At 31.9% G+C, this 576716-nt stretch overlaps 9 protein-coding genes and 1 non-coding gene across 14 annotated transcripts; 5 read left to right on the top strand and 5 right to left on the bottom strand.

Annotated features, from left to right (window-relative positions):
* Positions 1-67187: 67187 nt before the first annotated feature.
* Positions 67188-95148, bottom strand: LOC136971556 (homeobox protein SIX6-like). The gene is made up of 2 exons (XM_067266017.1): positions 94087-95148; positions 67188-68664 (listed from the first exon to the last, which is right to left on the bottom strand). The coding sequence occupies exons 1-2, from the start codon at positions 94707-94709 to the stop codon at positions 68361-68363; spliced, it is 927 nt and encodes a 308-aa protein (XP_067122118.1). The 5' UTR covers positions 94710-95148; the 3' UTR covers positions 67188-68360.
* A 34445-nt stretch (positions 95149-129593) lies between these two features.
* On the top strand, positions 129594-129666 carry TRNAT-UGU (transfer RNA threonine (anticodon UGU)). Its single transcript has one exon. It is a non-coding gene; the product is annotated as a tRNA-Thr (tRNA).
* A 14031-nt stretch (positions 129667-143697) lies between these two features.
* Positions 143698-161987, bottom strand: LOC136971542 (homeobox protein six1-like). Its single transcript, XM_067266010.1, has 2 exons — positions 161213-161987; positions 143698-144266 (listed from the first exon to the last, which is right to left on the bottom strand). Exon 1 carries the CDS (start codon positions 161876-161878, stop codon positions 161219-161221), a length of 660 nt encoding a protein of 219 aa, XP_067122111.1. The 5' UTR covers positions 161879-161987; the 3' UTR covers positions 143698-144266; positions 161213-161218.
* Positions 161988-193731: 31744 nt separating this feature from the next.
* On the top strand, positions 193732-330095 carry LOC136971653 (papilin-like). Its single transcript, XM_067266122.1, has 15 exons — positions 193732-193851; positions 193926-194093; positions 194167-194361; positions 194431-194613; positions 194686-194859; positions 194923-195108; positions 195180-195360; positions 197402-197531; positions 199516-199588; positions 199663-199830; positions 199904-200098; positions 200168-200350; positions 200436-200621; positions 200694-200886; positions 330089-330095. Exons 1-15 carry the CDS (start codon positions 193806-193808, stop codon positions 330093-330095), a joined length of 2268 nt encoding a protein of 755 aa, XP_067122223.1. The 5' UTR covers positions 193732-193805.
* On the top strand, positions 202739-205670 carry LOC136971536 (homeobox protein SIX6-like). Its single transcript, XM_067266001.1, has 2 exons — positions 202739-203390; positions 205340-205670. Exons 1-2 carry the CDS (start codon positions 202765-202767, stop codon positions 205515-205517), a joined length of 804 nt encoding a protein of 267 aa, XP_067122102.1. The 5' UTR covers positions 202739-202764; the 3' UTR covers positions 205518-205670.
* On the bottom strand, positions 207366-226348 carry LOC136971528 (ubiquitin-like protein 7). Its single transcript, XM_067265989.1, has 8 exons — positions 226138-226348; positions 225937-226059; positions 223328-223404; positions 218436-218517; positions 211443-211500; positions 208981-209146; positions 207973-208245; positions 207366-207905 (listed from the first exon to the last, which is right to left on the bottom strand). Exons 1-8 carry the CDS (start codon positions 226283-226285, stop codon positions 207759-207761), a joined length of 1074 nt encoding a protein of 357 aa, XP_067122090.1. The 5' UTR covers positions 226286-226348; the 3' UTR covers positions 207366-207758.
* Positions 280604-299598, top strand: LOC136971478 (adipocyte plasma membrane-associated protein-like). Of its 3 annotated transcripts, XM_067265953.1 has the most exons (10): positions 280604-280665; positions 280991-281108; positions 281376-281537; positions 281633-281745; positions 281820-281912; positions 282938-283054; positions 283127-283298; positions 283506-283640; positions 283700-283973; positions 286883-287171. In XM_067265953.1, exons 3-10 carry the CDS (start codon positions 281434-281436, stop codon positions 287081-287083), a joined length of 1209 nt encoding a protein of 402 aa, XP_067122054.1. In that variant the 5' UTR covers positions 280604-280665; positions 280991-281108; positions 281376-281433; the 3' UTR covers positions 287084-287171. The 3 variants fall into 3 exon arrangements, with proteins under 3 accessions (XP_067122054.1, XP_067122048.1, XP_067122041.1); XM_067265947.1 differs by lacking the exon at positions 280604-280665 and having other exon boundaries at positions 280951-281108; XM_067265940.1 differs by lacking the exons at positions 280604-280665; positions 280991-281108 and adding an exon at positions 299486-299598 and having other exon boundaries at positions 281326-281537; positions 286883-287121.
* PIG-H (Phosphatidylinositol glycan anchor biosynthesis class H) lies at positions 288740-307842 on the bottom strand. Its single transcript, XM_067265960.1, has 5 exons — positions 307481-307842; positions 299965-300043; positions 297657-297784; positions 297463-297546; positions 288740-289034 (listed from the first exon to the last, which is right to left on the bottom strand). Exons 1-5 carry the CDS (start codon positions 307757-307759, stop codon positions 288951-288953), a joined length of 654 nt encoding a protein of 217 aa, XP_067122061.1. The 5' UTR covers positions 307760-307842; the 3' UTR covers positions 288740-288950.
* A 7526-nt stretch (positions 330096-337621) lies between the features above and the next one.
* flfl (serine/threonine-protein phosphatase 4 regulatory subunit 3 flfl) lies at positions 337622-474081 on the bottom strand. 3 transcript variants are annotated; one of them, XM_067265975.1, is made up of 21 exons: positions 473990-474081; positions 473742-473881; positions 442047-442197; positions 441850-441957; positions 432298-432531; positions 413069-413124; positions 401143-401241; positions 397057-397680; positions 392838-392987; positions 388227-388271; positions 387343-387459; positions 384057-384111; positions 383436-383512; positions 380767-380866; positions 375610-375681; positions 352299-352457; positions 350468-350637; positions 346903-347048; positions 344665-344847; positions 342365-342509; positions 337622-339064 (listed from the first exon to the last, which is right to left on the bottom strand). In XM_067265975.1, exons 5-21 carry the CDS (start codon positions 432437-432439, stop codon positions 338966-338968), a joined length of 2439 nt encoding a protein of 812 aa, XP_067122076.1. In that variant the 5' UTR covers positions 432440-432531; positions 441850-441957; positions 442047-442197; positions 473742-473881; positions 473990-474081; the 3' UTR covers positions 337622-338965. The 3 variants fall into 3 exon arrangements, with proteins under 3 accessions (XP_067122076.1, XP_067122070.1, XP_067122081.1); XM_067265969.1 differs by having other exon boundaries at positions 473742-474047; XM_067265980.1 differs by lacking the exons at positions 441850-441957; positions 442047-442197 and having other exon boundaries at positions 473742-474047.
* A 16452-nt stretch (positions 474082-490533) lies between these two features.
* LOC136971522 (BRO1 domain-containing protein BROX-like) lies at positions 490534-576090 on the top strand. Its single transcript, XM_067265984.1, has 11 exons — positions 490534-490716; positions 506772-506975; positions 518505-518600; positions 535342-535414; positions 543205-543310; positions 544731-544820; positions 555153-555238; positions 557786-557867; positions 558958-559108; positions 564534-564702; positions 574292-576090. Exons 1-11 carry the CDS (start codon positions 490616-490618, stop codon positions 574394-574396), a joined length of 1263 nt encoding a protein of 420 aa, XP_067122085.1. The 5' UTR covers positions 490534-490615; the 3' UTR covers positions 574397-576090.
* Positions 576091-576716: the final 626 nt, after the last annotated feature.

Genomic DNA, 576716 nt, shown 5'->3' with positions numbered 1-576716 from the left:
TTAAACAATTCAAATTAACTGCGGAAATTAATACTTTTTATTGTGTTTTAACCATTGTTAATATTGAATTTGGCACTAAAATCTACACTTTTTTAAAGATAAAAATTATTATTAATTTGCTACAAATCTTTAAATTCGCAGAGAATTTTCGTAATTTTCTGCACAGAACTATGCAGAAAATTCGTTATTATTCTGCAGTAACATAACAGAATCTGAGTTTCTGGACTGTTGGAATAACGCAATTTCTAAACCTTGGTCCAAGGACCAAATTAAATCAAATTTACCTTCAAAGGACCCACTTCAATACCGGTTCCTATTAGAAGGCTTAATGGGGCGGGGGAAATGAAAGGTTTGCACAAATTTATTCACATTTCTGTCGCTCAGAATCATAGGTCTGCATTAATGATGATTTATTCATCTGCAAGTGGAAGCATATCGAAGACGGTTATTTTCTAGTGGCAAAGGAGGTTATTTTTAACGTTCGAGTACTGTATAACTAGATAAATTACGCATCTCCAGCTCGTTATGCGTAAAAAAATCTTAATTCTGTTTAAATTTAGAGGATTTATTTATGTATTCTACTAACTTGTAGGCTAATTTGCTGTGGATTTAGTCGATTTTATAAACCAGTTTATCCGGAATATTGCCATCATTTAAAGCGTATTCTACTCAAATTTCGCGAAAAACACCTGCTTCTAAACGTTACTAAAGTTAAAGCATTGTAAATATCCCTAATAACAACATTGAATCACCTCTCCCCGGTTACGAGAGCTTAAAATAAAGAAATTAAGTTAAACTCATAGATCGATTGTAATCATAAACGATCAGGATTTTCTAAAGAAACGAGAGCAATCTCTTTCATACAACTCCTCTATTATCTGTCTGTATTTATTATAGGTAAGCTGACAAATTACTGGTACCGAAACAGTAGACCTAAATGTCGATAACATATAAGGCTACTGTTTCTTTCTCTCCCCGTCCTCTGTATGATTAGAGGTCTCCAGGCTATGCAGCAGCTACTACACCTTATAAGTCTCTATTATGGTTCCTTTAAGTCACGAAAATGAGTAATAAAGGAAGAAAATGTGATATGAGCACTAATTTTATTCGACCAGCATTTGAAGTCCTTTTCGTAATTAGTGCGTATCGATGTTTATAATTCTTATATTACTAGGATATTGTTGAGGTTTGATAGTTATTCTGATTTATTTATATAAGTTCTACTCTGATTTAATAGCTTAATTTGTCTACAGATCCATAAAAATTGAGAATTTTTATGTAAATGATGCGATATGATGACTGTAATCACAACAATAAAAGGAAATGTGGTAAGTTTCTGTATTTATTTTTCTACATTACACCTTCTTTCCCTTTATTTATTAAATGTATCTAATGTTTTTCAGTCTTAACGTTATTTTCAATGTTATAACCAAATTGGTAGAGTCTCGCATTCTTAACTCTTCCTCTAAACAGTTAAAAATAACAAAGAAAAGAAGAAAATATTTAAAAATTTAATAATAATTGTATTTATTCATTACATTTTATTAATTTTTAAATAATATTTTAACTCTTTTCAACTATTATAGTCATAATTCTAATGTTTAACAATAGATTTTTACTAACTTAAATTTCGATTTTTATGATTATAAACTCGTAATTTGATAAAATATTTATTAATTTAACAAATAAATCGAAATTTTACATCTATAAATTGACTTTATACACACTTATATACTTATTAAAGTTATAGATATAGGTGTATACAATTGGAACAGCACCATCCTCTCCACATCTCGTAGTATTAATTCTGCTACACACCTTTGTTTAGCAGGCTGTAGAAAACCGTTCAAATATCACAACACTAGAATTTAAGCATAAAAACAGGTCGAAAAAACCAGGAAAACTTGTTACAAACTGCACTTTATCAAACAATAAATTACTGATCGGTTCTTTCCTTTCTTCAATAGGAAAAGGCGTTACTTGTTCTGTCAATTGGTACGAGCCACCCGACGAGATACAAACTCGATTAGAATTTTGACATAAACACATTACCAAATATCGCAAGTGAGTAAAAAGATAAGAAAAAAAACAACAATATTCCAATCTATTCCTATAATTGTCCAACATATTATATAGAGGAAATTGTCTAGAGTAATGACTTACATCGAAAACTAACGCAATTAAGTCACAATCCTCCTTTCCTATCCCCATAAAAATCAATCAATACATTTTTTTCCCTCCCCCCGTCTACTATGGAAATTATTTTCCCTATTTTTCCCCAACTTGTCAAACTGCCGGAAATTATTTGATTTTACTATTTGTTATTGTTCAATTTTCGACTTTCTTCTTTCCTTTTTTTCCCTCCTACCTCTTAACAAGCTAATTTATGTTACGTAGAATTTTTCTAGCTAATGTTTTGTAAGTTTACTTTACAATTTTATAGTTAATTTAATTTAAAATATTAAAATATTAAAACCTAGTCCACGCTTAGGTTCTTTAACAAGTGTGTTATATACAAACTTAGGCCCGTTCGGTGTCTTTAACATAATATATACATGGGCCTAGCATTTAGGCAGAATTTTATGCCTTTAAAATTAATTATTTTGTAATATTTAAGGCCTATGAAAGGCCTTTTAAATTAAATCAATGCTTCTAAGGCCTCTAAACTTTATTAAATCGTATTTCGAATTAATTTTAACGCTCGCATCTTAAAATTAATTAGTTACTTTATAACATTAATTCATAAATATTTAATAATTCACACAAAACATTTATTAGTTAATTTTAAGGCTTCATCACGAGTTAAATAATGAATTATTTTTTTAGAAATTAAGTTAAATGTTTCCAAATTTACTGAATTAATATTATTTTTCATTATCACCATCATCTTTTCTCATTTATTTTTAATTGGATACTTTTCTTGATTTAATATTTTTCATATATAAATTGGCTCGTTAGACTTTATATAATTATATATATATATATATATATATATATATATATATTTAGTTTTATAATCAGAAATTATATGCTTTAATTCTGTAATTAAATAATTTTAATTTTATTTGTTAAAATTGAGCAATTTTTCTTATTATTATGTTAATTATGTTTATATTCTTAAATTAATCAATTTATTTCATTGTTGAAATTGTGTATCGGTTTCAACAATAATGTTTATTGTTGAAACCGATTAATATATTTTTATTATTGAAATTGAGAAATTCATTTCATTGTTGAAACCGAACAGTTTAAATTTGAAACTGAACAATACATTTTGTCGTTGAAATTGGGCATTTTTATTGTTGAAAACTGAACAATACACTTTGTTAAAAATAAACAATTTGTAACTGAAATTGAACAGTATAAATAAATATAAAATTAAAATAAGATATTATTTTATTTTATTTTTAATAATATAAACTAAAAAATACTTACAACAATTAAGCATAGCTATAGGTTATTGTGTAATTGTTTAATTATTATATTTTGTATGTAGAAAAACTCTATTATAATAATTTAAATTTGAATAAATTCAGGAAATGGATACAGTAGCTGTTTCGTCAAAAAATGCACAGCTTTTGTTATACATTTTATCTGTTATGATTTTCGAACTGGCTAAAATCTTCTCAAACTTCACTTTAAAGCAAAGTAATCCCTCTGACGTCATCAATATCGATTATCATAATAACATTTCAAAGATAATCTCGGTTTGTGTCAAGATTTTGTCGCAACTGTCATTGAGATGCCAAATCTTTGACGTTGGAATTTTAAGACTCGTTGCGAAAAGAAGCCAAACAAAACTACTTCTTGACACCCTAATCTCGTTCTTTCGAGTGCTATTTACTATTTATCTTGGCTTCTGTCTATTTACTATAATGAAGATAAGATTAAAATTCTTTCTCTATTTTTTCTACAATTATTTTTACAGCTTCTAATGGAGTTTTAATTAATCTTAACATGATACAGTGCTTAATATACTGGAAAGTATGATAAATATTTCGGGTTTTTATAGTTTAAATAATTCTAAAACAGTTATTTATGGTTCTGAATTAGATCGAAGATGGTCTTGAGAGAGATTTTTTTGAGAATTCTACTCAAAAACAATTTATTTTTAGTGTTGAAACTAAGCAATTTCTTTCATTGTTGAAACTGAACAATTTCTTTTATGTTTTGAACCGAACAATACATTTTTGTTATTGTTGTTGTTGTTGAAATTGAAGAATATGATATTGTTTAGAGAAGCTGAATTTCTTTATTGACTTTTATATAATTTAATCATCTATAAATTAAAAAATTTCGATTGTTAAATATATATATAAACAATAAACCAAACGATTTCTAATTTTTCGATTATTCTATATTTATTTTTTATTGTTAAGAATAATTTGTAATGATAAACATGTCAATATATATCTGTTTTTAAAGTAACAGCTGTAAAATTTTAACACAGTTTAAATGCAAATATATTGTTTTAATAGTCAAATTTATAACTGAAACATAAAATGAATTCGAAACCGTTAAAAATTTAGGTTCTACGCTTTAATTACCAATTTTTTTATGTTTAGAAATTAATTTAAGACGTTTCAAATGATAATTTACCCTGTTCGAGGCTAAATAGTAAGGCTGGACAGTCTATAAAGATATCGTATAGAGAAAAATGCCAGATTACCATTAATTAAGCACAGGTTTCTAACGTCCTGGACGTGACGATAAGCTATTTTTACGCAATTTTAGAAGCCTGTAGAGATACGGAGGAGAGGAAAATCCACCAGGGCTACCGATTAAGATTAGAATAAAACGACTAGAATTCTTTTTTTTATAGGTTAAATCAGTTAAAGTCAAATATGATATCCTAGGAAAGTAGATAAAAATAAAATTAGGGAAACTGTCATTGCTGGGATAAAATCAAACGGTTTAAATTCTGACAGAGTATATAAAGTATTAGCGAGATCGATCGGGATGAAGAGAAAGAGGATTAGTTGACTTAATTGAGTCTTGCGAATCACGTTTTGATTAAACGTGACGCGTCACGATGTGATTTACTAACGTCATGATTCATGGTTTGTATCAACTCGTCCAAGACGATGTAATTTAATGAAATTACCTAATTAATTCTTCGCGTTTGATGTCGTTAATGGTTTCTATCTCGTTTCCAAACTGTTAAATAAAGTTTTGCAGGAAAATTCCGAGTTGGAAAATTTGTCAACATCAATTTTCTTGATGGACATATAACGTATGGCAATTTAATTAAAGTTATTATGCTTAATTTTAACGAGAGAGGGAGGGAGAATTTCACTTGATAAATCTTTCATTTTAATAAATTTCTCTTTGACTTTTCCTTTGTTTTGGCATTTTAATTTTTTTATAATCACATTTAGCTTCGAATCTAAACGATTTTTTGATCGTTATGCTTAAAATTCCATGTCCTTTTTACGTTTAAATGGATCCCGTTATATATTTTACCTTCTACGGATGGTTTAAAGATGATTCTCTCGATTTATTAATAAATTTTGTGGTATTTTTACGTAAAAATTATCTAAATCTTCGAAAATATGCTGATTTAATCCGTATTTTTAACTATTAGTTGATGTTTAGCTTCGAATAAAGCTAAATGTGGCCGTTTATGATTACATTTTTAAGTATTTTTTAGCATTTAGAGTGTTCCTAACACAAATTTCAGCTGTTAAAATTTTAGATGAAATATTTTTATGTATTTCGGTACACCACACTTAAGAATACAAAGTTCGAATCTACAAACCAGAAAATCACTTAAATTTGATGAACTCTTCATACAAACAAAGCATCACTTTGTCACATTGTCGAGAGCACCCCAATGCGTACAGAGGCCTTAAAATGCAGTTTCTGTAACTGAAGTATGCACAGACCAAGGCCTTAAACCCCTCAGCTTAGGCCTCTCCAAACAGAAAAATGCCAACCAGTCCTGTCAAGCGGGCAAACCTACCAAATTATGTTGTCAGGCGAGTGTGCCTTTAAGCCGCTTTTTTTTATCACATCCATCATCTGAAGTGGGAGAAGTTGGGTAGAAAGTAGAAAGATAAAAATTCTTACACCTCAAAAAAATCTATAAATATATATATATATATTTATTTATTTATTATAAAATACATGCAAAAATCTGATTGTGTTCCTAAATAATAAAAAATATTATCTTGTTAATAAGACGTGCAGTGACACGTGTGACACTTGTCATACAAAACGAAAGTTGTCACATTGTGTGTTACAACACATGCGAATAAGATTGACGTTTACAGGAAATATGTTATTACTTCTATAAGATCCTTTATTTTCTATTTGTTTTAATGACACGCAGCGGGGATGCTGCAAATGATGTGTAATGACGATAATAAAAAAAAGGATGAAGTGGAGAAAAATGTGCCAATTTGCATTTCAATAGCTTCTGTTTGTAAAATTGAATATATATTATATTATATTATATGAGGCCTCTTCCTAGGAGTTTTTCATTCGTGTCCATATTTACTGTAGTACAAAGGCCCTTTAATTATACTAAATTACTTCATTGGTATGTTAAATCTCTCTGTTTTTGATTGAATTATAATGGGTGTCGAAGTTCAGGAGTGTTACATATGTGAATTTGGTGCACTTTTAGAAGCCTTCTGTTGAATAAATCTGCAATTTGGCGATGAAAATCGTGTTAGAATGTGTTACAATTTAAATTTAAATATATATTTATGACATCTTTTCCTAGTATAGTTCCATTTATGCCATATTTTCCATAGTGAGAAGGCCCTTTAATTATATCGAATTAATCTATTCTGATGCCGGATTTCTTTAATTTAATCCTATATTTTAGTTCTTAACCGAATTACATTTGAATAATAAACTCTAAAATGTATGTATTTATGAATTTAGTATAATTTTAGACGGCTTTTATCGATTAATTCTACAATTTTAGCGATGGAAGTTAAATGAAAACGGCTATAAACTTCATAAAGACGATTTATTTTAATACACAAATTAAGTAGAATAAATTAATGAATTCTATATAAAAACAACTATAATAAGTTTCTGTACATATAAATAAAATCTCAATTAAACTATTTTAATGATAATTTAAAGAATTTCATTGATAATCTACGTACAAAATCACTGCCTTCATGAGCAATTTGAAGAAAGAAATTGCAGCTTACATAATAAAAAATGACATTTATGATAAAAATACATGCTTAAATATTCAAAACTAGTGTTAAAATGTAAATATTTTTTGATAAAATAATGATATTCAAGCGTAAAAAAAGCAAAATTCCGAAGCCAGTCAGCAAGATTCTATAAAGAAAAATGGCTTAAAGAAAGGTAAATTTCCTACTTTCTAACTCGAGAAAAGTATATAAAGGGTCTAAAATTTTGAAAAAAAAAAAAAAAAATGTTTAGTTGCACGTTTCGAATAACTTAACCCCTACAAAATCCAGTCACGAATTTCTGTAAAGGAAATTTAATGACCACGCAAACGGCGATTTTCTATATATATATATAAGTTGTGGCGCACATACTACAGACACGTGTATGCTCACCCCCTATATGGAAGACAAGACTTTACTTTTTTCCCTCCCTTTTTTGTGAAAATGTTCGTACGTGCTTCGAAAAAAGCATGTTTAACGAGGTCTAAGGGGGGTAGAGACGGGGGTATGCTTGTTTCAAAAACACGTTTTCTTCACAGACTAACGATTTCTGATCACGGCAGTGTTTACTTCTTCCATATATAAGTTATATATATATATATATATATATATATTTGGCAACTGAATGTCCTAGAAAAGAAATAAATAAAAAGAAAAGGATGATTTTGTTACTATGGTAGCACAATCGAATCTCTTTGGTATATAGAAATGGCAAAAGAGCAGCTGGTCTCCTTTGTATATACATGACTGGAGGGGAAATAAGTCAAAGATACACTAGTTTAGTCTTGTATAAATTTGATTTGCACTTTGCTACCGTAATAGCAGGTCTTCCAGAATGATTTCATATTAATAATATAGTAGAATCGATAAAAAAAATCGTTGGAGAAGTTGGGTAACATGGGTACAATTCGTGTAGTTTTATAATTTTACAAATAATTGAACTTTGTCGCTGTAGTAATACCCATATTTATTAATTCTGTAATGATTTATGCTTAATTTTAATTTTTTTAATCATGGTAGCGTATCTCAAAGGATTGTAAAAGCTGTGCAATGCTTATAACACGAATGCAAGTTATGATTAATGTTGTGTTGGATTAGTATCCAAATATTTGGTAGCAAAGTATCCGGATATCAAATTTTTAAATGGATAAATTACTGTTTTGTTACTATAATAACATTTCAAAGTTTGCTGTTTAGTAATCTTTCTGTTGTATTAGTTTGTCAATTATATTATTTTTTTAAGGATGTAATTATAATACAGTATAAATGAAGCGAATTGCAAAAGACGAGGAATGTAGTGGTCCTAATTTGAGACTTGTGGGCTTTGCTAGATGTTAAAGGTGTCTATAAATTGGCTTTCCTGCATGGATTTTATGTAGAAAAATTAGTAAGAGAAGTGGAGGAAGTTGGAATGGTTCCTATTAAAATTTTTGGTTACGTACAGTTATACTAGGAATAGTAATGAGAAATCACCCATAAATAGTGAATCATGTTCGAAATAACAATGAGAAATTATTGATGATGAATTTTGTGAAACGATAGAGATAATTCATTCTAAAACTTAAATTTCCATAAAGAAAATAGTGAAGGATCATCCTGAAATAATGAGTTATGTTGAGTTATAATAAGGATTAAAGATAAATGACCTCTAAATAACGAATATCCCTAATGAAAACGTGGAAAAATCATCCAATACAGTGAGTTGTACTGCAAAGAATGGCTTCTAGATACGAATATATGTAATAAAAATAGCAGCTAGTCCCCCGATATAGTAAATTTTATTTAAAAGAATGGAAATAAATATTTCTTTTATGAGTAATGAAAAAACCGTGAATTTTGTTATAAAGAGAAATGAAAAATTTGTTTAAATAACGACTATTCCTGATAAAAATAATGAAGAATCGCCATTACGTGACGGATATTTCTAATAAAAAATAGCAGGGAATCGCCCGATATAGTGAATTTTATTTAGAAGAGTAAAGAATCACCTCTAAATAACCAATATACAAAATAAAAGTATCAAGAATCATTCGATGTAACGAATTTTACTTTATAAAGAAAGAAAAAAAAATAGTAAAGAATTGCCTCAAAATAACGAATGTTTTTAAGTGGAATAAGTAAAAAAAATTACATCTAAATGATAGGTTATATTATAAAGAATAGCGAAAAAAATCACTTCTAAATAAGGAATACATCTATTAAAAAAAGCCGACAATCACCCGATATAACGAATTTTACAGAAAAGAATCACGGTAAGAATCCACGAGGAAGAAGAATATGAGAAATTAATTAAACTAATACGGAGCGTTGTTCAATTTATGAAAAGAAACAATGAAGAGAAGAGAAAGAAGGGGGTGTCAAAGAGAAGAAGAAGAAGAAGGAAGAAAGAAAGAAGAAAGAAAAAAATGTCTTCTAATGGATTTGTCGTTGCACTTTAGTCAAAGAGATGGGGTATCGATCGGAGGAAGAACCACACGAAAAAAAGAAGTGACAAAAAGATACCCGATAGTTATTTCGTCCTAGCATTCCGGATAGATGCCCTGAAATATCTGACACCATGGCAAGAGAAACAAATCCAAAGGGGTGTGCGCAGTGGGCTTGCATTCGAATATTGCGCAGAGTGAAGAGGATAAGCAATCGATGCAATTCCCAGCCCACTCCAATTGTGTCAGCTCGTGTAGGTGCATTAACACTCCCTCCTTCTACACTAATACCAACATAATTGAAATCACCATAACCTTACGCACGGGCTACAAATCTGTCCCCTTCTTGTGTAGAGGGGTGGGCTACTTAAATCGACTGATGATGGCCAATAGGAAGTTTGCATTCGTTCTGTAGTTATATGGATACAAAATATAGGGGGTCCTCCTCTTTCCTACGGGATTAATCATTACCTTCTAGTAATGAAATATTGTATAGAAGAAGTATATATATATAGAAACGTGACTCACAAGGGTTTTTTTTATATTTTCACAGCTAAAAATAAATCTAAAAACTTGATTTTTTTAGAATAAATGTAGATTTCTTTGCTTTAAAGTTAAAAAAAAAAATTAATAATTTTCGTTGGAGTTCGCGTACAGACACACAGACGTGTAGCCAGGTTTTACATGTTTTTAAATGTAAATTGAATGTAAAATCTTTGTATTTTTATAAATAAATGTAATTAATATTATTTTTTATAACTTTTATAGATATTTTTAATAATTAAATAAATATTTTTTGATGCGTGAAAGTGAAAACCTCAATTAGATACGCTTAATTTAATAACTAGTAATTTAAAAATTTTTAACAAATTATTAATTCCTTTAATTATAATAATTACAATATAAATACTGTTTTAATTGAAGTCAAATATTCATATTTATACGCTGCATTTTTTGTTTCAGATATGAAAAATTACGGTTGAGTTATGCAAATTAACGTCACGTTTCGGTGTTTTAAACTGTTTTAATACATTTAATTAAGGTTTCGAGAATATTAAATTGGTTTATAATTAAGAAAATATAAAATTTAATTTAAATAAGTGTTCAATAGGTGAAAAAATTTAGTTTAGATTTTACTAATGTACATTTTTCACATGTATTTTATCTTTATCCATAATCTTTTCTAAGCATCTTTGATCCGCATCTTCGTGCATAATTATGTTATGAAGACCTTTTAATTTACCTATTAATCTGCATTTATAAGCTAATTATGCATTATATGGTTTAATTTGTATCTTTATTAATATTCTTTAGGCTATTTGGATCCTTGGCTCGCTTAACCTATAAACGAGCTAAGGATCCAAGAATACAAAAAATAGAAAGGAAATTGTACCATAATTTTAGTATAAAAATAATTCTTTTTTAATTTGAAGCAGATAAGGAAGAGATTTGTGATTTTGTACCTTCTTTACGAATTTTAGTGCTGATTTATATTATTGGGCATCTTATCCATGCGAGCATCTCACCCTATATACAATAGATGTGTTTGACTTAGTAAGAGCTTAAATAACCGTTAATAAGCTGAAATAATAGCAAATAATTAAAACTATAGGCATAAATTAGACTTAATCGTGTATAATGCGCGCATTCCTATCTCGATTTTCTTCACGCTAGACTGAAAAATCTACCGTTCTAAGCGTTGATTATTGTAAATAACCTATGATAGGAGCCACTTAATTGCCTAAATCGCAACTTACTGAATTAAAAGTTGGCCCACCGAACTTGTTTCTACAGAATTTCTTTTATTTTATAACAAACGAAAGTGTTTATTCGTTGAAAAAACGGAAAATTTGACTCGAACGTTAACTCGTCCTTCTCACCGTTCCCCAATCTGAGGTCCTTTTTTGGTATATGCGCAGACTGTTCCCAAACGTAACATCGACAGGCAAGTCTCCGCCTAAGGGGTGTAACCTAAAGGAATGGGCGGCACAGTTACGTCAAAAGGAAAGGGCAGACAAAAATGGAAGTGCTTCAGGAGCTGTCAAGTTATTGTACGTGATAGAGACTTCGGAGTAATAATATGTCAAATACATCTGTCGTGTACTGTGGCTTTACTTCTCCCCAGGGTTCTTTCAGATTGCCATGCTGTGTTTGTTCATGCTTTCATTGTTACCTTCTATAGGCACTAGCAAAAGCGGCTCTGTAGCATCATAATCGTTAATTAACACCTACGTGTTGGCCTCCTTGTCATATTGAGTTAGCTAGGGTCTAAATCACGTTCAGAATGTCAGCACTTTTACGGTGATTCATCAAATACTTTGCTTTATATTAATAACCATGCGAGGGGTAGCTCGAAACTTTATAAAACTACTCGCTTTTCTACAGTACAGAGGCCACTAAAGCTGGTGTTTGACGCTTAAGAACACTCCCCTGTATAGAAAAATATATAATTTAAAATCCCCGAAATTATATTTTTCAAAAAAATGTGCAAAAATCAAATCTATTCTCAGGCGTGAAAACCGCGCCACACTGGAGATTTTTATTTATTTACTTTTTTGAACCCTCTCCCGTTAAACTAAATCTAATAAAGTGACCTCATAACTCATAAAGGTGTATATAACCGTGTACAGGGCTCATTTGTAACATCATTCATCTCTGACAAATTTGCGTGGAGCAGCGAATTGCAGAAAGAGCCTGAGTCATTTTCCGACCTCAAAATGCTCTATACCTAATACGGTAGAAGACAATTGGTTTCTAGGAGCACAATTTATCGCTTGTCAGCATACGTCACGTGTCACACATCACGCAACGCAATCAAAGAAGTAGATACAATCAAAGAAGTTGGCAATTGCGCCAAATGGATGTTTATTGAATGTTCTTCGTAGGTAATGCACATTTCCGTTCTGTTTAAGTACAGAATAGGCCTTGGCAACTTTCTAAAAATACATTTATCTTTGTCAATCGCTTAGGTTCTATTGTTGTACCACCCGCGCCGAAAACAATTTCTATTCTAGAGCGAAACACGTTAAAGGCAAGTTTCAAACTCTAAAAAATAACTATAAATCGTTTTAAAAAACTGTAATTTTAATATTTTACCACAGTTTAACACACTATAATTATCTTAATACACAATTAACACTTATAAATTTATAAATATGAACACAATTCTGAACTTAAAAATATGTAGGCCTATACTTAAGCGACTATCTTTAAAAGTATGTTTAAAAGAATCGATTTTTTGTGAAAAATTATAAAAATTTTTCAGGGAGCAAAGCGAGAATTTCAGAAATTATCCCCTATTTAATTCAATAAATCAATAATATTAAATATAACTTTATATATAATGCGAAAAAGTAGCTTGCAATACGCTTACATAAAATAATTAAAATTCGCACGAGTTAAATTAAAGAAGTGACATGTGAATGACAGTAAAGAATCGAGATTTTCTGTTACTACAGTAACAATATGGAGAGAAAAAAAGCGGTTGAATCCCGGATATTCTACGTCTGGAATCGTTAGGAAAAGAAAAGAAACGAAGACAAGGGTTGCACATTGAAAGCGGATCAAGGGTAACAATCGTTCTCCACACAACGATAGCAGTGTAAGCTCTGTAAACTATGTACAGGAGGAGAAGCCTGGAAATCCAATGCCTCGCCAACCAATGAACACACACCGAAGATGCACAAGAAGCTTTAGCACTATCGGATGAGACACGCAGCTAATCTTTTCCGTTGGGCCTGGGGCTTCAAACAGCAGATTGATTGCTGTAACAGGACACATCTGTAGCAGCAACACACGTCTCTTCCTTCTAAACACTGTAGCCTACCATTTTCATCTCTTCTTTTATTATTATACCAAGTTTTCGCTTATAAATTCGAATTTTTAAAATTAAATTATGTATAATAAATTGCTTTATTTTAATTGTAAAAATATAAAATTTCATTTATGCTATAATTAGGGGATAAATTACGAAGGTTTGGTCCTTTCTTAGATTTTTTTTTTTTTTTTTTAGTCACAGTTTGCTGAAATCATGATTTTGAAACTGCAAAACTTCGTGATAAACCCTCGTATACTTGACTTTTTATAATATTTCGAGTCTTATTATCCTTAGGGTCACGCTTATATTTTTAAATCACATTTACCTTATGCCTCCATAATAAATTAGGCTTATACTTCTGGAAAATCCAGAGGATCGCTTACCAAACCTTCATACATCTTGAAAGTAGACCCTATAAATCTTAACTTTTTTTTAAATATTGAGCTTAAGTATATATTAAAAATAGAATAAAGTCTAATTTATGAGGACCAACACCAAATAACTGTACAAAAATCTAGAATTAGCCCCTACTATAAATCTTTTTGCGATGACTTAAACCATTGTAAGAAGCACAAAGTATTATTTTTGGATCTATATTTTAATTTATAATTATTTAATTTAATAAAAATAATTATTAATTTATGATAAAGTTTTCTATTTAATTTTTTTAACATCCAAAAAATACACCAGAGAAAGATTATAAAAAGTCTTCTATGTACAGTACAGCAGAACTTTGAAGTTGTGGTGCTTATGGAAGAGTTTCATAGAAGCTCACAAAAAATTATAGGAGGGAAAAAAATCTAATAAAATTTTCACATCTTAAGAGAAAAATCTCATTAATCTATAAAAATCGAAAAAGTTTTTAAGAGCTTTTAAACATCAAAAATATTTGCTAAAGTGGCAAAACCTAGAAGCAATAGGCCATATAAAGAAATGGAAGTTGAGCTAATATCAAAGAATTTTTTGATGATTTTTTTGATATTTTTTCTTCTATTTTTCAAATCACATCTTAACATAAAAGGAGAAGGAAAAAAATTCCACTTAAGTCTTTTCTAACCACTCGAAAACATTCGACATTTTCGCTTTGAAATTTCTTTTTTTCTAATATTAGGGTGTCAACAAAAACGATGAATTTTAATTTTTTCTCTTCTTCCTCCCCTACTTTACCCCTTCTTATAACTTTTGAAAGGAGTTTATATAGTAGGAGAACGCATGCAAATATGTTAGAGTGTCTTTACTAAACAGGTAAAGCTATCAAACTGGCGCGTTGGGGGAGGTCGAGGGGGCGGGGGCTGGAAGCTTTCTACACGCCTGCTACAGATATCGAGCGCTTCTGAAACGGTAATGAAGCGACACTACGCTTTTCCAACTGCTACTAGTCATTACTGGAGCACCCCTCTATCTGTGGAACCTTATCGAGGTGGGGGAGGATCTCTTAAAAGCCGTCAGGCCACTGTGCTAATGACTGTGCACGCTCTTTACCTGGATAAACCTCGCAACTCGACAAGGCCAAGTTTGTAGTAATTGTCGCAGTTTGCTGATAAACACGTCATCGCCCATAAATCATTCTCTAAGCTGTGAAGGGCGTACAACCTGTACGTGTATGCAGCAGCATGAGCTTTTATCAACAGAGAAAGGTATTGTCTGTACACCAGTCGATTTTGCCTCTTAGGATTGTTTTCTTAATTTAATAAATCTACACGTTTGTAGGACGTTAGAGAAAGGTTCTTATACGAGTCACGTGATCTGTTTTTATTATTTCCTTACAATTTTTAACCCCTTCTACGCCCCCCAATGACGCAACAAACGTCGGAAAGATTCACTTATTCTACACTTTATAAATCAATTTAAAGTTATAGAAATTAGCTAAAATAAAGTAAAATAAAAAAGGAATTTCTTTCTAAAAATTTATTTAATTTTTGGAAATTTTACTTTTGAATTTTTTACGGGAAAAAAAATAATAATGCATACGCAACCTTTTCAGTGCCTCAATCCGGTTTACCAAATCGTATTAGTAGCCGAATGCTCATATTTAAATTTATGTTTTTAAATGGGGAAAAATTGCATTTTTAGATATAAAAAATATATATAAATTTTTCTAAAAATAAAAAATAAATGTCGCGAGGGAAATCGGTCCTTCGACTCGTTAACTTCTTCAAATCGTTAAAGAATGAAGTAAAACAAATCGATCAATGGAGGGATTCTCTACTCACTCGCCATCTTGACTGCTTTCTGGTGATCCTCCTGCACAAAATTCTAAAAAAACTACGAGTTTTTCGTATCTAGATACTCCCTAAATCATTTTTAATACAATTTACCAATTGGGTAAGCGCTAAGAATTTAAATTTCGGACTTTCTTCCCAGATGTACAGTTCAAAATTTTGTAATTTTAAAGCGCGGGGAGAGAGAGCCAAAAAGAAAAAAGGGAACCAGACAGAGGCGTTAAGCAATTTCTTGGTGGCTTAACACGAAAAGAACGAATAGAGGTAGGTAGTACGTTTATTAATTCGTCATGGAAAAAAAGTACCAGATGTTACAAGAGGATGGGGAGAGAGAGGAACCGAATTTCGGCTAGGGAACGCCCGCTAATAAAATCTCCCGGTCAAGTAGAAGTGCGGTCTGATGGAGAACGAGGGAGGAGAGGCGTCAAGTAGCGTTTCGCCAACGAGGAGGACGGGGACAGACGTCCCGCGGGTCCCCTACAATGGACACATTACCCCGCCTGTCAAAACTGGCTTGCCCACATCATTAGCGGAAACGTCAACCACTGGTGACAGGGTCCTGTCAATAGAACTGTCCCCAATCTGTCCTAGAAGGATGACAGACAGGTGATCGTTGCAGGGGATGAGAAGGCAGAGGGGTGAGAACGTAACCCTCCCCCTTCATACAACTGGGTGAATCAGTAGATTTGTCCAACGATAGAATCTCGAAGCTTACCTTTGTCCAGTTTGTCATCCGTCTCTTCTTTCAACCCTGAGAAAATTGTAGATCCTTTTTTTTCTAACCGCATAAAAGTATGACTAACAGATGGTGTGTTTGTAACTATCTACCTTTACTTACACCTGGGATGAAAATATAACCCAAACCAACTTACGGGGTTGATAGGCTTGAAAAGTCTAGCTCCTCCTCTTCTTTCATATGATAACGTCCCTTCATCTAAAAATATTTTAAATATGACAAATGAGATGTGAAATTCATTATTCTTCTAGCACATTTTGTACTGTAACAGCACTTGTAATACACGAAAACTTAACAACCAGCATGATGTTGACGATAAAAATCTTTAAAAAAAACTCAAATAACTCCAACAAATTACAGTCAAAACTTGATAAATATCAATTTATAACACGTTAAATAATGATGATTATAACTTGAAAAAAACTTCTTTTTTCTTCGTAAAAAATCGATTTTTAAAATTAAATTTAAGCTCTAACTTAACTTAAAACGTGAAAAATGATTGATAAAGTAGCACACACACACACACACACGCTCAATTTAATCACCTGACAGGATTTCTATTGAATAATTTGACTTAAGGCGATTTAATAATCATTTTTTTGTCATAAGATATATTCTTTTCATCCCTTAAATGATTAATATACTTTTTTTAATCTGAAAGGAAATTAAGTGTTAATAAATAAACAATTTTGAAGGGGAGTAACGTGTAGAACGTGTTTAAAAAAAAAACAGCAATTTTGATTGTTTATCGTGCTACTATAGTAACATTTTACTGCTAAACAGGCAATATGCTATTATAGGATTATAAATGACACAACAATCTACCAATTTAACTGTATAATAAACGTCACTTTATCATTTATTGTTACTATAGCAGCATCGTTGTATGCCTTGTTAAATAGGTTGAAGTGTGTCGTATTTTTATGAGGTTTAAATTTGAGAAAATAGAAGGCCTAAGCCTTATATTTAACGCTTAACTTGCTACAAGTCTGCCATATTACTAGCCCCATTGTAGTAGACACAGAACTTGAATATAAAATATGAGGCCTAAGCCCATTAATATGCTCTTACGATTATATTAGTGGGCCTAATACATTACTTTAGTAAGTTTTTAGACTTATAAACATAGTTTATTGGGTTGTTTAGTGTGTACCGATTCATTTACTAGCATAGAAATACTATCCCAAATAGTGGGCCTAATAGTTTGTCTAGTAGTTTCGTACTAAAGTAACTGCTAGGCCTAGTAGTAAGGTAATTTAATTTATGATGTAGAAGACTTTAAGTAAGTTAAGTGTCTACGAGCCTGGTAATTGTTTATACATCAGGTTAGTAATTGGAATAGGCCTACTCAGATTCTAATGTGGATAGGATGAGGCCCGTACAGAGGAGGACTCAGTAAAATCATTTGGAATAGATCCACACTGATTAGGCCTCATTTCATCTCACTCAGGCCCTAAATAGGATCTTAAGATCAAGTCTAAGTGGGAATTATTTAGATAATTATTCATTTAAATCTGCAAAATCACTATGAATCTAAAAATACACCAAAAAAGTGAGAATAACTTACAGAAATAATCTTGTAAGATTCATCCTTCTTTAGAGGGAAAAAACCCTTTAATAGAAGATTTACTGTATTGTTAGAAGCTTAAATCACTTAAAACAATATTTTTAGGCAGAAATTATCTAAATTTTATGTCTTTGAAACGCATTTCTAAACTTTTTTAATATAAAAAAATACAACTTTTATTTCTATTTTTCACTTATTTTTTCTAAATTACAAATTATAAATGTAGAATTTCTATAAAATTCAAGTCGTTAGATTTCTAAAAGAATTATTTTTATTTAATTTATTTTTCTAACAAATTTCACAGTAAATTGAAGTTACATTGCACTTCATTATAGGACTTCATATGAGTAATTCTTGAGCTTAAAATGTGCTTTTGTACATGTTTTTAATCATCTAAAGACTTTATTTTTTTAAATTTAAGGTTTAAATAAATTAATTAGTTAAAAAATATTTAGAAATATTGTAATTTTTGAGGTTTCTATTTAAAAACTCAAGATAAATTTATGTAATTTATACATAAAAGTCTCAAACGGAAATTTTTTACATTAAAGAAATTTATTTCTAATTTAATAAAATGGTAACCTTTCACAATATTTTACAGAAGAAATTAATTAGAGGAAGATGCTCTTACAGAATTCTTGTGAAAATCCTCAAAAATTCCCTTAAATTTTCTTTTTTGGTGAATTTTATAATAATATAATTATAAAGTATTATAGCTATAGAAGATAACTATGTCAGTAATGTTAAAGCTATGAAGTAATATAGCTATAATGCGTTCAGGTAAGGAATGTTAAGGGGTGATAATTATGAGGTGCTGTACATAATTAATGCTACAACTGTGGTGTAATATAGGTATAAAGCATTACAGGTAAGGGGTGTTATAACTATCTATAGTCAAAGCCTAACACTAATACCTAAGTGTTAGGTTATAACTATAGATTGCGATTAAAGTGTTATAAAAAACAGATTTTTTTATAATACTTTACTAAAAGTTATGACAGAAGTGTATCTGTCATACACTGTACTGTATAAAGCGTAAAAGTCTTTACAGAGTATAGCATAGTTCTTACAACTAAGGATATATTTATGGAATTATACAGTTGTATAGTGTTATAACTCTATATTTATGAAACCTTAACACATGTAAAGAGCTTTAAAATTAAATTTTTATATAAAGGGAAGATTAAAAAACTTTCAGTGAGGTTAAAGCCATAATTAATCATCGTAATTGACATTAATATAGGATTATTTTCGATGTTTTTACAGAGAAAAATTCGATTGTGAAATGAATTTTTGACTAATTTAAAATTCTCAAAAGTTAGAAAATTATAAAATTAATTGGAAGAAAATCTCAACTTAAGCTTGTAAAATTGCGTTTGGTTTGATAGAATGATCTCAAAGGTATCGCTCTTTTGGGTATCTTTATCACAGTTTCTAGAATAAACAGTATTTGTTAGTAAATTAGAGGCTTACTAATTCTAAAGATATCTAAAGAAAAATTAGCAATAAGATAAGAAGAAGTTTAGTAACCAGGTATTATGGTTTAGTAAGGGAAAGAATTGTTGGATGCTGCACATCACAGCCAAGTTAATCTGTTGACGCCATTAGTAGACGGTAATGGGAAGTAATTGGTGGATAAATTAAGTCAGGTGTGAAGGAAGAGCGAATTGTTTCCTGCCACTTAGCCGTGGAAATAACGTTGCGACAAGAGAAAAGTTTTAATTCCTTACGTGTCACTTAATGAATTATTTCCGCCCTGATGCTTCTCTCTCTCTCCCCCCTCGAGCTTTGCCTTTCTTCCACTTCTTCCTTACAATAATTCTTTCTAAACCCTATAAATTTTCAATTATTAATCTACTTAATAAAAATCTACAGCTATTAAAACACTCGTTACTCTGTTATAAATATCTTAAAACTTGTTTTACCTACCGTTACTTCCATCGCAGCATCCTCATCTTCGTTATCCTTGATTAATGTATAAATTTATTAACTATTTTTTGGTTTTTTAAAATAATTTTTAGAAATTTTGCCTCTCTCCACTCTTCCACGTCTATATTCTTTGTGTTTTATTTGAATAATAGCATCATCCATGCGCGAAACGTGCATAACACCCCTCTTTGTGGCATCTTTTCTTAACAATTTTACGTCTATTTAGAGCGAAAAAAGTGTTTTCGGATAGGAACCACCATCTGCAGAACTTTTACTGGAAACCGTTTCGTTTTTTATATAATAATAAGGTTAAATGCGATTTTTTTACTTAGTCCACATTTTGAAGCTTGGATGGATAAATATGGCACATACTGGCACAGGAGCGGGTCTAAAAATAGTCGAAGGCGTGACAATGTATGGGAAAGAGCAGCACGACACATCTTCATTCAGTTAGGAGTCGGTTAAAAAAAATGGGGGAAGAACTCCATTAGCAACAAGCACGCGTGTTTGAATGCCGTTCGAAAGTAACAGGTTCTACTAAAACGGTGTGGTGATGACTGTGTTAAGGCCGTTTGCACTCAATTTGTATCGTGAGATTTCCAGGTTGTGCACCCCCGTAAAACGCGAAATTTCACTCTAAATGTGGCCATGATATATAAGACTGTTGCATGCAGCACACGGCAAGGTATTTCTATACGCCTCTGTATAATCCCCAAGTAAAATCTACTTAATTTTTTAAGGTTTATTATCGAAGGGAATACCAAATTTTTAAATTATCTAAGATTTAAGCCTCCTTCTAATTCTTAAACACGCAATGCCTTAATTAAGTTTAGATTCGTGAGTTGACTTAGTGTAATTTAGTTTAAATACATGAGAATTGAACTTAAACATCAATTTCTAACAAGCTTGCATCCTATCAACAGTTATTGTAAGAATTTACAGGTAAAAATCTTCTGTTTTGTCTAATATTGGCTAATTATTGAGTTAAAATGGTTTATGTTTTAGTTGTGTTTTTCTTTGGACTCAAATATTAAACTAAAATGCCTTATATTTTAGTTTTAAAGCTAGTACTTTACTTGTGTTGTATTCTAGTTTTAGGCTCGAATATAGTAATTATTGGCCTAAATGCTCTAATGTTAGAACAATATAACTCTTAGGCCAAGACCATGCACAATCCTGTTCCACGCGTTGTTGTTAGTCTAAGAGCTGTGATTCTGTGTTGTTGGCCTAAAAGTCCTCATCTTAAATCTTGTAGGCCACGAAATATAGGCCCAAAATTTCTGGCTAAAAGATTTTAGTAAAACATTTCGTACTACTAGATAGGAATTTAAATGTTTGTAGATGTAAATTCCTGTTACTTGGGTTTTAAAAATGTAGATCTAAAACCTAAGGATTCTTAATTGAATTTCTGTTCATTTGTATTTTTCTGAGCTTGAATTTGTAGCTTAAAGCGGCTTATGATCTGTGTTAAAGTCCCTTAATCGTGTAACTATTCCTTAAAACTAAGGCCTATAGGCTAAACACCAGTTTACTACTAAAATTTGCATATTTTATTGCATTTTAAGGACGTTCCAGAAACGTTTATCTTTAAAGTTATGTTTTAAGAGCTAAATTTATTGAATTAGATACTAATTGTCTATTTAAATCTCTAATTTAGCGCCCTACTATAAAAAATAGTCAATTTTCGATTATTTAGAGCTTGTAGAGGTGTTTACAAGCCTTCATATTTGGACAAACATTTTAAGGCCGCATGAATCAGAGAATTCTTAAGGCCTTTTAGGCCTTAAAGCTTTCAGTTTTATATATTCTTTATGCAGATATTTAGCATAAATTAATTGATATATATAATTTTATACATGTGTTAAGGTCAACTGAGTTATTCCGAATGAATGTGTGCCGAATTTTCCGTCATTATTTCCTAAATTTCCCTAATTTAGAGGAATTTTTTATCTCTGAGCCTTGATGTATCCTTACTTATTGCAAGCTTCTACGCCGCTATACTGAAAATAGGTTAAAAACATAGAATTATATCAATAATAAATAAATTTACAGACAATTACAGCAATTAATTTTCTAAAAATAAATAGAAATTTTCATTAATTTTCATTAAAAGGTATTTATAGCCAATTTTTAACTTTATCAATAGAAAGATAACTTCACCTTCCATCCATTGTTTAGTTTTATTAATAAGGATCATCAGGCTAAAATAATAGCATTTTGTGGCCTTAATTTTAACAATATTTTAACTTTATTTTAATTATTTATAAAAATTAAATATAATACTTTCAAATTAAATAAATAAACCTTAATTTTGATATAAGAGGAAGGATGCTTCTTGTTTCAGACATAAGCTAGTTTCTATAATATAAATAACATGAATCATCTAAAAAATGATAACAATATAATCTTTAAAATGTTTACTCTGTAATAAAATTAATTATTTAGTTTAAAATTAAATAGAAATTTTACAATTTCTCAATTTCTACAGTTACCCTCTGAGCATTTTGCATAATCTTAGAGTTAACCTATATACAACCTTTATTGTTTAAAGCAAGGTATACTTACAACATTGATTAGTGGCTGATCTGTTTATAAAAACCCCAAAATAACGCCCTAATTAGCGCATAAAACACTCGTTTATCCACAAAAAACAGGAAGTAGAGATTTAAAAAAAGTCTTTAGACTCGTGTAAGAACCGAACACGTCTTTCATTTGCTTAAATGGTTAAAGCATTCAACCCTGTTATAGAAAGATTTGGGTTCGGTTCTTATGTTAGTAATTTCAGCTTTTTAGAACTAACCATCGTGTCCGCAAGTAACTTATTCCATCCTAAATATAGAAGTATTGCAGGCAAGCATCCTACCCCTTCACTTATGTAATTCGCTTGGGAGAGTGCCCAAAAACACACGATTTACAAGAAGAAGAATGGAAGAAAAAGGTGACAATTGTATAGAATAAGCCGTGCACCACCTTTATGATTAACCCATCTTGTCTTAAAACAATTTTCGTATCTTAAAAGCCGACTTTTCAATAACATATTGTATTTCCGCCATCTTGATGCGAGAGGAGGAAGAAGACGACGTTAGGAAGGTAACCAATCACAGCAGAGCAACTCGATAGACGTTCTCCTCTCAAATTAAATTAGGTGGAGAGAATAGCAAGGACAGCTTTCCAGGAATGCAGTAATGCGTCCCTGGATGGTTCAGAGTGCTGCGAGGCGGTTAATGTAGTTTTAGTACACGACAAAATGGGTAGACGATTAAATGGCGTTGATTTGCATACGGGAAATGACGTAATTGGTAACGACGTACGTACTTCCAACGCTTTTAATTATTTTAAGTAGTCCCTGATGTGGACGGAAATCTTTTACTTTCCCTAATATTACCGAAAATGCAACAGTTATTAAATAGGATGTTAGGCAATGATGAGCTGTTGATTTTCGAGGGCGGGTATTATCGCGTTCTACAACCATTTTACTTATTCGTATCTTGTTATAAAATTGTTTATAAAATTATAATTCGTGTTACGTAATAATTTATGAGATGAATGAGGATGCGAATTGAATATGACGCATTGAAGTTGTGAAGTACCCCGCTTTGCAACTTAGAAATTACTTCATAGGAATGGACATTTAAACAAATTCCAGTTATAGAAAATGTATTATAAATCAAAAAATAGTCAAATTATTCATAAATTTAGATTGCAAGACATAAAATGAGTGTATTTTACCTGATACGACGCATTGTACTGTATATAGAAAGAGATGCTAAACACCATTGAACGTTGTGGTTGTCTAGAGTTATACACTAAATTTATATGGTTATCAGATGCTGGAAGGGGCAAAATTTATAAAAATATTGTTGTAAACATCTGGCCTAAGATAGACAATGTTTTTGCTTCTAGTTCTTGAATAAAAGCTTCCATTCAGTAACAGAAGCGGAGTAGATAATGCGTGTGTCGTCTTTATATAGAGGTGTAAAGTGCTGTCAACGGTAATGTACCAAGAATTGTATTATATAGGTTACTTCTACTAGTTGTATATACTTTAACCTCCCCACTGTTGACGTACAATGATTTGTGTAGGAAAGAAAAGCTGGTTTTGCACTTTGCAAAACTGAAGAAGAATTGAAATTCAAACGAGTAGAAATATCACAATTTTGCAACTTTAGCACTTGACAGCTTTGTTTGGTCTGCTGCTAGACCCCATGCCGAGAATTTAAATCTATTATAATGCATTGTTACATTCGTTACAGCCAGAGATTTGGCAAATTACTCTTAAATTGAGGTAAATAATATTTACCTCGATTCAAGGAGAAAAATAGCATTTATACATTTACAATTAGGTCTTTAAGCTTACAGTTTAACTTCTATTAGTTATCGACAATAGATTTAAGAAGCTAGACTTGCATTAAAATATATAAAACGGGCCCTAGGCCCGATTTATATATTTTAATGCAAGTTTAGCTTCTTAATTCTTATAATTTTAATGCAAGTCTAACGTAGGGCCTAGCTTTGTAGTCTGAAAATGCAGATAAAGGCTCCTTCATCCGGTTATCTTCATATAAATTTTAATTTATTTATAGGCTTAATTTGAATAATTTTGAATGCCTAAAAGACACCCTTAATCACCCTCTTTTGGTTCATGTTTCTGGTTACTAATATCAAGAAAAAAATTATTATACCGTAGGCATTCTTTTTATGTGGCAACGTACTTAAAACCACAAATTTAGAGAACAAAAAGGCATTAAATATCATTTTGGCTTGTTACAGGCGAAGGCATCCATGTAGCGAAAGAGGCGCATGCTCTTTATGGACATATTAAGGCGGGGTGAGAGAGGCGGAGTCGCGACTACAATAAGGTGGGTCAGTGGATAAGAGACAGACAGATACGGTACTGCACCTACCTACCTCACCTCTCCACTAGACACTTTTCCGTCACCTGGTCTCGACACACGAGGTACCAGTGAACACAGATGAGAGACATCTTTCCGTCCATTCTCGGTAATTAAGTAAGAGGATGTGCACGCCTCCAAAAATCCCCATTGTCGCGTCACTTTAGGTTTATTTGCTCCCAACGCCTGTATACAAGGACAGATACCTAAGGGAGTCAACCCGCAGTTTCGGGAATTGCAGGGGGGTGGGCTCTCGCTCTCATAGACGCCCCCCTTATTGTCTGCTGGCTGAAATCCCATTGCACCCCTGTCAAAACTCGTTTTCGACTGACGAGCTTTGTCGATGGCACAAAAGTAACTGTGTGAGCACGCAGACAGTTTGGCAATGCTGTAAGACCGCCTAGTGCTTTTACGGGGCTGAAACTCAATCGAACTTCTTCTTATCCCCAGAATTGCTTGGCTGTGTCTGTTGTTGACACTGTAATGTTGCAAAAGTTTGGCTTTCTGAGTAATAGAAGTAGCTTATTTTTGTCTCCTGCTGGATTGCGTTTTGTAATTCCTCCCCCTTTTTACCTTCTGTCGCATCCCACATCTTCTATATAAAGTATTTGTTGAATATTAAAAGATGGCTCTTTCTTCTTCTCCTTCTCCTCCTTTTCTCCCATTGAAGAAGCATTCGGCTCTACAAATCCAAACAATTTACGGAAATTATTAAAATTTCACATTTTTTAAAAGGATTTTAACTTGTATCGCACTTACCTTTATCCTCCTAGCTTTATGAATTACCAAAAATACCGATTAAAATTGTTCGATTTTCTCACTTTTTTATCAAGTATAATTAATTAGTGTACATTAAATATATTTAAAAAAAATTAAATTTATAATACAATTTAATTATAAATATTCTAAAAAACCCTTATAAGATTTTTTACAATTACTCTCGAATTTTATTTATTTTATTCTAAATAATTTTTAAATATTCCTTAAAAAATAATAAAGAAATGATTATTATTTTTATTTATTTACTTATTTATTAATTTTGTCCTTCGTACACAAAAGTAAATAATTTTTTTTTTTAAATCTGATTAAATTCATAATTAGTCAATTATTAAGATAATAACCATTTAATTTTTTTACATTTTTATCTTAAACCTAATTATCAGATAATGATAATAAAAAAAATTGGAAAATTATTAAATATCAATAATTTTATTTATATAAAAAGTCAATTATAAAATAGTAGATAATTAGCATCAGTTAATTGGATTTAATTGTCTCCCATTATAAATATAATTAAGGCATTTATGAGGTTATAAAATAAGGAAAAATAAAAATAATAATATATAAATTTTTAAATAATTACAAAGTATTTTATGTGAGTAGATAATTAACAAAATATTCAGATGATAATGATAATGATGATGATAATTGCTGATTTTTCCGTTAAAAAAGAGGGAATTAGAGTATAAAAATCTTCAAATTATAATTATGAAGTAATAAAATTGTATTTTTTTTAACGATTTAAGTCGTTATGTGAGGATATTTTCTTGATTTTAATGCATTAAACGTATGTAAAAGTGGTAGATAAATTGCAAAATTCTTGCTAATTATTTAGGAAAATTATATATTTTGTTGTGTTGAAATCTGTAAAGGAAAGTAAGCAATTTAATAAATTTAAAATTAATACAATAATAAAGTCTTAATGTAAAAAAAAGGGTGTGAGAAATCTTCGAAAAATAAGTAATTGTTAAGAACGAGTTGAGTTAATCATCTTTTCATCTCCATTATTAATCAAGAATAAATTTATAAATTTCTTTCTTAATTGTAAAATATTGTATATGTTAAAATATTAATATTATAAAAAATAAACAGTATAATATAATAAATGTAAAATTAATATTATAATTTATTTATAAGATTTTTAAAAAGTGTTCGAAAAAATAAGTAATTTTTAGACCGAATTGCTTTAATCGTCATTTCATCTCCATTATAAATTGTTAATTAACCTTATATAAAGGAATTTTTTTTAATTCATGTTTCTTTCACTAGATGGTGCTGACATCCTAGTCGGTGAAGTAGTGATGCCAAATAGACTGAGGCTGCCATTTTCCAGCAGGAAATTGGAATTTAAGGTATTTTCAGACAAATTCAGTTGAAAAGAAATAAAATTGGAGACGTATGCGAACCAAATGACGTTTGGTAAAGGTTTGCACGATCTTACTTCTTGTTTAAATCTTGTCAAAACAAATCGGAAATGCATTCTTCTCTATTCAGAAACCTTAAACACTCATCATTTTTGATCGCATTTTATGCATTTTTATACACAAATATACTTAAAAATTATATAAAAACACTTCTAAACACTTTCCCAAATGATTTTAAACAGAAATTTTTAATTTTTAATAGATTTTAATCACTAAACAACGTTAAAAAGTGGCCCAAAAGCGGTAAGTGTATACTGAGACAGCGTAAAATTTTTATAAATTTATTAAAATAAATGCTTCCACAGTTATAAAAATAATTAATTTTACCGTTTAGAGTTATATTTTATTCATATTTCGTTCGAAAAATCTGCTTATTTACGCATAATTTTGATTTTATTTTAAAATTGCTACTACAGCAACAAACATCCCTCCTACTTCTTTCCATGTTTGTGGGTCTGTAAATGTGTTTTCGAAGCTAATTTCTTGATTAATTTATTAAACACGCGATAAATATTTTAATTTTTAATGGATAAATACTGATGCTACTGCAGGAACATAGCGCTGATCAATAACTAATCAGCGTATCTGTTAACAGCTACGTACAAATCGCTTTAGAAGTGAAGTAGTGTGATGATTTAAAGTTAAATTTCTACTTTTTGGTACTACTTTAGTAACAAAACTAATTAATTAGTATTTAAATTAACAATTTCCCTTCTCTTTCTTCTATAAAAATTCGTAAGTATATCGAATTAACACTATTTTTATTGATGCATATTTACAACTATTGTACTACTGTTGTAATAATTTACAGTTCATTAGCTTATATACTGGTATGTGATATAAAATAATGGAATAAATATATTATTAATATGCTTTTGAAATTATTTGAGAAGAGATAAAGTAAGATAACAGCTTTTAAACTTGAGTTTAATCCCAGAAAGATGCTACTATAATAATAATAAATCCTCCAGTACACTTCTAGACGATTGCTGTCCTTAAGATGCTTATAATAAGCTTAATTTCTTATTATTATAGTAGTTTAGGGGAGTATATCATTTGTAGTGGTGCTAGAATAGTAACAAAGCAAGGAAATTTGTCACTGTAATAACACTTTATCTGTGTTGAGACAAATGGGAAGTTTTGCTACTGTAGTAGCCCCGATAAAGATAATGCAATTAAAAGAAGATGATGCCGAGTTTGTGTTAATAGGAGGGGGTAGAAAGCTCGAAACACGTGACAACGACGTGTCAGTGTGCTCCAGGCACAAGGGCCAATGTACAGTTTAATGAGGCGTAAGTACTTCTTAAAAACGTTGGATATTCTTTATTAAACGTTACATTAACGCGGTAGATAAACGTTACATTTCCTGGTGATGGCGTGTGTCACGGGATTGAATTCCTTGCCTGGAAGAACGTGACACCATTGAGCCTTGTAACCCTTTACTTAACTGTACCTAATCCGTTTTTAGTATATTGACAGACCCGGAAACGTTCTCAACGTGTATAAGATCGTACAACAGATAACTGAAGAATTACCTCTCGAATGGGGGATGCAAGAGCAGGGGGTGATCCAACCTATCAAAATTACATCTAATTATATAATGGTTAAAATTACGTCCACACCTCCCTCTTCCTGTTTAGAAAGTTCGTTTTAAAGGCTACGATTATGGAACCACCGATGCAAAGTTGCGAAAATGTCGACGTTACGACGCTTCGGGAAGGCGTTACAAGTCGTAACAAAGCGAGAAAATTCGCTTTTTAAGAAAGATTTTTAATGAAATTTTTCACTAGGATACGAGTGAACTTTGTTTTATTATTGTAGAGTCTCCCTTCTGCATACACCTAAGTATAATGGTGCTACAATAGTAAAGAAGCTCGTGTATGAGACAGAAGAGTACGACTTATTAATGTATCAGCACGTCTACGTATTAGAAGGGATGAAACTTTGTTACTGTAGTAGCCTGTGACTTAAACTAATGCAATTTAGTGGAATGCAGTGTTGAAATATTGCATGTGTAGCATCGTGTAAGTGTGTTGAGTGAATATTGGTAAGATAACACTGCTTCTCGTGCTGAATAATCGGGCCAAATGAGTCATTGACATGAGAGAATCGCTCTAGATATCTCCTTCAGTAATTATAGAGCATGATAACATTACTGTCAGTTTATGATATCATCTGTTAGGAATATTTCCTATTAAAATTAACAAACACAATTTAATTTGAATATTCTAAATTTTGATATTAATCTCTAAATGTATCTACACGCATCCACGTCGGATTTTATGCGCAAGAAAAGAGGCAAAAAACGCAAAAATGATTGTGTTTTGTCTGTAAAGAACAGAAGAAAAAGCCTGTAAATTAGAGGAATTTAAAAAAATTAAATTATTAAAATTCTTCCCAAAAAAGAGTCAAAATTTGCGTAAAAATTCAGTTAAATTTTACTAAATTGCGCGTCAAACACACCACAGATCCTCCAAAAATGAATTAATTCGTACTAAAAAATACTAAACGTTACGTTAAACACAGGCGTAAAAATCGAAAAATTTACAAAAAAATCTTCCAAAAATCAAGCTCAAAAAATCGAGACATTAAAAAGCAAAATTGATTTCTAAGTGTGGAAGTTCAAGAGGAGTGTAGATTAATCTAAGAAAATACAAGGATTATGGTTGGATAATTTTATAAATTCGAGCCCGCAGAACACTAGAATTAAAATGGAGGAGGATGTGCAAAACACAATTCTTTATTTTATTTTATTTTACTTTTTTTATCAGTTGTCTGCAATCATGCAATTATCGTGCCATGATAATTGAGGTTATACACGATAGATTTAATATTTACAGCGAGGAAAAGAAGATACATAAGAGAGGTTAAGTGATTTGGACCAGATCTAAACGGATATTAAAACCACATAAACGCTTCTACAGGCTAAACAGAGCATAAGGGGGGTTTGTTTATGCGACTATTTGGGACAACGTCTCCTACCAGGGAATAAGGTACAAGAGGAAATGCTTAGATATCTTTTATATTTTTCTCCCTTTTTTTATAGATGAGTGATTCGAGATACAAATTATTAACGTCGCGCCATTTCTTGCTTGATTATTTACTTGATTTTTACGTTTACCAGTTAGATCGGAGGGTGGAGATTTTTTTATGTAGATTTTTTTTGTGTAGATTTTCATCCCGTATCGCGCTTGAGGGTGGAAGTAATGAGCTGTGCACACTTTAAACCTTACAAATATTACGTCGGTGGATCTGTAAAGGTGTCTTTTTGAGGGTGGAATTTAAAGGCCCTCTAGTTAAGGATTGAAACAATGACATTTGCCACGTTTTCTAGCTTAGAAAACGTCATCTGCGTGCTTCTAAAGGACTCCTTTCGGGTGGCAAAAGACGTAGTTTGAAAGTGAAAGTAATTTTTTCGGTCTCTAGGCATTAAGACAGCCTTTTATCTAGGCGCATCATACTTTCGGCCAAGCCCACAAGAGGGCCTAGCCGAAAATCAGTGAGAAGCATATCCGTCCGGGATCTCCTCGGAATTGATCCTGGATCTCCCAAAACAGTAGGCTGGAGTCTTAATTACCAGAAGTAGTTAAGAGGGTACACTTGAAAAATTCTTATTGGATAGTTTTACTTAAATTTCGACGGCAGGAAGAGTTTAAAGTGGACAGAATGGGGTTGAGCACGTGCTAAAGAATTCGAGTTAGGGATCGAAGTAATGGAGCACGTGCCAGAATTCAAAAATTAGTAAACTAAAAGGATGCAAAATTACCCCATTTCGATAGAGGAAAATGTAGATCATCCCCTTATTGTAGAAAAGTTTAAAAGTATCTCAACTAATAAAAAATAAAAGAGAACAAAATCAACGCGCGAATCTACATCATCACCAGTGACAACACATTTGCTGTCATTAACTTAATGACTGCTAGTAAATGACTTGTCATACTGTCCATACCATTCACTGCACTTCCCACATTAATTATATCTCCTGCAGTGCTCTGCGATTGGCAGTAGGAAGAAGCCAGGTGTTGCCATCGTGCACCAGCTGACCAAACAACTGTGCTTACATCTTGCACAAGACGTCAGCTACCGGACGTTTAATTAAACCATCAAATGAGGAACCTTCTACCTTTTGAAGCGCAACGTCATCGATTTTATGGTTGAATTTCTCAGAATAATTACGTAGCTGCGATGGAAAGCAAATCGTTGCAATAAGTAATTGGACCATTGGCCCACCTGTTGTAATCAAATATATGAATAATTCCATTAAGGAAGATTCTTAACGTCAAAATTCTTAATTTAATAACTAAATTTTTATTATTAAATTGCATTTTTTTAAATATTATTGATGATACAATTGATCTGAGCTTAATAGCCGAGAGCGTGTAAGACGTATGCTGCCACGTGGAAAGCATTCGAATTATATTGTTTATTTTGTTGTAAAAATTTAATTTTTTTTAATTAGAAATGTTGCTAAATTTATCCCTTTCTTTGTAGGAAATTAAATTAACAATTGAATTTTCTGTCTTTGCAGATGGAAGATTCAAACTGTGCCAACGTGTGATGCTTTTAGTAAGACATAGAACTCGAGTTTTTGACCTTCAGGTGAAAATTTTCTAGGTGAAATTCCTAGGAAGAGATTACCAGTATTTTTTCATAACTACTTTGTAAATTATCCTCTAAAAATACCTTTAAAACTGGGAAAAAATCAAGTGGTGGAAGAGATACACGGCTCTAAACACTTGATCGTTAACTTAAAAAATCTTGGCCATCTCTCCTTAGTTTAATTAGACTTTAAGTAAAAAAATTATTGATTTTAGCTTTAAAATTACGATAAAAACTTAATTAATTGATACGTTAACTAGTTAAAACTGATACTTACGCTCAAATAATACGTCATAGCTCAATTAACCATTTTAATAAAAATTCTAGCATTTAAGAAAATTTGTCTTAATTCGTTAAAATAAAATTTGGAACAAACGTCAATATAAACAATTTGTTCGTAACTAGTCTATATATAAACCAAATTATATTAAGCGTTTAATAGATAGATCCTTAAAACTCCACTCCTGTTGAAGGCCTTCAAAGCGAAATCCTTCATTGAAGGCCTTCAGGAGAAATTCTCATAATTTTATTAAATTATAATTTTATAAATTGTTTTATAGAGAATTCTTTATTGTAAAAGAGATTCTTAACAAAGATTTCACTTTTCTTCATAGGAAATCTTTGGAAAGGAAAAGCAAGTGTTGCCAAATACCTAAGGCTAGAGGGAATAGTCGTGATCGACATGACCTGGTAACAGGCAGTGATTCCCACCCCAGGGAATTCCTTATCCAGCTCCAATTGAAAGAGGAACGTCGCTAAACTCTAAAACGGATGAGTGTCAGATGCAGTCATCATTCAGCATTGTTATCACACAGTGTTAACTTAATCCGACAACTTTCATATCATCGAACGCATTGTAGAATCGATCATTCTTACTCTTCATCGAATTTATTCACTTTATCTTTTAAAAAAATTAAATATTTTATTTTTTAAAATACTCTTCAGGATTTCAATTTTATTATTTATTTAAAAAATTTATTCTTTTTACGTTTAAAATATTTTAAAAGAATTTTTAAAAAATGATCAAAAACGGGATTGCGCTACACGCCTTGTTACAACGCTCGTAAATTTGAAAAATTATCCACTTAAGCTGAATTTTTAAGAGATATTTCTTACATGAAACTATTTACGAGTGTTTAAAATATGAATCTGAGCTTATTTTTCGTGATTTTCTACTTCTTCACGCGCACACGAACCTTGTCCAACTCGCGATCCTGTTGAGGATTCACTCTTCAATAACTAAAAAATCACTATACTTACCTTACTATAAACTATAATTTAGAAAATTTATATATCAAATTCATAAAAATTCCTAATATAATTATTAATTTCGTTAAAGAAAATATAGATTTACCACTAAACTCTCGCTATAAAGAACCTTCAACTTGGCGCATAATTAAATGTTATCGAACGAAATACTCTTTATATACTTACATATATATTTAATTGTACATATATTTAATTATATTTTTTAAAGCTTTAACTCACGAAACGAGGGGACATACACTCGTACTCATAAGCCAGACAACACTAGTTTTTATTGTTTTTTTTTAATTTTGTTCTACGGAGCTTATGTTTATGTTTTTACTAAAATGTTGCGTGAGTTGCTGCACGAATCCTTATGCAAATTGAAATAAAAATTGAATAATGAGACCTTCTCTCCGCTTAATTTTAATAAAATATTAATCATAGCATCCTTTAATATACGCCTGGAATGGTGTTAGATTCATCAAGTCCGTCTAGATCTCTGAAGAAACACGTGTTTTCTTATTAATACAACATTAATTATGGAGTTTAGAGGGTAAGATGACACTTTTAGTACATTTAAATTTATAAAAATTAACTTTTAAAAGATTTTAGAGCCGTTGAAGAGCTGCAAAAAAGGGATGGATATCCACTCTGCAGTTTATCTTTGTAGCTTTATACTAGGTTATAGTTTAAGTTAGAGACGTAAACAAAGGATAAAAATTGTTTATTTTTTTTTTCTCTGGAACAGCGAGGCATTTAACCCTTCTAAAAAGAACTCACGGTATATTAAACCACAAATCGCAGGAAAGAAGCGATTAAGGAAGAAGCGATTTGTTTCATCATGCTATCTGATTCCTATTACACGGATGAGTGGCCACCCAACCCAAACTACTAACGAAAAATCCAACGACAAACGACACCAAAACGGGATAAAAGGGGGGCATTTAATAAACTTCATTAATGGTTATTGTCTAACGACCTCTAAAGAGGGTTCAAAGGTGGAATCTCTTCTTCCTTTCGGCTTTTTCCGGAGTATAATGCACGGGGAATTTATCTCTAGTTATCATCTATTTTTTTATCATCTGCGCCCTTTTTTTGTAACCATTTCAATAGGAAACAAAAAAAACCTCGGTATAGACCTAACAGCAGTAGGAGAAGTTGTCTAAATTCATTTTTGTCTTTTTTTCCAGATTCACGACCCTGTAAAAAGTGCAGCTTCTAGTCTCCTCTTCATATGCACGCTTCACTGGATGTTCCACACAAATCCAGTTATAATAGCCGTTCATTGATAGGTTTAGCTGCAGGCGAAGTAACGTATCAAGTTACAGGAGCCTTTTGTAAAGCAGTACAGGACCTTATGTTACTCCTGTACTATTGCGGGCCACCATATTGTTCAGCTCATCGACCTTTCAACCGTCTGTTCTACTCGACGATCACGTGGTCTTTTCAGCATAAACAGCTTGCTTCGATTTAAAAATGTGTCCAAATGGTCAAAAACAACCCCTCTCCCCCTTGTATTACTAAAAACACCCATTTACAAACGTCACAATATTGTCCTGTTGTAATTTAATTTAAAGATGCTCATAAAACATCTTTTAACTTCTAAAAAACCTGTTAAAAGCCTTTTTATAAGCAAGATTTCATTATTATTATTGTTATTTATCATCTAAAAACATCTCACGAAAAAGGTTTAAACTTTTATAATTTAAAAGAAAATATATATATTTATTATTTTATTTAATATTTAAAATAAATAAATAAAATTTTGATTTTTTAATTTCAAAATTTCTTATAAATCTTGCAGAAAATAGATTAAAAATGTTTTCTAATAAAACATTTTTCTTAAAAAATTTATTTACTTTAATATTAAAAAATGTTTAAAATTGTCATAAATGTAAATAATTTATTTTATATAATTTTTTTTTATTTTAAAAAAATGTTAAAAAAATAAACTTTTCTTTTAATAATTTTTAAAAAATTATTTAAGTCTATATATTTAAAAAATTCAAAAAATTACATTGTTTAAAATTTAAAAAATTAAATTAAAATTTAAATATTTAGGGGTTTTTGTAGAGTTTTTTCCCTAAAGATTTCCTTAATTCTCCTTTATTACAGGTTTAAATCTAGAGAATTTTCATAATTTTTAAAGATTTTTAGGGAAATTTTCGTAATTTTTAGGGAAAATTATTGATTGTTAAAATTAATTAAGAAAATTTAAGAAGTTAACAGAAAATTAAATGATTTCTTGTAGAAAGTATGCGAGTCGAGTTTAAAAAATTTTAGAGAATTTCCTCTAAAATCAGGAAATTTTTTAATTTGAGGGGCTTTTCCCGCATTTCAGGTTTAAATCTAGAGAATTTCCCTACATTCACGAGAATTTTTATAAAATAATTTTTAAGTGAAATTTTTTAAATTCAAAAACATCGAATATTTATTTTAAACCTAAGAAATTACACGTTTTATATGCAAAACTATGAGGTATATTCGCAAATTATAAAAGATTTTTATGGTGATATTCAGCCTTTAAAAACTTGTTAAGGAAAATATTTATAAACTTAACGCATCGTAGACTAAATTTAAACCCATAAAAACTATAATTTATACTTTAAAAGTTAAAATTATGAGCTATAATAGTATATATTTTCATTTAAAATCATTTAAAATTAAGCTTAGAAGACGTTATATCCATTTACCACCTTTAAAATTCACAATTTAAACCCATTAAAACTTCTCCCTTCTTCCTAATAATCCATTAAGAACTTACTTTAGCATTTTAACTCATTAAATGTTTCCACCTTTAATTCAGAGTTTTTTTCTTTAAATTCTCTTAAATTTTCTGTGAATCAGAAAGAATATTATTAAATGAAAGATGTTAAAAACTTAAAAAAACGAAGAAATTTAAAATCCAAAAACTAATAAGAAGTAATTTTTGGGGAATTTTTAGAAACTGTTTTAAATTTAGTTAGGGAAATTTTATATATTTATAGGGAAATTTTTTATATTTGTAGGGAAATTTTCTATATTTAAGAAAATTTTAAAACCTAACTGAAAAATGTAATTGTTAAGTTAGGGAAACTATAAAATAAAAGAAATTTTTTCAATTAAAGGAATTTTTTGAAATCTTACAGAAATTTCAGAGTTCAAAATTTCGTAATTTATTATTATTTTTTAATTTAAACTAAAAGAAATTTAAACAAAAGAAATTTCTGTAATAGAAAGGGGAAAAAATTAGAAAGGAGAAAAAATTATAATTTTTCATAAATCTAACGATATTTGTTAAAAAAATAAAAATCAACAAAATCCCTCGCTTCAGGGATTTTTCCAAAATGTCCCCAAATATAAGAATTTTTAGGGAAATTTTTTAAACAAGAAAAAGTGATAAAATTACTTACAATTTTTATTTCTTTAACAATAAACCTGTAAATGATGATAATTTAAACACAGGAAAAAACCCATTAATTTAAAAAATTCAAACAGAAACAAATAAAAGTAAAATTGATAAAGAGAGAAAAGCAAGAAAAATTAAAATAATAATTTAAATATTAGAAAAATGTTATTTAAAAGAAAAAAGTTAATAAAATAATAATTATTTATTTATTTATTTAAAAAAAAAGAAGAAAGAAGAAGAAAAGAGAAGAAATTTATTTTTAAAACAATCAACTCATTACCTCAATAAAGTCAAGTAAAGAAGCTTCTCCATATTTTTAATGAGATGTGATTAATGTTGCTGAGTTGATTTGTTATCAAGTAAGAAAATTAAACCCCTCTACACCTCTTTTTTTATTATTTTTATTAATTTTTTTCTCCTCCTTTCTTCTTCCTTAAAGCTTTAGCTTTTCTCACCCAAATTACAGTATCTGACAAGAAGGGTAATGACCAACAAAATATGAAAATTTCTTTATTCTATTAAATTACATGGCATTTAATAGTGTAATAAGAATGTTGAAGATGTTTCATGACTTCTGATAACAACTTTAGATAATAAAGTCATTACAACAGTTAAGAAAAGGGGGAAGAGACAAAAGACAAAAATAAAAAAAAATATTCAAAGAAAAAAATTTAAAAAAAAGAGAAGAAGAGGAGGAGGAGAAGAAGACGAAGAAGAGAAGTAGAGAAGTAAATATAATAATACAGAAAAGAAAATGTCCTGAATTTTTCTATTAAGATACAGATGTTAAGAAATTATATTTATGTACTTTACTTACTACTTTATTTAAGATTTGCTATTTTTCAATTTTATAATTAGCCTAAATTTATTTTTGAAAGTAAATTAAATACTAAAGAATGAGGTAAAATAAAAAAATAAATATATAAAAAATCATTCAGAAAAAATATATAAAAATAAAGTAAGAGAGAGAAAAGTTTTGATTTTTTTTCTTTCCTTTTAATAAATGTTTTCTTACGATTTTTATATTTATAAACTTTTTAAAGTGTGAACTTAATTAATTAATCTGGTTTATTTTAATTATTTTATTTCACTTTTGGGGAGATTTGAAATTATGCTCTATGCTTGTTATGTTATAATGAAGTGGAGCATAGTCATAAATTTATAATGGATTCGTTCGGATTATAATCATTACACTCCCCAATTCCATGAACAGGCATTGTTAATGTAATGAACTTTGCTGTCACTCAGGGTCAAGTAGGGTGCCATGTGGGCAGTTTGCTTCCGAAAGTTAACCTCAAAAGGGATCGTTCATGCTCGAAATCCTTTCTAAACTCTTCAAATTAATGCTGAAAGTGGTCCAGACTATGGCCTAGAAATGACCCACTTATACTTTTGCAGGACCAGATGTAATGTTGTAAGTAATCCTGGTGACATATTGGTGTATTTATAACACTGGTTATGATCCGTTTTAGTAAACTAAGGCCAAAAATAGACTAGATAAACAGTTAGAGTCTACGTATAGAAAGTTAACAATATATGAAAGACCATACAGAAAAGATTTGGCCCACTGTACAGGCAAGAAGAATACGTTACAAATAGTATAGGGGTGATCAATGTGTTAAAAATTAAGGAAGTGATATAATTCAAAAAGTGAAAAAAAAATGTGCGTTTAAAGATGACAGGCTACCAGTTTGGCACGTGAAGGAAGCAGAGAAAGAGAGAGAAGAGGAGGAGGAGGAAGAGGATGCAACTGACTTCTAACACAAAACGATCGAAGGCGAAGCAAAGAGAGGAATCGATGCACAATCCAGACGGAATTACACACAATGAGATTAGATAACTGCTACGGTAGTGGCGCCCTCGGAAGGTGAATTTAGAACTAATGACGACCAGGTTGCCAATTACAGAGAATTTAGTTGATACTGAGTCGGAAAAGGGCAGAGAAACGTCATTTAATTGGGAAACCTAATGATGGAAAGCTAAGGGATTCAAATGCCCGACTGCTGAAGGATCACGTGACACATCCTAACGACTTTGTCCCAAGATATAATTTACGAGATGGGCTCCATCTCCGCTGATGAGTGGGATGCTGAAATTAGTAGCTTTCTGCTCCTTATTACAATTTTATTTTATCTTTTGTATCTTCGTTAGCATCCTCTTTTCTTTCTTCCGATACTTGCTTTTATAGAGAAGAATTATGATTGGAAATATGCATTTTAATAATAACTTGGCTCAGGATTGATTTAACAAGAAGTTAACGGATAATTTTGCCAGTCCGAAATGAAACTTTGCAAAGCTTCAACGTTTATAGTATAGGTAAAACGCCTCTATAATTATAATATAATTTTTCAACCGGTGGGTTACGAGCCCCAAAGAGGATATTGGATAATTTCTTAATTTCCGGCGCGTTAAATAGAGGGAATTCAATTAAAAATGGTTGATATATGTTGCCTTATCAAATTTGGACCTTCTAAAATTATATTTTTGGCAATTAAACTTTGTCCTTACAGGCAATAAGTTCATTAACAGGCAAGAAAAGCACGTATCAAAACTCTAAAGATAACAAAAGAATCACAAAGGCCTTTAACTTTAAGAAGGCTTCTGCTATATATGAGTCTTTTAATTATAAATTATTTTAAAAATAAGGCTCTGTAATCACATTTAGAGCCTTACTTCATCTCATCTACATAGTTTCCTATTATATATACCACGATCCTTACAAATTAACTGAACATTTTGGATGAGATCATGACAACCTGGTGACGCAATCCGTTAATAATGTGTTACACTCTAATAATTATTACCTTAGTAGCATTGAGGATAACGTTACATAAGTTAGTCACCATACGATAATTATTATTACTTTAGATATATGGTGATTAATCCAATATTTAATCATATGATTCGAACATCGACTTTAATACTTCAAGTAATTGTTACCTTAATAGCATTAAAAAAACACTTATAATTAAACACGAATATATTAAAATTATCCACATTCTAGCTGCAGTGTTTAATATACAGGCCATATGCTACTATGCTAGTACTATGCTGCTAAAGTAGCCTCATACAGCTACTGACATGGTTTTAAAAAAGTGATACTGCTGTGGTTCTAATGTTACTGCAGTAGCATAAATTATGTAAATGAATTCATGCTACTAAAGTGGTATAAAAGTGATGAAAAATAGGTTATTTGAGGGGCATAAATGATGCTGCTTACGATTATAAATGCTTAATATTAATTTCGTGCAGGTTGGTGTACGAAATGTCGGTTTATTGATATGTTTACTGCTTAAAATCACGTGAAACTGTAGCATTGCTACTGTAGAAGCATAAACAGTTATTCTATTACAAGATCACGTGATAATCCAATAAAAGTTGTTACCTTATTAGCAAGTTTAATATCATACAATCACGTGAAATGCCGACAAGTATATTATTATAGAAACATTATAACGTCACGTAAGGTACCGACAAACGATTGTTATTCTAGAAGCATTACAATCTGTTAGAGTAATCTGACAAATTTTCTTTAAAGCGTTGATGATGGATCCACGCTCAAGTGTGACGTAGAGAAAAAAAGGGGACAGAAAAATTATTAACGTGAAATACCACGATTAATTTATTACATAATCGCGTGACAATTCCTCCCCCCAGAAAAACTTTTTGTTACCTTAGTAACACACGATACATCAAAAGTAACTCAGTAAAAACGACAATTGATGCAATGCTTCTAGGATAATAAATGTTACTTAGGGAGCATGGTCAATCCGTGACAATTATTACCACGAAAGCATCACTCAATCGATAACAATTTGACAATAATGCGCTAATGCACAAGTCCGGAACGTTTGCCTGTCTGTACTGAGAGTGAAACTATACACATAAACTACTGTAGTAACAATATAGGAATATATTTTGGAAGCGAAACACAGTAGCAGTGCTCCAACAAGTATTCTTAGACCAGGACTTTATTGTAAGGTCCTCCCCTCTAGTGACAAAGATAGATAGGTAGCGTGCAAAGGTAGCAGACCGCTATCACCCATTTCCAGGACCCAACTTACAAATTACACCCTTAACTACTTCTGCTACCGATAATTCATTGTATTCGACATATCACTAACAACTCTTTACTGTTAAACAATAGAACTACACCCCGAGGTGGTAAGTGAACCTCCCTCTCCTCCAACTACACCTCTCTAAAATAAAAATAAAAAATCAGTAGTTTTTTTTAGGGTCGACTGAACCCACTCCCTACAAAGTGAAGGACCAAAACATGTTTCTATATCGAAAACGTAATTCTTGACGTCGTTTTAAAGCCACCCATCTTGCTCTGTAAGGGAGGGTTATTGTTAGTTATCTTCTTTCATAACACTTTTGTGTACAGAATATTGTTCTGGCTTGAAGAAACGTTTTCAGTTCGGTTCATAACACTGTATTCTTTTTTTTTCACACTACATTACCGTTCAATGAAGGTCTTCTTTACTTTGTTCACCACAGAATCCCATAGCTTCAGGCACGTTGTACAGCAATTACATTGTAGTAAACAGATGACCCTCCCCTTCTCTTCCTTTACTGGCACAAGACATCTCCCTCCCTCTTTGTTCATCTTCCCATTTTTCTGACCTCTTACCATCATTAAATGCCCATACATAAATCTAATTGAAGAATTGGAGATTTTTGATATTCTACCCCCGTCTTATAACTCAAAAAACACTCCCTAAATAAAAATTTTAAGCCAATTTTATAAAAATTATTCGCTCTATTTAGATTTTTGTCGTGCATTTATGGGCACAACACTTGAAATTGTCTCATTAATTACGATTAATTGAATTAAATTATGTACTAACATACTTATCAGGTAATAAAGGCTATCCCACTTACCATAGTTACTTATTTATAACTGTAGCTGTAGCAAAAACATAATGGTAGTAGTGTACCTAATGCTACTGCAACTGTTACACTACTATTATTAGTTAGAGAAAGCACATTAATTCCATAACAGTGGCATAATGATGTTACCATAGTTACGAAACGTCAGCATTTAATTAGAAATTAGTAGCATTAATTGCATTTAGTAGTAAGGATACAATGCTAAGTTACTACCACATTAAATAGAGACAATGGTACTACCATAGTAACAAGGGTATAAAACGAAGGTAGAAACGATTAATAATCTTTCATTTAGATTCGTTCGTAGGATAAAGAAGAGTCCCCACTTCGGGGGGCACCGCTCAGGAGACACAAGAAAAAAAAAAGAGAAGGAAATAAAAAAAAAAGACAATGGGTTCTAACTAAAAGACACTCGTCTACATTTAATTGCAGGTTCCTTACGGGCAGCAGAACTAAATCTCATTCGGCAAACACCTGTACTTAGTGAAGTTGGAGGCCTAGGGGCTGAAAAGGCGCTGTTCTATGCCAAAGCGGTGAATGGAAAGTATAGGATACGAAACGCATAGGTTGGCAAGGAGACAGAGATGTCAAAAGCAAATGATTAACGATTGTGTATGTGTCCGTGCATCGCCGTAATTGATAATAAATTCCATGCTGACTCGGGTGTAATTACCACGCTTCCGTATCTTTCCACCTCATTATAATATTCTCAAACTGCCCGTTTACCTGTTTTCCTATGCACTACTACAGCACTAAAGTCACACTACTATACTAACAATGTCATACACCTTGCAACCCTACCGTATTATTAACGATAAACTAGTGCCGCTATTGTATGCTGTTTGCCTTTAATATACCGAGTGGTCGTTAATGCACGAGCATCCGAATCCCCTTAATGCTACTATAGGAACAATGTTCCTTCATATAAAACAAGTTTAGAGTAGTATAATTGTTATAATAAGGTCAGTTTTTACGTGTGATGCTACTATAGTATTAAATTCCTCATTATAGATAACACTGTAGTAAAAGTTAGACACTTAGATATGTATTTTTTGTAAATTTCACACAAGAATGAATTGTTTTATGCTACTATAGTGATAAAACTAGCCTTACTTGCATTGCAAGGATGCGTTGCAGGCAAAATGTAACCAGTTTTTACATTGGTTGGTAGCTTAAGTGTATGAAAAAAGTAACAGCAAATCACTGCAGACAAATCTTGTTACTACTGTAGTTACTATAGAAGGAGCATTTGTTACTATAAACCCAAGCGCTCACGCTACTAACAGCGTAACAAGGTGGGGGGCATCTTTACAATATCGATCAAGCTTCGAGCCTGTAAAGATGTCGGAGATAGCACAAGGAATTTTAAGCGCATCTTCTCGTTTGGCATCGATCAGAGGATGAAGATGAAGATGATAAGGAGGACGATCACGTGATTCGGAACTCGTTACATCTCGTAGATAACAATAGTTTCCTCTTTTTTTTTGTAGTTAGTTATCGAGTCGGACGGACAATATGAAGATTCAAAGGTGCCAAATGGGGTCATTAATCAATGACATATAGGCGAACGGACTGACGGACCGTGCCGAATGCCAAAGAAGCTACATTTTGGCAAGACAAGCAAAGAGGAGAGATTAATCACGATGCGAGGACAAGGTGCGACCAAGATTGGCGCCGATTGTCGCGTTCTTGGTCTGACCTTGCGGACAGACAGCCCTTGTGACTGATGACGTCCGACGTTTTGTTATAGTCGCAGCTGAAAAACATGCCCCGCGGATCGTTCTAATGACATTTAATCAATCTGGATTGGCCTACATACGGACGGCTCCTCCATTAAGCTACTACGTCTGTTATTACGCGCTGATTGATACGTAAAACACTCTCTTCTATGAATTGTTAATTCCCCCTTCTTACGTCGACTTAAATGCTACTATAGTAATATTCGGGTTACTTAAATTGCATTCTTGCTATAGAACTACTTCCATTTTGCTCTCTTAGGGGCACAGGGACTATTTTAATACACAGAAAACAACAGCTTAGCACCTTTGTTCGTGTAGAAGCACACTAGTATGCTTCTGCATGAACAAAGGTGTAATACAGAAGTGTTTTTCCTTAAAGAAGTATTGTTATATATCAATGTAGAAGCATACTTTCAACATATCGAAGTACAATTTACAGATATTCACCCAGCAGCGTGATGTGATCTGTGTTTATAAAGAAGTAATTCATAAAATTGTACATATAGAATAATCTAACTTGAATTTTGGTCACACAGAAGTAAATTTTAGCGTGTCTTGATGTGCTTTAGGGATAATTTTCCATTAGATTATTGTTATAAATGGGAAACAAAGCATATTTGTTCGTACAGCAACACAATAAAATCACTAGTTTAATGGATATTTGCATTCAACAGCACAGCAAATAGGGTATCTCTGTACTAATACATGAAGAATAAGGGACTATAAACATATAAAACTATGCTGTTACAACAACAAGTACTCTATTATTGAATTTGAAAGCTTGATAATTAAAACAATTGTTGCTACAACAGCCGTTTTATAGTATGAATTCACCTAGTATTGTATCTATAAGACTTTTATCACGTGTTAATCTCAAGTTTGTTGGTGTAGTAGTACACTTATAATTGTAGAAAATTCCTCGTAACGAAAACAATTTATAAGTAATTCTTTATTACTTTAATAGTACTTGTAGTAACGTCAAATAAGTTAAATATTTTCCTTCTGTCATGATATTGAATAGCACAGACGTATTTTAATAGCATAATAATGGTACGTTAGCGTGAGAGTGGGATTAATATAACTAATAGTGTATTGTTTATATAATAGCACTGCTTAATTTTATATTAATACACTAAGAATCGATAGGGTAACATGCAAAGAATCGATTTTAAAGACGGCAATTAAGTTATTACATAACAATAAAAGGATATTTCATCAGTAAGTTTCGTTCCCCCCTTTCTTCTTTGGCATTTGTTACTAAAGTAGTAGTTTGTCAGATAGTGTGAAGTGTTGCTATTTTATGATTGGTTAGCTCCATGTAATCAAGGTAGAGTAGAGGTGGAGTAGTTCCATTCCTTTATCACGTCTTGTTGACTCTGTTAGTCCTGTAGATGCACTAATCTATCACAGGGGTTTCTACTCTATGCTGCTACAGTAGTACACTTGTGTGATGTCTGTATTAATCCAGCGAGAATGAAAGGATAGAAGAGCACCTGCCCAATCTCCCAAACCATTGCTGCCAATATTATTGATGAGGTTTGATGCGCTTTCACTCCCATCCCCCCTTTGCACGGGTCACATTTTGGTCAATGTTACTGACCTACAAACTGGTTCACTTTTGATGGAGAACCTGAAACTAAATTCAAATCGAAATCTTTTCGATTTCGATCGATCGATTTACTTGCAGCGCGTGCACAATTTACACCCCCGAATCCCTTTCTCCCCCTTTATACTAGCTAGCATCAATTCGTGGTGAGGATTTTTATAGAATATTAAATAAGTTTTTCGAGATTTAATTCTGAATTTTCTTAAAATATCCTCTTCTAAAATTCGCTTTATAAACAATTTTAATGCTTATACCGTGATTATATAATATATAAGAATTCTCTGCTAAAAACTCGCAGTTCATCCGCTTGTCTGTTCGTATAATTTTAAAATTTAAATTGCCATAAATCGAGAAATTTTTTATTTATAAACCTGCTTACATGCATTTTTTGCAGCATTATTTAACATTTTTTACTTAAAAATAATTAAAAATTTATTATTTTAGATATTTTTAAATTTTAAATTCACTTCTTTTTGAATTGAATAGGTAAAATTGCCTAACAAATGACACTTTATTAAGGTTATAATAATAATAATAATAAACTAACTGCTATGTTCACTTTTATCGCACGTCAGTCGGTCTGTACGACTCAAAGCAGAAGAAACCTGACAAAAATTCGCAAATTTAACAGGCGAATTTCTCCAAAAACACAGGAAAACTTGTGAAAAATCAAGGAAATTTCCAATCAAAGATGATTACTTTTAGTGTCTATTGCTTTAGAATAATTTAAAGTAGAGACGTGTAGAAGAGTCAATCGATTAAAGTAGTAGCAGGTTGTCAATCTCCATTTAGTTTCAGAGGGCTCCGTCCCAAAATTAATCTATAATCTAGTGTAAAAAGTATTGCGAATAAAATGGATAGGTGCATAAGAACCTTCATTTTGTAAGACTCCTAATCATTATAGATTCCTGCACTTAAGGGTAGTCCTTATGGAGGACAACTTCAAAGAACGTTCCGCTCTGTAGGATCGGATGTATTAAAATGCCATTCATCATCCCAATGACACAGGATGCTACAGAAACTGGACAATTTCCCAAACTTCACACTCCTCATTATAAAGCAATCCTCTAAAAAAACGTGTAAGTGTCATGACAAACGTGATGCTCCCTCTCACTCTACAAAACGTTACTAAATTGTTACCATCTGTTAAACTGCGCTACGACAGCTGTAACTGCAACAATTACGCTGCTCTAGTGTGCTTGTTTTTTGGATTTTTTTAAATAGTTTATTACTTAAATTATCTTAAAAATTCAAACTCGAAGTAACTGCATCACCTTCACTCGCTGCTCCTGGTCATTCTAGTTTAGCTACTTACATTTTTTCACTGGCTCTGTGCCTTTTTTTAGATACACAAATTACAAAAAATTATTGTTTTAAACGTTTTTTACATTCTAAATTTTGTTTTAATTGCATTTTTAAAGATGTTTATGCTTAAATTTGCTAAAATTTTCTGTTTTTTTCTTCGAATTTCTTCTTTCCTCTCCGTCTTAATTGCTTGAAATTGTATTGGTTTTTTGGAATTTAAAAAAATCTTTAATGTTTTTAGGTTATAATCCTTAAAAATAATCCTATTCAGGCATAGGATAACCTCAAGAGCGTAGGATTATCATATGTATGGTTTTACAATTCTAATTAAGGACGTCTGCTGCAATCCTGTACGAGCTTTGCTAGAATTTTCAGTAATAAAAATCTATAAAATGAAGATATCGCTCCTGTACAGACTTATCTGAACTATAAAAATCCTATTATATTCCTTCATTAAATAGAATTAAGAAGCATATAACTTCATTGATTATAAAGCTAGTGTAGGATTACATATAAAAAATCTTACAAGCACAAGTTAAATGAATTTATAACTAAAAATGCTGCTATAGTATTAATGCTTCTGTAAGAAGAAAGTACTAAAAATATAACTGGAGTAGTTTTAAATTGAAGATGATTTATGATGCTGTTAATAAGTGTTAAGATTGATCCATCTGCCAACAATAATTAAGTTTGTACCTACAGAAGTAAATTACGTCTGCAATATCATCATTAAAAAATAAATAAATAAATCTTAATTAAGAAGATACGTCTACAGATGTAAATTTAACTGGAAATTCGAAAAAAATCTCACACTTTTTAAGGAAAATACAGGCAATTATCAATGATCTTATAGTAGGAAATTAACTTATAAATATATCTAACTTAATAATAATAGTGTAGAAGTATCACTTGGATTCAAGTGGGCATTAACTTAATTATGCTACTATAATAGTTTCAGCAATTAGGTTACAGTTTTAACCTTATTTTAACGTGTGATAAGGATAGATATTATTAAGCAGGTAGTATTCACTCGTTAACAATCATATGGATAGCAATATAGCGTGATAAGTTTAGTTATAAGCATCCTTATCACTCTATAATGCTATCCATCATTACAGCCTTAAAGATAGGCAATGCTACCTTATACAAAGCATCTACAGTAGCACAATAGTGTAATTATTATTACTAAGGGTGTATTAATCAGGTGTAGCAGTTATTAATAACAAAAAGAATTATATTAGTTAAAGCTTGTTTGTGTTAGAAATTAGGAGAAGAGAGGAGTGGATGAGGCCCAATTTACTCCATGCTACTACAGCAATAAAATAGAATAATTGCTAATTTAATTTTTAAGACCGTATTCAACGTCATGATAGATCACGAATGGTGTCCTAATGACCTTTGACCCGATAAGGAGACAAACGTGATGTGAGGAAGAAGAATAAGAAGAACAAACGAGTATGGAGAGGCGTGAATGCATTGATGCTGCCTCTATAATATCAAACGTCACGGACTACAACATTACAATTACGTCAAGCAGAACAATGAATGGTTGAATTTCAATGAGAAAAAGGTAGCAACAAGTAAAAGAGTTGATAAAAAAATGATGGAGACGGCATACTAACCTCTAATTTTCTAAAGCTACTGTTCATTATCGCTTTCCACTTTTAAAAGGTGGCAAATGTCTTCAGGCAAATTCAACTTTTCTTCTTCTTTTATTCCTTTGTCTTGTTGATTTTAATCCCCTACTTAACAATAAAACACACAAAAAAACAATAATATTATCAAAATATCTACAGAAAATTAATCGTTTAAGTTAATATTTGGTATGTTTTTTGATCTACTGCTATGAGGAGAAAACTCTTTTACAGGGATTTTTTAATTTGTTTTTATGTATAAATTATTAAAAATTTAATTATTTTACTAGTTCTAACCAGTAATTTTGTGGATAATTATGTTAAAAATTTTGTTTTTTTATTATTTGTATTAATAAATAATTAAAAATTTAATTTATAATCTTTTTATTAATGAATTTTTGTTCTTAAGTACGTGTTTGAAGTAGTTCGCTTCTACTAATTTAACGGTTATTTTTAATTAATAAAGGTGTAAAATTATTAATAAATGGTTTCATATCAACTAGAAAATGCGTTCAATTTAATTATTAAAGAAAATATATTTATTTTAATCATTTTTTGCTAATTTAATTTAATTTAGTAAGCGTGTTAATAAAGGAGACAACTTAAGTTAATATGGAAAAATGATATATAAGGCGATGCTAATTAAAAAATATTTGGTAAATAATTTGGCTGTAATTCTAAATAAATAATTAAAATTAGTCAATAAAAGGAATAATGTAAGCTAATAGGCTCTTGAAGCAATTTAAACTGGTCCTTTCTTAATATTTCTGCTTAATAAGTTATAGAAATGAACGAAAAATTGTAGAGAGGGCCAATTTAATTTGTAGGACGGAGTTTAATAAGGGACCAAACTAAATTAGTAAAGTGCTAAAATAATTTTAAGTAGAGTTATTTTATAATTATACTAAGTACGAAGCTTTAAAAGTTGAAGTCTGAATTTTCTAAGTTATTTTAAACAAACTAGAATCAGATTTTAAATAAATTATGCAAATTAAAGTGTCGTTAAAAGAGGCTTTTGCATAAAAAAATAGGTGGAAGAATAATGACTTTAGAAAATTAGTCAAGTTTTTAAGTCGAAAAAGTAGTTGGAGAAGTGAGTGGCCTCTACAGAAAAGAGTTGCATGCGATTCTGATTAATACAGAGAAATAATTGATGATAAGGCAGAGACCCTTTAGTCGTCTGTCTCATGCTTTTCAAATGGGCAAGCGGGCCGCCCGGGTCTACGCGTGGACAGGTAAGAAAATGAACGAGCAGCTCACATTCTTGAACATGGCAGACATGATGATAGCCGGGGGTGGAGTCTGCTTCTGATAAGTGAAAAGAAAATGTCTCCCAACAGTTAGGAATTCTAATGGCTTTCCCTGTCTAACGTCTCTATTTGCAACACATGGGTGTGGTCCCCTTGTTTGTCCTATTAACAACAAAATTATACTACAATTTTCTTTTCCACTTGTACTGTACATATATATCTGTGCTGCTATAGTAACAATCAATTTTACGTGTTTGTCCAATGGTTACGTTTCTAGAAAACAGTGTTGAAAGGGTGCTTCATTCGCGCTTCAACTTAATTAAAACAGTAAAGAGGAGAGGCGTGTAAAATTTTTCAAGGTATTTGAGTGTTTAGAACGAAAATTTGGCAATTTTTTAAACTAATTTTGCATCGGGTAAGTTTAGAAACCTATACATAATTCAGTAGTTTCGATAATTACTTGAAGTTACTCGTGTAATAAGATAAAAAAAAAAGGAACCTCTATCTTACCTAACTCAGAGGCCCCATCTTAGGTTTGATGCAGAAATCCGACCTTTGACCCGGGAATCAGCGAAACTCCTTCAGATCAGTATAATTTCAGAGATTGACGGGTGAAGAAAAAACATTCTTGGCAATCCTACTAAGTAAGGATTAAAGGGCATTCCACCCTTAGTTTAGAAAAGGTTCTTGAGGTTTTCGGTCAATGGGTGGAGATATGCAAGGACACGAAACTCAGTTTGAAAAAAAAGAACAAGTGGCCAATCATACTTCGTCAGTTTAATTACAAATGGAGTATGTATTCCTGGTGTGAGACATTAGACGTTCGGCCGTCTCTGGGATGAAGAATGCAGGTGTCAAGACAATCCCATCTATCATGCGGGGTGGACGAGGGAGGTACACACATCCCCCTGTCATTCACTGCGGGGGGTCACGTGTATAGCTTCATCAGAATCTCCCGCTGTCCGGCTAGAACCTGTCCTATGGCACCCCCACCTAGCCGCAGCGGTAATTGGTATCGAAACCGCATTTATAGGATGTTATACGTCGACAACTGCAGCGTGAAATATTGTACAGCTTGAGGTACTTCTAGTGTAAGGCAATGCAGGAATAAGCGAGCCTTTTAATTTGAGACTACTTCCGATCGATTGTGTTTGCTTATAGATCACCACCAACTCGAAACATTGGAGGGAATATCGGAGAATTTTCCCTATTCAACAATGCTAAACGATACTTCCTCGATTGTTTAGGGGTTCGTCTAACTCTAAACAGGCTGCAGAAGGCTCGAGTTATATCAGATTCTTGCTGATCTTGCATAAATGATGCACTTATATCGATCATATGCCAACATGAAAAACGAAACTATAAAAGTCTATCGTATGAAGAATTTATCTGATAAGCGCCTAACATCCCTGTGCTGTGTTTAAGATAGGTTTTTAAGGTGTTTCGTGTACCTTCATCCGATGTTTCTGGCTCAATTAAGAGCTGAAGAATGGTCGAATAAATTTAATTAACTGTAAAATTGAAAGAGGGAAAAAAGCGGATTTATCGATAATTTTTTCGGTAGAAAAAGAATTGTAGATAAAATAATTCAAAAAAGGAGATCGAATAAATGCCCAATCACGCAATTATTCATGATTTAATCACGCGAAAGTTCAAGCTAGATTGTTATTCTCATGTTTAACTTTATGTACAACATACAAATGATCGAATATTAATTTGTCAAACAATTTATGAAAAATGTTGATGCGTAAGACAAACAGGGAGAAATTAATTTTGACCAACCAACAATTAGAGAAAGGCTAGTACACTATAATTTACCAATACAAAAGGCTAAGTCAATAATGCTTTGCTTGTCCCCAGTAAATTCAACCTTCTGTCAACATTGGGAACGTAATGAACAGGAACCAAGCGTGCGTCACGGATATGCAAAGTTCACTTTATAAAATCACTCCTTCCCCCTTTAAGAAGAGAAAAAGGGGAAAGGGAAAAAGAAAAAGACTAAATAAGTTAATTAAAATTCATTTGTCGTATTTGTTAAGAGGGTCATTCGATATACTTCTAGGCCTATCTCGACGGTTATCTTTTAAGTTTTGCGTGGATGAAGCTTGAAGAAATTCTTCTTTTATCTTAAAATTTAAACACTAAACTTTGACCTATTGATCTGAAAGTAAAGAAAAGATATATTAGAAATGTCCTTAATTGTTTTAAAATACAATACTTTAAATATTCTTAAGGATTGTAGGGCTAAAACACGAGTCTTCGATCGAGAAGGTCGTTCCAACTTGTGCTAACTTAGTGCTAATTAAATATTAATTAATACTATAATAGAATGGAGAAACAGTTTTAAAAAATTACAAAATTTACCGGTAAAAACGAGAGCAAAATAGAGGTACCTCAACTGTATAAGTAAGTGGCAGAGAACAGCGGGAGTGTAGCGCAGACACCTGCTGGTCCTGCACTTATCGCGTGGATCACCAAAATCGCGCTTTGCCCCACGCACGTGTCAGAGTTCACACGACCCCCGCCCCCATAAACCTTCAGGGGAACATCTCTGTCTAGAATAGCGACTGTCGGCAGCTAAACATCACGAAATTCGGCACTTTACTCTTTTGGACATCACGCTATACCATTAGGACACTCGACCAAGAAATTGTCCACAGAAAACAACAGGTTTACGTGCTTCTATCTTCAACACCCCTAAGATGAGAAGCTGATGTAGTAAATATGAGGGGTGGAATTGAAACGATGGGGGTGGTGAAATTGGAATTGTACTTCATTAAAGTTTAACGTTACGTTTGCATCGTAGCGTAACGCTATGCAAGAATAAGGTGTAGAGTAGAATCGGTGTCGTCTCAGGTCGGAAATTACTAAGTGAGAACGACTTTGCTTTTACTTATTGTAGCAGTGTCGTGACAGTAAAGGTTTAGAAACAGTCGGTTTACAGTTGCAAAAGCTTCCACTACACGCGAATCATAAAGCATTCTGACTTAATGAATATATACGTAATCGTGTGTGGAAGTATTGTGCTTCACGCAAACATTATCACGAATTGTGCCATTTTCCACATTTGCTTTTCTACCATTTTATCATCATTTTCTCTACGAAATTTTAATGTTTCAAACGAGTTACGCCTATAAATTATCCTATTCGGATCCTGTAATTTAAAATTCGAATTTATGTCTTACTACAAAAAAGTTTCTTATATTTTTAACTCATATATGTAATTACCTTGAATAGTTCTATATAACTCTACTTACCTCTTCAATCTACTTACGAAACTTAACTTTCGATAAGTGCATTGCATAGCCAATAAGTATAATACTACGTATCTTCACTCTACTTCTCATAATAGTCTATTTTAGCCTTATCTTATATACAACTCATGCTCTACCTTTGCTTCTATCCTTCATTTAGATCAGATTTTACTTCATAATATCTATATTTTACACACTTTATCTCATCAACTTTAACTGTTTATTCCTTTTCCCATCCTATAATTAGCAAGTAGAACTTGTACCTTAAAATTTTTCATCATCCAGGCATTATTCTAGATTATTCTTTAAATATGCATTACAGAATACAGATAAATTGTCTATTATCTAGAGAACACTGTTTTAAATGTATAATTAAATGCACCCTATTTACAAAACACCCCTCTAAAGGACTCTCGGCATAAGCTTACAGATTATCTGATAATTTAACTCTATAATCTAATTGACCAATCACCGAGTCGGAAACTACCGTTTTTTTAAAATTCAAATTTTCATACTTGCGTCGTTTTCATTGGTCAACTGTCACTTTCATTTTTACCAAATACGGACGTCAAACGTTATTTTTAAAAAAGAAATCGAGACTTGATCTTTACTTCCTTCCTGTTAGAAGTTGCAAGATGTCGAGTGGATTGACACACATTTGATTAAGTTTAATATCGATGGGAGCCGTTATGTCTCTAAAGTTGATTAACTCCATTATCTGAAGAGATCATTTATAAAGATATCATTCCAAACGTAATAGATTCAGAAATCCATCAAAAGTACCTCTTCTATCTCTAGAAATCATATACAGTAGCAATTGTCAAGCTTACATCTACTGAATAATCCATTTTTCTATCTTAAATTTCTTGTAGAATTCAGTTGCAACCCATTTAAAGTCGTGATTTTTATCTAAATTTTTAATAAAAGTAAGCTTAAAAATTATAAATTACTTTTAAATTAGACTTAAATGATAATAATAATAATAATAATAATAATAATAAAGGGTTTAGTTAGATAAAATAATGAGCATATCCCTTATTTTAATAATTACAAGACTGAAGGGAATCATAAGTGAAAAATCGCCATCTTTTTTTTGTTAGATTTAACTTGCACCATTGAACAAATTATTCTTTTAGCAAAGAGTAGAAAGGCCGATCAATTTACCCTTCGATCAGCAAGCAGCAAAACAAAATTGGATTCTTGTAACTCCCTCAATTTATATTAAGCAGCACTTACCTCGGGGTAAGCACCCCAGTTGTCCTCAGACGGTGCCATTGTCGACACCTTATTGTTAGAAACGGGTAGTACACGCTACTCTAATGTACCGACAGTCAAATATCCGGCCTGGACACCGAGGTCGAGGGGAAGATATTGAATGGAACGTCTGATGCTGACGGCTATGTGTCCACGAATCAATGTATTCGACATACCCTCTGCCTGTCCAACAGAAACAGCGATCGGACAATACGGGGCCTACTCCGTAGATGTCAAATATCTTGAGGCATCTTTGCCGAAACGATGCGGAAATTAAAAGTGGAGGTGCTCAACTGGAAGGCATCTCATCCAATTCTATGAGAGGTGTTACGTTCCTATCCAGTAATCGATACTGTCTAGGTTTAGTTAGGTCTTTTAATTCGTTTATTGGGCCTCTTCCTTTTGGCTAAATTATTGTGGTTACATATATGAGATAGGGGGCCTTCGGATATCGAGAGAGACACTAGTTTTTCTTCTTCTGTACAGAAACTTGCTGATATATAATGTAAAGAATTTATGGCTTTATTAAACTTCTGTTTTATTTATTTACTATTTTGTTAAAGAAAATATTCCTGTAATCACTTCTAAAATCGTAGAATATCGTCACGTTTAATTTACTTCATAAACTTCAAAAATCGCGTAACGTATCACCATTTCCAATTTCTACACAATCATTTCAAGAAATAGCCAATCACGTTTAATTACATCAATCACGAGACCCGATTTAAATTTGAAAATATTTTAAAATTTCAGTCACGTGTCGAATTTTTTTTTGTGTGTGTATCAATAAGGTTATATTAAAGTGTTTCAGGGTTGAAAAAAATGTAGATTTTTATTTTGGAATTTTGCTGATAGTGTTTAAAATCTATTGTAGCTTAAATTTAAACACAATTAAATGCAGATATTGTTTTAATTGCAATTTGTAGTTGTATTTTTAGTCTATTATTGTGTCTTAAAATTCTTTTTGTTAATTGATGGTACCTGTTACCATATACAAACAACCTTAATTGCGTGTTTATGATTTTTATGCGCTCAATTTGGTACGTCTAATGCTAAATTTAGAACAATTAGTCTCTAATTAGTAAACATTTAACAATAAAAAAGGCTTTCTTATAGAATTTGTCCTGAAATTAAGCAAGTTAGGTGCAACTTTAGTCACGTGAATACACTAAAGAGTAAAGATCAAGCAAAAAATCCATTTTCACGTAGAGTTTATGCGAATTTACTTGACTTTTACTTAATTCATATTCAATTTTACTAGGTAAAGTCACGTTCCCATCAGTGGACACATATCCCATCCTAAGACGTTTAGATTTAGGGTGAAATGATAGATCCGTTCTATGATGCAGCATATGATGCACTTTCTGTGTTATAGATAGCGTGTTGTAACATATCTGAATAGTATGGGAGAAGCGCAGCGGGCACAAAATAACGGGGGATACCCAGGTAGGGCAACACCTGTTCATCCCCAACGTTACTGATAGCAACGTTTAAGCTATACTGTACCCAAAGATCGTTTTCCGTTAGCCACACCCTGGATATCGGGAATACCCGATTAGTTTTTGGATATTTTTGGGAAAAGGAACAGTTGTTTGAAAAAAGGGTCCATTTTACTTTATATCTGTAGAAATACAGATAGAAGGCTTCGATACGTAGTGCGAAAATCAAAGTAGATATCACGTTTAAGCTTAAAAGTGATTATAAATTTTGTAATTTTACACTTTAATCTCGAATCATTCTATGAAAATACTTTAATATGATTTAAAGTATAAATTTTTAAAGTTATTTTTAATATATTTTTTCAATAATACGAAATATTTAAATTCCGTATCGCCATTTCGTATTTCTACGCAACGTTCTCACGCAACAACCAATCATATATTTTATTATGTTATCATGTGACCAAATTCTGACGTAGAAATAAATTCAAAATTCTGTACTGTTACATTTTTTTAATTTTAAATTAAAAATTAATATTTTTATGTAATAAAAATTAAATTCTTCTTCTTTAAAAGTAAGTTAAGATGGCCTAGAAGGGGTCGAGTGTCATTTTAAAGTGGGGGTGATTGATGACATTAGAATGGTGTCGACAAAAATAAAAAACAAATGTGGATCAACGTTACAAAATGAAGAAAACATTCTTGAATAATACTTTTCAGGTAAAATTGCTACAAATTTATCTTGATCATCATTAAGTGGCCTATACTCTATAACATTCACAGACACTGTAGCACTGCAAAAAACATGATTAGAAGGCCCATTTACACATTTTGACAATGATTTGTTGTTTAAATTCACAGCAACTCACTCACTAAGCATGTTGCATAATAGTTAAATACAACTCTTAGCACTCTTATAGAAACTTTTTGATCATATCAATAGAATTAGCACAGAATTGGATTACAAAATCTTTATTTTATGCCCTTTTTTTTATTAAAAGACAAAATTTACAGTAATTAACTTCAAGGCCTGTATCATTTAACGTGGAGTACAATTTCTAAACTATTAAGCCAATATTTTATAACAAAAGTGGTAAAAGTATCTCATCATTACAGATTTATATACAAGACTTTAAGCCTAAAATGCGCTTAAATAGCATAGAAAACTGTTCTGTTTGTACGGTAAACGTCTTAAAATTATTCTAATTAATCCTAATTAAGTGGTTATTGGTTCTGATTTCACATTAAGATTAATTTATTTAAAAAAAATCTATATTAAGTATATTCCATTTAAACCAATTATGCAAATACTGAATGCCATCAAGGCATAATTTCTATTTATAAATATCTAAAGATGTTGCCTGTTATGAGGGCAAATGGCATACGAATCCTTAAAATAACTTATAAAGGAACTTATTCAATCAACATGTTTTCATAGATGAGTGATTATAGTTTAAGGATAGGTTTTATCCTTATTTATAGGGCATATCTTATCTTTAGATTTCTTGTTTATTAAATAACAAAATATTAAATACTTAAAAATTATAAAAACATATTTTTTTTTATATTTCTATATTTATTTATTATAAGGCCATAAAAACTTTATGCTATTTTAAACATAGCAGGGATGTGTTATCCTTGGATGTGACTAAGGAGTTAAGCATGGTTAATCAAGTAATAATTGGGCATATAAATTATTGACAAGGAAAATAAAAATAGCTAAGGTTAAATAAGAGAATTGACTTTTTAAACATATTTTTTTATTTATTTTATTATATTAATTCATTTGTGAAAGTTTAAATAATGTATATATATATATAAGAGGAAATGTGTATGCTGTACGTATGTTAAGTAGCAGTTTAATTAACCGTGTTAACTGCATTATCAGAGCTAATTTAATGTGTAACAATTTGATAGACTATATATTTGAATAGCATAATTTAATAAATGAGATTTTATATATTTAAAAATATAAAAATAGAAGAAATATTTCTCCACAAATAGAACAATTTATATGCTTTTAAAAATAGCAGGTTGTTTAAAAGTTTAAGTTTGATTAAATAATTAAAATATATAAGAAAGAGTAAGAGAATTCAATAAAAGGAAGGGTGATTATATTGAAAATCAGCACTTCATCAACAACTAGAAAGTGTTTCATTACCCCTTTTAACCAACAGATCTATAGGACATTAAGAGAAAGAGGAGATGAAGGAGGAGGAGGCGGAAGAAGAGGAAGGAGTAAATAAAAAAAATAAAAAAAAAATAATGTGGATAAAGTAAAGGTGTGGTCTTGCCTCAGAAAATTATAACCTAGAGAAAAGGATGGCCACAGAGATGTTTCAATCTCAGTGCTTTGCACGCAAAGCTTCTCGTCATTCAGAGTGTTGTGTTTAGATAGAAGCAACACTAGCTCAGTAATGGATTCTAGATAGTGCAGTAATGGACATGTCTAGATCACACTAGCTCTGTCACGTGTTGAATTCTCATACTAAGCACTTCTAAACTACTCATCACTTATTGGTAATGTATTTGCAGAAATCAAAAACTATTATATTGCTTATGTGATGCAAGGTTTCTTTACTTTCCTTACCTTGCTAGCAAGATTACGAGTCATTAGTCGGATATGAATGGGTTCTATCTGTGATATAACGGGCAGAAAATGTTCATCTCTATATATAATATACAGAATTTATGTCTGTAAAGTTTCTAATATAAAAACAAATAAAATTGGAAATAATTATTTGCACAGGTCTGTAATATAATTAAGCAAGTTTAAGTTGGAAGAAGGGTGTTGAATATTAATTTAATATTAAAAATCATTTTATTATTATTATTATTACTTATAAATTTTAAATAAATTTAAAAAATAATTAATTTTTAATGCTAAAAATTCAATTTTATAATTAAAATTTAGCATAGTTTAACGTTGAAAGACGAGTATTGACTTTTAAATTTTACATTAAAAAGTGTTAATTTAATATTAAAACTGTTTTATTATTGTTTAGAATTTAATTAATAATAAAATAATAATTTCTACCGTTAATAATTAAATTTTATAATTAAAATTTAAGCAGTTATTTAGACTTAATTGGTTAAATTTTAAGTTTGAACGACGATAAAATTTTAATTTTTACGCTTTCTTCCTTCAAAAATACATTAATTTACTATAAAAAATTATAATATTTTAAGTTATAAGTAATTAATATTATTTATTAATTAAGAAATTTAATTTTGTAATTAAAATTTTACCAATTTCTTAGAATTAACAAGGCAAGTTTGAGGTATAAAAAGGTTGTGAAATTCATTTTGTGGCTTATAAAATATTAAATTTAATATAAAAATATCTATTTTATTATTTAAAGTTAATAAATAAGTAATTTTTTACCTTAAAAATTAATTTAATTACATTCATACAAATTAATTTAATAATAAAATTTAATTTAATAAAAAAAATCAAACTTTAATTAACAATTTACAGCATTTAATTAAAATTATATAAATTTAATAATAATTATAAAATTTAAGGAAATGATTAAAAAATTTTCAAATAATAATAAATTAATATTATTAAGTAAATAACTTCGTAAATGATATACTTAAATTAATAACTAAGCTGTATTTAACTCAATAATAATTATATTTTCTTAATTATAAATTTAATAATAATAATAATAATATACAAATATGTACAAATAAAAAAAAATGGTAGATAATCAATTTATTAAAATGAGATTTAATGTAATTACACATAAAGGGGGGTTTTAGAATATCAAATTAGACAAATTCCTAACATAATTATGCAATCTAAACTTAAGTCTAATATAACGTTTTAATCAATTTTACTGACGAAATTTCAATATTTGGAGTAGTCGATAGAATTTTCTATTTATTTAGACTGTAACTAAATATTTATATATTGTCTAGTTTGTCTGGTTTAATAATTTATATTATTCTTTTCAATTTTTTCTGCTTCGTTCATCCCTTCATCATTGCTTCATCTCTCTCTTCATCATCTTACACAATCTCTACGTGAAAAGTGTACAATTTAAGTCTAAATACGGATTTTATATCGAAATTTTACTTCATTTTGTATCTAGAAAGGTTTATAATTCTAAATTTATCCAAATTTTTATACAATTTAAATTACTCCACATCTTAATTAGAACATTAAGAGAAAGAAGCTTAAGAGGAGGATGCTCGCATCTTCCTCTTCCGCATCTCCTCCATTTTCTTATCTAAAATTTATTTAAATATATTTACTTAAAAGGAAAATTTTTAAATTAGTTCAATACAAATTTGCTGAAAAAAATATTAAGTTTTATACCGAAACGGAAGCTGAACCTCTTAAGAGCCGCTACGTCATACGTCTAACGTCGTTTCGTAGCATAAGGGGAAGGGATGCTGGTATAAAGTTTTATACAAGTTTACCAGGGGAGATGCATATAGACGTTGAGAAGGAAGGTGTAGGGGGGACGAAAGAGGAGTGTAAACGACATTAAGCTGGTCGCGCGGCCGGTTTGACTAGGGAGCTTCTTCCAAGCTGACAGGACAATTCAAAACTCAGTCACCACCCTTAAATAAATGCAGGATATATTGAAAACAATTTGTCCTAACATCCGTGACGCCTCTGCAGAGGAGATGTGCGTGCGGCAGAAGGTCCGTTCCCATCCAACGACGCATAGATCACGCGGTCTGAGAGGGAAGCCACTTACAGCTCCCGTGACCACCGGGTGCACAGGGCTCGGCTAAGTAATTAAATCACGGTACAAGCGACCGTCCGGTATACGATTGCAGGTTCCGTTATGCGAGAGCACCAGTCAAGTTGATGGATCCTCGTCTAGGGCGAAACAATATCTAGGTAGACACGCAACCAGTAATTTGGGGTTCCGCTTACCATCGTGGGGGGAGAAAAGGCGGGGGCCCACTTAGTTTAAAGCAACGGACTGGCTGTTCCCACATTTATGGGTTTTCATGAATTCTGATGTACCATCTTCAGTACTCGGGTGATCTATAACTGGCTCGTGAGGTTTGCGTGATTCCAGTCGCTCTTCCTTCCCCCTTCTCTTCGACCTTCCTGTCTGGTTTCGGGGAGTTTTAAAGGAGAAAAGGTTCGATTCCCCGGCTATACTCCTCCCGAGTTTCCGAATTAGCTAGAGAAATGATGAATAATGAAGGGTAGTCGGAAACGGGAGCGAGTTCATGATGCTTTCGGACGTTCTACCGATAGCAGATGTTCCCTCCCCCTCTCTCGCCACCCCCATCCCCTGTATCTGTGCGTAGTGTTTATGTATAAGTCCAGAACACCGATAGGCTTCCAATGGAAGTCGATACTTCTCTATTTTCTACATAAGCATCTCCAACTTTCCCCGTTTTTGCTCTCTCTAAAAAAACAACCAAGTCACATTCGCGTGTTACACCCCTTTAATTAAAACTCCCTGGATAAAAAATAATAATAAATAAATAAAAAACTTTTTAAAAACTACGAGAAGAAGGGGAGGGTGAAATTAAGTTAGACGTAAATAAATTTTTAAAGGAAAATTATTAAAAATTTAAATATTAAAAGAATCTTTCTCCCCACCCCGTTTCTTCCTTAAAGGACAGTGTTAAAAGAAAAGCTCAGAAGCCGATTTGTAAAGTAGAAAAAAAGAAAAAAGTCGAAATTAATGTCACAAATGATGACTGTAGCGTAGATAGTCGAAAAGAATAAAATGAATTTTAACCAATGAATCGGCTTCTTTCGAATTCAATTTAGTCTCTACTCAATTCTGTATAGCTTATACAGGGGATAGGAAGTGCAGCTGACGTTTGGTAAAGCTTTCACAAGCGTTTCTTCTTCGAGCCACAGCGGAGACTGTATAAGGAAGAATGATGGTGATTGGTTAGGATAAGCGATGTAGTTTCTCCTTAATCTAACAAAATTACAGAAATTTCATTTAAATTTGTATACGAAGACAGAGAATGCTATTCCTGCTCCACGCTCGTCTCCTTCAACCACTTTCACTTTCCCTCACTCTTTCTCTCTCTGGCTTCAAACCCCCCCTCTTTTAAAAATGTAAATTTTTCTCTACAACTTTAGCATTTTAACTTATTCGAAAATTGTCATTACTTTGCTCTCTCTCTCTTTCTCTCCACACTCCTAGAAGCCAAGTAAAGTTTTGTTTTAATTTACTGTCCTCTTGATTAACCTCTAGGATTACATAAGAAGACCATTACATTACTTACTTTAATTGAATATAATCAGTTGTAATACTGTTAATAGCCTTGATGATTTGTTCTTTACAGATGTTTTCACTAAATCAAACATTTAAAAAATCCCACTGAAAGATTTTTTCTTTAATTGCCTTGAAAATTTAATCTTTTTTTTTTTTATTTTTGGTTATTTCGTAGCCTTTAAATAAAGACCTCAATTTTATATTGCTTGTAATTTTTAGAAATGTCATTAAGCTTTAAAGTTTTTATGAAAGTCAAAGTTATTGAAGTAAATTAGATTTTTTTCTTTTGTTCTTTGCGCTTTTTTGATTCTGCCATAGCTTCAAATTAAGTTACAAATGTTTTGTAAAAAATAAATAAATTTTTAAATGGCTATAAATTACTAAGACAGTTTAAAAGTCTCCAAAAATTGCCCACTTTTTTTTATTTGTTGCTTCTAATTTTTAATTTTTCCGGTTTTGTTTTAAACGCTCCTGATCTTCTTCTTTAAGAGGTCTTTTGTGTTTGTTAAAAGGTTCCTGCTCCTTTTTCTTTTTTCGCTTTTTCTTAAGAGGCTCTGTTTTCACTTTTGTTGATGCTCCTTCTGTTTCTGCTAAGATTCTTCTGTTCTAAGACTCCTGATCCTTTTGCTTTCTTTCCGGAGGATCCTGATCCTTATTTTTGTTAAGAGGTTTCCGATCCTTTTCTTGAGAGGTTCCAGATCTTTATTTTCTTGTTGAGAGGCTTCTTATCTTATGTTTTTGTTAAGAAGCTAGAGAGCTTCTTTTTTAGTTTTTTCGAAGATTTACCGAACTTTATTTTTCTTTTTACTAAAAGAGATCCTGATTCTTTTCCTTCGGCTTTATTTAAAGGTTCCTTATTTGTCTATTTTCACGAAGGAGCTTTCAGAAACTAAGGAATTCCGGAATTGGAATCCAAGTTATATTCCGAAATTTTAATGAAATTTATGAAAATTTGTCCAGAAGTCCAACAAAATATTCTATTTTATATATTTATATAGTGTAATCATTAATGCATATTTTACATTTTTGTATGTCATGTAATTATCGCACATTTCTTTACTTCATACACTTCTACATCTAGACCCCTATTCAAACCTCGTAAATATCCTAACTTTTTTTGTATATTTAATTTAACATTTTGGAATTTAGACCTGGAAACATTTCCATTTTCTCCTATTTTTAACATTAAAAATATTAATAAAAAATTAAAATGGCGAGTCAAAATACTCAATTTTCTCCGACTTCGAAGCAGTTGAAACACAAGCGGAAACACTCAAGACAATAATACCTTTTTATTAAGCAAATTTTCCCAAATTTTTCCAAATTATTTATTTTAATACATTAAAAATATTTATGTCATGCCTCTAAATACATCAAGCCATTCTTACCTCTACACATAACTTCTCTACACCTAAATAGTGATATTTCTACATTATATTTACACACATCATACCGATATTTACACCTATAATTCATTGTATTCATTAATATTCAATTCATATTTTTACTCGTATCTTAAGAATTGCATGTATAATACATCATAACCTTCTAGTATAGAGGCTACATATACACAATTCTTCTAATGTACTGTATATAGAATATACACAAGTGTATATGCTGTATCTTCCATTATATACGTACGTTTAGCTGTATGAGGCTTATTTGCTGACGTTTCTACGCTTAAAATGAATTTAATTTGATTTAATAAATAACCGAATATTGTTTAAAGTTTTTCTGTGTATTTTTTGGACAGAAATTAAGTAGAAAAAGAAAGAAAATGCATCTCATGCTTGATATATAAAATCGACGGGGTTATATCCTTTTTCACTTCTCTTTTGTTCATGTACACGTCAACGATTTTATGTATCGTGCTTAGTTCCTCCAAAATCTGACTGATGAAGGTAGCTGGTGACGTAGCATTAATCATTTAAGACGTGGAAGAAGAAAGAACGAATATAAAAAACGTAAAAAAAATGAGTAAAACAACCATAAATGCCGTGCGAAGCGGAAAAGATGAGAGAATAAGTTGCGTATAAGCAAAACACTACCTAAGTCGTCTATCATACTAACACCAAAGAAAACTAGCGGAAATAAGGAAAACCATGTGATCAATGGCGTCAATTCCGTACACACGTACTCGGTAGGTGTCAAGTAATTCACCAAAAAAGAATAAAAAAAGTGGGGGTGAGAATCTATTTGCCTTTCTATATCTCTTCAAGATGTAAGTTTAGATGCAAAGCAAAATCAATCATTCGCATCTCACTAACCCCTAGGGCGATTTCGAATCTGTTCTGCATCTATAAAGTTTTGTACTAGTAGATAGATCGTGTTGTGTCGACATGACAGGGGGTTATTGTGTACGATTCGAGTTACATAAATAAATTGTGTTTCGCTCCTTTGCTTCTATAACACGTTCGTCTACCCCCTCTCTTCAAGTATTGATTAAGTTTCATCTTTTGTGTGAGGAATTAGGATCGGTTTTCGTTTAAAATATGATACGTTGGTATTTTTTTAAAGGGGGGTTCACTTCTACCTTGTTTTTCTTTAATTATTTCTATGTTTAAATTGATTAAAATCTGTTTAATTATAGCTGAGATTGGGTCTTCTACCCTAACGATTCTTCGGAAAGTCGGGCTTTACGAAGCGATTATCGTGAAAAATTCCTCTTTATCTTGTTAAATTTTAGTTATCCCAGTACTATATAATGTTATATAAATGAATTAATTGTCTAGATTAATGTATTTATCATAGAAATTCAATTATCTTCGCTCCTATTCCTCACGTCTGTTAAATTCATTTGCTCGTATCTTCATAGAGGGGGTATGATTTAATTAATTTTTAAATAAAAAAATGAGATAAATATAATAAATCATATAAAATTTTCTACTTGGCTGATTGTTAAAATATTTATTTAAGAAGAAATAAAATAAAATTAAATAAAACTTGTTTTTAACTAACACAAAATTAGCTCATCATCAATTTGTTTCAGGATCATCCCTCGTAACACTACATGAAAATGGTTATTCTTAGATCTTCTGTGATTAAATTTCTTTACTTCATGGCTTATGATTTATATTTTTCACGCTCTCTGCTTTAATTTTCAGTTTTTAAGATTGATTTTGATGTATCGTTAAATTATATTCACGTTGTATGCCTTGTTTTATGTCAAGTGTAACACTAGCCAACTAATTATTCACTCTGGTATGTAACTTTTTTAAAAAATATGAACCTTTATACATAGAAATTAATTCCCCCTCCCGCAGATATAGGCTTGTGTCTACATACAGAAGCTTAAACTTTACGGTTTTATAGACGTATGTAGAAAAAATTTTCGGTGTAAACTCGTAAAAATACAAAAATATTAAATATTTATCCTGTTTATTATAATATAAAAACATTTGGAGAGTGTTAAATATTCTAAAAATGCATTAAAAAAGTAGATTTTTCAGGAAGTGGGACGTTAATGTTTTCACATTTGTAATAATAAAATTAGAAAATTTTTGCTTTTTAATTGAATATAATAAAATCCAGACGTTATTCCTATGTTAATTAGGTTATTAATCAGTTATTTAGTCAATAAAATGGTTAATTTGCATGGAAGAGAACGTGTAATTCGCACTTGAACTCTTGATCTTTTGGGGTGACGGATTGAATCGAAGTTTAGAAAGTGCGAAGGATTTCCGTAATAATCGAATTAGAAACGAGTTTATAAGACTTTTTAAGTTTAAAGTAATTTGGAACAAAGGTCAGAGTTCATTCTAAGTATAGGCCTTGTTTAGGTGATGAGTTACAAAACTTTACGTGTGTAATCGTAATTGTTTAACTATAAATTCTACATTTATTTGGCTTTAAAATTATATACATATAATTAATTTGGCTAATTATACGAATAAGTAATTAAATTTAAAACAAAAATATGCTTCAATTTCTCCCCTAGACACCAAAATTAAATTGAAAACGGGCGTAAGAACACGTAATTTCCACGTTGCGAATTGTTAAAATTTCACGAAAAACATACAGTAAATTATTCAAGAAAAACTTATAATTATACACCCCTTCCCCGTTATAACACCCTCCGGCGTTATAACGGGGATGGCGGTTAGAAGGGTTGTTGTAATTATTGTCTTTTAAAAGTCCCATTGTGCAGACATAACTTCATAAGCTCTGTAACTTTAAGGAAACGTATTATATCCCCCCTTGTTTAACACAACACACACACAAAAAAAAGGTTTCCCCCCTCGAATTTTACGAGTTCCGTATTGTTGTTAGTATTGAAAGAGGGTCAAGAAAATGGATTTGTTCTTTACAAAATTAAGTTATACATTCTTTTTTTATAATATATTATTTTAATTTATATATATTATTATGATTCATTTTAATGACTGAGCGCTTCTTTCTTAACAATATTTATAAGACAAGGATAAAGGAATAAAAGTGGTACACGGTTTTGTACTGTCAGTCATTCTCTTACTTACAGATTTAATTGCGTTTCGTGTATTATCAAACTGTCACAGACGTGCTGAAATGTGTGCCATGAAAGAACACCTTTGTATAATTACTATTCTACCAACCGGTTTCTGGTTTTGCTTCTTTTTTTTGCACCGTTGTGCTCTCTCCCCCTTCCCTATGTGTGTGTATCGAGCACGATATGCATTGATTTGTAACGGATACTGTTCATTTTTCTGTATAAACAAAGGGTGCAGAAGTCATTTTGGTAGCCATCAATGGTGTAAACGACATACGTGACTTGGATTTGTAGATTGGGAGCGCTGGCACCACTCGTTTCTTCACTCCCCAATTATCAATACTTATTGCTGAATAGTTTTAAGTGTGAAATCGCCCCTTTGTAAGGAAGAAACGTTTCTTCACCCCTTCTTAATTATTAATTGTTAAAAGTCGTGATCTGTATGGTCTTAAACGTGTGAAAATCTCCTTGTAAGTGGAATTTGTAAGTAAGGAAGCTCCTTGCTTCACCCCTCCTTACTTTTTTTTCATAACTTTACATGTTATAAAACACGTAAAACATACAAGGATATTTGAAGAATTTATTCAGTTTATTTTTACGAAATTATATTTAAATTTAAGAAAAATTAATTCGAAAATCCCTTCCTTTGGTGAGAAACATGTTTAAAAATTAATTTTTACCAACACTTTTAATGAATTTTTCGACTAATTTAATTAATTAATTTTAAATTTTAATGCAGAGAACCAAAAATAGAAGGTTTTTTTAATTGTGTAAAGCGTGTTTCCTGTGATAAACTTTGAATAATTTAAGTGATAAAGCGATGCATTGTTGAGCTGTAACAGCTTTCGGTGTATAGATAATTGCTGTATACAGGTGTTAATACGGTTATAACATGTGTATACTGTATATTACATAACTAGGGCAGCTTAAATCTCATCTTCACACTTAAATAATAAAACTTTAAAGTCTTTGCGTATGAGTTTGAAGACTTCGTTTGTCTATTTTGCTAGTGTGACCATGCGAATGACGTTATTTTTCGATGTATCTATATATAAATACTAATCTGTGCATCATTGATCGCCATGGGAGATCATGTATATCATTCTTTGGATATATTGCATGAGTTTGTACGCGAATGTCAATGTCCTTGGTTTCCTGTCACTTTATCATCCAGTTTAACCTTAAGATTTCCAAGAAGTTCAACCCCTCTTCGACTAATTTAATGATTCGGAAAAGGTATCCTTGCCAGCGACAACAGGAGCCATACACCTTTTAACTGGAATGAACGGAGCCTGAAGCAATTGTTTGCCATATTTGGCCTTTCCAGCCTTCTAAATTAAGGCCCCCTTTCCATTAAATCGTAATTTAGTATGGCTATCTTGAAGATAAAACGGGGATGGGGTTAGGTTTATTGTTAATCAGGGGACTAATTTTATGTAAATATATGTAGACCTAAAAAACTAGATACAAGGCCTTATATACAGTACATACAAATCATTAAAAGCGAGGTATTATTTTAGTAACATCGGCACGGATGGGATTCGAGTTTAGTGAATACACATAGAAGACCTTATCAGGAAGGCTTCTCACACACGCGATAAATCATACTAGCCTTATAAATTAAGGCAACACTTCGTTAAAATTATCAAGTGTAGGATCTCCTAGTATGAGTGACGAGTTGAGTACACACGCAGAATGCCTTTTATACATGTAAACAGAAGGCACCTGTAGGAATGTAGTATTAAAACCGTCTAAATTGAGGGGTTTCCTTGTTTATTCAGAAATATAATCGAGTGCCTTAAAAGTGATAGAAGGCCCTGTAAGGAAGCCCTCTTAACAAGTATACGAAGGCATCTTAATCCAAAGACAAAGCGGTGTTGTATTATAAGTGAGGATCCCAGGTAGTGTACACAAACAGAAGTCCTTGTATAAGAAAGAAACATAAAGAAAAGGAAACATATTTATTTTCTGTACATGGATTTTATTCATAGAAGCATTTTGAACAAGAAAGTAAATAGTCTGGTGCTAATGACATACAGACCTCTTGAAAAAAGTTTTGTTGAGTGCACAGAAGTCTCGGCACGATTTTATTTTCTTTATGAGGCTTACAAATAAATGTATAATTGACTATTTATAATATTTATAAACCAGAATTTACGGTACGCTGCAACGTGCTTTGGGTTTTGAAACTATATACAAAGAAATTAACCATGGTTATAGTGATTTGTTTCCTTTCACTAAGTAGGGAATTTGCATGATTTTTTTTCTTTTTTTTAATAATATATGAGGCCTAATATAATTTAAATAAAAATTCGATAAATTAAAAGGCTCCAGGCTTATCAGTTCCCGCTGTACAAGCCTTAATATGCACGTTGTAGATGATTAGAAGGCTGTTAATTATAGTTTTATAATGTAAAAACTAAAAAAAATGTTAAATATAGTAGAATCTAAATAAATTCTTAAATGACTCCCCCTCTCGAGAGTTTTTGACTAGTTATAACTGATGAGAAAACAAATTTAGGATCGTGCCACAGCCTTACAAACCGGGCCTTATACATTATATGTGCTGTTACGAGGGCGTAAAGTGATTAAGAAATGGTGCACGAAGTGGGGGCCCTTTTAATTTTAGCAGCCGTCACGTCCAATTCGGCCGGGCACGATCGCTTAAAAGTGATTCGCAGACACCTCGTGAGGCCTTCAAAACACAGAATGACAGTCCTTAAAGTGGAGACACACAAAAAAAATAAACAATACAAAAAACTGATATACCCTGTTCTACTTTTAAAGGTTGCAGCGTTGTTTAAAGGCCTACTTGGAATGAGCTTAGCCCATTGATTCTATTGAAGAGGCGAGCTAACTCCTGCTAAAAAGGTAGAGGGGGGTTATCTACCTCGGTACAGGTGGAAAATTTTGGTGAGTAGGCGTACAAAATGGCTCCGAAACCCTCTGTGCAACGTACGTTACATGAGACGAACGAACAAACAAACTTAACAGTCCCTTGAGGAAGTGTTTTATATATAGTGTATATATATATAACTATATATATAGTACACACAGATGCACGTGCCGCTGTTGCAACGGCCGATCTGTGTTGCAGGCTATTTATAAATAAGGGTCCACTGTTCTATCACTGTTGTTGTTGACTGTGGTGTGGTCGAGGCGAGGGGCTGCGACTGGACTCGGATGTCGTCGATACTGCTGCAGGACTACTGGGTGCAGCACTGCTGTCTCCGTAACTACCGAAACTTCCGTTGGTGTTGTCGTTCTCCTCCACTGGTACCCTCCGTCCTACTAATTGGTGGTGGTCCGAAGTCACGTTGCCACTTCCACCGCTGCTGCTCGTGCTACTGGCTCTGGTACTGTGACTTCCGCTTCCTCCGCTTGTCGACTGCTGTTTTAGGTGCTGCTGTTGCATCTGTTGTTGTAGAATTCTGAAATTTAAATAGATTTCATTTAATTTGAATCCTTTATAAAGTGATTAAGTTCGGCGGGATGAAGTTAATGCGCTGTTCTATGAGGTGTTCTTCGAAAATATGGACTGTTAAGTGTACTTTTTATGAAAATTTCAACAGATTTATGCTTAATTATAATTAATAGTGTTATTTGGGATATAATTGATGTTAAATCATGTTCAAAGTTTTAATTAAGCTTATGTTAGAATGCTAAATTATAACTCGAGCTTAATTTAGAAAGTTCAAAGTTTAGATTAGCTAGAGTTTGGATAAAATCGAGTTAAAATTAGCCAAAATTTTGAAAAATTCACTCAATATTTCGTTTACAGCCAATAAAATTTGGGAAAAATTCAATTGGAATCAACAAAATTTAAGCAAGATCAAGTTAGGATCAGCCAGAATGTAAGCAAAATTCGGTTAGACCCATCTAAATTCGAACATAAATAAAAAAAAAGATAAATAAATAAAGAAGGGGGAAGGAAAAATTCAAAAATTTCATTAAAACACAATCAAAGTAAAAATTAGAAAAATCAAAATTAACTTCAATTAAAGAGTATTATCTGATAAAATAATAATTATCTCTCGAAGAAATTAAATTATCTTACATTAAACAAATTCAATTTTCAAAATAAGAAGAAGAAAAAAATGAAGAAGAGAGGAAGAAGAAGAAGAAGGAATCCATTTTGAAAATAATTTAACTTAATTGAAATAAGTAAAAAGCTCAGAAAAATAATTTAAAAGTAAAAATAATGAAAATGATTTCTGAGTGATGCCATAAAGAAGAATAAAAGTTAAATATATATATATATATATATATATAGAAGGGGTGAAATTAGCTAGAGGCTATCTGGATAATAAAATGGAAGAGGTGAACAGAAAGATAATTAAATCGTTAAGATGCATTCTTACAATTTAATTATTTCAGTAACTCATTTCTGATCTCTCTTCCTCCTCCTCTTCCATTTTTTTTCTCCCCTCTTACAATAATTTGGCTCGATAAGTCTCATCATTTGATACTGTAACATTTACAAGGGTATAAACATAAAATAAACTTAATACACTCGGTGTTTTAACTATTTAAAACACGTTTTCTAACTCACCCCACTCTTATGTAATTGCTAGAAGTTTAAGAGAATGAAGATAATTTAAACGTTTTCCTCCCTTATCTAATCTTTGATAATGTAATAAACTGCGTGTTTAACATTGTTTCCCTAATGTGGAACAATGTGCAACTATTGTTATTAATTAATTAATTTTTCGAAGGGTGTGTGTGTGTGTGTTTAGTAGGAAACTTCTCTATTGGTTGACATGTGTGGGTTTATTACGCTATATCGAGGTAAATATGGGAGTTATGTCGACCAATTTATATTGGGAAATATGCTGATTTTCTGTAGTTTGTTCACGCAAATTTTCGTGAAAATCGGATGGTTGTAATTTAGGTTACATCTAAATTTATTGAGGAACCTTTATTTGTAACTTTCTTATCGGTGCCAATTTGTTACGTTATATAGAAGTAAATATGGGAGTTATGTTAATAAAAATGGGTTCAAAAATACGCTGATTGTCTATAGTTTGTGTGTGTAAATTTTCATGAAAGTTAACTGAACGTAATTTAGTTTAAATTAATTGTAATTAGGAACCATTACTATATTTTCCTATCAATCTGAGCTATTTGTTAATGATTTGAGCTATCTAAGATAGGAATTAAATCATGAAAATGCTCCAAAAACACGAAAACTCTGTATAGTTAGGAATTTTTTCTACAAATTTTCATGAAAATTACTTAATTACAATTAAACTTTTGATTAAATTTAAACCAATTATCAATGCAAATAAGTTTTATTCTAAATTTACAAATGTGTCGTGTATCCTCATATCAAATTAACTTATCTGTTAATGTAAATTTGAAGCTCCCAGTTCAAACGTGGGAGATAAATTGATGAAAATGTATTAAAACACTCTAATTATCTTTAAATTATTCAAATTATGTGAATATACATTCAAATAAATAAAAGAAATTGAACAATATTTATCCCATTTTCTTCCTTCTCTATTAATTTATTGAAGGGCAGTACAAGTTGTTGCTTTACAGATGCCAAAATATAGGAGATATATTCATGAAAATTACACAGAAATTCTCCTATTATCCACAGAATATTTCAATAAATTTTCATGAAACTTGAAACGTATACCTCTCAACCTATCTGTCGCCTAAATTTCAAGCTGTATCAGCTCAATGTGGATGTTAAACTGTTTGAAAATGTATTAAAGATACTCTATTTTAATTTAAATTCTATATAAATGTTCACACAAGATGAAAAATTGAGAATTCTCACCCCCTTTCATAAATTTACTATAGAGGTCAGCATAATTTGATGCGTTACAGAGCCAAAAATATTGGAGGTATATTCATGAAAATAAAGTAAAAACTACCTTATTATCTAAAGAATCGATGTATAAGTTTTCAAGAAAATTGAATAAATATAATTAAGTTTTTAATTTATATTCAGTAACAACGTTTCATGTGTCTCTACGTAATATAACCTCTGTTAGAAACTGTATAAACCAAGTATAAGTGTTACATTAATGAAAATGTATCAAAAACAGTGTAATTACCCTTAAAATTCTCAAATTATTAAATAAAGTAAGAATTTTAAACCCCTTTCTCACCATTCCCATTAATTTGTTAAGGAAGTTAATACAGGTTTTCGCGTTACAGGAGCCGAAACAATGGAGCTACACTAATGAAAATTACAGAGAAAATTCCTTATAATCTATAGAATTTATGTATAAATTTTCACGAAAATAGGATGAGGAATTTTATATTTATTACACGAAACGTATGGACATATATAGCCTTGGATAAGTGAATAACTTGATATATGAAATTGGTTAATCAACTATAAACAATTTAAATATAATAGATATATATCTAGCAAGTATTTTTAGTATTGACCTTATAACTGATTGTAGTCTCGTTTGTTCCGCCATATTTGATAGCAATGACAACATGATTGACGAAATTTACTATAATAAAATACCTGTAGATACAATATTCCTTCCATGTTGAATAATTTAAAAACAATGATTTTCAAGATAGGAATCTTTAAATCTTTTAAACTATGATTTTAAATGGTGATAAAAGCTTGAAATTTAGTGTTTTTCTAGTGAGGAATTCAAGTGCTGTTGGCCTAAGAGGTGTAGAAGTCCAAGTTCACATCCAAATTGGAAAATTTAGATCGCTATCTAAAGGAAACAAACCTTATAATTAAGCATAGAACATTCGGATGATCAAGCTTAAATTGAGTGTAGTAAAGGTAATATATAAAAAAGGGGGGCTCTATCCGGTCGGTGCTACGAAAATGTCGACTTGTCTGCGGATGTACAGTGTTTTTTTTAATGCCTCTTGACCTAAATTTAGCATAGTAGAAGGATGTAAAATCGAAAATTTCATTCCTGATACAGTTATTATTGTGCTGTGACAAGTTTTGAACCACTCTCCCCACTCCATATATACCAGAAAGTCTGTAGAAAGTTACAGAAAATAACGTGAAGATACAGAGTTTGTGAAGAGCAAACACTGAAAGCAAGGTTTAGTGATGAAATAAACTGCAGAAAATCGAAAGATTTTGAGTTTATTTAAGGGGTAAATTATTTTTTTCGTCGAGTGAAGAGCGAGCTTTCGTGTCGTCGTACGTAATTATCATAAAATAATTGATACTAGATCAATAATTTCTTAACTCGTCACTGGTTAAATCTAGTTTATTCGCATTAGTATGCTTATAGAAGTGTTAGGGTGATGTCCTCTTTAAACCAGTTAGCTGGCACTTACAGTATGAATCTCAGGTTACTGTCAAGGTGATATATTCAAAGATACCCTTATATATCTTAGCATAGTGGTTGTATATCTTAACATTTAAAGAATTATCCGGGGTAGGACTGTTAAAATTTTCATTTGCGACGTTAATTTAACGGGAGACGATAATTGTGGTGACGTATAGGGCGTGAAATATTTTAAAAAGTAATTAAATTTAAGCAGAAAGAAGTGCAGTTTTAATAAGTTTAAAGGCAAAAGAAAAAAAAAATGGCAGCTGGAGAGGAAGAAAGATGAAGAGAATCTCTTGTGTTACAAATCAGAAAAACACACCTACACGTATACGTGACAAAAGTATTCATTAAGTTCTAACCAACGCTTCTGTGCAGTTTCAAAAATTAAGACAAGTCTATATTAAGTGGCCTCATTTGGAAATCAGGCTGAGAGGGTCGACACCACATGGGATAGGTCAATTCATCAACAGGCCATCTCTCCACACGTCTGTCAGAGTGGTCCTTAACCTGACACAAACAATTCCCTTATAGAAAATTGTTAAAGGAGACGAAAAAAAGACGACGACGATGATGATGATGATGATCAACGCTTCCTTCTTTAAGTAAAGTAAAAAAAAAGAAAAAAATTAACTTATTTTATAGCCTTATTAAGTTGTGTAGTAGAAAATGGATGCTGCGATTTTTTAAAATAGCATTCATTAAACGATCGTTACTTCAGCCTCATTATTTCTAGGATAAAGGAGAAATGTGATCTCTATAGGCTAGTTGGGGTTTAAAGAAAGGTAAGAATGTCGATCTTTTAGAAGAATCGAGTTACTGGATGGTCAAATTACCTTTTTTCAACCCCCCTTCTTCTTCTTTTAAATTTGCATCTTGTATATGGACAGTGAGATCACGCCCGTTTTAACAATCGGAGTAAGTTAATTTATCATCATACTTATCTGTCAACAAGTGGATGGAGGTTTTTTCTATCTCACCTTACTCCTTTTTTTAATATTCTAGTACATTTTAGGTAGGATTTCGTTGAGGAAATTGGGGAAACGGCGATCAGAAATCGCATCTTAATCGGGGTTTTAGTCATTTTGGCGTATAAAAAAAAACAAAATTACACTTTTGAGCGATTTTTGGATGGAAAATTGTGTTTTATAATTAGAATAATGGATTTTATAATATATTTAAATTCGAATTAAAAGTTCCCGAATGTCTAAAATAAGGAAACGTTCTTCCATCTTGTCACTTTTACATGCCTAAATTAAATCTAAGCACTTATTTTGGTGAATCCATCAAAGAATTAGGCGATAAACTCGTTTTAAATAAGAATATGAAGTTTATACGACGATTATATAACGCAAGAACGAAGAATAAACCGTCTTTTATCGAGAAATTCCTTAGTTACTGCCGTTTACATCATTAACAGGAATCTATTTTACAATGTTTAAGCTTTCAACCATACAGAGAAGGGCTATCAGATAGGTAAATTAAGATTTTAATTGCTTAAATCTTACTATAAGTAATATATTTCCGTGCCTATTACCCGTCGGTTATCTGTGTGAAAAAGACAAAGAAGTGCGGGTTATACACCGATTTTAGCTGCGAGTTACCTAAAAGAAAGACCGCTAAATACGGTAAATTACAAAAGGATATTCTACACTAAATCCTTCAGAATAGACGGCTTACCCTAATATAGAATATTATAGAAAAATCTACATATATTTGATTCCCAATTAATAAAATTCGTGTAATTCTACGAGTAGGTCTTTAATAGAGAAAGAACAGGGAGGGGGAGATTCGCTTCTTGTGTATAGAAAATTAAACTGAAGATGGGAGGATAGAAAAAACAGTTTCGATTTAATTTTCAAAAATAATTTTGATCTAGAATAAAAAAAAATGGCTTCTGCTACCCTTTAAATCTCTTGAGAAATTTTAGGAAAAGGGAGACATTTTCTCTCTTCTCTCTCTTCTCTGTTTACTTACCTTTTCCACTTAATTTTATATAAAACTAAAACCTTCCAAACTTAATTTATATATAAAGGAATTCTACTAAAGTTAGATTATTTAAATAAAGTTTCTATTTAAAAAAAGGACTTTAATTTTTATATATTCGAAATTTTTCTGCCAGAGTTTTAATTAATTGAGGTTAATTAAGGGTGTGATTTCTCTTAAACGAAAGCTATTGTGGTTGGATAATGTTAATTAATTCTGCAAATTTTTGTAAATTTAATAACTAAATTTGATCTTTTGAGTGTTTAATTTGAAAAAAGTCAAGTGTGTATGATCAGTTTTAAGATGAAATTTGCGCTTGAGTAGATTAGAATTGCTTGGGGGTTGAACCAGGAATGTTAATGTAAAGATTAGGCAAATTTTCTTTAGAATTAAATTAGCATTATTTCTTAATGGTGATCAGCGAATTGGCTACGTATTCGGAATGAAATCAGCAAATTGGCCTTATATTTCAAGTCTCAATTGTGAGTCTGAAGCTCAGAAAATTGATCTAACGTTTCAGGATCAATCTGATATCACTGGTTTTATTCGTATATACGTCAAACTCTTCTCGGTTCTGGAACACCAAACTTAAGCTGGATTTAACCTTGAAACCATGTACAAAAAACACCCACCTGAAGCCGGATACGAGAGAAACCAGGTAAGAAGAGTTACCATAGAGTTCAGATTAAAGATAGAGACGAGCCTGGAGGCGCATTTTGAATCACTTAAAGCATTGTCTCGAGTTGAGGGGTTACGTTTCAATTTAGTTAGAAGACGGAGTGAAGTCTTTAAAGTGTTATTTTTATCCAGATGTTGAGCCTTTCAAGTATGAAGAAGTCAGAACTTAAATTAATTTTTAATTAAGAGTGGTTGAAGGGGGTGTTTTCTATTGTTAAACAGTAAGGTTTTAAACAATGGAAAGAAGGTGTCCGCGGACTATTTGTAAGTGACAAAACAAAGCAATTAGCAGAGTTGCCTTTCATATCAATCACTTAACCGCATCTAGATATTAAAAAAAGTCATTTTGTAGATGGAAAAAGAGTGTAATTATGCCACAGAAGGAAAGTCCTTTCGGTCAAACACGAGATGTCACACTTCATTAGTCTAACTGGATTCTTTTCCTCTCTACCTCTTGAAAAATCGATGGGATGTTTACACAAATTTTTATCTGATTAATGAGTTTTTCAACCCTCTTGGTTCTTTTTTGAGACTATTTTTTTGTTAAAGAAAAACAGCAAAAAAAAGAGGTACAGAATCATAATATCGATTTGGATCACTCTCCATTTTTCTATAGATTTATATATTTTTTTCTATTAAAAATTGTTATAGGAATCTCTAAAAATGTCGAGAGTATTGTTTACAAGTCTGTAAATACGAGGAAAATTGGGAAATGTGCAAAAATTCCTGATCACTAAGTCGAAAAATATGCGAAAGTCTGCTTACGTAAATGGCAAAACGTGCGAAATTCGTCACTAAAAATTTAAATTTCAGCCATAAATTTAAATATAGAAAATGTGTAAGATGAGGAAAACTCGGTTGAGATGCGAAAAATCTCAAAAATAATCAAAATTCCGTTATAATTCGCGTTAATATCGGTTAAGTACTGCATCTAAATCAGCAATCTCCTCCAGAAGCACTCAAGATGAAAAAAAAATCCTATGCAAAAATTTAAAAATATGAATATTTTTTTGATAAATTCAAGCCAAAGTTCCTCATAAGAATGAGGAATTAGAGGGGAGATTATAAAATGAAATCAAGTTTACGTAGCAAGAATAATAATAAGTTATCGGAGAACTGGAAGCTGCAAAAATTGCAACAAACAAATGTAATGGATGCAGAAAAGGTAAAATTTGAGGAAAATAAGAAGAAGAAGAAGATTTGCTATGACAATGAGAGCGAATACGGTTACGCTGTGTTAAACTAGTTAAGGTATAGAGGAAAAAAGGAGAGTTCAACCATTGGATCTACCTATCTCGTACCGCAGGGTAACACGATACGAGAGAAATAGGGTGAGCGATTTGCAGCAGAATATCTGCTAAGGGCCGGATGTCTGGACAACCCGCTGTTGGTAAATAGAAGACAAGGCTTGTTATGCGAAGCGCAGTCAACTGGAGCACACTTCTTCAGGTTCCCACAAGCTTGCAGATGGTGAAGTTTGCCTCACTGTATAGATATCGACATGGAGCCATGGAATTGTATACGTCCTTCCTTCGACCTCCCGCAGTTTTCGACTTCTGATGTGTGCAATGATCGATTCTTACCATCGTTTTCTCTTCCACCAAACGTAGTTAAACATAAACAAAAAAAAAGGGACTTGTTTGTCTTTTGGTAATGCTTAAAATTTCCATCTCTTCTTGTGCAATAGTGTTGTGTTCCTCTTCCCTAAGGTCATTTTAAGTGTTCTAGGCTTTTCCGTATTGCTCTACCTTAGGGGATTCCAGTTTGTATGGTACGGAATCGAATTTTAACACAGGAAAATGGGGTAGGAAATGCTTGGATTCTGTTAGATACGCGTTGAAAACGTCATAAATCGATAGGAATTAGGCAACAAACGGTCAATTGTAGTAAAAATTCTATAAATTTCTTATGTTTTCTCACTTACGTTCACCATCCCTCCCGTCTTTCCGCGCACACATCTTTAATTTATCGTGTGTATCCACGAGACGAAGAGGTAAAATCCCGAAGAAATTCACCTTTAAAACTATATAAATCATGTAAAAAAACACTAGAAATTGACGTCTTTCCTACCTTAACACGTCGATAGAAAGCGAGTTTAAGCTGGTGTATGAGGTTAAAAATTGAACGATGTCTAAAGTGATAAACTACATTTAAGAATGGGGATGTTGTGACGTGTTTATGAGGCTCAGTTTTCCACCCTATTTTAAAGCTTTCGACTCATTTGCGGTCTTGCTACTCTACATAAATCTTTCTTTACTCGAACTGTCGACTGTTACCTTGCACATGTGGAGCCAACATCCCATGCTATATGAGACTAGGTCACGCACGTCCCAACAGTAATCCGGACATCAAGAAAGCAATAACTTATATATCCCTCCCCCTCTTACGAGTTTTATATATATTGATAAAAGGGGAAACGTCGAAAAACTTTACCTTTTTTCTCTACAATTTCCTAACTTTGATATCAATATAATAAAATTTTTCAAACGGTTAACTGCATTTGTCTTCCATGTAATTTTTATTTTTCCTACTCCACTCCTTCTTTCCCTTTTTTAATATTATTTTTCTATAGAAAAAATAAACATTTATTATCAAAAGTAATCAAATTTTAGATCCTGTTCGGTTGTAGATAATAAAGAAAATATATTTTTCTATCTACAAATCCTTTAAAAACATGAAAATCGTGCATCGCTTGCATCCAGCATCCTTGATTTGGATCCAGAGATGCGGAGATCAAACCGTATTTTCTGAGAAGTGTGTAGAAATTATCTTAAAATTAATTCGATTTTCTTTAATTTCATTTAATTTTTTGCCTTTTTTTTACAATATTTGATTAGTGTTTAAACTCTTTAAAACTACGAACTTCACTTTAGGTGATGCGCTAAAGATGCAATTTCTCTCAAAATAGGGATAAAATTATAAATCGTTTGCATTAAATTTCATAAAAATTACCTTATTTATACTTAAATGTCATGGGTTTATCTATTTATATTAAAGAATGGGTTTAGGCCGGTGTTTAACTAACAGATAAATAGGTTTTTAGAGGCCCTTATACAGTAGGCTGTATAACACTTATTAAGTAAGGTATTTTTCGTGTTCATACAAATAGGCCTACGTAAATCTTAATATCATGTTATTGTATAGCCAGTAGACAACACATTAATCATTTTATTATGTTAAAATTAACGTATCTTCGTTAGTTATTAAGTACTTAAAGGTGAAAGTCTACACCCCAAAAAATGTTTTCAGCACCTCTCAGTAAGATAACAGATACAAATGGAGTTAGGAAAGTTTATAAAGTTTAAAATTTAAGCCAATTTACACGCTGTTTTGGCCCCGCAACGCTTAAAAATAACTACAATTCTCATACTTCACCCCTTTGGTAAGGTGAGTGAGAACTTAAAATCCTAAGCAACTACGGATTTCGGGTGGTTTTAAATCGGGTTGTAAGCGAAGAAACGGCGGTTTTGATTCGTTTTACCCCATAGAAACACGTAAAATCGATAAAAAATTGGAGTTATAAGCGGTTCATTCATGTCACCACCCCAACGATCCACTCTAGAAAGTCAAAATTTGACTCGACTTTATAGAGAATTCGCCGCTCTTAAAGTATCGAAGAATTCCGTTTAGTGTAGAGTAATTAAATACCAGAAGATCGCCTTACATTTTTACTATTTAAAATGGTATTTCATCCCCTTATGGTAAAATTTACGTGGGAGGGTCATTCAGTTAAGAAAAGGGTCCTTATATGTCTACGATTCTGTACAGCCGGAAGGTACCACTTGAAGTCGCGTGAATGGAGTCAGACGGATGAATGGAAGTCTGAATTTGTGTTGGATACGTCTATATCAAAACAAACAACCCACTAATGTTACTTTGTACAAGATTCAAAAAAATTCGAGGAGCGGCCCTCTTTGATATCCTTTCTGTTTTGTGTATGCGACACGCTATGACCTCCACTTTGACTCTCGTTTTTCTCGCTTTTTTAACTCGAAAACTTAATTTAAAAGTGGAAATTTTGTTGGAAAATCTAAGAAATTTATCTTTTTAATGTTTTTAGAAGTCGAGGGTTTGGGTTTTTTTGAATTAAGAGCATTGAAATTGCTACTCTACAATGGGATTTCTTCTTCGGTTTTGCTCTCGCTTCGCCTAGAAATTCGCTTTTTTTGGTGGAATTTTTATGTTTTTCGGAGCCAAAAAACGGTGGAACCAATTCCTTATCGTTGCTTTTTCTATAAAAATGAGTAATTAATTAGTTAAAATGAATTTTTTAAAAGTTAACCCCGTGCAGGATTTAGTAGACTCTGACATATAAGAGTGTTTTTTAAAGGTTATTAAGCTTAAAATAGTATTAAAAACTATCAAAAATCGATTGATAAAAACGTTAAAAATAAACAAAATTTCATTTTTACAACAGATAAATTACTAAAAAATAAAATAGCAACATTAAAAAGCTATAAAAGTCATTTCAAAACAGTACTTTTTTTTTATAATGTTGATGCGATAAAGATCAGAAAAATAATCTTAATAAGATTCTCTCGAAGGTCATTCAGGTCACAGACGACAAATTTCACAATTGTTAAAGGAGATTACGCAATCACGACATCATTAAAAGGCCCTACAGCTGCCTAACACTGGCTATTCAAGAGCATTAAAAAAAGAAAAGGCCCGACGGTGCGGATAGTCTACAGAGAAATTTACTTAAAAAAAGAAGGAGAAAATTCCAACGTCGAAACATCGAAGAATTTCATTAAATGACACTTTAAAAAACGTAGAAGATGGTTTTAAAATATTATTTTAGGCCTTAGAGGAACATAATAAAGTCTTTAATCTTACTCAGATGTAATCTTTAACAAACTGGTTACGCCACTTCAACTTTTTCTAACAATAGCATGATGTAAAAGTTGTGCACTCGATCGAGTCTACATAATCCTTTGACGGTACTTTTATAGAGATTTTTTAAAATTTATAACCAATTAATAAGTCAATATTCTCTTATTTTAGCCAAATTTATTAGGCTGTAATGACTTAAAATCACTCTCTTGTATGCAGAAGCGTGCTACAAGTTGTAGTCTCCTACACCCTTGTACGGGGCGTAAATCACGTTTATGTGTGTAAGAACGTGTAAAAATGAAATTTTCCAGTGTTCTTTGCATAAAAAAAATACGTGTAGGGCGTCAGAGACGGATTTATTAAACTGATAATTTCCATTAAAGGGGGTGTTCTGTAATGAGTTATCAAAGTAAAGCACGTGTAAACGAAGCATTCAAGGTCCCATTCTATAAACAATAGGTATAAAAGGCGATAGAGAGACCTCATAGTGCGTGACACGCCACGAATAAGGGGTAGACGAAAGCAGAACAAAACAGAAAGAGGAAGCTGAACGAACAATTCCCTATCACGTTACAGGAAATGACGATATCGCCATCTCTAGCCACTTGTTGACTGTTATTTGTCAGCAAGCCAACTTAAGCTGTCCCTAAGGTTGCTATTTATAAACTGCTTACACCTACACATTTGCCTCTTCATTAACGTAGTGGGGAATACGATTTTCTAAAACACTTTCAACACTGGTTAATGGCTAAATTGGAACGATGGTGAGCCCCACATGACGTAAAATAACTCTAAATTGTTAGGCTCCTGAAGGGTTCTTCAAGAGATAAATAATACAAACGTCAACACCGTATACTCTAGCAGTATAATATATAGCCTAGACAATACTGTAGTGACACAGCGGAGATTTACACGTAGCAACACAACAATATTTATCACTCTTAACAGCATATACTGGTTTAGAATAATAATACAGTGCACATTGCACAGATTTATACGAATCGAGTCGTTTGCTCTAGAAGTGTAGGGATTTTTCCCTACTAATAAAAGGAGTAATTGTCTAATTTCTCTCCTCCCCTCTTTAAACAGAAAGAATTTTAATAATCTGTTTATATTCCTACAAATTAACCCCCCACACACTTATGTATTTAGTGGAGGATGTCGTTTACTAGCTTAAAAAATTATCATCTTCAAGATTTTGATGATAATTATCGAAGTCACGTGCATCATTAGGGAAAATTTCATGGGGAAAAATCAATTATAGATCTTTAAAAATATTGTTTTCCATTAATCACTATTTGAAAATCTCCCATTTAGAAATCATAAAACAAAATAGGCTTTACGCTTCATTACCTTAAACGATAAGAATCCTAATCGTGCAATAAACAAATGCTACTATAGTATTAACTATAGGCTATATATATAATGCTACTAGAGTTATACAAATTGTTAAATATTCCTGTAATTCTACGCAAGTATATGCTTTTATAGTAACAATTATTGTTCTGTTAGCATCTATGCTATGCTGTTATAGTATTAAGTGCTTGTTATAACACTACTACAGTATTTAGTGTTGAATATTTGTATTATTATCCCACACAAGTGCATATTGTTGCCGTAATAACTATTGTTCTATTGCTGTATGTAAATTTATGCGATGCTACTACAGTATTAAGTACAGGTTAAACATAATACTCTTATTATACTACACAAGAGTATGCTGTTGTAGTAATGGCTCTAAATAAATCAAAATGCTTCTATAGTTTTAAATACAAGATATTTATATTGTTCTGTTGCTATAAATTTAGTTACTACACAGGTATGCTGCTATATTATTATATGTAGGCCATTGTTAGAGTATTAAAGACTTCTATGCTCCTACAGCATTATCTACGGGTGCTACTACAGTATTAAGGTATATTTTTAAAGTTAATATACGGAAAAAGTGAAATTGTTTTAGGGGGGACGAGAAGAAGAAACACGGAGCTTGTAAAGGTGGGAAGACGTAACAAAATAGTGTGTAAACGAGGTAAACAACATGGAAAACGTTAAGCGCTTCAACAGCATTTAGCAACAGCAGTAAGTGTGACAAATTAACAGGGACATCCCATAGAGAGTGCACAGTCACGCATATCCGACCTAATATATTAAGTAGGCAGGCGAACACATTCGTGAATTAATTATAAACGACGTAATTAAAAACGAAGAGCAGCCATTTCGGAAACATGTTCGCTTCTTCTCTCTCTCTCTCTGTTCTCTCCCCCTTTCACTCTACAAATTACAGGTTCTGACGACACCGTGCACATCGTAAATTAAACACACCGGGGTTGAAGTGTTTACAGTTTTATGTCCTGTTACAACGCCTATAAAATTGGCACCGTGACTTATTTAAACACACACACACACACACACACATACAATGCAGAACACTGTATACACTTTGTTTTGCCACCCACATTATTTACTACATTTTTTTTTATTACTATTATTGATTTGTACCCCCTTTCAGGAGTGGAAATTTAATTAATACCATTCTCTCGAGATTTAATGGCGTGTATTCTATTGTTAACTAACTTATATTTTTATTTATTGTTATTTTTATATTTTCATCGATTTATTTTCGTGAATTTAGGTTATAGAAGGCAACACTGATTTGCTCGTTAGTTGCCTTTATTGAGTAGTTACTGCTTGGCTACTTGTGTCTTTTTTTTAACTTTTTAAAAAAGAAACTCTTGTTCTCTCCCTTGTTTTCCTTACCAATCTTCTGAGAAAAAGCGCTTATGCTATCTTACCGTTTGTCGTACGTTATAACACTTGCTAAAAGTGTACTTGCAACACCAAATTCTTGTTAGGAGAGGTTGAAATATGCCCTCTTCTTTTTTGTAAGATCATTTCTGATAGGGTAATTTAGTGTAGTTGTATATTATTTCGTCATCAATCAACTGTTTATACGTTTTTTTTTAAAAAAAGAAGTCATTTTTCTGACTTCACGCTCTCCAGCACTCGTACAAATTAAACAAATATAGATAACTCGTTTCGTCCCCCTCCGTTCCTTCCTCCACACCTCACAGGATAATAACTAACGAACGCTTATCTACGACTAATTATTATAATTATCATTAATAGCCTGAGGTGCATGGTTGAGCCTTACCACTAAAAATGACTTTAAAAAGTCCGCAGTAGCCATTTTTTCTTAAAGGAGGGCCTTCACTTTCTCGCATCGTCACCCTTACCTGGAGGTCATATCGGGGTGCCGCGCGCTGTTAACAGTTTCAAAATATTCCTTTCGAGCCTTTTGTGTAGTTAGATTCGTGCTGCTAGCCTTAAAAAAATTTGCAAATTATAGCCTTTCTCTACATTGTATAGGCATTTTTCGGGTCTGCTGAGAAGAGCGTAACCTTCATAAATCTTGATCATGTGACGAGGTTGGAATGGTTCCTTTCAGACAGACAGTTCAATTTATAGATGGTTAAGAATGCATGAATAACCATCGTCTTTCAGTGTAGACTATAATGAATGGTCTAAATAAGACGTTAACTTCCTGATTTATGCTTAAAAAACACCCCCTTGTTAAAATTTCGCGCTGATTTGAGGGAATATGATGATGATGATCGGTTTAAGAATCATTCCAATTTTTATTTCAGTTTAAAATTCTAGAATTTGCACTTTTTAGAACACTTTTATCACCCATCATCCCAACTAACGATCACGTTAGGCATCGTAAAAATGCGGTGCAGATAAGCAAAACGTATTATTGCAGTGTAGTCACGGATTTACATGCATTTTCTACCTTTAACAGCAGAGAAAATGCGTGAAAATTCAATTGTTAAGGGACAAACGTCTCTATCACGCACCCAATTCTACCAGAATCTGAATAAAAGGTCCAACTCCCAGCTTTATCTTCGTCTATTCTTCAATTACAATCGTCTCCCCGTGATTACAAACGAAGAATACTTAATGGATATAGAATTAGTCCTTCAATTTGGGTCTTCCTTATCTAAAACTTTAACCTTTATTTATTTATTATTGTTTACTTCTTAAATAAGAATACGTTTGATGAGTCATCACCAATATATTTGTCAGTACAGAGACGTTTCTTTCCTTGGAAAATCGAGTGGAACGAGTTCAAAAACATGATTAATACATAAATCACACTAGAACACTTTTACATTCTTGTTGATAAAACCAACTTGTCTGATCGAACCCTGTACCTTTATTATAACAAATCCTCTTTCAAGGTCCCACCAGATTTAGTAGATGGTTACCATTAAGCTGTTGTGATAAGGGTGTGAATGCATTGCTAGGAGGATTAAAGTCACTTATACTTTGCCATTCCTAGCTTTTATACGAGGGGTATTGTTAGAAAGTAAGGAATAATCGAGACAATTTAGTAACTGATAGGTATAGAAAGCGATATCTTAAGTATTTATCAAAATTACGAGCCTAGTTTCTCGCGTGTTTAAAATAGTTTCAGCCTAGTCACATATGTGTGAAGGAAAAACTGCAATTAATTACCGTGTTCTCGTTTGCTGCACTGAGTCACACTTGATCTTAAATGTTTGATTAACGGATTGATAGAGGGGCTCATACGTTGCAGAAAGGCTACATTTTGCTTCCATCGATCGAATTTGCAACAAGAAAGAGGGGTTAACGAAGAGAATATTCAAGCAATTAGCAGCTTCTATTATCTTACAAAAACGCGTAATAAATGTGGAATCGAATTACCTCATCCGGAACACCACGGCGGATATGACGTTAATCTTACACGAGGATTAGGGTGTAGAGTATCCGATATAAATAGCTATTCACATGGCAGACATTGCCACCCTCCGGCCTTCGATACTTTACCCCCAGCATGTTTATTCATGTCAACGTATGGAGCGGGAGCATCTAGCTGATTTGACAGATGTGTGACCGCAAGACAGCAGAGGTGGAGTGCTCTAGACACCACAACCAAATGGAGATAAGCTGCAAGCTCCCGTCGAGCCATTGTTTGTGCTTCTCTGTTCAACCACACAACAATAGTCTCTGCTCACTTCTAAGAGCTCACAGATTGGTTTGAAGTTAAGTAGGGTCTCTAATCAACCTTCCGTGTTGATGAAGTTGACCCTAATTGGAAATGTACCGAGTATAACCTTAAGGTTATTCGAAGATTATGTCTAACACTCGGCATGGGGTTGATAAATATCGAAAATAGCCCGCTAAGTTAGGCATTATCCTCGTTTCCTGCTTACAAGGAGCGGTTCTCCTCCCCGTTTCCAGACATTAATATGTAAATGATAAAGGTGCGGCATTCTTGTGGGCAACTCGACTTCGGCCTACTCGAATGTTGGAAAATTCTTTTAAAAAAATACCTAATTGAACTATCCCACTCGCCTTCACCTGTCTGAATTCCTGCAACTTGCTCCTGTTCTGTCAACAGAAGCGATTCTCTAAAGTACACCTCCGGTACTTGACTGTCATTCTACTAGAAAGTTGTCAGGAGGAAGCTTCAAAAAAGATGGGTCTTACCCCCGAAAACGTTAGGGAAGGACAGCTATTGACATTTCACAAGTCATTCCCTATCCCCTCTCCTTTCACCCTCCTGCATGTATCAGTCTTCTTTCACTCCTACCCATTGTTTGTCCTACTTGACAGACATCTGCTGGGTCGCTACCATGATTACAAGTCCTCCAACCCATGTTGGCATTATCCAGAACACATTAGCTCTCGACTTCAATAGGTCGAGTCACATGTGCCCTCGCCAAAAATCGCAAAATTAATAATGGACAATTTATTCGTTCCAACCTCCAACCATTTTTTCCAGTTAACAAACAATATACGCTTTCTGGATGGGGGTGGTTGGAGCATAATCTAGGTATTTGCGGTGTCGAATTCTTCATAGATTCGCCCTACTTCTATACATCTAATCACTATACATAACTATAATTGGGCTCTGCTGGAAGTAACCAATTACTTTGCACAATGTCTAATTATCTGTTACAAAAATCTCCCCTTTTTCGTCCAAAATTCTGATAATTATGCGTGTAAAAATTTGCTATTTTATTTAATTATTCGCCTGTTTAATTAGCCAATTATGATAATTCAAATAAGGAAAAATATCGTTTAAATTATCAAAATTGAGTAATTATTATAGAATCTGGTACGCGTATTTTTTTCTAAATTGCTTGATGTAATTCTATCTTCCGGTGTAGATATAAGTTATTGTAAGCCAGATTCCCTATTTTCTATTCCTATAAGTCTTATGATATCCCAATTAAGGATATCAATACTTTTTGTTAGCATAAGATACTCCTATCTTCTATAATAATGCGTATAAATAAGAAGGCTACAACATCTTCTAAAACACGAATTCTGCAAAATGAGGTAACCTAATACGGATATACCACACATCCTGTCAGAGAATAAAATACTAAGATATTTTTAAACGAAAAAACTAACTGAAAATCTATGAATTTGGCCTCTTATCTGAAGGCTGCAAAGGGGGGTACTTCACGCAATACGCTAAGTTTTAGCGCAATAAATGTGGATTTTTACAGCTAAATCGTGTAAAATTGTAAATTAAACTCTATTTTCTTCTTATTTACGTATTAATTAAGCCTCTTATTTTAAATTTTAAATAAATTATGAGGCCTTAAACTCGTTAAATTAGTCCTGTCGAAAGATGCTACCAGTCTGAAGTTCGTCTCAAAGTTCTGAAGCTGTAAATTTTCAAATAAATTTAGGCCTTAGTATATATTAAAAGGGACAAGAATCGAAGAAAAATAACGATTTATCCCCTGATCAATGCAATTTATAAAAGTTCAAAATCGAATTTTATTCACTCCAAGGTCGGAACAAACAATCAAACGTTATAAACAATTTAATTATTAAATCAAAATTGGCTTTGTTATTTAGCATAAAATATTTACAGTATTCATAATTACAACAATAGGAGGGATGTAAAAAAGTAAATAAATAAAAAAGAATTTTAATTTAAAGTGGAGTGAAGAAGCCAACGTCAGAGATGAGCGAATATCGCGTGCAAACTGCAAAATGTTGCGTGATACTAGAATCTCCTTATTCTATGCACCAAATAATTTGTCAACTGCACACGAAACAAATGGAAAATCCATTCAATCTATACAAATAAAATAAATAAATTCGTCGTTAATTCCTAATCTTGCGTTTCTATCGCCTCATCTACGCTTCTAACTCCCTTTGTGAAACCATCTTTTAAAACGGTTATTTGGATCACTTCATTTCTTTCTATAGAGTTTATTTCTTTTTTACACTAATCGTTGCACAGATAGGACTTATTCCCTTTTGAAATTCTTCCTGGAAGCACCCCTTATACCATACGAGACCCGATTTTGTATCTTCTCACGAAGTCCCCGTATGAATACATAAGTTTAATTAAGGATCTGTGTCTTTCACACAAAGTACACAATTCCTTTTTTGTAATGAACAAATAGCACTCAAACTCCTTTAAAAAATCCTTTCTATAAGCAGCTTTCTCCTTAACAAAGTTCCATTTTTTTTAATCTCGCGAAAGGCCCTCGTAGCAGGACTCAACGCTCTTAAATCCTTTAAAAATCTTCCTGGAAGCACGAGGCCCTCTATTCTATATCATCTGACAAAGAGGCCCTTCTGTATAATAGTCTTAATAATAGTTTTGATTTCTCACCACCCTACAACCGGGTTTAGCTCTATAATTAACGCATTGTTCTAACTACAGATGTCCACGTGTTTAGTAGGTGCAACGTGATTTTTGTGGTCCACACGCACGTGAACCTACCGAAAATAAACTGACGAAGCTGTTAGTGTCACGGTGATTGTCACGATGCGCACATCCGGCCATGAACTCACTTTAAATAGCAACGGTACGACGGCCTAACCTGCTGGACCGGAATGGCTGTCACCCCATCTGTTATAATGGCTTCAATTGATGCGATCGATGGACACTACATCTTCCAGATTTATTTTATTTGAACCATTTAAGTTAATGGATACCAAATATAGGCACGTGGATCCTCTTCACGTTTCCTACCCCCTTTGCCTACATTCCTTTAATTATTAATGCGTTAGCTTATTAAGGTCAACGAGAATTTTAACTAAACACTAATTGCCATTGTTTCGAATGCGGGTAGATGATAGATGAACATCTAAAAAAAATGATATATTAAGTAACGGAACAGCAGATTTTAGTACACATTCTAGCTTTTGTGGTGGTAAATTCGTTATTTTTCGTGGCCAGACACTTTAAACTATTGTATTGTTTAGTTATAAAGGTCTATTGTTAAACTAGAGTCGTAATTGTTGTGTGATTTACTAATCTAGTGTTCGATTTGAATTCACACACGTTGAAGTTAAGTGTTAAACTATACTCATCTGGTTTAACATACAGATTTGTCGGTGTTTTCCAGCTTAGATGAGGTTGTAGAGTATATAAACTACATATTTATGTGTTCTAAACTTAAATCCTCGTACTGTTAAGCCATAAATGTTAATATTTTTACTTCTAGAACTAGTATACAATCTAAACTTATATCCAGAGTGTTAAATTTAGATTAATTTTCGGTATATTAATCGTAAAATGACCCACACTTTCCATAGAAGTTACGTAGAATGTCTTCTAACTCGGCAACTTGAATCCGCTGACAGAACACAAATTTGAAGTGTTGTTTTTCTAGTTTGGAAGCGGGAAGTGTCCTTTTTTTGACGATTTAATAACATTATACGACTATTTTTAAACTTTTACGCTACTAAGTTTCCGTTTATTGAGAGCAGAAAATCACAAACTCCTTCCCTCTCACTCACTCTTCCTCCCTCCCTCCGGCAACACTAAATATAAAAAAAAATACTACGCATTTTACAGTGGAAAGGGGTTGATTAAAACTACAAAATCTATAAATTTTGAAGTATTTTTTTGAGTGAAATAAATTCTAGAAGAAATTATTGTAATCAGATTAGTTACAGAAAGATCGTATAGAAAGTAGAAGAAAAATAGAGGGAGGGGGGAAAAAATCATATTTATGGTCATCCTTATACTTTTTTCTGTTTCTTAACTTTCAATATCTTCTCCCTACTTAAAGAGGAAGAGAACAATTTTTTATATTTTCATCATATACAAGGGAGAAGTTTGATTTATCACTTTTGTATTCATAGAACAGTAATGGTAAGATTCAGATTGTTTTCTTTGGACACAGATCTAGTCTGTCCAAAAAGTCGTTTATTTACCTCAGAATGACAGCCAAATCAAGAAAAAAGAAAAAACTACAATCCAACATCAATCACAAAACTGATCGAAGTTTCATTCTTGCCAAAAGTTAATCGTTTTCTCTCTCTGCTCCTTCTCCTTTTTGCTCTCTCTGCTCTTTGCTCTTTGCTCTTCCTACTCAAATGCTTAAAGTTTTTAGTCTTTTTAGATCGTTTCTAAAAATCCAAAATTAATTTCTTCCCTTTATTTTGGCTTAAATTTGTGTTTTTAATTCCAATTTGATTAAATATTCTATTATTTTTCCTCCGTTCCGATCGGTAAAAATCATCCCTCTTAAGCTTAAAAATTCAATTTAGATTTCTTTATATCGTTTATAACAGGATAAATACTCCTATACGGGTGTTAAATTTATTATTTGGTTAAAATTTTAACGTTTAAACGGTAGCAAATTTAAGATTTCGCCGTTAAAAGTGTTATAAATGACACTCCAATCGATTAAACAGCTTCCAATTTCGATACAGTTCGAACCCATTTTACATCATTTAAATATATAAAAATGATTAAAGGATAATTTAAATTTCGAGTAAAAACTCTACATTTTTTTTTTCTAAAATAAGAAAGAAGAAAAAATAATAATAAAAATAAATTTTAAGTAAAATTCTTTAACTTTGAATTAAGTATGAGTGATGAGTTGGATCTTTAGAGAAATGGCATTTTTTTTTTAACTTTTAAAAAAAGCAAATAAGCTAAATTTAAGATCAAATCTAAACAGAGATGAAAAGCATCATGAGATGTATTATTTTATTTTATTTTTTACTTTTTCAACAGTAAAAATTCGAAGAGATTTCAAAAGATAAATTTAGCTAATTTAAGTAAAATTCATCCCCCAGTTGAATAACAAAACAGCATAAAAATAAATCACGGTCGAGCATTATATTATGTAAGAGAACACATCTAAAAATACGAAAAAAATGTAAAAAATGAAGCTTTTTTCTTATTTAGAAAAACAGTTATAAATATATAGGCGAGGCTTCCTCTGTAGCTGCCTGCATTGATAGACCTTTGTTAAAACTGTTTAAGAATCGCTCTAAAAATCATATTTATTCCAATAAAACTGTAGTAAAATACACTAAAATCCCTTTTATTGTCCCTCTAAATAATTATATTTATTTATTTTTTTAATACAAAAGTGTAAATCTAGAGTTTTTTAAAGTGTAAATGATAAGCTTCCGATAAACCATCCAAGATTCTCTCTAACAATTATGTTTTGGGGGGTTTATTCTAAAAAAAAAGTGTGTGGAAAGCTATTTCTAAGAAATTATATAATTTTTCCTTTCAAAATTGATGTAAATTCTTAGAAATTTTTTCGATAATTGCTTAAGGATCGCTCTAAAAGCCTTTACAAATGGTTTTATTTGGTAGGCCTTTAAAGTAGCCTAAAGTCTAAAAATCTCAAAAAAATAATAATAAATTATTTGTCATTTATCCTAAGAGTCTTATAGAAAATTATTAAAGAATTGTTTTTTTTTTTAAATTATACAATTTTCCAATAAATTAGGTGAGATTTTTGAGTTCGTATCCATAGGCCTTCGAAGAATCTCACTATAAACACACGCCTTATTAATCGTTTATTCTAAAAAAGTCATTAAAATGTCTTTAAATTAATTTTAAAATAGTTTTTTTGTGATATTTTTCCTTTAAAAAAAGGCTCTAAATGTATATAGTTCTTCTTTGCTAGTATATTGATAGGCTTTCGATAAACTATCCAAATTACAGTGTATAAATAAGTCTTTTTTGTCCTTTTATTCTAAAAAATTAATAGAAAAATTCTCTTATAATTCTTTTAAACTATTTTTCTAAAAAATTTTCTATAAATTGTATACTTCGACTCCTTTTATTAGTCGAATACTTTGATTCTGAATGCCATTTTCAGTAAGTTGTATACAATTTTAATTCGAATATATTTCTAAAAATATCTTATATATTAATAAGATAATTATTATATATTTTTTATACATAAGTGAGGAGTTTTATGACGAAAATTCAGGAAATTTTGTGGTTTTTTAAAGACTTAAATTACTTTTTAACAATTGAAGAACGTTTCAGAACTTCAAAAAGTATTAATCCCTTTAAAAAAAAAACACAATTTCTAATTATATATTGGTAAATTATAGGTTATTTGAGCTTTTAATTTGACTTTTTTTATATGTATAAACAGTAAAACAATTAGACTTATAGAAAATTTAGTAAATTTCTTATTCTCTAAACCTTCTAAAATGGCACTAAATCTATGGATAGAACTCGTGTAAACTTTTCAAATTTGATATTATTCCAGCCCTTAAGTGAGTTTCTTTCACGTGTTTAGATGATAAAACACGCCTTCTTAATGTCATAATTGAATTAGATTTTTAGAAAATTGAGTAAATTTTGGAAGTGTAAGGGCGAAATGTTGTTGTAAAACTCGAAAGTTTCAGCAAAGAGGGGTGATGATCAGTGGACTGTGCCGAGTATGGTCCTGTGCACGCAACGTTATCACCGAAAGAATAAAAGGACATTACATGGGAAAGTTAGCCACTTTCATAACCCCCTGAACACGAGTGACTTCTGACCTCAGGTGAGAGAGGGTAAAGTACAGCGTGATGCTTGCGTGACGCGTGCGTGCGGAACGACGATAGCGATCGTTTTTCGATCCTTGGATGTAGACAAAAGCTAGATATAAACCCCATATATATGTAACCTACACTAATGGGCAGCGGAAATAATTATGTAAATCCCATACATATTGGCTGATATTAACGTTGTCGTAAATAAATTCGATTATGGATGTTAAATAGTGACGTAATTTTTCAAATATTCAAATTATTTATTTATTTTTTCTTTAGTAAAAAGGATAAAATGTACTCGAACTGTCCGCACCGTCTTTCCGTTGGACAATTTCGAGCCATGACCAATCGCATTTCGAACTTCCGTAATACGTCAGCGCTTGTGTGGAATTTGATTGGTGATCGCGCGCGATGGTTGCTTCAAAAGATGGCCGATTTTTTAAAGGCATTTTAATGCTTAATTTGGCGTTAATTTTTTTTATTAATTTATAATGGTTTAAAGGTTGATAAATTTGCTAGTTTGTCAGCTTGTAGATTAAAAAAAAATATATTGAAGATAACTCTAAGGTCTTGTGTAGGGAACCATAACAGATTGCCTTCTTTATTAAATTTATGCCTGCAGTATCTTCCGTGCTCTGTTAGAAGGGAAAAATCGAAACGATTCCACATCACCCAGGCCTATTGTTGCAATAAAATCTTATACAATCAATGGCTTCTAAAGTACCAAAAAAGAGATTTTTTCCCTATTCCAAGTAGGGAAAATGAATGTAGAAAGGTTTTATTTCTTAAAAAGGTTCGTTTTTATAAGAGTTTGACAGGTTATACGACTTATATTCTACAATTTACAAGGCCTACTCATAGCGCTACTGATAATAATGGCGTCTAACCCCCGAAATTGCGTGACAAATAAGGTTTTATGGCGTTATATTAAGTCTATATTCTATTCTTAAACGATGCAAATACAGAGAAACAAGTTTTTGAGTTATTTCAGGCCACGTTTTGTGCCTATTTTAGGCCATTTAGATGCTCAGAAAGGTCAGTCGTAAGTAGAAATCGAGTTAAAGGGAATTTATTTATTAATTTCTCCTTCTTAGATTTATACAGAATTTAACTATTTGACTAGCAAAACTAGAATTGAAATCGAATATATTAATTTAAATGGGATTTTCAGAATAAATTAATGGTGAAAGCTCTCTTCTTAATTTAATTATCAATCAAGAAAATTCGAAATAATTAGTTTGATTTACAACGTTTAATAAAAGCTACTTTAATGAATTTATTGTGTACCTTTAGGAAATGTTTACAATGTTTCAACGACGAAAATACTCAAAGAAAAATGGGAAAGGTCAACAAATATGCCAAAGTTATATTAACTTTTGCGCTACATAACGTTAAAAATTCGATCGTTTTCGGGCCTTTTTAAGGCCTATAAACAAGGCCTAAAGGTCGCTTCTACGTATATAAATTTAGGCCTTCGAAATTATGTATTTGTCCTAAAAATTCTCATTAAAAAACTGGTGTTTTGTCGTTAAGAATGGGCCAAAACTTCGATTTTTTCCCCCTGAGGAATTTTAAACGTTTCAACTGATTTTAGATAACTACTTTGTTCCATAATCTGTTTCCACTTTAAAGGGTTTGAATTAGTTTAACACATTATCTTTAATTAGTTTAGAAGGTTCTAATCAATTAGTATTGTGTAGAAACTGCAGGATACCTTTAAGCATATAATAGAAACAGGAGTATTCTAGGAAGTTTTGTCTACTCTTGGGTATTTTGCGGCTGTAAACTTACACGGTTCATTTGTATCATCTGCGATAGTTTAATACGTGCTTTATTATCTCTTAAATAGGTATAGATGATAAATAACCACAGATGATGTTAAACTTTCGAACGTTATGGCTTTATTCTGAAGCTAAAAACCATGAATCATCCAACTGCATGAGGTTAGAATGAGGGAGAAAGAAGCAAAATCGATTGTCTGACTTTAAATGAAACACGTTTCATGTCTCTACTCAACAAGTGATTTCCCAGTTGTGTTTTAATCGTTTCTCATGTAGAAACAAAGCTTTAAATTCTAAAAAACTGTGCCTTTAAAGTTTAAAATAAAAAAAGAATGGGTATGACGTGTTTCAGAAGTTAAACTGACCTTTGTACAGTTTGGCCCATTCGATGGCGTATACAAAAATGGAGAAGGAAGTTAAGATAATCCTCGTTAAGTATTGCTAATGTTGAGGTGTAGAAGTGTTAAAAAATCGATAAAGATTTCTATTTCCTTACCTATTTTTAGCAGCAGCCGCTCTGTCCCGTTGCCTTCTATTCTTAAACCAGTTACCGACTTGAGTTGGTGTAAGTCCAGTGGCCTGAGCTAGTTCTCTTTTTTTAGTCGGGTTTGGATAAGGGTCCTGAAGATACCATTCGCGTAGCAAACTCCTCGTTCTCTCCTTAAAACAATGAGTCTTCTGTTCTCCGTCCCAAATGGTTCTGGGTAGTGGATATTTCTTCCGTACCCTATACTTGTCCACCGGTCCCAGGGGCCTCCCTCTAAGTTTTTCGGCCTCTTGATAGTGGGCCTCTAACCACATGGCCTGTAGCTTGGCATGCGAGGCCTTGGTGAATCGGTGGTTTTCCAAAATGTGATAAAGTTCTCGAAAATTTCCGGTGTGGAATGCCACCAACGCTCTGGCACGCAGTACGCTTTCGTTCTTGTTAAGTTCTGCACAGTTCGGATGTGCCACCGGTAGAGACCATAGGAATCTACCCAACCTCTCGATGTCACCACTTTCTTCTAAAGTCTCACAAACGGCGGCCACTTGGTTAACGGTAAAATTCAGGGTGGGCAAGACGAACATGGGATTGTAAGTGGGAATGCTTACGGTAGCGGGACCGAGTCCCAATGCCATGGTCCCCACACACAATGGGTATCTTTGGTCACAGACAATCAGGCGAAGACGTGTAGGTAGCCAGCTCTGCTTCTGATACTGCACTAGCTAGTCCAGATCTCTCATGCTCTGTGGTAAGTGAGGCGATTCCTGATCTGCTTTTACGAGCGCGCCATAAACTCTACAACACCATTAGCGCTTAAACACTTTGGGCGGAGCACAGTCAGTCACCAGTGTATACGGATAGGGTGTCACTGTGTATCATCAGTCCCACACGTCACACCCGCCACTCCTTGTAACCCGAGCTGATTTGCTGCGGTGTACGTCTCCTTCGATTGGACGGGATGACTGTATGTTGCCATGGAGACCACGCCAATCAACGTCACGTGTACCGGAGATGCATAATGGAGAAGTGCAGTGTACACGAACCATTGGCGTATAGATGGCGAGCTCGCTACACTCACCGCTTTCTACACTAGCGGCACAGAATGACGAGAAGGTTAGTTAGATAATAGTGGAGCGCGTCACGTGTACTCTGACGTCACCGCCTTCACCTGTACGGGCTGCGACGTCGGGCCAGCTGCGTCCCTTTGGGAAGTACTGTGCTGGCTTTCTCTAGAGGCCTAAGTGATACATACGAAGCGTAACTCCGGCCTCTTATTTACATTTGTGTCCCGGATATGTTTAACTAGGCTCGTTTCTAGTTAGCATTCGACTCCCAACACGTCACAGCTTATTTTAATACGAGTTTCGACCATCGCTTTTCTTAAATACATTCGGCAGAACGGCAGAGATCAATTAGTTAACACTTATAAATATAGGCTATTGTACACGTTAAAAACTATTCTGACCCACTCCTATACGTAACCTAATTTTTTAAGGGGTTGACCAACATTACATCTAAAAACTGTGTTATATCCATAAATACGTTCTCTACTAAGCATATAACATTCATTTATATACGGTTTAAATTATAAAGTAATATAATTTCTACGTAGAAAATCTTCCTCGTAAATACAATAAAGTGAAAACGTGTCGCCATCTATCTGCGGTTATATCAGGAACATTTATTATTTATCCATCAATTCTCATCACCTCTATACAGAAATCTCTAAGGAATCGCAGCTGATTTTAATAAAATTATTAAGAATTTATTTAATTTTTTTACGATGTAAAATTAATCAAAAATTCCACCCTCGACTGCCATATTTAACCCATTCAATAGATTAATAAACCAGTTTAATATTCAATTTAGCAATACTTAAATTAAACGGTATCTAAAAAAGATTCGTAGTTATTATAAAAATAAAGATTTTTTGATTAAAAGAAAAATTACTCCTAACCAATAATGGAAACCTCTTAAATTTGCAGAGAAAATAGTAATTTTTTTTTTGTTAAAAAAATAGAGAGAGAGAAAATTTAAATAAATTCCCTTCGAATGTCGCCATTTTAAATATATATCAGCATCCAAATAATACATAAAATTGATAATATTTTTAATAAAAAAGTTATTTAAATGCGAAATTATTTACTTTCGTTAATGAAGTAGTAAAATTTTAACGTAACGTAAAAATCTTCATTGATAAAGAACGTGAAATAGAAATAAAAAAAGTATACACATGTCGCGTATTGTTACACGTGATAAGTGAAATGGATTAATTTCACGCGTTCTTTAATGAAAACTCACTTGGAGGCGCTCGCGCGCGCGTTTAAATCACGTGGAATTTTGATTGTTGAAATTGAAAACGAGCACGTGTTATTATAAACTACATTTTTACGTAATAATGCCAAAAATAGTTTTGGTATTATTACGTAATAATACCAAAAAATGGTTGATAATTAACTTTTTATTGTTTTAAATAATAAAAAATGTTATTTTTTAATTATTTTGTTGAATTAACATTTTTAGTAAGCTGTAAACAAATATTACACGTTTTGTGATTGGTCAACAGAAATTTTTCGGTGATTTTTATCGACTCTTCTGGAATTTTTTTTTTTTTTCGTTCAATTGAAATAACAAAATGATTTTTCAGTTTTGTAAATGATTAGGTGAATTTAAAAAGAAAAAAATGAAGTTTTTATGATACAAAATTAGTTTAAATAGTTTAAATAATTAAGTTTTAAACAATAATAGGCCTATACGATTTCTTCTACACATGTAAATTAATATTTCCATAGTAAAATGAAAAACTTATTAACTATACCAAAATTTAATACAAAGTACCATATGATTTTATAGATAATTTGTTAGTATTTATTAAATGCGGATTATTATCTTTATTAACATGAAGTGCATTTATAATCTGCTTCATATTTAAATAATAAGTTATAAAATTATTTTAAATGGTTATAATAAGTCTGTAATTATGAAAATATTGATAATTACAGAAACCTGATTGTTAAAGAGAAAAACTGAGATGTCATTTTTCCAGATCTTTTCAATCAATAAATGAATTCGCTAGAGGTTTGTTAAGGATGAATTCGAAGAGTATCTAAGAATGAAAGGAAGTATATTATAGAAGAGATCAATTGGTTGGTTACCTGTTTCTCATTTTAGAATATTACATCCTGGAAGCTTTTTGTAAACTTTCGAAAGATACTTTAAGTCTACTTCTAAGGTTGATGATAGTTCCTTTTCACATTCCTCTTCTATAACTGCGCAAAAAATATGGCGTATTTTAGTAAAAATGCTTATATTCCTGTTTTTTTAATTAATTAAAAATGATAATTTTTGTATTATATCACGATATATTGCATAGTTGTTTTTTATTATCTTATTTTAACTTAACACGTACAGTACAGTACTTCTGTAACATATCATATCGTCTTATATAAAGAAACCTGACAATCTTACAGTAGATTTACGAATTATCATGTATTAAAGTAAAGCTAATCTTACGTTTATATGCTAATTTTCTCATATTCTCACAAATAGAGGGAAGGAGAATGATTTAGCTTGTTGATTTTTCTTATCAGTCTACTATATGAATTATACAGTATTATCATATGAATATATAGGGAAATGTAAATAGATATGTTTCATACAGACCTAATTTAATAGCGTACAAGCCTCAATGCAATTCTATAAATATAATTTATATTCAGGATTTCGTATAAACTATATATTGGATAACCTATACATTTTTGAATATGGAAATTAATTAGACGAGTAGAAGTGATATCTTAATGACCGATTCTTCCAAAAAATATATAAAAATCGTTGATTTAATGTTTTATTTTTTATGAATATCAACAATAATATTAAAAATTTATTAAAATTTGGTCTCTATTATGATTTAACATAAAGAAATTTGGCCCAAAGAATTCGATAATTTAAGAATATTTTAAATGATTTCGCACATATTAATTGGTACTGTATATTCCCACGAATTCAAAAGTAGTAAGTCATCGTTTCCTTAAAAGGTTTGCACCCGTACCCATTTTTGAAAAAACAATTTTTCATCTGAACATGTTTGTATGTTATTTCCTATTAAATGATATTCACATCTTGAGATAAACACTATCAATCACTGTGTACGAAGAGAATTAAGTGGAAAAATTCGTGTCATCTCCAATAAACTAATTATTAAATAAAAATATAACTTATTTAAAAAATTTAAGCTTTAAATTGACTTACAATACGTTAACTTCTCGAAGGAAGTAGTTAGATTATTCATTATTCTGAATAAAATTACTCATTATTTTCATCAATGTTAATATATCAAACGATGTAAAATAAAATTCTAAAAATAAAATTATTATTATATATTTTTTTCTTCTATAAAATTAGTCTAACTTAATCTTAATGTACGGTTATTAGAACAATAGCGCACACAAAAAATATATTATGTGCAATATTTAACATATGCTAAGTTTCTCATCAAATAAAAAATTTTCTAAGATTCTTAGACATAATTAGACCTAAAATTTAGAAGAAAATGACAATAAAGATTTAATATTAACAATTTATTTAACAATATTTCATGTAGGAAAGACATAGTTTAGTCTCCTTTCTCACTCCTCTATGACTTTATTTTATTGATTCCTTTTGAAATCTTAGCATCTCTAAATCAATATCCCTTATTCTTTTGAAAAATAAACGTTTCTGATCTAAACCTTATCAGATATTTGAAGCTATACCTTCAATTTGTCATTTCGGAACGTAAATTGAATGAAGGGTACATATAAAATAAAGGAGAAAATAATAAAAAAAATTCCCTCTATTTTTTCCCCTTTAAGTCTATTTAGTCGGGTTTAACGAGTTTAAAATTTAAAAATCTTTTTTAAAATAAATAAATAAGCAAGCTGATAAAATAATTAGGATTTATATCAGTAACTTTTTAATTAGCGACGCGACGCGACGCGTCATGCTTAACTTTAATAAATTCTTGCTTCAATTAATTTCTAATTTAATTTTCGTTTATTATCTAGCATTAAAATTGTATAATTAAGGAATTTTAAAAATAACAATTAAAACTTATGCTAATTTCTATTTAATTTCGGGTTTTACAGTAGCGCTATGTCGCGTCGCTAGTCTTGACGTCGGGCGACACGTCGCCTGGCGTCAAAACTAGCGACGCGACATACGAATTATCCAGAATTAAATAAAGTGGCATTTTATATAAAAATCATTAAAATTAGTTTAATGTTTAATCTAAATTTCCATACATTTAAAAAAACTCATTTTTTTAAAAATTTATCTCTTACGACGCGATGCGACGCGACGCGATTGTAAGCGCGTGATATAAGAATTTTCGTTGATATTTTAAACGTTAATATATTAAATTTAATAAAAAGCAAAATGAATTTTTACGACGAATGAAGATTTAATTTTCTCGTCGTAACGTTTTTATTTCTTAAAAGCCTTTGAATCGTGCCTTAAATTAGCCTTTTGTAAGGCAGTCACGCGAGCTGTGATAAATGACGTCTCGCTTTAATAATGAAGAAGACTCGACCCTTCAACTTCGTGAAAATACATGAAAAATTTATTAATTAGTTTAATAAATAAATAAACGTTTCAATTTTCTCTTTATTTTTAATCAGGTTCTTCTATATTTAATTTAATTTAACTTCATTTAATTCCGTGTTATTGATGATAAAGTGTTTTAGGCAAATATAGGCATAATTAATTGATAAAACATTCGCATCAATCCTATAATATCACTCTGTTAGATACAACGATCGATAATTTTACTCTGACTTCTATATTTGTTACTGCTGTAGCATCTTTCAACCACTCGATTAAGTAAAATATTCCTGTTTTCACCTCTAATTTCCCCCAAAACTGTTTATTGAGCCTTCCTAGAAAGGCTAATTTGTAAAATTAAGGCGTGGAATACATTTTTAAATGGTTTCCTGTCCAAGATTTCAGTATTTGCGTAAATTAAGTTAAGCAGGCTGAAGGGTGAAGGATGGATTTGACAAAATATTGACGAGGATAGTTGATAAATCTTCGTGTTTAACTTGATACAGGATGTTAAACATGAACCTTCCCGGCTTTAGATAAGTGTTTTAAATTCTGAGGTAAATTTATTAACGAATCGGGCCTTTAAATATTACTTTATATAGGGGGAAACCCCCTATATAAAGTAGACTTCAAATGTATTTAATTTAGAAAAAAAGCACTCATGAACACAGTTAAGTGGAGGAGTGAAGATGAGATAACTGGCTAATTGCATATAGATTAATCCATATAATTCCGGGATGCTTAAGATGATGGATTGAAGAATTCAATTAGTAGTTTCAATGGATCCATTCTAAAAAACGCTATCTAAAAAAAGTTTAGTTAATTTAAAACATCATCAAGGAACGTTATCTTGTTTCAGTTACTTATCTGGCAGTTGAGAGAAATTCGTCAATGCATCTTTTAAGCAAGAAAGAAACCGTTAGTCATCCCTTCTCCAAGCTCCAGACGTCAAGCAGTGTAAAGTAAAGGCGCCAACCCCTAGCAGAAAGACTTATACATTGTTCTCTAAATGCTAAAAGTGTTCGTAATGACAGCTGCACAATAACATACAAATAACCAAGAGTGATTAATGTCTTTTCTTAGATGCTTTCTGCCATATTGGAAAGATCTTATCCACCGAGTTTCCTCTTTTACAGGAAATTCAATTGTAAGATAAATTTTAGAAGTACTAATTATCGTTTTCTTAGAAAATCGTTGGAAATTATATGATTGAAAGTCGGATAGATTCGGCTCCTAGTGGAAATCTGCCACGTTGTTTACATCATCTCCTAGTGTAGATTAGTATATACAGTATATATACAGTATTTTTTATTGTTACGGTAGCAAACAATAACGAGTCCATCAGAGATACAATGCGAGGAAGTAACAAAAAGTGGGGCCATTACGAGCAGGTATTAAACACTAGCCAGGGATTAGTAAACCGGGGAAGGTGTTAGTTCCATCCAGATCCGCTATACATGCGTTACATTGGGGAGGTCAATAGGCATTGTGACCCCAGAACCAATGTTTGTTTCTTTTCACACTGGTGGGTGCCAGAGCGTGAAATACGTACAAGTTTAGACGCTAATGGAGTGGTCCTGTACTACTCGGGTATTGTTCGTGTAGGGGACATAAGCGGAGGAACGATTGAATAGAAGGCTAGGGCTAACAAAGGCACTCCATTGTAGATCTTCAAATGTGAGATGTGGGTTCCGATTTCAGCAGTGACTGTCAATAGAAGTGCCCACTAGATACGGCATCTTCGAATAGAAGGTATCATGTAATTACTGCGGAGTGTGAGACATATCGCCTTGTATCTGCTGTAATTGTTAGGGACATTGAGCCCTACGCTGCTTTTCATGTTTTTTCGACGTTTAGGAAAGATTTTGTGAAGTTTGTGATGTGATCTCTTCCTTTATTCCTTTACTTTTTACTGTGTCGTGCCTGCAGCCATGAATTTTAAATCACTTCTCTCTATTCTCGTATTTTCTTGCTCGATATTTTTTTAATCGCGACAATCTCTTCACTGTAAAAATAGATTTTCCTTTGTCAAATTTACTCATTCAAATATTTCAAGTCTTCCAATACGTGAAAACTGTTAAAGCTGTACGGAAGTGTATACAACAGTCGACATTCAACTGCGTACACTCGCGACTAAATTATTTTCATAAAGAGCCCTATTATTTGTGAAAATATTAACACAAATACTAAAATTGATTCGTATAATCCACCATATAACACATAAAAACACGAAGACTGAGAGGCGTACAGTACAAATATCACAACTAGTATACTCGTAAGGTACGTACTGTACTTCACGTGTTTACTATTGTATGGGGTGGTATTAACATACACATTAATTTGAGTAGGTTTTAGAGCAGCGTGGTATTGTCTATATCATAAGAACTGAAGTATTTAACACACAGCCACGAATAAATTTAAACAATCGGCATAATGAAGGAGTAAGCGACTTATAATTAATTTGAAACCATTTCGAGTAGCATAAGGATGGACGGAGGGAAAGCCGAACGTATAGTTTGTTTAAAGTCGAGCGATAGAAGGGCTTGGACTGGAGAATCGAGCGACCTTCCGGGGTGGAAGAGGAGGCATTTTTACTCGAGATAAGTCTACTTAATCTAAAAATCGATGCGGCATATAGCCATAGCCTGCAGTGTAAAACGCTTTATAGCCGAACACATCACATTTAAGCCAAGTTGAACGGGACGTTGTATTCAGCGTCAAGGGTGAAAGTCTGTTATTGGTTAAGATAATGACAGGGGACAAGAGACGAGGGCTGTCATCTAATTAAACGAACCTGAGGGAAATTAACACAGAGCTAAGTAATTCTTTTCCTCTTTCTGTTTACTCGATGGAGCATCCAATTTGACTCTCAGTTGTTCCGAAGACATGTAATCACATTTGTCCCGTGCCGTAATTTGGTTACGTCGGCGATGTTGCAGATTGACTTTTAAGTCGCAAGGTTTCCGTCTTTCTACTCCTGTTTGCAGTTGTATAGAAGAGAGGGAGAAGGGGCCTCCTGATGACTTCTCTGTTTGCAGCCGTGATGACATCCCTCATTCCCTCGGGGGGAGAACCAAAGGGGAAAGACAGGAATAGAAACGTAAGAGCTGGATATTCATCGACTTAAATTTGTAATCCGGCAAGAAACAAAGAGGATGCTATTATTATTATTATTATTATCATCATTTTACTTACTTTTTCCCTTCTACTTTAAAATTTCGATTGAATTTTCGTAAGTATAGTAGAAAAATATCTATTTTTTGGTGCAAGATGGTGAAGAAAATAACCTTAATTTCGATGAAGGGGAGCTAAAAATACTGTGATTTTTCTAAGTATGTAAACCTTATATACTTAATTTATAACCTAAGCAATAATTCTAAATATAGAACGTACAAACTTCATTAAATTTCCCATAAAATAAAGAGACGATAGGAAAATCTATGAAAACTCTAGAGTTTATTAATTGTAAACAAGAAAAATTTGCATAATTTATGTGTTGAAAGTTTAATTTCTGATGAATTTTAATGTATTATTTTTAAAAAATTCAAAATACAAGCTTTAGAAGTACCGAGATATAATTGCGGAGACGTATTTCAGCAAAAAGAGAAAGGAGGATACAGATGAAAATGGTAGCCTATTGTTTGATTTTTAACGAAATAAAAACAGTTCATCTAACCTATAATAGATTTAATATTTAAAACAAAGAGCCCTCTACTGCTGCAAAGAAGAGGGAATGATTATAGGGCGAAGTTATTTGTCGAAGAACCCTTTGTTATGAGCCTACATCAATTTTTACTTTTATTTAGAAAACCTTTCTACTGATTACACACTGCGTGTAGAAAAACCCAAACTCGGGCCTTCTATCTCAATCTAACGTGTAGCCTTTGGGAATGAAAGGACTTAATAGTGGGTTTTAACTACCATATCGTTTTGTAAGGAAAGAAAGAAGTTCCTGTAATTGTCCCTTCTATTGTTTCGTTGTAACTAATTGTCTGAACTCTAGACAGACATTATGTGGCCCTCACACGATGAACAGGACGAAAAAAAGGCGTTTCAATTACAGTTCACGTGATTCGAACACACGCAAACTCTTTTTTCCCGGATAAACTTAGATAAAATTGTAGAATACAATGCGATCGTGCATGAAATTACGCCTGAGATATGCGAATGTAACTAAACTATACTGAACGCACCCCCTTTGCAATTTTATTATCTTAATCCCTTACTGTTTCCCATAACTGTTCTCCACTTTCGGCTTCTTCAATCTTAAATTTTTACTCATTTTACCCGAAAAATACCCTAAATTCTTCCACCTAACCGAAATAAAATGCTTAACAATTAAATCCATAGCCCAGCCGGCACCATTAACGATATCATTTGCTTTTTTATTATTTTTTGATAATTTTTCTTAGAAATTAATTATTAAACAATGAATTTTAAAACAGTTGAAAAGTAAGAAACGTGTATTATATGTAAAAATGAAGAAACAAAGCAAATGATAAGAATAAAGGTTGGAATTCGATGCCGACTTTCGTGAGATTCGAGACGAGTAATTGGTAGGGGACGTCGATCTGGCAACCTTTAATCTGTCCTAAAGTCCGACAGATATCTGTGACATTAGCTGCCATGTTCTGACAGCCGAAACTCGCGCACTTCACTAAATATACCGAAAAATAGGTGAACTACAACCATACACAAAAGTATATCGCGAGGGGTTTGGGTATTATTTATCTATTTTTAATTGTTTTTATATTAAAAATAGATAAATAAATATTTAAAGAACACACACACACACAGACACACTACAATCTTTAAAATTTTTAAATTTATTATTTCCAGATAGAAAAAGTTTTTAAAATATTATTCTTGCCATCTCTTCGCAATTTGTGCCATCTCTTCCGCACTGAAGTGGTGTAAGCAAAATTGTAAACACGGCAACTAATAGAGCGACTTGTTGTCCATATAATACGTCACACTCGCATCTATTTTTCACAACTGTCGCCTTTTTCTGAAATTGCTCAACACGCAAACTCGTACGTGAAATATTTTAAATTTCCCAAAAATCAAGGAACCAAGACTCCGAATGGCGCCAAATTTTTCTCGAACGTCAACAGACGGAAAAGCAACGAGTATGCAAATTTTCAGCCAATTATCTACATTTTTCGCTTAACTTTTCACGCTACAATATAAATTACCCATTGCGTGATACCCAAATTGCATCATTCAATAACTCGAAATCCAAATGTTCGATCTGTATGAAAATTGACACGCGGGTTAAAGACAGGTTGAATAATTTAGTCTTCATTGAAGAATACGTTTTACATTATTTATTTATTATTTTTTTGGTGTGTGTTTGATTTTTTTTTTTCTATTCTTAGTTGGGTCGAGGGCAAAATTTACAATTCAATGTTAGGTTTGTGAAAGCGCTCGGGGCACCACGACGCGATTATGGAGACAAAAGAAACATTCCTTTTATTATTATTATTATTATTTTGTTGTTCGTTCGAAGAACCACCCCGAGCCAAATGCGAAAGTAATAGATCCCTTTGTTTTAATCATTGGAGTAATAGAGCAATTAGAAACTCTACCTTTTTTCTTTATATTTTTTATATCTTTACGTTTTTCGATCGTAATTTTGATCACGTACCCACTCATTCTTTAGTTTCGGGGCATATGTCAACTGGCGCCATCTCTCGTTTAAAAAAAACATCGCATTTAAAAAAAGGTACCAAACCTGTATTTAACGTGTGTAATTTTTTAAGTAAAATTAATTATCGTATTGTAACTAAAAAAAATTTTTAAAAATTATCAAATAAATGCCATACAAATTTAAGATGATTTTTAACATAGCAATTGTTTAATTAAAGAAAAATTATTTTTAAAAAAATTATAAAAATAAAATTTGTTGATTTATTTTAGTTTTATTGTCTATTAATTATAATTATATATTGTATAATGTTTGTGTTTAAACATACAAAAAAAGTTGTTTTGATATGCAAGAGATCACGTGATTCTTTTTCCTCAAGCGATAGTGTTGCCATCTGTTAGTAATTATTTTAATTTCTTAATATATATATATATATATATATATTCTTTAAATTGTTTTATTGTGAATATTTAACTGTTTTTTTTAAATAATTAATTTTACTACTATTTTTTTTCGTTTTTTAATTTATTAAAAAACGTGTATAGTGTTATAAAAATATTAAAATTTTAAAATTTTTTTCGTATTTTACTTTAATATTTTTACATAAAATTAACAAATTGTATATATTAATATTTAGGAATAAAATTAATATATATTAAAATTTTAAAATAAAAATTTACCTATAATTCCGAAAATTTGTAACAGATGGCGCCACTAAATTTTTACGAAAATTTTATTAAATTTTTCTTTCATTTGAAAAATTTTCACACAGCTGGAATTTATTTTAAATTTATTTAAAATTATTCATAAAATTTATTATTATTATAGATTTTCTTTTAAATTTCTTGCTATTAGATTTCAATTTTTTCGGTTTTTTTTAAATAAGATGGATGACGTTAAGATTCTCAGAATTAAATAAAATAATTCGACCTCACCCCGAAGGGAATAAAACGAAACACGTGTGTGAGAACTTCTTTTTTCCGCCACCAGAGGTCGGGCCGATGACAGGAGGTCGTTATTGACCCTTTTCTCAACCAGGGGTTAAGTCAACATTTTCCAGCAGCAGACAGAAGGTTGCTGTTATCTGTCTATATATTTTTCGTTAACTAATTCTTGGTAGAAGGTCACTGTGCTACGACAGTTCCCGGAAAATGCAGAAGTTTTGTGTCATATAGGAGCTAATTCTGTTCTGTTTCGTCTCCTCACACATATAAAAGAAAAGAAAAAAAATCATACTTTGCAGAAGTTTTATATCTTCTTCTTCCTGTTTTGTTTGTTCCTTAACTTCATTGTAATTCAGATTTTGATTGGACAGAAATTTGAATTTTTCAACTGTTGTATTACGACTTTTAGTTTTATGGTGTCGCTGCCGTAGCTCCCAGTTGAACGTGAAACATGAGCGCCATCTACGTCTGAGCCCAAACTTTGATGTATTGTTTTTAATTCTGTTTTATTTGTATACAACGAGAGGACTTTCTAGGGAATATGGCCCCTATTCGAGTGTTACATACGTGAAGAAACCCGAAAAACTCACTTGGTCATCCTGATCCTGTTTGCCAGTTATATTTAGTAGGCCCCAATTTTTGATACTCCTCACCTAATCATACCTTCCAATTTTATGTTAGATCCGATAACGCCATTAAGTAATTATAATTTCCAGTATTGTTGTCCTTCTGAGTGAGGTACTTTGAATAATCATTTATAATAAAAAGAAAACAAATGCTGTAACATATAAGATGCTTGTAAACATTTGTTTAAACACGTCATTCGTAATAAAAAGTATGTTATCTAAGTGTTTTTTTAAATGTAACTCGATTATTTGATACGAAAAAACAAATATAGGACACGAAAACCTCGTAAGAAAACATTAATTTTAATCAATCATTCTGAAGGCACTCGTGAGAATTTACAAGTTTGTAATTGCGTCATAAAAGCCCTTAAAATTTTTCTAAAACTTGATTTTTATTAAGAAAAATCTTGAAAATCCCTCCAAATACGGTGGTCTCTCGAAGAAGAAGGGTCATTAATTCAGTTAACTTGCAATACCAATTGTACGGGCAAGTGACCAAGAGGTGTGATATTCTCTATAGGAATGTCGTGTGTGGAAATGTAAAGCCGGAGACATCTTAAACAAAAGGCCCACGCCCCGATACAATAGTTCATAATTCAAGAGAACGAATGATTGTAGATAAAGGAGATAGTTCTATAGTTGCGCCATTAAGGGGGAACGTTCAGGAAGCAATTGAAACATCGAAGCCGGTCGAAGGCGTCACCCCCTTTCAAGATGTACGAAAGTTCAACCATATACTGCCTTAATCATGGATGAGCTTTATCAGCGCCATGTCAGGGCGGGGACCCTCCTAAGTGTGAATAATTCATCTCTCATGGGAGACATGCGGCGGCTGTAGGAATTAGGGTTATCGCAATCCTCGTTAGCCTTCGTAATTTGTTGCCTTCTCTCCTCCTTCTTCGTTATTCTCCCTGCTCCACCCTGCTAATTATCACCTTTTTTCCCGTATCGGGATTTCTCGCCGGTTTTTAAGCTGGCCTCCATTTTCTACTCTTTCGCCTGGCGCCATCTGTTGTCGCAAAATGACTCTATTTGTTTCAAATTCGTGTAATTCGAAATTTAATTCCCGTTTTTAATTACAATTTTTATTTATAATCGTATATTAACTTTAATTTTTATATCTTTCAGAAATAATTTTATTAGATATAGTTTATTAACTATATCTAATAAAATTATTGTTTATTATAAAATTATATAGTATAAAGTAGCTGGAGCGTGCGCCATTTTGGAGTTTTATAAACCAATTATTAAACTCATTGCTTAATAATAGGAGTTTTTAAACATATTTATGTAAATTTAGATTAAAAATAAGCCTTTTAAGCCTTCCAATAATTTATTTCTTCATCATAAGTCTTGGATAGACTACTCTCGAGGGGTACAAGTCTATCTGCATAAGCAGAACCATTACTTAAACATGCATTGTGTGGGCATTAATTCGTACATAGGCATTAATCGATTTTAAAAAGGCCTTAGAAAGCTTAATTCGATTTTTTGAAGGCCTGTTGCAGTAGTTTTTGTCCATAGAAAGTTTACGCTCATAGAACCTAGTGGATTTCTAACGGTCCTTCATAATTAAAATGAATTTTAATGCATGCATTTATTAGATGATTTGAAGGCCTCCGAAGGTTTTGAATCTAATTCTAGGCCTTCTTTACTAATGTCTTCCTCGAAAGGCATTAGCAAAGAACCTTAAACATTTCTCACTTTCTAAGGAGTAAAGTTCGTGACAGGAATTTAGCGCTCATTAACGCATCAACCAATGAATTCATTTAAAAAAAGGACAAGGTTCTTTATGAGCTTAATCACGCTTATTAAAAGGCCTTTGATTCGCTATCTTCATTAAAAGGCAGAAGCTCTCCTTTAACTCAAAACCGTCCCCTCGCACATGTTTTATACAATGTTTTGCCAATGCGCCCTCCTAACAATCCAGCGATTTTTTTATATTTTATTTATTTTTTCTTTACTTAAACAGGCTTACCTTCTATGCAATTAAAGATGGGCCGTCCTTCTCCGATTACACTGACCTGCAAAGTTAATGAGACGAACTTTCGAAACTCCTGCTTTGGATCATTAAACGTTGCAAGAAGTACAAATCTGTATAGATGGCTCGAGTTACGAATCCTTCCTTCCATTGAAAAATGATAGAACTTACAAAATATATATTTACCAATTACGATGTTAATAATATTTAAATTTTTCTCTAGAAAAATCTCCATTTTCTGTTTTAATCCTCTTTGGGTAAGTGGATCTTATCCCTTTATTTGGCAAAATGCCACGATCCTTTATCACAACATTTTCTCTTTCTTTATTATTTTTATGGAAAATTTTCACGGAAATTGCAAAAATTATCTACAAAATCATCTGTATTTTATATACTAAGAAGACTTTAATTAATTCTCAATTTTCTAGCATCTTAAGTAACGTAGAATTGGACTCTCGTAGGAATCAAGTAAAGGCTCTATAGTGTACTAAATATTACACGTTCTATAGCCTTTTAATATAGAATTTAAGTCGATCGTAGTCTTTCTACTGCTTTATTAAGTAGCAGGCTCTAAAGGCTGTTTTGCTGCTCCGTGAAGCAGCCTCTTAGAGCCTGCTTCGTGTAAATTTTTCGATTGGGTGTCCACGAATCGGTTCTGTGCCTTTGTAGGAGTGATTTTAAAAAGTAAGACAAGCGTTCGTTTCCCTTAAAGACCCGACTCGATCGATGGCACATAAAGGCGCCATTTGCTGTCAGATTTAGGACATACAAAGTTATAACAAAAGTGGCGCAGCGGTTATTTATAGCGAGAGTAGACTCTATAGAATCGGGTCCTTATTTACTGGACTATTGTCAACAGGATAATGGCAGATGATAGAACACGTCCGCTTGAGCCACAAGTGCAGTGTTTACAAGCCTGACAGATTGTACCATATGACACCCCGCTGCACCATCAATCAGGCGGACAGACAACGCAGGACGGGTGACCGTATTATACAAGTTTACCTGTCTTGACCCCCGACACATTCGGTTATTTTCTTCTTGACCTTCCTAAAGGGAGCAGCACCTCGATCTCTACGTGGCTTGGTGGGTGGTGATTTATACCCGAAATTCTCCCTTCCCCAAAAAATAATCCCTCATACATATATATACATTTTTTAATTTAGAAATTTTTAGGAAAATGTTAGGTCCTTTGGAAGTGTTTGTTTATATTAATTTATCTTACTTATAGGTCGTTGTTAAGGGTGCAATTTATCTTGCTTAACGGCACCCAAAGGCTGTTTTTGCTACAGCCTTGGGCCTTTAAGAGGATTCGATTTTAATTCTGAATAATGAAGTAAGTTAAATCTGTTTTACTTTGCATTAATGTGAAGTTCTCCATCTTTTCTTTGCGATTAATTACTTTCGCTCTTCGCAGGATCTCCGGATCAACTCTTCATTTTTCTCGCAATTTTCAGATCCGTGAGTAATATCAGAATCGCAAACACATCTTGAACATTACTTAATAATTCAAAGTTTAGGATTTTTTCCTAATTTGCTAAGATTAGCTCACGAAATGGCCCATAAATTTGGCTCGGGTTACAAGACATTCAAAGAATCCTGCAACTTAAGACAGCAGCAAAGTCCAAATGTTTGGGTGCAATTTCTGTCCATATTAGAGAAAGTTTGCGAAAAAAAAGTCCCTTCAATTCGTAAAGATTACAGGAATTTAGGGGAATTTCTCTAAATACGCTCTTTATCTAAAAGTAATACGAGAAAACTGCAAGAAAAATTCTTCAAGTGGTATTTTAGCTGGGCATTTTGCAAAGAGCTCACGGGTTCAAGTCTCTAAATAATTCTGCATCTATGTATGCTTCGCAGATTCACACGAAATAGGCTCATATCCGTGATAAAAAAGGCTACGAGGAGAATTCGACCCCCATTTTGAGTAAGTAATTTTACATTTGCACCAACTTTCCTCCTTTACAAAGCTTAGAGTCCTGTAAATTGATTCGGTGTTATTAACCACGAATAAAAGGGAGTGGTTCTTTTAATCAGGCTCACTCCTGTAAGGAATCGTGACTTCTTCTTCTTCTTTTTTTATGCCCAATAACTCGAATACCACTTTGCCTTTCTCAACCAATCGTGTTTAGAATTAATCATATTTGACTTTCGTCTTCATTTACATCTCTCCAGCAGATTGATTGTAGTTCAAGTCGTGTGGTGGACCTCCCTCCCTACAAAAGGTCGTCCCTTGTTATAAATTGGATTCTCCAGACGATAGGACTAATTAGGGTTAAAGTAATGGTCGTCACGAACCCACTTTAAGCTTCATAACTCCGGAAAAAGATTACAAATAGAGACCTCTTATCTTAACCCCCCCTTTATTCCGTCATCTTCTGTATAAATTCTTGAAGGGTTCAGCGTTAAGAATGATGGCGGACGAGCTGTTAAGAGGACCTCCTTTTCATGCATCATTCTCATTCTTTTTTCTAGTAGCGGGGGCCTCCGAGATCGGATCTCGCTACTTTGTATCACGATCATCGAGAATCAGATTGATTTTAATATAGGAGAATTTATTTTACTCCCGGCCAGCTTTTAAATGGTCGGAGGAGCCGCAAAAACCGGGGGTTTTGGAGGTTGAAGAGCGCCGAAAGTCGGATCAGTGTGTGCGTCTTCCAACTCGGCGATCGCGATCGCTCTTGATGCTCATTTATATGCTGCTTCTTAAAGTCACTTAAAATGTTATAGCGCGTTATAATGGGGCCATCTATTAAAAAGAGGTTAAAAAATATTTTTCTACTTAAATATCTTCTTAAAATTTTAATAATTTAAGAAGCAAATTGCCTGATGTCTCGTAGGAAGTGTATCCATACGTCTGTATGTATGTATGTTCTGTACAGTACGTATCTTTAAAATCTATAAGCAAAACTTCTTGAAAATGTTTTAAAAAGTTAAATTATACGTCAAAATAAATGAATCATTAGTGAAAATTTCTGAACGAAAATTTTAAACATATATAAACGAGGGTAGAACAAGAAAATTTCCAAATATGTTGAGGTCAGTTGGAAGAATGTCATCAATAATACTAGAGGGGTGGATACTTTCTAGCGATATTATTGATGACATATGGTTTCTCTGACATCCAACAGGCCTACTTTTAACTCCTTTAAAGGGCTTAACCTAGAAAATCACCTCAAAAAACAGTAAAAATTCCATTTAAAGCAAAAAGAAGCTAAAAATCGATCTTAAACTCCTCTCAATTATTGTTTAACGAAGCTTAGAGTAGTAAAATTTATAACCACAAAAGGTCGAAAGGTCAACGTTCTCGAAGGAACTAATTTGGTTAGATGCTGGCCACAGAAGAGAGGGAGGGTGGAAAGCAAATATAAAATTTCTCCTCCTCCTCCGCCTCGAGAGGCGCAACCGTGCAAGGAATTGTCCCTATACATGAAGGTGAAGGTCAGGGTCATCTAACCGACAGCTGACCCTGACTAATGATATTAATACGACGACCTAACACCTAGTTAACGTCAATCTATCCGTCTTTTGGTAGGTTTGCATTTAATGCTAACTTCACACACATGATGGATGGACTCGGTGCAGTCGGATGGGTCATCTCGACCCTCTCAACGTTGTTATGACAGTCGTGGCAAAACACTACAATTAATAATCTTAACAAAATATAAATCCAACCCCTAAAATTTTTCTCCTTTTTTATTTTCTTGATTTAGTTTCAGTTTACTTAATTAATAGAGACTATACGTGTTCCAGGGGAATTTCTGAGGTGAGATTACGCTTTCTATTGTCTTTTCGGATTAATATTGATCTCTCTACTCGATTTATTTCATTTATAAAGTGCATTTGGGCTGTTTTAATGCCCATTTTCGGGCTTCTCTCTTCATTTATATCCATTTTAAATAGATTTAATTACGAATATATGCGCTTAACTACCCTACTTCCCTACTATACCTCCTATACTAGTCAAATCTAACATATTTTCCCTATTTTTTTCGAATTATTCCCTATTTTAATACTTTTCCCTTATATTTTTATGTAGCCTTTCTCTTCATGTTTTATCCGGTTTTTCCCTATTCTTAGCTAACCTTAATGAAGGCTCACCCCTAAATTTTTAAGGATAAATGCGGTTTTTAACTAAAAAAGTTAAATTTCTGGACTTTAAGGTAAAGAAGTAAAGCATTTAATAAGGGAGGAAGGATCGGATGAACAAAGGTTATCCTCGTAATTTAGAGAATGGAAAGAGGGAGAGGAGGGATGGAATTACTCGGGATTATGCACTAATATGCAATAAATGTAAAGGGTAACTGTAATTACACGATCGCGTGTCGCAATTAAACACGTAATGCAACGTAAGTCAATCAACACGCGATTGATTTAGGGCCTAATTAGAGAGGGAGAGAATTTATGGATGCGAATCAAGCGGTAATTATTGTCGTTCTTTGTCGTTAAAACGGGTGTCCACTTACAACAGTTCGGTTCCTTTTACATCCTCTCTTCATTCTCTCGCCATCAGATTCGGTTATGGGATGTTAGAGGCAGGCAATCTCTAGCCAGACAGCCGTTTTATAAGGAAGTTAATTTACACGTTTCCTCTAAAAATCGACATTTTTGACCCCTCTAAAGGGTCTAACAACAACAGTTAGTCCCTCGGCATCCCTCCTGGATATAAATAAGAGAGTTTATGGATGCGGATCGCGCGAAGAAATGCAAATATTAAAATTGATGAGCAAACTCCAGCAGACATTCCCATCCTTTCTTGAAGAGGTTAGAATGATTTTTACCTCGTGAGAAGATGTGCCTCTTTTCTTTAAAAGTATTCTTATGTGAATTAATGAAAGGGAGTTCATTTGTAGGGGTTATAATTCCAATCGCTATAAACACTATCAGCCTCAAGCGTATAAATGCAGAATAAGGTGGAAAGATTTATGCCTCCCCTATTGAGTAAGACGAACATTTCCCACAGACGTAAAAAAGAGTAGAACAAAGGGAAGCTTCTCATTGTTCCTCTGTCGTCGCCATGTTTGTTAACGTCTATTATTGTACATTACCGGAGCCTCTAACAAACAAGAGAAAGCGAAAAAGTGTAATTACCGGAGCCAAGGCATGATTTTAAAAAGAATGAATGTAAAAAAAAGAAATTTAATTACCTTGGCTGACAACAGGTGGTGACTGGAGTCACGTCAATTCATCCAGATCCATTAGTCTTGATATCAAAAGAAGTTCAGCACAAGAATGGACATAAATAATCTACTGACAACCGCTTCTTAACGCAACCATGGCGGTCTCCGTGTGGGATCCCCCTACTGAATTTCTTAAAAATTCTTTGATTTTACCCCTAAAATATTTAAAATACACTCTAAATCACTTAAAAAGTAATATTCTAATGAGTTTTTAAGGATTATTCGCATCGAAAATTCGCATTTTCTCAGCTGGATTGATGCTGGATGAGGAGGAGGAGCAGCAGCAGCAGCAGGATTGATCGCTTCAAGTCTTACGTATTTAGCTCCGTAACGCAATTAAGAAGCATTCTACTTAATTAACTTTATTTAAAAAACGATAATTACGGTTAATTAAGGCCACAAAACGTGGCAGTGGGGAGAGGAAAAAAAAGGAAAAAAGGATCGAACTTTTCATCTTCACAATCAAATTCTGCCAATAGAAAATGTCTTTATCTGCAGAAGAAAGGCGACGACATGCACTTCCACCGTCGACCTGTATTACTTCCTATAATTGCTTTACATGGCTACAGGCCTTATCAGAAGAAGGAGGAAAAAAACCATTCCTAGTAACTCATAAATCTGTTTAGCGAAGTGGCAGACACAGGGCGTGACTGCAGCTGACGTCATGCATGCACGCACGCAAAAATACCCCCCCTCCTCGCAGGCCCTAGGCTGTGTGGAAGTTCCGTCCGTGACTGACATTGTTAACCTGCTGGTTAATGCTCACATTGTCAGCCGGGTTATTCGTCAACGTCAGAGTTTGTAGCTGTCAGAAGCAATCGAATGAGAGGGGAAGTCAAAGAAAAGTAATTTATCTCTAAAGCAAAGCTACAGAACGTTGCAACTGATAATGCTGATTGCGTTACTGGGATAAGCGACTATCGCCTCCATTTTTGCTTGTGTGTAGCGGCTCTAATTATCTGAGTATTGGTTTACGTCATATCAATAAAGATGTGTATCATTTTTCTTTATTCCTCATCCAGGATAATAACCTTGCGAGATTGCTCCAATTGGAAGCGATCTTTTTCGCATTTATTCCCTATTTTTAACGGAATTACTTAATTATATTCTTAATTAATTAAATATATATGTATTTTACATCTTTCTCTAAAATTTAGATTGACGTTTGCTTGATTAGAACGTTGTTATTTTTAAACTTGGAGCTTTCTAAGCTCATATTTATGCGAAGATTTATATTTAAATATAAATCCTGATGATTAGAGCCTGTTAAGTTCTAAATGGAGCAGATAATAAGTTATTCTTTCTTATCTTTTGAGTAGACAAGAGGTATTTCTTTATACAGTTTACAGGATAAAAACTTCTACTCCTTCGAATCAATAGCCTTTTTAGTCTTTAAATTAGAGGCTATCAGGGTCTAGTTTAAAGACTAAAAGGCTCTCACATAAGGAATTGTGAAGAAGAGTCGACTACTTTTCGACTTGTTTGTAGAAGACAGAAGGCTTTAAGAACCCTCCCCTCTTCAAAAAAAATTAATTTAGGGCACTTTAATTTAATTCTTTTGAAGATTGTGGGATTTATTCACTCAAAAATTCTAAAAGAAAGTAACAATTTTACGTGTTGATTTCTACACACGGATCATGAAAAGTGTCAAGCCGTGTATAAATTTATCATAGAAAAAATACAAGTGAATTGTGCATAAACTTATTATGGAAAATTTATGTTGGGTTGGGCTCTATCTACCTTATCTTCTGAAGAAACAAAGACAGAAAGAATTAGATTTGGCAGGACAATTTAGCCTTTTTTTACACAGATTCGTCGGTAGTACAGTTAGTACAGTCATAAATAAAGATGGGATAGTGTGACGCGCGTATGGCGACAATTCTTGTCCGAAATTAAAACATAGTCGATGAATTATCTTCCCTGTTAAGTAATAAAAAAAGGCCTCACTCTAATAGAGTTGTCTAAAAAGGAGGAGGAAGGGCACGGCGAAAGATTTATGCCTTCAGCCACTGAATCAGACTGGAGACATAAATCAGCCCTGTACTGTAACTCAACAGTCACATATTTATGTTTGTCTAGCGTCACGTGATATGGAAACCATAAATTAGAAAGATGCAACGAGTAGGCCTGTTTGTGTAGGACACTGCAATTATGCCTTTCTCTTAGAAGAAGGCTACTTTTCATCTTAAACTTGGCGAGACAAGTGTGTAGGTCACTCGGATCTCTACCTTAGAGTATGCCTAATTAAAAGATTTTCGAGTGTTTTTGGAATAGAATTTCAATTTTTGGAACCCCCCCAAGTAGGGCCTGAGAGTATTTATAATCATCTTTTGATCGAGTTTGTCCGTTAAGTGCATAGGTCACTCGATCTATTCTTTAGAACGTGCATAATTTAAGAACATTTGAAAGATTTATGCGAGATTTTAATAAATGATTAAAATTTTGTGGGTTTTGTGAAACAGGAGAATGTTTGTAGACAGTTTTTGATTTGAAACTTCGTCAAACACTGCGAAATTATACTTACTACTGGTATACAGAGGCAATTTTGTAGGGCCTTTACTCTTCTTAACAATAAACTTAAATTTACACAAGCTATATCCTCTTCTATTCTTCTATAGTTCTACATTGAAACGAAAGGTTCTAGACGTATAAAAATCAAAGAAGAGGGCCCTACACCCTTGTAAACTCCCGCTGAACTAGAATTAGTATACGTGAAGGTATCGATCGAATGGGAAGAAGAAAAGGAAAGGAGAGTAACATAAAACGTCACGTTCTCATAAAATCTTATTGTCTCGAAATGTTTTCGTGACTTCTCTTCTTCACAAATTTTTTTTACCTTTCACCCCTGGTTCAAAAGGCCACTTTGAGGACCACACGATGCTGAAGTATGCCATTAACTCATTTATCTGATATCTGATAGCGTTATCGTGTTCATCTTATCTTCTATTTTGCCCTTTATTTTGTTTTTCTATTTACTAAACTCCCCCTTATTTAATAATATAAAAAAAACACTTGGTTTTTTAAATGTTTTTTAAACATATTTAATGATTTCAGAGATCGATTTACGTCTATAAAACTAGAGAAATCGAAGAGAATTCTGTAACGCGGTAGGGCCTTGTACGTCATCGTTTATCACCCCTGTAAGGCCCCTCGTTTGAAAGTAAAGGTCTTGAATATATTTATGACGTTATAATTACTTTCAAATAACGAGTTTAAAGCCTTCTAAATTTACTTTTCTCAATTAACTTTCTACAAATCAAGTGTTAGAACCCCGCGGCTGTGGGGAAAAAATGAGAATAGAAAGGGGAAAAAAACTAGGAGAAGAATCGATCAAGTATTAATAGACTGACCATCAGGAGGGGCAAAGTTTCATGGACGAAAGATCATTCCACGATCGATCATGTAAAATGTGTGGGAACGTCACTACAAGTATCTTGTTAACTTACCTTTTCTTGCTTTGATCAAACGGAAATGCATTGTGTGCTGCCTAGGGCCTATTCATGCCTAGATAATGCATTTTCCGTTTATTTCCCCTATTTCTAATGGCTGCAATTCGTTTCGCTTTCTCATTTTTCATTAATTTTCGAGTATAGGGCCTGTAATTTCTGTACAGAAAAGTGTGAAACTAATTAAACTTCAAACACACCAACACAGGAATTTGTTGGTGGGACGGGTGTAGAAGGCCTCAGAATTTGATCTCCTTGGCTAATTTTTGAAGACTTTTTTTAGTTTTCTTTTGATTTAGATATAGTAACTTTTCTCTAATTTCTTTAAGAGGTCAAATTTTAGAGGTTAAAACACTGTTTAAATCGAATTTTGTATTCATAAAATAAATTTCGGTCCTTTCCAGTTTAAATTTGTAAGCAAATAAATGGATTTATATGCAAAATTTGATGATTTTAAGATGATTCATGTGCCACATGCAAGAGGCATACAGGCTTTAATCTTTTGTTTCTCCTATTGAAACGGGAATATCGATAGAAATCCCCCTGTCTACAACTGTCTAGGGCCTTCTATTGCATAAAAAAGTGCATGATTTATTAATATTTTACTATTGAATTTGTGAAGAAACACAGATTTAGTATAAAATTTAGTTTCGTGGCAGTTTATATGAAAAAAAAAAATTAGAAAAATGATTATAATTTCATCATAAACACTATTTTTCTAAAGAAGTGTACGTTTGAACAACACTTAAGTAGGTTAGTAGGTCGTTAGGGGGTGTATTGATTGAATAAAATTGTCATAAAGGGGACATGTTGACAGTATAAAAGAAGGAGAATGAGACATCACGAAAAATTCAACTATCTAAGAAGGCGAGGGGTAGGAAAGGGGGTGACACACGCTTCTCCTTCACTAACGAATTAATTGAGCGTTTCTAATAAATGTTACGCTTCTTCGAGAGATGGAATATAATAAAAATTAGCTGACGTCTTCTTTCTTTAATATAGTTGTAGAGAAGGGGATGATTTACTTCTTCTATTGTGACAATATTACTTATGACCCTGTCATAAAAGATGACAAGACTTATGAGAGATAATGAAGATGATCTCTAAATCATCTTTAGCATTTTAATCACGAGCACTACTAGTTCTATTGTGGTTACCAATCTTATTATTATTATTTTTTGGTTTAATGCCCATGGGCTAAATTTGTAATTTTTTTATATTTTGGGTGTTTTTTAGATGAAAAATTTGACAATTACTCGTTTAAATCAAGCGATAAAAGCTAAATCATGCATAGGTTGCAGAAAAGTAAAACAATGATGGGTGTATGAATGGTCTTCTCTACTTACTCCACTTCGTACTGTCCTCTGCACAGTTGCTTTTCTTTGTATAAATTTGCTTCCTCATTCATTTATACTGTAGAAATTTTCAAAATATCTTAACCCCTCTCTCGTTTCTTGCCTATAAAATTTTCCCAAATTAAATAAATTGGGATTTAGTAGCATAATTTCTTCCTACGTCTCTCGTTTTTCCTATGTCACATAGCCTTATTTTGTGATGATTTATGACAAATATGCAAATACAATTTTGCAAAACTGCATTTTGTACATTTTCTGTATTCTAAAAGCATAAATAACAAGTTTTTTGTCATATCAACACATTCTTTCACCTCTTGAATAGCTCGCAGAGTATCTCATCTAACCATAATTTAATTCTAGAATAAGTCATTCTAGAAAGATTTATAGGCCCATGGGTCTTAGATTTTCCTTATTTCTCTTGAGTGTATTTAAATTTTCTCTTATTAAACACAATTCTTTAGTATATTTTTGCCCTAATTTCTACCCTAGAAGTGTTAAGTAAACAGAAATTTATGGGTTATATAGACTTAATTATCAATTTTCCGCACGTAAAATAGAATATTCTAAAAGACAAAACTTAATTTTTTCCGTTTATACACACAGAAGACATAAAATAAATGATAAATTATCACGCTACATCAATACTATTTTGATAGCAACACCGGTTAATGAGTGTAATCTCGAATGGCTCACCCCTCTCTTCAGCATACCAAGAGGCATGTTAACATTGGAAAATACCAATATTTAATTAATCATAGTAAAAATTTCAATACGTATCGAACCTCTTCTCTGTCACCAAGTACAGATAAGTAATCCAAGACACGACGTTGACATATAACCCCAACCCATAGCATGGAAAATACAAGTTGTTACACCAGCAGGAGGTATAAGTGCAGTGGAAGAAAGAAGAGAGTGTAATTATTAGAAACGGCCCTAACAAATGGCGCGGATGACATAGAGGTTGGCAACACGCTATCAAGCACAAACCCAACACCTCCCGTACGTGAAATGAAAATCGCTGTTGGAACAAAAATCTTTAATTAATCATCTCTTTTTCTCGCTAGTTTCTTTAAGAGTGACAAAACTTGCGCCATTGCAACTACCCGAGGGGGGATCCATGATGAAGGGATGTCGCCTCGCACGCGAGAACCCATTGTCATTTGATTCATGCTTCCACTATATAGGTGGAGGTTAGAAAAATGATTCCGGGTGAGGAATGCCTGCCAGGAAGGTTCAGCAGGTCGCATTTACAAAAGGAATAAGAGAAGAAACTAGAAATACTGCATGCATAGACAGAGACGAATATTTGTGTCGTGAGCCTTTCATTTGCCTGTTTCCCCCCTTTTTTTCTCTTACTTAGCTTGTTATCTTCTGGTGATTAATGTAAATAAATCCCTCCGTGCTATTTTTTAAATTGGATTAAATTATTTTCTATCTAAACTTTGTTACGAGACAATAAATTCTATTTTTGAACGTTTTTTTTAAATAAAATAGTTCGATTTCGAGCGTTTTTATACGATAATTTCTATTTCTTTTATTACGTAACAATGCTTTATCGATTTTTATGTGTATTTCGTAACAATGCGTGTGAAATTCGCATGCTTTTTCTTGTTACGCAACACGCGAAATTGATTAGTTTGCATAGAACCACGTGTGAGAACACAAAACACATAAATTTGTATCAATTTCACGTCGGCAAATCTAATCAATTTCATGTGTTCTGTAACGTAAAACATTCATGTATTGTTACGGAACACATGAAATTGATTATTTGCGTATTGTTAAAGCCGTATTAAATTGATAGGTCACGAGTTTTTTCGACAATGCATACCGATTTCACGTGTTTTATAAAAGCAATGTTTTAAATTTCACGCTTTTCCAACAATAAATAAGACAGATCTTTGTAATAATGCGTTCTATAACAATACTTATCAATGTCATCTATCTTTTATTACAATATACATGTATTTCTTCAGAGATATGAGAGAAGTTTGAGGATTTAAACAACTTCGAATGGTTGAGTAATGGTGGAGATTTAAGTCTTACAAAATGTATGTTATTTTGTTATAAACAGTGAATGAAAAAATATACACGCCACAATTATGAAATCCGTAAATTTATAAAATGAAATACACATAAATTTCTCATTTTTCTTTGCAGCTACGCGAAATTTCTCTTAACAAAAGTTAAAATTCTTTAATTAACTTACCAACGAGTAGTTCGCGATCCCAATACGATACAAAGCATTTCTAACAAATGTTACGGTCTCACATGCACGTATAATGTTAAAAGACATTCTACAACTGTAAAATATCACGTTAGTATAAACTACAGTATACATCCGTTTGTCTGTCCTTAGGTTGTTAACGTTATTCATACACATAAATGGAGTTCTACAACCGAAGATGCTTAAAAAATGGTAGCCTTTGTTAGTTTAAAATTAAGCGTACGTTCGTCTGTCTGTACTTAACTGATTACTTATAGATTAATTTAGCAAATATTTAAAAAAACTTGGCATCTTTCACATTCTTTCCAATATTTTATCAGCGTGGACACAAGGCGCAACTTTCTTTTCAGTTTTTTTTTTTCCTTTCCGTCCTTTAAAATGCGCACATTAAATAAAAGGAATAGAATTAATTATCTTTAATGTTCCTTCTGTTGAATAATTAAGTAATTAAGGCGAGCAAATGATTGATGGCCACACTATTGTCAGACACCATCCAATTAATAACACCTTTATCTATTAATTCTCAGCCAAAAACTTTTACTTAAAACTGATACAGGAATAATTATGACAAGCTTAATTATTTACATTATTTATACGCCTCTTTATTAATTAAAGTAGCGGCTTAGTAAAGAATTACTTCGCTCCCAAAAGAGTGTTACTTTGGACCTGGTGTGAGCTTATATAAATTTTATAGATTCACGCAAGATTTTATCATGTTTTCTGCCCTTTTTTGTGTGTGTCTGTCTCAAAATTGTGTCTTTCCGGTTAGGAAATGAATATAAAAAAAACCTCTTCCCCCTTATACTATGGTTTGAAAAGGACTTCTTTTTTATGGAATGCTCCAAACTCGCCCCCTTTCACACTGGGATTCGTCAAAACGTGGGGTGATGCTCATAAAGTAGTTTTTTCCCTATGGGATGCTTCAAAATTTTCAACTTTTATTGTTAATTCTTCCGAGACGTGGCTTTTTTTTATACGAGAAGATCCTAATTTTTCCATTCTAGGATGCTTCAGAGTGTACTTTTTTCTGTGGGTGATTTAGAACTTTGTTTTTTCTAAAATAACAATAAGTTTCTTTAAAGTATTCTGAAACTTTGTACTGTACTTTTTCATTAAGGTTCTTCAGCATTTTTTATGGATGCTCTAAAAATACTTTTTTCAATGAGTTGTCCAAAAATCGTTTTTTTCCTATTGGAAATATTCCAAAAATACCGTTTTACATTGTAGTGTTCCAAATTTTTTCTTGGGAGCCCCAAAAATTGTTTATTGTTTCAAATCCATACAGATCAGTATGGATTTGAAAGAATAAATAGGATCTGTTCGAAGGAAGATGCATAAGACATTAAATTTTAATTAAGGAACTTCTAAAAATGATCCTTCTCCACCCTTTAGGAATATGCCAAAAATTCCTTCTTCAAAGAGAATTTGTGTTTATTATTGGAATAAACCTAATTTACAATAAAACACGGGAGTTATTTTGAAGAATTTTATAACAATTGATGCATTCTTCCCTGTGTTTTATAACTATAAATTTTACATTTGGTAAGCACAATTTTGTGTAATATTCTAAGCGGAGGATCAATAGGTGCCATTAATAAGGGAGATCGAAGGGAGTAACGCGAATCGCCAACAGAGGGCAGCATCGTCGAAACGCGGAAGACTCCTTCCTCAAACACTCCCTCCTGGTGTATCCAGAGGATGTATTAAAGACCAACCAAACTAGCAATTAGGAGTAATTCGGTAAACAAAACCTCTCATCCTGTTTGAAGGAGGGTCTTTGTTTGGGTGTGGGGTTGATTTTCCCCTTCTTAACGATTCTAGGGATGATCCAAATACACTATTAAGTTGTTTGCTCCGTCCTTAAAACAAAATAATAATAATAATAATAAATAAATAAATAAAATAAGGCTACAGCATCGCAGTTATGAAGAAAGCTGGGTGTCGCGTAAGAAAAATGCCAAATATGCTAAACTGTCTGGTGTTACAGAACACAAAGCTTACTGTTTGACCTCGATGATGTATTGGATACGTAAGTTGTACTTCGCTCGTTAAGACGGGCATAATTTTGTGAAGGTGGCTGAGAAATGAGGATGTAATAGAGGGAGAGACTGGAGACATGTTTACACAAAGCTAAGGTTACTTCCTGGAGGGAGGGAGGGAGCCAGTGGAGTATGGGTGTTTCCTCTATCCCCGAATGTCCCTTCTTTTGGAGAAGCCATCCAGATCACAACTATCGAAGGACGCGTTGACAGATGTAGCTGGATATGACCCACACTTCTCTCTTTCTACACCATCCAGTTAACGTGGGAGTGCAGCAAATATATATATATATACACACACACGCTAGGGTAATTCAAAAATCTTTGTCGTCGTAGTAATAAATAAACCAATATAGTAGTGTGTGCTTTAATTATTACATTACTTGGTGTGTGATTATGACCTCATAGGTGAGTTTGTAAGAAGGAAATAACGTCACGAATAGTTAAATTTTCTGTTATTTTAACGTAACTAATTGGAATTTTAAAAAAGATTGATCTCGTGTTTCAGAATTACGATTCGGTTCAAAAGTTCGAGTCAAATTTCCAAGTTTAGAATGAAAATTTATCCAAAAAATGATCCAGCTGTCACGTGTTCATCGATGGTTTCTTTAATTCACGAATTTTTTTTAAAATGGGGAGTTAAATTTAGGACAATATTCGACTACTCTACTATATATATTTGTAAAAATATGAGTTATTTATATTTAAGCTTAAATTTAGAAAAATTGGGTGAATGTTTATAAATAACGCGCGAGTATTGGAATCTAGCATTACCAAGAGTGTTTAGAATGTTAAAGTTTATTATTCTGAATATGCTGGAGGAACCGTTTCCATCTCCAGCTTTGATTCCAATAGCATCAGATGATTTTCTCCCCCAGCATCTTCATTCTCTGACACCATTAGGAATAGTCACTACACCCAAACACCAAGACTATTCACCACCAAACTCCAGATAACAGCGGGACACTTCGAGGATATTGCCACCTTTAACATCTTCATCTCTGATGATGCCGCAGAGGAAGTGGAGGGATGGAGAAGTAATGGTCTCTAACCATTAAGGCCTTCTTTGGCTTCTATCTTCAATATTCGTGGTGGAAGTTAGAGGTGGAGGATCATTTAAGAGGCGTTAAAATTAACCTACACCGGTTCAAATCTCGTTGTTAAAATTGTTTATATGGAGAGAGGAGGGGGAAGAAGGAAGAGGGAAACTGAAAAATCTTTGGAAGTTGCCATCAAAAAATACCATTCATCAAAGCAAAGAACGATTGCCGGCTGCTATGCTCTATTCAACAAGCCTCGATTGTTGTTAGCTGTAGTTAATGAGGCAGACAGACTGCCCCTAACGTTCTGCGGTTACTCTACCAAACACAATGGGATGTAGCATGGATGGGAGTAAAGACGATCGGAGGGCGACAAACCGTGAAGTTTAACAGCGGAGGGTTATTGTCGTTCGATATAGATGGAATATCTGGCGTCACTTGACCAAAGTCTGTGCCTCTTTTCTTCTATCTGTCAACGAGATGCGACGTATAAGTATCGTGCTGCGAGATGAATATCCTCATGAGTATTATGATGGTAGAAAGGGAGGTTTTTTCATTCTTTTTTACACGGCAACGATAGCCTATATCTGTCTCCATACAAAACACTCCATCACCGAGTCTTTCTTCATTCGGTAAACTATGGATACTGCCCTTTAACAGTCGTATCTACACACCGGATGATCGGGTCATTCATTGTTTAAGTCGCGTTTTAACGGATTCGAACCCACGAATAATCGAAATTCCCTTTGTTTTTTGGGAGTGAATATGATATTTAACAAAAGATGACAAATTAGAAGCTGCATTGATATATAGACGTAACATATTTTGGCAAGGACCCAGATAAGTCGAAAAAATATGTTGCAAAGAAAGAAGTTAAAGTTCGGTGTTACTTTGCGGATCGACTTCACTTCCGGCACAGAAAGTCTCTTTTTTCCCCCCTTATATTTTAGTTTTTTTCTGCAGGGAGACAATCCAGAAATAGGTCCTGTCAGCGAATTTGTAAACAAAGTTACGAAGTAGATGGATTGTTTAAATTGTTTCGCATCATATCATAATATTAGCCTTTCTGGAGACATTCTAGAATGAAAGGAGGCTCGAAATAGCCTTTCTGGAGAAATTTTACAGTTAAAAAGATTCGAAATAGTCTTTATAGAGTTAAAAAAAAGGCACGAAAATAGCCTTTTTTTTATTAAAAAAATTATACCCTCTTAAGAAGGTCGAGAAGGATGAAGAGAAGGTGATAAATCAGGTACAAAATAAACTTTTAAATTAAAAAAAAGGAGACATTTTACAAAAAACACTCGAAATAAATTAAAGGTGACGAAGAAGTGGCATTCTGTGCCCATTTCGGTTTAAAAATGGCCGAACACACACTTAAGTAATTCAAACACGGCACAGAAATAACCTCTTCTAAATATATAAATTGTTTATTGTGTCGTTAAACTCTATAACAATATTGGCGGATGACAATTAGGTGAGTATAGAGATCTACCCCTATGTAAAGGTGGAGTTAATACCTACTCGTTCTCCTATTGGACCGTTTCGTCTATTGATCCACCTGTTGTCGATCACGGGATGTACGCCATTGGGTCAATGGACTTTGGTTGAGTCTCGGGTGGTTATCGCCCGCTACAAATTCAAATTATATATATATTTCTATGGGCAGACACGAATCGTCTACAAACTCATACTTATCTTTATATAGAATGATCCATAGATCCATCAATATTAATACTCCCTCTCTATAAAGATTCGTGAATGCTTTTATAGCCTACAGAGACTATGGATTCTATGGATTTAGAGTGTTTATACAGGAGGAATATGAAATTTAGATGATTCGTGCATTTTTATACATATTTTTAGAGAATGTAAGAATGTTTATAGAAATAAAATGTGAATTTGTAGATAATTCATTTATATTTATAGTTATTTATTATTTTTAATAGGCTTTGTGTCAAAAAATAATAAGTTAATAATAATTAACTAATCAATTTTATACTCATGAATCAATTATCCCCAAATAAATATCCTAGAAATTCGTATTTCTCCTCTATAAATACCTGGATCAAATAAAATTGTTATTACTTGCCTACAGACACTCATGAACCACCTAAAAATTCATATTATTCAACTATAAAATGCCACGAATCACTTAAAAACCCTTATTTTTCTTCTATAAACACCCATGAATCCCATGAGGCGTCATGAGCGTTTTCTGTAAGCACCGAAAGATCTGCTCTAAAACTTCTTATTTTTTTCATGATCATTTATTATCTAGCATCCATTATAATGAATTTTACATAAAGTTTGATTCAACTAAAATAATACACTAGATACAACCCCAAACAAGAATCATCCCATCTGGTGAGGTATAAAAAATGATTTAAAAGATCGATCTTCTGATCACACTTTGATCAGAAGATCGAAAAGAAAAAAAAGCCTTCGACGTCAAAACCACTTAGAGGTACCACCCACGAAACTTTGGTGAATCGATATCGACAGTAGAAACAGGCTTCACCCCTACTAAAAATTCGAAAATTGATTTACGATTATTAAGACCTTATACCTCGACAGAATATCGAAGAGTTTATAAGTGGACCTCTAAAAAAACCCTATAGGGGATTTTTAGTGCAGTATATAAAATTCAGATAACGTTGTCTAAAATAAGTTTTCATCGAGGGTCAAGACACGAACGATCAGTTTTCATCAGTTGTACGACTGCAATGGCAAGCCAGGGGCAAACAGGAAGCTGCAGGTGGGGACTACATCTCGAACAGGAGTAATCCGATCAGTGGCCAAGTTGTCCAAGCTTTGACAAGGTAGTCTTACGGTTTCTAGCGACTTGCCGAGCGTAAAGTGGCGTCATCAAGGTCAAGTATCTCATAGATGTGATCAAAAAATACACAAGCCACTCAGCGAATAATGCCGAGCTGAATAAGAAGCAGTTTAATAGGTTCTTCGCGCCATTTTTAAGAATTTTCCATAGATTACCCCCCTTTTTAGGGCCATGGCTTATGGGGGGTCGAAACGTATTCTGGACGGTTACGGTTTCTAATGGTATGTCTCGTCTGAATATATACAATGCTGTTGTCTTTACGAGAGGGGGGAACGTCGATATCAATCGAGCCACGTGACATGCACAATTGAATATAGCAGATTGCGAGTTTCCATCTCTGTGCTTTCTAATCAGCACATCATTGGTTCATTGTGTGCAGTTATTGAGGCGTGAAGTCTCGCCTCCCTGTTAGAAGAAGCGGCACAGTAGCCGTGGTGTCTGGCACAATGCCTAATCCTTTTCTACTTACGACTAATCCGCTACGGGGGCAGAAATAGGTGAAAAATGAAGATAAGATCCTTATCGTCGTCCCTTCCTCCCTGTGTATTGCTCTATGCACTTTTCGAATCTAACCGCTTGTTTAATCACGGGTTACTCTGTTTTATCCCTCCGAATGTATATACAATGTGTATATGTATATATATATATATATATATATAGAAAATTTACAACAAATCACCCTTGACTTTGATTAATTTGCCTTATGGCCCCCTTATCATCAACGGTGGTGTCTCGAAGCGATTTAGATACAGAAACGTACGTATTTAAATATGATAATTTATTGCCGGCTTCAGTTGGATTTTCAATACTCAAAAACACAAAAGAATCCCCTCGTAAGTGTTATAAAGAAAGCAAAAATCAATCAAAACTTATTGTTTCTCGTACAGATCCGACTGGTAACAAACAATAATGGATATTGGCTCTTTTCTAAAGGGGGAGGGAGAAATAAAATTGCAACAACATCGACCTTCAGCACAGTCGATGAAATAAGAAAAAAAAAGTGTATAAAAACACAACAAAGGACCCTTTTATAGAGTAACAATGAGCAAAACCAGATTGGAAATCTTCTAACGATCTTTCGACCTTCAAAATGAGGTAGAAGGTAAGAGGGTGCGAGAAGTTAGACACAAGAAAAAATAGATTTTTGGGTTGCCAACTTGATGAATGTCGCTTCCGAAACGAATGTCCATTTGTCCTTGAAAGCCATTCATTTGTCCACTTGACTGCAATAATTCGCTATGGCTGTAAATTATTGTATCCTCGCAACTTTTCTCACACTTTTTTAAAGTCGTTTGTTACGCTTCTGATAAACGAAAGTAGGAAAAAAACCACCTTCCCCCTCTTTCCTTTAGATGATGATAAAATACCATATAAAGGTGTAATATAAATTTATGATATTTGTTGTAACTACTTTCTATAGGAGGATAGGGCGTATCGAATGAGGCTATCATTTTATGTCAAGGAGGTGGAACGTGTTGCGCCTCTAAAGATTTGTAAGTGCCTTTCTTCTGTTTATTAAATTCTATTACACTTAACAAATATTAATTCAGTTTCGTAGCCTTCCAGGCGAGACTATGTCCACGAAATTTTGTATGTAACCCGTTTGATAATTAAATTTCTATAAAATTACCAAAATTTTGCGTGTTTTTAATTGTTAGAAGGGCTCTATTCAATTGTCTTTAATATTGTGAAGGGGTACTTTTCTGTGCCTTTATCACTTTCGAGCTTTAAGGTTATGTATTTATCAAGGTAAACCCGTGTTATTCGTGTGTCAAAGGTCGGGAAAATAGAGGTAAGCTCTGTCAAACAACTATTTAAATTAGCTAACAAGATAAGCTCTAAGAAACGAGTGTTTAACAGAGATTAAAGGTTAAAAAATTGTTAGGCTCTGTCAAATAACCACTTAACAAGACTTTAAAGTTAGCAAATTATCGAGGTAGGCTCACGGCGAGTGTATAAGGGGTTTTAAAGGTCAGGTAGTTGTCAAAAGTGGCGTTGTCAAACAAGTACTTAATATAGGATAAGGGATGAGCCATTATCGATTTCTATCGAACGAAGTAAAGGTTAAAAAGTTAAACAATTGTCTGGTTAAACAGAAGCGAGTATTCTAATTAATTAAAGCGTACGAATTTACTAAAATGATCGAAATTTACTTAATCAAACAGGCTTTATATACAGCCTAAGCAGATATAAACAAAGTGTGACAGAATGTGAAACGTCAACAGGTTGATCCTGTTTAGATGGAGAGAAGCTTCCCTCTCCTTTCCATTCCCGTCTGTCAAATCTAATATCAGATGAAACTGTAATATTCTTTTTTTTAACAAAAGGGGAAAAAAATATAGTTAATCTGTGAAAAGTGAGGTTCCTATCTCTCGTGCGATCTGTAGAGAGCCTTAAGGACTAATCTGATTGACACAACTACCTCTTCTCTATAATTTAAAGACATATAAGTAAGCCCTTAGATCAAAACCTAGCCTTGAGCTCTTTGTAAAGATCTTTGATAATTAAGACGTACTGTTCCCCAAAATAATGGAGAAAAATAATAAAATAAATTGTATTGTTATAAATATATAAAAATTCATATTTTTGTAGTGTTTAGTACAGGGGTGGAAGTAACAGCCACCATAGCTCAGCGGTTAGAGCACTGGTCTTGTAAACCAGGGGTCGTGAGTTCGATTCTCACTGGTGGCTAATTACATTTTTTTTTTTTTTTAAACTTAAAAGGGGTGATCAGAAGTAAACTTTGCCAAATAAATAGACCTTTACAGTTACTTACTGTTCAGTAAGGTCTATCAAATAAGTGTTCAACACAGGTTAAAGGTCGGGAAGTTGGTTGGCTTTATAAACCGTTTCTTATACTTTAGCCTTTACTAGTGCGAAAACTATAGATTTAAAGCCTTAAAGTACTTTAAAATATGACGTGCAAACTACATGCAATTAAGCCTGTGGTTTCCTATAGGCTCTAAACTATAACTAAGACTAAAAACTATAGATTTTAAAGCTTTAATAAGCTACAAATAGTTAACTGAGACTAGTTTCTATATATATTGTAGCCTTACAAATTTGATTTGTCTAATTTATAGTATAATAAATTTTTTAAAAGGTAAAGGGCCAACTGTTGTATGACAATTTTTACAGATGGCGAAATTAAAACATCGCAGAAATCTTTAGAAAAAATTCCCCTAAAGATGTAGTTAAAATGGCGGATAGAAAGATCGTTTCTATGGTTTTGTTAGAAAAACCACAATCAATTTGGCAGGATAGAGAAGCACATTACCGAAACGAGTGGTGAGTGTAATCGCATTTCACACGTTTGGTCCTGGTTATATTATGGTCATGTCCCGAAGAGATTGATGATGCAACTGCTTGGGGGGACGAAGGGAGCTGCAAATGAATCGAACTCCTCTCTTCTAAACATCCATTCAGCTGTCTCCCTCTCCTCCCTTTTTCCTTTTTTTTTTTATATTTTACTTCGCTTTGGAGGAATTCCTCCGAATTGAAATCCAACTAATCAATTGTCGGTGGCTTAAAAGTGATGAAGATCTGCGATTCTATACGAAAAACATAGAACGAAATACTTAAAGCATCCATCATCCCCTCGTTTTAGTTACAATTATAAACTTGTCAAGTGTATCTGCTCCTTTTTACTTATCTCTCTTGATTAGTTTAAACTAAAAATCCAATTTTTTAAAGACATATAAACTCTATTTTTTTTTAATCTTATTTAATCTAAAAATGACTTCATAACTCCATTTATCAATTAGAATTTACTGCTCTAATTATCCTAATTTCAGCGCGAAATTACCGTTTCTACAAGGTTCATCTCTAAAATTTTATAGAAAAAATATGTTTAAGGTCCACATTAATCTTATAGTAATTTAAGGCTATTATAAGAGGCTTAATAAAACTGTTCTTTAGGCTTTTATAAGTGATTTTAAAGCTCATTTGTCAAGCATTGAGGTTCTGCTTAATATTATTATAAGCCTGCAAAAGTCCAATTATTATAGAAGAGTCTATATTCACGACTTTTATAAAAAATTACTCTTTATAAGCCTTTAAAAAGGCTCTATGTATTTTATACGAAGCTTTAAAGCCTTTTAAACACGGGACTTCAGCGATTCCTGTGTATTTTTACAATCTTCTGAGACTTAATAGTATGATAAACCTTCAGGCTTACAAGAGTACTGAGCCTTTATAAGGTTAATATTCGTAAACCTTAAACTTATGCTTGTAATTTTTTTAGGAACAGGGTGTGAGCCATAGTGGTGCCAGTTCGAATTTTATAAAGGTAAAATAATAATTTAACTTTCAACTACACCAGGAATGTTACCTGAGGGTGAAATTTCGACAAAACCGGGCATAAATCAATATTTAAGCACAGTAATCACGTGCAAAGCAGAGCATTTCAAATTCTCATTAGTCATAGGAATTAGTTGCGCTTTGCCCACTCTTGCCTAAGGTGTGGGCCTTTACAAAATATTTAAAAATTATTTAAGAAGTGTCCTCCTCGCCTCATAAATTTCAAAAAATTAATTTACAATCGAAAGAAACTATCAGCAGAGGAACTTTAGCTTCACTGGTATCACTGAAGGACGAGGATTAAGCAGTTTAAAAATAAAATTTTTATGTAAATCTCGTTATAAATTACTTAAATTTTAAGCGTTAATACTAAAATTGTGAAGTACAGGCTACAAATGAAGCCTCTGAGCCTTAGGTTATATAGGTTATATATATTGTAAACTAAAACTGAACCTTAAGAATCTGGAATATTAGCCACAGACAATAGACTAGCAAGCCTGTGATTTCTATTGTTTGTAGGCTAAAAACTGTAGCTGTAAAGCCTTAAGAGCCTTAAAAATGTGAAGTACAAGCAACCAGACAATTGCTTCTTGCAAGCCTGTGGTTTCTACAGATAGCAGCCTTACAAATTTGAATTGTCTAGTCTTCTATAGATCTCAGCGGGTGATTATAGTATAATAAATTTCTTAAAACCCCATTCGGAAAAATTAATGGGCCAACTGTTGGGGCCATCTTTATAGAAAACTTTTCGAACACACACAACGGCTGTTTACCGTGCTTTGCTGCAAGTTTGTGAAACATCTGTTCCACTTCCATTCAGCAGTTGGTGGCAGATCTTCAGAATGGAACGGGAGATAACGTCAGAGAAGAAATTAAATATTCACAAAGGTTTTTCAAGTACGAACAGACCACATCTGGTTTGATAGCGGAATGATTAAAGATCCGACACAAATCACAAAATGAGGCTTTGCAAAGCGGTGGGTCTTCTATGCCAACGGATGTAACATTAGAAAAAAAGAGGAACTTGGCACTTTTTGCCCTCTCCTAATGGCTCTAATTCTTTAATTTTCCTCTTTGTAATACATTCTTCTACATTTTATAACTAAGTTTATGTTTCTTCTTCGTTTCTATGGTTTACAAATTGAGTAACTCTTAACTCGATTCCGTTTGGTTCTTGAAAATGATCGTGGGTAGGAGGAGAAACCTAATTAAATACGTAATTTAGAGCTATAAAATGTCACAGAAATTTGCATAATTATACAGTCATACACAATTTTACCTATTATGCCCAATATATATATTGTGGGCCCTCATACTGTACGCTTCATCTAAGGTCCTCACGCTTTGATGAGGGGGAGAGGCCCCTAAAGCATGGAAACAGTATTCTATTACATTAATAAAGTTTTGTGACTATAACATTAAAACTTCTCATCTATTTTGCGCAACAAACTTGATTTTCTGCTAAGAAAACGTCATACAATTACACCAGAAAGCTTACAAGAGGTAGTCTTACGTTTAAATTAGCCTATAGACCAGTAAGAGTGATAGATAATTTATAGGTATAGCCCATAAGTAGGTCCATTACGATGTCGAGATCCATTCTGAGAATATTTGTCAAAGGTTTATACGTAGGATAGATGAAGTAAGATAAAGTTTTTAAACTTGAAAAGTATCGCAGACCGTCTAGACTCAGGTTGACAATCGAATTGACCAAAATAGCCCTATGCAGACATACGATAGTCCCCTAAGAAAAGATAGACTTTAAGGGGAGCGAGAGAGAAAAAGATTGATCCTTATCTATCCTCTCGTCGTCTACAACGGGTAGAAGCTTGCTTTTTTTCTCTTTCGTCTCCTCCTCGACTATAATTTTGTTATTTTTTAGTCATAAAATTGCAATCCATGTCTTATTATTTACCATTCTTTGACCTCCTGCTGTAGACATAAACCATGTCCCGGTTTAATGACGAAAACGTAACTTGAGATCCCACTCTTCTCTGTAACTAGCTCTGAAAGACGAAGTAGGAAAAAGAAGTGTAAAAATCTTCCTCCTCCTTTTTCTCAATCTTTTTGGGGGGATAATTTCGTCTACAAGATATCTAAGTCTCATTTTTAGTTAGTTTTTAAGATCGTTCACCCCTATAGAAGCTTCCACGTAGCCCCTTACTGCTCTAGTTTTGTGGGGGATTTTGGAGGATTTCTTTTCCAAAAAATCATTTTATGTCTTTCTAAAAGTTTTTATAACATTCTCAAAAATCTGTTTAATATTTTTATGACCTATTTATATAATTATAAGATTAATTTTAATTTTAAACTCGATAAGAACTAACCGTATTGAACTACACGCTTACATTTAATTAAAAAATGAAAAAATCTAAACAAAATCTAATAAAAAGTCGTAAATTTGGAGGATTTTTAGAGTTTATTTTATGAATTTTTTAAATTTTACTGCATTATTTTCCATAGAATAACATAACGTCTTAAGCTTATCGGCATCATCAATGCCAGTTTACTTATGATTTTTAGAGATTTTCCATAAAAAAATTGATTTGATTTAAATAAATACCAGTTAAATATATATAAAAATAACCAATTTTTAATTTAATTAAATATAATTTATAGTTTATAATGATTTAAATGGTGTAAATGTCCAACGTTGTAAACCCTGTTATAATGAAAGAAAACTCAAGAAGATCACTTAAATTTCAAGAATATCGTTGGAGAAGACTGCAAAAATTAAAAATAAATCAATTTTTAATGAATAAAATTGGTAATAAACGTTATATAGGGGTACTTTATAAGCCTATAGTCATTTAGAAAGGAGTAGAGGATAAAGAAAACAATAGAAAATACGCTTAAAATTAAAGAAACTAATGAAAAAAACCGTTAAAATTTTAAAAAACCAATAGAAGACACCCTTAAAATTAAGGAGAGACCCCCAAAATCAAGAAGAAACCTCGATTTAAAGCACAAACCCGTAATCGAAGTGCTATAAGGGGGTGCGTTATATAGGGTAATTTAGAATAGTAAAGGGTTTAGGCGTGTGTGTGGGGGATGGAGGAAGGAGCAGAAAAGAAGGAGTAATGAAATTTCTAAATGCCCTTTCCATTGTCAGATGTAATGTTTTGATGACGGATGATAGTAACGTCTACCTATCAGATTCGCTTAGGTTGAAAGGATCACGCAGCTGTTTGATTCCGATACAGCTGGAGGGTGGTTATATACCCCTGGTTCTGCGTGTCAGTTCTAGATACACGCAGCACTTGTTTTTATTACCCTCCATAATGCTTTCGGATATATCAGCGATACTCGATTTTTTCCCCTATAATTTCCCTATCGTATCCTCTAACTCTGTAGTGTAATTCTGTACGTGCCAGTTGTGTAATAGCTTCTTTTCGAATTTTTAATCGTTTTTCGGGGGTGCCGCTTACTTTCTTACACCGAATTTTTTTTATAAAACTGTTCGCAGATTTCAAATCGAATCAAATTTTGTTGATCGTTTTGTAGTTTTTGGAAGAAAAGAGGAGGCTTTCTTCTACAGTAATTGAACAGTAGATTTTTATTATTATAACACTATAGGACAAGTGTCATCACAAAGCTATGTAATTATTTTGATCATCATCCACCGGAATTTGGCAATGTTTTAAGAAGGAACCGCGTAGTAAAATTGCTATTTTCCACCCCCTCTTGCAGGGCCCATTTAGAAACACCGAAGAGTGTGGGGGGTAATTGTTACTTCTCACTAGTACACAAGCCATCTACAGGTGTGCTGTCACTTTGTTATTTATCTGAAACGGACGCTTAGACAATCGAGAATCAGCCAAAGGCCATCTGCACCCATTTGTCTTTCAACACCTATCAATAATTAGTCGGAAATGTCCCCTTGTTGCACGTGCTGTAAGGTCTATACATCATCGAACGCTTTTCCAATATCATTTATTATCAATTTTGTACATCCCCCTATTCTTTGTAATTAACTGAATGATCTGCCTTCCCTCCCTCTAACAGATTTGCAATCAGAATTCACACTTAAATAGGAATATAATTATCAATCGGGGGATAGAAACCGCAAATTTCTGTTCGCACAAATCAAACTTCATCCCTCAAAAAAGAAACTTGTCTGTGTACCTCCGTATAATTTCCACACCATTCTCCACGTCACTGTATAATAGAACTTAATATAAAAATTAGATCGTGTTGCAAACTTTATGCTTTTGCTACTGCTTTAGTAATAAATTTTGCTACTGTAATAGTAGACGTTTTAAGTGTTAAAGCTGGTGTTTAATTTATTCTGATAAACACTGCAGGGTATTTTTTCTTATTACACATTTCAAGTTCAAATTTAAACCATTATACTAAGATTTAACGCTGTACGACACAACAAGACTCCTTAAAAGGCCTACAGTAACCTTTTACAGTAAGAATACTGTAAAAGTAGCAAAGAAAACTACATAAGTAACAATTATTTTATCGAGAAATGAGCTTTATTACGTAATAAATTTATTAAAAATAGTAAATAAATAATTTATATTAAATTTTAATAATAAACTTGTATTGTTACTAGCAAGCGCCTACTTTCATAACAGTTAATTGTTCCTATACTGCAATAATTTACACGTAATTTCGTATATTTAGGGTCCTGTTACCCTAATAAAATGGCACATCAATTTAATATTCCAACTTAAAAAGGTCTACTTTCGTAACGTTAATACAATAGAATTAAATTTAACAGTTGTTCCTGTAGTAGTAAATATTGTTACTGTAGTAACAAAACTATTTTTAGTATTACCAAAGCCCCGTCTTTCGTATATTTAAGGTCCTATTTCTGTAACGTAACAAACGACAGAGGTATAGTTTTAGTGCTACAACACTAAATTTTCTTTCTGTAACAATAGGTATTGTTGCAGGTCAGTAGTTAAAGCCCTATAACAGTAAAATTTGCTACTGTAGCTGCAAAATTATTATAAATATTCCAACTAGAAAGGGCCTACTTTAACAATGTAAGTGTGCTTTAATTTTAGTATTATAGTAGTAGAAGCTACAAAGGTGTTGAACTGAGTAGCATCAACGACTAAACAATACTACTACAATAACAAATCTGAAAAAAAAATTACAAATTTAATTATAATTTTAATTGAAATTTATCTAAATTTAAAATTTTGTAGAACGAGGAAGAAGGAAAAGAATAGTAAAAATAAAATAAAAAAGCAACACACAAAACAAACCTTTGCCCTTTTGATAGTATCGAAGTCCGATGGGCAAAAAATCAAAATAAAAATAACTAGAGGGTGTCTGCATTCGTGACGTCACAGCAAACAGTGAAGCTCATTCTTCTTAGCTTGGGGCTGTGGGCGTAAGCTCGGGGGATGCAGACAAAGAGAGTCATTTGGCACGCCTCTACTTCTCACGACTCGAGGCCCTTCGGCTTCATTTACAAAACGGGGCATTAATACACTTTCGGTTTACTTTTACAACATTAATTCGTATAGGATATGAAAGTGAGAACACATTACAAACGGTTTTCTTAGAAACGACTCGCTATCTCTTTTCAGTTTGTAATATTTCAAGTTTATGTAAATGTTTCGAAATTACTATAATAGTCAAATCTTTTGTCATTTTTTTCTTTGCCAATCTTTAAGAGGCTTATTATAGTATAATAAAATACAAAAATATTGTTTTTATTTGTGATTTTTAAAAAGTTACGACGTTTTTTTTAGTTGGAAATTTGTAACTCTTCGTTGCGCCTTTGTAAACAATAGTGTTAAACTATAGACAATTACTTCAGCTAATATACGAGGACCTCTTCAAGAATTCGGTTTTCCATCCCTCAAACTTAAATACACTTAACTAAATACACCAAATTATCCTTTTTTAAGCAAGTTTCTACGCGGATCTTTCAACAGAACAAGATTATCAACACATGAAAAACATCATTACAGGATCAATGTCCTAAATAAATTACCGTTTCTAACCTCATTTCTAATTGGTTAAATTGCTGTGACGTAATTAGGGCCTGGTCCACCTGAGTGTACGGTGTAAGGCCTCCATTCAGGCCTATTAACGCGTAGATAGAGAGAGGAGAGGGGAGCGAAAAGAGCACGTGACTGGGAAAAAATTCGTTTATCTGCAAGTTTAAAGTTGACGAAAGCAGACGTTTTAAACTCTGTTATCGTCTGACCTTTCTCTTAATGGTTCCTAAATAGAAGATAGGTTTCGTTTATTATTCTAAGTTTCGCAATCAAGATTACTTCTAATGATTCAGTATGAAGTATCATGTGAAGAAGTCGATAACATTCGAGGTCCTGATGTAAATCGATACCAAGAAAAATAATTAAAATTTACATCTTTCCATGTGACTTTTACGATCTACAAAGTCACTAATTATCTAATTTTAAGGTTTTATACAAGAATTTTCTTTTTAATTTTCTAATTTTCAAGCTTTGAAGCACTCTCTAACCCACCTTAATATATGCAAAACCCTATATATAAATAGCTTGTTTATCTTTAAGATAGCATGTTAAACAGCCAGTTGTAGGGCCTTTTAGGCCCTACCATTGACTCTTAGTAGGCCTTTTAAAGCTACTCTATAAATTTATACATAATTTCAATAGAATTATTTAAGTTCTAAATCTGAATTTATACTTCTAGATACGTTTTTTGCTCTGTAATTCATTGATAAATAGATTTATACAGTTGTGATTTATATACAAGCAGGTGAGCTTCAAATAAATCACGAGCTTAACTAGACACGTTGTAGATGAAATATAACATATAAAATTAATTATTTTACATAAATTTGAGGTGTTATTTTATAAAAATCTAAAAAAAAATTCTATATTAGGAAATTCCTGTTAGAATATGTCTTAAAAATGTAAAGATTTTTAATTAATTTTTCAAGAAAAATATAGAAAAATGTATCTAAAATGATTAATTTATGACATATCTTTTAATAAAATAGCTAAATTTACATAAAAAATGAATTAAAAATAGCATTTTTAGATATATTTCTAGAAGATCCATGTCAATTTTTGTATTGATCTTTATCAAATTGGGCAATTCTAGAATTTTAAATAGGATAATCCTTAATTTAACTTTCATAAATTCTTCAAGCATTTTAGAATTTGATAAATGTATTTTTTTTGGAAGCAAATTTTTGGAAATTAGCTTCTAAAATTAAAACATGTGTGGGGTGATTGGGATCATTCTTCTAAAAAAATCAGGATATAGAATATATTTTTGTATAAATATTAGCATAAATCTTCTACTCCTATTGATATTCTTAACGTAAATTCTCTACCCATATTGATTTTTTTTGAATATAAATCAAAGAAAACGTCAAATATTCAAAGACAACATTAAAATTCAACGTTAGAAAATGTCAACATACTTCGTCTTTTCTGTTAAATAATTCATTAAAATTTTCTAAAGTGTGTCAACGTGGAAAAATGACCCTTACACGTTTGTCAATTATGTGTTTTTATCCAAAAAACGTTTCGAAATTTCCAAAAATATTGAAGTTTTAATGTTTAAAATGGTAGAAAATTACTAAATTTATCGAGAATTCAATACAAATTTGAAGCTTGGGATAAATTTTAAGTTATTTTTAGTTATTTAAGTTTATTTATCCGTAATTGAGGGGGCTAAACATAAAAACTTAGATTTTATGCACTGTTTTACAACAATGTAAACATATAACAGTGTGCCCTCACTTACCTTAAAATAATAATTTTTATTAATTTAAATTATTTATAACCATTAAAAGCATAAAAGAAAACGTTTTTAGAAGATCAAAATTAATGTAAAACACAGAATTTTAACTTATATTTTAAAGAGAAGAGCTAGAAAACAGGGAGGAAGAGGGAGAGAGAGAGAGAGAGAGAGAGATGCAATATTGAAGAGAAAGAAAGGGAAGGAAAAACGTCATTCTCTAAGGAATAATCCCTATTTTACAATTTTAAAATGTGTTTTCTTTGAGGGTAAACCCAGTTTGGAAATGTTATTCTACAAATTTCCGCCATATTCCTTTGGGTTTTTACAAATTCCACACTTCTACCGAATTTATTGCCTACCTACAAAGACCTGATTCGAACGAAGGATTTTTTCTAATTTATCTTTCTAAGAATAAATAACTTAAAATTAATTTTCTCGTCCTAAATTATTTATTTATTTTTCAAAAAAATAATATATTTATTTATTAATAAACTACCCCATTTCTTCGGGATATAAGTTATAATTTAAAATTTTTAAATATATTTTTCTATAAAGGTGATATAGGTGTAACTCGGTAGACTTGGTGACATTTGGCCCACTTTTCAGGCTAATTATTTAAGTTTTAGCCTATATATCGGGCTAATTTTTAGTTCAGGCTTTTGTCAGATTGTTTTCTTGATAAAATAGTAAGAAAAAAATACAGAAAGTGCTCTTCTATCGACTTCTTTTTAAGTATAACTCTGATGCGTTAATGGCCTGTCAGACCTCATAACAAGGCAGATGTGTGTGTGTAGTTGCAAACGATTCTCGATGCCAATCTGTTTGCCTCGCAGCCACGACTTTATTCAATCATCTAAGCAGAAATTTATGATATTTTCTTGCTAAACTCATGCAAAAAGTAACCTTTTTATGATTGATATATACTTATATACAGAAAGTAGCTCTTAAAGTTTTTGCTTTTTCTATTGTAAACTGACTATTTGATGCATATATCTGCAGAAATTTAGCATCTAGAAGAGCATATAACTGTATAAAATTAGCTGTATGAGCAAAATACTACCTGTAATGCATACCTGTTCATGTTTGCAGGAACTTTATGCATCTGGTGTGGTATAAAGTCTCAATTATATACACATATTTGAAGAAATTTAGCATTTGGAAGAGCATTTAACTGTATAAATCAACTCAATAAGCAAAAAAGTTAAAAATTTTCACTAATTTCTGCAAAAAATCGTCATTTCTATGACTGATACATGCAGTTTATCAAGCGATACGGCTGATAAACATCTAAACTGTAGGAAATCTATGCATCTGGTTGCCAATTTTACGCATTCATCTTAAGAAATTTAGCATTTAGAATTGTATAAATTTAACTCTGCAAGCCAAAAAGTCAAAAAATCCCCGCAAAAACTCATTATAGTTTCTGTCTACCCAGAAAAGTCGTCGATCAGTTAAGCTACCGAACTCCCTATCTAATGCCTATCTATCACGCACTTTTATTTAATTTACACACAACTTTACACACTTGAACGTAAGCAAAATAACTTGTTTAACATCAAAACAATAGCGCAATTTATCAACAAGTTGCTCAGGTGATTAAGCATAGATAGACCTTGGCATCTTAACTACTCGTGTATCGACAGAAATCTTATTTACACTCGACCGCATAAGTTATATGACTTTTTGAACGGTTCCTATGTGTTATGAGTTGATTAGAATCGGTTTTAGAACCTACATACAGACGTCTGAACTCTTATAAAATGCAGAAACGATGGTACAAAGTACAAATTTCCTTGCTTTAAATTGCTTTAGCTAAATTCTAGTTAAATATTAATTAAACAGAGGTAGAAGGCGGTTAAAATTCGACAATAACCTGGTTAAAATGATTGATGTAAACACGATAATTTCGACGAAACGTCGGAGGTGTGTCTGGTTATTTATTTTTTTTAATGATGGAATCTCATTATTGAGGTTGTAGGGTAGAACTAGATTCTTTTTTGAACTGTATGCTCGATAAATGGCTCTAGTTCTGTTTAAATGCAGCTTATTTTTTTTATCTGTTTAAGTGTGTAATTTGAGAGATAACATCTAGAAGCGAGTTTCGACTTCATCCCTGCTACTACAGCTTTCGTGTCGGAATGGCAAATTAAATATAATGATATAATGCTCACTTTATGTAGACTTATAAGACAAATTACGAGCCTGAAAGTAGGGAGGAATATATACTTAACATAAAAGTGTGTTGAGTATCTCTGATGAACCTAATTACTATACTATATGAGTTCTTTATAGTGTCTTATGGCACCAGAAACTAGTGGATGACCTCCTAGTGTGACGTGGTGTCTGTACTTTTTAGATCGATACATCAAAATCACGTTTAATTCTTTAAAATAAATTACTTTACACACATTTATTTACTTCTACACATACTGTAGACGCCTCAGAGAACACTGCAACGTATCCATAGAGGCCTATACTTGGATATAGTGTTAGCCCTTACTTTTTATGATTATTGCATATTTAAGTGGGTTAACAAGTTATAAAAGTTGTAAACAGAAGCTATTAAACATAGTAAACAAGTCAGCATACAGATAAATTTTTATAAGGAATAAAAATGTAAAAAGAAGCAACAGAAAGAGAAGAGATATTCCGATTTCGGTGTAGCTATTGACTAGAACACTCATAAATCTGTCGTATATTAAGCAATTAAGCTGGAGGGTGCGTGTTATAGTCCGAATTAAGAAGTTAAATCCTCTTTTATGCTATCAACTGTGAGCGGTTTGTTGTACGAGACGTGTTATCGTAGTGAGAGAGGATCGATCGATTTGTATTCACCACCGTGTCACGTTTGAACTTACGTGTCAACAACCATCTGGCAAACTATTTTCGAGATAATTTTACTAGAAATTTAGAAAATTTGGGTCATTTACTCTGGAGAAATCCGACTTTGAGACGTCGTCATTTTTGGCAGACGTCTTGATCGAGCGAAGGTTCTCTCACCCCCAGCTGCTTGGATACGTCTTTCTTCTCTCTAGTTAAAACAAATCGATCAGCTTATGCAGTAGTTTGTTAATGAGTGACTCCTCACGCCAGTGTATATTGTAGGCTGTTTTCTTCAGCTGTCTCCTCTCAGGATCGCTTTGTTAAGGTTTTGTAACGTGTTAGGCCATAGTCGATCGCGTTAGGCTCGTAATTTGTGAAATTTTTCACTTTCCGAGACAAAATATTCATCTGCTTAACATGAAACACGTCCTCTTATATAATATTTCGACCTACCATCTCTAAAACTATGCCGTTTAATTTCTAACGAGATAATTCACGATAGGCCAAAATTTCTTTTACAAATTCTGAGTATTTTTCTGTAATAATGTTAATAATGCGAAGCTTGGTAAATTTTCCATACTAGTTTGAAAGCCCTTCACGAGCTTGAAAACTCTCACATACCTCACACTAGCTTGGAAACCTATCATATCTCTCCATACTGAAACACCCTCCATATACCTCCACAGTAACTTGAAAACTCTCCACACCCTTCCACACTAACTTAGAAACCCTTCATATCCCTTCATACGTCAAAAATTCCCTTAACCTATGACACAAAAAGCACGAAAACACGGCACATCGCTCCGTACTACAAACTCGAACACCCTAGGCAGACTAGGAAACTCGATAAGATTGGTACAAAAAAAAAAAAAATAATAATAACGATAGGTGTAAGAGGTCTCTTACACTAATTAAACAGGTTCAATCAGTTAGAAGACGGACAGAAATTACGAAGGGATCTATATTTACAAAGTAATAATATACGCAGAGGGGGTGAGAGTAGTTGTTTACCGAAGCAGTAAATCAGTTTATAAGTTTTCGTCGAGCCACCCACACCACAGCGACTGCAAATTGCTCAACTAGAGACGAGCGAAGAGGGGAAGGAAGTGTTTCTAAATCCTTCAGTTCCTGTTACGAAATCCAAATCGCCTACACATGGCGGCCGACGTGTACACAAACAAAAACTTCTTCACAAACAGTTAAATGTATCGCCTTGAAGTCTTCCGTCTCAAGTTTATGTCAACAGAATGCGAGACCTTTACGAAATTACAGGAAAATTTTCTTAATTTTGATTAATGAACCGCCCAACTACGTTCTTAATTTTTCTTAAAGGAATTAAAATGACAGTTGAATGCGTTAACCTGTAGGCCCCGTGCTCTTTTTTCCTTTTATAAAACATAAATCTTCTTTAGAATATAAAGTCGGAAGTTATATTTGGATATTTTATTGTACGCCGATTGTGTTTTTTCCTTCCCCCCACTCAGATGTAACCTAATTAAATTATTTAGCTAAACGTAAGTTAACGGGTTTAAATTATTTTTTAAAAATCTCTTAATTAATTAATGTTTAAAATTCTAAGTAATATTATGTTTTGTGTAGTTTTAATTCTATTTAAGTTATTATTTTAGTCGTATCTTCAGCGTGACGTTTGCTAAAGTGCCACGTAACATCGCATCGCGCGCGATTTCCAACGAAATGAGGGTTTTAACACGCGATTTTTGGGTTTATGTAAGAGAAAATTTTACACAAAACAGATTTTTATAAATTAATTATATATATTTTTCCTTTTTTTTCTATTAACTTTAATATGTATTATTAGATCAGCATCATATATATCACAAAAAAAGAAACGTTATGAATTCGAACCGCAGCATAAAAATCGAAAACACCACATTTGCAATAGGACAAATACACTATATTTTACTTGTCAGCATCACAACGAAAGTATATACAACAGTCTTTTTTTTAATTTTAATTTTTTTATAGGATGCTGGCTCCCACTTTCTGCAGCACCGCACCCTTCCACAACATAATTAGTTTATTATTAGTTTTAATATTAATTTACACCCGAACTTAGTAGCTCCTTCATAAATAAGAGTCCTTCTTTCATTGGTCGGCATCATAATGTCTGATAGTCGCTAGTTAGACCGAGGGTGATGTCTGTCAGAGGAGGCGTCACCAATGGAACAGTTGCTGTACTGGGTAGTTCTAGTAGACGAAAATTCTGAGCAGAGACGTTTGGTGGTGTTCCTCCACTTAGAACACCTTCGAGTCCATTAACTGAGGGTTTAATCCCGTCTGAATACAACCCATTGGAGCGATCTGTCGAAGAGGGGTGCTGATGGTGCTTCTGCCCTATTGGACCATCGTTAGATTTTCTATCGGTGCTCTCGGAGCCCATTAAATCCCCTTTGCTGGACGTTGAACTATCGGAAATCTTCCCCTTATCCGTTCCTGTCTCCCTAAACAAATAAAAGAAACAGAAAATCGTTAGTGGTTTCGTTCGGTACGTCAGAAACAAAGCGTATTCGCTACGAAACTATAAGTTAATTTTTCTCTGTTACATATAAAAATATTTACTCTACTTTCTGGCAACTTTGAACTTTATACTAATATTTCGCGAGATTCATTATCCAAATAGGAAATTGCATAAATTTCGCTCAAACATAATATAACCTTTCTAAATTAATTTTAAAAGCCGAAAACACACAAACGATTTAAAAATCTAAGTAATTTTACGATTTATTGGTTCTATTATCGATTTAAATTACAAACTTAGCAATAACAGTAAAATCGTCTTCGCTAAATTGCCAAGTCCAATAATGTAGCGCTTACAGACCAGCTTAATCATCATAAATGGCAAAAATTACCTCCTTAAAACATAGAATTATAGACAATGACGATGGAAAATTTCAACATCTAAGTCTATATTATAATTTTTCATAAAATTTTTATTACAGAATTGTCATTCGATAGCCATTAATTCCGTGTTTTTTGACAATCGATAACATTGTTAGCAGTTTAGATAATTGTACATGATATCATTGCCTAATTATCAAAAAAACTACAATGATAAAGCGCAATACCACTCTAGATTTTGACCTTGGATGCCGGCCATATTTTTTACAATTCGAAGCATTCTTTCGTACAGGGGCCTATACACTTCAACAGCACAACTACAGTAATCCTCTTCAAGAATTCCTTATCTTAGACACTTTCTAGTTCATTTTTATTATTATTACATCACACGAGATGTATTATATCAGCCACTAGTAACATAAACCTTAAGGGGTGATGGTAGGATCTAGATGTCAACTGGAATCTGTAAAATTTATTTTTGCTTAGGAAACTACCTCCGAGTGGGTCTGTAATATCTTTTTTAGGGGGTTAGATACATCTGTTGCAGTATCGTATACGCTCTTCTTCTTATTATTACTATAAAGCTTTCGGGATTAAAGAAGGGGATGGAGTAAGACAAAAAAAAAAAAAAAATCCATCTCGACTCTCTGGATTCCCTCCGTTTGCGGCCAGTCTGGAGCGATTACATTTGGCAATGGAGAAGAAAAACAAAACGGAACAGATGGTGTAGCGTTACAATGTCAATCAGCAAAGTGCAGGAACTCGACTGGGATTGTATATCGGAGGAACCAAAAAAGTATTCGGAACGGGTCTCCATACTAAAAATATCATTGGGGGCATAAAAGCCATATCGACAGAGATATCAGTAGATTACAAGTATTGCAATGCGTTTAGCATCATCTGGTTATAATACGGCAAGGGGGGATGTCACAAATTACAGAATTAGAAGTATTGTGGATCTGTGTTAGAGCGCATTGCAAGTCGAAAATTATAATTCAAGAGCTCGTAATGCATCAAAAACACTGAAGTATCGGTAGATTAGAAACATTGTAATGTGTTAGCATCATTCCGATTAGAATACTACAAGGGGAAAACGTCATAAATCTACGGAATTGCAAGTGTTGTAAATCTAAGTTAGCGCATTGCACTATTCGTAATTTACAATTCTAGAGCTTGCAAACAATCGCTATAAAATTACGATGTTAAAATATCACAGATTATGATGTTACAAGGCTAGATGGGGGTAGAAAGTATCATTTTGTAGCATATATAGGCTCATATTGTACGGACTACGATTTCTTTGCTGCTAAACATAGAACTTTCGTCTCCATTTTCCAAGTAGGAAATATCATCTTTAAAGAAAGAAAAAAAAAAAAGAAAGAAAGAAAAACTAATCATAATAAACAAACTGTTCGAGTTATTCAATTGAAAAATATCGGTATTTTAAATATAGCAGACACGTCCCATTGATAGAGGGATGGAAGAGTTGTCAGCTGTGCTAGAGAAGGTTGCAAAGTAAACAGTCTTAGTTGTATTAACTGCAGACTGTGCGCTTGTTTTAAACTGGAAGAGCTGACGTTGCCAGACTGACACAGATCCCGAAAAGATGTCCTTGGATCTCGAAAAAGAATCTGACTTAAAAATTTGAGCAAAGGAGGAAAAAAAACCCCTAAGTTGCACTTTTACCAAATTACCCAAATTTCTACGTTACGCCTAAACTAAAGCGTAATTTGGCCATATTTTATAAAGATTTTCTGGATAGAAGCGCCTAATGAGGCATTAATGCAACTCTATCCTTTCTCTAGGCCCACTGCTCTAACCTAAAAATGTGTAACTGCCGCATAAAAAATGAGAATTTTTTTTCTGAAAACTAAAACTGCATCCCTTATCTAAAATCCTCGATTATCTTCGATCTCAGGCTATGTTTTTTATATTTTTTTTATTTTACAATCATTTTTAAGAGATTAAATAATGTATATTGTCCTATTTACCCTTTACTTGATTGAAAATTTGATCAATAAACAAGACGTCAATGCGTATCATCCAGGAAGAAGTTTACCTTCTCTCCTTTTTTTTTCCTAAAATAAATAGCAAGAAGCAAAATCCTATCTTTTCTGTAAACATAGAAGTGCAGGAGAGATCTTTCCGATAGTTTATTTTCTAAGAAGCGTTAATCCATCGGAGAATAAACTAGGAATAAATCTACAAAAAAATAAACATATTTTAAAAGATTGGTGACATTTAATGGCAGCCGCATCCTCAATCCTTCATTGAAAAATCGGGACTTGTTAGCGATGATGAGCCTTGTTTTATTAAAGTGTAAGGATGTAAAAGTCTATATTTTTAATTAAAAAAATTGTATAAAATATATAAAAAGTACAAAGTTATAATTTTGTTCTCATACGAAGGACTATTTGGCGTAATTCGCTTAAAAAAACTATAAAAGTGCGACATTTTCCCTTGTAATTCTTAGATTTTTTGATGATTTTATGTATAAATATTACATTAAAATTCTCTAAAAATTGATTTACGAGTTCTAAATTGCTTCGTAACCGTAGAGACAAGGTAGAGACCCACTAAAATTGATGCGTAGAGCTAAATTTAAATGGAACTTTTCATTTTATTTATAAGTATATCCTGTCTAAATGTGGGGAAGATTGTTTCTAATTTTCTTATTTATTCTAAATTCAGTTTGCACTTCAACTTTTCTGATAAATCTGGAGTGAAACAGCGCTTAATTTAGGCCTACATAGTGTATAACTTTGAATTCATTACGCAACGAATCAGTAGACAAGATCTTTTCTAATATTAGAATTCTCTTTAACCAATATTAAAGATATATTTTTTTTAATGCTAAGAGGGAGAAAAAGTATCTAAATTTATTTTATTCAATCTGCTTATTCAGCTTAACACGTTTCGAATGTAAAAAGTAAACACGACTTTTCAATTCTTGTAATATAAGCTGACATTCTTCACGCAACGATAAAAACAAACTGACTGGAAATATTCCAAAATTTTTTGGAAACGAGTTACTTCGTCATTTATCCAAAATTTCGACCCAAAATAATTATCTGTGGAAAGGGCGGAAGAGAGAAAGAAAGAAAGAAAGCCGTCCCCCCCTTCAGGGATGGAGACCACACCTCCCATGTGCCCCATTGGTGTGACGATAATTCCTAAACGGCCCTTCTCACGCAGTTAATTAAAGAGCAGCTGCCGTCCGCCAATGAATTATTCACCCCTCCATTAATATATATGTATATATATATATATATATATTTAGGTTTAGATCTGCTCAATTGGGCAAGATAGCCGCAGTATTATCACGGCTTGTCATTAATTCGCGACTCCGCGTATGATGTATTATCATTTTTTGATCATATATGACTTTTACGCCCAATGCACCACCTCTAATAATAATCTAAAGGTTGGACACTTATCCAAGATCCACTCCTTTGCCAAATACTAATGGGTAAATTGACAGTAGTGATTTTTGAACACGGTTCAAACGTTCGAGTCACGTTTACACTCATTAAACACGAACTGTATGGATCTCGATACACCTAATAAGTAAAGATCTAAGTATTACACGCATGTTGTGTTACTATAATCTCAATTCGTCTTAACCCCTCGACTGATGAATCTTAATAATGGAACCCTTCTTGAAAGATGATTTATGCATCTAGGAGAAAGATATATATTAACTTTCTAACCCGACTCCTGCCGTACATTCGTAGATCAATATATAATTCTCTGTTTTAAGAATCATGAATCATAAATCCATGTGATCTCAATATTAAAAAAATCCCTACTTGCTTCCTTATCAGAAGGGCATCAAAGTATACAAATAAACAAAAATAGGATCCATCTTGATTCGCTTAATCTTGAAAACAGAATTAAATCATTGATCTTTCGCATTACGAGGCTCTCTTACTTTCTACGCACGTAGGATAACATTTAAAATCAAACGAATCACCTACACACGTGGCAAAAACAGTGCTTTAAATGTAGGAGTATGCACAGGAAAGCAATTACACAGCGCGTAACACCCCCTTCGACTTAAATCGGTATCATTTAAATAAGAGAAGAGAACCGCCCTTCTTATCGAAATCGATCAGGCAAACAAGATAATCCGTAATAAAAACCCATCACGAACAGGTGCGTCAGTCTCGTCTGTCCGCAGATATTTACAACTATGAATTAGGAGCCTATCAGCAATGTGTTTACAACGTGTAGTGTGTCATTGCGTGAGACTAGGACCCTTATAGATTATTGATTGCGACAGTCCGAAAGGGTGAAGAAAAAAGAAACAGAAAAAAAAAATCTGTGCGCACTCGTGCCTTAGCAGCACTAATAGCTTTAGCAGAGTGTTAGGTTGGTTGTGTAATAGTGTCACGCAGATTCGTCAAAGACATTTTTGCGTGCAGATGTGGATGGGTGATTTCCAAATCTCATTACCGACTCGATATCTATCCCGTCTCCATTCTAAATTTTCTCTTATACACTATTCCATTTTCTAATTGCTATTAATAATTTAATTGCACCGATTCTGAAGGCGTAAGAGGTGTCGTGATTAACAAAACGATCTCGTTTTTATCTGTTTCTAGTCTTTAAACTTGTGTAACGTTGAAGTGTTTCGTCACACCATCTGTTGTATTAATTTTCTATTCTTTCTTTTCACTAATTACAATAATTGTAAGGAAGATGAGGTTGTACAAGTTATAAAATGGCAAAATTATCTTATGCATTTAAATATGAGCCTTCTTAAAAGGCCTCAACTTTAAATTCATAAGCAGTGTTTTATACGTCAAAGAATTAAAACGTTACTCCCTTCTATACTGTACATAATTAAAAATTACTTTGTTTTAAAGGCCTTCTAACTCTTCAAACTGAATTAATTCGTTCCTTTTTAATTTAAGGCCTTAGTTTTTGTTAGTGTATAAAATTTATTTGTTCTTAAATAATAAAACTCTCTGAATATTTAATAATATCAATTTATTCATTTTATTTTAAGATTATTTGCTAAATATAGATGCAGGTCGGTAACCCATTAAATAATATATAAGGCCCCAAAATACGTTATTACATTGCTCAATTGTAAACGCACTCGCTCCAAATCAAATACATAATTCATATCTCACACGTGTTATAATTTAAAAAAGTAAAAATAAACGGCTTTAATATTTTTAAATAGGGCCCCGGAACCGAGTTATATACTTTAGTTAGGCCCACTCACCAGATGTCGCCACGGTCTACCTACTGGAAACGACGCATTATTCCTAAACGGGGGTAACCTTAACAAGGAGAACACTTATTTTAGTAATAAATTCGTGGAATAATTCTCCAAAATGCCTCCTACAATTTATATATTTTTAATTAACTTTATTCTGTTTCATTAACGGAATGGAAAAGTAGGAAGTCAATAAGTAGCGGGGGGCCACTTCTATTATTCAGTTTTTTACGCTTTGATAACCAAAAAAGCAACTTGAAAAATGATTGAAACTGCTTTTTACTTGATTAATATAAACACTAGCAAAGAGGAAATAAGACGTAGAATAATAATCTTCCGGCTGTAGAAGGATACAAGGCCCCATATTTATGTCTAAACTGGTTATCCAGCTGTCTTAATACTCTCTCTGTCGAAACGAATTGATCTCATTAAAATTCAAATCATTCAAGAGACCTTGGCTTAATTCTCTGTCGAGCTCGAAAACAATTATATTTATGATACCTTATATACATAAAAGGGCCTATTTTACATAGAAAATTAGATCGTTAGAATATTAAAAAGTGGAGCGGTATACAAACCAGCTTTTAACTACAATTTTAACAAACATTAGTTTAAAAAAATCAATTTAAAAGAATTAATTTTAATTACTTAACGCCGTGATTCCGGTACCTTTCATAAGTAAACCTTCAATATCACACCCGGCCACATGGTAAAAAAAATAATTAAAAATGCATATTTTAACATAAATTTTTTGATATTTTTTTATAAAAATATTTTTTGAAGTGGCATTTTAATATCTGTAAAAACTAGGACCCATTGTCTAGTGAAGAATTGCCAAAAAAAAAAAAAAAAAAAAGATTTAAACGTTAATACTGAATCGCAGGAATGAATGAAGTTCATCTATTTCTCTCAGCCAGTTAGGTAGCCGTAGGAAAAGCAAGAATTTTGGCAATGATCCCGCGTTGTATGGTTTTTTAAAAAGAGAAAAATTGAAACCTCGTCGAGTGACGTCACCGCGAGAGCCGGACTAGAAACAATCCCCCCTTTGTTCCACAGTCTCGAAGGTTATTGTAAACAGCCAGTCTCTCTATTGACCTAACCTAACTAAGCCAGCTGTCAGACATCATCCAAGCAAAACAGACCTTTCGGCTTTGAGACCCTCGTTACGTAACTCCTTTTTTGATTTTTTTAATATACAACCTTAATTGTATTTTTTTGAATGGATTTTTAGGGAATTTCTAGTTGAGGTGGACACATTTCTTCTTTCAATTCCACGAGTTATTTTTGAATAAAAAAAGAAACGATTGATGTCAAGAGGTTCTTTGTTTTCCTAAGCTGTAAAAAGCCTTCTATAAACATTGTTTAAATTATATATTTTTTAAAAATCTATACGACTAAGGCAATTTTGAGCCTTTCCCAAAAACTCGGCCTATAGGAGATGTTATCTCTTCCCTAAACTATTGTTTAAAATACATAAAAATCTCTTTGATAAAGGTAATTTCGAATTTTTTTTTTTTCTAGCTAGAAAAAGGCTGCTACACTTACGCTCCTTCATTAGTAATAAGTGCCAAAATAATAAATTCGTGAAGCTAAATTCTTATTTATACGAAAGCCTTTAAGGCTACCAACCTTAGACTATCTACAAAAGAATCTTGTGTAGTTTTTTTCTTTATAGTCGGGTGGTGTTTTTTGACAAAAAACACAAGAATTTCACTCGAACTAAAACAGATGCTTTAACAATAGAGACATCCAATAATAGGTCCAGAAAATCGTAAATGTTTCAAGTAAAATTGTCCGCTGTAAATCTATTTATAGGTGTGTGAACGTGCGGTGTGGCAAGTTGCCACAAGGGTCATTTGAAATTTGAGATACTCATTCTGTGTTTTGGCTCCACTTCCTACGTTTGTTTTATCTTTTCATTTCTTATACGAAAAACCCCTCGACGCTTATAACAAAGTCGAAAAACGATACATATACCTAAATACAACATGGTGTTCCCCCCTTCTTTTTTCCTTGCTTCTCGGAGATGAAAATGTTTACTTAGAGGGGCCTACAACTGTCTTTTTATTTAAAGCGACAGGCCTTTACTTTTTTTAAACTTCGACACTATTCTAAGAAGAGCTCTATTTATCTAAACCTTTTTTTTATTTTCTTCTTCCTCCTCTTTTTCGATTTATACACGTTTTGTTATGCAGTAATTTTTAAGTTTAGAAACGTAGAAAGTGGCCCTATAAAATTTGGCACTCTTCTTTAGTGTCGTAACTTACGACAAGAAGTAATTGTGTCTCGTATTCTGGGGTCATTTATAAATTTATCACTCAATTTTAATATATCTCCCCCTCTTCTACTTTGATTTGTATGTTTTTTTAGGAGTTATTTTAAGTTTAGTAAGTGGCCTTATAAAATTAGGTAGTATATAACATGCTAATTTACAAGTCATATTCTAGGGCCTCTTTTAAATTTAGAGGTAAGTTTAATGTATTTTCTACTAATAAACATATAGAAGGACGTGAACAAATCAAAACTCTCGATTAAGAATCTCAATAAATTCTAAAATCTTTAAAGAAAAGTACTGCACTTCTCGTTAACTGCACTCTTCAACAAAAGTGCCGTGTTATTTAAGTTCTTTCGTAATTTTTTTTCTCCTCCTATTAAAATTGAAGAATTTCCAATTTTATTAAAGACTTTTGTGGTTTGTTTATAAGTTATCCGGATGCAGCTGCATCCAGCTGTCTGCAGCTACCATAATGCGCCATAATTAAGCCCTTATAACCATTACTCCCTCTTATGTAAACACTGATCTTAACTCTTGATTTTCGTAATTCGTTCTGATCTTTACAAGAAATAAAGTGGAAAAACTTAAATTTTGTAATCTCGATTCTCTCTCTCCCTTATATATAAACAGAGCATCACAGTAGTGGTATAAGTAAAGTGATGTATTAGTAACCTATTAATGTAAAGGTATTGGTCTGGTATGATTAGAGACGAATTAGCACAAGGGTGAGCCTAGTGTATTATACATTAGTACACAGGGCTCAATCTACTGATAGCAGATGCTAGTAACTAGTACTAAGCTATAAGATTAGTATTAGTCTCATTGAATTTTAGTACACAGGCTAATCAGTGCTGCTAGTTAGTGAGACACTTCTAATTATGTTACTGATTACAGTCTAGTAGCGACTATACATCACTACTCCCTGTAATCATAAGTACTAAGATTAATTTAACAAATCAGTACTATCAATGGCTGGCATCAGTATTCTATCAGCAGGGGTTTGATCCAGCAAAGGGTGCTGATAGTAACGAAAGATCCTAGTACTGATAGATAAAAGGAAAGTACTGGTGTAGAAGTATTAATGTACTAATGTAGAAGTAGTGTATATAATAAAGTCACTGGTATCTTGTAGTTAGAAACTCAATTAAGTGAAGGGTATGACGATCTTTCCATCTCTGATTTCGAAACTAAACTTGAGCCTGTAGCTTATAAAATAATATGAAAGGGCCACGTTCTAGAAAAAATAAATATTTATGAATTTCGACTGTCGACTAAGCTATATTTCCGTATCGGATATTATTATTAAACAAGAATGATTTAGTGAGAAATAACGCAACACGCTTATTGACCAAGTAACTCAGCACTTCAAGAAATTCTTTTTTCTGTTTTTAAATCAAGATATAACCGTTTAAGCGGTGTCGATAATAATTGAATGACTAGAAAACCTCGCCACATGGCCGAGACTTGATTATTTATCTTAGAATTTTGCTTTACAAGCTCCTCTCTCGCTCTCTCTCTTGTAAATGTAACCTCAACTTCCTTTACTCCTGTACTATTTCATAATTATTGAATAATTATTAAATAATTTTTGCATTTTTTTCTCAAAAAACTCTACCTTTTTAAGAAGAATTTTTATTCATTCTTGTTCTTTAAATATCTTTTTATTGTATTCTATATTTAGTTTTTACAGTTAAAAGTTGTGTGTGGTGTAAGTCGCCCTCTTTAAAGATATCTGGAGAGGAATTTTAATCTTTAATTTCGGGGATTATTGATGAAATAATGTCGTTCTATTGTTAAAATATGGCTCATACTACTCTTGTATACTTATTTTAGTATAATTTTATACTCTTTATTTATGAGGAGGCCCTACAACTTTATAAGAGGCCTTCGTAGAGGTTTTGCTACACACCAATTTCTCTAGTGAAAAAGTCAGTTCGTATGTAAGTAGTGGGTAATTTGCTCTTCTTTTTCTAAAAAATCGAGTTATTTTTAGAAGAATATTTTGTGTTTTTGTTCTTAAAACATTATTTTATTTTAATATAAATTTAGTTTTTTCTAGTGTAAGAAAATAGACATCACTCTTTAAGGAGCAGAAGTTTCGACCCTTTATTTTGGGCTTTATTAGTTAAAAAATGTAGTCCTATTGCCAAAAATAATGCTAATACATCGCTTAAATATTTACTTTAGTAGAATTATATGCCTATTTATTTATGAGGAAGATGTATAACCTTGTAAGACAGGACTTCGTACAGGATCCTATACCAAACTTTGTAGTAAATGTATGAAAAAAATTAATTCTTCTATACAATGAAGTGGACAAAAAGGCTTCATATAATCATCCATCTCATATTTAATCATTATTTTAGAATTTAACCCAAAATAATTATAAATTTCGATACAAAAACACCCCGACAGTTATAAAACATAATTTGAGGCCATCCACACAAATAAGCGGCTCAAAAACCTTATAAATTTCAACCTTAAATTTAATAATTACAACTTAATATTAACAGAAAAAGAGGGTGTATCAATAGATGTATATCAATAGATTTATAACTAATGTGCTTAAGTAAAGTGACACAAGTTAGATTCCTACTTACGTAATTAAAGATATTATATAAAAAGTTGAGCACTCATTATCCTTTTTTTTGAAAGAGTATAGGATCTAAAAGAAATGACCCCTATTAACAGTCTGATTGTTAACCTTCGAAAGAATATGTGCAGCCGGTTTTGGCACACAATGGGATGCTGCAATTCTTTAATAGACTGCTATGAATTGTTGATGTGATGCCATGAAAATGGATTAAAGTCGTTAACTCTTTTATTTTTTATTTACATTTTATTCTCACGAAGGTAATAATTTGCTTTATTTAACAAATTAAATCCTCTTAGCACGTGTTTTACTTACACAAATTCCGTGGAGGAAGGTCGATTTCTGCTACCTTTTTCTTTTAAAAAAATCTACTTTTGAAGTTACTTATACACAAATTTAAAAGCTTAAATCATATTATACAATTATCTATGTCCTGATTTTTTGATTAATTAGTTTCCTGTGGGGGGTTACTCACACGAGAGTCCTAGCGAAATATGACATTTTCGAAAGTTTAACTGGCACCCTTCTTACTAATTTATATAAACACGAGTCGAGTTCAGCTGTAGAAGAGGGGTAGAGAGAGAGAGAGGTAGAAAGTTGTCAACGATAGAACACAGTGAGAATGTCCAGCCCTCATACACACTCAGAAGAAGAGAAGGCCAACGTCTACTTCCTATCTCTTTTCCTATACATCAATGTTATCGTTGGCTACCGTGTCTGTAGTACAGACTTATCTAATTGAAAAACAGTTTAGAAAAATACAAAATAAACGTTTTTAATTGGTAAAAAATCAAAATTATTATTCATTTTTTAAGCTCAATCAGTCCCGAAGAGCATGAAAATATTGTAATGACTCAATCGACTGATATGACTCATGAAACAAACGTGTAAGTGCCTACGTACCTATTTATTTAACACGTTTTCCGGTTTAAAAATCGATTTAATTTATTAAATTTAAATTCGTATTTATATAATAAAACACACTTCACCCACTAAATTAATATTATAACTCTTGTAAATTTATAAACGTCAAATTAACTAGAAAATGGCTTTTTGGCGATTTGCGTACGTCAGGTGTGTCTGAACTTTATATTTTTCAGTAAATCAAAAGTAATAACTGTCACTAAACTTTATTCATTTTTATATTGCGTAAGGTATCGACAGTATTTTGTTAAAGCATCCACTAAAATAATACTCTGTATTAAAATAACCAAAGGAGTATGCTATAGAGGAAAGTGTTTGTATTATTTTAAAAATGATAAACTACCTCGAAGGATTAACAAAAATAAAAATAATATTTAAGGAATTTTAAGTATTTTATTTTTATTAACCGAAAATATTGTTTTGAGAAAATAAATCATCCTTGTGTAAGAGTGCGGCTTGGACTAGAGAACGAGTCTGTGTTAACAACTCTGACCCCACCCTTTTGAAGTTACATTCAATTCTAAACATGTTCGGGGAGTGTCTTCACGTCCTAAAGTTTGTTTATGAATATTTTTCATAATTCATGATACATCTAATTCTGTTTCTCATAACTGTGACGTCTTCATAACCACCCTCTTGTACGTATGATTACTTTTAATTAAGATAATACGCATTTAAACGTGATTTTACAAGGTATTTCAAGCGATAAACACTTCCTAATCCCTTAAATTAATGAATTGAATGGTACGTCCGTCTGTAGCTCCGTCACGATAATGGTAAATCTATGGGGAGTTTTCGTTTTGTATTCCCATTACCGATAATTTAACGTTTTAAATTGTTAAAAATGTTTGTTAATCTCAGTTTATACTTAAAAATTGAAAGTAAAATTAGTGTATTTTTGTAACGTTTCCACTAAATGGCATCCTGTGGGGATGATAGAGAAGAGACAAGCTCTAAAAATATATTTAATTATTCTAATTTTGTCTAATTTTTAGAGCTTGTCATTTGTGTATTATCTAGTGCCATTTTCCCGCACATTTGAGTCTATTTTAAAGATATTTTCCTTACTGAAAATCCTCATTTTCTTTATATTAAAGGCAGAAAATGAAGTTTTCCAGTAGTATAACTAAGTAGAAACCTTATTAAAGGGAGAAAATCAGTGTATGTAGAAATGGTAGTAAAGGGAGGGTTTCTAGTAGCATAAATACTCTGTCTTTAGTGGTATAAGTAAATAGAAACCCCCATTTTCTCCGCCAGTAGGGGGAAAGATATGAGGGTATACTACGTACCAATACTAAAAAACAGAAATTATATAAAATTTGTAGTCTTTAACAACATTTAAGACCCTTTAAGACCTTCAAAATAATAGGAAAAAAAGAGCAACAACAAAAGACGCCTACGTGAAACAAAATTGCATAATAAAAATATATAAAAATTCGTGACGGTCAGAGTAATAAAAATTTTAAAACTATAAGCCATAAAGAATTCACGAAACAAACGAGAAAGCGTATAAAAAATGTAATAGAAGAAGAAGATGATGATGAAGAAGAAGAAGAGGGAGAAGCAATTAATCTTCACCACTTTTAATTAGGGAAAAACGTAACACGAAAGGGAATTTTAATAATTACGTCACGGAACGTGCAATTATATACACGTAGAGAGAGCGAGAGATTGGAGAAGGAGCAATTATGTATATACAGTATATATATATAGAGGAGAGAGAGAGAGAGTAGAGAAGAGGATATTTCCTAGAAAGATCTTTAAACTGGTAAAAAACATGATTCATAAACATGTTTCGCGCTGTTTGTATTTACATGGCGATAACTAGAACTTGACGAGAAAGCCAAGCGATTTATGTAACCTTGTGGGTTAGAGACCGACCCTTTGAATCTCCTCGAGTCATTAGTGAACTCTGCACAGCCAAATGGGTGAGGTTTTGGACCGTGAAAACTTCTACTCTTTGTAAGTGGGGTGTGAATATAGTCACGCACTTGTATAAATCTCTATACTAGAAATTTGATTAGATACAGGATCAATTGGGAATTTTTTATGTTTGTTGTTCTTTCTGCAAGCTCTAAATCCTCCCCCCTCCCATAACTATTCCAGGAACGTGTGAGTTATTCGGTTTTTCATTTCTTAGAAGTATCAGACTTTGTGGTTTTCTAGAAAAATGAAGATCGTCATCCTTCTGTTTAAAATATTAAGAAGATTTTGAGTGTCGGAGATGTAAAAAAATACAATGGAAATATCAAGCTACAATAACAGTATTTAAATTATATAAAGTTTTGTACTGTATTTACATGAGACATTCGCTATACGTAACACTAACGCTACACACACAAGAGACCCTTGTTATAGAGTATACAGGATCTATGTTACAACTACACTACAGACTTTTGAAATAAGTATGATCTATAATACAATAATACAGAGGATTATACCCCTGATAATCCAGGATCTATCTGATAACTACACTAGAGATACTTATTACATTCAGGATCTGTCCCAGAGACTCTTGATATAAGTGTGATTTAGGCTACAAGCATACAAAGCCTCTTGATATATCAGGAACTATCCTTTATCTGCGCTACAGATCCTTGTTTTATTAGGGATCTATTCTACAACTATACAGGCTAAGTTGCAGCACATATCTATCCTGACAGCAATAAGAATTTCACAGACACCCTTCAGGATCTATCTTACAACTACTGAGAAATCCTTACTACTCATAATACACTGCAGTTGGCCATTCATAGGACCAGTTCGCTGCTAGGGTCAATAATACACGAAAGACCTCTCAATATGTAGAATTTGTTACAGAAAGAATATTTTCTGTCTGAAAAATTTTGCATATAAGGAAATTATAGCACGTAAGTAAACTGCACAGAAGTACGTGAGTAATTTGCGTAAATTTAGCCCAAATATATGAAATTTCCCTAAATTTGAACGAATTTATTTATAGTTTGTATATCTAAAATGCATCTTCTTAAGAATATGGTTCAGCAGGGTCGAGGTGTCGAAAGCTAAAAGTAGGCTACAACAAATAAGATGCGTAATAACATTGATAATGGCCGATTTTGTAATACATAAACGCCAAGAACTTCAAATAAAACAGGTCTAAACAGTAAATTATTTGTAAACAGAGCTATAAAAATCCGTTTTATCAATCTAAAACGGATCTTTTTATGGATCTCGAATGGTATTCTCGCTTTAAAGCTTCCATACAATTGATCAATTTTTGTAGAGAACATGTGAAAAAAGACGAATTTCTCCGTTCACCTTAACTCCCCCTTCTAAAATAAGGCCATTTTCAAAAAATTCTTGTCCGAAAGCATAAAAAAATGAAGTGCCACGTGACAAAAAAGAGATGTTAGACAATAAGGAAGCAAAACACACGACTCATCATCATCATCAGCAAAATCTGATACGGTCGGCGAGTGTTCTTTTATTAAAGACCTCTTATCTAACGCGTGTGTAATTTCCGTATGTGCATTATTTGTCCGCTGCACCTACTGCAAAGAATGAAGCCGCCAATAAATCCTACACACGACCTATCGAATCTGTTGCAGACACTCCAGATGGGCGATCCTAAGCTAAACATTTGTAGAGTTCAACGTGTGGAACTTGACCATTCCCCTACTTTTCTATAACCCGTCCCTCTCAGGGTCTTTGAACCAAAATTATAAGCTTGTTTTTACACCTGTAATTGTAAACTTTTAAGCTAATTCGATCTGTTTTAATTCCGATCACTTTAGGGCCCGTGATCGCGTATAATGCGCGGCCTTACGCGTGTAAAAATAAAGCTTCTAGGAGAGCGTTAAGGCCTCCAAAGTTAAGTAGGTTCGATTTAAGTGTGTTAAAGGCACTCGTAATGAGTTAAGCCTCTCTTAATGCCTTTTTTCAAGCCTTCTAATAATGTTAACTTTCGGTAGAGAAGGGGTAGTAACGTGAACGTTGACTTTATGTTTGTTTATGGGATCTAATTCCGAAGTGTGACATATGTGTTGTGTTTAGACGATAAATTTCGTATCAATAATTAAACTTTAGAAGGTTATAATATAGAAAATCTAGAACGTTTGTATTGTAAATTAAATATAACCCGCACTCATGAGTCCAGGTTCTGGAAGAACAAGAGAATTTACCATTCTTCATTACATAAAAGTGACTTCGTGACTATGAGAAAGTTTCTCTGGACTATGAAAAATCAATTATAATATACTGTGACAATTATCTAGGCTGTCATAAATACATGAGGTCTTATATAAGCATCCAAATTAAGAGAATATGGTGGTTAAAATAGGACTCTCCGAGACTATAGAAAACTATCCTAGTATAGGACTATACTAAACTATGTGCAGAACTCTAATGTAGGACTACACTAGACTGAGTAGAACGTTCATGTAGGACTATAAAAGAATACTCCTGCAGTAGGATTCTAACAGATACACAATTAAATTACATTAAATACCTCCTACACAAACAGTTTAATGGCCTCAATTTACACGTAGAGTATCTAGAAACTACTATATCATAACATAAATAAGCTGTAACCGGGTATTATACAATACATAGAAGGCCTATAAACCGAATAATTTTGAATGGAGAAAACCCGTCACTGTAGGAATTCAGTAGCAGATTCTTAAACGGGTATTTATCTTATTATACAAGACACCTGAAAGTTAGTGTATCATACCTTTAACTTAATATAGGGCCTATAAATATGTAAATAAAACCAAGCAATTCTGTTAAAAATGTAAGGATTTTTGTAGTATCTAGCCACGTTTGTGGTTAGAAAAGCCTTGAAAATTTCGTCATCACTCTAACACACACGATGTATCCTGCGCTTCCTGCAAATTATTCCAACATCCGCCAAGAGTTTAACTTATCTTTTGAGGCTTTGCTGACTATCCTGTGACTAATAATTCCTCGAAAATAGTCCCGAGCCAAGAATAGGTTTAGCCATTGAATAAAAGTCCTTTTGACTGATCTCATCTATTTATAACCTCTGGAAAAACTTAGTCAACGTCCTCCCTCCCTCTTCTCTCGCTCTCTTCTTCTACTTAAAAACTGTAATAAGTTACATTTTAAAATAAAATTACGTCTTTAGAGGGTCTAAATCATCTCTTCTATTTTCAAGTCGTAGTTACGTTGAAGAGTCGCTGGAATAAAAAGAGTTATGCGTGGGTCTAAACTATTTGTAGACTGCCAACTCAGTCTGTTCTGGAATTCTCACTCGTACAATGTCCCTCTTAAATCAATTCTCGACTTCTAAACACCCCCGTTTTGTTTCAATTTAGAAGTAAACTACCTCGACTGTTACGAAACTCCATACCTCAATGCCGATTTATTAACATAATAAATGCATAATGGTCTGTGTCCGTGCCTTAATTTATTCCGTGACCTATCGAAGAGTGGTGTGTGTGTGTAGGCTTCTCGTGTTAATTTAGCGGAAATTAGGCTTAAAGGAGAGTGGTGGTGTGAAGTTATCTGTTGGCCTACACGCGGATTTAGGTGTTTGTAGTGTTCTTACCTTTCTTTAGCTTCTGCCGCTCGATCTCTCTGCCTTCGATTCTTGAACCAGTTTGCTGACTTGTGTGGTGGTGAGCCCAGTGGCCTCCGCCAATTCCCTCTTCTCTCGAGGAGAAGGGTACGGATTGTGAGCGTACCACTCCCTCAACACATTACGTGATTTCTCTTTGAAGCAGTAACTAGTTTCTTCTCCATCCCAGATAGTCCTAGGTAGCGGGAATTTCCTTCTGATCCTATACTTGCCCACGGCTCCCAAGGGCCTACCTCTCAACCTCTCCGCCTCTATGTAGTGAGCTTTCAACCATAGAGCCTGAAGTTTAGGATGGGAGGCGGGCGAAAAGTTGTGACTCTCTAAAATGCGATAGAGTTCTTTGAAATTACCTCGATGAAAGGCTACGAGAGCCTTGGCCTTGAGGACGCTCTCGTTCTTTTGTAAATGCTCGCAGGCAGGCAGGGACCAGAGAAATCGTCCGAGTCTCTCGATGTTGCCCGATTGTTGTAAGACTTCACAGACGCAGGCCACCTGCTCTTGGGTGAAACCGAAAGACGGTAACATGGGCGTAGGCGACGAGGGTCCAACATTGGGACAAGTGGTAGGTGGCACGACACAATTGACAGCTTGCAGTTGCGACAATGCTGTAGTATCTGACATAGAGCCTACAATCATTGGGGTAACTGCACGCGACTGTTTATGTGCAGTTTAGTATGTGCATCACACGGAGACGTCTCTCGTCCCTCTACACACACCTTTCCCGTCCGATACTCTGGGTACAACATTATAAATTTCGCCGAGATCGTTTGCGCCACTCTACCATTGGTCGAAACGGGGAGCCGTCGCCATGGCGACGCTGCCACTCACACCCCGCTAGTCACGCCTTCGCCATTCTTCTACCTCGTGTCTAGTGGGGTGTTGATGTAGCTTAAGTTGTTTCGCCGTACCCAAGGAGAGAAACGGTGAGTGCTTTGCTTACCCGTTTCTTACTAGTAATTGTATCCTTGTACTCTCAATGGACACCCATTTGGCCATCCTGTATCACTTCTGTCATTAAAAACACCCTCTCCGGATCGATCTCTACGCGCAATTTTCGTCACACCAACACAACACTAGTGTAGGAGTAGGGTCCACGCGCACTTAGCACACAACAGGGATGCAGTCCACATGTATCAATGCATCCGAGCTGTTACAGGGGGGTGAAAACCAGTGACGTATACGTACAGTTTACGTATTTACTATATAAACTGTAAACAGGGCCACACAGAAAAGTAGTTATACAGGTTTTTATTGTTCGAAGCAATTTACAGGATGTTAAATTATTGAATAAATTATAAATTAATTTAATAAACTTATTTTAGATTCTAAAAAAAAAACACTAAAGTAGAATGTAAAAATTGAATTATTTAAGTGTGGAGTTACGTTACTCGTTTTCTTTGAGGAAAAAACTTCTTTGATTACACCATGACACGTAGGTGAAGTAGTAAAGGATTAAAAACGAATTTTGATAGACAGCTGCTTTTGACAGTGGACAGGTGAAGAAAGAAGTAGAGAAGTTGTGCCCTATGCTGTCACTACACAATAGGGTACTTAAACACCATATTAAGGAACGTGTTTTGCATTTTTTATATGGTCATAAACCTGAATGACGCTTTACCTTTCCATAAAAAAAACAATGCACCCTTCTTTAATTTGTGCGCTGACCCCACGTCTAGTTTAAACGATTGCCTTTTCTTACGTCTACGAGTGAAACCTTAAATGTTTCCTTATTCAAAAATTTTAGGGTTTAGGAGTGTGTGCAACCTTACTTATTGTTTAAGTGTTTAGATATGACCCGAGGTTAAATGCATTATAATTCATTTGATTACGGAGAAATCGGTTTGTTTTTGAGGCTGTAAACTTGTTTTAATTTATTATTATTTTGGTTTAGATTAAGGACACCTTTTTAAATTTTTTTAATTCTAAAATCTTAATTATTTAATTTATTACATTCGTGAGTTTTATGCGTGTTTTCTATAGGTTTAATGTTTAGAATGTGTTAAGTAGTAGGCCTGCGAGTTGACTTTTTGAATACATTTTGTAGAAGAATTCTAGCATTTAATACTCTTCCTTACGCTACATTTCGTAATTTTTGGGCATTCGGTTTATATTTTTCTTCTAAAAATCTAATTTTTTGGATTCGAACGGTGGATTGGAATCCGAATTTAGACTCAACGACTCGATTAGTGAGTGTACTTTGTACATAAATCGCTCACAAACAGGCAATAAAGCCTCTAAAAAGACACGCATACGCGGAATATGAAGAAAATAAATCTTAATTTGCATACGAGAGACCAGAAGAACCTGTAATCTAGTGTTTATCATCGAAACCCCGAAGAAAAATTCCATACGTTTTATTGACAGATTATTAAATATTTTACTGTTAAAGACATTTTAATGATCGTGCCTTAAATAAATCGCTGGAGAGGATTTCTAGAGAAGTTTTTGAAGCTGAAATTTTAATAAATGCATAAAGCTAGGCCGACACTTTTTTGATTTATAACGCGAACATTGTTTGCCTACACATTCTCGTGTTACAGGTAGAGAATTAAAGGGGGTGTAGAGTTGTTTTCTTCCTCGTGAACGTCTGAGAAAAACGGAAATCCTTCATTCGCTCGCACTTTGCACCGTCCAGTCACTGGCTGAGAATGCAAAGGCTGCAACACACGTCCTTCTTCATCCCCTGTTCCGATTCTTTACATACTTGTCCATTGAATGTCAGGAACCGCCTAATGAGCTGTCACTCACAACCAAGGTTCGCACTTTTCACCTCACCTATCTCATTTTTTGATCCCTATACACGATTGTCTTAACTTATAAGACTGTTCTGTATGTCTGTACGCTATCTCGACCTTTGATAGAAACCAGAATTGATAAAGTTGTAGTTAAATTATGGCAAAAAAATGGGTTAAACCTCAGACTCGGAAGTCGAATCGAAAAGTGGACTTTGTTCTCCACAAAATGAAATTTTTTGGATGTTTTTCGAGCTAAAATGATTCAAAATTTATGTATTAAAGTAGTCAATACTCTAGGAATAAAGGTTGAAGTATTATTTTCAACAGCATTGAACAAAATTCAAGGCTCTGATTTAGCCTTCGAAAGGACAGGTGAGAGCCTTGAATTCTCCTTTGTTTAGCTTCTAGAATTCGAAAAATCTTTATGATTTCTTGAATTTATAATTTTTGCTGCTTCGTTCTTTAAAATTCGCCGAGATAAATCGGAAAAAAATGAAGTTTTACGCCTGTAAATGATAAAATGTTAGACTTTCTTAAACAAATTTTGTAAAAAATGAAATTTTTAGAGCGTAAATTGCTAAAATATATAAATTCGGGTCGATTTATATACATAACCTTTTAAGCCATACACATGCAACATTCGAAGATCCTATTTGAGCCTTGAAAAGGAGAGACGAAGTGAGATTTTTCAATAAGTTTTTCGGAAATTAGAAAAATGTATAGTTTCTTGTAAAATTTATATACTTTTGACTTGATTTTATACTTTAAAATCCTTAAAAATTTTCCAAAAATATCAAATTTACCCGTTCTTTTTAGTCAAAAGGATTTTTAAAGGTTTTAGGAGATGCTCCAGAGGTTTACGAGAATAGGAAATATTTTCAACTGTCTCACACAATTGCATATTAAAAGTTTTCCTTTAAAAAATGGCATAAAATTAATCCAAAATCCTGCAAAAACATTATGAAAGAGCGTGAGACTACTTTTTTTGATTGATTTGTAACTTTATGGACCTTCTTTAGACTTATTTATTTATTATTTCGGAAGATTTTACGGGGTTTTTTTCATTATTTTACCTTTCTTCTATTCAATTGCATATTTAAAAGGTATAAAAAGTAATCCCAGAAACCTCCAAAATTATGAAAATTCCTGCTTATTTTGAATGTTTTCAGCGATTTTACAGCCTTTCTAAATGCAGTTTTTGGAGATTTACTCAATTAGTTGTTAAAAAGGCATAAATCATTCAAAAAAAGGCCTAAATTTCCATCTTTGGCATTTTTCCACCTTCTACTGGTGGAAAAATGCCAAAGATTTCGAACCCACCCACGCAATTGGTATCAAAAAACATCGATTTTAATGAAAATTTGAGCTCGAAATACTGTTTTTTAGATGAAAAAAACATTTAGACGAATAGAAGGCAATAAAAAACCACGTTGTCTTATCTAGTTATTAGATAATTTATAATTATAATAATCGAGAAACGATTAGTTAACACGACAACCTCCCATCATATCAACAGGTGTTGCTCGTCTGCGGTCGTAAACAGCACCTTTAAAGCGAGTGCACATGTCAAGAATGAGCCAAAACCAGTTTGACAATCAGAAACACAACAAGAAAAATGAATTAAATAATAAAAAAAAGAAAGAACACACACTACTACACACAAACGTACCTGATGACCTCCGGGGAAGGCTGCGCCTGTGTCGATACTTTTAGGTACCATTCCATCATGCTTAGCGGCAATTTTACATCATCGAACTTCCCCCCTATCTCTCTCCGCTCGCGCCGACCCCCCTCAGTACAATTTATAAGATTAAAATAAAAAAAAGGGGGGTGAATTCGTGATTGATTTTTGCAACTGTACTGATTTTTGTAAGGCGTTGGTTCCATTTACGAATCGAATAGGAAATCCATTTTTGGGTGGGTCTCGATGCTCGGAGACAACGCCCTAGCTTTAAGGGGGGACGAAAGACGAAAGGGAAAAGGCTTTCGACTTCGTAGCAAGTGCTAGGAGGTGACGTCTCATGCCAATATCTCTCTTCCATTGTTAGGATTTATTGTCATCTTTTCTTTATGGGGTCCGATATACGTGACGTACATAAAGGCGACTCTAATCCTGTGCCTTTTTTTTAACACTGCTATGTACTCAATACTCTTTTTTTTTTCTTACAAGTTGTGGGGTTGTTAGCTTTATTGTACACGCATTTTCTTGTCCTAAACTTTTTGTTTTTAGTGTAACTACCTTCGAAGTTACCCCCTCAAACTTTTGTATTTTTTGTAAATATTAAATTGACGTGTGCAACTCTCACCCTTTCTTAACCGTTCGTCTGTAAGTCGAAGGGGTAATTTAAGTACTCCTCAAACTTTTGTATACACACTGAAGTGTTTGCCCTGTCTAAATCCTTCAACTATAAATTAACTCACGTTTGATCCCGCTTTAAACTGAAAATTTTAAAAAACCACCCCCTTAATCGCGAGTTTTTATATAAAATTCCCCAACTCTAAACCCCTTTCTTAATTTATGCGCAAAATAAACCCACATCAACTCTTCTACACCAAGAAACACAGCAGGGTTGGAAGCACAGAAGGTCCTGTCCACCCCCGTTCGGCTGGAAGGTGGATAGGATGGAAAAACCCCCTATTTAGGGGGGTAGAGTATGTAAGAATTTCTTTTACGACAGTCGGGTCTCGTCGATATCAGCCTCGGAGCACACGAAATAACATTAAACACGAGTGTGTAATAGCCGCAACAACATTTCTAACAACCATTTCGTGATATCTGGCAGTTTATCTAAAGTGATGTGAACTTACCCGACCTGTTTAGTTGAATCGGCCAGACGAACAAGGTTGACATGACGTGTCAATCAATGAACAATGCTTGATGGGTCAATTCGTTATCATTTGTTATCGGTTTGATCAATCTCTAGACGTACAATGCACCTAATCAATTTTGATAGGAATTTCTCCTACAGAAGGTCCTTTCAATTATTTCCGTATGTCGGTTATTATCCTTAATTACTGCACGAATTTTTTTACTTTCTTCTCCACAAAAGCCCTTTATTTTTAAGGTTTAGAAGGACCTTTTATACGGTTAAGTTTAATAATAAAAAGGAGTCTATAAAGCCTTCGAGAACAAGGCCTTCTGATCTAGCAGTGTAGGTTATCTGGAAGCTCTACAATTGACCAATCTTGTACCAATCTAAGCCCTTTTTATTGTAAATTAATATACAAATATATAATAAAAAAGTGTCTAGATTTATTCTAACTCCGTATTTAGTGAAGGTTTACGAGTGTTTCGCTCGTTATAACCGTTACATAGGGCCTTCTATATTATTAAATTCTCGTAGAAGGGTCTAAAATAAACTTTTTTTTTTTTACTATAATCTTTGTGAGAACTAGCATCTAGATGGAAGGAACAGAGGGAAACCTATATTCCTTCCACTGTTCTCTTACAATTCAACGTTTTAAAAGGGCCTAGATGAGTTTTAATTATACTATTATAGAGCTTCGCCTTGTACTGGAAGAGTTTATGCGTGGTCCCACTAACAATGAAGAAAAATCCGACGTAGGCCCTTTTATACCATTAAATTGTAATAAAAAAAGGGAGCTTAGGACGACTAACTAAAGAATAAAGTCCTCATTTTATTGCTGTAAACCCTTCTAACAAGAATAAACAATATATGAAAGCCAGAGGAACCTAGGTGGAACGAACGGAGGGAAAACCTCCAACTCGATTTGATTTGCAATCTCGTTCGATTTAGAGGAGCCAGAATTGGTTTTTAAACAGGCAAACACAGCAATCACTCATATTAATGCGGAATTTCTTTCTAGAGATAACATCGATACCCTTCAGGCACACGCTACAGAAAAGAATATCGTCGTAAAAGTTTACTAACAATTTACCTTTTCTATGCCGTATAAATTTGCATTAATTTTATTATACGACAGAATATTCTACAATACAATTATATACTTATATATTAAATTATCATACAAAATGATTAAAACAGGTTGAGAACGGGTTAAAGCCCTTATATTCTCTTCTAGACTCGACCCATTTTTCTACGATTCTTTTCAGTTTCTGAGAAGAAGAGGACCACGTTAGGCATTCTTCCACACGTCCAGACAACCGAGACGTACAGTACCAATATTTTTAAAAGATGGAATATGTTAGAACGTAGCTGCATTTATATTTTAAGTCTCTCTCTCAGAAAATGCAATTCTTCTCCTCATCTTTTATTGATACTGTCTAAAAATGTTCCTTATATATTCTTTCAGAATTGGATTTCTAGCTTTTAGAATGATTAAAAATATTTTAAAAAAGGAAAAAAAATGAATTTCTCTCAACTGAATTTATTACTTTTTGCTATAGAAACTCGAGAGATTAATTGGTTTCATTTATGACTTAGCAGCATCAGAGGACCTTCAGAGCATTTTTGACCTTGAATTCACTGCTCATAATTTTAAATTAAGTTTCAAATATCTAAAAATAGTTTATTTTTTCATAAATTTAATTAAATTTTTAGCACAATTTAAATTGTTTCGACAATTAAAGTGTCTTAATTGGTGGCTCAACCGAGAATCCCTTGGTGTTTGCAAAAAATGGAGCACCGCTAAAGGAGTGTTTAGAAGTGTTTCCTTCTGTTAACAACCTAAAAATTGGTTATTAATGAAGGAAAGCATAAAATTTTTTAGAATTTTGACAGTTTTTTCTGTCGAATTTAACATCTTTCAAGATCAAGATGATCCCAATATTTGAAAAGAAAAATTGAAGAAAGTGGGAGAAGACATTTAACAAGATTTACGACAACCTGTTGGAGACGGAATTCGCACGTGTTCATTTAGTTTACGTGATTTGGATAAGGGTCGAATTTCCTTGATTTATTCTCACCCCGGTCAAGAATTGACATCGTCTCGATCCTCTTCACAGTTGGAAGACGATCGTTCCTCGACAGCTAGACATGTTTGCTCTTTTTTTCTTTCTCTTTCTCTTTATAAATGGTTGTATAATTTCTAAAGAAAAGATAATATTCTTTATATTTTCATGGGCGTAGAAGTCGAATTATGATTTACATCAACGTATGCAAAGTGGTTTTCGGATAGTAAGCGGTGTTGAGGAGGGTTGAAAATGCTCATTGCTCTCCTTTTCTATCAAAATTATTAACATAACAAAGTCAAAAGGGGGAAAAATAATTTACTAGGAAATTAATCAGGAGAGCTTTTGACAAAATTTTCATATTTTCCTTATTTACACGTTCCCAAATGCAATCCACTCATCAATAATCCAACTCGCTGTTAAGTGATTCCTTTTTTTTAAATAAAATTCTCTGTAATCAGTATTAATTAAAGTTTAAAAAATACGATTAAAACTTTATAAATTTATTATTTTTTTCAAAGATTTATCGTAAGTTTTAATCGTCACGATAGAACGGCACAAACCTGTTCGTGACGATTAAAAAAGTAGAATAAAGCAATTTAAAATAATTGGAACATCAATTTTCTTCATCATTCCACATTTTAAGATCCACAATTTCGCTTTTACTTATCAAGAATTATCAAAATAAAGCGATGTTTTTAATGGGGTGAAATAATATTGAAGCCTTAGTAACGAGATAATAAAATTGGTCATCGCGAATGACCAGAAAATTATCCATTCTAAATTGTTTCGCTTCCACCCCCACTTTTTATGGATGGAAATGCAGACAAATTTAGTGACGGAACCATCCATTTATGTACACGTTAAAGGACCCAATGACTCCGAAGAGATTTGGCAATTCGACTCACGAACGATGCACTTAAGAAGAATTTTTATATCGTAATTCTATCTGACAAGAAGATGGTCAGTTGGAGTCATTAGCATGGCTTCACTCCCCTCATCAAAAGACAAGTGGATTTCTTTATGCGCGCGCTTAATAATGGTCCCAGACTGGTGTGGAACCTTCCCTGTTTAATGGAACTGATAAGGCTCTTCCAATGACTCTTATCCGGTTGTTGTTTCCGGTGTTTCGAGCTACTTAATCATGCACCTTTTTTTTGTATGTAGACGTGGTGATGAGTAACAAAAGGTTTGAGGCAGACGGAAGTGGACAAATTAATCAAAATTTATTAATGATGCGTTTTTTAAGAGGAGGGTGACCATTTTTTAAGCTTTAAACTGTTTTTCTTCAATTATTTTTAGGGTGAGGTACTCTAAAAACACCCCCTTTAGTATCTTTTGTGAAATTTTAGTATGGAAATGAAAATTTTGAATATAGATGAAGGCGAAAATTCTCAAGGAGGGGTGCTCTATAAAACTTCTAATTTTCACGCTGTTTATTTTCTTAGTGTGGGAAAGTTGGGGGTGACAAAGCAAGGTTGATAGAAATTACATCGCAGGTACAGGTCCTGTTCTGAGAGGGAGGGAGCGAGATGACCATGTCCCGACGGTGTGTGTGGTTATTGTTAGTGAGTTAGGAGTAATCCGACACCGTGTACCCTCCCTCCACTTCCTGGCTTCCCTCCTACCCGCGGGGGTGAAGGAAAGACAAACGACATCTGGGATCTCTTGGCGGGAAGAAGTTTCGATTCGCTTTTTACACTTTATTTGTGCTTCGAATCGTGTCTCGTGTACCACAATACTACACTGATTACTAACCTCAACTATTATTTTCTGAGTATTGTTAAGGGTCAAAATGGAATGTGGCATTCGACCCCTCGTCAAGTAAGTGTTTGACATTACTAAAGGATAGGTAGATCCTCAAGAATTTCGCTACTTTCTCACCCTCCATCTTCATAACACACTGCTATATCAGCTAAAGATTCATAACGTGGAGGATGTGAAGTGTTCCTTATTGCAAAAACACCACATTTAAACACTTGTAAAGGTTCAATTTTACGTAGAAAAATAGGTAGAGCGACACAGATATTCAAGAATCCTGTTACTTTGCCATTATACACCTTCATAATACAAAGTTGTAGTGCTCGTTTATCAGCTAGTTTCGTAATTTGGGGGATATGAAGTGTTTTATGTTGTAAAAATTCACATCCAAAACACAATTATAAGTAGAAGGATGGATAGAAAGACTCGAATATTCAAGATTTTTTCTATTTTCTCGCCCTACACAGAGTTATGCCACTTCTTCATCAACTAAATATTCATAGTTTAGGGGATGAGAAGTGTTTTATCATATAAAACACTTCATATTTTAACAAACGGGAAGCTTCAATTTTATGTTTTTATATCAGAATCATCAACTAGACTACGAAAGGCTGTTAAATCCCCCACTTAGACAAAGAGCTCTTCTTTGCTTTCCCATGGAACAACGGTTTCTTCAGCTGCTTTTCCTAACGAAAAGCAAATGAAGTAGGCATTAACACCTGTAAAAACAACCCCCAAAAGAGGATATTCGTTGTTGTTACCACTTCTATAATCAAAGATTTATTCAACGAAGGAGCAAATTAACTCATTCTTTGAATGGAAGTAAATTAATTTGTCAGCGATATTTATTTATTTAAAGTTCGAGAAGAGGCGAAGAAATTATATTTAATTTAAATAAATATAAATTCGTGTTATCGGTTTTAATTCTTTAATTAAAATTCTTCATCTTAGAAATTAAAAATTTAAATATAAGATATCGAATTTTAAATATTTTTATTTTTAAACCATTCTTGGAAGATTATATTCGTGAGTTTTATTAGGGGTTTTTTCCCGTATTTAATTCGCTTCTAAATATAAATAAAAGGTAGAAGGGGGTAAAAGTTTACTTGACAAATGCGAAGGAGGGTCACAAAAATTGATAAGTTAAATAAGTGTAACCTAACTTCTAACGAAGATAAGAGGAAATTTGAGCTTATAAATGTAGAAAAATCTTATTGTAGAGGAAAAAAAATGACAAATTGAGATATTTGAGACTATTTTTCTACTTTTTTATGAATTTTATTCCATCTTTCGGCTATAAAATAGTACAAGTTGAGCCTCGAAAATTGCCTTCTATAATTCTTCTCGGCGTTAATTGCAATCAAAAATAATTTTAATATTTTAAAGTAAATATATCTTCCAGATGAATTAATAAATATTTTAATTTATTAACTTGGCCTGTGAGTCATAGAAAGACTCTTGATCTTACAATATCTGAAGCACTTCTATGGCTCATAATTCTATAAGAATCTTTATAACTTTATATGATAAAGCAGGCCTTTTATGAGCTAAGTTTAATTTAAATAATAGAGAAAAATGCAGAAAATCTCATTTGAAGACAGCATTTTAGTGTAGACAGGAGTTTTCTATATTTATAAGCTTTTTTTTTCCTATTATTTTTATTAAGTTTGACTCATTTATAATGCATATAAACTTATAAAGCAAAAATCTGCAGAACTATGAGCCATAGAAAGACTCCTGAATTCAACATCCAGAACTCTTCTGTTGGGTCACGATGCTGTAAATTCTTGGTTTGTAACTTTATAAACGTTGTAAATGAGCCAAATTTAATTTTAAAAAATAATATAAAACGAGTTTATAAATGCAGTAAACTCCAAACTTCAGGTAGAGCTGCAGCAAAGGGTAAAAGTAAGATATATGTCGGAGAGATTCGACACGAATTCTCTATACTTTTTCAGTGTTTTAGTCTTAATTTAAGTACAGAATCTAATAAACACAGCATTTATTTTCTCATAATCGTCCAGAAATGATTATTTAAAGAAATCCATCAAGTAAAAAACACACCTTTAGAAGCGAAACTAACATTAAACTTCGCTTAAACCCAACTGTACGTTTCCCAATGGTTTAGGAGGCCCCGCCTTTGTATCCCCGACCAATGAATTATTAAATAGACTTATATGTACAAGTTTCTAGTTACTGACGAACACGCAACTCACGCACGAGGCATAAGTGGGCCCTTCTAACATCGAACGATTACGTTACCCACGGTCGAGAATCGATAGGAGGACACGTGATCGCATTCGTGACAAGCGCAGCGTATCCTACTCACGCCCCTTTACTTGCGATAGGTGCTGGTGATCCATTCATCACCGACGAGATTTAATATCTACTTAAACTAGCGGCTCTTCTGCAGATGCAGATAGAACAGGGGGAGTGAGTTATCTGTTGAGGTGATGGAAGCGATTTTTTTCAACTCGTGTCATTTGGAATGCGTTATCGACGACGTTACTTAAATAATTTCCTTACTTTCCCTTTCACACTAGCTTCTACGGTGTGGTAGATAAGCCACACTCGCACCGAAATCAGATAAATTAACACCTTTCCACCCCTATAAACATCTGTAAATTATCGTAATTGTGGTTAAAATAACGCTTAGAAAATATTCTAGATGATATTTTTTCCAGCCAACAACCATCCAGACAAGCTAAACTTTCTATTTTTATTTGTTTTTGGCACCGCTATTGAGATATTTTGTCACATCACATCAGCGATGTGAATGAAGCGAGGCCAATGCAACCAAGCCAAAACATTCAACAGAAACGATCATTTAAATTAAAATTAAGACAAAAACAACCCGCAAAAAATAAAAAAGGGTTTACTTTTGGCTTCTAAACACTCGAAAGAATCATTTTAGTAAAGCGTTTAGGTTATAACTCCGTCCGTCCGTCTGTCAGGTCACCAAGAGTCTCATCGATTTGGAGATCTCCTTTATACGGTTCCATAATAAAAATCCAATTTTAAAATAAATAGGATCATAAAAAATTGATATCTTTTATATTTTCTCACGGGAAAACTTTTTAAAATTATAAAAATTTAAGCATTTTATCTTTAAACTTTTTATAAGACTTTTTCGTTTAAACTTTTCCAGAATAATGGATGAATTTCTGTTTTTTTCGAGCGTGTATCTGTGAAATTTTATGACCTATTTTGAAACTTATATATATATATATATGATGGAGGGTGATAAAAAGGAATTTTTTAGAATTGAAATAATATTTAACTTAATATATTTGAGAGTGAAGCAGAAGTTCAGAAGCGGAGGAGTAAGAGGGGAGGGTGAAAAAAAAGGTTAGAGACAACGATAAGCCAGCAGTCTAGTATAAATAAAACAGGGAAGAAGAATGTCAGAAACATCTGTCCATTCACACCTCATTTTCTTTTCCCACCGTTTCTTCCAGCTAAGAAAGATTTTGCTGCATCTCTCTCCTACTGTTTGTACTATTGTTAAATATGGTAAGGAGCCTAAGTGGTTTATAGAGCCTTAATTGCCTTATTTCAGGCTCTGTATATGTAAAATTATTTAAATACCTGTCTTTTCTCGTATACGGCCTATCGGGTTGATTTTTCCTCTTTCCGTTTGTTCTATAGAGTTAAAATAAGTTTTCCAAGGCTTCGTTTCTCAACTGGTAGCTCGCGATCATTAATTATTTTAACACTGTTTTAAGGGTTTCTACTAAGCTAAAGCGAGTTTTTTCTAATGAAAATGTTTGAGAAATTAAGTTAAAAAGTGAGTTTAAATATTATTTTTGATAGGAAATTTAGATTTTTATTCTCCTAGCCACCTCTTCTGCCATTCTGTAAATATTGCAACGAGTCTAAATGGTTTATAGAGCCTTAATTTTCTTATTTACCGGCTCTACACGTCATACAGGTTCTATACAAGAAGAGAAAAGTATTAAGTTGCTTTTTAGACCATCCGTCTGTGCTAGAGATTTAAAATAAGTTTGCTTAGTCTTTAGTTTTCAACCGGTAGGCCGCGATCGTTACGGGGTTTAACACTATTCTGGTGTGTTTCAGATTGGAAATGTTTGAGAAAATGTTCAAAAATAGCCGAATGTGTACCTTAGGGAAGTAATGCTCGTATACATTGAACTAAAAGGAGGGGGAATTTGTTAGATTACTTTCATTCACCCCCGCTAATTTTCCCTCATTGATAGAAGCACGTGCAGCAAAAGCGAGGTTAATGCACACGACAGCGTATCCCCATCGATCGATGGGTCCTAGAATGGCATTAGCGCTCGATGAGGAGGGAACTAATGGTCCAAATGGTCGCTCTCGCTCTAAGGCCATACTCCAAAACCGGTGACTTTACGATACTTTGACCCGAACGGCGGAGGCCCTTTTGCCTTTTCGGTACTTGGCACCGGCTACGTAACACCGTTCGCACTTTGCACGCCGAAGGTGAAGAATGCTGTCTGTCTTTGTGTTGTTCCCAGAAAGGAACAAAACACCGAAACAACACCAAAGGTGTTCGTTTCGCGGAAGCCGTTTTTCCAGCCTTCCTCCCGTTCTACCCTCATCCAAAACTCTTCCTGGTTTTATGACGTATTATTAAATATAAACCAGTACGCCGTATTATCGACTAGCGGCGAGTTATTCGATTAATTTCCCAACTTTATCTGCTTTTAAAATACACGGCCGTAACACGCAAAAATAAATGCATCTTTTGGAAAAAATACTACGCAAAATATCTCATAAATTTGCGATTTTATTAATTTTAAGGATGCCGAAGATCAAACCCCCTCCAAACTCACAGGATTTCGTCTGTAGGAATGACGCACGACAGGAATGTCTCAGTCGTAGTTTGATTAGTAGACCCCGTTGCTGATATCGATATTATTAAATGTCTCAAGGGGACTAATTTATGAGGGTCAAAGGTCGCTTTCTTCTAGTAACATTTTTATTATTAAAAAAAAGGGTCGCATGTAGAGGAAGATCCTTGAATGAATTGATAAACAGAGATGTAATTAATAGGTTATTATCGAGTTCATATATCATGATCATCACATGTTTAAGTGCCAATGCATCGATCATTCTGGACGTAAGAAGATTGTTTAATCTTGTAATATTATCTATTTAACAATTTAACACTTCTTTAATTAAAATTTTCATGTATTAGAGTTAGAAACGATTAACTAAGAAGCGAACTTGTCAACCTCACCCTTCGTGATAACGCTGTAAAATTTGAAATAATTACAAAATTAACGTCAAGAATTCTTAAAATATTGTAATTAGTCGAGTGTTTTTTGTTTATATTTTGAAAATAAACTGGTTTTAACCTTCAAATAACCTCTAAAAACACCCCCCAAATGTTAAAAAAATCACCAGATCGACTTTAAAAATCAGATTCGTTAAGGAGTGATTAACAGATGCTGTTGAATTTTTAAATAGTTATATCATAGTAACAATCGTAAAAAAGAAATCTTCAACCTCCACCTAGGAGCACTTGGCAGAGGAAATCTGTGAAAAACCTCAACCAAGGTCATGTTGCCAGAAAGAGAAGCTATGACAAACCGACGCCTCGTGTTTCAACTAATGACAACGACAGGGAGTTGAGCCAAGACCGCGAAAATTCGAGAAGGAAGGGGGGATAAAGAGCGACACTTGTCACCAATAAATAACACAATCTCTACCCCCTTTATGGTGCACACACACTCGCAAAACCTCCGTTTGTGTGACTGGCATAACTAACCGATAGAGATAGTCGGGATATGTGTGTGTGTGTGTCATTTTTTGATGTTTGTGTAACAAGAAAAAAAAAACACTCATTTTCAATCTCTTCCCCCTTTTGAGGTCTGTCGTAGTTACGTCAGCCGATTTTAAATTAAAAATTGGATAGTATATGCCCAAAATCTAATTTAGAAAATTAATTTTAAGCAGTTATTAAGCACGTTTAGAAGTGATCCGGATGAATTAGTTTACGGGATTTCTTGAACCCTGAATGAGTAAATGAGACTTGGAAGGTGGCTCGTTTCATAATGTCTACCTTTACGGCTCGGGTCTCTTATTAATTTAGCTAATTGTTTATGGGGATATAAGATTTCCAACTGGCAATCGACCAGACGAGGAGCGAGACCTGCATCCAAAAATTCCGACCGAGTGGGCACACACACACATACGCACGCACGCACACACACACACACACACACACACACAAACACACCCCCAGGAGCGTCCGCCCACGAGTTTCGACCCCGGTCACGTGACTGTGTATTTTTTCCTAGTGTTTCCTCCCGTTCCCTCCTTCGACGAAGCGATAGAGTTACAGTTAGCCAGGGTATGGAGGAGCTGTTGGTAACCCGACACCCAACGAACCCGGAGCAGCTGGTCCACCTCCATCTCAACGACTTGTTTGTCTACGGAGTCCTCGGGTAGTGGTCCGTACCAAACTAGGGGCACAAAACATTCCTTGTCCTCGATTTTTTCACCCCGAGCTACCGAATTATAGTGAATCGCACAAAAAGTGTACTCTTCGCTTCTTACCCCCTTTCGAAACTCGTCTTCTCCTCAAAAAAAAAAAAAAAAAAAAAAAGAGAGAAAGAGAGAGACAGCAACCTCGATATAACGAGGGCCATTGTACTGGCTTTATCGAGACGTTCGAAAATCGAACCGGCGTAAAGTTCGGATATAACGACACATATCACTCTAGCTAATCCGTCTTCATTATAAAAGACCCCCTAATTGTCAAAAGGAGAAGTGGAGCCGATAATTAATGTGGTGTTTTGACATACTGCCTTTTGCTGTCGTTTTCTAGGGCACCCGACCAAAGTGGTCCTCTTACACAGAGTACATTTGTCAAAGAACCAGACTAAACTCGAATTAGTTATAAGTTTCTCCCCTCGTTTTTTTTTCTTGATTCCCCCGCGTGACATCTAAAAAATCTGGTAAAAAAAATAGGCGCATTTAATTATCACGTTTCCACAAATTGCAACGATGCTAAACCATGTTCTAAATTGGAAAAAATAACATTTAACACGGTTATGTCAATAGAGATCGGTAGAAAGTGGTGTTAAATATCGAATTTGACATCAACAAACTGAAAGGAAACGAAAAGTCGTGACAAACCGAGACGTGATGGCTTGTTTGTGTTTTACTTCGACGTGAGCTACAAGGAAATTCAAGTTACAACGGTCGCTTTTACTTTCATCCAACTCGGAAAGCACGTCTGTATGTCAGAGAAGAAGGCCTTTTTAGATACAAGAACCTCTTTTCGAGGAACGACTTAAACTTTTAAATTTATCTCGATTAAAAAATAAAAAAATATAAATATAAAATAAAATAAACAACATAAAAAAATACAAAAATTTAAATCATTAGCTCGACTATTGTTCTAAGAAAACACACACACAATTAACAGGGAAAGTTTAAACGTGTAAAAAGTCTCGAGAAATAAATCTTAACCAATTATAGAATCGTCTAGACATCGTTATAAACGGGTGATTTTTTAGCACGTTTTATAAAAATTAACATTCTCCCACGTGGGGATGTTTATACAAAAACATCCCCCTCATAAAATACAAAAATTACATTTAAATTTTTAAATAAAATCTATAGGAAAATCGGCTAAGATATATGCGAAATAACAGCTTGCACGTTGCAAAATAATCAAAACAAAAATTTAATTTTTATTCTAAAACAAAATCAGAGAGGAAATGTTTTATACACTTCAACTTTATTGATTTTTCATATATTTTATAAGTAGCAGCAACAGTTTCTGTTTTATTATAGCCATTTATATCAACATCATTAACCTAAAAATGAATTTTTTTTGAAGGAGAACGAGAGAAAAGAGAAAATAAAGCGAACGAGAGTGGCATTTTCCCGTTAAGTCGAACATAAAAAAAACAAAGAAATAAAATAACCAACAACTCGAAAATGATTCGAAAAATACATTTTTCACTAAAATAAATGGAATAAAAAAAATTTTTTTCAAGAAAAAGGGAAAAAATTAATGTTTTCGTCACTGTTTCTTCGTAGAAAATAAATAATACATTCAGCATCAAAATATTGTTTTCTTCTGTTTTTTTCAAAGAAAAAAATTATATAATAAAGATAAAGTAATATTTTTTCTCATCCATCACTTTTATTTCTTTGTTTTCTTTCTTCCATTTTCAGTCCGGTCACGATTTTTTTGATACATTTTTTTTTCTCTAAAAAATACACAAGAACACGTGTCAAGTTTAAACCTTTCAATATAAGGTTTTAAACTGTCACGTATGTGATTTAATTTATTTATTTCTTTTAAAAAATTCAAGCAAAAAATTATAATTTAATTTATTTTTTTTAAATTCGATTTTAATTGCTTTTATTCATATTTAAACACGCTAATCGAATTTAGCTACTCGATTAATCGATTTCAATTTTTGAAATAGAAATTAATCGATTTCACTTAAACAGCTGATGAAAAATAATCGATTTCAACTTTTTTTTTTAAAATAAAAATTGATCCGTTTCGCGTTAATTGTAATTAACATTAAATAAAATAAATCCATTTCGCGTTAATCTTAATTAAACATGAAATAGATTTGTTTTTTTAAATTACGATTAAAACGAAATAGATTTAATAATAATTTTAATATAAATTAAATCTATTTTAAAGTGAAAAATATCCATTTCGCTTTTTGAAAATTATTTTTCCACGAAATTAATGTAAAGAGGTATATTTTAATTATTTAATTAAAAAAATATGCCTCAGGCAAAATATATAACGTTTCTAAAGGCATACATTTTACTATATATTATAGATTTTTTTACGTTTTTAGACAGAAATTGCTATAAATAATGTTTTTAAATGTTAGAAATGTAGTAATTTATCACTATATTAAAATTATAAAATAAGAAAAATCTATTTTCAGGCCTCTTAAGCCTATAGGCCTTATATAGTTTATAAATTTAACAGTTTTATGCAAACAGGGCCAAACTTATGCGTAAATTAAACAGCTTACATCATAGTAGGGCCCTTACGCTTTCAAATTTATTACGATTTGATGGAAAGGAAATGGCTTCTTCTTTGTTATAGAACTAGGGCCACAATAGGTTTAAATCAGGTGTTTTAGATATACAGAGTTTGTGAAGTAAGGCCTACCATAAAGGCCCGATAAACTTAAAAATGTAAGTTTTATGCAAATAATTACTTGAGATCAGAATAATATTTTTACAACAAAGAGATTCACGCTACGAGCCTACAGTTTAGGGCCTTACAAATTTATCATCAGTTAGTAGAGAGGAAAGGGCCTCTTAAATCCCATATCTTAGGCTTATAATCAGTCTTAATCTGGTCCTGTAGACACAGTTGTTAAGCAAGGCCTATTACAATGCGTGTTACATCTACGTATAATGCCTTAGATGTAGTTTATTAAATAAGGCCTACTTTGAGGGTCTGCCTATAGGCTAATATCATTTAAATCAACTTAAATTTAAGAAATTTCGGTCGAGAGGAGAAGGAAAAAACAGGGAAAAAAATCCTTACTCCTCTTTCTGTCGTATTCAATTCTGACCCCAATTTTCGATGTTTGTTTCCGGAACTCCGTGCTTAAACTAAGGAACCACTCAAAATAAACATAACACAAGTATATATAAACGGGTGCAGGAGGGATTCAGCTACATCCCTTTTAGAAGTTCATGTTTTTGTGGCATATGTCTACCATCATAAAATGTAACTCTACCTCTCTTACTCGGGACGAATAACATTAGCAGAGGGGATAAACGGTCCGGAAAGATGTAGAAGATACAGCATTATCTACCATAGTTTAGCATAATTATCTTCAAAAATATAAACATAATTACGTTCCTGTAAACACTATCTCATCGACAGTAGCAATAGACTTAACAGGAGCTTCATCAACGAGCCAGTTTATTAAAGAAATATGCCAAAAATCTTACCTGAAAGTAATATTTTAGGGTTCTTACATGCTTTAGGGCCTTCTATAATTAATAAAGTAATAATTTTAAAGTCATTTTATAAGGTTTTATCCTTTGTGATATTAACTAAACTATGGTAGGTTCTTCTGTCTGCTTCTCGCTTTGCTAATATATAAATGAATTTGAGAAGGCAAAGACTGGGCCTATAATATGTCCGCATTATCTGGATAGGGTTATATTTCTTAATTTAAATATAATAAAATAATATTAATTTCATAATTGTCTTTAAATTAGAATTTCTTTCTCTTCAGTTACTTTAAATTGATAGTACAGCTCTTGCACTGCATATAAATAAGCAGAAGGCTATTTAGGGCCTCGTATAAGCCTATATATAAATAAAAGGCTCTAAATAGCTTTATATATAGGACTTTAACAGGCTCAAATATAGGAATAAATCCGAATAAACTCTGTATACACATGAAAATGGCTGAGGATTCTTAATTAGGCCGGCACTATGTACTGTACGATCGATACTAATTTCAGCGTTATATCGAAGAATTTTGTATAGAATCTCCCTATATAACGTTACGAAGAATTGAAGTAAATTAATACACTTACATAATATTAAATTACATTTTAAATAATTATCGACAGTAAATGAAACAGTTGGACACATTACACCGGAGATAATTATAACTATTTACCGTTTTCAGATTGTAAATTTAATGAAATATGGCAAAATATTGATTTAATTTCAAAACAGTAATTCGATCCAACTCGGGTCTTAGAATAAGGCAAGTTTCGCATTTCTAATTAGAGTTTCTTCTTATTAAATTTGCTCTACAGTTGATAAATATGAGATTTGATATAGCACAGAAGTTGCTTGAGAATTTTTCTTCTACTTAACACAGTTTCACACACAGCAATTACTACTTTAATGATGCTTACTGCCGTGGTATCCAGGTAGAGAGGAAGAGGATGAAGTGGAGAAAATATCTTAAAAACTCCATTCAAGAAGGCATAAAGCCTTTAATTTGTAGTTAAAAGGCGTTAAAGGGTATACAGAATCAATTTTCTACGTAGGCCTTAATGGGCAAGGCCTAAATGGGCTTCTCTATACGCGAGGATTCACATATGAAAAGACGAAATGGAGAAAATACCTTAAGAATACAATCTGAGAAAGGCACTTACGTGTCTTTGAATTAAAATTATAACGCCTCAAAAGGAAATTTTAAGGCAAATTTTCTATGTAGGCCATAATGAACAAAACCTAAATGTAGGCTTTTTCTAATATTAAGGCCTATGTATGAGAGAAAAGATTTTAAAAATTCTGCCTGAAAAAGGTAGAATTTTTAACTTTAGTTTAAAGGTATGAATACCCATAAACTAAAGTTAAAGCATACAAAGAGCAGTCTATTAAGGCCTTATAGAGCATACAAAATCAGCTTTCTATGTAGGTCTTAATGAACATGGTTTAAATATAGGCTTCTTTCACTTATATGAGAAGATGTAGTAAATAAAATACCTTAAAAATACCACCTCAGAGAGCCCTTAAATTATGGTTTAAAGGCTTTAAGTGTATACAGAATCAGAACTCAGTGGAAAAATCCTTTTCTATTATGATATACATTATATGGGGGACGATTAATACAATAGGTGTTAAATATATGCAAATTTTTGACTCTACTAACAACAACAAACAAAACTTTCGTGTCATTGTGCAGATTCTAAACTTTTTAACGTAACACAAAAGTAATTCAAGGATTTAAAGCGATTTATGTGACGAAAGTGTTGGCCTTTAGAATGTGTAACTTATTCTAGAAGAGAGGACGATCCAAACAAGAGTTTGGTCATTGTGTAGAGTTATAGAACTGTTCTAGAAACAGATACAGATGTACAGACTGAGTCAAAGTTTCTCACAAAGTATACGCCGGGTGCCTCGTTGAAGTCCTAACCAAACAGTAGCCTACAGAACTTATCTACAGATCAAAATACCCGCTGAATTAATGAAAGAATCATCCTATAAATCCATAGAAGTCCATTAAGGAATGGAGGAATATGTTTTAGAATTATTTGCTTTTAATAGCTTATCATTATAGGGGGGTAGCAACTACCGCAAAACACGAAAATGAACCGAGGGGCACGACAAAATCAGATCCTGTTACTGAAAGACCAACAGCTAGAAAACTTCAAGAGCGGGTCAGTAAATCAATGCCACACAAAACGACCATGAACCTGACCTCAAACGGTCTTCAACTACATCGGGCGTGATTCTGTGTAATTGAAAGCGAAATTACTTGGCTTTTCCCAGGTGTTGCTCCCTAGATCTCAAGATAAAAGTGTTCGATGTTCCCCGACTCAACTATCTTTCTTTCTTTTGCACTTGTGAAAATTACTTCGACTGATAAAAAAGAAGTTTTTTCAACTTCGTCCCCCCTCACACACACAAGAAGAAGAAGAAAAAATTCCAAGTAGGTATTTCTCCTTTTGTTCCTTGAAGGTTAATGATTGTTATATTAATCTTCTACTTGCCAAATGGTAACGAGCTCAACTTCTTCACCAGTTTGGCTCTTCGTTTAAGTTGCGAGACAATGAGTAATGGTTTTCTATGGCGGGATACTATCGTTCTATAATATTCTTCCATCTTTGCTACCTCCCTACACTTGTAAATATAGAGTAATTCGATCTTTAGACTAATTTTTCTACTGCTAAAATTCTCATTTTTGATGAAGATATCTAGAAAACTATGATGTTCATCAAGGAATGCCTGGAATTATCGAGAGATCAAGAATCTTTGACTAGATCCCTGCATCTTGCAATGAATATTGATTAAAACTGCCAAAGATTTAGATAATTAGAGACGATCTCGAAACTATTCATGACTTATTATCTTGAAATGTGTTGATAAATTGCATCAATCTTGGATAACTTTGTTGAGTGCGGATCAATGTTGGATTTCTATGCGAAATTTGATTCGAAATTATCAAAATTTCGTCAATTTGATTACAATTTAACATAGACTTCATTCATTTATCTGTAAGAATCCCGATCAGATCCAGTTTGCAGCATCTTTTCAGAGGAAAATCCACTGTAAGTCTAGTTAATAATCTCCGATATTGAATTCACTATTTATATAATTATCGAGAAATGTCTAAAGATAGTAACACGATCTAATTAACTAAATAAATTTAATTAAATTCCATTCAATGGCTGTTTAAAACGAAACAAATTCCATAAATTTATAAAACGTAGAGAATTATATGCAACTTATAGAACGGAATTTAATTATATTCAATCTAAAGGGAGTTAGTGATTCTACATCAATTAAATTCAATGCCTATTAACATAAATACAAATATCTATCTTTAGAAAATACATGAATATGTGATAAAATGACATTTTTACTACTAGGAGTTCTAGTTTATGTAAATTATCTGTGATTATTCTTGAATTTCTCGACCTACAAGCTTCAAAAAATATACTTTTTCGAAGGTTTAAACATTAGATTTTAGGTTCGTATTCGTTCTCAACACCTCTACAAACTTACGAATTCATTATATAGAGGCTAAGAGCAAAATTTTCTCTATATTGAAGTACAAAAATAACTCGAAGAGCAAAAAATTCGAGCACCTGATTGCTTCTGAACATTACCAGTCTGTCTTTAGCTTTCTAGAAGCTTAGAAATTCATTATTTAGAGGTTAAGAATAGAAATATGTATGAATTTTGAGGCTCAAACACAGCAAAAGTAAGTTGGCACCCCGTTTAAGAACTTACAACACTTGAAATATTTAGTAAAAGATGGAAATTTTATAAAGGTCTACGATGCCGAAACGTTGTAAAGAGGTGGTTTTCGTCCCACCTCCCGCGATATACCACCAATCAAACGTGGAAGAGTCGGACATCAACCGCCCTCCGACTAATTAACTATGGGGAAAAAGAAAAAAAAATGGCAATTTGGGCGAATAAATAGCAAAGTAGCATCGTGTTGCACGGACACTGGGAATAGTGTTACCCACTTCAATCTGCTGAAATCATCCCCAACAACCGGAGACGTGTTCGTGAACGAAGGGAGGGTCGATTTGACAAGGACAAATAGAGAAAAGTAGGTACGAAATCTAAGCGAACACACAAAACATAATAGAGCTGTATATATCCGCAGTCACCCGACCACAACGATATAGTTAAGAAGAGGAGGGGTGATACGCTACATCACGAATGACAATGGGCGAATCGACTCGGTTTCTGTCGACCAACAAGCACGTGAACACGACAGGGGTTTCTAACAAACGCCTTTCCATTGTCCGGCCACTGGGAGTGAGCATTACTCAAGCGTTTTCGCTCAATACCCTCCACTGGGGGAAAGCCACTCTTCATTGTTGTGCCACCGCAGTCCGTGCTGCTTCCTGCCTGTCTGTTAACTGTATTGTGTGTCCATGTTAGGCTTATTTTATGCCCTTGTTAACCTTAGTTCCACTTCTTCTTTCACTGTGATGGACTTTTGCCTTCCTCTTTCCTCTCCCCTGCCTTACAATACGTCAGTGTTGTTGCTTTTGTATTGACTTCTACCCTTGTTTGTTATGTGTCGGTAGCGACGTTTCGTTGCCACTTCTAACACATTATATGTTATTATCGGGTTAAATTTTTTAAATATATATACGTATAGAAATTAACCGTCCTGTTTGTCTATTCGCAAAAATTTTATATCAATATCGTTCTACTTTCGTATATAATTTTGATCTGTTGTGCTACTATAATCTTTCGCTTAATACACTCTCAAATAGGGTTTTTGTAAAAATTTAAACTCCCACTTTGCAAACTCAATGTTATGCTGCAGGCTTAATGGTCGCTAATACAAAGAGGCCTAAGCGTTGAAACACAAATGTAACTCAAATAAATCCTAATTAATTATTAAAAAATATCTTAAATATTTAAAATTTTGGGGTTTTTTTTGTAAACATCGCTTCATTCTTCCATATGAAAAAATTAAAAATTATTTTTTGAGAAAATCAACGTGTTCTTGTTTAATTCACTCCACTGTATTAAATAATTAAAATCTTAAATTTTAAAGCTACTTATACACACTAAAGGCCTTCATCTTCAGCCTTTAATTAGACAAAATTTTAAAATATTTAAATGAAAATTTCTCAAAAAATGAACCGTTATTTTCGTAGCAAAATTATACAAAACTCATTAAAAAACATGGCGAATTAAATTGAGCTCATTTTTGGGCCACGAGGCCTCAAAAAGTGATAATTATACATTCAAATTCCGTTAAAAAAAAATTAAATAGAGCATTAGAGAGGGTCGTATTCATTCGGCAAGTCCTTCATAATGTATTAATTGACCACCGAGACCAATAAAGGGCCTCCAAATATGTTAATTCTCCACAAGTCACAAACAATACAGAAATTCATTTCCTACATAACGTATATAAGAAAAAGGAAACAAACCATTACTGCTTCAGTTACGTTACTACAGTAACGAATATGATATAAGTAACATTCTTTACAAGACTTGAAACGATCGAGCGTAACGTTATTCTGGAAATTTCTCGTAACTATTTTGCATTATATTACCATTTAAGCAATCGATATCTCTATAAATAACCTTAAAGTTGCATATTTTTATGCATAGTTACCAAAGAAATCAATCATTTGTATACCAATTTATCCCCTCTTGGAACACTTAATACGTGTGACATCATACAGAAACAATTCCTATGACAATTTGTTTTACAAACGTAAAAGAATACGCATTACAGAAGCATAATTAAAAATGGCTTCCCGAGAATAACAAAATGGCGTAACTGAGGAAAAAATGACGTAATAGAGGTATTAAAAAAACACCTTAAATATTCAAATAAAATAATTAAAATTTGGGCGCCATCTGATGTTAAAATAGGTTAACGAATATATTTTTAAATGTTTAATTAAATTAATTGAAGTAATTCCACTCAGCACATTAATTACTTTAAAAATATACACAATAAATAAATAAATAAATAAATATATATATACGTAAGTTAAAAAATTAATTACGTAAATATTTTAAATATATTTATTTATTTTATTAATTGAGAGTTATTTAAAACTGAAAAATGAGTTTAATTAAAGAGAATACGTTATTCAAATGAGCATGTTAAGTGGCAAGTTGCAATCTTTAAAAGTTAGATAAGTTGCAGTTATATTTTGTACGTGAAGTACGTGAGTTTAGAAGAATGATTCGTCTGGTTAAAGGTTAAAATGTGGGGGGATTGGAGTCCACACAAGAGACTCTAACACTCATTACCTACACCTAAGTTTTACTCGTTCGACTTTAAAGTTCTCCAGCAATTTAACTCTGATTTTTTCGTAAAAAATAACCATTTTTTACATTAATTCCGTGTGTAAAACATATTAAACAGTGTACTTTTCTTTAGTTCTGAATTGTTTAAAAATGAAAAGTTTGGGGGTGATATGCAATAGGAGTTCAAAAGCCACCCTTAAAAATTCTGGCGTGTTTGATGCGAAAGTTTACTAAATATTAAATTCTGAGAGATTTTTAGATTTTATACATTTTAAATATATTTTTTTAAATGACGATTTCGCTAATTTTTAACGAAAATATAACGTAAAATAGAGAAACCATTCATTTTTCGCCACTAGATGGCGGCACGTGTAAATGATGGGACGTGGGTGGCAAAATTAGGTGTCGATTCCTTCGACCCCCGATATAGAGCCAGAAGGTCTTTTTTGTTGGTGCTTACGAGTTCGAGGGGGTAAATATTCCCATTCTACTTCTTAATAGAAGGTGATTAGAACGATAGAAGATACGAGGACGAACGAGAGAAGAGATAATGAAAGGTGACACAATATTAGAATTTCAAGCACCTAACACACGAAAGTTGATTGGTTAGCCACCGGGGTAAAAGGTTCCCCGCGGGGACTCAGTTAACTCAAAAGAGGGATAACAGCGTTGGGTTCCTTGCAAAAGCATTCATCTTGTTCTCACTTGTCATAGATTGGTGTCCGAGGTGGTGAGGAGATATCTTTTAAGGTTATTGAGTTTGTCCCTCGACTCTACGTGAGGTTCCTACGGGTGATAGATGCTAATTCTCCCAATTTACTTAAACGAGAATCAAAATTTGCCAATTTTTTGAATCTCTACGCTTCAATCAGGGTTATCCGGATGTGCGTAACCATCATTGGATACGTCTATATTGTGAATAACCCCCGGGCAAAGAATTGTTGTTAAGTGATAATTCAATTAAATCTAAATTGTGATTCGGGCTGTTAAAAGTGTAAAGGACTTGCCCTCCTATCTAAAAAAGAGCTTCATCAATATTTATAACCCCACAGATTATGCTAAACATGTTCTCCCCCTCGTCACTCAATGTTTAACTCAAACCGGGTCCATCCTGTCTATTATATATTATATTGGTCTATAAATGAACCTTTTAATTTTGATTTTATCAATTAAATTTTTTATTATTATTGCTTTTAATTATTATTATATATATATATATGTTTATTTATTTATACAGGAAAATAAACCCGGATACTTCTTAATACTTCACACTAATCGTATCGAGTGACGTTGTAATCGCAAAGTGTAGCAGTGAAGCCCATAAAAATAAAGTGCTATGGTCCCACTTGAATTAATTTTTAAACAATTAACGTTTATCGTACTAAAATTTTATAAAATATTTTTCGAATTTTCATATTTTGTCTTTAAAATAAGCGAATTTAAAAATTTTACATTTTTTTTTCTGTTAAAAAGTTTATTCGAAAATTTAGGGAATGTTTTAAACGTTTATTCAGTAGAAATTCCCTACAATACGCGTTAAAATCCCTGAAAACGACATTTAATTCTTAGCAGTTAACAATTGATTAATTTATAACAATCGGAAATTTTAAATGTCATTTCAACAGCTGTTTAAAAAACTAATCAATTTTATTTTTAAAAACAAAATCCGATATTTTATAAACAGAAAATCGGAAATGAAAGGATCATTTTAAAAATATTTTTAAAATATTTAAATTCTTAACGTTATTTTGTCACATGACAAAGACCGATCTAAGCATTAATTTTAGTTCGATTTTATAATTTTTTAACAACAACGACAACAAAAAATGAATAAATTTAAAAAATAAAAATAAAAAGCTCATCGAAACTTAAAATTAAAAGCCTAAAATAATAGCCTAAATGTTCGCAATATAATCAAGAAGCGTTTTTTTTAGTTTTTTTTAGGGGTAGAAAATTAATTATTTGCAGCAACAAACTCGCGCCAACTTCTCACACAGATCGCGATCCTAATGGAAATTCTTAAAGCTACTAGAAAGAATTTTAAGTAGTAGAAAGAACGGATGAAGAATTTAACATCACTTCTGCATCGATGCATATAAAAAAGCTTTCTTAATCCGAACGCTAACGAAGTCTGAATCGCTGCAAAAGTCTCCTTGGCAGAGTTGCAGATCCTAATGGAGCGAACGACTTTCCATTTAGATGTAGGTAGGATGTTGGTTACAGTCTGTCGACACAATGGTAACAGGACACCGCACCCTATTATACCGGAAATTGAAGGCAAGTCCCCGGTCCTCGTCTCGAGTTACAGGGAATGTCCGCAACTTTTCCTTTCCAATAAAAACCAATCGTCGAACTGAAGGGAGAACGAGAGAGAGATAGAGAGAGAGACAGGTAACTGCCATTCTTTCATTTGCATACGAGTTCCACTTCCTACTGCACAGCGCCATTCTTTCCTTATTTTTTCAATACTAGGTAGAACCTATATCCACGTCCAGACCTAATTCCATGTAAATTTAGCCCATGCTTGGCATTCCTCCGCTTCGTGAGCTTACAGAATAGGCAATTATGTTTTATTTCGAGAATTCTAAGAAAACGAAGGACTTCAAATAACGCGAGAGGTAATATAAGATGTAAGAGGACTTTGCTTTTACATTTTCACTTCTATATTATCGGAAAGACGTAATGACTCATCGAGAACAATCGACATCGTTCGATCACGTGAACGTCCCTCAAGAAAACTCGTTATCGTTGAAGTTTGCTCGAATTTGAACGGGATGAGATTAGTTGTTACGAGGTCTGGTAAGTGTAATATCGATTAAAATCGCTAAAACAGAATTATATCTGCTCATCTGCCTCCCGATATTATGCAGATATCGTGGACCAGCCCTTTTCGAACTCCCTCCAGAGTTTGAAGTTTGAGTTCGCCAGATCAATTATGGCGAATGTTAAACCACGTGAGAAATTCTTTACAAATGTTTGGTTACGTGATCAATTTTACACCTTTAATAAACCACACGATGCATTTTAAAAACTCATGATGTGATGTGATATCCATCATACGTGGTGATAACTCGTGACGAATTTGCACAAGTGTCGAGCCACGTGCTGAATTTAACTCAAACTTCGAGTTTCGTGACTAACTTTTCACCATTACTCCTCATATTTTCTGGAATAAAGTCAAATTTTCTCATTAAATATTGATTTCTAGACGATCAGAATCGGCATTAAGGACCTCGATATAATGATTTCGCGGACGAAGCGTGACGAACGTGGAGAAGACATCGACGACAATTACGTTTATAAACAGAATACCTAACGTCTTAAAAGGGTCGAAGATGACGTGACTAAATACTAATCACCACATGTGGTATAAGTGGTGTTTAAACAGGAATTTTCTTTTTTTTACTTGTTTAGCTATATTTAACAGTCACGGGCCATTGGCACAACTTGAATAATGATTTTTACCTGCGGTTCGGGTGAGGTCGACGTTCGAGAAAAAATCCGTGTAGGTTTAGAGTCGAGCATTAACAATCATCATCCCTTTAAAACTTAACACGACTCCCGTCACGTGTTCGAAAATTTGGCCGCTTCACAGATTTACGTTTTTGGGGGGGACGAGAAGAAGAACAGATTAATCAAGTGAAGTGTAAAAGAATTTCGAGATTGAAGTGGGAAGTTTAGAGCTTAACTGTCAGTTTGATGGAAAAGTTTCCATTTTTTTTTTTTAAGAGGTAGCGTTCGATAATTATCTCATTTGGCTAAAGTAGTTCCAATCTAATAAACAAAGAAAAAAAAATTAAAAACATGCAAATTAGCAATTTTTAACGCTTTACAGTTCTTAGTCATAAAAAGAATTCTACTAATAAGTGTTTCTCATAAGTATATATAACCTACTGTTTGATGTGACAAAACGAAAGGGTGTATTTAAACTTGCGGCATGATCTGATTGGACTGTTTAAAATATTTCAAATTTTAAATATTGAAAATACATTATGACGAAATACTTCGTCGTATTTCTAAACAGAATCGTAATAAAAATAATTTATAATTAAATATTTGCGTTAAATTATAAGAATAGTAAAAAGATTAGTGGCTCCATCTGTTGGTGATATTTGTAACAAATAGAGTTTTCAGTTAAAAAAAAAAATTTAAATTCTAACCAGTTCACTTTTTATAATTAATTTTACTAAAAGAATTTGGTAATTAACGCTTATATCAATTGATTAATACAAAACAATTTATTAAAGAAATTATTAATTGTATAAAGTTAGGAATTAACAGAATGATTTATTATTATTATTTTTTTTCTTGAATAAGTTGAACTTAGAAAGATGGCGTCATTAATTGTGGACGACGATAAATAGGTAACGCCATCTTTTAGATGGAATATTAATTAATACGTTATATCGTTAATAAAAGTTTAAAATGTTTACACATTAAAATTAAAATATATAAAATTAATAAAAAAGTAAATCTAAAATAATTTTATAATTTATTAATTAATCTAAAAAGAAATTTTAAATAATTTTTTAAAAAGTTATAATTACAATATATTAATAAAACTAAATTAACAAAATTTTCAACTTTTAAGAAGATTTTCTTAAATAAAATTTATTTAAAAAATTTTAACATTTAAAATTAAAGAGAAATTTGTTTCAATAAACGTCACTAGATGGCGAAAGCACGCGTCAGTGTAGGATTTTACACTGCAAATGCCATATGTAGATCCCATTGCTTTATACAATTGTTATTGTATGAGATATTTCAATGTATTGTATACACTCGATTTAGTGCAAATTTTCCAGGCAAACAAATATCGTGCGCTAAATTTGATGTTTGCATTAAAATACCAACAACTGCACCTGAACTTCTAAATTTATTATTTTAGCAATACTAGACTACAAGGTTTCGTTATAAGCAGGTTGAAAAACCTGCTTATAACGAAACCTTGATCCAAAATGGCTACTTTTGGTTATTGTTCAATCACATTTAATAGTTGTTAACAAAGTACAGTACTACCGAAAAATTAATACATACATACGCCATCTAGTGGTAATTAAGAATAGAAACAAGTACTCGAATTAAGTCTTCAGATCAATGTAGATACATTTAACATCATTAATTTCCAAGAAAACTCATTAATTCCATCCGTCTCTTCTACTAAAAGCTATGATTACGAATGGATCCATAGTCCCGATTTATGAACTAACTGATAATTAATATAGCCTACAAGGTTTCCATTATTTATCAATGTAATAGTAATTATTATTAATAATGATTCTCACTATTATTGTATGATGGAGGCCAGTTCATGTCTTAATTAAGAATGGTATGCTGAAAGATGCTCCCGAACACCCCTATTGTGCATCTTATTGTCTGTTGGATAAATCTTTAAAATTACTCACATATTGGCTTTATGTAATCAATTCTAAAATTCAATCTGAAGACTGTAATTTCAAATATGTCTACATTTTGAAATCTGTCTGTAACCACGCTCTTTGCAAGAGACTTTAAAATTCAAATCTTCGCCTGAAACGTTCATGTTAGCATTGTATCACCTGGTTAAAATCCACTGTGTTTAATTTGCTCATGAAGTTTTCGAACACGTTTTACAACAGGTAAGTATTTTAATTACTACATTTATACGTTTACGTTAATATTTAGATGTAATATAAGGCAAAAGAAAACAAAACTCGACAGTTAGCATGACTGTTGAAATCATATCAGGGATGTATCCAGGTGTTAATCGACTTGTTCTCGAATACTCGATACAAGTTAGTAACTAATTACTCCGTACCAGGCAAACTGGTAGCACACGTTACCTTATTCTAATTGTTCTCACGAACTACATTCTTTTAGGATTTCTGGTATGGGAATTCCAGAACCCAATTCTTGGGAATCCTGAAAACCGGTCCCACACGCAGCGGTCCTTGATCCAAACACAATTTTATTAGTTTTGAACACTAGTTTTTATTTAAGAATATCCGTATTGACAACTTATCAATCTGATATCTTGCATTCAACGGACATTCTAGATTAAAATAATCATTAACTGTAACGAATTAAAGCTTGAAAATGAATCTAAGTTGTGCCATGGCTATGAGAATGCAAGCGGAAAATGTTACTACGTTTTCCTTGACAATGCCTAAAACCGCATTTTACGAATTATTACAAGAGTTCGGGACAGACAAACAGACATTAGAATCTTTTATAAACACTAAATTCATTCGAAAAATTATCAGTTTGTTATTTATATCGTTTACAAGACATTATTAAATAACCTTAATTCCTAATTCTTTAATGTGAAGGAACAGGTGATGATAAGTATTATCTTTATAAGCACGTTTTTTTTAATCATAGAAAAAATCATTTTTAAAAATTTATATTTCGATAAGATATTTTTCAATGGTTAACGAGTAATAAAAATACTTTCAGCATCAATTCATAAAAATCATTAATTTAAATTACAATTTCCATTATTTGAATTAGCGTTAGAAATATTGTTAATTGTTATATGTTAATGTAAATTCATGTACTAACTTCATTCATTCGCGAAAATCTTTAATTAAACATAACTTCCTTCCTCACATCTTAACTACGTACAACTTTCGCAACTGTTCCATTCTATTTCAATATTTACAATGTTTCTCCTGGCCAAATTTCGTTAATTTATTATTGTTTTATTATGTTAATATAGCAACACCAACAACAATTTTATTCATACGAAATGCTAAAATGATTCACTAAAATCTAGCAACAAGCTGATTACAAAGAAAACGAATTATAAACAATTATGTAAAAATTACATTTTTAAAAATAAAGATAAACATAAAAAAGTAACTTTTGTTTCCAACAGATGTTTACTCAAACATCGTTTCCACGTTTATCTAAAAAAACGATAACAGAAATCATATCTTTAATAAGGTATTCTCTATAAAAGCCTACTCTGTGATCCACTCTTTCACTTACTTCTCGAGTAGATCAAACATGAAGTTCTTGCTAATCCTGTGTACCGTTGCTCTCGCATACGCTTGTAATTACAATTTTTTGCATTTTCCTTCGTATATTTGGCTTCTCGCCTTAAACGTATAACGTTTTCCATTGCAGCCAAACCGTCCTGTCGACTAGAACCCGAAACGGGTTTGTGTCGCGGCTACTTTCCTCGTTTCTACTACGATCCCAAAGATGACACCTGCAAGAAATTCGTCTACGGAGGATGCGGAGGAAACGATAACAGCTACGCAACCGAAGAGGAATGTTTAGCAGACTGCAGAGGTAAGAACCACGTCTGTTCTTGGAGTGGCCGTGACCAGATTTCCCAGTCACACTTTTGATGTTTTAAATTAAGAAACCGAATATTCTGTGGATTCCGTGGCTTATTGCCACCTGAAGCCGGAACCAGGAATGTGCTTGGCTTACATGCCACGTTATTATTACAACGCCAAAACGCGTAAATGTGAGAAATTCATCTATGGTGGGTGCGGTGGCAACGCTAATAACTTCGAGAGCCAAGAGGCGTGCGAAAGCAAATGCGTTCAGCCAGGTAAATTCTATTGTTTCGCATAAATGCACGAAAGCTCTTTTACTTCTTAACCGTTATTTTTGATTATAGAAGTCGAGTTTGCTGATGTTCCCGTTTGCGAACAGCCAGCAAAACCTGGTAAATGCCTCGCTTACATGCCTCGTTTCTACTACGATAAGACTGAAGGAAAATGTAAGGAGTTCATTTATGGAGGATGCGGAGGCAACGAAAATAATTTCCGTACTCTGGAGGAATGCGAACAACAGTGCGGAGGTAAAAATTCTCATTTTCTTATTTATAACTGAACCGATAGTTTTCACACCAAGATACTGACTTTGCTTACAGTCCAATACTATGAATCCACGTGCCAACAGAAACCCGAAACCGGACCCTGCCGCGGATACTTCCCACGTTATTACTACGACGGAGAGAAAGGAGAATGCAAAAAGTTCGTCTACGGTGGATGCAAGGGCAACGACAACAACTTCCAAACTGTAGAAGACTGCGAAACTACCTGCAGTAAGTGTCCTTTATCTACTTGGTTTATTAAAATTACATCTAAGGACTGCTGTGTTCCTACAGAAACCCAGGAGAGTCAACCCAGCGGAGTCTGTTTTCAGGAGAAAGTAGTTGGTCCTTGCAGAGCAGCTTTTCCTAGATTCTACTACAATCAAAAATCCGGTAGATGCGAATCTTTCATTTACGGTGGGTGCCAAGGAAACGAGAACAATTTCGAAACTTTAGACGAATGCCAAGACACCTGCCAAGGTATATTTTAAAAGTTTTTACTGTTCTCTGGGCATTCGCGCAATACAGATTAATATTTTTGTATGCCATAGTTTTCTCGGCTGAAGTAGATTGCTCGTCGGCACCCGAAACGGGTCCCTGCCTCGCTTACTTCCGTCGTTATTTCTACGACAGAAACAGCCAAACTTGCAAAGAGTTCGTCTATGGTGGTTGCCAAGGCAATGGAAACAACTACAAAACCGAAAAGGACTGTCTCGAAGCCTGTGCCTGTAAGTATATTTGCCTTACGAATCAATGAGACATTTAATCGTGTTATAATAACGAGATTATCTTGTTTTAGAATTCTGAGAATCTTCTGTCTAGTCAACACTGAAGACTACACGAGAAAATGATTAAAGTAAAGAATAAATTTTAATTTTAAATATTAATTTATTTGTCATTATTGTTTATTATCTACATTAAAGTTAAGATAAACCGCAAACACTGTTGAAATACAGTAGAGCATCGATTATCCGACCTACGATTAACCGAACGCGTTCTAGTCGGCAAATTCAAATGTCCGCTAGTGATGTGGCGCTACAATATTTGGTTATGTCTTCGCTAGTTTAATATTATTTTTGTTAAATTTTTGCATGTTTTAGCTGGCAGCACTGGCTCGACCATGAAAGGGAGGCTAGTATTTAAACCAGGCCTAATGCACTATACTAATAATGTATTTTTTCATACTTTTCGGTTATCCGACCAACCCCAGTCCCCAATTAAGTCGGATAATCGATGCTCTACTGTAATTCCATTTTCGAAAAACATTAAACAGAATTGTAGTTAAATTACCTTATTTTTGAATTTTCAAAATAATCACGTAATATTTCTAACCAATCAACGATTAAAAACGGTTATTAACACTTTTAAAAGTTAAAAATATTTCGGTTATCGATTAATTAATAGTAACATCAAAATTTTTGTAAATTTCACACTATGAAAGGCGAGAATTGTTATATAAATTCAAGAATTATCGTCCTATTTTCTGCAAACTACGTCATTAATTGAGTCTACGTGCCCGAAATACGCAGCTTTGGCCACAAAATATAACACAATAATGGGCGACAATAAATAAATACGATATTCTTAACATATAATAGAAAATATAGTTGTATATCAGTCGTGTAAACGTCGTAAATGGGGGAATAAAGCGAAAACCTACGGCTTCTTTTTCATTTGCAATGACGTAAAACAGGTTAAATCACTTACAAACATTTTAAATTGCAATTGTAAAGATGATAATTCTTATTTTTATATAGTACTTAATGTTTAACAGGAAATTCCACATCCATTGAAGTAAAAATAATCATAGAAATGAAATAAGACGTTTCTTTTTTTATGGACGTCCTATGTATTTTATCCCTTTCTTATGAGCACATTTTATCCAATTGAGCAGGAGAATAGGCACAGAATGGAATGAGATAAAACTCCAAGAAACTAGTCTACCCTATTTTCGCGTGTGTTTAGCTATTTTTACGATTAACGGACCCGTTAAAAATGGGCATGGAAACCACCAGTTGGTAATTTCCTCCATTTTTATTTTCACGAAACTGTATTTTATAAATTTACTATTTGAGAAACGCTTTAAAATTTCAACACGAGATTCGATATAACGTCTTATAAGTTAAACCCTGCGTAACACAACACTCGCGAATGAATGTAACTAAAGAATGTAAAATTCGAAGAAAATAAAACGGGCTCTCGCTAATCCGGTCTCATTGCGCAGAGTGAGCCAGATTAGTCATAGTGCCGGATTATCGAAAATGCAGAAACTTTAAAATAACAAATGACGTGACTTCTCGCCTTTCGGTACCGAGTTTTTGTTTTTCTTTTGGTGTCAGGCAAGGAAGAATGAGAAGTATTTACAAGGTCTGTCCCGAACGTAAGTGTACTAATTTTTTATTCAATGAGTGTGCAGCTTAACACATTAATTGGTGTTTTCACGTTGCTAGATATCTTAGCAGTGTGTCTAGACCTGTTTCGAGTCGATCGGTTAAGTCAAACGTGAACAATCTGTTTGTGTAAGATATAGTGTTTTAACATATCGTTACGTTTGAAACAGAGAAAAATCTCGAACAACGGTACGCTATCAAGTTTTGTGTGAAACTCAAGAAATCTGCAACCGAGACATTTGCAGATTTAACCGAAGTTTATGGAGATGCCACTTTATCCAGAAACAACGTGTTTAGATGGCACAAAGATCCAGGGTAAAGACGATGCTTATCGTTTTTTTTCGACAGCCGTGGAATTGTGCACAAAGAATTTTTACCTTCAGGACAGACAATCAGGCCTTCTACAAAGATGTCTCGGAACGGCTTCGAAAACGGGTCAAGCAAGTCCGCAGAGACATTGCGGAAGATTGGGTGCTGCACCACGATAATGCGCCTGCTCACACGGCGAGAGCTGTTAGCCGAGAAAAAATCCCCACACTCCCAAAACCTCCCTACAGCTCGGATCTAGCTCCGTGTGACTTCTACCTATTCCCTAAGATAAAATCCAAGTTGAAAGGTCGTCATTTCGCGACAGTGGAAAAAACTTTGGAACCTCTGTGTGACCTCCCAAGAATCGTACTATGAAGGAGATCGTTTGTAGTTTGATGTAACTCTTGTATATTTTGAAATAAAAAAAATTAGTACACTTACTTTTGAGACCTCGTATAATTAAAACAAAATTAACAAAGTGTTGGTTTTAACTGCACTTTTTAAATCCATAACGTTGATTAATAATTGGTCCCAGTACAAATATAAATGCTTCCTATGTATATCCTACGTAAATACTCAACTTAAGGTCTATATAACACCCAACAAAGACCGTATATACTCTGGGAAAAATATAATGCCTTATAACTTGGGGCTCTATATGTCAGCTTCCCCCTTACATTGCCTCTTATAAAATATTCCCCTTTAAATGAGTTTATTCCACAAACAAGAGAATTTTGCATTTTAACGATTATCCTTATAGACACGTTGTCACAATTCTGGGCTTTTTTGAATCATTTTAATTTTAAAAACCACGTGACTTCCGGCCCAGGTATAAGTTTTCCATATCTGGTTTGATTTTCATCTAAATCCATTCTCGAGACTAAGAAAGGACGGACGGACGGACGGACAGCCGACCAGGGCCGGATCATCGAATAGACAAACGAGACAAATGTCTAGCTACTATTTAAATTAACAATATAAATATTATTGTCACAGAATGACACTGCTGCTACTAGATTTACAGACATTGCCAAAAACGTCCACAAGGCACAACGCTATGCCCTTGTGGACGTTTTTGGCAATGTCTGTAAATCTAGTAGCAGCAGTGTCATTCTGTGACAATAATATTTATATTGTTAATTTAAATAGTAGCTAGACATTTGTCTCGTTTGTCTATTCGATGATCCGGCCCTGCAGCCGACAGTGGGAATCTGTAGGTCTGCAATTTGAAAACAGCAGCCCAATTATGTTATATTAATTCTTCCGTTATGAAATTCTAGAAATGTTCTAATTTTTGTTTCAATTGTTATATTTTTAGAGAATTTAACACTTTTTCCAACATTTATCGGGTTATCGTTATTTGAATTATCGAGATAACTCTGGAAGTATTACGGAATTTTGTATAAAATTTATAGATAATTTCTATAATATGTTTTGTAATATGTTGCAAAATGAAGATTATAATCCGTCTTATCATTAATTAAGAGAATAAGTAAACAAACAACTCGGATATGGACGATTTTCCAATCCTTCTGCATTACGTAACGTCTTACGTAACGTCATTCAAAAAAAAAAATGTTCCGGGATTTATTAGAAATGTAAAGTTTCCGGGTCAAAGGTTACGAAAGGTTTCTCCTTGACCTTTCAATAACTGAGTCTACCAGTGGCAGAGTGTATAAAGCCATTCAACGGTGGTAGTTGATGCGAATCCGCCACCAACTACCACATCGAAGAGTAGTAGTTAGTCGAGGATTAGCACCAACTACACTGTTGAATCGCTTTATATATATATATAAATATACAACGTGATTCTTTCATTGTACGATTTTTAAACTAAAGTTGCTTACAGAATTTCTGTAATACAATTCTCATGCAAAGTGATTTGGCAAAACATACGAGTATTATGACCATTGCAATTAAAATTTCTTTAATATTTTACGAACTATTTCTCGAAGTCTCCGGAGTAATTTTTTTGGAACTTTCATAGCTCCGATTCAGAATTGCGCATTTCTCGGCCAAGTTAGGTAATACGATGTGTATGCAAAATATGCCACGAAAAATAAACTTTGCACCTACCAGATGTTTGGTCAGACACAATTTACACGTTAATCTATAAAACGATAGCCGAAATTCATATCTAAGAAGATTAATTCAATTACTTCCTATAAAAGAGGATTCCTGAAAATAGCCTCACACCACTTCAAGTATCACAAACATGAAGGTCTTGGTAATCCTGTGTACCGTCGCTCTCGCATACGCTTGTAATTACGATTTTTTGCATTTTCCTTCGTATATTTGGCTTCTCGCCTTAAACGTATAACGTTTTCCATTGCAGCCAAACCGTCCTGTCGACTAGAACCCGAAACGGGTATGTGTCGCGGCTACTTTCCTCGTTTCTACTACGATCCCAAAGATGACACCTGTAAGAAATTCGTCTACGGAGGATGCGGAGGGAACGCTAACAGCTACGCAACCGAAGAGGAATGCTTAGCAGACTGCAGAGGTAAGAACCACGTCTGTTCTTGGAGTGGCCGTGACCAGATTTCCCAGTCACATTTTTGATATTTTAAATTAAGAAACCGAATATTCTGTGGATTCCGTGGCTTATTGCCACCTGAAGCCGGAACCAGGAATGTGCTTGGCTTACATGCCACGTTATTATTACAACGCCAAAACGCGTAAATGTGAGAAATTCATCTATGGTGGGTGCGGTGGCAACGCTAATAACTTCGAGAGTCAAGAGGCGTGCGAAAGCAAATGCGTCCAGCCAGGTAAATTCTATTGTTTCGCATAAATGCACGAAAGCTCTTTTTCTTCTTAACCGTTATTTTTGATTATAGAAGTCGAGTTTGCTGATGTTCCCGTTTGCGAGCAACCGGTCGAACCTGGTAAATGCCTGGGTTTCATGCCTCGTTTCTACTACGATAAGACTGAAGGAAGATGCAGGAAATTCATTTATGGAGGATGCGGAGGAAACGACAACAACTTCGTCTTTTTTGAAGAATGCGAGAAACAATGCGGAGGTAAAACTACTTAACTGTTGTTATTAACCGAAACCAATAGTTTTCATACAGTGACTATTTACTAACGACCGCTGTGTTTCTACAGAAACTCAAGAGAGTCAACCCAGAGGAGTCTGTTTTCAGGAGAAAGTAGTTGGTCCTTGCAGAGCAGCTTTTCCTAGATTCTACTACAATCAGAAATCCGGTAGATGCGAATCTTTCATTTACGGTGGGTGCCAAGGAAACGAGAACAATTTCGAAACTTTAGACGAATGCCAAGACACCTGCCAAGGTATGACGAGTTGAGATTTTTGGATAATTAAGAGCATGGGCGCGAGTCTGATTGAATATCTGTTTGCCATAGTTGTCTCAGCTGCAGTAGATTGCTCATCCGAACCCGAAACTGGTTTATGTTATGCGTCATTCCGTCGTTACTACTACGATGATGAAAGTGAAACCTGCAAAGAGTTCGTCTACGGAGGATGCGGTGGCAACGGCAACAACTACAGAACCAAAGAGGAATGCCTCAAAACCTGCGCCAGTAGGTTAAGAATCTTCTAAATTTAATCTATTTTTTCACAGAACTCTGAAGACGTTACAAATGATCCGATCTTCGTGTAATTTTACTTACTATATTAAACTTTAAATTTATAATTCAAAGTTTGTTTCCGTTTTTTAATAATTAAAATTATGATTTAACACCAACACCACTGTTATTATTGAATATGTCTCGAAAACGAGCAATCTTTACGTACTTATGACGTTTTTGACGTACAGTGATACGTCGGCAACACGTAACAATCGAAATGTAGATTTGAAGTAGTTTAACAGACCCCACAAAGTCGGGTAAAACAAACAGAACAGACCTAATATTTCATTCTTCTACATCAAAATATGAGAAGGCATAAGTATAATTAAATAAAAATTTAAATCTAAAAGACAAAGCTAATCATAATCTACCTTTTCTAATACGTATTTTGAATACGTAAACGATGCGTGAGGATTGGAAGAAGAGTCCGAATGCCTCCACAAGTACATCATTTCTGTACGTAGTACGACTTTAACCCGGAGAAGGCATTCGACTTCAATTTAGATATAGAATCTGTACAGTTGCCAAAGAGTTTAACACAAAGAATCTACGAAAATGTTGACGTGTTAAGCGTGGAGGACGTACAGGTAGCGTCTAAGACGAGCAAAGAAACAGAGCAATCGACAGAGCGGAAATGACATCAAAGCAATGTGGCGCGGAACTTCAAAACGTGTGCAAGATCCGTTTTCGGTCACCCCTGCGGGGTGGAACCCATGGGGGAACACAAACCCCGGTACGACATCTCCTCCCACTTAATCTTTCGGACAGGGGAGTCTAAAGTACATCCCTATCGACAATGAACTGTTTGCGACCAAAGAAAAGAAAGAGGACAAAGGAGGACGTGTGAAAAAAGGTGCTAGTCCGGGCGTCAAGTGGCGAACGGACACAAATTGAACCAGGGATTGTAAAGCTCGCCATTGTCCTCGACGTTGTGCTTTTCACCGCCTTGGCTTCAGTCCGAAATTCTATTCTTGTCCGCGACAGATTACCCACTCCAGAGGTGTCTAACACTAAAGTTGATGGCATACGAACGTAACGGTCGAGATTAAATCTCTCGCCCCCTGTTAAAACAATGGTTTCTGAGGGTGCCAGGGTGTTTAAACGCTTCCCATTGGTCGGTCGAGGGGGAGAATTTATCAATCGATTCTATCATTCGCTCGGGAATTCTTCTTTTGTGTGTTAAACGGTGACAGAGATGAACTCCATTTTTTAAAGTACACCTCGCCATCGGTCGTCGCTTAAACTGATTGAATTTTCTTCAGAAATTAAGCGAAAATACATATATTATTGCCCTGTATTTTAAGTAGTGAACGTGTTTTTGTGGTGTAATCTTACGTATGATACGACGAAAACACGGATTTTTAGCGTTATAAACACTTCGTTTCGTGTTTAGGTTAAGCATTTTTCGTGACCAATATATTATGTAAGTCTAACTTTACATATTATCCTGTTTAATGTGTTCTATCCCTGTATGAAGAGCACCCATCGATGTTAGTATCCACGAGACAAAAGTCATAAATTTAGGAAATTTTCGTGTAATTGTGCCCACTTTTAGAGGTAAAAACACGTTTAAAGGGTGCGACACACAATCGAAGGACACAATCGAAAATTATATACAGTTTCCAATATCAAGAACACTACAATATACTTTCGAGTGGCACCATCGAGGAGGAAGTAACAAACAACATTTTGCCAATCACCACCCCAAAATAAGCCTTCTTTTCTATATACCACACGTCAATCACGAGCGTGACGAATTATAAGGGAGGAGTGCGACGTCACCCGGTAGGAGCGCATCGATTGGTAGATGGCAACCGTCATATAGAGAGATCACCTGGTGTTGCACATGACGTCCGAACCTCTTGCAACGTTCGTCTGTTCGCAGCCTTCTCAAGAAATGCCCGAATATTTGTCTTATGCAACGAATTCTACCTATTCATTGGAACAAATATCCTGCGTGTGTGACGTACTCCTTGAATCAGGAGAGATTCAACAGCTGAAGAACTTTCTTTGCTCCCAACGTTTGAACGAATCATCCAACAAGACATGCAATCAGTCGATCCTTAGAGCGCAGGCTGCTGTAGCCTACCATCTAGGAAACTACAAGGAACTGTATTCTATCCTAGAAAACAATACCTTCGATCCTAGGTACCACAAGAAGCTCCAGGATTGGTGGCACGAGGCTCATTATCACGAGGCAGAGTACATAAAAGGTAAATCCTTAGGAGCAGTCGATAAGTACCGTGTAAGGAGGAAGTTTCCTTTCCCTAGAACTATTTGGGACGGAGACGAAATTAATTATTGTTTTAAGGAGAAGTCTAGGAAGATCCTGAAGGAATATTATCGTCAAAATCATTATCCTAATCTTAACGAGAAGAGTGTTTTGTCAGAAAAAACTGGATTAACACTAACACAGGTCAGCAATTGGTTCAAGAACAGAAGGCAGAGAGATCGCACCACTAAGATCAATTCGTAAGTCACATTTTTCAATTCTAGGATCCTCCGATCCTGATTTTCTGATCCTATTTAACCATACTTTTGAGTTAGACACTTTCAGGCTATTTATAGGGGTTGTTGCTTCACTTTAAGGCTGTATTTTTGTTGACATTTAGCCTTAAAATATTAAGGATACAGTTTATAAGCCAGAAACGAACTTTTATCGCTCCTAAATTAGTGAATTTTCGTGTTTTTATTCCTTAAAACGTGTAGAATTTAGAACTAAAGACGTCCTTCCTACCCAATTACGTGGCAAATTTGGTGCTTTAAGAGTCCTAAATTTAGCAAAAATTAGTCTCTTTAACATACATGACACTAAGCAAAGGCGTTATACGAGAAGGATTGTTAACAGAACACTATATAAAGTCAGAAACCCGATCTGTGGTAATTTAAGACGAGATGCTCAGGATAAATTAGAAATCTTCAAAATTTTTTAGAAAATAATAGACTTTTTAAAGTAAATAGATGACAAGAGATCCACACCACAAAATTATGGATTCTTCCACAGGATCTTCGAAGGATAATGGTAGAGTTTTGACTAAAAGAAATGCTGTCAAGTATCCAAGTACGGACCAATGGAGAGAAGTTACAATGGAAGGCAAAGAAAGGTGGAAAGGGGGGTTATGTATACGAGCACCTCGCTTGTATACTTAGATAACAGTCTATATTCAATGGCGTAAGAAGTATGTTAAACGTTGAAAATCGAAGGGGGGTCTTTGTTAGAATAAATGCGGTCGTAGCAGACAGGATGAGAGTAATTTAGAAGGTCTGGGGAACCTCTTTCAATAGCGAAACAATGAGTTTGAAAGCAAGAAAGGTATATAAAAAGCTCCCTTTTTTCACTTTCCTCCAACTCAAAACATTTTTACATAAACAATTTTCATCTTTCTATAGATTTTCCACCAAATTCTCAGCCCCTTTCACTTTCTTCGCCTTTTCTGACGTTTCTAACCAGGCTCTTCCATTTTAAAATGCCAAAATGATTGATTTTTTTCGAGGTGAAAAGTAGTGAAATACTTATTTAAAATGAGCAATTGACAAATCTTTCTCATACTTGTAATACAAAACGAATATAAACTGTAATCGGTTCAAAGTTTGTTAAACAAGAGATGGAATCTCGTGTATAAAAAGGTTAGTGACATTCAAACAAAACGCTCGCATCATTTCTATTATATCTAAACAATACCTTCTGTATTTATTTCCATTTATATACACAGGTATCACCTACATATTAAGACACGTCACAAAGATATATTTTTCTCCCTACAGAGAAAAACCCACCCTAAAAGCACCGATTTCCGTCCTTACCAACGCAGAAAGCCGTATCTTTTTTACCCTATAAGGTAATAATTTTAGCCTCCGTTAATAAAGCAAAATCCTAATTTTTTTACCCTAAAAATCTCCTTATTAAAAGAGAAATCTCTACACTAACTTCGTTTAAACAAAGCAAAATCCTTACATTCTTCTTTCTAGTAATATTTGCCCTTGTTAATAAAATCCCTACGTTTTTAACCTTACAATATGCCATTTATTCAACCCTAAAACTCCAATTTTATTCCCTAAAAGATCTTGTTAATCGAACGATCTTACACTGTTGAAGGGCACAAAATTAATTGGCGTAGGGCTTAATTTGCAACGCAACATCCTAAATTTTATAATGTATGAATAATTTGAAGTATTGGCAGACAGAACAAATGGAATTTGCCTACTTTAGTCAAGTGTTAGTAATAACAATTAACAATATAAAGTTACAAAGTATCATAAACTGAACTGAAGTGAACCAAAACACGCATTTAATTGTTATGATACACTTGAAGGGTGATTCGACGTTTAAGGTTTTGTTTAAATTCAATTACGATGAGTCATAGATAAACTATAGAAAGGTTTCGTTTTACAAAACAGAAAACAATACTTTTTTCTTGCAGAAAAATTAAAAATTCCAACGAAAATATCAGAGAAAATCATCCAAACTGCTCCAGGAGGGACATGCCATTATCATCCGTTCAGTTTAAAATGAATCAAACTTATCATCATCCGCCTCAAATGCCTTACAACGATTGTATATCTACTTACTGCGCCTATCCGATTCATCATCCTGCATGAAGATCATCATCGTTGTCCTCATCATCCTCTTTCACGTATTTATCCTCATCTCTTCGGGGTGTTTTCTGCAACTACTTACGAAAATTCCTTCCATAAAGAGTTATTGATCTTGTATTTTTTAATATAAAAAAAAATATTTGCAATACAATTGAAAAATACTTTCCTATGTATTCAATAGAATCAATAAAAGTTTTGTGTATGTTTAAAGGTGTTTTATGCTCCTTGTTAAACAAAAAAATATATAAGGCCTCAGGCTATTAAAATAAGGTCTTAAATTTAGAATTGCGCTTTCTAGTGTTAATTTATATACACGTGTACAGAAATCGAGTTTCTTTAGATCCTTGTAACAAGTGATTTCAGGTCTGTTGGCCTTATAATAGGGCCTACAAACACAAACCTATAAGGCCTTATAGAGTAAATTTCCCAAAACAAAAACCGCTCAGATACGTTCTAAATTTGGAAAGGAAGATTTTAATAACGTAATTATAACAATTAACCCCCTTCTGTGACGTAGATTGTTAAGAAACTTGATTTATTACAAGCCACTCTGTTACAATATTGTTCTAAGTGATGGAAATTAGCGAAAATTGCATTAATTCCGAACGAATTCAATCGTTAAATCCATATAAATTCCATTATAAACGATTCACTTAATACATTTGGTGTATCGTCCGACCGTCAGTCGGTCCGTCGTAAATGAGATTACCTTTTCAACTATCCTATAAGATTAACTTGGATTAGTGAGGGATGGATTAACAAAATTAGGTTCAACTTATCAGAAAGGGTTGCTATCAACGACGTAATTAACAAAGAAAAATGAATAAATTTAAGAAAAATAAAGGATATTTTTCTTAAAATATAACCGAATTTGCATAAAGACGCCTGAAAAAGTAGGAGGGGATGAGAACAAGTACAGAACTACCCAACAGAGGGGTGGTTTCAATAGTCAAATCTCTTATTGGCTAACTTGTACAGCTGAATCCTCCTATCACGTGTTCATTTTTTTTTAAATTCGACCTTCGAGGGGGACTAAAAGGAATAATTTTGAAGTTAATTATGTTTTTATTTTGTGCTTTGATGTAATTGGATCCCTTCATACAAGTCAGTTCATCTTTCTGATCCACACAAATGGGAAAAATTAGTGGTGTGTGTGATTTAGTAATGAATGGAACCCTTTAACCTTAGAGGAAATGAGGAAGGATTAAAGAATTGATCCAAAAGGTCATTTCGAAAGGTCGAGTTATGGTCCATTTGCCATCGGAAAGGGTTTGTTAAACTGAAATTTTTGTTATATGCATTATTTTTGTGTTAAATATTGTTTTATTTATAAAAAAAACAAAAGGTAATGAATTTTATGTACAAATTTCAGGATAAAACAATTTTTAGATGTAATTTTAAACCTTTCACGAGTAAAATGTAAGTTTTTATAGATATTATACGATTAATTTTAAAAAAATGGCAACTTTTTAAAACTTAATTAGAAATTAACCTTTATATTTTCAAAAATTCCTCAAAAACGTTACTAATTTTTTATATTCCGCATAAAAATAGTTCTGTATCAGTGTTAATTATGGTTTATTTTTAATAACGAATTTGATTTTTTTATAAAAAGTATATTATTATCCAGTGGCAGTTTAATCTGTGCAATAGTGGATTCATGCGGCTCCATTTCGGGTAAGTTTATGTAACAAAAAACTCCCATTAAACAGTGTTGAGGAGACAAATTAGTGTCCTAGGGCCCTTAAAGTGGATACTAGACAAAAACTGTAGATTATGTATATCAAAAACCAGCGCTGGTCTTGTGTGCCCATGCTAATTTGGCACTTTGATATAATTTCCAAGAGAATGTTATTCAATTTATCCAATAATTTCATTTTTATTAACAAAAGCTTCATTTCTACATATTTTTTACATATCACAGATGATATAAACAAAATTTATAAAAGTTATCTAACTTGTAAGAATTTATAATGTCATTCCTATCATCATATAAATTTGTAAATGGTTAAAGTTGAGCAATTTTCACAAAAATTTTTAGTTTTAACCATCTAATTAATTTTCTCTGACTTTTACAGTTATATTGTACATACACTTTAAAAAAAAACGTTTATACAATGTTTAAATCAGGATAATTTTAAAGTAATAACTATAAATAATTTGTTACTTTGCATTCTATGAGATTATTTGGCTACTGATGTAAGTTTATACTTCGGCTATGACCTTTTACTAGAGGTCGCCGATTTACATTTCTTCCGGAACGTTTCTTTCTCCGAGATCTCCGAATATGAGTTCCAGAGCCGCGTGAACGTCTCCGCCGGTGGCTTCTAGGGCTCTGAGACTGATCGAGTCGTCGGAAATCCCCATGTCTCTCAATTGCTGCAACTGAGACTGTAAAAATTGTTTAACTTTAATTACTTGTATTGCCTCTCTGTAATTTATATGTAATACTATATACCTGGAGACTGCTTTGTCCTTGAGTAACCACCCCCAAAGCATGCTGCATGGCTTGGTTGAACATTTCGGAAGTGATCATGCCTCTCGGTGTGGGAGGAGGTGCGTGTAACTGAGGAGAAGGAGGCGCTTGGAGATGGGAAGAGGAAGACTGTCCGTCCTGTTGAGAATTATCCGTCGTCCTGGGGCTGCCCGGGGTGGCGGCAACTGCCGCTAGTGCGGAGGCTAACTGTGCCGGAGTAATGGGACCCGGAGATAGCATTTGGCTACCCATAGCCTGAAAATATAAAGTTAGATTGCGATAAATATAAAAAGAGAATGCTTGGCTATTCTTTGGATCCGAGAATTACGTGAAACCGTGATATAAAATTTGCAAAATATTCACGAAGAATTGCATTAACAGTTGGTATACTTTACTATCAATATTTGTCACTGATAGAAATTTAAATATGTAACATATATCCAAATTCTGAAGTAAAAAAGAAAAAATTTAAAATATGAAAATTAATTACGAGTATATTCTTGAACATAGTTAAATGAATTATAAATATAAATTTGACTGTTTAAGCAATGTTTCAATCAATGCTATCAAATATTTGAAGTAAATTATACATGTAAAAATATTAGCTAATCACTAAATTAAAAAAATAAAAGACAATCAAACATATTAATGTGAAAATGTATCATTAAACTGTATGTTTTCATGTTAAATGTATCTGATCATTATAGTAAGAAACGAGCAAATCTTTTTATATATATAAGGTAATGAATCAAATAATTAGTTCAGATAAATGAAGAAAAACAGTTAAACACATATTTAATACCATATATTTGAAGATCATATGAACATTTAATCACAAATCTTTCATAACTTGAATCTCTCAAATAAAATTTCTTTACTCTGAAGAATCAAAACTAAATAATTTATGTTTTGAATCATTTTACTACTTTTAAACTAAATTGCATTTAATTGTGAAAGCATTATTAAAAATAAATTAAACTTTAAACATACTTGATCCTGATCACTCTCCATTTCGTCTTCATCGCTCAAAGCATCGAGAGAATAAGAGATCATGGGGGCTGCATTTGTAGCTCCTTGTGACGAAGATGCTTCTTCGTGAAACGCAGCTGCAATATGAGTAGCAGCTTCAGCTAATGAAGGGTGTAGTTCAACAACTCTGCAGAGAAAAATAAATTATTATAAAGTATTTTTGATCTTAACTTAATCTAAAAAATAATTGAAAAGCTAAAATGGTTAGTAAAATAATTGTTAACTATGCTAGAATAGGATTTTCATATGAGAGTAGGCCTTAAATTTTACTTCAACCCAACACATTTATGACCTTTAAAATATGTTCATTAAATTATGGTTGACAAAACTTTTATTAACATAACCAATCAAAAACATTAATCGAATAATGTTGAGGATTTTTGATTAAAAAAAAATTACATGAGTTTATTTTTAAGAGAGGTTTTCTAGTGTGATGCAAGATAAATATTAATCACCCAAACTGTAATTTATATACAAGGTAGAGTCAAAAATGAATTAAACTTTTGGCATAGGTTTTTAAACAACACACAGAACATTTTTACTCTTTTGTAATCCCACTTTCAAAATAAGCTCTTCCACAGTTATACATTTCCTTTGGTGCCCGTAACTGCCTCGGAAGACATTTTTTGTAATATTTTTAATGACTTTCATTAATGCCTCTTTCCCATTTGGTTACTATCAGTCATTTACAGTTAATAAATATCCAACTAAAAAGAACATAATAATGAAACTTACAATCCACGAACCAATTACCGTTATTCACACCAGGTAATTGGTTCGTGAGTTGTAAGTTTTATTTACATTCTGGTGTTGTGTGGTTGAACACGATAATGCTTCCTCAATCTTTTCATTTTCTCTTATTTTAATCTTATTTTTTACCTCCACAAACTTAAACTAAAAGAGATGTTAAAAAATCAGGCTCCAACTAGTAACAGAAGTGAGAGTTGCAATAACAAGAATCTGTGTATTTGTAATAAAACCTGTGTCATAACTGATCCATTTTTCACTTTACTTGTATTGCATATATATTTGTCTTATAATATGTGTTAATTATTTTTTAAAGTGTATCCATCACTACAATTTTTTGAACACAAATTCTGAATTTCTCATGCAAAATTTCTTAATTCTTCACATCAAATGTTTTAAAAACACAAAAAAATTATCTTAACTTAAATTTAAACTTTTCAAGAAAAAAACCTAATTTCAAAATATTAAATATGTGATTATAATTTATTAACTTATCTGAGAAAATCACTATAATGTTCTGATAATTGCTAAATATTCTTATATAAAATTTTATTATTGAAATTTATATAAAATACAAATTACAGTAGTATCTCATTTTAACACATTGCAAAAGCAATGAAATTTTTTCCAGACCCTGCCAAATCGATGTAATTTTACCTCCTTTTAGCAAATCTGTAACTCGGAATAATGGATTTTTTTCTAGCCCATCCATTGTAAACTTTGCATTTTTTCTACGTTTAGTTAATATTTGGGTGTTTCTGGAAATTTTTAGGATGCACTTGTTACGTACAGTACAATCGAAGAACTGTACAAAGATAGTCGAGCGGGCTGATATGATTAAGGAGGAGCCATCTAGCAAACATTCTGACGCCAATCCAAGTGTAGTGCCAAAATTTAGCAAAGCTGCCAAGTCTTTCCAAGTTGTAAAGACCTTTCGAGTTTTAGCATAAAAGAACAGTTAGTGTATGACATTAATATCAAATGATTGTTGTATTTAATGAGCAAAAAAGTGGCATCAAAACAAACCAAGACAGATGAACTTTTTGACAAATTGCAAAGTTGAGTGAAGTGCCAAGGAGCTATGCGATCTTGTAACATACATGTTTCTATAGACCAGCGTTTCTCAAAGTGGGCAATAACGTCCCCTTGTGGGCGGTGAGTAAATCTAGGGGGTGCTGGAGGCAGGGTACTGAATGGTGACCAAAGGCAAAAGTTGGGGTCACTGACAGCCGTTCCCTTTCTTCTGTTAAATGGATAAGAGGAAACATTGTGTTTAACGGTTTCCAGATGTTGAGAACAATGCACGGTAAAGGCACAAAGTGTGAGATTCATAGAAAAGTTTTCCTAAGAATATTTCCAATCCTTTCTCACATAAGAGAAAATGGGTTAGGGGGTGTTTGATATAACTTTACGGAACAAAGGGGGCGGTGAATCAAAAAGGTTTGGGAATCACTGCTATAGACTAAAGAACAGAGATCTCAAAAAATTGAATAATTTCAAGTATTGGCATTTCTTATATGTAAGGGATTAAAAAACAGAAATTTTTTTGAACAACAAATATTTTCCTGGGTATCTGGGAAATCCGTTTTTTGCAATATAAGAGATTCTCAGACAATGGATGATTTTCGGCAGCCCGAGCGATCCATTAAAATGAGATTCTACTGTAATTCTGATACCTCTGAATATGAACAGGATCAACTAAAAGTAGCAAAAGATCTGGATCTTGAAGCATTGCTAAATTAAAAAAAAATTTATAATTAAAAAAATGATATTTTAATTATAAGAAGCATTATAAATAATGAGATTTATAAACTAAAGATATAAAAAGATTTCAACAATTTAAAGTGTGTTAAAATATAAATAATTTAGATTTTTTTTAAATATATTAATATATTAAAATTTTTAAAGACTGCTGTACTGACATACTTTAATTTTGATTTAGTTTTAGATACTAAAATAAAAGTAAGAGTTTCATAATTAAGTTTTTTTAACCTATTATAGAATGATGTTGCAATATTAAATATTTTTATAAGGGACAATAGGATATTGTAACATATTTCCAGATATAAATGATTCAGATACATGTTTAGAAACTTTAGTTTGTAACAAAAATATTTTACTTAAAATACATAAACTGGAAAACTATGAAATAAAAAAATAAAAATAGTTTTGTGTAAAATCTACTTTTGGTCAAATCAATTTAAATTGTAAAAGAAAATTAAAAGTACTACTTAAAATATCAATGCTAATTAGTTTACTCTCTATACAGTATGTTCTCAAATTACACAAAAACTGTAACCTAGGTCGTGTGTAGCCGAGCCGACTCTAGGCGGGTACAATGTGTAACCGTCATGCAAGCGCTAAGGCACAAAAATTTTAAAAGACGACAAAATTTGCCCAATTTTTCCTCCATTCTAGTCTGATAAATACATATTTCTTGTATTGTATTTTTTAGAAATTAAAAATTAAAAAAAAATTTAAATTCAAATAAATCTAAAAGGACATCTAGATAGAAGTTTATCGGCCTTTTATATCTTAAAACTTGGATGAAAGTTGTCGAGTGTAGATTATTAAGTATAGACACAAAATCTGTACGCGCTTATCCAATACACTCGGGTTGTTTGATGACACCCAACAACTAGCAAAAAGGAAATAATCGAAATTTTTTATTGTTTAGGAATCCCACATGAACACTGCACATGAAGCATTAATTATGGAACATTTTAATCATTAATTCATTCTGTAACTACTGAATTTCCTTTTAAATAATATTAAAAGATCAAAAATAACATAAAATAATTTGGTTAATGTTACCTTAGGTGCCAAGATGGCAGCTTGCCTCTGATTCCAGCAAGGAAACAGTGGGACGCTTATTCTAACCTAACCTATCCTAATAAATTACCATAATTATTAGCAACCAAATTATTAGGATAGGCTAGGTTAGAATGTGTCCCACTGTTTCCTTGCTGGAATCAGAGGCAAGCCACCAACTAGGCACCTAAGGTAACATTAACAAATAATTTTATATATTTTCTTAGCTAAAAATGGAAATAATGAAACTTTTTGAATGGGAATACAAACAAAAACAACAGTGAAAAGAGGAGCAAATAAAGAAAAATCAAACGTTGTTAGAAAATTATTTATTTAAAGCTAACTGTCAAGAAACGACCAACGAAAATCAAACAGATGTTAAAAACAATGAATTGGAATCTGAATTTTCAATTGAAATGATTGATTTTATTGCACTAGCATCTGAAAGTGTTGACCAATTGAATGATTCAATCTCTCTTGTTGAAATTAATCCGACAGTTAAACCAGCAACTGAATTAGTTGCACAGAAAATTGTTCTGGTGATATCGTTGATTGGCCAGAAACTTATGACCAAAGTTTTATTCAACAAACTGTCATAAAGGGACCTGTCAGTTTCAATAATAATTTGAATCAATATCCTAAAAACTCTGAAAATTTGTGTTTTTCTAATCACTATTTTCACTGAATCATGGAAAATGATGAATGCATTCAAAGATTGTGGTTGGTTTATTCAAAAAAGGCTGATAAAGCCTTTTGTTATTGCTGTAAAATATTTGGTTCAATTACAATCATGATGGCTCGAAATGGTAAGAACAATTGGTGACACATTTCTCAAATTTTAAAAAGACATGAGCAAAGTATTGAACATTTTGATAGTTTTAGGAATTGAAAGGAACTGAAAAATCAATTGCAAAAAGGGATATCAATGGACACTTTGATGAATAAAAGTTTGCAAAAGGAAATGGAATGTTCGGAAAAGGTTTTAAGATTGATTGCATTGACAATGATGATGGCACAACAAAATATACCATTTAGAGGTTCATCAGATAGAGTTTACGAAAAAAATAATGAAAATTTTTTAAAAATTTTGGAATTCTTACTTGAATTTGATCCAGTTATGGCAAAACATTTAATGAGAGCTAAGGAAAAACCGAATTATGTTCACTATTTAGGAAAAACCATTTAAAATGAAATTTTGGAACTGATCAGACAAAACATCAAAAGTAAAATTTTTAAAAAAGTGCAGGATTCTAATTATTATGCATTTGGACAACAGGCACAAGCCATCAGGAACAAATGTCAGTTATGATTCAATATGTTGAAGTGGATCCCAATAATAATACTCAAATCAATGAAAGTTTTCTTAGATTTCATTTAATTGAAGGTTTAACAGGAATTGAATTGACCCATGCCATCATTAATTCAATGGAAAAATACACTTTATCAGTAGAGAACATTAGGGGTCAAAGTTATGACAATGATACCAACATGAAAGGTATTTGAAATTGCATTCACGCTCACATTTTGAAAAAAATACCATGAGCAATGTACATTGCATGCCTCAATCACACTTCGAATTTAGTGGTGAATGGCAGATGAAGCTTTAGAGAAAAAAATTAACAGATGGAAATAAACGAGACATTTCTGAAGAAGAATTAAAGATAGAACCGAAATCTCTTGCATCCTGGCTCAACGAAGATATAGATCCAGAGAAATGTTTGAATTTTATTTACAAAAACAATTTGAATGAAATTTATATCTATCACATTAAGATTGTACTACTTGTTCTGTATGCATACCTTGGTAATTATGTATGTAATCAGTTTTGTTTATTAATTGAGTTGCTGGTGCTCACAAATCCCCTGATCCCTTCCCACTATCCTATCTAGCTATATTTCTCCTTCACTCTCGCTTCTTAAAAACACCTTACTTCTTCTTTCACTTCCGGTTCTGGGGCTATACCTCCAAGTGCGGCCTGTACTAACCTCTATGTATCACATTAAGATTCACGTTAACATTGCCCATTACAGTTGCTGCTGCAGAATGAAGCATTCTGAAGCTTAAAATAATTAAAAACTATTTTAAATCAATGATGAGTCAAGAAAGACTTAACAACTTGGTGATGATTTTGATTGAAAGTGCCGTTGTTAATAATTTAAACATTCAAGATTTGCAATTGAAACTTGCAACAGTGAAAGCTCAAAAAGTTACATTTTAAATATAATTATTTCCTGGTTTTTTTTGTACTAAATTTTAATTTTATTAAGTTAATTTTTAATTCATTATAAATATATATTCTTATAAATTGTCACTGAATTTTCAAAAAAAGGCAGCAACATAAAAGTTTCACGCGCTCTCAAAATTTGTAGAGCCAGCACTGTGTGCAATGTTCCCTTTAAACTGCGCGGCTGCACACTGCTCAAATTGTTGTCGCATAAAACTTATGTGCCGCGCAGGTGAGCAGGCACACTGATTTGAATTGTATTAATTGATTTATTAATTGATTGTTGTTTACTTATTTTTAAACTCTGTCTGCAACATGATTATTGCTATACATTAAATCATTGACAAAAGATAATACTTTGTAAGGAAGTATGTTTTAAAATGAATTTAATCTCTACTTTATAATTAATTATTTTAATTTTTATAGGAAAAAATAAGATATTATATATATATGCTCAGAAAAAATTTTGCTCAGAATCTGCTCAGCAAAAATTTTTTTTGCTCAAAGAAGTATATGTTCCGCTCATCTACAAAAAAAATTAGAGGGAACATTGACTGTGTGTAGCATTGGAAGACATAGGCAGATTTAAAATCAAACGATTCCTACTTTAATGATACAAAGTAATATTGCGATAATCTTTGCAAGAAATACAAACATACTTTATTGAAGGAAATTAGTCAGCCCTATGATATGGATAAAGAAATTTTGAATTTAGAATGCAAGCAATATATGAGGACAATGTATGTTTTAATTAATTAAGTAAATCTGTCCAAACAGTCAAAGCCTATTCATTAAGAGCATAATGCTTCCAAAATAAACAATGCGACTAACAATTTACAGTAAGATATGTTCTTGTCCAATATATTTTGGCAAATAACTTAGAATCCAATTGTACCAGTGTTGGCATTTACTGGAGGTAATACATCAGTTTTCTGTTAAGATTTTAATAATGACAATTTCTATGCTGATCCACTAACAATAACAGTCTCTGACAATTCTGATAATTGACACTGTGGAAGCTTTAAGGACTGAAAAAGCATTTTTAATTAGATTGAGGAAAGATAAATATGGAAGAAAAAAATTTGATATTGTGGTTAGGCAAGGGATTGTTAACATTAATATGGGCTTTCTCTAAAATTAAGAATGCTCCCTCTTCACCCATAATAGCTGAAAAAGCTTAGACTGTGCTCACACTGCCAAAGACAGCAACCACAGATCCTAAATGATAATGATGGTGTGTCTTTCATTGTATTTATTCATTGCCAAAGCATTCACATTGTTCATTAGTTTTCTGCAACTCATGAGATTAGCTGCTCCTCCATCTTGTTCAAAAAGAATAATGGGAATTTCACATTGATTGACCAATATCGTTGTGACAATGACAAATGTTGAATCTTGGCTAACTTTTGAACAATGAATGACTAAGAGAAAAATGCAACAACAACAACTAGCATGAATGTTTTACAAAAACGAGCAATAAAAATAGTTTTTGTTACCATCGTTGGCAGGGTGAATTCAGCCTTACAAAGAAATCCTCCATGACCACAGTTAATGTTCAACTTATGAACACTTCTTAAGAAACAAACCCTGCCAAATTCAACATTGTGGCAATAATTAGAACCTCATTGCACTGATATGATTCTTTGGCACCTTTTTCCTTCTGATCTTCCATATCTTCATAATATGTACAAATTAAATTACAAATTATCCAGCTTAATCTATATAGATAGTGTGCAGTTTTAACTGTTTCTTGAACAAACTAATTTGCAAATCTCAATCTGGATTCAATAATATCCATTCTATTTGTATCAACTGGAATTTGTGTGCATTCCTTCACAGTATACAACATTCCATTTAAGCATCTTTCTATGGTTCTGGGTTCAGCATGGAGTTTAGCTGGTTATTGTTGGAGTGAGCACGCATTTACTTGCATTAAATCAGACAAAAAAAAGTACTCTCCAAGATATGGTGAAGTCAAGCACACATGTCTGTATCAATCTTCAGGTGTATTCTTCACAATGCATCCTTCTTTCACAAAACATCTAACAATGTTATAAGCAGTTTGCTGTTTCACCTTCAGTGCTTTTTAGGAAACCTTTTGCATAAAAAAAGGCAGCAATGATTCACTGACTGCATTGTCATCACACACATTTCTTACCACAATCTTAAATTTGTCACTTGTTCACAAACATCTATATACCAATGTAAGTAACTCTATTTGCATATTAAACATAATTATGGTTACAACAATATCATATCTTTGTGTCCATGTAAAATCGACTGGAGTCGAAGTCTGATTGTTATTTTCATTTTGGGGTCTTTTTTTTAAGGATAGAAACTCCCCATAAAACCCCAAAATATGTTAAATTCAAAAATAAAGACCAAAATATACTAATTTACATAATTGACTGATCCTGTGACGTGCGTATATGTAAATAGGGTAGTGCGGAGTTACACCTGTAAGCAGATAAAAGATGACACACCCATTCAACGGTGTGGTGTAGCTCCTGACAGTAACCTTCATTAAAGTGAATTGTTTGGCATTCTTTGTATTGTTAGCTCATAAGAAATGTATTTTTTGTTTATTAATTTGGTGGAAATTTAATTACTTGTAAAAAAAATTTCTTTCATTGATCAATTTATTTATTTTGTATATAATTGATCCTGACTTGTTTCTTTTTAATATTTGAAATATATAAGCAAAAATCCACAAAAATATTTATTAGATTAAACAGTATTGTATGTATAGGCAACAATGATAGTGGCAAGAAGTTGGTAATAAGTAAAGTATTATTTGGATCATTGTATTTTGCTTTCCCATTAAGTTCAGGCCTGATTAGAATCCTAAATTGTGTAACCCTGCCTTTTTGTGTTGCGCAGTATGTTACAATTTCCCAAAATGTATCTGAGAATAACATATCTTACTGTAAATTGTTAATTACATTGTTTATTTTGGAAGTTATGCTCTTAATGAATATGCTTTGAGTGTTTGAATGGATTTACTTAATTAAAAAAATACATTGTCTTTACATATTGTTTGTGTTCTAAATTCAAAACTTCTTTGTCCATATTGTAGGACTGACTTATTTTCTTGAAAAAAATTTGTTTATGTTACTTGCAAATGATTATTGCAATAAGCATATCATTTCATTTCATTATGATAAAGGAAATTGCTTGATTTGAGATCTACATACATCTTTGATTTGAGATACATCTTTGATGTTTTTAAAATGCTACATGAAATGAGTTATACCAAAATATAAGTACAGTATACTCCCAATTATCTGGGCTAATAAGGGAGAGAACATGCATGAAAAACACGAATAATTCAACACTTATTTCTTAGAAGGAAATGAAGCCTGGAGACCATAGTCAGAAATTTCTAGAAGCTTTAATTCATATTTTCCCACCTAGACAGCATCATTTCATTTAAACAAAATAGCTTATTTAAATGAAGAAAATTTTGCGTGATTGGTGCAACTTTCTTTGGCAAATTTTGTGCAAAAAAAAAAAAAAAATAAAAGGAGGGAAGGCTGCTGCATTTATTAAAAGTACCTATGTACAACCATTATCTTTTCAACATTTCTTATAGAAGTATTTAAAAATTAATTACATTTATTTAAATAATATTTACCTATAGCAATCGGATCATCAGCTAATCCTGGCGTAGCTGCAATAATGTTTTCCATTACTTCGGGTTTACTAAGTTGTTGGATCTGAAACAAAATAAGTGATATATTTTATTAAATTTATCTATTATATTGAATGAATTCCAAGGTAGACAGTTTAGACAAGCATACAAAAAAATAAACTACACAAACACCATTATTGTATTACTAATAATTAAAATAATGGCAAATCCGACCACGGCACACAGTTTGGGAACCACTGTTTAATTATTTGGAAATTCAAATTAAATCATCCAAATAATGAAACAGGTCTACCGTATAATTTGTCTCTCAACATTAAACTAATAAATCAATGTAAACATTTTTAGATTAAAAGAACACCTTAATTTAAGCAGGTGTTATTATTGTAGGAGAGCATAAACAATTATACTTTGATGTAATATGCTTATTAATAGAAATAAAATTAAAGTTGATAGCACGAATACCTATTTTTAGTACAAAACACTAATTAAAGAACTTTATGATGTCCAAAAATGCTTTATTTATTTATGACAACAACAGTCGTGTCAGTTGTGCTGAAAAATTATTTAAGAAATGAATAAGTTTTTTGCAAAAGGATAAACTTTAAAATATATTTCAACACTAACACTTTTAATTTTATAAATTAAATATAATAATTATATAATAAACGACATTAATAAAAAGATATGAAATATTTGATACTAACATTTAATTATATATTGTAACCAAAAAGTCTGAAGATTGGGTTTTTTTATAATTCTGGCATAATTTTAAAGATGGGCATTTTCAGCATATAATGCTATTCTATATAAAAAAAGGAAAAACACAATGCAAACATGTAAAAAATTGTGCAAGGTGTATGAAGAAAATGCCATCAAATAACAAGTGTGCCAGAAATGGTTTACAAAATTTTGTTCCAAGGATTTTTCAACTCCTAGATGGATTGCGTTCTGGTGGGTCACCAGAGATTCACATTAATCAAGTGAAGTGTTTAATTGACAATAATCTTCATTACATAGTGCAAAAAATTGCATTATTGAATAAAGATATTTACTTTCACAAAAAGAAACTATTTTCTATTTACGTGTTAAAAACTGCATGAACTTGTTGACCAACCCAAAACAATTATGCCATTGACTGTCAAAGAAATTTAGAAACTTGCATGTAATAATACAAAAAAAAAATCTGGCATGGTCCAGTCTAAAGTTTTAACATTTTCTTATCCGAAATAAGTAAACAAACTCCAACTTTTTGCACTCGGGTTCAAGTATCTTTGCATGACCCCAATTTTTATCATTATAATTTTTACTAGGGCTGTGAAATCAGTAGATCAAGACCTCGACTCCAGCTCTGACTCAGAATTTTAGAAGGTCCGACTCCAACTCCTGCCTTTAAATAATAATTTTAAATATACAATGATTATATTAACACAGAATGTCATTTCATCACTACCAAATAAATCACCAGTCAACTTTTTAAGCATTTTAAAAGTAAATCATCAGGTATACCTATTGAAACTGAAAGAACTTATTTTTTTTCCAGAGAGTTTTTCATTACCTCTACTGTCTCTTCAACCATATACTGACACACAAAATGTTTTTCATATGTGGTTGCAGTAAAGTATTCAATCTTGTATAAGTCTTTTCACAAATCAAACAAAATCTTACATTACAGGAGGCTCCTATAATGCAAGACAGAAGATTAATGCTCCTATTAGGAGCTTAATATAAAGAACAAAATAAAAAACATGAGTCAGTCAGTCCATTTTTACTGCTTGATTCCTCTAGTAATGAATTTGCTTTTGGCTCCAATTCTGATTCTACAGCCCCAATTTTTTACATAGAAAAATTCATTTCCTTTTTCAACATAACAAAGTTAACTTTATTGAGGGCCCCCTATATTTACAGGACCCCAGGATGATGACTCATGCACCTTTTCCAAATATGTCTCTATTGTGTAGTACAGAATAGAAACTTGTGACACTATCATTTAGTATCCTTTAGTGTCTAGTCCAGGGCTGTGGAGTCGGAGTAGTGGAGTTTTGGTATTTTAGCTGGAGTCGTCAAAAATCCCCCCAACTCCGACTCCTTTTCCAACTTGTTATGTATATAAAACACGAAAAAGTATTTCAATCGTGTCACATTTGACTCTCCGAGTATTTTTGCAAATCTATACGTTTGGAGATCTCTCGAACCCAAAAAATATCAAATAAAGGAAAAAATTTGTGCGTCTACGCGCGTATGTTGGTGTCTAATTTGTTTAATTTCTTTATTCTGCTCTGAACTATTAAACAATATCTCAGAATGAGTAAAGTTTAAGAAACAAAATTTGGCACAGCAGTGTGTGTATAAAGGGCATTAATGCTATTAAATTTTGGTTCTTTATTAAAGGTCGACAGGGTAGAGACATAGAAGGGGTCATGTGTCATATCTCCAGTGTGGTCAGACTTAATGAATATTTTACTCGTTATTAGCATTCACAATCTTATAATATAATCGAGATGGGTTAATAATAATAATAATAATAATAATACTGTAATAATAATGATAAGCTCAGAGTTCAAAGGGTTAAGAGTTGAAATTTGGTACACAGTTAGGATACATCATAAGAATGTACACTAAGAAGGAATTTTTCGAAATTCCTCTCGCGGGGGAAAGAGGGAGCTGGTTAAGAATTACCCCGAAAAACTCCGTTTTTACCATACTATTTTAGATGCAGTATTTTGCATTTATGTGAAAAATCGAACATACTTTTACACCCATCTAAAAATTCTCTAATTAGTCTAGGAAGAGAGAGGACCTAATTCTTGCACCGAGTGAAAACGGGTAAAATCGGCTATAATCTAAATATCTTAATCTTCGTTATTGTTACTTTTTGCATGAGCAACATCTGGCTCATCTGCTGGTTTTTTTTTATATTTTTTTTATAAAACTCGTCTCTACCTTCAAAATTAAGCTTGAGTTCTAATATGAGAACAGACAGAAAAGGAAATCTTACAAAATTTGAAGATGATATTTATTATGCGCTGGAAAAAATAAATCACATTGACCACTCTTCAAGTTTAGATGTTAAAACAGCAATACTGCACTATCCAGACATTATCCAAAATACAACATTGATTGTCACAGCATTGTCACCAGCCAAGTTTCGGTAGAGCGTTTATTTTCCGCTCTTAAAATTATTAAATATGATTTAAGAACTTCAGTGAATGCTGAATTAATAGAAATGATTTTTTTTGTAAGGAGTAATTCAGTTTATAACAGAGATGAAAAATAATAAATTAATCAACATGGCAAAATAAGCAACCTGTTTTTTACCAGTCTAAATGTTACATTTCTCATTCTTGACTTAGTTTAATGTATCTGTATACTTATATATTACCCAATATACTCGTATATTATGTACTGCACAACATTTTTATTAAACTAATTTGTTTGTATAAGAATGTATCTACTATTTTTATTTATACACGCTTACCAAATACCAATGCCATCATCAAACAAGTCAATAAATGTAAACTTATATATTCAGTAGATGTGTCAAATTTTAATGTTTAATTAATTTTTGAAAATCGTTTTATTTTGTATTTTTTAAAAATAATCAGAATTGTTGTCATTACTACTTTCCCGGCTGTTATACAGTAAGGCCTATAACAAAGGAAAAGAATGACAATCAGTCAAAAAATGATTTTCTCAGATTTTTACGCTTTTGGACTCAGGAAGCCTTGAAACGTAGAGAAGTGCAAAAGCATTCGGGGTTTTTTCTGTATGCATGGATGTTAGAATGTGTACCAACCGATTTAGTTCAACCATTTTCAAGCTTAATAACTCCTGTGTTAAATCATCCAACTCCGATTCAAAATTGTGCCACCCATACAGTCTAACATTCGTACATACAGAAAAAAGAAAAAACCGAATTTTTTGCAAATCTCGACATTTTGAGGTGCCCTGAGTCCAAAAATGCGAAAATTTGGGATGGGATCATTTTTTGAACGATTGTTACACTTTTCCTCTGTTACATATAACAACAGAAAAGTAAAAATTATCATATCGACATTACTTAGAGGCATATTTTAGCTTTGGAATAAAAAAGTTTCTACGTTCTATCTTTATTAGAACTATATTTATTGATGCTAATATTCTGAGGTCACAAGATGGTGTCAGAATTTTCGGTCCTACTTTGTTAACAAGTTCGCCCTTGGTTGGAGTCGGAGTCAAATTGTAAGACAAAGTCGGAGTCGTGTAAAAATCTACCGACTCCACAGCCCTGGTCTAGTCTATATATATAAAGTCTTAGTTCATTGTGTTATAATCATTGTATTTCATACAAAATAGTGATCTAGCAAAGCAAAAACAAAACAATTTTAGTAAATCATTAAAATTTTACAAGCACTCAAGAAATATATTCACAGAGTAAGATCAGAAAGAATCAAAAGAATCATCTTTTTCTTGCACTATAATTACACGAGAACATACTGTAGTAAGGAAATAGTCGATGCTTAAAAACCTGAAATTAGATTATTCTATCCCCTCCTTACATCATCAGATTTCCCAAAATTAAAGGTGATGCTGAGAAGTCGACTTTTCAGTAGATGTCTGCTTTATAGAAATGGAATGAGGGGGAAAAAAAGGGTCTTTTGTATATAGAATGCAAAAATGGTTAAAATTTTGAAAAAATGTATCAGTCTAAATGGTTGTTATGTTGATCAATCAACTCTCAAATAAAAAATTGTTCAATAAATATTGTTTTAAATAAAAAGAAAATGAAATGTAGAAGATCAAATTGGTTTTTTGACAATAAAAAAATGAAATGTTTAATATATTTTGTTATAAATATCTGAATGAAACTAAGCTTTTAAAGAAACAAAGCTTTTTACCATTGTTCGAAATGCTGGATTCATCAATGCTGTTCTCAACGCAATAACTAATTGCTGAATTTCTTCTTGACTCAGTCCTATATAGAAGAAAAATTTTATAAAATATTTTACAATTTTGAACAAGTTAAAATTCAATTTACAAATCAAAATTTAGTACAACAAAATTAATACTATAGTGTGTCTATATTGAGTAAATAGCTAAGATACTGTACGTGTAAAATAATTACATAATAAATGTTTTAAATGTTTATTATGTAATTATTCTTGTGCCATAATTATTTTAATTGTTACATAATATTTATTTTAAATCTAGAGGATCTAAAAGTTTTAAATTTTAGAACCTAATGATGCTACTTATACAGTAAACTTTATGCCTAGCAGTATAATTGCTTTATACACAAAAGAAATGAGATTACTGTTGCCAAGTCCTTAAATTCTCCCCCGATTATACCAACCACCAAACTAAGTCAACATCCCCAAAAATGTTCACATTCAAATTTAAAGTAAACACATATATAGTAAGTCTATAACTTATACAGATTCATAGATATGCAATACACTTTAATTTATGACTAACAATATTAAGTACCATTTTGAATGTAAATAACAGACAATAAAACCATTACTTTTTCCAATGTTAACTTTTTATAAGCAGAAGCTGTTTAGTAATAAAACTAAATAGCTTCTGCTTACAAAAAGTAATAAGAGTAAGATGCTTAAGGAAGAGGAGCAGTTCAATAGAAAATTGCTTTGAATCAATGCAACTCATGCAACATAATCCCTAAAAGAAGCCGGTTTTTCTACGTGTCCCCTCGATCGTCGGAATAATCAGAAAAAGTATACTACAGCTCGAGTAATTCTTTTGAAAAATATTAAACATATTTTTTTATATCCATGTTTTGACCCATCCAAGAACATTTCAAATACATATTGTATATAAATTTTTATTTTAAAAAAGAACATATAACAACAGAATTTCTTAATTATTATTTTAATTTTTATTCTGTCACGTATCAGTTTTTATTTTAAATAATTTCTGGATGAATTTTGTTATAGTCTATTAATGTTAATTATTGGCTTTCAGAGGTTATATATATATTACTTCTTTCAATGCCAGTTGCCCTTTGTTTTCATTAAAAGCTAAAATTTTTAACAGAAAATCTTCAAGTATTCGAGGAAGCCGATATTGTTAACATATTTTGCAGCTATAATATAATCTTCTGCCTTATTATATCCATAAAAATGAAAGTTTCATATTGTCAGCCAATAGTAAGATTAAAAATTAACAATATATAGTTAATTATACATTTTGAATTCTATTATTAATTTATTTTAACTACTATTGCTCTTATAATTAAAAACTTAAAATTCTCTATCCTTATCATTGTTTTAAACCCATCTTTAAAACAGAAATAGTTAATTCCTAGAATGTACAAGTTACATAATTTACACCACTACTGTCAATATTTTTAGAACTCTTTGTTTACCGAATTTTAAGTGGAAGAAATTTTAACATTTTTTCTCATTCATTTAGTATGAAAGACACTTAACTTTTATATATTAAATTCAACTCTATGGACCAACAGAATAGAAAGTAGAAACAAAATCAGAGTATAAACAATAAACAAAATATTAATAATATAAACTACTTGATCTACCAGTAAATGATTTAATTACGTTACAACACTTATAAAAAATCTTTTGTCTTCACACTTAATTTTAATTTTTCGCGACAATACTCTCTATTTCGATAGCATCTTACCTCTGCAAGTCATACTATTTCTGTTAATGACAGGCCCACGCCAACCGTCTAACGAAATAACATAACTTCCGGTTCCCGTCGGACATCCGTACGTAACTAATTGGAGCCTCCTGCCCCTAAGCTTTTCGTATTCTGTCTCAACTTTCATCTATCTAACTCCATTCTCTAGATTAAGGAATGGCAGACAGACAGACGTCGGCGAGAATTTATGGGCCTACAATTTTTGAAAATTACAACCCCTATAATAAACGGCAGAGATGGCCGACTATAGATTTTTACGGGCGCTAAAGACTCTACGAGATCGACTGGAGAAGCATTTTGTAACTCGATCGGGATTTGCCCCACTAAAAAACCATTAGTACGCCCATACCTCTTTCAATTTTGTCAACTCGACCAAAGCGACTCGAGTTATCCGACCATTCTAATGGAAACTGGGCAACCGTCGACGGACTAGCAAAATGTCGATGCAAATAACAACCGAATGGCAAACATTCATACAAATTTACGCGGGTCTCCGGACCAAATATTCGATCGGCAAGGCAAAATCACATTTTAAGGACTCGAGCAACCGAAAAAAAAAGAGGAAACCGAAACGGTACCGTCACGAGAATGGACTAACCGAAACTGCTTCGAAGGCAAAAGTGTCCCGGTCGACACGTATCGTTTTGAAAGGGTAAGACGTAAACTCCAAAAGAAAGATTTTTCACCCCCCAGAATTGTAGACCCCTATCTTTAAGGGTATAAAATTGGAGAAAAATATAGAAACAGATATTCGACTCCCCGTCAAACGTCAAACCTTATTATTACGTAATTTAATATAAGGGTGAGTGTATTTTTTTAACTAGACCTGAAGACTTGGGTGCCGGTTCCGAGTGTTGTTTGGGCAGAACGTGGATGGTCATTCCGTGTTTGATACCGTAAGATTCTAACGTGTCTTCGGGTTTCAGACACTTTCCCAGACAAACCAACTCTGAAAGAAAGTAAAGTAAAGGTCGTTTATATTTAGTAAGCAGCATTCGGTGTTATTGACCCGGCGCCGTTTACTTACCTAAATCGTCTAACGGGAGGTTTAATTTCTGGCTGATTTCCTTCTTTACCGTTTCCACTTGTCCTTCTAAATTAACTCCCGATAGTTTATGCCGTTCGGCGATTTGTTTCGTTTGGTCGATTCGTACAGATACGTAGATCGTCGCCATTTTTCTTCTCTTCCATTCCAAAAGTAAACAAACGTCAGCCAGTGCCCTCTGCCGACAAAATTACTTTAAAAAGAAATAATAAAAAAATATTAAGAATTTAATCGTTTTTTAATTTTCGTCTTCAATTCTATACCGATTAAATGAAAATTCGATTTTAATAAAAATATAAAATATTTCTTTTTAATTCCAAGATAAAGAGTGATTATTTCAAATAAATCAAAATCCACATTCGTCGGGAATGGGCGGCCAATAATTTCTTTGGGAAAATGTTGTTTAGCTAGTAGCATTTCCGAAGAAGTAATTATTCGTGCAATGCATGGAAAATATGATGATGATTTTCCTAAAAATTCAGAATTGGGCAAATCTTAAAGACTTTCTGTCAAACAAATTTTCGAGATCAATAAACTCAGTCTCCGTGGTTTGCTTAAGCGTGCCACTTATTAGCTGATGGGAAATTTCTTGCAACAGAGAAATTTTCATTGTTCGATCTTCAAAAATAAAAATAAAATAATTTCTATTAAAGATTTATAAGCTTCCAGAACAACAGTTATGACATTTGAAATCTTATCTGCCATTGTTAATGTCTTGAGTTTCCACGTTTTCATCACAGCTTGATACTCCTCAGTTAATGGTATTCATTTGTATAGTACTTCGAGATTACTCAAGTAAAGAAGAATTTTTAAAAAAATACTACCATTAAGGGGGACGGTAGAAGAAGATTTTTTTCGGCATTTGACGAATTTGTGAAACGGTATCGACTTCCTCTTTCTATTACTACCGAAGGGACTAGTGCAATGGTAGCACCAGTCGGGCTTCGCTTCATTCTGTAACAATAATGAGAACTATCCAGATTTTTTAATGCATCTTTGCAGTGCCGTAACTAGGGCGTTGCCCAGGCACAGGGCGTAGACCCTGGGGAAGGGGGCGCAGAAATGACCTGGACCAAGTTTTGGGTCATAGTTCTGGGGCGTAGTTACAGATGCTCGCACCGGGTACATAAAAGGCTAGTTATGGCGCTGCATTTTTATCTTATCCATCAACGAGTCTTGTGCAGCAACAGACTAAATACAAAAGATTTTTCGGATATTACATTCAAAATTGTCAACTCTACGAGGAAAAATACGTCGAAGATGAAAATTAAAATTAGACTGGAGACGACGACAGAGAACTTGTAAAATAACGTTCTCTGGATCAGCAGACGTAGATTTATGTAAAAATGTCTTGTATTGATTAACTAGCAGATAGGCCCGGCGTTGCTCGGGCAAAAGTAACGATAGCGAAGATTAAGATTATTACGTTATAGTCACAAAAGAAAAAGAGTAATTTCATCAACAAACTAATTATTTCTAAAGAAAGGTCAAATTTGAAAATCGAATATTGTAATATTGTTCGATTTTCACGACGTGTTCTGATTATATCGTTCGATTTTCATCGAATGTTCTAAAGAAGAAAAGTCGAGAAAAACCGAACTAATCTGTTTAAATTTGAAAATCGAATATATTCTAACATATTACTTTTTTTTTTCGAATTTTGAAATGCTGCATTAAGTCACATAACGTAGTGAAAACTACTTCAAGGTCTTTTAAAACATATAGCAATAAACCTAAACTATAAGCTAAATTAATCAGTCTATTTGGGAGAAATAACTGGAAATTTTGTCGCAAAAAACAAATGCCCACTTCGGGTTGTGTTGCGTGTAGATGTACGAATCAGAGGCGTAGAGAGGGGAGCAGTGGGGGCGGCCCGCCCCGGGTGTCACCTGTTTAGGGGTGACACTCGACTCCGAAAAAATAAAAAGTGAAAGAAACTCTCACAGTGTTTTTGAACGATAAAGCACCGAAGCTTAGATAGTTTCATCAATCGATCCGTAAACAAAAAAAAAATAAATAAAATAAAATAAAAATAAAGAAGGCCAACAGCCTCCCGCGTGTCACAATCAATGTGTTTCGTACGGTGATGTATAGATTGTGACCTTGGTCTCCACCCACACTTTCGTCTATATGAGAAGCCACGAGATCTCGCACCATCTGAAAATCTTGCTAGGGCCACCTCTCGTGGTAGTACTAATGTTTGGTTATGATTTATTTTATAAATCTAAACTTATTCGTCGCGACATCGCATATTCGATATAGCGTTCGAGTTGCTCGAGTGCGAAGATATTACAATTCAATAGTGTTTTATAAAACAGTTAAAAAGGGTGACACCACGGTCTGACTTGGAGTGAGGTGACACCACGATATCCGCCCCGGGTGTCTCCCGTGCTAGCTACGCCACTGGTACGAATAATAATCGAAACGAAAATGGCAAGGAAAAGGATATCTTGCCATTTTTCTCACATTCAAAATCCAGTTTATTATGATAATGAATTTGACAATTAAAAGGAATGGCTTCGAAGTAACCTATGAGAAGTACTGGTATTTATTCTACACATTTTGATTGGGAATGCTTCGTCTCGTGAGCATTTGTGAAAAGGCAATTTTTGAAATACGGTACAATGCAATTTTTACTAAATTTATATTTAATAATACAAATCAAAACGAAAAAAGGTGTCATATATTTTAGAAGAAAACATTGAAAAAATGGAAATTAAAATGCAAATATTTTTAAAGTTTATAATAATTTATTCTTTTATTTGTTAATTTACAACAAATTAAAAACTTATATAATAATATCGTATCTATTTTATTTGATACATAACAGTTCCTCGAGATCACAATTTAAACACTGGATACGCTTAATTGTAAATGTACAGTACATATCGCTCTCCCAAATGGATAAAACCACAAAATACTAGTTGTTGGTCGCAGCTCACCGATGGGCTGGCCTCGTGGAGTTTTCTGGGTTTTCGTGTCTAACACTTAGAGGCCAGTTTCCCAGAGAAAGTCCTCCAGGGTCCTTCCATTACAGATCTCCCTGCATCATCAAACAACCAAATCACAGTACACTTTTAATAATTTAAAAATTTGGCAGCGCACACGGTTACTTTGGCAAGTACCGCGGGACAACCGGTGGCGTCATAACGGTGATTTTTAAACACGGTTGGTTCTTTAGGTCACATTTTTTAAATGCCTTTGTACCTACAGGCAGTTGCCGGTAACACCGGTTACAATTTCCAAACACTCTCTAGGAAGGTAGAATCAATCGAACTACTTGTGTGACATCACTTATGTACGAGTATTCGCAGCGGCCGCACACTAAAGTGCTGCGGCACGATCGTTGAGAATCACTGCTCTAGGTGTTGGCATATTGTAATGGTGGTATCGGATTTTGTCAATTTTTGGAAACACTCAAGTTGTTGTGGTGGTCAATCACGGTCATCGTCTATCAGTTGCAGGAAATGTCATCATTAATGCTGGAATTGATTAATTGAATTGAATAATTGTCTGGACAAGGTTCATTTTAAAGTGAGAAATCTTCATCCTTGAAATTCTTGAACCTATTGTAGCAGGTCTGTCTGTTAATTGTGTACTCGGCAAATGCCTTGCAGATGAAATCGTGAGACTTTGTTGCTTCGTGATCACTTTAAGTGATAGAGAAACAGCAAAAAAAAAAAAAAAAAAAAAAAAAAAAACAATGTTCTTTCAAAAGTCATATATTCAGACATTACTGATATGTCTATTTCCAATGAAAAATGTGATAAGATGGCTACTCAACTTATATATCCATATCAAATGTTATGGAACATTTTTCCAGTTGTTTCTAGAAAAAAATCAAACTCTAAATTTCACCTATATAACCTGATAATTGCCAATTTGGATCTTTTGTCCAAATTAGCTTATTTAATCATTAATTAACCATATTAATGAGCCCAAATGTAATCCAGTGATAATTATTTGGTGATATTATTAATTATCCAGTGATATTAAATAATTATTGTTTTATTTGTTGAGCACGACAAAGAATTATTTTTAATATAAATAATATAAATAAAGATAAATTTTGCATTTTGTTGATTGATTATTTAGTTTAAAATGCTCTATCGAAAACTGCTGAACTGACATATAGAACAGACAAACTTCATAGCACTTGATTAAATAGTTTTTAAACACACAAAACATTTAGAAAATTCGTGTCCATTGTAATGTAAAAAAGACACATTACTAATAATTCAAGCTTAAAAAGAGAATCGTATGAATTAACTGATCAGAAACTCGCGAGAGGTTATTAATGCAGATTTTTCTAACTATGGTTTACGTCAATATATTTAAAATATAAAATATTTTCCAATAAAATAAGTAAATTTAATAATTATATCCTAAAACTAATATGTTTGTGAAACTATAGGATATGCAAAAATTAATTAATCGTTGTAAAATAGGAGGTTTGCCAATAAAATAATGAGAATTTCATTTTAAATAATTTATTAATTAGATGCATACAAAATGAAATTCTCATTATTTTATCTATCGGTTGCAGGAAATGTCGTCATCAATGCAGGAATCTGCTACTGTTAATTTAAAGTTTATTAAAGTAGTCATAAAATACACGCTGCACACGCAGAAACTGAATAATGAATAGCGATACATATACAGAAAGGAAGAAATACATAAGTCTGTGCCCATAATACCTTTTAGATATAGGAATGTACAATATTTACAAGGTGGGTATTATGGTTACAAATAATGGGTAATTCGAGTGGAGCAAAAATATATAATAACATAACTAAGCGGGTGGTTACAGAAACATAGTATCGCGACATATGGTACGGTTACAAAGAAACACATGGGTGTGCTTTGTTACTGTTAAGACACACCTAATGAGCGAGGCATATATTACGACAATGACAGGGTTATATTGACAAGTAACTTGACATAATGATAATTACAGTACTGTAGATTGACAGAGGCTTATTGATCATTAAATAAATAAGTCAATACAAAGGTAGGTATATACAAAAAAACAGAAAAGAACGGATAGATTACTAGTCACCATTGGTCGTTGAACACGATTGAATTGTCGATGTTCTTCCAGATTACATCATGGGTGCCATAGTATAGCTTATCAGTTTCACTTTTAGAGAGATTGTCACGGTCGAAAAGTATTTTACGGCCGGTTTCTTCTCTAATTTTGCCAACAATTAAATTTATATTCCATTTCTCGTTGTCGAATAGGAAAATGCATCCGGCTTTCCAGAGGACTCTTTTGGTGAGTGCAATGACCCAATTTAACATATATTTGTTTCGCTGTTTGATGGGGAAGTTTAAATGGTACATTACAGTTGGCCAATTTATGGTCGTTTTAAAGATTTTACAAACCCGGTACCAAGTATGCTTAGCAGTTACACATCCGTAGAAAATATGGTAGGTGTCCTCTTCAAATCCACATCGAGAGCACAGTTTATTGTTCTGGTTACGATGAGTGTGGAAGAAAACCTTTGACATTACAATGTTATTCAAAATCCTCCGAGTCGTCTCCCTCCATTCGGCTGGAAGAAGCTCCGCATTATTCCAGACTTCTGTCCAGTCGATTGTGTTATCAGACGGGTTGCCATTTGGGACTCGCTTACGAATGATATTATAGATAAGCGATGGTCTAACTTTGTTGTTGATTAAGTCATTATCAATTAAGCATGTGACGGTATTCCTCCAATGTTTATATTTCTTGTTGAAATCACTAGTGAAGGGTTTGCTCCCGTTGTAGCTGGAATCTGCTATTACACCGTGTAACTCCCCAACTCTCGAGCTCCCACAGATTTGGGTAACGGTTTTCAAACAGCTCAACCTACGACGTTAAAGCTTTTGCTACTCGAATACTTATTTTTACCATAGCTTATATTTCATGCTTGTACTAGGCTGTTTTACGACCTTATTTTACTACGACAAGTTTAATTTAAAATTATTTTTCCCATCCATGCGCTATGATGCAATTTTTTTTTTAAAAAACATTCGGAAACGGAAAATCTGTGGGACCGTCGGAAACATCGTTCGAAATATTCGAAAAACTGATCTCTACGAAACCGTCGGAATACCGTTCGAAAGTCTTAAAATATTGTATTCGATAGACCGCCCGAGGACGGTAGTTTTACACTTCTGAAAGTGCTAGCGGACAAGTCCAGTCTCCAAGACTCTACTCTTGTAACGCCACAACACGTAAGTGTTATAATTATATATTGCTTTTAATTTTTTATAGTTGATAAATGATGCAGGAGTGGAATCGGATAGCTGCTAGTGATTTGCTCTCGTTTTTTTGTGTGATTTATGCATTAATTCACGGAAAATATTGTCGGATTGTAAACAAAAAATTGTCAGAAGTATAAAGGAAGAGAATAATATCAAGTAGGATACAAAAATTTTGAAAACTTTTTAAATGTAGCACAATTATGGCTATAACCAATTTTCCGGAATGTGCGAATCCGGCCAACCGAAATTGTTAACGGCAATACATCCACCATCGTATTAGAAACATAACTAATGATTTTGGTGTTACTTGGCCCATTATTTAACTTAAAAAAAGTATTTTTTAGCCTATTTCCGGTCGGCCATCGAATTCAAATTACGGACCTCTGGCCGAACAGATTTAAATAATACTCTACCCTAGTTGAGAGGACAACATCAGTATTATATCTTGAAAATTTTATCAAAATTCGCCTGTTTATTTTTAAATTATGAATGTTCTTAGATTAGCTTCCATTTTACACATTGACTTTACCATTGCTATGGCAACGGTCAATGTCCGTTTCTTTCTAGAAACTTTAGAATAATTCATTAGTACTACTTGGAAAACTTATGTAAACTTATATAAAAACTTATATAATGAAAAAAATAGAAGAATATAGTAATTTGTCCACAGATTACAAATCACAATCTGAGAAAGAAGATGTAGGATTACTAAATATTTTATCTGTAAAGAATGATATAGAAAAGTATATAAAAGAATATGCTAGCTCAAAACGAGGAGCAAAAATACATGTACAATTTATAACAGATAGTCTAGATAAAATAATAAATATTTACAAAGAAAATAGAACAACAACAGATAATTGTATAAAAGAAATTAACAACAAATTAGAAAAACTAATTGATAACACTGTCATAAAAACGCAAAATCCAACATATGCGGATAAAGTGAAGGAATGGATACCCCCACAAAAAGAAAATAAAGCAGTTATAATAATCAATCACAAAAACGAAAATATTGACTCAGAAGAAGTTAAGAAAAAAATTAAGACAGTCATCGATCCAGTAAAACTTGGAATTGGCATAAAGAATGTAAGAAAAATTAGAAATAATGGTATCTTAGTGGAAGTAGAAAATGCAAACCAGAGCGAACGACTAATTAAAAAAATTGCTAAAAATGAAGATCTTACAGCAAAAACACCAAAAAAAAAAATATGCCAAAGATATGTATTTATCATGTACCAGACGATATAGCAGGAGCATTCGACAGTTACTGGTGGCCGCTCCTACACAAAAAATTAGAAGAAATCAATTGTCCCCGTAATATATATTCATTAATATGTGATTATTTAAATAACAGAACAGCATTCATAGAATATGCTGACATAAAAATTGAAAAAACAATGACAATGAGATGCCCACTAGGATCCTGTTCAGACCCCACTTTCTGGTCCATCCTTCTAAATGACTTTTTAAATACCGAGACAATAATAGGAACGAAAATAACAGCGTTTGCGGATGATATATTGGTGGTTTGCTCGGCAAACGGTCGGATGCAAATCGAGAAAAAATGTTGGAGAGAATAGCGAACTGGGAAAAGAGAAACAAATTACAGTTTAACCCCGATAAAACTACGGCCATCGCGTGTACGACTCGCAAAGTGGATAAAAGACAGCCAACGATAAAAATGCAAAACAAAAACGTAAAATGTTCTAATCAAATAATATACTTAGGTATGACAATAGACAACAAATTGTCACGGAATGCCCACCTCGAATCCGTCAAAAAGAAAGTTGGCAATCTTTTTCAAGAAATTACCAAAGTGGCAAAAAAAAGAATGAAGTACGGGAGGTACTGCACTAACTCGAGTATACAAAGGCGTAGTGATACCAATAACTACATATGGCGCTCAAGTATGGGGAAATAGAGCAGAAATGACCTATATGAAAAGAAAGACAATAAGCTTCCAACGTAAGTTTCTCCTACGAATAACAGGTGCATATAGAACCACGTCCAATAATGCATTATGTGTAATGGCAGGCCTCCTACCAATGGACTTAGAAATAAGTCAAAGGAGGGATATTCGAAAAATTTTAAAAGAAAAAGTAACATATGGTGCAATACTAACAGTTCTAGAAAGACGAAATAGAATATCGAATCAAAAGATATCAACAATTGAAAAGATACGAGTGAAAAAAGATACAAATAAAAGAATATAATCCATTAACTAAAAATAGAATTTATACGGATGGCTCGAGAACCCCAGAAGGAGTAGGAAGCTGCATACATATATATATCAAATAATAGAGAACAATACAACAGGAAAATCAAACTAGATAAAAGATGCAATAACTATCAGGCAGAACTCGTAGCCTTAGAACAGGCTGTGAGCTGGATTAGCAACAACATGAAAAATATAACAATCACAATCTGTACAGATAGTCATTCCGTATTAAAAGCATTGAATGACGACGATAACAAACACGAACTCATCGACAACATTAGAAAATATATTTTAGCAAATAAAAACAATATATCTTTCGGCTGGGTAAAAGCACATATGGGCGACCCTGGAAACGAACGAGTAGACAGCCTAGCAAAAGAGGCAAGCGGCTCAAACATGAAAGTAGTATATAAGAAATTATCTGAAAGATATATAAAAAGGGAAATAAAGAACAAATATATAATAAGATGGCAAAAGAGATGGACAGAATCAACAAAAGGAAGAGAACTTTTTGAGTATCTACCTGATGTTCACCAGCGAATAAAAAATAAGAACTTTATAATAAATTATAAATATACAAGATTCGTGACTGCGCATGGTGACTTTGCAGAGTACCGCAATAGATTCCATCATAATAACGATGGCACTTGTGAAATATGCGGAGACAGAGAAACTCCGACACATCTTTTATTTGAGTGTATTAAATATGAAAATATTAGAAATGAGCTACGAACAATAAGCAATAAAGAAGGTTATACTTGGCCAATAAAAAAGAGTAGTCTTATCAATAACGTCACTCTTTATACATACTTTATAAACTTTATAAGAATATGTTATAAAACCAGAATATAATTGTCCCCCTGTCACTATATACCAAACTGTATATATTTATTGTATAAATAATCTTTCTAGGCTGAAATTCACTGTAGATACCTATATTGGTTCACTAGTTTGGTTACGCTCTATTGTCAAATTATTCCCATTAATTAGTACAATTTAATTACTGATATGGCTATTGTATACTTTTTGAGATTGTGTCGGTTTTGTAGGTTATTCTACGGTTTAAAACATTAGGTATATTCTAGTAGTCAGTTGGACTGAGAATGATATAACAACAACTGTTTTCATTATTATTATTTTTGTATTAATTGTTCTTTCTATTATCGAGAATCTTATATTTAATACGGAGGACAATGCGAAGGTCTCTGCGTTCCACACCGGATTGAAACATCCACATACAGAATGTTGAAATGTATTCGTAATAATATACCATCTCAGAGTATAAGACTCTACTTCATTTCATACTTTAGCACATTGTGGCCGAATGGGCTCACAGTGATACGCATTCACAGAGAAATGGACTCTGTCTACTGGGGTTATGGCCTCTATTGGACTTTGCTTATCATTATTTATTTAACACATTTACAAACTTTATGGCTAAATGTGTTTATTGTGCTAAGCATTCTCGAGTAATGAACTCTGCATACCAATCCATATCAAAACATTCACATAATTTGTAGAGAACCACTATAGTGCTATAAATTTGTGAGATGAGAGCCGTCAATGCAATCAAAAAATGATTATAAAAGTATCATAAGCGATTGTGAAAAGTAATACACACACAGCGGTAGAAAGATATCACGAAGAAACAACGAAACGTGGAAATACAACGACAGTGCTATTAACAATAAAAAACTTAAATCAACACCTTAATGCTTGCTGAGAAATTTTTAATTAAACGAACGTTTTCGGCCTCATCTATAGGCCATCATCAGGTCGAAATACAAAAATTGGAACGCTTACGTTCCATACATAGAATACAAAATTCAAACTAAACGTTTTTTAAAAAATGGAACTAATTAACGAAAAAAATAAAAATAAATAAATAAATAAACATATAGTGAGAAACTAGAAAAACAACAATAATAATAACAAACGAACATAATATCAATATTACCTATCCTAACTAGAAATAATTCAATTTAAAATATAACTAAGTTCATGCCCCTCCTATAAGTTTTTAAGGGCATATTTCCAAGCCGAAGGAAGACCTTCCGCGTCCCTTGCGTTAATACAAGAATCCGTGGTACGGTGGAATGAGGCGAAAATCATAAAACAGGTACATTCCCCATCTTTGGCGAGAACAGCGGAAAAAATGGAAATTTACAGAAGTAAGCTAAAAGATAAATGTATTAACGCAAGGGACGCGGAAGGTCTTCCTTCGGCTTGGAAATATGCCCTTAAAAACTTATAGGAGGGGCATGAACTTAGTTATATTTTAAATTGAATTATTTCTAGTTAGGATAGGTAATATTGATATTATGTTCGTTTGTTATTATTATTGTTGTTTTTCTAGTTTCTCACTATATGTTTATATTATTTATTTATTTTTTCGTTAATTAGTTCCATTTTTTAAAAAACGTTTAGTTTGAATTTTGTATTCTATGTATGGAACGTAAGCGTTCCAATTTTTGTATTTCGACCTGATGATGGCCTATAGATGAGGCCGAAAACGTTCGTTTAATTAAAAATTTCTCAGCAAGCATTAAGGTGTTGATTTAAGTTTTTTATTTTAATTCTGCTGGGTACGAGTATGAATCAGCTATTAACAATGGTACAACTAATAGAAACAACAGGCAATAGTGCTACAAGTACTACAAGTGTATCTAATTTTACCCACAAAACGAAAAGGAAGTGATAATGAAATAAGTGCTATGAATGAGATGTTATCGTGAAAAACAAAATAATCTTGGAAATACTACAAGTGCTACAAATAATATGGAAATACGACGGAGGAACGAGAGGAATGGCTGTACAGCGATTTAAGAAACTACACGTGAAAGTACTACAGAAAGTGATACCTTTTGTGTTATAAGTGAAAGTTCTACAAATTAAAGTGTTAAATTGTGGATGTACCTACTTAGTGACAGTGACAGTGAGAGTAATACTAGTACAGGTACAGAAACGTTTCGATACTATAGTGGTAATATGAAAATACGATGATAATAGGAAGTGCCAATATACGACAAGCAAACATAGCGGTTATCTATGAAACCTTAATTAAAATATCTCAAGTACTTTTAAATAAAACATAAAACATATATAGACTCTTTAATACTATCATTAACATCTAAAAAAAACTCCACATATATTTTACATTTTGTATTTGTATTTATTTTTATTTATAATGTTTGTACAAAAAGTACAAAACAGCCAACATGGAATTATATAAAAATCTACATATTATATTAATTGTTTCAATAATATGTAATTTAAATATATAAAATGTAATATGCTGAATGTAACAATATACGAACATATGTCGGTAAAAAACAAAGTAGCGACTACGACCGCAATAGTGTATCCAACTCTCTGTAAAGCATTGAGCGAAACAGAGAACGTCTGAAAATAAAATGGAGCACCGGAAACCTGACATTTATTACCAGGTAGAAGGTCTGCTCTATTACTAAGATCAAAGTAGATAAATGATTCATTTGAATAGTTTTGCCTAAATTGATCTAAAGCTTTATTTTTCTTTCTTTCTGCAGCAGAGCATCGCAAGTCGTACCAGGGATTTTTAAATGTAGAAATTTTCCGTCCTTTAACATTTCGAATTTTTATTAATTGTTTAATTATATTTATCAATTGTAAGTATTTTTCATTGTCGATTCGTCCTATATCTGATGTAGTTTTGATAAGATCACTAATTTGTGAAAGACGTGCTCGATAATTATAATAAATCGTTTGACGAGATATAATTTCTTTTTCAAAAGCGGATGTAGTTGACACCTCAAAAGAGGTACCGTACATATCGGAAAATGGTCAGATATATCGCAGTTAAAAACCTGTACGGCCACAAATCCGACATTAGAGCCGAGCAAATAGTCAAATCTATTACCGAGCATCCGTTATAGTTTATGCACGTAAATTCCGAAGGACAATCGAATCTTAATCTTCCATTCGTTATATATAGTTGCAATTGGTTAGTATAGTTTAGTAGTTGCATTCCTAGTTTATTATATTTTTTATGTTTGGATTCTCCAATATTGCGGATTAATGTATTGGGACCATTGTATATTGTATCCATTTGTCGAGTTATTCTGGTATTCGTATCGCCTATAATTATAACATACGGAGATACGTATTTCAATTTTTCATATTGATCAAATATTTTATTCATAGTTTCTATTTGTTCCGGAGGTAAATAAATCAATAAGATTATTTTAAGTTTTTGGAATAACAGTCAGTGGTGATATTCGAAATATTTAACAAGGGGTTCGCTAGCAGAAAATTTTTCCCTGACAATCAACGACAAACGAAATGGAAGTTTTGGCTAGAAATACAATACCTTTTCTTGCAACCATATATCTAACAATCAGTGGCGTATTTAGAACGTAACGAGCCATGGGAGAAGGCCAGGTAACAATAGTATTTTAGAGCTGTCGACCTTTTTTTTTTTTCAAGGCAGAGAAATTTTTTACCGCAATATGGCGCTTCTAGAAATAGGCACATGTCATCATCTCTCGAGATACATTATACTTTTTCTTTCGCTGTCCATAGCCCGACACGTGTTCCACAGCCATCTTGTATTGTCTCGCGCGCGTGGCATTCTGGGATCTCTCTTATGACTGGATCTACTTTCAAGAACACTCTTGAATCGATCGCGATTAAACCTCGATTGAAACGGTCGAGAGAGATCGCACCAAGACATACACCCTGACCTTGCTCACAATCTAGATTGAAATGCTCGGTGCAAACGGGGTATAAGGCCCTAGTTTAGTAGTATTACAGAGTATAATACGCATATTTTAATATATTTTTTAAAAAAAAACAAACCCACTGAGAAATGTTCCGTGTGTTTAACAAGGTTCGGGAAACTGAAAATTTTAACAACGGGTTCGGCCGAACCTGTGCGAACCAGCCGAATATCACCACTGATAACAGTTATAGTTGAGTTGGTAACTCGCAGTATAATCATTATGCAATTATCAGTATTTTGATGAAATTTAATGTCTCCAATATTTTTTTTAGGGTATACTATAGATTACTCCCTATGGAATTTCGTGTGTTTGGGTATATATCTGAACTCAAGGGACCGAGACGAGTTCAACGATACTCTACTTTTGGACCGGAGACGAAAAATAAAAAAGTTATCATACTTTTTCCGGCGATCGCGCGATGATAGGAAGTCGCGTCGCTCTCCGCTAAGTCGGCCTCGCTATCGCGATCGGGAGTCCCGTCGCTTGCCGTTAAAATTGCCTTTGTAGACGTTTCCCCCTTTTATTTACTTTGTTCAAGAACTACCGTGAATCGATCACTAGTTTAGCACATGGCGGCGTGTGGTGGCGCCCGTACGAGAAGTCAGTCGGGCCGCCATGTTCGCTGCCATAAGTAACATTAACCGAAATGGCGATCGCGCGATGATCGGAAGTCGCGTCGCTCTCTCCGCTCTCGTATCGCGTGTTTAACGCTCCGGGAGATGACCGTAGTCCGACGTCGCGGTTTGCAGACTTTACCGCAAGATGGCAATACTAAGCAACTACGGTGCCGTCTGCATGAGAGCATTAAAAAAGTATGGTAACTTAAAAAGTGTGATAATTTTTTTATTTTTCGTCTCCGGTCCAAAAGTAAGGTACCGTTGAACCCGGCTCGGTTCCTTGAGTTCAAATATATAATCAAAGTCCTGAAATTCCATAGGGAGTAATCTACAGTACACCGCTTTTTTTAATCAACAAACATAAACCTCCATGCGGATGACCTAGTCCGTCGGGTTTCTTGGCTAAAGTCGAAATGATATTAAATCGATCGTTGTTTTTAAATAAATTAGTAATCGGAGAAGTAATCCGTGTTTCCGTAAGACCTATAACACGATTATTTAATAAATAAGTAAAATTGTTACTACTAATTTTTTTGATTAGCCCTTGGCAGTTCCAATTAATTATTCGTAATAAGTTATTTTGTTGCCTTTTCTTCTCATCATTCTCTTCATTTATATCGGTTGGGATGTCCGATTTAGTAAGTTTTCTGAAGGAATATATTCTAAAAAATCTTTGACATAAACCAAATGATGTTGTATTAAACTGTAAGTAATTCTGTGCCGATTTAAGATAAAATAATCATCTTTTAATTTAATTCGAAATCCACGTTTCCTTAGATCAATATAATGCGGTAGAAGCATTTTCCTTCTTAAGCGTGAATTCTTAACCAAATCTGCAGCCAGATTAACATTCTGCCATTCGCCTAGTAATTTATTTTGTTTTAACCTGTTATAGTTCATCAGTATGTTATTGTGGAAAGTGAAACGCCATCTGCCGGCGAGACGACGAGGACGGGACGAGACGCGACTTCGCGAGAGGAGACGACGGTTGAAGAAGAACGCGCGAAAAGACGGAAGACGAAAAAGAAGTCCTACGTTAGTTTTTTATAATAATCGCAATATTTGTATGTAATTTGTATTCCTTAAAACGTTCCTGTTATCCAAACCTTTCTTATCTCAATTAAAGTTTTTTCAGAGAAAAAGAAAAAGTCTCACAAAAGTGGGGGCTCGTCCGGGATAGGAATAGGCTTGGATGTGGATTAGGCTTAACTCGAGGAGATTCGACGAACCGCGCTTTGGTTTTGCGAGTACGCCGGACATTTACGGACATTTCTGTTTTTGTGAAAATTTCGACGTTGGACAGTCCGAATACATCGGCATTCCGGAAGGACTTCGACTTACATTTCGGCAAACCGTGAGTAGTTCTAAAATTCTACTTTTAAGATGGCGACGCTCGAGAAATTATCGGCGAAACACTAAAGTCGGCCTCGACAAGTTCGATAAAATTGTTGCATCAACTTGTATTCGAAGAGGTTGGAGATAAGAATAACAGAAAAAGATCGAGAACCTTTGGTGGATTGAATTTTCCATCCAAAGAGGACGAAAACCTAAAAAAGAAAGTGCAATATATTAACGAGAACTTTCGATTAAACGATCTAGTTGTTTTGTGCAACTTATTAAACGTTAAATATGACGGTACTAAAGACGAAATCGTCGAAAGGCTTGTTCTTTCTCTTTCTGACTTAAGATCATTGCAATCGAATCTGATCTTGGCAGACGTTGATACCGAAGACGAAGATGTATTAGAAGTTCGGTCTGTCGATGATTCACCTAGCAATAATTGTCCGCGTGTTTCGGATACGACCAAACTTTCCATTAACTTTCGTGACGTGAAAAACGTAATCAAACCTTTCGATGGTAGTGAATATTGTTCTATCGATAAATGGCTGGTCGCATTCGAAGACTTTGCTAAAATGATGACTCGGTCCGATTTACATAAATTTATATTTGCGAAACAATCCTTAACAGGGTTAGCGAAATTAATTGTCGAAAGTCAAAGCGGTATTACTTCCTGGGATAAATTGAAATCGGAATTGACTCATAAAAATTAATATCTTCTTAAGATAAGTCAGTGTTTCCCAAACTTTTGACATCTGTGTACCCTTTGTATAATTTTCTTAATGCCGAGTACCCCTCGTAAAAAAAATTGCATATACTTTAAATCAAAAACCAAAGATAACGAGGATATTCCATTTCTATATGCTGCTGCACTTGAAAAATCGAAAAAGCCAAAATAGAAGACTATGTAGAAAATATTGTTCCTAGATATAGCGATATGGACTTTAGGTCTCATTTTCGTCTTTCTAGAAGCACTGTCAATGTAAGTCTCTGCTAAGAATTGTTAGTTGTAGTAACTAGCTACAGAAAAATTGGTTTATTCGGCAATTTTAGCTTTTTATTAATACTAAAGCACATAACAAACCTTTCCTGTTAGAAAAATCGCAGAAAAGCTAAAAATACACACGCGCACATTGTAACAATTCAATGTGTAGATACTGGAGGTTTTTGTGTGACACTGTTGTCTTGGCCATAAGGTGGAGGAATACACAGAATCACAGCACCCGGCGAAACCGCTAAGAAGTAACGAAGTTTTTTTATTATTTTTCTATGTTCGTAATCGAAAAAAAGTAAACTGCTTGTTGCACCAGGAACAGCCGAAGCACGGTGCAGCGTGTACCCCACTAAACTCTTCCCGTACCCCTGGGGGTACGCGTACCACACTTTGGGAAACACTGAGATAAGTTATTGAAAATAACTTTGGGTTGATGTTATCCTAGGTATACAAAATGGCGGCTCGTCTCTGAAACAGTGGGGACGCACTTACTAACCTAACCCACCTATTCTAATAAATTATCCCTATTCTAATAATTTGGTTGGCAATAATTATGGTAATTTATTAGAATAGGTTAGGTTAGTACGTCGGTCCCCACTGTTTCAGAGACGAGCCGCCATTTTGTATACCTAGGGTAACGTTAACGAATGTTTTGCTTTAAAGTTAGTATTCCTTTCGTGGCTTCGATGTTTAATTTCAACTTCTCTTTTGACCAAAGGAATTCGTTGGTGAAAATATTTTTTCTGTGGAAGTTGTAGTTCCTGAAAAACAAATAATTTTATGAAATTATTAAAATCTTGGAATTCAAGATTGTTTTTGTGCATTTCATTAATTATTTTGATCAGCTGCATTGATTTTTTCCTCATTCAATTTCTACTAATGTTTGGTTATTGTCTTTATTAGCATTCATTGATCAAATTGTTGAATTTCATTCTGCTTCTATTCATGTAATATGTTTTTTTAATTTTTTCTGGAAACGCGGTCCCATGCCAAAATCCAGAAATTTTTTTTTTCATTTTTTCAAATGTTTGTCGCCGTATCTCGAAATGTTACTAAAATAGACAGGGTTTCTACGCACCTGGAAAGTCAGGGAAAATCAGGGAAAGTCAGGGATTTTCATTAGTTTCGGAAAAAGTCATGGAAAGTCAGGGAATTTGTCGAAAACTGTCAAAAAGTCAGGGAATTTGTCTCCTTAACTGCCTCGTTGATTTCGTTTGCTGAATATGGCTGACTAAGCGTAGCCATCTGCAGGCGGCAAGAAGTAATGCTGCAATCTTTAATAAGAAAATATACCAGAATCCGTTTTGAATCTGAAATGGCTCTTTTCATCGTTCTGAAGCCATATAATTTTACAGTTGTGGATTAATAACAGGATAAACTACTATTATGTAATAGTGTTTAATTTTTAATTTTAATAATTCAGCGATTATAAAAAGATGAATTTGTTAATTAGAATAAAAAATAACTAATTAAAAATTAGTTTACAAACTTTTAAAACTTGAAATAGTAATTTATTAGATTGTTCACTTCAAAATAGCTAAATAGATCAGTAAAAATCGTGATTTAATTGTTTTTCACGTTTAAAACATTAATATACAACATAAAAAATTATAAATAGCTACCCGACATTTACAGTAAAATGCTGGTGCCGACTAGTAGTTTTTTACATTTGTTGTAACGACTTTCCTTGAAAATAACTGTACTGCAAGCGTATTTTTCCCCCTCCCGTTAATTTCCGCAACTTCGATACATAGTTGAATAATTAGTTTAACAGAAATGATGTTGGGTAACAAATATCCACTGATTTTGGCAAATTTAGGCATCATACTTGTAATAGATATACTGTAGTTATTGTTTTGAAAATCAACTAGGTAATCCGATAGTTTAATTAATGTTAACTTGCTTATAATTAAAAAATACACTTACGTAAAACCAGATAACCGGAGTGATTAGTATTCGGGTCGCAAACGTTTTCGTAGAATAATAATAATATTTAAAATTATATTTAATATTCTATTAATCTTTCTTACAGAAAAAATACTTCTTGAATTTCATGAAAATAATTCTGATAGCTTCTGATCCAAGTTATCTGCTTGACTGAATTCTTTTAGAAAAGAAAATCACAATTACAAAATTATTAAAAATTCAAAATTGAACATATAATATATAATTAATTTAAAAAAATAAGAATCATTAAAATAATTAAAATTTGCTTTTATATATGTATCTTTTTATGTGTCTGCACTATAATTAGATTATTGATATTATTCTGCACTCCGAATTATCCAGTGCTGGATAAACTGACTACAATTGTATTATATTCTAACTTATTTAATAGCCGTACCGATGCCCTATTTACAGTAAATTATTAAAATTTAAATCACGACTGTTAGACCATATCACATCTCATTCGACTAATAAACCATTTCAATGCAAAATTTGTAAAAGAAAATATAAACATCAAAGAACTTTAAATAATCATTTAAAAAAAAAAATAACAACAACATGGTAGGTAATACTGTTATATAATAATAATATTTAAAATTATAACAGTATTACCTACCATGTTATTATTGTGTTTATTTCTCATATGATCCATTAAAGTTCTTTCGTGTTTATATCGTTTATCACAAATTTTGCAAATATACGGTTTTTTCGTCGAATGGGTTATCATATGGTCCAATAATCTTGATTTATATCTAAATAATTTGTTACAAATTGGACATCGGTACGGCTATTAAATAAGTTAGAATATAATACAGTTGTAGTCAGTTAATCCAGCACTCGATAATTCGGAGTGCAGAATAATATCAATAATCTAATTATAGTGCAGACACATAAAAAGATACATATATAAAAGCAACACTTTCGTGTGTTCGATAAACGAAGTACAGTATAATATAGAAAATAAATTAAAGATTTCACTTACTATCGCACTTCTTTTTTTAATTATTTGAAACGAAATACAGTAGAGCATCGATTATCCGACTCAATTGGGGACAGGGGTTGGTCGGATAACTGAAAAGTCGGATAACCGAAAAGTATGAGAAAATACATTATTAGTATAGTGTATTAGGCCTGGTTTAAATACTAGCTTCCCTTTCATGGTCGAGCCAGTGCTGCCAGCTAAAACATGCAAAAATTTAACAAAAATAATATTAAAGTAGCCAAGGCATAACCAAATATTGTAGCGCCACATCACTAGCGGACATTTGAATTTGCCGACTAGAACGCGGTCGGTTAACCGATAAGTCGGTTAATCGGGGGTCGGATAATCGATGCTCTCCTGTAATATAACGTCATTGTTTTCTTTTAATATTATTGAACACGGTTTTCTATTTTGGATATGGATTTCAATAAATAATTATTTGTGCTAAATTTACTGCTGTTTTGAGTTTTTCGGTCTTAGAGCCTGACATCTACATAACAAGGGTTTTTAATAGAGTCGGACTTAAATAAGATTTATACGTTTCAGCTATAGTTTTGCTTAAATGTCTTTTTTTTTTCTACAGGAATTCGCCCGCTTTTCAACGCTTTCGCGGAGAGGAAACGAAAATTTTAGTGCGCAGAAAATAGCAAATTTTTTATGTAGGCTTATATTTTTATGTACACTACGAGTCACGTGATTAGCTTTTATGCACCGGTCGATCTGTGCAAAAGTTATCATATTTTTCACCCAGGATTCACGTTTGTTTCAAAACGGCATTTTAGAAAAAACAGTTGCATTTTTTATTTTTACTAAAATATTACTTATGTACTTCAATAGCAACAGCGTTAATACAACATTACAGGATCGAATCCGAACGGGTTCTCGTTCGGATTCGATCCCGGGTCTCCCTCAGAGCGATAGGCTGCCATTTTGACCGTTCGGCCATCCGGCGGTCAATGGTTCGGTTAAACGAAAACTGGTTGACACACAAAAACATGCCTATAGATTTTCTGAAGACAAACCTTGCCTACACGGCGTTTCTTTATACAGCGAGAGTGTACGAAATGACGTCAGAGCAGTGTTAGCCAATTAGAAACCAGTTTCAGTGTGTTCGCTGTAAAGCCCTTCTCGAACGCTGCATAATGAAACGCGGGGTTATTTATTTATTTTTTGTTTATTCGTTTTTAATTGCACATCTTTTTCTACAGTCGTTTCGTTTTCGTAAAAATTACAGTGATATCTCGATACAGGTTTCGTCGATAATTCCTCCGAAAATAATCGACGAAATCCGAGACAAATTTTTCCGTAGGAATCTATGTAAATCCGATTAATTCGTTCTAGAGACTCCAAAATACGCACCAAAACACATTTTTTTACAGAATGAATATAGCGTTTAATACTAAAATCAATAAGAAATGAACATAAAATGAATATATAAGACTAATATAATAAATAAATGAACATTTAACATGGTATTTATTTTTCTGAAAACTCTTCGCGTATGAAAGACGGTGAGGAGTGTTGGAATCAATGATCGAAATTATTGTTAAATGCTATTCGACATTGTCTCCAAAACAGAATCGCCATCTAACTGTTTTTGTTTGATCCAAATTAATAATAACTGTTCAACATTTTCAATTGTTTCAGATCTGTTCAAGTATTTCAATTGTTAGTACATTTACTCCTTTTGCTACATTAGCCTCTTTTATCGCTTCCTTTTTCGACACAGTAGAACTTATTATGGATGGCGACTTCTCGTACATGCGGCTGATTTTAGCAATCTTAGTGCCGCTCTCATATTTTTCTATGATTTCCTTTTCAATTCAATCGTGTTTCTCACCTTCTTCTTCAAAGGCCTGCTGGCTCTGGAAACTTTTTTCGGTCCCATGATGGAGCTAACAGTCAAGTTACTAAACTTGATGTGCAAAAAATTGCGACCGAAACCAAAGTGCCGATGATTGCTAATTCTTCGTATCACATATAATTTCGTTAAAAAACACCTTACGATGCACTAACACTTTCGGGAATCGCGCCCTGTCGTTGGCGAGGCGATGCCTTCTTTTTAACCAGACGAAAGCCCCTTCCATTTTCCCGCCTAAACTATCTTTATATATGCGCGCCGGTGGCTGGAGGTCTCCAATCAACGTCCCTGCTTGTCTGTACCTCTCTGTGAAGTCCGCAGCTCATTCAAATCCAACGGATTGTACGGAACGATCACTATTGATCCAGATTTGATCAATCCTAACGAGACACGAGCCACCACGACAAACAGGAAATGAAAGCAATCGAATTATTTCGCTAGACGTGCAGGTTAATGCTTGCACAACGAGAAATAACGTCATACTGCAGAGGAAAACGTGAGTCGCCCTCTGATTTCGGCGAGGTCGCGTGGGCACACCGACGAAAACCGAGACAAATTTTTCACGAAAAAATCGACGAAAACCGAAACCGACGATAACCGAAGTCAACGAAAACCGATGTTTCACAGTATTCTCTTTTTAATAAACAACCATTACTGTCTAATCTCAAAATTCGTGAGAACGCTCTTAAAAAAAAAAAAAAACACGTGTTGTGTATCATCCCGCCAGAGAGCGGGCATGCAAGCAAGCACGTGTTTTGTTGTGAGTAAATTTCAAGTTGTTTAACCATGCTGGTTAACGTTACTTTAGGTGCCAAGATGTCGGTTCGTCTCTGATTGCAGCAAGGAAACAGTGGGACGCACGTTCTAACCTAACCTATATCTAATAAATTACCATAATTATTAGCAACCAAATTATTTCAATAGTTAGGTTAGGTTAGAACGTGCGTCCCACTGTTTCCTTACTCGAATCAGAGACGAGCCGCCATCTTGGCACCTAAGGTAACATTAACCACAATGCTGTTTCTTGTCGGTTTGGGATTAGGAAATGCAGAATTTTTTTTTCCATTTTTTCAAATGTTTGTCGCCGCATCTCGAAATGTTACTAAAATAGAATAACTATTCTGATGGTTCTGGTTTCGTGACAATGGTCTGCATCGAAGGGTATTAATGTCGCTGGATTAGTTAAGTGCTTAGTTGCTCCGAAGGACTCTAGGACTGTGCTGCTAGATACGACCAGAAGGAAGTTCGCAAGGTGTTCTTCCAACGGACCTGTTACGGATTAAGTGACTGTCTGAACCCTTAACTGTACGTGTGTGGAAATTTGTTTAATCATTGCATCGTTGTTTTCTAGTGGCTGTGAACATTGTAACCTTTGTAACATTCTTTGTTATTATAAATGTTTGTGTTATTGTCAACCGTACGTAGTAGTGGATTCTCCATTTGAATTTGACTTGAGTATTTGAATTTTTTCCGTAAACGCGATCTAGGGCCCGTCCATAAATTACGTAAGAGCGATTTCGGTCATTCTAGACACCCACCCACTCCTGTGTAAGAAACCGTAATATTTTCTTTGATCCCCCTCCCCTTCCTTTCCCTATCTTACGTAATATTTAGGCATAGTTTTACAGAAAGATTTTAACAAAAATAAATTTTTTTAAAGAAATCCTAAAACCATAGGTCCAAAGTATATAATTATTAATTAGTTAATTAATATGTACTGTACTATCTATATATATAACCCATTGAACGCGTGCCTGCCCGTCGTCCGTCCGCGTAACGGTATGCCAAAAACGGGCACTAGAAGCGCCCCTATCGTGTGTCATATTCCAAACATTTTAATTAACAATATAAATTATTATTTAAATTAACAATATAAATTATTATTATTCATTTGGCCAATAAATTGTTATTTGGTCAATATAACAATAACAACATAAATAATTCAGTATATTTGTAATAGGAATTTATTATTGTCACGGAATGCCTGTAATGTGCACTAGGGAGCGAATAGTGAAAAAACGGATAGGTTTGAAATAGTTTTGAAAATTATATAGTAAATTCTCTAATTAGTCTGGAAACGGAGAATCTAATTTTTGCATTCTGTGAAAACGGGTAAGATTGGCTATAATGTAATAATCTTAATCTTCGCTATCGTTACTTCTTGCCCGAGCAACGCCGGGTTTATCTGCTAGTTATTTATAAAAGACTATGTGAACAAATTTAAAAATATAAAAATTTAATGAATTCCAATGAACAATTTATTTTAAGAACTTTATTTTCTTAATTATTAACAATCTTTTTATTATTATCATCATTAATCAACATCATAATATTCATTTTTACTATAATTAGAATCCTTTTGTGAAAATTAAATTCATAATTTTAATTTTCACAAAAGGACGCAAAATACTTTGACAGATCGACTAGCACGTGTAAACAGAAACGTCATACAAAATAAAACAAGAGAGAATAGAAACCACATTCCGTCGCCATATTAATTACATCTTGGCTAAGGTCAAGAAAATAAACCACACGCTACTAAAATATGCTAGGTGCACCCGGGGACTAAATTATAAAGCTTGTAAAACTCTATATAATAGGGCAATACAACCAATGCTACTTTACGCGGCATCAAGCTGGGGTCACGTAACTAGTAAGTAAATTACTCTCTTTTCAAAGATAGTTTGCCATCAGAATTTCAAAGTGCTGCAGAACTGTTTCTACTAATGCCTCTCTGATTCTAGCGGAGCTCCTTCCTTTGCCACTATGTATTGTAGAAAAGGTTCTAAACTACTACATCAGAACTACAAACATCAAGGCTCAACAATAGTCTCTACTCCTATCTACGGCTGTTCAAATGCTACCATATTGCAATTACCCTATCTATGATCATCACCCTGTAAACAAGGTTATCTCCAGGGTACATTTGGTGTCATCTGCTTCCTCCATGGATAACCATGCAGACATTAATATCTACACAGATGGGTCCAAAAGCCCCCTTCATGTCTGCTCAAGTATCTGTATCTTCCTCCAAAATGGCATATTTTGCCCAAAATATGTTAGAAGGTACAGATACCCCCACATATCAAGCTGAAGAAGATGATGTCTACCAAGCTGTTCAGTGCGCCACTTCACTACCAAACAAAACTCTATCAACATTTACAATGATTCTTAGTCTCTGCTGAAAGCTCTATTAAATCCCAATTTCAATAGCAATAAAATCACATATATCCAGCACATATTAAAAATCTTGTAAATAAGATAACTTTTACGTTTGTTCGTGGCCATACTGGCATCCTAGGAAAGAAAAAAGCCGTCTTTGAGGCTGTCAGCTGCAAAGGACCACACTCACATCCCTCTCACGCAGCAGCCTTAAAAATTATATTCGTGACAACGCTATGCAAAAGTGGAATCAACAATAGTTGAGCAGTAAAACTGGTAGAATAACAAGACTTTATTTTCATAGTGTTGAATGCAGGTTCTCGTCACCACTTAGAGATTTAACGTTTGCTACTGCTCAAGTACTTACTGAGTATGGTAATTTTCGAAGCTACCTGGTGATGTATAACCGGGTAGAAACTGCCTCTTGCTTTTGCTCTACAGAAAACCTAGACACCGTCGACCATATGATCTATTATTGTCCAATTTACGATCAACATAGACTTATTCTAAAATTAGAAATCTTTACGCTTGGTTTCGGGTGGCCATCTCAACTCCACAAGCTTGTTCAGAAGCCACTGTTTGATGCTTTTTACAATTATGTTCAAAAATGTGGAAAATAAGACTATAATTTCTAATTTCTAGTTTTACATTTTAGTTTTCACTAAAAACCGAATACTAATTTTAAGTTTACATTATATCATGTATTTCGGTTTATGTATTTTTAGTGTTATACGCCCACAGGAGTTGTGCACTTATTCTAATTAAAAAAAAAAAAAAACGAAAGAGAAACAACTACACGGCCTTTCTCCCATGATAAAAAAAATGTGTCTGCTAGCGTTATTATTCTATTATGTCACACTTGATGGCGTCAGTACAACGAACGTTCTTAATAGAAACCGCCAAATTGAAAACTCCACCACTCAACGAGATCAAAAAATAAAAATAAGAATATTACGTAAGACGAGATCTATTACCTTTTACCCCTGAGTAAGAAATCGTAAGAAATCCTTGACCCTCACCCATGCAGACATTAATATCTACACAGATGGTAATTTTCGAAGCTACCCCAAAATACCTTACGTAATTTATGGACGGCCCCTTACCTCCGAAAAGCAAAGAAAAATTTTTTCGATTTTGCGGATCTGGATCTGTAGTGGATTTTTGAGGATCTGCGTTGCTGTATCTGGAAAAATTACTGAAATAGAATAACTATTTTGATGGTTCTGGTTTTGCGACAGTGGCTTGCACCTAAATGTAAAAACGGATTTTATATGAATATTCAGAAGTCGATTTGAAATTTTGTAAAATTTAATTTTTATTATTTTAATGATTTTCATTATTTTAATTTAATCGTATTTTATATGTTTTAATTCTGAATTTTGAATGATTATTTAATCATGAGTTCTTTCTCTAAAAGAATGTAGTCAACCACATAATTATGATACATGCGATAGTTATTTCCAGGAAAATCAAGATGTATCGTTTCTGTAAGAAAGATGAATAGAATATTAAATATAATTTTAAATATTATTATTATATAACAGTATTACCTACCATGTTGTTGTTATGTTTTTTTTTTAAATGATTATTTAAAGTTCTTTGATGTTTATATTTTCTTTTACAAATTTTGCATTGAAATGGTTTATTAGTCGAATGAGATGTGATATGGTCTAACAGTCGTGATTGTAAATTTTAATAATTTACTGAAATAGGGCATCGGAACGGCTATTAAATAAGTTAGAATATAATACAATTGTAGTCAGTTTATCCAGCACTCGATAATTCGGAGTGCAGAATAATATCAATAATCTAATTATAGTGCAGACACATAAAAAGATACATATATAAAAGCAAATTTTAATTATTTTAATGATTTTATTTTATTAAATTAATTATATATAATATGTTTAATTTTGAATTTTGAATAATTTTGTAATTGTGATTTTCTTTTCTAAAAGAATTCAGTCAAGCAGATAATTATGATAATGATAGGTTCATTTCTAGAAAATTCAAGATGTATCGTTTCTGTAAAAAAGATGAATAGAATATTAAATATAATTTTAAATATTATTATTATATAACAGTATTACCTACCATGTTGTTGTTATTTTTTTTTTTTAAATGATTATTTAAAGTTCTTTGATGTTTATATTTTCTTTTACAAATTTTGCATTGAAATGGTTTATTAGTCGAATGAGATGTGATATGGTCTAACAGTCGTGATTTAAATTTTAATAATTTACTGTAAATAGGGCATCGGTACGGCTATTAAATAAGTTAGAATATAATACAATTGTAGTCAGTTTATCCAGCACTCGATAATTCGGAGTGCAGAATAATATCAATAATCTAATTATAGTGCAGACACATAAAAAGATACATATATAAAAGCAAATTTTAATTATTTTAATGATTTTATTTCTATTAAATTAATTATATGTAATATGTTTAATTTTGAATTTTCAATAATTTTGTATTGTTATTGGCTTTTTAAAAATATTCAGCAAGCAGATTGTATTATTATAGATAGGTTCATTTCTAGAAAATTCAGATGTATCGTTTCTGTAAAAAAGACGAATAGAATATTAAATATAATTTTAAATATTATTATTATATAACAGTATTACCTACCATGTTGTTGTTATGTTTTTTTTTTAAATGATTATTTAAAGTTCTTTGATGTTTATATTTTCTTTTACAAATTTTGCATTGAAATGGTTTATTAGTCGAATGAGATGTGATATGGTCTAACAGTCGTGATTTAAATTTTAATAATTTACTGTAAATAGGGCATCGGTACGGCTATTAAATAAGTTAGAATATAATACAATTGTAGTCAGTTTATCCAGCACTCGATAATTCGGAGTGCAGAATAATATCAATAATCTAATTATAGTGCAGACACATAAAAAGATACATATATAAAAGCAAATTTTAATTATTTTAATGATTCTTATTTTTTTAAATTAATTATATATTATATGTTCAATTTTGAATTTTTAATAATTTTGTAATTGTGATTTTCTTTTCTAAAAGAATTCAGTCAAGCAGATAACTTGGATGAACTATGATAGGTTCATTTCTATAAAATTCCAGATGTATCGTTTCTGTAAGAAAGATGAATAGAATATTAAATATAATTTTAAATATTATTATTATATAACAGTATTACCTACCATGTTGTTGTTATGTTTTTTTTTTTAAATGATTATTTAAAGTTCTTTGATGTTTATATTTTCTTTTACAAATTTTGCATTGAAATGGTTTATTAGTCGAATGAGATGTGATATGGTCTAACAGTCGTGATTTAAATTTTAATAATTTACTGTAAATAGGGCATCGGTACGGCTATTAAATAAGTTAGAATATAATACAGTTGTAGTCAGTTTATCCAGCACTCGATAATTCGGAGTGCAGAATAATATCAATAATCTAATTATAGTGCAGACACATAAAAAGATACATATATAAAAGCAAATTTTAATTATTTTAATGATTTTTATTTCTATTAAATTAATTATATGTAATATGTTTAATTTTGAATTTTCAATAATTTTGTATTGTTATTTGCTTTTTAAAAATATTCAGTCAAGCAGATTGTTATTATTATAGATAGGTTCATTTTTATAAAATTCCAGATGTATCGTTTCTGTAAAAAAGACGAATAGAATATTAAATATAATTTTAAATATTATTATTATATAACAGTATTACCTACCATGTTGTTGTTATGTTTTTTTTTTAAATGATTATTTAAAGTTCTTTGATGTTTATATTTTCTTTTACAAATTTTGCATTGAAATGGTTTATTAGTCGAATGAGATGTGATATGGTCTAACAGTCGTGATTTAAATTTTAATAATTTACTGTAAATAGGGCATCGGTACGGCTATTAAATAAGTTAGAATATAATACAGTTGTAGTCAGTTTATCCAGCACTCGATAATTCGGAGTGCAGAATAATATCAATAATCTAATTATAGTGCAGACACATAAAAAGATACATATATAAAAGCAAATTTTAATTATTTTAATGATTTTATTATTATTAAATTAATTATATATTAATATGTTTCAATTTCTGAATTTTGAATAATTATTGTAATTGTGATTATTGCTTTTTAAAAATATTCAGTCAAGCAGATTTATTATAATGCATAGGTTCATTATCCTAGAAAATTCAAGATGTATCGTTTCTGTAAGAAAGATGAATAGAATATTAAATATAATTTTAAATATTATTATTATATAACAGTATTACCTACCATGTTGTTGTTATGTTTTTTTTTTAAATGATTATTTAAAGTTCTTTGATGTTTATATTTTCTTTTACAAATTTTGCATTGAAATGGTTTATTAGTCGAATGAGATGTGATATGGTCTAACAGTCGTGATTTAAATTTTAATAATTTACTGTAAATAGGGCATCGGTACGGCTATTAAATAAGTTAGAATATAATACAATTGTAGTCAGTTTATCCAGCACTCGATAATTCGGAGTGCAGAATAATATCAATAATCTAATTATAGTGCAGACACATAAAAAGATACATATATAAAAGCAAATTTTAATTATTTTAATGATTCTTATTTTTTTAAATTAATTATATATTATATGTTCAATTTTGAATTTTTAATAATTTTGTAATTGTGATTTTCTTTTCTAAAAGAATTCAGTCAAGCAGATAACTTTGATTATATGATAGGTTCATTATTCTAGAAAATTCAAGATGTATCGTTTCTGTAAGAAAGATGAATAGAATATTAAATATAATTTTAAATATTATTATTATATAACAGTATTACCTACCATGTTGTTGTTATGTTTTTTTTTTAAATGATTATTTAAAGTTCTTTGATGTTTATATTTTCTTTTACAAATTTTGCATTGAAATGGTTTATTAGTCGAATGAGATGTGATATGGTCTAACAGTCGTGATTTAAATTTTAATAATTTACTGTAAATAGGGCATCGGTACGGCTATTAAATAAGTTAGAATATAATACAATTGTAGTCAGTTTATCCAGCACTCGATAATTCGGAGTGCAGAATAATATCAATAATCTAATTATAGTGCAGACACATAAAAAGATACATATATAAAAGCAAATTTTAATTATTTTAATGATTCTTATTTTTTTAAATTAATTATATATTATATGTTCAATTTTGAATTTTTAATAATTTTGTAATTGTGATTTTCTTTTCTAAAAGAATTCAGTCAAGCAGATTTATTGATAATGATAGGTTCATTTCTAAGAAAATTCAAGATGTATCGTTTCTGTAAGAAAGATGAATAGAATATTAAATATAATTTTAAATATTATTATTATATAACAGTATTACCTACCATGTTGTTGTTATTTTTTTTTTTTAAATGATTATTTAAAGTTCTTTGATGTTTATATTTTCTTTTACAAATTTTGCATTGAAATGGTTTATTAGTCGAATGAGATGTGATATGGTCTAACAGTCGTGATTTAAATTTTAATAATTTACTGTAAATAGGGCATCGGTACGGCTATTAAATAAGTTAGAATATAATACAATTGTAGTCAGTTTATCCAGCACTCGATAATTCGGAGTGCAGAATAATATCAATAATCTAATTATAGTGCAGACACATAAAAAGATACATATATAAAAGCAAATTTTAATTATTTTAATGATTCTTATTTTTTTAAATTAATTATATATTATATGTTCAATTTTGAATTTTTAATAATTTTGTAATTGTGATTTTCTTTTCTAAAAGAATTCAGTCAAGCAGATGTTATTATTATAGATAGGTTCATTTTTATAAAATTCCAGATGTATCGTTTCTGTAAGAAAGATGAATAGAATATTAAATATAATTTTAAATATTATTATTATATAACAGTATTACCTACCATGTTGTTGTTATTTTTTTTTTTTAAATGATTATTTAAAGTTCTTTGATGTTTATATTTTCTTTTACAAATTTTGCATTGAAATGGTTTATTAGTCGAATGAGATGTGATATGGTCTAACAGTCGTGATTTAAATTTTAATAATTTACTGTAAATAGGGCATCGGTACGGCTATTAAATAAGTTAGAATATAATACAGTTGTAGTCAGTTTATCCAGCACTCGATAATTCGGAGTGCAGAATAATATCAATAATCTAATTATAGTGCAGACACATAAAAAGATACATATATAAAAGCAAATTTTAATTATTTTAATGATTCTTATTTTTTTAAATTAATTATATATAATATGTTCAATTTTGAATTTTTAATAATTTTGTAATTGTGATTATTGCTTTTCTAAAAGAATTCAGTCAAGCAGATATTATTATAATGCATAGCGGTCATTAATCCTAAGAAAATTAACATGTATCGTTTCTGTAAGAAAGATGAATAGAATATTAAATATAATTTTAAATATTATTATTATATAACAGTATTACCTACCATGTTGTTGTTATGTTTTTTTTTTAAATGATTATTTAAAGTTCTTTGATGTTTATATTTTCTTTTACAAATTTTGCATTGAAATGGTTTATTAGTCGAATGAGATGTGATATGGTCTAACAGTCGTGATTTAAATTTTAATAATTTACTGTAAATAGGGCATCGGTACGGCTATTAAATAAGTTAGAATATAATACAATTGTAGTCAGTTTATCCAGCACTCGATAATTCGGAGTGCAGAATAATATCAATAATCTAATTATAGTGCAGACACATAAAAAGATACATATATAAAAGCAAATTTTAATTATTTTAATGATTCTTATTTTATTAAATTAATTATATATTATATGTTCAATTTTGAATTTTCTAATAATTTTGTAATTGTGATTTTCTTTTCTAAAATATTCAGTCAAGCAGATTTATTATTATGATAGGTTCATTATTTATAAAATTCAAATGTATCGTTTCTGTAAGAAAGATGAATAGAATATTAAATATAATTTTAAATATTATTATTATATAACAGTATTACCTACCATGTTGTTGTTATTTTTTTTTTTTAAATGATTATTTAAAGTTCTTTGATGTTTATATTTTCTTTTACAAATTTTGCATTGAAATGGTTTATTAGTCGAATGAGATGTGATATGGTCTAACAGTCGTGATTTAAATTTTAATAATTTACTGTAAATAGGGCATCGGTACGGCTATTAAATAAGTTAGAATATAATACAATTGTAGTCAGTTTATCCAGCACTCGATAATTCGGAGTGCAGAATAATATCAATAATCTAATTATAGTGCAGACACATAAAAAGATACATATATAAAAGCAAATTTTAATTATTTTAATGATTCTTATTTTTTTAAATTAATTATATATTATATGTTCAATTTTGAATTTTTAATAATTTTGTAATTGTGATTTTCTTTTCTAAAAGAATTCAGTCAAGCAGATAACTTGGATCAGAACTGATAGGTTCATTATTATAAAATTCAACATGTATCGTTTCTGTAAGAAAGATGAATAGAATATTAAATAAAATTTTAAATATTATTATTATATAACAGTATTACCTACCATGTTGTTGTTATGTTTTTTTTTTAAATGATTATTTAAAGTTCTTTGATGTTTATATTTTCTTTTACAAATTTTGCATTGAAATGGTTTATTAGTCGAATGAGATGTGATATGGTCTAACAGTCGTGATTTAAATTTTAATAATTTACTGTAAATAGGGCATCGGTACGGCTATTAAATAAGTTAGAATATAATACAGTTGTAGTCAGTTTATCCAGCACTCGATAATTCGGAGTGCAGAATAATATCAATAATCTAATTATAGTGCAGACACATAAAAAGATACATATATAAAAGCAAATTTTAATTATTTTAATGATTCTTATTTTTTTAAATTAATTATATATTATATGTTCAATTTTGAATTTCTAATAATTTTGTAATTGTGATTTGTCTTTTCTAAAAGAATTCAGTCAAGCAGATTTATTATAATGATAGGTTCATTTCTAAGAAAATTCAACATGTATCGTTTCTGTAAGAAAGATGAATAGAATATTAAATAAAATTTTAAATATTATTATTATATAACAGTATTACCTACCATGTTGTTGTTATTTTTTTTTTTTAAATGATTATTTAAAGTTCTTTGATGTTTATATTTTCTTTTACAAATTTTGCATTGAAATGGTTTATTAGTCGAATGAGATGTGATATGGTCTAACAGTCGTGATTTAAATTTTAATAATTTACTGTAAATAGGGCATCGGTACGGCTATTAAATAAGTTAGAATATAATACAATTGTAGTCAGTTTATCCAGCACTCGATAATTCGGAGTGCAGAATAATATCAATAATCTAATTATAGTGCAGACACATAAAAAGATACATATATAAAAGCAAATTTTAATTATTTTAATGATTTTATTATTTTAAATTAATTATAGTAATATGTTCTAATTTTGAATTTCTAATAATTTTGTAATTTGATTTGTCTTTTCTAAAATAGTTCAGTCAACCAGATTTATTATAATGCATAGGTTCATTTCTAAGAAAATTCAAGATGTATCGTTTCTGTAAGAAAGATGAATAGAATATTAAATATAATTTTAAATATTATTATTATATAACAGTATTACCTACCATGTTGTTGTTATTTTTTTTTTTTAAATGATTATTTAAAGTTCTTTGATGTTTATATTTTCTTTTACAAATTTTGCATTGAAATGGTTTATTAGTCGAATGAGATGTGATATGGTCTAACAGTCGTGATTTAAATTTTAATAATTTACTGTAAATAGGGCATCGGTACGGCTATTAAATAAGTTAGAATATAATACAATTGTAGTCAGTTTATCCAGCACTCGATAATTCGGAGTGCAGAATAATATCAATAATCTAATTATAGTGCAGACACATAAAAAGATACATATATAAAAGCAAATTTTAATTATTTTAATGATTCTTATTTTATTTAAATTAATTATACGTAATATGTTTCAATTTTGAATTTTGAATAATTTTGTAATTTGTGAATTTGTCTTTTCTAAAATAATTCAGTCAAGCAGATTTATTATAATGCATAGGTTCATTTCCTAAGAAAATTCAAGATGTATCGTTTCTGTAAGAAAGATGAATAGAATATTAAATATAATTTTAAATATTATTATTATATAACAGTATTACCTACCATGTTGTTGTTATGTTTTTTTTTTAAATGATTATTTAAAGTTCTTTGATGTTTATATTTTCTTTTACAAATTTTGCATTGAAATGGTTTATTAGTCGAATGAGATGTGATATGGTCTAACAGTCGTGATTTAAATTTTAATAATTTACTGTAAATAGGGCATCGGTACGGCTATTAAATAAGTTAGAATATAATACAATTGTAGTCAGTTTATCCAGCACTCGATAATTCGGAGTGCAGAATAATATCAATAATCTAATTATAGTGCAGACACATAAAAAGATACATATATAAAAGCAAATTTTAATTATTTTAATGATTCTTATTTATTTAAATTAATTATATGTAATATGTTCAATTTTGAATTTTGAATAATTTTGTAATTTGTGATATTTGCTTTTCTAAAAATATTCAGTCAAGCAGATTTATTATAATGATAGGTTCATTTTATAGAAAATTCAAGATGTATCGTTTCTGTAAGAAAGATGAATAGAATATTAAATATAATTTTAAATATTATTATTATATAACAGTATTACCTACCATGTTGTTGTTATGTTTTTTTTTTAAATGATTATTTAAAGTTCTTTGATGTTTATATTTTCTTTTACAAATTTTGCATTGAAATGGTTTATTAGTCGAATGAGATGTGATATGGTCTAACAGTCGTGATTTAAATTTTAATAATTTACTGTAAATAGGGCATCGGTACGGCTATTAAATAAGTTAGAATATAATACAATTGTAGTCAGTTTATCCAGCACTCGATAATTCGGAGTGCAGAATAATATCAATAATCTAATTATAGTGCAGACACATAAAAAGATACATATATAAAAGCAAATTTTAATTATTTTAATGATTCTTATTTTTTTAAATTAATTATATATTATATGTTCAATTTTGAATTTTTAATAATTTTGTAATTGTGATTTTCTTTTCTAAAAGAATTCAGTCAAGCAGATAATTGGATAGAACTGATAGGTTCATTTTTATAAAATTCCAGATGTATCGTTTCTGTAAAAAAAACGAATAGAATATTAAATATAATTTTAAATATTATTATTATATAACAGTATTACCTACCATGTTGTTGTTATGTTTTTTTTTTAAATGATTATTTAAAGTTCTTTGATGTTTATATTTTCTTTTACAAATTTTGCATTGAAATGGTTTATTAGTCGAATGAGATGTGATATGGTCTAACAGTCGTGATTTAAATTTTAATAATTTACTGTAAATAGGGCATCGGTACGGCTATTAAATAAGTTAGAATATAATACAATCTTAGTCAGTTTATCCAGCACTCGATAATTCGGAGTGCAGAATAATATCAATAATCTAATTATAGTGCAGACACATAAAAAGATACATATATAAAAGCAAATTTTAATTATTTTAATGATTCTTATTTCTATTAAATTAATTATATGTAATATGTTTAATTTTGAAATTTCAATAATTTTGTATTGTTAATTGGCTTTTTAAAAATATTCAGCACAGCAGATTGTTTTTATTATAGATAGGTTCATTTTTAATAAAATTCCAGATGTATCGTTTCTGTAAAAAAAACGAATAGAATATTAAATATAATTTTAAATATTATTATTATATAACAGTATTACCTACCATGTTGTTGTTATTTTTTTTTTTTAAATGATTATTTAAAGTTCTTTGATGTTTATATTTTCTTTTACAAATTTTGCATTGAAATGGTTTATTAGTCGAATGAGATGTGATATGGTCTAACAGTCGTGATTTAAATTTTAATAATTTACTGTAAATAGGGCATCGGTACGGCTATTAAATAAGTTAGAATATAATACAATCTTAGTCAGTTTATCCAGCACTCGATAATTCGGAGTGCAGAATAATATCAATAATCTAATTATAGTGCAGACACATAAAAAGATACATATATAAAAGCAAATTTTAATTATTTTAATGATTCTTATTTTTTTAAATTAATTATAGTATTATATGTTCAATTTTGAATTTCTAGATGAATTTTGTATGATTGTATTTGTCTGTTTCAAAATAGTTCAAGTAACCAGCTTTATTATAATGCAAGCGGTCATTAATCCTAAGAAAATTACACATGTACCGTTTCTGTAAGAAAGATGAATAGAATATTAAATAAAATTTTAAATATTATTATTATATAACAGTATTACCTACCATGTTGTTGTTATGTTTTTTTTTTAAATGATTATTTAAAGTTCTTTGATGTTTATATTTTCTTTTACAAATTTTGCATTGAAATGGTTTATTAGTCGAATGAGATGTGATATGGTCTAACAGTCGTGATTTAAATTTTAATAATTTACTGTAAATAGGGCATCGGTACGGCTATTAAATAAGTTAGAATATAATACAATCTTAGTCAGTTTATCCAGCACTGGATAATTCGGAGTGCAGAATAATATCAATAATCTAATTATAGTGCAGACACATAAAAAGATACATATATAAAAGCAAATTTTAATTATTTTAATGATTCTTATTATTCTATTAAATTAATTATATGTTATATGTTCAATTTTGAATTTCTAATAATTTTGTAATTGTAATTTGCTTTTTAAAAATATTCAGTCAAGCAGATTTATTATAATGATAGGTTCATTTTTATAAAAATTCCAGATGTATCGTTTCTGTAAAAAAAACGAATAGAATATTAAATATAATTTTAAATATTATTATTATATAACAGTATTACCTACCATGTTGTTGTTATTTTTTTTTTTTAAATGATTATTTAAAGTTCTTTGATGTTTATATTTTCTTTTACAAATTTTGCATTGAAATGGTTTATTAGTCGAATGAGATGTGATATGGTCTAACAGTCGTGATTTAAATTTTAATAATTTACTGTAAATAGGGCATCGGTACGGCTATTAAATAAGTTAGAATATAATACAATTGTAGTCAGTTTATCCAGCACTCGATAATTCGGAGTGCAGAATAATATCAATAATCTAATTATAGTGCAGACACATAAAAAGATACATATATAAAAGCAACACTTTCGTGTGTTCGATAAACGAAGTACAGTATAATATACAAAATAAATTAAAGATTTCACTTACCATTGTTTTTTTTTTTTTGATCGTTTGAGACGGAATAATATAACGTCATTGTTTTAATATTATTGATCATGGTTTTCTATTTTAGATATGGATTTTAATAAATAATGATTTGTGCTTAATTTACTGCTGTTTTGAGTTTCTCGGTCTTAGAGCCTGACATATACATAACAAGGGTCTCTAATAGAGTCAGACTTAAATAAGATTTAAACGTTTCAGCTACAGTTTTGCTTAAATGTCTTTTCTTTCTACAGGAATTCACTCGCTTTTCAACGCTTTCGCGGAGAGGAAACGAAAATTTTAGTGCGCAGAAAATAGCAAATTTTTTATGTAGGCTTATATTTTTATGTACACTACGAGTCACGTGATTAGCTTTTATGCACCGGTCGATCTGTGCAAAAGTTATCATATTTTTCACCCAGGATTCACGTTTGTTTCAAAACGCCATTTTAGAAAAAACAGTTGCATTTTTTATTTTTACTAAAATATTACTTATGTACTTCAATAGCAACAGCGTTAATACAACATTACAGGATCGAATCCGAACGGGTTCTCGTTCGAATTCGATCTGCAGAATCTAGATAAATTAAAATTATAATTTTGTCTTTGTAAGTTTACGAGATATATAACGACAAACATGAGAAAATGACGAAAATTTTTTTTTTTCTATTTGTCGAAGGTTAATCACGTGTCCGAAAATAATTTACATATATACAGAAAATTCCTATCGTTGCATGCAAAACAGACTGCAGAATCTGAAAACATTAAAGTTATAATTCTGTGTTAGTAAGTTTACCAGATATAATGATAAACATCAAATAAAATGGAAAATTTTTTTAAAAATATTTTTCGGGGTTTGATCGCGTCTCTGAAAATAATTTACATATATACAGATTACTATTATGGACCTTTGCATGCAGAACAGACTGCAAAATCGGGATACATTAAAACTATAATTTTGTCTCAGTAAGTTTACGAGATACAACGAAAAACATCAGAAAAAATCTGAATATATTTTATGTGCTTTTCGAAAGACGATTGCGTCTACGAAAAAAAGTTACACATCTACAGAGAATTATTTAATACCGTTGCATGCGGATCGTTGTACCGAATTTGGAAACATTAAAATTATGATTTTATTTCAGTAAGTTTTCGTAAGTGCAAATTTAATATTTATTATTTCAATGATTTTTATTATTCCATTTTGAATTTCAATGTTGAATTTTGAATGATCTTTTAATTATTAGTCATTCTTTTAAATGAGTTCAATAAGCACATAATCTTATATATAAAATTCTCGTGTCACAATGTTAGTTACCTTACTCCTCCGAAACGGCTTTACCGATTTCTACCAAATTTTATATGCATATTCAGTAGGTCTGAGAATCGGCTACTATCTATTTTTCATACCCCTACACCATTTCCTCCTTTCAAAAATATATTTATATATGGATTAAGGCATTTATGTCCAACAGATGGCGCTAACTTCCGACAACCTAAGTTTGCTTTTCTGTGAGAATGGACTGAAGCAGATCATTTTCTATCTATCTATATAAATAAAATATAACGTTCGTTTGTTCCTACCGATTCCTTTGAAATTTTGACACAACGTTGCATTCGAATACGCACGTGTTTTTATATAATATACATGTCGAAATTCCCCCCAGTGGGGGGAGATGGACGGGTTTAAGGCTTACCGTGAAGAACTCGGCTTCTATTATACTATTTTACATGCGGTTTTTTGCATTTTTAATTGCGTTTTAATAGGTTACGTCAACAGAATATACACTAAAAAGGGATTTTTCGATATTCCCCAGCGGGAAAAGTGACGGGATTAAGGCTTACTGTGAAGAACTCAGCTTTTATTATACTATTTTAGATGCGTTTTTATTGCGTTTTAATAGGGTACGTCAAGAGAATGTACACTAAGAAGGGATTTTTTGAAATTCCCCCACGGGGGAAGTGTTATACATTTATAATAGATACATTTTGAGCCACAACAACGCGTGGCCGGGTCAGCTAGAAATTACCTAGAAATAATTTATATGGCAAAACAACGTTTGCCGGGTCAGCTAGTCTTATATATAAAATTGTCGTGTCACAATGTTAGTTACCTTACTCCTCCGAAACGGCTTTACCGATTTTTACCAAATTTCATATGCATATTCAGTAGGTCTGAGAATCGGCTACTATCTATTTTTCATACCCCTACACCATTTCCTTCCTTTCAAAAATATATTTATATATGGATTAAGGCTTTTATGTCCAACAGATGGCGCTAACTTCCGACGACCTAAGTTTGCTTTTCTGTGAGGCATTATGCTTTTCTGTGAGAATGGACTGAAGCAGATCGTTTTCTATCTTCTATCTATATAAATAAAATATAACGTTCGTTTGTTCCTACCGATTCCTTTGAAATTTTGACACAACTTTGCATTCGAATACGCACGTGTTTTTATATAATATACATGTCGAAATTCTCCCCAGTGGGGGAGATGGACGGGATTAAGGCTTACCGTGAAGAACTCGGCTTCTATTATACTATTTTACATGCGGTTTTTTGCGTTTTTAATTGCGTTTTAATAGGTTACGTCAACAGAATATACACTAAAAAGGGATTTTTCGATATTCCCCAGCGGGAAAAGTGACGGGATTAAGGCTTACTGTGAAGAACTCGGCTTTTATTATACTATTTTAGATGCGTTTTTGATTGCGTTTTAATAGGGTACGTCAAGAGAATGTACACTAAGAAGGGATTTTTTGAAATTCCCCCCACGGGGAAGTGTTATACATTTATAATAGATACATTTTGAGCCACAGCAACGCGTGGCCGGGTCAGCTAGTAATGATATAAGCCAGAATTGTTTTAATTAAAATCAAGATGTATTTTTTCTGTAAGAAAGATGAATAGAATATTAAATATAATTTTAAATATTTTTATTATCTAACAGTATTACCTACCATGTTACTTCCGTGTTTTTCTTGAATATGTTTTTTCAATGTGCGTTCGTGTTTATATGATTTATTGCATATTTCGCACTTAAAGGGTTTTTTTGTGGAATGACTAATCGTGTGATCAAGGTATCTTGATCGGTATTCAAATGTTCTACCGCATATTTGGCAAACAAACGGCTATTAAATAAGTTAGAATATAGTACAGTTGTAGTCAGTTAATCCAGCACTCGATAATTCGGAGTGCAGAATAATATCAATAATCTAATTATAGTGCAGACACATAAAAAGATACATATATAAAAGCAACACTTTCGTGTGTTCGATAAACGAAGTACAGTATAATATACAAAATAAATTAAAGATTTCACTTACCATTGTTCTTCTTTTTCTAATTATTTGAAACGGAATAATATAACGTCATTGTTTTCTTTTAATATTATTGAACATGGTTTTCTATTTTGGATATGGATTTATTATTTTAATTAATTTTATTATTCTAATTTAATTATACGTAAAATGTTTCATTTCTGAATTTTGAATCTCTAGTTGAATTTTGGATGATTTATTTGTTGTTTCAAAATAGTTCAAGTAACCACTTTATTATAATGCAAGCGGTCATTAATCCTAAGAAAATTAACATGTACCGTTCCTGTAAGAAAGATGAATAGAATATTAAATATAATTTTAAATATTATTATTCATCTAACAGTATTATCGCTTGTGCAACGATAGATCTGACACCTAGCGGTATTAGCGCGAACTACATAATGGCGGCTGCTATGGGTATAAAGTAGTTTGTTAGAATAGAAAGTGTTCACCCTATCTAATATAGGCCATCGTCAGGTTTAATATTATAAATGTTCCAAAATGGAACGTACCGTTTTCGAACATTTTACATATTTAAAATTCAAAAAATAATTTAACTTTAAAATAAATTGAAAGAAGTGTGTGTATTAAATAAATAAATAAACAAATAAAACATAGAAAACAAAGCTAAGTAGAAAGAAATGATTTAAGGGTTTTTAAATGCCATTCTTTTTTCTATTATATATTTCCACGCTGTTGGAAGCGCATTAGCATCCATAGCATTTAGGCAACGGTTTTTCATTTTACTTCTATAAATTTCCACCTTTTTTAATTTATTAACAGACTAGATTAACATCTACAATTATGAGTGATATACATCGCTTCGGCTATTTTAGGGTACCCAGAGAGAGAGAGAGAGTTCACAAGGATTGGGAGATCATACCTCGTCGTTTGAATGGAGGGATCCTTGTACGGAAATTCGGAAGAGTATTCTTGGCTCGGTCTTCGTTTTTAGCGTCGGCTTCCTTCGGGACGGACACTGCATGACGGGACTTGACATGATCAAACGGACACTGCGTAACCGGCCCCCTTTCCTTCTCTGTTCCCCCTTTTATCTTCTTGGTCACGTTATTCCTCTTTACCAACCACCACATTTTGGATTTAGTTCCTTGTGATTCATTTCTGAATCCGTGGGAAAAGTACAATAAAACATTTTTATTGCTAGATTTAGTTCCGGAGACTTTTATTTTTTTGTTCCGGCGGGTTCAAACCTTCACATCAGGTTTTAAGTGGATATACTAAATAAATTGTATTTGTTGTGTATGGTACTCATTTCTACTTTTAATTTTTGTAGTATCGCATAAAATAAAAATATACTGAAAAGGGAGAACAATTTGCTGGTGCAAAAATATTGGGGGATATGTCCTCCTGTCTCATATGAATAGGCTGACCACACATAACATTTTAAACTGGACAATATTATTTATTTTTTGTTCTGATCTGGCTCTCCTCTCATTTTAATAAAATTTTCACTTTTGCCCTATTTTTTGAAAATTAAGAAATTAGCTCTCTGGTTTGTGCATTGTATTATAAATTCATGATTTGTTAGAAAATGTTCATTCTGCATTGATGACACTTACAATGAATTTGAATGGATATTGCTGGGGAAGAAATGGCATAAAACAGCTTACAGAATAGTTTCAACAAATTAAAGGAACAGACGGCCGGATGGCCGAGCGGTCAAGGTGGCAGCCTACCGCTCTGGGGGACCCGGGATCGAATCCGAACGGGTCGAATAATCCCCAGGAATTTTTCGGGGGTGGTCCGTTCGGATATGTCGGGCCCCGTCCCTCACCACCCGGTCGCCCCATTGTGGGCCTGGCCGAACCCATAATGGGCCTACTAAAAGAGGCCCTCTTAGTGCCCACAGGGCGGAAAGAGCTAAAAAAAAATTAAAGGAACATATTACATGAATAGAAGCAAATGAAATTCAACAATTTCATCAATGAATGCTAATAAAGGCAATAACCAAACATTAGTAGAAATTGAATGAGGAAAAAATCAATGCAGCTGATAGGTGGATCAAAATAATTAATGAAATGCACAAAAAGAATCTTGAATTCCAAGATTTTAATAATTTCATAAAATTAACTATTTTGTTTTTCGGGAACTACAACTTCCACAGAAAAAATATTTTCACCAACGAATTCCTTTGGTCAAAAGAGAAGTCGAAATTAAACACTGAAGCCAAGAAAGGAATACTAACTTTAAAGCAAAACATTTGTTAAGATTTAAAAAGTAAAACGTATTCAATGTTATTTTTATGTACGTTTCTTTGTAAAGTTATATTTAATTATAATTTTCTATTAATCATACTGTAATTATATTGACTGATTTTCAGACAAAATCTTTAGAATTTTTATCACTTTTAGATGTTAATTTTATTATGAAAAACAATTTTTCCGAGCGTGTTTTAATTGTATAAATTAAATTGTATAAATTGTATAAATTATGGGAAATTTTTTGATTCATCTAAATTGTGTAGTGAATCGCAATATTTAACCATAAATCGCGGAAGGAAGTCCTATGATTGGTGGAAGATCGAATTCGTCTTCGATTTTGACTTTTCTCGCGTTCCAGGTAAGTCTCGTTACGTTTAGTAGCGAGGGACCAACCACTCGGGAAGGGTAATTGAGAGAGAACGACCAACCAAAATGGACGAAAGAAAGAACGGAGATTGATATAATCCCCGACAATCGAGGACACCTAGCACTGGGTTAACGTTCCGAATAACCAAAATGCCGTGTGTCAATGCGCGAAAAAAAAAATTTCTCGTCTATTGTGCCAACCTGTAACCCGTGCCATTTCGGACTTAGACTGTGTCCCCGACGCCAACGAACGAAGTCTCCCAGTGCCATACAGACTTGTCAACGCCACTGTCCCGGGACCACCTTCGATCGACGATCAAAGAATTACATCGACGCCCAGGACGTCCGAACAACTGATTGTCCTAAAGCAAACTATTTTGTACATAGTGTATGTTTATTTTATGTTAAAATAAATGGTTTTTGTCAGATACTTGTCGTCTTTGTCTTTTCTGCCACCACGCACGTACGAATTGACCCCAGACCAAGGCCAGTTGATCGCTTCGCTAGTAAGGCCGTCCACCAATTCTCTGTCTGTTGTACCGAGCGTATAGACGCTAGTTGATTGCACACGCGATTATTGTGATTTGAATGTGTACCATCAGCCTTACACCATAGTACAGGGCAGTTTTTCAAGTATAGCAAAATGACCTTTATCAGCTTAACTTTCAAACTAGCCTGACAAGGATTTGTGTATGTCATTACATCATCAAAAAATCTGTAAGAATTCTAATCACTCTCACCAACGCTGGTTGGTGAGAGTGATTAGAATCTTCGGATAACGAAGCTGTCCTCTATCTTGGTTTGATATTAAGCCAAAAAGAGCTCCATTACTTGTAGGATAGTTGAGGATTTCAAGGCACTCATAGCATGCAACCTTCTCTTCAAGAACTCTAATTAAGTAACCACTGATAACTGCCAGAGAAGCATTTTCAATTGTACAGGGAACACTGTAGTCTTGTGTAACAGATTGCAATTTTTGCAAAATAGACAGTGAAGAATCGTGCAATTTACAGTCTTTATCTTCAACATTATAATTGGTTTCTGTCATAACAGGTAACAACTTTGAGGAGGAAGAAGAGCATGGTGCATTTCCATTCTGCGCAGCCTGTAAGATACCAACTTTTAAAATCATTTGCGTTGTAAGAGATGCTGATCGTGCAACTAATTTGTCATTTCCTCCATTAAACTGACGAATGCAGCTAAAGAACGACTCAATTGGATCACTGTTAAATCTCTCGTCAAAACATATCTGAATTTGACGGTATTCAGCAAGTACTTTACAACATCAACTGTGCCGAGTGTTGTCAGATAGAGAGCTACACAATGAATGTATTTTTATCTATATACCAAGCTGCTGTTGAAGAGAAAGTCCCGTCAACTGTGTATAACTCACGAATAAATATAACAATATACAAGTATAACTATATATAATTATCACAATTTCATAAAATAGCTATACCTGCACACAAAAGTACAAAACGACCAATTCACTGAACGCGTGAGTCTCACCGTTAACTAGCGCCAAAATCTTTCGCAGCGGCGAAAAATGGAAACAGTGTGAATACGGCAATTTTCCTTACGGCGGACGGCCTTACTAGCGAAGCGATCAACTGGCCTTGCCTATGCCATCACTGACGCGCAATTAACTGATTGCCCCTGGAAGTCGGCTTCTTACAAAAACACAGCTCTATCATCAAACGTCACGGCACGCACTGTGCGCTGCTGCTAAAAATTTGGCTGATTATCCAAAGTGAATTTCAAAAGAATCTAAGATATTGATATATTTTACATCCGTTAACTAAAATATCTTAAATTATACTAATCATGATTTTAAAAATTGGTATTATAATAAAGAACCGTAATTTCATACTCTTCAATTTATAACATTTTGTGGACTTAGTAAAACTCATACGAAGTTATTTACCCAATGTTGATAAAAGAAATCAATTATAACGGCCCATTGAAGAGTGCGGAGAATTTCAGTGTGGCCCACGTGCAGATAGGATCGAAACCTGTGGTGTAGAACAATACTCTCAACCAAAGACAATTAAATGCCCAATTCTAACAAAACCAGTTTAATATAATAAATTTATTCCCACCATACGAAAACCGTTAATGTAGTGCAGGGAATCAAATCATCGTCCTCTACACGAAAATACTCTTCTTCGCTTGGGATGATTGATAAATACAACGGTAAAAAGTTGTAAGTTACGTATTTCACTAAAGGAAACTTTTCTGAATGCTGGAGTTGATGAATCGATCCAATCTATACACGTCTCACGAAAAATATAATCGAAACATCTCTTCTTTACCATTCTCAGTTCAGAATATTTCAGCCTTTTCTTTGATAGTCGTATAAACAGTTTCAATTTCATAAATATAAACAGGAAAAGCATTCACTCTCTCACCATGAAATAGGGTGAGCCTATATTCATTTCTGGGAATTGACAAATCTATAAAATGTTCAGTTTTGTCTTCGTACGAATATACCGAAATATCTCTGTAAAAGATGTCGCATTTCGTGTGGTCGTCCGGAATTAATTCGGGCAAACCCACTCTGATTGTCATCAATATGTGAGATCCCGGGAGGTAAGAGTTTGTCGTACCTCCTTTTCCGGCGTCTCACTTGTCAAGGATGGCTGTTACGTTGTCGGCGCGTTACGCGTTACGCGTTACACGAGTGGATGAGGAGGAAGATTGGGGTCGACGATAAGGCGAAGCCGACAGTCAAGAAAGACACCATTTTATAACAAAACAAGATTTATTAAACTCGAAACGAACAAAACTACACGTCTACACGTCTACCCTCATAAACAAAAAGGGGGTCCGAGAGAGAGAGAGTTTACAAATATATGCTCATACCTCTTAACGAGTCCGTAATAGACAGAGTCCGGTGAAAGTCCCGGTAGGTTGATATTCACTCAGAAGTGACGATAAAGTTTGGCTGATGGAGAGTCAGTTAATGGGCCGATGGCACGTAGAGCTTTAGAATTCGTAGACAGGGCAATGGCACTTAAAGAACTTAGAAACTTTTTGAGAGTCCGGCGGATGGCGTAGTGCACGTCGTAAAAGCGAGACGAAGAGAGCCCTTTAGGGGGGAAGGAAGCGTCTTTTATAAGTTTTGGATGGGAAAACTTGTCACGTGATCGAAAACGAATCACTATTAGGGCCATAGGTGTTCCCGGGATATTAAATAAACGACTAGTTCGGACGCTAACTATAAACCATCGTGCAAGATGATCTACCTGCTCCGAAGGAATAACGGTTTGTTGATAGTTAGGGGACAATCGTTGCCATTCGAAGGTCAATAATTTCCCGGGTATGGAATGTTGTTGATTAAGTTGTTTATAACTGGAGTGAACAAATTCAGAAATTTCTAGGTTTTTAACTTCCAGATTTCACAAAGATTACGCATTTCGTTTTTTCGTCCGGTATATTCTTTCTGTGGCATACATTCTTTATTTCCTTTATCAAATCTGATTTGTCATTAAGTATAGATTCGTCTCCAAAGAGTGTGAACGGATAATTAAAAATATTGAAACGTGGAATGTTTGGAAAGATAGATATTTGTATTTTGGTTGTTTCTTCTATTGACAACTGAAGCAAATGTAGTTTCTTCGAATCCATTAAGATTATATGCAAACTGGATCATAGGTTCAGGTTCATCTCCTAAAACGAACCAATTGTATTGAAAATTATCGTCGAACCCAACGTAAACACGTAGATATTCCGAGTCGTAAATTGCGGAGTTTATTACATCGAGAGGAATTTTCTGTTTAAATAAATCAGAATATTTACAGCAAATGTAAATTTATTTACATAATGTAATTGATGAAAACTTATTTTACCGCAATTCAATTATTCTAAAAGTAACCTTGTATAAATGTATCCAAGATAATGTCTAAAAAGACAATGCAGTTCCTTTTAAACTTTGAACTAACTTTTCTACAAATAAATATACAATAAATCTTTTAATTGACAGGATTCTTTTAAATTTAAAATTAAGATTTCAACAAATACGAAAGTATAGTCAATTGTCGACGTTTCATTAAACATTTTGAAAATGAGCAACATTATTACAAATTTAAATAATAAAAAATGCTGTCGTAGAATTTATATGAAGGTCAAAGAAGAATTACTCGTACATTCAGTCATTCAATAACAATTGTACAATACAAACAATAGAAATCTTAAGCATAGATTACAGGAAAGTATTCGACAGTATCATACATTTACGGTTCTTACATACATTACACAAATACAAAATGTTCTAATAGTTATTAAACATCCGAAAAAAACAGTCAGCTGTACGACTGTGTCAGTCGTAGAGCTTTGCTCTTACTTTTGTAAAATAATTAAATGTATTCAAAATATATATGAATTCATTTGACAAAAATTTTAAAGCCAAATTAACAGCGCGAACACCTTCCATAGACTTACTATAGGAAGGTGGAGTTTCCCGGGAATATTTATCGCTAGATAGTTTTAAAAACATATTTACTCGCCTAAATATTGTCGAATTAGCTAATTTAATGCCTAAGTGCATTAAATTAGTTAATTAGAATTAAAAATCGATTTAAAAAGCGAATTTACAGTGATTGTTTACATTTTACTTCGAAGGTTGGAGGCGGGGCTTTTCGCCGCAATTTTTTCGTTTCATAAGTCTGTGATTAGTTAAAGTAACGTTAACAAAGACAGAAGAGACTCAATAAAACTGTAGAAGGAGTTTCCCTTTGATTGTTTTCCGCCAACTGTATAGTTAACTGCGAAGATTTACTGTAGAATAGTAGGGGATGTATTTACCAAAATATTTATGGCCCAGGGGTGGTAACAAAACGTTTATTGGCTTAAACAAAGTCAATCGACATACAGAAGAGTGAATCAAACTAAGATCTCTGGAAAACTTGAATATAGCGCAAATTAATCGAATTTTTTAATTGTTACCGATCGGTAAGTTTCGCATCACCGATAAACGAAGTCACATGATACACACCGATCGGTAGCTAACCGCATGGAAAAGGTTTAATACGCTCTCACTTATATTTCAGGAAACACTCACTAAATATACAGGCACAGATCCCACACAACGACCACGAATACCAAAAATCAACACGTCAAAGGAAGTAGGAAAAACACTAAATTATGTAAACACTCACTTACTACAACACTACATTCATTCAATTTCTACACTCGCAGACATTCATACATTAGTTTATGCTGGGGCAGTCACAGTAGTGACACACCATGGACTGAAAGTACAATCACAGACAAATACACAGAAAACACAATTCTATTACAAGCCTGCCTGGCAGAGAAGAATAGAAACACAAATAAATAACATTAGACAGCAATTAGGCAGACTGACACAATACACTAAAAACAACATAACACCCAAATTAAGGAAACAGCTCAAAAACATTTTCAAGAAAATAAAAAACACACAAAACACGAACATCACAACACACGCATTACAGAATACATTGATACACTAAAACAAAAACTTGCTGCCAAAGCACGTAAACTCAAACGATACAAAACATGTACACTACAAAAACAACAAAATAAATTATTTACAAACAATGAAAAACTCTTTTACAGACAAATTAATAACAAAGCAAACACTGATACACAGCACAGTGGCACACCAACAGAAGAAGAACTCACAACATATTGGTCTTCTCTTTGGTCCAGTGCTATCACGCACAATGCTGATGCAGGATGGATCGAGGAGGAGAACAGAAACTTGCACAACATACCAACTATGCCCTGTGCTGAAATAAACATACATGATTTCCAATACACTGTTAACAGAACACACAACTGGAAGACACCTGGTGTAGACAACATTCACAATTTCTGGTACAAAAAGTTTACATCACTGCACCAGGAACTAGCTAAACACCTAACACACATCATCATCAATCCACAAGACATGCCAAATTTTCTTACTCAAAGCATCACCTACATGAAACCCAAAAACAACAATACCACAGATTCCACACAATACAGACCAATTACATGTCTTCCAACACTCTACAAATTATTGACATCCTGTATCGCAAACAAAATATACAAACATATTGAAGAACACGACATTCTAACGGAACAACAAAAAGGTTGCCGTAGAAATCACAGGGGATGCAAAGAACAGTTACTCATAGATTCAGTCATTCTACGGCAAGCACACAAACAACACAGAAACATACACATGGCATATACAGACTACAGAAAAGCATTCGACAGTGTTCCACACAGTTGGCTGCTACATATTCTACACATGTACAAAATACACCCATCATTCATTGCATTCTTCCAAAACACTATGCAGCACTGGAGAACAACACTACATCTCAGGGTTAGTAACACTTCCATACAAACAAACCAAATTTTTATTAGGCGAGGAATTTTTCAAGGAGATTCCTTGAGTCCTCTCTGGTTCTGCTTAGCCCTGAACCCATTATCCAACATGTTAAACAACACGCAGTATGGTTACAATATCAGACATGAAAAAACAACACAGTTTACACTGTCACATCTCATGTACATGGATGACATAAAACTTTATGCATCCACACAAAAACAACTTCATCAACTCCTACAAATCACACATTCATACACCAAGGACATACAAATGGAATTTGGCCTAGATAAATGCAAAACAGTTCACATAGAAAAAGGAATCCTGAAGAAAGAAGATTTTGCACTTGGAAATGGAGACGTTATTGAATCCATGGAAGAGGGCGAGTTCTACAAATATTTAGGATTCCAACAGGCCAAACTAATAGAACATACACAAATAAAGCAAAGATTAATTAAAGAATGCCAAAGTAGGTTGAATGCTATTCTTAGAACAGAGTTAAATGCAAAACACACAGTTAAAGCAATAAACACATATGTCATCCCAGTACTAACATATTCTTTTGGAGTTATACATTGGACTCACACAGATCTCGAGCAACTCCAAAGGAAAACAAGAACAACACTTACTAAGCATAAACAACATCATCCTAAATCCGCCACAGAAAGATTAACCCTTCCACGTAAAGATGGCGGACGTGGCCTGATTGACATAGTTAACCTTCACTACAAACAAATACAGTCACTGCGAGAGTTTTTCTATAAAAAACAAGAAACATCACAATTACATAAAGCAGTAACTCTAGCAGACTCGAATAACACACCATTAAACTTACATTCACATCATATGGACACAACACAACATATAAAAAGCATAGACACCATTAAGCAATCGTGGGCTCGAAAGGCACTCCATGGCAGGCATCCTTATGATCTGGCTCAGGATTCTGTTGACAAAACTGCGTCAAACAGCTGGTTAGCTCGGGGATGCCTCTTTGGGGAGACGGAAGGATTCATGATCGCCATAGAGGATCAGGTCATAAATACTAAAAACTACAGAAAACACATACTCAAAGATGCATCACTCACAAATGACACGTGCAGAAAATGTCACATCATGCCAGAAACTATACAACACATCACTTCTGGTTGCAAGCTCTTGGCACAGACAGATTATTTACACAGACATAATCAAGTAGCAAATATAATACACCAAGAGCTTGCAAAGAAACACAAATTAGTAGACATCCACGAACCATACTACAAATACATTTCACAGACAGTATTGGAGAACAACACGCACAAAATATACTACGACAGAGCCATAATCACAGATAAAACAATTTACCACAACAGACCAAACATCACACTCATTGACAAACACAATAAAATCACATACATTATAGACATATCCATTCCAAACACTCACAATATACAAAACGCATGCACTGAAAAAATTAGCAAGTACACAGAACTCGCCCACGAAATAAGGAATCTGTGAAGGATGGATAGGGTGCTTATTGTACCTGTTGTTCTCTCCTCTACAGGTGTGATACTACACACACTACACAAAAGCCTGGGCACATTACAATTGAATAGAAACACATACATCACACTACAGAAGGCCACTATATTGAATACATGTCATATTGTGAGAAAATTCCTGAATACAGACATACACACTGATACACTTCTTTAATTTATGTTTTAGTTACTATGCCTTGACTTTGGTCCGGCATAGTACACAGCCACCGGTGTTAACCGAGTATATCTCACTTAACCCAACGTAATAATAATCAGCGCAGAACCCAAACGGTTAGGAGTTGAAAGTTGAAATTTGGTACACAGTTAGGGTACGTCACGAGAACGCACACTAAGAAGGGATTTTTCGAAATTCCTCCCCAAAGGGAATAGGGACAGAATTAAGGCTTAACACTTCCATCAACAATGGAATTGTTAAGAGAAAGCGACGTGCAAGACGCAGATGCAGTTTTTTTCCTTCTTGCGGGAAATCGAACATACTTTTAGAGCCATCTAAAAATTCTGTAATTAGTCTGGAAATGGGGAGGACCCAATTCTTGCATTCTGCGAAAACGGGTAAGGTTGACTGTAACGTAATAATCTTCATTTTCGCTAAAACGGTTAGGAGTTGAAAGTTGAAATTTGGTACACAGTTAGGGTACCAAATTTAAGTACCAAAGTGTTAAGTAACAATTGAGAACAAGAGAAAGCGACGTGCAAGATTTTCAGGCTCTGGAAAAAAAAGAAAGAAAAAGAGTAATATGTTAGAACATATTCGATTTTCAAATTTAAACAGATTAGTTCTGTTTTTCTCGACTTTTCTTCTTTAGAACATTCGATGAAAGTCGAACGATATAATCAGAACACGTCGTGAAAATCAACAATATTAGAACATTCGATTTTCAAATTCGGACTTTCTTTCGAAATACTTAGTTTGTTGATTACTCTTTTTCTTTTGTGACTATAACTTAATAATCTTAATTATCGCTATCGTTACTTTTGCCCGAGCAACGCCGGGCCTATCTGCTAGTTACTTAATACGAGACAAGCTGACGCAGAACTTGAAATACTCCATATTCACGTTTGAAATCGCTGCCAGTGGCCGAGTGGATAAAACCACCAAACGTCGGTAGTTGGTCTTGGGTTCGTGCGTGGCCAACGTGCTGTCCACGTGGAGTTTTGCGGATAAAGGCCAGTTTTTCATAAAAGATCTTTTATTATTTCTTGAAGGTTTTAATCCTGTATTATTAAAAATAATTTGACATTTATTAGTGTTGCGCCACTCTCAATATATCTGATTTTTTGTAATTGCTCTTATTAAATTATTAGCGAGATTGTGGCCGAAGTTTTCAATGCGAAAACGTGAACGTCGGACGTTCAGCGCCGCCATCCTGTAAGCCTAGAAGTTTGACAATGGCGTTTGGAACGTCAGTGGAATCGTGCTAGACGTTATTAATAAATATTTTGATTTGATTTATTTGTCTTATTTACAGGACTCCGTAGCTCCAATCAATAGGCCCATCGACACCAAAATTTGTTTACGCGCTATTCAGAAGACGAGGAAAAGGATTTCGCAAAGAAAAATTTTAGTTCCAAAATTGTCCGCTACAGGCGCTGAAAAACAAAACAACAAACACATTGAAAATGCGTTTATTCGTTGGTAGGGGGGTTAGGTGGGTCATATCGGTACGTTCTTAGCGATGCAGGGAATATTGTTCAGTGTGTTTCCCATCGTTTAGGTTTAAAATTCGAAGACCATGCACAGTGTGTTAAACGGCTGACCGCAACTGTTCCCCATAATGCTTCGCACATGCAACGCAATAATTTACGTCTGCGAATGTTGCAACATTACCACGATAAACCATTTTCCTATAATGGCGTCACAGCAAGAAATCACACGGATTCGGATCCGTGACCAACGTGGTGGCCAGGCAGCCGGAAATCGATGATTAATCACTCGGTCATCAGTTGGCGCAAAAGTCTCGGCTGTATTCCACGTGGCTATGATATCATGTTTCTTTGCTTGCGGCGCCATTTATCCTGTAGAAGACACTTTTAAAACTAAAATTTTTCTTTGTCAAATCCTTTTCCGCGTCCTTTGAATAGCGTGTATGCACATTTTTGTGTCCTGTAAATGTGATAACTTTATCATTATCCTGTATAATTTTTAAGAGCAGATCGCCAAAAGTAGCTCGCTTATCCCCACTGGTTTATGGCATAAGAATAATAACAATATTTTTTGAATAATACAAACTAAAGATTTTTCAGTATTGCTTATGCGGCTGTTTGTGATGTTGTACTTTTCTCACGATTCATCAGAGTATGACGTTTTCCAAATTCCTAAACTTCTTCGAAACATGTTCAAATAAAAAATTTTCATTATAGTTCTATAAGATAAAGGTCGGCAGAGTGGCAACTAAGAAGCGAGTTGCGCTTCCACTAAAGGGATACGGATTCGAGATGCGCTAGCGATTATGGGGGATCCTGTTCTTTTATCACCAGATAGTTTGTTTAATGCGTAAGCAGGAGGATAAATCGGAGATAAAACATAAAATATGACATTTTGCTACGTAATAAGTTACTTTGCACTCTGAAATTATTCATAGTTAAATTGATCTACTGATTATTTATTGCAAGACGTGCGCACAAACTGCTGCAGTTGGCATTGCATTGCATCTTTCCATGTACCCAGATTCCAGATATTTGCAAGTGACATGATGATATAAATCAGAATATAAAACGATCTTGTGTAACGATAGCATTTTCGAGAGGATATTTTCTAATTTAGGCAAAAATTTAAGAACCACTTTCTACATCAACAGAGCTCTGCAACCAGTGTGCCGCGGCACAATGCCTCCAAGAGGACTAAAAGCAGAAAGTTTATGGTGGGCACGTGAATATGATAAATATACGTTGTTTCAAAAGGGACAATGATTTGCCTATTACGTATTTATTACTACTGACGTTTGACAAAATTCTAACAAACTTTAAACTTTGTAGTCATATTTCACCGAATCTGCGCACGTGTTAATTTGGCGAGTCGCTTGTCACAGTCGCCATCTTAATTTTTGTGACGTGCAATTTGATGATATCTCTGTCGCGTGCGCCTACAAAACAGTAAATTGGTATTTTTGGTATGTATTTCATATCTCTTGTATGTCCCGTATGTTTTTACTGGTGGTGGGTCACAAAATTCCGGGAAGTATCTTGCTGTGCCGCGCGAGAAAAGGTTGTGAAATTTCCTTTAGAAGTGTTTTAAGAATTTAAATTTAAAACTTATGCGAGCATATTAAATATAAATTCACCTCGCTCTAATTATTACACGATTTGCTACGCAACTGAAAATAGAATTATTATTATATAATACTACATAGTGCGACTGCTTGTTAGATATTTTGATAATTTATAAACTTATAAGTAATTTATTGTAGTAGAATTAAGAAATCACGCGATTAATGAATGTGAATTTGAAATAAAAACTATATTTTAAGGAAAAAATATTTTTTAAGTCATCATCTCGAGGTGATTTTTGATGTTACGTAGATCAATTTTTTTTAGAAAACCGTCGTATTTCCATCGATTCATCATTATAAATTGAGGCTTCCGGAAATACACTTTAAAACTACATCATATAATACATACAAAAAGATAAACAGATTGGCATTTTATACTTAAATGACAAAGTTTATGCCAGTCGTAAAATCGAGCGGATGGTAAAGCGGGACTCTCAAAACACCTCGAATTTTCAAAATTGTAGCTCCTGGTGAATACCACGCGCCTCTTTTCTTTATACAAATGTAGTAAAAGATTGTTAGAAAAAGCTTTAATCATTTAAAATTGAAAAATCTTCATAAATCTGAAAATATGTTTTATTATTATTATTTTTATTTTTTTAATCCAAGGAATAAATGTAAATAACGTGTTATTTTCAATATACACGGACCAATACCGGAAGAAACCGAATTAACGCAAGTCGAAAATGTAATTGCGAATATTTAATTTGTACGCTAAGCGATATCCGACTGCGCCTCTTTATTTAGGTCTTGGGTATCCAAGCAGCCAATGACCTTCTTAACTATTTCCTTCCGTTCCATTAACCCACGAAATTTTTAATAAAACTTTTAATATATAATTCTCTTAATTATTAAAAACTAAGCAATAAGTTAATTAAGACGTATCTTTAAATTTACGTATAACAATCTCGAATTAAAGAAAAAATAGTAGCGAGTATAATCTGTGACGTCACGAGATAGAATTTTAATGTCCAGCAGAGGGAACTGATAAGCTGGCGATCAATAATAATCGTCTGGTAGTAGTTTCAAAGGTTTTTCTCCAGATTAAAGATAGCAACGAGATAAGTATAATTCTGTTATTATTTATAAATTAATTATAGCAACGCCGTGAGAAATATTACTTAGATTTATTAAATTTACTTAGGATAAATTAATCGGATTTAAATAAATAATTTTTTAAATTTAATTTTATGTAAATTGGCAATAATGCTTCTTACGTGGAAAATTAAACGTTATTTTAAAACATTTAATTTTCCACGTAAGAAGCATTATTGCCAATTTACATAAAATTAAATTTAAAAAATTATTTATTTAAATCCGATTAATTTATCTTCATTATAATTTAAATTAAAAAATAAATAAATAAATAAAAAATTTAAATGTGTTACAGAGCGACCCAGTTTGTTAAGTGTAGAGAATATTGCATAAAAAGTGAAAGTTAAACTGGGGTGCGTCTGCGTGTCAGACCTGTTTTCTCCATTATAACATTTTATAGGCTGTAAATAAAGGTAAGTAAGGCTTCGTACGTCTTATATCAGTTTAATCTAAAGCATATTTCTGGAGAGAAAGCGATTTTATAAGAAAATATAATAACAACGCACTCGCTTTCTAGTAGGGAATTTTATGCAAATAAAACGAGGTTTGATGCAAACAAAACCTCGTTTTAACGTAATTATTATTAACGATAAGGCGTAATATACGACTCCTTATCGAGAAAACGTATCTTATAACACGAATTATCTCTCCAATAAGATCTAATGACGACATTTTGATAGAAGCGACGAAATTTTCACATCGGAATCCACCTAAAATTATCGTTTGGGTCCGTAGAAAATGTCCATAATCGGAAAATTGTCATTATGGCCGGCCTTGGTCCCGCTGCTGCTCGTCATAATTGGAAACATGACAAAATTAGACTTCAATCCAAATATTAAAAGGTAAATCAAAATATTTCTAGTTTTTATATTAAGGAGATAGAGGTAAAAATAATTTAATATTTCTAGTATTAATCACTGTTTATCTTATTCTTTAGTGTGCCTCTGCCGAATTTTGAAGGTGCTCTCTCTTATAATCGAGATTTAAGCGGTGCTGAGAAGTTGTTCGAAGGAGAAGCACTCGGACCAGAATCTCTAGCAGTATTAAATGGTTAATTTTATAATTTTGTGGATATTTATATTGCTTTTAACCCGTTTAAAATGCTTGCATTTCCTTGTCTAAAGGTACCATTTACAGCGGTTTAGAAAATGGAAATATTGTGAAATTCACTAAAGAAGGAAAAATGGAAACTGTGACTAGAATAGGAAAAAATTGTGGTAAATGAATTTTATTTAAAAGTTTTAAAATCTGTTATTTCCTAACACTAATATTTATTTATCTAACGAGCTGTACGATTGAAGTTCAATTTAATATCTTGACAGAGATAAACGGTAGTATGAAATCTTGTCACAATAAAAACACAGTCAACCCCCTTTAAATTGCCACCATCGGTTTTCGATCCGTGGTGGAAAGGTGTGGGTGGCGATTTATCACTTTTCCTTCGTTTATATTACATTTGGTGTTTTTCGTTTATAGAAAAAAAACCCGTCCAAAGTAGTTTGAACTACATAATTTCCTCGAGTGTTGGAGATAAATATGTCTGATCATTTATTGTCCCGGATGTCATTTCGTGCCACGATTTATTAATTAACAGCGGTGCAGATTCCGGGGATATTTCAATAGGGATTTCATCATTGCTGCATTCGAATTTAAAACTTTTTATTATGCCGACGTGAAGTGGTTGCAGAAGTCCCGTGCAATTTGCCTGAAAGAATTGTATTTCCACATTACACGGATTGACTGTCTTATGACAGAGTACATAATTAATAACAGGACATTACGATTTTCTCTCTTCGTATCCCTATTTTCAACAAATTCTTGGAAAAGTAGGGCCGTGGTCCGTTTTTATTGTGCTTGTAGTGGCAATAAAGAAAGGATCGAAATTTGTAAAAACAACGAGGCTTTGCGAATCATTCACTAACGGTATTTTTCATTTTCCTAATGGCTATTTTCTGCATTCGTCCATCTGCTTTTTTGGTTTAAAATATCTCCTATCGTCCGTCTGTTTACATTTTAAAATTGCTGGATACTCCCGTTCCCACAGTATTTTACCTTAATTTTTGTGACGACAAAAAATTGTGGCGGTTTATCCGAAATATTTTGTATGGGAAATGATTATGATTATTTTAAATCGCGGACGGAAGTTTATACTATCGATTTACTTGGAACGAATCGTTTTTCCCAGACTTTTGGCAGTTTAACGGGGATTGACTGTATTTAACGTTTTATGAACTTTTGACAGAGGGAGGTTGGCAGAGCCACGTTTGTGGACGTCCTCTGGGCTTACGTTTCGATAAAAATGGCAATTTGTATGCGGTAGATGCCATATTTGGTATCCACAGAATCGACGTGAAAACAGGTGAAGTTGAATCGTCCTATTGAAAATCGCAATAAACGCAACGAATACGAGTTCTGGTTTACTTTTAAATAGGATTGGTGACCCCTCTACTGCCTACGTATCGAAATATAGAAGGAAGACCGATGGTATTTCCGGATGATTTGACTATGGACGAAGAAGGTAACATATACATAACAGATGCCAGTGCAAAGTGGGAAGTGGATGAAGTTCTGTACATATCAGCAGAATTTGATAAGAGTGGAAGGTGACTACAATATATTTACTCTTCATAAGAAATTCAAATATGGCTTCAAATTATAAATTTATAAAAACTCATCGGCTTAGATTTCGGGATCAAACAAGATTTTGCAATTTTTAAGTTGTTTGGTTTTAATCCGGACACAAATATGTGCTGTTTAATATTTGTTATCTGCCATTAATATTCTCTAAAATTAACTTATTTTCATTTCAGAGTTATCAAATTCAATCCGAAAACCAACGAAGCCGAAGTCGTCATGAGAAATATTGGATTTCCCAATGGCATACAGATATCCGATCGAGGAGATTTCATTCTAGTCTCCGAAATCATCGAAAGAAGAATATTAAGGTCAGTTAATGTTCAGCAAGTAGAACTTACAACAGTTCGGTAACCATCCTGAATTTCAGGTACTATCTTAAGGGTGCCAAGAAAGGAACTACGGACGTATTCGTGGACAATCTTCCCGGAGAACCCGATAACATCAGACCAAGTAGCAGAGGAGGATACTGGGTGGCCATGGCGGTTGCTCGAAATTCGACTCATCCTCTTGTAGTCGACAGATTATTAGAATATCCCTTAATATTAAAGTACATGGTCAAGATGATGTTTGCCGTAGGTTCATTTTTACAGCGGGTGGCTGATTATTTGCCTTTCGCTTCGTTCAGACGTTTCGCCTTTTTGGTAAGTTTCTCATTAGTCCATTGCTCTTCTTGAAAAATAAATTATTCAATAAAACCATCGCTAAAACCTTAACTCAAAAACAGTATGAATAAAATCACAAGAAGTATATTAAAACTAGGAAAAATCTGATGCAAGTACAATCTGAGCGTGCGTCGTCAGAAATTGCCATTTTTTTCTATTTACGAATAAAAAACTCACGTATCACTTTAGACAGACACACAATAGTCTAAAGCTTGCTATGCATACAATAGAAGTGTACTCACAGCAAGCTTTTATGCACACACTTCTATTGTATGTTTACAAACTATCATTCTCTGAGATGAATCCTTCGTAAATGCTCTTTTTCTAAAAATTGTTTCTCAATCTAAATGCTGTTGCCTTTTGGATCGAAACAATTCGACTGAGAGGAAATGGTACATTTATAATCATGTCTTCAAGATTTCTCACTCGACTAAATGCAACGTAACTCGGCCCAACTGATCGGTTTTTTAGTGCATTCCTTATGATCTATATATTGTTAGTGCGCTGTCTGAATTGGTAATTGTTTTCTCGAAACACCGATTCCAAATGCTTCCGTATGTTTTTACTACTGGAACGATCGGTACAACTTTGTCAAAAACTGTCCAGTATAATTTTCGAATTCTACCAGGATCGTCGTTGATAATGCTGGTGTAAATAATTTTACGAACAATTCTTCTCGAGCCGTTAACCAATGTATGACGAATACTTGTTTTTCCGCAGCATCACCTTACATCCGACTGATAAATAAAATTACAGGTTTTAATCCTTAAACCGTGTCTTCTGTTACACAAAGCGCGACCGAATTGTTATGTTGGCATTATAATAATAGGAACATTTATAAAATGAAAATAAACTTACCATTTCGATAGTTTCACATTTTCAACAATACATAGTTTTGTATTGTATGAATTTTACACTACAAAATTTCTGTTAAAAAAACGTATTTAAAGTTTTCTAATTTATATTTGGTTCAAAATATATTTTTACTTAAAATTTTTTATCCATACTTTGAAAAATTATTTCGTGTGTTTTCTAGTGGCGTAGCCACACCCCCTAGCTACGCCACTGTGTTTTTTCCTCTAATATTCATCATCTCTCTCCCCTACCTTGAAAATCTGACCTTGGTAAAAGAAAATTTACCATGTTCGACTACATCACTTTACAATAACTTTTGGGCAATTTGCCATGTAATTATTTTTCCGGCTGTTATAACAGAGGAAATGTAAAAATCTGGGGGGGGTCAAAATGACCTCCCTAACGTCGAGAAATGCAAAAAAATTCGGGGGGTTTTTTCTGTACGTATAGATGTTAGCGTCTGGGGAGCACGATTTTGAACCTTAACTCCTGTGCTTTTTGTCGAAAATTTCTGAAATTTTGCAGGGAGGTTTGTTTATTGGAGATCGATGCTATTAAATTTTGATTAAAGGTCGTATCTCGAGTAGGATCTGACTTTGACGATTTTACTCATTAGCATTTACAATTTTTGTTATAAAACCCATCCCTCAAAATTAAGCTTTTAGCCATTTTATAATAATTAAAAAATATAAAATGATAACAGATGGCGCCACCAAATGTTGCCGGGAAATTTAAGCAACTCGTTGCTGTTTTTTTTTTTCATTTCAACTTGAATAAGTATACAGCACATCTAGACTGACGACTGATGTATCCATATGAAACTTTGAACAAAAACTCACGAAGAAAAACAAATAAAATTTGCATTTTTCTGTTATTCTGTCAAGTTAGTCTTCATCCAGACAATAAAAAGCACCTCTTAAATGAGTTTTTCTTATAATTAAAATAGGTTATTCTTATAATAAAAACTCTAGGTTATCTACTTGCTATTGTTAATTTACCAAAACAGTGTCAAAGGTCAGAAATAGGAGTAACTTTTCAACAACTTTTTTCTTATAATTAATTAAAGGAGGAGTTTTTGCAATGACCTATTTCGAAAATTCAGTATCCAAACTATTCAAAAACTCATAAATAAAAAGTTTATTTTTCCTTTCCACAAGGAAAATCGGATTTACAACATGATTAAGTTATGTAAATTTGGCACACATCAAATATTAAGCACTTTTATGTTCGTAAGAGGAAAATTGTTCAAAAATTTTTTTTATAACTTCCTAATGGATAGATTTTGAAGCCTAATTCTATTAAAATTTCGATTATTTCAAATGGATTCAATTAAGGTCTAACGAACACTTTTTAATGTAAGAATATTTAATGGCCATTACTACTTATCCAATAGATCATAGTACACTTCCTTATTTTGTATGTAATCAAGCTAGAAAATTCAAAACTGAATTGGATATCTACAACTTCATTTACTTAAAAATCTGATCATTTCAAAGAAAATTAAAAATTTCATTTTATGAAATGAAATACTTCTTGGTTTGAGTATAAGACTGAAACATTTATATAAAAACTGATTAAAATGTTTGCAAAAGGAAGCTATGAGTGTGTAATATCACTAGATTACTCAATAAAGCAGCACTGTTACCAGACCTTGACAATTTTTCCTGTAAACTGTGGTTGACAATAATTTCCTGATAGCAAACCAGTAATAAAATTAATTAACATTTTACATAAAGTGGTCAGAGTAATACTAATGTTTCTCTTTAGTTAAAATTAAAACTAAATTATGGACACTACAGGAGTATAAAAAATAACTTGCACAGTATATTTATGGAAATGTCTGTAAAGTTTAGGCAAATCTGCAAAACAAGTCTGACAAGAAGAAAGACTAATGCAATAATAAAATATTAAATATTTTTGTGTTGAATTTGTACAAAACTATAAATAAAAAAAGTCAATTATGTTTTTTCAATCAATTGAAGTTGAATAAGGAAAGTTTATATTTTAAAAATTTGTTGTTTGTTTTTATCCAGATTAGATCGGGACGATTCGGAGAAGATCTCTTCTACATGCCCGGCATGGTTTTAGAGCTAGATTCCGAGGGAAAGATCGTAAGAAATTTCTTTTCTCCGGACGAGAAAATTAAATTCCCGGCGGAAGTATTGGAATATAACAAACATCTGTACGTCGGTTCGTTTGTCAACCGTTATCTAGGAAGGTTAAAGTTATCGTAACTAGACGTAGAATAGTACGTGCCTTTACGATCAAATAAGTAATTTCTACTATTAATAAATAATAATAATAAAATTGTTACATAAATTGCTTTAAAATCTTACTTTAGGTAAAGTAATCGTATTTGAAAATATAAATTTAAGAAACTAAATAGTTGCAGATTTACAGATTTAGATTCTAGCTACTGTATATATGATTTGGATTCATTATTTGTAGCATTTTACTTTGTATATATTATGTAAAATGTGAAATTTATGTAATTACTTTATACCTTAAAATTTTGTTGAAAAGAGTTGTAATCTTATACTTGAACATCTTATACATTCTTGAAAATTTACGTAGTAAATGATGATAGTTTGCAATTTAACTGATCTATCATTATTATGATGGAAATATTCAGCATTATTTGCAGCATAAATCAAAAATTTTAAATTTAGAAACATTTGATAAAATGTGCCAATATCCATTGTTCGTTTTTATATGGTTCACTAAAATACAGGTGTGACTAAATTATATGAGGAGAAAGAGAATCTTTTTGGTTCAAAATTATTGCGGGATACATTATTTTGACGAAGATGCACTATCGCAGTAGTGTCTTTTTCTAAGACAGAAAAGATAACTGTGGGAAAATGAATTTGGTGCGGTAGCACTCATTTGAGAATGCTAAATTCATTGTTGACCAAAGTAAAAAAAAATATTTTTATCAATTAAAAAAAAAACTGAAAAATATAAATGTCAGTTTCCCATAATTTTCTGTGTAGTATATATGCCAGAAAAAAATTCTTTGAATAACTTTTAGATCAAGTGTTGTTGAACATGACAATAAATAGTGCCCATTTTGTATTTTTGCCTTTACGTTAATAAAATTCTGATTTGTATTAATGTAAATTATTATTACAACTCTAAAAAACAACTATGAACTCAAGAATGCAATTGATATTGTACTGTACGTCGTAATTATATCGGAAAAAATTTAGCACATGCTGTTGCCAATCTGAATTTAAATAAGAAGAGACAAACAGAAAAGAGATGAGAAATAAAACCTCAATCCAAACTACTTAATCTTTAGAAGACTTTATTTCTCAAAATACATTTACCAAAAAGAAAAAAAAAATATTTAATTTTGTAATTATAATACAAAATATGAGTTAACTTAGAATAAATTAATTAATATAAAATTTCTTACAAAGAATAAACTGTTATCAAGTTTTAAAATCTGCTTATAATGTGTTTTTAATTCACTGCATAACATAACATAGTACGAAAACGTCATCTATCCGACGGCAAGTGCAAGAAATGCAATTCCTGAGTAATTTATAGTGTTTACTATTATAAAATTCAACAATAAATTTACTTTGCTTTGTATATTTCCAATCTCTATGCAGTTTTTAACATTTTCTTCATTTAATAAAGAATAAATTCACATATATATTAACCATGTCTACATTTTCTCAGTAAAATTCAAAATGCAATGATAAATGTACATTATAAAGTTTTGAATTACAATATTACAGTGCTAGTTTTTATAGTCAATCTGTTAGTTGACACAATTTATTTATTAAAATTGATAACCAAGATCTTTAAAATTCTTTACAATTGTGTGTGATCAGAACAAAACACACTAATTAGGATTAAAATGTCGCAAAAATTATGACTAGAACACAACGAATACGTGCGATGGGATAAGTTACTATATAAACTAACGATATCATTCGTGTAAAAATAAAATTTATAATTTAAATTAGCCAGTTTTTAAAATATTAAACTTTACAACCGAAGAATGGAAGACATTTATCTATAAAACAAGATGTCCATTTAAAAGACTATTTAACCATGTTAATCATTAATACTGAATTGGTTTAGGACAATTCATCTGTTTGAATAATTTCCAAATAGTGAAATATGAATTCCTGTATATATTTGTTCTAAACATTCCAATCTTGGAAAGGTGTGCTGGAAAATCATTTCAGACAAATTAATTTTTTTTAAATTAAATCATTTCAGTCTTTAAATACAGCCAAACCTCTTTACTTTCATTTCATAAGAGGAGAAAGGATTTTGCTGTTAAAGGGCAGTAACCTTGCTAGTAAATGTGATAATTTGAACAATGGTATTTTTAAAAATTTATCTCCAACTTATGTAAATTGATGCTAATATTTTGTAAAATATATTTCCACATTTTTTTTAAGTTTGCATTTTGTAGAAATTAAATGGAGGACCCAATTAGAATGAAAAAACTACAAAGATGACTAACTCCTTAAGCCATGTGTCTTAGCAGTAGTAAAGATATCCTTGCCTTAAAAAAGAATTAACAGTAAAAGTCATACATTATATGATTTTTAGTGCCTGGATGTCCTATCCTTTGTTATTAAACCAAACATTCATTTAAAATAAAAATGAATTACATGAGAAACAGATTTTGCAACTTTTCTTGTACGAATAATTTAAATACATTCATTCAATTTTTTTGTTTATATTGTATTCGCTGCATATATAGTAATACCTCAGTTTTCGTCGACTTTGGTTATCGTCGATTTTTTTCCACAAAAGTTTTGTCTCATTTTTGTCAACATGCCCACGTGTCCTCGCCGGTAATTTTGCAAAAACAAAGGGTGACCCACGCATTTCCCCCTCCCCTCCTCGCCATCTTCCATATGCCAAGAAGAGTCTTCAGAAAAGTAAATGCCACGTTAAATGTTCATTTATTCTTTACATTAGTGTTTAATACTAAAATTAATAAGAAATTAATATAAAACACTATATTTATTCTCTATAAAATGTGTTTTGGTATGTATTTTGGAGCGTCTAGAACGAATTAATTGGATTTATGTTGATTCGCGTGGAAAAATTTCTCGGTTTTCGTCTGTTTCAGATTTTGCCGATTGTTTTCGTCGATAATCCGTCCAAAAACAGAGGTATTACTGTACCTGCAAGTGTTGCATAAGTATATGCAATGAATGTGATTTAAATACATTTGTTCAATTTTATCCTTTGATGCATATACGTACTGCAGAACTTTACAGATCAAAGGGTAAAATTGAAAGACTAATCCAGATATTTAACATTTAAACAAATTATTAACTGTGATAAAGTGCTTTTGGTCATCAGTAACCAGGCAGGTGCAATAGGTACACTGGCACAGGCCCAGGATAAAGAGGGCCTCTAAAATGGGATATAAAAAACTGATCAGTATTATATTCTTATTTTCAGTGTTGTAGCAGTGGGGCCAGTTCCATAACAGTTTTGGTTAGTTTTCCAAAAAAACAGAGAACCAAAAATGAAATTTTGCTCAAGGTACTGGTGGTCACAACAAAGAATACTTAAACAACAGTAACATAGAAAATTATTTAACAAATTGCATCCAATATTTTGAATTTTGAAAGGTTATTTTTTTGCTCCTTTCTTCAATTAAAACATTATGTATATTTTTGCATATGTATGCTGAGTGTACACACTTATGCAACCTGTTATGTAATATGAGACCTAATGAAATTCCTCTGAAATAAGATGTGGTCTTCTGATTACAAAAGACTTCCCACATATGTTCAAGGAAAACATATAAAGCATATTCTTTGTATTTCTTGTAAGCATGCTCAGAATGTTCTGGAACTGTCAGGAATTTTTCAAATTTTATAGAATGGTCTTAAGTGTGAAACAGACCTAAAAATCTGAACTTTCAGTATTATTACTTAATTCTTTAATAGTTTTACTTTTTTTCCTTTTTTTTTCCTTCTTGTGAGCTGGAGAATATTTTAATCTCAAATTAATTATTCAGATGGCATTTAGGCAAAATTTTATGCAAAAAGGTACAAATATATTGTTTATAATAATGCAATTTATAATGTTAAAACCACAGGTATATATTTTGTTTCAATTTTTCAGGCTTTGGAAACTTTTTGGTTCAAATTTTGAAAGTCTTTTCACTGTTAATGAATAAACAATAATTTTCTGATGATAATTCAAAATTTATTTATAACTAGAAAAATGCCTTTGAAAAAATTTTATAATTGAAAAGAACAGTCCAAAGATGGTTTGACAGTATTTAAACATTTACAGTTTACATAAAAATTTGTTTTACTATTAAAATATAAAAATTTAATTATATTTACATACATTTAAATTACTTTAATCTTGTGCACATAACCCAGAACTGTGTATTCCTTGCAGAAAATTTCTAAAACAGAAATAAAATCTCTAAATAATCCATCTCACTGTAAGTTTTATACCATGCTTCCAGAACAGCTGTTAAAAGCAGAGTACTTACTGGTATGCATTTTAGAAAATATCATCTCAAATATTAAAACGTTTTTTTCTATTTCTTTCTATTGTAGATGTAATCATAAAAAAGCTGAAATGAAAAAACCGAGTACTCCGAAAGAACCCCTAATTTCAAATGTCTACCAAACTACAAAATTTTTTCATATTTCCCCATCTTTTTTATTATTTTAACATTTATTACTACTAAATAAAACTCGAGAACAATTAAATAGGAAATAATTTAAAACATCCGTAATACCCAATGACACGGTTTTGAGAGTCGATTGCACGGCTCTAGTTTGCTTTGGAGAATTCCGGCTTAGTTCCGATACAAATTCACTAGTGAAAATGAAAAATAAATTATTTTTGCATAGTAAAGTTGATGCCTGCTGATAAAGCATTTTGCCATTTGTAATTTTGTAAAACAAGAACAGCAATATGAACAAGCATATACAAATGACAGCAGTTGATAATAACAAATTGTCTTTATGCATTCCTTCATCCATTTATTTATTGTAAGAAAAATTTCAAAATTAATTATTATAATTTAAGAATGTAATTAAATTTCTTTTTCTTATCAATGAAAAATATACTTTCTGAACATGTTATCTCAAGAAATTCATTGTACCAATTAGCTGAAAATATTTTTCACTAGAAGAAAAGTTTAACATGTTAAGAGGTGATTACAATTGACAGAACAGAAAACAACAACAAAACAAACATTTACCAGAATGAATAAACTACTCTTAAAATTAAGATAAAAAAGATTAAACAAACAAATCAAAATAATTTTAATACTTTATCTAATAATAATACATGTTAAAATACAAAGAAAATGATTTGATAAAGGCAGCCAACACTTTCAATAAATGTGTGCTTCCTTACATGGTAAAGGATGAATTAACAAAGGCCAGGTCATCCAATAAAATGAAGAATGATCTATTTTAGTCATCCAATTGTTGTTTAAAAAATTAAATTTTTACTTTTAATATTAACTTATAACTTGTCTAATTTTTATGTTTAACTCAAAAGTTGTGTGTTACTTTACAGCATAAAAATTCATTTTATATTAAAAAGATGGGGGCAAATAAACCAAAATTGTAATTATGTCATCATTAATCGCAATTTTGTTAGCAAAATGTGTATGCAATATTTCATTTTATTTAGTCAAGTGAGTAATGTTATTTCTAGTTATCAAAATTTATTATATATGTTTAAAATAATTTTATAAAATGAAGAAAAAAATGAATTTATAGATTACTAGATGTTACCCACAGCTTTGCCCACAAGGATTTTGCAAGTTGATAGAAATAGCCCTCAGTTGAGCCCAAATGTATAAAATTACTTGCGTTACACATCCCCTTATTACCGAGAATCGTCTAATGCAGGCCCGGCCGACCCGCGGCCCGTCACGTTAAATTGCGTGGCCCGCTAAGCGATGATATATATCTATTAAAACTTTTGTTTCCCATTATGTGTATACTAAAACAATTAAATAAGGGAAAATTTGCATGTGTCGTCATTATAATGCGCAAGTACGAGTACGAACTCTTGGTATAACAATAAAATCTTATTCATTTTGTATTTGTTTTACTTTTTTAAAAGCATGTTTGCCTAAATTGTGGCCCACCGTAACGTTACACGTGATCAAAGTGGCCTGCGAAACAATTTGGGTTGACCAGGCCTGATCTAATGCAATCGAACATTTTCAATTTGATCAATTTTCTAGAATTGAACAAATATATAGTAACAAATTTGAATTTAAAACCTTTCAAACATTTGGTTAAAAAATCGTAATATGTAAATATTGTATATTTGGAAATTAAGTTATTACTACCAGAAACAAAAAATTGCATCTAAAATAGTACAGTAGAAGCCGTTCTTCAGGTTAAGCCTTAATGCTCTCTCTCTCTCCCCCCCACGGGGAATTTTGAAAAATTCCTTCTTAGTTTGCATTTTCATGATATACCTTAACTGTGTACTGAATTTCACCTCTTTAGGTTTAGCGGTTTGCTCTGGGCGGTGATGAATCCAGATCCTCTGAAGTAACAAATGTGTGTGGCACATAATAGCTTTTTTCACATTTTAAAAAAAATGCTTTTAGTGACTTTAGACACGCAAAAAGCTATTTCATGAGATGATAATTGCAATTTAAAATTGGCAAATAATCTACACCAATGCATAATCCACACCCACTTTCAAACTGCATTTTAAACACACAACCCAAGGTTATCTGCACAAAATTATAATATAGTACTTAGAAATTAATTAAACAGAATAAATTATAATTCTCAAAAGAAAATGTTTATTAATCAATTCTTATGTTGACATTGTTAATAAGAATCTGATTATTAATCAGATTCTTATTAGCACAGTATAAGCTTTCTAGTCAGTCAACGAATATAATACAGAAACAAGTCCTATTGGATTGTTAATGATATTATAAGAAAAGCTATTTCAAGAAAAGGTAAAGGGGGAAACATTGTCTTAACATAAGGAATGAAGTTTTAGTATATAAAACTTTGGTATATAAATGATATTTTTGAAAAGTAAGACAAGAAAAATAAGATAAAAATAATGAGAACTAATTTTCAAATGTATGTTTCCAAAAAAGTCTATTGTGATATCCAATAACAAATATGAACATTGAAAAAAAAAAGCAAATTAAAGATAATATTTAATTTTTTCTGAGATAAATTTAAACCATCTTTTTTAATAATTCAACTTCCCTATAATTTTAGATTTAAATTTAGAACATTACAAAATTTTATAACTAAACACACAAAAAAATAAGACAAAAATCACACACAAATATACCTAAAACCAGTAAAAGGAATAAAATTATTTAATGATACAAATGTTTTTGTCTGTTTCTAACAATCGTCGACGTTAGAAATAATGATTCATTATTGAATACCAAATCGAACGATGTATACCTGACGATGTTTGTTAAAAATTCACAAAAACATTTGTATCATTACATAATTTTATTCCTTTTATTGGTTTTGGATATTTTTGCTGTGTTTTCATTCCATACAACCAGTTTTTTTAAGAAACAAATGTGCAAAACAGGGACATTCTAGTCTTCTATTTGTCTGTAACTTTCAGAACACAAGTAACAATAGTGGAGTTGATTTTTTCTCTAGAGGCTTTTTGCCTGTCCTTATGCAAATTAAATTTTAAAAATCTTAAAAATTTTAAGTATAAAAAAATTAAGAAACTGAATCATGAAAAAACTACTTTACCACAGTAACTATTAATAAATTTCATATTGCCTAATACATTCAAAATGACAGTCTGTCTTTGAGAATGCATTCAGAAAGTCTCAATTTATGTTAATCTGTTGTACAGATGTATTTAAACATAATTTATTTTGTGTATATGGTCCTGCAAATAGTCCAAAAGTACTCAAGAATATCACTTTTAATCATTCCAATAAATTTTTTTTTAATGATTTTGTAACAACTTGAAGTGTCTGTTTGATTTTATTAAAAAAAATAAACATTTAAAGCCTATTTGTCTAGCCAAATCTACAGTGTCTAAGCTTATCTTTATAATCTGTACATTTTCAAATCAGAAATCACATGGTCTACACCAGGGATGAGCAACACGCGGCTCGCGGGCCGCTTGCGGCCCGTTAAACATGTTTATGTGGCCCGCCAAGCATTTTTATAATTGAATTTATTTTATCGACTTTCTCCCATCAATATATTGTTATAAAATTAATTATAATAAAATGGTAGTACATACTAAACCGAAACAATTTTTTGTGACGAGTTACTCACTTGTCGGCGACTTGTTCAAACATGCAATACGAACGCGCCGCATCTGTGCTTGTTTGTGTTTGCTTCTGTCACACAATCAGTCAGACTGGTAAGCTGTTAACTAGCAATTTTAGCAATTCTTGTGTTTCTTGAAAGGCGTGAGTACAATATTATTGTCAAAAAGGTAATATTAAAGTTTTTTTTTAATTCAAAATTAAGTTTTCCTACAAATTTTTTTAACTTTCAAATTTTTAATCCATAATAGCGTGTCGGAAAAGCAAACAAAAAAACGGAAGGTTGCGGATGAGCACACTCATTTCCAAGAAAAGTGGAAATTTGATTATTTTTTCACTTTTGTCAAAGATAAAGCTGTATGCTTAATACGCTCAGAGACCGTGTCGACATTAAAAGAATATAACATAAAAAGGCATTACGATACAAAACATGAACAACAATATAAAAACTCAACAGGACAACTCCGGATAGATAAGTTTAATCAAATGGAGAAAAACTTGGAAATCAACAGGCTATTTTTAAAAATCAAATACGGCAGTAAAGGCTAGTTTTGTTGTCAGTCAAATATTGGCAAAAAAAAAATGAAACCCTTTGCGGATGGAGAGATGATAAAAGAATGTCTGACTGCTGTTGCAGAAATAGCATTTCCTGGTAAAATAAATATTATTTTGAAACATTAGTTTATCAAGATTCACCATTGCAAGGAGAATTGAAGACTTGTCCAAGAACATAGCAACAACGCTTCGTGAACGCATTGCAAAATTCGAATACTGTTCTTTGGCACTTGATGAGAGTTGCGATATTAGCGATACGGCACAACAGGCTACATTTTTATGTGGTATTGACACCAAATTTAATATTATCGAAGAATTGTGTTCACTGAATCCAATGCAAGGGACTACAACCGGCAAAAACCTGTACGATGAACTAAATTCTGTGTTGGAAAATTTTTCAATTTCATTAGAAAAGATTATTGGTATATCGACAGATGGAGCACGAGCAATGTTAAGCATGGAGGTAGGAGTATCGGGAAGGCTATTTCAAGACATTAAGAGGGTCGCAGGAAGGGAAATATTCGTTAACCACTGCATAATTCACCAGGAAAATTTGTGTGCGAAAAGATTGAGTTTGCCAAATGTCACAGTACCAATAATTAAACTAATCAATTTTATAAAGTCGCGCGCATTAAATCACCGTGAATTTAAAGAATTCCCGAAAGATTTAGAAACTGAATGTGGCGACGTGGTTTTTAATACCGAAGTACGTTGGCTTAGTAGAGGTGCAATGCTAAAAAGAGTATACAACTTAAAAAGCGAAATACAATTGTTCTTGGATACGAAGGGATATGCCTTTCCTCATTTTGGTAATAAAGAATGGATGTGCGATTTTGGGTTTCTTATCGACACGACTCAGCATCTCAATGATCTTAATGTGGAACTTCGAGGCAAAGGACAGTTTATTCACAATTTGTATGATAAAATTCAGGGCTTTGAGCGCAAATTAAAATTGTGGAAACAGCATCTTTTGCAGAATAATGTGTCTCACTTTCCACATTTAGAAAAAGAAAACGTTACTACTTCTCAAAAATACGCACAATATATAGACATTTTAATCAACGAATTTCAATTACGATTCCAAATGTTCAAAGCTGAGAAGACAGCGGTTTCCATGAAAATGTTTTCCTCGCCATTTAATATCGATGTGGATACAGTTCCCGAAGACTTTCAAATGGAAGTGATTGACATGCAGAATAATACCGATTTAAAAAATGTATTTTTCTCAGTAAACATTGAAAATTTTTATAAATCTTATGTGAGCCCTGAGAAATTTCCGCTTTTGAAGAAAAATGCAAAGCAAATGATGTCTCTGTTCGGAAGTACGTATGTTTGCGAACAATTATTTTCAACCATTGAAATTAATCAAAAATGACCACCGATCGAGACTGAGTGATGCACGATTAGAAAGCTGCGTACGTGTAGCTACCTCATCAATTCCGGCTGATATTGATCGGCTTGTATCGAAAAAACAGTGCCAAATTTCTCATTAAAAATTTCAAGTAAATTCGTTTTTCTGTTCTTTTCTTGTTTGTTTTTATTTTGCATTAAAATTTGTATATGGAATCTTTACTTTTTTTTACATTTTATATTTTTTATTCTAATGTTTATTATAAATAAAGTTTTGTAAATTATTAACAAGTGTTACTTTATGTGCGGCCCGCCAAAAATTTTTAGAATTTAAATTGATTAAAAAGGTTGCTCACCCCTGGTCTACACAATGTCTGACTTTTTGAATTTGATAAAATCTGTTAAACAATTATATATATACACACATTAAGAAATTCTTACTTGAAATAATGGTAAAATTTTTCCTATACCCAGTGGTTGACTAGCATCTTTTAAAAGTACTGCCAAATAAAATATTACCCTATGCTAGATATAAAAATAAAATAAAAAATCTTGTAATAAATATATAAAAACTGTCATTTTGTAAAGCAAGTAAAGTCTATTTTTTAAATCTTATAAAAATAAATAAAACTTACCATTGTTATTCCTTCATTAATAACAACATCTTTTATATGACATTGATGAATAAACTTTGAATTCTGTCGACCAGTCACAAAAGTTGTTGTGAACTGCAATCCTATTGAAGTAATTACTAACAAAGATTCTGTAGATATTCAAGGATCAACAATTTAATCATTAGACTATTTATTAGTAATTTTAAATAAACATTATATAATGAAAATTATATAAATGTTCAATTAGTTTTCTTCACAAGGGACTTTTACTATAATTAATTGTTTGTACTTGTTAATTTTTAAGTAATTACTTGTTAAATGTTCTAATTATTTTACATATTATAAAAATTATTGTTAATTAACTGTTTAAAAAAAATTCTGTAAAAATTAAGAATCCATTAGATACTATTAAAAGAGGACAAAGTTATTATAATGTTTAATTGAACATTTTGTCAGGCCCTCAAAATGTTAAATGACAAAAACAGTATGGATGAAATATTGTTTCATTATTAAGAAAAAAATGAAACAATAAAAAAGAGGTGTACCTTGCTTTCATAGATTTCATTTATTAAAATGTTCTAGTGCTTTATAACTCCTATGCACACTAAAAAATGTTTCTTCTTTTAATGTCCAACAAAGTTAACTTGTGATTATATTATATGAGTAGTTTTATTAAAGGAGCATATGCATAAGATGGTCTTTTTCTGCTGAGTTTGCATGCATAATTACACTTCAAGTAATTTTTGTCCCTTAAATTTGATGATTATGAAAAATCCTGTAATGTGTCTTCTCTGCATGTATTTTGTTTCATTTACAAAACAATGTTCTTGACTGGGCTGCATAGGGGAACTATTCACACTTTGTGGATAGCATGGGCTAATATGAAATGAGTTCAGCTAGAAATAAATGATGGGGGCTGAATGTTTCTCAGAACAATTAGAAAATGATTTTTCTGTATTTTTTGGGCACAAAATAACTTTATTAAAACATCTGAAGTGTTGAAGGTCATATCACTTCAGCCTACAGAGAGAAGCATTCAATGTCATAGTGATTTGCAGACCACATATCATTATATTAGTCAAAGCTGACAAATATTCATGTCATGCCTACCTCTTGTGGCAATTATGAGACTGCCACGACATTAGGTTACTGAAAATGACACCAGTGCATTATGTATGCATTGGTGTAACAGTAAGGAAAAATTATATACAATTATATACATAAGGCAGCATTTTCAGGCTGTGATAAGCAGAAAAACTCTTTTCAATTGAAATCTTTATACAATCAAATGGATAGCATTTAGCATGAGGATATCATGAAAGCACAGATGAATTTGGTGAAAATGTTCATGAAAAATCTAGGGGGGAAAAATTGCTGTTACAGCATACGATCATGAATTAATGTAGCTAATATATGATTGTCTTGTAAATTTATAAAACTTAAAAATATTTTGAAGCTCTAGGAACTCATAACTTCATAAATCTGTAGTAATACATTGAATCAATCAAAAGAACAAATATTTACAGTAATTAATAGATTTTTAATTTATTAGTATTTTCATTAATGTTAATTTTTTAAATTACATAAGTGTATATTATAGAATATAAAGTGTTCAATTTAGATGAATGATTCTAAGCTGCAATTTCATGTGTGTAAGCAGTAGCTAGATAATTAAGACTAAATTTTAATTTTCATTGAGAAAAACAAATTGTGTTTAAATATTTAGATAACATTTTTTATTTTCAGGAAAATCATTTATATAAATTATTATAAAAGTAACTAATAAATTATGTAAAATATAAAAACCTGTTTCTGATCTATATTGTTAATTCATTGTATAATTCTTGTAGAACCCAGAAAATGAAGTCAATTCTCCAAAAAGTTTAAACATAGACTTCTTTACAAGTCAAATTTTTATTGTCTTGGATTTATTTAAATAAATGTCTAAAATATTTGATAGTAATTTATGTTTCTCAAAAAAATACCACTTTCTCAAATTTAATTTATCCACTGTTGTTGTTATGGTGCATGTCCATTCAGTAATTTGTTGTTAAGGTTTATTTAATACATAGGGTTTAAATGTTTCATGTATTTTCAAACTTAAATGTTACAATTATTATAAAATTTTTTGCATTTTTATTGAGTAAATAGTCCAACTGATCCATACAATTAAAATAATTTGTTTGGAAATTCATATATAATTATTTATTCATAGACAGAATAATTGACATAACAGAACTTCTTTCCAAAATTATTTCATTATTAACTTATCGGGCAATTTAATTTTCAGTTTCTTTGCAAAATTTTATAATTAAATATAGACTCTTACCTTGCTTCACCTTCAAGTGAAGTTTTGCTATTAGTATGACACACAATAGAATGAGAATTATACCAAGTAAACTGGTATCCTGAAAAATAAAAATCATTTTATAAATATGAATACATTAAAAAAAATACTACATAAACAAGAATGATAATTACAAAACCATATTTACAAATATATTTTAGAAATCATACTAATAAATATTTTCATTTATAAAGAAATTCAAGCTTTATCTCAACACAACAGAATATTGATTAGGAAATTTTATATCTTAGACCTTATATTTTATATATATTATATAGATTTCATCTAATTTATAATTCTAAATAAATATTTTGTTTTAAATTTTAAATTCTACTCCCACCCAAAAAACTTGGCACGGTATTCATGTTATAAGATATTCTCCTATTGTTCTGAAATATACTGGTTCAAATAATTTATTAAAAAAAAACAATTATGATTAGAAAACATTATCATGATAATTCAATTATACAGGTAATTAAGCAAAAGCAGAACTCTTGAGAAGTTTAGCAATTTTGAGAGCCAGCCTCCAAAATGTTGTGAGCCAATAATGTCAAGTAAGATTCCAACTTACAAGATCAAGACAAAGACTGACTTGTAATTCAAGATCAAAAACCAAGACAATTACAAGATTTTAATTTTCAAGATTAAGACAAAATCCTGATACTTTATGACACTGTCTTTATTAACCTGTGAAAATTTTTAAATTCTCACAAAATATGATTTACAAATGAAAAAATGCTGTATGAGGAAACATTTTATTATGAAAAAAAATAAACACTGTTGACAAGAATCAGTGTAAATCAAGACGAGTACCGGTGAGTACTGCTACGATAGACTACTCTCTACGTTTCCAGATCGACAAAAAGTCCATTCTTGTAGAACTCATTATTTATGAAACTGAAATACAGTGGAACTTTCATACAATGAACTCAGATATAATGTAATCTCAGTTGAATCAAACAGTCTAGTCCTGGCAAATCTGCTAGATTTTTAATGCATTTTTCATTGGATATAGTAAAAATGGGTTATAATGGAAACTGTTATATTGAACCAAATTATTCCGAACCTCTATTTGAAAGACCTCAATCACAGTGAACTCTAATTTTTGGAGTCCACTGGAATTCACCCAATAAACTGTGCGCTGCTCCTTTTCCTAGAGAACATTGTTATTTACTAGAAAGTACAGTACTGTATTAGTTACTGATATTAACATAGCTGATGACTCACATTTCTTATAAACCTAGAAATCTTCACCTGTTTGTATTCAGTCACATTTGCAGCTTTGACAATGATTTTGCTACAGAAGGAGTCCTTACAGATAAAATTTTGCAATCTGTGATTACCTCAGAAGAAAAAATGGAGGAAGATGAAGAGGAAGGAAAAGAAAGTGATGAGTGTGAAGCCGTCGTGACCTCTTCGATACTCGGAATCCTATTCCGAGTATTGAAGACACGAAGATGGCACTGGAAATAATATGAATGTGGGGACTTGCCAAACTTCAAGAAGAATCAGATGCAGATATATTCTCAAAAAATGTTCGTCAATTGGAGAAAATGCTAAGCAAAAATCTCATTAAGAATTTCAAACAAAAGCCGATTAGAGATTTTTTTCAAAGTTGTACAAAATTAGATAGTCATAAAAGAAAATAAAAGTTCTTCATAAATGCAATTCTGCTGAATATTGAGTGAATTATTGTATCTTTCAATGCATTTTAATCATTCTTTTGATACATGGTTATAATGAACTTCTGATACAATGAACTAAAACTAGTGGTCCTTGCCAATTCACTATATCAGAGTCCCATTGTACTAGCAGAAATAAAGACATTTACAAATATTTGTAATCTTTATAAAAAAAGTTTTGTTTCCTCGTTGTGGTTTCAATTTAAAGATTCGAAATAACTTCACTGTAGGAAAACATCTGTATCAGAGCGAGACAAAACTGTCTCTCAGATTTAACGTCACTGTTGTGATTCAACAGACAGCCATACATCAATTCACGGCATCACAAAGGGAGACTTTATGATACTGTGAATTAAAAAACAGTACTCACATCAAAAACCAATAACCGGTGCAAAAACTTCCAAATTCGGGAATGACGCAATAATACACTCGTAAGTAAAAGTTATTTTATGACGACGTGCACTCTATGCAACCCCGTCGGCCCATTATTTTTTTTCTTAATGGCGCGTGAATTGCTTCCTTTTCACAAATTATTTGGAAGAAAAGCACGCTATAGTTTTAAAAAACCTTCGAATCCGGTTTCGACAGAAAACATAAATAAGCCCGACAAAGATCCCAGAAGAGGAGTCGAAAACATTTGATTTTTGGAAGTTTTCGCACCGGTTATTGGTTTTTGATGCGAGTACTGTTTTTTAAACAACCCGGTGTGCTGAGGGAATATATACTGCAAATTGTCCAATCATCACAAAAATGGATAATTATACCTGAGTGTGTAAATTTTTGCAATGAGTGTATTTATTAAACTGAAATTACTATTAAACCGTGCTAAAATTAAACTATTTAAGATGCGAAATATTTTGATTTTTTAAAGACAGGCAAATACTATCCATCCACGAATACTCAAATACTAGAAATCATCTGAGATTCAATTTCACAGAATCACAAACATGTTCAAATGCTTGTTTTCTTAAAAATCTGTAGTAGATGAGAATGAGAACAATTTTCAGTAAGCCTATTGTTTGTCATAAAAAAAAAAAAAGACTAAAACTGAAGGTCAAAATAAAAGTTTCAAGTTTCATTTTTTAAAATTTAATAAATTTCTTGTTTTTACTTAATTAATTTTTTTTTGATAAATTGAGATGAATATAATAATAAATAGTAAATGAAATTATTAATTAACTTATATAAGATAATTAAGTTCACTAATGTTTGGAATATCAAAGATCCAAATTTGAGGAAAGTGTTTTCTGTCCATCGTTCATTCTTTTCAAATCACATCACAAAAATTTACAGTAATATCTCAGTTTTTGTTAACTTTGGTTATGTCAGTTCGATTTTCATAGATTTTTTTCCAAGAAAAATTTGTCTCAATTATTGTCAGTTGCCTCGAATTTTGTCAGCGCGCCTATGTGACCTCTCTGCTAATTTTGCAAAAATAAAGGGTGACCCACGTGTTTTCCTGCTTAGTGTGGCATTGTGTGAGCATTACCCCACACGTCTAGCCAAACAATCCTTTCCTTTTAGCTTCGGCATGGAAAAAAAGAAAGTTTTCAAAGCCCTTCGAAGAAGGCCAGGAACGCGATTGATTTGAAGGAAACCATTGAAAAATACGAGAACGGATTTAAGATTGCCAAAATTGGCTGCACGTACGGGAAGTCGTCGTCCACAATAAGTTACATTGTGGCAAAAAAGGAAGCAATAAAAGAGGCTAATATAGAGAAAGGCATGAATGTGCTAACAAAACAGAAATTGCAAACAATTGAAGATGTCAAACAGTTATCATTAATTTGGATCAATCAAAAACAGTTAGATGGCAAATCTGTTTCGGTGACCATCATATTAATCCTTTATATTCATTTTATATTAATTTCTTATTGTTTTTAGTATTAAACACTATATTTATTTTTATAAAATGTATTTTTGGTATGTTTTTTGGAGTGTCTACAATGAATTAATTGGATTTACATTAATTCATATGGAAATAATTGCCTTGGTTTTGGATTTCGCCAATTGTTTTCGGATAGATTATTGACGAAAAAAACCGAGGTATCATTGTATATCATCATCCAACATTTTGTTAGACGTGAATTAAAGTAAAATAATGTTTTTCACACTCACACAAAGGAAAAGCAACCAAACATTGTTAAAATTCAAATTCTACCTTGCTCCTAGAACACGATATTTCTTCTATTCTCTTCTATACATGTATACTTGAAGATCCCATGTGCAAACTAAGATCATGTGACTGGTTGTTGTGACAGCAGAAAAAAACAAGTAAAAATACATTCAGTATTGCAAGCATTAGTGAGTTTGTTGTAGCCTAAAATATTTATTTATTTAAGATAAATTAATTCAAGAGATTTATTAAAATTTGGAATAAATAAAGTTACAATGTCAATATTCGATTGATTTAGTCCCGGTTATGCATTACATCAAATTTGATTTTCACATTGTCTTCATGTCTGTTGGACAATGTGGTAACTTACTTTTGCTATCGACTTTACATGATATATTAGATTTACATATAAGATGTCACAAATGAATATGAAATTGGGAGAACAGACCTAATAAAAATTTTTTTAAAAATTTCTGCTTGCCAGTAGTTTGATATTTTTTATTTAAGTGTTTTACATATATGAGATAACCATAATTTAGAATAAGAAATGCAAACTTTGGTTGTTGTATAGATTACTCCCTATAGAATTTTGGAACTTTGAGTATATATCTGAACTTAGGGGATTGAGACGAGTTCAATAGCTCCTTACTTTTGGACTGGAGACAAAAAAATAGAAAGTTATCATATTTATAATTTCTTGCCTTTCACAATGCATTCTACACCATTTTTAGAGTTAGTCTTCCACTAGGTGGAGTTTGACCGTTCGCTCTTGACAGATTCCTCCCGGAGGGGAGCCACCAGCAGGCTCCCCTCCGGGAGTTCAGCCTCCAGCAGGCTCCCCTCCGGACGTTAGACACTGGGCAGCCTGCCCAGTGTCTAACGTCACTAGTTCTTAAACAAAAGAAAAAAAAGGAAATGTATACTGAACTACAAGCAGCACCACCTAGTGGAAAACTCTAGGATGCATTTCACAATGCACACCATAGAATGCATTGTGAAAGGCAAAAAATCGTAAATACGATAACTTTCTTATTTTTCGTTTCTGGTCCAAAAGTAGCGTATCGTCGAACTCGTCTCGGTCCCGAGTTCAGATATATACTCAAAATCCCAAAATTCCGCAAGGAGTAATTTATACAACATCCCAAACTTTATTATAAAGTAACTTTTCCATTATAGTTAACCTGCAAAAGATATTATTATAATGGTCTAAACTGAGTTTGTATCCAGATTCCTGTAGTAGTAGATGATATCTTACCTTAAAGCAATCCAGTTGGTCATAAAAATATATAATATATTCTGCTCCTAAGCTCAATTAATAAAATGCACCAATGTATTATTAAAAAAATAACTGATTTAATTACAAAAGAAAATAATACTGACCCGATCATTCACTAAACTTTTCTGCCACACGCTATCTCGTATCTTCTACATCTAAATGGAGAGGGGGGAAAACCATTGTCTTTTTCTATTGCGTAATATTGGCTGTGTGCTCTAAATATGTCAGCAAGAGACAATGGCTGCATTCAGTAGACTTGATAATTCTAATTCTGGAAAGGTATGGTAGGGATAGCTGCTACATTGTGGTATTCAATTTGCTCAAAAAGCAATTAAATAGTCAAAGCAAGCAATTAATAGCATAAAGTCACTTTTGCTCATGTGCAAACCGATACAGATTTGCTTTAGAAAAACGTAGTACACGGAGTAGTAGCAGCAATCAAAAGCATGCCATGCCTTAGAGCTTTCGATCGTTGGATTTATGCAATGCATTATTCCCAAAATACACGCCTTTATATTTGTAAATATTATTTATTTCAACCCGTTATGTGGTTGCAGCCATCATTAATCAGTTGTAGCTTGAAAAAGTAGTATGCTATCAAATGAGATGTCAAAACCTTCAATATATCAGGTCAGTCCATAAGTTAATGCGTATTTTTATCTACAAAAAAAGCAGCAAAAAATTTTAATTAAATTTTATTTCAATCTATAATGTATTCACTATTATTCTGTACAATTTCTTGCCATCTTGATAGTAGCTTTTTAATCCTGTTTTCATAAAATGATTTCGGTTTTGAATCAAAATATTCAGTAATAGCCTTTTTTACATTGTTCTCATCTTCAAAAGTTTTCCCTTTTAAAAAATTCTGCAAACTGCGAAAAAGATGATAATCACTGGGAGCAATATCTGGTGAATATGGTGAATGAAGTAAAATTTCCCAGTTGTAGCTTTCGAGTTTCTGTACAGTTATTTTTGCAGCGTGTGGTCTGGCATTGTTACACTGCGAGAGAACCTGCTTTCTGTTCACTAACGACGGTCGATTTTTTTTCAATTTTTCATTTAAATGCTCTAATTGCTCACAATACATTTGAGCTGTAATTGTTTGATTAGGTTCTAACAGCTCAAAGTGAATTACACCCGACATATCCCACCAAACAGACAAAAGAATTTTTTTTTTGGATGCAACTCACATTTTGCAGTCGGTTTTGGCTGCTTGTTGCCATCCATCCATTGTCTTTTTCTCGTCACATTATTATAGAAAATCCATTTTTCGTCTCCAGTAACCAGCCTACCAAGAAAAGGTTCTAAAGCAATACGGGATAAAAGAGACGTGCAAATGTTTACACGTTGTTGTCGGTTAGCTATTGACAGTTCGTGTGGTATCCATTTTCCTAGCTTTGAAACTTTTCCGATTTGTCGTAGGTGTCTATGAACAGTTCTGTGGGATGAATTTAAATGTTCCACAATTTCATCAACTGTTAAAGACGGTTCTGCTTCAACTAGTGCAGAGAGAGCATCATCATCAAAGTCGACGGGTCTTCCAGTACGAGCCTTATCTTCCACACTAAAATCATTGTTTCTAAATCTTTCAAACCACTTCTGCGCAGTCCTTGTACTAATTACAATTTGATTATGTACAGTATTTATTTTTTTGGCTGCATTTGTAGCATTCTCACCACTTAAAAATAAAAAGTATAAAACATGTCTTTTATATTCGTAGGTTACTTCCATTTTAAGGAAAATAAACAACTGAAATGTTCACAATTCTGAACAGTATTATATGAATGAGATCCAATTTAACACTTCAGTATAAAAATTATCACATTAGACTAACATGTTTAACAGCAAAACAAGATTTTTCTCAAGATCATAAAAATGCCATGGACTTATGGACTGACCTGATATTTTGTAGTAGTGCAACCTTAAAAGACATTCGGTAGAAAAATACTCAACCATTCAATAACTGTCAAGTTTGTCGAGTACAGTCACTTTACAAAATGAAATACTTTTAATAAACAATTCGAACGGTTTCGACGTGTCGAAAACATTTGAGTCACTCATTAAGCGTTTAAATTTATCATCATCAAGCAGTTTCCTAAACGATTTTTATAGCGACGTATGCCATCGTTTGCGACAGTCTTTCTCCGGCCGACAGAATACTACACAATGCAATCTAATAAAACTATTTATTGATATTTAATATACTGATTATATGATTTCTCTCAGTAGATAACTAAAGCAACCTCATAAAAAATATAATCAAATTTTAGGTGTATCTGGCATAATTTGGAAGGAAAGATGCAAGAGCGGAACAGCATACCGAAGATTGCACGTGGATCTTTTTGATAATTTTGCATGCCTAGCAGAGAGGACATCGACTAGAATAATATAATAGTTTACAGTGATATAAAGAATACAACTTACTCTAGTATACACTTCATACTGCAGGGCAAGAACAGAGAAGAGTAAAGTTAAAAACAGCCATCTCCGCACACTGAATGCCGATCTTTCGATGATGTACTCATTACAGAAGGAAGTAGAATCGTGTTTAAAGGCTTGAAACAGTAATTTTTGACCGTAAATGTCTTGACATTCCTTACTAGCGACCAGTGAATGTTTCCGTGGCTTATCTTCGCAAGTGTCTGTTTGTATTTTTCCATTATTCACCGCACAACTGAATAACTTACTTCTTTGTCCGGTCATGGCCAAGATAATTTAATCGCTATTACTTTAACCACTTCCCCTAAAAAAATTCCAAACATCTCCGAATATCGAAAACAACCTACCGAGTCGTGTTGCCACATGGGAATATATTATAAAAATAATTATTTTAGAAAAATATTTTGAACGATAATTGTTTTTATTTTAATACTTATTATAAATAGATGAAAATTAAAATAGTTAATACATCTCGGTTATATTACGGATGATGCGTTTTTCAATTTTTACTTTTTTTTTTTTTTTTTTTTTTTAACTTTTTCCGCCCTGTGGGCACTAAGAGGGCCTCTTATAGTAGGCCCATTATGGGTTCGGCCAGGCCCACAATGGGGTGACCGGGTGGTGAAGGACGGGGCCCGACATTTCCGAACGGACCACCCCCGAAAAATTCCTGGGGATTTTTCGACCCGTTCGGATTCGATCCCGGGTCCCCCAGATCGGTAGGCTGCTACCTTGACCGCTCGGCCATCCGGCCTCAACTTCAATTTTTACTGTCCGCCCCGTGGGCACTAACAGAACCTTTCCAGAGAGGTCTTTTATGGGAAATTCTTCCCTGTTTAGGCGAAGAAAACTCCATGCGGCCAGCACGTTGGCCAGGCGCAAACCCACGACCGACTACAGGTGGTTTTATCCACTCGGCCACCGGTGTCGGCAGAATTGTCAACAAATGTTCATTTTCTTGTATACAGGAAAATAAACGATCAATTAGAAAATATTACGACTTTCACTGCTCTAGTCACAAACTGAACTCAGTTGTAAACGACTTAAATGAAATACGGTCTCGACAATAAAAAAAATAATAAGATTCTTCCGAGAGCGGCTCTTCGTCGAAAATGCATACCGAATATACCGATGCTCCGCGAATCCCGTCGGTGTCAAAAATATAAAAGTATCGCCACATTCGAGGAACATTATGTGCAAATCGTTATGGAGCTTGAAAAACTATGAATAGACGGTAACGATGCAACGAAAAAGTTGCTTTTCAAATGCATCGCGCTTCTACAAAATCAGAATTCGTTGTTAGTGTTCATCTCGTATCAAAATATTCAGCGCTTCCGTAACCGGTGGTAAATGCTTTTCGGTCAAAAAGTGTGGAGTTACTTCAACGTGCAAATCACATTTAAAAAAAATCACAATCATCGTGAGAAAACATCGTGCAAATGCAGTCGTTGAAAATCAGTGTTAAAAGAGGGTTCTGGAAGCTAAAATTAAATTTGAGAAAGAAATTTTGACAAGATTTAGCCAGAACTCCCGTAGGCTATTAGCATTGCGACCCAAATAGCATTGCGACTAATTACTTTTAGCGTTTTCAAATATTCAAATAAAACCATTTTTTAAATAAACAACTTTATCTTATTTCCCCCCTGGAGAAAATCCCGACTACGCCCTTGGACGTGGGACCAATCAGAAACACGGGTAGCGGGAGAAAAACTATAAAAATCGGTAATTCGACGTCGATGTAAGACATTTGTCATCATTCGTCTCCTCCGCCACAACCCACACACGAACATCCCTTAGGTTCGTGCCGACGCGGGATAAATTGATTCCCCCTAAAAGTCGGCTTTCTTACAAATATTCTGTCACCGAAGGGGAAAATGCTCGGCACTATAATCACGTAAGCGAATGAAACACGAACGGCTAACGAACGAAGTCTACTCTTTTTTTTACTACTATTGATAATTGTAGATTAATTTATAGTTTAATATTTTTTAATTGATTTTATTATTACAAATTGATTGGCTCCCGACCGTTATTCGCAGAACGTCTCGAACATTGGATGTATTTTAGAATGGCAGTTCTGGAATAACTAAGCGCATCAATGGACGTACCGACCGTTTAGTAAAAGAACTGGTTTCGGTGTAAAGCGTTCAGAAAAAAAAACAAAGAAACTAGTTGCTTTCGGTGACAGGACTAATTACATTTTGTTTAGACTTAGTTTTCCATCGGTGCAACAACACGGCCACTCCACGTGTTACCAATTTCGTTACGAAGAGTGCGAATTATTCTTTGTTTTCGATCTCAGACAGTTGAAAACGATTTCCTGAGGTAGCGACACAAATTTTTTATAAGCTAAATAATGTTGTATAATGTTCGTTTTGGGGACAATAGCGGCACCGCGTAAGGGTTTATTTTCCGACATCGAAATCGAGCACTGATCGTTTAGTAATGCTGTACATTGAAAGAACTGGTACTGAAATGAATAAACTCGTCTTATTTTTGATAAACATAACATTGCGACAGAAAAAATTTCAGTGATTATCATATTTTTAAAATAGACGATGATTAAGCGAAAAGTATTCATAAAAATAATATTATTTATCAAGTTCGAGTTCAAAATAATTGACACTGTAATTTCATATTACAGTATATACTTACTGCTAATAATAATTACACTTAATGGTAGTAAACTTTTAGTTATCAAATACCGAATTTTTTCCGAAATTCAGAACAGACCCGATCCTTACAATGTTCTCTACATCCGAAAACAATGGCTCTCAAAAATATTACTCGCGATCGGTTCCTCAACAGCGCTCGACAACTCGGTTAACTTACTTTTCAATATTATTTTCTTCAAACTTTGCCATCGAAAGTAACGTATTTTGATGTAAGAGTCCAGCAGCCTCCATTTTCTCAGATATTTTATTAAACGAAGCTTAACATATGAATCCACTCTTTCCTATATTGGCTACTGCTGTTTTATTTTTACTAATTTTCTCCAAATCTTCCGGAAGATGCACTTCTACTCTTCCTCCTCCGCATTCATAAATATTTTGTGGTTGTATAATTAATTTTATATTTAAAATTACTTTGAAAGTTGTAGGCTATTATCATTTCCCAGGTTCGGATTCCTTTAAAGTACAGTTTTTCAATCTTTAAATTAAAAAAAGAATTTTATAAAGAGGATAAAAAGGTATTTCAAATAGCGTTTTCATTTAACACGGATTACGCACCGATGTTGCGGGAAAATTGGCCAAGTCTCGATCTATCTCTAAAATATCGATACATCTCTGCGATCATAAAGTAGCGAAAATGGTTTAATAAAACGCAATACAAGTAGAGCGTCGATAAGTGGAACGTCGGTAAGTGGAATGGCCGGAAAGTGGAACGATTTTCAGTCGGACTGTGTCGTGCTGAATCGAATGTTTTTGATACTAAATTTACTTCTAAAGTATAATTTTCATGTTTTTTATATTCTTTAATATATTTATTTTGTTTGTACAAAATGCAGAAATAATTTTTAACGAGACGATAGCCTCGATGATTATTATAAAAATTTTCGTTAGGCTTAAAATCGACGAAAATTCAACACGAAGCGACACGCAACGGAGAAAAATTTGAACATCGGACAGGTTAATGTATTTTTTCGTACAAAGTCGGAAACTGGAACAAATCATTAACTGGAAGGACCCCAGTCCCCAATTGGTTCCACTTATCGACGCTCTACTGTATTTGAGTTTATTCATCAACATTTATTTCGTCCCCTTCGAAGTAATCCCCTCCACCGCAATGAACTTATGCCAACGTTCTTTCCAATTCTCGAAACATTCTTTAATTTAAACTCGAAACTCCTTCGGGACTGGCAGCGGATTTTGTTTTATGGCATCGATCGACTCAAAACGGCGAACACAAAGCGGAAATTTCGATGGAGGAAACGGGAAAAAGTCGCACGCTGTCGTGTCGGGTGAATACGGAGCTCGCGGAACCGTATTTGTTGAATTTTAGGCCAAAAATTACCAACAACGAGAGCGTTGTCAGCGAATGCATTATCGTAGTGCAAAATCCGTGATTTTTCTGGCCACAAGTCGGGTCGTTTTCTACGAATTGCTTGACTCAAAACGACGCAAAACTCCCATGTAATATTCTTTGTCGACAACTTGACCAGTCGGAAGAAGTTTGCGATGCGCGACGATCGAAGAAAACAATCGACACGACCTCGATTTTCGACCGACCGACACGGTCTTTTCGATCTTGCTTCGCATTTCGACTGCCATTCACTGTTTGTTTCTGTGTTAAAAGAGTAGATCCGCGTTTCGTCACCAGTAATGACGAGTTTTAAGAAAAATTCGCCTGGAAAAAGCACGGCCACTGGACACACGTTGTCGTTTTAAAAAAATTTAACTTTCTCAAGGCGACTGGCAAGCCCAAACGATCTTTTAAAATTGCTCGAAAAGATCCAAACGACACTGGAACATGTTCAATAATGTTACTAATTGTTAAACGACGATCATCGAGTACGAAATCTCCGACTCCAGCGACACGTTCTTCAGTTGTTGAAGTGAATGGTCTACCAGAGCCCGGTTCGTCTTCCACGCGTTCTCTTCCTTCCTCCAACATCTTGCATCGTCGGAAAACTCGTGTGTTTGGTAGAATGTCGTCACCAAAGTGTTTTCGCAACACTTCCAGCATTTTCGTAGCAGTTATTCCGTTTCGAAAACAGAATTTAATGCACGTTTTTTGCTCAATTACACTCGATGTTCTAAAAAATGGCCGGCGCAAAAATTCTTTACATACAAAATACAAAACAAACGTTATTTTGCAGACAAAAACAGACGATGGCGTACGGATTGCTGCTGCAAGATGTCGACGAAAATACGCAGCTTTTGTCGTTTTACGCGCGCAGTTGAAACGAACCATTCCTACACTTTTTAATCACAGTAATTTTATTAATTTAATTTTTCTCAATTCACTTACTTTATTAAAATAATTATAAACCCGTAGTTTTTCCCCTTATCCAAAATCCCCCTTACTTTGTGTTTTATGGTATTTTCTTACACTGCTCCCATCCTAACCCAGACACGTGGTTTAATAACGAACTCCGAAAAGACTTGGACTCCACTATTTTTCGTTACTGATTTATATTGTATTTATGATCCGGGCTTATAAATTAATAAATAAAATTATATTTTGCATATGACGTCACGACCAAAAACGATTGGTTAAACGTCATCGATTGTGACGTCATACGACAATGTTAATTACTCTATTGTTGAGGAATTTGTTAAATTAGCAAGCTTCGGAGAGTCTTTTTCGGATGTCTTCAATTATCTTGGACAAATTTACTTAAAAGCTGAAAAGTAGAAGATAAAAATGAAGATAAAAGGTTAAATTTATGTATTTATAACACGATTAAACATTAAGACATTCCGAAAAGAAATTTGAAAAATCGGGATTCTAAATTCTAATTTCAAATTACCATTTAAGTAGTTATAAATGCTTTATTATTAAATTTTATTAATATATACGATAAATTTAATTAAATTCTGTTATATTAATGAAGGATTTTTAGAAATTTATAAATTATTTCATCCAAAGATGGTAACTTTTTGAATTAAAGATTGGTAAATTCCAAGATGGCGGCGCGAGTTACCGTTTCGAATACCGAGCGATTTTATAATAAAATCGTTTCGGATTTGAAATATTACAGTCAAATATTGATTTAACACAGTAAAAAGTTTTATATTTTATGTTTCGATTATTATATAATAGATCTACGGCTGAAATGATAAGAGGTAAAGATTGGTAAGAGTAGTTTTTAATATATTTACCCAAGGAGGCCGGAATACAAAAGTTAAAATATCCAAAAATATAGCAAAAAATAAAAAATAAACTCACGTGACACATCTGACGTCATAACGCATTAGATGAATGATAGTCTCTTGATTAAAAATGAATGTTTCTATCAATATGACGAAATAATAAAGCTTTTTATAATATGATTTAAACAAACGAAAAAAATCTAAAAAAAAAAAAATTAAAATTAAATGTACGAATATAAACTGCGACAGATTTGTAGACGACGTAGATCTTTTGTTAAGAAATAGTTAAAATTTGTATTTGTTTATACTCTTTTTACATTTTTACTTGAATTTAGTTATAAAATTTGATGTTTATTTATAGACAAACGTTAGTTTCTGGCGCTATCGTGAAAAGAAGAGGAAGATATTCTTTGGTAACGCCGATGCGTACGGAGATTCGTGATTGTTATCAATGCTTGTTGCTGGATTATTCTGACAGGTTACATGATCTTCATTAATGTTGGATGTTTTTTTCTGTTGATGTATTTGATCAGCAATTTGTTGTTTGGTAAGTTCAAGTGTTGTTTGTGGAATAAGGTTGTTGTGTATAATTGTTTTTTTTTGATCAACAACCTTTTGTTCGGTGACAGTGAGATGCGGATACTGTTGTGTGAATCTATGGTGTAGTTGTTGTTTGTATGCTGTCATGTTTGTTTCGAGTTTTGTGATTGTGTAGTAAGTACGGATGATAAACTCGTTCATTTTTACTGTTTATTTCTTCCGTTGGCATGGTTTTCCAGCCTTTGTGGTATGTGGATGCATTGCCACAGAAACACCAAGGCTGGTTTGGTTCCTCGCATCTGTTGAGGGTTTTACAGTAGCCATGCTTGGGCCGGTGCTGCTTTCGCCACCGGTATCCAAAGGTGACTCTGGTCTATTTTTCGAACGCGAGTCTCTGCCTAATCCACGAACTCTGACCTTGTTTACCCGGGCGACGTCCGAGCCGGTATCACACTTTGATTTGGTTATTATTATAATAAATATCTTCACAGAATGTGGGTGTGTTACTCTTAGGTTTATTTCTCCCCATAAACCTTACTGGCATGGGTGTCCCTACCAGGAGCTTGTGCTCCAGCCTGCATTGCCCTATGGATCAGTAAAATTACTGGGCTCTCCTACCACGACCAGGTTGTGATTACGGGAGAATTATTATTATTATTATTATGTTGGTTAAGTGAGATATCGTCGGTTAACACCGGTGGCTGTGTACTATGCCGGACCAAAGTCAAGGCATAGTAACCAAAACAGAAATTAAAGAAGTGTATCAGTGTTTGTGTCTGTATTCAGGAATTTTCTCACAATATGACACGTATTCAATATAGCGGCCTTATGTAGTGTGATGTATGTATTTCTATTCAATTCTAATGTGCCCAGGCTTTTGAGTAGTGTGTGTGGTATGACCCCTGTTGAGGAGAGAACAACAGGTACAATAAGCACCCTATCCATCCTTCACAGATTCCTTATTTCCTAGGCGTGTTCTGTGTACTTGCTAATTTTTTTAGTGCATGCGTTTTGTATATTGTGAGTGTTTGGAATGGATATGTCTATAATGTATGTGATTTTATTGTGTTTGTCAATGAGTGTGATGTTTGGTCTGTTGTGGTAAATTGTTTTATCTGTGATTATGGCTCTGTCGTAGTACATTTTGTGCGTGTTGTTCTCCAATACTTTTTGTGGAATGTATTTGTAGTATGGTTCGTGGATGTCTACTAATTTGTGTTTCTTTGCAAGCTCTTGATGTATTATATTTGCTACTTGATTATGTCTGTGTAAATAATCTGTCTGTGCCAAGAGCTTGCAACCAGAGGTGATGTGTTGTATAGTTTCTGGCATGATGTGACATTTTCTGCATGTGTCATTTGTGAGTGTTGCATCTTTGAGTATGTGTTTTCTGTAGTTTTTAGTATTTATGACCTGATCCTGTATGGCGATCATGAATTTTTCCGTCTCCCCAAACAGGCATCCCCGAGCTAACCAGCTGTTTGACGCAGTTTTGTCAACAAAATCCTGGGCCAGATCATAAGGATGCCTGCCATGGAGTGCCTTTCGAGCCCACGATTGCTTAATGGTGTCTATGCTTTTTATATGTTGTGTTGTGTCCATATGATGTGAGTGTAAGTTTAATGGTGTGTTATTCGAGTCTGCTAGAGTTACTGCTTTATGTAATTGTGATGTTTCTTGTTTTTTGTAGAAAAACTCTCGCAGTGACTGTATTTGTTTGTAGTGAAGGTTAACTATGTCAATCAGGCCACGTCCGCCATCTTTACGTGGAAGGGTTAATCTTTCTGTGGCGGATTTAGGATGATCTTGTTTATGCTTAGTAAGTGTTGTTCTTGTTTTCCTTTGGAGTTGCTCGAGATCTGTGTGAGTCCAATGTATAACTCCAAAAGAATATGTGAGTACTGGGATGACATATGTGTTTATTGCTTTAACTGTGTGTTTTGCATTTAACTCTGTTCTAAGAATAGTATTCAACCTACTTTGGCATTCTTTAATTAATCTTTGCTTTATTTGTGTATGTTCTATTAGTTTGGCCTGTTGGAATCCTAAATATTTGTAGAACTCGCCCTCTTCCATGGATTCAATAACGTCTCCATTTCCAAGTGCAAAATCTTCTTTCTTCAGGATTCCTTTTTCTATGTGAACTGTTTTGCATTTATCTAGGCCAAATTCCATTTGTATGTCCTTGGTGTATGAATGTGTGATTTGTAGGAGTTGATGAAGTTGTTTTTGTGTGGATGCATAAAGTTTTATCTCATCCATGTACATGAGATGTGACAGTGTATACTGTGTTGTTTTTTATGCTTGATATTGTAGCCATATTGTGTGTTGTTTAACATGTTGGATAATGGGTTCAAGGCTAGGCAGAACCAGAGAGGACTCAAGGAATCTCCTTGAAAAATTCCTCGCCTAATAAAAATTTTGTTTGTTTGTATGGAAGTGTTATGAACTCTGAGATGTAGTGTTATTCTCCAGTGCTGCATAGTGTTTTGGAAGAATGTAATGAGTGATGGATGTATTTTGTACATGTGTAGAATATGTAGCAGCCAACTGTGTGGAACACTGTCGAATGCTTTTCTGTAGTCTATATATGCCACGTGTATGTTTCTGTGTTGTTTGTGTGCTTGCCGTAGAATGACTGAATCTATGAGTAACTGTTCTTTGCATCCCCTGTGGTTTCTACGGCAACTTTTTTGTCGTTCCCTGAGAATGTCGTGTTCTTCAACATGTTTGTATATTTTGTTTGAGATACAGGATGTCAATAATTTATAGTGTGTTGGAAAACATGTAATTGGTCTGTATTGTGTGAAATCTGTGGTATTGTTGTTTTTAGGTTTCATGTAGGTGATGCCCTGAGTAAGAAAATTTGGCATGTCTTGTGGATTGATGATGATGTGTGTTAGGTGTTTAGCTAGTTCCTGGTGCAGTGATGTAACTTTTTGTACTAGAAATTGTGAATGTTGTCTACACCAGGTGTCTTCCAGTTGTGTGTTCTGTTAACAGTGTATTGGAAATCATGTATGTTTATTTCAGCACAGGGCATAGTTGGTATGTTGTGCAAGTTTCTGTTCTCTCCTCGATCCAGCCTGCATCAGCATTGTGCGTGACAGCACTGGACCAAAGAGAAGACCAATATGTTGTGAGTTCTTCTTCTGTTGGTGTGCCACTGTGCTGTGTATCAGTGTTTGCTTTGTTATTAATTTGTCTGTATAAGAGTTTTTCATTGTTTGTAAATAATTCATTTTGTTGTTTTCGTAGTGTACATGTTTTGTATCGTTTGAGTCTACGTCAGTGGCGTGCCGTGACATTTAATGACAGGGAAGCTGTGTTTCTGTAAGAAGCCGACTTCCAGGGGCAATCAGTTAATTGCGCGTCAGTGATGGTCTAGGGCAGTGGTTCTTAACCTTTTTATACTCGCCGCTCACCAAATATTTCATAATTTTTTGTGACCCCCATTTTTTAATAATAATTTATATTTGATAATTTGATAACTTATCTATAATAAATTGATTTTTTTATTATTGCTTTATTTTTTATATAATAAATGTAAATCATAACTTTATTATTTCATTATCTATTTAAATAACATTCAAACTTCACAATTAAACACGAAAACTCATTAATTTTTAACCGAAAATAAAATTAAGAAACACGTCGATAAATCGATCCAATGTCGATGCTAAAACTAAACTAAAACTAAAACGCCCACTTGTCGTAAGGATTTTGCATAACTTTTGCAAAAATATTTAAATTTTCAAAGCCTACTATTTTTCCTAATTATTTTTAAAATTCCAAGCATTAATAGTTTCTTAAAATTGCTTTGGAATAAAAGAAGTAAATACTGCGGTGTAAGTAGCATATTTACATTTATTTCTTCTGTACTAACAAAGTTGTATGTAGGAAGAAATACAAAATAAATAAATAAAAACTAAATAGGAAAACTTTATCTTTCTTATTTCACTTTTCAATACGATATTCGGATTATACATCAATTTTCTTTATTCCGAAGGAAATTTTGCATAATTTGGCGGCTCCCGGCAAACTTCTTACGGACCTCCAGGGGTCGCGGCCCCCCTGTTAAGAATCACTGGTCTAGGGTCCATTCGTATTCATTTGTTCGATAAGCCAGTAAAAACTGTAGACTTCTCTAAATGTATTTTTAATATCACAATTACATTCCAAATCGCTAGCCGCGATATAAGGGCTAAAATTAAAAATAAATTATAAAAACTTACTCGGTGAAATAAAATGTGCGGTGGATATACATACCCGGTACAATGTATTGTTCGATTGTATTAATATACTTTTAAAGAAAATTATAATTAAAATATAGCTTTGTAAAGAAACGTACATAAAAATAACATAAAATATTCTTTACTTTTTAAATCTTAAAACAATCCACTTAGTCAAATATCTCGATACGAGTAGCTAATGGATGGAACTAGTGATGGTCCAGGTAGGGTGTGTGCGTGCCAAATCCCGAGGGTGCCGATACCGGTCAATGTCAAATGCCTCTTTTGTCGCATCACTAGTATATCTCAAAGGACGCCACGGGGCTGTTGTAAATTTTAAACGTTTCTCACCGTAGCTGTAAAAATCTAACTATGTTAAACTTAATAGTCATTCGTTTTCTAACTAATTCGTTTTAATACCGGGTGTACACGGAAATCAGTTTCCCACTGTACCGAGCGAGTGATTGGTTCTGTTAAGCTTTTGTTGAAGTAAAATTCTGGCTCTTTCAACAGGGTTTTATTTATGTCCCCATTCCCTAATCTCTTAATTATTTAGTCACTTCTTAAGTAGAAATAAGTCGAAACCGGTTACTTTGTACCCGAATATCTGTAGTCTTGGGAAAACGGTGGAAAGACAAATTTTTATGACAACGGATGTATAAATCGTAAATTTAAGGAAAATAAATTCTAGAGCTTTTTTTTGTACCATTGTATGTACTGTACGTCTCATTCATTAAATTTGGTTGTAAATGATGCTGCCAAAGTAACAGTTAATTTTTAACACTGTACTAGAATTGTACACGTTTTTTCTGCATCCCCTTACAGCTGGGACATACTAAATCGTAATATCACCGGTTTAACATCGAAATCCGTAAGTAATATAAGACGGGAGAGCGGAATAAACGCAGAATAAATATATCAAATATTTTAATGGAGTTTTTTTAAACTCCCGTCAACTATACGGAACTATCATAAAAACGTGCCAGTAAACTCCTATCGGTTGGGTTAAGTTATAAATCTAGTCTAGGGTGAGCAACCTTTTTTATAACGTGGGCAAGAATAAATTTTACGTTTTTTTCCGCGCCGTAGTAGTTAATCGACGCCTTCTTGTGACTCGTAATTTTTTTAGTCTGCAAATATGAAATAAATAAATAAAAAGTTAATTACTACATTTATTTCTCTTGTCGTTTTCGAAAATTACAAAGAATTGGAAAATTAACTATTATTTAGTTATTTTTCCAATTTAATAATCTATTAAAGATCTCGCGGGCCGGATAGAAACTTTTCGCCAGCCGTAGCTGGCCCGCGGGTTGTCCGCCGTTGATCTAGTCTGCTCGTGATTCGCATAATCGGGCGAGGGTGGCCGAATATCTAGCAGGCGGCTAATAGCCCACAACCGCTCCGGGATATAAAGTCGCGTACTCTTTACGCGTGTGTCGCTTCTACCGGCTAAACCGGGTGAGGTTGGTGCTCTGTAAACCGCGTGTGCTAATGCCTATATAATCTGGCTGATTGGAAGCTGACCCGGTTTCGACATTCCTTCCGCCACCGAATTATTCGAATATACAATAGCGATCTTATCGTTTTTTTTTCACATGTAGTATAGAAATTTGTAAAAGATACATAATGCGGTTATAATAAAAGTTCATTTTAATTAATTCAAAGTACGTTAAAATATGAAAATTTATATTTTATAAAATACAAGGGAAGGTCATTGGAAGGTGGAATCGGCGCTTCCATCGCTTCCAATGACGGCAACCACTGGTCTACGTGCTTTGGCAGCAAGTTTTTGTTTTAGTGTATCAATGTATTCTGTAATGCGTGTGTTGTGATATTCATGTTTTGTGTGTGTTTTTATTTTCTTGAAAATGTTTTTGAGCTGTTTCCTTAATTTGGGTGTTATGTTGTTTTTAGTGTATTGTGTCAGCCTGCCTAATTGCTGTCTAATGTCGTTTATTTGTGTTTCTATTCTTCTCTGCCATGCAGGCTCGTGATACAATTGTGTTTTCTGTGTATCTGTCTGTGATTGTACTTTCAGACCATACTGTGACTGCCCCAGCATAGACTAATGTATGAAAGTCTGAGAGTGTAGAAATGACGGCCGGATGGCCGAGCGGTAAAGGTGGCAGCCTACCGCTCTGGGGGACCCGGTATCGAATCCGAACGGGTCGAATAATCCCCAGGTATTTTTCGGGGGGGTGGTCCGTTCGGATATGTCGGGCTCCGTCTCTCACCATCCGGTCGCCCCATTGTGGGCCTGGCCGAACCCATAATGGGCCTACTAAAAGAGGCCCTCTTAGTGCCCACAGGGCGGAAAGAGTTAAAAAAAAAAGAATATAGTGTGGTAATAAGTGAGTGTTTATATAATTTAGTGTTTTTCCTACTTCCTTTGACGTGTTGATGTTTGGTATTCGTGGTCGTTGTGTGGAATCTGTGCCTGTATATTTAATAAGTGTTTCCTGAAATATAAGTGAGAGCGTATTAACTAAATCCATGTCTATGTTATCAGTGATGGATGAGGAAGTGTCTGTAGTATCATTAGTGGTAATTGTTGTATGTTTGTTATCATTAAATGTATTAATATGGTATTGCTTTAAAATAAAATTTTGGATAACTTACGTTATTGCATTACTTTACGAATATACGTAATTGCATCCGTTTTAGCGCCTATTTAATTAGTTTCAATCACGACAGCAAATGATATAGTGTAAAAGAAACAATCATCTATTTGATCGAAAAGTTACATAAAATTGGGGTTGCATAATCATCCGAAATTATTATTATATTTTTGACTGGAAATCACTGGATTTATGCAATTTTAGTTTAATTATTGTCGTATAAAACTGACTGCTCGTACAAGTTTGCTTAAAACATGCGACTCAAAATACCCAAAATGGCGGCTCAAGAAGTAGCTTACGCGTGTCCTAACCTTTTTATACAGACCTTGCGTTTAGGTAGCGTATACCTAGTACCGTACGGTGTGCTTGGAATTTTTTGTCCATATTTTAGCTTTAAAACCATACTTTATCATCGATAATTGGTTTCGAAGTATTTCCGCTACGTTGCTAAGAAATCGTTACGGAGAATATTGCATCGAATATATCAGAAAATACTTGTCGTTATTGCGATAAGCACTTCTCGAAAGAAAGTCTTACTAACAAGCGCGTAAGATTAAAATATAGCAAATCCCGGTGGAGGAAAAGTCTATATTCTGTGGCGAGATTTCACGTTCCGAAGGATTTCCTACTTCCCTTCGATCACCAGGACATTTGGAGAAAGTAAGTACTGTACCCGTACGTGAATTTGCCTGCGAAATTGTGAAGTTGGAATTCAAAAATACAAAGGGCAAGTAAATTCTGTTCCGAAATTATAAAAATGCTGTATTTAATTAATGTATCTTAAAATAATTGTTTCGTGAATATTAACGTGAATAATATTTTTATTTGTTTACTACTGAATGAGCCATTCAGTAGTAAATAAAAATATTATGTACAGTACTGTATGTACCGTTTTTAACAGTTTTCTACGAATGGAAAGCCACAGAGGAGTCGAGAACCAACTAAAGTTAACTGTCTAAAAAATCACGGAATTTATAAATTGTACTCGTGCGTCTGTGGCAGACGGGATTACGACTACACTCAATTCAGAAATGTACCTATAAAAAAAAAAAAAAAAAAACATTCGGTAACAGATTGTGTATATAAAATGTTGCAAATGTATAATTTTCAATAAATATTTTTTTCGTTAGCTAACATTAAAATAAATCATGGCAGATCTCTTAGATGAGGCTACAAAAAGTTCACTAATATTTTACTGACGATGATAATTTAAACCATCGATTCAAAAGACTTGACTCGAATTACGCGAGATACACTAAACTCTTGGTATTGGCCACGGTTAGGTTTTTAAAAAACTCTTGTAAACCAAATAAGGATGCCTACGGGGAAAATTCAGTTTGGTTTTGTGGAACATTTCGAAGATAAACGTTAATTGTAAAATAAAATATTGCAAATTTTCTAATATAAAACGTTTAAATTATTCCTAAATACAATGAATAATTTTATTAAATAATACAAAAATTTCGAGTAAGAGACTGAAAATTCGGCGGGAAAATCTTGAGATTAAAAGAATTTAAGAAGGAAAGTCTACGTATTCTGTAGAATAACTTTTGTAATGTACTGTATTATTTTAAATGTTTTGATAAAAATAACGAACGATAGTCGTCTTTTAAAGCTACGATATAAACCTTGATATTAGACAAAAGACAAATTTGCCGTTCGAGAAACGAACGGTAGCAAATTTTGTTTGTAATAAATTAATTCCGACGGTGGTGTATTTACACCGATTGCGTTCCGTCACGTGATTCGGTGAGGTGGTAGAATTACGCTTTTCCAACTTCTTGACGTCACGAAGTGGCGATATCTCGTGGTAAAAAACAGAACTACGGCTACGGAATCGTTCTGTAATTAGACGCCAGCCTTTATACCCATAGCAGCCGCCATTATGTAGTTCGCGCTAATACCGCTAGGTGTCAGATCTGTCGTTGGCACGAGCGAATGAATGAAATCGTCTTTCGGGAATTCAGATTATTTTTGTTCACACATTCTTTCTTCTAGAGAGGATATTTTACAAACTTAATTAATATTCCAAGAAAATAATTAACTGAGAAAAATCGCTTAAGTTCGGATAAATCTTTCGAGATGAAAAAATTTCTCTATATGCGGGAAAAAGATATAAAGCAAACACTAATTGAATTATTTATTTTAAAGAAATATTTAGGGAATATTATATTTCCCTAAATTTAATAGAAAACGAAGTATTTAACTAATAATTTATAGTTTTATAATAGTGAATAATTTGCCTAGAGAAAATAAAGAATAATATTCCTCTTTTCTAAGCAAAAAGATAGAAAATTTACGTCTAGGGAAATATGTAATAGGGAAAATTTCTCTCGGGATATGTATTTTTTCCAGATAGGGAAGAATAGGTACTGTACTTAATCGAAAACTCGCCACCTATCGAATAGAGTAGATACGAAACTTTACCATTTAATTAAAATTTTTTTTTTCAACCAGAACAAGCAAAATCCAAGTAATTATTATAGAACAAGAGATATAATTAAAATAAAAAATATGCATTATAAAAAATAAAAACTTCAATTCTATAGAACAACGATCGATAACAAACAAGAAAGGATGTCGCCATGGTGATAACAGTAGCAGACGTATTGTAGGTACTGTACGGTACATTCGAATCATTGTCATGATATCGAAGTGAGGGAAGATCGGCATGGAGGTCCAAGCTGAATCCGAATGGGTGTTTAACACTCTGCTAGACTTTTTGAAAGGTCCTGTCTGGAATATTCCGATTCTTACTTTTATAGAGCAGAAGTCAATCGGTAAGTTTGCTATTTATGCCGGGTACTGTCAATAATTTACCATTGAAAAGTATGTACTGTGCGTTTTCGTCTTACACTTAGCGTTATTTTCAAATATTCTGAATTTTTATGTTGGAAATTTAATTTAAAACGTCTTCTAATTTAGTCATTTTTCTTTCGTTGCATTATTTTCAAGAAATTGTCAAAAATTTTGTACGTTTCTTGGCCCGAAACTGTGGTAAGTCGTCGATATTTATAGTTTTTTTGTGGGTTTTTCGGCTCGTAAAAAGAATGGAGAAGTTCTTTCAAATAAAGTTTACAAAATTAAATTTTTATTGAATTATTTTAGGAAAATATGTTTTGATCTCCACGTGATACTTCATATACAACACGAAGTACCACGTAACGATTACGTAGTGGACTTCATATTGTAAAATCGACAGCATAGGCAATCTAGGCTTTCGTTTAGGGCCCACTGGTACCCTTTTCCTTAGTTTAATGGCGAAAAAGCTTGGGCACAAAAATTCAAAATAATACAGAAACAATTCATAAAGGAATTAGTGCAAAATGAGACATATTGACCTTGTAAAGATACGAATATATTCTGTATGAACAGAATGGTGGATTTTCAACAGCGGTGTCCTTTGCCAGCTTCGTGTTTAAAAAATACAATTATGGCAGAATTAAAACTTACAAAATAGAATTATTCGGTACAAAAGCAGCGCAATTAGTTTCGGGGGCCTCTCGTATTGTGGGCCTGGAGAAACCATAATTCTAAATGCACCACCGCTTGAGTCTTGTGCTTTTAGAATCTTTAGGCATTCACAAATATATACCCAATTAGAATCCAATATTACATAAGACCGGTTCTTTTACAGTGTCGGGTATAATGTTGTATAAAAGTTTGCTTTAGTACATAAACCAACCACTGTACAAGTTACACGAATGTTTAGAGCATAATATATACAATGCATACGATCTATAGGACATAATATTCGATTCACTCTAAAAATACTCCATATATATATAAAGTGTAAAGCATAATCTATAGATACGTGACGGATGTAAACATAATTCGTATAGTAAGTGTACACTATTTTTACGATAGAAGATAAACTGTGCAGGCCTATTCATTTTAATAAATCGTATACCTCACAAACCACTTTAGTTCAATTATAGCCTGTAAGATATCGTTATTTTAATTCTTCATAGATAATTTTATACCCCGGAGCTTTTATATATCCTGTACATTGTACCCTACAGACAATGTATCCTGTTGCTTGTGTTCTGTGGATGTAGTTTGAGGTTCGTGTATCGATTCGTTCTCCATAATAATTCAAACAAAACTTTATACATATAAATATTTACTTTATTGTACTCTGCTTGCTGAATTCGTAACACAATTCATTAACACCAGCTGTCATACGAAACCATTTACATACGAACACACGAGAAAGAAGTACCTAGACCTAAGTAGGACATCAGAAGTATGAGGATTTAAGAAGGATCACACTGTATGCAAGATAATATTATTTTATGTAAACAGTTCAGTAGTTTCATTGGTTATTTAGATACTAGACTTATCTATAGACCATTCGCTAGTTAAATAAATCAATGGAAGTGCAGGTAGTTAGTTGGTCACGGTGATGGCATGTCACGGAAAGTACGCGACGTCATCTCACGACAGGAGAACACGAAACAAATACAATTAAATATTCACAATTGCCTACTGCATTTTCGATGAAATGAATAACAAATGATGGAGAATATAACAATTCTCTACGACTTCAACACGAGTTGTTGCAGAGGACTGGAGTTAAATCAATCACTATATTAAGAATTTACTATACTGTACACATAAGAATAGTAAGAACTATAAAATTATTTATACAGTATATCAAGAGTTCCACTGTGTCTATGACTCAATAAGTTATATCTACGTTCGATCGAGAGCGCGTAACTGGTAAATTGCATTTGAAAGTAAATACTTCTATGTAAATACTGTATATAGGCCGACACGGATGGATGTTAAGTCATCTGTATGGTAGAGTTGTTAGAAACTGGAAATTTACAAAAATTCATGCAGTGAATCTTTTAAAAACTGGATGAAAAAATCTAAAAAAGCACGAACTGCTATAGATAGAAGAGTGTAAGTTAACCTTACACCTTACTAAGTAAAGAGTAAGGTTAATTTACACTCTTCTATATATCTATTACATTCTACTAAATACTTTACACTCTATTAAGTAGAGCGTAAAGTGCTTAGTAGGGTGTTTAGTAATTTACACTCTACTTTTCACTTATAGAGTGTAACTGCAATAGATAGGAAGTAGAGTGTAAAACAACCATAGAAAATATACAAATGAATATATAATACCGTCGATACAATTGTATATTCTTTGAGAGAATTAACTAAGATAATTCTCTAAAACCGAACCAGAATTTTATTTAAACAATTTAAAAACTCCGAAAAAATGTATACTTCAAATATTTTATTATTTTTAAGCATGAAAATAAGCAAATTTATTAAAGAAATTCACAAGAATATTAGTACGAGGGGTTAAAGAGAAAGCAAAAACGATAACGATGCTCATCTACCTTCATCAATATGGATGGAGATGAACGTCAGAAATGCCAATTTATCAGAAGTGAAATATGTGTTAAACAATATTCTTCGGTGATTATAAATTTGAAAAGCTTTCTAGTTGGCAGCCATTCTATATTTAAATAGCAAAAGTCATAAATTTATAATGAATTAGCGACCTTTAATCGAGAACATAATTGTAGTTGGTCGCTCACCGTGAAGTCTTGCTGCACATCAGTTGAATCGTTGTTAAAACTCTAATTTTAGAAGTTGTAGACGATATTTTGTCTACACTACGCTAGTTTTTTTCTACATTTATTTAGTCTCCTACGTAACATTAATAGTCAAAATCGAGAAAAGCGATTGTCTACTACTCCACGTCGATTAAAATATTCACTCGTGATCGATCTACCTCATAGAATATTCCCATTTGTCTTAAAATTATAATAAGTCTACAGTTTATAAAATTGATTTTTATATATTTATCTCCCAATTATACCTTTTAAATCCACTTTGATGTATCGATTTATAGGTAAACAGCTTTTACACATCCGAATGGATCTAACGATTGTACATAGGGTGACCGCTGTAAAACTAAATTAATGCTTTATTCAATTACTCGAGCATGTTTTTGTAATGTTTCCATCTCTCGGTTTACGATTCCTATGCATAGAGGTACCCGGGACCACACGAAATACGCTTAACTTCCTTTTGGGCCACCCTGTATAATAGTATAATAGCTGGTAGACGAGAAAAAATATTTTATTTTGAAAAATTCCAATTAATATCTTTGAAAATGATTTTTAGATATATTATTTTTGATAATTGAAGCTTTGCGTGCGTTGCCGATCGAAATTTTGCGTGTTTTATGGTAGTAGATACAGCCAAGAATCCCACTGTCTACAAGTGTTGCGCCTATTTGTAGAAGAGATAACTCCTATACATTCCTTTACCGTCGCGTATTGTAAAAATATAAAGTAGTTAAAATGTTTACCTCTTTATTTTCCGAGAAATATGATAGAAAGATAACGAAAGACAACCTAACAAAACAAATATTCTGTATAAAATTTCGAGCCTTAGTGTTTTAGTTTCCTAGATTTATACATATATAAGTACAGTTTTAAATTATTAATGACTGAAAAACTAAATTTATTTCTCGAGCTTGAGTTATCTCAATTGTTTTAAAAAAAATGAAACACAACAAACTGTTTCTTTCGCTTTACTGTACTTACTCAACGTTTTCCCCTCGATATTTTCCTAAATTAAATGATGTTTTTCTATTAATGTTCTTCCTCTACAAAAGCGTAAAAATTAGAATAAATAAAATCTGTTAGATTTACATTCGAGGTAAAAAGTTTGACATTATTATCTAATTTTTAAAAATAATCTGTTTTTAGTGTTCGAACCCGGAATCGACAACGAAAGTGAATACCATAAAATTCATAATGAGTATAAAAACTTGGTCGATTTTATGCTGGGTAGTTTCATGGAAGACACTAACGTAACTCCTGATTATTTCGAAGAGGCGTGCGGACAGACAAACAAAGACATATCTTCCGAATTTCATCGAGTAAGTATACTCGAATCGATAGCGAGCACTGAATAAAACAGTGTGCAGATATATTTTTCTTCGATGTAGAGCCTCTTCGAGCAAGTATGGGCTGCCGATGATTACGAAATATTCAAGAGGATGATGACGCAAAAGAACATAGAACTGCAGTTACAGGCGCTAGAAGTTCTGGCACAGAAACAGGGCACCGTGCCACAATCCTTGATGCCCGACAGCAATAGCAAGTTAACTAAAGAGGAAGCCGAACTGATGGAAGAAATCATGAGGTTAGTTCTTTAGGAATAATTAGAATTGAATTTCAACACGTTCTCAAACCGTCAAACTTTACAGAAGAGCCAAATCGAATGAAGTTTTGTCTCCCGAAGAGAGTGAAGATCAATTTATAAAGGCTACCTTAGCCGAAAAGGCTCGACTAGAAGCCGAACGCGATTATGAAAAACAAATGTTAGACAAGGTAATGCGGTAGCTATGTAAGAATTCTCGCGTGTAGGTGTATATAGGAAGACTGCATTTAATTTTTTTTTTCTAGGCTATGAAGTTATCTTTGCAAGAAATGAATAACGAAATCAAAACAAGTTCGAAGAAAAGTCTTCCCCCTCTGAAAACCACAGTTCAAGAAAACTTCTATACGACTCCTATCAAAACGGAGGTCAGAGGTTATGCTTTGTTAATGCGCGAATGTTCTTTGATGAAACTTACGATAGTGTTTTCATCCGAATTTTGAATAACCCCTCGAGTATACAATTTACTCGGATTTATATCAAATTTCGATTTAGCGCCACCTGGTATCTGACACTAAACTGAAGAACCTCAAACAATAATTATATATACAATGGACTCTCCGTGTAGTAAACTGAAAGGACTGAACCAAATTATTCTCTATATCCAAAGTCCATTTTTATAAAATTAGTAAAAAACAAAAATTATTTACTATATCGAGTTCGCTTAGTAACGAGGGTACATATAATTTTGAATTTGAGAATTTGAGTCTTTCGGAACAATATCTACATTGCAAACTCGTACGTTCGTTAATTCATACCGTAAAGTGCCCTATTTGATTATTAATAGAAAAAATCCATTCACAAGTATTCATTTTATAACGATGGTTCTACGTAAAAGAGTGCTATATCGAGGAAGCTCGATTATAAGGCATTAGCCTTATAATCGAGCTCTCTCGATATAGTCGCTGCGTAGCGAGAGGGTGCAAGGGGGTGTATCATGCTCCGGGGACCACTCGCAGAGGGGCGCCCAAATGGTCTCCGAGACAAACTATATGTGTTTCTGGAGAAGGGAGAGGGCGCTAATAAAGTGTCGTGCCCCGGGCGCCAGTTATGTTCGCTACGCCACTGTATAGTCGAGATGCCTTTCGAAAAAGCTAGCTCTTCGTAAAGGGCGGAAGGGCACTATATCGAGCTTCCTCAATATAGTGCCCTTCGAGAAGCGTCACTCTTATAAATGTTCCTGTAAATCCCGATATATAAATTAAGAAAATTAAACAAAATTAAATTTACAGCCTTTAATTAAGCCGAGATTTATCAAGTATTTGTTTATAATTCACACCCAGTGGATCAATACAATACCTACACGGTTACGTAATGTTGTTAGTAATTAAATTAATTTATTTAGCTTTAGAAAGCGTTATGGTAACCGTTCAAACAGTGTCGATATTAGGTGAAGGTCAATGTTAACTGTCCAGTTGTCTGTCCGAACTAATCGATAACGAGTTAGAGAATGAAAGAGCATAGATTTTTGAAAAATGAACACGCGCATCCGAAAACTGAAATTCAGAATTTCGAACTGTCGATCGAATTCTCGCAAAAATTGCTTAATAATTTATAAAAGGAAAGATGAATAATGAATTAATATCTCAATAACCACCCAATTTTCTATAATGGGACAGCCTCGAAGAACGTATTTTTATCTTTGTAAACATAATGCAGCTTCTTCATTAGACTAGATTCCAGATTGACCCATTTATCTGCATTACGAATTTCTATTCTGTTGCAAACATGCGATTCCAGAATTACTATTGATTTTTTCTTTTTTTAAAACAGAATAAAAATTTACAAGAAATAAATAAAAAAATTAGTAATACCGATTTAATACTTCGACGTGTATTCGGAACTTCCTAATTTAACTAACGGGAAGAAGGAAGCGAAGTTATTTTAATTATAATTCGGAGTTTTTCATTCACGAAGCTTTCAAAAATTTCAGGTAAATCCGGAAGAAGTGAAGAAGCGTCAAGAATATTTGAGAAAGCAACGAGATCGTTTGATGTCCATGAAGAAGGAAGAACGAAAGAAGCAATTGGTTAAGTACACTCAAGAAACGGGCCGAAATCGCCCGAAATCTTCCAGAGCAGCGCAGAGAGCCGTTAGCGAGATGAAAGAAAACGTAAATGTGGATCCTAACACTTTGGCATTTCGCAAATCTCTAGCGGATCGCCTGAAATCGGAAGTGGTAGTCAATCAAACACTTTGATCCGGGAAACACCAGAATTAAGTCAGAGTTTGCACCCACAAAACTAAATCTTGGTTAACCATGCCTTAGATAGGGAAAGAACATCACTCCCTTCGAAACTTTCATAGCACTAAACATAATATTAAACTATAAATACGCTTATATAATTAATAAAACATATATTTCTATACATAGTTTCAGAATTCGTTATCGATAAACTGTAACGTTTTAATTATGTAGACTTATTCTATGGAAATTTTATTCATTTTTACATAGGAAATATTTGTGTAGTAATTTATTAATTTCACTAATATTTAAATACGTAAACTATTATTAATTACATTAAAAAATAAGTTTAAAATTTTTGCTTTATGTCCTATTTTATCTTGGACTAAAAATGGACGTCATAAATTTATAAAGTAGAAACTCGATTTAACGTATTCCTCGATAAACGTTAAATCGAATTTCTGCTGTATTATAATATTTTAGTTAATATTTTTAAAAACATTATAAACTTATAACCATTAGTATTTAAATACGCATATTATCGCTTTACTTTCGGTCGCCGATACTCCATATTTAGTCCAGTTGTCACTGTCGTATTCGTTAAATATTGTGATGTATTATTTTATAATTACATATAAAACGTACAGTACGTCCGTTCAAACGATACCGCCAGATTTTTTTGGGCTATAATTAATTACAGAGCTGTCAAGTAATTTGGACTAAAGATGGGCGGTTAAGTCGCCGTGTTGTATTACCAAATTTAATAATTAAAACCAAATTAGTATATTTAGAATATTTTGAAAGAAAAGATGGATTCTGAGTAGCAATCGAACTCTCGACCTCTGTTAAATTAATATTTAAATATATAAATCTAATAATATTTAAATATTTTAAAAATATTTAATTATTAATTAATATAAAAATAATAAATTAAAGCAATAATTTGAATATCGGTGGCGCTAGGATCCTTATAATTTCCAAAAGCACATCGGAAATAAAGTGAAAACGGTACGTATTTGTTTAATGTTTATTTATTTATGACAATTAATACATAAATAATGAGTGAAACGGAGACAACAAGAAAACTTTCAAAATTATAACTTAAACCAATATTGAAATTAGCTTCACGTTTGAAATACACGAAAATTGTTGAAGAACGTAACACGCGAAATTTAATTTCTATCAAATATATTTGTTCTGCGTGACAAAATCACTTCAGTAGACCAAGAACTGTACAATGAAGCCCAATACAAAAAAAATGTTTCTAAAAGATAATTCAAGAACAAATTCATCTTTGTATAATACGTTTTATTTCGTTTGTTACCAGAAAAACAATCAGCTGAAAACTACACGAAATAAAATAACTTGAAAAACCCGCAGTCGACAGCATTCGAACTGTCCAAATATATTTTCTGGTGTTTTTCAGACCAGGTTCTGCTACAAATTCGCTTGCAAAACAACTGTACTTCGTCAACCTGGACAGTGTACGTACAGTACGGTTCGAATCAATACTGACTTTTCGTTAATTCCGCACCTGCCGAAATATTCATCTGAATCGAGAATCGCCTTTTCACACTTCTTATTTCGGTTGTCAACTACACCAATATGAAGTTTCGATCGTGAAATATCGGGTAATTTCGCGTGGCAATTAAACACGTGGGGATCGGAGAGAGAAACGAGTTCTTACCGATCTTCTTATTATTCTGTTCCGCAGGTCGGCCGAACACGTTAGTATCCGGTGACTTAATCCAGTGTTGAATTTACTAAAGCCAGTTACAATTAAAAATGGCTGCCGATATTTACGTAATAAAATACATAGAAGAAACTAAAATGTTTTCACTTTCCTTTGTGTCCAATCACCAGAAAAGTCTTCCACTGCAGAGCGACTTTTTATTACAGGCTACGCCTCTGCCGAAATATGCAAAACAGTTCAAGAAGTTCACCGGTGACGAGCTAACAATGAACAATACAATTCAATTTAGTTTCGTCTACGTATTTTATTAAAGCGAGTTACATTATCGCCTATAACTTTTCTGTAAATCCAACGCTTTTACCTTCTGATCCGAAAAAATTACCAGCGTAACCTGACCTTTGCACTCAGTCTTTGCATTTGTCTCTTATAAGAAAACATTTGACAAAATAGACTACAGCTCTCGAATCATCCTGTTTCACCAAAGTTCAGTATCTATAATTTAAGAGACAATGTGTTGGACAAACTTTCTTCATTCGACGTGGGTAAATGTGGGCACGCGAATGACATTTCGACATATTTTCAACGATATAATGTATGACGTATATTCAAGTAATATGTTATACATTATATCAGGGACGACCAAATCTTGTCATAAGACCCATATAGTACCTATTAGAAATATGCAAGAGCCACATCCTTTATTGAAGCATAACTTATATATGTATAGTTAAAATTCTATAGTTATTTCTGTTCTACAGAAATATTGTTACTTTACCTAACATTACCGATGTTATAATAGAGCATTGCATTCGTAAAGACACTTCTTTGGCTAAATTGGGCGAAGACCGAAATACGGTAATCTATGTAAAAAAGCATCGCCCGGTCGGGGGACGAAACTAATTTGAATTACAATTTTCTAGTTTCCAACTTCTTGTAATAGTTACTTACTGCACGTCTTTCTGGACTTTTAAATTTACATAAGAGTCGGCTACTTTTGGGCGATCCAGTGTGGAATATATCGCAGGGTAAAGTTATATTTACGTCTGGATTAGACCTGTCTATAATTGGCATAAATGTGGTCGGGTGGTAAATATCATAATTAATAGAGTGAACAAACGCATACGTCATCTTGAATAGGTCATATTGCTTGGTACCTCTTAACAATAAGATGTATTAAAAAATTCCGAACACAGTCGGGCTCTCCGAGCCTTTTTATAGGATACAAGGGTAGCGATTTTAAGGCATTCTGGTGGCCTTACCTTGCCGCAATCGAAGTACAATTTGTAATCAGTTACACTGTCTGAGACATAGCAGAATGCCAAGTTTTGCGGTAATCAGACAATTTTCACCACGTCTGCAACTTTTTGCTTACGTAATAAGTACCAAGCTGGCATTGCTGTTTCATTGATAGAAGAGTTTAACAAACGACCCATCCCCACCATCAGGCAAAGTGAGCGCCGTGACTTTACACCTGTCGAAGAATTACGAAGAACGTTTTCTGACTTAGCTTATACCCGAATTTCGCTAGAAAACGTACATAATATGTAACTTAAGGGGGCAGTAACGCCAAATTTCGCCTAGCGGGCAAATTTTGAGATAAATTTTCCGCTAAAATCGAAACTGTATACTTAGGACAGCTTGTATACCAAATTTTGTTGAGATTAGTAGCGATAGTCGGAGCCCGACGTATCTGGGACAGACCACTCCCGAAAAATTCCTGAGGATTTTTGATTGCTCGGATTCGATCCCGGGTCAACCAGAGGGATAAGCCCACGCCTTGCCATTCCGACCGTCCACGAGTATATAATGAATGGGTACAGATAAATATTTTTCCTAATCGTTTAGTCTGTACCTAAAGGTAGGCTAATTACAGTAGAAACATAAAACGATTTTATACACTTGAAAAAGAAAAACAATCTTTCTCGAGAGCGCATTTTAAATTCAAGAAGTGCACACACCAGAGAGTAATACTGCTATACACTTTGTTCAGTAACATGTTGAATACGAGTCCAATTGGAGTTTGTATAGCAGAATTGAATTGTGCTCGTGCAATCAGGCCAATCAGACATGCCCTACACACCCATTTCTGGTGATAATGATATAAGTCGAAAACATTTGCAGCTCAGATGATGAATTAATGATGCATGGCCGTGAAAAATTCCGTGCTGCGACGAGATTCGTTTTAATTTGCACGAGGTGTGAACACACGACTGTGGTATTTGGTCTGACGAAAATCCACACCGCCAACAAATTCCGTTGCATTCACCAAAAGAAACGGTGTGTTATATAATGCAGTGATTTATAATACAATAAATTATGTATGTATATTATCTTGTATGTATATATGAAAATATACATACAAGATATATATACAGTGCAGTATGTATTATTGTTAATCATTTATAAGGCATAACTATTAAAATTATCAAAATATAAACTAAATTATAAAATCGCATTGATGCGATTAAGAATTGGGCGGTTGTATTGGTGTATAAACGTTTTCCGGGATTCCTAATTTTCCATTAATTCCAGTAACACGTGAACTCTGTCGAGTTTTCTTTAATCTTATAAAGTGTAGACGACGAGATTTTAAAAATGTACAGTACATGTTCAAACGATATTACGGAGAAATATCTTAACAAACGAGATGCGTACGATCGATCCTCGTATTGAATAGATGGGACGACGTTGAGAAAATAGTACACGTCTTGTGTTCGGAGAAAGATTTAATCCACGGAGCCATTTTGTAAAATCCACAGAGAACTCGGTACAGAAAAATATAGAATTAGCAGGATTGAAGTTTTAGAGAATTTATAACAGTTAAATTTATCTACAAAGGTTTTGAGATGAAGTTATCTTTAAGCGTCAAATCTACTTTTAAATCAAAATTTCGTCTTTGTAGATTGTATAGTAAACAAGGAGCGGAATCCTACAGTGCAGTCCATAAGTCACTTCAGGATTTTGGATTGGACTGGATTAGTTGTTTACGGCAACGTGACACGAGGGCCATGGCTCCCGGAAAAACTGGTTCCTAATTAGGTATTCAAAGGTGAAGAAAACCCGGAAAACTCCACGTAACCAAGTGCCAGCTACCAGTGTTCGGTGGTTTTATCCATAAGGCCACTGCTGGGCTTGGGTTTCTGGGGTCCGAAAAAAGTTGGCAAGGGCTCTTACACGACTTTCCCGACACTCAAACGGGTTAATGGGACCGAGGAGGAAGTCGGATAATTTTCAGTTATACATCGATATAAAATTTAAATAGTAATAAAAGCTCCAACGGTATAATTTTCTTGAATAATGAGTAATGTCAAAAAAGAATATTTAAATTTAAAAAAATATACGTGGCGTCACTGTTACGAGTTTTTATTAAATTATTATCATCATCTTTAAAAATGTTTATGCGTGCCAAAGTTCTAGACTTCGAATAACTATGTTTAAATAAATAAAATGAATATACTGTAATTAGAGTAAATGTAAAGCTGATTGAAAGAAAAGGATGATCGAGTGATAAACCGAAATCGCATGATAGGTTACTTATCAGAGGTTCGTCAGCGCTGGCATAAATTGTATAGAATTGACAAATCAATGTACCAATTTCACTGATTATTTTTCAATGATATTTTAAAACATATATGGAGAATGCTGTTAATGAATTAATGATAGAAAATAACAGTTTAAATCAATAAATTAAAAAAATCTCTCTACAATATCATAATTTCGTGAATACAAATGTAACGATAGCACGCAATGTCGATAGTTATAAAATTTGAAATTAACAGTACAGTAAAACTTGTCTATGGCGACCACCCACGGTTCCTGTGCTGTAATACCGTATTTTGCGCACATTTTAGCCATTTCTACTAAGTAAAACTCGAGGTGAGCAAAAATAAGCGAATTTTTTCAACGATACAGCTATATTGGTATTGTATTTTATTCTTATCCGATAACTCGATTTACAGGAGTCACCGTGATTTTATAAGACATTTAATACAAATATTTTAAAGATTAATACAATGCTCGCATTTTCTCGATTATAATGCACACTTTCTTTTCTGCCGACTTAATTAATTCAACTCGGTTCTTTTCGTTCGCTCCTCAGTTACGTGTATTACGTCATCGATATACAAGCGCGTCGTATCTCTCCATCACTTTGGTTTTCGTTAATCTTATTATAACTTTAAAAATACTGTATTTTTAAATATTTTCTTAAGTACAATAAGAAAAATTATTAATTAATAATAAAACGATTTTATTTTTTCTCATAATACTATTTCGTTACATTCCGCCATTGTCATCGGACAATGGCGGAATGGAAAAAGGAAGGTCGCCTGTAAAACTGATTTTTGCGTTAATGCGCTTATTGTTATTTGAATATTTTGCGTGCGAAAATTACTTGGATATTATTTTTCTAAAAATATCGTGGAAATAAGGTAGGATGATACAGAAACTATTTATCGCACGTGTACTGTATATGAGCGTAAAAAAAATTAATTAAATTTTATCAAACGATGAGTGCTGCCGATTAATCGTATCGTGTACGGTATTTTATACCCCTAAGGAAAATACGGTAAATAAATTTCTTTTCCCACAGTTCAACTTCGCAGCTAAACTGTGATGAACCATTTTCACTTTCTCTGATAACTTTAAAACGATTTTCTAACGACAGCGCTTTGCATTTTTTTCGTTTTTCGGACAATTTCGAACAAACCGAAATGAATTTCCTTTGTTGCTAGACTAATTCATTAACGCCTGCACCCAATTTCAAGGGTGGGAGAAGTGCCCGAGGTGGGTTCGAACAATAGTTTAGACCAGATATATTCGCGGAAGTGGGCGCTTATTACAGTTGTATGTTGTTTCGGACCAAAAATCGATGCCCGCGGTCGCGTTACACGGGTGGTCGTTCAATACGGGTAACTTATACGAAGACTCCGTGTATAAACTATTCCGTGCCAGAAATTTTTGCCCGTCGAATGCGGGTGGTCGCCTAAGCAGTTTTCACTGTATATTGATGTTAAATGTTTTAACTGAAAGCGCAAAATATAAAAATTTACGCAATATACAACTACTTTCGTTAACGTGTTCTATCGAAAGTGAACGTAGCCTATATTATGTAAATATTTATATTGTTAGGCATTTGCCAATCATGATGGAGTCTGCATTCGTACTTTTCTGGATTAATCTAGAATGGAACGGATAATTTTACCCGCATCCAGTACAATTTCTGTAATTATATTTCGTGTTTGTGCAGATGGCAATTAAATATATGAGAAACTATGTAAGCCACAAGTTAAGTTTTTATTTTAAGAAATTGTTGTTTCAAAATAAAACAGAATCATATCCAGTTCAGAAACTATGTTCATCCTATTCCGAAAGTTATACCAGCTTTATCCATTTTAGTGTAATATCAATTATTATAAGGGAGATTGTCTAATAAAAACCCAAAGGAAAAAAATTTCATTTTATAGAGAAATTTTATAATTTCAATTGCTGAAAGAATCCAAATAAAATAGATATAATAAAATTCAGATACACATGAATACAGAATCTATAAATAAGTCATACAAAAAGAAAAGAAAAAAAGCAATTTGAACAAATCAAAGTAACTTTCTTATGTACAAAACAAATTATTTCAATAAAACATTTTTAAACCAAACGAAAACAATATTTACAAGAACGCTAAAAATTGTCACGTATAATTTTGTAATGAACCGGTTATTAAATAGTACCACCACGCCAGATGTCCGGACGTCGATATTTCGTCATCGTTACGAACAACACAATAAAAAGAAAGTAAATAACGACGGAAAAGATATATATATATATATATATTTCGCAAAAATTAAGTCAATTTGAATGTATTCAAATAACTTGATTTTTTTATTCAGATAAAAAGAACACTGGATATATTCTACATACACAAATACCCCTACTTCTGAATGTGACAACACTCTAAGAGCAATGCAACTACATGAGTTTAAATCCTTTGCCAAATTTCTGTGACATGAATAACTTTACAAAATGACACTGTCATTATATTTGGGCAAATTCACATGATGTTTTTTCCTATTTAGAGTCAATATTACTTTTTTTCATTTCCGAGAAAAGTGCAGCAATGAGATAGTCTCGAAAGGCAAAGGCGTGGAGGAGGAATCCACGATAAAAAAAGAACAAAAAACAAAAAAAGTGTCCTCGCGGGCCGAAAATCGTCTCTAGTCACAAATCACCTCGTTACGAATCTCTCAGCTCCTGTACATGTCGATTCCTCGAGCCCAGGTGTACGCATTGGTCGATTAACAACGGAACAGCAATTTCGCCCAGATTCCCAAGTCGTGATCAACCGATAAGATATGGCAGATGGACAGAGGTATAAAAATATTAATCCCATTTTTTATTTTACTCTTAAACTTTTGAGGACTGGATTGGTTAACCTTGTACTCTTATCTCTGCAGTAGCTTGAGATTGTGTAAAAAGGCAATAGAATCAGAGCAATGGTATTTATGGGCAAAATCATCTTTCTTTCTTTTTACTCGACTCGATGTGAGAACTGCATTTGTAGACGAGTGTTGCACTCTCGTGTCGGGGTTTATTTATTTACTTTTTTAATATAAAAACTGCAACGTTATGACAAATGACAGATCTAACGTACGAACCAGCCGATAACAGAATATCGTGAAGGAAGATGGATGGACTGCACGTTTTTACGACTTCCCGATCCAAAGAAATCCGTTAAAATTTTTCGCTTTCGACTGTGACGAGTAACTCATTCACTTTAAAATGGCACAACCAATATCTTCTAGTAAAAGTATATCTGTGCATCGGTAATACTGTCGACTGTACCATAAATTAAAGATCAACTTAAGATGTTATGTGCAAATGAATTGGATATTTTTTTTTCAACAGTCCAATGAAAAAGATGTACATTTTGTTTCCTTTTATACAACAAAATCCTGGCACCTGAGTTTTGTTAGGGTCGTGGAACAGCTCTTGGAGCATACTAAACAACAGCTTTTATCCATCTTCAGTTACAATGCCCAGAAGTAGCCAATTAATCCGTGGAGGCACAAACTGGCAGTTGGGAAAAAACTGCATGTCTTCGCTTGGAATACATACAAACCGAGACGTTGACTCGTGTCTCGGCGGAGAACAATTATTTAAACAATTTTTCCGATCGCGTAATCCCAAATGTCGTATGCTATGAGCTGAGTCTCGGTCGCTTAGACGCCGGCAGGCTGGATGAGTCGTCGTCGTCCTCTTCGTCCGAATCTTCGTCGGGATAATCGACCAAACCGCCCTGTAATTAAATACATTATTGTAATCTCACATAAAATACTAATCATTTTAAACACAATAGAAGAAACACCTAAAAAATAAGAGCCTCTTCGTATCCTGACCTTTGGTTTAGAACATTTGAAGGAAACTCACAGTAATACTGGAAGAATATTTTTGAGAAAGATCCGACCTTATAACGGTGCATAGCAATTGTTAGTTTGAGAAAGATCCGACCGATTTCGATTTGAAAATTTTAGGTAAATTTTACTTTATAATGTGAAATTAAGTGTTGTAGATAGAACCCCGCCAAATCTCCTAACGTTCATTTTTGTGTGTATTCCACTCTGTCCCCAAGCTTTGTCTTAAGCCCTGGTCACACTACGCGATTTCCAGCCGCACAGGCGACTGCAACAGCTACGGCTGTTCCCGTTAACTAGCAAACTCCCTTCGAAAACCGGCGCGACTGCAACCTCAACTAGAAACAAAAAGTTTATTCTACTCGCGCCGATTGCAAACGCGCATCCAATCAGCAAACGCCTTTGTGCCACGTCATACGGTGACAACGTCGAAAATAGTTCGTCCTCATGGCGGATAGTTAGAGGATTTATACTTTTACAGAATGGAGAGTGATCGAGCTTATTCAGGTTTACGAATGCCTGTGGGATCTTAATTGTTCGTTTTATCGAACATTTTATCTTTTTGTGTATTCTCGCCAGCTCTATCAAAATAATTGCCTCTTTTTCTTCTATTCATTCCAGAAAAGGAACTACTTGCCATTTTAATAAGAAAAGTGGCTAAAATTCCGTAAATAATATGAAGTGGAACGTAAAATGTCTGTAAACTCACGAAAGTAGTCAAAAACAAGCTACTGTAATTTTATTGGTTTATTATAGGGTCACGTGCTTTAGAGTTGGAGTTGCAACACTAGCAAAAATGTGTGACCACGAGAAGACGCGCGCCACTCGCAGTCACGGTCGCCTGCGCGGTTGGAAATCGCATGGTGTGACCAGGGCTTTACTCGTTCTTTGCTCCTTCGCTTTGTTTACCGTTGCTCTACGACAGGGTAATTCTCGATTAACCGTCCAATATCTATCTGGAGAGATTAAATTGTTTTACCTATGGAATAAATTTGGAGTGTTTCTTCTTCTTCTATTATACAGAACTTTTAATAATAAATAAAAATATGTTTAGCATTTTTCGAAATTCATTATAAACAGTTTACAATGAATTTTTAAAACTTCACTAAATCTTCACTATTAAATAATCACATATTTAATTTTAAAATAAGAAAGGAAACCTAACCATATCGTAGCTTGGCTTCTTTTTCCTATAAAAAATTAAGTTTCTTCTCTCTTTTTCAAAAGTACAATGCAAAAAATGGGTAATTCGATTACAAAATATTTTCATTAAATGAGAAAAAGTATTACTAGAAGTCTTTGTTGGACTAATACTTTTAAGAATCAAATGTTTCCAAAATTCAAGTTCTTGAGAACACTCAATGAATGCAATAAAATGAAAACAATGAAAATAAGATAATAAAGGGCTACCAATTTGCCTTGTACGGTGCAGATACCAAGTTCCAAGTATTCCAAACAAGTCGATTAACATACCCGTAGCTAGGAGTTTGAAGAAAATGATTAATTGGAGTATTAAAATTCCCAGAGAAGCCAGATTGCAGAATAACTTTATGTCTGTATTACTGCAATGCAAATTAGAATTTCCTGTGGGAGAGTTAAATGCTAGATTTTGATACTCAAATTGTTATCTTTGCTATCGCCTGAGTCCGCACAAATTGCATTCGCAAAGTATTTGAATATCTAGCATGAGTCGATGGAAATGACCAGAACTTTTCACAATCAAATAGTTCTCAATTCTTTTGTCCAAATACACCCATCATCAACTGGAACTGTTTTGGATTAATGTGAATTAAGCTTAGTAATAATTTTTTTTTATGTATGCAAAAAGTGAATATTACTATAAAAAGTGAATCTGACAGTGAAATATTTATTTGGTTTAGTTTAGAGATAAAACTAAAACATGTTCAAAACAGAATATAATTCAGTACCCACAATTCCAGTTTACACACATTTCCCTACATTTATTTTTGAAAATACAGTTTATTTCTTTTCAAAATCATTATCAGATATAGATGTGGCATTTTACTCAGCAATATTAATTATAGAAGCCAGAGATACTAGCAGCTTCTGTACTTTCACAAATGCTTACAATGCAGATCAGTTCTTCAGTGATGCAATATTGCAAATCAAAGAATGACTCATTCTATCAACAGAATAGATCCTAGGATTTTACATACACAGTGATAAAATCATTTAAATAGCTTCAACACAGTGCCAATTTTGCCCATTACACTCTTTTTTATGTTTTGTTATGTTTTTAGTTATATTACAGTTCTGTATTAAACGTAACATTTTTGTGATACAGAATTGAAATAGTTAGTTAAATTCATTACAGTATATTTTAATCATAAATTGTAGTAATCGCTACATTGAAATATTTCTACTTTAATACAATTAATTAATTTTAATACCATTCGAAAATTTTTCAAATTTGTAAACAATTCAGGAATAAATTTCTACAAATAGTGTATGGGTGGCCTATGAATCAACAATCAAGAACAGATTTTATATATCTGAAATAAGTACTTCTGGTTGTAATTGTTTTGGTTTCTGTGATGTATGGCGAATTATCCAGTCTTTCAATATTTTAAATTCGCTTTTTGTATTAACTGACTGTCAAATTATGAATAAATTAAAAACCATGCAGCAGATTGCAGAGTGCTGGCCATGTCAAGTAGCTGACTGTTTAATTGCAAAATATTTACATTGAAGTGAATGGAGGAAAAAAAAAAAATTGGTACTTTCAAAAACCAGCCATTGCATAGAAGTGATGTGAAACCAATTTCCACTATACTTATGTTTAAATGGTAAAAAGTTGAACAACAATAGACTATTTGAAGAAATAAAAATGCTATAAAGAACATATTGTATACAACTAGTTTAATACTTCTAGATAAAATGGCAAACTAACAAGTAGCTAATAAGGAATTATCAAGTATTTAACCATTCATCTAAAATAATAAAAGAAAACAATTTTTCTGACGTCAATTAATTAAAAATGTAAACTACGTCAATCTTAACTATATATACTTGACATTTTTCAGTTTTCTCAATCAGTACAAAAAATTATCCCATGCAACTATCTATGATGTTTAGATATGTCTAAGTTTCTCTATGTCAAATAATAATACAAGATGTAAATAAGCAAACACAATCATTTACAATTATTTAAAATAATAGCTTACTTTTCGTGTTAAAGTAGGCGACTTGACTTCCACTGTTGGACTAAAGGATTGAGCAGCATTCGGACTATTACTCCTTCGGTTATTTAGTATCGGTGATGATGATCTATTAGGCAGTGTCTTTACATTTTCTTTACCTTCTGCATCTCTTCCTATAAAATTATTATAATTATGATAATAAATCCACATAAAAAAAAAAAATACATAAATCATTAATATCAAATATAACAACAAAACATGTAAAATATAAACAAATTTTTCTGTAAGGTCTAAAATAAATTATGGTAGTACTGTATAATTACGCCCTTTTTAAAAGATTAATAATTACAATATAATTAATTATATTGGAGAAAGAAGCTACCTAAGCAGAAAGAAAGGAGCTACTCTTGCACTTGTTAGGTACAGAAGAGTTAATCCTTGTATGGCAATCCTAATCCTACACAACACTGACCTAGATGTAACACACAGTACACAAAATGTACAGACATCATCAAGAACTCTTGGATTCAGAAGGAACTCAATAGGCATCCTAATACTATGTTTACACTAGAAAAAGTAAACAAGTTTAATTCATTAAACTAGTTTAGCAGTTATAGTATGAACAGAATTAGTTCAGCCAAACTAGTATAAATCACCACAAAGCTGTTTAAATACAATTATCTAGAAGTTTAAACTTGGAGAGTAGTCAAGCTTTCTTGTTGGACAGAGATCTTGAACAGAACTCCATGTGCTGTCACTACTTTTCTGTCACTATAAAAATATAATTTTACAGCCTGGAAATCTGGATGCTGTTTTGATCAGAATTGATTTCAATATATTTATGTAACATGTAGATTAAGTAAATGAAACTAACTCACTTTATATTTTAATTAATGTGTATTGCCGTTTGATTTGATAGTAAATGTGGTTGTTGTGCCAAGAAGCAGGAAGTGATTTAAGCAAGTTCATTAAAATTATTTCTAAATAAGTTTAACTTTCCCAAGGTAAACATAATGTAACAATCTCAGCCAGGTTGCATTGACAAAACAGTGTCAAACTGTTGGTTAACTCATGGATAACTTTTTGAAGAGATGAAAGGTTCCCAATTACAATATAATAATGGGTGATAAATACAAAAAACTAGAAAGCACATTTTAAAGGATACATTTCCACACACTACACACAAAATCTGTCACATCACATCAAGTCAGGTTGCAAACTTTGTCACAGACTACTTACATCAACATAACCAAATAGCAAATGCAATACATCAAAAGCTTGCACGCAAATACAACCATACTACATATACAGATCTTATAGTACATGTACAGAATGGATAGAGTACTTATTGTACCTGTGTTCTTTTCTTGCATAGGTGTCATACCACATAGACTACAGAAAAGCCTAGAAATATTAGGACTTAATAACAGAAGATACATCACAACCATACTGAACACATGCCACACAGAAATTCTTAAAAACAGAGATATACACAAACATCACATAACCATAGTAAGTTTTTCAGTAAGTAGTCTTAATTAACAGATCACTATTATTTCATAATTGAAATATTACAACTTAATACAATTATATATTTTACTGAAAGAATATTCTCATGATATGATGATAACACATATCAATTTTAAGGATATATAAAAATGTTATTAATAGAACATTTCAATATTATTTCATTTCTTTATAGATTCTAATATACACAGACAATTACTGTAAACCTAATACAATGAAATTTACATTTGTTTGCACCAATAGAAACTAAACTCTTCTCATTTTCAACAATTCAAGATTTATTAGCAAAAATATTTTGACTAAATTTAGATAAGATATTTTTATATCATTCACTGCTTCATTTTTCAATAAATTAAAAATAAAATGATAAAAAAGAAAGCAATATGCCTAATTTTAAAACAAACCAATGGTAGATGTATAAACAATTAACTGTAACCTATAAGAATGAACATTATTTAAATTATAAAATTATATAGAAAAATTTGAATATCTTCATAACATCTACTACTATCAACTCATTCCTCTGTCTTAAGAAAGAAAGAAAAAAAAAATATTGGCAATAACAAATTAACATTCTCTCGTAGAAAAGAAGTACACTTAAGGTCCCTCTGCTATTTGCTTAGGAATTTAGGAGAAAAGTCCTTGTCAAGTGCAATCTAAAGAATTCAAACTTGAATACTGAAACACACTCATTCAGAAATCCTGATATATTGACTTAGATAAATACTACTGTATTAAAAATTACAATTTCATTAAGTAATAAAAACTTTATGTTGAACTATTATAATTATTAGAACTTGCCTCTTCTATCTAGAATTCGTCCAATTTGGTCAAATTCATCATCTAATTTCTTATTTAATGTATCAGACATTGGCTCGCCATCTTCCATGTCGTCGTCATCATTAAACCACATTTCTTCGTCTTCATCTAACTGCCGGGGATCCCTACGAAATCGGTTATTCCTTAAAATGGAGGGCATGCTGTAAAAATTTAAATACGTGTTTCAAAAAACAGTAAACTGAATTAAAATATATTTGTTTTTAATTTGAAGAAAGAAAAACAAAAATTATACATTTATACTCTTTATATTGTTTTTGCATTTTACTTTGTATTATCATAATATGAAACATGTTTCAATTTTACAGAGACGATTTCTTACTAAATTAAATTAAATTGTCCACAGTTAAAAATTCCCTATGAAACATTATTTTATTCCCAAATGATTTTTAAATATTTAAGATTTCATTATTTTCATTAATTACTTGACCTCTTCCATCTCAGGGAAATGAACCATAAAATTATTTACTGTTTTTGCTGACAAAAATAATGTTAATGAATTGAACATAATGATTTTTTCCTCTCTATTATCTTTGACAAAATAGTATTTTCACGTAATATTTTAATTTTGTTTTATGAACTATAGTTTATTTTGATATGAATATATCACAAGACTATGTTTGTGTGTAGTACAGTAGAGCATCGATTATCCGACCCCTGATCAACCGTCAACATCGGTTAACCGACCGTGTTCTAGTCGGCAAACTCTAATGTCCGTTAGTGATGTGGCGCTACAATATTTGGCTATGTCTTGGCTACTTTAATATTGTTTTTGTTAACTTTTTGCATGTTTTAGCTGGCAACATTGGCTTGACTATGAAAGGGAGGCCAGTATTTAAACGAGACTTAATTTTATTTAACGGCGCTATCCAATTGCTGTTTTTAAAATGTGTGCGAGATTGTGAAGCAAAAGAAAATTTTGGACTTCTTTTTCTAATGTCTAATGCCTACTTTATATAAAATATGTAACCTGAATATATTTTTCAATATTCATTACAGTACTGTATTTATTTTGTGCAAAATAAAGAAATAATTTTTAATGGTACAATAGCAACGATTATTATTTTTTAAAAACATTTTGTTAGGCTTAACATCGATGAAAATTCAACGCGAAGTAGGTTAATAGCAATATACTAATATACTAATTACATGGGATATACAAATATACTATACTAATAATGTATTTTTTCATACTTTTCGGTTATCCGACCAACCCCGATCCCCAATTGAGTTGGATAATCGATGCTCTACTGTACATTAAAATAATACTACTGGTAAATTTTTCTAACCAAAACAGTCCTGATTAACTTAAACTGCTTAACCAAAGTAGATTATGAAAAAATATTTTGTTAACAAAACCAAGAGAATGTAATACATAAGTTTGTTCTATGAATCTTTGCTGGGTGTTGCAATCTGCATGAAATAGTTAATAGAAGTTTCAAAAAAATTTACTTTGATGATTTCTCATTAAAATAGAAATTTTAAAGAAAATTTGAAATTTTAATTGTAATCAGATATTTACAATTGCATAATAAATACAGTTTCATTGTGTGTTCAATAAGTAATTCTAGCCTTAAAACAAAGTACTGTACAGTACACTTTACAAGCTAATGCATCCAAATCTAGTTTAATAATTTACCAAACATTCTGTATTATTAGAGATTTAATTATCTCTAACTTGCTTTACTTTGGATAATCAGAACTCTGATTGTACGTTAAATAGTAAGTATATTATTACTCATCATTGATCATTACTCATATTAATGATCTTTTACATGAATTTAATTGCAAGGTTTTTAAAAAAATTTTCAAGAACAGAGAACCCATAAACAATTTTTAATTCTTTAAACTTTATACTGAAATCAGAAATATAAACAATTATAACTACTAACTATAACCAATCAATAATGATTACTATTTTATGAATGTCAACTCCTTGTTTAAAGTAATCTTATTTATTCTACTATCTTTTCACAATTACAGACAGTGAAAGATTTAAGCAGACTAGAGCAAATGAAAAAAAAAAAATTTAGTAATGTTTTGCAAAATCTGAATTTGCTTGATAACTGCCAACTGAGCTAATTAACATTTTATATTTTGTTTTTATAAAATATATTTGACACAGTGAAATGTTTTCATATACCAAAAACAGTTTTGGAGAAATAATTTAAGTTTATCATTTCAAGTAAATAACTAACCTGTCAAGAGACGAACGATCTTTTAACCTGTCTTGATGTTGTTCATAACGTAATCGAAGAGATTTAAATGTTTGAACGTAATCAACTTTGTCCAAAATTTTGCCGTACTTTTCTACTACGTGGGTACATAAGGATTTTACATCTTCCTGAAATATAAATAAACAAATCAACATTTAATTTTTCCAGTTTCATATTAAATATATTCTTATTTATAATTTCCAACATCTTTATTAATTACAATTAAAATAAATAATCTATAATCACAAGAAAACAGAACTAATTTAGAATATTCTAATGTATTTCATTAATATATTTTTGAAAAGAAAAACACATTGAAAACAATGTCAGTAAGAGATGATGTTTTTGAAATTAAGGCATTCTGCAATAGAAAAGATGATAATGCAAAATTACAAGGAATGAATAAAATTAAAACACAACTACATTGTATATCTAAAAGCCTTATAATTTGAAAATGCAGAGGACCTAGCACTAATATTCTTATTAATTTCATAGTTATTTTCCTCATCAGTAACAACATTATTAAAAATAAATTTTATAGTGATTTTACACATATCACTTTAATATATCATTAATTGATAATACTGAATAAGTGATTATGATACACTATAACTGAAGATTATCATTTTACTTTGTTCCATTTAATGCAAGAGAATTTCATATATTTAACACACAAATAACCCAACAAACCCAATTTTTGATTAAAGTCAATCTGTCAAAATACTGTGCTACAATTAGGCTAAGTTAATAATTAGATAGGATGTATTTAATTCAACTAGCTATATTAAAATCACAATAATAGAAAGTACATTTGTATAGAAATTTCCCACTCTTTCAGCATTGAAGAGAGGGAAGAAAGTTTTATCCTGAAATGTTGCTCATTTTGTGAAATTAGCAAAAACTTGCAAACTTCATGAAATCATCACATCAAATATCAATGTCACAAATTACACAAATTTTTTGTCAAATTCACAACACAGGTATTTTGAATTGCTTATTTCATAAAATTGGAATTTTATAACATTACTTCTATACTGGGGTGTGTGTGTGTACAGTGTTATGAGGGAGGGAATTGTAAAAGGGTAAGTATATCATTGTACACATTGGATAGGAGGGATTGAGACATTGTCTACATAGACATGGTATTAGTGGCATATAAATTTCTTCTTGTAAGTTTACTTTCTAGTTGTGTGAATAAACTATCAGTTAAAATATGTTTGCAGATCTTTTTATAAGGTCATTTCTTCAATGTCATGATGTGCCTGTGAACTGTTGTATACTTAACTAAAGGGGAGGAGATTTGCCAAAAGTACATCAATGTACACAATAGGGAAGGGGACCAAAAGTGCCTCAAAAACTGCACACACAATTAATGGACAGCCCATTTGTAATTCTAAATATATTTGTCATTTCTGAGTAATAATTTAACATTAAACAATTAATATTCAAAAACAAATTAACACACCAGGAACTAATGTATTATCATTCTTATACATTTTTGAATTAACACATTAATCTAATTTTGAAAATAAGTATATAAATTAACATATTAATTACATCAAAATATACTATATGTTAACTAATTATTATGTATATGATCTATGGTCTTTTGGTATTAATCAAATATTCTATTACTAAGTTTTTTCATTAATTAATGTAATGTTGGATAGCATAAATGCTGAGTTAGACTTAAGATTAGCATTGAGATAAACATTTGTTGAGAGTTAAACAGAAGTTACATTAAATGCTAGATTAAGACTTAAGTACAGAGTGGTTATAATTAAAGTTGCCCTACTTAGACCTGTATAGAGCCCATTCTCTTTGATGTATTTTGACAAAACTTGGAATATACATATTATATGGACGATGGGGAAAAGGAAAATGCAAAAAAATAATTAGTTTAAATTTCTACCACTAGGTGAAAAAATGGCATATAAAGAACAAGAAACACAAAATGGAAACATGCAAAAGATTTTTATTCAGGACATTTGTTTAATGTGCAATCCATTTGTATTAATCACATGTTCAAAGAGCCTTACAGTGTGTTCAACAGTAGCCCGATAGGTTTCTTGAGAAATTGCAACAATATGGCATGTTATGCTTGCTTTCAATTTGGGCAGAGTTCGTATGCTTCTTCTATAAACACATTCTTTCAGATATCCCCACAACCATACAGACTCTGCCTAAATCGAAAGCAAGCATCACATGCTATATTGCTGCAATTTCTCAAGAAACCTATTGGGCTACTGTTGAATACACTCTAAGGCACTTTGAACATGTGATTAATACAAATGGATTGCACATTAAACAAATGTCCTGAATAAAAATCTTTTGCATATTTCCATTTTGTGTTTCTTGTTCTTTATATGCCATTTTTTCACCTAGTGGTAGAAATTTAAACTAATTATTTTTTTGCATTTTCCTTTTCCCCATCGTCCATATAATATGTATATTCCAAGTTTTGTCAAAATACATCAAAGAGAATGGGCTCTATACAGGTCTAAGTAGGGCAACTTCAATTATAACCATCCTGTACATATAAAAAAAAGTAAGTATCTACAGCAAAATCTTGTTATGGAGTTTCTAATTTAAGAAACTCCATAACAAGGTAAAAGAAGAAGAAGAAGAAAAAAAATATATATATATATATATATATATATACATATATACACAGGCTTTCAATATATATCAGATCATAAATTTACCATAATTCTGCACAAGTTGAACTGCACAGTTCATAATTTGGCACAATTGCAAAATTGGCACGACAATTACAGATTTCTTCAATAAATTTAGTTAAAACAATATTAAAAAAATTAACATTAATTAAATTAATCATTGCTATTTAATAATTATCAAGATAAAGCAAAAGCACATTCTAAGAGTGCCTAATTTTAGTCTGCATCATTGTATCAATAATGAATTGTTTGCACATTATTGTGAAAATACTGAATTGATATTTTGGTAAAATCATTTACATAATCATTAGCCAGAATACTCAGAAATCTGAGTAGTGTAAAATTCTACAAAAATATTTCTAAATAATCTTATATTTCTGATTCTTTTTAAAGTTAATTAATCCTTGATCCATTTATTTTTCAAAAACATAACTTATGCAATTATTAATGAGATTCATCAATGTTTTCTTAACAATGTTGATAAGTTCCATTATAGATAGATAAATTCATTTTAATAAAAAATTCTCTCTTTAGTTTATAGCTATCATCTTTAACCATACCTGTTTCAACTTGTGTACTAATAATATAAAACTTCAAAAAAAATCTAAGAAATTCTGAAATCGATATATTAATTATGATTTTAAAAGCAATCTTTTATAATTTAATTATTATTTATATTTATATGGTGCAAGGATCACAAATCAAATCATATAACACAAATAACTGGTCTAATATAGAAATAAAAAGCAAGTAACATTAGATGAAATTATAGTAGTAACATGAAATATAAATGGAAATATTACCAAATGTAACATAAATATAATGTCTTAAAATAGAAAGAGATTTTAAAAAAATCTTTTGTTACTCACTACTTTAATAAATTCAAACATTTCAATAACAGCAGAATCTAATAGATTATATCTTCCATTGTTCCTCTTAAAGGCATCGATTACAGGTGCAAACAAATTTCCATTTACAATATACCGATTATAAAATTCGTCTTTGAGACCAATTATTTTCCGCATAAAACGCAGGGCACCTATTTAATAACAAAAATTTTAAAAATTAGTTATGACTTTAATTAAAAATTACACATGCGGGTTGAAAATATACAGATTATTATTAGAATTTTTCTTCAAGATACAAACTGCAAAACAGATTTAAATAAAATGAAATACAAAGAAAATTTAACATAAATATTTTAATTTCTGAACTTTGACTTCAATATGGGACAGATCACTTTTCATACAAATATTGTAAATAGTAAGTTTGTATATCTGACCTCATAAATATAGTTTTTGGAAAGAAATGTTTAAAAGTGCAATCTATAATTGTGGTTATTTCATAAAATATCAAACTTATTTTTCTTTCATCAATATTGATGTAATTTAATACTAATGCTTTTATTCAAAATGAAACATAACTCTTATACAAAAAGATTTCTTCTTAGCCATTGATTTTTTATTACTTTTATACTCTGTTTTTAAATATTTATTACATATTTTTATAATATATATACAGACCCCCTTTTCTTCAAAATCCTAGTTTTAATTTTGACAAAAAATTTTGTTTTGCTAAAAAAATGTTTTTTTAGTAAAAAAATTAATGACTAATTTAAGTCATAAATTAAAAGGAAAAACAAAACAAAAAAATATTTTTAAGATATAAATGCATTAACACAGATAGATAGTCAATTTAAAACTTCTGAAAAAAAACCTTAAATTTATTATTCATTTTTTTATGATAAGAGCATAAGTTCATAATCATTACTTCGTCTAATTATAGTGAAGTATTGTCATCATTGTTGTCCTATCATCATCATAAGAAACAATATGAACTTAACTTATTTATTTATTTTTTTAACACATTTTTTTAAAAATCAGATTTACCAATATTTATTCTGAAAAGTGTTTTAAATAACTTGATTAAAAAGATAAATACTGCTGTTTAGAGTTATGAAAATAATTTCCATGTTGGTAAGCTATACAGATGTACAGGTACAAGGCAGATGCAAATGAACAACAAAAGTTTTTCAATCTTGAATTTTCATTACTATATTTATTTTTGACCAACATTTCAAACCATCAAATGCCATTCATTGAAACACCATTCTGACGTTCCAATAAAACTTGAAATTACAAAATTTGAATGGCTTTTGATGTGTTACAAAAAAATTTCAGTTACCAGAACACAATTTGTATAGAAAAAGACACCAGGCAATATAGAATTATTCTATTTAATAATGATACAAAAATCTTCATTCATAAAATCTAAAATGCCATAAATTAATGTAAATAATATGATAAAGACAAGTTTTCAATAAATACTTGAATCACAAATGACATAAACATGCTTTTTTTTTCTGGTTCTAATTAGATTTGCTACGTTTGGAGGATTTAACATATGATTAACAAATTGATTTCTTAATGCTGCTATTATCATCTCTGCAATGAAAACAGTTATCTCAGTTCAGATTAAAAAAAAATTTTTTAAAGTAAGACTTTCTAGATCCTAAATTCCAATCTCTTCTATTATCATCTATTACAAAGTTTTCATTCTTTTCTGTAAGTTATCAAAATAAATATATCAAACACACCAAACTTTTATATGAAAACATGCATTCTTTGATAGGTTTATTAAAGAATTTTTTTTCTCTATTATATTTACTATTTTTGAGATAAAATAACAATAAATACTCACCAAGAACAAGGAATGTATGCTTTGACTGCATGAGTACCAAAATCCTGCGCAACAAATCCTTATGAAGGATGTAATTTTTAATATGATAAGTATGATGTTCCACGCAAAAAGATAGAAGCTCCAGTATTAAACCGAGTAACTGTGCAGTTTGTATATCTTCTAAAAAGATAAATTTTTTTAATATAAATATTAATTAAGACAATTTGTTCTAAAATATATATATATATACACACACACACAGATACACATAACATTATATAATGAAATGCACAAAATAAAAATAATTTAATGGAAAAGAAATATATATACAGGGTGGGCCAGCGAAAACGAAACGGCAGAGTGTTCGTGTTCGTCCAAGCAAAGCGCTCGAACAGGTCGATTTTACTCTCGAGGGGACATCTTTTGCAATAAAGTTTTTGCGATTCTGAATATTAACTAAACAAACATTTTTTTCGAAATAAATGCTTGTTTAGTTAATACAAAATAAATGAGTTTTTAAAATTTTTTGTTGTCTGTTGTATTCAGAATCGCAAAAACTTTATTGCAAAAGATGTCCCCTCGAGAGTAAAATCGACCTGTCCGAGCGCTTTGCTTGGACGAACACGAACACACTGCCGTTTTCGTTTTCGCTGGCCCACCCTGTATATGGCATTTTCCATATATATCAATTTATTTGTTTTAATAGAAGAAAAAATGACAAACTCAATATTTTCAGGAACCCAATGTTTATTAAAACATGAATTCTGGAATATGAGTGACTTTAAAACTCATATATAATAATTTATTATTTAACATACAAGCTAAGAAAAACTTATAAAATATTTTAAACACAATGTCATGAAAACTTGAAATACATTCAGATACAACTGTATCATACACTATAAATTTAATAAAACAATATAAATAAAATTATAACTTAATCAAGCACATAATGTATTCCTGATGAATATTTATCACAATGAACCTTTTATACTCCAAAAGGCCACATCTTTCAGAGGGATCTCATAAGGCCATATATGTTGTATAACAAGTTGTGTTAATATGTACACATTCAGTATACATACATCAAAAATATATGTAAATCATATTTAGATGGCTATTTTTATTAAAAACAAAAATACACTTTCATAACTGAAAATTCTTGGGCCCACCATGTACACATTCAGTATACATACATCAAAAATATATGTAAATCATATTTAGATGGCTATTTTTATTAAAAACAAAAATACACTTTCATAACTGAAAATTCTTGGGCCCACCAGTGACCAAGTGGATAAAACCACCAAATACTGATCATGGATTTGTAGCTTGGCCATGGGAAATTTTCTGGGTTTTCCTCATGTGTGAACCAATAAATAAAGGCCAGTTTCTCCATATAAAGTCCTCCATGAGGCATCCATCCTTGGCAGATTGCTATGTTGCAAACCAAATGAAAATCCATGACAGCAAAATCAAACCTGTGTCATTTTATATTGTCAGATCATGCTAGAAGTTACTAAAGGTTGCAGCTTCCTATTTATAATTTAACTTTCAAAAATGTTTAACAAAGTATCATTTTTAAACCTACTAAACCAAATAAATATTTAATATATTTTAAATTTCATCAGCTTTTTACAGAAGTATTATTTTATGGCTAGTTCTTAGATTTTATATGCTTTTAAGGTGTCCAAAATTGCATTAAATATATTGTACAAATGCAGTAGAGTTTTGATAGTTCGAGGCACTACCATCCTAAAGCAAAAGTACATATACTCAACCAGAACATGTGAAAATTACATATTTGAATGATTCCCATCAAGTGCATGACAAGACACAATACACTGAAATTGTAAGCACATCGAAAGATCTAGCATTTGGTTTTCAATTTGTGTTGTGAAACGATATAATTGCCAGATACTTCTGAATAACATTTCAGCATGCCCATATTGTACAAGACATAATATACTGCACTTAAAATACATGATTATTTATATAATAATTATTTTTGTGTTTATTATTATAAAATAAACATGACATTATTTAACACCTTTACTTATTACTTTTCCATTGTATATATATTGCATATACTTAAAGTTTTCAATAATTCGAGGTTGTCTCATTCCCAACCAATTTGAACTATCAGGACTCTACTGCATTCATTAATATTACTATTAATTTTAGTTTATAAAAAAAAAACAGTTAAGTTAAAAAACAAATGTTTCTGTTGGATAAAATAAATAAAAACATCTATTTTACATATATCATATTTAGTGTAATTTATATAGTAATGGTTGCTGTCTTTAAAACTGTAGAGGAGATTTGTCTCTGTTTCTTACACTACAAGCATAATTCATATGCTCAATACTGTCCGAATAAACAATAGTTAAGTTCAGTCTACTGAGTAAACTAATTTTTATTTATAATTTGCAGTTCTTTATATTTTCAACTATTACAAAGGGAACAGTGATATTATTCTTTTGTAACAATAATAATTATTTTTAATTGCAATTTCTCAAAATTTTTAATAATCATCTACAAATAGTTTCTGTTCATTATGAAATGAATAAAAAAATGATGATAATCCCTACAATATAAATTTTTTTTATATTTTTGCTGGAAAATTAGGATTTTAATACTTAAGAATCTATTTAGTAAAAGATTAATATAAAATATTTAAAAACAACTCATTTTTTCAGTTTTAGAACAGTATTATATTTAATACAGGAAAAATAAATTTTCATAATGTGACATATTTTCCATTATGTAACAATCGCAATAAGTTCTCTGTTGTACAAACTTTAAACAGAATTTAAATTCAATTTATTTATTCTAGTTTATTATATCTATTCTTCACAAAAACTTGTTTAATTGGAAAATATTTGCATAAATGCATAATAGATCATTAAATCATAATCCAAATTATTGATGACATACATATAAGCAGATTAATTTATAAAAATAACATAACATATGAACAGTACAGAAGCTGGAACCTTTATATAAGAACCAAATTTTCATTTATCACCCAACTTCCAGCATATAAAACTGAATGCGACCACCACTGGCTTTGGCTAGTTTAAATATTTTCAGATGCCAGGAAGCTCAGCAGAACCATAGTTCTATCTTATTCTTTACCTGAAAATGGTCTCCAAAGAGGCAGAAAACATTTGTCTTAGAATACCTTTTGTGCTGGAAGTTGAATGGTAAACAAAAATTTGGTTTTTATAACATTCTTGACAATTTCTTAATGTTAAAAAAATAAAAGGATCCATTAATTGAAATACTTTATGCTCATCATGAAATAGTTTAAAGATAGCTAAGAAGCCAAATATACAGTGTAACAAAATTCCATGCCAATATTTTAGGGTCAAAAATAAGCTTAAAATTCTGTATAAACATCTAAAACTCTACTTTGTTTTCAAGGTCTGGCCTGCCAAAAAAAAATACTTTTCAAATTTTCTATTGAAGTACTAACACTTATGTTGTCAACTCTTGAAACTAATACTTCTGTCAATGATTTGAGGTAAGTGAATGGTGTCTAAGTAGGCTCTACTGTAATAAAATAAAGCCTCATCCACTTTAAGATTTTGCAGTATCCACTCTGCTTTACAGTATTAAAAATAAGTTGAAAAGCAAGTTTTTCAATGTGAATTTATTTTGAATAATGTTTCAGTTTTTAAAATAAAATTAAACAATAAATTCACAAGACTTGGAAACATAATTGTGTACAGTGGCCAGATGCAAACAAGTTCAATTTCCAGAAATATCCTTTTCAATATTTAAAATAAAGCTTGTTTTACCTGCTGGTAACACAAAAGTGAAAAATAAACAGTGATATCCTTTTGGCAGGAGATTTAAAATTGGTTTCCAAAATAATTTTTGACCATAGAATTTATCCCTGAAATTTTGTGTCAATAGAATCTTACAATACATATATATAATTTTGATAGTAGCAACAACTCATTAGAAATCATTTTCCCTATTTCCATCAACTGAATTTAAAAGTTTTTGCTTGATACGAATATTTCAATCAAATTGTGTAGATAAACAAATCTCTACAGTATTTGCAAACCATACAGTTATTGATACCTTAATGTAGTCTGTACATCAAGATACAGTAGAGCATTGATTATCCGACTTAATTGGGGACTGGGGTTGGATGAATAACCGAAAAGTATGAAAAAATACATTATTAGTATAACATGTTAGTATATCGCTATTAACCTACCCCATGTTGAAATTTTTCTCCGTTGTGCATCGCTTTGCGTTGAATTTTTAATGATGTTAAGCCTAACAAAAAGTTTTTTTAAAAATAATAATCGTCACTATTGTATTGTAAAAAATTATTTCTTTCTTTTGCACAAAATAAATATAGTACTGTATTGTACATTAAAACATATAAAACAAAAAAACGTATATTTGGGTTACATATTTTTCATAAAGTAGGCCTATACATTGGGAAAAAAAGTCTAAAATTTTCTATTGCTTCACAGCTGATACTCGTTTTTTTGCCACTAAATCTCACACACGTTTTAAAAACAGCAATTGGATAGCATCACATTCTTCTTGCTGTTCTAACCACTTCATAGCTGTCTCAAGTCCGTGAAAAGCTTCTTCACTGGATGGTTCTTTTTCAGCACTGTTGTCGTCACTAGGTTCTTCCTCATCGTCACAAGGGTCTTGGTTGTCGATGACATGCAATGATTTCATCGTCCGACAATATTTGATAGCCAGGGTCATCGGCATCACATTCGAGCCAGTCTTGAATATTTTCGTTGTCGCATTCTTCAATTCCATAGCATTCTTTAATCAGCCCACACAGATGTGATGCAAATTGGCTGTTTCCTGGTTCTTCAAGTGCAGAGATAGACTCATCTGATGGTAGGAGCTTATTCCAAGCTGTTACTAGTGTAGTGTCCTTGACAGTAGCCCAAGCATCTGTTGCCATGTACAGAGCATCCTTCAAGTTAATTTCAGTGTACACTTGCTGAATTGTTTTTTCACATTCTTCCCTGAGCATTACCATACGCAGCAATGCCTTTCTGTAATATCATTTGAAGCTTTCAATGACCCCTTGGTCCATCGGTTGGAGGACTGAAGTAACTTTGAGAGGCAAGTAAACAACTTTAAACTTTCCGTTTTCTCTTTCCAATGAAATGTTTGAGGGATGACTTGGAGCGTTATCAATCAACAACAAAACATTTCCAGTATTCCCAGTTTTAAGCTGATGCTTTTTGACTTCAGGGATAAATACAGTGTCATACCATTCTATAAAAATGCTTGTATCCATCCATGAATTCTTTTGATTTTTGTAGATAACCGGCAATTTTTTTATTCCCTTAAAGCACCATGAATTTTTAGACTTTCCTACAATTAGCAAAGGTAGTCTGTGCGTTCCAGTAACATTTCTGCTTACCATAACAGTAATGCATGATTTGCTTGCCTTAAAACCAGGTGCTGACATTTCATACTTAGAAACTAGGGTTTTTGTTGGCATTTTTTTCCAGTACAAACCAGTTTCATCTGCATTGTAGACATTGGTTTTTTTGTAACCATCCCTATCAATCATGTTTTTAAAAGACTTTTTCAAACGTTCAGCTGATTCGGCATCAGCTGATAATTTTTCCTTAATTCCATGCTTAGATTTGAAACGCAAAAGCCACCTGGTACTCGCTCGAAAATCAGCGTTACCCACTAGTTTCTTGTTCATTTGAAGATCTTTTTCACAAATCAAAGGGCCACTTATTGGTTGTCCTTGGCTACATACCTGCACGAACCAAGTGTAAACCGCAGTGTCCAAATCCTTGTTTTCTGCCATTTCATCGTTTTTCTGTGCAAGCTTCCATCCTCACTGTTAAGTACACTTGCAAATTTTTTAATGGCATCACTGTTCTTTTTAATGTCTGTTATTATGGTTTTTCCAACTCCATATTTCCCAGCTAAGCTTAATCTACTAGCACTTGTTTTCAACTGATCTATTATTTTAAGTTTATTGGAAACACTGAGAACAACGTGTTTACGTTTAGTTGCCATTGCAAACGGTACAACAACTACAGCACGATCCATTACAAGTGTGAAATTCACAGATCCAAAATTTATATCTCCGATGAAAACAGATTCTGATTCAGCATAATTAGAAAATTAAGCCTCGTTTAAATACTAGCCTCCCTTTCATGGTCGAGCCAGTGCTGCCAGCTAAAACATGCAAAAATTTAACAAAAATAATATTAAAGTAGCCAAGACATAACCAAATATTGTAGTGCCACATCACTAGCGGACATTTGAATTTGCCGACTAGAACGCGGTCGTTAATCGGGGGTCGGATAATCGATGCTCTACTGTATTAATAAGATTTATAGGAATAAAGAATTTTAATGTTATTCTTAGATATTACAACTGAAATTAAAATGGGATAAGTTAAAGCAGGGGTCTCCAATATTTCTCTCAGATGAGCCATATAAGCTCTAAAAGACAAGTCTGGGAGCCAGATACAAAAGATATGGACAAAGATTAAAATTTTTTTATTTCTGAATAACAATGGGCATAAATCAATGTGAAATTTCCAGTTACTGCTTTGAAAGAATGTCATCAAAACTGGAGATAAATTTTGCGCACCCAATATTAAACTATCCTTTAGATATTCATTAGACAGCAATGTTTAGTATTTTTTTTTTATATATTTCATTTTTAAAAAGGTTTGTATGCAAAGCTATACAGAAGTAAAAATAAAAAATATCCCCTCATACAAAAACTTCTTAATACTTATATAATTAAGACGACAGCTAGAATTTTATTTATCAAATTTCTATTCTTTGAACTAGTATGAATGTTGTTGATATAATTTGTAAATGAACACAAACTATTTGGGTTAGATATATATGCTTTGGAGGATTATATTTGGCCCATGGGCCATAGGATGGAGACACTCAAATTAGAAGATTATCCAATCATAATAATTTGAGATTATAAATTGTTCACTTATGGGTCTATTTAAATTTTATTTACTTATAACCATTAATTCAACTCCAATTCATTGTGAAACATCGCATATTACATAAAAGTTATACTGGATAAATGGTAGACTAAATAAAAAGAATTACAGATTAAACTATTACAGTTATTTTGTGAGACAGATTGACACGTAAAGAGCATGAATACAGTGAATATAGTAAAAATAAATGTATATATTTATTCTTTTATTATATTACAGCCATGTATATATATTTTTCTGATGTTTATTTTTTGTGACTGGCTTACCTAAAATGCTGAATAGTCATTTAGTATTTTAGATAAGCCAGTCATAGCACAGCTACACATCTATCAGATAAACAATGTTACATGCATGATTTACTTCACTGAATAAAATATATAATTTCATCATTTTTAAATTTATAACCAACATATAATTATTTCCATTTTCTACATATTGTTTGGAACTGCAAGAATTTAAATTATAAATTTAACTTTTGAAAATAAATGCTAAAAGTATTAAAAAAAAATTACAAAATTCAATTGTCAAACTAATTTTTTTTCTTTATTTAAGGGACATAATTTTTTATTTTTGACTTTAATAAATGGGATCATTAAGTCTAGATCATGATTAATGAACCTTAAATAAATCAAGTATATATAATCATATAAATTTAGTGTTTTATTACTTTGAATTCAGCTTTCTTCTAAATGCATTGTGTAATTTTTAACTACTGTAGTTTAATTTTGAAGATAGCCTACCTAACCTAATTTCTACATTCAGTACAAAAAATATACTTTAATAAATTTAAGTTTAGCATACAAGCTTCATTATGTCTTCTATGGAGGACAATTATATTCATTTTTATTCTTTTCTGGATGGAAAGAAGAAACAGATATTAATACACCAATCCTGACTGACATATTTATTGTATACATACATATATGAATATATTAAAATTACTTTAGCTTCAAAGAAGAAAGTTTTGCATTCATATCACAGTTTATCCAATGTTCTCACCTAGTAATCTCATAGCAACATTCTATGCAATCAAGAGAAATTTTTACTTGAAAGTATTGTAATTAATAATTTATATCATAAATATATGTACTAATTAAAAATTTAACCCTTACAGGTTTTTGCTTTCCAAATGGAATGCTGCATTTATAGATATTTCATTGCAAATTACAATCTAGTATTTAACATAATAAAGCTACATTTTGAAATATTTAGCACAAAGAACTATTGTATATACAGAGTAAAAGAAACAAGTTATATATTTACATGATTCTTTTATTTTAAAAATCATTCAAGATGGACTTTTTTATTGTTTAATTAAATTCCAGTAATATTCCATATCAGTGATAAAGATCTTCGTAAATAGTGTGCTAACTAAATGCAATACAATGTAAGATTATTATAGTATTTTGTATATGAAAGTACAATTCAGAATTAAATATTGTACCATATATAAAAAGTAAAAAAGAAAAATATTAAATAAAAATAGATTTCTATTGTGAGAACTGAAGGGGTAGAGTGGCAAGCCTTATCCCCACTTATCAGCAATGGGATGGTTAAACCTGTTCATGGTTGTCAGTTGGCTAGGAGGGCTAAAATCAAGTAGGAGGGTTAGCGAGGTCGTTGATAGGTGTCTTTAGCTTGATTAAGACAGGTAGGGGGCCGTATTCCAAAGATTATATAAGGCACTGCACCTCTACGCTTCTAGACCGGCAGTGCAACCAGAAACAATTATACCTAATATTGAATTGCCCGTATCGGGTTTGAGCTCGACTAGCCAAGATTACTTCAGGTGGAAGGCAAGATTCCTTGCAGAAAAAGCAAAACGGGAGGGCGTGTACTCAAGACGTTTCCAGAACTGCATCAAAGAAACGAGGGTTTGGCTGCAAATCAATGACATAGTTCTCTTAAAAGCGGATAAGTCTAAAGGTGTGGTGCTCATGAAGCGTAATTCCTATAACCAGAAGTTACAGGAATATATTGAAAGCACAGAATGCATTGTTGCCCCAGACAAATTTTTGGAAACATTACAGCATAGAGTCAAGAGATTTGTCGCAACGTCATTGGTACGTATTTTAAAGATGGGAAATGCTACTATCCGAGCACCATGAACACCAAAAATTTTTGCATTTGGCAAAACCCATAAACCGGGCTGCCAATTACGCCCAGTAGTGGAGAAATGCAAGGCACCCACTTTCGGTCTGGAAAAACAGCTGGTCGCATTTATACGTGACAAGATCCAGGGGTACCCCTTTCATATAAAGAGCTCATTGCAATTGGTATGCAAACTGGAGAGAATTACACTTAAAGACGAAGAATACATGACAGTAATGGATTATAAAGCCCTGTACGCCTCCATAAAATTACCTCCTTGTTTCTGTGGTTTGAGAGATTTTTTATTTGCTAACATCAATAATGCGTTCAAGTACCATAAACACATCCTGGAATTAGCAGATTTAATCTGCTACATGTCTTTCTTTGAATTTGAAGGGAAGACATACCTTCAAACTAGAGGCGTCCCGATGGGAAGCCCTATGTCGACAGTGCTGTGTGAATTAGTACTCCGTAAACTTGAGTGCAAAGTCTTAACCACGCTCCAGAATGATATAGTAGCATACACCAGATATGTCAATGATGTTTTCATCTTGTGAAATAATAACTGCAATGTGCGCCAGTTTACGAACAGAATCAACAACAACCTGTATGGATTGACCTTGCAAATGGATCAGGAAAGTGGAGTTAGTGTTAACTTCCTGGATGTAACGATAATATGTAAAGAAGGGGAAATCGAGACAAGTATATATCGTAAACCTGTTTATCAGCCGTTTTTATACCGAGCAATTCTATAGACCCTGCACACTTTAAACTGGCAACGTTTCAATCCTTGATAAAACGTGCGCACACACATTGCACGAATGTCTGTGACACTTATAATGAGTTAGAATACATAAGAAATGTAGCGGTTCAACATGGGTACCAGAGGAAAGTAATCGACGATCTGATTACGAGAAGTCATAAACGTAAACAGGACCAGCAACAACCCCAAACTGCGCAAAGAAAAAATTTAGTTCTGGATTTTATATCGTTTCTAAGTAAAGTGGTTAAGAAGGTAGCGAGGCATAGGAATTTGCACGTAATATACAGGCGTAACCCAACAGTGTATGGTATCTTGAGAAACGATAAGAGAAAAGAAAAGCACAACGACAGAACAGAAGTATATTCCATCCCAATTAGAAATAATCGATTTAACACTGATCTGGTGTATGTCGGCGCTACGATGAGAAGCCTAAAACAGAGAGTATATGAGCATAAGCAGTCAGTGAACAAGAATGTTGATTCTACGGTACTGGCAGCATTTGCGAAAGAGCAAGAGATAACGGTATTTTGGGATAAAGCCTCAATCGTGAGGGCCGCAAGTTCAAGACAAGCTGTTAAACACATTGAGAAAATGGAAATACACAGAGCTCATTTAACCACAAACTGCATCAACCAGAGATGTGGACACGTTGGCGTCAGCTTGGATATCTTTCTTTGATAACCTAAACTAACGGAGAATTTGTTAAAGCGATGGAACATCATTAAAAACGCCCTTTTTTTATCATTATATTTAATGTAAAATTTTATGATGCCTACGTTGATATGTTACTACGTTTGGATTAACATGCAAGCGCGTTACTGACAATTTGCATGAGCGCAATAGAATTTCGTTTAATTTTTCGTAAATTTAGAACTCTACGTGCTTATTTTCATAATTTTATAATTCTATGTTCTTTTTTATTAGTTAACTGAAGATGGCTGCTTAAAGCAGTTGAAAACGTTTTTACGCAATTAAAATATTGCTGGAACGTAAAAAAAAGGTTGTTATTTTATCGGATAGAAACAATTCCAGTAAGCTTTGTTTATTTATTTTTGTTAGTCTGCATGCTCCTGTATGGCATTGGAGAAATTCCACGATCGATTTTGATCAATGATCATCGCATTTCTAGCTTTCTGACATCATCAATGACAAGTGTTACAAACAACCAATGAACATTTTACTTATTCATATGGTCTTGCTTATAAAACAACCCACAATAATAGTGAAAACAATTTAAGCCCAAAAGTGCAAAGAATTGAATAAATATACTATTTCTGACTTACAATTAAGCAGTTGCCAAAATACTAATAAAAAATCAACAGTCATATAATTTTGTCATTCTTGTAAAAATTGAAATCATTTAGAGATTAACCTGTTTTTAACTCATAATCAGCAAAAACCATCAACTCCCTTTATAACTGATCTGCATAACCGCATGGCACACATTTACTGTTTTCTGACAAACGACAGGGTCATACTGGTCAATAAATCACTAATTTCTAACTGGACTATTGTTTCTATAAATTGGATTTCTAAGTAAAATATAAGTCACATATAACTCATGCAATAAATACTGGCTATTTTTTAATATAATTACAAAACAGTACAAAAGCAAGACATATTTCAAACTGTTTAAAAATTGAGACAGTCCCACCTAATTCTAGATGTCTGGTCACTTTAGCCAAAACCCATATTCTAGATCTGGAATTTACTGGCTACCGGTCTACGATATTTTCTTCCTTACAGATTTGTCATATATAAGTTGCCCTCTCCAGTTCCTCCAGGTAAGTATACATGAACACAAATACAACATATGCAAAGTAGATTTATGTATCCTTCCATCTAGATTTACCAGTGCAAATGATACACAAATCTTTTGGGATGGGATCAGGCATTTAAAACATCACACTGAGCAGATATGCCAGACTGGAAGAATCTAAACAAATCTATAGGCACATCTTGAAAAACATCTTGTATCAACTCTAAAAACTTTTTTCAATTTCTAATGCCTAGAAATGGGCAAACATAAAACTCTGAAGTTTAAAATTTAATTTATATGTATCTGTTTTTAAATTATTTCTATGTTTTTTGGTTTTTTTTTTAAATTTTATTTTGAATGTAGTATTTTGTTTTATTAATTTATGTGTTCTATTCTGTCTTCACATATGAATTTTGGTTGTCTGAGGAAGGTCATTTAAAATGATTAAAAGCATTTGCATTAATTAAAAAGTAGTTTATTTCCACACTGCTAAAAGTTTTCATGGTAAATATTTTGTTGTAAACACAGTAACATGTAGCATCATGTATAACTATTTACATCTGCAATAAGAAATTTGATTATATGTTATTTTTGTGTTTGAATGATTCTTAAAACAGATATCTAATGCCAAATGCTTGTTCTAGAATTTTTCTCACAAAGCAATTCTCAGAAGTAAGAAAATGTGCTTAGAGTACTTCTCTGTTTAATTACTGTTGTCCCAATTAAGATGTGAAAGAGAAAAATAAGGGTACAGCTGGTCATAATGGAGCTTGGATTAACTGAAGAAAATATTGAGTGGATCTGTGTTTATTCATGAACTATAGATTCACTTTTTTAAATGTAAATTTGAGAAAAATAGTATTCCAGAAGCAATACCACTACAAAAATAGTGCTATGCTAATAAATACTAAGGTTAATGTTAAATGTGGTATTACCATACTGTTTTTTTGGTATTAAAAATAAATTTTAAAAATATTCTTTTCTCTAAATCCACTTTTAACACCCAAACTTGACGATTTACAACTTCTATTATAATATACTGCTTTAATAAATTCAACTTCAATTATAAATTTCTCAAAATTTTTATTTTTAACAATTTTGAGTTTTTTTTGTGTATAATAACAAGTTACTATATAAACAACCCTATACTTTAGTTATGGACAATAAAACAGAACACAGAATTGTAAGATTGTTCAAATTAAACAGACTGCGACAAGAGCATCCACGAAAGCAAGATACCATATTTACTCACATATAAGATGAGGTTTTTATTCATTTTTTATTGCTTCAAAAACCTAGGTTGTCCTATACGAGCAAGCAAAGGAGTCTACGTTTTTGTAATAATTTGTTAAATAACGATGTGTTCGCATTTTTTACCGGATGCTCACCCTCTGGTGCTTAAAAACAAAAGTATTTTATCTGCATCGTTTCAATAGTTCTTGTGTATCGTCAGGAGTAAAGATGAATAGCAATAGCAATGCTTTTCAATTGAATTCTAAAATCACACGTGAGAGCACGATATAAGTTTTAATCCATTCCCATGTGAAAACAGATGATTATTCAGAAATCAGAATTTGGAGAAACTCATAAATGTAATCGACGGAGAGTGGATTCGACTGTTAAGAATTGGCAAAAAAAGGTTTCCGATTGTCCAACTTTACATAAACAAATTATGTTGTCAATTTTAAAAGATTTTTCCTTAAAGTTTAAAATGCCAGTAATTTTTGCGGGACAATGTATGCATTTACATGCAATTGACATTTTATTTCTGATTAAATGAAATATAATTAAATTGTATTAATGAATCTAATTTTCTTTATTTTGATCTTTAAAGTCACACGTCGTCCTATATGCGAGATTGTCTTATAAGTGACTAAATACGGTAACTTATTTTCTCCAATAGTGGCACTTCAGCATTTAATGGTTATTAAGCCACATGCGCCAGTGAAAAGGCATTATCTCATATATAGTGTTTGGCAGCCATTTTGTTGATGCTCTTATCATCATGGATTCATCCAAGCAAACTCAAAATGCAGTCACATACAGTTTTTATTGAAGTATGATATCTAACCTGTGAATATTCTTCAGCACACACAAGACATTTAAAGTTTGGCATGCAGTAGTGAGAAGTTTCACAAAGGATGGAGATCTATAACAGATGAACCATGACCATGATAGAATCAGCTTGCCATTACACAGGAAGGCATTGACACAATAGACCATATAGTGAAGGCAAACCAGAGGATAATCATTTCAACTGGCACATGAAAGTCATTCAGTATCAGCTCAGTCAATGTAATCATTCAACATGAACTGCTAAAAGATGTGGTCCAATGGGTTCCTAAGCATTTGAGAGCAGAACAGAAGCAACATTGCATAGGTGTAACATTGTGGCATATTACCAAATTGTGGAAATAAATTTTTGCCACAAATTATCACTAGTGATGAAATATGGTGCTACTTTTCAAACCTGTGACAAAACTTATGAACATGCAGTGGAAACACCATCATCACCAATGAGAAAGAAAGCTCATTCTGCCAAAGTGCTGGCAAGGCCATATTGATCTTTTTTGATCAGAAGTGTCTATTGCTCATTGAAAGGCAGCTGCAAAGTGCAATCCTAAATGTACAGTACCTATAAAGGTACTCAGATACCCTTCAGAAAGTCTGAATTGCCATAAAAAATTCTTAGGCATGTTAAGCCATGACATTGTGCTTTTGCACAATAACACAAGGCCACACATCACTGGTCACAGTTAAAACCACTAAATCACTTCAGATAAGAAGTTCTGCAATATCCAACTTACAACTTGTCTTTGAACCTTTAAAAAATAATAAATTCCAGCCTGACAGCAAAGTCCAAGCAGCAATAACTGAGTGGATCATTAAGCAGTCCTCCTGTTTCTATGTGGAGGGTATATACCAGGCATGTCAAACTCATATGATATTGCGAGCCACATGATCTATTTTGTATAAGTCGGGGGCCGCATGTTTTCAATGTTCAAAAAATTAATAAAATACGGTTTTTAGAATGATTATATTATGTATTTATTAGACTCAATGTATTGTATATTATACGTACATAGATTTGTCGTAGATTCAAAGCTGCAGCCGTTATCCAACCATCTTTCGTAGCGTCAACCAATTTGAATTGGTTGGATGAAATACGGAACGAACAAACACAAAAAGGGCGGGAATCGTACAGTTCAAAAAAGTTCAAACTTTCCAACTTCAAGTGTCAAAGCCTGATAGTTAAAAATTTTTAAAAAGTCTCGGCGGGCCGCAACCCATGTGTTGGCAGGCCGCATGTTTGACATGCCTGGTATATACAATTTTGTGGCACATTTAAACAAGTGTCCAAAAGCAATGATTTCCTACAGTAGGAAACACAACCTTGTCATTATACTGTAATCCTGCAATGGTGACTAGAGACACATGTATTATATAGTCCAGTGTATGTTTTGTTTGAACGAACCTTAAATTTAAGGGTTATATATATATCAATATTAATTTTATAAATGACTTAAACAAACAAATTTTTCTGAGCTATTAATACATTATAAATTTTTTGTATAAATCTGTTGCTGTATTAAGTTATAAAAAAGACAAGCATCTAATGTCATTATTCACTTTATTTAACTGTTCAGTGTAATAAACCAATAAGAGTAATTAGACATCAAGAATTAAAAACTAACATCTTTTACTAGAAGTCAAGAATGTTTAATTCATTAAGTACTTTCGACAGTGTTTTGTCCCATCCACAGAATCTAAAATGTTAGTTAATCTTAAAAGTAGTTTTTAAGTTAAAAACCACCTTTTAAATAATATATCAGAGGTGGGCAAGCAAGAGTTCAGTGGGAGCCAAAATGTAGTTTTGCAAATGCATGGAGTCGCAGTTCTGTACTGTCGTGGCAGATAGTGTGGGTAAGGCAGGGAAGGATAGGGTGTCCCCCATCCAGGTTGAGAACTTATTTTAAAAGAATAAATTTGAAATGTCAATTTAATTTATTGCACCAAGTTGGAAATAAATTACTAAATATTACTTATATATAATTACATATTTTCACAAAATTGTGGAAATAAAATTGTAAAAATAATAATAAAAAGCAGAAATTAACACTTTCAGCAAGAGCCACATGTAACTCAAAAAGAGCTGCATGCGGCTCTCGGAGCCGCATTTGCCCATGTCTGCAATATATCCTATAAACTTTATTATGTAGCAATGACCAGATGCTATTTCTATCCAAAGTTTAATGATGATAAACCAGATTTAGTGTTAAAAAAATATAATATTTGCCAAAAACATCAAGACATTAATAATTTTAATTTGTGTAACTTCTAATTTTATAAATTAAAATTTTACTTAAAACAAAGTGTTTTTGTATCAAAAATTTTTGAGTTAATGAAAATCATGAATACAGGAATAACTAAATTTGGAGTAAACTAATTAAAACTTCTTAAAGAAATTAACATTTATAGTACATAATTTTATGAAAAACCAAGGGCATTGCCAAACTAAAAATTTTATTAATTGCAGAAAACATCTTAACATATAAATTATGAAATCGTGTGCATTAAATATTTTAAGGATACTTTTTACAATTTAATTAAATATTAATTTTGAATAAATTAGAATTTGTATATTATTTATAATAGCAATATTTCAGTAATTATTAATTAAAATAAAAGGATTTTATTTTTAACTTTGCATTCATTTGCAGTTTTAAAGTGTAATCTATAAAGTTATATTCATAGTAATAAATTAAATTTATTAAAAAAAAAAAACTGACTCAAAGTTAAACAAATTTACACAAAATATAACTTATATTGTAATTTGCTTTAAATCCTTTTTTTCTTATTAATGTATTAATATAAAACACTGGTTACATAATAAACAAATTCAACTATCATCAACAGCATCATCATCCATAAATATTTTTATTGAAAATCATATTTTAAGTATTCTTGAAATTTTATTCATTCATTCATTTACAAATTTTTATGAATTTAATATGCAAGATATGTAGCTCAATTTATCACTAGATGATGACTAAATTAAAACTTGGAAGAATTTTTCTTGGAGTAAAAAGTCAAAGCTGTCATCTAAAAGTAATTTCAATAAGTACATCACTTAAATTAATTTACAAAAGAATGCAAAGAATGAGGTTTGAATTCAAATCTTCTAGGCAGGTTGACATTACCAATTACAGCCGACTCCGCATAAGTCGACACCCGGATAACTCGACACTCGTTGGTTACGTAGTCAGTTTTTCGTGGTCCTGGCCAACTAACATAGCCATTAATGTTATTAACCTTAAAAAACTTGGTTTACTCGACATCGTTTAACTCGTTACCACTGGATAAACCAACATACTTTTTCTGTTTCACACTTTTTAGAATTCTGATAAGTCGACTCCCCCCTGAAAAATGAGTTCACACCACACAGCTTATTGTATGGTGTGAACTCATTTTTCAGGGGAGAGTCAACTTATCAGAATTCTAAAAAGTGTGAAACAGAAAAATGATGTTGATTTATCCAGTGGTGACGAGTTAAACAATGTCGAGTATACTGAGTTTTTTAACGTTAATAACATTATTGCCTAGGTAAGTCGACTGCGACCACAGAAAACTGACTAATTAACCTACGGTGGAGTTATCTGGGTGTCGACTTATGCGAAGTCGACTGTATGTTATAAAAACAACTAACAAACTGAAACTAAGCATTAATGAATTTTAAAAACTGCTTTGTAAGGAAATAAATTATAAATGTTCACAAAGAGAGTAAAACTACAAACAATTATTTAAGTTTTGATTTTCAAAACAAATCCTTCAATATTAAGTCAATTGATAATAGAGCTTAGTAAACAGTTAACAAATTTATTCAACTTTATCAAACATCTATAAGTTGGTTTGGCTTAATATAAACAAGCTTATAGATATGTGATTAATAGAAAATATATTTTCACTCAACTTAAATTATCTTCAGAAGTATGTTTTCAAGAATGATCTCAATCAATCCATCAAATTTTCTTAAAAATTTTTAATTATAAAATAGTTTTGAAAATAAATTGTAAAATTATTATACAGGAAGTGTTATTAAAATATATAAAATTCTAATATACCATCTGTATTCCTAATTTGTTCAATCAAGTCTCTTGGTGTTTTCTTAAATAATAATAATAGGCTATCAAATACTTGGAAAAAATGGAAATACATAAGGCGCACTTATCTACAATTTGCATCAACCACCGGGATGCGAACGACCTATCATCGGCCTGGAAATCTCTTGTCGACTAGCATCACGTTTTAATACGGAAAACGGGGCTTAAACCCGTCAATGCGCAAGTGCGGTTTTTTATAAATTTCAAACGCCGTTTTGTAATTTCAAATTTTGTTCGTTTTTGATACACGTTTCAATACGGAAAACGGGGCTTAAACTCGTCAATGCGCAAGCGCGGTTTTTTGTAAATTTCGAACGCCGTTTTTTTGTAATTTCGAATTTTGTTCGTTTTTGATATTCGTTAACCGATGAAAGCTGATTAATGCGGCCGAAAACATTTTTAATCTAATAAAACTTCCTACTGGATACTTAAAAGGTGTAGTACGTTTGTTAAATAATAATCTTCTTAACTTAGAAGTTGCTCAGCCTTTTTATTACTTATAACATTATTTTGATATTTCTGTGTATAAACTTCTATTCCAACAAACATCCCTTTTGTTATGTAATATCTTAATATATTCCATTCATCTATTTGTTTCTTAAGTATCATCCATTATCTATCAATAAATATGAAATTTTGCCCTTTAACACTATTCTTTGACCATCTATTCTTATTTTAGCATTCCTATATATATATTCTTTTGATATATAACAGAATTTCTTCTCTGTGCTTGTATATTCGATATACATCCAGTATATTACTCGTTTATTAATCTGGAACTATTACTTTTCATTTCTTATCATGTTAAAAGATGACTAGAAATTTTTTATTACATTATTGATATTTCATATTAAGCCAAACAATTGCCAGATTAAATCAAGCTACTTTTATCACTATTATTAATGATCAAATACTGCATAATTTGGTACTAGAGAAAGGTGTTAGGCATGCTTCTGACACTGACATAGAAGCTAAACTACAGCAAGTCAGTCTCATTAGATCCACCCTTTGCACCGATAAAATCAAAATTTTAGAAGCTCTGGAAATTTTTGAAGTGGACTAGCAAAGGCCTGTCAATCAATTTTAAAGAAGAAAAACAACTATCGAGAGCATGGCAGGCTATTTATGATGCAACGCAACAGTCGGCACAGGCATACATCTTTCGGAGATTTAAATTTTGAAAAATAAATTCAAAGATAGATGCATTGGAGCCTGGAACATTTAAAAACTGGAATCGAACCAGAAAAATTTATATAACACCTGAAGAAGACCCTGAAAATGGGTTGAAAATGTTAGTGATACATTCTAAGTATTACCTGCAAAGCTACACAAGGTTAGTGAGACATATTTATGGGAACATATCAATTTTAAGGAGGAGGCAAGTATTTTGCATGCATGGCAGTGCTTTTTCCACAATCCAGACAACATTTATAAAAAATCCATTAATTTTTATTTTAAATTTAACACTTAAATGTGAATTTTGACATACTTGTTCTAATGTTTAAGATTCCTACCATTTGAAAATATTTAAATTCAAATTCCAACATTTAGCATTCTAATTATAACAACCTGACGCAGATCCTCAGGGGATAGAAAACATTTGTTGTTATGTATTTAAATTAAATTATTTTTGCTGGTACAGTTTAAAGATTTTAGTGGAGTTATTTAATAGTCTATTACCAGATTAGAAAAATTCAGTAAGGTGTTAGGTGCCATTTCTTATTAAATCTAATAATTACATTTAAATTGGGCCCACCAGTAGCCAAGCAGTTCCGTTCCCTAAACACTGGGAATTTGGTCACAGGTTTGCACCTTGCCAGGACAGGCTGCCCATGTGGAGTTTTCTGGGTTTTCTCCATGTCTGTAATACCTGAATAGGGGTCAGTTAACATTAAATAAAACCTCCCGGAAGGCATCCCTTTTAGGCAGATCACCCAAGTGTTGTGTTGCCATAACTTAATAAAACAAACAAACATTTGAATTAATATTTATTAAATAATTTAGGATATTCTAGAAGAATAGAATTAAAATATAATAAATATTAATTTAATTATAATTATTAAATTTAATCAGAGACGGCACATAATGCCTACATCTAGTATCAAATTACACAGTATTTAATTATTAATAATAGCAGTAAAAGTAGCCTGATTTAATACAGCAATCATTTGATTTATTATAAAATATAATGATTGGGCTTTTGAGATGTTTATTATTGTTATTTCTTATATATACTATCTTTATTTTTTCTTTTAAGTATTACATGCTACCGCAACTAAAACTTATCAGAATTTTTATTATTAAAGTGTAATTTCTTCTTTACAACAATGTTCCAACACACATTTTTTTCTCAGTAAAGCAGGATCTTTCCAAGTACAATGTGGCACTGCTGAAAAAACACTCTCAACTAAGCACCATGTGAGTTTTACTCTTTTTCTCAGATAAAACACGTTTCTAGAGGACAATCAAGAATGCCAGCAAGTTCATTCAAGCTATCATAACACCACTTTAAAGGAAAATGCTTTTGGAAATGTATTCAAGCAACTCATAATTTGAAATAGCTTAATATAAACAAGCTTCCACATCTAGCAAAAAATTAACAGTTAAAGGGAGTTAGTTAGAGGAAACATTCCCTAAACATTTAAAAACATATCGTCCACAGTAAAACTGAATTCTGAAAACTTTTTAAAGATAAGCTATATTTCAAAATATAGAATAAATACCAAATGTAACAAATCAAGTTATAAAAAGAATAAAACAAGGCTTTTTGCCAGAAGATACAAAAAGATATATAGAATTAACATTTTTATTTGATGAAAGTGAACCTAACTAAACTCTTGGCTTTGTTATTTTGATATTTTTTTGAATATATAATTATTATTAAAAAGCAGTCAACACAACTTTATTTCATATTTTTATTGTTTTATGAGAAATGAATACAGTTGTGTATTGAATATTCATTCCTTCACAATTCCAGATATACAGAAAAATGCAAATAATTTCAAATGCCTATCATATTCATACTGTCAACTTTAACAGATAAAGTTTTAAATAGTTCATATTTGTAGAAAACGTTATCACAAATATATAAAAAAAAAATTTAAAACTGCTTACAGAAATCTTTATAACTTTTAAAAAAGGCATTTAAAAGTACAAAATTAACCATTTTAATTAAACAAATTTATACATGTATCTTAAATTGTAAATATAAATGCAGCCAAGATTTAAAATTAAAATTAAGGAAAACAGCAAATTGCTTAGAATCAAAGTCAATAAAACAGCCAATTTACTTAAATTTCAATGTTTAAATTATATGAAGGAATAGATATAATCAATATAATATATTCAATAATATAAAAATAAATTCTAAATCTAAACTAATTCTTATGGGTAAAAGTGATGTCTGAGGATGTAAATTCTAATAATATATTCTAAAATAAATGCTTTAGATTGTATATGAGACTAAGAATTTTCATATTTGTTGAATATAATAATTAAAATGACTTGTTTTTCAAAAGATACATTTAATGAAACTATTTAATAAAATATTTTCATTAAATGAATAAGAATTCTTTTTTTGTGAACTGTTTTTAAAGTTTATACAAGACATTTATTCATAAATCATCTGTTACGGCATAAATTATTATTATGTAGTTCAACATAAAATGAATTCTTTTTTACGAAATCCTTCTTATAACATTTTTTACATTTTATTTGTAACAAAATTATAACCAATATGTTTTTTTTAACTAAAATAAAAATTCATATAATGCAAAAACAGCATAAAATAATATAACTGCAGAAATTACTAATTAACTATAGGTTAATAATATCCTACAAAAATACAAAATTATATTACCTAAATATAAACTGGTGTTACAATTGCAAAGACATTCATTATTCCATTATAGTGTGACACCTATCTATGAGTATTTGATTTACAAGAATATAGCAAACTATAAGACAAAAATGATTTTAAACTAACTATAAAACAGAAAGAAGGGATAAAAATTGGAATGACAACTGGACGTTAGTTGCAAATGAACTATTTTGTTTCAGACCAGAGAAAATACATTTTTTGAAAGTACATACCTCAAATGTGAGTTGATGTTTTCTTTTTTTCATTCACTAAGGGTAGTACTATTCATCCAAACATAGCTGTGCAAGTTAGTGTGATTTATCTTACATTATAGATCTTTCTATCAGCAATTACAATTTCATTAATTATAAGATAATTTTATTTTAATAATCATTCATACACTTTACAATAAATATAACCAAATAAAACACACTGCTTATATGAAGCTTAGCACAAAGCCAAATTTCTAGTATAAAGAAATAAAAATATCTGCATTTTTGGCTTTATTCCTTTCTTTCTTTAATTTAATTTTATACTTCTTTACTAACTTAATTCATAATAAGTAAAAAGAAAACAAATTTTATTATTTCAGGAATACAGATAACTGTATTATGCTAAACTGAGATGCAAATTTTGACAATAAACTTGGTTAAAAGAGCTTTACAGAAAGAAATTACACTCGTAAATCGGGGTCACACTGTATTTCAATATATATTCTTTCTATTTTATTTTCTTTTATATATTATTATAAAACAAAACTCAAGTTAAAATTTTAGATAGGAGCTAACATAATTCATTGCTTTAAATTTATTAATCCTTACACAATAAACTGTGTGATATTATTCATTCAATATAATTCAAACAACTTATTTAAGATAACTATGTAATCTAGCATTAAAAGACATTAATATAATATTTCTTCAATTTCTAAAATTTTAGTAAAAACTATAATTTTATATATTCTTTTCAAATGCTTATTTATTCTCCCTTCATTTTTAATAACTTCTTGCTTTAACAAGAAATTATAAAGTACTAAAGTATGTTTGAATTCATTGAAATTTCTTGTTAAGATACAGAAATAAAAACACAGTATGATTCAAAATAGAACATTATTATAAAAATTTGAAACTCATCAATGAAAATATAAAGAAATTGCTGTTAACACTTCTCCCACACCGGGTTGTATAAACAAAAAAATTTAAATACCTTCTAAAACCGATAACCGGTGCGAAACTATATTTTCGAAATGGCGAACGTTTTCAATCGTTTAAATTATGGAACACGTTCCATTTATTTATGCTGTTCGATTATCAAATCCAGAATTGGCCTGAGGAAGAGCCCAGGAGGGGCAGTGAAAACGTTCGCCATTTCGAAAAATAGTTCGCACCGGTTATCGGTTTTAGAAGGTATTTAAATTGCTGTTTAAAATATAAAGTTAATATAACAATATTTATGCTATAATAAATATTGTTATTTTACATTTCATTAAAACTATTATACTTTAAGAGCATTTATTAAATTATCATAGTTTCATTTAAAAAAATATATATATACAGTATAAATATATATAATATTGGAATAGAAAAAATAAACTTTTACAAAATTTTAGCCCTACCATGCCCTCGTTTTTCATAAAAAATTAGTACAATAAAGGTTAAACTAGCAAAAAGAAAAGTCTAAAAATAGCTAACTGAAAGATTCTCACCTTGAGAAGATGACCTAGTTGAATGGGGTGAGACCACGGATCGGTAAAGTTTCCAAATGCAATTTCCGGCTTGATGATTATTGTCCAGAGAATATTAATTTAAATTAATACATATATATATTATAAAAATATAAGTCATTGTGTATTTGTCTCTTTGTATGCTATATATGTAATGTTCTAGAGGTTTTTTTGGGGTCAATGAAGAAGTTTAATTGGAATTTTAAATGAAAATTGGTTTATATAAAAATGTAAAAATAAATTTACAATTACATTTGGAAATATTTAATTAAATGATATATAAAATACTGTTCTACATTTTTCCATTAAAATACAGAACAGTGTTTTTAAAACAACAAAAAAAATTTAATTCTGGAATAATAATAAATAAGGTAATCACTATGAATAGAAATAGCATGAATAAAACAGAATGAATAAAAATAAAACTCAATGTAAACAGAAAACATAGTTTTCATCTTCTATGCAAAATAAATCTTTGTAACAAGTTTGAAAACTGCAATATATTGAAACTGTTTTATATTTTTGAAGATGATTATCAAAAATAATAAATCAAATAGAAAAATTTTAACAGATTTAAAAAAATTTATTTCAGTAAAATTCCATCCATATAATTAACACATCATACTAAATGGTTGTAAATAATTGTTTATTAAGCTATTAGTAACGATAAACTAATCAAGCTATTCAAATTATTTGAATTAATTAAAAACATTCAGATCTTAAAGTAATCTAGTGATTTTGATTTGATAAGAATTGAAAAGCTAAGAAACAATCAGATACAATCTTAAAATACAAATTTGAAACAATATTTCTAATGGCTAATTTGTTAATTCTTTTTAAAACTATCTCTAACTTAATTATAGTATATTATCTATTAATTAAAAAAAATGAAAGAAAATAATTACCATCAACAAATACATCATAATGTTTTCTATTAACAATATTTAGTGTAATATAGCATTCACTTACAATAGATTACAATTCAGAAACTTGTTACAAGATGACAAAACTGTACAGTAAAGCCAATATATTTAAATCGTATAGTATGCAATTATTAATTACAAATTACCATTGATCATGATAATTTTCTAATTCAAGTTAATTTTTGTTCAACAATATATTTTAATCAAAAGAGTAATGTGTTTACCATAATGTGTAAATTATAATTCTTGTAAATTACTATAAAAACAATATCAAATGAATTAAAAAGTAAAAGATAATATTTCAATAAAATATTTTCATAATATTAAATTTTAAAACTCATTCTGTTTGTATTTATTCATTTATTTAATAAGCAGAAATTTTCAGCATATATGCAAATGAAACTAAAATCAATCTGGAATTATCTTATAAAATATCAATGTAGCAAATAAATTTTTACAAAATATATAAAAATTTTATTTATATAATCACAAATTATATTCAAGAAATTACTGTCAAATACTATTAATTTTTAATTAAACATTCACACACTTCAAACTTATGTAACTTTAAAATCATTCATATAATTAACAAAAACCGACTTATAAAATTCAAATTTACATCATTAATTTGAACATTAGAAAAATATATGATTCTAAAACAGCCTGAAATAATAATAATAATGATGATGATGATAATTCAATTTCAGATAAATGCAATGAATGCACATTTCTCTTACTTATAATATTAAAATTTTAATCAATTTAATGCTATTCAATTATTCTGTAACATTAAATTTCTTTACACTATACACATTGAATAATTTCAGCTTTATCCCCTAACTTTCAGAATAAACAATATAATAATGCAATTCCAGATGAAAACTTTATTTTTTAATTGTTCAAATAATATCAGAAGTTGCTTCTATGTATTCATGTTCTTTCATCTCATTCTTGTTTGTATTAGATTTCACAGAAATTTCTCACATTACACTAATTTAAGAAAACAAAAAATTAAACAGAAAACAATGAATTTTTCAAGGTCAAAAAGATAAATATGACTAAATAAAGAACTAAAAATTAAACAGTTATGTTAAGGGTTATTTTAATTGCGTAATAAAAGTGTTAGAGTAATATTTAATGTCGTGAAACAGTGAATGTGTAACATGGCTGATAAGGGAGATATCAGTTAACAAATTTTAAGTTATGTAATAATCACCACAATAAGGAAGCACTGAAGTCAGACAATCTACATTTAAATGTAAAATATTAGAAAAACTGAATAACTTTAAATAAAATCAAATTTGACTCATAAGTAAGAAAAACTCTTACTTTCTGAATTTTCTTTAAAAACAGTAATATGTTATTCTATGATATTTTTTTTTTTTTTTTTTTGTTAACTTTGCAATATTTTTAATTTATTCATATGATATTAATGTTTATTAATTAATATTTGGACTAACATTTTTAATTCTACTTCTATAATTACACTTCCGTATCACTTGAAATCTACTTGAAGATAAATGAAATATTTTAAAACACTTAAATACTTAACTAAATCTTAGTAGTTCTGTAAAATAATTTTTCTCAGTATATAAAAACTAATTGTGTTGTTATTCTGATTTTACTGTACAGTTTTTTACAGTTGATTCTTATGCATAAATTTACAGAAAAAAATTTACATTTATAAAATACATTTAGTATTAAATTTTACCAGCAGTTTGAATATCTTATAAATGTTCATTGTATCAACTATAAATAATAAGGTAATATAATAAATCTTTAATTTTCATTAAAATATGTAAGATAATCTTTTCTAGATTTATAACCAGTTTTTGTTTTACTTCTAATATATTAACTTTAAAAAGAACTACCTATCATGCTATCATTATAATTTTATATAAGAAATTTTTTCATCATTTGACTATTAAGTGCTTGTAAAAGCAAATTTCACTAGTGATTTTCCTGTTATTATTTTGAAAATATTTTATCTTGTTCCAGCATATGTTTCTGTATAATTAAATTTATCACATTAACACACAACTTTCTTCACACTTTTAACTATATTGTTCATATGCATACATAATATCAATTTTATAGTTACTGCAAATGTTTACTTTTATCTTTTTTATGATTATAGTATAAAAGCATTTACATAATACCAAAAAAATATAAAATTTCATGATATTAATTTCAAAAAGCATAATTAAAAACAAAAATAAATTTTAGCTAATATTGGATATGTGCAATTTGTATATTTTTTAAAACTCCTAATAATAACATAACTGAATACAACAGAAGTATTCAAAATTTAGGTTTGAATAGTTTTTATTTAATATAATTTCAAAATAGAAAATATTTTATTAATTTTATGATTATCTCATTTTATTCTTTCTTCCACATCTTTCCTTCTCAGGCAATATATAATTTAATATTTAAAAAACAGTTTATGACTAAGTAATGTATTTTATCTGTAGTTATGAACAAAGTCATAGTACAGATAATTTAAAACATTAAAACTACACTATATATTGGTTTTCTGAAGTAACTTTCATAACTCTAACTACACTTCTTTATGATTTGTTACCTTATAATAATTTATAAAATCATCCTAAGTTTTAATTTTATATTTAGTAGTATTTTGCATTTTATCATGCCTGTGCTCTTTTACATCCTTTATCATTGAAACTAAAATTATACAAAACATCATAAAAATAATGACAAATTATGTGCATTTACTATTTGCTTATGATCACATTATTTTAAAAAAATAACAAAACCCTAAGTAACAAAACTTTAATAACAAATATGTTATAAAAAATTTTGTAACCCAGTTTGCTGAAACAAATGTTAGTACATATACACATTTAAAAATTTTCATAATGCCTCATTAATTAGGTAAATATCTCCATTAATAACTAAAGGAAAATGTTATGAAGAAAATCACATATATATATATATATCAGATAATGAGAAGATAAATATTTATATATTATACGAAACAATTTATTCAGTTTTCCTATGTTTTACTATTAATGTTTTATCCTTTTATAACCTGAAATTTATCACCATCTAAAAATATAATATCCTTGGCATTCTACAATACAAATCTGGACAGATATTCAAATATAATAGTTCTGAATTATTGATGTTTTAGATAAAAATATTTTCACTTTTGATCATAAAGGGAAAAAAATGTAATCGATAGGGTTTAAAGTACTAATATTTTTAATATAACGAAACAATTTGGAGAGATATAATTTAATTTAAAAGTAGAAATTGCTGTATGACTGCAGTATGAAATAACAAAGAATAGCAATTTTGACTAAAGTATAAATAAAAAAATAAAAATGAATAAATATACATATATACATGCATGCATAACAACATTATAAAATAAATGCCAACATTAAACAGAGAAAATACAAGATGAACCAATAAAAATAATTTCCTACAGTAAATCTCACCATATCTAATATAATTTAACTGAAACAGCAATATTCATGTAATCATTTACAAATAAACAAAAGAAAATGATATATGAATAGTATGGAATATTAAAATACTTAAAGAATCAAAATAAAAAATGAAAAATCATTTTTGTAACTCAGTATTTAACATTTAATATAAAAATCTTGATAAACTTCATAACCAAACAAGAAAAAGAAGACACAGTTTTGACTCATACAAAAACTTCATATTAGTTTACTGATATTTTTCACATTACAGAAAATATATATTTTTTGAAAACAAATCTTCATTCTCTTCCAACTATAATAAATTTCATAATATACTAATTTCGTTTCAGCATATTTAGAACACCTTTAATAACATAAGAGTTAATTATAATTTTTTCCTAATTTTATAATGAAGGCTAAATTATTGATACTTCTAAATAATGCAATCAAATATGTATATTTTATATTCACATACAAACAATAAAATTTACATGTTAATTACCAATTACTAAATTATCATTCAAAATAATTCTCATTTATTAAAAGAGAAATTTTCCTCTAAATAATAAATCAGTTGATCAATTTCATGTTCATAAGATTTGAAATATTTAACATATTACAACAGATTAAAATTTAAAGCATTTTATTTGTTAATTATAATTAATATCACAACATTGCTTACATGACTCTAGGCATTAAGGACTTAACATAATAAAATATTGACATAAAAACAAAATTCTATTAAATTAGTCTTACCTTTATACTTGGTTTATCTTCAGCCGTGTTTGCTAAAACTGGTGAAACTAACACATGCATACAATGTTTATAAAAGAAATTCAAGAAGTCTGTCTTTTCAGATTTCTATGTAAATAAAAAATCAAAACAGCAAAACAATATATTATATATTTAAATGAAACTATTATAATATCTTATTGAAAACAAAATAAATAAAACAGACTAAAATTTAAATTTTATTAATTATAAAAACTTATTATATTTACTTAAGCAAAACAACAAACTGACTTAAAATAGAAATGATTAAAGAAAGCAATGTACAGTACAGCTCACTTTATCATTCAAACAATATAACTAATTATAAACTTTAATGAAATAAGAATTTATCTAAAGGAAATCAAAATTTATTTAACATACAAAAATTTATCTTAAATTTTTTGAATTTCATTTTATTCTTTTGTTTTCAGAATAAAAACCAATATTTTGTATAATTTATAAATAATTATAACATCAAACTAAAAGAAAAAATATTTTATCCCTAACATTCAATTAATTTAAGAATAAAATATTTTTTCAGAAGAAATTTCTTTCCTAAAATTATAATTTTAGGAAAGAAAAAAATTACATCACTATAATTTTACAATAATATAAAATTGAATATGATATTACATAAAAAAAAATTAGTTTGTAAAACTACAAAAATAGAATATTTTTGCCAAAAAGTTAGGCATTTTTGTTATTATTCAAGAAAAATGAATATATATATATCCTAAAGTAAAAGATTACTTACTGTAATAAAATGAATATGCACATTGATTTGATACCAATATTTATAAACTCTTGTAATAAACTGTCCAATATGAACAGATTATCACAAGAAGGGAAATATGAAAATGTTGATATTGAATAAAAGGAAGAATCAAAGTGAAATAATGATTGAATTATATCAGCATAACATGTTCTTTTGGAACAGTTGTTGTTTATTAATCACATGTATTAACGGTAAAATAGAAAACAGAATACATACATTCTGCATAAATCATTACATCTACCATGCTGAATTTTATAATTTTCATTAGTTTACTTATTAGTTTAAAAGTTTTATTATTTTATTAATTTTAATTTTCATAAAACAGTTTTAATACATCATTTAAAACTTTCTTTGTCCAAAAAGTTTAAAAGTTACTACTGCAGTCCCATACTTTGAAATTTGACTAATAAATCATTCATAACTAGTCCAAACTGTTTTAAAGAAGACAGTCAATTAAGAAGAAATTTATGAAGTAATGTTTCTATATTCTTTTGGCAAGAATTTCTTATTGTGCTCAAGTCTTAGATTTTGGTAGTATGTTTATCAGTCTTTTTTATATCTAGACTCTAACAGAAACAAGATAAACCAATAAAAACAAATAACTGAACTTCAAAATCAATAGTGGCTGTCAAAACACATATTCCAGTTCTCACTGTTAACATTTTCAGCTAATAAAATATTCAAAAAAAATATCTGACTTCTCTCATATATCAATTTTTTATAATTACAGAAAACTGGAAATAAATATAAATCAGAAAAAAATGCTTTTTTTTTAAATTTCAATGCATAAAATAGAATCAGTGAAATTTGGTTTATGTTTGTTTGGCTACAAAACCAACTATATGAAAAGTTTTATTGTTTTTTATTTATCATTATATGTGTCAGTGCTTATGATAGGGCCATTGTTAATAATCAATTATTTTCAAAAAAATGAAATAAATAATGGGCCCTTTTCTTATGCACACTGGGCCAATGATATATTAACATTAGTTACTACTGTTATTAATAGTGTAATTCGCTATAACAATTTTAATGGTATTCTAATTGAGACAAAGAATATTATCTAAGTATAAAGAAAATAGTCAATTATAATATTTTTAGATTTAAAAAAAAGAAAGTAAAAAATTAGGTACTGATTTGCATAAATAACATATAATGGGAAACAAGATATTTTTTGTCTACACTACTCATGGGGATTTTAGAATGAATTCAAAAATCAATGGATAATTGAAATACAATGAATAGCTAAGATCATATATATACTGGACTCAAAGACAGTACACCATGACTACAGCTCTTTTATGTAGGAAGAACTGTTTGGAAATAAAGATCTCATTCTAAAGTGCTTTGATTAAACAGATTTGAAAAGAATGTGCTAAATTTTATGGTTATAGATGTGAAAACAATCTCATATATTAAAAAACTAAGGAGTATTGTTTTGCTCAAATACCAGTGTTATTTCATGTTTGTGATGGTATAATATTGTATTATTTTATGTTTATATGACATATAAAGTATATAAGTAATTTTACTTTTTAAATTTTTGTTTTTTTATGTTGTTATTGTAACATTTGATTCATATATTAATCATAAATGAAACCAATGCCCATTTATCTAGACAATCAGTACATTGAAGACTAATAATATGCATAATAAAAAGTTATTTTTATAATTAACATATTTATTGCAAACAAAACATAATATATTATAAACTATTTATAGTCGTTTTTCAATTGGAAAAATTTATAGCAATTTCTGATTTAGTGTTAAAGCTCAAAGACTTTTTTGATAGAAAAAAAAAAAGCTTTAATGATCACATTTAAAATAAATATTTTGTTTATTAATATAGATGTGAATTATAATCCAAGCAAGTAATTTACTTACATTTACAGTTGCAAGCATATTTTCAGGATCTAATAATAACCTTAATATACCAGATAACTGCACAGCACCTCCTAACTCTGCAAATTAAAACATTTTAATATGAACTTTATTACTCAATACAGCAATATATATTTATAATAATTATTTCTCTACTTGATAAAGTGTATGTAGATATGTTTTTTGCTTTATACCATTAATATTGTTGCAAAAGTATATATAACGTGCAATAAATAAAGTATAATGCATATCTAAACTATGTTATCTATGTCATTAACGAATTTTTCAAATGATCAGAATTTAAGTCAACTGGATTGGGCTCGGTCCTGTCTAAGCCTGATATGCAGGGTTCAACTGTATATGTATAAATATATATAAAATATAAATAATATTTTGCAGATTCAGCTAAAATTACATGAATATGCTAAATGTAATTCAGCAATTAATTTTAAAATACAATGAAAGCTTTTTGTCGACGATTTAGGCAATTTAATAATAAATACTCTGTATACAGAAAAATTATGCCTGAAATTACTAAATATTTTTAATATTACTAGATAAATTAATTAATTATACCAAATAAAAAGATTATTTTAAATTTATATTGAAAAATATTATTATTACCTGGATCAGGATCACAGACCATCTGTTCAATTATGACATTAATTATTAAAAGATCCTATAAATTAAAACAAAATATATGTAAAAAAATAAATACTTCAAACCTAGTATTGTAATTTTATATTTATTTATTACTACATAAAATACTTTTTTCTTTCAAGAAGATTAAATTTTAAAATTACTTTACATTCTTACAAACCTCCTTAACATGTTTATATATGCTATTCCTTGGAATTCTTTACATCATATTAGCAGAATATAAAAATAAATTAATACAGTCATGATTATCTAAAAACATTGTATGTAAATATATACAGTAGAGCATTGATTAGCCGAATCAATTGGGACTGGGGTTGTTCGGAAAATCAATTATGTACGAAAAAATACATTATTAATATAGTATATCCCAATAATAATATATTAATATATGCCATGTTGAAATTTTTCTCCGTTGCACGTTGCTTCATTTTGAATTTGCGTTGAAGTTAAGCTGAACGAAAATTTTTACAATAATAATCATGGCTATTGTATCATTAAAAATTATTTCTTTATTTTGTACAAACAAAATAAATATATTGAAAAATATAAAAACAAAAAAAAAAGTTTATACTTTAGAAGTTAATCTAGTATCAAAAACGTTTGATACAGCATGATACACGTCCCAACTGGAACGCTTTCGATTGATCGGTGTTCGGATAATCGATGCTCTACTGTGTGTTTATATATATAATATATATATATATATGGGTTAATTAAATAGGAGTTACCGTATTTACTCATATATAAGACGAGGTGTGACTTTAACGATCAAAATAAAGAAGATTAGATTTTTTTAAATATAATTCTAATTTTATTTTGTTTAATCACAAATAAAATATTTTCAAATGCTCATAAATGCACACACTATTCCAAAAAAATTACAGGCATTTTAAACTTTAAGGAAAAATTTAGTAAAATCAACAACATAATAATTTGTTCATGTAAAGCTGGACAATCAGGAATCTTTTTTGCCAATTCTTAATAGTCTAATCCAGTCATTCTCAACCTTTTTTCGGTGACGGTACACTTTTAATAATTTAAAAATTTAGGCAGCACACAAGGTTACTTTGGTAAGTACCGCAGAACAACCAAGTGACGTCATAATAGTGATTTCTAAACGAAGTTGGATATTTAGGTATTTTCTAAACGCGTAGAACCGATTAAACTACTTGTCTGACGTCGCTTATGTATGGATATTTGCAGTGGCGGCACACTTCAAAAATTTTGCGGCACACTAAAGTGCCACGGCACAGTGGTTGAGAATCACTGGTCTAATCCACACTTATGGGTTTCTCTGAATTCTGATTTCTAAATAATCATCTGTTTTCACGGGAATGGATTAAAACTTATATCGAGCTCTCGTGTGATTTTGGAATTTGAATTCGGAATTTAATTTAAAAGCTTTGCTTTTCTTATTGCCAGTTATCTTTACTCCTGACAATACAAAAGAACGATCCGACTGATCCAGATAAAACAGTTTTGTTTTTAAACACCAAAGAGTGAACATCCAGTAAAAAATGCATATACACAGTTCACAAAAATTATTGCAAAAATGTAAAGAATCCTTCGCTCGTGCATATAGGATGACCTAGGTTTCTGAAGCAGTGAAAAATGAATAAAAACCTCATCTTATATGCGAGTAAATACGATATTACGTCATTACTGTCAAAATTTTCTCACAAAATATTGTAACTAAAGCAGAACATGTGAGATGTAAATAGAAAGCTATGAGTTCTACCTCTGTTATTAATTCATTTGTTAAAATCTATCAAAGAGAAGCTTAAACAAGTATTGAATTGAAAAGTCTGCCACAAAAATATTAGGAATGAAATTAAAATCTATTGATATTTATTTTGCTGATACAATGATGAATTTTAAGAAATAGTTTAATTAAAAAACATCTTATACAAATTCATACATAATTTGAATTCATAATATACATTATGTAAGTATAATGTTACAATACATGAACTACAGTTAATATGATTAACAAAAGCCTAATTTCAAACAAGTAAAATATATTTTTCTTCTTCAGAACCTTGTAAAATATATTAAAGACTAGTAAACTTTAATAGATAAACTCAAATATGTACAATAAATCCTATAACAAATTTAGATTTAAATATTGTTTGGTTCTTAAATGTTCCAAGTAAGAGATTCATGATTCTTTAAATCAATATAGGCTTTTAAATAGAGTGTATAACATTGTGAGAGACTTCTCCAATTAGCTACACTTTAACCTGAAAATTTTCAGTGCATAAAAAAAACTTGCTCCACTTAATTTTTATTTGATTTTGGCAGAAACACTAAAAACTAATAACAACTAAAACAAATGCAAAGAGAACTTGAGAGCATCAAGTTTAATTTTAAGCAAGTCTATTACCCAACAACCCCATAATATCTAAAACTCAACATTTTCAGTAAGAAAACACATACTAGTTTTGATAAAATTGCCAGGACAATTAAATTTTCTAAAATTTAAAACTTTCCCCAAGTGCATGAAAAAAGGACAGCAAGAGACAACTATATATTGTCTACTTTGCTCAATGTATTTAAATTTTGTAAATTTTAAAAACATACTAGTTTCATTTAGGAACACACATTTGGCATGCACTCCCTTTTTTCAGTTAAGAATATATAAATAAATGTGTATTTCATTTTCTGCACACTTCTTTTTATTTTGAATTTCCTTCAACAAATGTTTTTTCAAACATACACTTATTCAGTGTATGTTTAGATTGAGATTTTATAAAAATTATGTTCACATTTTGAAGCAGTGATCATTTTCTTATTCTAGCATGTCTAAGATGGAAAACTTGCTTAACTGAAAAAGTTACAAGCCCTGTGCAATTACAGCTTTTGCACATTTTACTGTAATATAAGCATTTTATAAATAATAAAAAATGAAAAAACAACAATCTGTTCATTGACAAATTTATATGATAGCATTTATATAGGTTCACATATATCATTCTATTAAAAAGTCTTTCCATTTTAGAGTAATAATCATAAAAGTCGTTCATGTTAATTATCGTCACTTCTCATTTCTCTGAAGTCACAGACATTTAATATATAAAAAAGTTTTTGCTCCAACTTTGATCAACATATAAGTCACAATGGAAATTGGAGAGAAGTTAAATTCTGTTATTTGTTAAACATGAATTAATTCCATCATTTATATTATTATTATTACTGTTATTTACTCACATTGATTGTAAGATTAATATTTAATACATTTTTTGATACTTACATCGTCTTGCGTATTCACTTGTTGAATAGAATATTCTCGAACCATGGACGGACTGAAGTCCACAACATAGGACAATATATCGATAGAAGCTGTTTTAATTGTTATATCATCCATACTCTAAAATTGAAAGTATATTTAGTAAACAATTATTATATTAAATAAATACAATAACATTAATAATTTAATTTATTAGTTATCGACTTTACAACCAAGAGAATTCAAATTACCTCCGAGAACCAAAAGTTTTAAGTCATTTAACTTTTATGCAACACATTGCAGTTCCTTATGATGTTATTTTGAACCATCTGTCATATTAACATTTTAAAATATATGGGCAATATTATACTCGTAATAAAACAAGATTAGCCGAGACAACTTGAGCACCTATATTGAAGTGTGCAAAAATCTGATAGTTTGTTAATTATTCAGTATTACTGTATCTGTCATTCAAATAGAGAGACCATTATTTTTTCACAATCATTGTTATAATTTCATTACCTTAAATACACTTATTATTATATGTCAATAAACAAAATTATCACTTGCTTGAAAGAAGTCAGTCTTAGTAATTTTTAGAAATATTTTCATGAATTTTGGCTCCCTCATCAGAAGAAATTTCAATTTACAAAGAGAATGTGAACTGAAAAGTCATGGTTGTAATTAATTAAATAACTAAAAAGAATTATAAACTGTAAAGTTAAGAATTTTGTGGTGATACAATTAATATGATATAAAAGATATTTGTTTCCGCTTGAATGATATTCAACATTCTTATTAACACTATCAGTTACTACTATGCCAACTTTTAAATTTTAATTTCAATATCAAAAAGTCAACAGTAATTAAATTAATTTTATCATCAAAAAATTATAAAATGTACTCACAAGCGTAATTTCCAGTGCTTGTAATATTCCTAAACTTGATAACGTCTGAAATTATAATAATTTATCATCATCAAATATATTTTTGATTTAATTTTTTTATACTAAAAAATTTCTAAATTAAAGAATAAAGTAATACTGGCTTCTTTAAACAGTATTCTATTCTTTGAAAACATCAATTTGAAAGAATAACTAGTGAATTACATATTCAATAATTACATGTAAAAATATTTATGGACTAAAAAAAATAAAGAAAAGAAAAACAATGTTTTCAAGCATAAAATCCAAACAATGCTCATAGTAGCATTCAAACTGTTTATTTGTCAACTATTTTAGGAAATATTGTAATCATTATTAAATGTTTCTGTAAAAACAACAAACTGTTAATGAAAACAAATTGAAGTTCATATGGAACAAACAGAAAATATTAACATTCTATAAAAGCATATTGATATTAATATTGGATAAAAAAAATTTTAAATTACAGTAGAGTCTTGTTTCACAAGGAAATGATACACAGTACATGGTTTTCTGTTTTCAGATAGTGAATGGTTAAGTTACCTCTAGAATGCACAAGAATAATTCTGTCTATTATTATTATTATTGTTGTTGTTTTATCACAAATTCCAGTTCTTTAGTTGATGTTGGCCTTCATCTGCATTGAGTTCTTCCCAAGAACTTAGGATGTCATGATGTATTGGTGTAAGATGTTTACTGTCCAAGCAGTGTGCCTTTTGTAGTTGACAAGTGCTGATTTTGTTGATGTTAAGTTGTTACAAGTGCTTCCCCAGGTTTTCAGGAATAGTGCCCAGTGTGCTGCTGGTTTGTGCCATGGTAGAAGTCATATTTTAATCTTCAGATCTTGGTATTTTGTGATCTTTTCCAGTTCTTTTTCTTCAACCCTGCTGTCACCAGGTATTGTAATGTCAATCATACATGCACACTTCCACAATGGTTATATTTGATGTGGTATGTACCAGTATTTTATCCATTTGAATTTGAAAGTCCCATAGGATTTTAACTTTTTTATTTTTAGCCATCTTTTCAATTTGATATTCCCAGCAGTTCTTAGCAGCAGACAAATTATTATTTTTGCAAAGATCATTTTGGCAATTATGTTGTGCCATTTTTTGTAATCAGTCTGTGCATGTGCAATCTTCTTGCATGAACTGAGGATATGGTCTATATTTTCATCCATTTCTTTGCACAATTTGCATTTATTCTGATCACCTGATCTTGGGCAACTAAAAATAGATCCTCAGTTTCCTTTTTTTAGTGTTCCAGATGTTAACCATTGCCAAGTTTTAATGACGTCTTTTCCTTTAACCTCTAAAAATTGACACTGCAGTGCTTTGCCTTGCCAGTTTTCTATTTGCTCTTTTGAGATGTTGCTATGATATGCACATTTTGTAACTTAGATGTTTCTGCAAATTTCAATTTTTTACTTCTACAGTGCTTGTTGTTGACTGTTTCTAATGTAATCCGCCAGCATGTGTCTTTCTTCTTAAACAATTTGTCTTGCTTGCAATAAACCTCTGCTCCCAATTCTGCAGGGTAGGTATAGTCTGTCAGTGTCATTGAGGATGTAATGCATAGTGCAGGGATGTCCAACACATGGCCTGTGGGCTTAACTGCAGCCCACTGCATCTTAAGTTTTTTAGGTACAGTTTCATTTATTTTGGTAAAGTATGTTGTAAAAATTATTCTTGTTTCACTGGATACACTTTGATGTCATAATGATGTAACTGGTGCTAAAAAACTGTTATCTATGTGGGGTAGTATATATTATTGTAAACAATTTTTTTTTCGTGCATGAAAAACATCAAAATTGCTGAAAGAAATAAGTTGAGTGATTCCCATTTAACTAACATTCTTATAATTAAGACTACTATCATAAAAGCAGATACTGACATTATTATAAAAGGAAAGCAATGTCAGAAATTGCACTGAATTTATTTTTATTTTGTGTGAGTGTAATTTCTTTTTTTTATTGTCAATAATATAGTATTTTTTGTAATTATATATATTTATTATTGAAATTTAATATTCACATTTTGAACTTTTTAAAAGCATATATTTATAGAAAGTACCTTTGTGGCCCACTGAATATACCTAAATTTCTAATTTGGCCCATTAGGAAAAAAGGTTGGACAACCCTGCGTAGTGAATTGTCATAAGTTTTCTTGTTTTGCAATCTAGAGTCTCCAAAACAGCTTAGATCCAGTTTACAATGCCAGCAGTGTATTTTATGATTGGTATGGCCCAGGTGTTATGGCCTTTATTGTACTGCTGCTATTCAGTTTGGCTTTTAAAACTTTGCTGACTGCTTGCTTTGCTACGATTGATGTTGTCCAGCACTAAAACACCCAGGTATTTATAAACCTTGTCAAGATTGTTTTTGACTCTTTAACTGTTGGCAATTTTGATTCCTCAAAATAGAACATTTATTATAGTACCATTACTTTTTACACTTTTTGATGTGAATAATAAATTCATTATTGAAAATAGAGTTATTTCTTGGAGGTAGTGAAAGTAATTTACAGTTCAGTTTAAAACATTCTGGTAAAATTTTTGTTCTCTTTATCATGTAAAAATTAACATTGTGACAATGGCAAAATTTGCTTTTTCAGTGTTTGTTTTAAGGCAAATTCACTCTAATAAGATTATGAGACTCAAATCTGAGATTTAAAAAAAAATAAAAGAAACCAATAAGTAGAGAAGGACATTCTATATTATTAAGATGTTTTGGGATAAAAGCAAATTAGAAATAAAATATAAAAATAGTGGAATTTATTTATTTATTTAAAGTCTTTTTGATAAAGACTATACATATATAGTCTTTTTAGTTCATGACATTATAATTTATATATTATAATGTCATGAGCAAAAAGACTCCATTTGCTCGCCAGCTTTCTGTAAAGCTGCAAAAAGACAAAAATGTTTTCATCATTACTAAATTTTGTTACTTTTTTCCTAAATTGTTTTAATGATCATCTATAACTTTTCCTTTAATTGCTATGTATTAATATTTCTTTCCTTCCCATCTTTATAACAATATATACATTATTTACATTCTAAATTTTCATATTCACTAGACATTTTCTTTAAGACTGAGGAAAAACAAAAACATTAGATTGTGTTATTTCTTTCACATTTAATCTAAAGAAAGCAAATTTTACTTAATTTTCAAATACATATTTGTTAGTGTAATCTAATATTAATGGCCAGAAATTAAACTAGTTTCAAAACTTGGTGAACAAATACCTATTATGATTGCTTATAAAAAAAAACAGTAAAAGTAAAATTACACATTATTGTACATTATTATAAAAGCAAATTACAATATAGCATTAACTTATTTACAATGACAAATTTAACCTTTTCCATGCGGATAGGTACCGATCGGTCTGTATCACGTGACTTCTTCGTTTATCGGTGATGCGAAACGTACCAATCGGTCCAAATTAAAAAATTAATCAAAAACTTTGATTAATTTGCGCTATATTCGAGTTTTCCAGAAATCTTAGCTTTGATTCGCTCTTCTGTATGTCGATTGACTTTGTTTAAGCCAATAAATGTTTTGTTACCACCCCTGGGCCATAAATATTTTGGTAAATACATCCCCTACTATTCTACAGTAAATCTTCGCAGTTAACTACACAGTTGGCTGAAAACAATCAAAGGGAAACTCCTTCTACAGTTTTATTGAGTCTCTTCTGTCTTTGTTGACGTTACTTTAACTAATCACAGACTTATGAAATGAAAAAATTGCCACGAAAAGCCCCGCCTCCAACCTTCAAAGTAAAATGTAAACAATCACTGTAAATTCGCTTTTTAAATCGATTTTTATATTCTAATTAACTAATTTAATGCACTTAGACATTAAATTAGCTAATTCGACAATATTTAGGCGAGTAAATATGTTTTTAAAACTATCTAGCGATAAATATTCCCGGGAAACTCCACCTTCCTATAGTAAGTCTATGGAAGGTGTTCGCGCTGTTAATTTGGCTTTAAAATTTTTGTCAAATGAATTCATATATATTTTGAATACATTTAATTATTTTACAAAAGTAAGAGCAAAGCTGTACCACTACTGTGTCAGTCAGTCGTACAGCTGACTAATTGGTGGACTACTCTCCCAGCTAAATAATTAGAGACATAGTGTGAATAATGGCAATAACTTCTCCCCTGCTCTAGGTAGAAAGCTACAATTTGTTTTGTTTAATAGAGGACAGATGTTTCTATCTAACAGATGTACAAAGTTCAGCAATTCTCTGTAAATTAATTTTTTTTTTTGTTCGTAACCTTCAAATTATTTTAAATATGTATAAAACTAAAAATTATACAATCGTAAACTGTAATATGTTTTTAATCAAACACAAAAAACAGATTGAATTATAGTGCGATATTGAAGCAAAATATCGCAATTTAAAAAATTACCCAAAAAACGCAAAAATGCGCCGCATAACGAATTCCACCTATTTACTTAATGCTAAAGGTTTTCCGCATGGAAAGGGTTAACAGAATTTTATCAATATAAATATCTACAATTATTTATATACATTATCAAAATATAAAATGTTAAATATTCTACAAAATAAGATATTATACCTTGAAAAATGACTCTCTGCTCTGAGGTTGTAAAGTTTGAGAAAACATACAAAATTCTTTTAAGAACAATACAAGATCTTTCCTTTTTTCATCATCTGTAGCTTCATCAGTCAATTGTGCAAACAGCTCACTAAGGAATTTATCATCATCCTGTTTAAAAAGATTTATGTAAAGTAATTTAAAAACTTTTTCTTGGAAATTTGATTTATATATACTTTCAATTATAATTTTATTATTAAAAACAGAATTACATACTGCAATTTACAGCATATTATACAACTTATATATATATGTTACAGTAAAAACCCGTTTTTAGTGAAAACGCGTTTGAACTAGTTGAAACTAGTTTTTACTGGATGTCATTGTTAAAACTAGAATTTACTGCTAGTCAAAAATGAATTTGAGTTAAAACTAGTTTTAACTAGACAAAACAGGTTTTAACAAAATGGCTTAGTAAAAACTGTTTCAACCAAGGTCGTTCAGCTAACATGTTCCTATAGTGTATGATGAATTTCGTATCGCTTTAACCCTTTTCCCCCGACATCTTGTTTACGTTTATTTCGTGATCCCTCCTAAGGCAATATAGATCAGTCAGGCTATATTATTTTAAAAGTTCACCAAAAATCAACTTATCATTATATCTATATGAAAAAAATCACTTACATTTATTAATATCTTTAGTTTTAAATATGATATTTTTCAATGCATTTTATTAGAAAAATTTATAAGAAAAAAAATAATATATATCAGAACTGACACATAAACTTGATAATTTGTAACATTTTGTGAAAATTAACATTGTCTAGTTACATAGTTCTTGGCTGGCACTGAGCCAGAAAGACGTAGAATATTGTTTTGTACAATTCGATATAACACTTATGCGTGTATGTTTATTCGTTGTGAAATTATTGCACATTATATCAAACACTTGTTTGAAATCAAAATTTTATACTGCTATCAACTAATATAATGAATTATTATACTTTATTCACTTCATATCGAACGAGATTATATCTGTTGTTAATATATTTTACAAAAATCAATATTTACCAAAGTAACGATGAATCGGTACCCTCAAAGTTTTGCTTAAAAAGCCAGGGTATTGATCGATCGGTGCCTTCGGGGACAAAGGGTTAATTAATGTTAATAACACAGATGTGTGTCCAATATTTTCAATAAATATCGTATTAAATAATACAAATGTTTTAATCCCAATCATCACTTTATTTATTTCCCCTAAACATATTTATGTAGCTAAAATTAGTTTTAACTAATGTTAAAAGTTAAAAAGTTAATGTTTGATTTTAGTTTTATCTAGACAAAACAGGTTATAACAATGACATCCAGTAAAAACTAGTTTCAACTAGTTAAAACGGGTTTTTACTGTAACATATACATATACACATACTGAATGCTCACTGCATTAGGAATACCAACTTGGAAGAGGTAAAAAGATGCCATGTAATTGGTATGTCACAATTCATTGCAGTTGTGACATGGTGATTTGTCATTTACATAGAAAGTGATAATTGCCAGTGATAGGCAAATAGAGTGATTTGAGTGACTTTGAGAATGAATAGATTTGGGGCGTGAAGGGCTGGTGCAAGTATTTCCAAAACAGCCGTACTTGTTAATTGTTTTTACTCCTGTGTCCAAGGTATACCACAAGTGGGTGAACCACACACAAACATCCAGATCACACTGTAGCAGCCAGCCATGTATGACTGATCCCAGAAGTATTCACCTCTGGAATCCATCACTGATATCTTCTGAACAAAGATATGCCACAGTGAAACAGCTTATCTGCCAGTATAACAGTGGATAAGACAGATGTGTTTTGACAATAATCACACAACATATCTCACATTAATAGCCATGTACATGCACAGGTGCCTCTGTTAATCATGAATCATCACATCACATGGGAGAGGGAAAGATGTCATTGGACCTGGGGCATATGGAATGACAAATCCCATTTCCTACTGAACAATGCTAATTTCCAAGTCCTAATCTGGCATAAACAGCACAAAGCCACATCCCCTGGTTGCACAGTTGGAAGTTACACAAGCTGGCAGTGATGATATCACGGTCTGGGGAGAGTTCTCTTGGCAATGTATAGGACCATTGGCATCATTCCACTATCCTTGAATTGAGAATGATGCAGAGACCTGTTATGTGATTACCTGCACCTTTATCTCCAGGCTATGTTTCCTGACAATGGTGCTATGTTTTAACATGATAATACACAGTGTCACTGGCTGAGGCTTATTTGAGAATGAATGAAAGAACACAACAAATTCTACACACTGCCTTGGCTCCAAACACATCAGACTGCAACCTTATTGCACACGTTTGTGATTTTCTGGAACATGTGGTGAGACTGTCACCTGTTCTTCCATGAAATGTGCACTAAAATGACAAAACTGCTCAAGCAGGTATAGGCCCAGTTAAGAATATGGGTTGTTTGGCATCAGGTAGAGTGCATGCTCCAATGTTTCCAACCAACTCATTATTAAACAAACATATTTCTGTAATAATTTTAGAAAATTAGCAATTTTTGCATTAATAAAAGCATTGTTTTCATGATTGAATGCTTTGTTTACATTAGACCTGATTGCCACACTCAATGTATACAAATACTTCGATGGTCAGAGTTGATTACAATAACTGGTTTTGAAATAAAACAAATCCATATAAAAAATACAAATTAAATCTTCATTTAAGTTAATATTTTAGAACTTCTCATATATGTAATAATTCTATTGTATTCATTCTTTTACATAAGTGATTGTCATGGATGAAATTCATATTTATATTCATCAAATTTTTAAAAAATGTTACAAAAGTATTAAGAGATTTATTTGAAATTTTTATGAAAATAGTCATCATTTATGCATTTTGTTTCAACCAAATTTACTTTAAACATAAGAAATACTTAAGTGTTTTTCAATATTATCAGCTTCTTATTGCTTTTATAAAATCCTGCTAAAATTATTCATCTAAGAAGGTTTTGAAAATACTTTCTTTTACTACAGAGGATGCCAGACAAAAAAAGAAGCCCGACAGTGCCAACAAATGAAAAATGAGACAGCAAATAGAGTTTGCAATGAAATCTATATTATGTTTACTAATACAGTAAAACTAGTGTAAATCAGAATAGGTAACAAATATTTTTTTTTTCTCTTTAGCAGGATGTTGTTTTGAACAATTTTTCCTTTTTTTTAAATACATAAACTATACCATATAAATGTTCCTTTTTATAGTAATATCACTATTACATATATAAAAGTTTTTATAACTAGGCTTAATCCAAAGTCATTTCAATTAAAAATGGGAGTATTTGAATATAAAAATCTACAACTATTCAATTGCTAAAAGCTCTTGTGCTAGTTATTCAATTATTTCTTTGATGCAGTCCTTTAGTAGCTCACACAACAGCAAATAAGCCAATTCCAATTCCAAAAAACCAATATCTCACTTCACCATTAAAAATTCTAGTTTCATTACAGTAATAAAATTCTTAAATAAGCTTATTGTTTTCTATCATAATTTTATGAACGTTATCATTATTATTATAGCCATAATTAACTTATATGTTTATAGCATATCTTCAATGCTGTGCTTACCTAGCTTGAATCAGCCTTTAACTATTGTTTTGTATTAATGACTACAATATTTTCATCTTTTCTGATTATCATTTCTTTCAGAAACATAGTGGATCAGAGGTTATTTCAAGTTGCAGAACATGCACTAGGAATACTCCATTTAAATGTGTATTGGGAGAAAATCATTACAGTAACAGGAAGCAAATTTAGTATATTTTTATAGTATTAAAAAAACAAAAAAAAAAAATCATAAAAATTCAAAAGAATTACAAATAAATCAAACGACTAATATATTTTTCAAGAAAATTTTTCGTAAATAAAAGCTACTTTTCTTTAGATAAAGTTATAATGGACATAATAATTATTATACATTGGTATAAATTAAACTATCTTGAGGTATTAAAATAACCATATTTACTCAAAAATTATAAACTAAAAACATATATTCATTAATACTTTTGATATTTAATTAACATATCATTATTGTTAAGTGCTGAAAACAATCTTTATTTGCAGCACTTGACAATTTTTATTTGGTGTATCTGGTACTTGGAAACAATTTATTCTAAATTCAGAACTCATATTAGATAATAAAATAGTATTGTACTACATACCTGAAGTAAAGACACAATATCTACTTTGTTGAAGAATATAAATGAACTTAATGTTGAGAGCATGTTTTCTTCGAACACAGAAGGAGTTGGCAAGACAACATCTTGAATGTACTGTACACGATACGTTTGATGAATTTTGCTCACCAATTCTGGATTTGATATGGGTATTACTTCCTTAAATTTTGACACATTCCGTAAGTACTCACGATGACGTTTTTGTACAGGTGATACTGGATCATATTCTAATACACCAACAACATCAAATATAGTGTCATCTGAAAACATTACTTCAAAAAGTGCATTTTTGTTTAACATAAAAATGTTTTTGAATATTTCAAAAAGTTGATGAAGTCCATTAATATTTTCTAAATCTTCACACATATGAAAAACTTCAAGCAACTTCTTGATATAATTTTCGGATTCTAAAGCCATAGCAAGTCTCTCACGTCTGATTGGTGATGGGATACAATTACTCACTAATTCACTAATTTCATCTAATCTACTAAGTTCACATGGAGGAAGTTCAACAGGAGGAGCTGAATCAGAAACATCATCAAAACGTTCATCTTCTGATTCTTCCACAATATCTTGAGTAATATCAACTGAAGGATCTTTACCTTGTACCTGTAGTTTGAAATTTTTTTATTATATTATTTCAATTCAAAATTTTTTTAATTTAATATAGATTTATTATATAACAATGCTACAATATTAACTAAAAAATGTATTTTTGTTATATAAGTATGAAAGGTGTCATTGGTGTCAAGTATGAAAGGTGTATATATATATATACATATACAATATTAACTATTTTGTATATTAGAATATGATTCATATTAAAATTCTGTTAAGAATATTGTCCTAAAATTAGTTATAACAATAATTATAAGACTAATGAAATATATAGAATCATCATCATTAAAGTATAAACAAATAAATTAAACTTATAACTGATAATTTTAAGATATCCATAAAATTTAAAGCTACACTGATCTCGTTGATTAGCAATATACAATTTTATATAATAAGGCATCAAAATTTAACCTTGATATTAACATTATTTATCTAAACTTATTACAATTACTTATATGCAAATGCACACACACAAGGTGCACACTTAAACATCTATCCAGAAGCAAAATAAATCTTTCCAGTTTTGCATGAATATTTGTTCTACTGCTAAACTAACTAAAGGAAATCAGATTATGATGATTTAGCATAACTAAAAAATAATCTCAGTCTACAAAAAATAAAGACAATATTGCAGAAATTAATATAAAATTTTATACTGGAATTGGTGATATACTCCATACAACATGATTTCACTAATGCGATTTGAGAACTGACACATCTCTGTGCAAAAGTCAAAATTTTTAAGCACAAACACTGTAATTCAATACTTTTTTTTTTTATTCAAGCAAGCATGCATATCTCATATCTGCCCATGGATTTTAGAATATTGAAATTTTCAATGTTGTTTCATGCCTTTTGATAGGTTTTCTTTAATGAAAACTGATTGCACAAGTTTTCTTCTTCCTTGCTGAAGCTTTCTATTCTAGTTTTCATACAAACCAAGTTCCACCACTGTCATTGGTGATAGTGCTCTAAATAAACACAGAAGACTGTGTTTTGTTCTTATATATAAAATTAAAAGTTACTACATAAAAAGATGAAATTTTAACAATCTTTTATGAATTTAATGTATTCACGTGTTTTTAAATACCTTTTTCATGCCTATAGTGTTTTTATGTTTTTTTTTTTTTTTTAAACTTAGCTGTGATTCTTTACAAGCTTATATGTATCCTCTTTAAAAATGTCAGGTTTTTACACATTTTTGTATGTTCCTTTTTACTGTTGTTGAGGTTTTGTTAAACAGGGAAGTGGAGATCAACAGCCAACTGTATTTTCCTATTTTTGATGTAATAAATAAATAAATAAATAAATTACTATGTACTGTACACTGCATTACTACTAACAACTAACTACTTCAAACAACCTTTACTCTGCAGTAAAATTAATTCTTTACTCTAACGTTTTTGGTTAGCTTTACTGTGTCAGGGTTATTATGCAAATTAGTAGTAAGAACTCTGGAAAGTAGCAAATTGCACAAATATGAAGGAAAAATATTGCTGTATGCAAGATATGTAGATGATGTATGTATTATATGGAAAAAGAAGCCAGACGTGGAAAAATTTAGTTGAGATATAAACAACAATATCTTCAGGCTGGAGCTAGAAATAGAACAGCAAAGCCATAGAAAAATACATTTCCTTGACATAGATATAGAAGTGGAGGAAGAAGGAAAAATAGCTACTAAGGTGTATCGTAAACCATCGTACGTTCCAGAGATGATACCATGGACTTCCCATGACCCGACGAACTACAAGTTGGCAGCCTTCAGAGCACTGCTTAGAAGAGCGTACACGCATTGTAACAGGATGCAAGACACAAGAAGGGAGGTAGAGTACATCAAGAAAATAGCAGAAAGTACAGGAATAAAGAGTAGCAAAATAAAATGGTTGGTGCAAGAAATAGAAAAAGGTAATAACGAGCATAAAGAAAAGGGAGAATTTACCATAATGGAGCATAGAGCTCAATTAAGCAACATATATAGAACAATAGGAATAGAGAAGAATAAAAAAATAGCATACAGGAGAAACCCTACTGTATTTCAGTTGCTACAGAACAACAAAGCGCCCATAGACAGAATAAAAATTCCAGGGGTTTACAGAATACCAGTGCAGGATAAAAGATGGAATACAAAGCTGTATTATATAGGGGCCACAAAGAGATCGCTGACAGTAAGGATAAAGGAACATAAAAGAAATGTAAGATGCAGGCAACCAGTTATGGCGTTAGCCAACTATGTGATAGCGGATCCGGACGAGGTGTCTATCAACTGAGACGATGCGAAAATTGTACAGAAAGTGGCAAATATAAGGCAACTCAAATATACGGAGGCATGGTGTATTGGCAAGTACAATGAAAAAGGGCAAAGAATTAATTTTAAAGAATCGTATCGAATCCCTTCCGCTTGGAGAGCAGCCGGTATGCAGCTGTGAAAGAATGATCTGAGATTGCGCAGCCGGAAAGTTTAAAAGCATTCTAAATTGTAAAGAGTTTTTTGAACGTATTTTTCGAAATAACGGTTTTTTGTCAATCATGAAGAGGGTAAGTAAAGCTAACTGAAAACATTAGAGTAAAGAATTAATTTTACTGCAGAGTAAAGATTGTTTGAAGTAGTAAATAAATAAATTTTAAAGATCTCTTAGGCAAATGCAAACAAATGAAAATATCAGATTTTATATTAAAAAAGTAGATATACATCAAGATATTGCTGATACTTCAGATTAAGGTCAATAGGAAAGCTCAGAAAATAACGATATTTTGCCAAAAAGAAACCATTCCCATATCTAATGGTATTTAGCAGCAAAAGAATGAATTAATATTAATGTCAAATACTTTTGATTGTAATTATTAGTTATTGATTGCTTTAATAACATATTTCTCTTAATTATGAAAAAGAGTAGTATGCTTTTGCTAACTTTCAGAATCTAACCCTATGTTTTGTACTAGTCTTTTGTTCCATATAGCATGGATTTGCACAATGGCACTTTTTTGGAACCTAACTACCATGTTATACAGAGGATATATGTAATACAGGCATCCCTTGATTAATGCAGTTAATTAATCCCTCAATGTTACCGCACGTATCAAAATCATATCAATCAAATACAGTGGTACCTTGGTACTCAACTGAACAAATTTTCAGTTAATAATAAATATTTTTATTTTTAATAAATGAAAAAAGCAAATTCACTAACACCTTATTTGCTGAAAAAAATATCTATGTTAAGTAAAGACAACTGTTAAAAGCTGTGTTAATTAAAACTTCTACTGCATGTGAAAGGAACTGCACAATTAATCTTGCACATTAATCAATCCCACATTAAGCAAAGGATAAGAATATTAAGATAAAAAAAGAGGGGAAATCCTTTCTATTAGGTGTGTGATTACTAAAAAAATAAATTAACTTTTTATTATAAATATAATTTTTACAAAGATTAGAAATTATTAAATTCTTACCTGACATATTTTTTCCCATATCTCATCACAACCAGCTTTTTCTTGGAAGCTTAAAGCTAAATCATAATTATCTCCTTCAGACCAAACAATTAATGTTTCCTAGTAAAATAAAAATAAGTATTTCATTACTAAATAATTTACTTTTAAAAAACAAGATCTCTTAAAGATTTAAATTATTTTAAATCTAAATGCATTTTGTATGTACAAATCATCTTAAAAAATTGTACTCAACAACTCTAATAAAACTTTTCAAAGTTTTAAGTCTTATTAACAAATAACTAATCTTATGGAAATATTTTGAAATGCCAATTTTTGGCATTTCAAAATATGTCCATAAGATTAGTTATTAGTTAAAAATAATTCAGTATAAAATGACTTTTTCAAATTAAAATATATCAAGATTTGCACTTTTTGAACATTGAAAGTTTAGATGTTACAAATTAGATTACATCTAGGGCCTTTAATTTTTATTTGGCTGGTAGCATATAAAGTTTAAATCATTATTTTAAATTAATCTTTTTTATGTAAATATATAGCTTGTCTAAAAATATTTCATCCTCCTCTAAAAATGTAATAAGAACAACAAATAAAAAGCAACTCTATTTTTCTATACTATTAATATAAAATCATAAAACTTTTTCCAGCGATGGATATAATGCAGACTACATTTTGCTTATATACACATATACAGGGTTATTCAAAAGTCACAGAAATTTAAAAAAATTAATAACTCAGAAACTATTTTCAGTAAGATGATGCAGTTTTCATAGAAATGCTTAGAAAAAAGTGGGATTTGTTTAGGTGTAATAAAACTTTTAGGTCCAAAATAGTTAATTTTTTTCCCATAGATGGCACTGTAAGAAACTGAAAGTATTTGCAAATTTGTTAAAATAAGAATAAAAAATAAAATGTTCTTAGTGTAAGCTCTAGTAACACAAATTATGTAATCTGATCAAGCCCCATCTATGGCAAAAAATGTAACTATTTTGGTACTAAAATTTTTATTACACATAAAAAAATCCCACTTCTTTCCAAGCATTTCTGTAAAAACTGCATCATCTTACTGTAAATAGTTTGTGAGTTATTAAGTTTTTAAAATTTCTGTGACTTTTGAATCACCCTGTACATATATACTCCTGTATTAATTAATAGAACAACAGAATTAGTACTAAATTTTATTTGAATAGGTCTTTCCATTAAAACTTAATGCCCTGAAATTCCAGTTTACTACATGAATGGCATTATTTTGTTTATTCAATCAATTATAATTATTCAGAATAATTTACTTCTAAATTTCTAATATTAATCTTAAAATTTTAATATAATTTAGTGCCCTTACATTTTTATTACTTTTCTCAACTTTGACAGATATGACAAAAAAATTATTAAAAAATTTTATCTATTGCTTCACATTTGATGAAACTGTTAAAATACTATCTACGTGTACATTGCAAAGTTTCATTAGAATTTTTTACTAGTCTATTTCAAGCTAAATTACTACATATAAAATACATTAAAAAAACTGAATATTTAATTTTATTTCAGTTCTCAGTATGGGTGCAAATTAAATATATAGATAAAAGAAAACATTTTATTTTATTGTTGAAACGATGTTTTTAAACAAAACACAGATATATTACAAAACTTGTTTCAAAATGATAGATTTACAGCAAAAAACTGAATATTGAACAAAACAAATTAATAATTAAATTACTTTTGTTTTTCAATGATATTTTTTAACTTTTTTCAAAACACAGAACACTTTAACTCTTGTAAATTTCCAATTATTATTAAATAAAATGCAAATTTTTGCAAGTAAATGTACTCATTAATACAAAATATTCTGGGGAGACTATCCGATTTTCTTTTGAACAATTGGTTTGAATTGCTGTTTTTTTTTCTTTCTAGGTAAGTCTAGTTTATAATTATGTCCCAGGCTCGGAAGAGGAAGACCTTTTCTCCAACCGTTCCTGAAAGATCAACAGCTAGGTTTAGGGGTGAGACTTCTTCTGGTGAAGAGGATATTGCGAATTTATTACAGGACTCAAATTTTGATGTGGCAGAGGGAGTTAGGCTTTTATTGCGATTGCATGTTTCGCTGAACGGTAAGGTTGATGAATTTATCAGAAGACTGGATCATCTGACAGAGTGGCTTCAGAATGTAGATGAGGCGTTGATTGACTTCGAGATGAGGTTGGGGGAGGTTGAGTCAAAGGTTGGAGGGGAGGTAACTGGTGTTGGGCATTCGTTGGATATGGATAAAATTTTCACGAAATTTTCTTTTTTTGAGAGAGAACTGGATGTTATGGATAATCAGAGAAGGATGAACAATGTTGTTATCCACGGATTGGAAGAGAGGAAAGAGGAGACTTCTTTGGAAATATTTGACACTGTTAATTCTTTTGCGGTTAATACATTAAATTTATCCTCGCTGCATATTGTAAACGCGTATCGGGTTGGGAAGAGAGTTGGAGATAAACCCAGACCAGTGATTTGCCAATTTGGGTCTTTTAGTGATAAATTGAGGTTTAAAAAGACTGTATTTGAGAATCGGAATCTTAATGTTTCTGTGTATGATGATTTTTCTAAACGTTTGCGAGATATCAGATACAACCTAAGGGTATTTGGGAAGAAAAAAAGGGAAGAAGGAGCAAGAAGTGTTCGGTTAAGTTATGATAAGTTACTGGTAGATGGAGTTCGGTATAAAGTCGATGAAGTATCAGCTAAGGTGGTGCCGATCTCATAGCAACCAGTAATGTCTTCTGTGTTTTCTATTATGGCGTGGAATTGTGCTGGGATTGGTAATAAACCGCGGTCTTTTTGGAGTTATTTATTGAAGTATGATGTGGTCTTTTTATCGGAAACTTGGTTTATTAAGGGTGGGAGCAGATGCTATTGGGAGGAATTAAGAGAATATCATTGTATTGTTGGTGATGCTTTGAGGGCTCACAGTAGGGGTAGACCTATGGCTGGTTGGTTGCTTTGCATTAAATCATCTTTGAAATTTAATATTATTTATAGGGATAGTTACATTGTATTGATTAATATTCTGCTACCATTAGGAGAGTTTAATATTGGTTTTGTTTATATGCAGGAACAAAGGTGGCAAGAAATTTTTGATGTACTGTCCAGGTTTGAGGTCGACGAATCGAATTGGATTTGGTTGGGTGATTTTAATGCACGGACTGGGAACGATAATGTGATTTCGACAAATATATGTGATAGTAGTGGTATTGCTGTTAATAAGAGAAGTAGAGCCTCCAAAGATGTAAATATGAATGTGAGAGGACTGAAAGTTCTTGAGTATTGTGCAGATAATGATCTAATAATCTTAAATGGTCGTGCTTCTGGTGATGAAGCGGGAGAGTTTACTTTTGTTTCCAACCGAGGGTCCTCAGTAATTGATTTGGGAATGGTTACTCCTTCTGTGTGGAACTGTATTAAATGTTTTAGAGTAGAGAGTTGTTTTTGGTCCGATCACTGCCCGATAGTACTTTATTTGGAAGATCGTGCCATAGATTCTTTGGGCGGTTCTGGTACTTGTTACCAGAGGATTTTCTGGGACAGTGGTCAGCTGGAGTCGTTGTCCGCTGATTTGTGGCGTTGCTTGGAGCAGACTCCCAATTTATCTTTGTTGGAGCTAAGTAAGGTGATATTGGATTTTGCCAAAGTGAAAGGATTGACTCAAAGGAAAAAGACTATGGTTGGAATTAATGATTGGTTTGACTTGGATTGTCGATTAATGGTTAGAGCCAGAAATAGAGCTTGGTTAGAGTTCAAGAAAAATGGTTTGCCGGCTCAGAGGAGAGTTTTTGTGTTATACCGAAGTTTGGTAAAAAAATTATGTTTAGCAAAGAAGAAAGAATTTTGTAAAAGGTTACAAAATGTTAAAAATTTTTATAAAAATAATAGATTATTTTGGAATTTATGTAAAGCAAGGGGAAATTATGCTAAGGTTAATATTAGTTTATTTGATTGGTTCAGTTATTTTTTCTCCCTTTATGGCTCTGAAAGTCCATATGATGTTGATTTAGTGGTTTTTAATGATTGTGTGACTTGGTCAAACGAAATATTGGATTCTTACATCTCGGAGGAGGAATTTAGAGTCGTTTTAAGTAAGTCGACTGTTGGCGGTGCTCCGGGAATAGATGGTATTCCTACTGAATTTTGGAAAATTGATAGTGTTTTTCTCTGTTTATTAGATAATTTTAATAAGGTTCTGAGAACTGGTGTTATTCCAGATGAATGGAAGAGTTCTTTATTGGTTCCGGTGCCTAAGGGTGGCTCAAGGTCGGTGCTTACTAATTACAGAGGTATTTCGTTGTTGTGCTGCGTCTCTAAGATTTTTTGTAGAGTTTTGTATTACAGGTTAATAAGTTGGTTGAATTTGAGAGATATTCTGTCAGAGAGTCAGGCTGGTTTCCGTGCAGGTTACTCTACTGTTGATAATATTTTTATTCTGTATACTGTTATCTCTAAGACACTAAGTAGGAAACGGCGTAAGGTTTATGCTTTTTTTATAGATTTAGCATCAGCATTTGATTCTGTTGATAGGGATTTATTATGGAGGAAATTATTAAAGTTTGGATTAAGCTTTAAGTTTGTATCTTTATTGGCAGAGTTATATAGTGGTTCGAATGTTAGGATTAAATGGAGGAATTTTTGTTCTCAGCCTTTCTTTTCTGATAAGGGTGTTAAACAGGGTTGTATCTTAAGCCCTATTCTTTTTAGTTTATTTTTAAATGATTTATTAAATTGTATTGATGATTCCGGCGGAGATGGTATAGTTGTCGGTGGGGTGTCTGTTAAAGTATTAGCGTATGCGGATGATGTGGTAATTGTGGCGGATTCTCCGAGGTCATTACAGAGGTCGATTGACCTTCTGGATAATTATTTAAGCGATAATAGTTTACAATTGAATCTTGCTAAATCAAAAATTGTGGTCTTTCGAAATGGTGGTAAGGCTTCTAAGGCTGACAAATGGTGGTTTCGAGGTGTTCCAATTTCGGTTGTATCTCAATATAAGTATTTAGGTGTAATTTTTAAAAGTAATGGTTATTTTAATACTCATGTGAGGTCTTGTCAAGTTAATGCTGAGATAAAAATGGACAAAGTTATTCATATGTGTCAGTCTGCTAAGTTGTGTAATTTGAAGGATCGGTTAAGGTTATTTAATGCCGTGGTGGGCTCATCTCTCCTTTATGCTTCGGAGGTGTGGGGGTTTCAGGCGGAGAGTTTGGATACGGTATTAACTACTTTTGTTAAGAGAATGTACGGGCTTCCAAGGTGTACTCCTAGTTATCTAGTGTCTATGGAATGTTCATTGATTCCTTTGTCTTGTTTGATCCTGAACAAATCTGTTAATTGGATTTTTAGAACGTTGAGTTTAAATGAAGAACGCCTTAGTAAGATTTGTTTGCGTTATGTTGTGAAACATGTTCAGTTGCCTTTGTCGAAGTATTGGTGGGCTAGTTGTTCAAGGAACGGAATCGATTTTGATAATCTGTTACAAGATTTTAATAGTGTTTATTTACTAAAGTTAAATAATTTTGATAATTATATTTTGAAGTTGAATCATGGCATATTATTAAGTTCTTATTGTGAATGGTATAAGAGTTTGAATAAACCTTTTTTTGATTGTTCTATTTATAATAGTAATTTTTCTTCTAATGTTATGGCCGTATTAATGCAAATAAGATGTAATTCATTAAGTTTTTTATGTAATTACAGAAGGGACATTTGCATATGTGGTGTGGCGGACTTACCATTGGATGCATTTCATATTATTGCTGTTTGTTCTCTTTTGTCAAAATTACGTGAGGAGACTTTTGGGGTTCCCAATTTTTCATTTAATCAGTTTAAAAAAGTTATTTCTGATTTTGATTTATTCTTTAAGGTATTTATTTTCATAAAGAGGGTTAAATTGATTATTTCATAATGTTTATTGTATATTTGATTTTCGATTTCTTTTTCATTGTTTTTTTTAGGCTTAAAGCGAAAGCTGTGCTTATTTATGTAAATTACGTTTTGGGGCGTGGTCTGCCTACTATTTAATCTGTGGCTGCTTGGACTGCTTGGGAGACTATCCGATTTTCTTTTGAACAATTGGTTTGAATTGCTGTTTTTTTTTTCTTTCTAGGTAAGTTTTAGCTCTGTTGGTTGTTAATTTCTTTCGGATAGTTCTCCCAAGTAGTTCTTTAAGTTTTATTTTCTGATTTGGATTTAGTTTATAAATTTTGCAATTATAATTTTAAATTATTAATGTTATTACAATTGATGAATATATCTGTGAAATATGTTTTGTTATTTTATAAGATTATGTATACTTTGTTTTGTTCTATCCCCGCATCAGGGTCTTTGTACCAGAATGCTTAAAATAAATAAATAAATAAACTAAATACAAAATATTCTAAATGCTTTTACTCAACATTTCCTTAATTAAATCTTCTTGTGTTAATTGATAATGTTAACTATAATTCTTAAATATTTTTCCTAATAAATAAAAGTGTAAGTGAAAAAGTAATATAAATAATTATTAAGTTAAAAACAAAAGAGTGATAAATGTCAGTAACAAGCAAGTAAATATATCTATTTATGTATTAATCTTAACAAAATAAATTTATTTACCATAATTTCATGCTGAAAACCTGCAGTGGCATATATTCTACAGAAAATTGCACGAATAAAAATGAAATCTTCTTATAACCCATCCCACCATCAGAGGTCACACTGCATAATGTCAAAATTGCCACTTGGTGATATTTTTATTAAAGTGGCGATAAAAATCCTAGTCTGCTTATTTCCACATTTAGCGTGAAATTAAATTACAAAGCACAATTCAAGAAAAACAGCAAAATGTCCAGCTCCTGTGCACCACACACCCAGAAGTCACATTATTTCAATTTAAAAGTTTCAGGGGAACTTTTGAATTGAAATAACGTGACTTATGGTTTGCATTGAAAGTTCATGTAAATGTAATTGGGACCTTCTACCCCTAAGCTTTCCATATCTGGTCATGAATTTCATCTATCTAATTCCATTCTTGAGATTAAGGAAGTATGGATGGACAGACAACAACAGTAGGAAATTATAGATCTACAATTTTTTTCAAATTGCAGCCCAATAATATGGGTAATGATACAATAAAATAATAGGTTGATGTTACCTTAGGTGCCAAGATGGTGCCACTTCTGGTAATCTCAAAACAGAGTCATGCGCGGTACTGATGATAGAGGGAGCTATCTCATAATAGTGTGATGAATTATGAAAGTACATTCAACATGATGTAAAATGTGATTGTGAATGAATGTGCAAATTTGTAAGATTTGACGCTGTAGATCAAAGTTTATTCTGGAAATATGCAAATTAACCTGTAGGTAGATGATACTGACAGTGTTGCTTTGGATGTGTAGTGGAATTTTTTTTTTACAATATTTTTTTCAAAAACAGTTAAATAGGTAAATATATTTTTCTTAAACGATAGTATTTAAGAATTTTATTTAAATATCATCAAAATTTGATGTTATTTTTTAATTTTTTGCTAATAATGTGACAATGAGTTTTGTAGAATTAAGTTCTGATGCAATTTTGGTTAGGTTGTACCAACCCGTAAATTCTATCAGCTAATTGAAAATGAACTTTTGAAATTAGGTTTGGAATATGATTAATATGATATTGATATTGCCTTTAAATTTGATTGAAAATTAAGAATACAACGAACTCAGTCAGTGTGATACTCGTGCACTACTACATGTAAATTATATTTTTGAAATGACAGAAAATCTTGTTTTCTAAGATGTAGTAAATATGGCAATAAGTATTCGACCTATGTAAGAACATTTAAAAGTAAATTTGGCAATATATCTTGTGTTGGTCTTTTGACGTTCATTTGGCCTTCTATTTGTCTGGAATGTATGGCAATTGGCACTATCTGACTCATACTTCTGCTTGTTTATGTATAAAGAAAACCTGGAGAAAGATACCAAATTTCTGCAATTCAATTGACTACCAATTGATATAACCAGGGACTGGAAAAACACCAAAATGGCTTCAACCAGAATCTGTTCTGTCTGCACCAGTGTCAAATTTTAAAAATAAGGAAGCACTGAAAACAGAGAAGAAAAAGGAAAAGGCAACAACCAACTCGAATACAAAGACAAAGGGAAAAAAAATGTCTACGAGTGTAGCAGAATCGACAAGATTAGGGAAGAAAAGACCTGCAACAAGTGCTGAAGAATTGACAAAATCAGGAAAAAAAATGTAGGTTCGAACAAAAAAAAAAAAAATCATTAATATGAGTAAATTTTTATTTATTTTACTATGGTAGTTTATTACGGTTTGGGAGTCATGTTATTTCTGATCAAACTATCTCTTACTGTGCAGTCTCCCGACTAATCCAATACAGCAACCAAAAGCGCTGCCATCTTGGCACCTAACGTAACATTAACCAAATAATAATATAATTATGTTACACATAAAAAAAAAAAAAAAAAAAAAACAAAACTGAACTAAGATTCCAAAGGTCTGAACTTTCATTCGGTAGCTCCACTGCCTAGCATCTTATTCATTCTGCTATCGCTGCTCAGACACATGAAATTTCCAGACCTATAAGCAAAACGTCAATTTTTACACGCCAAATGTTTGTAAATGCTTGAGAAGTGGATCCCAATATTTAGACAAGGAACTGTTTGTATTTAAGACTACATGCTCACCAAGTTTTGTTTGAATTGGAGACCCGAACGTCTATCCCACTCCTGTATGTGACAGTTTAAATGTTAAATATCTACATACAATCATGGAACACCGGGGATGTAAACCACACTTTCGGGAACCTCTTGCCGGTGTTGGACACAAAACGAAAAATCGTCGTTAACGTTTAAATGTTTTGCTTTCCAGAGGCCAAACTAATTAGGCCATCAACAGCTGCATTAATTAGTAAATAAAACTGTTGGCAATAAAATGTTAAAACTGGCAAAATGGTAGCAATATTTTTAAATTTTCCAGAGCAACCCATGCACCATATATCCAGTACTTCTAGCATGCCATTGAAAGCAAGATAATTATCAGTATGCAGTACAGAAGTTTTCATCTCAAGCATCAAAATATTGCTTTTTCTGTTTCATTTCTGTTAACAAATCATTGTAGATATACATAAAAAACCAAGCCCATATATTCTATAATAATCAGATTAATTTCTAGATTATCTGGATTATAATTTGTCTAACAATTAATAATTAATATAAAATAATTTTTTCTAAAGGTAGACCGTTAGACTACTATCTTATACTAATAATTAACTAATAATTACAATAATTTTTTAATTAAATTTAATAATTTACTTGAAGCTTCCTGTCCTTTAAATGTTGTGTTTCTAAATCATTGTAGTACATTGATAATTGAAGGACAAGAATGCACTTCATAAATTTATTCATTTTATTAATTAATAATTGAATTCAATTCAAAATAACAACTAACAAAATCAAAACTAAAGATGACATTACTTTTACATCTTATTTTTAAACACTTTAAATACTGAAAAATTTATCCCAATACTAACTTGCTACCTCCCATAATTTGATTGCAGGTGTTTATGAACTGCCCAAATATATAAATTAAGTATAAAAATAAATAAATACAATTTATTATGTTTTTTTATGTCTAGTTTCCTTTGTCCAGTAATAATAATAATAACTTGAAAAAAATTAGAGAAAATTTTATTATTGATATTAAAATTATATTTAGTACTTATCAGTTAATCCCCATTGTCACATCATGTTGCCTGTAATTCAAGTAATAATAAGTAAATGTTTTAAAGTAACAATAATTTCAAAAAGTAATTAATGAAATTGAGGCCGAAGTTTTAAACTCAAAAATGTATATGTTGGACGTTCAGCGCTGCTTTCCTGTAAGCCTAGAAGTTTGACAATGGCATTTGGAATGTCGAGCATGATTCCACTGACTTTCCAAACGCCATTGTGAAAAGGCCTAAAACCACAGGAAAAAAAAAAAAAAATGCCATTGTCAAACTTCTAGGCTTACAGGAAAGTGGCGCTGAATGTCTGACATACACGTTTTCGTGTTTAAAACTTTGGTCTCAACCTCGCTATTAATTGTAATTAGTGATGATACAATACTAAATTCTGTGAATATAATCCAATATCAATACTTGCTTCAACCCATTCTCTAGAGTTATCAATAATAAATGAAAGCCTGAATGCTCATTTATTTAGAGAATATCTACTTTGTTCACTAACCATTTAAATTCAAATATAAAGAAATAAAAGTTTACAAATTGAGAATTACAAGCTCCTTTTAGATCCAAGCAAAAGACAACTGTAATAGTTATTTGCCTAAGCCTAAACCAATCCTGATTTTAGGAAAGCATTCAAACAAACCTGAAATAATTTGTAATAGTAAAGAAAAATTGCCAGAATGAAAAACTGTCATCAAATTGCCAACTGGCTGGTTCAGGCTCCCCATGGATCTCCTGCAAAGGTCTGTCCATGGGACAGAACAAATTGGTGTTTGCCAAAATCAACAGTAACTGTACATTATATGGTCATCATTCTCTTCAAGCAAATCACATGTGGAGAGGATGCTCTGTCTACTGCAGTTAGGTTTATAGCACAGTATGTCTATCACCATGTTAGAATGCCTGCCATGAAGGACAATATAAATAATGTACATAAAAAAAGTATCAGACAAAATGATTGAATATTGAGAACATTCTAATACAGCAATATATATTATATATATATATATATATATACACTAGCAGATAAGCTTGGCATTGCTTGGGCAAAAGTAACAATTGCAAAGATTGAGATTATTATATTAGATTATAGCATATCTTACCCGTTTTCACCGGATACAAGAATTAGGTCCCCCCTCTTCCAAGACTAATTAGAGAATTTTTAGATGGGTCTAAAAATATGTTTGATTTCCCGTAAAATGCAAAAAAACCACATCTAAAATAGTACAATAGAAGCCAAGTTCTTCAGGGTAATCCTTAATCCTCTTCCTCTCACCCATGGGGGAATTTCCAAAAATCCCTTCTTAGGGTACACATGCAAATGCACACTAACTGTGTACCAAATTTCAACTTTCAACTCCTAACCATTTGGGCTCTGCGCTTATTATCATCATCATCAACCCATCTCGATTATATTATAAGATATAAGTATATATTTTTTAAAACTCTTTCTGTCCTGTGAGCACTAAGAGATTCTTTTTTAGCAAGCCCATTATGGGTTTGGCCAGGCCCATAATAGGGCGGCTGAGTGGTAAAGGACAGGGGCCAACATATCCGGTCAGATCACCTTCGAAAAATTCCTGTAAATGTTTTGACCTGTTTGGATTCAATCCAGAAGTTCTAGACCGGAGCAGTAGGCTGCCACCTTGACCACTCTGCCATCTACAACAATATATTGGGGTACTGATTTCATCTCTAATTGTAATACTTCAGCAAACTTCTTTTCCTCTTTAAACAAAAAAATTAATTATGCAATGTATAAGTTTAACTAATAAGCATATTATTTTTTCTTTAATTTAATAAAACTTTAATTATTTTTTGCTTCTTGTATTAAAATGCAATTAAGATGGAAATTCATTTTCAAGTATTCATCAAAAAATTAAATTTGAATCCATTAAATTAGGTCAAGGTTATAAATATATTGGGAAGTATACCATAGTTAAATACTTTGTGTCATTTCTTGCAAACATACAAATAGATAATCACCAATCTGGTGGGTCAGTTGCCTGCCACCAATCAGTTATATAGTGTGAATCAACTTTAATTCATAACTGAAATTTAAAATCAGCATATAACCTGCCTCACTGGAAACCTTCCAAACTATGTTTCAAACACAGATAACCTACAGGTTGTCTGCATGAAATTAAAATAAATATGCATGTTCTCAATACTTACTTGCTGTTTTTGATAAGCAGTATCAGGTTGAATTTTCGATTCTAAAAGCAGAGAACCTAAATAAAATAAAATAGAAACATTTTAGAAAAACAAATTAATCATTATTTAATGAACATTTCATTTAAAGACTATAATTGAAACTGTTTCCTGCCACTTGTATAAATAATAATAAAGATGTTTTCACATAATAAAGCTTTTTAATATAAGAAATGTAAGAGAAATGGAAAAATAGTCTCAAATAAAGACAGATTCTGCCATTATTTTTAAATTTAGTTAAGTTAATGTGTATGTAAAAAAACTAATAATAAGATTTATTATTAGTTTTTTTGCATACAAATCAACTTAATTAAATTTAATATTTCACATTACATATCAAATACTAAAAACTAAATATTATTATTATTAGTTTTTAATATTTTCAAAAAACCTATTAATTCTAGAGTTCCTTTTTTCTTATTTTACACAGTGTTATAAATATTATGAGTGATTATAGAAATCATTTAGATAATTTTCAAAATCAAATATATATCCATTTGAAAAAATAATTCAAAGTCTTTTATTTCATAATGCACCAAAATTTAGCATATGTGCTCCATTTATCATATACATAGCTTCATCTTATACCTATGATTTCAAGACACTCCAATGGTTATAAGACTAAACTAAAAACAAATAATAAGTGCAAGTTTATCATTCAGAATAGATTTAATTCAACTTCTTAAGATTATGACCAAAAAGAAAGTAATGACAAAGATAATAAAAAGTAGAACCATAAATACTTAATATGATGATATTTATGAACATATGTAATAAGGTCCAAAAGTTCTAATAACGAACCTGAATAAAAAATAAGTGTCAAATAAATAAAAGACGTACATTATTTTTCAATATAGCTTTCTTTTATATTATAATATATTTTTCATAATGGGGAATTAACAAATTTATACCATTATTAAAGTACTTTTTTGTCTGTGCTCAAAATGTTCAAAAACTACAACATTGACATCTTCATTGCTGTTAAACTTTTGTCGGCAAAGATCAGATTTCAATTTTGAGAACAAATAGTAGTCACTCGAGGTCCGATCAGGACTGTATGATGAATAAAAAAGTTACGTGAAGGCATGTTCTTTAATGGCAGTTTTCACATGAAATGCAGTATGAATGAGTGCATTGTCATGCAGGAGTCACACACCTTTTGAAAGTTTACTCCTCTTTTTATATTTTATGGAATTCCTGGAGTTTTACCATTAGATTGGCATAATACTTTATTCAGCATTCACCATAGAATTTCTTTAGTTGAAGTTAATGAATAACATGCCACCACAATCCTAGAAAATTGTCACCATAACCTTCTTTTTTAACTGCAACACTTTCAGCTTCTTTGGAGGAGATTCCCATGTACAGTGCTGATTCCCATGTACAGTCCCATTCCATCAATTCTCTTTTGGACAGAGGATCATAGTATAGAATCATGGTCTCATCCCCAGTGATGAGGGACTGCAGAACTCCAAAAATTGTCAAGTGCAGTTGACTCACTGCTGCTTATGAATTATGGAAAGAATTTTGGGCACCAACATGCACTGATCTTGTTCATGAAGAATTCTAAGAACCATCGTTTTCAACAAGTTCAATCTTGCAAAAATTTCTTTCATCTTCAGACACTGATTGGAAAGCACTTCATCCTCGAACAAGTGTGATGCTTTCTTCAGTAACTGCTGTGGCCAGACAGCCACTGCATGGGTTGTCGTAGAGAAACTCTTCCAAATTTCAAAAGTTTTGCCCATTGTTTTACCATCACATGCAATAGAGAAGCATAACCACACACATTATGAAAATGTTAGTGATCTTCCAATAGTGTCCAACCTGTTTTTGTCAAGAACTTCATCACTGTACAATACTCAAAATTCAACAGTGTATACAGGTTAAGCCATGTTATCTGACATGCAAGAATGAGAATATAAAAATGCAACCAAGGGCACTAGTATCTCAAATGTTAAGCTCCGCAATACTGCCATTCACATTTTTCTGCACATGTACAAAGTAGGTCAGGCCGAGAACTTTTAGACCTTACTACATACTGTATATGAAAGGAGAAATCATAGATAAGAAATTAAGCTAAATTTTTGAATTAACATGAAAAACAAAATAACAGCAATAAATTGTGGAGAAAACTCTAAATAACAGAAGTCTACTATTAATAAATATGTATATTTCTCAAAAAATTAAAATATAGACTAAACTGTTTACAAATACAACATGGAAAGCTTAAAACTGACAAAATAGAATGTAAGAGATTCCGATTTTTATTTCATCTTTAAAAATGAATTATTTCATACAGATAGTTCACTAAATCTATACAATAAAGCTATAGCTATTTCATTTTCATAAATCTTAATTTCAATTACATTATGTCCATTTAGTTTTAACTACCTTAATAATTTTGTTTTATAGTTATTCCTGTTTCCACAATAACAATTCTTATGATTTTATCATATTAATGTAATGTTTTATTTTTTTTCTTTTTAAGTTCCAGATAATAAGTAAATGGTTAAATATATACAAATCTTTAAATATCCATTTTTCACTCCAATTGAAGCATATGAAATTTTTTCCTGTACATATCAAAATTATATTAAGTTCATGTCAAATATTCTGTGACAAGTAACAATCAATTTCGGCAATTCATATGCCAAACAGAATTGAGTAGTCACACAATTGTATACCTCACTCTTCGGAAAACTCAACGTGAAGAAATCAAGAAATTTAGATCCAAAGCTTATGATGGTTTTTGAATTTTATTGATTGATGTACTGTTTAGCTTTCCAATATCATCATCTGACTAGATATATAATGACATACTAGCTTAGTGAAAAACATAATATTTAGTCATTAAAGACACATTGTAATTATAATTCCAGCATGTTTTTTCAATGCAAATACTTAACAGGAGTTAATACAATTGAAATAAACATGAAAACACAAATGGTACTTCAAGCATTTTTGAGTATAATCTCATCATCATCATAATATTCAATAACATTGAAAACATATAGAGATTTTTCATATTTGTCATTTCCAGGGATATGGAGTTTTGGTGTTTTAGTCGAAGTTGTCAAAAATCCCCCGATTGACTCCTTTTTACTTTCCCAACTTATGTATATTAAAAACAAAAAAGTATTTTACATGCCACATTTGACCCTCTGAGTGTTTTGCAAATCTATATATACATTTGGAGAACTCTCAAACCCAAAAAATGTCAAATAAATGGAAAAATTTGCATGCATGTGTATGTTAGTGTCGAATTTGTTATTTTCTTTATTCTGTTCTCAAATATTAAACAACTAGCAGATAGGCCCGGCGTTACTCGGGCAAATGTAACGATAGCAAAGATTAAAATTATTACGTTATAGTCACAGAAGAAAAAGAGTAATTTCATCAACAAACTAAATATTTCTAAAGAAAAGTCGAATTTGAAAATCGAATATTCTAATATTGTTCGGTTTTCACGACGTGTTCCGATTAAAAATGAATAACGAACCTACTGGAACTGGTATAATAAAGAGAAAATAACACCTTTCTTAAATTCCAGCAAAAGTTTAACTATATAAAAACGTTTTCAACTGATTTCATCAGTCTTCTTCAGTTACTCGAACAAAAAAACAAAAAGAACGAACCAAATTCAAATTTACAAAATCACGAGAATGGAAAGAATTCTCGTGATTGCGCAGACTATGCAAAAACGATGTACCGAAAAAACGGTAAAAAATGCAGATTCTTGACAAACTATATAATATCACAATCCTACGTTATCCAATGAACGATTTCCAAGCAGACGATAGCCCATCTGCGTCCCTGTGGTTGATGCAATGGGATGTTAATTGTGCCCTATATATTTCTAATTTCTCCAAGTGTCTAACGGCCTGTTTAGATCTAGTGGCTTTTATGATGGAAGCACTATCCCAGTGTACCGTGATCTCCTGTTGCTTAGCAAATGCTGCTAGGACTGTGCTGTCAACTGTCCTCTTAACCGATTGCTTATGCTTTTTTATTCTTTGCTGTAAACCGCGCAAGGTGGCCCCAATGTACAATAGATCGGATTTAAAACGTTGGTCCCTGATTGGAATTGAGTACACTCCTGTTAGCTCATTTGGTTTCTCTTTCCTCTTATCATTCCTTAACAGACGGTATACTGTCGGGTTGCGTATATATTATGCGTAAGTTCCTTTCTTTGGACACCTTCTTAACAATACTTTTAATTAACGGAATATAGTCCATGACCACTGTTTTTTTCTGTTCAGTTCTGTGTTGTTGATGTTTACGTTTCTGTATATCCGTAATTAGACGGTTCACTACTCTTCTCTGATACCCAAACTGTGTTGCTACGTCTTCTTACGTACTCCAACTCCCTGTACGTGTCGCAAATATTTGAGCAATGTGTGTAAGCTCGTTGTATCCATGCTCGTAAAGCCGCTAATTTAAACTGTTCAGGATCCACGGAGTTTCTGGGTATGATGCTAGGTTGATATACTGGTTTCCTGAAGATATTCGTCTGTATTTCCCCATCCTTACATGTGATCGTCAAGTCCAAGAAGTTAACCCTAAAGTCACTCTCTTGGTCCAACTCCAAAGTGAGTCCGTAGGGGTTGCTGTTGATTGCATCAAGAAAGCGACGGGTATTGCGATCATTATGCCATATGATGAATATGTCATCAACATATCTGGTATAGAAAACTATGTCTTCTTGGAATGAAGGTAATATATTGCATTCTAGGTTTCGTAGGACCAATTCACAGAGCATCGCTGATATGGGACTACCCATCGGGACTCCCCTTCCCTGCATGTATGTTTTCTCTTGAAATTCAAAGAAAGAAGAATGACAGATGAGATCAGCTAATTCCAAAATTTGCCTTTTGTATTTGAATGAATTCACGATGTTGTTAAACAAGAAGTCCCTTAAGGCGCAGAAGCACGGAGGGAGTTTTATCGAGGGATACAAGGCCTTAAAGTCCATAACCGTCATGTGTTCCGTGTCCTTAAGCATAATTTCATTCATTCTATGTACAAGTTGCAAGGAGTCTTTGATGCAATAAGGGTAATCCTGGATCTTATCCCGAATAAATCTGACAAGCTGTTTTTCTAGTGCAATTAGAGGTTTGCCAAGTCTCCGTTAGCACGCCTTTTGCATTTGGACAATATCGTTATGAAGGCACCAAGACCAGCAAAGATCTTTGCATTTGGCAAGACGCACAAACCAGGCTATCAGATAAGACCCATCGTGGAAAAATGTAATGCACCCACGTTCGCACTAGAAAAACAGCTTGTCAGATTTATTCGGGATAAGATCCAGGATTACCCTTATTGCATCAAAGACTCCTTGCAACTTGTACATAGAATGAATGAAATTATGCTTAAGGACACGGAACACATGACGGTTATGGACTTTAAGGCCTTGTATCCCTCGATAAAACTCCCTCCGTGCTTCTGCGCCTTAAGGGACTTCTTGTTTAACAACATCGTGAATTCATTCAAATACAAAAGGCAAATTTTGGAATTAGCTGATCTCATCTGTCATTCTTCTTTCTTTGAATTTCAAGAGAAAACATACATGCAGGGAAGGGGAGTCCCGATGGGTAGTCCCATATCAGCGATGCTCTGTGAATTGGTCCTACGAAACCTAGAATGCAATATATTACCTTCATTCCAAGAAGACATAGTTTTCTATACCAGATATGTTGATGACATATTCATCATATGGCATAATGATCGCAATACCCGTCGCTTTCTTGATGCAATCAACAGCAACCCCTACGGACTCACTTTGGAGTGTGGACCAAGAGAGTGACTTTAGGGTTAACTTCTTGGACTTGACGATCACATGTAAGGATGGGGAAATACAGACGAATATCTTCAGGAAACCAGTATATCAACCTAGCATCATACCCAGAAACTCCGTGGATCCTGAACAGTTTAAATTAGCGGCTTTACGAGCATGGATACAACGAGCTTACACACATTGCTCAAATATTTGCGACACGTACAGGGAGTTGGAGTACGTAAGAAGCGTAGCAACACAGTTTGGGTATCAGAGAAGAGTAGTGAACCGTCTAATTACGGATATACAGAAACGTAAACATCAACAACACAGAACTGAACAGAAAAAAACAGTGGTCATGGACTATATTCCGTTAATTAAAAGTATTGTTAAGAAGGTGTCCAAAGAAAGGAACTTACGCATAATATATACGCAACCCGACAGTATACCGTCTGTTAAGGAATGATAAGAGGAAAGAGAAACCAAATGAGCTAACAGGAGTGTACTCAATTCCAATCAGGGACCAACGTTTTAAATCCGATCTATTGTACATTGGGGCCACCTTGCGCGGTTTACAGCAAAGAATAAAAAAGCATAAGCAATCGGTTAAGAGGACAGTTGACAGCACAGTCCTAGCAGCATTTGCTAAGCAACAGGAGATCACGGTACACTGGGATAGTGCTTCCATCATAAAAGCCACTAGATCTAAACAGGCCGTTAGACACTTGGAGAAATTAGAAATATATAGGGCACAATTAACATCCCATTGCATCAACCACAGGGACGCAGATGGGCTATCGTCTGCTTGGAAATCGTTCATTGGATAACGTAGGATTGTGATATTATATAGTTTGTCAAGAATCTGCATTTTTTACCGTTTTTTCGGTACATCGTTTTTGCATAGTCTGCGCAATCACGAGAATTCTTTCCATTCTCGTGATTTTGTAAATTTGAATTTGGTTCGTTCTTTTTGTTTTTTTGTTCGAGTAACTGAAGAAGACTGATGAAATCAGTTGAAAACGTTTTTATATAGTTAAACTTTTGCTGGAATTTAAGAAAGGTGTTGTTTTCTCTTTAGTGTTCTGATTATATCGTTCGATTTTCATCGAATGTTCTAAAGAAGAAAAGTCAAGAAAAACTGAACTAATCTGTTTAAATTTGAAAGTTGAATATGTTCCTACATATTACTCTTTTTTTTTTTTCCTCTAGCGCCTGTGAATCTTGCACGTCGCTTTCTCTTGTTCTCCATTGTTACTTAACACTTCCATTGTTGATGGAAGTGTTAAGCCTTAATCCTGTCCCACTTCCCGTGGGGAGGAATTTCGAAAAATCCCCTCTTAGTGAACGTTTTCGTGACGTACCGTAACTATGTACCAAATTTCAACTTTCAACTCCTAACTGTTTGGACACGTCTCGATAATGTATATAGAAGCTTTAATCCTGTCCCTCCCCCCGTGGAGAGGAATTTTCGAAAAATCCCTTCTTAGTGTGCATTTTCGTGACGTACCCTAACTGTGTACCAAATTTCAACTTTGAACTCCTATCCGTTTGGGCTCTGCGCTGATTATTATTATGTTGGGTTAAGTGAGAGATACTCGGTTAACACCGGTGGTTGTGTACTATGCCGGACCAAAGTCAAGGCATAGTAACCAAAACAGAAATTAAAGAAGTGTATCAGTGTGTGTGTCTGTATTCAGGAATTTTCTCACAATATGACATGTATTCAATATAGTGGCCTTCTGTAGTGTGATGTATGTGTTTCTATTCAATTCTAATGTGCCCAGGCTTTTGTGTAGTGTGTGTGGTATGACACCTGTAGAGGAGAGAACAACAGGTACAATAAGCACCCTATCCATCCTCCACAGATGCCTTATTTCCTGGGCGAGTTCTGTGTACTTGCTAATTTTTTCAGTGCATGCGTTTTGTATATTGTGAGTGTTTGGAATGGATATGTCTATAATGTATGTGATTTTATTGTGTTTGTCAATGAGTGTGATGTCTGGTCTGTTGTGGTAAATTGTTTTATCTGTGATTATGGCTCTGTCGTAGTACATTTTGTGCGTGTTGTTTTCCAATACTGTCTGTGGAATGTATTTGTAGTATGGTTCGTGGATGTCTACTAATTTGTGTTTCTTTGCAAGCTCTTGGTGTATTATATTTGCTACTTGGTTATGTCTGTGTAAATAATCTGTCTGTGCCAAGAGCTTGCAACCAGAGGTGATGTGTTGTATAGTTTCTGACATGATGTGACATTTTCTGCATGTGTCATTTGTGAGTGTTGTATCTTTGAGTATGTGTTTTCTGTAGTTTTTAGTATGTATGACCTGATCCTGTATGGCAATCATGAATCCTTCCGTCTCCCCAAAGAGGCATCCCCGAGCTAACCAGCTGTTTGACGCAGTTTTGTCAACAAAATCCTGGGCCAGATCGTAAGGATGCCTGCCATGGAGTGCCTTTCGAGCCCACGATTGCTTAATGGTGTCTATGCTTTTTATATGTTGCGTTGTGTCCATATGATGTGAGTGTAAGTTTAATGGTGTGTTATTTGAGTCTGCTAGAGTTACTGCTTTATGTAATTGTGATGTTTCTTGTTTTTTGTAGAAAAACTCTCGCAGTGACTGTATTTGTTTGTAGTGAAGGTTAACTATGTCAATCAGGCCACGTCCGCCATCTTTACGTGGAAGGGTTAATCTTTCTGTGGCAGATTTAGGATGATGTTGTTTATGCTTAGTAAGTGTAGTTCTTGTTTTCCTTTGGAGTTGCTCGAGATCTGTGTGAGTCCAATGTATAACTCCAAAAGAATATGTGAGTACTGGGATGACATATGTGTTTATTGCTTTAACTGTGTGTTTTGCATTTAACTGTGTTCTGAGAATAGCATTTAACCTACTTTGGTATTCTTTAATCAATCTTTGCTTTATTTGTGCATGTTCTGTTAGTTTGGCCTGTTGGAATCCTAAATACTTGTAGAGCTCACCCTCTTCCATGGATTCAATAATGTCTCCATTTCCAAGTGCAAAATCTTCTTTCTTCAGGATTCCTTTTTCTATGTGAACTGTTTTGCATTTATCTAGGCCAAATTCCATTTGTATGTCCTTGGTGTATGAATGTGTGATTTGTAGGAGTTGATGAAGTTGTTTTTGTGTGGATGCATAAAGTTTTATCTCATCCATGTACATGAGATGTGACAGTGTATACTGTGTTGTTTTTTATGCTTGATATTGTAACCATATTGCCTGTTGTTTAACAAGTTGGATAATGGATTCAAGGCTAGGCAGAACCAGAGAGGACTCAAGGAATCTCCTTGAAAAATTCCTCGCCTAATAAAAATTTGGTTTGTTTGTATGGAAGTGTTACTAACCCTCAGATGTAGTGTTGTTCTCCAGTGCTGCATAGTGTTTTGAAAGAATGCAATGAGTGATGGATGTATTTTGTACATGTGTAGGATATGTAGCAGCCAACTGTGTGGAACACTGTCGAATGCTTTTCTGTAGTCTATATATGCCATGTGTATGTTTCTGTGTTGTCTGTGTGCTTGCCGTAGAATGACTGAATCTATGAGTAACTGTTCTTTGCATCCCCTGTGGTTTCTACGACAACCTTTTTGTTGTTCTGTTAGAATGTCGTGTTCTTCAACATGTTTGTATATTTTGTTTGCAATACAGGATGTCAATAATTTGTACAGTGTTGGAAGACATGTAATTGGTCTGTATTGTGTGGGGTCTGTGGTATTGTTGTTTTTAGGTTTCATGTAGGTGATGCCCTGAGTAAGAAAATTTGGCATGTCTTGTGGATTGATGATGATGTGTGTTAGGTGTTTAGCTAGTTCCTGGTGCAGTGATGTGAACTTTTTGTACCAGAAATTGTGAATGTTGTCTACACCAGGTGTCTTCCAGTTGTGTGTTCTGTTAACAGTGTATTGGAAATCATGTATGTTTATTTTATTATTATGTTGGGTTAAGTTAGATATACTCGGTTAACACCGGTGGCTGTGTACTATGCCGGACCAAAGTCAAGGCATAGTAACCAAAACAGAAATTAAAGAAGTGTATCAGTGTGTGTGTCTGTATTCAGGAATTTTCTCACAATATGACATGTATTCAATATAGTGGCCTTCTGTAGAGTGATGTATGTGTTTCTATTCAATTCTAATGTGCCCAGGCTTTTGTGTAGTGTGTGTGGTATCACACCTGTAGAGGAGAGAACAACAGGTACAATAAGCACCCCATCCATCCTCCACAGATGCCTTATTTCCTGGGCGAGTTCTGTGTACTTGCTAATTTTTTCAGTGCATGCGTTTTGTATATTGTGAGTGTTTGGAATGGATATGTCTATAATGTATGTGATTTTATTGTGTTTGTCAATGAGTGTGATGTCTGGTCTGTTGTGGTAAATTGTTTTATCTGTGATTATGGCTCTGTCGTAGTACATTTTGTGCGTGTTATTTTCCAATACTGTCTGTGGAATGTATTTGTAGTATGGTTCGTGGATGTCTACTAATTTGTGTTTCTTTGCAAGCTCTTGGTGTATTATATTTGCTACTTGGTTATGCCTGTGTAAATAATCTGTCTGTGCCAAGAGCTTGCAACCAGAGGTGATGTGTTGTATAGTTTCTGGCATGATGTGACATTTTCTGCATGTGTCATTTGTGAGTGTTTGCAACTCTTGATGTATGTGTTTTCTGTAGTTTTTAGTATGTATTAGTCTGTTATTATTATTATTATTATTATTATTATCAACTCGTTTCGATTATATATATAGATATCTCAGAATAAGTAAAGTTTAAAAAAAAACAAAATTTGGCACAGTAGCATGTATAAAAAGCATTAATGCCATTAAATTTTGATTCTTAATTAAAAATCAACAGAGTAGAGACATAAAAATTTTATAATAATAATAATATCAAGATAGGTTAATAATAATAAGCTCGGAGTTCAAACGGTTAGGAGTTGAAAGTTGAAATTTGGTACACAGGATACATCATAAGAATGTACACTAAGAAGGGATTTTTTGAATTCCTCTCGCAGGGGGAGAGGGAGAGGGTTAAGGATTACCCTGAAGAACTTGGCTTCTACTCTACTATTTTAAATGTGGTTTTTTTGCATTTTTGCGAAAAATCAAACATACTTTTAGACTTATCTAAAAATTCTCTAATTAGTCTCACAAGGGGAGGGCACGACCTGGGAAATTCACTTTGGGATGAGACTTGGTATATAGGTAGTATTCCTTTAGAATGTTCAATCCTCAAAACAAGAAAGTGCAATGGCCAGCCAATTTTAAGAAAAAGGCCTTTAAAAATTTGAGCTCAGCTTATGTACTAATAAGTTTCGCTAGGTCGGCAGCTGCCGAGCAGCTCAGTCGACATCGTTCTTGACTACCGCCAAGTCGTTCAGGGTTCAAACCTCGGTCTCAATTAGTATTTTTTTTTCTTTCTAAAAATTTTTTTAAATAAGTATTTTGAATATATATAAATATTTAAATTTTATTATAATAAATAATTTCATTTAAAAAAAATGTTTAACACATATTACATGTCATTTTAATTATTATAATACAAAATAATAAATTATAATAGTTATAAATAATTAGTTATGAAACAACAGTTTTCATTTATTATTCTATTGTATCAAATTTTTCGAAGGTTACTACTCTTATTAATTCTCACCACTTAAAAATAAAAAGTATAAAACATGTCTTTAATATTCATCCTTTACTTCCATTTTAACAAAAATAAACAACTGAAATGTTCACAATTCTGAACAGTATTATATGAATGAGATCCAATTTAACACTTCAGTGTAAAAATTATCACATTAGACTGACATTTTCAACAGCAAAACAAGATTTTTCTCAAGGTCATAAAAATGTGCATGGACTTATGGACTGATCTAATATTTGGAGTGTCAGTTTACTTTTGGATTTCGAAGAGATCATAGTGTTCCGTAATATATCACACCATAATACAAATAGTTTCAATATTTTACAGTAAAATGTCTGTGAATGAAGATACTATCAGTTTACCAACAGTTGATGATGATGATTATTAATACACTTATTAATTATTTTGTATTATTATAATTAAAATGACATGTAATATGTGTTAAACATTTTTTTTAAATGAAATTATTTATTATAATAAAATTTTAATATTTATATATATTCAAAATACTTATTTTAAAAAATGTTTAGAAAGAAAAAAAAATACTAATCGAGACCGAGATTTGAACCCTGAACGACTTGGCGGTAGTCAAGAACGATGTCGACTGAGCTGCTTGGCAGCTGCCGACCTAGCGAAACTTATTAGTACATAAGCCGAGCTCAAATTTTTAAAGGCCTTTTTCTTAAAATTGGCTGGCCATTGCACTTTCTTGTTTTGAGGATTGAACATCCTAAAAGAGTACTACCTATATACCAAGTCTCATCTCAAAGTGAATTTCCCAGGTCGTGCCCTCCCCTTGTCAGAAGAAGGGGGACCTAATTCTTGCACCCAGTGAAAATGGGTAAGATGGGCTTTAATCTAATAATCTTAATCTTAGTTATCGTTAGTTTTTGCCCAAGCAATATCTGGCTCATCTGCTAGTTTTATTTTTATATATAAAACTCGTCTCTACCCTCAAAATTAAGCTTGAGTTCTAATATGAGCATGGAGTATAGGAGTAGATTAGGAGCATGATAAACAACTTATCGCATGCATACTCCTAACAAATAACTGCACGTAACATATTTAATACACAGGTAGCACCCAATGGAACCCAAGACCACAATAATAAATAATTATGCATGGTGGTGGAATATAACCAATGTCTGAGCTCCATCTACAAAGAAATTGCTGCCTGTATGAGCAGAAAGATTGCCTTTAGGAGATCCAACACGGTACATGGGCTATTGTGTAATGGCAAAGACAGGACCGACAAAAGTTGGGCACTGGGCATATACATAGTTCCCCTCAGAGACAACAGATTTCAAAGGGATTTAGTATACATTGGATCCACAAAGCATTTTCTAAGAAAGATTACAGGAGCACAGATATGATATCACTAACAAAAAGCACACCATCACCCGCCCTATCCACATACGCCACAGACCCCAACATACGAGCCGACCTCCATAAAGCCAAACTGGTCAGATTGTCACATTGAATTGAACACCTTCAAAACCTTGAGACATTAGAAATTTACAAAGCTGGCTTACATAGCAACTGTATTAACACAATTGATGCCATTAATGTTTCCTATGCATGGAGGTATTGTTATGAAAAAATGGGCAACACCGGCAGTTAGCAAACGTTTTCTATACCATTATTTACATTGTATTATTCACTGTTTATGGTATTGATATAGTTTTATTCATGCATGTTACCATGGCAATAGAAGTTTTATATATACACTTAGATTGTTCCACAGATTTTAAAATAATTTTTGAACATGTTGTTCTAAAAAAATAATTTGTAAACATTGTTCTTTGCATTCCAAGTATAAATCTTACTGGTTTTAAAAACCTGAGGAAGACCGAGGTACGGTTGAAAACGGGGTTTGTTTTCCATTAAAGTGTTATTACATTACTGGACTCTTACAGCCGATTGCAAAGGCAGAGTTCACATTAAACGATGTTTAACAACAGAACGGCCTATAGACGTTGGCTGGCTGAACCGCAGTTTAAAATGCATTGCAAAGACGATGAGCAGCTATTTCTGAATGCCCTCTATACGAACTTTGGCAAAACATTGCTTCTTACTTTCTTGGCCATTACTCCTGTTTTAGGAGTCGTTCGGCCTATTGGGTTATTTGTTTGTTATGTCAGAAAAGGTCGCTAGCTATATTCCAAAAGCTGACGGAAATAAAATCTTAAGGCCATCAACAACTATTGTTCAGCAGTTAATGACCATCCTTTTCCATTTCAATATTTAACTTCGTTGCCAATATGGTTTAAAATACGAACAAATCCATATTTAGAAAATTTATACCGAATTCAAAATTCGTCTTCAGAATAGATTTTTAAGGAATTATTTAGACATTGTATTACTGTCTCCCTTTGTAACTGTTAAAATGAATAATTTAAAATATTTTATTATTACTATTATATTTTTTTTTATTTCTATAATTTATAATTTTGGTAATTATTAAAATTGTCTTGTTTGTTTAACAGAACGTTCTGTAACTACAATGACTCCAAAATGCATTAACTTTTTATAACCGACACGATACTTGAATTGTAAATAAATGCATCTGATTTAAATTAATTGTAATTTTAAGTCTTCACACATTTGAATATCGAAATTGGAACATTTGAAACAAATTTAAAGTATTTAATTTTGTTATTTTTGCTCCAAGCAATTAATTAACGAATAATTTTGTTGATTCATACCATTTACAACATTTATCAGAGAAACAATATCCATTTTCATCTAAACTTTTCCATCAACAAAACTACCACTTGAATTAAAAAGCCCTCTAAACCTGCTGTCGAGTGAGTCTAGAAAGCACGTCAAATAACTTGTTTCTAATTGTTGTCTACATTGTGGCAAGCGAGAAACGCTGTCTCTACAATGACATTTTTCTGAACTGCAGTCTACCCGATCTGTAAACCGCCGTCGGCCTCTAAACGTTGTCTCTACAATTGGCTGTTAAGGTTCTTGAGTGTAATAGTCATAAAGTACAGGTCTATAACAAAGGAAAAGAATGACGATCAGTCAAAAAATGACTTTCCCAGATTTTTACTTTTTTGGACTCGGAAAGCTTTGAAACGTAGAGAAGTGCAAAAGCATTCAGAGTTTTTTCTGTATGCACAAATGTTAGAATGTGTACCAACTGATTTAGTTCAACCATTTTGAAGCTTAATAACTCCTATGTTAAACCATCCAACTCCGATTCAAAATCATGCACCCCTACAGTCTAACATTCATACATACAGAAAAAAAACCTCAATCTTTTGCATATCTCGACATTTTGAGGTGTCCCGAGTCCAAAAATGCAAAAATTTTGACTGATTGCTACACTTTTTCTTTGTTATATATAACAGCTGGAAAAGTAAAAGTTATGAAATACATATTTATATATCGACTGTCTTTACTTAGAGGAGTATTTTAGCTTTGGAATAAGTTTCTACATTCTATCTTTATTAGAACTATATTTATTAAAGCTTATATAGTTTATATTCGTGATGACAAAAGAATTTTTGGGTCTACTTTGTTAACAAGTCTGCCCTTGATCAGAGTCAAATGGTAAGGAAAAGTTGGAATTGGAGTCGTGTAAAAATCTACCGACTCCACAGCCCTGGTTATTTCAATTGTATTATAATAACTCCTACAAAGCACATTGATTAAAATTTTATTTTAGTAGAGTTCTGTCTTTTCCAACATGTCTTTATAAGCAATTCCAGTACCGTACTTTACAAACTATAAGACGCACTTTTTTTTTTTTGAAAAATTGCCTCCAAAATTCATGTGCGTCTTATACTCCGTAGCGTCTTATAGGTATTTTTTTTTTTTAAACGCTTAAAAATTAAGGCGCGTCTTATAGTCTGTAAAATACGGTAATTACTGTTTCTGCAAAAATTGGTGGCCAATAAATTTTAATCACAGATCAAAATAAACAATTATTTTCTGCAAATGAGTGGAATAAAACTCTTTCATTATGCTTTTTAAAAAAAATAATATAGATGTGGTTGTTGTATATGCCAAACCTTTTTATAATAAATTTTTGTAAATGACACTTCATGTGTTAATTAAAAAAATAAAATCATTACAAGGCAAAAAACTATTGTAATGTTAATTAATATATCAAAATAAGCATATGAAATAAAAAAACTAATTCAAAAATTCCAACTAATTAAAAAAAATGCAATGAAAATATTTAGTTTAAAAATAATGAAACCAAATGTTATTAATATAAAAAATAAAAGTTAATTCTATGCATTCATCATGCTTCCAACAATCAGCAGGATTTTCTATATTAGTACTCTTATTAATCTATAATATAAAGAAATTTTATAATTAAATTTTTTCTTTAAACTCTTTACTATCACATAATTGTAATTTCACATTTCATTAACAAATGATATTTTATAATAAACTAAGTGATTTAAAATAAGAAAAATAAAACAAACATTTATGACTAATAAAATGAAAATATTTTTTAAAGTACTGTACCATAATTTCATGAGGATAACTCATGAATTATTTGTGTTGTATGAATAATATATAATCTTAATTGGTTTGAGTTTCTCTCAACATTCCACTTTGTTTTCTAACATTCCATCATGATTTTATTCATAAATATAAACTTTTCAATATACAGTACTGTGAATTTTAATCTTTGACTACCCAATATGGGATATCAAGCGTGCTTCAGAACTACAATAGCAGTAATTTTTTTCTCAAAAGATGACAAAAACAGACGTTTCTTACAATATTGTTGATTGGATATCTTATTTTGACATCTTTCCAAATGTCAATAGCTTTCCTCCTACTGGTATTTAAACAATAATAGAGTTTATTTTGGTTATTATTGATTGTTATATCATTTTTTATTAGATATTCTTGAATAAAATTAAATAATGCATCCATATTTTTTGATATAAAATAAAAAAAACTTACTCTATTTTATAACAATCACCACATGGAAGTTTAAATGGCATTGGTCACATGACTTGTTACGTTTGTTTACTTGTTTTATAATGTTTTTCTTAGTAATCTTTTACTAGATTTTTAATCTCAAATTTTCTATCAGTTGCAACATCAAAAGTGATAGTCATATGGTCTATTTTGCCATTCTGTTATCTGTAAATTATTTGTTTATCTACATACTTCAATTCTATTAAAATTTTTATAATTTTACATTTTTGTGTATATATTGTCTACTTGGACATTGTTTATTAATAGGACTTATTATACTGATGAAGTTTCTGATTACAAAAGAGAGATTTTTTTACTAAGATTTTTAATACTATTACCAGTATTAAAAACCCACTAAATCACCATTGATTTTATAAATTGTTTACAACAAAAAATTGTAACAATTCAAATTTTTGATTGTTTATTAAAATAATACAATACAAAAACTTGTTTATTTCATTATATATTCTTAAGACTAATTAAAATCATCTCATATAGCAGGGGTGGCCAACAAGTCGATCGCAAAGCCAATTTTCATCGATCGCTCATGATGTCTTTACTTTATGTGTTACACTCGTAACTGAACGCAATGCCTGAATGTAACATGCAAACACAACAGTAGGCATGCAGTTATGACTCGACTCATAGAAAAACAAGCCATTTAGCTTGAATATTTGGTACTGTCATACAGTAGCTTCTTTTCTTTAGTACAGGTATTAACAATATTATTACTATTTCTCCCATTATTATTAAGATAATAAAATAAATTCCAAATCTGTCTTTATCTGTAGCTAATTTGAATTAATAAATATTGTTAATAATTAATTACTCATGTTGTTTTAATTCCTCTCGATGCGAGTTTTTTGGCCCATTAAATAATTATGTTGTTTTTTACGTAGGTTTCAGTGTTTTTTACGCAGGAAACAGGGTGTTTCAGTACAATGTGCACTCCCGTGATTGAAAGATTAACAAAGAATAGGTCTAAAAATATCATTCTTCCATGAAAAATTTTCCTGGCCAAAAAAAAAAGTCGCGAAAGAAATCTTAAAATCAAATTATCAGCCATACTGTGCATTTTTATAACAACTATTTCATATTTACGAACACATAGTACCACAACTTATACATTGCAATTGATAAAAAAATTAAATTATATTTTAAGTTACTAAAAATCTATCTTGAAAGATTTTTTTCGGTACCGCCTGTACAGAATGAACTTGTAGCTGCAAATATCAAAAGTTAGGTCTGGAAATTTATTTTTTTTATGAGCCTTTTATCTTGAGAACTTAATAAGCGATTTAAAAAATAAAAAAGTAGTTTTGAATATATATTTTGCTTATCTACCCGTAGCTCGCGGGAGTGCACCTCGTACTGAAATACAGTGTATAAACATAGTATGTATTTCACACCTCCCCCTCTCCACTTAGACTATGCCTATGACAACAAGTCAATCGTGACACATTTTTAAGATAAAAAATAGATCTTATGCAGACAAAAGTTGGCCACCCCTGTCATATAGCAACAATTGACTGTGGATGAAAAGAAATTAAAACACAAAAAAATTTCACTGAGTTTATAATTTCTTTACGAACTGCAATTAACAAGGTCAAAGTAGACAATATATACATAGAAATGTAAAACAGTGAAGACAAAAGAGGCAAAAAAATAAACCTTTATAATTTTGTTGAAAGTTTATTTATTTTCAACAGAAAATTCTATCATACATTGGATCAGATCCAATGTATGATATTGGATACATCTATCAAATTACAGCCTCTGGCTGAACTGCAAATAGAGCAACACACAAGAGTATTTTGGGTTTATTAAGAAAACATTCTGACAACACAAGAGAAATGGTACTTTAAGTCATTAGTTGATATAGTTTTTAGTAATTGGCCTCAGAAGCATAAAAACAAAATGCCATTTTTCACACAAAGCAAAATAATAATTTTTTAGAAATCTTGTTATGTGCACAATGAAAAATAAAAGCAAAAATTGGCAATGTTTGTTTCTAAAATCAATGGAAAGTTTTTAGATATTTTGAAGAAATTCTGGAAATATAAATATAAACAAAACACAGAGTTTGTTTATGTTAGCATGTGGCAAGGTGTCATACAGCCTTGAGTGTTGAATGTATTACACAAAAACTAATTTTAATATTGATGATAAAAAAATTAAACAGAAAATAAACACGATAAAGTGTATTTATTTATTTTTATACTTATTTTATATACCTGTTTAAACAATAAAGCAAAAGGTAATGTTATCTTTATTTTGATTTTGTTAATTATTACTTTGAATTAAATTTAATTCAAAAATTAATTATTAGTTAATGTTAGTATAAGATAGTAGTCTAACTGCCTATCTTTATAAAAAAAAATTATTTTATATTAATTATTAATAGTTAGACAAACTATAGTCAAAATAATCCAAAATTAATATGACCTTTATAGAATATTTATGCTTGATTTTTTATGTATATCTACAACGATTTGTTAACAGAAATGAAACAGAAAAAGCAATATTTTGATGCTCAAGATGAAACTTCTAAACTGCATACTGGCAATTATCTCGCTTTCAATGGTACTCTGGAGATAGAGGATATATAGTGGAGTAGGTATATGAATCCACAATAGTTGTGCTGGAAAAGTGTATTCAGTCTCTTTATATACAGTGGATATATGAAATTTTGATTTTGTTCTTGCAATTTTCTAAAGAATACATTCTCTTCTAGGTTATCCACACAAATTTATGGACTTCAAAATATATATCGTTTTATTAAACTATTATAAAGAATGTACATACCATCTGATTCTGCTCTTACTAACAAAGACATTCCTTTGAGTCGCTCAACATAAGATGAAGACACATGACCAGTACCTCTATCATCCCATTGACGATCAGCATTCAATGCATATAATTTAACACGTCTTCTTGTGTCTGCCATAATTACCTCATATCATAATCTCTATGATATTTGCATTTTGTATTAAACTGGCTTTTGAATGATTATCATGGCACAGTTCAATTTCATTCATGCTAAAATAAATACAAAAATATTTAATTTTGTTATTAATATAAGAAATCTATTTATTTTCATCAACAATTTATCATCCATAATTAAAAATCAGTCAGAAATTACTCCAGTAACATTCAATCACAAATAATAATTATAGTTATAATGTTGACACGAAGTAAAATACGAAATATAATACACAATCACGTATCTTCATTACAACTCCAGAAATTAGTTTTCAGATATAATTTGATTTTTTATCTGTTTAATTTTTTTTAACTTTCTAAACTATATGTAAGTTTTTATATTTACTGAATTTAAAATTCTGAATTTTCAACAAAAAAACAACTGAAAAATCTCACTCTAAATGCAAATTTGCTTGTATTAATTTTTCAATAATAATAATATTTCAAAATCTATTTAGTAAGACATGAAAACATTCCATTTATATCACAATAATACAATTTTTATTTTATTGCCATATTCTCATTATTATATTAAGCCTTAAAATAGTGAGAAAAAGATCTTTGCTATATTTTACTCGCAAACACTCAATTTTATTTTACTCAAAGCTTTGTTACAAACATATCATTACAAAGCAATCTGAAAAACACAATTCTATAATTATCTTTCAGAGAATTAAATATTTAAGAATGCAAACTGAGTAAAAACAATTCCTTCTGTAATTACAAATTTATCATTAACGTATATGCTGAATGAAGTCAAAATCATCAACAACTTTACTTGAATTATCTTATTTCTAAAAAAGCAGAGAACTACAATAATTTTGATCACACACACATTTTGTATTCCTATTAAATAATACAAAATTTTTGCATTATTCAAAAGTAATACAGAACATTAAAATAGACAACAAAATACAAAAAGCTAATACCATGATGTCACATAAAGTTTAAATTTTATGTTAATTAATATAAATGTATCCAAATTAGAAATTTTTAAAAATATTCTGTCAATAAACTATATCTATGGCAAACAAATTAAAAAAACAAGAAGATTGTCAAACCGATCTGATAGCACACTCCACAAAAGCGAATCAAATATTAATTTTGTTTAAAATAAATTTTATAAATTCTTAGAATCAAGTAGTTGTTTAGAAGAATTTTTCATTGAATATACAGTAAGGAATGTGGTTTATAGATTCCAAAGGAACCAGATAGCTTTTACTATAAGTTACAGTGACTGTAAACGAAAATGTTCAGTTTCCTTTTGTGCATGCGCAATAAATGGATTGAATGGATCAGGATCATAATCTCAAATATATAATGTCTGACAGACACACAAAAGTCCTAACATAAGCACTTCACTACTATAGTGAAGCATGCTAAAAAAGCATTTAAATAATTTTTTTGAATAAACATCTAAAAAACAATATAACCTGTAAATCTTGAATTTAAAAGCATCAAAAATGAACAGTTTAATTTTTTGAGAGTTCTATATATGCAGGTGTATGAAAAATAGAAATAAACACCCACAATTGCCATAAATAATTGGGCTATATTTTGGAAATATTAATTATCAATTACAATGTAGACTAATGTATAACTGTCAATGGTTATACATTAGGCTTATATATGCTGGAAGAGGAGAAGGTCCGGGTAGCGTAACTGGCAACACATCTGCACGGTAAGTGGGAGTTGTGGGTTCGAGTCCTGCTTCAGGTCGATTTTTTCTTCCAGTTCATTCTAAATTAATTAATTAAATGTTCTAATTATTAAATTTAATATGAGATTGACACTAGAGGAAGGCATTAGGGGCTATCTCATATTAAATTTAATAATTAGAACATTTAATTAATTAATTTAGAATGAACTGGAAGAAAAAATCGACCTGAAGCAGGACTCGAACCCACAACTCCCACTTACCGTGCAGATGTGTTGCCAGTTACGCTACCCGGACCTTCTCCTCTTCCAGCATATATAAGCCTAATGTATAACCGTCAATGGTTAATTGATAATTGATAATTAATATTTCCAAAATATAGCCCGATTATTTACAGTAATTGTGGGTGTCTATTTGCTAAGCATTGGGTTTCAGAGGTGTTTATATTTGAAAAATAGAAATATTTTTATTCCTATAAAATTTATGTATGAATAAATTATATTGCACTAATTTAAATGTTTAATCTAGTTTTAGTGTTAATAAATTTAAAACATAATACAAAAAAAAAAAGAACCATTATTTCCTTTCTTGTAGTTTAAGCAGCTAATTAGAGTAAAAGAACACAAGGCAGCTTAAAAACTTAGATACAATAATTCTCCTTGGTTTGAACATTGAAGCAGAAATGATTGTCAAATTAATAAAAAATGGTATTTCAATAATTTATGAAAAAAAAAATATAAAAATTAAAAAATATTATGCAATTGTTAAAAATATAAATAGCATTAATTTAAATACGATGCACAGAGTGCTGGGATAGTTTAGTCTGTATAAACAAGCAAAGTGTTTGTTGAAGAATATTGCTGATATTACAAAAAGTATAGAAGATAAATAAAATTGCCAAATTAAAAAAACATAATTGTATAATTAAGTTTGATATTTTAATTATTTGTCACAACTGAAGAGGACCATTTAGGCCTAAAATGCATACTGTATTGACATATAATTTGATAAATGACTTTTATTGGTGAAATAGCGTATCATTATTTACCTGCACCCATACATATCAGAAAACATTAAATGAACAAAATGGTTACCTGATTAATATGATCAATATTAAATTAGTGAAACTAAAAATCTCCAGTAAAAATGAGATAGAAATTAATAATTAAGGCCAATATTAAAATAAAATACTTATAGAATAATTTCAGAAAACTTATACCATTTGTTTTCAACACTATATTTTGCTAAGAAGCTTCAACTTATACAAAGCTAGTTCTGTAACAGTCAATGTATTTTTAAGACTGACCTTTTAGTTCAAAAAGTTTTCCTTCCTGTTTTTACAATCCTCCCTATAGGTTCTCTTTCTACTACCTGAGATTTTCATTTCATCATTTGACAAATGACATTATGTGTTTATAAAACAATTTATGATACACTAAGGTTATGAATGACTTTTTCCAACAATAAAGTCATTCCTCCCATCATCCTATATTTTTGTATTCACTTGTCATGGATGTCAATTATTGAAAAACTGAAAACTAGGAGAATGAAAAATGCTATGCAAATACCATGAGTAATTTTTACAGATTTCACACTGCCCAATCTTTCTATATTGTCTTGTCTTTATTTTTTTGCTATTGTTTTTTTACGATGGAACTTACTACTTATGGAAACATTGTTTTTTTACTTTTTTTAACCCATTAAAATTCCACTAAATGTTTTACTATCCACTAACTTGTCCCACTAGCACTGTTTTCCATCAGAATTTCCACTAAATTTTAATATTCCCACTAGATCTGATGTAAACAAAAGATACATTGCCTGGTAAAGCAGCTTGAAATGAACTATGTCAGTAACCAGTCCAGCCATATTAAAGCCATTTTACTGGGAAATGCATTAAAAAGATTCACAAAACTTATTAGATTAATCAGTATCTGCTGAGTTTAACTTAAAGAAGGAACAAAGTTCAAATACAAGAAATTTTGTTCGACTAGAAGTAAAAAATACATTATACAAAAAGATGTTTCAGTTTTATGGGAACATTCTTAATAGCTATTAGTTACTCAGAAAAACCCTTCTTTCACCATCTGACATGTACTGTCTGCTTCCCTTTGTTTCTGGCTATTTTCCAACATCAAACTTTTCACTGCAACCAAGCTCTTTTTAGAGAATTTTAGTTTAGTTTCTCCCATTCATCATTGCAAGTTTTCAAAAATCTTGCTAATGTTTAAGACCAACAATTTCCAATGACCCTTTTTTTAGTGGCCCAAATGCAAAGAAATCCACAAATGTGACCTTGGCTGATTTAACAGGTACCGTATATCAGAATAGGGTTTTGACTTTATACTAGCTTCTGCCACCATCATCTGAAATACTAAAATTAAACATAAGGTATGACTCAATGCTTTGTCTTGATAAAACCATACCTTCGAAGTTTCTGTACCAGACTAAAGCTGAAAAGTATTTCTGATCCTTTTGATGGTAGTATATCACTTGAATGGGTGTACAGTACCTGTCCAAGTTGAACAAACATATTGGACAGGTACAGTACATCCATGCTTTGTCTAGAGTTATGAGAAACTTCCAACTCTCATCTGCCAGGCATTTCCCATATAAATATTTATATCTGTATACAGGCAGAACATATAACAATGTTTTTAAATGTTAGTACTAAATATGTTGAATGGTACAATCTATGTAACTTATGGCATAAAGTCATGTAAATTAATTTTTAAGGTAATTGTATAAATTAATATTAATTTTTAATTTATAATTGAATTTGAAGCTTCTGCTAAAGAGGGGCCTTGGCCCTCATACAGGTATGATTTGAAGTATTTTACAGCCCAAACTACAGCTAAGCATTCTTTTTCAGTAATACTATAATTCTTTTTGGGTTTCTGTAGCGTTCTGCTAGCATAAGTGATGGGCAGATAAAATCATCCCCCTGAGATAAAATAACACCTGTAGCCTCATTAGATGCATCTGTTGCCAATATATAGTTTGGAAAAGTCAGGTGATTTTAACAGTGGGGCTAAAGTTATGGTTTTGAAATATCAGCACAGGATTTTGTATGTCAGTAATATCCTGTGAGCCCTAAGAAGAATTTGATGTGTTCATTTCTCAGTAGAGGAAAATTTAAAACACATTTTATTGTATCAGTGTCAGGACTTATTCCTCCATCTGAGACTTCGTGTCCCAAAAATTTGATTTATTGATGAATGAAATGGCAATTTTTTTTGTTTTTGTTTTAAGCCTTCTTCTGCTAAGCATTTAAAGATTTGTTCCAGCCTTTCTAAGTGACTTTTAGTCAGAACTACAGGTTAAAATGTTGTCCATATAGACTAGGAATGTTTTTCCTTTTATGCCATAGAGAATAAAGTCTGCTGCTCTTTGCCAAGATGCTGCGGTGCCACAAAGGCCCATTGGCATCTGGTTCTCCTGATAGTGACCATCAGGGCTAGAGAATGCAGACTTCTCCTTGTTGTGTATCCCAATTGCCAAAATCCCTAAAGGGTATCCATAGTTGAGAAGAATTTTGCTTGTCCAATTAAACTAAGTGCTTCTTGCACCAAAGGCAAGAGATATGGGTCTATTTTAGTGACTTCATTTAATTTCTGATAATCAATAACCATTAGATAATTACAACTTACTTGAGCCTGTGACCGGTATGAAAATAATCAATTCAAATTAACAAACGTTTTCCGGACGCCTTCCGTGTCCTTCTTCAGGTTAAAACTGCTGGATTCTAGAATCCAGCAGTTTTAACCTGAAGAAGGACACGGCTCAAGTAAGTTGTAATTATCTAATATACAACCCGGTGTGTATGAGGAAGATATGTTAAATCAATAACCAAGCAAAATGTCCCATCCTTTTTCTTGACCATAAGCACAGAGGCTGACCATGGCAACTTTGAATGTGTTATAATCCTGTGTTCTAACAACTCATTAATAATTTCATTCATTTGTTCTCACTGAGCATGTGGTATTCTGTATGGAGGTTGGTATACAGGGAAGGCATCCCGTGTTTATACCTTGTTCCACTATCTTGCAATATCCTAAATCATAGTTTTTTTGTTGCAAAACATGTTTATATTTGTATAACAGAGCCACTAAAGGTTGCTTCTTACCCTTCCCTATCTATACGAGACCAATCAAATAATTGACTAAACTTTCTTTCAGTAAGTTTCGGAGTAGCTTGTTGTCTCAGGCCTATGTTCAGAGGGTTCTTGTCTCCTATGGCTCCAAAAAAATTCCTGATAGGTACTCCTTTTGGTAATTTCCTGGGCTGAGTTAAGAAATGTATTATTCAGACAGGTACTTGTCCTCCCTTTTTTGTTTTTGCTAGGATATCTGCTCCTGCAATCCCTTCTTGTTTAAGTAACCTGATTCTAAAATTCCTATCTTACACTTTTGTTTTATTCTTGCTATTTTTACCATAGTGATTATTTCTATTCTAGGAGAGAGATTGCAATCTGTCAATAAAACTACTTCTCAGCTCTGCTTTCGTCTATCACCTCTCCTTAAAGTATTAGTGGGCTTTGGGTTAATGCTAGGCAGATATATAAAATCTAGCATTAACCAAAATTCTATCTACCTGAACAACTTTTAATTAACACCTCCTCTGATGCAGGAACCTCCCATCTAGAAGTATTAATTTTTCTCTTGAAAGACATATCATTAAACCCTGTGCCTTAATTATATCTCATCCCAAAAGACCATCAAATGGCTGCATGATTTGATCATTCACCATATAACAATAACAACAGAACTGTAGGGGTCCAATAGTAAAGCAAAACTCCAGTGCCCTATAGGTTCTAATGGTCAGTAACACTTTGAAACAGCACTTTCACCTCTCTTCTATCAAATTCTATTCTGCCTGCTCTCTGTTCCAAAGATCTCAATAAAAGTGTCACTTTTAAGCCTGTTTCTACGGCCAACCAAGCTGTTAATCCTACAACATAAAATTGTCTCAAAATCTTGGACTATTGTTCTAATTCCAAACAGGTTCCTGAATCCCGATTTAACTTCATCTCTCAGTCTAGGTGCATCAGAAATCAGAGACAACTACTCTCTATATGTTTGTAAAGGGACAGGTTGCAAATTGCAAGGAAAAATTTCTCTTCTCTCTCTCTCGTGGGACTTCCTCTGAGTTTCTGCCAGTTTACTTTATTTATCTTCCCATATGTCCATTTCTTGGAGTGCTTTGGAGTTGTTTGAGTTTGCAAATTTGTTCTTGGCATGCTGATTATATTTCTTGTTCCATATGAAACAGCAACAACATACATGGTTTCTCAAGGGTCTCTATTCCTAGTGTGAGCCGCAGGTTTTGAGAGCATAAATTTGAGAGTTAAAAGGGGGTTCATGACCCGCAAGTTCATAGGAAGTCATCGTGATCCGATCAGAAAGAAAAAACAAAAGTCACAGTCATCACAAGTCAGCAAATTAGTCATCGAATATTGAATAATAGACTGGCTCAATGCCAACAACGATTGGATAAAAACCTGATCGACTCTGGAAAGGGCGCGATCATCCAGGAAGGTCTGAATTCAGTGTCTCCAGTCCCGGATATAAGACTGATTCCAGCTTCCATAGTCCAGGAGGTCGTCGCATACTGTCATCGGACCACATATCAAGGTATATCGACTGTGTAAACTCTCTCCCACTCGAGGTTAGGCACGTGACTAATTTATTGGTTAGATCGCGATTAGCGATAGGGATATTTTACCCGCATTTTAGCAGTAGTTATCTGTATTCTTTATTTTATGTGTATCTTCAGTGTATGTGTGCTTTTGTTAGTTAATAAACCTTTATTGTTATTTGTAAACCCTGTCTCCTGTCCAAGTAAGGACGCCTGTCGACTTACTGATGCACCTCACCACTCACTTTTGCCCTCCTAGCCATCCAACGACAACGAGGTCGGGTTTTACCAACCTGTGCAACGTAAGTGGTCAGCGAGGTTTTCCCCCTGACCCTCTGCTTATCTCACACTAGCCTTCACTCTAAAGAAAGTTGTTTCATTATAGCTGCAAGAGTCACCACTTGACCCTTCACAGGGAGTAATATTGTCTCCTCCAATCCTAATACTCCAAGGGATGTATAAATGGTGAAGTCCTATGCCTATGCCTAGGTGAAGTCCTGCTGTTCTCTCAATTGCTCCTGAATCTTTTCCAAGGCCATTTCTAGCTGTTTATTAGAATTTTCTCCCAGCCATTTGTCACTAGAGTTTCTGACTGTTCTTATAATCGCTCAGGATTTTCCCATCACTGATCTATGGTTTCCATACTACCCGATCAAATGTGTTGGGTTAAAGGTTTATGAGAAATTAATTGCATTACCTGTTGCTTTATTCTATCACTCAATCCGCCAAGAAATTGCATCCTCAGTCATTCATTCCTTCTTTTTTGTTGACATTTACAAATAATTTCGGCTTTGCGAGCGTCATCACTTGTTTGTTCAATAATGGTTTCTGATGCAAGTGTTTGTAAACAGACTGCATAGGTTTGTCATGTACATCTTCATCTCTCGCTGAATGCAAGCATAAAATCTTTGTAATCTTAGGGAGTAGAGTTCCTTCTGAAACCTTTTAATCATGAGTTTCTTGAACTCATCATAAGTCTCCACCGCTTTCATCCTCACAACGTTCCATGCAAAATTCCTGGCTATACCTGTCACTTTTAATTTGGTGATCCGAGCACGTTGTTGAGAAATCTGCTATCCAAATTATCTCAATGACTTGGATGTGAAAATTTCTACTCTTCAGCACTACACACTGCAAAAATTTTCAGTATTTTCAGATGATGCTTTTAATGATGTCAAATAAAGAAAGCAGTTAAGTATCTCAGAATGGATAGATTTATGGGAGAAGGCAATGCAACATCTGGAAATCTTGCAATGTCTCCCAGGAAGATTTTCTACGGGTAACTGACTCTGTTTAGGTGTTAGATTTGTGAATAAGAAAAACTTCACCTGGCAGGCCCATTGGTGAGATGCAAACCTGTAACCAACTACCAATGTTTTATCCACTAAGACATCGATGAGGACACTATATAAGCAAACAACAGTTTCATGATTCTACAAATAGCTGAATATTTACATTTTTACATGTTTACACATTTTTAAATATATTACTTTTAAATGTGTTCCCACAGAAGTGTTAAAGCAGTTTGCAAAGATATTCACAGTGATGTGTTTAATTAATTTTGAATGTCATAAGTACATTACACATTAGCTTGTTGGAAAACACCCATTTATTTCAAATTTAAATTTTAAAGATATTCTGATAAATTTGTTGGATAATGATTTATAATTTTTACAATATTAATGAACACGAAGACACTTCCTTAAAAGGATTAAAAGTAAATTTTTATCTATTCAAACATGTTTTCTTTAATTTATTTTATGTGCATTGTTCATTTTGTAACCCCACAAATATAAGAATAAATTCATTTTCATATTTTGAATTTTTAGTTTATATTCCCTTAAATTAATTTATGAAAAATAAAATTATTCTATAAATTTTAATTATTAATATAGTATACTTTAAAACATTAGAAAAATAAAAGAATTAATTAAATCTATAATATATTTAATAATAAAAATGGAAAAAATCACAAACTTGTTTAAAATCATTTAATGCTAACTTCTATTAGTAGTTGGCACAAACATTCTTAAAATTATTAAATTAATAATAAATTTCTCTAACTATTAGATATAACATACCAAAATTTGACAACTTTCACTGCGGTTTTCTTTCATCTTAGTAAAATGTCTCATGTAAGTTATTTTCAAGTTCATTTAATTCAAAATTCTGGGGTATCAGGTATGCTTCTGTTCATAAAAATGTGAATTTGACATCAAATTTCTATGAAATATTAAAAAAATCAATAATTTATATAAATTTATATAATCAGCCTTACTTGTTAAAGAGCAATATATAAAATCAAAAGACTCATCACAGATTTAAAATTTAAATTTCAGACAGATTGGATCCCTATTTCACTTAATGAATTAAATCTGATGATGAAAATTACAGCTACTTCAATCTTTGATGATGGAAGATCTTCTCAGCTGTAATTTATAAATTTATTAAAATTTTGTATTTGTTTAGTTTTAAAAATTATTTAATATTTATCTGTAAAATAACAAACTGAAAAAAGGGACTTTTTTTACATTAAATGTCACATAACTTTGACATATCTTTATATGTAAATAAATATAACAAAATAAACAGCAGGCTATTTTTAAACAGAAAACTAAAAATTTTATTTAATTCACTTTTCAAGATTACAAATACAAAAAATACAATTATTACTTTATTTATTTCAGTTAAAAATAAATTTCAACTTTTAATATAGAATACTGATTATCATAAGAATAATAGTAATGAGAAGCAGAAAGCTTTGCAATTAGCATATTTAATGGTCTCTTTTTGATCGAACTGCAAAAATTTGAAGATTTTATATTTGCTTGAATTTTGTTTTATTACTTAAAGATGACTCATACATGAAGCATACAAAAAATTCAAATTCATTTGAGCACTGCTTGAATAAATTGAATTTTCTGTGTATTTTATAAAAAAATAACCAAAAATCTCCATATAATTAAAAAAACTAATTATAAAGTGCTTTAAAAGTACAGTAGAGCATCGATTATCCTAAACAATTTGGGACTGGGGTTGTTCAAATAACTGAGGGTTGTTCGAATAACCCCAACCCCAATATTATTGGGGGTAGGGTGGGATTGATCAATATTTTTGGGCCAATATATGATCATATAATATGATCAATCAATCAATATATATCAATATCAGATTGATATATATTATATCCAACCCCAATATATTAACGTATCCCCCATGTTGAAATTTTTCTCCATTGCGTGTCGCTTCGCGTTGAATTTTCATTGACGTTAAGCCTAATGAAATTTTTTAAAAAATATAATCATGGCTATTGTATTGTTAAAAATTATTTCTTTATCTTGCATTAAAAAAAATTATATTTCAGAAGTTAATCTAGTATCAAAAACATTCTGATTCAGCACATGTACTGACATACAGTCCTCAGAAAAACACCACACAAAACAAGCAAAACTCTTTCTTTTTCTTGGGTTTATCTGGAGATGTCAGCCACTTGGACTATATTCTCCAACAATCTGAAGCAAAACTCATGCCGAGGAAAAAGAGCCTCGTTCAAATACTGGTGTGTCCTTAAGTATTGCCAGCTAAAACATGCACACCAACAAAAACAATATTGGAGTAGCCCAAGACATAACCAAATATTGCAGCACTACAGAACTAGCGAAAATTTGAATTTGCTGACTGGAATGCTTTCGGTTGATCAGTATTTGGATAATCGATACTCTACTGTAAATATTACATTACAAACTTGCAAGCCAAAGGAGTCTTCAGAGAGGGGTAAACAGGGCACTTACTCTCTCCTGAGATCGAGTAAAAATTCCACAAATCTAAATATATAAAATTACTTGTCCTGACTGACTGATTGATTCATCATCGCCCAGGGCAAACTGGTGAACCAAAAGAGGTAAAATTTAATACACAGTTAAGGTACATCATGAAAACGCACACTAAGAAGAGATTTTTCGAAATTTCACCATGGGGGAGAGGGAGACCATTAAGGTTTAACCGGAAGAATGGCTTCTACTGTACTATTTTAAATGCAATTTTTTGTTTTTAACTGCGTTCAGTCTTCATTGAGCACTTCGGCATATTAAATTAATAACATTTTAGACATTGTTATCAATGTTTTTATATATTTCGATTTTTTAACAGAATGTTCAAACCGTTTTAAATTCAAATTTGTTATTGCATATTGGTTTGATTATAGAACGTTCTAGAAAATTGATCAAATTGTAAACAGTTCCATTTGATTCTCAGCAATTCTCATCATTCTCAGCGGTAGGTATTCTATAACAATTACTATGGTTATTGAAATATTGAATATAAATGGTGTTTGCTTGTAAAATCCACATGGGTGAAGTTGTGGGTAACAGCTAGTTATCATCATAAAATAGATTGAGATATGTAACCTTACATCCTTGTCCAATGACCATATTCTATAATTTACTTGTGAGAAAAAAAAAAAAACTCAAAATAATTAGTTATATCAATTATTCATTTGTATCCAAGTTTTGCTCCCCACTGGAAAATGTTCTGAAGATGCCCCTGTTGCAAGCAATGATTAATTGCATATGATGTTTCTTCTTTAAATATAAAAATTTTCCATGTCAATTTGTTATTTTTTTAATTTTTTTTTTTGCATAACTAATTTATTCAGTTGCTTACAAAGATGACAGTTGCTGTAATTTCAGACAAGTTAATGTTCAAATTAACTTGTCTGAAGATAAGCACAGATTCAAAAACATTTGTTAAGTTTGTTACAAAACATTTTCTCCACTAAGACATTTTATAATTAGTTATATGATTTAAGTTAGAATTTTGTTTATAACTCCTGAAGAGGCGCCTAAGAAATCCAGAAGTAACTAAAAATTTATTTTGATCCATGTTTTAAGTATTTTAAATCTGATAAAGCATTATTTTTTATATTTTACTTGAATTTTTCAAGTGTTTATGAGTATTCTACCTTATGTTAATAATGCTAAACTTAAGCAAGTTCTAATAAAAGTAATAAATCAACAACTAAGATGTGTTACGCAAATTTTTCCTTAATTCCATTAAGCATTTAGATTTAAGTTTTTTTAAATATTTGAAATTTTATTATAAAACCTGTCAACTAAATACAAATTTCAAAATATTAAATATGAAAAATATTGTTAAATGCTTATAAAATAGAAAAATTATTCTTGTACATTTAAATAACAAGCTAGACTTTATTTCATCCAAAATACTTTCCGGATCCTTATATAATTCAGTTTTAGTAAACGATTTATTTGCATGGCTAATTTTTTTTATTAAATTTATACATATACATACATACATAAATTTGATAAAAAATTAGCAAAGCAAAATATATTCACTAACAGGATTCTCATTTTCAAAACTTATCTCAGGTTATTTTTCATATAGGAGAATATGATAATTGTATATATTTCCCTATATGAAAAATAACCTGAGATAAATTTGAATCATAGTGAAATTTTGAAATTATTTACATTTATAATTAAAAGAGTTTTATCAGTTTTAATGTTTAAAACAATGTATATAATAAATAACTCAGAAGTAAGAAACTCCAAAACTTTTTGAAAGTACAGTACAATCTTGATAATCTGACTGTTTTCTAGTTCTAAACAAAGTAATCCAACATTAGTTAGCTCTCAGGTATTACTGGCACTGTTTGCCAAGTTGCAGACAAATTTGTTAAATCTGTGATCTTCATTTTCTCTTGCATTCTGTATGAATACAGATGATTAAGATAAACAAATACTACTGCTTCAAGCCAAACAACAACACACTATTACAATCTTGTGTTGACATCCTTTTATTGACACAGTACATTACTGATGTTCTAACTGGGATGCAAGGACACCTCACCTAGACAATGCACTCAAAGCTGCCATAAACTGTATACAGTTTGATAATCATTCTGTGAACAGATTATTGAGGAATGTCTTGATAATAAGAAATATACAGCCACAGAAAAATTTGACAAAATCAGGTATTAACTCAAAACTAACTTGAAGTCAAGCTTTTTATCCCTTAAACTTCAATCTAACGAGGTTTTACTTTAATGTATAAATAAATAAATAAAATCAGTTTTCCAAACTTTTCCACCAAAAATGTACCTCCCACTAAATTTAGTGAAAATTCACCAAGTTAGCGACATGCTTACAGATGACAGCAGTGTGCTCAGAAGATAATTGAAAAATTATTTTAAAAGGATTGACAATTAATTTGAGAATGCTAAAATATCCCCCAAAAATGTAAACTTTACAGGCATAGAAACTGTTGTCAAGCATGTATAGATCAATCACTTTCAAATTATTACCATTTTATCTTAGATGTACACAAAACACAATAAAGTATAATACCTTATACTATGTTCACACACAATCCACGACTCACTTCAATCTCGATTTACCTACAATCTGGATTGTGACTGTCGCCAGTTGAACATTGTGTTGTTTGCATAGGCTTGAGAAGAACCCAGCTATTACACGCGATGATAAAATTGACATAACTATGTGTAAGTCATGAATACCAACAAACAAAATGGAAGTTTTGGTTAGAAATAATTACAGTACTTTTTCTTGCCATATATCTAATAATAGACAGATGTCATTGTCTCTCCAAATACAGTATCTTTTTTATTTCTGCGTCGATAGCCCGACATGTGTTCCACAGCCATCTTGTATTTTCTCGTGCGTGTAGGATTGTGGGATCTCTCTTATGACTGGATCTATATTCAAGAACTCTCGAGTCAATTGAGATTGAAACGGTTGAGAGAGGATGCACCAAGGCATAGTCGCCAACCTTGGTCACAATCTAGATTGAAATGCTCGGTGCAAACAGGGTATTAGAAACATAACCAAATGATCACCTTAAGTAATAAGGTTATAACCACTAATTTAATGATTAATACTAAGTAATTTGCTACTAGAGGTAGACATTAGGTGCCATCTCAACTAAATTAATAATTATACTTTTAATGCCTGATTATTTAAGGCAATTGTTTGGTTGTTTCTATATACACATCAGGCTTCGCAATGTTTGATATAGGTATAATACATTCATTCAATACATATCTATTACATTCATAATCATTTCACTATGGAAAACTGTGAGATCAGGGATGTCAAGTAATCATTATGATGTCAAAAAATTGTAATTGTATATATATAAATGGTAAAATATTTAGTAAGAAATTCAACCTCTCTTTGACACTGGACTTGAAATACTAAATCCAGAACCTGTTACCGGTGTAATTTGCATGAAAAATCTTCCCTTCACAAACATTTTCAAACTTTTGAGTTAATTTTTCTTCAGGTAAAGAAATTCCGTTGGAACGCTTTGAAAAAATGGAACGTGGATATTTAAACAAAAAACGAAATATTTGCATAATGAAACTCGTTGAGATGGGCATGCGCATTCGTGCATGGATGTTGATATTTAAAGATTGCCGTTTATAAGGGCCTGCCACGCTACAGAAAGATTAAGATCATCTTTCCAGTTTATACAGGTAGTCATGCAGTTAGCCTTGCAGATGGATACGGCTTCTAGCCATTTTAGATGTTCTAGGTGGGGGGAGTGCAGTGTTGATGCTGTCAGCCTTCTCGAATTCCGGCTTGATATCGGGATCAAACGTAAAGGTGGCCAGGGCCGTGGTGTATTGCCTTCAGATCCGTGTGTTAAGATCTGTGGGTTAAGATCCGCTTCGTGTTCACATATTCTGATACTTAAAGAGTGCTTGGTTGAACCAATATATATGAGGCTCTTGTCACATCTGCTATCTTTGAGTGGGATGGAGTACACACCGGAAAGCCTGCTACAAACCAGATAGTCCTTTCCATTTCTGAGGATGTCGAAGATTATGGGACATCTATAGGCTATTTGTAACAGATGTTTTCCAGCAATCTCAGTGTATATTGCTTTAACATACAGGTTGAAGGTGACTGGGAGGCATGTACAATCTTCCGGATTGGTGCTGGCCCTCGTACGCATAACGGGTATGTATTGTGTGTGTTGATGCCGTTCAATCAGACAGTGTGTTAGACTAGAATAACAGTGTTTGGCTGCTATCCTCTTAACATAATTCAATCCGGTGGTAAGGGCTTGCATGAGAGTATTAAATGCTGAGCCTTGCAGGTGAAGGGGGTCACACAAACCCACTGGTATGTATGTAGAGGCAGCATAAGGTTTATGGTATGCTGATGTGAGGATTGCGGATCCTTCTACTTTAATGTTTAGATCCAAAATATGGACTTCAGTATTGCTAGATTGCTCTCCACTTCTAGCATTAAGCCATAAGGATTATCATTAATGGCTTGTATGAAAGCCAAGATGTCAGGTAGTGTCTTCCACATGATGAGAATGTCGTCTACATACCTCCTATAAGGCAAGATGTTTGGGAGGAACAGTGGAAACAGCCAGATGAACTTAATCTTTCTCTATTGTGGCAGGCCCTTATAAATGGCAATCTTTAAATATCAACATCTGTGCACGAATGCACATGCCCATCTCAACGAGTTCCATTATGCAAATATTCCGTCTTTTGTTTAAATATCCACGTTCCTTTTTTTCAAAGCGTTCCAATGGAATTTCTTTACCTGAAGAAGAACTAACTGGAAAGTTTGAAAACGTTTGTGAAAGGAAGATTTTTCATACAAATTACACCGGTAACAGGTTCCAGATTTAGTAAAATATTTAATTTTCAAATGCACTTAGTGATGCTTTCCTTGCAGATTTATTTCATTAATAATGATTTCAACGTTTATTTCATTATATACAGTTTGAAGGAATTATGATCACATTATATACGCTTCAAAGCAATAGTGAAAGGAATTTTGATAGAATAGTTGAGAAACATTCCTTGCAATATAGTACATAGTTGTAATGAATGCTGCTTTTCTCTGTTTGGCTACAAGTTTGGCTAGTGTTTTATTGGTTGAAGAAAGTCAGACATCAAAAACTATTGACAAACCATTTCTGTTACAGTATGTCAAAAATCTTTTATTAATACCTAACACAGGTATGTACTGTACTTACTATTGTATTAATAAAATACAGTACCTCCAATCAAACCTATTATTATCTACTGTATAGGAACCTCTATATCTCAAATTTTTTTCTTGTTTCTGTGAGATTCAAGATATACAGGTTCAACTATATGTCAGATTGTTGAGATTATACTGTACTTCAAAATTAGTAGAAAACTCTATTTGTCTATTGGCATTGATTTAATACTGTAAGAACTAAAAAATTTAAAAATTATTGTACTAAAAACCTAAGTTAATGTTGACATTCTATAAATAGTATTATAGAATGTCAATGTGGGTCCAGGTTTATGTATAAATACACTACAATATATAATATACATATAATTGCAGGAATTCAATCCAAAGTTCAAGTCAAAAACAATATGCAATTCTGAAAAATGTATAGCAATAGTAGTAGTGTTCTAATCAAAAATCAGTTGAGAATTTGAAAATGTTCTCAAAGCAACATCCATAAAAAGAAATTAGAATGATTTAAGTAAGTATGTTCTGGAGATGAATAAAAAACTCCAAAAGTACTCAGCTGAAATAAAAAAAGTGAAACCACTTTAAGCTATTAAAGTAGGCTATTTTTAATTATGAATTTAAATAACTGCGTTTTTATGTTAATTACATTTTATTTCATTATTTTACATTTTAGCAATGTATGAAATATATCAGTGGTTCCCAAACTTTCTCAACTCTTGGCACCCTTGTTAAATCCAGGTTCTCTCAAGACACTATGTCAAATTCTAACAATAGCAAATTTTTTTTAAATTAAAGAGTTAGGATGTTAAGTAAAAAATAAATAAAATACATATTTAAGATGATAAAAAATATAATTGAATAAATTCAATTAATTATAATTATTGGGATGAATAAGCCTGTTGATCACTGCACATTTTCTCAAATCTTGAAATCAAACACAGCCACACTCATTTCCTTCTCCACATTGATTTTCGTGCAATACTTAATTTTTATCATAGAGACAGCTGACAACACCACTTCACACAAATTAAAAGTCACAAATGGAATTAAAATTCTCTGAGCTTTACCACTCAGAAGGGAATATTCATCTGAATAATATGCACCTTTAACAATCCAGCAAATAAATTATTTCAGTAGCATAAAAACCATAGGGATGCGGACACATTAGCTACTGCACGGTGGTCTTTTCACAAGAGTTAATGTTATTAAGAGACATTGTTTATTTTAATTTACTTTTATTTTATTAAGTAACATTTTTGGCTTAATTTATGTTATTTTATTGACCACAACTACATTTTCCATTATTTATTTTTATCTCAGAATTCTTAATTTCATATTTATGTTCTATTTTAGTGTTCTATTTTATGTTAACTGAAGAAGATTGTTTAAAACAGTCTAAAATGTTTTTATGTTACTAAAATAATTTATTTGCTGGATTGTTAAAGGTGAATTTTATTCATATTATAGTTATCCAGTATGTACTGTACATTATATAGGAATATTCATCTTTTACTGATATCCAAAATCCAGTTAATTCCATGCTGCTAAGTTTTGTTTTCAAGGTATTGTCATTGGACAACTCTGGGAGGTCTTTTAAGAGTAACTAGCCCGTTCAAGCATTACAGACGTGGATAAAACTGAAAAACCTCAGTTTGGCCAGCCCATTCTGGTGAGACGCAAACCCACAACCGAAACACCCATGTTCCCTGAACTTCCAGTGTTCAGGGAACAAAACTGCTTGGCCACTGGTGGGCCTGCAAACAGTTATTACTAAGTGAGTTAATGGTTTGCACCAGGTCTGGTACATGTCACTTCTTATTACATTGAACTGAAAACAGAAGTAAAATTATAAAAATTTTATATTTTATGGTGCCCCTGTGAGGAAGCCACAACACACACCCTTTAAGAACTGCTGCAATCTACAGAAATTTTCATTACTTTATTTATCATCTAAATCAGTAGTGCCCAAACTATAGTCTCTGGGACATGTTAATCTGGTCCATAAACATATTTGACATATCACTTATAAATGATAGAAATATGTATACTTTTTGTATATATATATAATATATATATACAAAAAGTATACGTGTATATATATATATATATGGAATTTACAAACTGTGACCTGCATACATATGACTTATGTGCAATTTGGCCTGCCTATTGAAAAGTTTGTGCATCACTGATCTAAATTATCATCATCAGCAATATATTTTTAAAATTATTTTTCTATCTTCACAAAAAAAGTTCTTCAAATTTATGTAATGTAAATTTGAAAAACTTTCTTGTGAAGATAGAAAGAAGAAATCAATATTGTTTTCATAAAATGACAAACATCTGAAGAGATTATTATTATTTGGTTGATGGAAAAGTTTCTGGAATTTTTTTAGACCTTAAACTATTTGAAATTGTTCTTCAACAGATGACATATAGAAGTTTCATCAACAAAACCTGATATTAATGAACACAAAATATTAATCATATAAAAACTAACTTACATTTGTACATAGATGTTTGTGTATAACAACAGATGAAAATATGACTATATAAAAAAGAATACAGTAGAATATCATTTTAATGGATTAAAGAATTGTCTTCAGAATAACAGATTTTCTTCTCAGGTCCCACCAAATCAATGTAATTTTACCTCCTTTTAGCAGATCTGCAACTTGGAATAACAAATTTTTTTCCATTCCCATCTATTGTAAAAGTCACACTTTTTTTATAACATTTAGTTAATATTTGGGTGTCTCCAGGAATTTACAGAATTCAATGATGTAGTTGTTATATCTGGGTTATGTACAGTACAGTACAATTGAAGAATTGTATGAAAAAAATCAAGCAGGCTGATATAATTGGAGAAGCCACCTAGTGAACATTCTGACCATTTATCCAAGTTTAGTGCAAAAATTTAGTAAGGCCACCAAGTCTTTCTAAGCCTTGAAGATTATCCTGATGAGTTTCAGAATAAACAAACAGGGTACATGGCAATATCAAGTAGTAGTTGTATTCAATACAGAAAATCAGCATCAAAACAAACCAAGATGGACAAACGTTTTAGCAAATCAAAGTCAAGCAAAGTGCTAATGAACATTAATAAATGCAGGAGCAAATTCTCTGGGCTTGCTTAGCATGTGCCGCATGCTTAAGAGAAAGTTTTGACTGTTAATATATTTTCTATATGAGAACAAATATGCCAATAATAATTTATTCTATCATGTAAACTCTTTTATCACTTGTGTTTTCTTTTACATTGGCAGCTATCAGCTAGCCATTTTAAGTCAGTGCGATGCTTGCGGGAACTCTATCGCTTGCTCATGTGGAGGTTTTCCACAGAAAACAAGTGCGCATGCATGATGTCATTCAAAGCATTTAACACTGCCAGATTGTATTGAAAGCATGCGGTACCTAGTCAGCATTCATGTATTGTGTACAGGGACAGATCTACATAGGGACTAATAGGGTTTAAGTCTTGATCCCCCAGTGTCAAGGGCCCACAAAAATTAAAAATTTATGATGATAATTTAATACTTTTTCATTATAATATAGTTTGTGTGTAGATATAATGGTATTTATAATAGTCCATACTTTTTTATTCATACCAAATAACATTTCTGCCTATTGTTTAGTGCTAAAGATAGGCCTATTATTATTCTTATTATAACTTTCAGCATGCCCAAAAATTATGGTCAGGATTCACCCCTGAATAAATGTTAATACTGATCATAAGATAGCTTTGCTAATCAGGTGCTTCCTCATATTGTATTTTATGATTTAGTGTGTCTGAGTTAACTTATGAAAAATTGTGTACGAATAGACAATTATATGTTTTGGCAATATTATTCCCTTTCTACTTATCTATAATATATAAAAAAAAGTTCAAAAATTGGAAACAGAACATTATAACTAGTGATGGATGATTAATTGGAATCAGGAATTGGAAAAATCAGTGATTTTTCTGGCTATCAGAATTGGAATTGATAAAAATCTTGCCACCATTTCTGATTCTTCATGGCAGATTCTAATCATGGTTACTATATAATCTAGTAACCATACTCTAACTGTCCCCATTTTAGGAGAGATAGAGTGACTTTAGAGTTGCTATCTGGCCAGCTTGACTGGCAATCTATTCTGTATCTGTATATACAGGGTGTAACAGAAAGGTGTATAAAAAATTTGAGGGGTTTACCCCTCTAAAACTACTAAAATTTTTTTACACACCTTTCTGTTACACCCTGTATATTAAAAGCAAAGTTTGAGTGAGGCATTACCACATCCCATAAGCAATGTACATTTAAAAATTAATTTGATTTATAATTTTAAAATTTCAAAGAAACTTTTAAATGGTTTTTAAAAACATTCTTTTGATTTTAATTTTAATTATTTTTAATAATTTTTATTCATTTAATTTTGCCTGCATTTTTTGAATCCTTAATTCCAAGTTTTTAAATTAATTGCAACTCTTTTTTTTCTTTTGTGGCATGACTTTAAAAACTGCTTGTGTTGTTTCACACAAAAGTTAATCAAATTTAAAATTTTAAGTAATTTCATTAATTTTTGTTTCATAAATTTGTCTGCTTTTTAAAAATTTTAATTATAAGCGAGTTAACATTGATTGAACTATCAGGCAGGTGGTTGGCAAAACAGTTCTATTAATAGATAATGTTTTAATGTATTGATTAACATATATAATTTATAACATAAAATTTCCAGTCAACTGTCAAATAAATTTAACAAACTCATTAAGTAACATTTAGTACTTATTCACAAAAAACAATAAAAATGATTATAATTTGATTAATTTGCAAAGGAATTTCCATATTGTCAATAGCCACAGATTTAAAGATGAAACTTGCTACCCATTGTTCACTATCAGTTTTGTAAAGTATATTGCCATAATTAGTCTTGCTGCTGCTAAGAGTATCAATCCTACTGTTGTTTAATAACAGATGCTTTACTCTACCCAACACGAACATCTAGTCTGTCAGAGTTTTCCTAGTCTAAGCTTCACGTCTTATTTTATAAGATATAAGACAACTTTTGTTAAAAAAATCATCCTACATCTTATATAAAAAGCTGCAGTCTCCCATAGAAAAATGGATATCCCAAATAGTCTTCATTAGACTACAGTATCCTTTACATCAGTATTTCACAACCAGGAGCCATAGAACATTTCAAAAAAGCCACAAGCCAAAAATCAACTTTTGGGGAGCCAGAGTAAACTGTAGGGGAACCACAGTCAAAATAAAACAAAATTATATAAAAATGATTACACTTCAAGAAGTAAATTTATTTATTTATTTATTTATTAAGTACATTTGGAAACATCAGAGACAATTGTATTCCACCCCCTGATAACAAGAAATTAATGATCCTCAATAAAATAATAACAAAATATAAATTGTTAGAGATATGTGCATAAATTATTATGTTTAAATAAAAACAGAAATAAATTTGATAAAACGTTTTACATTCAAAATTTCCCTATTTGTTATCAGACAATATACACACATTTGTTTCTTGTGAATAAAGACATGCTGAATCTTGTACAGTACACGTATGCAAAGCATACCACTTTCATCTTTCTTTCCCAAAGGATTTTTACTATTTAAATATAGGCATATTGGATGTAGATGTAGAGTGCATATGCCATAAAACTTCAATTTAGCACCATCATTTGTTTGCATCTAAAATTGGTATACAATCAAGTATGGAGCTAAACTTAAGCAAATGATTGCCATAATTAATTGGGCTATTTTCACTACTATTAATAGTTAGATATTAAGTAATTTGGTATTAGAGGTAGATGTTAGGGGCCATCTCTTATCAAAATTAATAATTATGTTAAAATTTAGTATTTGTTAAATAATTTTAGAATAGTCTGGAAGAAAAGAATTGGCCCAGAGCAGGATTTGAACCCACAGCAAAAACAAGCCTGATTAATTACATGATCATTTGGTTTATTATTAATATATCTGGCTTAGTGATGTTTATATATAAACTTATGCATTTTCATAAGTAGCAGTTATACAGGGGGTGCAAAAGTAGGTATACAGTTGAGAATCTGAGAAATACAAATGTTTGGTGTTCATTATTATTTTTATTACAGTAAAGCAGGGATGGCGAACATTTCTGAGTCCGCGTGCTATATTGTAAGCATACTTAGCTGTAAAGATGATAATGCGTGCCAATGTATTAGACTTCGGAAATTAAACGAATATGCTTTAATTCTAATAAATGTAAAAAATCTGATTGAAAAAAAGATGATCAGGTGATAAACAGAAAGGATGATTGAAAAAGACAGAAATCATATGATACATTACGTGCCAGATGATCTCTCTTACGTGCCACTTTTGAGCACGCATGCCATAGGTTTGCCACCCCTGCAGTAAAGCACTGATTATCCAAAACAATTCAGGTCTGAGGTTGTTCGGATAACTGATCATTTACGAAAAAATATATTAAACGCAAAACTGTACTGTATATATTTTGTATCACACGTCTTACAAATACATATCTTATATAAAGTAGTACAGTACATTAAAGTAGGCCTACAGTTTAGGTTGGTAGGGAGGGGGGAGAGTGCAGCAGCACTACAGCACTAACGGAAATTTGAATTTGCTGACTGGAACACTTTCGGTTAACCGATGTTTCAGTTGATTGGTATTTGGATAATCTATGCTCTACTGTATCTTTTATTAGTTTGTATTTCTTATTTGTGATTTAGTTTGTACGTAAAAATAAATGTTTTTTCTTTCTATTTTTTCCCTGTATGTTTTTATTTCCATAATAACAACTGTATATCTATTTTTGTACCCCCCTGTATCTAGTAATAACATATATACATTAATTTTGAATTTGAAGGTTGAAAATTATATGATTTAGCATTAACAATATCATTTTCAATGGAAAAATCATACATTTACACCAACAACTGAAAGAAAAGTTCTTCCAGTTTAATCTAAATTAATTAATTAAATTTTATAATTAATAATTTTAATAAGAGATGGCACCTAATGCTTAACTCCAGTGCCAAATTTATTTCTAATCTATAATCATTTATCCAAAATTTAGCCGGATCATTTACAGCTGTTGTTGGTATATTTGCTTATGATATCAGGTTTCATTTGATGTATGTTTGTAATCATACATTTGACAACTCACCTATGAACTGTTTATTATGAAAGTGATGCAAGTTCATTTTCCCTTATGTTAAGATATTTAAGGGTTTGTATATCAATCAATTCAAATCTGTTAAATTTATGCAAGATCTATTGAAAATTTACAATTACATATACTTATTTTAGTCATCACAGCTAACAACGAGCTATCATTATGGGGAGTTATATAAAAATATTAAGCTCAAAAGGGTCAGAGGTCAAAAAAATTTGAGAAACACTGCTCTACCTAGCCCAACTCTCAAATTAAAATTTTATTGCTAAATTAAATATATTTAGGGTTCCTACTCAAATTTTTGTTTTGAATTCCCTGACCCTCACATTTCTTAAGATGTTGGAATATCAACATAATAAACCAGAATTTTATTTACTGTAAACATTGAGTAAATCTATCCCTCTTTTTGCACAGTTGATAGAGCCTATGTTTCAAAGACTGCCACATTAAAAAAATACAGTACAGTACATATATCCTGTAGAAAAATGCTTGATAGAATCCACAACTTAAATGTAATGAAAAAATAAGCAATTTACAAATGAAACATGAGTTTTTTATTTTATTATCATTTATCATTATTATCTGTATGTAAATCTAGTAAATACAAATGTAAGGAACTGAGTCTGAACCTTATTTTTTATTTTATTATTATTTCCGTTTTATTATCTTTTTGTTTGGGGTTTATGTTTATTTAGGACGAAGGTTCCCCACCACTCTCTTGTTAGTAATGAAAAATGAAGAAAAAACAACTCACGGAGAAATAAGCGCCATAGGAAACATCTTGCACACTTGCGCTGCCCGGCAGAAGTAATAGTCCGCAGAAAAAAAATGGGGGGGGGGAGTTCCCACAATCACTAGTAGAGAAATACTTGATAAATCGTCTTAAACATCCCAGAAAATTATGATAAATATTTTGTAAACGGTTTGTAAGCTTTGTCGGAAACTTAAAGCTGCCAGAACAAAGTTAATGTTAGCAACTAAGTATGTAAATAAGAGGAGTAACCCAGCTCAAGTGTGACGTCACCTCACAGTATAAAACCCGTACGTTAACCGAAGAAGAAGAGGTGATTTCCAAACAGAGAGTGATTTCCAAGCCGAGGTGATTTCCAAATCGAGGCGACTGTGAGAGCGAGGTTAATTCGAAAGCGAAGTATTTTCTGATAGAAGTCCAGATTGATAATTGGACGATCCAAGGTGCTAAAGAGGAGTTCGATTGACGATTTGACGATATCGAAAGGATTGAGGAAATAGTTTCTTCGTATAGTGAGGTGACGGATAGACGTTTAATTAGTAAGAGAATTTGTTCATAGTTGCTAAGTATTTGATTTGTCGAATTTCAAAGGGGAATTACTATTAAGTTAAGCTAAGTTTATTGTCGGGTTGACTTGTTGATTTTCGTTAATAAATTTTGTTTGGAATTATTGATATTTGTACGTAGTACGTTCTAGTTGCTAATTAAATATATTTGAACTTTTGATCTGACTTGATATTTATCGTTATTATTACTAATTTTTCGGTGCACGCTTAAAAGCCCAGGCCTGGCAAACTAATCTCGAATCCGCGTAAAGTACCCATTAGGTTAACAGAAGTTTTACCGACCGTAATTATAGTCGGTTTCCTAAGATACTAAAAAAAAATAGTACTTTACACAAGGTAGCATAAAATCAACAAACAGTATTCTTTGATACACAAATAGTACTGTACTGTGCTTAATTAAACTGAACTCTTGACTTAGAAACACGTAATTTTAAAACCAATCTTTCAACAAAAAGAGTAACTTTTTGAACAACGTCATAATTTTAACAAAAAGTTTATTTGAAAATTTTTTAATTTAAGCATTTTTTCTCTTGTAAAAAAACTGATCATGTAAAAAAAGAATTAGTTTTCTTTTGTCAACCACATTATTTCAAAATTGCGTAAAAATAGATTGTATATAAAAAGGAATAGGTGTAAGTTTATACTATAGCTTCTCTAACAAATGCACCTAATTTATTGTAAAATCTTTATTTTTTTACAAAATGGACAATCAAAATACAAAGAAACTTCTTAGTATTAATTCTCTTTTTTCAAAATACAAATAATTAGAAAATAAAAAATAAATGACAATTCACAAAACACAAGAACTATTATATTAAATGTAGTTTTAGCTTTTTCTCCTCAAGTGTATTTATTTTCATTTCAATCTTTTTTTCTTCCTTTTTGTGATCTTTTCTTAACATTTTCTTGTGTTGTTTTAAATCCTTAAGTTGTTGTGTACGTTTTCTTTTTTCTTCAGCCCTCAATGCCTGCTGCTGCTTCTGAATATCTTTTTTCTGTTGCAGAGATGTAATATATCGCTGTTTAGATCCTCTGACTGTTAACAACATTTTCTGGTCTATATTTATTTGATCAATACCACCGGCAAAATGGATCCCATCATAAACTAAGCATTGAGCAACTAAGCTTTCTTCCTTAAGATTTTCACTCAACAGTGATTTGTTAACCACGAAACCACTCTCAACACTTGCATTCCCATGTGAGAAAGAAAAAAAGAAATTTTGATAATAGATCATAGATCTAGCAGTTGCCTATCATCCTTCATAATTTCACAATAAAATGTGTCCAGACCAACATCATCACTCCTGTCAGATACAAAGTCCTCAAACTTTGTAAAATAGGGTTTTATGGACACTTTACTGAAGAGTATATCATACTGTTCTTTTGCTTTGACAGCACATTTCTCACCAATTCTGCTGTTTGTATTATGTAGAACCTCCAGTAAAACACAAATACAAAGCCTTCCTACATTTGTACTTGACAAGTCTCTTCCTATGCTTTGTGATGGGGATCTAATGGATTCTCCAATTTACTTACATCAATCGAAGAATTGGAGTTCACAGGAGAAGTCATCATTGTCTTTTCAAACAATGGAAAATCCAACTCCAATCCAAATAATCGATCTTGGGAGCTATTTTTATAGAAACTTGTGACTATTACACAAGTTTCTATAGAAAATTTTTATTTATTCCTTTTCTCTCTAATAATTAAATTATTTTATGTTTTTCTATTTTAGTGAGTTCCAGAACAATTCTGGAACCTCACACTTGTATTCCTATGATGTCACAGTATTACAAAATTTGGGATTCTTAAAATTTATAGAATTTAAATAAAATAAAATAAATACAGAAACAAACATCAAATGAAATTACAATTAATAAAATATATAAGTTCAGCGCATAGAATGGTAACTACAAATCTTTTTCTTTTGCAACATAACTATAAAAATTGTTTTGGTGTTGTTTTGCACAAAAGATAATCAAATTTATTTTAATTTTTTAGTAATTTAATTAATTTTTTTTAAATTTACCAGCTTTTTAAATTTTAATTATAAGCAAGTTAACATTGGTTAAATTATCGGATTACCTGTTGATTTTCAAAACTGTAACTAAAGTATATCTATTACAGGTATGATGAATGTTGCCAGTTTTTAAACCCTAAATTTGCCAAAATCAGTGATATTTGTTACCCAATGTCATTTCCGTTAAACTAATTATTAAATTATGTATCGAAGTTGCGAAAATTAACGGAAGAGAGGGGGAAAATACACTTGCAGTACAGTACTTTCAAGGAAAATGACGACAACAAATGTAAAAAGCTCATGCTAACCACAAGTCAGCACCAGCATTTTACTGTAAATGCCGGGTAACTATTTATAACTTTTTATGTTGTGTAGTAATGTTTTAAATGTGAAAAATGATTAAATTACAGATTTTTACTGATCTATTTAGCTATTTTGAAGTGAACAATCTAATAAATTATGATTTCAAGTTTTTTAAAAGTTTGCAAACAAATTTTTAATTAGTTATTTTTTATTCTAATCAACAATTTCATCTTTTTATAACTGCTGAATTATTAAAATTAAAAATTAAACACTATTACATAAAAGTAGTTTATCCCATTATTAATCCACAACTGTAAAATTATATGGCTTCAGAATGGTGAAAAAAGCCATTTCAAAACAGATTCTGGCATATTTTCATATTAAAGATTGCAGCATTACTTCTTGCCACCTGCAGATGGCTATGCTTGGTCAGCCATATTCAGCAAACAAAATCAACAAGGCAGCTAGAGAGACAAATTCCCTGATTTTTTAACAATTTCTGACAAATTCCCTAACTTTTTTCAAACACTAATGAAAATCCCTGACTTTCCTGATTTTTTTTCCCAACTTTCCAGGTGTGTAGGCTGTATATTATTATTATTATTATTATTATTGTTTTTTATTACAGGTAAGCAGCTTTTGCATATATTCATATAAAATATTTTAATGGTAAAGGATTTATTTTAAATGTCTCTTTTTTCCTAATAAATAAAAGTGTGCATTTTTACTTTATTTTTTCAACCAGAATACAGTACAATAAATTGGGTCCAAATACTAAAGGCATGATATGGTTCAAATACACTAAATACTTTTTCCCTAAATATTATGCTGAAATGAGGGTTCATCTTATATACCATAAAATATGGTAATTAAGTTCTCATTTAAAGACATGTAGTAAAAACCATCAAAGGTTTTCAAACAAAGGTCAAATATTGCACTTAAAAAGTAAAGTTAAAAGTTTTGAAAACAGTTAATTAACTAAAGTCTTAATTTAACATAAAGTATACATTTTTTTTTATTTCTAAGTTTTAATCAATAATTATTAATGATCATATGTATTTTTAAATATTTTTGATAATAAAAGGAGAAAATCAGATGTAACAGATTTATTAAAAAATAGTTAATAATTATCTCACTAACTAAATCTATATCTTTCTTTAATAACATCAACTCAAAACCCAATTTAATTTATTAAAGCAAAATGATCTGCCAAATCATTAACGTAGCCTGAAAATAACCCAACTGACAAATTGTTTGGCTTTAATCAATTAAATCAGGTTTTGGGTTGCCGTTATTATATATGTATTAACAACCATATACACCATGCCAAGGTAAAGCATTGGCTGGATGAGTGCCAGGGAGGCAAGGCTATAGGCATCCCCAATTAGTATTGTGTATAACCCATATGGTTATATCTAAATTAATAATTCCAAAAGCAAAAATTGGATAGAGGTCCAGGTAGCATAAATTATCATTAACCACAATGTGGATCAAGACATATTGGCTTCTTGCAACATCTTAGTATTTTGTAATACATTCATGTTAACTTATTTTATTGCCAGTGTTAAGAGAGGATGACTTTCCTTTATCATAACTTCTAATTTCTATGTCACTTATATCAGTAAAAGATGCTTCATACCACTTGAAAAGACATTCTTCACATTCTGAATCTCTATATCAAACTGACTTCGAAGTTCAAGGAAACGAATCCATTTTAAATATGAAAAAGTATATGTTACATTCACATTGTGGTACAGTTTTTAAGACCATCCTAAATTTTAACTCTTTAAACTCAAAATTGGCCTTATCCATTTAAAATAAAATCAGTCAATGGATAAGTTGTTTGACAGGTTTTTCTATACAAGTTCTCCTTGTAGCCTCAGGGGTAAAAACAATTTAGATACATAGAAAAAGTTTTCAGAGCTTAGAATTAAACTTATGAAAATGGTAGTCTAATGGAAAACTACTAGTCTAAAAAATCGCAAGCAGACTACTCAACTGCATAGCACATACAAACTTAAAAATACATGAAACAACAATCTTTACATTTATACTAATGATGAATTCTACAACAATGAACATGTTCAGTGGTGTGAGACATCCCCACAGAGGTTAAATATGTATAATTTCATAAACTGTTTTCAAAACTTTTAGTTTCATTTTTAAATGCACAATTTAGTCTTTCGTTAAACAAACTGGAGACCTATTCTGAGTTGTATCATTAAGCCAATGAGTATGATAAAAAATAGTTTTTGTTGTATTCATTAGTGTTTAATCAGCAGTGAAAATGCTATTCTCTGCTGTGTGTTTTGTTTTTGGTTCCAATAGCTGCGAGTAATAACTAAGATTTTCTTATCAATCATTCTCAAGGTGCCATTAGAAATGTAACAAAAGTAAAAAGAAAATGGCGAATTTATGTTTAAAACTGAGTTCACATTGAGTGTGAAAGCGAAAAACAGAGCGAATAACATGTCACATATGACAGCGTTTTCGGAAAATTTTACTATTTTGCAAATCGCTTCAAAGTTCAGAACTGTCAAGCTTATTCACCACCAATCATATTCCCATTAGTTGTCACATGGTTCTTGTTGTTTTCAAGATGGCTACAGAAACTTTTTCATGCAATAGAATAAATGTAATTCACAGATTTTTTAATATTCCTCTCATCTGGCATAGTTTTCTTTTTGTCATATCTTTCTTTCTCAATAAATAAACAAGCGTGGTTAGCAACAGAATTTGTTGTATAATTCAAAACCGTGTCTTCTTTTCTTTGATTAATTTGTTATCACTACTAAGTGCATATACAGACACTTAGCAATTTTATCATCAGCTTTTATTCGGGAATTTCTTATTTGCCAAGACATGTTTCGGGCCTTAGCCCTTCTTTGGTAGGCATTACATCTTGGGATATCTTGTAGTATAACAATCAAAAATACATCATACTAGCAACAAAATATCGAAAGCAGCCATTTTGTTTTTCGAGATGATGTTTTTCTCTCGTTTGAAATGATTGACTGCTTAAAATTCACAATTGCTTTCCACTTTTGGCTTTATGGGTCAATTTTACTAAGCAAATAAAAATTGCTTTTTGCTTTTCTCATTCGCTTTCTCTATTCACTCAGTGTGAACTAACCTTAAGGATGATATTACTTCACAAGCAATTGGAAAGAGAGAGAGAGAGAATTAGCATTTGACATTATGAGTCTCAATTTCATCTTTGAGATAATGCTTTTCAGTTGAATAATACACACTTTAAAAAACTTTATCATCTTCTGAAGTCATTACTATTATATTTATGAATTACGAAAAAAGCTAGAACTGAAATGTATTAACTAATATGACTCCTAGTTTGCTGGCTGGGTTATCCCTTCCTTGATGACATTTTAACATAGAAAATTTTGGCTAATGCTGGTACACAACAATACTAAAAACACAGGCTTTGCTTGGAAAATGGCAGATTGCAGTCACATGACAAAAAGACAGTGTTAACTAAATTGTGGTTGGTTAAAGTTTAACCTATTCCCTGGTATTCCCGACATATCTTGGGTCATAACCTAGTGACTGACCCGTGGACCCAAGATATCTTGTTTCAGCATCAAAATGTTTTTGAAACTATACGTTGCTAGTCATTATAATTTTTATATTAAAACTAACTTCCGAAATATAACCTTTTTTTGTTTTTACATTTATTAATATCTATTTTGTTTGTGCAAAATAAAGAAATAATTTCAGACAATACAATAACCATGATTATTTTTTTTCAAAAACGTAATTTTTCATTAGGCTTAACATTGACAAAAATTCAACATGAGATAAGTTAACAGCTATAAATAGTATGGATCTCACCAGATTACCAGGACCGAAACCTACTTAATGTGGAGCAGAGAATAGCAATTTGTCTAAGATTTGTTAACTGCCTTTCACTAAGGAAACTTACTGAATGTCCTATGTATTGTTTTCATTGAGTTATCAGAAGAGCTCAGAATAGGTCCCGACAGCCAATAGTAATAAAATAAATACAAATTGCATTAATAAAAATGATATTTTTAGCCAGCATTGGCCAGCAATATTTATTAACATTGTAAAACAATAACATTTTTTTATTAAAATATATGAATTTGATACCATTGTACAAAAATCTGATGCTAAATATATCAGTTTTTTTTGTTTGTTATTGAACATCAGTATATTTTGTAAATTAAAGCAACAAACACAAAGTTTGTGTAAAATCAACACTATGAAATGTGATTAGCTGAAACTCATCATATGTAAATTAACGAAGTACCATCCTATCACACAAGTGTCATACAAATGAGGCACAAAACAGCTGGTCCATGCAACAAAATGCAATGTGTTATATATACAGCAAAATCATTTCTGACAATTGTCTGTTAGGACCACTAAAGCCAAGATTCCACTAGTGTAAAAACAAGCATAAAAACCTTCACTATACAGCTAGTGGAAAGAATGGCGAAACTAGATTGAGGCGCCTCTAGCAGCGATGCCGGGTAACAGAATCGGGGCTACAAAGGCGGCACCAGTGTTGTTCTACCTAATTCTTTTGTACCAGTCTAGTATCTTTTTACTTGTTCCAGTACCAAGATACCCAACACCATTTTCCTAGTACCATTCATGAAATCCTAATACCTTTCCTTTCAATTTAGTACCTTTCAAAACATTCATTTTTATTCTATATTTCTATATTTTTTTACTTTACTTTGGCAGTAAATAGATGTTTTTATTGCTTCCTCATTCAAGTGCAGCAGTTGAATGTATTTTTTTGCAATTAAATTAAATAAAAACTAAACTACAAAATCGAATTCTTACTGATTACTGTGAAGCACTGTTATTAGCAAAGGAGCTACTTAAAAGCAACAACGATAAAATGTTACACTTGGAAACTATCTGCTTCAACCATACAAAAACATTCTAGTGAGGAATATTTGTTGATGATGATCTTACCAGTGATTTTTCAATGTGATAATTTTAAAGTTTAGTACTTCATGTTCATTACTTTTGTTTCAACATTTTGTTCATTTGATTGTTGTTGAGAAATAATAGCATTCTTGCAATATATGAATTTATCCTGTATGAATTTTGTATGTTACATGTAACACTATATATATTTTAATAAATAAAAATTTGATAAATCATAAATTTATATATTATATATAGCAGTATACATACATTCAGCAGTTTATGGTCAAAGTAATGCCTGCATTAGTCAATACATTCATTTCTCAACTTACGACGGGGTTCAGTTCCGCAAATTCGGACATAAGTCGAGAAGTGACTGAACTTAACAAAACAGTTAGCGATCTTATACAAGCACACACAAAGGGTAACTAACTGCAGAACAAAACTAAAGATGATGCAAACAATCACAAGATATATATGTATTATAGACAATATATATATATATATATTTGACAAAAACTATAAAAACTCGATACATTTTAAAAATTTTTTTATGAAATTTTTTTTGTCATAAGTGCGAATGGTTGTAACTTGAGAAGTGACTGTAGATTATTTTGACTTAATGTATTGATTCTGCACGTACGTATGTCATATTATTGATATTAATATCGATTTTTTAAAATATACTGTCGTACATTACTGGGTTAACTTTTGAACCTGGCAGTGCAGTAATATAGATAACACTACAACCGACCACACAACAGTTATTTTTTGAAGTTTTGTGTGGGAGAAATCTGTGGTTCATTATCACAAGAAGAAAACAAACGCCGCGTTTCAGTATGTATCCAACTCAAAGACGCACATGTTTTCCTGAAGCAGTTTTCTTTGCCTGCATACAAGTGGCACTCAACTCAGTTCCACTAGCTCTATAATTATTTTTAAAGACATGACCTATTTATGTTTGCCTCTGGATTATGCAGAGATCTGCTCCACTAACTTTTCATGGAGAAGTACTGCCACCAAGTGCCAAAAGTAAACACTTTTTCACGAATAAATTGATGGAAACAAAGTGTCTTAGCTTGGCTGATCATAACTAATCAAAAAACTTCACAAAGACCAAAATGGTGAGAACTAGAGACAGAACACAGTGAATGTGCATAAAAATTTGTTTTCCACAATTTTCACATGATGTCATGATGACACAAAAGTCCTCTAACTTCTGATTGGTTGATGGTACCATTTTATGAATGCATTCACATGAAAAATTGAATACTGCTCTGGCATAAAATATCATGGTCACGTGATTAAAAATAATAATGGTTAGGGTTTTTATGCTTGTTTCTATTCTAGTGGAGTCTTGGTCTAACACAGAGAAACATCAGTAGCTTATCAGGCATGCCTCAGAGAAGGCATTTGGAAGGTTCATTGCAATAGAGGGCTGTTCATTTCTGCATTTTGGCCATGTACATTTGTGTGTGTTGCTTTAATTTTGGTTAAGAGTGTAAGATAAAAACAAAAAGTCAAAATTCAGATAACCAAAATATTTAAGAAACACTTCCAACCTCTAATCAGGCCACCTTAAAGTTTACATGAAAATTAACTGTTGTGAAATTAAAATCAAAAAATATGGAACTGATTTAAAAATAATAATGATAAGTTTGAAACAAGAAAGTTCTAAACATGCCAACAAAAATTCATTAAATCTAATAATAATGTATTAAAATTATTGAAAATTTAGTAAATTCCTGTTCAGCTATTTTTAATAGCTAATTACAAAGAAATGAAAATGGTAATATGGCTAAAGATTATGAGAAAATGTAAGTAGATAATGATAAAAAATAAACAGATATATAAATGGCAAAATAAAATAGCAGACATCATATTTTTATGACATAACAATGATGGTGTATAACTTGTAAATTTGAAAAATTGCTAGAACTGAAATAAAATCTTTTCATAACCTATGCTTCTGAGGAGCATTAAAAAAAATGGCAGTTATTCATGTACAATTTAAAAGATATCATCTCAAACATTATACCTCCCTGCAATTTCACTTTCATTAGCATTTCTTTAGAGATCTAATTATAAAATAAATGAATAGAAGAAATGAAAAAATTAAATGCAAAATATTTTAAATTAAACAATATATTATCCAATTTCATTGATTATTATATTGGATACAGATATGTCATTCAATTGCTTAGCTCTTATTTACTGTAGAGAATTAACATACTGAAGAACCAACAACTGGTTTCTAAATAATTCTCTCAAGTAATTATAGACAAAAACTTGCTGAAAACCTATTGACTTTCAAGATACAAAACAGTCATACATTTTAACTGATAATGACTTTACTAGATTAAAACTTATTCTGTCCAATAAGAAAGAAGTAAGAATGTTTAATATCAATTATAGCATGAATTGACACATCAAAAAAAAAATGAGAAAGACTAAAAACACAGACTATGTATATTAATTCTGTACACTGACACATTAATACTGCACATTACTGTATATTAATGGCACCTTAACAGTGCAAATTTTCTCAATATGCCAGTGGCAAATGCATATGTATGCAGTGCTCAAAAGATTTTGCACATTTTTTGACAATGATCTTAATGACTTTAGACAAAGAGAAAAACTATTTAAATACTTCATAACAAATTTCAAGTTGTAAAACAAACAAACAAGCTATCCCATTGCATAACCTGTACCTGATTTCAAACTGAATATTTTTTAGATAACCCAGAACTTATCCATTTGAAAACAGTAATACAGTAGAGCATCGATTATCTGACTCTGGAGACTGAGGTTGGTCGGATAACCAAAAAGTATGAAAAATACATTATTAGTATAGTGTATTAGTATATTCGTATATCCCATGTAATAAGCATATTAGTATATCGCTATTAACCTACTTTGCGTTGAATTTTCATCGATGTTAAGCCTAACAAATTTTTAAAAATAATAATCATCATTAAATTATTTCTTTATTTTGCACAAAATAAATACAGAAATAAAGAAAAAATAGAAAATTAAGCCTGGTTTAAATATTGGCCTCCCTTTCATGGTCGAGCCAGTGTTTCCAGCTAAAACATGCAAAAATTTAACAAAAATAATATTAAAGTAGCCAAGACATAGCCAAATATTGTAGTGCCACATCACTAGCGGACATTTGAATTTGCCGACTAGAACGCGGTCGGTTAACCGATGTGACGGTTGATTGGGGGTCAGATAATCGATGCTCTACTGTAATCTATAAAAAATAATTACTACAGTAATGTGAAAAAAATTCTTAAAAATAAATCTGTAAAATAACTTACATAAAAATGGAAGTTCTAACAATCAAGCATAGTCTTTATACATTTATCTTGCACATTATTATATATACAGTACATATATTAAATTCACATTGCTGATGCATTTATTTCCACTGAAATATGTAAAGAAGTGCTCCCTGGTTACTCTATTTATACACTGACATCAAACATTCTAGAACATTTTTTCCAGCTGTTCCTAGAAAAAATTGAAATGTCTATATATATATATATATATATATATGTGTGTGTGTGTGTGTGTGTGTGAGGTGTTTCAAAATAAGTTTAAATAATAACACATTCCATCAGGAATATACCCCCAGCAACCAAATATCCAGTAAAATAAATAAACTTGAGTATGTTCCAATGTATGAACTGGCCCAGTAGTCATAATTCTTCTACCAAGTAGCAGGCAGACTAATTGTGAAAATGGCTGCCAGTGGTGAGGGAAAAGCATTTTGCATCTTACAATTTCATTTGAGTAGGTCAGTATCGAGTGTGAAACATCAATTTCATACATGATTTCATAAAGAGCCACCAGCAAAGAACTCTATTCAAAATTTCTGAGGCAATGTGGAGAGAATTAAAAAAATTTAGCATAATCAGCATAATCCTTGAAAGTCTTCAGCAAGAGTGAACTAGGAACTTGCATTTTCTAAAACAAGTGTATGATGTATAGTGTATGATGATATAGTGTGTAAGCATTTAAAAATGCACCCTTATCAAGTATAGTTGTTGCAGCACCTAATACAAGTAGACCTTTGGAGAGTAACAATGCTCCCATTGAGCATCTGTGATATCCAGCTTCATGTTACCAACTGACAATTAAACTTGGAACAGTTTCATTAGATGTGCGTGAAACTACATCTTGTTTTGACAATTTATGAAATATATATAACAATGTGAAATTGTTCTAACCATTTTGAAACACCCTGTCCATAATATCATATATGAAATTAGAGTAACCAGGGAGCATTTCATCACATATTTCACTGAAAACAGACACATCAGCATGTCTGATTATATAAAACTTTTAAAAGAACACATTTGCATGCTCTTGTTGTATCACTTCAAAAGTGGTCACAATACAATGAGGCTCATGATCTCACCTGCAAGACATTTGGCAAGGACACAGTCAACAGACAGAATTGCTACAACTGATTCAAGAAATTCAAAAATGGAGATGTCTCACTTTAAGATGAACCCCATCCATGCAGCAATTCCGCCATGGATGATGACATTCTCCCATGAATGATAAACAATAATTCATGATTATTGTTTATCATTCATGGGAGAATCACCAGAAAATCAGCACAACTTGAACATTTCCCATTCTCCAAAAGTTGACAGTCTGATACCATAACAATAATGCACCATTTTTGCTCTATAGACATAGAGCAAAAATGAGTATAGAGAAGCTGGCCAATCTGCCTTATCCATCTTACAGCCAGACTTGGAGCCAACTGACTACAAACTATTTCACACCCTGCAGAACCATATTACAAATATACAGTTCAATGATAATATTCATGCAAGAATGATGCTTAAGACTCTTCAAAGAAAATCCCAAGTCATTCTATGCTAACAGGATTGAAAGTTTGCAGCAAAGGTGGCAAGATACACTTGATATTGATGGTAATTACTTATAAGACTGAACTGCGAATCCTGATTGTCAATAAAGTTTCTTCAGAATGTCTAAATTTCACCTTTAAAACAACCTGTTATAAATATAATTAACTGATGCTTTAGTAAATGATAAATATATATGTATTTATTTATTTATATTATATCAAATTCTAAAATCATCATTAAATCATAAAACATCATACAGAAACAAAATTAAAACTAAAAATATAAGCATTTAATAAAAATACATCATTTATGTTTAGATATTTGAATTAAAATTATGTGATTACCGGTTTGTTTCTAAATTATATAATAAACTTCCGAAGCCCAATATATTGATATTAAACCAAATGATCTCCATAATTAATTGGGCTATAAATTTGCTATTATTAATGATTAGATATTAAATAACTAGCAGATGAGCCCAGCATTGCTCAGGCAAAAAGTAACAATAGCGAAGATTAAGATTATTAGATTACAACCGATCTTACCCATCTTCACCGGGTACAAGAATTAGGTCTCCCCTCTTCGGAGACTAATTAGAGAAATAGATCACTCACCAAATAAACCATCACCAGTTCATAACCAAACAGAAAAAATTCTTGCTACGAAAAAAAATTCTATTCTACTAGCCATTAGTTCGATATCGTCAATACCTGAGGATGTCTATTACATATAGATGAAAACGTTCGTAGCAAGAATTTTTTCTGTTTGGTTATGAACTGGTGATGGTTTATTTGGTGAGTGGTCTATAAATAAGTACCCAGTTTTTTAAAATTTAATTAGAGAAATTTTAGATGAATCAAAAATATGTTCAATTTTCTGCAAAAATGCAAAAAACTGCATCTAAAACAGTACAGTAGAAGCTAAGTTCTTCAGGGTAATCCTTAACCCTCTTCCTCTCCTGTGTGCAGGGGGTTTCCAAAAATCCCTTCTTAGTGTGCATTTTTGTGATGTACTCTGTGTAACAAATTTCAACTTTCAACTCCTAACTGTTTGGGCTCTGCACTTATTATTATGAACCCATCTTGATTATATTATAAGATTTGGTATTAGAGATAGACATTAGGCACCATCTCTTATCTAAATTAATAATTACAATATTTTAACAATTTGTTTCTAAATTTTTTAATTGTTTAAATAGAAATTAACAAAGAATTTAAACTGTAAATAGTCATATGTAAGTAATAGTAGCAAATATAATTATTTTGAAAATAATACCTTAACTGTTACCTTACATCAAGTTTTCCCCTTCCCCTTAAATTCTATTAGTGAAGACTGTCATAATAATCTTAACTTTTTGTTAATACAAATAAATAAGAAAAGTAATATATCAATACCAGGGGTCCCCAAACTTTTTGACTGTTGGGTGACTCAAGGATTTCTCAATCTTTTATCAACCCATCTATTTGTTTTTTTTGCTAATACAATTAATAATAGCAGTAACAATAATAATGATGATAATATATAAATAAATAAATAAATAAACTTGCTAAGCCAGTATTAATCTATCTACACACCATTCTCATAAAAAGGATCTACTTACATAAGCATGCAAATTTATCCTGAACTGTTATATATATATATATTCCATTAGATTAACAATTTTTAATAAAACATCTTGAATCAACTCCCAAAAATGCCTTATCAACTATTTTGGGAGCCCCTAATTCTATACAATCAAATGAAAGAACAACAACAAAGAGATAATTTCTATTCTCTTAAAACTGACTCAGTAGCATATATGAATTTATCAAACACACAAAAATTTTTCAATAATGTACAAATGATTAATATCACATCATATTAAAATATCACAAGTAATTCAAATATCCAATTATATCTAACTATTTTTGTAAGGTATAAAAAATTGTTATACAGTCACATCTAATTTCTGATTATTTACTTAAATTTTCACATTAATAGTAAGTAACAGTAATATCAACTATAAAATATAATCTATAAAAGAACAGCATAAAATATCAAATGTTTAAACAGAAAATTAAAAATTAGCATTTTATTTGTGAAGCTATATAAAAGTATGTAATGTAATTTTTCTATATTTTTTAAATTATACAATAATAATATTCCTAATAAAAGTACAATTTTAAAATCAATGTTTTTCAAAAAACTTTATGCTTAATAATTATAGTTGCAGACATTATTAAACAAAATTACAAACAATTATTAGGACAGAACATTTATGTAAATATATTAAATATAATACTATTAAACTTTTTAAACATTTCTACACCTTATTATGTTCATATAGAAAAAATAGAACAAATTCCAATAGAATTTTACAAGAAAAAATAAATACAGAATATCTTTAACTCTTCTAACTATAGGCTTCTTTTAAAATATCTTAAGCCTATAAAAATCATAATTATTTATATGTATTATTATATAATTCTCACATTTTTAAAAATGTTACTGATATCTAGAAATGAGGTTATAAACTTTATAAAACTTAAAAATGCTTAGTAACTCTATGAGCTACTAAATGTTCAAAAGTGTACCAAAATTATAAATGTATTCATTTTAAAACAAATTTTTGATTTTTTATTTAATCCAAAAAATTTAAAATCAAATACTTTTTCAAAAAAGAATAGAAAAATAAATAAGTAGGCTTATGAACTGCTATGTTACAAGATAATGACTTAAACAAAAGAAACTATTTAGATAAATCTATAAAATAACATTTTATAACATGAAAACACTACAAAATTTAATCATACTTATAAAATTAAAACAGACTAAACAGAATTTACTATTTACTCAACTATTTATACAGAAGCTTACAGGTGAGTGTGAGAATATACAAAAGGAAAATTGATTGATTTTTTAATGCCATCAGAGGTCGTTAGTCCTTTGCTAAAAACAAATGTACTTTTTAATGAAAAAAATTAAAATAAACATTTCTTATTTATATTTAATCATCATGTAGTATACTGTATATATCTATGTATATAACTTACAATCATATTATTCATTAATATTTACACTGATTTAAATTTAAACAGATTTATCTATTTTTAAACTAAAACTGTAAATTTTCATAAAAATAAACACTTTTTAATTAATGAATTTTTTTTAATAATTAATATTAAGAATTATAAAGTTTTTAAATTTTACAAAATATCTGAACAATGAGGCTTAGAAATGAATAAATAACAAATTAATTTCACAATTAAATTAACAGCTTAATTATATTGATTCATTTTATAAGGTTCTATATTCTTACAATATTACATAAGCTATATAATCTCATAGTAACTTGTGATTTGAATTTTATTATAAACACAATCAGTATTAAATTATGACATAACTTAAGGTCAATCAATCATATATTTTGTTTATTGTGCAAGTAATAAATCGGTAATAAATTTAACAATAAAGTTAAATTTCATTTCATAGTAAAATAAGTAAACAATTTAGGAAAAATTGTTTGTTAATTTTTCCACTACCTTAAATTAATTGCAAATCTTATAGAAGCGTTTTAAGTTTAACGTTCTATTACGTGTTTCCAATAATTAATATATTACAAACTACGAACTCTTAGAAACAGCATACGTAAATTTCAAAATGTTGATATAGTAACATTGCAAATCAAATATATTGTAATAGAAAATCAATTTATAATATGGACCATTTGTCCTTTAAAGAATATTTACAGTAAAAAAAGAAACAATTATTCAAATCTCAAGCATTTATTCATAATTTATAATTAATGTTATTATAGAGTAACTTAATAGAGTAATATGACATTTACTTTAACTACAAAATCAAATGATATAGGAGATATTTGTAATTGGTAAGTTAAATCATGTAACAATGTAAAAGCACATCTAGAAAATTTTTATACAGAAATGTACCTTTATAGAATTAGAAAAATAGAATAAAAACAATGAAAAATGCAAGTAAATTTCATAAAAATAGATAAAATGTGAACAATGAAGAGAGGTTAATTATAAAATGGGAATAATTGTAATCATGTATCACCTTGCCATTTTGTCTACCTCATTCATCCAGATGTGTTTACAAAGCGGTAATGACACGGTGATTAATAAATAAAAGCGAAAGACATCATTTCATATTATTGTTTGGTGTATTTTTTCATCATCTTACGAATGTAGTCTACGTTCAACCAATGTTTATGTGAAGAGTAAGCACTCGCCACTCCTCCGTATCTGATGAGCCGTTATCGGTAAACAAACGCGCGATAGGCGATTACAATTTTGAAATGGTGAAAAATTAATAAAGGTAATTAAATAATAACGTACCTAACAAATAATAAACTTGTAATACTGTTTCATTCATCCATTTTTTCTTTCCCCAACGAAATCAAACGATCTTCCAACGAGGCTTAACATCAACTATCACAACAGACAATCCAACATTAAGATTGATCTTCGATTATATTCTAAAGAAACATTGCATATAATTAAATGTCTTTTAATATCACTGCATTTTTTACTTCCTGATATATGTACTAGTTAACGTTCTCCACGATTCCCGACTAAAACCTTACCAATCGTAGTCAAATAAGGAGTAACCTATACTCGACGCCATCTTGAAATTACTACTTTAGTAACGGGAGTCACAAATGTACGAGCAGGGTATCCCGCCAAAATGTTTGAAGTCGGTGACGTCATCGGATAAAGCGGAGTTTTAGTCGAAATTTTGTACTATTTTATATTCTTATATTTCTGATAATTATTCTCTCTTTCGCAAGGGAAACGTTTACTAATAAACGACTTGTATTCCCCATCCATACGTCCATACTGTATAGTCATCGTGCTAGTCATATACAGTACTCCATTGTATCGAAAACATTTTCGATTAAGAAATAATAAAATTTAATTCTTACCCCGAAAATGTCTTTCTTATAAATAATTTTATATAAAAATATTAAATTAATAACATCACAAATTTTACGATTGAAATTATAAATATTCAAAATTGATTTAGTATTATTTTCATATAAAATTTGATCTATTTGGTAGACGCCATATTAATTTTTCGTCACGATAACGTGTTACAGCGATTTGTGATGTAACTTTCTTTGAATATTCTATGATAATGATTATGTTATTGAATAACAATTAATGAATTTGTTCGAAGGATAAAAACAATAGAAAATTTTTGATTACGTCTATTTAGGATTAAGACAAAATTAAAATATACCATATATCTACAAATATATTTTATAGATTGGTAGGGTGTCCACAAAGTCCATGTGCAATTTAAAAAATTTATAACTTTATTAGTATTGTAATAGAAAAATTATGTAAAATGTATTACAAATCAGGAAAATCTGTAATTTTTATTTTATTGGAGCCAAGTTCAGTCAACCAAACAAAATTATTATCTTGAAGAGTTACTAAATAATTCTACTTAAAACTAGGTACTGTACATTAAGCTTTATAATACATTTTTACAATTTTTTTTTCTATCACAAATATTAATACTAATAAAGTTATATTTTTAAATTGCACACTGACTTTATGGACACTGTATATTGTGTGTAGAATATAATTGTTGTGTGCAGGATAGAATTAAAAATCATTTTTCGAACACAAGTTGCAAAATAAATGAAAAATTTAAATTATTTGAACACATTTTACATATAAATTGATACAACAGAATTTTCGAATTGATTCGATTGAGTAGAGACAAAATTGTATTAGAGTGGCCACAAGATTTCAATGCACGAGATCGTGTCCTGGCTCTTCCAATGAGGCTATCAAGATTTTAGATAATAAACTGGTCGAATGGTGGATGCAAACTGATGGATTGGGTGTAATCCATAGATCCATTCTGAGAGAACTGGGCAAGCAACTCCAGAAAATTTTCATGGATAGTAAGTCCCGGATATGTCGGACTCCGTCTCTCACTAACCCGCCGCCCTCATTTTTTTCGAATTTTTTATGCGTGTTTTTTCTCGGATGTATCAGGCCTTATTCCTTACCTGATTTTTTATTGTGAATCTGGTCGAACCAACAATGGGCTTGCAAAGAAATGCCTGTAGGGTGAAAAAAAATTTAAAACAGTAAAATCATTTCAAGGTTTGGATGGTTTTCAATAAAAAAAGTGTAAAAATAATCCACGAGAAAAAGACAGTTATCTACGTAAATTCAAAGAACACTTCGCAATTGTTAATAAAAACAAAACCATAAACTTAACTAATGGCAGGGAGATTGACAATGTATGGGAGGAAATAGGAGGGGCTAAAGAGCAAGCAAACAGAAAGAAAGACAGTTAGGCCAGGAACACACATGCGTAAAATTGTTTGGCAGAAAACTGAATCAGAAATCAGCTTTCAGTTCAGTTTCTGTTTTACGCTTTTATGCGAGAACACACATACGTAAAAATTCTGGCCGAATAGGAAACAACATTGCCATTAACAGTGCTAATTTTATTAATTTTTTCCTCTCATATATCTATTCTTTTGTACTTTCCATTTTTTCTCCGCTTCCTCTGCTATAATATAGAAAATTTAAATTAATAATACTTGTATTCAGAATTCAAATAAAGAACGTGTGATCTAAATACTAGGCCTATATATCGATTCTACTAGACCTACCTGTTATTTGAAATTTTGCACCTATAGCCATCCATAAACGTTGTTTAAATACAGTGTCTTTATACATGACACTGATGTGGTCGAACGGATTCAATAAACTCCTCTCTTACATTTATTTTTCGTTTTTTTCGAGACCGTCACAATTATAGAGTTGACCCTCATTGCTGCCATGTTAGAATAAAAACCACGTGTCTACTTTGACGTCACAGAAAAGACCTCTTTATTGGAGAAATTTTGGCATAAAAAAATATGGCGTAAAAATTTTACGGCATAAAAAGTAGAGACACGCTCTACTTTTTTTTCAGTTTTGTTTCAGCCAAAATTTCAGAAAAATTTTTACGTTTTCTGTTTTATGCTAGATTTTACACCGAATTTTACGCGTGTGTGTTCCTGGCCATAGCGCGTCTATTTCACTCAATATCATAGTGATAATAATTAAGTGAATATAATACAGTAGTGAACCGAAAATCGGAATCAATTGGGGACTGGGGTTGTTCAGATTAGGGATTTGTTCCGATTACGGTTTATGTACGAAAAAATATATTAACTTGTCCGAAGTTCAAATTTTTCTCCGTTGCGTGTCGCTTCGTGTTGAATTTTTGTCGATTTTAAGCCTAACGAAAATTTTTATAATTATAATCGAAAATATCGTATCGTTAAAAATTATTTCTGCATTTTGTACAAGCAAAATAAATATATTGAAGAATATAAAAACATGAAAATTATACTTTGGAAGTAAATCTAGTATCAAAAACATTCAATTCAGCACGACACAGTCCAACTGAAAATCGTGCCGATTACCGGCGATTCCAATTACCGGGGTTCGAATTTTCGGTTCACTGCTGTATTTGCTCTTTTAGTTATATTGTTTTTGTATGAATTATATTTATTGTTATTTAAATTTCTTTGCCAGTAGATGACGCTATATATATAGCCAACAAATCGGATGTAGAGAAAATGAATTAATATATAGCAATTAAATCGATATTTTGGGGTAGAGTGTACGACATTATCCAAGTAAGAATTGTGTTAACTTAATTGCAGAGTTACGTAGGAATTGGTCGAACGGCTTAGGAGTGCATAACGAACAAACAAACATTCTCATATATATATAAGGGTGTTCCTTATTTTTCGAATATTTTTTTTCTAACGCATAGGGCCTAATTTTGTTTATTTTACCCTCAAATACTTCCACAATAAATTTCAGTTCATTTTGATCACTAGAACCCGTGCCGACTTGCATCGAATCATTTCTATACATATGGTGGTAGAGAAGTGGCACGTATTCGCTTTGTTTGCCATTCTAACACAATTTGTCGGGCTATTAACACGTATAGTTATTTTCCGGTGTTAATAGCCCGACAAATTGTGTTAGAATGGCAAACAAAGCGAATACGTGCCACTTCTCTACCACCATATGTATAGAAATGATTCGATGCAAGTCGGCACGGGTTCTAGTGATCAAAATGAACTGAAATTTATTGTGGAAGTATTTGAGGGTAAAATAAACAAAATTAGGCCCTATGCGTTAGAAAAAAATATTCGAAAAATAAGGAACACCCTTATATATATATATATAGACGTACTATTATCTCTGACAAATTAATGGAGCGGTTCTTTCTGAATAGGACTAGACTGGCAATTTAGCCCACGGTTAATTTTATAATAATGTATCTCTGTGCGATAGACTTACTACATTTAAAGGAATGCAATTTCAAAAAAAATTATTTTTCGATTAATAATTTGTTAGTATCAGTTGTTACAAAATAATGTTGAAAGCCAACAATCCTGAAAAAATTTAATTATTTTTGTCTTTTGAAGATTAAGATTAAATCCATTGAAGAGATTGCAGTTTACTAGAGGCAGCGCATCTAGGTTAAATTTTACGTGTAATGAGCGAGTGTAAGCCCAATAGGGTCGACTATAGGTTAAATAAAAACCGAATGACAGAAATCAGCACGGGGAAAATTATCTTCTTTATTTCTTTCTAGATTTTTAATTGCTTACTTTATTTCCAAAACATCACAGCTTTTAATTGAATCGAAAAGTTGAAGAAATTCGAGAAAAATCAATTAGAGGAGGCACAATTCACATATGGGACAGTGTACGTGAAAAACGAAAAAAAATAAAAATAAAAAAGGGTGGGCTTCAGATAAACACTAAGGTTCACTTCGGGTGTAACTCTTTTTTCAAGTTTAGTAACCTGACTACGAAGCAGTTAACAATGAAAATTTTTCCGGATATGTTTTTGAACTAGATTTAGAAATGTGAATGTATGTCTCTTTAATCCGATTAAAGAGACATTACGTATATACAGCTACCACATCTGACATTGAGTAGATTTAGAAATTCTATAAAATTAAGAATAATGTTTAAGGATGGAGATGGATTAAATTCACTATTTTATTTGATTATTTTATATTTTATTTGCGTATATCGTAAACTTTCTCCATACACGTTATTAAATGTTCAACAATGAATTTTAGTTCACATTTAAAAGGGAAATTCTCCTTATGAAACCAGCTTGCTAGAATATTATATAGTCAAAATGTGACCCCCCCCCAATATCTGAGCAGTTAAAACGTCAGATTACCGCTCTGAGGACTCCAAGGAATGCGAACGAGTCGAAAATTTCCAGGAATTTCTCTGGGGCGGTCCGTCCGAATATGTCGGGTCCTGTCCCTCACCATCCGGCCTCCCCATTGTTGCCTGGCCGAATCTATATTGGGCTTGTTAAAAGAGGCCCTCCTAGTGCCCACAGGACAGAAAGTGTTAAAAAGAAAATAGAAAATGGAAACTTCATTGAAAAAATACTGGTTTGTTTCATATAAATTAACTAACGCGATATAAAAATGTACGGTAATTACTTGCTACATCGAAGAATCGAAATAAAACTTGATCATTTCAAGAACAGATTTAAATTACTGTACAATCATTTTTCAATAAATTCAATAAGTTACGTTTTTTTTTTTTCTCTTTTTCTCTTGCCCATTAAGAGGGGATTGGATTTGGTCAGGTCCGAAACGAGAGAGGCCAGGTGATCAGATACGGGATCCGAAATATCCGGGACAGACCGCCAACGAAAAATTCCTGGCGTTCTCTGCCCGGAATCTATTGTGGAATTCCCAGGACTATAGGCTGATGCTTTAACCGCTTTGACCATCCTTACGATAAATGTTCGTCATACGTTGCGATACGATAAAACTTGTATTCAACAAAATTTGTCGTAACCGAAAATATCGTTTTGGCATTCTATCCTGACGATCTTTAGATACTGACGCTAGGCAGTCGAAATGCCAACATGTTCACGAGATTCCAGTTAAATCAAATTCGCCACTACACGAACTGTAACAAAAACTTTATTACACTCGGTTAGAGCCACTGAATCGAACGTCTACATCCTCAGGCAACACCCGGACAATCCAACAAATTTTGCACGCTTTTTTTACAACGTTGCCAGCCAACTCTAGTTAGGAATGTTGCCAGACAATCTTCTGAATCTCTGGCGGTGGCGGCCACATCGTAAATAGGTGTCGTTATATACGGTACAGAGTGAGTTGTAGTAAGTCAAGACAATTCAAGATGGCCGACGAGTATTTAACTTTCTCGATCGACATATTAGCCTACATAGTTTATCGTTTTCCTCATATATCGATCGAAGACATTTTATTAACAGAATTAATCCCCTACTATCGAATGTCCAGAGAAACAATTTTTACTTTAGTTGAGAAACTGAAATCTCGTTTGGAAAGGACACATGTATAGCATACTATCCTCTTAATTATGTTAAAATTATAATTATGGTAATTATATAGTATAAGGGAATATGAATTTTTTAATTACGTTATATTAAAAAGAATGTATACAGTGGTGCCTCGTATAACGTACGCCTCGAATAACGGACGCTGCCAACAACGAACTTTCCGGCATAATTGGTGACTGGTCCATGGGTGCGTTTTTTAATGCGTCTCCGCTACTACGGGAGTGCGCTGCTGTTTGTAGGCATTTAGAAACGACGGTGAAAGAAAGAAAAATGGCGGCGCCCGCAATATCGATAGTATCCTGATGGAGGAATCTATAATTCTAAAATATGAGCTTTAAAAGGCAAAAGAAGGGTCCCAATTGTAAAATTTAACCATAAAATGGATTATTTGTTGAAAGAGCATTCAAAATAGCCTCGAAAAAAATTCATAAAGACACTTACATCACCGCGTGCGCTAACTCGCGCTTTCACAATTTCTAAATTCTCATTCATAAAACCACGTAATGGACCCGGAAACGAAACTATCTGAGCCATGGAAGACGCCATGTTGCTTTCCACCGTAAACTACTGCTACGAGCGACCGTTTTTGCCGTTCGACAGCGCGCGCTCCCACCGGAATTTAGGAACGCGTTCCGCAGGAATTTTTAAACGGATGTCGCTCGCGTAGAGTTACGCGGAGGAATAAAAGAACGCACCCTATGTTTATTTTTTATGATACAGTACGGTTATTTTATGCTGCGGAACGAATTAGATGTTTTAACATGTATTTCTATGGGAAAAGGCGTTTCGTATAACGGACGTTTCATTTAACGGACGTGCACCTGGAACGGATTAAGTACGTCATATGAGGCACCACTGTATTTAATAGTCATTCGGCAAACGCATAACATTTCTCCAGGCGACCGGTATGTAAAGTGCTATGAACAAAAATTCATAGGACTACTTACCTATTGTGCCCCGTTCGAGATTCCATTGCTTAAGCTTGCCGTCGTGGAGGTGCAGACTGGACGGCGGATGCACGCGAAGCGTGTCACGTGACCCAATTTCAACGTCACTCGGGCACGTGAGTAGGTTTCTGACGCGTTTCCGGGCAGCTTTTCTTCACAGAAGAATCCGGTCTTTTTGCACTATTCACGTAATAGAGCAAACGACGCATTATTATTAACACGTGATTAACTCTTGTCACTTCGAACAGCTCGCGGACTACAGTTTGACAATTTTGCCTACTTACGCTTCGGTAACATCCTAACGTTCTATATCCAAATCCCAGTTAATATTTGACATCGACGATTTATTTTTCGATGTTAACTCCGTAAAAACAGAACAAATGAAAGAATAAATAATCGAATTACTTTAAAATTCAGATTAAATGCTATAAAACTATAAATTTAATATCTAAATTTACAAACATATATGTTTTATATAACTAATCTGTCTAATTTTAAAATCTAAAGTTATATGACAATAATTGGTCACACATTTTACATACAGTAACTTATATATTACTTGTTTTGTTTGTTTTCACAACTTGGTAAATTTAAAGACACTTGGCAAAATTCATCGATATTTATTTCATAAACTTTACAGAAACGCGTTTCGATCTTCCGCCCTCGTCAGTCTGTTACGTAACAGACTGACGAGGGGCGGAAGCTCGAAACGCGTTTCTGTAAAGTTTATGAAATAAACTCGATAAACTCGTCTTCTTGTTCTTTCACGGTTTCATATGGATAAACACGTCTTGAAACTACTACTACGTTATCTAAGAGCTCTCGTAAGTCGATATACTGGTATTTAGTTCTTTTTCCCGCCCTGTGGGCACTAAGAGGGCTTCTTTCAGCAAGTCCATTATAGATTCGGCCAGGCCTACAATAGAGCGGCCGGGTGGTGAGGGACGGGCCCCGATATATCCCGACGGACCACCACCCGAAAAATTCCTGGGGATTTTTCGACCTGTCCGGATCGATCCCGTGTTCCCAGAGGGGTGGCTGCCACCTTGAACGCTCGGTCATCCGGCCATCAAAAATATGCCACGGCCAGGAATCAAACCCGGGTCAACCACTCGGGAGGCAGTTATGATAACCATTATACCACCATCTCACCTTGATATTTGGTTTATCAATACATAATCGAGTCGATCATTTTTGCTTTCACGGCTGTTATGTATACATAAGAAGGGAAAGTATTGGAATCGTGTCAAATTTGAACCTCCAAATTTTTTGCAAACCCCGCGTTTCGAGACCCCTGAACCAAAAATAGTGAAATAACGACAAAAAAACACATTCCTTGGATGTGTATGTGTGTGTTGAAGTTTCTTTCGTTTAATATCTCAGGATAGGGTAAAGATTAAGAAACGAAATTTGGCACGGTAGCTTGTGTATGATGCTAGTAAACTTTGGTGGCTAAAGCTTTTCACACCTGGCGAATAGCGAAAGCGAATGAGAAAAGCGAAAAACGAGTTTTATTCGCTTAGCGGAATTGACCCAGACAACCAAAAGCGAAAAGCGATTGCGAATTTTAAGGAGCCAATCATTTGCAAGAGAGAGAAAACGTTATCTCGATAAACAAAATGGCAGCTTCCGATATTCCGTCGTTAACTACGTTTGTTTATTTATCGAGAAAGAAAGATACGTCAAAAAGAAAACGATGCAGGATGAGAGGAATATTAAAAATCCGTAATTAGAACATTTACTATATTGTGTGAGAAAGTTTCTGTAGCCATCTCGAAAACAACAAGAACCCCGTGACAACTAGCGGGAATAGGATTGGTGGCAAAATTTTTTCGCTAGCGAAAAAGCTCGACCCTTCCGAACTTCAAAGCGATTCGCGAAATGGTAAAATTCGCCGGAAACGACGTCACGTTTGACGTGTTATTCGCTCTGTTTTTCGCTTTCGCCAGCGAAGCGCTCAGTGTGAACTAAGCTTAAAGGTAGAAGAGATGGGTAGATACATGGATGTCATATGTCATATCTCGAGAGAGTAGGATTTAATAGCATTAGCCGTTATTAGCATTTGAATTTTTCTAATAAAACATCTTTACCCTCAAAATTAAGTCTACCATTTTGTAATAATTAAAAATTTAGAAAATTTTATAATAAAATCTCATAACAGATGGCGCCACACACAATGTTATTTATTTACTATGATCAATAACATAAAAGTTTTTTTAAAAATAAAATCTCATAATTCTTAGAAAAGTTACGCAACTCGTTACTAGATTTTTTCTAATTGTTTCTTCTACACTTTTCTAATTCGAAACTTCTAAGATGTTATCAAATGACGAAAAATTGATAGAATTCACCGTAGAATTAAAAGTGTTTATAGAATATTGCCTAAAAACATATTTTATTCATTATAATTTAATGTTATTTTTTTTTAAACCAAAACACCATTACTTTGTCAATCTCTTTCAAACTTCAATATTTCTATTAATTAAACTACCAGTATCAATTTTGGATAGATTACATTCTATACCTGTATCGTTTACATTTTTAGGTATCATCTATTATACGTAATTAATCTAAAAGTAACTAATTCCTATCCATTTTATTCCTAAAGAAATAAAATGCTACCTTTCTTCAGACCACGCGCAACGAGAAAATTCTGAAAGAAACATCTTTTTATTGGACCTATTCAAAATTTCAGCGTCAATCCAGTGAAGTGCTTACAGCCGCCTGCTTCTGGTGGAACTACCTGGACGACGCCTTTGTTTTACCCTAGATTACCCTAAATTGAGAAAACTCTCCGAGCTCGAGCTCAAGCTCAAGCTCGACCATCATCGAGCTTATGCTCGGATAAAAAAATAAATAAATAAAACGAACGATTCTACGACGCAGATCCCTGTACTATTATCGTGAAATAATAATCAAAACAATACTTAAGACATTGTTTTTAAAAATCTTAATAACTAAAATTTCTTAGAATTTTTAGGCTTTATCAGACGTATTAATTTACATCTGATATGGAGATAATTGATGTTTTAGTTTGGTAATTCCAATTTGACAAACGAGAAAAATCTCGCCCGGTCTTTACGTAATCATAAAATATATTCATAAGTCTAATGAATGCAATTATTTAAACTTAATTTTAATTAATTGACCTTCAACACATGTATATCTCAGCTGAAGATAAAAAAAATTAAAATAATCCGTTCAAACATGATTTTAAACATACTTTAATACGTAAATGATCAGTTTTAAAAATTCATTTATTTACACGCATATTTGCATTTTAACATTCGTTTTGAAGGTTCAAATGGAACAACCAATCAGCTTTCTTTTAATAGCTTCTGTTGTCCTACCCTAAACCTTCCAGTTATTCGCATTTTTCACCGGATGCTCCCCCTCTGGTGTTTAAAAACAAAACTATTCTATCTGGGTCGTTTGATTCATTCTTGTGTGTTATCGGCAGTAAATATTAATAGCAATAGAAAAAGCAAAGCTTTCTGTCGCGTTCCAAATTGCAATTTCAAAGCCAATTACGGGAGCAGTGGCGTAGCGTGGGTGTCAGCCGCCCGGGGCGGAGGAAAATTTCTCCGCCCCATTAAAATTTCGTCCCCTTAAATAAAATACGGGGAATTCTTACAAGTCAGTACAGACGAGGTGCATGTTAATAATAGTCTCTGCTTGTTAGTTAACATATACTGAATTTTAAAAATATTATGCGTATAATATCTTTGAAACTCTGTATATGATAACTAACAAGGATCAATTAATTGAATTAAAATAATCCATTTTATCCCTCGATATTAAAAGAGTAGTTGGTACTAAACGACATACGCTGTTATGAATTATCGTTTATTTGAAAAAATTGTTTGTGCTCATTCATACTAATTTTTAAATCGTATTACTCTGTGAATAAAATTGTTTTCCACAAAATAAAATTTAAATACAAATTTTACAAAATTAAAAATAAAACTTGCAGAAAAGGTGAAAGTGCACGCCATACATTCTTGCTGTACAATCTAACAAATTTTTTTCTAAATACTTATTTTTTCATCTCAGTTTATCGAATATTTTAATAATGATGTTTTTACTTGTCATTTATAAGTTTTAAATAAGTTTCCTTGTCAACAATTAAACGTGTTTCTTCGTTATTTACTGTAAGCTTAACTTCAACCATGGAAGCCGCCATCTTTAATCTCTTTTATCCGATCCAAACGATCCTACCCTCCGCTCTGATTAGTTTGATCGCGATTCAGTTGATCCTAGATGGCGTTTGTATACGCAAACAGAGATTGATCGGATCGCGGTAGTTCCTTTGTATACACGATTTGAACGATCGAAGTGATCTTGGATCAGTTTGATTCCAAAAGTATATGCACCCACGGTGTTGTCAGTCGCTACAACGAGCAAGATGTCATTATTATACATTCATTTAAAGAAAGAGGATTCCCCAGTTTCGTCACAGAATAAGTAATGAAAAATTTCCTGCTCATTTCGTAGGTGCGACAAAAATATGAAATGAAATGGTTCAAATTTTTACAAGATATTATTATTATTTATTGTGAAAAAATGCCGCACCCTAAAAGTGCCGCCCGGGGCGGACCGCCTCTGACGCCCCCACTACGCTACGCCACTGTACGGGAGCCTAATATAAGTTTTCGTCTATTTCCACGATTATTCGGAAATTGATCGGTTATATTTGAGCTTGTCTGAATTCTAAAAGAGTGGATTAGACTGTTAAGAATGGGCGGTTTTCCCGATTGTCCAGCTTTACATGAACAAGTTATGCTGTCAATTTTAAAAGATATTTTCTTAAAGTTTAAAATGCAGTAATTAATTAATTTGACTAGAGGTAGGCAGTTATCTACCATCTCGCATTAAATTTAATAATTATAAATAATAAATTTAATTTAAAATTGGTCATTAAATTTAGTACGAGATGGCGTGTTTATATAACAGGCTATGATTGTCGATGTTTATATGTAATATGTGTGATCACGAGTTTGGAAAAATGTGTGATCATGAGCGACACAAAGATGCTAGTGGAACGAGTGCTACACATAGGTGATGCAGCATGCGCACAATCTCGGATTTCCACTCTCCTTGTCACTCGTTATGAGAAACATCGCTCGTTAAGCGAGTCATGTTTTTACAATTTGTTTTACTCGTTATGCGAAATATTCGTTATGCCAGGTGCTCGTTAAGTGACATTCCACTGTATCTTACGTAGATATACTAGTATATTAAAGTAATCTATTATTAATGTACTAACCGAATTTTAGTTTATTCATCAACAAATAGATTAAATTCAAAATTGTCAACGCAAAATACAGCTCTTACGAGTCTCGTGTTGGCCGTCATTTTGTTTGCTAACGTATCGAACATCGAAAAAGACGCTTGTAGTTTGCTCGCAGCAACCGGAAGTTGCCAGAGATTTTGAACAGAGGTGCCGAGAAGTGCTGACAGCGCGCTGAGATTTTGAATAGGCCCATTGACTCATTAAACTGGAAACAGTCACTAGGGATGTCATAAGTCACACTCTCGTTACCAATAGCGAGGTTTCGGCCGGTGAAAATGTGTACAGTACGTACGTCGGACGTTCAGCGCCAACTTCCTGTAAGTCTAGAAGTTTGACAATGGCGTTTGGAACGTCGAGCATGATTCCACTGACTTTCCAAACCGCTTATGCTGTATAAATATTTTCACCCGAAGTCCAACAGAAGTTAGTATTTTAAGTTAAAAAAGTTGGGTTTCTATAAGTCGTGATTTTTATAGGCAGTACTTTTCATCATTCTTCTCTGGGTCGGATGGCCGAGCGGTCAAGATGGCAGCCTACTGCCCTAGGGTACCCGGGATCGAATCCGAATGGGTCGAAAAATCCCCAGAAATTTTTCGGGGTGTGGTCCGTCCAGATATAACGGGACCCAATCCCTAACCACTCAACCACCCCATTGTGGGCCTGGCCGAACCCCTAATGGGATTGCTTTAAAAAGCCGTCTGAGTGCTCACACGATGGAAAGTTAAAAAATATATATATAATTCTTCTGTGATTAAGAATTAAAAGTATAAAAGTAGATATGAATTTATATACACAGCAAACGTATAGTTCTGCTACTTGGTGCACTTTATTTGTGTTACAAGTAGTGTATCGTGTCGGTTAAATAAAAGAAGTTTAAAACATTTTTCTTATTAACTATAAAATTTATTTCCTATTGTTAAAGGTTTTCTAATGCACATAGAGGTGAGTAATGTGCGAAGCTTTCAAGTTAATCAAAAATCTTAATAAAAGGAAGAAATGCTTCGTTGAATTACAACTTTAAGCAACGAGCTTGCTGTATTTCTTCGACCGTCAAGATGGCAACTTCTTTCCTGAGCCCATATACTTGCTTCATTTGATGCTCAGCATTGCCGTTCCAGTATTATAACTTCATGCTTCTTTCCTTGTTCCTTCGAGATGAGGACGTCAGAAAAATGTCCATATAGGGTGCTGCTTTATCTTATCACTATCAAAGCAATCAGTTTTGTTACTTTAAAATAAAAAATAAATATAGTAACACGTATCACGACTTCAATTAAGATAAGATTAAGTACAGAAAGTAATTCTAAAATAATTAAGTAACATTAAACTGTATTTATTTCTTTTCGTATATCTTTACTAGGTTAAAAATAAATAAACGAATAAAAGTATAGTTGATTTTAACATTAAACATATTTTCAAATAATAAAAATTAAGAAATTTTTGTATGAGCTACTCAAAGTTTTATATCTTTATGCTATTGTTACGAAAATACCATTTTGCAACGTTACTTTGAATTAAATCTTAATTTGATTGAATGTAACTGTATTTAAAAAAATCAAACCAAATCTGTAAAAATAAAATGGCGGTCGATAGTAACCGTCGTTGCCACCCAGAGCGCTCTATCTAAGGTTACAGCCACTCTACATGTATTCGCTTGTGCCATCGATAGATCTGGCACCTTGTGGGTATTAGCGCAAACTACATAATGGCGGCTGCTGTGGGTATAAAGTCTGTGGTCAGTTAGAATTAGAAAGTGTTCAACCTACTATGGTAAATAATAAGTATTGCTGTGTATTTGGAAGTAAGTCTAAAGGTTCATCAAACTCAGTACATACGCACACATTTCCAAAAGATAAATTACTGCGAAAAAAGTGGAAAATAAAACTCGTTATCACTTCAGTTCTTCAGTTTCACCAATACTTAATTTTGCTGAGCTTAAAATTCTTTTATATTTACAAACTTTTTCCACTTATCTAATATAGGCCATCGTCAGGTTTAATATTATAAATGTTCCAAAATGAAACGAACGGTTTTCGAATATTTTACATATTTAAAATTCAAAAAAAAATCATTGAACTTTGAAATAAATTAAAGGAAGTGTATATATTAAATAAAATAAATAAATAAACAAATAAAAACATCGAAAACAAAGCTAAATGGAAAGAAACATGATTTAAGGGTTTTTAAGCCCCATTCTTTTTCTATTATATAATTCCACGCTGTTGGAAGAGCATTAGCATCTATGAGCCCGCAGAAAGATCCGATCCGATCAGAAAGAGAAACCAAAAATCCAAAGCATCGCGATCAGATCAGAAAGAGAAAACAAAAGTCACGGTCATCACAAGTCAGCAAATTAGTCATCGAACATTGAATAATAGACTGGCTCAGTGCCATCAAGGATGATATAAAAACCTGATTGACTCTGGAAAGAGCGCTGAAGGTCTTAGGAAGGTCTGAATACAGTGTCTCCAGTCCCGGACATAAGACTGATGCCAGCTTCCATAGTCCAGGAGGTCGTCGCATACGGTCATCGGACCACACATTCAGGTATATCAACTTTGTAAACTCTCTCCCACTAGAAGTTAGGCAAGTGACCGCTTTATTGGTTAGAGCGCGATTAGCGATAGGAATATTTTATCCGCATTTCAGCAGTAGTTATCTTTATATTTTTATTGTATGTGTATCTTTATTGTATATTCGCTTTTGTTGTTTAATAAACCTTTATTGTTATTTGTCAAACCTGTCTCCTGTCAAAGTAAGGACGCCTGTCGACTTACTGACGCACCTCACCACTCAGTTTTGCCCTTCTAGCCATCCAACGACAACGATGTCGGGTTTTACAACCCGAGCAGCGTAAGTGGTCAGCGAGGTTTTTCCCCCTGACCCTCTGCTTATCTCACACATCCCTAGCATTTAGCAACGGTTTATTTTCAAATGGTATTTTATATACCCCAACTTTCACTTCCTCTTTTACGCTGTCTTTATCGTTCCGTAGCAAGCTATAGATATTGGGTGCTCTTTTTTCTTATAAAAACTCGGATTGTCTATAAAAGAGCACCTAATATCTATAGCTTGCTACGGAAAGATAAAGACAGCGTGAAAAAGGAAGTGAAAGCTGCGGTATATAAAATACCATTTGAAAATAAACAGTTAGGAATCGAAAAAGATTATGCGGGTGTGACTAGAAGAAACCTGGCTGTACGTCTGCGAGAACATAGATACAACGTTGACAAAGGGCGCAACAACACAATATTAGCGATTACGGCGCAGACTGAAAAAGCGGTTGTAAAATGGGAAGAGGCGAAAGCCATTAAAACGGTGCTCACTACATCCATTGCGTTGGAGATAGAAAAAGTGGAAATTTATAAAAGTAAAATGAAAAACAATTGCTAAATGCTAGGGATGCTAATGCGCTTCCAATAGCGTGGAAATATAGAAAAAGAATGGAGCTTAAAAACCCTTAAATCACGTTTCTTTCTAGTTAACTTTCTTTTCTATGTTTTATTTGTTTATTTATTTATTTTATTTAATATACACACTTCTTTCAATTTATTTCAAAGTTAAATTATTTTTTCAATTTTAAATATGTAAAATATTCAAAAACGGTACGTTCCATTTTGGAACATTTATATTAAACCTGACGATGGCCTATATTAGATAGGTTGAAAAAGTTTGTAAATATAAAAGAATTTTAAGCTCAGCAAAATTAGGTGTTGGTTAAACAAGTGAATTATTTGCCGAGAAAGCTGGATAGATATGAAGTTATCAGTTTTAGCATTTCCTCTCCTATAAGACATCTTTTTCGATCACCCGCGTGTTCTAAAATGTCACAAAGTGTAATCGTGACTTAAAGAACTACGAAATCAACTAGGATTAATGTCGGACACAAATGCGGATAAAACGTTTTGACTACAGAGAGAAAAGTTATTACAAAGACAACACACAAGTAACTCGTATGTTGTCGGGTGCGCTAAACCAAGGCCGTCTAGATGATACATATCATCGTATACGTATCATCTAGACGGCCTTGGCTAAACCCCTTTGTGGCAGCCATTTTAGTCGACTCATACGCCACCTATATTTATTGGCCCAAGCGAATATTATAGCTCGTTGTTTCCAAAAAAACTACCGCATAAGTTTAATTAAACATATATGTAAAACGAAACGAGTGGACAAAGAGAAAGTCCGATACATTTTTTTAAATAAAAATGTCACTCAATTTGTAATAATTAAAATGTTTATGTAACTAAAGCGATAACGTTCAAAGATTCTTTGTATATCCAAGAACTATGTAACTAATCTTCAGCAAATTTAAAATTAAATTGTAATATTAACTACTAGATCCCCCTGTAACAAGGTAACCTTACTACAATAAAGTGATTGATTGATTGATAATTAAAATGTTTATAAATGTTATTTTTAATAACTTTAAAATAAACATATTAATTCTTAGTTTCAGATGGCGCTGAGAACGACCATTACGTCAAACGGTGACGTTTGACACAATTTGTGACGAAATTGCCATATCATGGTTGCGTCACAGATCGTGAAATCCTTCAAACATCAACATGGCGTATTGGTTCCATAGGAACCCTTTAAAGGCGACATCGCAAATCAATTTCGATTTGAAAATGATTGTCAATGACAGTCAGGCAATAAAACTTTGCAGGTTTGTTACCTGACATTTTCAGAATTTATTATAATTTAAATAATTATGCTTTATTATATTATTAAATTACTCATGCATCAATATATTCAATTAAAGTAATATTGATTGATTTATTACATCAATAAGCTTGTTAGAGCAGAAATTATTAACAGAAATAACACCAAAATAATAATTTAGATATAAAAATTGTAGTATGTTTTAATGACTATTATGATTAATCATATCAGCTTACAAAATGATTGTGATTTACTTCAGTTACAATTCGTCTCTTTTACACAGATTTTATCATCATTATAAAATTGATAGGCCTACTAAGCTCACATACTTAATACATTGTTGATAAATAAGATTAACATTCTAAAATAAATTGTAAATATTCATCTCTACACTACAATTTGTAATATTGAGTATAATTGTTTTAGTTTTTAGTGAACTTAATAATGCTTTTGATAAATTTAAAGATATATTTCTCATCAGTTTGATAAAATAAGTATTTTTGAATGACATTTTTGAAGATTCAGTTGATTAGCTCTGACATTTTTAATGTGTCAGATCCTTATAATGATTTGTATCACATTTTCTGTATTAGTTTTATTATTTGAGTGACGTGTATCTATTGCCGTATTTCGTACTTGGATATGTTATTGTTTTGTTAAAGTTTATTACTTATAAATTCTGCTTTATTCAGTGGTATAGTGAGAGTATGGCCAACGTGATTCTGGCCATAAAGTATCAATATTTTTTATTTTATGTATTAAATCAATAAGAATTACATATAGTTAAAAAAAATCACTTGAGACTTGATATATGTATGTATCAAGGAACTTTTCTTACTTTTTACCATATATGAATGAACTTTCTGGTTTTATAGTAGGTACTAAGTTTTACACCTACACTATTAGCTATATTTGACATTTGTTGTATTTATGTTTATTTGTTCTACTTTTTTGGTTTTATATAATATAGCCTTTGTAATTTTTTTGTCAAAAAGTTATATCACGCAACTAAAGTGATGATGTATTAATCAATTAAAAAACATTATGAATTTTCATTATTTTGCTTGTAATTAAAGTACTAGCAAATTCACTTTGAAAATGAATTTTATTTTTAATTGGATTTTGTTTTAAAATCCAACAAATACAAATTATTTCAATTATTTATATATAAAGATATTAATTAAAAGCATATTTTATATTTAACATTTCATAAAGTTTCGTTTTTTTAATGATGATTAAATTATTCAAACTGCTGATGATGATCACTTGCCAAAGAACTGAGATGAAATACAAATAATTAGATGTAATATAGATAAATGGTAAATGATTTTTGTTATTTTTAGGAATTGAATTCCCTGTATGTCCTCCCTTATTTTTCTCATATAACAGATGTTTGTATTGGTTTCTTATAGAATACAGGAAATCCTTGTTAATTTGAAATTCAAAGAACAGAATAATTGCACCTTCAACTTATCAACTTTTGAATTATCTGAGATTTATTATAACTTATTACAAGTTGTCTTATATAACTAACAATTTTGAAAATAAGCAACCATGTTACATTGTATATATTGATATAAGCAGTGCATTAGATTTTGTATTACCTGATATCCTTCTTAATATACTATGTGAACAGGATCAATATCCTATTCACATAGTATATCATACTATTCATTCTTGGTTCAACGATTATTCCTTAAGAACTTATAAAGTTAAAATAGGCAATTATACTTTCCTTGATTTTGTTTCTTTGTGTGTATCCAACAAGGATCTATTCTTAGTGGCCTTTTCTTTTTAATATATTTAAATCAACTTTTCTGCTGTCTTAACTCATATTATAGATTATGCTGATAACATAAAATTAATCTGTTCTGATCCATCTATCTTACAGTTAGATATCTATTTATTAATAAATATTTTTAAATCCGCAAACCTGATAATGAATACAGAAAAAACAGTGGTTACGTGTTATGCTTTGATTCATAATCCTCTATTACCTGTCTTTTACATCGATATTAATCCAATTAATTATGTAACTTTTATTAGAGATTTAGGCATGATTTTTGACACCAAACTTAATTTTAAAAACCATATTGATAATGAAATACCAATGATCATCTTAAAAATCGGGCTATAAATTGGCTAATTAAATGATTGATATAAAGTAATTTGTTACTAGAGGTAGACGTTAGACATTTTAAGGCGATTGTCGGTATTTCATTATATACTCGTCGGGCTTAGTGATGTTTATTTATACCATATTGATAAACTAGTTAAATTCGTGACTATCAGACATGGAATTTTACAGTGCTTCTGTAAGCCCATCTTTAATGAAAGAGCATTGTGAACCATTTTTTATGCTAATTTTCAATCTTGCATTGATTATGGAGTGTTCATTTGGTCAATGACTGCACCTTCCCTTTTATACAAGATTACTTCTGCTATTAATACTGTAAGATATATCTTACATTTAACAAAATGTGTAATCTACCTTTCACTGTTGAAAACTCTAATAGCACTAGAATTTGCCTGGGCTTCCCATCTTTCTTCAAGAAAATTAAATATTTTGATTGGTTAATATATTACTAATATTTTAATGGTCTTATTTATCAAGATTGGCTTTCACTCCAAATTCCATAGAGAAAACTTTGATGTTTTTACTACTTTTTATCATCTAAATCTATCCCAATGATCTTTCTTCTACCATATATTGCAAAATCTTAATAATTTTGATAAATTTTTACATCTTAATCTCTCTGACTTTTAATTGAAATGTAAAAAAGCACTGTATCTCTTTTAAAATTCGTTACCTGTTATTATTTTATATTATTTATTTATTTATTGTTTTATTTGTTTTTGTTTTAAGGGGTATTATTTGTTTTTATGATATATGTTTTTGTAGGAAATCAAATGTCTATCCAGATTTTTCCTGTAACTTTAATGAAAAAAAAAATTTACATATTTCTGTACGGTATGTGAAATGCCATACAGTTTGTCATATGCCATTTACTTAATAAATTACATGTAATTTATTAAGTAAATGGAATATGGCTACACATACAAAACATTACATTTGTTACTAAATAATAATAGAAATAAACTGCATATAAACAACACATATATGGTGAGAATGAGAAATCTGGTAAATAGCCCCTAAATGATATAAAAAATTTTGAAGGTAAGAATTGATAAATAAGTATTAGTAATTTACTAATATCTACCTAATCAAAGACCTTAGACAGGTCAGTGAAAAAAGTCAGTAAATAAGACTTGCAAGGTTTATTGAATTATACTAGAGAAAACAAAGATTGAGTTAGAGATGCTTCTTACCTTACTAAAAGTTAACTGTTGAAATCCAGGTACACTATATTTTTTGCAGCTGTTTTATCAATCTGTTCTTTAGTAAATGACAAAAAATCTTTCTGAAATTTGTCAAGGCAATACGACCATAATTTTGGAGATCACTACATATGCCTTTCTTATATGTCATGCCACAATATATATTAGAGTTCTGATTGTTTGGAATTCTGAAGTATAAAAAAAAATTATTATACTATTCTAGGAAAAGTTATTTTGATATAGTAGAAGAGTATTTCCTAACTTCTGAATACAGGGTGACAATAATTAACCTGTACAAAGTTTGTTTGGAGAAGATGTTACTGACAGATTTGAAATAAAGCTGTATTAACTTCACTTAAAGTAAAAATATTGTCCAAATAATCAATTTTTCCACTGGAGCTTAAATTTGGAAAAATAGCGAGGCTGCGGCTGATGTTTTCAGGAAATTATATCAGTTATCAGTGGTAATACAATTTATTTGGGATATCTTGAGCAGCTTTTTATATCTATTCACAGTTCCCAGACAAAGGGATTTGCAGATGTCAAGTTATTAATTACCATATTTACTTGCATATAAAACGAGGTTTTTATTCATTTATCACAACTTCAAATTCTTAGGTCGTCCTATATGCGCGAATGAAAGATTCTTTGCATTTTTGCAAATAATTTTTGTGAACCATGTATTCACATTTTTTACCGGATGCTTACCAATCCTTGTATTTAAAAACATAAGTATTTTATTTGGGTCATTTGAATCATTCTTGTATATTGTCAGGAGTAAAAATGAATAGCAATAAGAAAAGCAAAGCTTTTGAATTGAATTCCTGATTGAAATTCTGAAATCACACGGAAACATGATATGAGTTTTAATCCATTCTCACGTGAAAACAGATGATTATTTGGAAATCAGAATTCAGAGAAACTCGTAAGTTAATCGACAGAGAGTGGATCTATGGACTATTATGAATTGGCAAAAAAAGGTTCCTAATTGTCCAGCTTTATGTGAAAAAATTATGTTGTCAATTTTAAAAGATTTTTCCTTAAAGTTTAAAATGCCTGTAATTTTTGCGGAACAATGTGTGCATTTATGTTCATTTGATATTTTATTTGTGATTAAATGAAATAAAATTAGAATTGTATTAATAAATCTAATTTTCTTTATTTTGATCTTTAAAGTCACACCTCGTCCTATATGTGAGTAAATACGGTATTTTGAACATTTCTCATATTTAAAAAATTCCTCTAAGAGCAAAGGAGAGTTTAAGAGATACCACTCCTGAAGAATAGGACAGATAGTTGAGTTTTACTTTTTTTTTATCAAATCGGGGATTATTAGGTCCAAAACTTTGATTTATAACCTTTATTTTGGTTTATAATTAATGTTCATATTAGAGTATTTTACAACAAACAAACTCATTATAAATATCTTTGAATGTGGGAGTCATTGTATTAATAAATATCTTTTAAAAGGTATAATCCGTTCAAAATATATTTACAATTAGCTTGTACAAGTAACATTAAAGATTATGTAGTAAGAGTAAAGCAGTAAAGAGTAAAACAGGATAAATCTGATAGATGGCTGTTTAGATAGATATTAAATATATTTGCCTTAGCATCATTCTACTTGATGATGGAAGAACCTTTATTATATTTTCTAATTTATTTATTAGCATTTCTAATTTAAAATAGCTGGCATGAAACTGAAAAATGATCACTTAAATTCATCCAAAACAGAATTCACTAGGTTAGAAGATAACACAAGTAAACCAATCATTGATTTATCTTTGCGAGAAGCAAAAGTAATGTTACCTAGGTAATCATTGGAAAAAGCATCATTTAAAATGGTATGTTAAACTCAATGCCAAATTTCATATAACAACAGACAAAGTAAACACTGTCAGACTGTGTTAAAATCCTTTTTATAATGCAAATATTTTAAACAATAAAAAATTGTCATCATCAGGATAATGAATATCTTGAATTTTTCATTTAAAATGAAAAATTTGTTTTAAACTATAACTTCATGTCTGTATCTTCTCATTAAGTTTTCTATCTAAAGAAAGTCATTTAGGCTTCAGTTTTAAATTCATTCCATAATATGCAGGGTTCTGTGAGATCAATTTGCACATTAAAGTCCTGCATTTAAACAAAGCTTTTGTGATGTTACTACACTATGTTTTATATTAATATAATTGTTTTCTCTTTCCCTTTCTGTGTACATATACGTATATATTTGTTTTTTTTGTTTTTTTTTTTTTCGTTTATTTCCTGGTTCATCTTTTACATCACAAACAACCAAAACACCTTAAGTTGCTGAGAAAATTTAATAACTAACAAACGTTTTCAGCCAAATCTGTTGGCCATCATCAGGTTAAACATAATCGAATGCAAACACAAAATGGAACAAAAAATTTAAATACAAATAAATAAAATAACGGATAAAATATACATATAAGAAAGTAAAAATTAAATATAAATAACAAAAATATATAAAAAATATGTATAGGTTAAATAAATAAATATTAATAAACTACACGAAACTCTAATAAATGCAAGAAGTGCATTTATCAATAAATTATACGAAATTCTGACAAATACAAGATATGCAGTGATAACAAAATCAAGGCATTAAATTAAGAGCTATCAAACCTCTTAATTAAATATTTCCATGCCGAAGGCAACCCTTCAGCATCCCTGGCATTAATGCAGGCATTATGTAATCTGCTCTTAAATATTTCAATTTTTTCGGCGCAAAACGCTAAAGTCGGTGAGTGTACAGGTTTAATGATGTCTGCTTCACCCCACTTGACTACCGAGCCTTCAACCTGCGCCATCTGAGATAGAATTGTGGCGTTAGATCTTTTGCTGATGTTGTATTTGTGCTCCCTCAATCTAATCCCTAAGCTTCTATTAGTAACTCCAATGTAGTTTTTATTAATGCCTAGTTCTTGGTTTTCATAAGGAATTTTGTACACTCCAGCCATTCTTTCTTTATCAATACGGTCTTTGTCGTTCCTTAATAATTTGTACAAGTTGGGAGCCCTCTTGAAAATTAACTTGGTATTTTTGCGGGCTGAGATTTCCTTCATGATAGCTTCTTTCTTTCTGTCATACGTGAACTTTGTGAATTTGCGGAAATCCCCTCCTTGAGCTTTTGTTTTGTTATTCTTGTAGTTTTTGATTAGTGTGGTTATCATATCCGCCCTGTACCCTAGAGTTCTAGCGATATGCGATATCCTGTAGATTTCTTTTTGTCTATCAACCACACTACTGCAGTAGAGAAAAGCCCTGCGAACAAGGGCACGGAAAGCAGCCATTTTGTATTGGTAAGGATCATTCGAACGCGATGGAATGTACAAAGGGCTATGCGTTGGTTTTACGTACACTTTAGTGATCAAATGTCCTTCCTTGAATTCGATGTCAATGTCTAAAAAATGTATCCGTGAGGAACACGTCTGTTCAATCTTTAGCATGAGGCCGTCATCGTTGTTGTTGATTCTATTAATAAATTCCTCGATTTTCCGGTCATTTTTCCATATTACAAGGACATCGTCCACGTATCTTTTAAAATACATAATGTCATTGATGAAGCCACAAATAACACTCTTTTCTAACCTTCTCAATACAAGTTCACACAACAATCCTGACATAGGACTTCCCATTGGGACTCCCCTTTTTTGTTTGTATTGACGGCCATTAAAAGCGAAAAAAGATTCATAGCAGACAAGGTTAGCTAGCTCTATCAAATCATTACTGTAATTTGCCAAATCTGGGCTTTTGCTGTGCATGAAATCCAAAAGCGCTACCTTGCATGACTCAATTTTTATAGAGGGGTATAAGCTCTCGTAGTCCATTACGGTTCCAACCTCATTATCCATTAAAATTAGATCTTGTATCTCATTAACCACATCCCTGGGATCCTTTGCCACATATACGTTATTCTCGAGCTGAGAGGTGAGAAACTTATGTAATCTCTTTTCAAGAAAAAAGGTTGGTCCTCTGCATCTTTCAACTATGGGTCTTACTTCCTTGCCCTCTTTATGGGTTTTGGCAAACGCAAATAATCTCGGCATACCTGGCCTAGGATTCCGACAATTTTTGAGAAAAGGTAATAAATTAGTGATTTTAGCTTTTTCAAGTTTCTTAACTCTTCTGTCGACGCTATCGATAATCTTTTCGTCAACACGCTCGCATTCGGTTTTCTTAATATAATCATCCAAAGCGTCATTATACGTTTGCCTTTTCATGATGACTAATGTTTTGCTCTTGTCCGCTCTAGTAGTAACCAAATCGTTTTCTCTAAGCCAGCATTTAGTAAGTTTGATGTATTTACCGGCATCACATCCTTTCCTCCAAGCCATCCGGTCTTTAATGACAGTTTTCCATCGGAGGTATTCTTTTTCTAAAGGATCTAGCCCAGATATTCCTCTTTCTATTTCTTGAATTGACGCGTCCCAAGAGTTTGAACTTTCAGGGACATAGTTCGGTCCCCACTTTAGAAACTCCATGATCTTCATCGGGACTTCTACCTTGTCCCATAATACGAATGTCGAAGGATTATCCTTAGCTGCTCTTGATGCCTGTTTTCTAAGGATCCATTTCATTTTCTTAATGTACTTATTCCTTAAATTCACATGTACCGCATCCGTTAACTTAACTATTCCTCGGTTGATATCTACCAACATTTCAGGATCCTCATTGTATATAACCTTTTCAATTTTTTCGGCGCAAAACGCTAAAGTCGGTGAGTGTACAGGTTTAATGATGTCTGCTTCACCCCACTTGACTACCGAGCCTTCAACCTGCGCCATCTGAGATAGAATTGTGGCGTTAGATCTTTTGCTGATGTTGTATTTGTGCTCCCTCAATCTAATCCCTAAGGTTGATAGACAAAAAGAAATCTACAAATGTACAAAATTCAACAAATGTACAAGTGTACAAAATTCCTTATGAAAACCAAGAACTAGGCATTAATAAAAACTACATTGGAGTTACTAATAGAAGCTTAGGGATTAGATTGAGGGAGCACAAATACAACATCAGCAAAAGATCTAACGCCACAATTCTATCTCAGATGGCGCAGGTTGAAGGCTCGGTAGTCAAGTGGGGTGAAGCAGACATCATTAAACCTGTACACTCACCGACTTTAGCGTTTTGCGCCGAAAAAATTGAAATATTTAAGAGCAGATTACATAATGCCTGCATTAATGCCAGGGATGCTGAAGGGTTGCCTTCGGCATGGAAATATTTAATTAAGAGGTTTGATAGCTCTTAATTTAATGCCTTGATTTTGTTATCACTGCATATCTTGTATTTGTCAGAATTTCGTATAATTTATTGATAAATGCACTTCTTGCATTTATTAGAGTTTCGTGTAGTTTATTAATATTTATTTATTTAACCTATACATATTTTTTATATATTTTTGTTATTTATATTTAATTTTTACTTTCTTATATGTATATTTTATCCGTTATTTTATTTATTTGTATTTAAATTTTTTGTTCCATTTTGTGTTTGCATTCGAATTATGTTTAACCTGATGATGGCCAACAGATTTGGCTGAAAACGTTTGTTAGTTATAAAATTTTCTCAGCAACTTAAGGTGTTTGGTTGTTTGTGATTTAATTTTGCTGCGTGAGTTCACTTCAATCATCTTTTACATTTCTTCTTTTCATACCACCAGTCAGTGTACCCTGGATATGCATTTGATCAATGTAACAATGGCATGGGCATTGTCCAGATTGGTCAGGTAATGTTTCGAAGAATAAAAAGAACATGACGAGGATAGAAATCTGATTTTTTTCGGCGGAGTTCATTCTGGTGTGGTATATGTGTGCATGTGTTTGTGAGAGAAGTCAAGACAATGTTCCCAGGCAATCATGGAGATTGGCAGAGTTAGGAACTAGACTGTATATATGTACAATCCACTTTCATCAGGAGGTGTGTCAGGTACAAACAGTAAATGTTAATAGAAACTTCAAACTTGTAGATGAAACTGAAGATTTGGAAGATTAGTTTCCCAATTGAAGACAAATTATTTGTTCAAGAGTGATCAGCTTATGTAGAAATGTCATTGTAATATGTGAGGTGCTGCACGTGTTAGACTTCTGTTATGTTGTACTACATTAATTAATTAAATTAATTAAATTACATTAATAAATTAATTAAAACAAAAACACTTGATGTGTGAAAATACAATGACACCAGCTTACCCAAGGAAGAGTATATCAAAAGAAGCAGTCTGCTCTTCAGGTCTGTCAACTTTACCAGAATTTGCATCAGCTTTTATTACATAAAACGTTTTGTTTCATAAGAAGAATGTTTTCAGTTTTGTGGATGTTCTCCATGTCTCCACTAAACCAATGATATGGTATCTATCCAAAATACGTCTGCAGGACAAAGTACCAAAATTTTCCTGTATATTGGCTGAAAGGAAAGACAGTAAATTATATTTAGTAATTTCTGTAGTGAAATTATCAAGTTTTGGATACTGATTATTTATTATAAAAAAGATTCAGTTTGAAAATTTGTTATGTTTAGATAAAGAGAAAATAATTTATCTTACCATTTAATTTTTTTTGTTGGATTAAAGAAATTAACATGCATCTTCTAACTGTTGATCTACAACATAAATTGCAAACATCAAAATAAGAGAGGTTTTTGTTTAAACTACCAACATGTGCTTTCAAAATTCTTTAAGAATAGAATTTCTTAAGTTTCTAAACTTTAATTTGACTTCTGTGACCTCTTTTGGTAAAGTAGAATCAAGAGTTGTTATGAGATGTTTAATAAGAATATGTAAATTCCTTTGAAAGAATTGGGATCAGCAGCGGCTCTAAATATAGGTGATAAAAAATGATGCATAGAGCCTTTCAAATTTCGTAGTATATTATAGTATTTAAGTCATCAAATTGGTAATTATTGAAAATATAATTGTACTGGTATCTGTTGCATCTGCATATCAATCATTTTCAAAGTTAGAATTGATCAAGAACTATCTCTGATAAACAATACATTAAGAGATAGACTTCATTTTTTATCTTGTCCATTGAAAGAGATATTGCTGTAGAACCAGACTTATTTTCTGTAATTGATTAATTTGGTGCTAAAAGCAGAAGAGCAGTTTTGTAGGTGAATTTCTGTATACCTATTGAATTTTTTAATTGATTGTAAAACTATGGTACAGTACATATTTCAGTAGCATTGGCAGGAAGGCCACCAAGAAATACTTTTGGATAATTTCCTCCTCTTTTATACTGCTGGTGGCTGAGGACCCCATCCACCTTGAGGTCCGTAAGGACCCTGCTGCTGAGGACTGCCCTTGTACATATTTTTGTTGCATATTGCGCCCCCTATTGTACATACTTTTGTTACTTTATTTTGTGTTTTATTGCCTGTTTCTATATTAAAAATGTTCCTATTATTGTAGACCTAAATAAATGTATCCTCTAACTCCCTTGCTCTTTTATTGGGTCACAAAAATATTCATAAATTTTGTCTAGAGATTTGCAAAACCTAGGATTGCCTCTGATTAGAATAATTTTTACATATAATCAGAAATGGAAATAGGAAATTTAAAATTATCAGATTACTTGAAAGTTGTTTATTATTCAATTGATCTAGTTTAATTTCAAGTATACCTTTGTCTTTAATATAACAGGCTATCATCATCTCCAGTTTATCAACATATTTGGTAACTTGTGACAATTCTTGAAACTGTTGGTTATCTTTTTTCAGTTACAGTATAACCTCTTGAATTTGATTTGAGTTGGTAATTTGAAAAATTTTTTATTAAATTATGGAGTAATTTAAAGAGTAATTGGAAGGTTAATTATATTTTATTTCTGTATTGATTACTTGGTCAAAATATTCTAAATGATTTGTAGATTTTAGTTTTCCTAGAGATGTCATATCTTAGGAAGTTTTGCCTTCTTTATGCAGACCATAAACAAATACTGAAACTGCCTCATATGCTTTGTTACACCACATGCTTGCAATTTGATGTATATTATTTAAATTAATTAGAAAACACATTCTGTCCAGAAACAGAGACCACTATTTATTCACTTCTTGGGTTCCAGAATACAAACATTTGATGACCTGAGCTTTCTTTTTAAGCTGCATGGCTGTCAAGTTTGAAAAAATTCCTTTAAAAAATACAGAAAAAATATCAAATTAAAAGCTCATTCTCCAGTAGATAAAAGCTTGAACATCCCAAGTGATATGGATGGAAATGAAAAAGATGTCCATAAGATCAGCCAGTTCCGATTTTAAATTTGTAATAAATTTCCATACATACCACTTGGGGATGTTCAAATTTTTATTTACTGGAGAATGAGCTTTTAATTCGATATTTTTCTGTGTTTTTTAAAGGAATTTTTTTAAACGTGATGGCCATGCAGCCTAAAAAGAAAGGTTGGATTGTCAAATGTTTGTATTCTGGAACAAAGAAGTGAATAAATGGCGGTTTTCATTTCTGGACAGACTGTATTTTAATTAATCTAATTAATTTACATAAGATTGCCATTGAACAAAATTCTACAGCAGTATATTATGTATTTAAATTAAATTACAATGATGAGAATCATAGAGTCAATGGACACCGCCACTTTTTTGTCTGATATTCCATGCTGTTCTATAATACATATTAAGTATCTGGTTTTGATTTGTTTTATTGCTCAATATTGTTCCATTCATCTTTTATATAGACTACTCTAAATCTTCTAGATCAGTGAGTTCCAAACTTTTTCAAGCCACCGCCTCCTTGGTTCTATAAACATAAACTCACTTCCGCTAACCATACCCCAATGCCCCATAATCTATTTTTCCTTGTGTGAGAAAAATGGAAATATTCTTAGCAAAACTTTTCTACAAACCTCACACTTTGTCCTTATCGTACATTGTCCTCCATATTTGGAAACCATTAAATGTAATGTTGCATCTTACCCATTCTAACAGAGGAAAGGGAAAGATGGTCATTGATCCTGACCCTTGCTTATGGTCATCATTCATTACCCTACCTCCAGTGTCCCCTGCTGCCCACTTACTTCATTTCATCCCTCTAGATTCACTCACCACCTGCAGGAGTGGTAGCATCCACTTTGGGGGAACCACTGGTCTAGATCAGTGGTCGGTAACCTTTCTGACCTTACAGACCACTAAACTCACAATTTTGAATCCCACGGACCACTATCATGAATTTTTTTAAACGATACGAAACCTGTAGAATAATGATCATAAAAGTTTAATTTTACTATATTAATATGAAACTCATGTGTTTAATTATAACAAATTAATGTAAGCCTACAGTTCATTGTTGCTTGTTGAAATAAGTTTATGGATTCTTAGCACTTTTTACAAAGGACGACAATTGCACTTACAATATTGTTTATTGTTCATTGTTTATTCATAACAGTCACTTCATATTTGGTTTTAGATTTGATTAAAAATCCCCAATGAATGAAAAAAGCAACTATGCATTTTGTATTTCTTTCATAATACTTCATGTAATCTTCAGTTGATCAATGTCCAAATTTCTCCACAGATCATCAATGGTTCACGGACCACTGGTTGCTGATGGCTGGTCTAGATTAATGATTTCCAAATTATGGTTTGTAGACTACTTTGCACTGGTAAATGCTCACAGACCACACTTCTAGTGTGGTCTGTGAGCATTTGGACCTGTTGGTCCAAGGACTGACCTAGTTAAATTAATATGCCTCAATGTCCTTAACTTCTTATAATCTTATTTCGTCTACTACTACTAGGGTGTCCCTTATTTTTCGAATATTTTTTTTTTCCTAACGCATAGGGCCTAGTTTTGTTTATTTGACCTTCTAAATACTCCCACAATAAATTTCAGCTCATTTTGATCACTAGAACCCGTGCCAACTTGCATCGAATCATTTCCATACATATGGTGCTAGAGAAGTGGCACGTATTCACTTTGTTTGCCATTCTAACACAATTTGTTGGGCTATTAACACGTATAGTTTTTTTTTCGAAGATGTCAGTGGAATTACGAAGCACTAAAAAGCATATTTTCTTAGTCAGAGAGATAAACCACCAAATCACGGGTGCAAAATTACCGTCAAATCGGCAAGTACTCGCAGTTTTGTTTTTTAACATTCGCAAAGTTAAACTAACTGTGAGTGAAAGCGTAAATCTTGTAATACGTGAGTGTATCATATTTTGGGAAAAAGCTAGAATACCTAAAAAATCTATACCTAACTGTGTCAAGAAATTGGTGGATCTTTATCACGTATGGAGACTCTCCGTAATGGGATTATCAGGATTAAAGTTTAAAATGCCAGTAATTTTTGTGGGACAATGTGTGCATTTATGTTCTTTTGATATTTTATTTGTGATTAAATGAAATAAAATTAGAATTGTATTATTAATGCGGCTACATAATGGGATTATCAGCATTATGGGAAGTGGGATGGTAGTTGAAAATTATAAAAATAACATTATTATTCTCCTAACTTCACTCAGACTCTATTAAACCGTAAGACAAAAAACACCTTGATGCTGAGAATGTTTAAATTTAATCATAAACAAACGTTTTCAGCCCATTCTATGGGCCATCGTCAGGCTAACTACATTCGAATACTATTTCGAACAACCAATTTCAAATTGAAATAAACTACAAAAGAACTCACGCGCTATGCTAGACTACGTAAACTAAAACTAATATAAACAACATAGAAAATAATAACATAAAATATGCCAATGTTACATGTATACATTGTAAAAATCTATATTCTATAGTTCTCTAGGCAATCCTTTTGCCCTATCTAATGTATTCCTGTGACTTTTTTAATTAGAAACTTCCAAGCTGACGGTAAAATTGCCGCATCCTTGTAATTTAAGCATTTTTTGGTTAAGCTGGACTTATAAATTTCACATTTTTCGGTTGTAGCTGCAAGTGTCGGCGAATGTATCGGAGTTAAGATCCTGGCTTCTTCCCATTTAACCACAGACCCCTCAGTCTGCGCCATTTTTGCTAACGTTGTTGTGCATTTACCCTTCGCCACGTCATATCTGTGTTCCTTAATCCTTTTACTTAGGCTTCTCGTCATGACCCCGATGTATTCTTTATCAATCTTTAATTGGTTGTTGCTGTACGGTATCGAGTACACTCCTGGTTGCTCACTCGGTGTAATTCCATCTTTGTCGTTCCTTAGTAGCTTATATATCGTGGGGGCTCTTTTGTATACAATAGTGCTGTTCATGCGGCCCGCAATACCTTCCATGACCGAGGATAGACGTTTATTATACGTGAATTTCGTGATACCGTTTGTCAGATCCCGTTTTTTCTTGCTTTAGGATTCTTGTAAGCGGTAATCAAACTTTTAACCGTTCTTGGACCAAATCCCAACACCTTAGCCACTTGCCTGATTCTATCCAGCTCTTGCATCGTATCGATTATGTTAGAGCAATACTGAAACGCTCTTCTAATTAAAGCTCTAAACGCTGAGAGCTTATAAGTAATAGGATCATTCAATGTTGACAGTATATACAGCGGGTCGTGTGTAGGTTTGATATACACCTTCGTGTCTATTGACCCGTTGTTAAATGCAATACTAATGTCCAAAAAATGTAATTCATCGCTACTAACTTGCTCCAAGCTCAGCTTTAGGCCATGATCGTTGGAATTCATGGCACTTAAGAATTGTTGTATTCTTGCGTGATTCTTCCATATAACCAGCACATCATCCACGTACCTTTTATACATGATTATGTCCTCCTTGAAGTTGATAAGTGTGATGCGCTCCATTTTTCTTACAACTAACTCGCACAGCAAACCAGACATTGGGCTGTCCATCAGGACACCTTTTAACTGTTTATAGACTTTACCCTCGAAAACGAAAAACGATTGCACACATACCAGATTTGCCATCATCTCAAGGTCCTTACGGTATTCTACAGCTGTTGGATGTAAGCTATATAACACTTCCATTAGTGCATCAAAACATGAAGATGGTCTGATTGATGGATACATGCTCTCAAAGTCCATTACCGACCCAACCGATTTTACCGTCAGCTTGGAAGTTTCTAATTAAAAAAGTCACAGGAATACATTAGATAGGGCAAAAGGATTGCCTAGAGAACTATAGAATATAGATTTTTACAATGTATACATGTAACATTGGCATATTTTATGTTATTATTTTCTATGTTGTTTATATTAGTTTTAATTTACATAGTCTAGCATAGCGCGTGAGTTCTTTTGTAGTTTATTTCAATTTGAAATTAGTTGTTCGAAATAGTATTTGAATATAGTTAGCCTGACGATGGCCCATAGAATGGGCTGAAAATGTTTGTTTATGATTAAATTTAAACGTTCTCAGCATCAAGGTGTTTTTTGTCTTACGATAAAAATAACATTATGTAATTTACGGACAATCCTACATATTGATTTCTAAAGATCTTATAATTATTTGACTGTAATGAAAAAATATAATCTGTATGGAAACATAAAAGGAATTTAATAAAGACTATGCAGTAAAAATTAAAACTACTAAAAAACTTAAAATGTAGCAATTTTATAATAAGTGCTACATTTTAAGTTCTTTAGTAGTTTTGATTCAAGTATAAAGTATACCAGGTTTTGAATGGTAGTACACTATGTAGTATATATATTAGTGGGCATGATTGCACCATGTGCCTGCTAGTTTAAATAAAATAAAAAATAAAATATTCAATTTTTTTTAGTGAACTTCGGCTTGCAAGAAATCGGCTTTTGGATTTGTTATGTGATCCAAATAATAGTGTGGAAAATGTTGAAAACTGTCTGAACAACTATCTTTCTCTGCTTCAAGGCTTATTCATTGCTATAGATGAGAAAGGTGGAGAAAGTAAACTTCGTTATGCCATACGATTTCGATGGTCAAATACAATGCTTGGCAATGCTGCAAAGTAAGTTTAAGAAAATTATTTTATTTTGTAAATCAACTTTTTTATATTTAGGTTTTTCTATTTTTTTATAGAAATTATTATGTAACTTATAAAATATAATGATGAGCATTATTTTATTTTATAAGTTTCATTTTTGATTTATTTATATATTTGTATTATATATGCAAAATCAGCTTTATAAATTAAATAATGAATTAAGATAATCATTAGTATAATAGCTAACACTCAACCAATGCCGAATTATCGGGCTAGCAAATGGCTATAGTAGTAATAATAATTTAAGATAATTAGAATTTTAATTAAATAATTTAAATAAATTTAGGCCTAACTGGAAGAAAAGAAACGGCCCGAAGCGGGACTCGAACCCGCAACTTCTGCTATCCGTGCAGACACGTTACCAGTTACGCTACCTGGACCTCTGATCTGCTCTCCTCTTCCAGCTGATATAAGATTACCGTACATCGACGGTCATTGCAATGCCGGCTGGGGACACATTAATTGCCCATGTCCTCCCAAAGGCACTCAACCAGCCACCGCAACCCTGGCAAGGCATATATATATATATATAAATAAACAACTACTAGCTCGTTATAGATAACGATCAACCAATGCCGAATTATCGGGCTAGCAAATGGCTATAGTAGTAATAATAATTTAAGATAATAGCCGTTTGCTAGCTCGATAATTCGGCATTGGTTGATCGTTATCTATAACGGGCTTGTAGTTGTTTATTTATATTAGTATAATAGCTCCACTCATTTACCAGAGATAGCATTAATTTTTTAAAATTTAAATTGCATTTTTAGCACAATTATTTTAAATTTTAATTTACATATATGGGAATGTTTACGAACCATGTAGCTCAGTTGAATGGGATAGGAAGTAAGTCAGTAGCTACCATGGACCACTACAAAGGGGAGGGAGTCTGGATTTGGTCACAGCCTAGCCTCCTCTTAAAAAATTATTCTGACTTACAGTATAACAAACAGTATCTGTTGAAGTTTCATGTTATAAACACAAATGATCTATGTTATGTGGAGGATACCAGTATCAGAAAAACTATTAGCAAGAACAGTGAACAGAAAGATGATAAATTCATCAATATTGATAGAGAACTCTCACTCATTGCTGTTGCATCACTGGTGATGCAACAGCATTTTAATTTAACTCATATTTATAAAAAAATAATATGGAATATAATATAATTTCAAAATAATAAAAAAATTATAGAATATGTATTTTTTTTATGTTATTTTAAAACTTATTTTTACTAAACTTACAAACTTTTTAATATTAAAGAATACATATTCTATGATTTTACATGTATGTCATACTGGTTTTTCCCAAAAATGAAACCAGGTCTTAAATTAATTTTTGCTTCAAAAGATGCATTAGGTCTTATTTTTGGGGATGTCTTTTTCAATGGTGTCTGCTTGGGTATTTACAAATGCTTAATTATAATTTATATTATCATTTATTTTAGGTACTAATGTCAATAATCATAAGGCTTGGTAGAGGCAAGCCATCAGATAAGTGAACAAACGAATGAATGGCTTAACAAAGCAAACCTTACTATGCTGGAATTAGAACACTTTCTGTCTATTCCAATTTGCATTTTATTAAAAAACTAAAGATATATGCGTCATCCAGACAAAATATGAGTATCATTGTCATCTGCTAATTTTTCTGACCTATGTATCAAATTTCATTGAGTTTCATTCATTCATTCTGAGATATTGATTTTTATCAATATTTTTCATTTCATTTAAAAGTTCTAGTTTCTTTTTCAGTCAAAAAAGTTACATTTCACGAAATGTCTGCTTGGAGTGTGCTCATCATTGTTTGTCATTTTTAATTTTTTTTCACTTGCTCCGAATAATATGAAAAATGTTTAAAGAATTATTTTCAAATTTGTCTTTCCATTTATTTCTTCACCATGGAGTATTCATATGTGACATTTTTCATCTTATGGCCTTTCATGGATAAATACATTGCAGACAAATGAAGTACAGGTAGGCCTCCTACAACGCAGTACCTTTACAACGCGTTTTCGCTCCAACGCAGTTGGAAAAATGCGGAAATTTTCTTACAACGTGGTACTTTTACAATGCGGTTTAGGGTATTTAGAAACAAATTATCTTTCACATAACAGAAAAATTGCAATGGATCACATGACATGCTTTGCAGTTCGGTGTACAGAGCTAAATGTCCTTGAGAACAGCTGTTTGTCGACGTTGGCGTGTTATTCCCATGGAAGTTTCAGGGGAAGATCGGTTTTTAGACAGATGTGCATCATTTACCGTAAACACTCAAATATATCACTAAATTTTCGATCATTTATACTCTCTCAGTAGGTGGGGATCGCAAAAATGGTCCAAAATACAGTATAAACTTCTATTGGGTGTATATTTTTAACAACATAGTGAAGGGAAGTTATTTTTTGCGATTTTTACTGTCCACAAAACTGATTGAAAAAAATTTTAGCCATAACAATGCAGAATGAAAAGAAAAGACCGTCGTTAAAAAGGAAATTTATATCTCTTCAAACAAAGATAGAAATTTTGGATCGAATTAAAAATCAAGAGCGGATAGCTGATATTGGTAGGCATTTTAATTTAAATGAGTCAACTATTCGGTCGATTAAGCAATCGGAAGAAAAGATTAGGAATTCGGTCACATCCAGATCATCTATTCTTGCAAAAAATGTTGCTTGTCCGAGAGCACCTATAATGGAAAAAATGGAACAAGCACTAATATTATGGGTAGAAGATATGAACAAGAAACGGTTGCCTTTAAATAAAAGTGCACTTAAACACAAAGCCTTAAAAATATTTGATTATTTAAAACAAATGGGACAGTCGTCAGCTGATGAAACCAGTGTTAAATTCGTGGCTAGCAATGACTGGTTTGAAAAATTCAAAAAACTCCATTTGTTGCACAACATACACATACAAGGGGAAAAGGCCTCTGGGGATGAGGATGCAGCAAAAAAATATCCAGCAGAACTAGCAGATATTATTCAAACAAAGGGTTATTTGGCTGACCAAGTGTTTAATGCTGATGAAACAGGATCATCATGGAAAAAAATGACTAACGGGACCTATATCTCAAAAAATGAAAAAACCGCTCCTGGCTTTAAAGTTTCCAAAGATCGCATAACTCTACTTCTACGTTGTAACGCATCTGGTGATTTTATTACCAAGCCAATGCTCATTCATCGAGCACTAAATCCACGCTCGATAAAACAGTGCAACAAAAACGACCTTCCCGTGTATTGGAGAGCTAACAAAAAGGCATGGATGACTGGCCATTTATTTAAGGATTGGTTCCATAATTGTTTTGTTCCAGATGTAGAAAATTATTTAAAAAAGAAAAACTTAGCATTCAAAGTCCTACTAATCTTAGATAATGTGCCCTCGCATCTAATTGATTTAAATCATTCCAATGTTGAGATTGCATTTTTACCACGCAACACCACTTTGCTATTGCAACCCTTGGATCAAGGAATCATAGCGACTTTTAAATCATACTATATCTGTAAATCATTTGAATTAATTTTGGAGAAAATAGATTCTACAGATATTACAGTCAGTGAAGTTTGGAAACAATTTTCAATTTTAAATTGTGTAGAAATTATTGGCTCATCCCTAAAAGAAATGCACCAATCGACTCTAAATGCTTCCTGGAAAGCTTTATTACCGAAAATGGTCAGCCAGGAAAATGTTGTTGAGCCAATTCAGCATGAATATAATAACATAGTAAGCCTTGCACACACAATAGGAGGCGATGGATTCACTGAAATAACTGTTGATGATATTCTAGAATTAGTTACGGAAAATGAAATAAACGAAGCAGATTTGGTGACAGTTATATCCGAAACATTACCGATTGAAGATAATTCTGAAGATTTTTTCAATGAAGAAACCAAAAACTTCACTCTGAAACGTATAGAAAAATGTTTGGACATGGCGAAACAGATGGAATCTTACTTTTTAGAGAACAATCCTCTGCCGGAGAGAGCGGAAATATTTAAAAGAAATCTTCAAAATTGCTTATCTGCCTATCAAGAAATTTATAAAGATTTGCAAAGCAAGAGCAATCTCTAATGACAGATTTTTTAAAACCTAAACCTACCGGAAGTGCAGTGGAACTTGATGATGAAACAAGCTCAGATCTTGAAATAAGGCCAGTCAAACATTCTCGTACAACTATAATAAGTGACAATGAGGGCTGAATTTGTGAGCATAACATTATGTTACTTTTTGATTTTGACTTGAAATTATAATCTTTTTAGTTTTTATATGATGATGAATTTTATTTAAGCTTTTTATGAAATGTTTTTATGTACATAAATTTAAAAAATGATGAAAATGTTACACCATAAAAGGCAGTTTTTCTCTTTTTAGAATCAAATCCCAGTTTTTGTATTAAGTTGGTGTCTCCTATAACGCGATTTCCCACAATGCGGTATTTTCAAGGAACATATCTACCGCATTGTAGGAGGCCTACCTGTAATGTAATTGTTTATAAAGTATGCAAAATGAAAAAACCAGTGATATCTCCAAAAAACATACCTGTAAACTGAATGTATTATGTAACTTATTATTTACAAGTACAGAAACTGTTGTCAAGCATGCATAGGTCAATTGTTTCAAATTATTACCATTTTATCTTAGATGTACATGAAACACATTTTAGTATGAAACCTTCATTCAATGACTACGTTTCACATTCATAATTATACCAGAAAACCTCTGATGGCACTTAGAACATCTTTATGTTGATAAAAGTCATCTGTTAGCTACAAAAGGCAAATCAGCTGTGGCCTTTTGTAGTTGACAGACTTTCACAATGTTGTATATATATCATTAAAAGGGCCTTTTGTCAAGCCTGTTGTGGGTTTAGTCAACCCTACAATGGGGCAACTGGGTGGTGAGGGATAGGGCCTGATATATCTGGGACAGACCACTCCTGAAAAAAATCTTTTAGTTTATTTACCTGTATAAACTTAGTTTTGAAAAGAGCTCCTAATTTATAGTGTGTTTTGAGAAATGACAAAGGTAGACTTAAAAAAGTTGAAAAAGCAGGCATATACAGAATTCCATTTGAAAATTAGCAATTGAGGAAAAAAAGACTATTGGGCTTACAAGAAGGAATCTAGCAATTAGACTTGAAGAGCACAAGTATGGCATTAAAAAAGCACTCTGCATCACAGTTTTGTTTAGTATGGTACAGGTAGAGGACTTTATAGTTAAATGGAATGAAGCGAATATCCTCAGGGCTGTGTTTCCCATTGTTACCAATGAACAAAGAAAAAATTCAAATTTATAAAAGCAAATTAAAGGAGAGTTGCATAAATGCCAGGGATGCAGATGGACTACCTTCTGCATAGAAATTCTGCATAAAAGAAAAATTAAAATATGAATTTTTAGTCAGCACATGTTCTTATATTTTGATTAATTTTTGTTTCATTTTATTTGTATTGTTATTGTTATAGTTTATTTATCATATTTTATCTTTGTATTTTATTTATTTAATTGTTAATTTGTCTAATATTTTATTTTAAATTTAAATGTAAGAGTTTGGATGTTACTTTGTTAAAATGTTCTATTTTTGAAAAGATATTTGAATTCAGTTATACCTGAAGATGGCCTGTTGTATTAGGTTGAAAACGTTTGTTTTGTTTAATAAACATTTTTCAGAAACAGAAGTTAGTATTGATAATTTATAAATAAAATTGATTAAATATGCACAAAATGGTGGCAAAAAAGCAAAATATGTCCCAAAATAGCACAAAAAATAATACAGTACAGAGTCGAACATCGGAATCAATTGGGAACTGGGGTTGTTCAGATTAGTGATTTGTTCCGATTACCGATTATGTACGAAAAAGTATATTAACTTGTCCGATGTTCAAATTTTTCTCCGTTGCGTGTCGCTTCGTGTTGAATTTTCGTCGATTTTAAGCCTAACGAAAATTTTTATAATAATAATCGAGGCTATCGTATCATTAAAAATTATTTCTTCATTTTGTACAAACAAAATAAATGTACTGAAGAATATAAAAACATGAAAATTATACTTTAGAAGTAAATCTAGTATTAAAAACGTTCGATTCAGCACGACACAGTCCAACTGAAAATCGTTTCGATTACCGGCGATTCCAATTACCGGGGTTCCGATTAACGACTCTCTACCGTATATGCATAAAACTGGAAAATAAGCAAAAAAGCACAAAAATGAAATTGTTCAATGAGTGCTCTTTGTTGGAATTTGTGCATATATATAGTCATACTGAGACTGCCACTAAATACCATGTATGGCATAATAGCTAGAAATCCATGCTCTAATGATAAGTATGTATGCTTTCCAGATAGGGTTTAAAAATAAGGCTTTGCTTTAGGGGTCGGAATGGATTAAATTCAATTTATATTGTTTCTTATAGGAAAATATGTTTCAGTTTTGGAACAAATTAGTTTTCAAACAACTTTTAGGAATTAATTAAGTTTGCAAACCAAGGTTTGACTGTAGTTTAATAATCAAGCACTCCATATATTAAAAAGCTTTCAGAAATATTGTTTTTATTTACAAGACTGTCTTGTTTATAAATTTGTACTGCCGTTTTTGTTACCAGCTTAGAGGTATGAAGGAATACATGTCAAGAGTTGATATTTGGCACAGAGTATCAGGTGCTGAAATTATTTGCGCATAAAAAAAATCCAGACTTGTAGGTAGTCAGGGGACCAAGAACCGAGTCAAAATAAAATACAAAATGGCGACCCTCTCTTAGAAACAGGCAAAACAGGCACCTCACCCCACCGAAGTCAGGTGGGGAGAGTACCACCTGCAGTCATTCTAAGAAGTGAACTCTGACCTTAGGACTGAACACATAGTATCTTCTATGTTAAATAAAATTTGTAATCTAATTTTGTAAATTTGGGAGTGCTTCAAATATGATGTTAAAACGGTTTTATATTGTTACAAGTGGTTTTTTTTTTTTTAACATTATCTAGTATAGTAAAATCGTGGGACCAATTAAAAATTTGACGTGTAGGGCAGAGGACGCCACTGCGTGACCTTCTCCCTTTGATCTCACTTTGCTCCTAAACTCTAATGAGGAGAGACATTTTTTTACTTCATTTAGTTAACCTTTTGATTCGACAGCCGTGCCGATCTTGTCGTGCTGATTATATCTCGACACTATTGTAAATAGTGCGTAGCTCAGTGTTTCTCAAACTTTTTGGTCGGCGACCCCCTTTCGCACTTAAAAATTTCGAACGACCCCCGAAGAATGAGTATGTGTAGAAAAACATCCCGGAGGGAGGGGGTTAATTTAAATTCAGGAGGAGTTCATTTCTTTTGTTTAATTAATCTATTCCATGTTGAAATTTCTCTTCGTTGCAGTGCCGCTTTGCGTTAAATTTTTGTCAATGTTAAGACTAACGAAATTTTTTAAAAATTATTTCTTTACTGTATTTTTCACAAACAAAATAAATATATTGAAGAATATAAAAACAAAAAACATTATATTTCGGAAGTTAATCTCGTCTCAAAACGTTCCGATTCAGCACAACACAGTCCTCAGAAAAACAAGCAAAACTTACCACTCACGATAGGAAAAAAGTCTTGTTCAAATACTGACGCGTCCTTAAGTACCCTCTCATGATTGCGCCAGTGCTAATATCATATCAACTGCCATATCAACTAAAATAATATCTGAGTATCCCAAGACATAGCCAAATATTGCAGCGCCACAGCACTAGCAGAAATTCGAATTAGCCTACTGAAACGCTTTCGGTTGATCGGTTTTCGGATAATAGACGCTTTACTGTATTTTTAACTCGACTTGCCTACAGACGCAACGCTGCTAGCGAACACCGTTCCAAATGACAATGCTGTTCTATCATAGTTTAGGCGGAGAGTGGAACTCGGGGGATTCCCCAATAGCGCACAAATTTATAAATATTATATTTAGGCTCGTATTTTAATATTTATATTGTTTTATTATTTATATGTGCAATAGTAAAAATTAATTTATATATTTTTTATTTCTATTATTTCTAAACATGAATCCATAGTAAATTTATAAAATATTTGAAAAAACATTGATCTGGCATCAATTTTTCAGCAACCCCCAAATATTTTTCATGACCCCCTTGGGGGTCGCGACCCCCACTTTGAGAATCACTGGCGTAGCTGATACAAATTAAGTAAATTATCAGTTTCTCAGTTAAATTTACCGGCAGAACAAAAGATGCAGAACATGTGGTCGAGGTCAACGTGGACATCACAGACAAGGTAGGACGTGCCACTTACAGATTTTAGCCACGCCACTAAAGATGTTATATTAGGGTTGTTGTTACATTCAATGACATTATAATTGGGTTAAACTGTATATTGTTTGTGCAAAATAAAAAAATAATTTTGGACGATACAATAGCCACGATTATTTTTTTCAAAAACGGGAAATTTTCATTACGCATCGACAAAATTTCAACCCTGGCCATCATGCAACGAAAGAAATTTCAACATTGGATAGGGTATACCTGGATAGGTTAATTTCACCGAAAATGCATTGTGGCCGGCGAAGTTTGAACGATTGCACTCAAAACCAGCGATACCAAAGAAGATTGGAGAATGAGAACGAGATCCGCCTTGAGTGTCAAAGTGATCCCACTTACTAATGAGTCTCTGAGACATAGTCTTGTCCCAAATACGGCTTTGCTGTTTTACTTGTTAAACATTAAAAAGTAACACACTAGGAAACAATATACAGTGGAACCTCACTTAACGAGCATAATTTGTTCCAGAGTCTTACTTGTAATGCAAAACACTCATTAAGCAAAACAATTTATCCCATAGAAATTAATGTAAAATACGATAATGCATTCCATGTTGAAAAATATACTCAAATATTTTATGTATAATGTTTCTTCAAAGAAAATTATACAACAAACATTGTTAAGGAGCATGAATCATCATCATTTCTTCTAGCACAGAATGAACCAATTTGAAATATGAATTCGATTTGCAGAAAACCCCAAAAAAAATCAGATAATTTGTCTGATAAACATACCAACCAATATGCCAAATTCTTGGGCTATGCAAAGGCTATAATTAAATATTAGAAATTAATTTGACTAGAGGTAGGCAGTTATGTTTCCATCTTGTATTAAATTTAATAATTATAAATAATTAATTTTTAATTTAGACAACTATACTTCTTCCTGTAGACTGGATGAAACTTAATTCTTTCTTACACGAAAAACCTTGACGATCCAGTGTTTTTATGTACAACTGCTAACGTTTTCAACCCCTTCGGGGTCTTCATCAGGCACAGCACAAAGGTAGTTTCAAATGCCCGTGAATGGAACCATTTCTGGAATTGGTCATTAAATTTAATACAAGATGGCAGCATAAATATCGACCTCTAGTCAAATTAATTAATTTCTAATATGAAATTATAGCCTTTACGTAGCCCAAGAATTTGGCATATCATTTGGCAGGTTTATTATATAACAGGCTATGGTTGTTGATGTTTATACGTAATATGTGTTGGAAAAAGTTTGGAAAAATGTGTGATCACAAGGGACACTAAGATGCTAGCTGAACAAGTGCTAGATGGAGCATGCACACAATCCAGGACTTCCCCTCTCCTGGCCACTCGTTATGTGAAAATTCGCTTGTTAAGCGAGTCATTTTTCACAATTTATTTTGCTCGTTATGCAAAACACTCGTTATGCAAGGTGCTCGTTAAGCAAAGTTCCACTGTATTAATTTTTGCCATTAATTACATTAACCTTTTTGTTTTTTCTTTTTAAAAATAAACTTCATTTTTCATAAGAAGCAAAGGCTTCTGAAAGAAGAAATTTGACCACCTGTTATGCCTTAGGATTTTAATTATCTCTGCAATACTGAGTACAAGTAATTTTTATATGGGAGCAGAAAATGAAATTGTTGCATTGTATTGTATCAGTCTCATCACTACAGAATAAATTTTAAGACTACTACTATTACTATTACATTTTTATTTAATTATCAAAAAAATAATTCAACATCTGAATGCTATTTACACTTCCTATTGGTAAGTGATACATGACTTCATCACATCCATATTCATCAGTTGTGTTGTCTGCATTTATACTTTGCATCAAGAAGTTTTAAGAGCTAAGATTATTAACTTGTAGTGCCTGTATGACTACTGAAGTATACAGACTTAGGGTTGGATAAGGGTATACGAGGAACCTTACAATTATAACACACCTTACTGAATGGTTATCAACAAACTTTATAATACTAAAGATCATATACACATACAAACTCATGTGAATTAACAAGTTAACCATTACTGTTACTCAACAATTCTGAGGCTACTGATGCTTAATCTTAAGGATAACTAATACACGAGTACAAGCTAATATTATGATGATGATAAATTATTTACAAATATGTATAAGGACGATCGACCAATCCTGATCCACTGAAAGACATGGGTTAATAACAGCCCTAGCAATTATTATAGCAGCTCTGTGTGCGACATTTCTGTTAGGAGTCCACCTGTTGATTCTCAAGAAAAATAATCTAGTATGTAGATTAATCTGGTTATTTCCCTCCTTAGTATCAATTGATTCACTCAATTTCTTAACATTCTGATGTCGATGCAAATGGATTTCAAACTTCGTACCATCGGTTCTTTCTGTTTCCTTCACCTTGCGTGTCCAACCCCTTATCTCTCCTTCCTTACTGCTCCGGTGATCCTAAGTTCTCCCCGGTCGTTCGGGTGAAAGCAGGCAAAAAAGGTGTATGCACATGGTGCGAGCTTACTGTTATACCTTCCCACCCTCTGGGGCACTTCTGACGAGCACGTGACGCCGGTTGCCCAATCACGAGTCATGTAATGCTACCATTCAGGTGGTATGTGACAAATGGAATAATTATGCTTTTTACAAACAAACATGGTAACCCAACAATTCAGAAAACGCAATGCGGAAATACCGAAACTTATGTTACAATGACAGGATAACATGATACATACATTAGTTGCGAAGCACTACAAACTGTTTACTTTGCTGTTACCTCTGGCACTGTTGAATCTTTTTTAATTTTTTCATTGATATAATTTAATAATAAAATTGTCTTGTTTTTTACTGTTTTTGATTATTAGAAGAAAGGCAAATATGTCTCACTAACCTTGTATTACTTTGCAGATAATATTTAGAATGTAACACTAATGTTTTCAATCCATTTTTATGGTTGAACCTTCTGATGATTTTTATGCTGCAATATGAGTTCGATTCCGATTTTTAAATGTTTCAGTCTCCAAAACCGTTAGTGTTACATTTTAAATATTATCTACAAAGCCATACAAGGTTAGTGAGACATATTTGCATTTACAGTATTATCACTTTGTTTGTTGGATGGATTTTATTATAAGAAACATTCTTATATTATGCTGTTTAATATTAAAAGTATTAAATTTATTATATTTATTTTTATTATGTTTGTAATATTAATTTAATATTTATGTAGTGCACAGCAGGACGCAATTTTTGAACTTGTTTCCATATGCCAAAATTATGGAATATGGCTAATGAAACATGCAGCTATGATTGCAGGCAAAGATGAGTAAGTATTATGATATATATTATACAGAAGTTGTAAATCTATGTTATATATATTTGTTATTATTGTACTATCTATTTTGTATCATAAAATGTTAAACTGAATAGAACATTTTTTCAGTTTTAATAAATGTTACTATGGTGATTAGAAATTATAATTTAATTGAAACCATTTATCATTTAAAGCATTATTGCATATAATTCTTGAATTATTTTTTAATATTCTATGTGAGTAAAATTATATGCAAATGTCTATAGATAAAATATTTATGTTAGATTGTAAAGATGGAATTTAGACACTTAAAAAAAAAAAAAGAAAAGACTTTATTCACATTTAACTCAACTACAATTATAACTTAGTCTTGTAGTCAGTGGTTTCCAAACTTTTTTGATTCTCGGCCCTTGCTAAATCTAGATTTTTCCTAGGTGCCCTATGTCAAATTCTAACAAGTACAATTTGCGAAATAGTAAATATTTTTTTTAAATTAAAGAGTTAGGATGTTAAGTAGAAAATAAATGAAATATGTATTTAAGATAACAAAAAATGTAATTGAACAAATTCAATTAATTATAATTATTGGGATGGATAAGCCTGTTGATCACTGTACATTTTCTCAAATCTTGGAATCAAACTGGATGTAGCCATCCTCATTTCCTTCTTCACATTGATTTTCCTGCAATGCTTAGTTTTTATCACAGTGACAAACTCAGCTTCCCACAAGTAAGAAGACATAAATGGAATTAATTCTCTGAGCTTTACCACTCAGAAGAGGTATTCTTTTTTACTGATATTTAAAATTCAGTTAATTCCATACTGCTAAATTTTTTTTTTAACATATTGTTGCAAGATAACTCAAAAAGATTCTCTTCTTCTGCAGCAGTAAATTCAGATGGAGCACTGGCATTAAATGGATCTTGAATCCATGCAAATTTATCAATATTATAATTTTGAAAATATTTCTCAAACTGGATGATAAGCTGTGATAAATGTTTTTCGAAAATAGATTTCATATCTTGAGAGAAATCAACTCCATTGGAGGTCAAAAACTGTTGCAACAAGGTGAAACATTCTTTTCCTTCGTCTTCATTTATTTTTCTTTTCCATAGTTTAAATATTTTTTTATAAAAGCTGAAATTTTCTCAATTGACTTTAAAAGGTGCATTTTGCTTCCCTGCAGGGAGAGATTCAGAGCATTCAGCTTTTCAAAAATATCACATAAGTATGCTAGTGTGAGAATGTAATCAAGGGTGTGAAATAATATATGAATTACTTTTACACCTCTTAATCAAACCTGTTTGTAAGAACAGTCCTCCGGTTTGTCATACCCAATTTAGGAGATGGTTACCTTGCAGTTCCAAAGTGGTAGGAGGAACTTAAAGATAAATGATCAGAGATCGATGATTGCAAAATCAACGTTCTCCTTAATGTCAGGAGCTTGACACCAGGTTATCAGTTTTAGGACGCGAATAACCACGTGTAGTAATTCGTCTCACGAAAATACGAGAGCATCAAGAGAACGGTAAAATGAGGAGTCATGCATTTAAATAATAAACAAATTTAATATAAACTAAAATATGAATATACAATAAATGCAAATGACAAACAATATTATAAAAACATGAAATGCAACAAAAGATAATTCTAACCACTATATCTAAGCCTAACCTCTTAATTTATCTAATTACTAACTTAATCTATACCTAGTTCGCATGTAGAGAGAGAGTTTACAAATATCTATCAATCAATACCTCAGCAGCTTCTTGTAGCAAATCATATTTGAAGAACTTGTAATCTTCTCATGTTCACATATAACAATACTAATAATGTCTATACATGCGGGAACTGCACCCAATAACTATTTCTTGAATGACTATCCTCCTATGGACTGTGCCGAGATGTATGGCTAGTTCAGTCTTTTTTTCAGACTTCTGGAACTGCGCTGTATCTAGCTGTATGGCCAGTTCAGGTTCTAATTATTCCTCTGATGAACTGCCCTGTATCTAGCTGTATGGACGGTTCAGGTTCTAATTATTCCTCTGATAAACTGCGCAAATTGGCAGGAAAGCATCTCCCTTTTATGGAGTTCCTCGGCCCAACTGACAGCTTTGATTCATCTTCACTTCAGTCTGGAGAGGAAGTTTGACTTCCGTTGAAGTTAAGCCTTACATAAATGCTTTCACTTTACAATTGAAGCTTTTTCTTTATTTTCTTACTTTATATTATTCTATCCATAGATTAAACAAGGTCTATGATTAAGGTTGATCATATAGGTATATTCCATTTTCTCTAACAGGAGAATTTACCTTAACAAACGTTAATGGAAGTAGTCACAGTATTCCCTGTTATGTCATCAAGGAAGTTCATGTCAGAAACTTCCTTTTAGGTAAAAATTACTCAATGTTTTATAAAATATTATTTCAAATTTTTCAATAAAGTTTACAATTTATTTAATTAATTAGCGCCTTTTGAACCTGCGATCTCACACTAGTTTTATCAAAAAATTTTCATTCACAAAATTTTCAGCATTCCTGTATTCTCCCTCTTTAAGAAAAATATGAATTTCCTGTCTCAGTTCAAATGTACGAGACAAAACATTACCACAAGAGGGCCATCGCTCTCTCATGATAATGTTTTGTACTTTCTCGAAGTACTGTAGTACAACAAAGATGTGTGCTTGGATCCCATATCCTCACATACTTTTTGAAAAATCTTGCCTTCAACGGCCGAGTTTTTATAGTTTACTACATTCAGTGTAAGACTCAGATATTTTGATGCGAGTGCTTCTCTATAAATAATGCACTGGGTCCAAAGTACATCAGGGTCTTTGCTTCAAAAAAGTGTTTGCAATCCTCCATAACATTTGGATATAGAACGAGCTCCATCAGTACCATTTGGTCCACTCCAAATTATTTTCAGATATAAAAACATCAAGGATCTCAAACAAGTTGTGAGCCTTAGCACCAGCAGTGATACTTTTACAAGAAAAAGTCTTCTACAACATTATTACTATCTATAAACTACGTAGAAAATCAAGTGAGCATCATTATTATCTATGTCTTCATCCAACTGCAATCCGAATTCCTTTTCTTTTATTTTTTCAATTAACTGAACATTTGAGATCCTTCACTGTATGCTGTATTTTGCAACTGATGGTGTTATTAGACAAAGGCAATTTTGAAAGCTGCTTCCCAGCAGACTCGCTGATTATAATGTTTACCATATCTACAGCAGCTGGTAGAATGAGTTTTTTTGTGATGGTATGAGGCTTTTTACATTTTGCTATTCTATGTGCCACCTTTATTACTGAGTTAATGATTTGCACCAGGTCTGCTAGCTATTGCATCCTATTGCATTGAATTGAAAGTGGAAGTAAAATTATGAAAATTTTATAATATATTGTCGTGCCCCTGTGAGGAAGCTGTGGTTTCCTCACAGCTGTGCACACTTTGGGAACCGCTGTTGGAGGTAATCACCATCAATATCAATCATATCTTGTCACCTTTGCTGCAAACTTTCAATCCTGTGAGCTTAGAACTACGTTGAAGAAAGTTTTTAATGTCATTCTCCCATGGGTATTATTATTATTGAATTATATATTTGCAATATGGTTCTGCTAGCACAATATAGATGGTAATCACTTGGCACCAAGTTTGGATTGTAAGGTGGATGAGGCAGAACCTTTCAATCCAGACTGACTAACTTTTTTAAAATCATCTTTGCTCAGTGTGCTGGTTTATTGTTGTGGTGGTATTGGACTTTGCCAATTTTTGGAATGTATGGAAACACTCCAGTTGTGCTAATTCATGATATAATATGTTTCCACTCCACACCAACATTTAATATATAATTATAACACTTACGTGTTGTGGCGTTACTTGCTAATTCTCTAGTGGTTAAGCTTTGGATTATTGTCTGTCAGTTGCAGGAAGACATCATCATTGGTGGAATTGCTGCTTGGATGGGGTTCATTTTGAAACAAAAAATCTTTATTCTTGAATTTTTTAAACCAATTGTAGCTGGTCTGCCTGTTGACTGTCCTCACCATATGCCTTTCAGATGAGATTGTGAGCTTTTGTTGCATTGTGTCCACTTTTGAAGTGATAGAGTAACAGCAGCAAATAGGTTTTTTTGATAAGTTTCATATAGTCAGACATTGCTGATATGTCTGTTTCTAATGAAATATGTGATGAAGTGACACTTGGTTATGCTACTTACATACCCATGTCCAGTGGTGATATTCGAAATATTTAACAAAGGGTTCGCTAGCAGAAAATTTTTCCCTAACAATCACCGACAAACAAAATGGAAGTTTTGGCTAGAAATAGATACAATACCTTTTCTTCCAATATATCTAATAATCAGTGGTGTATTTGGAACATAAGGGGCCCTGGGGGAAGACCAAGTAACAACAGTATATTAGTGCTGTCGACTTTTTTTTTATTTTTAGGCAGAGAAATTTTTCACCTCAAATAGACAGATGTCCATCATTTCTCAAAATACAATATTCTTTTTATTTCGCTGTCCATAACCCAACACATGTTCCACAGCCATCTTGTATTATCTCGCGCACGTGAGATTGTGGGATCTCTCTTATGACTAGATCTAGTTTCGAGAACTCTCTTGAATCGATTGCGATTAAACCTCGTTTCAGTCGAGATTGAAACAGTCGAGAGAGATTGCACCAAGGCATAGTCCCCGACCTTGCTCACAATCTAGATTGAAATGCTCTGAGCAAATGGGGTATAAGGCTCTAGTTTAGTAGTGTTACAGAGTATAATATGTATTTTAATATATTTTTTTAAAAGAAACAAAACCACTGAGAAATGTTACATGTAGTTAACAAGGTTCGGAAAACTGAAAAGTTTACCAACAGGTTCGCCCGAACCTGTGCGAACCCGCTGAATATCACCACTGCCCATGTCAAACATTCTAGAACATTTTTTCCAGTTATTTCTAGAAATAATCAAATTGTTTAAATTTCACCTTTACAACCTGATAATACAGTGTATTAGGCTATGAGTTGTAGAAAAATATCATTATTGTTAGTAAAAAATCTATTTATGAATTGTATGGAGAGGGTTAAGTTATTGACACAAAATATGGTTTAAGAAATGTTGATTAGATTTTGGATTAAAAGATTTACAATACACTGAATGCCAGAAAAATGCAGAAGATAAAGTCAAGCAAAAACCAGTAAAATTTTTGAATAATAATTCTAGAGCTCTCAATACATTTTAATTTAATATTTTACAGATCTATATTATTGAAATGTTTCATTGATTTGAAATGGGTATAAAAAAATTGTTAGAGTTCCATATGCGTTAAATGAAAGAAATAAATTGGATTATCAATATCTCATAACAAAATAATGAAAAGGGCCATTTTTTTAAATGCTTAATTTCCAGAATTTGTAATAAAAAATGAGTATTTTAGGAAAATGTTATTTAAAAAGGCAGCAGTACAAACAATAAAACTTGCAGTGTAAGTCTGCAGAAACATCTTCAGAAAACTTTTCATTCCAGAAACATATTTAATACATATAGAGAGGTTTCATGTCGACATCACGAGTGACGTCATGAGCATGCGCAATTGTCCAGCGCCATCTTTGTGACTGTTTGTGACTTGTTTACGTTTTGTGTGTGTTCACGTGCGTTTTAACTGGAGTTCTTGTGTTGTTTTTTTTCGTCGCGAATATCACTATGGTGATTTGTTGTGTAATTGGGTGTAATGCTAGTTCACTCAAGAACAAAGGAACATCATTTTTTAAAATTCCCGGCATTATTTGTCATCAAGGATCTCAAACTGAGGAGCTTTCACGACGAAGGCAAACTGCATGGCTCTCGAGAATTAACCGGAAAAATTTCGTTACGAATAAAGTGAATATCAATACAAGAGTTTGTCAGAAACATTTCATTTCAATATTTACGTTAATAAACACTAAGTTATATTTTAAAACCTAAAAGAGTTTACTGATTTGCTTATATTAATTTAGTTAGGTATAGTGCATTTATAAACGAATAACTAACGTAATTTCAGGCTTTAGCTAGTGCAAACTTATAAACATTACACGTTAAAACGAAAAGCAAGTAGACTTATTATATGCTAGTTTCAACTAGAAAATAAAGGTACTGAACAATTTGAATTAAAAAATTTCCACGGCTGTTTTTAATTAGACTTTTACTTTCAGACAAAAATTCTTACTTAAGAAATACGTAAAAACACGAGTTTAAACAAACAAAAGAAAACATATCTTTCCAAGCAATATTACTTCGCTGTTATTAATTACTTTTACTTTTATATCAGGAGAAACCCAGCCACTTGTTAAATAGTTATGGGCCTCTAAAGATTTATAAGCTTTCATTTGTGACAGGGTGTAGAAATTTGTTGTAAAAACCAAATAGTTTATAATGTCACCAAATTCTACTTTCGGCCACAACTCTTGATATACGACGAAGTCTGATAAACTGGCTTCGTATGGATATGGATCGCCTTGACATAACGAAATTTTCTCTTCGTACAGAGCTGCATCTCGTCCTGTTAGACTGCTAGAATAGCTTACAAGAAAAGAATCTTTTTTAACTTAATCCATGATAATAGAACTGCAGTATTTTTGTACGTTTAAACTAAAAAAAGACGTCGAATAACAGACTACGTGCAAGCTAAGCGAGCGAAAACTACCACAAAAATGGCGAATGGGCGGAGCAAACGTGTGTTTTATCACGTGACATGCGACCTTGAAACCTCTCTATACAGTCAAACCTGTTTTTATGCGGGGGATAGGGACCGCATTAAAAAAAACGCATTAAAAAAAATCTCACGAAACTTCACGAATGGCTGTAAATAATAGTTTTCGCAACACAATTAAAAACATAATTTTTTTATGCGGTCAACAGGGACAGCATAAAAAAAGTCTCACATAGAAAATAACTCAAAACCGTACGAAATAGAATTTATTGACAACAGATGTCAGCACTTGACTGCATCGTCTGGTCTATCGTCTGTTTTACATATTTTTGTCCAGGTGGTGTTTTGTTGACTTAAAAAGTAAATTATTTCATTTTTTGCATATTCATGCAATAATATTACTATAATAAGTGCATTTATGCTATAATAAGTTTATTTAGCTATAATAAGTCAACATGAGACATGACGAATCGCACGAGACTAGTCGCCAACTATACCGCACAAATTAAAAATTCGCATTAAAAAAATCGCACAAATAAAAATCGCACATAAGAAAACTTTTCATTCCAGAAACATATTTAATACATATATTTTCTGTTTTAATGAACTGTAATAAATTTAGCTTATGACCAGCTAATTTGTAACCAGCAGAAAAATTTCTCAAAATTTTTCCATTGATTTGAAATGAGATGTATATCAGAAAGAGAAAACAAGATATACAAGAAAAAACATGTTGTTTTCTTGCCAGATTTTCTAGTTTCACATGGGTGATTTGTTGATAAGTGCATCCAGATTTTTGAACTACATATTTGTTGTTTATAAATTATATTTTAATTTTAAAAGTTTTATATTTTTATTTTAGCATTTTACATATGTAACTGATATAGTACATACAATATATAATACATGGGGGGACCCAAAAATAATGGGAATAATTTTGTGGAAGTTGGGAGGTTTGTAGTATGTGTATCTACTACTAGATGTCAGTAGACAGAATCCTCTGGAATTAGTATGCAAAGTGACATCAGTGTGTCAAGACTTGTTGGCCCATAGTAACTTTTTTGTGAGGGCTCTCTTTCATTTTCATCGAAAACATGATGTCAAATTTTAAAGAGCAATGCACTGCTGTGAAATTTTGTTTCCTGTTAGGAAAAAGTAGATTGGAAATGGTTGAAATTATTCAATGTGCTTATAAACAAGATGCCATGAGTGAGATGAGGGTTTGCAAGTGCTTTTCCTGTTTTCAAAAAGAAGAAATGTCTCTTGAAGATCAATCCAGGTTTGGGTCCATCCAACATTTGAACTGATGAAAATGTTGAGAAAATTTGCAATCTCAACAAACTGATCACTGTCAAACATTGATGTGTACTGTACTTGTTGATTTGTCTGGAATTTCACGGAGTTTGATTCAGCCAATTTTTGTTACAAGAACTTGGTGTGAGAAGAGTTTCCACAAAGTTTGTTCCATACTTGTTGACTGCCGATCAGAAAGGCAATCACTTGGCAGCTTGTCAGGTTTGAAAGAACATTTAAAAAATGATCCAGACTTGTTTTCTAAGGTGATGACTAGTGATAAATACTTTACACTCTTCTATGACTGCATTAATTTACAACACAAACTCTTAGACACCTTTTTACATGTGATAAATCATGTGTTATGGTTACAATCCAGAAACCAAATGTCAATCCAGCCAGTAGAAAACATCAGAATCTTCTTATCCCAAAAAAGCATGACAAGTGAAGTCGAATTTTAAAACTATGTTAATCTGTTTTTTTGATGTGAAAGGAATTGTTCATTCCGAATTCATCAATCCAGACCAGACAGTCAATTGAAATTGTTATCTGGAAATCCTCAAGGGACTTCATGATGCTGTGAGAAGGAAAAGAAGGGACTTTTGGCAAACGGGGGATTGGTTGTTTTCATCATGACAGTACACCCACTCACATGGTGCTCTTCATGCAGAGTTTTTGACAAGAAATGGCAGGACCCTCTTCCCCATCCCCCATATTCCCCTGATCTTGCACCTTGCAATTTTTTTTGTTTCCCAGGATGAAGAGGGAACTCAAAGGGAGGACCCAAGAAGAAGAAGGTGCAGTAGAAGAGGTGAAAACAAAGATGACAGAGGTGCTACGAAGCATTTCACAACAGGAATTTTCTAGGTGTTTTGAACGATAGAAAAAATGTTTGAACAAGTGTATTAAGGCTAATGGAGAGTATTTTGAGGGAGATTAAAATATGAAGTTGTTAAAATAAATACATGAATTTCTTTTTGTTATTTTTGGTTCCCCCCACTTATATGTATTTGCTGTATAATATAATAGGATCTACTGCATAATCCTTGCAATTCAACTCTGTTTATTTGATTCTGTATTTTTACCATTAATATAAACAAATAAAATAGGATATTCTGTTATATATTTCTTGCAATAAGTATTTAGTATTTTAGAAAATATTAAAAATGTTGATAAACAGTATATAAGTGATCTTCCTGTACTGTTGGTTTTGATTAAATAGTAATTTTAGTTCTGTAGTTGGAAATGAAGATTTGGCAATAGTTATTCATTTGATAACTACAGTACAAATAGGTTACTTTAGTTTATTTAAATATAAATTTTTAATATTTATAAAACACAGTTTTGTTTCTAATAGATTATATGTTGTAATTTTTTAATAATGTAAATAAGAAAAAATTACAACATACATTCTATTAGAAGCAAAACTGTGTGAAAATAAAGCTGCTGTAAATGTTTAAAACAATACAAATTTTCAAGGTTGTCTGCATGAAAAACTTGCTATGTCTGTTAGGGAAAGTGATTCTTGTAGTTGAAAGGTTAATAACTTGATAATCTAATAGATTTTATTGAATGAGCTTACATAACTTTATTTTAAATATTGAAAGCCAAAACTTCCTGAATTGTTGTGAAAGATCCCTGTCTTGCTTCCAAGAGCATACTGAAACTATCACATCTCAGAACTATTATTTATTTTACAATAATAAAAAAAAAGTAATTGAATTCAGTTGAAAGGAAGAATAAGTTATTTATTCTAATTAGTGTTGCCACCTTATATACTTTAGTTACAATGTCCAAGAATTATAATGCATAAAACATTACTTTAACTGAGAACTTACAAAAGTGAAGATTCTTGTTTAGTGACATAACAATCTTAAGTATTTTTTTGAATCTTCCAGTTCATTTTTCAGACCAGTTCTGAGTCTTAAGATTTAAAGAATTCTATTTTCAGTTTTTTGTGTATTATTTAAGTGTGGTAATCATGCAGTTGAACAATACAAAACAAAGTTGTCATTAATAAAATAATATTTTATTAATTGTTCGTACAGATCTTCATACAATAAGTTCTTTGGAATCCCAACTATATTACTCCAATACATACAATAATGGGGTGAAAAAAACTTTGTACAAATCATGGAGAGTGATACGATTTTGCGACAATGCCCTTTGTTTGTAACTTATTCCGAAACATTACGATTAACTTAAACTAACTTATAATCTAAAAGGAAATATAGAACAAAAAGATGAGAAAAAGAATAAGAGTCAAAGAAAGAGTTGCTAGTGGGGTACTCGGGATTTTCTGTTCATCTGTTCTTCGCTCATCTCAGAATGGAGACTTGCGTCAATTTCATCTTTGGCCGTCTCTTTCGCTCACTCCGATTTGATGATTCTTTGGTATTCACCAAAGTTTCGATTTTTCGTCCGCTTCTATTTCGTTCCTATCCTTTCAGCCGACCTCAGCACTCTGTCTCGATCAGTGATGACAACCTGGATCTCTTTCCTTTTTCGTCCGCTTCTACTTGACGCTGGCTTGAGAATGAAATCCTTTCACCCCTCGATTTGCCTCAGGTTTTTACCACTCATGTTGTTTTCTTTTGTGTAATTCCATGAATACGTGCCCCCACCAGCAGGAAGGAAAGACAGTTAGAAAGTTTGAGGAAATATAGAACAAAGGACTAGCGAAACTTAGTATTAGGCTTAACACTAAGGAAATATATACAAAATTATGGCGTATTGCCACATAAGGACTTAACAGCATTGATGATGAGCCAAGAGGTTCAAAAGTACCTGGGTTTTGTTATGATTCTTATATAAATTTTCCATTAAAATAGGTTTAATGGAGAACTCATAATAACTACTTGTTTTGTTTTATTGTTTTGTAGTTTAACTTACATTAAATTTTGAAGAATTTTAAAAAATAGTAAAGATTATTTATTTTAATTGCACAAAATTATTTTTTGAAATAAGTCATTTAAAATCATATGTTTCTAAATGTTTAATCCATTTTTGCAATTTGTTCATGAAAAAACATTTGGTATTTCTTTGATTCATTCTCATACAGCAACTTAAGCCTTTGTTATCTAATTTTCTAAAAGCATTGACTTTTCAATACTGTTTTTAATTTTAGGAAGTCTTATGGTGTCAGATCTGGACTGTAAGGATGAAGAGTAACATATAATTTCAGATACATACTTATCTTAATTGTTTCCTTATTGAAGGGCAGTCTTAAATAATCATAGTGCAAGAAAAAGATTGCTCTTGATTGATTATAAGATTTTACAATACTTTATTGAATTGATTTTCTTACTTTATATGCAATCTTCTGGCACTAAAAATTTAATTACTGATTGCTGCTTTGTCTGCAATGAGGAAGATGAGTTTATTATGTCTATTTTGCAATGATGCAATACCACAAACTGAGACTGGACACATTAGATTAGACACTTGTGGCTGCTAAAGTTTGATGGTCATGTATTTGTCTCTACATTTGGTAGTACATTGCAATAGACCTTATTTATTAATTAACCTTTATACATGTATATTAATTATTATTAAAATACTTTGATACAGTGTTCTGCTTAGACATTTAATAAAAAAATTATCATATGCTCCAAACTTACCATAATTTACAAATGATACATTCTTCTTGATACCAAAAACTCAAAATCTATTCAGATGCCTAGTAAACTTTAATATTAGCTTCACTAGTGATCTAGTAAATGTCCAATTGACATTCTTTCTCAGCCCATGTATTGAGAAGCATTTGTAGTATTATATTGTTGATTTCAGCACAAATTGTTTTATGTATGTCTTTCAGATTACATACTAGTGTATCATACACTTAGTTCTTAACAAATCTCCACTGGAAATAGTCAGATGGAGTAAGGTGTGATCTGGGGCCAAGCAATGAATGGTGATTCTCTCCCAATTCATCTTACAGTGAAGAGACTATTCAAGAATGTATAGATATCATTGGCAGGATGAGGGTGGAGTGCATCTTGTTGAAAAGAATTTATTCAGGAAGCTGAGGCATAACATATTTCTGTAATGTGACCAAGCATGTTAGTCCAGTTATTGTAGCCTCTACAAAAAAAGAAAGATATTAATTATTTTATCCTTCATGATATCATACCAAATATTACGTTCTGGAGAATTCCATTTGTATTCATATACAATGTGTGAATTTTTAGACATTAGATGTGGCAATTATTTCTGTCTACTTTCTAGACATATGGATTACTGCCTTGTCCAAAAAGCATACTCAGTTAAGGAATTTGTTATTGCTATTAATTTTGGCCAATATTGTTTCTGCAAACTTTATTTGTGTTGTCTTGTCTTCTGGCTTAATTTGTTGTTATAAGTGAATTTTGTGCACATGTAAATAAACCTTTTATGTTTACCATGTGGCATTGTTTTTGATGGGATTTGTAGCTACACACTAGTCTGCCAGATGAATTTTTTTCAGTCTTCTCTGAAATAACTATCAATTCTGTTTAGTGTTTACTTCAGACATTTATGCCTGGCATGTTTACTAGTCATTGGTAATAAATTTTCTATTTTCTGAGTTTCTTGTTATATTTAATAATGGATACACAAGTCAGGACATCTTCTGTCACTCAAAAATAGTATTTATGGCAAAAATGTTACTGGACAAGTGTTATATACTTCAATTTTGCAAGCAATAGTACAAAAAATACCTGCTGTAGTGTCTACATGGTAACTGACAGTGCACAGTGTGCCAAACTTTGTTGGGTTTATAAATTTCAGAGCTGTTCTTTACACTAGCACTTACTTTCTGTCCTTAGAATTAGTACTTTTTTATGTTTCAAATTTATCTTTTTTTGTATGTAACAATACATAAAAACAAAATAAAAATAAAATTGTATGTAAATAAACAAAGGTAATAATAAGTTGTAACGATGGTGGACTGCACACCGATCTCTTTCATAAGCAAGAAACGAGAAAATTCACATCCAGGCGTTAAGTGTTAACGAATATCGCTATAATCACTAGCACTTTCGACGAAACTATTTTCGTCTTCCTCAGGTGGATAAAAACGGATAAAATTTTCTTTCGAATCAAAAAATTTTCGAAATGCAAAAACCGCTTTAGAACTTTGGAACACACTCACCGATGGAACAGAGCGAGAAGAAATTTAAATGTGCGCGCGTGGTGACGTAGCGCATGCGCTATAAATTACTGAAATGTGGAGCTAGAGGTGTTGTTTTAATCTGTTATATAAGTTAACCCACATAACAGGCAAATCAAGCGTGGGCGTGTTGCACGGATTTAGTGCAGCGGTAAGAAAGGCCTCCCAAATAAACACGACGTTCCTGTTATTATAATGCCTGAGCATCATCACCTGGTCCCATAGCGGGGTGTATGGGTGCTGTAACACCATTCTTGCTAGTTCGGTGTCTGCTTTGCCTGCCCTGATGGAAAGTTGGTGTTCGGAAATACGACAGGCCAACATTCTGGTTGTCGCGCCAACGTAGTGGGTGCGAATACCGGAAGCAGTATTTTCCAATGGGATGGAGTAAACTCCAGACCTCTCTAGTACGGAGGTAGCATCCCTGTCATTGCACAGTAGCCTCCTAAGATTTGGCCGTGGGGAGACTGGTAGAAAGAGCGCGTGTTGCCTAAAAACACGGCAAATACGTATGGTGACTCGGCCACAGAACGGTAATGTGGGAAGGACTACCGTGCATTCGTTTGGAACATGTAAGGTCGTGGGAGGAAAGAGCGATCTTTTGACCTTGTTTAGGAGGTACCTGTACTTGGCATTAGTGTACCCCGCCGCGTTTACTGCTGAGCGAATGGCATTAAGTTCAATGTCGACAGCTGTTTGACTGGAAGATAACAAAAAAGCCCTTCTAATTAATGGGGCGATAGCTGCATTAACATAATGCTGCGGCTGGAATGCTGTAGCAGGGATTAAAGGTGGTAAGCAGTTGAATTTACGGAACACGGAGTACGATAAAGTTCCCAGGGATTTGGAGATGTTTAGATCTAAAAACGCAATAGCCCCTTCATTTTCTTTTTCCCAGGTAAAGCTGATGGTAGAATAAACTTTCGTGAGTGCAGTTTTGAAGGCGAGGAAATCCTCCTCCGTTTCCTGCCAAGCAACAAGGATATCGTCTACATATCTGAGGTATAACAATGGATATGCTATGGTGAGGGGGAAATTGAAGACCCTTTGCTCAACATGCCTCATGAGTAACTCCGCCAATACCGCAGAAAGCGGTGAGCCTATGGGGACCCCCTGCTTCTGTAGGTATATCCTCCCATTAAACCGAAAATAATCGTTTTCGGTAATAAAAAGCAAGGCGTCACGTATCTCTAAGACCTGCTGCGCTGTAAAGCACTCCTTGATGAGAAGACTATTTGCAAGCATGACAGCCTCGAACTGAGGAACCGAGGGGTATAGTGCAACAACATCCAACTTGTAAAAACTATACTCGTTGCAGGATGAGTTACCCAAGACGGAAGAAATTGATGTTTTTGCTTCAATGGAGGAAGATGTAACCCAGGGGGAAGGAGGTAGGAGCCCACTTAGTAGCTTGGCAAGCACCTTTTCAAGGTGGTAGGTTGGGTGAGTCCTTTTATTAACTAGCGGCCTCAATGGCCAACCCTCCTTATGAGTTTTAACCTTGAAAAAGAGTCTGGGACACGCTACGTTTGATGGAGGATCCACGCGCCCAGGAAGAGCAGATATACTAGGAAGAGATATTATTTTCTTAGTCTTCCTAAGAACGGTAGGAGTTGGGTCAGATTGTAGGACTACCGTGTGGGAGTGGTTGAGGAAGTCCGCAGCTCTGGCTAGAAAGTCGTCTTCTTTACATAGGACAAATTTCTTTTCCTTGTCTGAGATCAGAAGCCGTAAATTGGACGTCTCCAAGTACCGCCTTACAAGGTGGTTGTTCACAAAGATACTGCTGTCACTCGTGGAATGCCGTTGAGAAGTGAGCGTTGAAACGATGGAAAGTTCCATACTTGGGAATTTGGTGGCAGCTTGACAGTTCTTGAGCGCCGCTAGGATCGCCGGGACCGCATCCGAAGCACTGGTATTGCGTGGTGGGGGGATATACTTGGGTCCCCTTTGTATAATCTTGAGAATCCGGGCAGGAACGTGCTCCTCCGTGTAATTGTAGAACGGGACCGGTTGCGGCTGCCTACGTTGCCTACGTGTAGCCTCCAAGAGCCATCTGAACTTCTTATTTAATTTCAAGGCTATCTTATCAGCAAACGCTGTTGCAATACTTTGTAGTTTTCACGTTCGTTTCGCTAACATAATATTCGTTAACACTTAACACCTGGATGTGAATTTTCTCATTTCTTGCTTGTAATAATAAGTTTTATTCATGTAAGAAAATTGGATTTGATTTATAGAGAGGAATTATAGTAAAAGTTAATCTGGCATTTATGAGACCAGAATGGTGTCAAATTACTGAAACTTTTTGTACTTTTCCAAAATTTTGTAAAGTTATATGCAGTGTGAATGTTACAGATGTTGCTGTATATTTTGTACCAGTGCATATTGGTTCAAAATATGTAGTGTGGATGCCTTGGCTCTTTCTCAGCAACAGTTTGGTGAAAATTGTCCACTTGTTAGTGGATGGCTGGTTTACGTTTTATGACTCCAAAGGGTCGGGATTCTTTTTTTGTCAGGTCAAGTGGAAGAGGAGAGAGAGGTCGTTGGTAAGGCGTAGGCAATATATGAGTAAATGACACCATGTAACAAGTAAATCAAAAATTTACTGGATAACAAATAGACATTACAAATATGAAAATCGACTTTTTATCAAGATTCCCTAACTCTCGAGTATAGATTAAAGGGGCCTAGAGAGAGTTTACACGATTTGATATCATACCTCTGTCCTTCCTTAGTTGTGGTTTGAATCAGTTCATCCTTAACGGTGGTGCACAAATTTACAAAAATCATGACTGAGATATATGGATCACACTTAACAAAGAATATGTCGGAGATAGGGTTCCTTGGATATGATTCCTTAAGGTCCTGGTATGGCGTTTGATGAGAGACTCCCCAGGGGTGAATTGGTCTTATATTGGTTTGACTTGGGAAAATAAGTCATATGACTAAATGTTGTCAAAAGCAAAGGTTATTTTAGCAGGTGTGGAGGTCTTAGGTGTTCCTGGGACCATAATAAAGTGAAGAAATCTGACATTAACTGTGAACTTGACTTGCAATATTAGCTTGACGATGTTTGGATGGGTGAATGTTTACATTCTAGAAGGAGGGTTATAAATTTTTATAGTTGTTGATGAGATATTTGATTTCTTTTTCCAGTGATGTTGTTTTAACGTGTCAGTTAAATATGAGGTGAAATACTTCAAAAAGTAGAGAAAAACGTCTATAGAAATCCAGATCTCACAGTAGTAATGTCTGACCTGATTTAAATGAAGTGCTATTTTTTTTAAATCACATTGCCCTTGACCTTGCAGTTGACTTCTCAATAAGTAGTAATATTCATGGTCACACTCCCCTCCTTTACCTCAATTTTTTTGGATCTCTAATTCACTGTGTGTCTAAACAAATTTTAATTCACAGAATACTAACATGATGGATTATTATTATTTAACAATTCTAGATGAATGACTGCTTTTCAGAGGATATCAGATTAGCAGACATTCTGGATTATCAGGTGTCAGATTAACAAATATCTACTGTATATTTGAATATTTACTTTTATTAGCCATTGTTTTCATAGTTGTTATAATTAAAATAATATATATGTTTTTTTATAAGCATAAACATGGATGAAGCTAAAGAAGTTCATAAATGTCTACGGAAAGCTGCTGGAATATTTAGTACTGTCCAGGTATGTTTAATTTCATATTGTCTCTGATTTTTAAAAATGTTCTCAGTATTTTTTAATTAAAAAGTAATTGCAATAATAATAAAACTTGAAAAAGAATTAATAATAATTCTTTTACAAATGTTCTACTTTACAGTATCTATGTCAAAGTAAATATATTTCATTAATATTTAAAAAAAAAAAAAAAAAAAACACTTTGTAAGGTTTACCTGTCATTTAGAAGAAAAAAAATTGCCAGTAACTATAAAATAAGACTCTACAACCAATAACCGGTGCAAAGTATGGCTAAGCAGTAAAAAATGAACATTTTTATAACCCCTTCTGGGTTTGTGCCAATTATTGGTTGCATAGCTGTACTTCGCACCAGTTATTGGTTGTAGAGAGAGTTATTTTCTCGTTATCCTCGTGTAGTATGCAGATGTGCCAATAACTATGGGTTTGCATAGTTTATAGTTGTAATTCATTTATTTAATCATGGAATAATTATGCCATGTTGTACAGAAATTAAAATGTTATTAATTGCAAAAATTATATTGATATGAACATAAATAAATATATAGTAGTGGCCATGGAAATTTTATCATTCATAAAATTCTATAAAAATATGTTTGTTTTTAAGTTACATTATCATTTGCTGCAAATCTGCAGGAAACTTACTGTAAAGACTGCATAAGCTATTTGCATCATAAACATGAGAATGCTTTTCATTCACTGACAAAATCTACTGCAGCAATGTTTTCAGTGATTGTACCATCTATTGGTATAAAAGCTCGTGTATAGGTGATGTGCTTTCATTAGCAAAATGAAAAGTTTTCATATAAATAAACAACAACTAACCCGTTATATATAAAGACCAACAACTGCCGAATTATCAGCAGTTGTTGGCAAATGGCTATAGTAATATTAATAATTTAAGTTAATTTGGTACTAGAGTTAGGCGTTAGGCGCCATCTCTTGCTAAATTTAATAATTAGAATTTTAATTAAATAATTTAAATAAATTTAGGCTTAACTGGAAGAAAAGAATTGGCCCGAAGCGGGATTCGAACCCGCAACTTCTGCTATCCATACAGACACGTTACCAGTTACGCTACCCGGACCTTCGGTCCGATCTTCCCTTCCAGTTGATATAAGATTACCGTACGACCATCGACGGCTATTACAACGCCGGCTGGGGACACATTAATTGCCCACGTCTTCCCAAAGGCACTCAACCGGCCATCGCAAACCCCGGCAAGGCGTATACATATAAATAAACAACAATGAATGAAAAGTTTTCAATATTAAAACAAAGCTATTATGCAATATTATATTTATTTCAAAGAAATAAAACTGATTGCTTTAGTATCAATGGAGTACTGCAGTACCATGTGCATCTTCTCGGATAGAACCCCGAATCTTTATTATTCCTAGGTCAAGATAGTTGTCTAATTGCCTAATTTATGTTGTCCAATTAATTTAAAATATAATCCAAAAATAAACTGATTATTTTGATCTATGTTTGAAACAAAAAAGAAGCTAACATTAAAAGTGTGTTATAACTACATATTTACATTTTGAAAATTAAAGGAGTTTCCTCTTCAAAAGAGTTCATGAAATTATTAAATTCTGTTCATGTTTCTACTCTAATACCTAATGATTTAAATTGAAAATATTCTAGGTCTACAGTAATTTAAATTTTTATAAATTATTCTATTAATAAATGTTTAAATTATTAAATTTGCTTATTTTTAATATTTATAATAAATAAATAAAACAATTTATTGCAGTTATTTTTAGTTGCTCATTTGATTACATCTGTTATGTATTCAGTATGGCATTTATTAAAAGATTTATCATCATTCCCCTTAATCTTTTGTAAAACATTTTCTTTATTTTATAGACTTAACTGTTTAAATGTTATAATTTATTCTAATTAATCTCATATTTAATGCTTTAATTATTATATTTTTATCTTGGAAGTTTCTGTTAAAGCATTTTTAGTTTTTTATTTAAATTCTTTTGAGTTTATATATTATTTTAATATTATTATATCATATATTTTTTAATTCTAACAAATACTATTATTATTATTAATATAGCTGCTCTGATAAAAACCTGTTTGTGCTAGTCATGCTAAATTTATTGACCTTGCAGTTTTGCTGTATAAAAAGTAATATTATAAAACAAGAATGTTTTCGAATCTAATTATTTGTTGAAATATATACGTGGCAAGAAATTAAAAATATTCGCATATATATTTCTCTTTATTAAATATCAAATAATTTTCACATAAACATAATTAACCCATTAAATACTCTGTGAGTCGCTAGGAATCGTTCTCTTACTTAGGTCGCATGGGTCTGTCAGACCCGTCATTTTTATTTTGAAATTAATAAATTTTTTCTATCGCGTAGAGGAACTACAATTTTTTCGTTAAATTCTACGCTTTGTTTTCTATCTAGTAGTATAAATTACTTCTGTATTGACGAAATTGTCTTTTCAATATTTATTTTTACGTAATTTGATGAAAAAATCACAAAATAATAAACATATCAAATTTCAACTCGCTGTAAGTTATCTGACGTTTCACCGATAATCATCGGGTTTGTTTTCAAATGGGGAAGAAAGTTCACTCATTCGTGTGAAGTCAGTAGAAATTCAGTACTACTGCTAAAAATTTTTTAAATAGATTTCGCGTTACCCCCTTTCGCGAGAGTCAATAAACGTTAATTGTTTTATGGCTCTATTAAAAAATGCTTATTTTTGGGTTTAAAATCGACTAATTGACAACTGTTTTATTTTGTTTTACTCATTAGAATGTCATCTTTAAGATTTAACAGATAGTTTTGTTAGATTTTCACACATGAATTTTATTTTTAATTTTTAATGTGATATAGTCGTGTGTTAGGCTTAACTCGATCACCTAATTCAAAAATTGACATCGGTCAAAATATTATTCAATTTATCAAAATTCTTTGTTGATAGTTTAGATATAAATGTTTTCTCTGCACGAAATGAATCGATCGAAAAAATAATGAGGGGCCCATCAAAAATTCGGCAATTAATGACATGTTGTCGATTCTGTAATTTGTTTTTTTTATAATATAAAATATTCACACAATAAAACTGTAAAAAGGCATGCATATCAATATCTGAATGTTATCAAAATGCAATTATCAAAAATTTTATAATTTTCACAATTTGTATTATCTTAATTTAGTTTTAAAGTTTTTTGTCGCGCTTTGTGTATCGCGCGACAAAACAGTCGCAACGCGATCAAACGCAGCGATTTCATTCATAATTACTTATGTAGATCGGGCTAACTTTTCAGGTTTGTTTTGTTGTGCCGCGATGAAAAATGAATAAATAATAAAAGCAGATTATAATTAAAAGTATTTTTATCAGATTAATCTGAATTATTAGATTATAGAATAATTATAGCTATGCGATATGATTGTCGCGTAGTTGTAATTATTTTTCTTATATCTAATTCCTTAATGTTTAGGGTCTAATTAGCTAACTTCTAGTTGTTATATTTCGTATGAACGTGTAAGCATCGTTTCAAAATTGTCTGGTGGGAATTGACTGAGATTAGAACTACCCTCCACGTAAATCAAGGTTATAATGTAAACAAACGTTAGACAATCGCCCAGTGACGTAGCGTGGGTGTCAGCCGCCTGGGGCGGAGGAAAATTTCCCCGCCCTCTTATTTAGGTATTTTTACAAGATATTATTATTTATTGTGAAATTTTGCCGCTCTCACTACGCTACGCCACTGCAATCGCCGAATTAAAATTTAATTTTTATTTTAAATTTGTATTTTAATTTAAATTGACCAGTCGTAAACTGTAATATGTTTCTGATAAAATCTCAAAACAAATCGATTTCAGTCTAATTTTTAAAGAAAAATCGCAATTTAAATTTTATTTATGCGGAAAATACAAAAAAATTCCAAAAGTTTATTAACTTTTGGAATTTTTAGATTATAGAATAATTATAGCTATGCGATATGATTGTCGCGTAGTTGTAATTATTTTTCTTATATCTATATAAGAAAAACTTTTGGAATTTTTTTTTGTAGCTAAAGGAATTTATATTAATTAAAAAATTTAAAACAAAACACACAAATCAAACTATTAAACAGAATTTAATTAAAAAGATACAAAAAAAACATTATTTTGTTTTTGTCTTTATATAATATTTGTAAACATTCGAAACATAATATGCTAACAAAGAATAAAATAGTATTTATGTTGTATTTATATTCTATTTATGTCCGAGTAAATACACTATATAGTTACTGTTTAAGTTGCAGAATAAAATACATATACTGGTTGATATTTAAAAACTAAATAATTATTATTTTCAAATTTATGCTCAAAACATTTAACTTTACTTGTGCATTCAGAATAAAAACAACTTCTACCTAATAACAAATATATAGCATATATTTATCTTTAGTTAAAATGTTGGTTTCTTATTTTTATTCAACACAATCTCTACATATTTGAACTGCATGTTCCAAGCATAGATATTTTTTGCATTTCACGCAGGTATATTTCGTTTTTCTATCTTTCCGTGTTTCACATTCATCACATCTCTTTCTCTTTTTTTCGACACATTCCGTGGATGAATGTGAAGGTCCGGCTTCAGAATCTGACGGAAATATCCTTTCCGCTGCCGTTCTGATAGTTTTCGAAAGATTTAAAATACATTTTCTTTTATCAATATGTTCGCTCATTAGAATGATACACAATTCCTTCAAAAATTCTCTTCTATTATTCAATTTGGATGTATTTTTGTTTGCTTGGTGAATAATATAGGAATTAATTCCTGCTAAATTTAAAACACAATAAAAAATGATCATAGGCCATCGACTGGTGTTGCGTACGCAATTATAATTCCCGGTTAACTGGTCCACGGTATCTACTCCCCCTTTAGTTCTATTATAAAAGGATATTATTTCTGGCTTTTTTGCCAGTCCAGTTTCCCGATCAATTTCTTCACTATGATGTAATGACGACAAAAGCAATACATTTTTACTTTTTTTCGGCACATAGGAGACCAAAGTGATCGCTTTAGTAAATGCAAACTTACTACTGTTTACTTTTCTATTTTTTATATTTAAAAATTCTGCAGGAATTTCTTTTCTATTTTTTCTGATGGTACCAACTAGCGTTAACCTGTCTTGCAATAAATCTGTAGCCAAACTGAAACTGGTGAACCAGTTATCGGTAGTTATATTACGGCCGCTGTTAACAATAGGCCTAGTTAATCTTTTCACTACACTGTCCGCAGAATTCGATACTGAGAAGGGTCCATCGGGCTGTTTTCCGCAGTAAACCTCTAAATTGTGCGTATAAAATGTTTTACTGTCTACTAGCAAGAATATTTTTATACCGTATTTATTTGGTTTACTTGGTATATACTGGCGGAATCCGCACCGCCCTCTGAATCCTTCCAGTTTCTCATCTACGGTACAGTATTCCGATACATTGTAATTCTTTATACAATTATTCGTAAATACATCTAAAAAAGTTCGGACTGCTGCTAATTTATCAAACTTTAGTCTTTCACCTCGCGTCTGTTTATCATCAAATCGGAGATTTGCTAACAAAAAACGAAAACGTCTCTCCGACATGGCCGTTCTTGCGATTTCGAATCCTGTACCGTCCGTTGTCCACATTTCGTTAACGTGACAGCGATTTACCTTTTTATACGCAGCAAGGTAAAATAATCCGATTAGTGCTTTTATTTCCTGCAGATCTGTTGTATTTGCATCACGTTCTCTTTCGTAATGCGGTTGTACTTTTTGTATTTGTTGATTTGTGTGTATGACTATGATATCTAAAATATCATCTGTTACGAACAGATTCCAACATTCAAAAATAGACCTTGCGTTTGTAGCCTCTCCAATGGGACCAGGTATAAGATAAATCAAGTTCTCTCTTCTTGTCTTCGTTGCAGGATATTCCCACATACTCCATCTGGTTCCATCGCGAGCTAGGAAAGAACAATGCTCACCTGTTTGTGATGACGAGGCTGCTACTTGTGATGATGAGGCAACTGCAGGTGAGCCTACTTCTGATATATCTTCGTTTTCCTCTTGCTCGGTGTCTGTATTCTCAGATCTAACTTCTACAAAATCACATTCTTCTTCCGAAGAAGCATCTTCATATACTATATTCTCGATCTCTGAATCGATCATAAAATCTCCGTACATTTTTACTTTACTATAGACAAGGCACTCAAATATAGTCTATTAGGCCAGGCTTGTTTCTCCTAGTTTCAACGGTGGCATTGCCTTATATACAGTTTTTAGATCTGTTGGCCGACCAATCAGGAGCTAACTCGGTTGCTCTCCTGCAAATCTGTTTCAGTTGGCATATCTGTCTCAACATGTCTAGAACTGAGGCTATCCGATATTTTCAGAAAACGAGTTCTAACGACTAAAACCAGAATTCTCCTCTCACTACTCGACAGGTCTTCTTGAATGTACTAGTCTAACTCAGAAGCAGAAATGAACTAAAAACGCCATAAAAGTGATTTAATGACACACCGATCTCTTCTGACGGCTTTATTTTGTTTAAAGTATATGAGAATATACATTAAACAAAATAAACTTGACAGAAGAAGGGCAAAGTACTGAAAAGCGTCCCGACAAATAAAAAAAAAAGGAATAAACAAATGTAAACAAATCATGTGTTATTTAGATTACACTGTATTGTGAAAAATAATCAAAAAAGAAAATTGATACGGATTCAGATATAAAAGCCGGTTTATTACTACAGTACAGTAAATATATTACAGTTTACGGTGTTTAATTTTTTTTAATACAAATTTAAAATAATACTAAAATTCACAACTAGATATTCCATAGACTTACTATAGGAAAATGGAGTTTCCAGGAAATATTCATTGCTAAACAATTTTAAAAACATGTTTACTCATCTGAACACTGTCGAACATTTAATTAGCAATTTATAGCTTATAACGCGATTAAAACAAAAGAATTTATAGCGATTGTGTAAATTCGATTACCAAGATCATTTCCGAGGGGGCAGGACATTTTTTGGAATTTTATAGCTAGACTGTTTTCACAAGTTTCTGATTACTTAGTAAAAGTGAAAAAAGCCAACTTGCATCGCCCAATATACGAGGAATAATCATAAATTAATTATAAAAGTGATAAATAAAAATTATATGATAAGAATAAAAAATAATTAAATTAATTAAAAAGTAATTAGACATTACTTTTAAAAACAATATTATAACAAAAAAAACAAAAATTTAAATATACAAATAAATAACGATATGATAGGATTTAATAAACACCGCGCGACAACTTAAATGCGATAAAGTTATTGCGACACTCGCTATCGGCAACGGCGACAAATTAAACGGTTTTTTTTTACCCCCATCATGAGTCGCATGGGTCTGACAGACCCAAAGTATTTTTTAATTCTAACAAATACTATTATTATTATTAATATAGCTGCTCTGATAAAAACCTGTTTGTGCTAGTCATGCTAAATTTATTGACCTTGCAGTTTTGCTGTATAAAAAGTAATATTATAAAACAAGAATGTTTTCGAATCTAATTATTTGTTGAAATATATACGTGGCAAGAAATTAAAAATATTCGCATATATATTTCTCTTTATTAAATATCAAATAATTTTCACATAAACATAATTAACCCATTAAATACTTTGTTTGTTTGATATCAAATAATTTAGTTTATCTATATAGTTTTAAATCTTTTTTTCATACTATATAATTAGAACAATTTAAAATTTATTTTATTTACAGGAAAAATATATTGGGCAGCTATTACAAAAGCCAGATCCAGGTTCCGATTTGGATAATAAAGTAGTTCAAGCATACATTAATCAATGTACTGCTGAAGCCCAAGAAGGTAAACATAGATTTTTTTATTTAAATGATGATTATTGGAAATGAGCTCAAAAAATTTCATGACATTGCAGTATATAGCAATGAACAGTCTTTAGTAACTTATCAACTACAGTAATATAATGCATGGTTACTCAGAGACTTCTGGTTACTGAAAACAGATGTTAATTAAAATTTTTCTATTATTGAAAAATTTTAAGTTACTGTTTTGAAAAAGTTTGTTCAATTTTTGCAAAGTCCAAGTTAGCATGGCTTTACTGTTATCATCACAAGAAATAAAACTTGCTTATGTTTTAGAAGTTAAATTTATTAATGAATTAAAAGTTTTTCTTAGTTTTTGTATTTCATCTTTAGATGTTATTACAACATTAGAATGGTTGTAAAGTTTTAAAGAATGCAGAATTTTAAAAAATTTTTCATTTTTGATTTTAAATAAAGTAAATTATTTACATATTGGAAAGCTGCCAGTGTACTGTGATTATATTATGCAAAAACTGAGTTTGCATAATATAAGCATAAATCTGAACATAAATCTACAAAATCTTGGACATCTCAGTACATTAAACTTTACTTTTGAATTTAGCATTTTTTAGATGTTTAAATGGGATGGGAAGAAGCGGAAATCGCCAAGCAAATATATTCTCCAACTTTAGCAAGGATGGCGGAAAAAATAGAAATATATAAGAGTAGACTCGACAACAGATGCATTAACGCCAGGGACGCTGAGGGATTACCGTCGGCTTGGAAGTTTGCTATTAAGAGACTTACAAATGGCTCATGACTTGCGATGTGTTTCATATTTGGAGGACTTTAATATTATATTATCTGTTAAGTGATGTTAGTGTGTACTAATAACCTTGGTATTGTTTTATGTTTGTTAGTTTACATTTATGTATTTTTTGCGCTTTAATTCTAATTTTAATTAGTTGCTCCGTTGTCGGTTTTTTGAATTTAAATATTTTGTGTTCCATTCTTTGGAATTATTTTTGTTTTTGTTCGTCAGTTCGAACCTGAGGATGATCTATGGAATAGATTGAAAACGTTAGTTTTTTTAATTAAAATTCCCTCAGCAACTTATAAGGTGGTGGTTATTGGAGTATAGATGTTTAAATCATTCTGATTTTGTAATGAGATCTGAAAATAGAGTGGAATAACACCAAAAAATATTTAATCCAATAATAAATTTGTGTGACTTTTATAAATATAATTAAATTTTGGTTTTTCCTAATTTCATTTAAGTTAGAATTGAATGTTTTTTCAGCAACATTATCACATGACTTACACTTATATATTGGCAGTATTTTCTAAAATGACTTTTACTTTAGCATTTTTTTTATTACTTTGATATAAATTACAATTATTGTACTTATGCTTAATAAATGCTTACTGTAGTTAGAATTTAATGTTTTTCTTTTTATTTTCAGTAACAATTGCAAGAGCAATTGAATTAAAGCATGCACCAGGACTAATATCTGCATTGGCAAATGAAACATCAAGAATGTATAAAGCTGCAGGTAAATCTATCACATGAAAAATGAAGGTTTAATTAAAATACATATAATTTCACTTTTGTATATAATTACATTTAAATTTACATATTTTTAATTTTAATTTATTGTAAGATTTATGAAAATTATTGATCTATCTATAAATAATCTTCATGGGGTCTACAGTAGAGCATCGTTTATCTGAAAGCTGATCAATCGAAAGCTTTCCAGTTGGACTGTGTTGTGATGAATCAAACATTTTTGATACTAGATTAACTTCCAAAATATAATTTTTTATTTTTATATTTTTCGATATATTTATTTTGTTTTTACAAAATAAAGAAATAGTTTTTAACGATACAATAGCCACGATTATTATTTTAAAAAATTTACGTTAGGCTTAACATCAATGAAAATTCAATGCGTAGTGACACGCAGCGGAGAAAAATTTCAGCATGGGATAGGTTAATATGTTTTTTCGTACATAATCGGTTATCCAAAAAATAATTTATCCGAACAACCCCAGTCTCCAATTGATTCGGATAAACAATGCTCTAAAGTATAATTAAAGTCTACTATTCCAACTGATATACAGCAAAAACTGCTTAAAGGAATTACATGAAAATTTTGGTAAATTTTTAAAAATGAAGCCATAAGAAGGAAAATCATGGTAAAAAAATTAATTTCAAAAATCACCTTCAGGAATAATTTACATATTTTAGCATTATAATGCAATACAATGGCATTTTGTTAGGCACCTCAAAACATGTTCGGTATGTTGGGTACTATAATCTGCTGCAATCTGAAATCAGAATTGAAAGTTTGACTGTTGATGACAAAATCTCTCTTGAAATGTTTATCATGGATTCAGATCTGGTGATTGTGCATACTAAAACAGTTGAGAATTCTGGCTGATGATGTTTCTCAGAAAAATGAATTTTGAGTACCTATTTATTGCAGTTTGCTATGTATGGAGGAGCACCATCCTGCATGAACACTGTTAAGACAAGACATCAATGTTGTTGGAGTGATGGAGTCATGGTGTTGGTCAATAATAAAGCATATTGATGGTGTTAATGGAACATGTAATTGCATCTGTGTGCCTGAGTTCCTCAAATCAGACTGTTCAGATAATGAACAATGAGAAAAAAGACTGCACCAAACTTTTACTTTTGAGGAATGTAGAGGAATTTCCAGAAGCATGGGGTTTTCTCTAGCTTAAACTCAACAGTTATGTATGTTAACTTCAACATGCAAATAAAAATCTGCCACAAAACACTCCTGGTGGTAATTTTTGGAACTAATTTTTTTGCTGTGAATGTCTTTCTTGTGGCCTCATTAAGACCTACTGAAATTTTGTTTCATAAGTTCTGTTAAGCAGTTTTTGCCTGCAGGCAAAAACTGCTTAACAGAACTTAAGCAGTTGTTGCTCTGAATACATTTAACAGTTTTTGTTCTAAATACATAAATTTTAATTATGAAAACCCTGTATATTAAACTAAAGATATAAAATAATTTACCATAGGTTTAATAAAAATATTTCTGGAAATTTTCTGTTCTTAATACAGATAAACAGTTTTTTAAATCTATTTTTCTTTTCTTTAATTTATTCGTAATAAATATAAACATACTAAATAGGAATTAAATCAATCACCACTTAAAAAACTGGTTAAGTATAATTAAAATGCTCACAATTCCAAAACTAGCAAAAAATTCCATTCTTTTTACTGATACAAATGCTTTCATATGTTTATACTTAGTTACTAGAAGCTTTTCAAGTTAAATATGTTCATTTTTGTTTTTAATTTTGTTCAGTTTTGAATACTGTGTAAAATACCTGATGATGTCCATTATAAATGATGAAAACATTCATATACCAAAACCAGCAAAAAAACTCCACTCTTTTGCTGGTTTTGGTGTTTGTGAGTGTTTTAGGAATTTAATATGTATGTTTTAAATATTTAGTACAGATTAATGAATAACAATATGTTTGAATATTGGAGTGGAAATTTAATGTGATTTTTTTCCCCCCTCATTTTTAACAATTCTCTTGGATATATAAAGATATAATAATAATGTTTTATTTATAATATGATTTCATGTATAATATAAATATCCAGGATATCTTGATACTAAGATATTAAATTTTTTCATGTACAAGAGACTGCAATTAACTGAATGCCAATTAACCAAATGACCAATAATCCAAACCACCACTTGCCCTTCCCTCTCTTTTGCACTGATATCACATTGCAGTTTCTTACATTTTGTGACTACATAATCAGTGATGCTTATTTGTTGTGACAGATCCAAATTATCTGTAGGATGCTACTTGTATAGCGATAAATAACTAAATACAGTATGTGTACAATATTGTGCTGTTACCCTGTAATTTCATTCTTTAGATATTAATTCACTTAGCTGAATTTTTAGTTATCTGAATCACCTGCAGATCAAATCAGTTCAGATATATAGACACACCCAAAGATCGCCTGAATGATCGGGCTAGAATTTGGCTAATTAAATGATTAATATAAAGCAATTTGTCACTAGAGGGAGGTGTTAGGTGCCATCTCTTGATTATGATGTTAGGCACCATAATCAAGAGATGGCACCTAACACCTCCCTCTAGTGACAAATTGCTTCATATTAATCATTTAATTAGCCAAATTCTAGCCCGATCATTCAGGCGATCTTTGGTTGTGTCTGTACATACTCATCGGGCTTTAAGATGTCTGTTGTATATCAGTTTGGAGAATTGGACTTCTACTGTAAATCATATTTTAACCATAACTATCTGTTTCTTCATTCTAATTACAGATTAATTTTTCAGTGTATGAGTCAGAAAAATTATTCATCCATTTCAGTAAAACATTATTTAATACATTTATTTATTTATTTTAATAACTATTGAATAAAATTGTTCTATGTACATAATCTATGTATAAAAAAATTATATCTTTTAAAAATATTTGCAGAAATAAGTAAATTTTTTATGAATAAAAAAATTACAATACAATATTCATTATGAATGTTTATACAAATTAATTAGCCATTTTGTTAAAGATCAGTTGGAAAAGGGCAATGATGATATAAGTTTCAGCTAATAATAAGTTTCAGCTTAGTATTTATTCTATTAAAGATTACAGCCAATTAATAATTAATACAGTGGAACCTCACTCAACAAGCATAATTCATTTTAGAGTTTTACTCATAATGCAAAACATTCATTACGCGAAACAATTTTTCCCATAGAAATTAATGTAAAATATGATAATGCGTTCCATGCCGAAAAAATGCTCAAATGTTTTATGTATAACGTTTATTCAAAAGAAATTTTGTACAATATACACTGTTAAGGAGTGTGAATCATCATCATCATTTCTTCTAGCGCGGAATGAACCATCCTGGAATGAGAATTCAATTTGCAGAAACAAAAAAAATATCACAGCTAATATGTTTGAAAAACACGCCAAACAATATGCCAAATTCTTGGGTTATGTAAAGACTATAATTAAATATTAGAAATGAATTAATTTGATTAGAGGTAGGCAGTTATGTTTCCATCTCGTATTAAATGTAATAATTGTAAATAGTTAATTTTTAATTCAGACCTTTCTAAAATTTAATTTGGAATCGGTCATTAAATTTATTGACCCAAGAATTTGGCATATTATTTAGCATGTTTATTATATAATGGGCTATGGTTTTGGATGTTTATAAGTAATATGTTTGGAAAAATATGTGATCACAAGCGACACTAAGATGCTAGCGGAATGAGTGCTAAACACAAACTGATGGAGCATGCTACATGTGCACAATTTGGGACTTTCCCTCTCCTCATCACTCATTATGCGAAACATCGCTAGTTAAGCGAGGCAAATTTTTACAATTTGTTTTGCTCGTTATGCAAAATACTTGTTGTGAGAGGTGCTCGTTAAGTGAGATTCCACTGTATTCAAATTCTGATTTAGTGAACAGATTAATCAAAAATCTAAAGAATATTTCATATCATCTGAGAAGTCAGGTTACTTATCTTTGGAAAGATGGTTTAAACCAAAGAAAAATTTTCAAACAATCAAAAATTTCATGTACTAGTGCTCAATACATATAAACAAATTTTGAAACAATAAGAATGTCATAAATCAACTAGGATGTGACCAAAAATAAAAATAATAGAGCATGGAAACAGAGTAATTATTAAAGAAGCAAATTCATAAAGAAAAAATCAGCTGTAAGAATAGTTGAAAAAGTCAAAAATGAATTATGTGTTGTTATGGTGCAGACTATATGTAATCAATTCCATAAAGGTGATTTTCACAGCAGAACACCAAGACAAAAAAATCTTTCATCTCTGCCATCAATTGGAAAAAGCACATAGATTGGGCAAATAAATGTTTAGAGAAACTTCAAATGTTTTGGAGCAATATTTTCTGGTCAAATGATAGTAAATTTAATTTATTTGGCTCAGATGGATGCAATTACCCAATGAAGAATTTAAACTGGATTGTCTGAAGTTCACTGTAAAGCATGGTGATTGGAATTTCTGGGAGTCCATGGCAGCATCTAGAATAGCTGGATTAATTTTTATTGATCAAATAATTGATGAACACATTTATAAAGGTATTTTGGCTGAAGGAGTGCCAAAATCAGTAAAAACTTGATATTGTATTGTGAATTTATTTTCCAACATGATTTCAATCTAAAAAACAGAATCTGTGGAAATATACTTAAAAAAGCAGATGAAAGAGGTGCAGTGGGTTTCACAATCCTCAGGTCTAAATTCTGTTGTACGTTTATAGGATATACTACAGAAAATATTCAAAATCATGCTCCTAAAAATAAAAATGAACTGAAACTTTTGTTATTGGAAGGTTGGAACAGCATCTCACCAGAAGAAACTAATGCTAACATTTTATCAATGAAAAATCAATATTAGATGATGATTAAACTAAAAGAAGACTCTACAAAATATTTAAAACTATCATTATTATTTCTAAATTTTTTTTTCTTAGATTGTAACAAGTGGATGAATAATTTTTTTTTCTAATTGTAGTGTATGTTTATGTTTTTATTGTTGAAAAACAAAAAGTTATTATTTAGAACTAAAGTTAATAAACTAAATTAAGTAAATTAGACAATATTTATTTTTGTTATATTTTAATTATAAGTTTATTTTGTATACAAATGATATATGATTTTATTTAGTATGAATAGATCATTTTTTGACTCATTGTACATGACAAAATGAGTCAGCTATAAAATTGTGACAGTTTTCTTGCATAATTTTTAATTATGATGGTATTTTCTGGTATTCATTTTTTATTGCTTAAATCATGCTTGCTTTATAAAAATAAAAAGTTATTAGAACAAATTTTCAAAATTTGTAATTACCCAAAATTAATTTTTTAATTTCAAAATTTAAATGCAAAATTACATACCAATATTTTTTCTTATCAATATCTTTTAATAATTATTATTTTTAAAACTACATTTTATTGGATGAACTTGGCACTACTACTAAAGACAATTTTTTGAAAAAATTTCATACTAATTGAAAACAAAAACAAAGGTGGTGCAAATATACTGTAATTTTGTGCAGTTAATCCATGGTGGTATATATTCCACAAAAAATTGCAAAAATGAAAATAAAATCTTCAAATATTGCACTTCGTACGTCCCATACCTTCAGGTTGGATGTTGAAAGTAAGATAATTACCAGTAAGTAGTATAGAAATTGCCATCTCAATCACTAAAATATTGCATATTTTCTATTAATAACCCATAACAAATATACAAAAAAGAACTAAGCCCAAATATTGTATAATTATCATATTAATAAAAAAACCAAACAATTGTCATAACTAATTGGGCTAATTAAGTGCTGTATTAAGATTAACTATTAAGTAGTTTGTTACTAGAGGTTAAATGTTAGGTGCCATTTCTTATTAAATTTAATACAAATTAATTTAGAATATTCTGGAAGAAAAGAATCAGCTTGGAATGGGACTCAAACCTGTAACTCTCACTTACTGTGAAGATGTGTAACCAGTTATGCTTAAATTATATATTGCCAGTTGCAGGTTTGAGTCTCACTCCAGGCCGATTCCTTTCTTCCAGAATATTCTAAATTAATTTGTAAATATTATAATTATTAAATTTAATAAGAGATGGCCTAATGCTTATCTCTAGTATCAAATTACTTAATAGTTAATCATTAATACATCAGACTTTGTGATATTTATATATGAAGCCCTCAGGGATGTGTAGTGCTGATCATCAGAATCATGTCTCTGACATAACTGAGTTTGAATTAAGTTTCTCCAATGGGATCCCGGCTGTTTTTTAACGGAAAATTCTTCTCATTTCAGAAAATCCTGCAAATTTCTTAAAAATTTACTTTTTTCTTATTTTGTGTTAAAGTTGAGGAAATTTTGCAAATAGAAAGTATAATTAACCCATAAACTGTCAGAATACATTTGTATTTATTAATTTTAAGCCTGCTTATTAGATTTTTAAATTTTTGCTTATTATGGCATGTCACAGATTGTCAATAATCAATATGTAGCCTATTTGTGACAGGACTCTGAAAATTCTTTACTTGTCAGAACCTGTAATATGTTGAATAAGTGTGCTGATGCTGTTGTAGTTTTTAACCATGCCCAGTAGCTTCAATAACTGCATTATGCCAGGTTGTGCAAATTGGGCAAGAATACAAACGAGTATGAAATATACAAGTATGAAGTTGTGACCAGAGGGTCGGTACCTCTTTGATACCTTGTCAGGATGACACCACTGTGTCTTTTCAGCTGGACATAGAAACACCATGAGTGCAAGCGGTCACAGGTGATCGGATTCGGGAGGAGAGGTGTGAGAGATGGCGAGACGGAAGTGATTGACTCGAATACAAGGTTAGCAACTAAATAACTGGTTTAATTAAACAGAATACAGAAATGGACGATCGAGAGAGAGAGAGAGAGTTTACAGTTAATCGCGTGATGGTATAGATACCTTGATTGCAAGTGGGCATCCTTTCGGATGGATGTTCGGGCAGTTATTCGGATGGAGCGGAGATCCTGAGTGTGGGAAACTCTTCTGTAGACAGGGTTGAATGTTTTTTTCGTGGAGGGCTAATAATAATCTGTATCCGAGGGTTAACCAATAATTCATATTGGAGGATTGAACAATAATTTGTGTCAGAGGATAGTTCGACATTCGATGATCCCTTTCTTGGGCAGCACTTAGTTTATGTCCCCTCGGACTCTTTACGAGGACGTTATTCTGGATTTTTTCCCCGTTTTATATCACCAAGCCACGTTACACTTTTTCACCAATAGTAGTTTTTGTTATTAATTCCCTGTGACACATTTGATGAGATCCCTGGGAAAGGAAACGACTCGGGGAAGAGATGCGATCATCCTCCATTAATAAAATGGGGTTTTTCTGAGATTTAAATAAATGTATTTTCAAAGACAAAAAATGAATTTTCTTTCAAAATTTCGACCAGTCCGACTCTCACAAAGTTTTTCTTCATAAAACTGATTATTAAAGCCAAACAAACTGCCGAATTATCAGGCTATAAGCTCAATGCCACTATTAAAGCAGCCGAAGTAGACAAATCAAGAATACTAGATGGGAAAAGAAATACTGTAATGCATCTCGAAAACAAACTAGAAATCTTCCAGGCTACAGGTGAAAAAGCATATAAAATCCGTCTTCTCTTAAATGCATTAAAGACGATTTCATCCACATCAATTGAATCGAAAAGGGCATTCTCAGTAGCAGGACTTTTCTTTAGTAAAATAAGAATCAAATTGAGTGATCAGAGTATTGACCATCTTTGGTTTTTAAAATCTTATTATAAAAATTTACAATAATATTTTGTATTATTGTTTTATTTAAATAACAAAAATTACCTTCTAACTTAGAAGTTTGATCTAAGTTCATTTTTTTTCTTTAAATTTTCAACTCAATTCAATGACATTTTTGTTGTAAGCAGTTTCCAATAAACTTTAATAAACTTTTCTATTTGGGAAAATTTCTATGTAACCCAAAAGTAATTTTTATACATATTTTACACAGCATTATTATTATTATTATTTTGGAGGTTGCAGTTGTATTAAGTTATTTGAAAATAAAAAATAATTATATAATTTGATTTTAAAATTTATTTTATATCTTAAAAATAATTAATTATATCCTGGGATTTCCCAGAAAACAGTTCACTTTTTTCCTGGAATCTAGGACAAGCAAAAGACTGGGAATGAGAAACCCTAGTTTGAATGTTCAAAAAAGTCCTAAAATTGAATGAATGGTTGTGCTAATATTTTTGCTCTACAAACATTGACTGTAGATGTGACTGTCATCTCATTGTTTTGGGAATTTTCATGTTAGGATTTTTTTCAAACATTCAAATTCAATTATTTCAGAAACACGATTCTGAGAGTTAGCATTATACGTCCCTGAGGGCTTCATATATATGTAACAGAAAGTCATTCTGCTACATTTATTGGAAGTGTTCTTTACTGAAAATTGAGTAACATTGACATTAATGTCAAATGATGATGGTTAATTAATGGAGAATGTTTTTCTTACACTAAAATTTACTAGACTGTTATTTGGACTATAGTTTAGCTAATTATTAATAATAAATAAACTCATCAAAACTGAAATTGCAACACTACAAAGGAATGTGCACAGCCACCTGCAAATTACAAGATCAGTAGAGCTGACAGAGATATGCAAATGATTAAATTTGCATACACATCAGTAATATGGTATCCAGTTTTGGGCTCTAAAGACCAGCAGTCTGCTTGGGCCCTAAATGTTATCAGCGATGGTTTGCAGCAGCTATGCTTTCAAAGAAGCATATAAAATACCTCAGAGACTACAGCAAACTGAATACCACCAGTTAATGGCTGGGGAATGAGACTATATCCTGGGGCTGTGCAACATTGGTTTTTCAATGAGCAAAGCAATGCATTTTGGGCACAATGTGAACACCATTCAGCAATTCGTGACATGATAGATGCAGGAACATGTGAAAACATGCCAAAGAAGAAGTGGATTGCACTGGTGCATGACAGAGTTCACAGACTGGTAGATTCACCAAACAGCCTGTTGGAGCCTGTTCACTATGTCGTGTGACATATAAAGCTGCCTTTTGCTGTTAACAGGTGCATCTGTGTTCACCCAAACCATTCACAACAGGTTGCATGAAGTTGGGCTGCACATGAAGTCATCAGCTGTGGGGGTGCCATTAACTACTCAAGACAGGGCTGCATGCCTGGTGTGGTGTCATCATCACAACCAGACTACTGAATGGCATCAAGTAGTATTTACATATAAATCCTGCTTCTGTCTTTGGAGAAATGACTGCTGTGGATGAGTGTGGTAGGTATCCTGGGGAATGCTATGTGCCAGCCTTTTTTGCTGAGCATCACACCAGCCTCACACTGGGCATCATGGTTTGGGGAGGTATCATGTTCAATCAGCAGAAGTCCTGGTGCACATTTCTGGTATTCTGACAGCAAACCAGTACATTACACGAATTGTGGGTCTGTGGTCTAGCCACTGGTGCAAGTTGCACCAACACTGTGTTCCAGCAAGATAATGCCTGACCACATATTGCGCAGTGAGCTCTCACCAGCCTGAACAGAATTTTCATTCTTCTCTGGCCATCAGCCTTGCTGGATCTCTCTCCCATTGAACACCTGTGGGACTGCATTTGACATGAGGTGCATCAGGGATACATGAACACCACAGTGGATACATCTTGGCAAGAGATACCTCAAGCAACCATTAATCACCTCATTGATGGTATGCCTCACTGTGTAGCAGCCTGATTAAACAGATGTTCTGTTGCATATCTTTGTTTGTTCTTTTAATTATTTGCACATAGCTGTCACTTCTGTCAGTCCTGAAATATGCATGTGACTATGCATATTCCTTCATGGTGTTGTCATTTCACTTTTGAGAAATGCATAAAATAATTTTTCTGAAGGTAAGAAGTTAGACTGCTATCTTAAAGTTAAGAATCTGAAGCTGTCCTTAAACAGGACAAAAACATTTGTTTATCTAATTTTTGATAACCAAACAGGTAACCTACAGGTTATCTACGTGAAATTACAGTAATTTTCCAGAATCTCTGTTATGTAAAAACAGCATGTTATATCCATTACAAAAAGAAAGATTTTTCAGTTTTGAATTTGAAAATTCAATTTTTGAAAGATATTTAGTATAATTAAGAAAAATATAACAAAATTTGATGATTTTTCTTTTTAGTCATTAATAGTCATTTTTGAAATGTTTGCATGTACTGTACATATTTATGTTATATATATATATATTTAATTTCAGCTGATTCATTAAATGGTTTAAATCCAAAACATTTTGGAAAATGGTGGAAATATCTTCAACTGAAATCATCATTTTATTTATCTTATGTGAGTATTTTATATGAAAATACTGTAAATTACTTAAAATAAATTAAAATAAAATTACATTACCTATAATTTTTTAAAATAAATTATAGGTAATCATTTATTTTAGATAAAGTTTATCAGCAACTATAAATATAGTCAAAGATGGTTAATTTGAATTGTTGGATAATTTGAATCATTTCTTTTAAAACTCATATTTAAGAGACAGTTGAAAGTGGATTCTACTTTCAATTAACTGCCCATTTATGCCTGTTTATTCCTACAGATGGACTATTAACCATGTCAAAAAGGTCAGCATTATTTAAACTTTACCTACTGTAAAGGTGCATTAATTAATTCAGTTGAGTTAGCACAGTGGCTAGTTCATCCTTATGCAGGTATCTCCTGCTTTATCATTTCATTTTTATAAAAGACATATTAGTTTCTGTTTTTGATAATCAAAAGAAATCCAAAGAGAATTTTCACTTTTACAAAAAAAGGCAAAAAGGAAACATAGCTTTTAGTGTTGTTTTGCAGTGAGTCATTTTAGAGGCATTATGTACTTTGAGTTTCAAACAGTGAGCGATGTCTCCAAGCTCCTTCCCTGAAAACTATATTCATCTTCAAAATACTTAGCAAGTGAGCATTTATGCTTTGTCAATTTATTATGTATATCAATGGCTAGGGAAAGATGACCCAAATAAGGGATGGAATAACATATGGCATCTCTATTTTTTATAACCTTTAAAGGGAAAATAGGGTTCAACATCCATAAGACTTTATGACTGAGATGTTTAAATTTAGCACTAGATAACCAACATCTAGAACATAAAATTAATACATTGTAATTCAGTCACTAAAAGATATTGAGAATTGGGATATTGATAAGCTCAATAGATTAGTGTAGAGATAGTTGCATTTTTGTAGGTTGTAAGTTGAAAGGAAAAAGCTGGTATGATTCTGGGATTTGTACCAAATTTATGCAAATTTTTTAATTATTACCATAGACAGAGGACTTCTTTCTTTACATATGTGATGTGGTTAGGAAATAACGAGACTGTAATTGCCTACATGCAACGGTTATACATGGTCACACTGGCTAATCTTTATTGTTCACAACCTTTCAACAGGTGAAATACCAGGTGAACAATAGATTGTTTGTTTTCTCTGAATAAGTTTTCCTCAATTGTAGAAACCGAACACCAGTACAATAAGTTCTATTAATAAGATCTGTCCTAGTAGACATTTATATAACAAATTTGACTGTATGTTTGAAATTTAAATTTTCACATAGATTCTGAAGTTCTCTTATTGCTCATGGGGTGGCATTGAAATTAGTATTTGGCCAGTAATAACTAATTAAGGTGGGTTTATTTCTGTTGTGTATCATCATTTTTTGTTTTTGTGTGAATTCTGAGGTTTTGTTGCCACTCATGAGGTAGTGTTGAAATTGGTAATATTAGAGTATTTGCATTTTTCACTATTGTTTGCAATTTTTATGAACTTTTATGATTAGTGCTTCAAAAATACATCCAAAATTTTATAGTAAATCTAGCAGTGGTGATAAATTCAAGAAGTGTTGCTTTATTATCACAGAACATAAACTAGACTTTATAAAACTAAGGACATTAGACAATGGAAAAAAATACATTTGAAACACTTGATACTAAGTGATAGTGACCAAGTAAATAAGCATAATGTATTCTGTTAAGTGCATTGAAGGATCAAATATTAAACCTCGGCGAACAATAAGGGCGCGACTCCACTAGCCGTAAAATTCCTTGCCATAAAAGCTTTTAATTATGTGACCTATTTGCATTTGCGCTCGGATTGCGGTGGAGGTCCGGCTAGCGAAGCTTTTTACCGCGACAGTACTATTACGGTTGTATACGTGATATATCAATATAAAGACAATAATTATATTCTACGAGTTTTCTCTGTACTATAATTACAAATGTAGTAAAAGTAATATCTTTACTTTCATATATTGACTTTTATTATTGTATTATTAAGATAATATACAGCACTTATAAGCTTAGCTTTTTTTATTATATACTCTTCTAAATTGAAGGATTTTCCTTTGGCCGTCCATATCGCGTGTTTTAGGCATCCATTATTATAAGCGGGATACCTCTTGTCGTAGATACAGGAATACTTTCGGATATTTTTAATAAATCTTTCCAGATCTTCTAGAGTAGCCACGAGAGAACATACACAAAAGCTCGTTTTCCGTCATTTTCGCACCATGTCACAATGACCTAGATTTCACTGACTTCTGATTGGTAGATGGTACAGTTTTACGGTCGTATTTGCTTCGAAAGTTGAACACTGCTCAACTCGCTTTTACGTTGGTTTTACGACCTGCTCAGGCGTAAAATATCATGGTCACGTGATCAAAAGCTTTTACAGCTAATGGAGTCACGGCCTAAGTGATTATTCTGTATACAAATGTACTTTCTAAATTAGATTTTGACTTATAATAAAACCTCAGGAACCCAACCTGTTTATACATAGGAAAGAATATATATATATATATATATAAGCCAAACTAAACTAATTTTTTTTGTTTAGGCATATTGTTATGCAGGAGAAAATCTTTTACAGCAAGAAAAATGTGGTGAAGCTATTAGAGCTTTAAACGAAAGTGAAAAATGTAAGTTAATTTATTTTATCTATTATTTCACTTACTATGTTGTCATAACTGTTTTATTTCATAGTAACTAATCAGTTTTTTTATTCATAAATGAAATTTGTAAATATTAAATGATAGGAAATATATTTCTTGTAACTTAGTAGAAAGCTTTACTATGATGTAAAATAGCTTGGATGTAATGATTTTTGTTAAAGATGATTTTTCAAGCAAGACATTGATAGTTTTTGTGGTTTTATTATGACATTCTAATCTCCTGTTTCTTAAATAAATACAATTGTGAAATGTTAAACATTTATTAATAAAAACATAACATTAATTACTTCAGTTCTTATTTACTTGTTGTAAACAATAATTACAGTTTAAATATTTTTGTTAAAAGTTGATAAACTTTGTTTTTAAGTTGTTTGCAGTATGTATGCAATGGACCTTTACAATTGATATACTTTAGATTCTTGCACTCGTACAATTTAGTCAGTTATAGGATGTTACTTATACAATCTTAATATTCTCATACATTAATCATAGATTTTGTTTATTATAAACAGATGACTGAAGATTAACAGGTTAAAACAGAATTTTTTTTCTCACATTTTAAATTTAGTTAAATGTTATTGAAAAATTCCAAGAACTGTATTTTATAATAAATTTCCTGAAGCCTGATACATTGATACTTAACCAAATGATTGCTTTAATTAATCAGCCTACGAATTTGCTATTATGAATGATTAGATAATATCTAATTATTAATAATAGCAAATTTATAGCTCGATTAATTAAGGCAATTGTTTAGTTGAATTTTGATACTTAAGAAATTTAGCAGATGGCTACAATCCATGGTTTGATAGTGATATGTTAACTAAATGAGATAATAACTAGGAATTAATTTTGTTGCTGATACGTTAAATAAATAAGTGAAAAAAGAGAAAGAAAAAGTTTCAAAGAATTTTGAGTTTCACTTATCTGGAAAAATCTGAGTTTCTTAATTTATAAAATTTTTTTATTTTATAATTCTAGATATGTGTTATTTACATTTTATATTAATTTAAATATATTTTTATGTAAATGCAAAATATTAAATTTATGTTTAAAGATCAATCTGAAGTGAAAACGTTAAGTAAAGAATATTCACAAACTAAAGGACTAGGAATAAGTGCAAGACCAGAACAGCATTTATTCTTTCGTAAATTGGGATCAATTGTAAAACTTACACTTGATAAATGTGAAAGAGAAAATGGATTTATGTAAGTAGAAGTTTTCTTCCAGTTTTTATTTAATATAAATGATTTTTTTAATAAATTTTTGTTTAAATAAAAATAAAATTTAATGTTAACATCTTAACTTTAAATATTTTCAAATTAAATCTGCTTTTAGATTAAGTTTTAGATAAATTTGTCAAGTGCATTTAAAAAACATAGCTCTATAGTTGATGCACTATTAAATATATTAAACATTAACATCAAGAATATATTTACAAAAGTATAATATTGAATAAAAAAAATTTAAAAGCTTAATTTAGAGTTTTTTTGAACAAAATGTTATGCAAGATATGTAATAGGCAAGTGTTCATGATTATAACAATTTTATTTGTAAACAAATAAGAAAATTTCATACACTATGTTAATAACGGTTTTGAAGGTAAATTGTTTTTTGTTTGACTGCCAGAATATTTGAGATTTTTGCAGTGTATTTGTTTACATATTTTATGTGGTATTTAGTTTAGTATAAACCAGATACTAGCTCATCCAATAATTAGTCAAATTAACAAAATAACACCTTCTACTTATAGCTGAGATAATTTTTATTGAGAAAAACAAACGTTTTCGGCTTACTCAATAAGCCATCCTCAGGTTATAACTTTCGAAAAAAAGGAACATTATCGTTCCATTAAAAGAATACAATTGTTTGAAAAAATTCAAAACATTAGCAACGGACAAAAAGGAAGAACATGGTAATATAAATAAATAAATATACATAAATAAATAAAAACAAAAAAGAAAGAACATGATAATAAAAATAAATATACAATAAAATCGTTATAGTGGGAATAAGAAGTAAAAGATGAAAAATAAAAAATAAAAATGATTCCACTGGTGATACTTTTAAAAAGAATGGCAGATTATTGAGGAATGATGCCAAAACAAGCTAAGACAAGCCTACGAGTTTGTGATATATTTCTTAACCACGAATTTCCAAGCTGTTGGTAGGCTGTCAGCGTTCCTCGCATTTATGCATGCCTCTTCCAACTTGCTTTTATAGATTTCAATTTTTTCTGCGGTGCTCGCTAACGTTGGAGAGCTCAAGGGTTTTACAATATCCGCTTCCTCCCATTTAATTACCGAGCCTTGGGTCTGCGCGTATTGCGAAAGTACTGTTGCGTTGGACAACAGTACTTTCGCGATACGCAACAGTACTTTCGCAATACGCGCAGACCCAAGGCTCGATAATTAAATGGGAGGAAGCGGATATTGTAAAACCCTTGAGCTCTCCAACGTTAGCGAGCACCGCAGAAAAAATTGAAATCTATAAAAGCAAGTTGGAAGAGGCATGCATAAATGCGAGGAACGCTGACAGCCTACCAACAGCTTGGAAATTCGTGGTTAAGAAATATATCACAAACTCGTAGGCTTGTCTTAGCTTGTTTTGGCATCATTCCTCGATAATCTGCCATTCTTTTTAAAAGTATCACCAGTGGAATCATTTTTATTTTTTATTTTTCATCTTTTACTTCTTATTCCCACTATAACGATTTTATTGTATATTTATTTTTATTACCATGTTCTTCCTTTTGTTTTTATGTATTTTTGTATATTTATTTATTTATATTACCATGTTCTTCCTTTTTGTCCGTTGCTAATGTTTTGAATTTTTTCAAACAATTGTATTCTTTTAATGGAACAATAATGTTCCTTTTTTTTCGAAAGTTATAACCTGAGGATGGCTTATTGAGTAAGCCGAAAACATTTGTTTTTCTCAATAAAAATTATCTCAGCTATAAGTAGAAGGTGTTATTTTGTTAATTTAGTTTAGTAACAGCAAAACAAAAGTAATAATTCAACTATATTTAATTATATCTTGTTGAACAAATGCAGAGGGTGTTTAGGCCTATATATTTTTAGAATGATTTTCAAAAAAATGGTAATAAAACAACAAAATAATTTAAAAGAATATATGACAAGAAATTATTATATGAGATGTAAACATTTGTCTGCTACAGTTCATCATTGTGTGCTTTCAAATAGTGCATTCAAACAAACTTTGGATTGGAGGTTATGTTTTTGCTTTTTCTGACAGGAAATATTTTTATTCTGTAATTAAAACATCATGAAAGTAGCATATTATAAGTATGAGCATTATTATTATTAATAACCAACCAGAAGAAGAATACCAAATGAACATCCAAAGAAAATGTGTACTACTTTCACAATTTGAAAAGTAAGCTCTCTGATCTTAAAAGAAAATCCACCAACTCAAAGAATAATGTGCATAAATACTTCTGTATCAACTGTAAAGAATAAAATAAACAAAGATTTAAATATTAAAAAAAAAAAAATGTTTACCACCTTTTGCATAGGCTTAAGCTAAATAACTACTGGATTACATTGGGCTACTTTCCATGATTATATTTATTTAATTTCTAAATAATTTAGAAATATTTTAGAAGAAAAGAATTTGCCCAGAGTGGGACTTGAACCCGCAACTGCCACTTATTGGGTGGATGAGTTGCCAGTTACGTTATTCGAGCCTTCAGTCCAATGTTATGATATAACCATCCTCAGTTACTTACAGTGCTAATTGAAGATGTCTTCAATGCCCATGTCCTATAAACTCCTACTCATGAACTCATGGCACTCAGCCAGCCATTGCTCAAATTGGGCTTAGTATATATATATATATATATATATACATACATACATACACATATACATACATACATACACTTCAGGCCTTCTCTCTAATGCATTTCTCTTTAAAGAGATTTTCTTTTGAGATGTTGTAGGCCTGTTTATAATGAATCCTCATGGTACTGTGCAGTGTGGGTGGAAATAAATCTCAAATAGATATGTTTTAAATTGTAAATTGTAACTAATGTTGATTTCTCTGTGAACTTGTTCTACAACAAATATCTGTATATTTTTATGTATGGCTGATGAGGGTCTTGTATACCAAAATGCATACCAGTAATAAAGTTGCATTCTGATGATAGAAGTGTCATTTTGTGTTGCCAGTAACAGTGTGATAAGTCTTGGTTATCTCTACTTTAGTATTTCAGATTTTAGTTTCAACAATTTTTGAGACAAAGTTCTTTTATAATACAATATAGATTGCTTTGTAAAAATTGTTTAACTGAGAATTATGATTATTGAAGAGCTTGTATCTACATAAATGATTGTAATGAAAAGGGGTTTATTTACTATTACAAATGGAAAGAAAAAGATTTTTAAACTTGGTTCCAAAAATCCAAAGAAAATTTCAGTAAGGATTCATAAATAAGGAAGCTGGAAATTACAAACTTAAGTATAAAATCATAAAGCAATATCTCTAATAATTAGATATAGCCAATAAATTTTTCAGGAAGTATAATGGAATAGCTATTTTTTTTAATGTTGGCTTATGGAGCCAGATTAAAGAAAGTGATTCAGGTTAATAAGAAAAAATATGGATTTTAATTTGAATAATAAAATAACAATTAATTTATTTTTATATGGTTCATTTATTTAAGCAGATTAATGGTATTAATTATCAAAGAAGAATACCATGATGACAGATTTGAAATATATAATTACAGTAAGCAGTAGCATCAATAATTTAGTAAAGTGAACAATAATGAAAAATGACAAAAGTTTTTTAAGAGGCATTTAAAACACAAATGTAATAAATAAAACCTGCAATAAATTGAGTAAAAACCAAAACATAAAAATGATTTAATACGTTTATAAATCATGAAATAAAATGGGAAAAGTAAACATAATTACAAATTACTGAATCATAAAAATTATAAACCAAAAAAGATAGTAAAATATGTAATAACATGTAGTTAAGCAGTCAAGAATGCTCTGGAGGTGGGGCTCAAAAAACCAGTCCCAGTATTTCATAAAATCACATATTCCGCCACTTTACAGCAGCTAGCATGACCTTGTGCATGTTCATGTCTAATATCTCTTGTTTATGTGGAAGCTAATCCTTTGTATAGTAGAATACAATAATAAATACATAGTTTTGTGGAAAGTGGTTTTCATTTTTATAACAATAATTAATTATAAAACACTAAATAATTTATTAAGATGCTTTTTGTCAGAGTGATTTGGTGTTTTTAATAAAATTATTGGTGGGACCTGGTCTCTCCAGCCCTGATGACCAGCCACCACTATGTTTTAGTATAATCATTTGTTATAATGACTTCTGAAATATTATGATTTTCAGAATTATATTGTAATAAATGTTTTTTTCTTTGTCAAACTTTCGTAATCATTTGAAAATTAAAGGAATTAATTCATTGTTTGATCTCTTAATTTTCTTATTTGTTTTCTTGATATTTTATTCAATATTTTACATATGAACAAAAAGAATTAAAACATAGAATATATATACGAGAAGTTATGCATTATAGAAAATTTTTGGTGCAATTCTAATTTGTATCACTGCCTGTAGAGACTGTTTGTTCCTGAAGGTATGAAAAGGACAGAAGGTAAAGCATTTCTTCAAAATGAAGAGTTAGTGCTTCAAAATATTGTAATATTTTTTTCATATACATAAAAAGAAGTCTGTTGGAGCAAAGTCCAGTGAATATGAAGATTGGGAAACAAATGGCATTGAGTTCTTGGCCAAAAATTCTCTGTTGTTAGCATTGATATGTGGGCAGACACATTATCGTGATGCTATTTTCTCAAGAAGGCAGTCTCTTCTTCTTCACTGCTTCATGAAGGCCTTTCATCATCTGATGGTATCCCTTATTTACTGTCTTCCTTTCTGAAAGAAATTCATAGTGAATGACACCTTCAGAATCAAACAAAATAGTTAGCAAGACCTATGCATTCAATCAAACTTGTGCCTCTTTGGGTTGCAGTGAAGATTTTCCCACCCACTGTGATGACTGAATGTTTTGTTTCCATGTTGTACCCATAGACCCATATCTTGTGTCAGATCTAGCCCATCTCAGAAGCACTTCACTCACTTGCATTTACTGAAAGAAAATTGCAGGATGCAATTAACATGTATTTACACAAATGAAGATAGAACAACTGTTTTAAGCACATAGTAGACAAGACTTGCCACTAGTGAGCTGTGCAAATTGCATTCAGATTCAATTATCAGTTGGTGCAAAATTTAAAACATAAAAGAACTTTCTGGACAGACCTCATATATTTGAAAAAATGGTAACAAAGTGTGTGAAAGTTATTTTGTGGGATCTAGCTTTGATTCCAGTTTGGATCCTCAGGAACTTTTCTGTGGTGGTTCTGATCATGATATGTTGAGTTTTATCCAACTCCACCAAACTGATCCATTGTGGGGCTGACAAACCTGTGATGTGCATACAAAAATGTGTCTCAATGAGAAGAGTAAAAGCAATGTTAAAAAAAGAAATTGTTTTTATTTAAATTATTCAATGTGCCATAGTTTTGATTAAATTACATATTTTTTTAAATCTTGTAATTTTTATTTTTATAGATTTCATCAGAAAGTACCAAACGATCCTCCTGAGTTAGAACTTAAAGCTACTTATGGTCTAGCTAGTCCTGAAGAATTTACTTTGCCATCTATTAATCCAATGTGGAATCCTACAATTTATGCAGCATTTGATATGCCTCGTACCAATCCTTTTGATCCTGCAAATTCTGTAAGTTAAATATCAATTACTTTTAAAATTAATACTGTATAACTACTATAATTATAATGTCCTGTATTAAGTTAAGTTATACCTTTTTCTGATTAGTATGATAATTTCAATAATGTTTTCTTATTTATAATTGTTCTGTGTGGCAAGAAATAAAAGACAAGAATACTTCTACTAAAGAATATAAGAACTATTTGTTTGTCAGCAGAATACAGTGGAACCTCGCTTAACGAGCATAATTCATTCTAGAATCTTACTCGTAATGCGAAACATATGTTAAGCGAAACAGTTTTTCCCATATAAATTAATGTAAAATACGATAATGCATTTCATGCTGAAAAAAATACTCAAATATTTTATGTATAATGTTTATTCAAAGAAAATTATACAATATACATTGTTAAGGAGCATGAATCACCTTCATCTTTTCTTTTAGCATGGAATGAGCTAACCTGGAATGCAAATTCGATTTGCAGAAAATAAAAAAAATCACAGATAATATGTCTGATAGACACACCAACGATATACCAAATTCTTGGGCTATATAAAGGTTATAAATAAATATTAGAAATTAATTAATTTGACTAGAGGTAGGCAGTTATGCTGCCATCTCATTTAAATTAAATTACCAATTAAATTTAATAATTATAAATAATCATTTTTTAGTTTAGACATTTTTAAAATTTAATTTGGAATTGGTCATTAAATTTAAAACAAGATGGTAGCATAAATATCTACCTCTAGTCAAATTAATTAATTTTTAATATTTAATTATAGCCTTTACATAGCCCAAGAATTTGGCATATCATTTTGTGAGCCCGTGGATTTTAAAGGAGATTTTAAAATTGATGTTAATCGAAATTAAAATTAATGTTGATTATTTTTTCAAAATATAAATATCCCCGATAGAAAAAACAAAGAATCAGATTGGAGATCACTGGTTGTAATAACAAGTCAGTGGGAAAGTTGACATTTAGCTGTCAAAAATGCTTCATCATCGTCAACATTTGACAATCACGTGACCTCTTTCCCACGACAATAGTATAAAAGTGAGAGCTACTGGAAGCTTGGAGTTCACACTCAGAAGTTATTTTTGTTATCTGTGTCCATTTTGGTCTTCCATCTTGATCCTGAGTGAGAAGACATCAAGGACGCCCAATGCTTCCATATAGGACTGTTATTGCTGCATATAGCTCTCCCCAATATTAGAGGTAATTATCAGCAGACGGCAAACTCTCTCTCTCTCTCCGCAAAATAAGCCTAGCTAGTAGATAGTACTCCTGTAAAATATTAGACGATATAATCGCAAGTAGCCGCATATAACCTGTCTATGTATCAAACTTTGTGTAGCATCCTGTATCTTATAGTTAGTAATATAATAAATGCTTGTTTTATTTGTTAAACCTGTTTCCTGTTTATCCAAGGACACCTGCCAACTTGCTCACCTCCCTTGCCACTCGTTAAAAACCCATTCAAAAGACAAAGTGGGCTACCAACTTTACTAACTCGACGTGTAAGTGGCAATTTGGGTACTGATCCTGTGCCCTTGTAGTCTCACAGTTTGGCATGTTTATTAAATATATAATGGGCTATGGTTGTTGATGTTTATACATTATGTGTGTGATCACAAGTGACACTAACACACTAGCAGAACAAGTACTAAACAATGACTGATGGAGCATGCACACAATCCAGGACTTTCCCTCTCCTCGACACTTGTTATGCAAAACATCGCTCGTTAAGCAAGTCATTTTTTTACAATTTGTTATGCTCGTTAAGTGAAGTTCCACTGTAATTAATTTTAAGTTTTTTGGGATCACATAAATCAGAATGCAGTTTACTTGCCATTTTTTTTATTTCTGAATAAGAATAAAAAATAAAAAATTCAAATTGTTGTTATACATCGCCATGCATCTTATGAATTCTTGATCACTAGTTGTCAAATTAATTGATCAAGTCCTTCTTTTTTTCACATCAATAAAGCTTTATTGCTGTTTTGATGTTGAGTTATATGTGATTCAGCTTGCATATATTTTGGTCATTTTAATGATTTTTCAAAATTGTAAAAGTACTACCATAAATGTTCATTCTGGTTGTTAACTGAAAAATTGTATTGCTATTTTTTAATCACTTTAATTTTATTATTAGGTTGATTTTTCTCATAGCAAATAGTCCTGGTTTGATTATGAATGATTTTATTGTGGCATAATTTAAATAATTTTACAACAAATGCATTTTGGGATAATGTAGTGTTTTAGCCCCTCTTCAGTGATATTTGAGACTTGTGTTCTACTCTTGTATGGAGGCAGAAAACAAGTTAATACTTATGCTCATTCTATAATATGAATAAAATATTTTACCAATGTCTTATTTAAAGGTACTTATAGTTTATTTTATAGTATACAATACTTATAAAAACCTTTAGTACCTTGAAAGGTACTAAAGGTTTTTATAAGTATTGTATAATACATATGATGATGTGATAATTTTCCATTTTATTTATACTCCATGTTTTTGAAGTTGTATACCGGAGATTTAAATTTTTTGTATTCCCTCATATCACTGAAGAGGAGCTAAAACACTACATAAGTCTGAAATGCATTTGTTGTAAAATTATTTAAAATATGCCACAATAAAATCATTTGTCATCTAACCAGGACTGTTTGCTGTGAGAAAAGTCAACCTTATAATAGGATAAAAGTGATTAGAGGATAGCAGTATCAATAAGCACCCATATAAATAAGATGACAAATTGTAATTATCTATCTTCATAAAAACAATCCTCTAAACAAAGTATTAATTATAAATACAATACACCAACTTTATTATGCTTTGCAGTTATTTTGGAACATAACACAAACGTTTTTGGTCCACCCTAGGACCTTCTTCAGGCAGAGTTCTAGAAACAATCTTTCTGGTGTTCCATTCAGCTCCGATGTGTTCTAACTTTGAATGTTTCTAAATTCAAAAATAGAAATATTTGAAATTAGGATACATCAGAGCTGAATGGAACACCAGAAAGATTGTTTCTAGAACTCTGCCTGAAGAAGGTCTAAGGTAGACCAAAAATGCCTGTCTTCATTTATGATTTCATTTTTTTTACTTTGATCAGGATAAATATTTGCAATTGTTATTCAATGAATCATATGTACCATTTAAATCTTGCAGTTTTTTAAATATCTCTTGTCATAAACTTAATTTCTTTTATAGTATAAGTTGCATTTAACTAAATTATGTTTAACAGAATAGTTGATATTGTGTTTGTTTAAAACAGTCATCAGTAGGGATTGGAAATTATGATTTGTGAATATTTTGCATTTTGTGCTGAGAATAGTCTTAAAAGTGCTAAATCAATGATTTGAGCTAATTTTCAGGTACCTTATTGCAAACAGTTTTGTATATTTTGAATCTCTCAACATATTCTACATAACTGCAAATATTTTTGAATAAAACTGGTAGATGATGCTTGATATGCACTGTTTAAGAGTGAGAGTATTGGAAACTGAAAAAATGACTGATTTCACAAAAATTGTTAAGCACTTATTATGCTGAGCTTAAAATTGAATTTAAACTTGATGATCCAAATGTCAAAAACCACATATGGTGCATTATTGTGACAGACTGATTAATGTAAGCAAGCATAGTCAAATAATACAGCATCACTAATCAAATAAACATCAAGAGAAACTCAAGAAGTGAAGTAATAGCGTGATGCTGAAAGTATGGCAGCAGATTAATAACAGTTTCAACTGTGGATCAGAATTTAATTATGATTTACTGGAAGTTTTTACTGCAACATACATACCACTTTATAAGATTGATAATCCAAAAATGAGAGAATTTCGAAGAAATGGACAAAGCATAATACACCAAATTCAATGATAATGTGAAAAGGTTATTTCAATAGTTTGTATGAACAAATAGCATATTGAATTGTAAACAACTTGAAAGATAAATTTATTTGATTGATGGCAGATTAGATACTCAGTAATCAAAAGCAAATAATAATTAATATTTTAGCTAGAAATTTGGATGCTAACTACAAAAAAATTGAAGACTTTTCTACTATAGAAATACCTATTTCACACATACTATTTCAGATGCAATTATTCAACTACTTCAAGTAGTTTATGGTAAAAGTATTACATTTAAAAAATATTTTATTATTCATCAGCAATGCAGTTGAAAATACATAAGCTGTCATCAAGTCATTTAAATCCAAAGCTTACTCATCTAACTTGGTTGGTTCATGGTCTTATTTCATTTATGAATTTGAGCATGGTCTTACAATGCTCAAATTCATAAATCAAAATCAACACAATAGTTTTTAAATGAAAAAGTCAGTGTGATTGATTGACCCTCTAGAAGTCCAGACATAAATCCAATAGAAAATTTGTGGGGCATCTTATCCAGAACAGTCTATAAAGAAAACAGACAATATCAAACAGTAAATGAACTTAATGCCTGCAATAATGGATGCCTGGAACTCATTTAGAAAAACTTATTGATTCAATTCCAAATAGGGTGTTTAGTCTTATTGAAACTAAAGGGGAACCAATTGATTACTAATGTGACTGCAGGGTCGGTACCTCCTTGGTACCTTGTCAGACTGACACCACTGTTTGTTTTCGGACAGACACAGAAACCGAGTTGGTCACAAATTTCGTTGTGCAAGTGTTTCATGCTTGTAGGCTTCCAGATTTGGAATGGAGGCGGAAGGAGATAACTGGAGAAAGTACACTCCACAAATATAACAAAAGTAACTGTTCGTTGATGGATATTATTTACAAATTCTACGACAACGTTTCAGAACCTTAGCATAATAGCTAATATAGATGCTTAGCACAATTGCTAAAAAGAGGGATAAACTTATCGCGACCCTGACTGAGAGAGAGCTCACAGTAAGTTCGCGAGATGATAAATACCTTAGAAAACTCGTAAGTCCTAGACGTATCGATGTGGCATAGGTATGACGATTCGGCAACTCTGTTTGGAGAGTAATCCCTTTTTTCTTCTTGGGCGGCAGCAAGCGACGATGGCTGAAACAGTGGGTCAGAACACACACACACTTTAAGAAAAGGTTGATGACTGCTCCTGATTGTCTTCATCCCCTCCCTTTTATTTGGGGGGCTCCTCCTGGGTTTTTTCCATGACTTGTTTATGATTTTTAGTATTTTAGAACCAATAGTCAAATGTTCACTCGTTGGTTCCGGGTGACACATTTAATGTGTCACCTTTAATAGGGAAGTAAGTCCATGGGAAACAGTTTGTCTCTTGGATAATTTTCTCTCGAAAAATTTGTTTAAATAAATTTTTTGTCAGGCCCGGGCTCACACTAAAAGCACTTTAAATGTAAATTTTAACTAATGTACTTATAATTTCTTAACAGTGAAAAATTCAAATTTTAGAAATGTTATTGTGGTGTACAGGATGGATGAACAATAAATACGAGATTTATTTACACAAAAATGATATTTTATTAACAGTTCGCATAGCTCTATGTACTGTACACTCGATTTTTTCGGATCCCAACTAGGCAATTCCAATGCACAGAAAATTGGTACGTTGTATCTTTGTGATAACAAAGGATGGTAACACGTGTTCGCGACAATGACTTTTCTTTGTTTAGGTATTTTCCCGAAATATTACAACTAACTTAACCTATCTTAAACTAACTTACTAACTAGAAAACAAGAAGGAAAGGGAGAGAGAAGAAGTAAGAAGAAGAACAGGTTTGGCGGGGTACCCGGGTCTTCCGTAGATCGTCACTCTTCTAAAACGGGGAATTGCGCTTGATTCGCTTTCAACTGTCCTCTCTATATCTCTGAACTTGATGATCCTGAAGATCAGAAGTCCTTCGATTCTTTGTCGTCAGTCTATATCATTCGTCTTCTTGCAGACAACTTAAGGTCCCTCCGTCCTGCTAATCTGCGATCTTGACCTTCTTTTCGTCTGCCTCTCTCGAACGCTAGCACAAGAATGCTCTACACCACTCCCTGACTTGCCTCAGGGTCTTTCGTTTTACACCCTTGTTTCCAGTGTTATTCCTCGAAATTGCGCCCCCACCAGTGGAAAGAAAAGACCGTTAGGAAATTCAAAGAAAAGATATAGAACAAAAGATTAAGGAAACTTAATATTAGGCTTACGCTACATATATATATGTATATATACAACAATATGGCATATCGCCACATTATCTTAATTTTGTTAATTATTATTTTATAGTGCTAAAAATTTCTTTAGTTAAATAACTAAATTATCTATAATTAATGACTTTTCATGTTTGATTTAAAAAATGTTAATAGCTTTTGTCTATATTTAAAAAAATTAAGTGTACATTAATACCTGGTTTTCGTTGATTTCAGTTATCATTGATTTTTTTCGTGAAAAATTTGTTTTGGTTTTCATAGATTGCCTTGATTTCATCAGTGTGACCTTGCTGCTAATTTTTCGAAACAAAGGGTGATCCATGCCTTCTCCTGCTCAGTGTAGCATTGTTTTTCGTTGCGTGAGCATTACCCCACATCTAGTCAAACAATTCCATTGCTTTCCTTTCCTTTTAGCTCCATCATGGGACCAAAGAAAGTTTTCAGAGTCAGCAGCCCTTCAAATGCCTTGTTAAATGTTCATTTATTCTTATAAATGCTCAGAGTTTTAAAATTTTAGTACTCAGACACCTTATACCTCTGAGAAATTATTAATTTAATAATGCAAATGTTTTCCACCTGTTCCACAGGTCATCTTCAAGCAATTTTTACTTTTGGAATGTTATCTCGTGCAGGATCGAATGTATACGCGCAAGATATTTGAAATTTTAAAAAACCATTGGAACATTCCATGTAAAATATAAAATATAAACAATAATAAAAACATTAATAAAATTAATTAAATTAACGTATTGATCCACTAAATAATAAGGGATGTAAGCTGACATAATATATATCTATATTCTACACGGGATGAGGATACGCTGTATGCTCGATTAAATGGGGTGCAATATAAATCGAACTCAACTTGTTGCCTATTGACCGGTGTGAAATAAAGCCTTGCTCGATATGCTTAAATATGCTTAATAAAGTATGCTCGATTAAATGGGGTGAAATATAAATCGAACTCACTTGTGCCTATTGACCGGTGTGAATTGAAGTTATTTATTTCACACCGGTCAATAGGCACAAGTGAGTTCGATTTATATTTTATACACCCCGGTGTGTAGGATGATGATATGTTAAATGGGGTGTTTGTCAATCATGAATTTCCACGCAGTTGGCAAATTTGTTGCGTCTTTATAGTTCAAACATCTACCTGTTGTCCCTGATCTGTATATTTCAACTTTTTCCATGGTTAATGCTAACGATGGTGAGCGTACTTGTTTGATAACTTTGGCTTCATTCCAATTAATTACTGATCCCTCCGTTTGTGCCATTCTTGATAAGGTGGTAGTGCACTGTTTTTTACTTATGTCCTACATATGTTCTTTTAGTCTTTTGTTTAAGCCTCTGTTAGTGACTCCTATGTATTCTTTATTCAGGCCCAGTTGATCATTTTCGTATGGTATTTTATAGACCCCAGAGCATAAGATAGCACAAAAGCGGATGAATGCTCTGGGGTCTATAAAATACCATACGAAAATGATCAACTGGGCCTGAATAAAGAATACATAGGAGTCACTAACAGAGGCTTAAACAAAAGACTAAAAGAACATATGTAGGACATAAGTAAAAAACAGTGCACTACCACCTTATCAAGAATGGCACAAACGGAGGGATCAGTAATTAATTGGAATGAAGCCAAAGTTATCAAACAAGTACGCTCACCATCGTTAGCATTAACCATGGAAAAAGTTGAAATATACAGATCAGGGACAACAGGTAGATGTTTGAACTATAAAGACGCAACAAATTTGCCAACTGCGTGGAAATTCATGATTGACAAACACCCCATTTAATCGAGCATACAGCGTATCCTCATCCCGTGTAGAATATAGATATATATTATGTCAGCTTACATCCCTTATTATTTAGTGGATCAATACGTTAATTTAATTAATTTTATTAATGTTTTTATTATTGTTTATATTTTATATTTTACATGGAATGTTCCAATGGTTTTTTAAAATTTCAAATATCTTGCGCGTATACATTCGATCCTGCACGAGATAACATTCCAAAAGTAAAAATTACTTGAAGATGACCTGTGGAACAGGTGGAAAACATTTGCATTATTAAATTAATAATTTCTCAGAGGTATAAGGTGTCTGAGTACTAAAAAAAAAAGTTCATTTATTCTTTAGTCTTTTATATTTATTTTATATTAATTTCTTATTGTTTTTAGTATTAAACACTATATTTATTCTCTATAAAATGTGTTTTTGGTATGTATTTTGGAGTGTTTAGAATGAATTAATTGGATTTACATTGATTTGTATGGAAATAATTGCCTCGGATTTTGCCAATTGTTTTCGGATGGATTATCAGCAAAAGTATCACTGTACTTATAAATAATTAACAGACTGTACTTTTAAATAGACTAGACTTCTAAACTTTGTTTTTTAAAGTCTTGTGATCACTAACAAGAAACTAAATTCATGTTTAGTGGTGATGATCAATTGGAAAATGTTAGAAAGTAAGCAAAATTAATATCTTTAGTATGAACTATTTGTTGATGATATCTGGAATATTCTTATGTTGGTAATGAATATAAGACTAATGTAATGAAGATTTTTTCTCTGAAACAACAAAGATGTTATATTTAGTCTCTTTATTAAAAATTTTAAATGTTTGATGTCAGCTATTCTTTATTTTTTATCTTTGTTTTGTTGCTTTTTCTTCATAATGGTTGTTACAGGCCCTGCTTAATTAATGGGTAAAGTGACAAGATAATTGCCTCAAGTGGCAAAATGAATGGTCAAAAATATTCAAAGGGAGAAAAAATAAATAAAAATAGTAAGGCAAATACAAAGTTTATATATTTACATTATTGTTCATAAATGTTACATATAAGAGTGTCAGTGTTAGAAGTGCTCTTTATTGGCAACTGTTGTGGAAGAAGAGATGACAAAACTCAGTTTTGCCTGAGATGTAAGTTACAATTGAGCTAGCACTGGTTGTGTATGAGCAGTGCATTGAGAAAAAGTGTTGTAAATGGAGATAGAATATTCAGAAAAGAAATGAATGTGCACAACAATTATTAATGCAGAAAAGCAACAGAAGAGAAGAGCTCACAAAGACATGAAAAATAAGTCAAAATAATTGCTGTTTTAAGTTTAGAATTTGTGACTGATTCTGTCAAATTTAATAAATGAAAAGGTTTTTAAGTTGTTAGAAAACCTGTATTATCCAACAGTTTTTTAAAAAAAATTACACGACATTGTAAGATAAAAACCGGCACTAAAAACTTATTCAAATTTTAATATTTTTGGGTGTTAGAATTTTGACATTCTTAAATATTTTTGCTAATTTTTTTTATTGATCAGGAATAATATGAATTTATTTTCTAAAACAAACTAATAAAATTCTTTATGATTATATTAATATAACAATTTTAAGTTTTCATCCAAATTTTCAACCAAATTTTTATACTTTACTTTCAGAAGGCTGCAACTAAAGCCGAGGGAGATCTACCCCCGGTTAAAGAAGCTAACGTACATCAGTCAAACAAAGATCCAAAAAATAATAGTGGATGTGTCGTTCAGTAAAAGAATATAAATTATCTTGTTAAAAAATAAATAAAAAAACGTTCTATTTATATGTATTCAAAAGAAAGATATTCCATACTTTTGCTATACAAGAAATCAAAAGCAAATGCCAGTAATTTTATATTATAAAATAATGCATACACTTAGTGATAACATTATCTGTGAAATAAGAATTTCAAATTAATATTTCAAAGCAAGTTTTAAAAATACTGTTCTATATAATATGTTTATAATGATTTATATTGCTATTAATTCATAATTAATATATTAATTAATATATGATATTCATGAAATTTAATGAAATCATATCAACTTGTTTTTTTCCCCCAGAAGTGAAGCGTATATGTACTGAAAAAATTGTTAAATGATCTGAGATCGAGTTTTAAATATAAGAGAAAGAAAAGCTTTGTTGCTATATTTGAATGTAAATTATATTATCTCAAATTGTTCCATATAGTTGCATTTGTGTAGTATTGTCAAATTTGTTAAATGATACATAAAATTATATATCTAATTCTTTTATCCCTCATTGAAAAAATGTTACCATGGATAAAATTACTTACATTTTCGTAAGTAATTTCAATGTTATTTAAGAAACCATTTTAAAAAGCCACAAAATGTACAGATTACTAAAAAATTATGTAATATATTTTTAATTAAATTTACCATTATGGTTATATACAGTATATCAGTCATAAAAATTCGGCATTGAACGGTGAAAAAGTTTGCAGTGTGAGATTATAAAATATGTATTTACAGCTTAAATATTTGTTTTGTCAAAATTAATCAAAACTCAAATTTAAAAATTGATTTAAATATATATATTTTTTAATGAATATCTCAAAAATTTGCTTTAAGTGACTAGATACATCAAAACACTAGGAATGCATTAGTTTATAAAGCTATAGAATTTTGCATTTTATGTACAGGGAGGTCCAAAAGTCAGTTAATGAAGTTACATTTGCTATAATTGTTTTAGGAACAGTTATGTGATAATGATCATAATTTACATGAATCACAAATGACTATATGAAGCTGCTCTGAACCAGTTTAAACTCTTCTTAACATGATCTTAATATACAGCTCAGTTAACTGGTTTTTAGGCCATACTGTAGAGCACAAGAGCTATGTTTCTGCGATTAAAATATTCCGATCGTAAGATTTGAATAATTGTATGACTATTTTTAAAATATGTCACATACACAAAATGTGCTACGTAAGTGTGAAGAGATTTTAATATTTGTAAACAATTACAGCTTGTTAGCATTTTCATTTTGTCTATGGTCATTATGCACGAATCACCATCTCAAATACATGCTTTGTTTGTAAATAGGAAATTATTATAAATATAAATAATTAAATAGTTTAAAAAAATTATGACTGTTTGCCTTGGAAAATGTTAAATTGCAAAAAAAAAAAAAAAAAATGCAATTGACGTATGTATTGTATATATCTTAATCAAAAGTAATGCCGGAAAGCTTTCGGAAAAAGTACGTTTAATTGTTAATTAAAACATTCTATCTCCCCTTGCACAAATATGATTTGTTATATTTTGCATGAACCTTTTAATTCTGTAGACTTGTACTTCGTAGTTACATTTAAGTGTTATGGTCCTTGAAATTTAAAGTGTATTATAGATTTCTCTTTTTCTACTAGGAAATTCCAAAATTTGATAAAAATTTTGTACTAATGGATTCAAGTTTTGAAGTTTATTATTATTATTATTATAAAATTTGTACTCAACTGTACAGATTGACTGTTTTATTTATGTTGCAAAATATATGGCTTCTGTATAACTATAACAAAATTTACATAATTTATGAAATTTTGTACTTGTATTTCAGAAATTTATTTTATAATTATTAATAAATTAAATATTCATTTGGATAAAGTTAAAAAAACAGAAATTTTAAGTAGATTTTAGGAAACTTTGGGACCATCTAATAGTTGAAGTAAGTAATTTTTGTGCATTATTTATCTAGAAATTTATTATGAAGTTTTATATATTTAGCAAAATATAATTGAAAGTTTATTTGTTTTAAATTACTTTATGATAATCTAGTTTTATTTATTTTTAATTTTTAAATAAAATGATTCAAAAATTGAATTTTTTTTCTTGAATTTTAGAGAAAACATTTAAATTTTGAATGAAACGAAAATTTACTTTAGTTTTAGATCTGCAGAATAGTTGTGCAATGGATATCATTATGCCACGGTAAGAGTCCGAAGCTTGAATTTATTTTGAAATCTTATAATTCGCCACAGATAGTTGGGTCGAGATGTGGTCCTTATATTTCACGTTTGAGTCTGGGTTGGTTTA

Source organism: Centruroides vittatus, unplaced genomic scaffold (genome assembly GCF_030686945.1).
Source record: "Centruroides vittatus isolate TY-2023 unplaced genomic scaffold, ASM3068694v2 contig_1051, whole genome shotgun sequence".
In the NCBI taxonomy this organism is placed as follows: Eukaryota; Metazoa; Arthropoda; class Arachnida; order Scorpiones; family Buthidae; genus Centruroides; species Centruroides vittatus.
The sequence above is the reverse complement of the archived record's forward strand: the minus strand, read 5'-3'. Positions and strand labels throughout refer to the sequence as shown.

Coding starts and splice junctions, on each gene's coding strand:
- LOC136971556 (XM_067266017.1), bottom strand. CDS start 94,709: ATGGCATTGGGACTCGGTCCCGCTACCGTAAGCATTCCCACTTACAAT. Junction 68,665..94,086: donor GCGGCTGCTGCTAAAAATAG/GTAAGGAAATAG, acceptor TTTAAATTTCAG/AATTCTACAACAACAGATGC.
- LOC136971542 (XM_067266010.1), bottom strand. CDS start 161,878: ATGATTGTAGGCTCTATGTCAGATACTACAGCATTGTCGCAACTGCAA.
- LOC136971653 (XM_067266122.1), top strand. CDS start 193,806: ATGAAGTTCTTGCTAATCCTGTGTACCGTTGCTCTCGCATACGCTT. Junction 194,614..194,685: donor ATGCGAACAACAGTGCGGAG/GTAAAAATTCTC, acceptor CTTTGCTTACAG/TCCAATACTATGAATCCACG. Junction 199,831..199,903: donor ATGCTTAGCAGACTGCAGAG/GTAAGAACCACG, acceptor TTTTAAATTAAG/AAACCGAATATTCTGTGGAT.
- LOC136971536 (XM_067266001.1), top strand. CDS start 202,765: ATGACGTCCGAACCTCTTGCAACGTTCGTCTGTTCGCAGCCTTCTCAA. Junction 203,391..205,339: donor CGCACCACTAAGATCAATTC/GTAAGTCACATT, acceptor TTTTTCTTGCAG/AAAAATTAAAAATTCCAACG.
- LOC136971528 (XM_067265989.1), bottom strand. CDS start 226,285: ATGGCGACGATCTACGTATCTGTACGAATCGACCAAACGAAACAAATC. Junction 211,501..218,435: donor TGATGATCCGATTGCTATAG/GTAAATATTATT, acceptor TTTTTAATTTAG/CAATGCTTCAAGATCCAGAT. Junction 209,147..211,442: donor GATCCTGTTCATATTCAGAG/GTATCAGAATTA, acceptor TTTTCTCTGCAG/AGTTGTTGAACTACACCCTT.
- LOC136971478 (XM_067265940.1), top strand. CDS start 281,434: ATGTCCATAATCGGAAAATTGTCATTATGGCCGGCCTTGGTCCCGCTG. Junction 281,746..281,819: donor ATCTCTAGCAGTATTAAATG/GTTAATTTTATA, acceptor CCTTGTCTAAAG/GTACCATTTACAGCGGTTTA. Junction 283,641..283,699: donor ATCGAAAGAAGAATATTAAG/GTCAGTTAATGT, acceptor CCTGAATTTCAG/GTACTATCTTAAGGGTGCCA.
- PIG-H (XM_067265960.1), bottom strand. CDS start 307,759: ATGACCGGACAAAGAAGTAAGTTATTCAGTTGTGCGGTGAATAATGGA. Junction 300,044..307,480: donor AGTATGAAGTGTATACTAGA/GTAAGTTGTATT, acceptor TTTATTTTTCAG/GATACCAGTTTACTTGGTAT. Junction 289,035..297,462: donor AAATTTTACCATTATTTCAA/GTAAGAATTTCT, acceptor ATGATTTTCCAG/CACACCTTTCCAAGATTGGA.
- flfl (XM_067265975.1), bottom strand. CDS start 432,439: ATGGCAGACACAAGAAGACGTGTTAAATTATATGCATTGAATGCTGAT. Junction 350,638..352,298: donor GCATACATTCCTTGTTCTTG/GTGAGTATTTAT, acceptor GTTATTAAATAG/GTGCCCTGCGTTTTATGCGG. Junction 344,848..346,902: donor GATCGTTCGTCTCTTGACAG/GTTAGTTATTTA, acceptor AAATTTTTACAG/CATGCCCTCCATTTTAAGGA.
- LOC136971522 (XM_067265984.1), top strand. CDS start 490,616: ATGGCGTATTGGTTCCATAGGAACCCTTTAAAGGCGACATCGCAAATC. Junction 555,239..557,785: donor CATCATTTTATTTATCTTAT/GTGAGTATTTTA, acceptor TTTTTTGTTTAG/GCATATTGTTATGCAGGAGA. Junction 559,109..564,533: donor GAAAGAGAAAATGGATTTAT/GTAAGTAGAAGT, acceptor TTATTTTTATAG/ATTTCATCAGAAAGTACCAA.